Source organism: Molossus molossus, unplaced genomic scaffold (genome assembly GCF_014108415.1).
Source record: "Molossus molossus isolate mMolMol1 unplaced genomic scaffold, mMolMol1.p scaffold_m16_p_9, whole genome shotgun sequence".
Taxonomy (NCBI): Eukaryota; Metazoa; Chordata; class Mammalia; order Chiroptera; family Molossidae; genus Molossus; species Molossus molossus.
The window spans coordinates 66,033,283-66,609,998 of record NW_023425403.1 but is presented as its reverse complement, the minus strand read 5'-3'; the positions used below and the strand labels follow the sequence as shown (position 1 = coordinate 66,609,998).

Sequence of the window (576,716 nt, the reverse complement as noted above, 5' to 3'; positions counted from 1 at the left end):
TGGGCTCAAGCCCCAGTAGGGTCGTGCAGGAGGCAGCTGATCGATGCATCTCCCTCACATTGATGTTTCTATCTCTCCCTCTCCCTTCTTCTTTCTCTAAAATCAACAAAAACATTTCAAAAACAAACAAACAAACAATTTTCATCAGGTTTTCTAAGGATCAGGAGGAAGCTATTCTTTAAAGCTGAAATATACAGAAATTTTCTCTAATGAGTCTCAAATTTTATATTGTCACATGCCCTGAAGCTACTGGGATGAGAACATTTTTGCAAATCTAAAATAAATAACTGGAGTAGGTCTGTAACTCACAGAAAAACACAGCGTGTTTACATGAATACCTCTTCTAGTTGATTCCTTTGACCTGAGAACTTGAGTGAAACTGAAAAAGCTGCCAAGTTCCAAAGCTGGGAACAGACCCAGCCCAGCATGATTTTTATTCTCTTCCTCCAACTACCTGGAAACATTATCTCAAGTAGATAGGGACTGAAAATTTACAATTCCACTTCTACCAATCATTATTTGTGATAATTTTGAGACTGCATATATACTAAGAATGACAAGCTTTTCTGTTTAAATCATCTGTTAGGCGTGAACAGATGTAACTCAACTAGATTTCTTGCTTTTTCTTCTTATTTCTCCATCTCTGCCTTCTCCAACCCAGTACTCCTTGGATCTTTATCCTGTATTTTCCTTTGCCCCAACATTTTGCAATGTCAAATTCTGCTTAAACTTGCAGACCCCCAGTTTTCCCCCAGCTGTGGCCCTGCAGGGTGACATCTCTGGTTGTCTCTCAGGTCTAAAGGCCTTCAGAAGAGTTGTCAGGTTAGGAAAAGCCAGTAGGAGGCAGGCAAGGGTATCAGCCGAGGAAGGGCAGATGGAAGATCGGTGGAGGAGTCATGCTGGCAGGTGTTCTTCTCTGGCAACATGGTGGCCACACCTACTCCTCTGTTGCTGCCCTGAGACCCTCCAGGCCTTTCTTCTTTTTCCTGGTGTCTGCTGAAGTACTGGCCACTTTACCCACCAGTATGTCAATCACTCCTTCTTCTAGTCTCGCTTCAGTACATTTGATTTCATGGTCAGCAAAGTAGACATATATGTCGTCTGACTCAGGGTACTTGACCATTTTTTAAACCAGCAATTCATTACTCTTCCCAAATGACAGACCTATTGGCTAACTGGACATCCATCAGAAAGTTCGCCTGGTTCTTACTTGACCAACCATAAATTGGGATTTCTGCAACCACAGTTTTATATGAGGAGTTGTGAAGTTTTTGGATAAGGCCATTCTACTGCAATCTACCAACTCGTAATCAATGAATAGAAACATCTCTCAAAGATACTCGCCCTCATTTCAAGAATAAAGCCCCCCCAACCCACCAACTTACTACTCAAGTCCCTTTCCCTTCCTCTCTGACTATCCTTATTTAACCTGTCTCATGATGTCAAGAAAAAGTAGACATTTCTTATGTACTTTTGGCTTAAGGTCACAGTAAGATATGTATAAAAATGAACATGTAAACATTAGACCTTAAAATAAGCAAAATGTAACTTTGGCTTCATGAACAACCTTTATTTTTGTTTTACTTTTTTGCTATCTCCTTAGATTGACCCATATCACAGCATTATTTCAGTTTAAATATTTTTTTTCTTTATTGTTTTTCGGGTTCCCATATTTTGTGAATGATCTGCCATTTTTTTTGGTGTATGTTGGATTTCAAATTTTTAATAAAAGTAAAATTATCTCATTTGCCCTTAATACATTTTTTTACTTACCATGCATGTAACAATAGTTTTCCCATGTGGGTCATTCCACTCTTTATACAAGAAGAAATAACTTTCAGATGTAGGGAGTCTTTGGAATGTAAGTCTTTCAGCAATTCAAATAACCCCAATTTTTGGATGCAACAAAATAAAGACTTGCAAATGTTTGTAACCCATAATAGAAATTGCCCTTTTAGCAAAAGAATTTTTCAGCATTTCAAAAATGCTAGTGAGTATGCAAAATATTATAGCCACTTTAGAAGACAGTTTGGTGGTTTATTACAAAACTAAACATACTCTTACCATCCCATCCAATTGTGCTTCTTGGTATTGACCCAAATAGATTGAAAATTTATGCCTACACAAAAACCTGCACACAAATATTGGTAGCAGGTCTATTCATTATTGTTAAAACTTGAAAGCAACTAAGATGTCCTTCAATCGGGGATTGTATACACAATCTGTGGTATCTCCATACAATGGAAAATTATTCAGCAATAAAAAGAAATGAGCTCTCAAGCCACAGAAAGACATGGAGGAAATTGAAATGTATGTCGCTAAGTGGAAGAAGTCAATCTGAAAAGGCTAGAAACTGTGATTCCAACTACTTGACATTCTGAAAAGTCAAGACTATGTGACGGTAAAAGGTTGCCAGGAATTTGGGGAAAGGGAAGAGGTGATGAAAAGGTGGAGCGCAGGGGATTTTTAGGGCAGTGAAACTATTGCTGTATATACTATAGAGGCGGATACATGTCATTTATACACTTGTCAAAACCCATCGAATGTACAAAAAGAAGAGTAAACCCTAATGCAAACTATGAGCTTTAGTTAAGAATAATACATCAATATTAGCTCATCAATTCTAACAAATATACCATAATAATACAAGATGTTAAGTAGGAGAGATTGTGGGGCTTGAGGGTGGGGTGGGAAATAAATGAGATCTCTGTACTTTCTGCTCAATTTTTCTGTAAACCTAAAACTGCTCTAAAAAGTCTATTGATTTAAAACAAAACAAAACTGAGCTTACTTCTGGACCATGACAGCGGAGACAGTCATAAGGATGTCAAGGGTACTTGGGGTGACTTCAGGCTTCTTCAGCAGAAGGGGGGTATTAGCAAACACGAAGCAGTAGGTGCGTCTGGGCGCCGGGCTCTGCACGTGCTTCCCGTGCATGACCTCACCGCTGGAAGGCGGGTATCATACAAGGCCCTGGAGCTGAGCGAGGTTAAGTCATTTGCCTAAGGCCATGGTGGCAGAAAATGGAAAAGCCACGTTTCAAATCCAGTTCTTTCTAGTTGAAGGAAGAAAGGAGGCAAGTCCCCTTTCCACTCGTGAGGGTGGGCACGGGGGTGCAATGAGGGCTCCAGGAGAGCTTCTCCTGTTGTAAGACCCAGCCCAGCTGTAACTGTGGGGGCCTCGGAAGCCGAGCTGTGGCCAGGTTCCCTGCTGGGTGGGCCCAGCCGAGATCCCAGATCGAGATCCGAGGTCTCTCCTCGAGGTAGCCCGAGCTCTGGAGACAGAGGAAAACACAACAGGGGGAGGATACTTATGCGGAAGGCCTGTGCAGACAATCTGGCATTAATATTATATAATACAGAGAACACTTGCAACATCCTTTATGATCCTCTCAGGATATTTTTATTACAATTACGGGTAACAGCCCTTGAAAGGTAACGCCTGCAGTTCTCAATTTACCCAACCAACTACCATATTCTTTCTGTACCTCTGCTCTTACATTAAAAAAAAAAAAAAAGTTTCAGGGCTCACATATTACCTTTGCTAATTTTGAAAGAGAAGGAAAACCTGCAGAATCGAAAGCTCAAATAGCTCACCTAAAAAGCACTTGAGAACAAGAGAAAGTTTTATGTGATTACATTAATAGCAGTGACAAATGCATGTAAAACACTTAACTATGGTTTGCGATGCAAAGAAAACCCATTTAGGTGTCATTCATCTTTTCCACATTAGTATAATGAGTACTCTCTGCTTTATCTTCTCAGACAACACTTGAATCCAAACGCTGCGTGTTCCAGAAGCCATCCCCCGAACCAACTCTTCCTTCTAGCTCTCTGACAGAAACAGTGAAGATTTAGAAATCCGAACTATAAAACAAAATATGTCTTTCCCTCCAATTCTCTCTAAAAAAAATGATTTGAAACACTCTCTCTTTGAAGGGACACTTTTATTTACCAATTGGTTATCGCCAGTGGTTCTCCTCCAAAGGAAATAAACTATGCAAAATAAACTTTAACCCCTGGGAAGGTATTTCCAAGCTCAGAATCATCAACAAAAGGGAAATAAAAGACAGGAAAGAAACTAGTGATGGGATGTGGAGAAACTGGGTGGAAAGAGAGACGAGACAGATGACACAGAAACAGAAATGACAATGGTAGCCCTGAACCCAGCTTCCTACAGCTGGGGACTTGTAGAGCATTAGAACTTCCAGAAACTTGAGCAATTGCTCCCCCCCCCCCACACACACACCCCTGCACACACTTAGGTTGTATGATGTGGTGAAAAAAAAGGTTTTTTTGATTGACATCCAGGAGACCTGCCTCTAACTAACCTGCCCTTGGCAGGCCACTTGACTGCTCCAACCTTGCTTTTCCAAGCTAGCGTAAGGAGGAGTTGGGCTTCAAGACTGCATTGTACCTTTCGTCCTTGGCTTATCTGAAAATCAGTCCTGGAGAAGTTCCTTGTGCAAAGTCATCGAGCTAGAGGCAGGGCCAGGGTCTCCGAGGAATCATTAGGGTTTTTATAGCTTCCTTTGGGTGGAGTGGTTTGTGAAGATGTTTATTCCAGGGGCCAAGGCAGGCACCTAACTTTCTGAGCTGCCCTGTGTTTCTCTAAACCTCTTAACAATTTTGTCCTCTGTTTTTAAATTTTCCTTGGTGGGTCAACTCAGCCTGTATAAGGTATTCCAGCAGTAACAGCCCAGCTCCTTTGTACTGTGAATGTGAGACGCCTAGAAAAGAGCAGTTTGTTTACTAGTGGAAGCAGAGAGGCAGCCTCCCTGCAGCAGAACAGGGAAATCAGGTACATGCTTTGGAGCATGGGGAAGAGAATCAGACCCGCTGTCTCCCCACAGCAACCTCACCCTATCCCCCAAGCTGTACAGGGGCACCCTGGAACTCGGTGGACAGGAGGTCCACTCTCCTCTGTGCCCTCCAAATACGTATGTAAAGACTCCCAAAGGGATTTCTTGCAAACTTGAGTTTCTGATGTGGAAGGAAATGTTTTCAGATATTAAAAAGAAAATCACAACAAGCTCCAACATCATACGAAAGAAAAGGAAATACTTAGGTTTGTAACGTGGAAGGAATATTAAAGAAGAGATAGAATTTTGGTTATACCAGATATGAATGCCAGTACTATAGGAAAGAACCTCATAAAACATATCAAGCCCAGGCAAAAATAAAACAAGCAAAAATAGAATATCATTTGAACTGTAGCAGGCCCATAAATTTAGCTCCAAAATTACAAGCCAACACACATACCATATTGTACAACTGAGCCTGAAAAGGGGGAAATTAGCAATAAACCAAAAAGCTTTTAAAAGTAACATAGTGAAGTAGGAAAAAAAAAAAAAACCCGTAAAGCTGCAAAAGTCAGAATAAATACTATCTGGGAAGAAACAGCAACAAAATATGTGATTTTCCTTTTGAGAAATTCTGGGTTGCAGAGTGCATATGAGATGGTGGATGAGTCAACCTGGGTGGGTAGGTTCATGTGTTTGACAAATAAGTTTTGCTTCTCACCAGGACATTTGGATACTACATAAATAGAAACCTTCTTTTCATCTCGAGAAGCATAAGGAAGTGCTTTCTCAGAGAGAATATTTTCCTCAAATCACTTGGAAAAGAGAAAGAACATTTATTTCCATGTTTCTCATATCTAGCAAACTCCATTGACCTCAGGTTGAACTTGAAAACATTGTTCTAGCACAGCCTCGCTCTAAATTCCCAATTTGTCTTTCTTAACCATCTGCCAGTGGTCTTAGAAACACCATCGCCTGCAGTACCTCCCACATCAAAGAATGCTTTTAGTTTGGTGGGGGGTGGGCTAGAATCCCCTCTGGTTTATAGGCCAGTGTGTGAAGTTGGACGTGTGCATGTCACCAGCCTCCCAATGAAACTCTAGTGGACACAGGGGTTTGTGCTAGCTGGTCAGGCTACAGTGCTGAATGCTGGGTAGGACACACCATGGAGCACTGGCCGGTTTGGCTCAGCCGTTAGAGTGTTGGCCAGCAGACCAGAGAGTCCTGGGTTCGATTCCTGCTAAGGACACATACCTCGATTACAGTTGGTCCCCGACCCTGGTTGGGGTCGTGTGGGTGGCAACCACTCGATGTGTCTCTCTCAGGTCGATCTTTCCCTCTGTTCCTCCCTCTCTCCCTCCTGCTATATCTGAAGATAAAAGCAAAAAAAAAAAAAAAAAAATGTCCTTGGGTGAAGATAAAAAAAAAAAAAGACACACTGTCGGGGCCTTGGCAGCTACTTGGTAAATCAAGATGTTCTTTTGACTTGGTTGAGCCAATAGCTCATACCTTCTGGGGCCTGGAGAGAACAGAGAACCCTTCCGGCAGTTCTGTGAGGACCGGCCCCTGCAGGGCTCGCTCGACCAGGCTGCTGTGTTTCTGGAAGGCAGGGCTGCTCCCACCTCCTGGGCTACCCTGGGCAGAGAGTGGCAGCAGAGGCGGCTCCTGGGCCCATGCGGCTGCCCTCCCGTGCCAAGGCCTTTTCAGAAGGTGCTCCTCTGCTCTCCAGTTGCTACCTGCTTCGTGCCCGCAGTGTTTAGAGCCCTTCAAAATGTAAAATCCAAAATTTCCATTTCTACCCGGTGTTACTAAACTTGTTTCTTTCAAAAGGGGAGAGAGGCAAGATAAATATATACTTGCCCTAAAGAGCAGAAAGAATTGTTTGAAGGAGACAGAGAGAGTGTTTGTGTTTTTCAATTTATTTGTTCTTCTGCTGCTATTCTCTTTGAATTTCTCTTATTCAGTCTCTGACCCACAGTTGGATCTAGAATACAGATCACTATCCTTAGAAGGAAGCTGAATAATTAAAGGTCATTCAATATACCGTCATTCTTTTCTATAACCTCCGAGGGAAAGGCTCTCAGGACTGACAATGCCGTAGGGTTCAATTCTGTACGAGTGGAATTATCGTTGTAATCCTAGAATGCCACGCTTTCTGCCCGGCACAGGCCCGATGCTCATTCTTAAATACTCGCCTTTATGTTGATTTGCCAGGGTATGCAATAGGGGGCACGTTCGAGGGCATTTTAGTTCTTCAAAAAGCTGATGTTTGAAAATCTTAACTGTTTGTACTGAACTGCCATGTATACATATATATATTTCATTGGCAAAAACATATTTACTTTATTGCCAAATACATGTATATGCCTGTGTGTATGTGCATATAGATATATGATTACCATATGCACTTTCCCTTATAACACATTCTGCTTTCAAAAAATTCAGATTTTCTCTTCATTTTCTTTTAGATAAACTCTGAAGTATAAGATACGATAGCACGCAATCCTCACTGACGAAATGGAGACGTTCATGAGTGTGGGACGTGGTGATTCCGTGGCAGTCCTTCTTGTCTGCCTGCAGAAATCCCGGGAAAGCTCTGCACAGACACGTGCGTAGTTCTCCTGGGAAACGTCTGCTTGAGTGTAGCAGCCGCATTGCCCCACTTGGGGATGAGGAGCAGGGCTGAACGAGGGGTAAGCTGGGCTGTAAGCTGCCCTAGCAAACCCAGAAGCTCCGGGCCGAGCCACGCACCGTGCCGATGTTTCATTTCACATTAGCTGTTGCTTCCTGCCCAGAGGGCTCTTCCTAACATGTCATCACATGATGTTATTCATAAAAAGTAAAAATACTGTAGCACAAACTGGTGAACCTAAGAGCATTTGGAATGTAGCTGAGGGTCCTTTCTGCTCCAAGGGACTTACTCAAGGACTTGGGCCACCGCTGACCCTTCCTGTTGCCCAAGAGCACCCTTGTCCTGCAGCACACCCGTTGGAATCCAGACCCCGTGCAGCAGCCCCGCTTAGGCGGGTTGCAAAGCAAGCAAGCTTTGTCTTCTCTCCCCATCTCCATCAGTTTTATTCAGTACTGTATTTACTAAAACCCTAGAAGATGCAGTCACTGAACTTTTAAATGTCCTGCATGTGGTGATCAGAGCTGTTCAGGTATGAAACACAGATCTGGCAGTTACATATCTGGAATTATGTTTATATATCTTAAAAATGTATCCAAGAAAAGAGAAACGGATTCTTTTCCATCTTTACCTCCACTTTATGTCTGGCTCTCCTGCGTGTCTTACCACCATTCAGAAATCACCCCTTTATTGGTCCCAGTTAAAATGACCATTCTCTGATAATTAAAGCAATTCAGGTCAAAATGAAATTAAAGTTTAACCCATTCATTTAAAAGAGTTTGTGACCATAAATCAATCTTTAATTATTGGAACACACACTGAAGCAGCTGGAGTTCTTTTTTTTTAAAAAAAACATTTTTTAAAATTGATTTTAGAGAGGGAGGAAGGGAGAGGAAGAGATAAAAACATCAATGAGAGAGAACATTGATCAGCTGCCTCCTGCATGCCCCCCACTGGGGATCTGGCCCACAAGCTGGGTCTGTGCCCTGACCGGGAATGGAACCAGCGACCTCTTGGTGCCTGGGTCGATGCTCAACCACTGAGCCACACCAGCTGAGCAGCAGCAAACATTCTTAATTTCTTCACAAATCTGTGGGACACACTCCTCTTATTTGTCTTATTCTTTTAAGGAATAGAATATAAGGAAGCAGTTTTTCTGTGCCAAAGAATCTCCCCTTTCTCCCTGGAATTCCTTTCTTCCTTCCCAGGTTCACCAAGAAAAGAGTCTCCAATTTAAGAGAGTGTATATTGGCACAGGTAGCTGAATTCTCTAAACTTAAGTCTGAATTAGGTGAAAAGTACTTCTTTTATCCTTGATCAAATTGCCTTGAGAGGTTTACTTTTGGACTAAAAACATCAAAATGTCTGAAAGCTCAGTACCATGCTAAAACATGGAGACAATGATCATATCACGGAGACAAATCAGTTTGCCTCCGGCTTACGGCTGACGCTGGCTGCTCACTGGCAGCAAGGTGGTATGGTGACGGTGGCTGCACAGGCTAGTAGAACAGGACTTGGCATCTGAAAGACTAAAGCTGAAATCCTGATTTGACCCTTTCTCAGAAGCGTGGTTTTGTGTTGATTACTGAAGCTCTCTGAATTGTCTGTTTCCTCATCTGTAAAGTGGGCTATTAATCCTAGTCAGGATGTAGAAATAGCCTACGTGTTCATCAATGGATGAATGAAGAAATTATGGTATGTATATATATATATAATGAAATATTATTCAGCCATGAAAAAGAATAAAATACTGCCATTTGTGACAACATGGATGGACCTCAAGGGAGTTCTATTTCGTGAAATAATCTGGACAAGACAAATACCATATAATCACTCATATGTAGAACCTAAAAAATAAAAGAACATAGATACAGAAAACAGATTGCTGGCTGCCACAGGTTGGGGGTGGGGTGGGGAGGAAATGGGTGAACTGTCTGGTTTTTTTTTATCCTCACCTGAGGACATTTTTTGCATTTATCTTCAGATAGAACAGGAAGGAGAGAGGGGTGAAGAGAGAGAAATATCAATGAGAGAGGGATCCATCAACTGGTTGCCACCCACATGGCCCTGGGGCCCGGAACAAACTGCAACCAAAATACGTGCCCTTAGCGGGAACCGAACCGGGAATCTCTGCTCCGCAGGGCGACACTCTAAGCGTTGTCTGTTTTTTTTTTTTTATAGTTTAAATATATTGAAACAAAACAAAATAAAAAGGCCCTAGCTCAGAACCTGACGTGCCAGTGAGCTGAGATGTGAAAGATGATGAGCACAGACAACCCCATTTGTAAGAACTGGTCTGAAATCAGCCCCGTGCTGGACTATGGTTTCTCTAAGATATTTCTCGGGCCTCCACCCTGCCAGGTGGTTTTGGGTTTCAATTATGGGAGTCAAGAGGTAACTTTCTTTCACCTTAGTCTTGGGGGTAGGAAAAAGATAAGGTAGGACTTGCCTCTACATTTAGTTTGGCCCCAAATCTGTAATATCTAGCCAGGCTTCCCTAGGGAGCCAAAAATCTCTGCAGAGTTGATTCCTCTCTCCTGGAGACCTGCTGTCTCCAAAGCAATGCCTGGGTCATGATCCGGTCCTGGGGATGCCTTTTGTCCCCTCCTGTCAGAAACCCAACTCCATCCCCGCTGCACATTAGAACGTTCTACGGTACTTTAAAAATACCAACGACAAATCTCTTGTCCCAGAGATTCTGACTTAAATGGTGTGAGTTAAGGCAACGGTAATCTTGTGACTGCCTCCAGTAGTCTTAAGGTGCAGCCCACGCTGCAAACCACTGCTCTGGGTGTTGCGGATGAGTGACCCGGAGGCATTAGAGGTCAAGGTTGGAGGTGTCTGATGATCAGACACTGGAGAACCCTCTCTCTCAGGCACGGACAAGAGAGAAGAACGTGGGTAAAATCAGCTCTACCTGAAGCAAGTTCTGGGCTCTGATAAGCAGCCCTTTCTTGTCTGCTAGTGGGTTCTCATTTTCCGAGTAGCTGTTGAACAGCAACACTGAAGGTTTTTTTTTACAGCATAACTCCAGAAGCCTCATTTAAGCTGATAACATTATGGACTTTGAAATCTCCTGCCTGCATTTAGTTCCTTTATTTCTGAATTAAGAAGTACTTACAATGTAATGACTTACTTGAATTGCTTGTTCTGTAATGGTGGTTACAGAGCTGTGCTCTTAAACCACTGCACACGGAGGATATTTTGATCAAGTCAGAAAGAGCAACGTGAAAGCCTTGAAATTATGGGAACAGAACCAAGATGTCTCGATTTCCAGTCTTCTCTATCAATTAAAGCACATAATAAAACTCACAGAGGGCTACTCCTCTCCTTGAAATAGTGAGATGTACATTTTTTTTCCCTCTTCCTTTTACTGACAAGGATCTTGACCAGCTGTAATGACCATATTTCTTTCCTGCCTCATCTGATGAAATCAGTTCTCGATGGAATCTAGTTTCTACTTTCTTTCTTGTCTGTTCACACCTCCAGTGAACTGAGGGTCCTTTGCTGGGCGCCTCGGCTCCTCCTCCACGCCCTGGTGGACGAAGCCTCAAACAGAGCAAACAGTCATCTTAAGATCTTAGAAAACAGAGACAATATCTACTCTGTCATTCTTAAATAATTAGGAGCCACTTTAGGAACTACATAGATGCTAACATTTAATGCAGAAATAAATATTTCTGACTTAGATATCTGCACAAAAAGAGTCATTTAATTACTTGATCCCAAATCAAAGTCGAAGGGCCTTACTGTCCTTATACTAGTCCCCTCCCCCACCCAGAAGATATGAGTATCAATTGTGAAGGAGAAAATGTATAACCCATGGCATTCTGATGTAGCCAGGATGGGCTTAATTACCTTCAGTCAATTTGGGCAGGTGAGCATAAGGGAGTTGTGAAAATAAGCTCCTACTAAATCAGAGCCTGTCTCTCATCCTAATGACAATAGAGTTAAAGAAAAGGAGAAATTTTTAACATCCAACTTGCAGATGGCGGCTGTCACAGGAGCGGTGGGTGATATTCTCATGGAGGAGAGCACTTCAGAAAGCAAGCCTTCAAGCTCATTACTGGTTCCCTCTGCGTAGTGGATTCCTTCATCCACAAATATGAATTGAGTGCTGGGCACTTATTAGACACAGCACAGCGAGTTTATTGGAGGTGCGATATCTTATTAGGTGGCGTGGTGACTGTGTAGTAGATCAGCTGGACCTGCTTGGGCTCAGTGTACCCTGAATTTAAAATGTCCATGGTCCCAGGGCAGCCTCATCAATGATTTACCAGTTTCTGGGAAAAATCATCTATTTATTTCTGCTTTTGACTTTATTTTTAAGGAGTTGGGCACCACAAAATTAAAATTCTTTCTATTTCTAGTTACTTCACTGGAGAAGGAAGTCAGTTTTAAGTCCCACTTCTGTACCATTTACATTCTCTACTATGATTCACTTTTAAAATTATAAAAAATAATAATAATAACTGTTTTAAATGAATGAGAGAATCCAGACGGATATTAAGCAGGTTCACTGAGCACACTGGGGACCGGTTTTCGAAGTCCAGCACTGTCAGCTCCGTGGGCTTTAGGCTTCAGTTCTGCTGAACTTGATTGTGCCTTTGATAACTGGCAGGGTGTCATTACGGTGGATTGCCAAAACACTTAGGGGAAGTCACTTGATCAACTTGTCCTTGGCACAATGGCCATTCTGAAAATAGACATACTCAAGTGAAATGAGTTATATTAAAATCTTATTCCAAATGTTCAGTTGACTGAGTGCATGTTGTGTTTGAAAAACATGTTTTAAAATGTGGAATCGTTTTACAAGAAAATGAAAAACGCTGCCTTAATTATAGTGTTTAGTTTTGAGACATGTCTTCCTATGATCTGGGGTGCCCTTCCGGGCTGGCTCTCCCTTGCGTGGTCCAGTTAGGGATTTCCAGGCATCCAGGGCATCTGCCAAAGCAGGGAAGGTCCCTATGTTTGGATGTGAGAGAAAAAGAACACGCAGAGAAATTTGCTGACACAAACACACAAATCAAGGAAAAATCTTTTTTGCAGCACATAGGATTACCTGTTTTTCTTTTAAGATGAGTTTTTACAAAGTCATTCAACACACTCAAAGATAAATGGCCAAAGGCTATAAATCAACAGTTCTCAAATCAGGAAATATGGTTTATTCATTCTGTATGAATTTAATACAGTTTTGTTTTAGTCCTTGAGATGGGAGCCTCACGTATTGTCACAAGGTCCCTAAGTGAGACAAAGCGGAGGAGAGCACCTCACCTCCTACGCAGTAAGAACCTCCACTTATATTTCTGATCTTGTGATTACAGAGAGCATCACTTTATCCTAAGATGAATGGACTTGCTGGGAGCACTGCTGAGACCCTCGTACCACAAAGGAATATCATGTACTATGATGACTACTTAGTCTGTAGCTTTCAGACAGTCAGACTTGCTGTAACTGCCAACAAAACCAAGTCACACCTGGTACCATTCTTCAGCCTCTGGGTATCGCTTCCAGCACCTACCACCTCCCTTGTGCTTCACAGTCCTACTTACCCCTCCCCACCTTCTGCTGTCTAGCTGCTACTCAGTAATTTCGGACATCGAAATTAAGGACGTAATTCAGGCCCTAAGCACATGGTGGAAACAATAGGGACAGAGAGCATGGGTAAATTCTTGAACTACTTCAGAAACTATCCTGATAGAACTTGACAATTTATCGAATGGGGGTTGTGAATGTGGAAAAGGAAGGAGTAATAGATGGCACCCAGTTTGTTTTTTTTTTATTATTGTTGTTGTTAATCCTCACCAGAGGATATTTTTTCCATTGATTGTTTTTTCTTTAGAGAGAGTGGAAGGGAAGGTGGAAGGGGAGGGGGGGAGAGAGAGAGAGAGAGGAAAGAGAAAAACATAGATATGAAAGAGACACATTGATCGGTTGCCTCTTGTCCAATCACGTGTCCTGACCAGGGCTGGGAATCGAACCTGCAGCCCAGGTACATGCTCTTGACTAGGAATCAAATCCGCAACCCCCTGGTGCACAGCCTGATGCTCCAACCACTAAGCCATGTCAGCCAGGGTGGCACCCAGGTTTTTGATGTGAGCACCTGGGGTATGGTAGCGCCAGTAACCGAAATGGGAAAATTATGGGAGGAAGAGTAAGAGAAGGAGATGAATTCAGTTCTGAACATGTTGAGTTTGTTGAGTTTGGTCTGTGAGATACCAGAGAAGAGATGTCTCAGAGGGCTTGGTTATATTCATCTGGAGTTAAGCGAAAAGATCTGGGCTGGAGATACATATTTACTTGTCATCAACATAAAGATGGGAATCAAGCCATCCGTGGGCGTGGATGAGATTGCTTAAGACTTGTTTGTGGTGTGAGATGGTAGTGAGAGCAGGCTAGAGTCCTGAGTAACCCCAATTATTTAGGGATGGGTCAAGGAGGAACTGCTAATAAAACAGCAAGAGTAAAAGAAGGAAAATTGGGAGTGTGCCTCTGTTCATACTGATGCCTTTCCCTGGAGTGACCTTCCTCTCTTCTTTGCATGGTAAAATACAGCTAATCCTTTGAGACATCTCAAATGTCTCTTTGATGAAGAAAAACTTTCTTGATTCACTTTCTACTCCCCCAAGTGCCATAAAAACTGCTTTCCTTTCTCTGCATCTACAATGCTTCAAACAAAAGCAAAATTGTGAACATAGCCACGGAAAACAGCTCCTGTCCCCACCCCCACCATTTTCTGGGCTAGTAAACAGAGTAAGAATATGACAGGTGATTCTAATTTATATTTGTTTCCTAGCACCAAGCAGCACTGATAGAATCATTAGTAAGTGTTCAATTAGTTTTATTTGCCTGGCGTCGAAAAGTTTGTTTCTCATTCCGATAAAGATTTCAGCCCAGTGGGACACATTATTCAGAAAAAATATCTTTAAGTTTTAAAGAACTCTTGTTTTATAATGAAATCTATGTCTTGTATGGCATTGCAAGTTAATTAGTTTGTTAGTATTCGTACCACACCTACTTCCAAAAAGGATTTGAGATAGCTTTCAATGAGTCACATGAATAATTACATCTTTAAAAACAGCATGAAAGCATCATGCAGTGGAAAAAGGTGATAACATTACCTGATAAATTAGACCAAGGAAAGTTACTGCAATTGAGATCGAGATGTAGTTTTTTTACTTCTTAGTAGACAAGGTAATACATTCTCTCTCTTTTTTTTTTGAACAGCCCTGGGATTTTTGTGAGACTTTGTGTAGGTGAAAGACAGTACATTACTCAGACTAGCTAAAATTCTGCTTAATTATATCCTTAAACTATTTATTTGCAGTGTTATGTATAATATACTTGTAAGTGGTCTGTGAATTAGAACAACAACAACAAAAACCTCTCACTTGCAGAGAAAAACTAAACAGCCCTTCTGTCCTGCAGAATGAGGATTCTTTTAAAGTTAAAAACAGTTTAAACTATCTTATAATTGTATTTTTAGAATATATTGCTTGAGAGTATAAGACAAAAGTTACTGTGAATTTAGTAACCCTTAAATATTTTCTATTTATTAAAACAATGCCATATGAGTACATTTTTAAGAAAGAGCAAAATATTTGCACAAGATTAAGTGTGTAGTACAGAGACATTACTTGGTGAATACATGGATTTGAAATGTTTCTGCAGTAACTCCAGGAGTCTTCTGATAAGAGACTGGGAACCACTATCTAAGTTAGTGGTTTTCTGAGTTATTATTATAATTTGTTTGTTTGTTTAGTTGTAATTGGCTGCGTAGGTCTTTGTTTAAAGAACTCATACTCTGGAGATCAACAAATCACAGATCTGATGAAGGTTGGAACTGGATTCTACCTGAATGGGTCCAGAAAGGGACTTATCAAAAAGCCTATCATCCTACCAGAATTATACAAAAAGGAAAATATCAAATACCCGCAACTTTCCTGCACAATGACGAGTAGCTTGAGCTTTGACATATTCTTTTAAACACCCATGACTGTAAGATGGGCACTGCCTTTCATGTAACATCTCCAAAGTTGCAAATGTCTTCTGGGAACCTTCCCAAACTCCTAGAAGATTCTTAGATAGTATATTAGTCAAGCATATAGATGTTGGGGGGAAAGCGATACTCTGTACTGCATAAAATCAGACGGAATTCAGATTTTTCAAACTTTTAAAAAACAACGACAACAAAAAACGGTATTTTGAGGTAAATTCTTTCTCTAAAATTTTAAGTTTTACCTGCTGCTACTGCATCACAAGTCACGTTAAAATTTAATTCTGGGATAGAATTTCCCTCTTCTCAATATTTCTGGAATTCAAAAGAGATCATTTTGATTCATCCTTTCTTTGGCTCACCTTCGCTTCTTAATGTTGTTAGAATGTAAAGAATTCAAGAATCTCTCTTGGTGAGTTTTAAACATATACACGTACACACCCTCAAGTCACGCTAAAATCCACAAGTGAAAGAACGAAATTATTTTTCCCTTGCAAGCCAGCACCTCTGAATCAGCGCTCAGTATCGTTGTGGGACATCTTACATCTCGCGGATTATTTGTTCTGTGATTTGACATAGAACCTGGACCCTGAGAATCTGCTACTGACTCAAGCTCCTGAGGGTAGAGACACTTTCCTACCGAGACTTGTATTTAGCACAGTCTGAGTTTGCAGAATTTAATTCAATTAAATATAGATCCCTATCCAAGTATAAAAGAAGAGAGGTGCCTAAGGCTGCCCTCTACACCATTCCAACACCATTTTCCATCTCTCAGTCTTATCTTCGGCTCCACCCTGAGTCGACCTGAACTTCCTCTGGTTGGTTCCCAGCATGCCTCTCCCTGGACTTGTCTTTGGCCTTTTACGGTATTCCCTTCTACTGCAACATCCTTGCCCACCTTTTGCCTGGCTACCTCATATTAGTGTTTCAGGTCTATGATTTTTTGCCTCTTCTCTGGGAATACTTTATAATTACCTAAATCTAATTAAGGAGCCTTCAAAATTTGCTGCCATAACACACTATGGCATCGAAACCCTCATCCAACTGTTGTCACTGGAATATCCCCATGACATTGTAAACGTGTGGGCAGGCAGAATATATTACTTTATGTACTTGCATGTCCCCAGGAGCTTAGCACAATGAGGAAGATTTAGTAGGTGCTCCATAAATACTTGGATAAATAAACGCATAAATGAATAAACAGGTATAATGACCAGGAGTCTTTCCTCAAGAATCCTTTCTTCCAGAATCTCTTCAGCAATTATGACTTATTGTGGGCATCGTGGTATTGTTTTAGGTTAAGCTCTGTTGCTAGGTTTATAAAAAATAAAGCAAAACAAAACCCTACTGAAAATTGTCACAAAGCTGGAAGTGCCATAGAACCACATCTTGCAGCCGTGTTCACATTATGATGTTTGGTGGAGACAAGGGTAAGGCTCACGATCCTTGCCTTCAGCTGAAAGATGCCAACCTAGCTTCCCTCCTCCAGTTCCCACACTGCCAACAGGTATGCCACTGAATACGGGGATGGGATCTCTATTTCTATTCATTCAATAAGTATTGATTAAGGGTCTCTTGAAAAACAAAAACAAAACTGTGGACTTGGCAGCCACTCAAGAACCAGAATTCCACGGAAACATGCATCATTTCAGCAGTCATGAACCAAAAAATACCAGCAGAGAATGGGTAAAGTAAAAACCTTACAAACCATTCTGAGAGTGCTCTTTAAGTTATAAATATGTATTGGCAAATCCTTTGATCCAGTCTTAGTATGTGCCTTTCCTCATAGGAAGGACTCGTCCCCACCCTATCTGAAAAAAACACACCAGATTAAGCACACTTAGAGCCATCTGGAAGAAGACGCTGGCTGATTAGGGTTCAGGCTCTCTCCTTAGAGAACAGCTTACACAAAATCACACTGAATAGAGTTTCAGAATCAAGCTGCGTTTCCCTTTTCTTTTCATAATGTGTACTTCACAGAATGCATAGTGATCTCTCTTAAGACATTTTTTCTCTTTTATTTCCTAGTCTCTTTCTGACAGAAATGCTTTTCTTTGCAGAGAAAGAAGGCTTTTCTTTCATTGCCTCTATTCCCTTGATGACATGAAGTATTCAATCACAACCAATTTACAGATGATGTTGTGCTAGTTTCTTGTGTTTGTCAGTTTCGTCACCTGTGCCAGATTGTCAACTGCATGCCCTAGATAATGTTGATACCTTAGTCAACAAGTTTCGTCGTGCTTCTAAATGGAAATGTTCTGGAAATTTTCCTCTTGGCTCTTTTTTCTTGCCTGAATCGTTTTGGATGACTCTGAATTGGATGTTCTTTGCCTGGCCAGTGCCTCATGTTCTGTAGTACTTCCAGTTACCCAGTTAACCCTGATGTTAGCTATTTGTTCAATCAACGTGTGAACAAGGTGTTGAATTAATTCCTTCAGTCACCGTAGGTCATCTGCTGGGAGATGCAGAAGCGATGGGAACAAAGCGAACCTTCCACCAGCAGGTCAGAAAGGTGTCTTATCAGTGGCGGTCTGCTGAGACGAAGCTCTTCAGGTGGTTTCCACTTTCCCCTCGCAAGGAATTTTAAAAATTTAAATGATAGGAAATGCTGCTAAGAGTCTAGCAATCCAGTTTTCCAGCATAATTTGGGTAAAATAGCTTGACAGATTTTACTTCGAAGTGCAGTTTGGAAATTGCTTCGATTTTGGTGTGGAGAGGGATGGGCAGAGAGGAAGAGTTTAGTCCTAGTTTTATTGATCTCATCAATATTAGTGACCTAAATAACCTTACTAAAAATAAAGTGAAAGATAAGAGGCAAGGTAACTACAGACTACAGATTTTTAATCTCCCGATCTCTATCCATATATTTATTTATGCAGCCAGACTCTCGTTTTCTCTTAGTCAATAGTAGGAGCTGTGTGGGTGGGCTTGTTGCCTCTCTCTCTCAATTAGTTGACAACCATAACAGCAAAGTTGGCATGTCTCTGGATTACGACACAAAGATGGCACCTAGTTCTATGATCAGCTAACTCTCGGTAGGTGGGAAGTAGCTACGGTTGGGACAAGAGGTAGAGGCGCAAGGACTGGTTCCAAGGTCACCATGCAGGGCTCCCTTCAGGGGCATGTGACCACAGGCAGCTGCCGCCTTCTTGAAATTCTTAACAGTTTTTGAAGGTGTGAACTTGCATTATCATTTTGTGCTTTGTCCAGAAAACTGTGTAGCTAGTCCTGTCTTTAAGACATATTGTTGGGACATTAAAATACAGTGCAGAAAAACAAACAAACACAGCTCTATGTACCTATGCTTTAAACGACTCCCACCACACACACTCCCACACACACACACACACACACACACACACACACACTTGCATATGTACTGAGAGATAATTTTGAGTTATTGTTAAGGGTAAAGACTTTGCAGCTAAATTACCTAGATTTAAAACCTACCATAGAAAAGTTACTGTACATTTTGGTGCCTCAGCATCCTGATCTGTAAAATGGGTAAAAATAGTACCTATTTCACAGAATTATAAGGATTAAGTTATTTAATAAATGGAAAGTCCTTAGAGCAAAGCCTGCCCTTAGTAATACTACATTATCTATTTTATTATTATTTGGATTATGTCATTATTATTTAATTAGATTATCTCTGGATGGTGATATAATAAACTAGTAAAATTGGTTCCCTCTAGACAAAGGGACTAGGGAACAGAAGTAGGGGAAGACGTGGATTTTGTAAGACTCAAACTTACACAATTTTCTTTATGAAAAACAAGATAAACTACAAATAAACATAAGGCAAACATTTGTTTTTGCTATATAACTTTTGCCTTATTATGTGACAATTTTATAATAGTCTCTTCTATGAGAAAATATATTTCTATTTCTTGCGAGACTAGAAAAATAATTCACTTTTTTTTCTGTCTATATATTTTTTATTTATTGATTTTAGAGAGAGAGGAAAGGAGAGGGAGAGAGAGATGGAAGCATTGATGAGAGAGAACATTGATTGGCAGCCTACTGCATGCCCCTCACTGGGGATTTAGCCCACAACCTGGGCATGTGCCCTGACCGGGAATTGAACCAGCAACCTCTTGGTGCATGGGTCGATGCTCAACCACAGAGCTGCACCAGCCGGGCAAGTGTTTTATTCTTTTTGATGCTACTATGAGTGGAATTGTTTTCTTAATTTTATTTTCTGATTGTTGCTAGTATTTGGTACAATTGATTTTTTAATTGATCTTGTATCCTGAAACCTTGCTCAACTTGCTTATGTTATAGTATATTATTTAAAATATATATTTCTTATGCCCTGACCAGTTTAACTCAGTGGTTAGAGTGTCAGCCCGCGGATCAGAGAGGCCAGTGTTTGGTTCCCGCTAAGGGCACGCGTACGTTGGTTGCAGTTTGTCCCTGGCCCCGACCGGGGTTGTGCGGGTGGCCGGACCAGTTGATGTGACTCTCTCACATCGATGTTTCTCTCTCTCTTCCTCCCTCTCTCTCCTGCTCTATCTGAAAATAAATGCAAAAATGTCCTCGGGTGAGGATTAAAAAATTTTTAAATATATATTTTTTTATGCTTTTGTACATGTAGGATCATGTTGTTTGACCAAATGTTTTACCTTTCCAGTTAGCATGCCTCTACTTTTTTATTCCTGCATTACTGCACTGGCTAGCAGCTCAAGCACAATGCTGAACAGAAGTTGTGAGTGGACTCTTTGCTTGTTCTTTTTCTTAGGGGAAAATCTTTTACCACTATTATGTGATGTTAGTGGTAACTCTTCTCATTCGGTTGTAATTGCCGTAAACAGTCTGTGAAAGTCCCCCTCCACCCCTCATTTGCCGAGAGCTCAAGGACAGGTGTTGGAACTTGTCAAGTGTTTTGACTGCATCTATTGTGTCTATTGGTCTTTTATTCTATTAGTATGGATTATATTAATACATTTCCAGACGTTAAACCAACTTTGCCTTCTTTGGTAGAATTCCTTTTCATATGTTGCTGGATTGGCTTTGCTAATATTTGAAAGCCTTTTGCATCTATGTTGATAACAGCTTCCTGTAGGTTTCATTTCAAGTAATGTTTTTTTTCTGGCTCTGACATCACAGTACTTCTGACCTCACAGAAAGAGTAAGTATTCTCTCTTTATTTGTTGGATGAATATGAGTAAGACCAGTATTATTTCTTTCTTTAATATTTGAGGAGATTCACCAGTAAGGCCATCTGGACTTGGACTTTTCTTGGAGGAAAGATGATTCGTGACCTAATTCAACTCCTCAACTAGTTTGGGTTTAGTCAGCTATCCCGTTCTCCAGGAAAGGGGGGATACATAAAAGGTGACTTACACACGGTCTGTACTCAGAACTGCTACATTTTTTGTGATTCACAAATTAAGAAGTTCTAGTAAATTTTATTTTTTGCACTTCCCATCAAAAAGGGTGAAAAGAAAACCTGTGAAACATTTTAAATTGTAAACATTATATGACTGAGTATATTTCTGACAAGAGAAAACCCTGTTTTGCCTAGACATCAGTAAAAACAGAAACTCCTGTTTGTAATTTTACTTGTCTGCTGCCTATAAGAATTTGCCGCAGACTAGCTTCTGGTGCCATATAATTCATAATTAGTTTCACTGCCACTGTGCCCACACCTCCGGTGCTGGGAGTAGGTACTTTGGCACACCTTCATTTAGCATGAGCTCTGGCCTGGGTCCTTTGTGTCAGTAGGATTATTTGTTGAAGTCAATTCTACTTTGAGACTGCTAGTAATGATGTAACTATATACACAGACTGCAAGCCACATAAAGAATATCCCACTACATCCAAGATGAAAGCATTCTCTCCTCAATTTCCCCATAGCTGGAACCCTCAAATGCCTATGACCACTCCAATGCCAATAAAAAAAAAAAGACATGACAAAGTAGGACTGGAAAGAAACAGCATTATATACCAGTTTTTGATTAAATTATCTAACTTTTACAAATATAAAAATGTTGGCTGTGTGAGCATATTGTTGGGTCCTTGAAGAGTCTTAAAAAGAATCCATGCAAATGAGGGACTCGGAAGCATACTTTATGAGTTTCCTGGTAAATGATAAATTAACCACTGGGTGAAAGAAAGACTGACTCCAAAGGTACTGAGTTCCGTAACTTCCCCTCAGAATTTCACAAGGTGCGTAACTGATCTATTGAATAAATCTCCTGGGCTTTAACTTTCTCATGAGGAATAAAATTAGCAACAGTAATTGCTGGCATTTATTAACCACTTCCTGTATGCTACTCACTTTGAGTGCATTATCTCAATTCTCACCACCTTTTGAAATTGGCTTTTTCAAAAATTCCCATTTTTACAATTAAGGAAAGTGGGTAACTTTCCTGAAAAATACTAATGATGACCTCATACGTTGTCCTGTGCTGTTAATGTGAAAATAAATAATAAATGTGCCTATATACTCTGAAACATTACATCAGTCCCCATCAGAGAGAGCGCTTATAAGTGTAAGAAATTCATCAGCTTACCTGCAAGTCAAAGGACTATTAAATGGCCAATCAGACTGAGCAAAGTCAGGGCCTGGAGTGTCTCCAGCCTACCATTACTGCGCATCAAGAGACAAGTCCAGTAGGCAGGTAATGGATGATTGCACACAATACACAGTGCAGTGGTTTTCAAACTTTACTCAACATAAGAATCATAAAGAGGGAATTGTACTGTTGAAAGTATAGATTCCTGGGACTTATCTCCAGATATTCTGATTCAGTTGGTCCAGGACTGGGTTTCAGGGTCTGCATTTTTATCGAGTATTCTGGGTGATTTTTATATAGGGGTTCTTGGGTTATAGATTAAGCACAGAGGAGCTGGTTCTCAGGGGAGCAAGCTTCTAGCCTACTCGGTATTTTTTTCCCCTTGTGTTTTTATATCCTGACCTTAAAAAGAAAGAATGAAAGAAAAATATGTTTACCCCACTTACTTGCTCATGTTTCTGGGACTTTGATCCCTCTGGAGAAGTGATTTTGCATTGTTACGTATTATTTGGATTTTACTGTGAGTGAGTTTCATGTGCTTTCTTGTTAGGACAGGTTTTAATAGGAAGAGAATATAAGGATACTAGGCCACTGTAACTGATGAGATCTTTCCAAGGAAAGAAAGCACATACAACTGGGAAGAACAAACTTGACAATTTCTTCATTTTACTTACACAGAATAATGCCAGTCAGGGACAAAAAGTAACTTGTTACTTTATGGGACAACGATGGGCAGACCTTGGCATTAATTCAGCCAGCTGTGAATCCAGCTAAAACAATAAAAAGATCTAAAGTTTAGGACTGGTTATTAAAGTTGGAACCTAAAAAAAGGCTGATAATCACCACCAGATGGGGACTATATGTCAGATTTCATCAGGTTAGGGATATTGATATTTTGTCAAATCTGGTCACAGATACTCCTGTGGCCAGATATCACTCAGGTACCTTGTCCTTTGAGATGTCAATGAAATTCATTGGCTCACATTCCAGGTGGATTCAGTGAACTGGGAGTCTCTGAGTTCTCTCTCTCTAGAGGAGGGGTCAGCACATTTTTCTGTAAAGGGCCAGACAGTAAATATTTTCAACCTTGTAGGCCATGTAGTCTGTCACAATTACTCGACTCTGCCATTTCAGCAGCCATAGACAATAGGTAAACAAACGAGAGCAGTTGTGTTCTAATAAAACTTTTTACTGATCATTTTATCATCCTGTGACTCCCTGTTTTTCCGTTTGTAAGGCTAGAAATGGAACCCAAGCAGCCACCTGGACACTTACTTACACTGAGATCCAGGCAGGCACCCATGTCTAATCATGAGACATGTTGCTTGTGGTAACTCACATGTCGTGCTCCAAAATGTTACTATAATTCTGAGCTGACTCACTTATGTTGCTGTGAAACAGGTTGTATCACCTTGTACTGGAGGAAGCGTGGGTGGTACTGATGGCTTCTCAGCAAACTGTTCGGATAGGGAGAGACACGTGGGCTCCACATATTACTCGGTAAACCAACAGCTGTCCCGTAAGTGCCCCAAATTAAACTAGTCTGCTATCATTTCTCTTTTCAGATTGAAAAAATATGGGGTTCCTCCATGACTCTTGGAATTCAAGAAGTGTCGCATGTCACCATTTTGCTAAATCACATTAAACACTACTTGAGCTTTTTATTTTCCAAGATTTTCGAGAGGTCTAAACTGAGTAATTTTTCAGTGCTCTTCTCTCTACCTTGGGCCATAGCAGAACCCCAAAATTTGTTGGGCACCAATCTGTGAGAAAAATAGAGAACAGCATCACTCCTCAGGCCCTGTGTACTTGTGGCTGCCATACCCAGGTTTTAATAGTTTGTTCAAATATGAGCAGGTGGCAGGCAGTTCTAATGGTTTCATCCATGAATGACGTAAGGACCTTCACCAAAGCTCCCAGGGTCATAGGACTTAGTTCTCAGTCTTCCCATCAGTAAGGGGCTGCATGTTCACAGGCTCTGATCTTTGTCACTTTATCCTATTATCCTCCTCAGTCGCAGCGATCAAACCCATTTCCCAGGAAGTTGATTGCTCCCCTTAGCAAATTTTAAATCACCGAGCCTCTGAACCCCATTTTCCTCGGGTGATCCAGTTTAACATTCTTATTGAATCCGGAATGTCGGAGATACAAATTGTTTTCTCCAGGTTACAATCCCTGCCACGCCATTGCTTTGCTCCCTAGCCCTTTTTGTTGCTATACCTATCTGATCTTGGAGGGGTGGTGGAATCATTTTCTTTGTTTCTTCTTAGAGTTTATAGTAGTAAGAAATAATAGCATTTGATTTCTCCAAAGAGTGTTTTACTACATAAATATTTATTTAATCCTCACCCAAGAACATTTTTGCATATATCTTCAGATAGAGTGGGATGGAGAGAGGAGGGAGATAGAGAGAGAAACATCAATGTGAGAGAGACACATCGAATGGTTGCCACTCACATGACCCTAACCGAGGCTGGGGACAAACTGCAACCAAGGTAGGTGTCCTTAGCAAGAACCGAACCCAGGCCTCTCTGGTCCTTAGGCTAATCCTCTAATCTCTGAACTAAACCGGCCAGGGTTTACTACATAAATTTTTAAACAAACCACTCTGTTGTAAAAATTCTATTTATTCTAGTCCGATGGTTTTCAAGGTGTAGGATTTGGCATAGAAGTATCACCATCTCCTGGGACCTTGTTAGATAAGCAAATTCTTAGGCCCTAACCCAAATCTGCTGAGATAGAGTCCTGGGAGTGGGGCCCAGTAATCTGCATTTCAATAATCCCTCCAGGTAATTTATATGGATGTGCAAGTCTGAGAATCACTGTTCTAGAAAATGTTATACAGTAAATCCTCACTTAATGTTGTTGATAGATTCTGTGCCTTTAAGCAAAAGTATGGATAATGAAACCAATTCTACCATAGGCTAATTGATATAAACAAGAGTGAAGTTCCTAGGGTATCTCATTCACATTATAACAAAATGACACTCAACTAAGAGACATTGTTAGAGGACCTGCTGTACTTGGGAATGATAATCTGCTAGAGGAAAGTGTGTCACTTAGAACTAATGGTAATCGTCAGACTAATACCTAGTCCTCTGCCCTCTTTCCATACTCTCTTGGAATGCACATTCCTTCACATTTTAATTGATGCCCTCTTGTGACTGTGAGAATTTCCAAATGTATAACTATATCCCTGGCTATTATTTCCCTCCTAGCTTTGTATCGTTTCATTTCAGGAAAGCTCAGTGTTATTGTTCTGACATTATTGCAAACTATATTCTCCTTTTTTTTTTTTTTTTATCCTCACCCGAGGACATTTTTTGATATTTTGTTCAGCTAGAGTGGGAGGGAGAGAGAGAGAGAGAGAGAGAGAAACATCGATGTGAAAGGGACACATCGAGTGGTCGCCACCCACACGACCCAACCAGGGCCGGGGACAAACTGCAACCGAGGTACGTGCCCTTAGCGGGAACCGAACCCGGGTCTCTCCAGACCGCAGGCCGACACTCTAACCGCTGAGCCAAACCGGCCAGGGCGCAAACTATATTCTTCATCTTGGCCTACCACAGAGATTTTTCTTCCCTCTTTTCCCCCTTGTCAATGACCCTGTAGCAGGACTGGACCTAGTACTGGGCAGGTTAATTTGAATCAGTCACTGACCCCAAGGGCAAAATTTAAGGGGACACCAAAAATCTCAGTAATCAAGATAAATCATATTTTAATAAAATATTTTCTCAAAGTTAAAATTAATGCAAGAAAATCTATGATGAATGAATTAAACATTTTTTTTGAAAAACATTTAATGTCTCATCATACCAACCCATGTTGGCTTGAAGCAAAAGGAAAAAAAATCAGTAATACTCATCCTGTCTTTATTTAAAATTTTGATATTTTGTTCATTATGGATACTTTGCACATTTTTAAATTTTAACAAGTACTGCATTACTATAGTGTCAATCTTGGTTTTGAATTTTTTGCTGCCCACTTAAATTTTGTACCTGAGGCCTAATTTGTACCTCACTTGCCTCACCAAAGCCCTGAAGATTGGAACGTCAAAGTTTCTGCTATGCCACGCATGCAAACACAATTGCTTCATAAAGGTGCCTCTTATTCTTCTCTGTGTTCTGAGGTGTCTCTGCTAATTGCAGATGGACCAGCAAGCAGAAAAGAAAGTTGATTATAAGCAGTGATTTGAGAGGCCATGAAAAGTCACCTGACCTTCTCCTTTTGTTTTTAGGTTATTATGCAGACTTGATACTTTGGTCCCAGATTAAATAAAACACATTTTGGTTCCAGGTTCCAAAGGGGATGCAGGGAAAAGTCTTAGATCCCCTAGTTGCCCTTGTACTGGTTCCACAAGTGATGGGGCTCCTTGAGAGCAAGCTCCAGGGTAAGAGAAGAGTTGGAATGCGAGGGAGAAGCCTGGAGTAGAGGAGACAGATCATCACTTGCCCAAGGCTCATGGCTATCTGCTCATCATCTCTTCATTAAACCACATACTCGGTGTATACTAATCTTAAACTTGCTCGCCCACTCCTTTGTAAATTGTCTCTGAGTGAATTGAATGCGTATATTTATCTTCTCCAACTAGACTGCACTTTTTGATTTTAGAGATCATGTTTTCTTTTTTTCTATCCTACTTTTTGTATAGGATGAACTACACAGCCATTGCAGAAGCATAATCTATGCTACATTTGACCTCATTCATTCCATCTTTTCAGTTTACTGTACTCTTGAGATCAAATACAACTGAGGAGATGTTGTTGACTGAAGCAACTCAATATTAGAAAAAGTTGAGAGCGTAGGTGGCTTTGGTGTCTACTAATTGCTGACAGTTACGTGGAGATAATCTCAACTCTCCAGGAGCTTCTAAACCATGGAGGTTGGTGCCTCAATGCAGACATATAAATAGTACATATAAAATAACTTAAAACATTAAATCAATGTATCAAAGTAAATTTGACAGTTAAATCATATTCTTAAGGAATAGCAGTGCCTCTTTCATATGTTTCCAAACCAAATGCTCCGTGTACCCACAGCCAAACTCATGGGCCTTTGAACTCATGCAAGCATTCTGAGCACAGATTCACCTTTCGTGCAAAAATTCCAAAACCCAGCTTACAGACATGCCCTTCATAAATCACCACATGGTCTCTTCAGTTGTAGTACTATACAAATTAAATTGTCAAGAGTGTTTTCCTTTTATAGCAGTTGAATCAGTATCTTTTAAAGTCTTCAAAGCCGTCAGATTTCTACATTTGAACTCCAATAAATAAACGTATGCCTTTCTTTGTATTTAAAAGTTTACAGCATAGAATTTCAAGCTCTGACCTGTTGAGAAAGTTACCTTACCAAGTGAGATTTTATTACTATGGTAACTTAACAAGATAGAAGTATGGAAAGCAAGTTTTCCTAGTGCTTTCAGAGAGTTTGCCATTTATGACTTCATGTTGTCTTACATTAAACACACACACACACACACACACACACACACACACATATGGAGATGATCTTTAGATGGAGCATTTATTTTATATTATTTCATATTCTAGAATGAATCTACAAGTGTATTGAACAGAACGAGTATCTTCTGGAACATTTTTGCCCTGGTGAAAGTTGTTCTGCTTCTGTGAGGCTTTGTGCCATCAAGACAGCAAATATGCCAACCCACTTCGCTGGGCTCAGCAACTACCACAGGCAAGGAGGAAACTGTCAACTATGTGACGATTTAATTTGTTTTGAGCTGATATATGGCCATGCAAGATGCCAATACTTGATGGAAGAAAGCCATTCCAAAGTCACTGTCCCAGAGATTCACCTAGAAAGCCACGTGTATAAACATCTTCTAGCGGATATTGCCCCACTGCCAAGTTCACTGGGACATGGGGTACACAGCCCTCTCTGAGGGTGACCTTCAAATCTGTGAGGCACAGGAGCACGGATGTATGAATGAAGGACACAACATTTATTTCTAAGTATTATATTTGCAGAAGATACTACAAAGGGACACCTGGATGACCGACACAGGAAGAGCTCCTAATAGTGCTGCACACCTACTTTACAAGACTGAAGCTCATGACGTAAGGAGGGAAGGTACCCTCCAATGGCAGCACTGTCCTGGGGAACTAGTGAGTCACAGTAGGAAGAAGCCAAGGCCTTCAGCACCATTTTGCACAGTAATCTGCATAAACAAGTCACGAGACACTTAGAATGATATGAGGTTAAAAGAAAACTTTCATTTAAAAAGTTTTAAAAATGATCTCCAGGCATTATCACAGCAGAAATGGGTGGGCAAAATTGTGTGTGTGTGTGTGTGTGTGTGTGTATGTGTGTGTGTGTGTTGCTTGGTTCTGAGTTATTCCTCTGAATGTCATCCTTCCAGGGTCTGTCTGCTCCCACAGACAAATACCTGCGGAGGGTGATTCAACTTCCTTTCAGTTGGATGTAATTGCATCACCCTGTCTGATAGGAGCCACACGCAGCCAGGGAGATGTCCCGAGGAACAGGTGGCATGTGCATAGGGAAGGCTGCTCATTTGAACGTGGGTCATCATGACCTTTCCTCGGCTCCCTGGTGGGCCCGAATCACAGCCTCTTACACTGCTTCAGCCGTACTGTCTGGAAGACACAGGCTTGTTTTCTTATTTGGAGGGCCCCGAGAAAACCATGAGCAAGTCTCCCTGTTATATTGCTCTCACATGGTGGACATGGGCAGAACATGTCTTCTGAAGCTGTCACTTACCAAGAATATAACTAAACAAGCCTACCAAACATTCATTGGGTTTATTTCTTTGCTGAGGGGTTTTCATGGATGATTTCTTCATTTTGCAAGTAGAGACAAAATATGTGCCTAACTGATAAATGTGGAAGGAGCAAAGTACATGTGGTTAAGAGAAAGAAGAAAATGTAAAGCTATTCATGTGAACAGCAGGATGGGCTGGACACAATGTTATGTACGCTCAGTAAAGCGATCTGCCCTCCCTCTTCCAGGAGATGCGTAAGGAATGTGAGTCCTCATCTTCACTATTCCTGAACAATAGGATTGCTAACAGCTCTCAGTTGTGTTTCAAAACAGAGCATTAAACAATCGGTCAAATCTTTACAATCACTATAATTTGTCCTTCGGTAGACATTCAGTGTATATTCTAGTTCCTTTTTTTAGTTAATCTTCACCTGAGAATATTTTTCTTTTTTTTTTTAGAAAGCAAGAGAGAGAGAAACATTGATGTGAGAGAGACACACTGATTGGTTGCCTTCTGCATGACCCTGACGGGGGCCAGGAATTGAACTCACAACCCAGGTATGTGCCCTTGACTGGAATCAAACCCGTGACCCTTCAGTCTGTGAGCCAACACTCTAACCGCTGAGCCAAACTGGCTAGGGCTGGTTCTTTTTTTTGATGATAAATATCAAAAATTTTAATATCCATTAGACAAATACATTAACCAGCCACTGACACATAAATATGTGATAAACAAGTGACAAATGTAAGATATGTTCTCATAGCAAGAGATATGGTATGGCTTTCTGTAATAAAGAAAGAATTAATTTCACTGATTGATATATACATGGCCAAATAGTTAGATATAATTAGCCTTTGGGGGGTAGTATGCAAAATAGGTGAGCTGAAAGATTACAGTAATAACTCTCTGCTAAATTTTATGAATGCACTTAAGACATTTTAATTCATTAGCTGTTGTCATACACTGCTAGTGAGTAGAAGTTACTAAAATAGATGCCAATGGAAATATGGACAACTACAAGTGGAACCCCTGTTCATTTTCATTATGTCTAACCTGTACACAAATTCAGCCCCGTTTTCCCAGAAGCGATGCGGGTACAGTGTGCCGGCGATCAGATGGTCAGGTGCGCAGCCTTTGAGAACAGGCGTGCTCTGCTAATATTTACCGAAGACCACAAGTTCCTGTAGCTGGGAGATCCAGGAGCTCGCCTATTGTTCGAGCAAACTGGAGCTTTCTTTGGAAAATCTTGGCAATGGGAAGTGCATTTGCGTATTTATTTATAACAACTGTCATACATTTTCTCTCTAAAGAAAAATAAGTCTTTAATTTCCAATTGAAATCATTCAGTTGACAGAAATTTTTTGTATGCCACAGTCTCATGTATAAAACATGAAGCAGGAACACACTACTGTACTATATGGAAAGAAAGCTCTCCTTGGCTTGAGCCATTTACATCGGAAACACAAAGATGATCTCATTGAGAGCAGCGAACGGCTGAAATAATTTTCAAGTTTCATTTCTTTAGAGTACAGATAATACGGTAGTAAATTGAAACAGGCACGCAGTGATAATTTTAGAAATGGGTTTGCAACCCAATTATGACAACATTCTTTTTCATAACATCGCCTAGTGTGATATTTTTCAAATATCGAAGAAAACTAGAGAACTCATCACAGAGATAAACAACTTACATTATCTGCATGACTTTCAGTATCTCATTTGCACGATGAGTATATATAATTTCTTAGCATTCACAGCATCTAAAAGCTGAGGAAGGAACCCAGCTTATGAGAGCACTCTATCCTTAGTTGGATTCTAGAAGGCTACCAAACTCCTTTATTCTTTCAGACGCTTTTGCATTTGCCTTACTGACTACAGCCTGGCGTCTGGCTGCCATAATTACTCCTTTCAAGCTGGGGACGGGTCAAGTCAGAAAGCCCGCAGGAACACCAACAGGTCCTCTTAACTAATACATTTTTCAGAAATTCCGAATTCTGCTTTTTTCCCTTGCACCTTGTCGCCCAATTATTTGGGGCCAGAAAAGGAGCTCCGTATTTTGGACCCAGCCTAGAAACACATCTGAGATTAGGGAATTCAAAAGTAATCTGGAGACCTTCAGAAAAACCGATGTTCTTCAAAATGGACCTAGGTTTTCTGAGCAGGTTTTGGCTAGCTTAAGCAACAGCACGATAACTCTCTGGAAACAAAGCAAAACAAATACAATACTTTGCCAGCTAATTAGCTTTCTGACTGCTGATAGGGAATTTTAAATTTCCATGTGTTCCTCCTTTCCAACATGCTAAATTGGTCTGGTATTAGTTAAGCCTTATTATGGCAAAAAGCATATTGTATGTGTTAGCCGATCTGTGTAAATATATTCTTTCTGAGTCAATCAAATATTTTTATTGAGCTCCTTCTATTGCTAAACAAATGTGAGGTGTTATGGTTATAAAAGAGGCAGAAGATTCAATCCTGTTTCAGGTTTACAGTTCAGTTGGTAAGACCAAATTAATGGAAATCAAAAAAGCAGTGTATTGATGGTATTGCATCTAGCACACCATGTAGAAGTGCACAGAGTAATGGAAAGGTGTGTGAGAACTGAGCTGGGGAAAACCAATGAACACAGGAACATGAGAACTGTTTACTGAAGGGTGGGGTGACAGGCAGATTGGAGGGACAGCCTTCTAGAAGGGGACAACCGCCTTTAGCACATGTCCCCAAAAAGAATGAATGAGCATTATAAAGTTGGAGAATAGGAAGGAGACCTAGGTCATATTTATTCCATATTTATGAATATCAAAGATAAGTCACACTTTTTCTCCAGACATAATTGTCTGTCTTAACCATGTAATTTTCTTCCAATGCAGTAATATGTTTATTCTAGATATAAAATGGTCAACAGAAAAAGGAAATTTCTTTTTCTCAGATTTTTTTGTAATATTTGAATGAGTTTTTTTTTTCCTTTTTCTTTAAGGCCAGGAAATTAGTGTGCTAAATATGTTAAACTTTCTTCTTAATATTCAGTGAGATTTGAAAGATGTAATATTAACAGAACCCAATACTTGGTAACTCTGTGCATCAAGTTTTAAATGCCATGATGAAAAAGGAAAAGATATTCCTTATCAATTATGTCAAAATAAACTACCTTTAAAAGCCCTCTAAGCTTCGGAGGGATCTAAAGATGCAGAAAGACAATTGTGATGTGGTTGAAATCTAGTTAGCTCTATAGAGTCTGTCAAGGGCTCATATGCCCATGTATTAGCATGTTCTAGGTTTGATAAAGCCAATTACATTACTGTGGCCAGAAACTATACATACATATATGTATAGGAGCAGCGACCTCCCTCCCCCCATTCCCAAAGTCAAAAAGCCTAGTTTCCCAAAGCTTTTTCAAGGTGGTAAAACTCCTGTAAAATGTCACTAAAGACATTACAGTGCCACAAAGTTTTAGAGTTCGAAGACACTATAGAGATAATTATCCAGTCCTTTGAGATGACAGTGAAGAGAGTTAAGTTATATGAGAAGTACCATCTCGTCTCTGCTTCACTGTAGATTCTGACCCTGCTGAGCGCCCTTCTGAACCTCCTCACCTGTAGGCACCCTGCAGTCTGTGTCCCAACACTTGGAGTGCTTCTGACTTTGACCAAGGTGCGGCAGACTCCTGGGACCGGGAGCCTTCTCTGGCCGATGAGACGAGTAGAGAGCACAGACCACAGGGCTTCCGTAGTCGACAAGTGGGGAGCAGCTTAAGCCATGAGCGATGGTGACTGTGGGGAGGATGAGGCCAGAGGAAGGTCCTGCTTTACCCTACCCACCCCGTCCATGCGAAATTCAGTCCTGTGACCGAAATCAGGTTTTAATGAACATAGATATGAAGGGAAACCATCATTTAAAAGCTGCAAGCCACGTTCTACCCTTAGAAACAGAGGCTCAAATTTATATGGCAAACTGGGAGAAAACCCGAAATAGGCATGTTTTTATTGATATGGAAAAGATAAAACAAAACTTTATCCTAGTTCTTAAAGGGAAACTTGAATATAGTGAAATAACTTAGATTTAGATGTTTCAAACAGAGAAGTTAAGTTCTCTGTTTAATGCAAATTTAGTATATGTGTTAATAGTTGCAGCCAAGAGGCCAATGTTAGTTTTCTCTGTGCTGAATTAGATTCTTCTGGTATATTTATTATTAAAACTTGAACCTTGAAGAGTGATTTCCATTCAGAGGTTTTCTTACCCCACCCCCACCCACAAATGTTAAAGCCATTACAAGAAAAAATGGTTTCAAATACAGAAATATCTTACCTTGGAGAAATTACGAAATTCATGGTGCTTGGTGATATACAACTTGGTGTCCATTTAAGACGGAATAAGCCTTATTTGGGGAAATAGATTAAAGGTGGAGTGCCATTTTTGGGTCAGGGTGAGGTTATAGGCCCAGACCGCACTCCTAACAGTGGGTGGTGCGGTTTCCCCTAAAGGCAGTGGATGATCTGCTCTCCATCCACTGGGAAGGGGCGAATAGCGAGACTGCAGGTTAGTGCTCATGGCTGTGGGCCTCAGAGTGTTAGGTTTGGGGGTGATACTGGGGTGCTTTTTCCTCTCTCTGAGATCCAAGTAAAGCAGACATGCTAGAGGGCACACCTACTGCAGGGTGGCTGGCTGACCTTTTCCAGAGGCAGCAGCTGGGAGGAAGGCAAAAGTATCATTTAGAGACTCCCTGAGGAATGTCGTCCTGGCCTTGGGGCTGAGGGATCCAAGCATATCCATGTGTAACTACTAATTTATTCTGTATATAGATAGTCCCTTCTATCCTTCCTTCCTTCCTTCCTTCCTTCCTTCCTTCCTTCCTTCCTTCCTTCCTTCCTTCCTTCCTCTCTCCTCCTCCTCCTCCTTTCTTTTTCTTCATTAGAAAAATAAGCATTTATTTTTCTCACAGTTCTGTAAGTAAGGTGGGATAGCTTTGCTAATTAGAAGTTACCATCAAGTCTTTTTTTTTACTAGAAGGAAAGTACCACAAGGTTGGTGATGTTGGCGGTCATCAGCTATAATGGACTGAATGTCTGTGCTAGTGTGATGAGTAAATGCACAAAGAAGACAAGAAGATTAGGACGGACCTGAAGCTGAGCAAATGTGTGAGAGCACCACTATCTCCTCTCAGAGAGAGCCCAAAGGCAATATGAAGTGGACTAATTTATGGTAAACAGGTAGGTAGGACTCAAGTATCACTTTACAAGGAAATATAACTTTATTTGATGTTCATATGTATCTGAGTCTTGAACATTTAATTATAAAAGTTTGCATTGTAAGTATCAGAGACTAGTTCCTTCTTCTTTACTGGAGACGGTAATAAATCATCATGCAATAGACCATTTGCCAGGTATGGGGTGAGTACTGAGCAGTCTTTACCTGGGGGAAGAATATAATGGGAATATTTGTGGCCTGACCAAGGATAGCTCCTCACCATACCTCTTTTTTTTTTTATTCTCACCCGAGGAAGTTTTTCCATTTTTTGTTCAGATAGAGTGGGAGGGAGAGAGAAGAAGAGAGAGAGAGAAACATCAACATGAAAGGGACACATCGAGTGGTTGCCACCCACATGGCCCAATCAGGGCCAGGGACAAACTACAACCGAGGTACATGCCCTTAGCGGGAACCGAACCCAGGTCTCTCTGGACCGCAGGCCAATGCTCTAACTGCTGAGCAAAACCAGCCAGGGCTCACCATACCTCTTAATCAGTATAGCTGGTTGATCATTAGAGAGGAATCTGATAAATTGCAGAAGAAACCTAGGAACTTTTGAGAGAAAGGGACCCCAGTCCTGCTCACCTCTTGGGATGGACCAGGGTAGGTAGACTAAAGATTTAGGAAACACACCAAGATTCTTCAAAGAGAAACATATCAAAAAAGAATGAGGTCTGGGGGCAGTGACCCTTAGCACATATAAGAGGAAGGCGATGTTAGGAAAAAGAAAAAATGTGGCTGAAGTTGGAATTGCCTTGGGATCCAGCTCTGCCAGCATGTTGTCGTTAAGGCGTGAGGTGTCATCACAGGATGGACGTCCTTTGTGGCACAGGGCAGGTCTAGTTTTGAACAATGACATTTAATGGTAGCCAAAAACAGAGCAGTAAAGCAGGATTAAACTCTTTCCCCCACAGGACTGAGAAAACCTTGAGCTTCTAAACTTAAAAAGGGTCTATGTGTGTGTGGGAGGGGAAGACCTTCCAGGGGAGGTCTCGAGAGTGAGATGCTGGACTTTCCATGTGGATGCTCACTGGAAAAATAAAATAATTTGACTGCTTTGTTCCCCCATGTTAATGAATCAGGACATGCCTGTTACGTTTGTAAAATTAAAGGAAAATCACAGTTGCATTAGGTAGGGTAATCCGAACTCACAATATACGTTGTGATTTTTCCCTCGTGTTTATTAATTTAAATGTGAGGTCCGTGGAACCTTAGATGAGCAGAAATCCTAGAAATTTTAAAGAAGATTCGGTCTCTTCTAGAAGGTCTGTGAGAGCAAGTCACAGTACAGAAACTCCTTTGCATGGTTATCAACTAAATCCTAAATCTCCCTTTTAACTGATTTCAATGAAAGTCTGAAAGAACATAAAATGAACGGTGGGTAATTTATTAACCTTGTGGCTTCTCATTATATAGTTGATCCAATATTTTAGTTTGCTGCATTTATATACCTCTTCATAATTGACAAAGCACTGTCCCGTACATCATGTTATCTGCGCCTCACTGCAATACCGATGGACATGTAGAGTAGTGATTGGTAACTCTATTAGTACATGAGGACACTTGGGCCACAAAGAGTTTACACAATATAATTATAAATGATTATAAGAAGGGTTTAAATATAAAGAATAGATGCTTATTCATTACAAGGAAAAAATAACTTGACTGTGAAGACACTTGGTGACACCACTTTAACCAAATTACTGGGATTAACATCATCAATATGAAATATATCAATATCATGCACTAATATTGATATTATGCACTGAGAAGGGTATGACATCACTTTTGTATGAGTGTTGCCAAAAATACTAACCTGAATCATTAGAAAATATCAGACAGACTCAAATTAAGGGCCACTCCACCAAATTGGCCAGTACTCTTCAAAAATGTCGAGATAATAAAAGGCTAAAGAATTGTTCCAGGTTGTAGGAGATTAAGGAACCATGATAATTAAATGCAATTAGGGAATCTGAATCCTGGATCTGAAAAAAGACATTAGTGGAACAATTGGTGAAATTTGAATAAAATCTATAGATTGGTTAATAGTATCATTGTCAGTGTTAATCTCTTGACTCTCCTAATTGTACTGTGCTATGTAAGATGCTAACATTGGGAAAGCTGTACGAGGGTACACAGGAACCATGTGTGCTATTTTTGCTACTTTTTTGTAAGTCTGAAATTATTTAAAAATCAAAGTTAAAGTAGATAAATAAATGGGTTTGCTCCTGCAGCCAAGACAAATGAACTTTAATCTTCAATTACAATTTTCATAAACTTCAAATTTCAACTGGTAATAAAGAAATAGACTATTTTTGCATTATGCAAACCCATGGCTGATGCTCCTATGGGATTATTCTATGTTCCACTGCAGAATTCTGGGGAGATAGGAGGCAAGGAGGCAAAGACTACAGGCCTTGGATTTGGATAGATAAATCCCAGCCCCGCCATATTCTACATATGTCTACCTCAGTTCCCTATCTGAAAAATGGGGATAAGTAATGGCATTATAGAATTGTTGTGGGATTGAATGATTCAATGCATGGTAAACCCTTACCACAGTGCTAAGTATGGGTCCCAGCTTTTTAGCTAAAATTGAATTTAAATAAAAGAGTGAAAAAGGATAGGTTCCCCGGGCCAGTCACCACTTCATGTCAGAATGGCTCCATGGGTTGGTATTTCACCAGCTTAAATGGACATGCTTACTCAAAAGCTGTTTAAAACATGCTCACTACTACTACTAATAATAAAATAAAGAAATGAAAGGGTGTTATTTACACAGATTCCCTAGGAATATTTTGAAAACAAAACGTGAATTGCAGTTGTAAGCGTGCAATGGACAAGAGCTCAGCCATCACCCCTGCCCCTCGTAGTCGGCGGGGTATCAGCACTGGGAGAGAGCGTGCAAAATAGAAGCTTCGTTCAAAGTCTCTCTGCGCATGAGGGAGAGCAGGGAAGAAACCATGACTGCCCGGGAGTCCAGCAAAACCTGCCCTGAGTGGGCGGACAAGGCTTTAAACAACTTGGAAAGGCTCTTCAAAGAACAATTAAAAACAACCTCCCATGGTGGGAGGTGAATCTGGCTGGGAAACTCCTGCTCTCTTTCCCCAGGGTAGAATTCCCAGGCTTCTGGATCCTGGTGGGGTGGCCTTGGCAGTGAACTCCGGAGTATGTTCCCTCTTCGCTTTCCTGGGTTCAGAGTGGCGGTTTGACTACAGAGGGTCGAGAACATCTGGCTGGCCTGAAGCTGAAAGAGATTTGCAGTCAGCAGGTGGGGGTTGGAGGTTTATGAAAATAGTGGGGTAAAGTTCATTTTGTGGACACTTCTTGGCCATGGGTGCTATTTATTTCAAATTTTATACTGCTGAGCTCCTGTGGACTTACTACAGATCAATTAATAAACGAACACATGCTAAGTTGTGTCCTGGGGATAAATGATGAGTTTATGTGATTTGGGGGTGTGTGTTCGAGGTAAGAGGGGACCCACTGCTAAGGACTTGGTGTGATAAACTGAAATTCCAGGCTACACTCCTATTTTGGCAAAAGACTGCAGAAAAGTCCATGAACTATACACAAGTTTTCAGGCATTAAATTAATGTCTTCAACATTTTTAAAAAGAATTATTATGGACTAAAGGCAATAAATAATCCCACAGAGCATCCAGCTTTAAGCATGTATGAAAAGATAAAATAAAGGCTTTGGAGACCTGAAATATTCTATAAAATAACTTTAATATGTATTTAATATTTCCAATAATAGTGATCCAAAATCATCATTTATTCAATCATCTCATAAATATTAATTGCATGTCTACTGTGTGCCAGAACTACATATGAGCCAAGCTTCTAACTAATTTATGGTCAATATGTTTTGATGACTTGATATTTTCCCCTTCATAAGAAAGCATCTACTTTTTGATGTAATGAGCATCAAGAGATACCCTTTGCAACTCAAAATAGATCCCCATATAGCAATTCCGTGTGCACATGCTGTTATCTTTGTGTGTTTAAAGTGTTGGAAACTCACTGGATGACAGGATGAGTAATCATGAGCGGGTTTATGTATGGGAGTCCTCTCTGAGCGGAGCAGTAAAAAGAAGGCTGTACATTCCCAACTACACATGAAACAGAAAGATGTTTATTTCTCACTGTGAGGTCGAAGAACAGCCATCATCAAAGAGAAAGAGTCACAATGATTCCATGAGATCATTTAGCCTGCAAGTCTAGAGTGTCTTTTTGCAGCACAGAATGGAACAGGTAGGCAAAAATATCACCGAGAGAAGCATGAGTGGGAAATAATGAGAGAAACACCACACCGGAGAGGGAGAGAATCAGACAGAAAAAGTTAGAGATTACAAATGAGAGGATAAAAGAAAAGTGTATACCCCTGGGAGGACAGAAAGCCCTGCCCAACTCTCCAAGTGGGATGCTCCAAGTCCTTGCAGCATGAGCTGCCCTCCCTGCTTTGTTCCATCACTTACCCTCCAGAGAGGTTCCTCCCCAAACACAATGGTCAAAAGCTCTAGACGGGATGCAACCCCAAAACTTGACATCAAGGTTCGGGAGAGATCACTTTATGAAACTGACTCTAGATAAACAGCAATGTTTGTTGGATAACTTTATTGTCTGCAGAGTAACCCAGAATGGGAAATGGTTTGTAGCTGAGTTAATGATGGGATCAACACGTTTCTCAGTTCAATCAATAGAACTCATTATACTGTAATGTTCAGCATGAGATAATAGTGATTTTGGTAACTAATAAAATAGTAATTGGACAGTTAAGAATTTGTTAATGAAATGTGTTAGTGTTAAGTCATCCCTGTCTATGAGAAAGAGACACTCTACTTGACAAAAATAGTTACTCCAATCACTACAAAGGTGAATGTAGTACTTGGGACAAGAATTCTCTCTCTCTCTCTCTCTCTCTCTCTCACACACACACACACACTCACACACACACTCTCACACATTTTGTATATCAACTGTATTCAATTTCTTCTTGCCATTACAAATTTGTGCTCTTCAACATCATCTTAGTGTTCTTTGAAAATCTTTTTCCTGGCCCTAACTCATCACAAACGTTTCTTGTTCTCACCACCTTCATTAAATTTATTATTCTCACTACCTCTTCTTTTGAATTACTCATTCTGTCTGTTTGGGAACACTCCCTTGAATTCCTTGGTCTAGCAGAGAAGGTCTGAAACTTCAGTGCCCCCTTTGCTTGACTTCTCTGAGGTATTTAATACAACTGTTTCTGAAACTCTCTCATTATTTATTTTCTAGACTACCACTCTGTTTGTTTCTCCCCTTCCCTCTCTGTCTTTTCTGTTTCTTTCCTTTCAGTGTGACTGTTGGCCAGAGCTCTGTCCTGGGCCCTGTGCCCTCAGCAGCCTCACTGGCAAATTCATCCTGTCCCTCCTGGAACCCACGTGTGCGCTCAGCACTCTCAAAAGCTCCAGGCTGGTTTCTCCTCCATCCCTGGAGACCAAAGTAAGTAAAACTCAACATGTATGAAAATAAACCCTTATTTTCCCTCCCAAACATGCTTACTGTCTATCTTAGCTTGGTGAATAATATGTCCATACATCAAATAATCCAGGGCCAAACTTGGGTTTCTTAGATTCATTTCTTCTTCTGATTTCTTATATGCAAACCTTTACCTACTTAATATTTCCCAACTCCATCTATTCCATTCTACACTAACTTTCATGCTTCTGTTCAGGCCCTTTAATTTGGGAGAATTTTAAATATTTTTCCAACTGATTTTCTCGACTCTGTTCTTTTATACCACTAGTTGATTATCCACGCTTCAGCCAGAGTGATTGTTTTAAAATTCAAATCTAACTAAATTACTTCTCTAACTTAAAACCCATTATTGGTTTCTCATTGCTTTAATCCCTCTCAAATGCTCTTAGCATGATGTTTCAGGCCTAATACAGTCCGCCCTCTGCCTGACCTCCGGCTTCTCTTCCCGCTGCCATAGGCTATGGTCCAGCCACAGCCGAGTAAAAGAGTAAACCTCAGGCATCTCACATAGCAGAATTTCACGGATACATCTCCTAGGGCAAGGGAAACAAACACAAAAAATTAATAAATGGGGCTACATCCAACTAAATCTTCTCCACAGCAAAAAAAAAAAAAAAAAAAAAAATCATTCTCAAAATGCAAAGGGAACCCAAGGTATAGGAGAACATTTTCGCCAATGTTACATCTGATGAGGGGTTAATTTCCAAACTATATAAAGAACTCATACAATTCAACAAGAGGAAGACAAAGTATCCAATTAAAAATGGGCAAAGGACCTAAATAAATACTTCTCCAAAAAGGACATACAGATGACCAGTAGACAAGAAAAAATGCTCAGCATCACTAATCATCAAAAGATGCAAGTTAAAACCACAATGAGGTGTCACCTGCCACCTGCCAGGATGGCTGCCATCAATAAATCAACATACAAATGCTGCTGAGGATGTGAAGAAAAAGGAATCCTAGTACACTGCTGGTGGGAATGCAGACTGGTGCAGCCACTATGGAAAACAGTATGGAGTTTTCTCAAAAAAATTAAAAATGGAATTGCCAGTTGAGCCAGCAATCTCATTTCTGGTAAGATATCCTAAGAATCCCAAAACACCAATCAGAAAGAATATATGTACCTATATGTTCATAGCAGCATTATTTACAATAGCTAAGATCTGGAAAAGGCCCAAGTGCCTATCAGGAGATGAGTGGTAAAAAAAAGCTGCGGTACATGTAGACAATGGAATACTATGCAGCTGTAGGAAAGAAAGATATCTCTTATCTTTTGAGACAGCATGGATGGACCTAGAGATTATTATGCTAAGTGAAATAAGCCAGTCAGAGAAATATAAATATCACATGATCTCACTTATATGTGAAATCTAATGAACAAAATAAACTGATGAACAAAACAGGACCATAGACATGGACACATGGAACAGACTGAAAATCTCAGAAGGAAAGTGGAAAGAGATGAATCAAGGAACTCGTATGCATAAATGCATAGCTCATGGACGCAGACCATAGACAGGTGAAGGCCTGGGGTGCGGTGGGAGCTGTGTGGAGGGGCAGCAAAGGGGGGAAATGGGGGACTTCTCTAATACTCTCAACAATAAAATAGATTTTTTTAAAAAGTCATGAATTGAATAGCTGGAGTGGATGATCCTGTAGGCTTCAATCATATCTAAAAAGATGTTCTTAAATGGCTAAGAATAATTAGGCTTGATATATCCTTTGCCTCTATCAGTATACACTCTGATTTATAGATTATGTTGAATTTTATCATTATTGGATATGCTCTCACATGCTTGAATCTTACCTGTACTGGCTGATCATGGCCCATGTATTTGCTCTCCTACCATTTCTGATATTTGCTCCCACTGAGCAAAGAAGTCTTCTTCGTGTTCTAACAAAAAGTGGAAAAATTTAACATCACATAGCTAGGATCTGAGACTCTCTAGCAATAGCATATGTCATTAATTTCAGCCTTTGATAATCCAAGAAGTATGGAAAATTCCCACCTCCTACTCTTTTGCAGGATTCACAGCTCTGCCAAGTTTTGTAGATCATCAGGATATTTATAAGTTGAATGTTGAACTGTGGAAAAAAAGACATCTTCACATCTTCAGTTAGAAGCTGTACAAAGAGCATTCAAATAAGGCAGTGTGGTTAGGAAGGCAAAACACCGCATTCCGTTTCCAGCTTTTCCAGGAACAAAGGGTGTGGTCAGGGACAAATTCCTGAACCTTTCTAGGACTCAGTTTCCTCGGCTGATCTCTGAAGTTACCTCTGGCACTAAAACAAAACAAGACAATCAAAACGTTGACAATTTTCTTTCAAATCCCTGCCCAACTAGGTGACTGCTGAATGTTTCCTTCGTGGGGAGAATATATAAATTGGCTTTTGAAATTTTCATAAACGAAGTGGTCCTTCTTTAGGTCCTTCAGCCCCTCATTGCCTACAGATCGAGTTATGTCCATTTTTAAGTAGTCACCGAAAAACTGAAGGTACTTTTTCCCCCTCACCCAGTTATCCTGGGGATAACAACACCCTTCCACAAATACTGGTAGTATAGGAAAGAGTTTCTTCTGCTTGCTTTAAAAGGAAAACCAGCTTTTTTTTTTTTTTTTTTAAGAATGGAGACTGAGTTTATTTTTTTTAATTTTTATTATTTTATCCTCACCCGAGGACATTTTTTGATATTTTGTTCAGATAGAGTGGGAGGGAGAGAGAGAGAGAGAAACATCGATGTGAAAGGGACACATCGAGTGGCTGCCACCCACACGACCCAACCAGGGCTGGGGACAAACTGCAACCGAGGTATGTGCCCTTAGCGGGAACCGAACCCCGGTCTCTCCAGACTGCAGGCCAATGCTCTAACCAGTGAGCCAAACCGGCCAGGCGAAAACCAGCTTTTCGTCTGGGTAAGAAATATCCTAGAGCTTTTACTACTCTGAAATTAGCATAGAAAGGTTCGTGTTGAATAACTTGTAACTAATCAGTGGCGTGAGGTGTGAAGAGCAGCATGAGAAGTAGACGGTGGGAGACTCTGCAGGGCAGGCGAGTAAAGGAGTGAGCTTTCTCTAGGGGGAATCACCATGTCACCTTCCTCAGCTCTTCAGCACTCCCCCCGGAAGAACACAGAACCCTTCTCTTTCTTTTCAGAGACATGGCAGGCATGTAATGCTTGGACTAAGACCAAACTGAAAGTACAAGGAGCATTTCAGCTTTATTATCAAAGTTGGAAATCACGACATGCTCTGGGTGACTAAGTTTTCCGTCATCCAGAAACACAATTACAGCACAATTAAATTATAAGTCACTAATAAAATATATCAGAAAAAAATTCAATACATTTGGAAATTAATGTATGTAACATAAACAGATATAAGACATCATACTGCAAATTAGAAAATACTTAGAACAGCCCTGGCCAGTTTGGCTCAGCGGTTAGAACGTCAGCCTGCGGTCCAGAGAGACCCGGGTTCGGTTCCCGCTAAGGGCATGTACTTCGGTTGCAGTTTGTCCCCGGCCCTGGTTGGGTTGTGCGAGTGGCAGCCACTAGATGTGTCCCTTTCACGTCGATGTTTCTCTCTCTACCTCTCTTTCCCTCCCACTCTGTCTGAATAAAAAAATGAAAAAATATCCTCAAGTGAGGAGAAAAAAAAAAAATACTTAAAACAGAAATATAAAAATAAATCACATATTAAAATGTGTGGGAAGAAATAAAGCAATAATGAAAAATATTAGTTTTAAATGTATGTTAAAATAAAAATTAATGCATTAAATGGCCAAGCCAAGAAGTTATAAAACTGAGTAAACCCCCCAAAAAGGAAGAGAAGAAACAAAAAGAGCAGAAATTAATTAAAACATATTTAATGCATAGAGAAAAACAAATCAATAGCTTATTCTTTGAAAGACTAAGAAAATAGGCAAATCTTTAGTGATGCTTCTCCAAAAAGAGAGAGAGAAAAGAAATAATAAACAATGTTGGAAATAAAAAAAGATGGGGCATATCTGTAGATGCAGCTTAGATAGAAAATAATAAGAAAAAAATATCAATAATTGTGTGTTAATTAAGCTACATATCTGAATGACCATCCAATTTCCTGGAAAAAATCATAACATCAAAACTGATTCATGAAAAGGAACCTGGACAGTACACACACATGTAGACACACACATAGACACACATATATGTGTGTATGTATGTATATATATGTCTGTGTGTGTGTATGTTCAGGGGTGGGCAAAAGTAGGTTTATAGCCCTGACTGTTTAGCTCTGCAGTTAGAGCACAGCCTGAGGACCAAAGAGTCGCTGGTTCTGTTTCAGCCAAGGGCACGTACCTCGGTTGCAGTTCGATTCCTGGCCCTGGTTGGGGTTGTATAGGACGCAACAAATCGATGTGTCTCTTTCACATCAATGTTTCTCTCCCTCCCTCCCTCCCTCCCTTCCACTCTATCTGAAAATCAATGGAAAATATCATCAGGTGAGGATTAAAAAAAAAAAGTAGGTTTACAGTTGTTCGTATGGAAAAACACATGCAGGTTGTGATTATTACAATAGCTTAGACTTTGTTTCTTGCATAATCATGAATGTAAACCTGCTTTTGCCAACCCCTGTATATATAGTAAGCACTGCCCTGACAACTTGACAAGTTCTACCACATATTCACAAATCAAACCATGCCCATGCTATCCAAGGAACACTAAAATAGTGAAAACTCTGCTACTTTGCATGAACTCATGTAGAACTTGATTCTCTAATCAAAAAAGGGTAATATGAGAAATAAAAATTACACATTTATCTCCTTGGTCCTCATAAATGTGAACTTTCTTTTAAATAGAGTAAGCCAAACTCTAGCAATGAATTTATTTAAACACATTATTTCACCACATTAACAGATTAAAAGAATAAAAATTATATGGTTATCATATTATATACAAAAAAGTGGATAAAAATTTAGCAACTTCTTTTTTTTAATTTTTATTTATTTTTTTATTTTATTTTATTTTTTAATCCTCATCCGAGGACATTTTTCCATTTTTTGTACAGACAGTGTGGGAGGGAGAGAGGAAGAGAGAAAGAGGGAAACATCGATGTGAAAGGGACACATCGAGCGGCTGCCACCCGCACGACCAACCAGGGCCGGGGACAAACTGCAACCGAGGTACATGCCCCTAGCGGGAACCGAACCCGGGTCTCTCCGGACCGCAGGCGGACGCTCTAACCGCTGAGCCAAACCGGCCAGGGCTAGCAACTTCTGAATTGATAAATATTCTTAGCAAACTAGGAGTAAAAACGATCTGCTCATCCTGATAAGGAGTGTCTTTCAAAAAACCTATAACAAGCATCATACAATTAAGGAATATTTTAATGCATTTCTTTGAAATATGAAAATACAATGCCCACTATCACCCTTTAAATGGAAGACACATCCAGCACAATGATATAAGAGATTTTAAAAAGAGCAAGTCTGGTATTATTTAGAGATGATACGATTACAAACAAAGAGAATGTAGAGAAAATCAGAATATTAAGAGTTCAGAGAGGTTGTGGGATAGATGCTCATTATTTAAGAAGCAATAATTTGACTTTACATTATCCACAAACAGAAAATTTGATTTTAACACATGTATTATTAACAATAACAACAAAAATATATAATACCTAGGAATAAATCTAATAATAGTGTGCAAGACTTTGTTAGAAATAATTATAAAATTACTGAAAGATATTAAAGAAGCACTCTTATGACAGGGAGAGACATACTGTGCACAGCAGTAGGAAAAATCAATATTAAAAATGACATCAATTCTCTCATAATGCAATCACAATATTATGCAAAACATGGCCCATTATCTGATTCATTACATGCAAACAACCAATGTGCCAAACACTTACTTTGTTCCATTTTATATTTAAACTAGTATTAATAAAATCCAAATCGAACTGTGTCACTTTTTAAATAGGTACTGAAAAATTAAGTGTACTTTTTTCTCCTCACCAGCTGACCTTGCTGATAACACCATTTCACGAACACTGACAGTATGATGTACAGCCTGAAGATTAATAGACAACACTCTTTAGGCAAAGTTTTCACTGGGAAACTTTTATTAGGAAGAGTCTTCATGGCCAGTAGGGTCATGAAGTTCCCTTTGCTTCTGCTCACTCTTCTACTAGGATGTGCCTAGTGCTCTATCCCTGCTCTCAAAGTAAGAGGGAGAGACACATTTTCGTTTGCTCTGTTGGGTGGTCACCGAAGTTGAAGATTATCCACTCTTCTGTGTGGGACTGGTTTTCTTCCTAGTAAGAAGCAGAGGAGCTTCTAACTTCTAGGCATAGTCCACTTCAGCCTCAATTAATCTAGAGAACCTTGTCTCATTCCTTCAGCTGCCTGAATAAAGCCATGGGTCAAGGTGACACAGCAGCAGAACTTCCTGGACAGCTGGTAGAATCAAGCTTTTCTGCTTGGCTCACAGATATAGCTGGGGGGCAGTCCACCTGCTCAGGATAGGGACTTGTCCCCTCATTAACAGGTTCATGACTAGTGCCGTTAATGGGTTGTGGCAACAACAGAAATTTAATCCTAGAATCAAACATTGGGGAAAAATGCTCTCACCAGTGTTTCTCAGTGGTTAGAGCATCATCCCACCTACTGAAATGTCACAGGTTTGATTCTCGGTCAAGGGCACATACCTACATTTCAGTTTTGATCCCTGGCCCTGGTGGGGGTTGTGCCGGAGGCAACCAATTGATGTGTCTCTCTCACATCGATGTTTCTCTCTCTCTCTGTCCCTCCCTCTTTTCCATTCTCTCTAAAAAAAATCAATGGAAAGAATATTCTTGGGTGAGGAATAACAAACAAAACACTTGGGGAAAATGTTGCGAGCATTTTACTCGGTCTCTCCCTGAAGCCTCTGTCTTCTACAGTTAAACATCTTTCCTTTTTCTTTTTCCCCTCTTCTTCTCATTTGTACAGCACTTCTCTTGTAATCTTCACTGCACTTCATTATTCTCTATCCTTTTCTCCTTATCCCCCTTTGTTCTTTTTCTATATTTTACTACCTTCCCTCTACCCCATTTTTCTTCGATTTCTTCGATGTCCCATGCCTCTCTCCTAAGACTCAAGGTCCTCTTCCTCCCTGACCCCATTCTCTAGCCCTGTAGCATTCACCCTTTTAAAATTTTTCTACCGACCTCATGGCAGCATCCTAACAAGAACTACTGAAGCTCCCAACACAGCAGATGCACATTCGCAGGACAAAAGTATCATCCAGATGAGGGTCTGTGCTCCATGCATTCCATGCCTCCTCCTCTCTTGACAAATGTATTTCTTCAATTTCTTTTTGGTGTAGGCAGATAATGTTTCAGATAATCCTCCAGAGATTAATTATCATGAATTAGCCCAATGTAGTTTTACAGCTATGTTTTTTATTATTTTATATTTAAATACTGGCTTAACTAGGAATCAGAAATTCTACCAAGAGCTCTATACCTAAGTTATCAACAAGACTATTTCACAAAGAACTGGATACCTGTGTGTGCTTAGGAGACTGTAATCATGTGTGCCTCAAGAAATGAAAAAACAATGATTAGCGTGTATTTCAGAGGGAAACCATGTCCTCGCTGACTGATTTGTAGAATCGTTTTCATCTTTGTCCTTGGTACCTAAAACAGTTCTTGATGTCTAAGAGAATCTCAGAAAGTGCTTGTGAAACAAATATTGGTTGCCATCCAATATATCCTCCTGGGACCCCTAAATACATAACTGAAAGAGTCTCATATTTCCATTCCTGTAACAAATAACAAAATTTGCACGTAAAAGATTAGCGTGACTGAATTATTTCTTGGCATTCAAATAACCCTTTACAATTGCAAGCCATTTTATAGTTTCTATGAACTGGCTATTCATCATAAAAACTCTATGGAAAAGGGATTTTTACAAATTTTCTGATAAAAAACCCAAGGAAGAAGAATGTACATCAAGGTCCTTGAATAATGTTGTCTAGTTCTATATCCTTTCATTATAACATTGAGGAGATACTACAGAAAGTTAACTCTTGTTTATATCAATTAGCCTTATGGTGAAATAGCTTATAGTTTCATTATACATCATTTCGTTTAAAGTCACAGAACCTGTCGATAATATTACAGACTTACAGGACACAGATCCTTACAAGGGATAGTTTCTTCCCCCTACTTTAAAACAAATCGTAAAGACGAAAAAGAAAATGATCTGTTGTGACATATTATACCAACAGCTTTTCTGAGGAAAGAATAGGAAGAGATGATATGAACAGGGTAAAAAATGCAACCAACCTCGAGTGATCCCAAAAAGTGTTTGGATTTGTCCAGTTACTTGACCCCCCAGCTTTCCCTCAGTTTCCCTCCCGATAACTAAAGATATAGCAACGTAACAGCAAAACTCAGTGCTGTGTTACCTCCTGGAAACTACTAGCACATGCTGGAAGACCAGCAAAACAGAAGCACAAATATGATATTTCAAAAGGCGTTTCAAAATAGCTACCCCCCAGAATAATAGTTTTTTGGTCATCTTTCCCCTTATAGTTCAGTGATTTTTAAAAATTCTGAATTATATACAGCAGGAGGTAAAGTATAGGACCCCCAAAGGCCAGTCCAGGCAGGACCCAGATCTAAAGCTTGACCACTGACTTCCCTCTAAATCTTTTGCTAAAAATTTTATGTTTTGAGCCGACAATCATATACATGAGCAAACGTGAATAGGCCAGGCAGCCAGAGTAATCAAAACTGCCAAAATCTGACCCACACTGAACCCTACATATGATCATGGCAGCACTATTGAAAGTATTGAGCATAGTGTGAGAGGTTGGTGAATTCCCAAAGCAATCGTGCTCACAATTAGATTCAGGACCATTTCTGGCCCTAAGCTCTCTTCTCTCCATCCGGCCATTACAGAGCTGAGACTGGAGACTTGTTAGCTAGGGCTTATCCCGCATTTCTCCCTGGACTAGGATAGTGAGGAGGAGGAGAGCAGTACAGAGCTGTGAGAAACAGTGGGTTCGGGGTCACACAGACCTCACTCTGAGTCCTGGTTATTTTACTTACTAGCTGTGTACTCTTGGGCAGTTTCCTGAACTCCCTGACTATAGAGACAATACTACCAACCTCACAGAATCGTGGGAAAAATATGGGAAGACATAAAAAACACGTGAAAGCCGACTTGGTACAATGAGTAGGTGTTCGATAAATGGTAACTGCTGCTGCACAGTAATCACAGCTTCGTCACCTAGACAAGAAATCTTCACTTACATAACCAGTAGTTACTGCACACAAACTATGGGCCAAGCACTGGGTTAGGTGCTGAAATGGGCTGTAGACTATCTCTGATGAGGAGAAAAAAGGGAACGTGGAAACTGGAAATGAGAAGAAGATGTATAATACGATAGACGGCTATTCATGCTTCTACAGGATGAATTATCCACAATCAGAGGGTCTATAAAGTTGATGAACCCAACACCAGGCAAAGTTAAAACAGGTATTTCCATTTCATGCACAGTTTTCTTATTTTAAGCTCCTCCTCCTGGGTGAGTTAGAACCAGTTGTTTAGATGCTAAATCCAGGCCCCTACCAAGGGGCCTGGATCTCAGCTCCAAACAAAATGGACTGGATAAAGAAGGGAAAGCAAAGTAGTTTCTGGCTGACAGCAGAGAAAAGTCTACCATTTTCTCCCCTCTCCTTCCACTCTACCCATTATAACTCTTCTCCAAAGAAAACAATCTAGTTGTAATCAAGTGTATATCTACCCATAATACAGCCAGAAACTTGATCTGTTAGAATTTTTTTTTTTAACTTTTATAATTTAATGCCATAAAAAGCTATAGACTCTTGTCAGCCATTATAACTTTAGTGTGAATTTGTTTATTTCACTACTTTCCCCATAATTTCCTTAGCTAACTGCTGAAGGAATTATTGTTTTACCAGGAGGACAGCCTCTAATTCTCCTGTAAGGATCCTGAAGGCTCTAGTGTGGTAGACAGAGTAATAGCTCCCAAAGATTGTCCCAATCCTGTGAGAATGTAAGTTTACATGTCAAAAGTGATTTTGCAGATGTGATTCAGTTAAGGATCTTGAAACGTGAAGATTATGCAGGTAGGCCCAATCTAATCACACATGACTTTAAAAAGGAAGCATCTTTCTCAGGCGTGATCAGAGGGAGACAAGCGACAATGGAGGCACCATCAGAGACGCGCTGCGCTGGGCCCGGAAGGAGGAGGAAGGGAGCCGTGGGCCAAGGACTGTGTGGGGCTCCAGGAGCTGGAAAAGGCAAAGACATTAATTCTCTCCTACAGCTTCCAGAAGGGATGGAGCTGGGCTGACATCTTGATTTTATCTCAGTGAGACCCATATCAGAATTCTGTTTTACAGAACAATAAAGTAATAAATATGTGCTGTGTTAAGCCAATAAATATGTGATAATTTGTTACAGCAGCAATAGAAAATTAAAGCTCAGGGGACAAGGACATGTGAACTCTAGACAAAGACAGAGGAATTGGAGGGGTTGAGGCAGAGCAGCAGGGAAGTGAGCTGAGCGAACCCCCTTCTGCCATCCAGAGACTACAACATGCGCACCATGTGGCTGACCTTGGATCGGAACAGGAGCAGGCCACTGAATTACAACAGTCATGCACACATATTTGCCCACTGAAAAGACTTGGTTCCCCATTCCGGGGCATTTCTTCCTTAAAGATCTCTGTCCTTATTGTATATCACTGTCACTGTTTATTACCTTCCTAGGACTTCTCAGGACGTGTCACCATTTTGCTTCTTTTCTGGATTACTTGTTTAATCCTTTACTTCACATTAGAATATAAACTCCCCTATTCCACGTTAGTCTGAAAACTTCAAGAACAAAAGGACTGTGTGTGTGTATTCATCCTTGTATGTGCCTGCTCATTCACTGCAGGACTAGTGGGGGCATTTCCATCTGTCTTCTGAGCTTGTCATCCCCTCCGGGCTCCTAGGCCACAGTCTACCATAGAATTTTAAGGAAGATAGGTATGAACTAAGAAGGAAGTTTGTCCTTCAGTATGTCATGGTCAAGGAATTGATTTGTTTATAGCAGCTAAATCATTTATTAAAGTTCATTTTGTTTTGTTCTTTGGGGTTAATCTCAATTTTCAGATATGTGAACTGTTGAGTATTAACTTTTAATATGATCATGAAACAATTCTGAAAATCAAAACACTAAAATAGTCACCATACACAGGCAGGAAAATATGTGGTTTTATTCAGTGGATCAACTTGCAATACAAAGTCCTTGAACATCACAAGGAAAATGATCCAAAGGGGAGCCAAAGGCTAGTAGATTGGACCAGCCAAAGGTCATATATAAAAAGACTAGGTGGAGCTAGGGAAAAAAATCTAGAATTCATGATTTTTAGTTTAGAAATTTTTTTTTTTTTCCTGTTTTTCTTAAGCACTACTTTCTCCAGTAGGCCCATCTGAAAGTGGAACCCGGATAAATTCTGTTTGTTGTTGTTGCTGTTGTTTAAACACTTCTCTCTCATTGCTCCAAAAAAATGTTTATATTGAGAAAATCAGGTGAAAAAAATTATGAGCCTTAGTTCTTATGAGAACTGAGGGTAGAGAGCTAGGAAAGAGCCCTTTCTTCATTAGCTGTCCCCCTCAACCAACCTGGAGCATGTGACATGAGGCTCCTAAAGTATTGTCCAAGAGGCCCATGTTTGGCCCGTTAAAAGATGCCCAAGACAGGAAAATCTACCCATAGCAATTATTTTTTTAAATTTTTCTTTCTCCGTCTCTTCCCATTTTCTCCTTGTCTCTTGTTGGTGTCTCATGCTTGTCCTAGACTATAGTTCTGGTACCTCCCCTAATTCAGTTCTTGGCTTTTCTCTGTTCGGAAACTGATTCTGGCCTTGCTGCATTGCTCCACCTCTGGCTTCTCAGACAGGACTTGATGTTCATCGCTGGCTTCCCAGCCAAAAACCAGCCTGTTCCAAGTTTCAGTGGCAATTAACTTAGCATGTGACAGGCTCGCTGTGCTAGGGACATCTTCCTGTTTTACTCTCTTTCTTTTTTCCCATCTCCTGTGATAATCAATGGGTGAGGTACTCATGATAGAATTCTGCTCTTTTCTTTCCTTTTAAAAATGTTTTCCACTTAGAAACAGAAAGTAGAAAGGTGGTTATCAGGGACTAGGGGGAAGGGGAAAAGGTCTCTTTCATAACAATGTGAATATACTCAACACTACTGAACTGCAGACTTTTAAAATAGTTAAAATGATAAATTGTATGTTATGTGTGCTTTTTTGAATCACAAAATATTTTTTAAAATAGATTAAGAAAATTTTTTTTTCTCCTGATTTCTGCTTTTTATGCTTTTGAGTGTTGAATTAGCTACCAAATTTAATCAAGTGCATATGCAACTAAATTCTAGAATCTACCACCTGGGCCTATTATTGCTTTGCTTCACAGACTTGAGCCCAACTCTATAGAAGTATATTTTTTCGGGAATAATAGTTGAGCACCAACTATTTCCTAAGCACTGGCAGGAATTCAAAGATGAATTGCACACAAGCCATTATTATTGAAGTTTATACATCTAAACTATAATTATTGCAGTAATTGTAATAGAGCTTCCATTTATTGTGAAAATTTTGTTTTACATACATTATTTCTTAATGTTCTTTTAACAACCTAATGAAGTATATAATTTTTCTCCAATTCCATACTCTTTTTAGTGGAGTTGATATGTGTCTACTCAAAAAGTGAGAATAGGATGAAATCTATTGACAGCGGAATTGATATATATGAATGTCCTTGTGCCAAGCAGAGCACTGAAGAATCTTACCCAAGACATTCTGTCTCCATTTTACAGATAAGGAAATTGAGGATCAGCCAGGTTAAGAGAACTGCCAAAAGCCGTTTAGCTAGGACAAACAATGTATTTGAAGCCAGTTTCTGGCTGTTCCCCAAGGCTGCATAACTCTTACCATCATGTGACCTTTCTATATAGCAATAATACAAATTTGAAAGTGGTTAAGTGTGTTAGGGTTCCATACAGAATCATGTAGGAGGTGAGAGAAGAGATTTACTCCTAGTTGGAGTCAGTGAGGTGAGAAAGTAATCTAAGAAGGGAAAACAACATATGCAAAGGAGAAGGAGGAATGCAAGATTTGTATGTGGTAAACAAGCAGTTGAGTTGGCTGGCAACTCCCGGTCAAGAGGTAGAGCAATAGGAAATCAGACCAAGAAGCCATACATAGGCCTGGGCCTGTAGGACCCAGATGTGTCTAAGGGGTTTGGATTTCAACAGCGATGTGGTGGAGAACCATTGCGATATTTTTCTTCTTTTTTTTTTTTAAGAGAGAGAAAGGAAGAGGGAGAAAGAGAGAAACACTGATTTGAGAGTGAAACATCAATTGGTTGCCTCCCAAACGCCCCCTACTGGGGATCGAGCCTACAACCTGGGCATGTGCCCTGACTAGGAATCAAATCTTCCACCTTTTGGTGCATGGGACCGCACCCAACCATCTGAGCCACACCAGCCAGGCCCATTAAGATTTTCTGAGCAGAGAAACTACAAGGCCAAGAGTTGTGCTTTAGGTATGTTTAGCTAGCAAAAGGTGTAGGAGATAAACTGGACAGAGGTTAGCAGAAGAAAAAAACAAAACAAACAAACAAACAAAAAACACTAGTTAAACTTCTGTCTCCCCAACTCTCTCTCTTTTTAGGTTAACATTGTCCTTAACACTGGAAACATGTCCTCAATGTGTTGAAATCAAGGATCCAATAGTGTATTTGCCTGAAACTACTTGTTTTTCAATGAATTAAATATAATTTTTAAAAAACATTTTCTCTTAAAAGTCTGTAGGTTTAAGATATAATTTGAAGTTCTTTTCCAGGGAGGAATCCAATTTGGCGTTTGTTCTTTCTGGTCAGATATTATATGATTTTTTTTTTTTTTTTTTTTATTGCAAGTTTTTAGAATGGTTCACAGATGTTGCTGCTAAAATAGATCCTCCTGGAACTATTTGGTTTGAAAGAATCTTTGTTGCTATGGGTTAAATGAATAGATCTCATTTAAAATTCAGTGCTACACTTAAACTTAGAAAATAATAATAATTTCTTAAATTTATATAAGGCAGTTATAAGGACAAGTGACATTTGTCACAGGTCCACATAATTGCACTTAGGGTTGTGTTATGCTGTGTTTAAATTAAAGATCATCTCTCCCAAGGACAGAAAGATCAACCAGATCAATGTTTTTATAAATTAAGACATTCATGCTCTTACTTGGTCACCTATACTGAAGAAATACCTATAACTGCCCAGCTGGTGTAGTTCAGTGATTGAGTGTCTACCCATGCACCAAGAGGTCACTGGATCGATTCCCGGTCAGGGAACATACCTGAGTTGGGGACCAAATCCCCAGTGGGGGGCATGCAGGAGGCGGCCAATAGATGTTCTTTTTTATTGATGTTTCTCTCTTTCTCTCTAAAAATCAATAAAGTAAAAAAAAAAAAATTATAAAAAAGGCCTGTGACTTAAATTATACATATGAACCTGCTTCAATTTAATAGACCATTCACCATTAAAAATAATTTTAAGAAGTGTGGTCAAATTTAAATAGCAACTAACAGCAACTGTCATTGCATGTAGGTGGTCTCCTCTTTCACTCTCCCTTTTTCAGTGAGCTCAGCCATTGACACTAAATCTTCAGTATCACCCACAAATAAGGCATTTGTATATCTACATATGCAGTTCTGACCTAGCTTTCAAAATCCAACTCTATAACATTCTCCTGTGCATCTCCCCATCAGGTACCAGACACTCAAGGTGTCCAAACCAAATTTACCATCTCATCCACAGTACTGTTGCTCCTGCACCGGGTGCCCAGATTTCACCCTGGCCGGGTGGCTCAGTTGATTGGAGTGTCCACCTAAATACCAAAAGGTCACGGTATGATGCCCAGTCAGGGCACATGCCCAGGTTGCAGATTTGATCCCCAGTTGAGGTGAGTATGGGAGGCAACCGATTAATGTTTCTCTCTCACATCCATGTTTCTCTTTCTCTCTCTCCCCCTTCTCCCTTCCTCTCTCTCTAAAAATCAGTAAAATATATCCTTAGGTGAGGATTAAAAACAAGAGAGAGATTTATGGTTGACTAAGTCTGAGAAACTCCATATTCTATATCATGCTTTCTTGAAGATCAGCATTGAAAATTATACTTGTAAAGACTCAAAGAACTCCCGCAGCAGAAAGTATGTTTATTTTTTTTATCCCAGTATTTCATCTGATGTTTGACTCCTTTGGTGTATAATATCTATTAATATTCTGAAAAACCTGTGATCACAAAAGACACTTGGAAAACAGCCACTGTAGACCATTTTTTACTCCTCCTATCCCTTAATTGCTACATAAAATTCATCAACTCCTGCACAGTCACACCTAAGAGGACATGGAGAGCCAGGCTGCCTGAATCCACTCCCTGACTTCACCATTTACTAGTATGTTGAGATCTGGGACCGTTACTCAATCTTTCTTAGCCCAGTGCTCAGGTCTTTAAAGTGGATGACCCTTCTTAAAGAACTGTAAGAATTAAATAAAGTGATGCATGTGATGCCCTTAAACAGGGCCTGGAACACAGTATCTGCTCAACAAATGTTCCTTTTTAGTACTATTATTGTTATCTCTAAAATGTCTCAAATATTTGCTGTTTCTCATTGCCTTTAACACTTCCATGATTTAGATACTCATAATTTCTTTTCTGGACCATAATAATAGCAATAGCAATTTACACTTAGTATGGTTCTTTATAAATTTAATTGATGTTTTCATATACATTATCCAATTATACTGATAAATATTTACTCTGTTTACAAACACTGTACTTTGCGATTCATTCACCACACTGTCATTCAATTCTATTTAAAGCACAAATCTAATGATGCCATCCCTATGCTCAAGGACATTTAATGATCCTCCAAGGTGCGCACAGCCCTGGCCTGTGTGGCTCAGTTGGTAGGAGCATCGTCCGTGTACTGAAAGGTCCTAGGTTTGATTCCTAGTCAGGGCACACGCCTAGGATTCAGGTTCAATCCCCGGCCCTGGTCGGGGCACATTCAGGAGGCAACTGATAGATGTTTCTTTTTCACAACAATGTTGCTCTTTTTCTTTCTCTCTAAAACACACACACACACACACACACACACACACACACACACACATTCTCATATAGTATTATGTTCCACTTCACACAATTAATTTCATAGAGACAATCTTCCACATTAAATTGTGAGCTCAATAAGAGGTGTGTTTGATTCATCCTTTTATATTTTACAAATCAAATACAATGCCTTACATGTAGTAGGTGTTCACATGGATATTTATTGACTAAATTTGCCTAGATAGAGAGCTTCTTACTACTCATTAATGTATACCACACCTTAAACAAATATTACATTTAAAAGAGTCAATTGGTTGGTAATTCTCTCCTTGCCAAAAGTTTCTACTCTTTACAAAAGAATTCACAATAGTACTCATTAATAGGGAAGTGAGCCAATATCTTTAAATTAAAACACAATCACATGGAACTTTTATAAAACACACCTACAACACACACCTGTATCCACTAACCATCCCAGGATTCTGACTTCTTGGGATAATACCATGTTTTTGTTGGGATTCTTTTGGAATAAATATAAAGGCCAATTAATCTACTGGCTCTATAATAATAATATCATATCTTCATTTTTCCTATGGAGACTTCCTGGTTGGCTCTCAGAGAGGTGATCTAATCTACAGTCTTACTCCCTAATCTAAGTTCACTTTCAGGTCAGATGTCCCCGGCTTGTTTCTGATTCAATGACCTCATCTCCTTCAAGGGAGTTACTCTTCCTTCAGAGGCTGCTATTGGAAAATCACACTGGAGACTTACCTACTACAGATACAAACTTTCCAGATCTGAAGTAGAGAATTCCCTGCTGTGCTTTGTTTCAACAGCTCCTTCCTGGGCTGTTGATTGGTCTAGGAGATAATGGCTAGAAGTAGGATGAGTAACTCTTTAATAACCCTTCCATTTTCTGACAAGTGCATTTAATTAATGTTTCTCAAACAAGTTTAAATGTTTATGCTTGAAAGCATTTTTCTTATACAACAGGACTCGTGTCAGGTTTGAGTAGGAGATATCTCTGTGGCAAGAAGAAGTTTGGGTTATGGTCACAGTGTTATGGGTCACATTCTCTTTGTTTATCCTAATATTTACCTATTCACACATATACACAATCTAATGCTCTGGATCTCTTAGCCATACTGCTTCCCATGACTTGGATAGTTTAATTTCACTTTTCTAGTTAATGATAAACTATTATCTATCCCTGTTGCACCTCTGCCAAGAGCTTTTTTTCCAGAAATTACTTTATAGTTATTATCTAATCTTTATAAAACCATGGAGGAAGTTTTCCCATCTAACAAACGGTAAATGATTAAGAAGAAGACAGTTAAAGAACCTGCTCAAGGTGACACTGTAATTCAGTGATGGAATAATACTAACTGTTCCCAATGTTCATTTTCCATAGTTCAGTCTGCAAACCTCCAAATGTTACCTGAGTTCCAGTTCATTTAGAGTTGCTTTACTTTTCTTAAAAATTGCTTAGTGGCTAAATAAAAGGAGAAGATGTGTATGAAAGAATGAAACAGAATTAAAAGTGCTCAATAGAGCCATATGCTGATTTCATTGTTGTTGTTCACCACCTTGGCTGGTATTCACATGTTTTTGAAACAATTGCTTGACTACAAACACAGTTACAACCATAGGTTGCAATTAAGTACACAAGCTATTAAGACTTTCCCTGGAAATTATATAAATTATCAAAATAATTTTGAAGGCTGTATTTTGCCTTTCTGAAAATTAAAAGAGTATGAAATATTTTCCCCTAGAATATGTTTGTAGTCATCAGTGGTACACTCTACCTTTTATTAACAACTATAATTTGTTATTGAGCAGCAACGAGGTGGGAGAAGTGAGCTCATTCTGGGGGTGTTTTCACAATCTGATAGCTATTAATTATAGCAATAGGTACTGAGTGCATAATTAGTAAGAACTAATTAGTTTCACCTTTTTTTTTTTACAAATTTTATTTGATCAGATTCAGCACGCTCCTTTTTCTTCCTAGAAATTTAAAGATACGAAAACTACCTTGTATTTTACAGTTTATAGTAATTCAATCCCTACTCATTCTGCAAGGATTTATAAAGCTTGATCACTGGGCTAGTCACTGGAGTGTAAGCTCACTACAATGTAAGTAACACAATAGAATGTAGCTTCCACGAACAAAAGGAGTTGGCCATTCTATGGTCATTCTAGATGGATACTTATATTTTAAAAATTGCGTAGAATATAGTAGGAACTCAATACATATTTGTTGCATGAATAAGTAATGCTCTCGAAAGAGAGAGGGATGAATGGTGACTACGATGTCTTCTCTATCTTCTGGGTTTCTAGGAGCATTTAGAGATTATTCTAATATTAATATATTGATGTTTAAGATCTAGCTAATTTTGGAAATAAAAACTTCATTCTACATTTTGTTGTCAAACCAACACATTTTGGTGTGTGCAATGACCTTACAAAAAAGGTGTATTATTTTATTTTAGTTTTAAGAGACTCACATAACATACATAATGAAGACCGAAAATGTTTGAGTCTTTTCAGATGCATTTCCATAGCCTGTAAATCTTGTTGCCATAGAATTTCCTATCGACGGTGGCCGGCCATCTTTATGCAAGCAGTCTACTTTGAGTGTCAGAATGGATTAAAAAGAAAACACAATTCACTGTGGAAATCGGCCGGAAAGTCAGTCACTGCCAAGAAAGATAGACTTTTCTAAGTATCTCAGCACCTCCTACATACTCTATCTACAGCCGGGTCTGGCTGACATGAGGGCAGAGTAGGTGGTGACTCTTGCCCACCAATAGCTCTTTTGTTCCCTTCCCTTTCCTGGGTGCACGGAGAGGCTACTGCTTCCTGCAGTCAGGTGTGACTCAATATGGCGAAATGCTAGCCAATGCAATGTAAATAGAAGTGCCGTGTGTCTCTACCAGGGCCAGGTTAGAAAATGGCCCCCTTGGGCTCTTTCCTTTTTTAAAATTTCCAGGATGAGGAAAACTCCCAAGATGACATTGGAAGTTACATGGCAGAGCATTTTCCTGATGATTAGTGACACTGAGCACCTTTTCAGATACCTGTTGGTCACTTGCATATCTTCTTTTGAAAAATGTCTTTTCGGGCCCCTTGCCCATTTTAAAAATTGGGTTGTTCGTTTTACGGTGATTGAGTTGTGTAAGTTCCTTGTATATTTTGGATATTAACCTCTTATCAGATACATAGTTTCCAAATATTTGCTCCCATTCAGTATATCTTTTCAGATTATTGGAGTCACAAGTATGCCATAAAGGAGATGAGGAGAGCCATGTCTTTAGGGAACATGTCCAACCTTGTCAAACCGAGAGACCAGCCACAAGTTATACATGCATCAGACCTCAACAGCAGACACCCCTAGACTATGTAGGGCAGCAATTCTCAACCTGTGGGTCGCGATCCCTTTGGGGGTTGAACAACCCTTTCACAGGGGTCACCTAAGACATAACAGTAGCAAAATTACAGTTATGAAGTAGCAATGAAAATAATTTTATGGTTGGGGGTCACCACAACATGAGGAACTGTATTAAAGGGTCGCGGCACTAGGAAGGTTGAGGACCACTGTAGGGGGACAGGGACAGTCAGGCAATTTCTGTCCCTGTGTGTCCAGACACAATCCTTGAGAAGAGCAGAGTCAGGGTAAGAACATCTATGCATTTTATTTGAATGAGACTGAGAATTTATCTAATGAGATTGCATAAATTATTGACTCAGAAAACACTAAATTGATCTGTAATATCATATAGTACCTAGCATTGTGGGTACTCATGAAGGACATCAGCTCAGTTACAGAATAAAATAGAGAGAGAGCACATTTTCTCTATCTGTTGGATTGTAGTTTGAGTGCATTTGTGACCCCACTGGATATATGTAGTCATTTCTATTTTCTAAATAAGCAAACCAAATCATCGAAGTCAAAATTATATCCATCACACAGCAAACATGAAACCTTTTTTAAAGCTCAGCCCAGTGCTTTCTTTGTAGACACTGCTGCCTCCTGCCCCCATACCATATTATCCCCAGAGTCTATTATTGTGCATTAAACCTCAGACGGAAACCTTGGACTTAGTTTTGGGATCTACTTATAACTGTATTGTGGGGGAGAGCGAGTGAATGGTTTTGAAGGACTTACTACAACTCACACACATATTCACAGATTTGACCTGTAAATATTTTCTATGTGTTTACACACACACACAGGCAAACATCGCAGGGTACATGTGTGCATGAGCACAAAGCTGTGTCATAGTGTGTAAAGAATTTATTTTGTGTACCTATCCTGTAGAACTATGGGTACCTGGTGATGTTTCTTAGGCTTTGGGTACCTGTTGTTCCTGTGCACTAGGAGGAATGTCTGCAACGGAATGTGGCTTGTTTGCCAAATACTCTAGCCTCCCGAGGTCCACCATTTCTAAGAGGAAGGGAAAGGTTGTACATCACCTTGCCCTTGGAGGGATACTCTTAGAGAGTATGAAAATGCACCCTACAAAATTTAATAAAAGAAAACGAAAAGCGCACCCCCAAGCTAAAAAAGAATTAGGGAATTTGTAATCTTCCTCTGGCAATCATAAATGAGTAATAAAAAGCTGCTCCATGATATTTCACAGTACCATGTAGATTTGCTTCCCCAGGCAACTTACACAGCTATGGGCAGTCTTTGTAAGGATTCTATGGTCTTGGTGGGCTCACTAGAGTAAGGACGCTCTCTTCATATGGTGCTGTCATGCTCCCAGAGGGTTCCGGCAGTTCTTGGTATATGGGGAAGTGAGGAACAGTGGTGACCCGACCCTACAGAAGATTTTCCTAAAGGGAAGCACTATTTCCACCCGTTAAAGGAGCCCACATAAAGCGAGCAGCCGTCCCAGGAGATTAAGTGGGAGCCAGTGGGAGTGACGAAAGAGAATCACAGGAGCCATTTGCTAAAAGGGACTTCTTCCCTGTAGTTCTTTTACAGGTTGAGTTTTTCTGAGCAGTTAAGGAAGTCAATCCACATTTTCTACTTATCATATGAGGGTAAAAAGTGAATTTTCTTATTGAAAAATAGTGCAGTGGGGACCTCAGAAACTCCAAGTTAGAGCTTGTGGCAACACAGAGACGCTGCCCACAGCCCCTGCGCCTGGAGAGTGGACTCCGAGAGAGCTGCATGAACTGAGTGCGGGAGGTGAACCTCTGCTCCCGGGACCTTGCGCTGAGACACAGAACCTCAGTTAGCAGCCCTCCACTGGAGGCACACGCTGGAACACGGTGGTGTTTGAAGGGCTTATTTTGAACATTGCTGACACCTGTGAAATAATTTTTTAAATAATAGCACTCCTGAAACAAAGCTGAAGGGCAGCAAGCTCCCCAATCTTTTAAGTGCCAAAGTCCTGGGGAAAAAAAAGATCAGTATGTAAGAGAGGAATGTTCAGTTAATTTGTTGTGTCTTATATGATGTCTAAAGTTTAAATAGGTCTGGAATTCATGGACCAGAAGTAATCTCTGTATCTCTGATCTTTGTTCTTAGGCAATATTGTAATTCTTCAATTATTTTGAATCACTGTTTCCTAATGTCTAACTATTACTGTATTCCTAAAATAAATGCTATTTTTAATGCCCTGATAGATTTTTAGTTATGACTTTGTACCTTATAATCTCATCTTTGTCAAGTTTAGTATATTATGCTGGCCACATATAATGAACTACCATGGCCATAGTGATATGTGCTCTGTAATAGCTTCATTAGCATAAACATAAGTTATTCTAAAAAGACTGTCCAGCCCTGGCCGGTTTGGCTCAGTGGTTAGAGTGCTGGCCTGCAGGTAAATGAGTCACAGGTTTGATTCTGGTCAAGGGCATGTACCTCGGTTGTGGTCTGTCCCCAGCCTTGGTTGGGGTCGTGTGGGAGGCAGTCAGTTGATGTGTCCCTCTCACGTCAATGTTTCTTTGCCTCTCTCCTTCTCTCTCCCTCCCTCCCACTCTACCTGGACATATATAGAAACAAAAAATGTCCTCAGGTGAGGATTGGAAAAAAAAAAAGACTGTCCAGAAATTTATCATAAAACCAATGGGAAGTCTGACCAGTGTGGCTCAGTGGTTGAGCGTCGACCCATGCACCAAGAGGTCGCCAGTTCGATTCCTGATCAGGACACATGCCCAGATTGTGGGCCTGATTCCCAGTGGGGGGCATCTAGGAAGTGGCCAATCGATGTTCTCTTTCATCAATGTTTCTATCTCTTTTTCCCTCTCCTTTCCTCTTCCTCTAAAAACAATATAGGAAAAAATTTTTTAAAAAAAAAGACCTATGGGAAGGTGCAGGAAAAAGAGCAATTATTTGACAACTTTGTTGATTTCTTTTGTGGTTATTTGTTCTTTTGTTATTGTTCTTTTAACTTCTCCCACTTTTCATTTTCCACATTTATATAGTTCCTAGAAAAATCATATATTTCATCACGTTTTTCAAATAGATTAGCAAAGAATTATGAATAGTGTTCTCTTATTTTTAATTTCCTGTGTGTCTATAATTATATCATCTTATAATGTTACCTAGTTTTGGGTTGAAAATTTATTAAATAAGGTACTTAAATTTCTAAATATGCATATCTTAGCTGTGCCTCCTGTCTTTTATATAGAAACTTATACTCAAATAAAAATCAACTTAAATGTCAGTGTTTGAGGAATTTATCTAAAAGTCCATATTCAAAGGATATAAATATGCAAGAATGTGTGAACAATTTGAGAACAGTGAAATTTCAATGAACTATACAACTAAATGGAACTATCCAGCTGGATTTGTGTCTTGTTTTCTGCTTTTGAAAGTAAATTGTATGGGGAACACTCACATAAGACATATATTAAAAATTTTAAAAATTCTTCAAGGCGATTACTTGGGTTAATGTATATTAATTCGAAATTCCCATACCCTTTTCAGTTCTTTATAATGACCAATCATGTCCAGAGGATGTCCTGAGACACCGCAGAATTATCATAGAGATTACCTTATCTTTACTATACAGTGAGAAAATGTCATGGGTACAGTTCTATAAGAATTGGAGTAATATTTACAAGGCTTTTGACAAAAAAAATTTCCATTTAATTCTTGATCATTTACAAAATACCTCATTCTCTGAGCATTTAAATGAAACATGTATTTATTATATATCAATACCAATAATACCTGCATTTCCCGAGTGCTCCTATGTACCAGTTGGTATTTTACTACTTTTACTGTATAACATAACAACGTAATGAGGAAGGCAGTGATGAGGACACTGAAACACAGAGTCATTAAGTCACATAGCCAATAAATAGCAAAGTCAGGACTCAGCCCCTAACTGTTTGCCCCCAGAGCCCATGTTCTGAGTTCTTTACTACAGTACCTACCAATGGGTTGAAAAATGTGAGGCCACAAAATCCCAAGAAAAATCCCATGTAAATGTATCAGGGCTGGTATGAGGCAGGACAACGTGGTCTAACAATATGGCAGCGTAACTCTTTTCGAACCTATTTCACCCCACCAGTGACAGTGACTTCCTAGTGCAGAGACACAATTCTTTAGAAAAGGTCTCTAACACATTTCCTTCCATCCCAAGGAGGAAGTATGTCCATCATAACATTAACATGAACACCTAGACCATTTCTGGATTGTCTTTCAAGTCATGTATAAATTTGTCCACTCAAAGAAATTTAAAAAATTTTAAATTATTATTTTTAAATATGTTTTTATTGATTTTTTAGAGAGAGAGAGAGAAAGGGAGTGAGAGATAGAAACATTGATGTGAAAGAGAAACATCAATCGACTGCCTACTGCACGCCCCCTTATGGGGATTGAGCCCACAACCCGGGCATGTGCCCTGACCTGGAATTGAACTGGGACCTCTCAGTCCATGGGACAACGCTCAATCCACTGAGCCACACGAGCCGGGTATTCAAAGAAATGTAATTTAAAGGAGCCTTTGCCTCAGTATGATGCCACACCCAGATGAAGTAGGTGGCTTTATTTGTCTGTGGCATCAGTGCTGGAAAACAGGTGCAAAGGCCCTAGCAGATCACAAGATGTACCCTCAACACAGGCCACCCTCAAAGAATGTTTTCTTTCGCCTCCATATGTCTTTCCAACTTGGCATGGGATGGAAACTTGGGGTTTGTTTCTGGAGTAGGCATTGTTTTTAAAAAGCTAATACTCATTTCCTCATTTTCCTTGGCAAAAAATAAAACAATAATAGTAATAACACTTGGCACTAACAATGAGAACCCAGAGAAAGATTAAAAGTGGCAACTAATTAGGCTTACTCCACTGTATGGCTCCATTCAAAGGGACACTCATAAATTTTACTTAAAAACATTGATCCATACATAATCTCAGACTTTTCCATGTTCATAAAATTATCATGATTTTACTATACCACAATAAAAATTAAACAAAATGTAACAATCTTATTCTGACTCTTATTCTGCATGGCCTGTAAAATGTTTGCCACAGCACAAAGTTTTCTTTGCAGGGACCAAAATATGTCACTTTTATCGTGCTTTCTTCCTCACTTACCAAAGGCTTATGAGTTTTTCTTCTTGTACATGCGTAGTCATGCAATGTCTTCTTTAAAAAACAAAAAATAAAGGAGCTTAAATAAAATAAACAGTTGATATTGATCTAAGCTCACTACAAAGGAAAGTAATTAAAGTACAGATCATTATTTCTCTGATGCAATTGTTAATCGCCCCCACAATAAATTCTCTACCCTGATTATGCCTCTATATTCAGAGATTTGAGCTATTGTATTCCAGGTTTTATGCAGTACGGTTCAATTGAATTACCTCATGAATGTGATCAAAGCAGTTTTATTTGATTCTTGTTTTAGTAAGTACTGTCTAAGTCAGGAGCTGTGATTTTGTTGTTGTTGTTTTTAAAGACTCTGGACAAATAACTTCAATAATGAGAGTTTATAGAAATATAGCTATGTCAATAAGAAATGAGTTGCTATTGACTGTTAGCCTAATTATGTCTTGTATCTACTACATTGAATTCAAATGAGAGGGAACAAAGTCTTCAAATTAAACTGTATCTTAGCAACTTTCCTACATTCTATATAATAGAATAAAATGGAATATTTAAATTCTTGTTGAAAGCGAATTAATTTTGTTTCAGTATGTTAAGACTTCAGAGCATTCTCCTTATTTAAAAAATAGAATAAAAATATGCATAAATTGTTTTCATTGCATTAATTTTCTATTCATTGCCTTCCTCTCTGGATATTGAGCTACTCATAATTTTGGAATAATGGCACTAGATATTGTAATACAGCATTTTGTATTTAGCATGCTTGCATCTCCATTCCTTCATGTGACAGTCTTTCCTTTCTGTTTCTTTTTTCATTAAATTATTATTATTATTATTATTATTATTTTTATCCTCACCCGAGGACATTTTTCCATTTTTTGTACAGATAGAGCGGGAGGGAGAGAGAGGAAGGGAGAGAGAGAGAGAAACATCGATGTGAAGGGACACATCGAGTGGCTGCCACCCGCACGACCAACCAGGGCCGGGGACAAACTGCAACCGAAGTACGTGCCCTTAGCGGGAACCGAACCCGGGTCTCTGCGGACCGCAGGCTGACACTCTAACCGCTGAGCCAAACTGGCCAGGGCTCATTAAATTATTTATTCCTAGTCTAAGAATGGTCATGTTCTACCATTTACAATTTTTAAAATATGTTTTATATTCTCAATTAGAATATAATTCCCTTGCATAAAAGGGGGATATATCTTTATAACTTTCCTTCTTGTATCTTCAACATCTACCTTAGTCCCCTAAATAAGCAAGAAATATTTATTGACTATGATTTAAATTATCTCAATAAAAATGATTAAACAGTGAGAAAATAATGTAATACATAAAATGTAATATTAGAACAAAGAGAATCAATATTTTTGAAGTGTCATATACCTAGCCTACATATACATTATATCATTTAGTCCTTGAAGTAATTATTATTATTTTGCTACAGAAAGATTTCTTGTTTTCATTTTGTCCAAGGCATGGAAGAGAGCTCCAAGGTGGTTAAAAGGCTGCCTGACGGTTGTAGAGAGAGGCTCAGGCAGAAGTCGGACACCAGAGGGCTGCAGAGGGCCCCGCAAAGGCCTCTGGGCTCCAAGGGCTCCGACTTGTGATTGAGGGTGAGCCTTTCAAAGAGATACTTGCCCACCCCAGCCTGGTGGCTGGCCAGCGTGCAGAGGTTAGTCAGATGGTTGTTCATCTTCCTGATGAGTTTCATCTCCTTCTCCAGGAAGTGGTTCTTAAGAAAGTCACAGAGATGAGGGGATGTTCTAGAAGAGCCCAGGACATAAAGATCCAAAAACGCCTGATTCAGCCTTTTCTCCATGACCACAACAGCTTCCAGAGTCCTGAGTTTTACCCACTCACCTTGGGAAGGCTACTGCATGTCCCGGAAGAGGGCATGACCACAGCGCTGGTTTTGCATCTTCAAAAGATGCTTGGCACCCTCAAGCTTCTCCTTGGCCAACTTGTGGAAGAAGTGCCCACACCCTTCACAGTCACGTCCTGGTGGTCGGAATAGAAGCCCAGAGAGAGGTCGGTTTAGGAGGCCCACAGATGCAGGGTGATGGCAGCTGCCACCTTAGTGGAATAATTCTGACAAGTCTGGGAGATGCTGGTTGCTTGACAATAAGGAATTAAACTCAAAAAACAGTGTTGGCTGGTCTCAAAGACCTAGGATGGCTGAGATGATTCTATAAGTAGTGACTGAAGAAAAGGTTGGAGGGTGGTCAGAGGCAAGAAGCGGTGTCTCTGGGTCTATTCTGTCCAAACACGATTGAAGCGATAGACAGATCTGCCGAGGGCCCTCCCCTGAGGCAATTCTCTATTAGTTACACTTTTCAGTGTGGAAATGGAGAGGCTGAGTGAGGTGAGGTTCAGGAGCTTGGCCAGAGTCAAACAATTTAAAAGTTGCAGAATCACGTCTCAGGTCCGGCTGACTTGAAAGCAGGCCTCTTTCCACTGAGCCATGATGCCTTCATGAAAACATTCAAACAGCCTCTGTGCAAAACTAGATCTTAACATTTGGTCTGTGAGAACGGAAAAATGTTGCTGCCAAAGATGGGGATTTCTTTTCTTCTTCCACCGGAGATTACAGGCGAAACCAACGTGTCACTGTACTAGGCAAAGTTAGGTGTGCGCTATAGACAATTAAAGGACAGTTTTTAAAACGGAGAGAAAAGAAACCTCTGATCCCAAATCAGAGAATGTAGGTGGTGATATGACTTAGTGAGGAGAGAAATTTCCAGCAAAGAACCTGTGGCAGTATAAAGATGACAAGATGATGGCATAGGAAGGAACTCAGATGACCTTAGTATGTGAGAGAAAAAGGGAGAGGAGAAAGGCTATAGATGAGTAGATATAGAATCTTTCTGGAAGTATCCATAAGAAGTGTTGGTTTCTCCCAAAGAGGGGCACTGAGGACTGGGAGACTGAGAAGGAGGAAAGAGACTTTTCACTATCTACTCTTTTCTATGTATTACATTTTGTAAAATGAGAGTTCGTTAAACAAATAAAAATTAAAAATAAGTAAATTAAGAGACTAATATGGTTTCATAAATATCTGTTGAACCCAGAACTGAAAGGATATGTCTAACAGTAATAACAATAATAAAGTTTTGTATATATCTGAATATATAATTTACAAGTGATTTTGCATATATTATATAACTTAACCACAATTCTATAATGGCTTCCCTTAGCAGATGGAGTATTTTGTGCTTTGTTTTATAGACAGAGAAACTTAGATTGAGCAACTTGACCCAAGTTACAGGCAATAAATGGCATCCTAATGCTTTGACTCTGAGTTTAATGTTTTCATCATACAAAAGATAGCAGCAGAAACAAACAGTCCAGAAAAATACAGAAGAGTGTCTCCAACCTGTTGGAGGACAGACAGAATAAAGCCCAGATTAAGATAAAGCTAACAAAAATTCAAGATTACCAAGCTAAATATATTCAGAACAAAAATTTCATAAGGCTCACTGCTTATAAAAGATGTGAGGAGATGAACTTGTCCACATTGTAATTTTATTTTATCATCTTTGTCAACATGGTTGGCTGAAATGAGGAAAACACTTGTGAAGAGGCAACTGAAGCCTGAGATTGGTTAAGGGATAAAAGGAGAGTATGTAATTACTCTAAATAAGTCTGAATCTCATTACCCATATAGATTATATCTGGGATACAAAAAGAGCTTGTGTTAGTGTATTGTGGTGGACAGGAAGGTGCTGAAAGGCTGTATGTGTACATATCCAAAGACTAGGTATATATGCACATACACATACACACAGACATATACACATATATATGTATACATATACATATACATATACATATACATATACATATACATATACACATACCCAATCATTAAAAGGGTAAAGAAAATAGGTCTTGCAAACCACATGCTATAAACTGAATTATTGATTCTAGACAGAATTAACAAAGAATAGCTTAGAAATCCTTAAAAATCCCCAGTCATAGAGTGGAATCAAGTAGATTATGTATTAGTTTGCTAGGACTGCCATAAAAGTACCACAGACTGGGTGACTTAATAGAAATTTATTTTCTCTCAATTCTCGAGACAAGAAGTCTGAGATCGAGGTTCTGGCATGGTTGGTATCTTCTGAAGCCTGTCTCCTTGGCTTTACATAGCCATTCTCTCCTTGTCTTCATATGGTCCCCCCTTTGACCTGTCTTTGAATTTCTACTTCTTCTAAGGATGGATAACAATCATATTGAATTAGGGCCTACTTTAATGATTTCATTTTAACTTAATCACCTCTTTAAATATCTTATCTCCAAATACAGTCACATTATAAGGCTCTGGGGGTTAAGACTTCAACAAATGAATTTGGAAGGATAACATTCAGCTTATAACAGAATAAGTCAGACTTCTTTTTATTTTTAATAACAATGCATTCAGTCAGACATCACTTAATAATAGGGATGCATCCTGAGAAATGAATTCTTAGGTGATTTCTTTATTGTGTGAACTTCATATAGTGCACTTACAGAAGCCTAGATGGTATGGCCTACTGCATTCCTAGGCTATATGGTCAATAGCCTGTTGTTCCTAGGCTACAATACATGCAGCATGTTATTGTGCTGATTACTGTAGGCAATGTACCACAATAACAAGTATTTGTGTATCTAAGCATAAAAAAATGGTATAAAAGATAAAATGTGTATGTGCACACTGAGGGGAGGGGAGGGCCGAGGAGGAGGTGCCCTTGGAGAGTAGAAAGAGGAGGGAGGGAGGGAGAAAGGAAAGGAAGAGGAGGGAAGAGAAAGGGAGAGCAGAGGCCAAGAGATACCCAGAGAAATGAAGATAGAGATGAGAAATAATGAGAGAGGGCAGAGGATGTGTGGGAGAAAGGGGGAGGGAAACAGAACCGAGAAGAACAAAGATAAAGAGAAACAGATGGAAGGGAAGCGAGTGTGTGCACATAAGCGTGTGGGCGTGTGCGTGTGGTCGGGGCGGGTTCCGGGACTCCCCTCTCCCCAGCCCTTTCCCTTGGCCTCTCCCCTGTGCCTAGTCTTAGCCGCAGGGTACACAGTCGGTGAAGAGCATGCTGGGCTTCCTTGCCTATTCAAACCAACAAGAGCTAGCAATACATTTAACATCTTCATCAGATCCAACCTTTTCTCCTAACATTACAAACAAAGTTTTGGTCATAATCCATGATAATTTTATGGGGCCACTGTTGGCCATATGGTCTGTCATCGACTGAAACATTGAAACTTCACTATGCGACACACGACACTACAGCTGAAAAGAGAAAAACGAAATACCCCTGACTCGTAGGAGGACTGGTGTGTTAGAATCAACTGGAGCATTTTCCGAAGGCATATTTCCTGTCCTACATGGAGATTCTGATTACTCAATATTCTCTTCCTGCTCCAGTTGAGAGCTACCATTTTACATTTTAAAAAGCTACCATGTATTGGATACTTGCTATCGATCAGGCACTGTTAAGTGCTTTATGTGGGTTATTTTATCTAATCTTCATGAAAACCCTATGAGATATTAATATTGTCCTCATTTTGTAGATAAGAAATCTGAGGCATAAAAATTTAAGTAATCTGCACATGGTCTCAAAGCTCGTAAGTTGAAGAGCTAGGATTCAAAACCAGTATATCTGGCTCCTGATCCCAGTATATCTGGCTTGTAATCATTGCACCACCCGCTCTCATCATCCTAATTTCATCAAAGCATTTCTCATACTACTTCATAAACACAATAATATAATAGAAACTGAATTATACCACAGTTAAATGGGTCTATAATGTTTGAGTGACTTTCTAAAGAACATTAGCTAGTGGATTGACTGCGACATGGAAGATGGTCTCCATTTTCATGCCTCAGGCCTGTTTTCTTGGTCCAGCTCTAGTTTATATTTAAATCAATGACTTACAGCAGAACAGAAACAGTAATTTTAAGTTAACAAATGAGATTGAACTGAAAAGGATTGGAAATATTTGTATTTTAGAATTAAGATTTGCATTTCAACTCTACGTGGAAAACATAAAGGTGCTCATTTCTTTGAGGGCTGAGGTCAATGGAATGGGGATCACTTAGCCTGTGGGTTCTCAGAGGCGTCACAAAGGAAGGCTTCTTGGTCAGTCTTGATGTCACCTTCTAGTCCTCATGATAGAAAAGTCTTGAAGAACATGACACAGAATCTGTGGGGAAAAATGTGAAAGAGGTGACTTTGTAAACACCTTACTCATGAACCAAAGATCTTAACTCTAAGACTTCTGAAGCTTTAAAAATGTTCCATGGTTTTTTTGTTTTGTTTTTATTCATCTTTATTGTTGAAAGTATTACAGATGTTTGGTTTTTAATCTTGTTTATTTCTCTGTAGTCATCAGCAGGAAAAACCCTTGAAATCGCAATGAGACTATGTGATTACCTTTGAAGAAAGCAAGTAAAGGAGGGACAAGGATATGGTTTCTTGTTCTTCAGACCAGAGGCAGAGATAATGGAAAGATTCCAGGGAACAGTGTGACCAGTGACAGAGGCCAAGAGTGTCTGTCTTTCTGTAGGTAGAAAGGAAGGCCTATAAATTGTCCAGAGCTGGACTGGGGCCCTAGGATGTAAAAACAGAAATTCCTCATAGGTCCTCTAATACCTGGAGTTATTTAGTAACTGTGCAAGAGTAATTGTAAGGCAATGAGTTTCCTGCAGAGGATGGATAGAAATGTAGAGGGGATTTGTGTTCAGGAGAAGTGGTTGTTGTAGATTTGTTATGAATCTACAAATTCTATTATCTATGATTCTATTTTCATTGAGACATGCAAATTAAATATAGATAAATTATTTCAAAGGATAGTTTCAAATCCAGAGGCTATGCTTAAGATTATACATTGATATAATTCTACTATATATGTGCATAACTTTTTAGAGTAAATAAAGTGTTTTCAAAGACTTTCCATCCAATATTTACATTATTTCCTGTAATTAATCACCAGTCTAATCACTTCAATTTAGCTTCTTCTTCCACCGTTCTACTAAGTTGTTTCTAACAGGTAATCTCCTATTTTCTACAGAAAAAAAGCGATGTTTTTTTCATCCTTATCTAACTGGACTCATACTGTTTCTGCCCCTGCCTTCTGCAATGGCACATGGTTCTGTTATATTCCTCTCTCTCTGACCATGTCTTCTGGATCTCCTGTTGCCACTGCAGGCTCTTCTTCTGGAAGTCCTTGGGGTTTTTCCTTGCTCCTGTTTACTTCTCAAGCTCCAGATTCTCCTAGAACAATCACATCTAAAACAATGGCCTCAACCAACTACTAGTTAGCGATACAGCCAGCTGAGTCACTGTTCCTGACATTAAGCCAGCTCTTCCTACTGTACACTGAGCATCTTCGCTTGGACATCCTGGGGGATTTTCAGATCTGGCATGTCTGAAATGGAATGTTCATCTGGCCTCCTAATTGACTTCTTGCACTTCTCTTAGTGTTTCCAGTGTTGTCGGATCACATTTCCAAACGTCCAAGTCATTCACCTGGAAACCATTCTGGATCTTTCCCTAGTTCCCACTCATAATCAGTCACTAAGTGTTGTTGTTTCCTAATCATTTCTTAAACCTTTCCCTTTTGTCACCCGCTTGGTTACTGCCATAACTCCAATATGTTCCATCTTCTGCAGGACCACTGTCATTACCTCCTGCTGCGGTCACACATGTCACCAGTCCCACCTCCATGTCACAGCCTAAGAGATCTGTTCAAAACAAACGTTACACTGCCACTGCGTTGCCACACTGGCTCCCCTTGCCTTCAGGGTGAGCAAACTTTATACCTCCGCAGAGTCCGGTCTCACACAGTCTACACTTGTACCCTACCCCCACCCCTCCTTCCTGCACACCACATGTGCACGTCACAGTCTTCTCTGGATTGTTCCTGATCACAGCCCACTCTACCACACCTCTGTGCAAACACTATCCCCCCTGTCTGGACCGTTCTTCTCATTCTCTCTTCTACTCGGCTCAGACATCACTTTCTTTCTGACATCTTTACTGGCTGTCTCTCCCCCCCGAAGGATCAAGAATCTTTTCCCTGCGCTTGTGGCACCCCATGTAGAGCTCTAGAGTTGTGTTTATTCTGTATTTTAACAGCCCATGTATTCAGCTATTTTCTTTGAAAATGTGAGCCACTTGAGTAGATGAAATGTATCAATTCTCTTTGTGTCCTGGCAGTTAATACGGTGCCTGGTTTATGGTGAATTATGAATATCTGTTGAATGACCAAAACATATTCTGCCCAGAAAAAAATTAACCAGAAAAAAAAAATCCCTAGGAGAAACTTATAAAAAGTGATCGATTTCCATTGCAAAGCATTTGTGCATTAAGGAAGTACATGTATCTCTGACAGGTATGCCTAAATCCCCCGAGATTGGGGACCTCCCAGGGGGCTAGCACTGCTTTGGCCACAGCAACTGCCAGGGCTCCAGGAGGAAACAACCAATGAGGCTGGGGGAGGCTCCCTGGCCTTTTATGATCACCTGCTTGTATTCAATGCCCTTGACTGACCTCCTAGATACCCCACCCTTCACCATCATAGGCTTTAACAAGAGATAACTAAGAGGTTAAAGGAGGAACAAGTATATAAAGTGAGGAGGGAGGGCACTTTGAAGAGGCCCAACATGAGCAAATAGGCAGCAGCAGTTCAGTTACCTAGAGAACTGACCCATCATGCCCCGTGGCTCCCAAAAGCAAGGGGAACTCAAAAATAGTTCATGAAACCAAGTCACAGACCCAGCCCTGTACCAGCAGGGCAAGAAATTCAGAGACTCTTGGTGGTACACATCGTTTGCAAATAGGTAATTTGTGACCTAAAAGAAATTGCCAAGGAGACAACACAAGGCGTGCTGGGTGCCTGCAGAAGGCAGCCACAGTTTACACTACAGTGGTCAGTGTGGTCACTGTCAGTGGATCTTCTGTGGACAAACAGTGTTCTAAATCAGGGCTTGTGGGACAAATCCAACTCACGACCTGTTTTTGAACAGCTTGTAAGCTAAAACTATTTTTTAAATATTGTAACAAAATAACAAAGAAGAGTATGCAATGGATGCCCTATGTCCCCAAAACTTAAAACACTCCCTCTCTGGCTGGAGCTTTACAGAAAAACTCTCCTGCCCCCGTGGAGACCCCTCTTTAACTTATATCCCACCCAATTCCACAATAGTTTATAAAACTGCACACACTGGAATTAAGTGTTTGAAGATTATGCTCTTATTATTATATGGCCAACTTGGATTTCACTATGTTACAAGTTAAAAAGTAGACTTTGTTATCTTGTTTCTATGAATGATTTCTATTTGGGGTGACCCTCCATGGTCTAGTGAGGGGAAAGCAGAGGTCAGGAAGTTAGGAGGTCTGGTTCTTAGTGACATCAGGACTATTTGCAGATCTTAGGCAGCTCAGTTAACATCATTGTGTTCTGATTTCCTAACCTGCAAAATGAGATAATGCCTGCCTTACTGTCCCTGCATGGTGTGAAGATATAGTGAGATAACAAATGTAGCACACTCTGCAAAGTTGAAAGGGAGATACAAATAGAGGTATTATTATGGCTATGACATCATCAACCCTTAATTGTGGCTACTTTGGAGGAAGATGAAAGATGGATAAATTGTTAGTTATTAGTGGAACTTACTACTCATTTATTCTTTTATCTCTTTTCTCATTAAAGCTTTAATAATACTAACAAGTGTCAAGGCCAACTGAGTTTAAAGTTTTTATCCCTTAATTCAATAAATCTGTGTATTTGTTGATTGTGTATTATGTGCTTAGTTCCTTTGAGAAGAGAAAAAAATGAGTCATTAATGGCCAAAAGACATCATTAAAATTAGAGAAGAAGGAAGCAAGATACCTAATAAATTAAAACAAAAACAAAGCAAAACAAACACCCCCCCACACACTTTTATTATCAACTATGTCTTTAAAGCTGGTTAAAATTGTTTCCTTTGAGAATCTAATTCAAGGTTAAATTTCCTAGAAGTGCCACCAACTCAAATATAGTCTGATTTATTCTCTTCTGAATTAAAGACAATGTTATTTTTTAAAATTTATTTATGAGAGAGAGAGAGTTGTTGTTCCACTTATTTATGCATTCATTGGTTGATTCTTGTATGTGCCCTGACCAGGGATCAAACACACAACCTTGGCATGTCGGATGACACTCTAACCCACTGAGCTACCCACCCAGGGCAGAGACAATGTTATTTTTACTAGGTCTTATTCATTTCTCTTTTCTGTAGCACGCAGAAAGACTGCATTTCTCAAGGACCTTTGCAGTTAGGTTGGGACATGTGACTGATTCTGGCCAACGAACTTAAGCATAGCGACATGAGTCACTTCCAGGACAAAGGGTAAAAGAATAGTGTGAGTTTTCCAAGAACTCTCTTTTCCTCTGCTCTGGAAAGCTCATGAAAGATCCACATCAAGATGGTAAAGCCATGAAATGGAAACAGCCTCTGAGCATTATTTGAAGAATGCAAACCTGGTGAGATAGAAGCATCTTCTTTGCATGATAAAAAAAATTAAGCCACTGAGATTTCAAGATTTGTTTTTAATGCATATTTACCTAGCCAATTCTAACACATTTCCCCTCCATGCTGAGTATCATAGACAATGTTATTCCTCATTGAAATATACGATTCTATATTTTTAAATAACTTATTGTTATCATGGAGACTATACAACGTTATATTTTTTTCACATTTGTCTTGCTGTATGCCTTGTGTGTCTACGCTGTTATCCCTCACACTAGATTCAATAAGTTATTTGTAGGCTGGGGCATGTTCAATGAATATATATATATATATATGTATATAAGTATATATACACACATATATATGTATATACACACACACATACATATATATACACACACACATATATATATGATCTCTGCCTTGTACATTTCAATATTGTATATATATATATAATTATGCATATACAAAAAATGACCCCTGTCTTAGAACCTTAGTTGTTTCCTTTACTTAAAATATTCTTTCCCCAGATAGCTCCTTGGCTACTTCCTTATCCCCTTTAACCCTTTGCTTAAGTCTCACCTTCTCAGTGTTACCTACTCTGACTACCATACTTAATACTACAACCTGCACCTACACACACACACACACACACACACACACACCAAATCCCTCATACTCTACTCTATTTTTACCTTTTTTCATTGAAAAATTTACCTTCTAATGTATATGTTTTAAATGGACTCCATTGAATGTATTGTGAAGTTAGAAATAATTACTAGATAGATAATCTTACTAATATTATAACTGATTATGCATGGAAAAGTTTCTGTTTCTAATCTACCAAGCGTTATAAGCATAAACATCATAGTCCAAAGACTTTAAAAAAATGTAGCTTATTTATGTCCTATAACTAGTCTAATTTTCCCTATCCTCATATACAACAGGTAGAAGCTTAAATCTGAGAAGTGCTTCGGTCTGTTTTGATAGTAGACGGTCAGTAGTGGGTAACTCAGCTTAACCTTCCAGAGGCTCTCCCATTCCATCTGCTCCTTCTCCAAGCAGCGCAGGAAGAGGGCGGAAGATACTTGGCAGCAGAGAATGAAGCCTTGGATCTGTGCACACGAGTGCTTGGGCCATTTCCTGGGTTCACTGGCCTGCATAACACCGTGTTGAGCCTTCCTAACTGCTGGAGGCCTTGCTGGCAGCCACTGCTGAAGTCTTCAAAAGAGAAACTTGGGATCTGTTCACTTGGCTTGGTCAGGACCTGGTCCCTGACTCATGATGCCCCGACTTTAGCCCTAAATGGTTGGACCCATCTCTATGAATGTCACCCACATTCTTTATCTGCCCTCCAGATAGACTATCAGCACCATAGTCTCAGAGAAATAGGAGTCATTTTTCCCTTTGTCAAAGTCTTTCAGCAGAGCTGCTGGCCGTGGAGAAAGTCTGGATTAATGCTGCCCCACCTAGCAGCAGAGGGAGTGCTGACTCCACCCCTCTCTCTGACTAACCATTCCATATAATAAAACTTTGCTCCTTGATGGTCACTCCACATAGATGGATGGGAAGGGTCCCCCTCCGAAACTGTCTTTCTAGATTTCCAACTGGAAGCAAGGCAGAAAACCTCATTGCTTTTGGCCTTCTTATCCTAACATAAACCTTGAGCATCAGGCAGCCTAGGAGATGGCACCCAATGATCTCTACCTTCTGAGAATCACATTCTGTGTAATTTTCTCCCCTGGAATGTGGGCTGGATCTGGTGACTTGCTTCCAGTTGAATGAACTATGCCAAAAAGAGATAAAATGTCCCTCCTAAGAGTAGGTTAACAAAAAAAATTGTGGCTTCTATCATGCTCACCTTCTCTGGCCTTCTCACTAGCTCACTCTGATGGAAGCCAGTTGCCATGTTGTGAACTGCTATATGGAGAGGCCATGGCAAGTAATTGAGAAAAGCTTCTGGCCAGCACCTAGCAAGGAACAGAGGTCCGCAGTCTAATTGCTCATAGATATCAAACCCTGCCAAGCACCATGTAAGTGAGCCTAGAAGTGGATCTTCCCTCAGCTGAGCCTTCAGATGAGACTGCAGCTGCGGCCAATGCCTTGATAGTAGTCTTGTTACAGACCTGAGGCAGAGGACTCAGCTAAGGAATGCCCAAATTCCTAACCCCCAGAAATAAAAGTCTGTTGTTTTAACCATTGTTTTGGGATAGTTTGTTACACACTGCAAGATTTAGGACCTGAGGGGAAAGCATTGGTAACTGACTATAATATGGTCCCTGACTTCGAATGGTTTGATTTAAAATTTTTCAAATCTACAATCATGCAAAAGCAATATGCATAATAAATACATGAGCTATTCAAAACTTGATTATAAAATAGGCTTTGTTAGCTGATTTTGCCCAACTGTAAGCTAATGTAAGTGTTCTGAGAATGATTAACGTAGGCTAGACTAAGCTATAATGTTTAGTAAGTTAGGTGTGTTAAATGCATTTTTGACTTATTATGGTATTTTCAACTTACAATGGGTTTGTTGGGGCATAACCCCATCATAAGCTAAGGAGCATCTACATTTATTTCCTCGACTTTTGTCCCCTTTTCCTCACTTGCTCCTGGGAAAGAGGGTGTGGGAATTCCACTGCTTCTTCCCAAGGGCTCAGAACTTCTTTCCTGTTGATGGTTCTTTTCTCCTAGGGCAATGAGCGTCATGGTCAAGCTACCACAGATAGAAGAAGAGCTTCTCCACATTATGGCAGAAACTGTGTGGTTCTTTTCTTTTTCCTTGATTGAGATACAGTTGACATATAACATTATATGAGTTTCAGTGTATAATATAATGATTCAATATTTGTATATATTGCAAAATAATCACCACCGTAAGTCTAGGTAACACCCATCACCATACATAGTTAAAAATTTCATTCTTGTAATGAGAACTTTTAAGATCTACTTACTTAGCAACTTTCAAATATATAATGCATATTATTAACTATAGTCACCATGCTTTACATTACATCCCCAGAGCTTATTTGTTTTATAATTGGAAGTGTGTACTTATTGTATGGTTCTTGATGGGTGACACACTAGAAACCAAGTAGTGTTGTAGGGAGGTGGGTACAATTATTTAAGAGCCTTAAAATATTATCTTTATTATACCAGGAAAGATGACTTAGAGCAAATGTTAATCTCCTCATGAACATACTCTAAAATGGGAATGAAGTTCTTTCTGTAGAAGAAATATGAGCTAAATTTTTTAAGAAAACTATTTACTCATTCTTTATATAAGTAGTTATTAATTTCTTCTATATGCCAGGCAATAGGTTAGGCACTATGGATTAAATGATGACTAAGACCCAGTCCCTTGCCCGGCTGGTGTGGCTCCATGGTTGAGCATCAACCCATGCACCAAGAGGTTGCCAGTTCAATTCCCAGTCAGGGCACATATCCAGGTTGTGGGCCAAATCTCCAATGGGGAGTATACAGAAGGCGACCAATCAATGTTCTCTCTCATTGGTGTTTCTCTCTCTCTCTCCCTTCCTGTCTCTCTAAAATCAATAAAGAAAAATAAATAAATAAATAAATAAATAAAAGACCCAGTCCCTTCCCTCAAATCATTTATAATCTAGTGGTAGAAACAGATAAGTAGCTTGACAGTTACACGGTAGTGTGATATGTAAGAACTGTAATGTGACCAGGGATGGGAAGCAAACCAGGAGGCAGCTAATCCAGTCCTGAATTCCAGGTGAGAATATGGGTTGGTGTTGCCATTTAGCACAGCAGTCTGTTAGAACTCAGTGAAATTAAATATGCTATCAACTTATGCAATAAAAGGTGAGATCTACTTCTGGTATATAGCCTGGAGAATTATGCATAAGTCCACAGGAGATGCACTTGAAAATGATCATTGCAATATTCTGGTAGTTTGTAACATCAAAGAGCTGGTAGTAACCTAGGTATCTGTCACTAAGGGTATGCATGTACACACATGGTATTTGCCGCTTGTGGAATATGTAGTAGTGAGAAGGAATTAGCTAAATGGATATATATCAGCATGGAAGATCAAAAAAAAAAAATACAGTGAATGAAACAGTTATGAAACAGAATGAGATTTAGAGCACAAGTCCGTCGATTTTCATTTAAAACTCTATAGAAATTTAATGACACTGTATCTTCAAGGATGTATATTTATCTAAATAAAGAAGGAAAGTGGATTGGAAGGACATATGCTTAATATAATTAAAAGCTGCTGTCCAGAGGGATGGAAGAAAATGGGAGGGAGAATAAAGGAGAAAACAATAATAAATAATGAAGTAAAAAAACAACATCAAAACTGTACAGGGTTGAATAGTACGCTCTCCAAATTCATGCCCTTCCTGGAACTTCAGTATGTGGCTTTATTTGGAAATAAAATTATTGCAGATATCATTAGTTAAGATGAGGTCATACTGAAGTATGGTGGGCCCTTAATCCAATATGACTAGTATTCTTTTAAAAAAAAAAACTTTTTTTTTTTTTACTTCTGTATTTAGACTTGATAACCAACAAGCTGGAAAACCCTGTTTCACAAAGATATGTTGCTGGAAATGGAAGAAGAAAGTGCAACACAGTCTCAGACAGAACAGGATATGACTACAAACACTTGATCCAGAATTTTGTAACTGGCATTGTAGAGAAATCAGTTCTCACTTGAGGACACTTATTTTTTGCATTTATCTTCTGATAGAGCAGGAGGGAGAGGGGGAGAAAGAGAGAGAGAGAAACATCAATGTGAAAGAGACACATTGAGTGGTTGCTACCCACATGACCCCAGTCGGGGCCAGGGACAAACTGCAACCGAGGTACGTGCCCTTAGCGGGAACTGAACCTGGGACTCTCTGGTCTGTGGGTCAATGCTCTAATCGCTGAGCCAAACTGGCCAGGGCTGACTGGTATTCTTAAAAGAAAAGAAGGGACATAGAGACACAGGTGTGCAGAAGGAAAACAATGTGAAGACACACAGGGAGAATGCCATATGACCATGGAGGCAGAGACTGCAGTAATATCTCTACAGACCAGTACTGCCATGGACTACTCGCAAACACCAGAAACTAGGAAGAGACTAAGGAGAGATCTTCACCTAGAGCAGTGGTTCTCAACCTTCCCAATGTCACGACCCTTTAATACAGTTCCTCATGTTGTGGTGACCCTCAACCATAACTGTAATTTTGCGACTGTTATGAATTGTAATGTAAATATCTGATATGCAGGATGTATTTTCATTGTTACAAATTGAACAGAATTAAAGCATGGTGATTAATCACATAAACAATATATAATTATATATTGTGAAATATTTATCTCTAATTACAAATAAATGAAATTTTGTCCTGAAGCATGCTGTAGCATGGGTAACAGTCTTAATATAACAAGAGTAAACTACATTGCTACATTTTGCAACAGTATGCATAAAAAGCCAACATCAGTGGGAAGGTTGAGATTGCTTCTTTCTCACCAGATCAGAAATTCTCGGGGCAGTCTTTGCAAGAGCACAACGAAGATCATCTTCCACAACTTTACTTCTGTATTTAGACTTGATAACCAACAAGCTGGAAAACCCTGTTTCACAAAGATATGTTGCTGGAAATGGAAGAAGAAAGTGCAACACAGTCTCAGACAGAACAGGATATGACTGCAAACACTTGATCCAGAATTTTGTAACTGGCATTGTAGAGAAATCAGTTCTCGTTGCATCGCTGTTAATAAGTTCAATGAACTCCTCTTGTGCTGTCTCAGGAACATCTTCAACTTTGACTGCGAATGGGCTTCTGGCAAATGCAAATGGGGTGTCAGGTAGATTTGGAAAGTATGACGAAATTTCGTCGACAAGCACATGCAAGTATTCTTTCACAGAAATTATCATTGTAATCTTTTTGTCTGATTCAATGTAATGTTCCTCAAAGAAAGCAGATAAGGTAGGCAACATGTAAATTTTAAATAAAATAAGCGGGGTTTTTTTTTTGTTTTTTTTTTTTTGCCAAAGCTGAAGTTTCATTTGGAATGATCAGATCTTTTCAGACAAATCGAGGCATGTTGCATTTGGTCCTTGCAGTGATAAATTTAACTCATTCAAGATGGCAAAGATGTCAACCAAATAAGCTATTTTATGTAGTTCACTTTTATTGCTGAAAAGTGCTTTGAACTGTGGTCTTGCTTTCTGATTAAAAAATGTTTTGAGTTCATCACGAAGCTCAAAAACACGTCGTAAAACCTTTCCTGTCGCGAACCATCTCACTTCAGTGTGAAATAGCAAAGCATTGTTTGGCACATCCAACTTGTTGCACAGGTGCAAAAACAGTGAACTGTTTAAAGTGCTCGCCTTTACAAAATTGACAGAACTTATGACGCTTTTTATTACTTCTTGTAACTCTTGTGGCAGCGTCTTCATTGCTAATATTTGCTGATGAATCATACAATGAGTTCTGATGACTTTTGGTGACTCATTCAGTACTAAATGTTGAAATACAGATTGACATCCTAGCATAGCTGGAACACTATCTGTGCAAACACTACAAACCTTTTCCCAAGAGATCTTATGTTCTTTCAGAAATGAATCAACTGTGTGAAATACATCACGTGCAGTAGTTGTCGTTTCAAGAGGTTTGCAAAAAACAAACTCATCTTTAAAGTCACCATCATTAATATACCTCGTGTAAACCAGTAACTGTGAATAGTTTGCAATGTCTGTGGACTTATCAAGCTGGATGCTAAATATTGGAAGTAAAGCAGACTTAATTTTCTGGATTATCTGATCAAGAATATCAGCAGCCATGTCATCTATTCTTCTGTGGACAGTGTCATAACTTGAACAATGTCTTTGGCCGCTAACAATAGTAAATCCTCAGCAATGGTGTGAGGTTTCATAGCTCTGGCGATTCTGAGTGCCACCAAATATGGAGCTTCAACGGCTGCTATGTTTTGTTGGTGGTACTTACCACCAGTGTCAAGTCTGGCTTTCTTGAGTCCATCAGCTTTGCTTCTAAAATAGTTGATATCCTTGCTGGCAAAGCTCGGATGCTTGCTATCAAAATGGAGTTTTAGTTTGTTCAGCTTCATAGATTCGGCTGATAGAACTTCACAACAAATAACACATTGCAGTTTCTCAATTCCTGCTGTAATTATTGAGGTAAAACCATACCATAAAAAATCCTCACTATATTTTCTTTTCTTAACGTTCTTCTCTACATTATCCATTGTCATGGGATGGTTTGCTAATGAAAATAATATATAACAATAGCTTTAATAATACATGGCATAGTTTAGTCAATACAGTTCATTTAAGTTTCCTATGATTTACCATTCTCTGTGTTTTTTTGTGTGTGTTTTTTTTTTACATACTTGTTACTATCACAAGGGGGCAGTATTCACATCAACCACAGCTGAATATAAAAAGACTGATCAGCATCCAGATTAAGTTCCCATGGTACAGATTTTTTTTTTTTTTTTGATGATTTTACAGTACCTGATTTTACATTTACCCGGTAATTATAATTCATGAAGTGCGTTTTACCTCCAATACTGCTGCTTTCAACACAGTAGCTGCTTTTAACAGAGTAGCTGCTTTCTACACAGTAGCTGTTCCCTACACATGTGTGACTGGTCTGCATAAGTACATTATAGCACCAACCCTGTCACATACACCTGTATTTGTACGGGCTGTATGTGATGAGGTTGCCGCAATGATGTCATCATGCCAGGTACATGTGGGTGTATCTGCATGTGGGCGGACCCGCCTGGAGATGGATAGAGGAGTGGTGTCTCAGTTCCTAAGACCATCAGAAATATGTGTTTTCTGATGGTCTTATGTGACCCCTCTGAAAAGGTCGTTCGACCCCCAAAGGGGTCGTGACCCACAGGTTGAGAACCCTGACCTAGAGCCTTCAAAGACGACATGGCCCTGCTGACACCTCAATTTCAGGTCTCTAGCCTCCAGAATTGTGAGTCAATAAATTTCTGTTGTTTGAACCCACCAAATTCATAGCATTTTGTTATGGGAGTTCTTACAAACTAATGCAAATACAAAACTAGATCTTGCCTGGACCCATGATAATGGCCATAAGCTGATGTATATTCACCTAAATTACTAGAATAAATAAAGGCTACAGTGGAATTCTTTTTCTTTCTGGAATTGGGTGACAATATTAACACCCATGTGAGAAGCCAAGAGTATACTATCTAAGACTTGTACTGCATAGACTTGTTCTCTGCCAGGGCTGTGTTTTGATTTATGCTACCGTCACGGTTGTGTAAGAGGAGCTATCATAGAAGGGTGCTCCTTCTTCTGTATTTGGAAACATAGCCTGGACTTGCTTAACTGGGGTATAAGTAGAAAAAAATGTTGGACAAGTCTGTGTCAAATGTTTCTACAAGAGGTTCTTGGGTCCCTATCAAAGAACTTTATTTCTGAGATTGACTGTTTTAAATTCTGATGAGGAACAAAAACACTGGAACTGGTCCCAAACCTCAGTTAACTGTTGGCACTGAGGAACAGTTAACTGAGGAAAGGTAGGCGAGCACCTCAGATTAGACCCTGAAATCTGGCTTGTTCCTAAAAAGACACAAATTCCCCTAGAACTGATGGTCTGAGCATCTGCTGCTCCTTCAGAGTCAGTATTATTTTGAATCAGGAAGCAGAGAGTGCGGCTTCATGACTGAGTATCTGTACCTGTGGATACTCGAAGGCTCTCTCTACCCTGCTTACAACCCCTTCCACATCCATTCAGATCCAAAACCTAATTAGCAAGATCAGAACGTTTCAAGACGCATCCTCTAAAGCAATGATTCTCAGTTTAGCTTTTCAGCTTTATTGAGAAATAATTGAAAATAAAATTGTAAGATATTTAAAGTGCACAATGTGATGATTTGATATACATTACAAAAGGACTCCCTCCATCATGTTAATTAATACATCCATCACCTCTAATATAGTGTGTGTGTGTGTGTGTGTGTGTGTGTGTGTGTGAAAACATTTAAGTTCTCTCTCAGTAAATTTTAATGATACAATAGAGTGTTATCAACTATAGTCACCATGTTTTTATACCCAGGGGTAGGGAACGTCTGGGCCGCAAAACCAATACCAGCTAACATCATACACCAAATTAGTCTGATCAAATATAGCAGGTTAATTAAAAAAATTTTTTTCTCTATTGATTTGAGAGAGAGAGAGAGATAGAAACATCAATGAGAGAGAACATAGTTTGGCCACCTCCTGCATGCCCCCCACTGGGGATTTGGTCCACAGCTTGCCATGTGCCCTGATGAGGAATCGAACTGGCAAGCTCTTGGTGCATGGGTCGACGCTCAACCACTCTGTCTCTCCGGCGGGCTAGCAGGCTAATTTTTAAGTTGATAATTTTGTATGGCCCACGAATGATATTATAAATATCCAAATGGCCTTTGGCAGAAAAAAGGTTCCCCACCCCTGCTAGGTGCTCAGATCTTACTCATCTCATAACTAAAAATTTACCCTTTACCAACCTCTCCCTACTCTGCCACCTTATGGTTCTTAGTTGAGATGCTCATTAGATTCCCTAGGCGATTGTTAAACTGCTGATTCCGTAGGCTGGTGTGCCCCACCTCAGCACCTTCCCTCTCCCCCGAGATTCTCATTCAGGAACTAAGATGGGGACCAAAAAACATCTGCATTTTATTAAACTAACAAAATAAATACCCAGGTGATTTTAATGTAGGTTCTTTGACATCACTTTGAGGAACAGTTTTCTACATTTTCCAGGTTTTTGTTTTTTTTAATACTCACCCAAGGATATTTTTCCATTGATTTTTTTGTGTAGGATGGATACAGTAGGAGGGAGGGAGGGAAAGAAAGAAACATCAATGAGTTGCCTCCCGCATGACCCCTATGGGCCAGGGCATGGAAACTGGCAACCAAGGTACGTGCCCTTGATGGGAATCAAACCCAACCAAGACTATTTGGCCCTCGGGCCGATGCTCTAACCACTGAGAAACCAGCCAGGGCTACATTTTCCAGTATTAATGTGCCTTAAATTCTCGTGGTGTCTTGTTAAAGTGCAGCTCCTGACCCTCTGTAGGTTTAGGATGGAGATTTCCCGCACTTCTAACAGTTCCCGGGTGATGCAGACACAGCTGGTCCACAGACAACACTTGCGGCAGGATGCTTTTAAAACCCGGCGCTGTGGCAGCACCCCAGAGCACTTGACACAATATCTGCGAGTGACCCTGTCATCAGTATTTTTCTAAAACTTCCCGATGATTCTAGCACACAGCTAGGTGTTAGGCGACAATGCTAGTAGCCAAGTCCAGGTGGCAGTAGTAGCTTCTAGACTCACAAGACTTTCTCCAGGCACACATTAACTGTAAATGGTATTTCAAAAGAACAGATGACTGACTTCAAAGGAAAAATAAATTTAAAAATATAAAGCCTTGCCCTGGCTGGTGTGGTTCATTTGGTTGGGTGACCTTCTTGCACTGAAAGGTTGCCAGTTGGATTCCCAATCAGGGCACATGCCCAGGTTGTGGGCTCAGTCTCCAGTAGGGGATGTACAGGAGGCAGGCGATCAATCCTTCACTCACACATCGATGTTTCTCTCTCTCTCCCTCTCTCTCAAAAACTCAATTTTTAAAATCTTTAAAGAAAGAAAGAAAAAAGAAAAAGAAAGCCTTAGTATAACCATAATATATTTTTTTTATTTAACCAAATTGCTATTTTACTGCTTAAAGTAACACGGGAATTACTTTCAACTATATTATTTCCGGCTAATTTAAAACATTGTGAATAGACCTCATGTTTTTGTCATTTGAGAGTCAGAGTTTACTGTGAAATTTTTCTTCTTCATGTCTGAAGTTAATCCCGCTGTCTGAGCCGCTGTGGGATGGTGGTTCTGAAACGAGGCGGGAGCCCTCCTGGACCCCTGTGGGGTAACAGTGATTAGGATGGAAAAGACATCAGGTAATCACATGCTCACTGTGAGACTGTCTCCCAGTTTCCCTTCACTGGGTCCTCACCTATGTCAGAGTCTTCCTCTGGCGGCAGATATTCCGACTGTTCTGACCAAACCTGGAATCCAGTTTCCTAATTTTTTTGCTCTTTTTTTCCCCTTCCTTTTTGTGACCCTTCGCCTACACCAAATGATTGATTAACAAGGAAACTATGTAATTAAATTCTGTTTTCTATAACTCTGCCTGTTTCTGTGGTTGCTTCAAAGGGGCTTCCAGGACATTTGCTTACAGAAGCCAAATTCCTTCAGTTTCTGTCCATTAAAGGGGATGATAATGTGGGAAGTACCTTGTAGGCTGTTTTATACTAGGTCTTCTTACAGCTGATAGTAGTAGTCATTCCATCTTCTTCTGAGGTGATCAGGAGTAGCATTTGGCCCGATAATCTCTCGCAAGTAACAAATTGTTTTAAAATAATGTAAATTATCAAAATGTTATTTTTTCCCCCTAAAACATCTGTAGGCAGAACTGATCCAGTAGGCACTGGCATGGCTGTACAGTTGTCAAAGTTTGAGCACCCTTTCTAATGGGACAGGCATTTCTTCTGACTGGTCGGTGTCAAACTATACTGGTTGTCAAGATCTCTGGATACAATTCCTCTACATTTATCCACCTTTTGTCATAGAATCACAGTAATTTCTTTGAGTATAGGTCTTCTGATAGAAATTCTGATTCTTTCTTCCCATAAACCACACCATAACATATCACCCTAAATTTCCAGATTCTGCTTCTTTAGTATATAGTGAGAATTAAAAATCATTTGAAATGCAGAGTATAGACTTTCATTATTTTAAGACCACCCCCCCCCAATTTTTATATCTCAATCTTTTAGGTATGGACCTCAGATAACAGCAATTTTAAATCTCACCATAATGAGTCTTGACAAAGCATTCAATCTAGTTTTCATAGAATCATCACCTTTTTTTCATACTCATATTATTTATATTCTGTGTGTTTACATAATATTTAATTAGATTAGGCGGTTACAAGCTGTTACAAGAACAAGCACACTGTCATGAAATGTTTTGGGATAACACAACTGAGTTACATATATGTAATTCTACCAGTGGGGGAGGGAGCTTGTAGACATACTAGCCTCAAGGGTTCAATCTCCCAGGGGACATTGATATTAGTTAGAAGTACATGAAAATGCTGGTGTTCCATCATTTTTTGACCTAAAAAACCAGAAATTCTATATGATTCAACCAGTATGTTTTACAGAATAATGAACAGAGATGCTTTCCAACCCTGTGCTTCCTCTGTAAGATTTTTGGACTGCCCTTATCCATGGTGTTTATTCTTCTGCTAAGCATTTCACAAAAGCTTTCCTATGACCCCCAAAGTAAAAGTTCAAAAAAAAAAGCTACCATTAAACAAGTTTGGGAAACACCACATACCATACCCATCCAGGAGATTCATAATGCTCATTAACATATTAAAGGCTTGGAGAAATCTCACAGGGAAGACCTTTGTTTAACTTTGTTTACCCTAGAGGTTCATAAATGCATTTGACAAAAGTAGGCCCATTTCTTGTAACATCTAATCCCGAAGAGCTAACATTTAATGAAACAAACACACTTTAGTAAACACTATCCAAGCATTAAGGAAAGTATTATTCTGATTTTGCAGATTAAATAAATACCATCACAATATCTGTTCAAAACAGTACAATATGCACAGGTGTCCCAAGCACTGTACACATTTAATTTAGTGTTAATGTTCTCCCGCATACAAACAGAGAAACAAAGGTATAAAGAAACATTAGGTTGCTTGCCAAAGTGTACACAAGATCGAGATAAACTGGAACCGCAGCCCACATGTCCCAACAACGATTTCTAAGCTGTGTTTACAAACAGAACCAAATTGTAGACATTCGCTGATTCTAATTGAAGGGACTATTTAAGTAAAGTTCTGTCTTGGTAATTGCATTTTCACTTAATGAATTTTAATTAAACACACTTGTAAAATTCACACATATCAATTTTGTGTACTTTGCACATATTTACCTCTTTAGAGGTAGTTAACAGTCCTTTTGTTAATGGAGTGGTTAAGAAAAGACTATACCTCTCATTTAGAAATATGTCTTATTGAGTAGTAGACATTTCTTCATGTTATTTTCACATAAATAAAATAAGAACCAAAGGAAAAAGTATACTCCTTCAACCACTAATAGAAGATAAGACTTTGCGGTTCATAGGCACAGAGTAACATTGACCAATATATTTGATTGCTGGTGTCTTCCATCAATAATTGAGAACAGAAACTAAAATGTCTAAAGTACAGGAATTCAAGGATCCACTGTCTTAGCTCAGAAGCTCATTGAAAAAACATGACATAAATATATGGCTCTCTGTTGGCGAGATTCCGACCTTGAGAGAACGAATTTCAGTCATTTATAAGGCTAAACAGATTTATGTGTTCTGAGGCTTGTCAGAATAATGGGTGTTTCCCAGCATTTTGGAATTGCATGCTACGTGACAGGGGAATAACTTTTAGAACATACCTGCCTACCCCCTCTGTGAGGGTGGGAGGTGGGGGATTTGTTGTGTGACTTAAGAATCAAATTTATAGACAACCTTGCTCTTTATACGTTATCTTTGAATACTCTCCTACAGCACAGGGCCTCATTCCCTCTGTCACGAACAATATCTGTTATTTCAGAACACTGCAATACTTTACCTCAAGGCCGAATGAGAGTTGTCAAATAGAGATGAAGAGCCTTTTGGCAAAAAAAGTGCTCTTAAAATGTTTACCTTCTCATACCTAATGGTTTTAGATCATATCTTATTAGCCTAGGAGGCCATTATATAAAGTACAATTAAGATCTCCTTGACATTTTCTAGGAGTTCCAATTCAGCTTTGCTAATGGCTATAACTTCATTGCTCCTCCCGCCCCCACCTTTTAATTGAATGCCACACAGTGTAGGAAATGCAGTTTACAATAACGTGAACTACCCAGGGTGCACTTGCAGCAATTACACAGAATGTCAACAGCCTCTCAAGCTGGGTCCTGTGTTGATTGCTTCTTGTGACATTCTCATTTGGTCAATTTGTTAGAATTATACTTCTACTTACAGGCTCATGCCCCTCCAAAACTGTTCAAAAATCGTTCTTCAAACTTTCGGTTTGATCTCACCTATTGAATTTAATATTCCCCAGCTGAAAGAAATTAGAGTTAGGCCTCAGAATTGGATCGTTGTTCCCATGGCCAGTATCTCACTCATAAAGTCAGTGACTTTCAGTCAAGAAACATCTACCGAGTGTCTGTTACATGTATTCAGGCCTGTTTTAGGACATAAAGCTGAGTAAGATCTTCTGTTGTTCAATAAGAGAGTTCAAGGACATCTTTCCAGCCACAGGAGAATTTCTTCACAGAAAAGAAATCCCACAGGAGTTAAAACTTGAGCCACAGAGTTCTGTCCCACACCCCCTATCCCTTTTTCCTTTACGTGTTGTCCTCCATGGGCCCTAGCTCTGCAGGCCTCTGGTATCAATAGCTGTTACGTGGTTTACGATGTGGTCAATAGGTAAACAGTACGTAGGACCCCTGCTGTAGTGGGCTCTGTTATAACCTCTGCACACACCGACTCATTCAGTCTCCACACTGAGCCTGGACGGCAGATAACACTATCTCCATTTTCCAGACAAGGAAACTAAGACTGGTGAGGAGGGAGTCTGAAGCCTGAACCTTGATTATTTGCAATCAAAAAGCCTGATACTGCTCTGCCATTAGGAGGAAAGTCCTGATAAAGGATCAGTATGGTAAATTCAACAGTACAGTCCCCAGCAGATGATTAACATGTGTCATAAATCGGGATGGCTGAAAGAGAAGAAGGTCAGGACAGAAAAGAACAAGCCTTTTCTCTCAGCCGTCCCTGCTTCAGTACCAATGGCCCTGTGTGTGTGTGTGTGTGCGAGTGTGTGTCCGTGTGTGTGAGTGTGCGTGTGTGTGTGTGTGTGTGCGAAGAGGGATAGGGATTATAACAGGAACAGCCCTATCCTATATGTGATTTGTAATTTGTTTGATCTATACTAATGCTTAGGTTAACTTAATATACCATGTAGCTGATCCTATATGAGAGGTTCACTCAGTCAAACTATCCACTTCTGTTTTCCCTGAGACACTCATTATTTTTTCAGCGCATTCTGAATCTGAAAAGAAGGAGCACACAGGCGAGTAGGTTAAGTGTTCAGGTTAACACCCGATCTCAGAGAGTGCTAAATTAGATACTGGGAAGTGTTGAATGATTGATCAAAGAGATGTCCTACCTGCTTTGGAAGAAATCACCTTCGTTCTCAAAGCTAGAACTGCTGAGGTTTGATTTTTCTCTTTTCAGTATCAATCATAGTTTTTACTTGCTCAACTGGTGAAAGAACAGGTTTGGTCCTGACTCTAGATTTCTTCAGGGTTAAAATGTGGAAGAATTGTAAAGAAGTTGTGTGCATTTGTACTGGTTCCTATTTAGTTCTCATTGGCTTCGAATAAAATTTATTACATGCCATTTATGATCTTTTTAAGCAATTTTATTCCTTTTTCTGACTTAAAATTCATTTGAGTCTGGCTAAAATAAGCTCCGACATTTATTTATGATTCTCTTGGCCATTAAGTTAGACTTTTTTTTTTGTCGTACTTTAGATATTATCATGCTGTAAGTTACTGGTTATAAAACTTTTGTATATTTTTATAATTGTGTTGGCTAAAAACATACTGTTTTATCAATATATTTGAAAGACTTGTAGATATGTAGAAATAAGATAAAACACATTTGAGAAATTAATTTTTAGCCATGTATTTATATAAAAAAGGCTTTTTACTATGTTTCATTATACTTAGCTATAGCTGGTTTTACAATCTCTGTGCTGAACACTGAGCTTATAAAGTTCTAGTGCAAAACTTCCTATACATTCATATTTTGTAGATATATTTATAGTATTAAAATAATAAAAATATAGTTTTATTATGAATAAATTAAAAAATAAAGTATTACCTTAATGTATTTATTTAGTTTAGATGAATTGACTGAAACTGTTAAACTATTGCCTTTTACTCTTGAGTATGTAGGACAAATAAACAGATGAAATAAGAAGAAAATATAATGTTATAGTCACTGAGATGTGCCATAATACCATTTGTGATGGAAAAATGATGATTAAAAGGTTTAAGTTTCTGTTATGTCTGTCTAACTTGTTAACTTGTATAATTAAGATCTGTGCATTTTACTACACATTATTTCCCCAAATATTATACATTGTTTAGAAACTTATGAAATGGAGGGTGGAATAACCCTGGTGAGCACTTTAGTAAAAAATTTTAAATTTCATTTAAAAAAATAATATATGATAAAACTGACTGTTTTATGCATTTCATGAATCTTAGCATGTGTATGGATTCATGTAATCATTATCACAATCAGAATACAGAACAGTTTTATCATCCCAAAAAACTCCCTCATGTTACCCACTTATAGTCACAGTTTCCCTACACCCTTAACTCTTGGCAATCCCTGATCTGTCCTCTGTTCCTGTCATTTTGGAGAATATCATATAAATGGAATAATACAGTGGGAACCCTTTTGAGACTTGCTTCTTTCACTCAGAATAATGCCTTTGAGATTTATCCAAGTTGTTCTATGTTTCTATAGTTCAGTCCTTTGCATTACTATATAATATTTCACTATATTCTTGTACCATGATTTTTAAAAAAAATTTTTATTGAAGCCACTGAAGAATATTTAGGCTGTTCACAATTTGGGGCAATTATAGAGAAGCTATAAACATTTGTGTGCAGTTTTTTGTATGACCATAAGATTTGATTTCTTTATGCTAAATACCTATGAGTGGGATTGCTGCGTCACATGTAAGCATATGTTTAACTCCGTAAGAAACTGCAAACCGTTTTCTACGTGGCTGTTCCATTTTTGCTTTCCTACCAGTTCTAGTGGCTCTGCATCCTTGTTAGTTTTTTTTAAATTTTATTTTAGCCATTCTAACACATATGTAGTACTAGCTCATTGTGTTTTAATTTGTATTCTGTAATGGTAATGATGCTGAACATTATCAAGTATTGTAAAGGGTTTGAGAGGTTACTATACTTGCATGATAACAAGTCAGTCTATATAGTTCATGAATGCTGACAAAAGATGTGAGTCTCCTAATTCAGAGACAAAGGGCAGTCTGATCCCCTAATAGCAGTAGCAGTAGCTAAAGTTTCAGCATTTGTACTGGTTTGACAAAAGCCTCGTTTCTACGGAGTGATATGAAGAGAACCAGGTGATACCTGAACGTGCAGTAGACTGAGTTCCAGGAGAGGAACCCCCAGCTTAGAGAACCCAAGTCTGGTTCAACAACAAGACTGTCCACCCTTTCCATAAGGGAGACACCATCTCTGTCTTCAAACACTGTTTCCTATACAATATCCTTAAAAGACTGTTTGAAACAAAAGCAGACAATACCTCTGAGCCAATTCTTGGGGATACGGCAGAGAACAAGAGTCTGGTTCTGGTGACAATTGCAATATAAAAGAAGAGCTGGGAGAGGTTCTGGAGGGAATGTAACTAATAGTATATTGTTAAAATAGCCACACCCAGAGTGATGAGCTTAGAGGCCTGAGCTGGGCCAATCAAGATGAAGACAATGGGTGTGGCAAGGGGGCACTGAAACAGACAAACAGGAGGACTCATAACATTAAATAAAAAGGAGAAAGAGAAAGGAACATTCCCAAGATTCAAGTTTGTTTTAAATAAAACTCTACACAGATACAGAGAACAAGCTAATGGTTGCCAAAGGGGAGAAGGTTGGAAAAGATGAAAATATTTTTAAGAGATTAATTGGTTAATTAATTGATTCAACTTTTAAAGCTTTGGGCACGTTATGCATCCAAAGCCTGTATTAAAGTCACAAAAAATTAATATTAACTATTTATTTACTTTTTATCCTCACCTGAGAATATCTTTCCATTTATCTTCAGATAGAGTGGGAGGAAGGGGGGGAGAGAGAGAGAGAGAGAGGGAGAAATATTGATGTGAGAGGGACGCATCAACTAGCTGCATCCCGCATCACCCCAACCAGGTCTAGGGACAAACCGCAAACAAGGTACGTGCCCTTGACTGGAGTAGAGCCTGTGACTCATTGGTCCGCAGGCTAACACTCTAACTGCTCAGCCAAATTGGCCAGGACATTATATATTTAAACAAAAGGCATTTTGCAATTCCATTCCAGACATCATACTGTTTAATTTACTGACTCCGATCAAGCCACTTACTTTTATTTATTTATATACGCATTTCTTTATTTTTTGCAGTTGTATTTCCACCTACAAAATTCAGGCAAAACTATGTGTTTCTATTTTTTTTCACGGGAAGATCGTGGCCCGTTCAGGTAAGGGCTACAAACTTATAGCCTTAAGTAAAAATTTCTACTATAATATTGTAAGAATCTTCAAAATTAGAAGTATTTGCTTTTGGTAAATGTTTACAAATGGGACTCGTTCCAAGCTGTGTAGGGTGGGTGATCCCAGTGGGAAGAGACATCCAAAGGTTCTGCTGGATGAGCCTCAGGGTTGGGAGAGTGTCTCTTTTAGGGTTCACTATAGTAATCGGTTCAGAGAATTCTGAATCCCCAGGCTGGTTTCACCTGCACTATTAGTTGTCCCTCTTTTTTTGCCACATGATTGCCATTATTTCTTTCTGTCTTGCTCTACCATGACAGAGATATCCTTTGCTGCTGCTGCTACCAACCACATTAGTTATGGTGCAATGACCTTAGAAGGCTCCCTCACCAGTGCCCACCTATCATGTCCACACTACAACTGCCTGCAGTGTCTGTCCCGGAGCTTAACGTGCACGGCTCTGTTTCCCTGCAAGCCTGGCTCTGTCTTCTAGAGTCCCTGGCAATGTCTTCCGTCACTGCCAACGCTGCTAGACCGGGACTGCCACTTTTCACTCTTAACATTCCAAGCAAATTTTTGTAAATTCCTCCCTCATTTTGGGGGGGTGTATTGCCACACAATGCCTTTTGATCAAGGATTCTTTAGAACTAGGCCAAATATCTGAGTGGCCTACAGTGTGGTTCTCACAATCTCTTCTACTTCTCCAACATCTGCCCTGTATTCTTGAATTATTCTCTGTCACTAGGATGTGTCTTTTCATAAGATTATTATTAGTCCTTCACTCAACCTTAAAGGGCTTGCCTCTGTTAACCTGCCGATGCGTGCCGATTTGCTGATTTCCAAGTGCGCACACTATTACTGGCTAGATATGCATATTCTCCCAAGTTTAGTTACATGTCATGTGTCTATTAGGAAATCAAAACATTCTTAATAGACTTGTTTCCTATATTTTTGAAGAATAAAAATAGCTAATATTTATTTAGCACTTCCTAAATGTCCTAAGTCCTTTATGGGTAACATCTCATTTAATCTTCTCAACTCTAGGGGGAGGTGGTTTTGGTGCCCTCCTCCCCCCCAATTTACAGACAAAGAAACCAATGATTTCTGAGATTTAATACCTTCCCCAAAGTCACACACCAAGAGTGACAGACTGAGCCTCTGACCCCAGCTGCCCGCCTCCAGAGCCTGCAGAGAAGCTGTGCCCTCCCTAGAGCCACGAGGATGCCGTCAGGGCCACACGTGAAGTCACGGCGATTCTCTAGGTTGATTTGGATTTTTATTTTATTTTTTTTATCCTCACCCGAGGACATTTTTGCATCTATCTTCAGACAGAGTATGAGTGAGAGATGAAGGAAGAGAGAGAGAAACATCGATGTGAGAGAGACACATCGACTGGTTGCCACTCATATGACCCCAACCGGGGCCAGGGACACACTGCAACCGAGGCACGTGCCCTTAGCGGGAACCGAACCCAGGACTCTCTGGTCCGTAGGCCGACGCTCCAGCGCCAAGCCAAACCCGCCAGGGCTATTTAGATTTCTTTTAAATTGGCATCATTGTATCTAATTATATTTTTTCTAGGCTCAGATAGTCATTCTCACATTGTTTCTCAACTTAGGTTCTTTCGCAGAACAATATTTTACTAAAATACTTCACAAGAAATTTCATACAGTAAAATTATATAAGAAGTGATTTTTCCAGAATTTTAGATCCAACTTGCCCCCATTTTGGTTAAATGTGCCAGAAAATGGTTTGTTAGCTGAAATGAAATTTATCTTTTAAAAGCCGGAGACATATCTGGGCGAATAGTAAAGCGTTATTTGTCTATAGACTGCTGGTGGAAATCTCGGGCGAACCAGAGCGGCATGCTCTGGAACTCTGCGGGGGGAATTATGTGCTGTGTGACTTGGACGGAACTGCTGCCCCCTTACCCTGAGCCAGTATGTGGGAAGTTCCACTGCCCAGGGTCTGCAAATCTTCTGTCTTGTTGCTTGCCAACCCATGTGTGTTAATCATTCACCTCCAGGATTTCTCAAAGAGTATTTATTCCCAAAATAGAGATGTGGAAGTCAGCCTATACCACTGGGCAATAATTCCACCTCTTGTAACCTTCCCATAGGAGTAAATCTGATCAATGTCACTGTTGTTGTAGTTATACAAGTGAACCAACTATAGAGTGGAATTCCCCCCCTGGCACCCTCCCTCTTGTTTTCGTGTACTTTGTAACCTAAGGAGAAGTTTCCATGAGGAAGCAGAGTTTATGTTGAAGTTACTGAGTGATGTATGGAAGATCTCAAACACAGAAGCTGCCTTTAGACTTTAAAAAAGAATAAAACTCTGTTGTGCCCATGATTGACCTGCACAAGTAGAATGCTAAATGTTTTCCTTAGCAGAGGCGTTGGCAAGGTTCCTTCCCTCGCGTGAGGATCTTACAAGATGCCCACTGTTCTCCATTCTGACGTCCCCATGGTGATAGAACCACCTAAATAACACTGCCCATGAGGGATTTTCAGCCCTTGGCAATGATGCTCATTCATGATTGTGTGGGCAGCATTCTTTGCTTTCCATAGAAAAAGATTTCCTACTGTACTGACGCCTGCTTAAAAATAAGCTGAATTTAAACATAAAATGGAGAAATTAGTTAATTATCTAATAATCTGGTTAGTATTTGGATTATCTGAAACAAAATAGAGGAATTTTTCTGTGTAATTCTTCAAAGCCATGTAACTTGGCTATGCAGTTATACCTGAAATTAAAGCTGTGGAATTTTTTCCCCACTTATTTCTTCTTTATTCAAAATTGTTTATTTCTTTTATCTTTTCCCTCTTTCATTACAGAAATTAGTATAATTATATGAACATATCTGAGCCACACCATTTAATAGCATTGAATCAAGAATAAAAATATTTTACCTGGATGTTTTTGACACTTGATAAATGCTGTTTACATTTATTTAATTTCTAAGAGAATTACCGGGATTATAACTTGAGATCTAACTTTGAGGGTCTTGCTTTGGGTGCTGGTGTTTTATCTCTGGAGCCAACGCGGTTCCAAACTGAGAAGAAATTCTGATCATAAGCACAATCTCTTTCTATAAAGTGAAATTGCATAGAGGGGACTTGAGGAGGCTCTACAGTGGGATATTGGGTCCCTCACTTGTCATGAATAGGCATCATGTGCTGGGTTCAGTCCCTGACACATACAAATAAAGGTTAGCTGAATGAACAGGTAAAGGCTAAAACCATCTAGAGAAATAATCGTTAATGTATTTAACTTGTTAGATTTTGCCTGTTGGCATTTTTATTTTCAGATGAATGGTTACATCATTAAATGGTGGTTGTTGTTCCCCCTCGATGTTCATAATTACGTGGTGATAGTAGAAATAGTCTGGCTAACAATTACTGGGTGCTCCAACATTCCCAGCCCAATGCTATATATGTGCTTTACCCTCACTCATTCTTCCATAAAACCAGTCTGCAGAGTTGAAGTGGGTTCTATTATTAGCCTCAGTTCTAGATGAGTGGTTAGAGTCACAGAGATGAATTTATATTTTGAGTGCTTATTTAAATTACACTCACTCTTTAATTTAAACCAAAAGAATATCTAGAAGAACAAACGTTAACCCTCTTTTAAGCAGGAAGACTCAGGTTCTGAGAAATTAAATAATTCCTGAATATACATTGTTAGAAAATGAAAATAACAAGAGATAAATCCAGGTCCCTTCAGAATCTGCCTATTCAAGATAAATGAGGGATCTGATTTGCAGCAGCCCCTTCCCAGTGCTCTGTATACAATTTCACCTTATATATGAGGAGGAGGAAAAGTCCCTGGTGTGATAAATTTGGAGAACCAGGAGACATTTCTGATTTCCATGGGAGTAGACTGTGCTTACGATCATAAATTTCTCCTCTGTTTGGCTATAGAGGTAAAACTTAAATGGAATCTATATTAGTTTCCTAGGACTGCTGTAACAATGTACCATAAACTGGGTGGCTTCAACAACATAAATTTACTGTCTTACAATTCTAGAGGCTCTAAGTTCATAATTAATGCGTCAGGAAGAAGGAAGATTAGTTCCTTCAGGGCTCAGGAAAGAAAGAACTCTTCAAGGCCTCTCTCCTTGGCTGGGAGATGGCCGTCTTCTCCCCATGTTTCTTTACATTGTCTTTGCTCTGGGCATGTCTGCTTCTGTCTCCAAATTTCTCCTTTTATAATGGTATCAGTCCTACTGAATTAGCGCCCACCCTAATAATCTCATTCAAATTATTTCTCTAAAAACCCTTCATCTCTAAATAAAGTCACAATTTGAGATAATGAAAGTTACCAACAAACCAACATACATATCTTTTTTTGTGTGTGTGGAGAAGAGACACTTCCACCCATAACAGAACTGAATCTCAGACTTTATAGAAAATGAGCTATCGTAAGCCTATGGTGGTGCCGAGGGCTCTGGGTGCTTACAAAGCATCTCACTTGGCATTGAATCCTGTTGGTTCAGAACTAACCACTGGCTAAGGAATGGGAAAAAAAAGAAAGAAACACCAAGAGTGCCTACCTCTAGACACGATAACATGTAACACTGAACCCTCTCGAGCTGAGAGAGATGCCGTCACTCCCCTGTGCAGGACACCGTAGGAAGCAAAAGGACCCTTGGCTGGGGTCTCTGCCCAAGCATCTAGTCCTGTTGACCCAGGATTTGACAGCTTCTCACACTCTGGAGCAGTGTTGAGAATGGGCTTCTACTGTAATTAGAGAAACTCCGCTGGTTGGCAGCTTCCGCAGAAAGATCTGAATTGGTTTTTCTCCCTTATGTTCTTCATTGTGGAAACACAGTTTGGGCTTATCTTTTGAGTAGTGAAAGGTGTGCTCCCTCCTTTCTTAGAATGTTTGCCTTCACATTTTGTCTGGCTGTCGTGTAAGATAAATGTAATTTCGATATTCATCTGATCTACTGATGTGGAACATGAGGAGGAATCCACAAGACAACTTGAGTACAAACATATTCAGGTACAGATTTATCGGGAACTATTTTCAACGATGAAGGACATATTTGCTGTAATAAGATTCTGAAAGCTCACAAGAAAAAAGATATGATCACTGAGGCCAAATTGGTGGATAAATATAAAGTTATCTCTGCTGATAACATACTTGCTGCTTATTATGTGCACTATAATTGTGATGGAATGAAGAAAAACATAGAAAACTGAAAAATGCTAAAATGAGTGGTGTTTTTTTTTTTTTTCACACATGTGTGCTTCTGGGGGGTGGGGAGGGGGTAGAGAAACCAGGGGAGTGAGAGAGATAAAAGAAAACTTTCACAAGTATTTTTATGACACATTTGTGACCTACTCCTAGAATGCACAGAGGTATAATTAGATCAACAAAATCTCCTGAGAATCTTCAGCCCAGGAAAATCTCTGTTTATTTTTACTCCAGGAACCAAGGGGTCATGGCTATTAAAAGAAGGGGATTCCTAGTAGTGAGAACACAGTCATAGATACCTAAATTCCCCAAAGTCTGGCTTCTCTCATTTACGTGATGTTCTCTTTCTCATACCAGGTGTCCTATCAGGAGATCCACCTCCCTCTGATGATGGACAGGAAGAATAATCTTATCTTTTAGGTGAGATCCTCTCCCGACTCTGATTGGTGAAGCTTGACCCTTGAGGTGTCAAATGAAAAACCATGACAGAACACAAGCCAATAATAACCTCAACATTCACATGAGAGATGTACACAAATTGTCATGGGTGTTGATACTTCACAATCCATGTTCTTTTTTATCCATCTGAAATCTCGTTGCTAGTATGGATGTGTCCCTTAGGTTTTTGGCTTTGTGAATCTTGGGATATAAGGCCACCTAAATGCCCTAGGAGGGATAGAAAGATGTTCAGTTTTGGAAGGGAAGAGCTCACAGACCAGATGCTGAAGACTATAGGATTCAATCAACCAGGTGTATCATATCGTTCTTACTCTCCCATCTCCTGACCATCCACAGCTATCAGAAATTACCAAAAGAGCTCGGCCGGTGTGGCTCAGTGGATTGAGTGTCATCCCATGGACTGAGAGATCCTGGTTCCATTCCTGGCTTGGGTTGCGGGCTTGATCCCCAGTAGGGGGCGTGCAGAAGGCAGCTGATTGATGTATCTCTCTCACATTGAAGTTTCTATCTCTCTCTCCCTTACTCCTTCTCTAAAAAAATCAATAAAAAGATATTTAAAAGGATTTAAAAAAAAGAAATTACCAGAAGATATAGCCCATTTCCCCAAGATCTAGTCCCAACTCTTCTCTCTCTAGGCCTTTCTACTTTTAAAGCAGTTCATGTCCATGTGTAAATTTTTAGAATTGCATAAGAGAGTTCAATATGAAGGTTTTACTCTTTTAAGTCTTTTGTATTAATGTAATTACTTAAAATGATTCTCTTTTTTATACAATGCATATCAACACATTTGTCCTCCTTGGAAAATTATTTCTATAACTATGCAGGTATCTTTGGCTTTAATAATAATTTAATTATTTTATATTTTAAAGTATTTGAAGCTAAAAATATTTTGCTCTACTTACCCAATTCTCCAGATTTCAATAGTTTTTTGTACCTAATCTAATTTGTTCCAGATTCTCTAATAAGGCTTTAGGGTATGAGAATTCCATTAAGTATATAAAAGAGCATAGCAATGAGCAATAGTGATATATAACTGGTAATATGCTAAAGTGTAGTTCATGGTGGTTTTTATGATATGTTTCTGTGTCTATAATATGCTTATTCATCTTGTCTCCTTATACAATGTTCTAGGGAGGTTAGGGACTGTGATTTATTATGCATTAAAGAAACTAGTTCATTGTGGGTGCAAAAAGAAATCATCTACATTTCTTTGTGTATATTTTATCTAGCCAATAGAAAAGAACCTGGGTGAAGGGATAATATTATTTACAAAGAAGCCATATATTACATCTCCCTAGGGGGTATTTTTGATAACAAGCACCACTCCAGATCTGGGCACTCAGCCCTGAAGATGCATAAAAAGAAAGTCAGTCTTGGCATAAATTGCAATGAGCTGTAAATATTGAACAAAAGCAACATTTCCAAGTAGTAACTGTTCAACCACATACCAAATGTAGGAAAAGCTTCCCTAACTTCACAAAATGAAAAAGGTAGGGTGTTGAAAAAATAATTTTTGTAAGTCTTTTCGATCAGAAACTTCTACTGAAGTGAATTATAGATAATCCAGAATATTTACATGGCAAAGTAAAAAAAAAAAAAAAAAATTTTATCCTCACCTGAGGACATTTTTCCATTTTCTGTTCAGGTAGAGTGGGAGGGAGGGAGAAGAAGAAGAAGAGAGAGAGAGAGAGAGAGAGAGAGCGAGCGAAACATCGACGTGAAAGGGACACATCGAGTGGCTGCCACCCACACGACCAACCAGGGCCGGGGACAAACTGCAACCGAGGTACGTGCCCTTAGCGGGAACCGAGCCCGGGTCTCCCTGGACCGCAGGCTGAAGCTCCAACCGCTGAGCCTAACTGGCCAGGGCAAAATTTTTTTTGATCCACAGGTTTCCTTATATGTTGGGTTAAACATTGCCCTGCTATTACATAATGAAAGCCAGTGCATGTGATCACTCAAAGTATCAACATAAGTATTAAAGAAGTCATAACAATTTCGTATTTAAAAAAATTATGAAATACACTAAAGTCTGAGTTATATGTAAAAAGTGAGAATAAATCAACATTTATCTGTTTATTTTGTGGTTGCAGTCCACACTAAGGGGACATCTGAAAGAATGGCAGTAACCACAGAAATAGAGATAGACCTTAAGGCTGTAGATGTATGTGGGATACCATCTCCCGCTTCCCCTGCACATTACTCCTAAACTAGGTTACAGTAAGAGTGAGCAGTGAACATTTCACTACTGGCAAGCCTGGCATGCTTGCTTTCCAGTGCTGTCGTTAGCGCAGCAAGTCACATCAACAGAATGTGAAGCGACAAGAAATTTGAGTCTGTATAAAGGGGAAAAAACTGTGTCCAGACACTAGAGCCCCAGACAAGCCTGAAATTGTTTTGAAAATAGCTACTTTTAAAAACAAAACTTGAATCTAAAAATCCACTTGTGAAACAACAGGTAAAAAGTGCATTAAGACCAAGAAGTTCCCAGGGAATGTCACCAGCAAACTCCGTGTCGATGCCCTTGCTTGCTCGCCCAGCAGCTCCTGAGCAATGAGATTTTTACTTTACAAGAAGCTGTGTGCACTTCTGTAACACAATGAGTTTCAATGTCTAAGCACACTCCCACTAAAAGGGAATTAGAAATGCATTGAATGCCCAAGGTAGAAAACTTATATTTAAATTTTTGAGATACAGAAGTTGACCTGTAAGCAAGAAAAGAATGGATTGGAGAGATCAGACCTTCAAGGAGATATTGATGAACTGACCGTGCTGATTGTTTTAATGCTTCTGGAGTTTATTTTTAATTAATTTCTATAAAAATGCACACAACTAACTTCAGGTGGCACACTTAATTTTTTTTTTAATCCACACCCTAGGATATTGTTATTGATTTTAGAGAAAGAGGAAGGAAGAAAGGGTGAAAGAAAGAGAAAATCATGGATTTCTGCCTCCTGTGAGTGCCCAACAGGGGATAGAACCTGCAACCTAGGTAGGTGCCCTGGCCAGGAACTGAACCTACAACCTTTTCAGTGTATGAGATGATGCTTAACCAACTGAACCTCCCAGCCAGGCCACCTTTAATTTATAAGCCACAGGAGAGCTCAAGAAGAATAAGAGGTCAGAAAGGAAATGCCTGTGTTTCTTGAGGAAGGGAGTCTACAGGGAGGAGTAGGCACCCAATCACTACACACACTATTAATTAGGACTTCACTAAAAAACTGTGTTCACTTTGAGGTCCCATGAATAAGATGTAACTTAGAAGACTGTATAGTTAATCCTTAGAATAAAATCCCAATGAATGTAAACTAACCTGATAGCTATCAATAGAAGACTGAAGAAGAATAAAGGACATGAATTATTTGGATGTTACTCTGTTCACTGAAATAAATACAGGAATATAACTAAGTCAATGCAATTTATAAAATAATGCAAAGAAGAAAGGGTTAGCCTTAGAAAGAATATACTTTCATAGTTGTGAAACTTGGGGCTTTTGGTAAGGAATCTTATTCTTTGAAGACTGAGAAATAGCTACTCAGCTGATTTTATTGATGGTTTTCATACACTTATGATTTAAGGGAAAAGGTGAACTATTTGAATTATTTTCAACCCAACATGACAAGTAAGTTTTAAGTAAAGGTAAAATTTATAGCAAAACACTGTAGAAAATATAAACACATGTAAATGTTCAGCTGGCCTACCAACACTTATTAATATGTTACATATGAAACAAAATCATGCCTTGATATTGCTGATTTATTTTAATAGTACCACTCATGGAAGATATATTACTTTAGAAGGTTAAAATGGTCTTCTTTGCATGCACAATTTAATACATAGTCTGGGGGAAATCCAACCACAATGAATCTCAACTATTTAGATGTTGATATTATCATTTGAGTGGGTTTGCTGCAAAAGCATATTTGAAATCAAGACGGTTTGCCAAAAGAATTGGAAGATAAGTGAACATACTCTAGACTTAAGTAATAACAACGTGAAGACTAAAAAGATTTTGTACTGTATAATAATGTTGCTACTTTCTCTAAAGGTTCGCATACTAAGTGAAATCTTATCATCATTCATTCATTCAATGAATATTTATTGAAGTTTACTGTGTACCAAACACTAACTGTAGCACTGGAGAGTCACTGGTGAATAAACCAGACAAAATCCCTACCTTAAACTATAGCTTATTTAGAGTTTAAAAGTGTGTGATAAAAGACAGACAGTAAATAAGTAAACTAATAATATTTTAGAGTCTCATGGATTCAATGAAAGAAATAAAGTCTTTTGATAGAGAGCATCTGGGTGGGGTTGAAGGAGGTAGAGTTGGGAGTATTATTAGATAGTCTGGTCATGGATGGCGGGGATGAGAAATCAGTAAGGCTAGATTTTTACCCAAACTTCTGCCACCAACCACCTGTCTGGCCTTAGACAAGGGATATCTATGGCATGAACAGATTAGACTAAATAATTCTGGAAGTTTTTAACAGCCTATGACAGGCATAATAGGCCCATTAAAGATGTCCCCCCTAATCTTTAGCCCCCTCCCCAATCCCTGAAACCTGTGAATATATGGTGTTACATGGTGAGATGGACTTTGCAGATGTGATTAAGATGAAAAATCTTGTAATGGGGAGACTATCCTAAATTACCTGGTCAAATCCAATCTAATCCCATGAGTCCATAAAATTAGAGAATTATTTCTTCTGGTCACAGAAGAGCTAGCGGAAAAATACAGGAGGGAGATGCAACAAAAATGGAAGCTGGGGAGGTCTGAAGTGTGAGGCACTCCTCTACCCACGGTTGTTGGAAGGGGTCCATACAGAAGGCATGAGAAGCAATTCATGCAGCCACTAGAAACAAAGGCCAGCTCCTGGCTGACAGCCACCAAGGAAATGGGGTGGAGGTGGGGGGCTCAGTGCTACAACCTCCAAGAACTGAATTTAACCCACAGCCTGATTGAGCTCGGAAGCAGATTCATCTCCACGTTTTCCAGAAGGGAACAGGGACCTGCCAACAGCTTGAATGGAAGGAACCCAGATTTATCAGACTCTCAGCAGGAGACCCAGCTGAGATGTGCTGTCAGATAATAAATGGGTGTTGTTTTAAGCTGCTAATTTTGCAGTAATTTGTTATGACAGCAACAGAAAACAAATGCATGGCCTCTGAGCCAAAACTTGGGGGTCATCCTCTTACTCTCCTTGTCTTCCGTTCCTCACATTCCCATCCCCATCTTCAAACAATAATTCCTATCAAGTTTACTTCCAAAACATGTATTGACCATCTTATCGCCACAGAATTCAACTTCATCTCTCATCTTGACTGCTCCATAATTGGTCCTCCTACCTCTGTCTTATTTAGACTCTTGACCTTTAATCTATCCTCCAAATTACAGCCAATAATTTACTTCAAAAATGTAGTTATGGCATTACTTTTCACAAAAGTCTTTCAATGTTTCCACAAACCTAACAGATTCAAGTTCAGCCTCCATGGACTACAAAGACATCCATAGCATGGCTCTTATTTGTCCTCTCCAGCCTCTGACCCCATTTTTTGGCCTTACTCTTTGTGCTCTCAGGATGGAGAAGTTTGATTTCCCTTCAGCACCACCCTAGGACCCAGGCCTGTAGGGAATCTGTGCTGCGCTCTGCTCTTTAGAGGGTCTGGTTTTGGTGCTTCCTGATCTTCTGTACCAGTTAGTTGTTCGTGTGACTAAGGGATAAAACTCACTTAGAGTCCATGCTGCCTCCTTGTGGACCATGCTACTAATGTCTGGTCTCCTGAATTCCCTGGACAAATAGCCCGAAATCCTTCCAGTGCTTGCATGTGTCTTCCATGAGTCTGTGCCCTGCAGGACAGACCAGGACTCTGCGCAGGTCTGAGGTGGGATAGCCAAGCGGCAAATGTTAAGCATCATTGCCAAAGAGAGGGAGGTGGAGAAAGGAGCCAGGAGTGAGAAAGAGGAAACTGGGCCATGGTATAAGGGCTGGCTCTTGTTACTGTCACATTTCTAGCCTGGAATTCCAATAAATTTCAGATTTCCAACATATAACCTTAACGTCAAGGATGTTATGCAGGTATATTTGTCAAGGTAGGAGGATAAAAGTTATTCTATATAGAATTTTGTTGGCTTGATTTATAACTTCTAAATATTTAGACCTAAGGTTTGCAGGCTCCATTTGCATTCTTGCCCTGATCCCTGTACATGTCAGAGGTGTTTTTTTCCTCACATACCATGGCTTCATGTTTTTTCCTCCTGTGTTTCCGACTTTTCCCACTGCCTCAAAGAACCTGCCACTATTCTCACACAGTTCAGGACAGTGGTTGCCTCGAAGCCTTCAATAAGTCCCCAGTACCCCTTCCCATTCAATGTGTGCACGTGGGAAGTTATGAAATAAGTCTCTCCTACGCCATAAGATGAAGAACAGAGACTACATTTTACTCCTTTTCTTGTCTCCCCAAGGTGTCGGGCACATGGTATGGGTTTAATTAAAGTTTACTGAACTGAAAACTGAAAGCAAATGGTTCATTCACAATACATTCAACAAGCATTTACTGAGGAATAAAATAGCACAAAGTAGGGCAAAAATTAGTGTGCTGAGGGGCAGTGGAGGGGGCAGATGTGGCAAATTCCTTCTTCCGGGACACATTATAGTAGGAGTTGACATTTTTGGAACACTAACCATCCGCCAGGAATTGCACTAAGTATTTTACACGGGTTGCATTGAATTCTCGCAACTATATACGAGGTTGGAACTATCATTATCTTCATTTTACCAACGAGGAAACTGAGGCGTAGAGAGGACAAGTGACTTGCCTAAGGACCCAAAGCCAGTAGGTGACAGAGCCTGGAGGGACTCCAAAGCTTCAGCTTTGACCATTAGGACACACTGCTTCCTGACACCTCCCACGCAGAAAAGAAATTAGACCCACAGGGCCTTTTTGAAAGGGAGAAGATAGTTATGGTAACCCTCCAGGGCATGTGTAAACGTTAGCTGAAAGTTAATTGCATGCACTTTGGAAAGAAATGTAGGAACATCTGAAATTAGTAAATAACAATAAGACTGCAAAGTAAAAAGGGCTATTTAGATTGAAATAAGAAAAGTATGATATACTCTGCTGAGAGTAAGCTGGGGGTGTGTTCCAAAGGAAGCTGGGAGGTCTTGTCTAAAGGATCTCACTGAGTCGAGTTTCTGGAAGCTTCTTAACACAGGATGTAAGAGGGGAATCTATGGGGGCTGAGTTAATCTCCAAATCCAAAATGCAATACCAACACAAGTTTTACATTAACATGTTTTAAGACATAAATTGTTCCTCACAATAGTTTTTCATTTAAAAGAGGAGATGCCACGTTTCCTAAAATTTTATTCAAGACTCCTTTACATGCCAATTAATTAGGTTAAATTACTATTATTTTAAGTTGGATTTAGAAAAGTAACTACGTTGCCATTTGAAGAACTACATTCATGTCAAATAAACAGCAATATTTACAGCAGGGAAAAACACTCACAAACTCTTTTGTATAAGAAATTTCTGTGTTCTGTCGTAACTGAACTTACTGTTTGTTTCTATTTCCCATTGGCCAAATGGTCGGAAATTTTATCTCGGTCTAGAGAGGGTGGTCTCCTACCCCACCTTCACCTACTCTCTAGTTCCCCCAGGATTAAGTCCAAATTTAGGGTGCCTCGCAGGGATTTGAGGCAAGGGAAGGGCTGGAGGGAGAAATGACACCCCCAGTAGCAGTACCCTGTCTCAACCTTGCCTGCAGTCCTCATGTATCCTGCAGGTCACTACTGTATCCCTCCTGCCTCACGACCTCAGACCTCCTCTCTCGGCTCCTGTGTGGCGCCTTCCCCTTAGGCGAGGAGGATCATCCCATCCGTTCTGTGTGAAGGAGCAGCATGGAAGCTGTCTGGGGCCCGTTCGCTCCACATCACTGTTGCACCCCAGCTATGAAAGCCCACGGCGCCGGAAACTCGCTCTCTCGAGGACTCGGATCCACTCTGATCTAGAATCTTCCAACGCCGTCCGGGATTTCTGCGGCGTCCTCTCCCCCTGGATGTTTCGCTAGAGAAGAGCAGGTCACAGGTCTGCTTTCCAGAAAGCAACAAGGTCTAAGCTGTCTGCGTCTACCTTTTGAACTTGTCCTTTCCCATCCCAGATAACCTCGATCCGGCCCGGGACTGGAACTGTCTTACATTATTGTGTGTTGGCTCCTCTCATTCCAGGATGGAGGCTTAAGAAACACAGCAAAGCCCTGGCCGGTTTGGCTCAGCGGTTGGAGCGTTGACCTGTGGTACAGAGAGACCCAGGTTCGATTCCCACTAAGGACATGTACCTCGGTTGCAGTTTGTCCCCGGCCCTGGTTGGTCGTGCGGGTGGCAGCCACTCGATGTGTCCCTTTCACGTTGATGTTTCTCTCTCTCTCTCTCTTCCTCTCTCTCCCTCCCGCTCAATCTGAACAAAAAATGGAAAAATGTCCTCGGGTGAGGATAAAAAAAAAGAAAGAAACACAGCAAAACCTCGATACAATGGACTAAGTTGGGCGAGGGTGTGTCCGTAAAAGCCGAAAGTCCATTATTTAATAAAGAAGGTTTTCCGAATTGGTTTGTTAAAAAATCACCAGTGACCGGGAGTCAATGCACACAGGACACCTGCCATGGGTTGAAACTGCTGCAGACAGTGAGCCACGAGACAGCAGAATCAATTACCACCCCTGATGCGTGTGATCACGTGCTAATCATCCACCAAACATTGTGAGCGGTGATTGTTGGATTTAAATATGTAGACTACAGTTGTAGATATGTAGTATTTATTTATGTCAGCAAAATTACTGTTTTTTTCCCCAACAGATGGCTTATTTGCTAAAATTTGTTTCAAAGAACAGTGAGTTAATAACAATAAATAACCTGTTCATTTAATTGTAAGCAAATCATGGTTAAAAGCATTCTAAAACGAAGGGTGTTAATTTTCACATATGACGTTCGGACCAGAAATTTGGTTCGTTAAATCGAGATCTGCAAAATCAAGGGTTTACTATCCCAAAACCGGGAACAGACTTTCGACTTTGCAATTTCTTCTCTCCCTTGACACTGTGTACAAGAAATGTCCAACTTGCCTGGGCTTAAGGAATAGCCACGGGAGTGGGGAAGATAACACAAAGGTGGTAAAACCTGCAGAATTCTACATCACTGCCATATTTCAGAACAGGTCACCAGACAGGATCGGAGATTTGGAGCTGGCCCTTGTGATCACAGGGGGTCATCTCTCTGGCACTCGGTTTCTTCATTCATATGATGAGGGGGAAGGAGACACAATTTTCCATGTTCTCTTTTGACACTAGAAATGCTACGTTAACTGATGTTTGGGAAATGTCTAGTTCTGGTTATTTCCTCTGTGGTAATATAGATGTGCTAAGTGACCAGGGGCTACACCCCACTCCTACCCAATGGCAGCATGCAGAAATAGAATCCCCTTGTAACCAGAAGCAGAATTAATTAATTGAGGCTAACATTGAATTTCCAAAGCTAATATAATTCATGTAATGGATTTATCTGATGGAAATTAAAAGTTTACTTTCCTAAAATTGGTAAACTTAAATAGGTATAGATTTCTTGTCACTCTCTTTTAAATGTGCTCTAATTGGCAGCAATATTTCTTATTTACTTTCTATGAAATTTTTAGTTTCCTTGTTATTAGAATTGGAAAAATATTTGACAAGGTCAATGAGTACCTGACTGAGAAGTATTTTACAAAAGAATTACAATTATATTCCTATGAACATTTAAAAAGTGGCTTGTTTTTTGTTTTGTTTTTAATTATGTACTGTTTTATACAAAATTTCCAATTTTAAAAATAAATGACTTATAGTAAAACACCATCAGAACATGATCAAGTGTATGTATTCCAAAACTGAGGGAGAAAAACACCCACCAAGTAATATAATAAAAGAATAATGGCTGGCTTCTACACCACCAACAGAAGCAGAAATGAAGTTATATTATAAATACCACACATTGCCCTGCATCAGTGTGGCAGAGTCTATTCATGTTGCCTCAGAACCCTCTGTTACTATTTTGTTCTTATGAATATAGCTGGGATGTTAATAGATAGTATATGTGCTATAAAACACCAAGGCCACCTTTCCAGTTTTCAGAGAGGATGAAAAAAATTCAAAGAAATGTCTCATTTCAGTTTTGACGCCAATTATCCCTGTGACTCTGAGAAAATCCTTTAGTTCCATTTGCATTAAGAGTTTAAGAAAGCGGGAGGCGGCGGGGGGGTGGGGGGGACGTGAAGGTGGAAGAGGACGTAGAGGGGATAAATAGTGATGGAAACATAAAATAAAATAAATTTTAAAAAGAGTTTAACAAAGTGATTTTTTGGAGCTCTGCCAATCTTAACATGATTTGATTCTGTGCCTTTTTCCTTAGGTGTAAAATAGAGACAATAATATTTGTACCCTCTATCTCAGAGTTGATATGAGAATTAAATACATTTTTTTTTACTCAGTAGTGTCTGTAATTTTGCATTCACGTAATTATTTGCTTAATGCCTATTACCCCAGTGGGCAATTAGCTACAGGAGGGTCGAAAAGTGTCTGTCCTACCCGCTGCTGTATTTCTAGGACCTAAACACAGTGCCTGGCACATCACAGATGCTCAATTCATGAGTCTGTTGAGTGGGAAGCTTCAGTCTAACATGGGCATTCATATAAGACACTGAAAACAGGTAAGCAACCTCCCAATCCTGCTCTCTCAGAAAAAATTTACAGAAACATGTGGTCATGTTTTTTATCAACCACTGATAAAAACCAAAGTCCTTTTCTAGAAGCAAAATACCCTGAGTTAGTGCTGCTCCAAGTAAGGCCTGCAGACACCCACATCAGTGTCAACTGGGAACTGGTTAGAAATGCACATTCTCTCTTCACCCCAAACTTACTGACCAGAAACTGTGGCAGCAGAGACCAGCAATCCATACCTTAACAAGCCCTCCTGGTGATTCTGATGTACACAAACATTGGAGAAGCACTGTCTCCATCTTCTTTGCACATCGCCTTTATGTATTATGCAGGTATTCTTTTACTTTCCTCAGCTTGGCTTAATATAGTCAACCCAACGTTAATTTCTCTAGCGTCGCCTTAGAAAATAATAACGATGACATCGACAACAAAATAATAATACCTAATGCTTTTTGAGTGCTTACTATGTTCCAGGCCTTCAATGCAGCACACAAGTCTCAAACAAACTTATGAGGTACCAAATCTGATTCTATTTTATTTATCAAAAAACCCAAGATTTTATTAGACGTTCCTATGGTCAATAAGCCAGTGCTTCAGACCTCAGTAGCCTAGTGCCAGAGCTGGGCTTTTAGCTACAACGCGATACAGACTTGGGGCCTAGCGGGAAGTAGACCCCTTTTGCTTTGGATCACAGTCATCCCGTGAGAGGCATGTGTGAGCAGGTCCACAGAGCTGACCAGACTTCACGTGCGGATAAAGAGCGAAGCACTTTCCCAGGAGATGTGCCACAGGATGTCTGTCATACGCTTTCCTAAGAATTATCTTTGGGTCTTTTCTCATGCGAGGGTGAAATGTAGTGTTGTCTCTATAAACTTCAGTGAGTGCCAAAAACTAGGATTATTTTCAGTTTGGCAGAGTTTCTACTACTCAGTCATTTCTGGAAAGACTTGGGCAATGGTATCCATTGTTTCTGAGATTCATTTTCTCCCTCATCAACCTCCGAAGAGAACTTAGAAAGTGGAAGAAGGGAATACGCTGAGGTGGGATGTAGAAAGGGAAGGGGAAAGAAAGAATATGTAAGAGGGGAAGGAAAAACGTCAGAGGTTGATGCTTTCTCCTGCCTTGCACTGTTGGCATAGGACGTGTCACTGTGACGAATCAGGAGTGGGGGGCAGGCTGAGAACTCCCTGGCACAGAATCACAGCAAAGAGAGTGAAGCAGAGGTGCAAGTGGCTACAGGGGAACTAGATGTGCGGGCCTGCGAAGACCTTACCTATGCACTGGGCGGAAGAAATCCAAGGCTACCTGTTACTCGTGGCCAGAATGACTGATACTCAAGTAGAAGAGGCAAGGAAAGCAGCAGATGGATCATGCTCAGAGGCAACAGCTGACGGAGTTCCCAAAAGAAGCTGTGCTAATGAAGTTGGCTGCCATGGCCTTCCTCTGGGAACTGTCCTTAGGGACTTGCCTTTTCAACACCATCCAGGGTGGTCTCTTCCAGGGGCCCAGCCCACGCAGTGAGGATGAGTAGAGAGCAATTACTGAAGAGAAGCTACAATGCAAGGAAGTTTGCTACTCACTTTACAGATACTAATCCAGTTGAACCTCCCAAAATATCTATGGGATAAGTGGCATTGTAACCCCATTTTTACATATGAGAACACGCTAAGGTTAAGAGATATTAATTACCTTGTCCAAGATGACCAGCTGGTAAGTAGCAGAGCCAACCAGATATCTCCGACTCTGTTGTTTGTTTTTGTTTGTTTTTATCAAATACCGTCTCTTAAAATGATGGGAGGGAGATAGAGAGGAGAATGGGAAATTTTAGGAAACAGTGCTGCTTCCTCAGGCTAAACAGGAGACTACTGAGTGAAACTAGACCTCTCCAGTTATTTGAATTATTGCTCTTAAATGATCTTTGTGGAGCTTGACTAGGTCCCCAGTTAGAACTAATAAAAAAGTAACCTATAAATTTAAGCAATTATTATATATGTGTGTTATTACTACATATACATTTTACACACACACACATACCCTCTTCAGTTTATAAAAGTGCTTCCCAAAGCATCAGTGTGGGGGTGAAAAGGAGATCATACTGACAATTTTTCTTAAACTTTCATGCTCCCAAACTATTACCGGCCCCCTTGAGACCACCTCCAATTACCACAAAGTCTCCAAGGCTGTTTCACGTGGGCTCACGAACGAGTCTTCTCATGTCAGCTGTTGGGTCTCAGCGCTGCAGGAAGAGTTGCTTGCACTGGGCTCACAACTCTCCTGGCTGCCCGTTCCCACCGGGAGGCGAGCCTCCGATGCTCTCAGAACTGCCAGTGCAGCTGGCACTGCTCTGTGCGAGGGACTGGCTGGCCCACTGGCAGGAAGCAGGAACATGCCTTCATTCGGCCACCAGAGGCATTTTCTTTTTCTTTATTGATTTTTAGAGAAAGAGGAAGGGAGAGGGAGAGAGAGAAAGAAACATCCATGAGAGAGAACATTGACTGGCCGCCTCCGCATGCCCCCCACTGGGAACTGGGCCCACAACCTGGGCATGCGCCCTGACCGGGAATCAAACCAGCCACCTCTTGGTACCCAGGACAACGCTCAGCCACTGAGCCACATTGCACCAGAGGCAAAGTACTAGACCAAGTGCATAGCTAACATCTGTTCCAGGATATAACTTGGGCCTCCAAGTGAAAAAACATTGTTCTTACGCAAATTTTCCCACCACTTTGCTGGATGTGACCAGACCTGCCTAAAAACAATACTGCACACTTCCGAAGTTCAAACTGGGACACCCCGAGTATTCATGTGTGCACACATACATATATATCCCACTTTGTATATATGTGGATCAAAGCTTTAAATACAGGGAAAAAATCAAGGTTCTATGAAATAAAGTAGTAATGACTGTCACTTCCAGTCACGTAATTCTATTAATTTATTTTTTCAACACAGAGAGACTTGGCCAGCATGTTGGAGAATAAGGAAATTGTATTAGAACAGGACAAATAAGATACATAACAAGAAAACGTTCAAATGATATATACTTTTGTTCTTATAAGTGATGTTTTCCACAAGAGGCGTAAAACACTTCATTTCTCTTAGAATGGGGTATCCTTTGGATATTATTATTAGGTATTATGGCCAAATGTCCTAGAATACCAAAGAGCCAGATGGCCCAGCCGGCTCCACTGAAGGTCCCCTGACATTGATGGAGCAATGGCAAACAGCAATGAAAGGTACAGGACTGTACCTTAAAGTGCTGCGTCTTAGGTTCTGAACTCCATTGCCAACTCTGAATGAGCCGAACAGAACTACACAGAGGATGCCTTTCCCCTGAAATAATAAGACTCAATCATTATGTTAAGTAAAAGAAGGCAGACACAGAAGGCCACACATGTATGATTCCATCTATCTGAAATGTACAGAATTGGCAAATCCAAAGAGACATAAAGTAGAATAGTAATTGCCAGGGGCTGAGGGAGGGGACATTGGGAAGTCACTGCTAGTGGATAAAAGATGTCTTTATGGGTGATGAAAATATTCTGGAATTAGATAGTGACAATAGTTGTACAACATAGTAAATATACTAAAAACCACTAAATCGTACACTTGAAAATGGTGATTTTTATGTTATTTGAATTATATATCAATACAATTTAAAAAAATATAAAAATCTTTGGTTGAAAGCAGGCCACAAAGGCTATTTTGTTTTCTTTACTCTGTTCCTAATCCCAGAGCCAAAACTCGGTTCTACTCAAAGGAAGGCAAGGCTAGAATCATGTCCTTCTTCTAGGGACAACAACAAAAACAATGAAATCAGAAAGAAAATAAACAACAATAACAAATAGAAAGAAGAATAGATTTTTTTTAAAAGTGCATGTTTAGTTTCAGTGTCCAAGACCAAGCTGGCTGAGGAGCAAAAGCAGAAGTCTTGGTTTGGCCACCACGCTGGAGGAAGAGAAGATATCAAAAGAGAGAAATCCAGAACCGAAGTGGGATCACAAGAGCCTGCTCTCCCATCAGTGAGCTGGCCTGGCCCTTAGTGGGAAGGAATAGACAGCAAACAGCTGTGTGAATGTACATGGAGACACTTGTCCCTTAGAAGGTATGTTCACTCAATGCATAGGATCGGACAGACCCAAATCAAAATTTCTCCTCATTGAAGAAGAATTAAACGAAGCAGAAGGCAGAGATCACTTCCTTTCTTCAGAGTCAAAGTACATGTTACTAACTGCAGGTGAAGTAAATGAAGAATACCCACAGAAAAAGGAAAGGTAGAGAAACTGGAACAAAAATATAACTCACCTCAGTATTTTCTGCTATTCTTTAATTCTTCTATGTATTCAAGAGGTTGCTACTCTGGGCCCCTCCTATCAGGGAAGGGTTGCTAGCAGTAAGCTAAGAAAGCTTCTGACTTGGAGTAAAAGTGTGTATCTTGAGGGACCCTGATAGAATTCAGAGTTTAATTAAATAAATGAGAAAGAATACATAACAAGTCTTCAACCCACTCCACCCCCTTATGCTTCTACTAAATAAAGACTCCCTGAGTTGTAGGAAAGGTATAGAATTGGAAGCCAAAGGAGAGATGCTGGTTAGTCTTTGACAAGGGCTCCGAGTTTCACTCCCTCCCATTTTTGAGGAACATGAAGATAAGGAATAGCATCGTCTTCTGAATGGATTTTAGAAAACATAGAAGAGACTCATGCTCCATTGTGTAGGCTCTCTCCAGAAGATGTCTCAGGATTCGCCTGTGTCTAGGTAGCTAGCATCTTAGCTTGAAAGTAGGATGGTTCCTAGAGCTGCACAGATGTGGCTCACAGAGCCAGAAAAGATGGAACCCAGGGGAGAGGCACATGTACAAACCAGTAGCAGAGGCCTGAGGGGCAAGTGCCATCTCAGAGAGGGTATAACCTTTAATAGAGGGTCAGTGCTCAGTCCTCCTCCTACTCAAACTACCGGTAGCATCGATTACAGCTTGTCATTCATTCCCTTCTTCTTGAGGCACTGTCCTCACCAGATTTCTAGCTTTCCACAACTTCTGGTTGTCCTCCTGCCTCCTTGATCTTTTATTGGTCTTCTTTACTGAAACCTCCTTGGCTACTCTACCTGAAAAGCATGGAGGCTCAGTCTTATCTTTCCTTTCTATCTGCATATCAACACTTATTCCTTCTAGTACTCACCCGTTCTTATGGCTCAGATGTTACCATACTGGTAGCCCCCCAACTTGGATTTTCTGTCCCGATACACCCCGAGCTATTTTTCTTCCTATCATCTATCACCACCTCACAGTATATACATCTATATTTACTTACATATGTATGTATGTGTACATTTGTTTTCACGAAAGCAGAAAAGTTCTGTTCACTGCTATATCCCAGAACCTGAAACAATGACTGTCACATACTTAATAAACATTTCTTCAATGAATAAATGAAAAAAGAAATGATGTCAGAGGACCCAAAGCTTTCTCCAAGTTCTGAAATAGAGGATAGGACCCCAAAGAGATTACAATTGATTTCCCACTATTTCCAGTGACAAGGAACTTATATTAGAATCAAACAAATAAAGCTTTTTTTCTTGCATATTTGACTTGTGATTTGAGCTTCATAATCACTCACAAAATTAAAGTTTCATTGAGAGACATGTATATAGTACAAATAGTTCTCAAAATTTTACTTCTTTAGTCTTGATGCACTTGATAGATAAAATAAACTCTCACCTGAAATGGTGACTACTAGAATAAAAGTTTGGTGAGGTGAGGAATATGAATCCTAGAGACTCTCAGATTCCCTGATGGAGATTGTTTTAAAAAAGCTTGATAATTTTGAAACAACTTGCTATACTGCTTGGGGACACTGATTTCAGGTTGATAAAATGATTAAGATGTCAGGTAAAAATAAAGGCACACTTCAAAGTACTTCAAAGTGTACAAGAAAAAAGTGATGCTGGAAAATAAAAATAGACAAATTATGGTGGCACTAAGAGAAATTTCATACTAGAAAGAGTTCCTTTAAGGAATTATTTTAGGAGGGGAAAAGACATCAAAAGAAGGTAAAACTATGAATAAAGAAATGTTTTATGTGGGTAAAGTATTCAATATGCAACATCTTATCTAATGTTAGCATGATGATTAAAAAAAATGAAGAAATGTACACATTTATTTCATAAATATTTTTTCAGCATCTACTCAGCCTTGATTGTGGGTCAGTGTTAAGGAGACTGAGGTGACCTCAGGCAGGTGGGAGTCATGATCTAATTGGGAAGGCAGACAAACCCATGGATACTGGCAATACAATACTGGACCACAGTGAAAGATGTGCATATGTACACACACACACACATACACACACACACACACACACACAGTGTTCTGCACACACACAGGCAGAAGCACCTACCCCAGCCTTGGGGGAAATTGGATATTGAACTTGTTAGCAAAGGCTTCCCATTTACAAAACCTGAGGTCAACGGGGAGTTAGCCTAACAAAGAAGGGGTGGTTAAGGCAGTTGGAAGGGGGAGAAAAGAAGTTCATAGTATTCAACCAGGTGCAAAGACACATAGACAAAAAAAAAAAACAAGTGATCAGTAGCAGAAATTCTAACTGAGGAGCAGGCTCCTGGGTCGGCTGAACCATGGCTGAATTCCCTCCTGAAGGACTGCCTGCCTGCCCACCTACATCTTCAACTGCTTTTTTCAATGTCTTCAAAGTAGGACAGATGAAAATGACCAGTCTCCTGACACAAAAGAGCTGGCCTGAGGTGAGGGTTAGAAAAAGACAGAAAGAAGATAGCAGAAATAGATAGATACAGGTTATAAAATCATGTGACAAGTGACTTCAAGGGATGGACATTTAGGGAAAATCATGAGATCTGACTAAATAAGAATGGTAGGGTGAATATTTATCATGGCTCAAGCAAGAAATAGCCTTTGTTAGGCCAAGTACGATTCTCCCATGTAGAGGGTGTTTAATCCAGGAATAGAGGGAATGTCAGATATCGCGGTGTGCAGCATCTCCTCTGAGTAGGAAATGCAGATGCTGCTCATGGTGGCCCTCCCTCAGCCATTCTAAGGACACTACCTGGGCAAGGTAAAGAAAGGGACTCTGTTTGGCAGGTGATGTCAAATGTTTAAATACATATAGATATATATTTGAATAACGGTGACTCATGTGATCAGGAATCAATTAAATCTAGGCAAATCTATCAAAATGAGAGACATTATTATTGCAAGTGGAAGAATGGAGGAAGTGTATTGTTCTTGAGCAAATGCTTTAAAGGGGAGGAAATCACAAAAAGAATTAGAAAAATAAAAACAAATGAGGAGAGATTCCAAAATGGCGGCATAGTGAATGGAAGCTACACAGACCCTCTCCCAGGACCAAATTGAAATTACAACTAAAACACAGACAAATTGACGGGAAAAAGCAACAGGAAAGCAGGTTGGAGGACCATGTAACCAGGGACACTGATTGGATCCTGGTAGGATTGCGGAGGTGCGAGAGGGGGGCTGGAAGCCCACAGACAGCAGCAGCCTCAGCTGTGAGCAGCACCCTCAGATTAAACTCCCAAGTGGCTCCACAGCGCAGAGCCGGGACAGAGGCTAAAATAGCCACAGCCACTCACCTTGGGCTCCGGCAGAGGGAGGGCAGACTGGACTGGAACTGTGTGGGGACACTTGGGATTTGGAAGAGGTTCAGAGCTTTTTCTGAGTTGCAGCCACGCAGGACAGTGGCCATATTGCTCCTTCCCAGGGCTCTGGGGAGAGGTGGCGGCCCATTCCTCAGAGATTCAATCCCACCCTGTGGGCCATTGAAATGCAAATTGAGGCTCACTAACAACTAGCATCTGACCCACCCTTGGGAAATCCCCTTATGCTGAGCACCTGATGGAGTTTTTCATTCAACTGAGAACCCAAGGCTCTTCAAATAACCGCTACTGATAGCCTCCAGGCAAAAAGCTGGAGGATAGCTGTACCATCCCTGGGCTAGCAACTCTAGCCAGGAGGGTGGGACTTGACATGGACCCTCACTCACTCGTCCAAACCCAGGAGAAGTAGCCACAAACAGCAGAACACCAACACCCACAGGGAAAATTTTGCAGGCTCCAAAGCCCACTGTGATAGCTAAAATGGTGAAACACAGAAACAAAAGCCAAATGAAAGAACAAGAGACCTCTACCGAAGATGAGATCAATGTGGAACAGTTAAGCAATTAACAGAGCTAGAATTCAGAGCCATGATCTTGAGGAAGCTCAACAGCATGAGTAAGGACATAGAGATGTTGAAAATCAACCAAATGGAAATTAAAAACCACCAAGAAGAAATCAAGAATGACACAACAGAAATAAAGAACACATTGGAAGGTCTAAATAGCAGAGTAGAGGAAGCTGAGGACCAGATCAGTGAATTAAAAGACAGGGTAGAAAAAATCAACCAATCAGAAAACCAAAAGGAAAAAACAGGAAGACAGCTTAAGAGAACTGTGGGACAACTGGAAACATAATAATATTTACAACATAGGAGTCCCCAAAGAAGAAGAAAATGAGAAAGGGTTAGAGACTATATTCGAAGAAATAGTGACAGAAAACTTCCCTAATTTCATAAAGGAAGAAGGCACTAAAGTTCAAGAAGCACAGAGAGCCCCAAGTAAGAAGAACCCAAACAGGCCCACACCAAAACACATAGTAATTAAAATGCCAAATTTAAAGACAAAGAGAGAATCCTAAAAGCAGCAAAAGATAAGCAACAGGCTACCTACAAAGGAACCCCCGATATGGCTATCAGCTGACTTATCAACAGAAACACTACAAGCCAGAAGAGAATGGCATGAAGTAATCAAGGTCATGAAAAACAAGGATCTGAATCCAAGACTACTCTACCCAGCAAGGCTATCATTCAAAATAGAAGGTCAAATAAAGAGCTTCCCAGACAAAAAAAGGGCTAAGGGAATACATTAGCACCAAACCAGCACTGCAAGAAATGTTAAAAGGACTGCTGTAATTACCAGGAGAAATAGGAAGAAAAATATAACCAAACTAAACAAAAATGGCAATAAATAAGTACATATCAATAATCACCTTAAATGTAAATGGACTGAATGCTCCCATAAACAGACACAGAGTAGCTGATTAGATAAGAAAGCATGACTCATCTATATGTTGTTTACAAGAGACCCATCCCACAACAAAAGACTCACATAGGTTGAAAGTGAAGGGATGGGAAAAAATCTTTCAAGCAAACAGAAAGCAAAAAAAAGCTGGGGTAGCAATTCTCATATCTGATAAAATAGATTTCAGAATGAAGGCCATAATTAGAGACAAAGAAGGCCACTACATAATATTGAAAGGATCTATCCAAAAGGAAGGTATAACCTTGATAAACATATATGAACCCAATATAGGAGCACCAACATATATTAAAAATTTTCTGGAGGACTTCAAAGGAGAAATTGACAGCAATACAATCATAACAGGAGACTTCAACACCCTGCTGACATCACTGGATAGATCCTCTAGACAAAAAATTAATGAGGAAACAGAGTCTCTAAATGAAGCAGTAGACCAAATGGATTTAATAGATATCTACAGAGAATTACACCCCAAAACTACAGAATTCACATTCTTCTCAAGTGTGCATGGGACATTATCAAATATAGACCACAGGATAGGACACAAACTAAATCTCTACAAGTTCAAGAAGATTGAAATCATCAAGCATCTTCTCAGATCACAATGGCATAAAACTAGAAATCAATTGCAACAAGAACATGCAAAGACATTTGAACACATAGAGGCTAAATAGCATGTTATTAAACAACAAATGGGTTACCAAGGAGATCAAGGAAGAAATTAAAAACTTCCTGGAAACCAATGAAAATGAACACACAACAACACAAAATCTATGGGATGCAGCAAAAGCAGTTCTGAGAGGGAAGTTCATAGCACTACAGGCCTACCTCAAAAAAACAAGAAAAATTTCTAATTGACTGTCTAACCTCACAACTTAAAGAATTAGAAAGCAAACAACAAGAAAACCCCTGAGCAAGTAGAAGGAAGGAAATAGTAAAGATCAGAGCACAAATAAATGACATAGAGACCAAAAAAACAATTCAAAGGATCAATGAAACAAAGAGCTGGTTTTTCAAAAAGATAAACAAGGTTGATAGATCCTTAGCTAGACTCACCAAGAAACAGAGAGAAAACCCAAATACACAAAATCAGAAATGAAAGAGGAGAAGTAACAACTGACACCACAGAAATACAAAAGATCGTTAACAACTACTATGAACAATTATATGGCAACAAATTCGACAATCTAAGCAAAATGGACAAATTTCTAGAAATACACAGTCTTCCAAAACTGAACCAAGAAGAGATAGAAAACCTGAGCTGACCAATAACAACTAAGGAAATTAATGAGGTAATCAAGACTCTCCCAGCAAACAAAAGCCCAGGCCCAGATGGCTTCACGGGGGAGTTTTACTGAACATTCAAAGAAGAACTAACAACCATTCTCCTCAAACTATTTCAAAAAATTCAAGGAGAAGGAAGACTTCCAAACATGTTTTATGAAGCCAGCATAATTCTAATTCCAAAACCAGAAAAAGACACTACAAAGAAAGAAAACTACAGGCCAATATTCCTGATGAACATAGACGCCAAAATCCTGAACAAAATACTAGCAAATCGGATCCAGCAATACATCAAAAAAATTATTCACCATGACCAAGTGGGATTCATCCTAGGGATGCATGGCTGGTACAATATTTGCAAATCAATAAATGTGATACACCACATAAACAAAATGAAGAATAAAAACCACATGATAATCAATAGATACCGAAAAAGCCTTTGACAAAATCCAGCATCTATTTCTGATAAAAACTCTCAGAAATCTAGGAATAGAGGGATCATATCTCGATATAATAAAGGTCATATATGAAAGACCTAGAGCCAACCTCATACTCAATGGGCAGAAACTAAAAGCATTTCCCTTAAGAACAGAAACAAGACATGGATGCCCACTTTCACCACTCTTATTTAACATAGTACTGGAAGTCTTAGCCAGAGCAATCAGACATGAAGAAAAAATAAAAGGGATCCAAATTGGAAAGGAGGAAGTGAAACTGTCATTATTTGCAGATGACACATTATACATACAAATCCCTAAAGACTCCATCAAAAATCTACTAGACTTAATAAATGAATTTGGAAAAGTAGCAGGATACAAAATTAATGTCAAGAAATCGACGGCATTCTTATACACCAATGATGAATTCACAGAAAGAGAAACTGAAAAAACAATCCCATTTACCATTGCAGCAAAAAAATTAAGATACCTAGGAATAAACTTAACCAAAGAAGTAAAGGATCTATTTGTAGAAAACTACAGGGCATTGAAAAAAGAAATAGAGGAAGATATAAAAAAGTGGAAGCACATACCTTGTTCATGGATTGGAAGAATTAACATCACTAAAATGTCCACATTACCCAAAGTAATCTATTGATTCAATGCAATCCCCATCAAAATACCAATGACATATTCCACAGAACTAGAACAAATACTTCAAAAGTTTATATGGATCTAAAAACAAAAAACAAAAACCCCGAATAGCCACAGCAATCTTGAAAAAGAAGGACAAAGTAGGTGGGATCACAGTACTAGATATCAGGTTATACTACAAAGTGACTGTAATCAAAACAGTCTGGTACCAGCACAAGAACAGGCATATAGACCAGTGGAACAGAATACAGAACCTAGAAATGGACCCAAGACTCTATGTTTAATTAATATTTGACAAAGGAGGCAAGGGCATACAGTGGAGTAAAGACAGCCTCTTTAATACATGGTGTTGGGAAAATTGGACAGCTACATACAAAAAAAAAAAATGAAAGTAGACCATCAACTTACACCATTCACAAAAATAAACTCAAAATGGGTAGAAGACTTAAATGTGACCCGTGAATCCATAAAAATTCTAGAAGAAAATGTAGGCAACAAAATTTTGGACATCATATGCAACAGAATTTTCACTGATACATCACCTAACGCAACAGAAACAAAGGAAAAAATGAACACATGGGACTACATCAAAATCAAAAGCTTCTGCACAGCAAAAGAAACAACCATCAAAATGGAAAGGCAACCCGCTGTACGGGAGAACATTATTGCCAATGTTACATCAGATAAGGGTTAATTTCCAAAATACATAGAGTACTCATACAACTCAACAAAAGGAAGACAAAAAACCCAATTAAAAAATGGGCAGAGGAGCTGAATAGACACCTCTCCAAACAGGACATACAAATGGCTAAGAGACATATGAAGAAATGCTCAACATTACTAATCATCAGAGAGATGCAAATTGAAACAACAATGAGGTATCACCTCACATCTGTCAGAATGGCCGCCATCAACAAATTATCCAACAAGTGTTGGTGAGGGTGTGGAGAAAAGGGGACTCTAATACACTGCTGGTGGGAATGCAGACTGGTGCAGCCACTATGGAAAACAATATGGTGTTACCTCAAAAAATTAAAAATTGAACTTCCATTTGACCCAGTGATTCCACTTCTAGGAATATACCCTAAGAAGCCTGAAACACCAGTCAGAAAGAATATATGTACCCCTATGTTCATAGCAGCACTATTTACAATAGCTAAGATCTGGAAACAGCCCAAATGTCCATCAGTAGATGGATGGATAAAAAAAAGCTGTGGTGCATATACACAATGGAGTACTATGTAGCTGTAAGAAAGAAAGATCTCTTATTTTTTGAGACGACATGGAGGGACCTGGAAAGTATTATCCTAAGCGAAACAAGCCAAGCAGAAAAAGACAAATACCACATGATCTCACTTATTTGTGGAATATAATGAACACAACAATCTGAGGAATGGGTAGACCCAGAAACTTGGAACAGGGTACAGACTGACAACCCTCAGAAGAGGGAGTGGTGGGGGGAGGGAAGAGATAAACCACAGAACTTATATGCATGTACACATAACCAATGGACATGGACAACAAAGCCGGGACGGGGTGGGGGGGCTGAGGAGGAGGTGGTCAACGGAGTGAAAAAGGAGAAACATCTGTAACAAAAATAAAATGAAAAATATAATTAAAAATAAATGAAAAAAGAACCTAATGAAGGGAGAACTTGGAAGTGACTACAGAAAAGAGGGCAAAGTACACCAAGCCTTTTCTGTTCCAAGTCTCTACCAGGACACCTGTTCACAGCCTCTGGAGCAAGACACAAACTGTGCACCTGCACCAGGAGGAGGAGTAAGAATGTTGATTGTAGAATTGTTTAATAGTTTGAGCCTCTCTTTCAACTTTAGAAGGACAATGTCAATGGGTTGCAAAAGTAGAGAAAAGATTTTTGAATGTATAAGTGCAACTAATATAAAAATGTACTGATTTCCCCACGTCTCCGACACTGCTCTCGGAACCCCTATCTCCAGGCAAAGCCTGTTTCCTGAGTCCACACACACTACACCAGCCAAGACCAGGACAACCGCTTGAATATCACACGGTCCCTTGGAATCCAAAATGATCTCATTATTGCCCTCTCTTGTTCACCAATCTGGGTCTCTTCCTATGTTTTCTCCAAGAGAACATCACCATGACCTAGTTGTGTAGACCAAAAACATAGACTCCGTTGCTCTCCTGCTCTTCCCATCTACACAACCAGTCAACACGCCAGTGCCTTTCAATAGTCAGTTAATGCTCACATTAGCCACGTATGGTTTAAAATTTTATGCCTGTTTAAAAGATGAGAAAATTGAGGCTCAGAAAGTTTCAAGTTACATGCTAAATGTGGCTAATCTCGTTAGTAATAAGAGACATGCATAATAGGTTAACTATGAGACTTGCAAAACAGCTACCATTTCACTCAAAGTAAAAACAAACAACAACAAAAAAGTCCTTTAAATGACGCACAAATCCCTCCAAAATTAGCCCCTAGACAACTCCTCATCCATTATCTTCTACTGCTTTCACCTCCTGTTCCCTGTTCCAGAGTCTAAGCAGTTTACTGATTCAGGAATTCACGCCGAAGCTCCTGGTTTGGCATCTGCTCCATTCTCTTCCTGGAAATACTTCCAGGCTGGGTCCCTAAGACTGCTCCCTCGTGGACTCTTCTCTGTGTCCCTGCATTAAAGACACCCACTCTGATGCTCTCTCGGGGCTCCACCCTGGGCTCCCTTTCCCCCTTCCCAGCTGTATTATTCTCCAGCACATTTATTCACCACTGAACGTCTATCTCCGAGGGCAGGACCTTTGTTAACTTTGTGTCTTTGGTACCTAGAGCATGTATTGCTATGGATGGAGTGGATGCTTTACAAATAGTTGATGAATGTGAATTCAACCTGGCAAATGACTCTTGGATCCATTCTGTCTTCTCCATTCCTACTGTTCTACCTTGGCTCAGATCATCTCCGTAGCTTGTCAGGACTATTGCCATGACCCCTAAATGATCCCCCTACTTCCACTCTCTGTTGATTTGAATCCATTATTCACTTTTATCTGATTTTTACACTAATACCAAAGTTACTCGAATCCATTATTCACTTTTATCTAATTTTTACAGTGATGGCAAAGTTCCCTTTTTATTATACACATCTGTCATGTCATTTACCTCTTCAGAAACCTTCAAAATCTCCACTGCCTACAGCAAAATCTGCATTTCTTACTTTGGGATTCATAATCCTTTATCACTTTGCTTCTAATTACATTTACAACAAAATTCCCCCAGTAATATCCTGTGTTCCAGACACATCGGGTGCTCACCTGTCTCTGCAAATGCCATCGATGATCAGATGTGTTGCATTCTTTACCAGTGGAAATTCTTCAAAAACCAGTGCGAATGTCACCACCAAAAGAAGGACTATATAGGATAGTATCTGAAGCAAGGGACAAAGAAAAAGAAAACGGGGAAGTAAAATAAGTCTACTGCTTTTGCAAATGAGAACTGACCCATGAATGGATGAAGCAAAGATTGGGAAAAAAAAAAAAATGAAACGAAAGTAGAAAACAAGCTAGAAACATAGTGACTCTGAGCACTGATGCTGAAAGAAAGCTGTATTTGTTCACTGGGAACTTCTGAACTTTATTTGGTATTATAAAAATTACTTATTTTTCCTACCTTGTTTCAGAAGGTTTAAGGTTTATAATAATAGCCATGGTTTCTGAGTAGAATATATTTGAGGCCAAATTCTGGGCTAAAATGTTTTGCATGCCTAACCTATTTTATATTTGCAAACTTGTAGGGAAGGTGAAGTAACCCCTGTTTTTTATTAGTTAAAAATTAGGTTAAAGTTATTTGATCAACACCACACCTAGTAATGGACGAATTAGTTTTTGGACCCAGGAAAATCTGAATCCTTGTCTCATGTTCTTTCCTTATATCATGTAGAAGGTTTTGCAATTTGGAGACGTGTTCTGAATAGTTACTTTTTCTGTTTCCACCACAGTTCCTTTTTCTTCCCTCTCTTTTCTGGCAAGGTGGTTACATTCATGGCTACACATAGCAGCACACTTAAAAGTACTACACTGTACTATGTTATGAAGTACAGAGCCACAGAACCAGACAGGTACTATTATATTACAAGAGCTACTTCTGAATGTCTCCTATTAAAATTTCTTTCTTTACTCAGGGTTAGTTAAGTTGTCTTCTTTTAGGAAAACAAACAAACTCTAATACCTAAATTTGCATTCCCAATACCTAAATTTTAAGGCAAAAATTCTGAAATATATACCCAGTAGAATGATTTACATTTAAGAGATAGTATACAGTGAGGCCATTTTTAAGTGAATTAGCTTTGGAGTTAGAATTGCCCGGATTCAAATCCAGCTGTGCCATTTACTAGCTATGAGACCCATGTCAATCTTCTTAATTTCTTTTTAAGCCTCAGTTTTCACATCTACAAACTGGGGACAATAATAGCACTTAACTTACCAGGTTATAAGAAGGCTTCAATGCCAAGTATTACTATTGGTAGTAATAACAGCAATATTGGTGGTACTAGTTGTAAAACTAATAGAAAAAGAAGTTCATCTGAAACCTCCTTTTCTGGGATTCAGACATGTCCAACTGTGTTTAGTGAATTGATGATATTATCATAAGGAATTTGCAGGGAGAAAAAAGAACCTTACAAAGGAAGGAGTCAGGTGGGCAAGTGTTTGTTACTGGATGGGGTAACCTAAAGATATATTGGTTATAAATTTGGATTCGTTTTCCTCTCACAACTCTCTGTCAACATCATGGACCCATGACTGCTGGGAATGAGAATCTGGCTCTATGGGACATCTCTAAGTGCGTTTTCAAACTGTGAGACGTTGAAGCACAAGCAGTACTAGTATTCCACCAAGGAAGGGTGGAACCGTGACAAGGGAAAAGCAGCGTTCTCCTAGCTGTCCCACACACAGTGGGCAGCTTTAGTGTCTCAAAGATCCTGCAACGGTGATAAGGGAGTCGGTGTTAGCAAGAAGGTTCGCTGTCCTTGAAAAGAGCACTGTCTGCAAAATTTAGGAACTCAATGAGGGGAAAAGAGACTGGTGCAAAAGAAAAACATGTTGTCAGGTAGGAGGCAACTGAAAAAACGGAAATAATCCCCCAGGACTTTATAGGAGGTTAAACATCCTTAAATAGCAGGTTTGGGAGTGGCGAAGGAGAAATAGCCAGGGAAATCTAGTCTAAAGGAAATCTGTGACAACCACCATGTGAGAGAGCCTAAGCTCGTCCAGATGGTAGTAGACTATAAAAAAAATGGCCACACAGTTTGGTTCAGCGGTTAAAGCATCGGCCTGCGGTCCGGAGAGACCCGGGTTCGGTTCCCACTAAGGGCATGTACCTCGGTTGCAGTTTGTCCCCGGCCCTGGTTGGTCGTGCGGGTGGCAGCCACTCGATGTGTCCCTTTCACATTGATGTTTCTCTGTCTCTCTCTCCCTCCTGCTCTATCTGAACAAAGAATGAAAAAGTGTCCTCGGGTGAGGATAAAAAAAAAAAAAAAATGGCCACAAATTCTCCCCATTCATTTGTAATATAACTTTGCAGCTTCTTCCAACAAAGGCAGGGTTTAGTTTCTTTATCCTTTGAGTCTAAAATTGGCCATCTCATGGCTTCAGCCAGTGGCACATTAGCAAACCTGATGAAGGGGCCTGAAAGGTGATTTCATTAAGAAGAGCCCTCTTGCCTGGCCAGTGTGGCTCAGTGGTTGAGCGTTGATCCATGCACCAAGAGGTCGCTGGTTCGATTCCCGGTCAGGGCACATGCCCAGGTTGTGGGCCTGATCCCCAGTGGGGGGCATAAAGGAGGCGGCCAGTCGATGTTCTCTCTCATCAATGTTTCTATCTCTCTCTCCCTCTCCCTTCCTCCCTCTAAAAAAAAGAGGAGCCCTCTTATACTGCACTTGGGATCCCTACAAGAGTTCATGTGAAAGACCCTCGGCTAGCTCAGTTATCTTCTTTGTCCCTGCCAATAGCCAATAGCCAATCAAAGGTGTGAGTGAGGACATTGGCTTCCAAGCTGACCACAAAGCATGACTGATTTCAGCTAATAACAAATGGAACAGAAGTGAGATGTTTTAGCAAAGCCATTCCAACCCAAATTGCTGACCCATGCTGAATTGTGAGCTAAAAAGGAGCTGTTACTTTAAACCACTAAATTTGGGCTGGACTATAATCAAAGTTGTACTGACTGACATCCATAGATACATTCATCCATCTATCCATTTATCCACTATTTTCCCCCCAAAGGAACATGAGGTTATTTACAAAAGAAAAAAAAATTGAATATTCAGTATAGTTAGTAGAAATATTATAAGATAGGGGAAGTATATATGCTGGTCACAAGGTCTAATATAATTTCCATTGATTAGCATTACATTTAACTCAGAACTTCCTGAAATCTAAACAAAAAAGTAAAATGTGTGAGTAACATAAAGACAAGTCAACCACAAAGTTCTAGTTATATGCTAAGTACTTTACATATGTTGTTACCAACATTTACAGTTGTGTGAGTTGGATATTATTATTCCCATTTATGGATTAAGAAATTGAAGACTGGAGATATTTCTCTACCCAGCTAGTATGTGGAGAGCGGAAATTTAAACTGAAAAGAGTCTGATTCTAAAATCCATACTCTTTCCAACTCAAAGCAGACAAGCTACTTTATAAAATGTTATATAGTGGACAATGAAGGGTACTCAAAATCTCCTAAATGTCTCTTTTCTTCACAACATTCACTACTGCCTTAGTTCCAGACCACATAATTTCCTAGATAGACTCTTAGGTTCACCTTACAACAAGTGTCTGTCAACTCATTCTACCCCCTTCCCCATAGTTTTGTAGGAATGACCTTATTAAATTCAAATATGATTCTGTCAAGCTCCTGAATAAAACTGTTCAATGGCTCCCCATTATCTTTAAGATCACAGCCCCTCTACCCATGTCTGGAGTTTCATTTCCCACCATTCACCACTAGGCTTTCCGCATTCTCCAGCCACACTGACCCACTGGACATCATGGTGAGTAAAATAAGCCAGACACAGAACAAATACTATGTGATCCAGTTACATGAGGAATCTAAAATAGTCAAACTCATAAGCAGAGAGCAGAATGGTCATTACTAGGGACTGTAGGGAAGGGGGAAAAGGAGGTTTAAGTCAAAGGGTACAAAGTTTCATTTATTCAGCCCTGGCCAGTTTGGCTCAGCGGTTAGAGCGTCAGCCTGCGGTCCGGAGAGACCCGGGTTCGGTTCCCGCTAAGGGCATGTACCTCGGTTGCAGTTTGTCCCCGGCCCTGGTTGGTCGTGCAGGTGGCAGCCACTCGATGTGTCTCTTTCACATCGATGTTTCTCTCTCCTGCTCTCTTCCTCTCTCTCTCCCTCCCACTCTATCTGTGCAAAAAATGGAAAAATGTCCTCGGGTAAGGATAAAAAAAAAAAAAAAAAGTTTCATTTATTCAAAATGATTAAGTCCTAGAGATGCACTCTAGAGCATAGTGCCTATCGTTAACAATATTGTACTATATATGTAAACATTTTCTAAGAGGGTAAATCTTATATTGTGTCCTTATTTCATAAATAAATAAATAAATAAATAAATAAATAAATAAATAAATAAATAAATAAAGTGGAAGGAAACTTTTGGAGGTGATGTTTATGGCACTGATTGTGGTGATGGTCTCATGAGTGTATACTTATCTCCAAACTAATGGAACCGTATACATTAAATATGCACAACTTTTATATGTCAATAATACCACAATAAAATGGTTAAAAAAACTTCACCAGGGGTCCTGAATAATTATCATTCAAAAGGGTATTTTCTCAAAATTCTGTAATAAAATAAGTTTGATTCTTGCCCCCAAACTCCTTTCTCATGTGTTTCCTTTGGTTTCACAAAACAGAAATGGAACATAAAAATGAACACAATGAGAAAACTGTTGCTTTGGATGTGATCAGTAGAAATATTATGTTAATGTTGTTCTCCTGGAACATTTTGCTTTTTTGGAAAATATTACATGCCAAAAGGCAAAAGATTTAAGTTTAGCACAGTTCCGTCACCTAATACCTGTGTACAAGTCACGTTTTAGTGCATTACAACTTCACTCTGCAATGTTCTTTGTACCCTCCATTTCAAAACGCAATGCTCTTGTGCCTTCCTTGGGTTTTCACTTCTCTACTGCATCTTAGTGACTATAGCTCTATGCTTTTTTCTTTTTTGCTCTTTTTAATGAATCACGTAGACAGGCACACACACACACACGCGCGCATGCGTGCATACACGCACACACACGCACACACACACATGTATATATTACAACAAACAAACAAAATATCTGAACAGACCCTCCTGGGAAAAGACATTTTCCGTTAGCCACTCAGTCACTCACTCATTCATTCATTCATTCACTCACTCATTCATTCACTCTGTATTTACTGAGTGCTATGCATCTTCTGGTGACAAATAAGCGAAGCCTCGAGGAACTTACAGTCTGAACTTGCCCAAACTTGGGTCTTGATAAAATAAGAAATGACTAGAAAGCTAAGGAAGGTATGGTAAGGGACGAAGGTTGGGAAAGGAACTAACTTGTTGATCCCATTGATATGAATATTTTTGGTTAGCAGACAGAAAACCTTTTTTATAACACTTTCATGTTACTGTCCTTTACACAATACATTCTCAATCAAATTCACTGAATGTTTAATAAAAGAAGAAGTTCTCAGCTTTGATGAAGAAACACTAGTTGTGAGCTCTGTCACAAGCGTATCAGTAGCCGAGGTTCCAAACACTGAGAGCAAAGTGTTTTAAAAAAATAAATAAAAGTGGATTCAAGATTATCACTATTATAATGTTGCTTTCAATCATACAGGCTTCGAGTGAGAACTGAACTGAATACAGTCATGGGAGAGTATTCTTGAAGTGAACTTCATCCATCATGCGCATGAGGGCAGAAGAAGGGTGGAGAATCTGTCTTAGATTGTTTTTTCTTTCATTTCTTTCAGTCAGGCATTTGACAGATTTATGCAGATGACAACTGGAAGTTACGCTTTCTGCAAAGGGTATTTTGTACAGAGGGTGCACCCACATACTCTGGGAACTAGAAGACAACGGAAAAGTTGAATTTGACCTTAAGTCAAGAAGCTAGAGCACTCCTTCAGCATATTCGTTTTCTATTGCTACAAAACAAAATCGTACATGTCTGGCTGGTGTGGCTCAGTGGTTGAGCATGGACCATGCACCAAAAGGTCTCTAGTTCGATTCCCTGTCAGGACACATGTCCAGGTTGTGGGCCTGATCCCCAGTGCGGGGCATGGAGGAGGCGGCCAGTCGATGTTCTCTCTCATCAATATTTCTGTCTCTCTCTCCCTCTCACTTCCTCTCTCTCTAAAATCAACAAAGAGAAAAAAAGTTTTTAATCCTACAAACTTAATGTTAATATTTCCAACAACAGAAATATTTTTTTATCTCATAGTGTTAATGGGTCAAGAACCTGGGTATGGCTTAGCTAGATCATTGCACAGTCTCCCCAGGCTGAAATCAAGGTACAGTGCAGAGCTGTGATCTTATTTGAGGCTCAGGGTCCTCATCTGAGCTAACCGGTGATTGGTAGAATTCAATTCAACAACCACTGCCCACCGGCGTGTGGTCCTTTACACATCACGGCAGTTTGCTTCATCAAGGCTAATGTGAGAATCTCTCTGACTTCTGAGGGCTGACTCAGCCAGGATAATCTCCGTAACTTAAACTCTTTGGGAACTTTAATTATATCCAGAACATTTCTTCCTTCCTTTGAGAATCTTGGGGGGTTATCTTACGATTCCACCATCCTCGCTTGAAATGGAAGACATTTCCCTGTTTTAATATGTGTTACTACTAGTGCTGCTGCTGAGATTCTTGAAGATCCAAGAACTGTCTTTCACAATTTTCATTTTGGGGAAAAAAATTTATCTTTTATCTCCACAAAACTAATGCAGAGAACAGTTGCCTCTTTTTGGCCACTTGGATAGACTTCAAATCGAAGAAACTTTTTTTTTTTTAAGTACATTTTCTATTATGATTAAACTGTGGGAAGTCATGTGGGAAAATAGGACTAGTTAGTTGAAAGAAATGTAGATCATGAAAGAGACTCCACAAGAAGAGGTCAAGGTACCACTAATTAAGAAAAGATTGTGTTGAATAGCCAGTCACCTGGATTAAATTAAGTCTATTTCCTTGGATACAAGGCGCCTGGACTCTGACAACCAGACTGTTCTAGAATCCCTCGGTGCCTTTTCAGTAACCCACAGAAAATTTGGTATTCAATACTTTGAGTCCATAAATCCATTAAAAAAAAAAAAAGAAGAAGAAGAATGCACATTGCTCTCTGGGAGGTCTGTTTCTTTTAATGAGCAAAGAATAAAATAATTATCTCACACAATGCTGCAGGTGTAGAATGTAAGAGCAACTTCAATAACTGAATGTGCCGTTGCTAATAGGTCTCTAGTGAAAGAACATTTTTAGATCTCCCTTTTCTCATAGTTTCTTTTCTTGTAAAGTAGCTGATGCCAGAATTAGCTCAATTGCTTTTTGGGGGGCCTTCTAAAACTGCAGTCGTGTTATTGGATCTTTTGTTTAATACATTCTCTCCATATGCTCCAGGCTGGCTGTTCAGAGAGCTCAAACCCTTGTGGACACCCTTGGGGAAAGAAGTGAGGCCTCAGCTTTGAGTCACAAAGTGTCTTGACTCTGCCAGGGCCTTATATTAAACTGCATTGGTTCAGTTTTTAAATGCCAACAGAGCTGAAAATATCCACAGTGCTTCAAAAATAAATTAACTTTTGTTCACGAGTGCTCGTGAGGTCCTTGGACTGGGGACTGGGAAGTCGAGCTGAGTGGCATCATTCAAAGACGCATCTGTGTGCGCGGTGACGAGCCACACGCGGGAATGAATTCTTCTGTACACGACTGTCCTGTCAATAGTTTACAAAATGCCAGATGCTCGAGTGAAAACAACAAACAAAAAAGTTTGTTTCTGGATTGAAAGTAATTAAAAGCAGGAGGTTCATTTTAAAAATAAAAACACTTTTATTGGATTAACCAGCAAGTAAATTGAAAAACAATAAAAATTAATTTAAAACACTTTTGAGTTCTAGAAATACTGTTGCTAACAGCCTTTCTCCTCCTCCATCCCTCAGCAGATGATTTACCTTATTTCACAGAGGGAATAGACCACCCCAAGCAGAGTCCCTTGAAGCTCACTTCCCACACCTTCACCACACACTCCACCTAGAGCCATGAATGGCTGTTGGAAGAGGAACAGATCCAGGAATGCAGATAGATCCCCATTCTTGAGTCCTTGACGTTTGTCAAGTGGAAGAGATACTTTCTTTTTAACTAGGCCTCCTACAGACCAGGTTTTCTACCTGTGCTTTGGCTCCATCCTCCAAAGTAATTCTTGGATCCTTCCTTGTCAGGGACCTGGTTCCATCAGTCAATTCTCTTGCATAGCTTCTCTCTCGCCCGGCTCTTTCCATTTTTCCATTAACAAGTAAACATGCTTAAGCTCTCATTTCTTTGATGTGTTTGTATGTGTGTGTGTGTGTACACAAAAATAAAATACATATTACTTATACATATGTATTGTTACAATTTATTTAGACTCTCCTTTGCGAAGAGCAGTTTGGTTTGTTACCAAATTTTTGCTCTTATAAACATATCTCCTTGCACACAAGTGTGACAGTTTCTTTAAGGCAATAGTCCTCAAGAGTCTTATTCCAGAGCTATTAAGACAAAATCTCCAACAGCCTTTAAGGTGATTCCAATGAGCAGCTTCAGTTGAGTACTACAGCTCTAGGTTGAGAAGTAGAAAATCCAGGTAAGAAGGCATGCACATTTTATACTTTATTACAAACTGCACAATTACGCCCCAATGTAGTTGTACCTATTTTCTATCTCAGTATGGTAAGATATTTCTTTCTGATTGCTTGTTACTATGTGGTTTTGTGACCTTTTCATTTCCAACCTCACGGGTGAAATTGTATTTCAAACTATTTTTATTTTGATTTACACCAATTTCTTTTGAGGTGGAGCATCTTTTTCTGTATTATTCAGTTCTATCTTTTTCTTCTGTCAGTTGCCTATGCACATCTCTTGTCTATTTTATGTCGGTCTGTTTGATGTTTTCTTATTCATTTATAGGTGGCGTTCTAATATATTCTGTGTCATAATATTTTTTTCCTATATGTACAAAGGATCTTCTCCCAGTCTGTTGCTAGTCTTGAATTTGTGGGGTTTTGAGCAAAACTATCTGGATTCAATTTCCAGAACAACTTATATTAAGTTGTTCTTTCCTAGAATTGGAACTGAGTATTTTAAACTTTTTCTCTTTCATATATAGATTTCAGTAGCAATTTGTGAAGTCTGATGAAAATATTATGTTGGAATTCTGTTTGCAACTGCATTGAATTAGTAGACTAATTGACGTCTTTAAGATACTGTCTTCCACTTAGCTCAGTGGTTAGAGCCTTGGCCTGCGAACCAAAGAGTCGTGTGTTCAATTCTGGTCAAGGGCACATTTGATCCACGGTCCTGGTTGGGGTCATGCAGGAGGCAACCAATCAGTGTCTCCTCCTCACATCGATATTTCTCTCTCTCTCACTCCCACTCTATCTGAAAATAAATGGAGAAGTGTCCTTGGGAGAGGATTGAAAAAAAAAGTCTTCCCTTTCTTGAAAATGGGGCATTTATCTAGGTATTTTTTCATATATATATTTTTAATCCTCACCCAAGGATATTATTTTCATTTATCTCTAGACATGTCAATTGGTTGCCTCCCACATGACCTTGATCGGAATTGAACCCGTGACTCTGGTCAGTGGGCCAACATTCTAATCACTGAGCCAAATCGCCAGGGCTTCTTTCATATCTTTAATGGTTCTTAAATAATAATCCTTTCCATCTTTTAAATATTTTAAAACTCATTTCTTGATAGCTATTTATAGCTTTTATTGCTAATGAATTAGATCTTTTAAATTATGACTCTTGCTTGTTACTGATTTTGAAGAAGGCTATCAATGTTTACACGTTGATGTTTATCAAGTAATCTTGTAGCGTGTTACTGCCTCTAGGATATCTTGTTTTTGTTTTGTTTTTTAATGTATACAATCTTATTGACTGCAAATGACAATTTTTTTTTTTTTTTTTACCTTTCTAATCCTTAGATCATTTTTTCCCTATTCGTATGTGTGTGTCTGCTTGCAGGGTTGGATAGTAGCAGTGCGTAAGGACACTGGCACGTGTTGCCCAGATCTCCCTTCAAGGATGGGCCTGTGATCCAGCTGCTGGCGGCACTGGCAGCGGGCAGCCTTCAGCCGGCAGCCCCCCCCAGAAATTGCTTCAGTGCAGAGAACCACCTTGCCTAAGGTCACACCTTTTCCCTCACGCCAGTGGTAATTGTGCTTGGCCCAGTTTTGGACAATTCCAAAGAGTCATTCTAGCTCCATAGCTCCTCCGATGTTGACTGAGGCTGTTGTTGGACCTACTTCACGGTTTAACTTTTTCCTCGCCCCATCCTGCTTCTTTCCCCACCTTCTCGTTGGTGTTGATCCCAATGGCGCTTCTTAATAGACATCCCGCATGCCAACCTCCATCTCAGAGCCTGAGTCCCAGAGCACTGGCCATGCCACAGTGACTGTGGGCATCCCTGATGTTTACATGGCTTACAACCTAAGATTACATACAACAGAGAATGCCTCTGGGTGTCGGGAAGAATGTCAGCTCCATGAAATTGGGGATATTCATCTGTTTTACTCACCAACATACAGCATGCATGTACAAAAGAAAAATATATTGAAGGGATATAGTGTAGCTAAGAAATGACTTGGAGAACCAGAGACATAGGGTTGGAAGAGCAGAAAATTTTTTAAAGTTTTGAAACCCAGGACCACAGTCAAACAAACAGAGTGAGGACATTGCCACCGCGAGGGGCATCTCCCCTTGCACCACAGCCTCTGACAACTGTGTGTTGCTGCGTCCCCTGCAGAGAGGAACCCTGCACTGCCCGTTTTCATTCATATCACTTTCTTCAGAATTAAAGTCCAGAAAGGAGTGTCCTGTGTCCTAATTCTGGTGCTCAGGGGCACAAGTCTTTTAAAACTTTGGAAGTGGGAGATGAGCTCTGTTCCTGTCCAGGACGTTTGAAATCAGGAACTCCCCAAACAGCATGGGGAGTTCAGATGCTGGGCAGCCAAAAACATGTAAAATTGTAGTTGTGCTCTTAGGCAGTAGCATGCTAGTAAATGTTTAACTAGAACTCCAGGGGAAAGAAGCATTGATTTGTAGTATTTCCAATTTGGGGGGTGAAAGTATCCCACTATGCCTAATTTCAAGCTACCAATGTGGTGTTTCATAACACAGAGTTGGAAAGAGATGAACTCAAGTCTCTCTCATGAGCCGGCTCATAAATATCATTGCGGTATGTTATGGTATCGTTATACATTTGATTTCTCCTTTACAAAAAAAAAAAGACAAAAAAATCCCACATTCCTCTTTAGTTACAACCCTTCACAGCTGATCATCATGGAAGAATCGTCTACACTTGCTAACTCCAGCGCCTCTATGCTAAGCCCATCTACTCCAATATATGTATATCATCTAATTAGGTCCTGTTGGCTAAATTCCCTGAACCCTACTCTGTGCTTATTATTCCATGAATTGTTGTGTTTCTTCTATGAGTGTCTGCAACATCACATTGTTCTGTGGTCTGTCTGATTCTCAACCTGGTCTTTCTCAGTCTCTTTTATAAATGGCCCCTTTCCTGCCCTCTCCTTGAATGCTAAGCTTTCTTATGGCTCTGCCTTGGCCTCTCTTCACAATTTACACTGCCAGTTATAGAATAGACACTCCTAAGACTACATCTTCAGTTCTAATTCTTTCCATTAAGGTCCATACCTATACCAGTAATTGGCATTGCTTTTGGACAATTTTATCTTGACGCCTCCTAAAGCACTTGAAATTTGATATGATTAAACCTGAAACTATCACCTCCCACCCATCTTACCCCTATTCCATCCCCCATCTTTTCCCCACCACCCCTAGCCAAACCTCCTTATATGTTCCTTATCAAAACCAGAAACATGTGGTCTTCAAGTCCTCTCCTTCCCTAACCCACATCAAATTATCACCTAGTCTCATAGATTCTTTCATTTGCAATATCATGGCCTAAGATAAAGCCACTGTTAACTCTTGATAAGTGCAATATTTTCTTTATTGGCTTTCTTGCCTCACTACAAGTTATTTTTCAAATAAGTTATTTTCTTATTAAAATCCTTTTCTACTTAAAATCCTTCAGTGATTCTCAAGCATTCTCAGAGAAGAAAGTACAGATCATTAGCAAGATGTTCATTGTTTGCATTGCTAATTGCCAATCTTAGCCTTCTACTACACAGCAATAAAGTGATTTTAGGAGTTCACCCTTACTTTAGAGGTAAACCTTGCTTAGTCTAGCCAATCATGATGATCCTATCCACCTTGTCAGTGACCGACATGGAAACTCAAGGTTAAGACCATTGATGCTGGGTGACATTTATTGATAGAACAGTGGGTATAATGACTAAATTGAACCAATCTAAGGCTGAAGTGAGTATGCTTTATTCCACAAATAAAAGAGTTCTCTCACTTCCCCTGTAGAGAAAAAACAAACAAACAAAAAGAATGTAGTCTTGATTACTCTTGGCTACTATCTTAATAGTCTGGAATTGATATGTGAAAGACAAACCAGAATGGTGAAGAAGAAATCAATAAACCTTGAGCATGCCATGACCTATCTTACTTTTAAAAGTTGATTTGAGCCCTGGTCGGTTTGGCTCAGTGGTTAGAGCATTGGCATGTGGACAAGAGAGTCCTGGGTTTGGTTCCCACTAAGGGCACATACCTTGGTTGCAGTTTGTCCCTGGACCCAGTTGGGGGTCATGTGGGCGGCAACCAGTCGATGTGTCTCTCTCACATCGATGTTTCTCTCTCTCTCTCTCTTCCTCCCTCCCTCCTTTCAGCTCTATCTGAAGATAAATGCAAAAATGCCCTCAGGTGAGGATAAAAAATAAATAAATAAATAAAATAAAAGTTGATTTGAAATTATGCTAAACATATAAGACTCTTCAAGGGTAATTAGTCCCCTAATAACCCTTCCAGTTTCATCTCTCCTTATTTGCTTCTTGCACTCAAAGTGTTGTCCGAGGACAAGCAGCATTGGTGTTACCAGAGAACTGGTTAGAAATGCAGAACTTCAGGCCCCATCCTAGATCTGCTGAATCAGAATCTGCCTTTTAATAAGACTCTTAAGAGATTATATGCACATTAGAGTTTAAGAAGTGCTGCTCTTGTGTAGTGATTCTTGAAGTGTGGCTCCCAGACCAGCAGCATCCGCTTCACTTGGGATCTGATTAGGTACATGTGCTGAGGCCTCCAGACCTACGGAATCAGAGGGGTGATCCCAGCAGTCTGTGTTATAATGGCTCTGTCATTTCTCCTCCGATACCATTTCTATTTTTAGGTAATGCTGCCTGTGATCTGTCTCTAGACCACTCTTTGAGAAATATTGGTTACAATCATTGTTTCCTGAACTTTAGCTGTTTGCTGAAATCATGCAGAGAGCTTTAGAAATTACTTATATCTACATCCTATCCTAATAGAATTCTGACTTAATACATTTGCAGGGTAACCTGGGCATTGGGAGTTTTTAAAGCTCATGAGGTGATTTAATTTTTAGCAAATCTGAGACCACTTAGCTATACTCTAACCATATTAAATGACTTTTACTGTTTCCCCACAACCACAAAGTTTTCTCTTTAACTAGACCAAATAATTTGTTTTTTCCCCTCTCACTTTTACTGTCTTTACCGGACTGACTTGTAGTTGCCACTTACAACTTTGTGCAAGTATCACCTCTTCTTGGGAACTTTTCTTGGTGGCCAAGTTTAGACTCAGTGCCTCTGCCATGTACTCATGTGGCAACCAGAACAGATCTCACACTGTACCCACATTGCTTCCTCTGACCTGTCTTCCTCATGGAATTTTCTGGGTGTGGTAAGTCAGCCATATGCACTGTTTCATTCCTTGAGTCTAAACAAAAACTGGTGCTAAATAAGCATTTATTGACTATTAGGACAGAAATCGTGTCTTCTGCTTCCTGGGTGATCATCATAGTTCCTCAAAAAATATTTATTAAGTTTTCATCTCAAACTCTTCCAAAAAGTTGAAGAAGAGGCGATACTGCCTAATACATTTTATGAAGCCAACATAACCCTGATACTAAAACCTGGCAAGGATAACACACATGCACAAAAGCTACAGACTGATATCTCTGATGTATAATACAGATGTAAAAATCCTAAACAAAATACTAGCAAATCAAATACAAGAATACATTAAGAAAATAATACATCACAATCAAGTGGGGGTTCATTCCAGGGACACAAGGATGGTTCAACATATACAATTCAATCAATGTAATATACAAAAGAAAAGAAAAAAGTCACATGATCTTATCAATAGATGCAAAAAAAGCATTTGACAAGATACAACATCCTTTAGTGATTAAAACATGAACTAAAATAGGTATAGAAGGAACATACCTCAACATAATAAAGGCCATGTATGACAAACCCTCAGAGTAAAATATTATACTCGAAGGCAAAAAACTGAAAGCTTTTTCTCTAAAATCAGGAACAAGATAATGATGCCCACTCTCACCATTCTTATTCAATGTAGTTCTGGAAGTCCTAGCTAGAGCCATCAGGCAAGAGAAAGAAATAAAAGTCATCCAAATTGGGAATGAAGAAATAAAAGTGCTGGTTTTTGCAGATTACATGATGCTGTACATAGAAAACCCTAAAAACTCCACCAAAAATCTATGAGAAACAATAAACAAATTCAGTAAAGTTGTAGGATACAAAATTAATGTATAAAAATCCTTTGCTTTCCTGTATACTAACAACTAAACTTCAGAAAAAGAAATGAAAAAAACAATTCTTTTTGCAATGTGACCAAAAGAATAAAATACCTCGGAATAAACTTAATAAAGAACGTGAAAGAGCTATACACTAAAAATGACAATGCATTATTAAAAGAGATTGAAAAGGACATAACAAAATGGAAAAATATCTCATGTTCATGGATTGGAAGAATCAACATAGTTAAAATGACCATATTACCCAAAGCAATATACATATTTAATGTAATCTCCATCAAAATCCCAATATCACTCTTTAAAGAAATAGAACAAAAAAATCATCAGATTTGTATAAAACCAAGAAAGACTCCAAATAGCCAAAGCAATTTTGAGAAAAAGGAACAAAGCCAGAGGTATCACACTACCTGACTTCAAATTATGCTATAGAGCTACGATAATCAAAACTGCATGATATTGGCAAAAAAACAGACACACAGATCAATGGAACAGGATTGAGAGCCTATACATAAAACCACATGTATATGGACAGATAATTTTTGACACAGGAGCCAGAAACAAAATGGAATAAAGAAAGCCTCTTTAATAAATGGTGCGGGGAAAATTGGAAAACCACATGTAAAAAAATAAAACTGAATTACAGTTTGTATCCGTGTATAAAATTAACTCAAAATGGATTAAATACATAAATATAAGATCTGAAAGAATAAATTACATAGAAGAAAGCATACTAAACTTATGGACCTTGGTCATAGAGAACATTTTATGAACATGACTCCAAAGGGAAGGGAAGTAAAGGCAAAAATAAGTGAATGGGACTATATCAAACTAAAATGCTTCTGCATAGCAAAAGAAATCAACAACAAAATAAAGAGGCAGCCAACTGAATGGGAGGTCATATTTGCAAACAATAGCTCCGACAAAGGTTTAACATCCAAAATATATAAAGAACTCATAAAACAACACAAAACAAACAAACAACTCATTTGAAAAATGAGCAGAGGACCTGAACAGACATCTCTCCCAAGAAGACATACAGTCAACAGATATATGCAAAGATTTTCAACCTCACTAGCAACTAGGGAAATGCAAATCAAAACTACAATGAGATACCACCTTACACCTGTCAGAACGGCTATTAACAACAAGACAGGTAATAACAAGTGTGGGAGAGGTTGTGGAGAAAAGGGACCCTTATTCACTGCTGGTGAGAATGTAGACTGTACAGTCACTATGGAAAATGGTCTGGAGAGTCCTCAAAAATTTAGTAATAGAGCTACAATCTCTCTCCTGGGTATATGCCAAAAAACTCAAAAACATGTATTCACAAAGATACATGCACCCCTATGTTCATTTCAGCATTATACACAGTGAACAAGACATGGAAACAACTAAGGTAGCCTTTGATAGAGGACGGATAAGGAAGATGTGCTACATATACACAATGGAATACTACTCAGCCATAAGAAAAGTCTAAATAATGCCATTTGCGACAACATGGATGGACCTTGAGAATATTATGCTAAGTGAAATAAATCAGGCAGAAAAACGAAAGAACCATATGTTTTCACTCATATGTGGGAATATAAACTGAAACTCATGGACACAAACAGAAGTGTGGTGGTTGCCAGAGGAAAGGGGGCAGCGGGTGGGGAGCGAAGACGACTTGATATATGGTGACGGGAGATGACTTGACTTGGGTGGTGGCACACAGTGAAATGTACAGATCTTGTAACATAGACATCCTCACCTGAATTCTATATGATCCTATTAACCAATGTTACCCCAATACATTTCATTAAAAAAAAATTTTAAATAAAGTTTTCATAATGGCTTCTTAAAAGAACTCTTTTAATTTGAAAGCCTCCAAATGAAACTGGAAAATGCTATAGGTGTAAGAAAATTAGGGGGAAATAAAACTAGGGACACTTGGTTAACAATCAATTTCCTGCTGTCTGAGGACTGCAAATTGCGTAAATTGAGCTATTTTTCACTGGGACTGGGATGTGGGTTCTACTAAGCCTGGATTACCATGATGACTATATATAACATCGATGTGACTAAGAACTGGGTTGACGGCAGACAATTCCAGCTTTGCCACTTACTCATGGTGAGTCTCTTGGCAGCTGCTTGACTCCTTTAAGGCTTAGGGTCCTTACCTCTAAGATCGGTTTAGTAATGTTTGCCTCACAGGGATATGTAAAACCTAAATGAGACAATATTCTTCCAGCATATCGCACATAACAAGTATGGGACAGAATAGTGCTCCGTGTGTGGGAGCTAAGAGTGAATAGAGTATTTCTCAATTCCGTTTAGACTTGTGGGTAGAATTTGGTGCCATCGTTGCTGATCAAATTATTTTTTTTAAACTTAAGCTTGGTCTTCGTGTTTTATATTTAACTCCTGATTCTCCACAGGCAAAAGCAGAAAGAAACTGTCTCCAGGCCTATTCCTTCCTTGCTGTCTTCTCAAAACTATGCTTTTATAAATATTAGTTTCAGTGCTTTCTCCAGAACAATACCTGCATCACAAAGTAATGAAAACTTCCAAAAGATGGCCAGAAGGAACAGAAAGATGGGGGAGGGGGCCTAATTTGTGGGTAACTGGCTCATGCAACAAATTATTGATTCTCATTGAGAGTCCCAGGGATGTGAATTTACTTTCACAGCACACACCAAACTACGCAGGAAGACAGGAATCATATCATTTCCTTGGAGGCTGAGCTGTGGCTCACAGCCATGAAATACAGCCCTTTGTGTGCCGAATGCTAAACCAGGGCACATTAAGACAAGAAGTGTTTATTTTATAGGCATCAATAAAGTGAAAGCATAAGGTGTATGAACAGAATTGGGCTGGTCAAGGACAGCTAATTCCTGTAAATACCTTGTTACTCATTGAATGTAAATGATCTACTTCTGCATTTTATCATGTTTACACAGTGATATTTTGTGGAGGCTGCTTCCAGGTTTATGTGTATTTTTAATCTGGGAAAGTCCAGGGCTTATTCACTCTTATGTTGAATAAAAGGTCATTGGTAAAAATCAGGAACCAATCTAAAACAAGAGAGAGATGGCAAGTTTTAGCAAACGTGTACCAACTTATTTCAATATTTGCTTAAACATCCATTATCTTGAAACAAGAAAAGGCTTATCAATTGCAAATAAAAGATCTGATGTTCTAATTGGGGAAGCAGCAACAACAATAACAACAAAAACAAGACCCTCCAATGGTGCCCTCTGCCTTTCTTAGCCACAGATTGATACCTCTGTGCGGATGCCGTGGGTAAAAGGGTAAGAGGAAAATAAGCAGAACCTCAGACTTTAGGTATCATAGTTTATTTAGATGATCTATTATCCTATGGAGTTGTTACTATGTATTACCCCCATTTAACAGATAAAGAACCTGAAAATCAGCAAGCCTGATTTATTGGAGTAAGACTCACACAGCTAGTAAGCTATGGGGTTAGTCCCCAAGCCTGGATTTATCAGCTTAGACTAAACCTAAGCTTTTCTCTACAATATGATCTCTTTTGTTTCTTTAGCAATAAATAAAAAAAAAAGATAGATAGATTAATTAATTAATTTAAAAATTGCGGGCACGTGTGTTTTCTTTCTTTATTGTACATCTATAATAGATGAATTCATTACCATCTAGTGATTAAAACACGGGCTTAATTCTGGCTCTACTAAGTACGTGACCTTTGACAAATTTGTTAAACTTAAACTTGAAGTTCAACTTTAAACTTGAACATCAGTTGCTTGATCTGTTCAATAGAATAATGTTAGCAAGACCATTGAGCAGATAAAAATAACAGTTATCCAAAGCCCTAAGCACAGTGCTTGGAATATGATAAATGCCCAATGAACTTTAACTGTTGCCTGAGAGCGCATTCTGTGGCTTTAGGGAAGGTGCTCATAGCAAATACAAAGTTGAAAAAGACATAGTTATTATCCTTGAGGAAATTGGCCAGAAAATAGAACTTGCCTTTAGATACGGTTCAGAGGTTTGTTTAATACAGAGAAAAAACATTTGGGAGTATTGGATTTTGTATGCTGAATAAATGTGCATTTTACATACCCGAAAAAAATGATCATTTTCTATGGAATTCCTACAGCATGAAAATTCATCCCATTGAATTTCAGCTCGTTAATATTATCCTATCAAACATCAAAGGCAGAAAAAAACTGTCTCCTAAAGACAGAGTGGCTTAGAAAGTAAAAATATATACTGAGTTAATATATTCATAAATGTGAATTTACATATAAGAATAAATATATACACATATAAGTTACATATATAAAATATACAATCTCAACTTGTTTTATGATACAACATTTCTACAGTAAATATTTCCAGCAAGGCATTAGCACACATTTTGAAGTTATTTACCCTCTGTTACCTTGACCAATTCTCAACCACACCCCAGGGGGACATTCAATTCTCCTGGAGGAAAAAATAGAAGTTTACAGGAAAAAAGTACTCTACAATTCTCTTATCCTAATTTTTCATTTCTTGTCTTCTTATTTTCTCTTTTAAAAATTGGCATTTCATAGCAGTTTGCAGTCAAATAGCAAACTATTTAGTTTTGCTTTGCCCAGAACTCAAATAAGAGGTATACCTTCAATAAAGCAGTATGTAGAAAAATTATTTTCTAAACACTTTCCATTTGGGTATTAGATGGAATAATCCACAGGGGTACTTGATTGTGTGGACTCTGGTGTGTGAATGTGTAATTTGACCATCCCTCCCACGCAACAGGGAATATACAGTTCAGTGACATGGCCTTTACCTCTTTGGCAGAATTTCCCGGAGCAAAATGATAAACTAAGTAAAGTTATTTTCCAGGGTTTTTATTGCTCCTTCATGAACCTTTGCACATTTCTCCCTCTACCCCTGGTCACTTCTACAACTCCCAAGTTCTGCAAGTAACCACAACCACCACAGAAACAGCAAAATCACAGGACAGTGTTTTCATCATCTTTGTTCTTCCTCTTAATCCACACTGATCTTCTCAATATATTCATGGATTCATGTTAAGTTCATATAGCTCATATGGTTAATGTTAAGGTGTGACCGTTGATAAGGCTACCACTTTTGTCCTTTTAGGCTCATTGAGTAAGTGCTAGAAGCCTTAGGCAAATAAATGCAGTCCAAAGTGTAATTTCTTTCTTTCCTTTTTTCCTTTTCATTGAATTTATTGGGATGACACTGATTAACAAAATTATATAGGTTTCAGGTGCACAATTCTAGAACATATCTGTACACTGTATTGTGTGTTTACCACCCCAAGTCAAGTCTTCGTCCATCATCATCTCTACCCCTATACCTTCTTCCATCTCCTCCATTGCCTCTCCCTGCAATGTGTAATTCAAACACCAAGTGAACAAATAGGGATTATATATCTATATATATGCTGGTGGGCTAGAAGGGGTATTTTTTAGCTGACCCCAAAGTAAAGTAGCTACAAATCTGTGTATGGTTAAGGCAGGTATTGTCTCATACTTAAGCAGCTATGATGCCCTGTGTCCCAACATTTGAAGCCTCACACAGAGTGAAATACCACCTTTACTTTTACAGGGAGGTCACTGGGAGATGGCCCCAAACCCAACGTAAGGCAGTGATAAAGATGACAGGACCTTTGCTTTGGATCTGAGAACCCCCTGGTCCTCAGGACAGGGTGTGCTGAGAGGTGGAGGGACTGAGCCCCCTGTGCTGTGTACTTGCTCATTCACCCACATGCGCAGAACAGGCTCCGGCTCCCCTGGGGGAAGAAACACTGAGGGGTGTGAAGTGGCAAGAGTTGAGCCTCCTGAAACTTCCCTTCCCTCCCCGCAGTCAAGTAGAAGTTCCTTCCTGTCCATGAACTTGAGATTCCAGGAATGACCGCAAAGCCCTTCCTGGAGGCTGATTTTGGGGCGGGCTCTGCACCGTGTACTTCATCTCCATTATCCTGTGTACACCTCCCAACACGCCACAGGGGTGCTACTACCCCCAGGGTTAGATGGGTCTCCTCCGGTTGAGAACGTGCAGGTACCACCGCGGGTGAACTGAATAACCAATACCTAAAACCATTTCCCCCTGGCCTGGATGCGCATGCTCTTTCCCCTGCTGACAGTGTCAGCATCTTCAACCTTCTGCAACAAAGCTCTACCACGATCAAAAATTTCTTTTTTCACCTCTGCCCTCAAAACACAGTTACAATCTTTTTAGTTACAATCTTTTTTTCTTCCCTAGCACCTTTGGCATGAGTGGAGAAGACTCTATTTCCAAGTTTGGCTGACAGTGTATTTTTTCCTCCTCATCGTCGAATCAGAAACGCCACGTCACATCCACTATCAATAACTGACTCGGGCGACTCTCCATCTCCTCTTCACACACCACACGTGTCATATCTGTGAATTGATGCCAAGAGGCTGATGGCATTTTCTTAATCTAAGGTACAGGAATCGCTCACTGATAATACATTCGAGTGAAGCAGGATTATCAGAACTACGATGGGAGCGTCCTTCTTGAGCTGATAAGGAAGTGAAGAGGCGTCGAAGCCCGGTGCCTCCGTGGGGCTTTATGGAGCAGTTAACCTTGAGACTCTGCTGTATGTAAAGATTAAACTGAAACTTCTGGTTAACAGATTTATAGGGCTTGACAAATACCTTGATTTCACTATTTGTGCTTTTATCTCCTTCTGAACTTTATTACTGCTCTCAGTCCACTGATAGTCTTTATAAACACAAAATGCCAAGAGATTAAACAGTGAAAAGGAGTCAAAAGGTTTCCCTTGTCGTTTTCGGTGTCCTGAAGGTTTTAATAAAGAGGCACCGCTTCCACCAGTTAGAGATCTACAGAAAATACTACCCTTTGCCCCCGCGGGGATGACAAGCATTTCACAAATCACGGGCCCCCGATAAAGGCGAAGATAAAGATGAAGTAGTAGCTGGTTATGGTGGAAAAGAACTCTGCGATGTTTAGCAGTTTGCCGAACATGCACAGAATCTAAATAAATACTTCATGTGATGCCATTCGGCACATTGGTGACTAGATATAGTTACACATCGTAACAAAGGGACTATTGCTTTGGTTTTATGTGTATAAGGACAGCCCCATCAGTGTAGAAGATAAATTTTTAAAAAAGGAAATGTAAAAAATTTCAGGCCCCATCTGGCCTGAATGATTTTAATATTACAGAATCCTTCACAAAAGTCAGGAAATGACAACATTGGAATAAAACACATTAATATTGGAAGAAGAAAGAAAACATCAATGAGCAGTATGAGGAGGCGGCCTGTTTCCACTTGCTCTGGCTCTGAGGAAGTGTTGTGGAAGCTCATGCCTTCTTGCTCTTGAGGTTCCTGCTGAGACAGGGAGCCTACTAAAGCCATGTGAATGCTATGACTTGAGGGAAAACAACATTTAGGACTAAAACATTAATTTTGTAATCTCCAGTTCTTCCTAGTCAACAAGAGCTGCAGTCAACATATGTTTTTTTTTTTACTTGAAGAAAATTTATTTTCTTTTGATTTATTCTTAAACATTTATATTTAAATTATAGTTGACAAACAGTATCATGTTAGTTTCAGGTGTCCAACATAGTGATTACACACTTATTTATTTCCTGATGTCAGTGAATTTTGTGTGCCCCCTATCATTCTGAGTTTCAAGATTCTTTTTATCATGCGATGTGTTTTCAAAACCCAACCAATAGTCCAAAAAATCAAATGAAATCTATTTCTAAATAGAGACTCATATATGAGGCATGGTATCAATTTACGGCTTTCCAAATGTGAGTTGTCTTAAAGATTTTCTTTGGAAAGATGCAAAACTATTAGTCATTTTAATGACATGCAAAGACATTTTAAAAATCTGTCATAAGACCTGGTGGATTGAAGTCATGAAAAGTTAATCAGATGCTAATGAGTGTGGGCCCTGGCAGAGAGTCTGAGCGGAAACTTTCAGGTAAATTGGCAGCTTGTAATTTTAATAATTTTTGAACTTTTCACAATATTCTCTCCCCATAAAATGCTTTGATATGTTCATAAAAGTCTGTTTTCTAATATTTGAAAAAGGGAATTTTATACTCTACCAGAGAGAGAGACAGAGAGAGAGAGAGAGAGAGAGAGAGAGAAAGAGAAAGAGAGAGAGAATTTAAGAAATTGACTCACATGATTGAAGAGACTTGGAGACTCCAAAATCTGATGGGGTGGGCTGGAAGGCCAGAGGCTCAGGGAAGAGTTCAAGTCCAAAGGCAGTCTGTGGGCAGACTTTCTTCTTGCTTAGAGGAGGTCAGTCTTTGTTCTACTAAGGCCTTCATCTGATTGAAAAAGGCCCACTCACATTATGGAGGGCAATCTGCTTTACTAAAATTCCACTAATTTAAATATCAATCTCATCCAAAAAACACCTCCACAGAAACATCCTGAGTCATGTTTGACAAAATATTTGTCCCCTGTGGCCCAGCCAAGTCGACACATAAAATTAACCATCACAATGGATAAGTTGCTCAGCGTGAGAAAGACGGACAACTGTGCCTGCCCTGGGCGATGTTGGGCAGGGGGAAGGGGAGAGGCCCATCAACCAGAGGCCTTCAAACTTTATTTTTACATTGTGTCGCATCGTGTCACACGCATGCCCATGTGTACCTAAGTGAAACCAAATCTGCTCTTTATCTTCTTTTTGTTCTCTTCTATTCCATTCTGCCGTGCTCTACGGCATCCCCTTCCATTCTTTACTTTGTTTTGAACATGTTCATCCTTACCCACTAATTGAATTTATTTGCCATGAATGGCTCCCAAAACTTCAATTTACAAACAATGAATGTATGGTTTACATGTGTGCGCATGCACGTGTGTGGTAAGTCAAGGAAGAAGCTGACAGGACAGGGAACAAAGACAGCACACTTCAGACCTTGACATGACCAATAAATCAAGAGAACGAGGTGACTTGACAATACCAGCGGCCCTGCCTCCCTCCCCCCGCAGTCTCATACCCGAGAAGTTCACAGGCACCTTGGAGAGAGCTTTGGTCTTTCATTGGGCATGGAATTAGGTCATCTCCATATAATATGGGTCACAAGGATCATGGAGGCCTTCAGATTTGCTGTGTTACTGAAGCTATTTTCCCTACCTTTAAATTTCTATAACACTTAGTTCCGGTAGTGCTTTTCCATTTATATTGTGTACTATAGAAACTGTGTATTTATCTACCCTAATTGGATGTAACCTACTTTTGGTCAGAGAGTATGTACTACATACAATTTTTATGTCCCATATCAATTAGCATAGTATCTACATAGTGTAATAACTCAAATATGTGCTTTTCATTATTTTATGTATGTAAAAGTTGTTACTACTAACCATAGTACCATTGACTTGTTATGAGCGGCTGAATACACTTCATGAAATTTCCTAACCATTCCCCCATGTTTTAGACATTTAAAATTTATAATTTAAATGCTCACTTAAAATACATATTGTTATATATATTACAAAACATCAACATCAGGGCTCACGTGACTGTGTAGATTCATGCTGAACATATTACAAAGCAACGGCTCCAAACCAGCAATCAAGGGGGGAGTGGGGTCCACAGACCCGAGTTCAGCAACTGAGTGGAAGCTTTAAGGGCGCTGAAGATGATCAACAATGTTAAGTGTATCTACCCCATCAGCTGGTCTATGGTCAAGTTTAAGAGTCCAGCGGAGTCTGAAGCAGCAGCAAAACTACTCCTGAGATGCTGGAACGGACCTGAACCTTTGGTACAGTCTGAAAGCTCTCAGGAACCTAAACATCACAGCAGCTCATTACAGAGACTTACCCTGCCTTGCAATCCTCTCTAGAGTATTGGGTTGCAATATGCGCGTGTTAACTGTAGTTATACTAAGAGAAAAGGGGCACTGTGATGGCCGTACATGTATTTAAGCAATTCTGGGGTATTCCTGAGTGAACCTGTTTTTAGCATACCTGCTGATGTCATTATGGCCTCATAAACCTGAGCTTCACACACACACACACACACACACACACACACACACACACGTGCAACACAGTGAAACTATAAAAGAAAAAGATTATGTAAAAGTTGTTTCTGTACAAAGAAAATGTAATTTATTTCAGAAATAGACAATCACTCAAGTGTATGCCTGTGTAGGCGTTCATTGGTGAATTTAGACTAAACAGGAAGTGATGTAAATTATACTTATTACACTGCTGGGAGAGAAATATATTAAATCCAGACAGCACTAGGACAAAGCACAAGGAACTCATTGTGTGGAAGAAAACCATGCAACTTTGGTGGGAAGACAATGTACTATATGGTATGAAAATCATCAGTGGCCATTTGGGACTAAAATGATTTTTTAGGGAGTATAATTTTGTTCTAGCACTGAAACGTTTTTTTCTGTTTGATAAAGCCCTAAGGTATTCTAATCTTAAACACATTGCTGTTTCTGTACTTTAAACGATTTCATGCTGTTGTTTTGTAGTCATTCAGTTGGAGAGAATAAGAAACAATGAAGCAATCGATGCCTGGATTGGAAATCAGAGCTCAGTTGGACTGCCCAGAGTAAAGGGAGGACCGAGGAAGTTACGGATTATCTAGCATCTATATCATTCCACTTACTGTTGAAGTCTCCAGGGATCAACCAGCAGAAGAAATATTGACAAATGTTTACCTTGAGAGTAAGAACAGTGTTGTCATCTCTTCCATGAGATTTGTCTCCTTGGTTTTATACTTATGACAAAACCTTTTGTGGTGAATTGGAAAACAAAAACAAGAACAGAAAAACAAAGCTGGAGAACCGGTGTATCTGCTTGCATGGTATAAATAGAACTCTCAGAAAATCAGGCGAAGACACAAATCTAACGCCCACCTTACCATTACGTTACAAGGTCATACCCCAAAATGAAGTAACTGAATGAATTAGGCTCACCCTACAAGTTACCAACACGCTTCACCAGAGCGAAGAACAGGATAGACTTTAATAATTTATTGGCCCCTGCCTTAATGGAATATTTCAAAAATAGCGTAACTAAAGTCTTCACAAATAATTTAGCACCGATGTACTGATGGTTTATTACCTTAATTTTCAAACAATCTTATCATCTTTTAGGGAGTGATTTCTTTTGTCCAGTTGATGCTGATACCATAAAGGAAAGTTCTCTCTTTGGAGAAAAGTCACTCCCTTGGGACCCTCTCCTGGAGCTTCAAGCCACGGGATTTGGGAAGTCAAACCACAGTGCTCTGACCCTCCCCATGATGTGGCAGTAGAGGCCTCTGAGGGGAACGGAGTGTGACTTGCAGCCCCCAGTGTCTGAGCGAACCAGAGCGAGTTCCCAGAACTCCCCGTTCATCTGGGAATGGATTTGACCAGGGACGAAGGTAGCCAAAATTAATTTTAGTCTCCGATCTTGATGAGTTATCAAACTACACTATGCTTTGCTGAGTATGAAACGAAGTATAGTGTTTTGTTTGGTTTATTTATATTTATTGGCACATATACAAAGGCATTGGTTGAAAATGTCTATGCTTGTGATGAATTCTCTCTCCCTTGACCCCTGCTCCCACCTCTGAAGCCACAGCCTTGCAGCGGGCAGCAGTGCCCGAACCGACGAGGAAGGCGGCCGAACTCCGGCCACACTTCTCCACCTGTGAAGTTAGCACAATAGCAGAACAAAACTCAGGGCCTTTATCATAACGAATGGGACACATATAATGCTTAGAGCACTTCTGGAATCTAGGAAGTACTCAAACATCATTTTAATTATCATCTATCACGTATCACCATTCTCTATAATTGTTAGTGTGTATGACCGTTCCCTTTGTTAGAATGTATTTTTCTAGCAGGTCTTCAGTTGAAGGACAATACCTAGAAAGATGCTCACACAGATTTTTCAAGTGCTTATTTTAGCAACTACTTAACATTCTACTCTTATTTTCAAAAGCCTCTATAATTCAGTTTTCTTTAAAATCACCTAGTCTTGGCATGTGCTTGATGGGTCATTCTACGTTTAAATGACAAAGTCTGAAAAATGATAATAAATGGAGATTCAATTTTAGTCCATAAAAGATGGATTTTTTTTTATATCACTTTATATTTCTGGACCCTTTTTTTATTTTACATTCATTAAAATATTAAGTTAGGAATCCCTCTTCAGATGCTGGATGTTATTAAATAAAAACTCAGTTTTTTTTTTTTTTTTAATATAGAGTCTATCTTGTTTTGTGTTTTAAATTACTATACAGAAATGGTAAAACTTTTCCTAACAAAGGTTTAATTAGAATGGTTAATAACTATGATTTCCAAAGTGTCTGAGTCAGCCTTAGTAATAATTAGGGAGTTTTGTTCCATACAAAATGCTTTATTTAACCTTCATGCCTTCATTCAGATAATTATACAAATGCATACAGTTAAAGGTTTAAACTCTATTTCAGTTCACAGCTCAATTCATAGGAAAGTTGAATACAGAAAAGCAATGCACCAACAGAATATGTCTGAGACACCATTAAAAATGATAACACTTGTTCATTTAAATCTCTGAGAATAGACTGGAATAATCCTCTGAGAGAAGCTCATTAGGAGGGTCTCCCTTTACATCATCATAGGGCAAACAGAAAAAAACAAAAACAAAAAAACAAAAACAAAAACAAAATCACCATTGTACAGTAAAAGGAAAAAAGCTCTGAGTATATTTACAATACATACACTATACATAAATACAAGAACAACACTTACATAATATTAATAAACTTATAACAGAGTTTGCCTAAACACTACAGAGTATACAAATGCAGAGAAAACTATTGGGAAATTAGATCTTTAGATAAGCTTAAGAAATAAATTCATTTGTAATTAAAAGCTGAACGAAAAACCAAACGAAGATTTAAGAAATAAACACATTTGCCTGCCAGCATCATTGTGGGGGGAGGGGTTGTCCTTTAATGGGTAGGACTTCCTCTGGGCACTGGACTCTCTGGGGTCAGAGACTCAAGAGTTTTTTTGAGAACTTACATCGGACAAGTGAATCGGATGCAGCACATGCATTCAATTTGCTGTTCAGGGGCTTTAAGCCTAGAATAACCGTTTTGTAGCCTAGAGGCTGTTTTTTGTATTTTTACACAGATCTTGTAATCCAATCACCATGTATAATGAGCTAAGTGTTAAGGAAAAGGAAAAAGATGCCTGCTTGATTTGGCCAAGGATGATATTTTTCTTTATTCCCACGTATTTTTTTTTCAAATACGACTGAGAGATTTATTCAAAAGAATATGACGTTTGCGTTGACCCCCCCGGCCTCCCCCCCCCGCCCCCCACAGAAAGCAATGTCTAGACTACTACTAATTATAACTAAGTCATTTTAAGTGGCAGGTGGGTATCTTAAAGGTGGTCTGTTCTCATCGTGTCACAACACACAATGTTCTGAGTACATTCTTCTATGGACAAACATGAATTTGCTGGTTTCTCTTTTTTAAAATGAACATGTTATGATACACATAATTGCATTATGATGCAGGATGACATAATACATAAGACGATGTTTTTAAGCTGGTTTTGTAAGTAGTTATCTGACTTCCACAGAGAGTTGGTTTGCCATGTGATGCAATGTGTCCCACAGACATGAACAAAACAATACAGCCACCATTCCATGGGGGGATGGTGATTTTTAAAAAATGAACTTTTAAACACAACAAATTGTGGACAGACAAGTTGATAGGAAAGAGCCTTGAATATAGGCACCAGTGCCCCAGTTCAACAATACCCATCCAATGTAATAAAGTTTGAGGAACAAAATATATACTATAGTCTGGTTGTAATTACAAAATTCTGCTACGGGAAATCTAGAAGCACAAGTAGGGCAAAAGCATTTTCTATAATGTTTGATACTGTATCTTTGGAGCATGAAATTAGCAGAAAGGAAAGACGCTGGTATGTCCTTAAAATATCTTACTTTCTGATTACTTGGACACTTTTAGTACTATAATTTGACCCAAATACTACTCTTCTATTCACCCTCATTTCTCAACCGAAAAAAAAAAAAAAAAGAAAAATCAATCTCTATAAAAGTCTTGGTAAGCCTGCTTCGGAAAAAGCAAGACATGATCATTCACAGAGTCATTGGTTCTTGCTTAACACAAAGAGCAGATTCTCATCTCCAACATTTTAAATTTCTACAGATGAAGTCTAGAATTTAAAAAAGTACTAATGTGACTATTTCCACTATTTATGTCTTTTCAACTCACTTAAAGTTGTGGTTTTGCTGTTGAGAAATTATTGCTTGTGAAACCCAATGAACTGAGAAGAGGACCCCAGTCCACAGTGGGTTGTGCACACGGAACACTCGCTTTTAGTGCGGGAGGGAATTTGTTGACGCTGGTTTTATCTCTTCCCTCAGCCAAGTAACAGGGAGAAAGATCATAATTTGGAAGATTCATTTTCAGAAAAAAGCAACACCATGAGAAATGACATTCTCTTAATGTTTCTAAGTCCATTAGTACTTCTATGAATCTATACTGTCAGAGACCTTGTTCTACACAGAAGGAGGAGGAGGGGATTTCATTTCTCTAATGTTGGACAGCTTCTCACAAAAAAGTCAGTTAAACTAACAATACTATAAACAAATTATTTATAAGATTACTTAAAACATTCCGAGGCGGTGCTGTGAGGTGAGAAATCGGAAAAGGAATGATCTGAGTCTCTCCTTGCTCATCATCTGAATGCTTGTGACTGCCGCCCCATTAACAGCTGCAGGAATGGGCTGTTATTCACAACTAGCTCCATGGAGGTCAACATTTCAAATGCACCTTAAGCAGACTCTAGCAGGGCTATATAGGTGGGAAGGCTTTTAGTACACCTAAGGAAATACATAGCATTGTAAAAACCCACTCTGGCGAAAACGCTAAGTAGGGAAGAGTTTTGATGATTTTGGATCTTCAAGCCAAACATTTAGGAGGATAGTGATATGAGGACAGTGTCAAGTTCAGGGAGACATCTGGTTATTACAATTTGCTTACAGTGACCCTTCATGTGTGACTTTCCAGAAGACGGATTTCAAATCTGCTGTACCACTGTCAAATCATGTCCCTGTATCTTACTTGGAAACTATGATGACCACATATCCATAATGAAAACTACTGAAGAGTTAGAGATGGAAAGTTGGCTGCCGGGAACACACATGCAACTTGGTGTGGTGGAAAGAATACAGGCTTCAGAGCCAGAGACAAGCAGCTTCACATCCCCACTCTTCCATTCACGACTTCCGTGTTTGAGGACAACTCGGCTTCTCTCTGTGCCTCAGTTTCCCATCAATAAAATGTAGACTTGTACCAAGGAGAGGTAATGTGTCTAAAAATTACCTAGTAGAGTGCTTGGCACATGGTGTTTACTGAAGAATAGCCATTATTTCGCAGCTTGCTGAATTTTTTTACCTTTCACACTCTGTTAGCACTTTCAGATAACTTCCAGAATGCGGTCCCGTCAGAAAGTTCGATGTCAGTAAGGCTAAGACACCAGCAGCTTTTCTTTGACACGTGATTGGTTATTGTACACGCTATCCTGGCTCATCTCCTTCTCCTTTTCCTTCTTTCTGAAACTCGGAGGAGGACACAGTAGATGGTTTTCTAGGTCTGTGGTCTGGTTCTGGAGAACACTGTGCCTCCTGGTCGTCTTCGCTGTCTAAAGCCTGAGTGTTTAATTACCATTGTACTTTTTAAATTGCTCTTACCAAACGCTTGGCCCTAGCAGAGTATAATTTTACCGATAGCCCTCAAGAGCTTGTTTGGGTGGATTTGTGCTGAGATGGCAGGGCTGGCGAATTCCCAGGGCTCTTGTCTATCCATATAATCCCAGTGTATATTTTTCTCCATGATTCCACTTTTAGCAGTAAAATAATTATAGCCAAAAGATGTGAAATTCTAAATGCAAATCTGGAAATTTCCAGGACTAATGGCAAACCTTGGCTTACCAAATGTCAGTTACACCTCAATAGGCTTCTTAGGGATAAACAATTGTGTCAATATTCATTCCAAAACGGTTCTTCGATTAGAACAGAAAAGACCAGGGGAAAGGAGATAGAGATGGATTTGTGCATTTGATATCAGTAGACGAATAAGGTAAGACAAACGATGATGTCTAGTGTTTTGTTCTAGATAAATTTGCATTTGTTAAAGAAGCAAAACTTTCTGACACTCAGTGCTTCCTAAGTTTGGGGCAAATCACAGTGAAGTTTTTATCTCAAAATGATAACGGCCATATGCCATAGTGTATATTAAAGATAACTTTAATATTCAGGTTTGCATCCTTATATTCGGTAAGACTGCATGAAGAAATGCCAACATAAACAAGATTGGGTATATTTAAGAAGACACAAGAGAATTTTTTGCGGGTGTGTGAACAGATCCAATTTACTATGTGCATATGAGCTTGTGTTTCCAAATGTAGAGGACAACCCCAGTGTGAAGAATTATTGCTGTGTAAAAGTACAGGGAGATCTCATTGGTCATAATGTTTATTGACAGGCACTTTCAGCTTTTAACTCATTTCTGAAAATGGGCATTAGCTTATTTCTATTGCCGTATGGATTAATTTAACATGTGGCCATCACACTCAATCTTGTCAACCTGTAGCTGCTCCTAAAAGTATTCCCTCTGGAAGTTTTGTTGGTTTATTTTGGATCGAGACCCACTTGGTTGAGGAGGAAGATAACGGAGAAAAGAGGAGAACTGCTAGATGCTTCTCTTCTGCACACGGAAAATCCCGTGCGGCTCATTCCCCCTTTCAGACATTTTGAATTTGGAATCAGTTGTTTGCAACTTAACATGAGTTCACTGTGTTTTAAGCCCTCCTGGCTGGACAGAGACAAGTGGCCACTCCGTTTTGTCAGAGCACGAGGGCCGTGCTGTGAGCAAGTGGAACAGAGTTCCCATGGCAATAGCGCTAATTGTGTGTGAGATACACAAGGCATATCTGAACAAGTTTTCTTTTTTTATTGTGATGAAAACTAGAAGCTCTTTTTCCCAACATACTTCATCAAACTATTTACAACCTCTGTAAAATTTGTGAGTTTGAAAATACTTTTTCCACTATCACATATGTTACGAATACAGTAAAATAGCTTCACTCTATTTTTTTTTTTTTTTAAAGATGCAGTATCCTCAATTTCATTTTCTTAGGAAAATCTGAATTTCTATTGCAAATGCACAGTCTTTAGCACATTTAACGTACCAATGGACATGGGTTGCTAAACAGACATTACTCTATAATGAACCTGTGAAAATATAGCATTTAAAATTTTTATGTACACTTCTTAACTATAAAATGCAGGCAAAGTCATATATAGCATTATAAGCTGATTCCCTAATAAGGTAAATAACTTACATTTGTAGACAGCATGGATTATTACAAATTCATTCTTTTAAAAAAGTTTTCTGTTGATATTTATGAGCCCACTGGCTGCTGCATATACCGGTGTGTATACAGGTGTGCATGTATTGGCGGTGCCTGTGCAGGTAAGTACATGGCAGTGTGGGGATAAGTAGAAAGGTAATATGGAAGACATAGCTTACCAAACCTCGTTTTGAAACAAAACCAAATCAAAGCAAAAGATTTTTTTTTTTTTTTTTCTAAATGAGATTCACTACCTCAGAAAAACTGAAGGAAGAGATTTGGTCAGTGAAGTTGTAGAATACATTTATTCCCTAAATCTATAGGTATCAGTAAAGAGCAAAATCTGAGATTGGCGTATGGACCATGAGCATTAAGGCTTCCTGGGCCTATTGTGATTCATAAGAGTTATGTCATGTTCAGTCCCTTAGATGAAGACTATAACTCAAAGTATCATGGATGCTGGTATTCTTAACACTGCTTAAATTCTGTCGATCCTTACTCTCAATGCTAAGACACCTTTATAACAACATTATGGCTACATTTCTAAGCAGTCATAACAACATAACAAAGGCGTATTAATACATTTGAAGGCCTCACCTTACCAGATTTATTTAACTGCAGCTTTGGTAAGTATAATAAATAAAGTACAGAATAAGGAATACTGCATCTTTATCCATATACAGGTTATCATTCTAATGAACTGATTTCAAAGTGCAGAATTATACTTATGTTTAAAACACAAATGGCGATTTGAAGTTTTAAAAAGTTGTATAAAAATGAACACAGCTTTGTATGAGCTATGCAAAACTTCGACCATGATGAAAATGACCTTTCTAATCTAGAACTGGCATTGTAAACACTGTAGCTTTTTGTAAGATTTCCCCTCCCCCAACACTCCTCTTCCTATTTTCCACTAAAACTTGAAAGTGAAAAAAAAAAAAAAAAGGTGCTCTTTCTTTTTTTCTTCCATGTGGTTTATGTTACTGTTACTCAACTGCTTTTTTGCAAATACATGTCCTATAATGTTTTGCAAAAGTAATGCCAGGCAGTAGTATGGTCTTTATGGTAAAGTCATTAGGAATTTCAGTCTCAATTCTGTACGAGAACTTAAGACAAGTTATCGAGCAGGCTTCTGAGTCCACACACAGTTGACAGGATGGGGCTGGAGGAGGATGGGGAAGTGTGATCTTTCTTCTTTCTAACAATTTAAGATCAGAACACGAAGAGGGAATCTATTTAAACCTCAAAGCCTGAGCCTTACAACTTTCAAATAATGTGAACCCCCTTGAACTCACTCTCTGCAGTGCAAAGAGACAGTCAGGTCTACGGTGGCTTCTCAAGCCACGAGCACCACCGGGCAGAAGCTCCCACAGGCACACACGTCCAGCTGCAGACCGACTGAACAGCTTCGACTTTAAGACCAAAGAATACTAGTTTTAGGGCGAGTTTAGGACGAGTCCTTTGGATTCTACATCTTTCCTGTTGTTCATCATCCACTGTGCTTTTTAAAAGAGCCTAGAATGGACAGAAGACGAAATGGAGAGGCTTTTCTAAGCCTAAAGATACTCCTACTTAAAAATCCAATTCCTTCTCTCCCAAACCACTTTCTTTTCCTTGGAGAACATTTGTAGAAAACGCAACAAAAAGCACTTGCTATGTCTCAAGACCAACCCCCAATAAGTTTCAGTCCTGGGGCTACATCAGTAACTCACCCACTACTTGTGCTTGGGATCCCTCCTTAGAAGTATTGACATGTCCAAGGGGAAATGGTGTAACCCTGACAGGTTTTATCAGGGTGGGTTCCGCTTTCAGAGGACGAGGAGAAAAGCTCCCTTTCCTGAATCTTTCCTATGTTATTAGAGAGGAGCAGCTCATTTAGTTCTGGGCTAAATTTAAATCAAGCTGTCACTCAGGACGCTCCCACCGCCTGTCAGTTCTATGAATTCTAAAAACCATTTCTACCTGTAACACTCTTAAGACATTTCTCAGCAGAGAAGAGGATTGGCCCTCCTGATGAGAGCAGGCAGAATGAAATCAAGTCTCCACTTGACCTGAGCAATTCACCTACTAGCTGCCAACTAGGTTCTGGGACTAGCGGAGAGGGCTCCATGGCTGTGTTCACCACTCTTTTTTTGTCGTTGACCAATAACCAGTGCCGGCATGCATCAAGAAACCTTTTTCTGTTCCAAATGGTCACAGGCAATGAGAAGTAGGAGTTGCATACAGTACAGATAAAAAACTTTCCAGTTGATAGAAAAATCCCAGTGCTTGGTGGGTAGTAGATTGTGTAGCTAAAGAAGCTATTTATCAATCGAATTGCAGCCCTTGTTGGAGGGAAATTGCCTGATGAATTTTTCAGACCTGGCAGAAAATGTAGAGCACATATTTCTGAAGATAGAATTTGACCTGAAAATCATTACGCTGTTGCTTGAACATTTAAAAAAATTCCTTTTAATACCATCCAACACAAATTGTCTTTGTTGCAATGTTTATAGTTCTTGCTTCATCAGAATAAGATTATCTGCATTTAGAAGACGATCCTAAAAAGGGTAATTCTGCAACTGGAAATTATTTCAGAATGTTCAAACATTTAAAAATGAGCTAGTAATATTGTGAGGTTAATTTGTGCAGTTCCCAAAATCAAGTGTTTGTAATGAAAATATATTGCAAAGGTCTATATGCTGGCAACGTTTATATCTAAGCTATAAAAAATCTTAACAATAATAACTAAAAACCTCACCAAGCCCCTTAGCCACATAAAGCTGAAAAAAAAAAAAAAAAAAAACCCAGCTTTTAGTGGGGAAAACAATATGATAATTTTTCTGAAAGAATGCTTGTTGGTGATGTATTGCTTTGTTTACTGTATACTTTGCTAGATGCCAAAAAGGCTCATAATTTTAGGGGGTTGACAGGATTGTAATTGCCTCTCACCCTCAGCACAGGATGCGCGGGTTCAACATCCCTGCAGATGCCAATGCAGAAGCAGTTTAGAAAATGAAATGTGTAGAGAAGAACCTGTTGGAGAGTCACGTATCCTTGGCTCTCCAAGGGAGGAAGCTAGCACCATGTCGGGCTTTCCTCGGGAGCACTCCCTCGCCACTGACTTGGTTCCAAGGAGAGCTGACCCATTAACCCAAGAGTTAATTCCCTGCTATGCCTCCCTGGCCTCGTCACCAAATAACCGTTTTCAAACAGAAAAGGGGAGCATACTCTTTAATTGTGGTAGTCAACCAAGCAGGACAACAAACAGCAGAAAGATTACCTCAGTGCTGCAAATGTAACCAAGACATCTGAAATGCTGGGGTGTTTTTTACAATCCCTTTAGTAAGTATGAAAATTGGTAACGTGAGTCCTCAGTGGAGTTATTGTAGGAAAGTCCTTTTATTCGTTATTGCTTTTCTCCTCAAGAGGCGCATTATTTCCATCTCTGCTTTGTCTGATTTTTCATGTTCACTGACTTTGCCTGGGCAGCCCCACCTCTTCTTCCCTTGGTGCCAGTGTGTCTAAGAAAGTTTTTTTCCCCCTGATTCCTTGTAATCAAATACTAGGGGCAGGAAGAGATGATGCCTAGGTGACAGAACACTGCAATTTGAAGTGGGGCAGTAGTTTTTTTAGACAGGCTCTTCCTATTCAACTACAGAACAACTCTGCGCCGGTCCAGGCCAGGGCAGACACCGGGACTAGACTCCGACTGAAATGTCGCTGCCCCTCTGCGAACAGATGAACAAAACAGAATCAAAACAAAACAAAAACAATCAACAACAAACAAATGAAAGACTCAATGTTGGTTTTCTTCAGGGCATGGCATCATGACAAGTCGCGGGCGCTATCTAGCTGCCGCCATCACTATTGCACAGGGCTGCCTGGGGGCCCCTCTCTTTACAGGTAATGGGGCCTCTCCACCAGCTTCTTCTGTTCTACTTTCATGCTGCTTGCTGGCCACAGACTGGATGTGTGTTCTAGCTTACCCAGATGGTAACTAAAAATTCTGTAAAAAAGGGGTTAAGGGGTGGGACGATGGGAGAAGAATCCCCATTTATCAGGTCTCGCTCTAGCCATCAATTTGTGGTAGATGACCTTTAAAGGATCAATAACAAAAAGTCTGACCGCTCAGAAAATGGACAAGCTACAAACATCTTTCAATGGCAGAGTACACAGCACGGAGAGCAATGCCTGTCTCGTCGGCATCTGTGTCTGGGCCTCCCAGGCCAGCGTGAAGACGGGTCTCGTGGAGTCGCGATGGGGGTTACCTTCAGACCGAAAGGAGAAGTGTTCCTTCTGTTCCTGCTCTGGTGTCAGACATCGTGGGATGGTGATGCCCTTTTGCGTTAACACTGTGAAGGGGAGTCAGCCCTGCTGAACTGGGTGCCGCTAAGAGAGCCAGCTCTTGGCTCAGCTGGACGCGTGGCCTTCCTCACACCAGCATGTGCCTCCGGCGGTGCAGCGCCAGGTGGTCCGACCGGGAAAAGCTGCGGTCGCAGTCCGCGCACTTGAATGGCTTCACTCCCGTGTGTTTGCGGTAGTGCCTCGTCAGTTCATCCGAACGAGCGAACTTCCAGGTGCAGCCTTCCCAGGTGCACTTGTAGGGCTTCTCCCCTGGAAGAAACAAAGGGACACGCGCTTTGGTGCTCCGTCGCTTGTCTGTCATAACCACACCAGCACTCTACCCTGGGGAATCGCTCTTTGCAGTGGCTTTTCCTCCGGCTAACCCTGGGCCGGGAAACCTAACCTTCCCATCAGCAGGGTTAGGGTCGGAGAGACGCTGATGTCAATCTCGTCTCCCCTGCTGTGACATCTGGCAAGTTAGTGAACACGTGCACCCTCAATTACAGGTAAATTACTTTGCAGTCAAAATATCAAAAGGCACAGACTGGTGGCTCCTGGATGTAACACCATGGGTAGACTAAAATGGGCTATTAGAGCCCTTTCCAGGTTGATTTGGCTGTAAGGCTGAAACTCACAAAAAATTATAAAGGGTAAATAATTATGTTCTATTTCATACTCCAACAGATGCATCACTTAGTTGATTTAAGGCTATTTTAGGGTACAATGTCCACTCATCAGCCTGAAAATACACAAAATTTCATTAAAATGTAAAGCACTCCACCACCTCCAGAAATTAGGTATCAAGAACATATTATTCATAAACATTCACTTTTTGCCCACTGGGAAAGCATCCTAGGTATCTCGCTAGTGTAAAGTTTAAATACCTTTTTTGGTGACTTGGGAATTACAGTGAGCCCTGCAGAGTCACAGAACTGGTTCAGTGTAGAAACTTACTGTAAAAAGCAGTCTGAAGTATGTAATTTGACCAGGTCCCTCAGTCAACTTGGAAGGACAGTAAAATATGCAAAGGCTTTGCTGGGAAAAGATACACTATCATCCATTGTCCAAATGAGCTCCCAGGGGGAGCAGGACAATAGTTGACCCAGGTGTGTTTTTTCCTGGCTCTCATTCAGAACGGGAGCCCTGTCCCCATGCAACCCCACAAAAACTGATCTCTCCTCTGCCCCTTCCATCCGATAGTCAACAACGTGCTGCCTGGCCACACGTGGCCTCTGGAGAAAAGGGCCTGAGAAGGGAAGAGAGCTATTTGTTGATCAGAGTGACTATTGTTAACCCCACTTTACAGATGAGAAAGCTGAGGCTCAGTACGGTCAAGTAACTTGAGCAAGGCCAGTCAAAAGATGTGTTTGGCTCCAAATCTAGTGCTTTTTACTATGCCAGAGTAGAATGAACAACTCTTTCCTCATTTAAACTTTGTCACATCTTCAGACAGTTAGCTCTACTTTCCTAAATTACTCACTTCTTATTTCTATTAAATCACCTATCACAATAGATCATACAGATTTTGTTTAGATGTCTTTCTCCTCTACCAGTTTCTGAATACATGGGAGTCAAGGACCAGGTTTTCTCTATTTCAGTATTCTCAGATCCTAGAGAGACACCAAGCAGGTGCTTGAATGAATTAATAAATCTGTAACACACACACACACACACACACACACACACACACAACTACTAAGCCCTGTAAATGAGATGTGTGAGTAATGCCTATGTGGAAAACTAGACCTAACTGGACACAACATTTTTGCATTCAACTGTTAAATAAATGCTATCTATGAGCAAATGGCCCTGTCAGAAATGAGTGACTAGTTTAGATCAGTTAAATCTAGAGATATTGATGTACTTAATTGTGGCCCACAGAAAACGCTGGGTTACTTTGAAAGGGCTCTTTTCAAAAGGATACCTAAGACTAGATTAACCCCAAACTTCAACTTCTGATTCATTCTGGATGTCCTATAGGGACAAGAATCTCCTTTTGCAGATGTCTACTGACCAGAATTAAAAAAAATAAAATCAGCAAAACCCATAATTTAAAAAGAATTGGGGGTGGGGGTCTTCTGTATAGTGTATCAATGGCAACTGCTGACATGCCTTTATTTACACATCATCCCTGTATGTTTTTGAAATTTACATCATGAACATGGATTCTAATAAGTTCAGCATGATAGAAACCATGTCTTCAAGACCTTTGGGGCACTGAGCTCAGGTAGCTGACCTTTGTCCCCAACAGGCATCTCCTAGCTATCTCCTGGGTTACCGTGGAAGCACCCACAGAGAGCATAAGGCCCAAGATGGAAAGACTAAAGGATTTTCTTAACTGGGAAAAAGCTTTTCTCAGTTATGTGGCAGGGGATGTGTGTCCAGCTAGGTGAGGAAGTGTCACGTGAGCACGGCTGGGATTAGACAAGCCATTAGATGGCCATTTCAGATCAAGGGAGAGGAAGAGGCGCTGTAACTGTATGGGCCTGGAAGGTGAGTAAGGCAAAGGGTGGGGACACTTACTCTCTGACACTTTATAGAAGCTTTGCTGACACTGGATGTAGGGGAGGGCACCTCTGCTTTTTTTTTTATCCTCACCTGAGGATATTTTTCCACTCATCTTTAGATAGAGTGGGAGAGAGGGAGGGAGAGAAAAAGAATCATCAATGTGAGAGAGACACATCGATTGGTTGCCTCCTGCACGACCCCGATCAGGGCCAGGGAAGAATTGCAACCGAAGTACGTGCCCTTGGCTGGAATCAAACCCACGACTCATTGGTCCATGGGCTAATACTCCAACTGCTGAGCCAAACCAGCCAGGGCCACCTCTGCTTTTTGTAGACTTTCTATTCTATTAACTTAATGAATTGGGGTTTATGATACACCTTATTAGTTTGGGATGGGTGGGTGAGGGAATATTTTGGCTATAGAATAATCAATTATTCTCGACTTAGGACCTCAAGTAGAATTCTAACAGTCCTCTCAGTGATAGACACACAATATTTCACACCAAATACTTTGAAATTAGAATTCTCAGCAACAGAAAATAAGTGAATCTCTGAAAAAGCTCACCCAATTGAATCAGAGTCTTAAAAATATTTTCAAGATTTTTTTCTGCTCATTAAAAATGAAGGAGCAGGGTCAGGAGTGCTGCTATATACTGTACCTGGTAACGAAGAGAGCAATGATTCTGCACAGTGACAAAGCCCCCACTCTTCCCAACACCTTTTGGTGCAATTGTATTACAGTGACCACTGTGAACGATGACAAGCTACTTTCTACTGAGTCCGGGAAGGAGAACACATGGAGGGAAGAATCAGAAAGTCGAAGCTTAGATGTTTGATGTTTCTAAGATGGATATTTTAAAGGGGAGGAGCAGGGAAAACAACAAGTGAGGGCAGGGATTTCTTTGAGCCTACAAATGTGGACCACGGAGACTTAGTGAAAAATCTGAAAAGTACTCTGTGAGGTAGAATCAAGTGCAATATGCAACCATGGAAGACAAAGGTGACAAAATGGGTGAAGGTGATCTAAAGGTACAGCTTCCACTTATAAAATAAGTCATGGGATGTAATGTACAGCATGGTGACTGTGGTTAATAATACTGTATGGTATATTCAAGAGATCTTAAAAGTTCTCATCACAAGAAAAAAAGTTGCATCTATGTGTGGCGATGGATGTTAATTACACTCATTGTAGTGATCTTTTTTTTTTTTTTAAATCCTCACCAGAGGATATTTTTTTCATTTATCTTCAGATAAAGTTGCAGGGGGAGAGAGAAACATCAGTGTGAGAGAGACACATCGATTGGTTGCCTCCCACATGACCCCTCTGGATGAACCACAACCAAGGTACGTGCCCTTGACTGGAATGGAACCCATGACTCTTTGGTCTGCGGGCCGATGCTCCAAGCACTGAACCAAACCTGCCAGGGCTGTAGTGATCGTTTTATAACATGTAAATATCAAAGCATTATGCTGACCACCTGAAACTAATATGTTATATGTTAATTATGTCTAAACAATGCAAGGGAATGGACCCAAAAATACAAGAGGCATATACTCTCCTACTCATGAATAAAACCAATAAAAATATTATATAAGCTTTTAAGTTATTAGGGGCTAAGTGATAAATGAGGGCATATAACAAAGAATGCAAACCTCCACTGGGGAGAGGAAGAGGATGAAAGTATATCAAAAAATAGTAAACTTAATTAACTGACTGGTAAATAAGTTTTCCTTGAAATTTTTATTATAAAAATATATACCTTCTTTTTAATATCCAAAAAACCTTATGCATACTAACTAGTCTTTGCCCCCATTGCCTCCTTAATAAACTGGAATTTGGGTATTCTGTTTCCATGTTTAGAAACAAAAAAGAAAGCAGGGAAAAAAGAAAACAAGATCTTCAAATATCTTTTTTAAGTCAGAGGCTGAGCTGCGGGGTGCAGGAGAGGAGATGGGAGTCTGAGCAGGCGGAGGGCTGGCTTCTGTCCCTCAGCAAAGAGACCTAGGTTTCATTATCCCCACCCAGTGCTTAGCATTTCATTACAAACAAACAAACAAACAAACAAACAAACAAAAAATGCTCTTTCTGAACTAGTCAACTTTTAGAAATAGATGCAAGAACAACTTTAGTGGCTACTGCATTATATTAAATGGCACATTTATTTTATGCCTGTGCTTTGAAGCAATTTAAAGAGTATAATCTTGTCTGGCTGGTGTGGCTCAGTGGACTGAGAAGTCCTGGTTCATTTCCGGTCAGGGCACATGCCTGGGTTGTGGGCTTGATCCCCAGTATGGGGTGTGCAGATGGCAGCTGGTGTATCTCTCTACATGATGCTTCTATCTCTCTCTCCCTTCCTTTCTAAAAAATCAATAAAAACATATTTAAACAAAGAAAGGATGTCAGGAACTAACTTAGTGATGTGAATAATATGAATTAGAATGATAAATAAGTTTGTAAGATATATTTTAGTGTGCATAAATGATCCTTGAAGGACATAATGAAGAACAGACAGAATTCTACCTTCTTACCTCTAAAATCTTGCTAGAAAATAGAAAGCTAAATTTAATGTTAAAAAGTCAGTGGTAGCCCTGGCCAGAGTGGCTCAGTTGGATGGAGCGATGTCCGTGCACCAAAAGGTCATGGGTTCCTTTCCTGGTCAGTGCACCTAACCAGGTTGCAGGTTCGACCCCAGTGGGCGCATGTGGGAGGCAACAGATCAAGGATGATGACGATCGAGGTTTCTCTCCTTCTCTTCCCCTTTCCCTCTCTATCTCTCTAAAATCAATACAATAAAATTTAAAAAGCATGTGTTTGGGTGAGAATTTTTTTTTTTAAAAAAGTGAGTGGTAGAGACAGAATGGCAGGTAAATTTTCCACAAAAATTTTCCTATGGCAAGAGTTGCCGGGGGCAATTAAGGGCATTAGGCATCTCCCTGGGTCCATAACTTTACTGCTCACAGCTGCTCTGCGCCAGGCTGAATGGTGGTGAGAGCAAACGTGAGTTCTGGTCATTTCTCCAGAAATTTCTGTAAACGTATGATTCAAACCCGTTTTCCCTAGAAATACGCTAAAAATGAAAATAGCCTGCCCGCCCTCTGTACTTTGGTCTCACCCACAAGTATACTTAGAATCCCTTGTGGCGACATATTTGAAAATATATTTGACATTTTTCAAAGTAACTGAAAGTTTTGACTGCACCATCAGACCATCATTGATTGTTCTTATATTTATCCTACGAAATAATGCAATGACAGGAAACGGCAGAGTAAATGTCTTTACCAATAAGTCTTAGTAAATTATTTTTATTTTTTAAGTTGAGACATTAAGTTGCTACTGTATAACAAAAACCAAAGGACACAAGCTGAGTAATCGGGAACTTAACACTAAGCCACCCTGGGGTATGTGGTGGGGAGGTGTTGGTTTATTGACTTCTAGGTCTCCAATTCTGAAGTGAACAAATCCATAAGCCTCTTCCACTTTTTGTACTTACAGAATCTGACCATTTTCAGCTCAATTTCTGTCCTTTTTCAGTTCTTTAAAAACAAACAAAACAAATCACCTGGACTAAATAAACTGTGAAAACCTCTGAGAAATAAAAATGTTAACTAAAACTCATAGCAAGAGCTTCTATTTACTAAAGTAAGATAGGCCTGTAAAGATGGGGGGAAAAAGAATATAGCACGAAAACAGGGCTTGCTAATTTTCATTCTAAAATATTGTTTTTAACTCCACATTTGGGGTTTACGTTAAATACAATTTAACATGCATGTTAGCCTCTGTGTGCGAGAGTGTGTGTGTGCGTGCGTGTGCACCAGTGTGTGTGTGTGCACGCATGTGCACTCACAGGCAAGAATTCTAATTAAGTGTTCTAGAAAAATAAAAACTCACATCAGGGTTTTTTTTTTTCCTCTTGAAACAGTCAACAAACTGATTTATTATGAGAACTGCTGTCTCTTTCAATTTTAGTTAAAGAAAAGGATTAAGAGTCACTAAATGCATTTCCATGACATTTACCCAGCAGAAGGCATAATAAAGTCTAAAGAAAACACCAAGTATTGAAAGGATTCCCAAAACCCACGAAACAAAAATAACTTTTTCAGGTACCTCCCATTTCACCCTCTGAAATGCTGAAAGGTAAATTTGTACTGAGACAAAAGACAGGTGCCCTTTCATATTAAAATGATGTGTGAGCAATACACAGAGAGGAATGTGCAGTTTGAAAAAGCTTGGGTCAAACAAAACACCCATGTTCTCACATCAGCTCCTCTATTATTTTCTCAAGCAACTGAAAAGGAACACCTTTGGCAACAGGAAACAGGCATTTTCTTTGGTTCAGAAGTACATTTCTGAAATGATTCCCTGTTTGACTTTTATAAGAAGGGGCCCCAGACACTGACAAATGAGCTTCATTACACTCAAGGTTCAACATATTTGCTGTGACAATCTGTTTCACTTGAGGAATGGTATTTGCATATGAGGGAGAAAAAAACAGAATCAAGATTCCTATCTTGTCTTCTGGTTTCTGTTACATTAGTTCATAAAAGTTCACAGAATTTTAGATGTGGAAGAAAATTAGGTACTTTTAAAATAAGAAAACAGAATGCTGGAGCTGAGAAGGCCCCGAAGTTGTTACGGGGTAGACTCAGTCGTCTTCGTTCTTGGTGGGGTGCAGGTGACATAAAAGAGCACAGGCTTTGAAATCAGGCAGGGTGCACAGTCCAGGTCCAAGGCAGGCTCAGTACTGACTGACAATTCCATCTCAGGCTAGGGAATTAAGTTTTCGAAACCCTGGCCCCCGCCTGTAAATGGGAACACTTTTCTTACAAGACTGTCGTGAAACTTAGAAACATACAGATCCCGTGCCTGGCAAATGACAGGTACTCAATAAAAGATACTCAATTTTAAAGTTGTAAAATTCAAAATATTTGTATTTGTCCCTGGCCGGGTAGCTCAGTTGGTTAGAGTGTCAACCTGGTATACCAAAGTTGTGGGTTTGATCCTCAGTCAGGGCACATATAAGAATCAACCAATGAATGCACAAATAAGTGAAACAACAAATCGATGTTGTTTTTTTAATCTCTCTCTCCCTCCCTTCTTCTCTTTCTCTCTTACATAAAAACAACAACAACAACAAAAACAAAATTTTTGTTTTCATTAAGAAATATAAACAATAAAAAGTAAAAAAATAGATCCTTTTGCTATTTTTAAGGAAATGAATTAAGATCTGCAGGTAATTAGATGCCTATGCTAATCTTGATTTTTCCAACATTTTGAATATAAAACTACTTTTTTGGCCAAACTGTTCCAAAATTCGCTTGATTCATTTGGTTTTGTCAATTCAATCAAATAAGTAATCAATATGTTAACCTCTGTCCCACTGAATTGTTTGGACTGAATTAATTGACTATCTTTTCCATTATGTGTAAATAAGACCTTCACCATGCAATTCTATAATGGACCTCTGATTTAACCTATATATGTGTATTTGTTTACCACTTTCCATTTACCACTGGTCCCCCACACTAAGAGCTTTCTGCATCTGAACTCATTTAATTTTGACAACTTCCTGATGTAGTTGCAATAACCAACCTCACTTCACCCAGAGTTAGTATATGGTAGAGGTGGGATTTGTACCCTGGGAGTCTAACATCAAAGTTCACAATCTTAACCAATGCTCTGTAATGCTTCTGAACACTTGACATCACTGCTTTAATACATCAGGGTATCTGGTCAGAACTGGACAAGCAAACTGAGGATGTGAATTAGTAAATACAGGACAGACAATGTGTTAACATAGAGGTTTAGCCCTTCTCATCTCAAAATCAAATATAAATAAACAAAAATATCATATAAAAAAAGACACACTTTACTCTGAGCAGAAAGTCCAAGGTCTAAGATAGTGCTTTATTTGGCTGTTCCGAGTTTATTCCCACGTAGTGACAATATTTTGCTATGTGTCTGGTTACTTTTTCCCCAGTTTCTTTTGCAGAGACCTCTTCCTGTAATTGTTACATACATGTTTACTGAGACTTGGTCTTAGACTTCTCATCTGCATATGTGTTCCTTGGCCTCAGGGAACGATTCTGAAGCATCTATACCCCAGTTTCTCTGGTAAGCACCATGGAGGGGATAAGAGATTCCCAACTGGTGGTCTGAAAGCAGCTTCAGCATGACCAGAACTTCACTCAGCATCTATCACCTAAATAAGACATGTTCCTCCTCCTGTTTTTCTATCTGGCTGGGGAGGTAGGGGGAGCGGCAATCCCATCTACTGAGGTATCAAGTCATAAATATCTCCACCTGGAGAGCTTTCTTGGCCTCTTTCCTATCTGTTATTCTCTACCTGCCCCAACCTGTTACATCTGCCGGTTCTGCCTTCCAAATATCCGTCTAGCTCTCCTCTCTGGTTTACCCACACGGCGGTAGTCAGCCTACCTTTAGGTTCTGACTACCTTTCACCAACACCAACTGCTAATGATTCTGTTTCCTTGTCTCATATCCTACTTCCTCCAGTTTATTGTCTGAACTGGACTGAAGGAAAACTTCCTGAAAGGTGGTTTGACCATGTCACCCTCGGGCACCCTGCACACACCTGTGCTGAAACTCGCATCACACCCCATGTGACTGGCGGCGTTTCGCTCTGCAGCCCCACTCAGCAGTGTGGTACTGCGGACGGCTGTGAGCTCCACTCATCACTGTATCTGCAGGACCTGCCCTAGTGCTCTGTGCCAACACATGCTTGTTGATTAAATAAATGAAACTGACTTAATTCAAATACTTCTTGTTCTTTTAAAAGTATAATATACAAGAGTAGTCTATGGCATACTTAGAGTAGTCTATTTTGTGAAACAAATAGAGTATCGCTTGCATTGTATCCATTCTGCAATTGTATCCTATTTAATGACATATATTTTTGAGGGGAGTGGAGGGAGCTTTAAAAGAGCAAAGGGGGTCCTGGCTGGTTTGGCTCAGCGGTAGAGCGTTGGCCTGCGGACCAATGAGTTGCCGGTTTGATTCCGGCCAAGGGCACGTACCTCAGTTGTGGTTGGTTCATCCCCGGCCCTGGTAGGGGTTGTGCAGGAGGCAACCAGTCAATGTGTCCCTCTCACATCGATGTTTCTCTCTCTCCCTTTCTCTCTCCTTCTCTCTCTTACACTCTATCTGAAGATAAATAGAAAAATATCCTCGGAGCCTGACCGGTTTGGCTCAGCGGTTAGAGCGCCGGCCTGTGGACTGGAGAGTCCCAGGTTCGATTCCGGCCAAGGGCACTGATTGCAGTTTGTCCCAGGCCCTGGTTGGGGTCGTGTGGGTGGCAACCACTCGATGTGTCTCTCTCACATCAATGTTTCTCTCTCTCTCTTCCTCTCTCTCTCTTTCCCGCTCTATCTGAAGATACATGCAAAAATGTCCTCGGGTGAGGATAAAAAATAAAAATGTCCTTGGGTGAAGATTCAAACAAACAAAAAAATTAATTAATTAATTAATTAATTTAAAAAAAGCAAAGGGGGCCAAATATATGGTAATGGAAGGACATTTGACTTTGGGTGGCGAACACACAATGCAATATACAGATGATGTATTACAGTATTGTGTACTTGAAATCTATATAATTTTATTAACTAATGTCATGCTAATAAATATAATTAAAAAATATTGAAACCCAAGGGAAAAAAAAAGAACTATCAAGCCATGGAAATACACGGGGGAACCTTAAATGCACATGGTTAAGTGAAAGAAGCCACTCTGAAAAGGCTGCATATTCTGATTCCAACTATACGACATTCCGGAAAAGATAAAACTATGGAGACAGTGGAAACATCAATGTTTGCAGTGGTTTATGGGAGCGGAGGGCGGAGGGGAGCTGGCGGGAGGGAGAGTGAAGTAGAGCACACAGACTTCTCAGGGCAGTGAAGCTCTTCTGTGTCAGACAGTCATGGCGGATATATGTCATTAATGTCAAACTCAGTGAGTGGACACCACCAAGAGTGAACCCAATGGAAACTATGGACTTCAGTTAACAACAATATATCATATTGGCTCATTAGTTGTAACAAATGTACCACATGAATGCAAGATGTTAATAACGATGGACAGCAGGGAGTAGGGGAGAAGGGAGGATGTGGAAACTCTCTACACTTTCTGCTCATTTTTCTGTAAACAAAACTGTTCACAAAAATAAAGTCTCACCCTGGCCCGTTTTGCTCAGTGGTTAGAACGTTGGCCCTCGGACCAAAGGGTTTCAGGTTTGATTCCTGGCCCTGGTCAGGGTCATGAAGGAGGCAACCAATTAAAAAAAAAAAAAAAAAAAAAAAATCAATGAAAAAATATCCTCAGGTGAAGATTTAAAAAATATATACAGTAAAGTCTACTCATTTATATATAGTCTACTCATTAATAAAGTCTACTCATATATATATATATATATCCCTTTTCAAATACAAGGTTTTTTATTTAAAACTAGTGCCATTTAAAGGTCTAGTCTGCAAATAAATATCTCTTTTTAAACCTTTAAAATTAGTAATACAATATGTGACTGATATATTTACTTTATAATTATTCTTATTCTTAGATATCAAAATTTTTACTGAATTATCTTAAACATTGTAAACATTATTTTATATATTCTTTAGTGAAGAAGATCTTTTTCAGTAAAAGTAGTTCCTCATTATCATTAATAATTCCATTAAGACCACAAATTCTATATAAGTAATAGTTAATTTTGCCATTCAGAAGAAGGTGACAACAATCATAATCTAGTTACTCTTCAGCAGAGCGTGAGAAAATGCAAGGGCTGGGGCTATTACCACCCCGCTCCTCCTGAGAACAGCAGTGAGGGCTGTAGGGCTAAAATAAAACCAAAAGCGAAGAAAGGAAAATGGGGAGCGTGGTCATAACTTGTTAAACTTTCTCTGTCACTGCTGATTTATGTGCAAATGACAGAGAATTAAGGATTAGTATGCTGTTTTAGAAGTCTTTACTTTACTAAAGGTATGAAAAAAATAAATTTATCTTTATTAAAAAAATTTGTTTTAATCCTCACGCGAGGATATTTTTCCATTTATCTTCAGATAGAGTGGGAGGGGGAGAGAGAGATAGAGAGGGAGGGAGAGAGAGAGAAACATCGAGGTGAGAGGGATACATTGACTGACTGCCTCCTGCACGACCCCGACCAGGGCCAGGGACCAACCACAACTGAGGTACGTCCCCTGGATCAGAACTGAACCCGCGACTCATTGGTCTAAGGGGCCGATGCTCTAACTGCTGAGCCAACCTGGCCAGGGCTTTAATTTATTTTTTTTAATCTTTATCTGAGAATATTTTTTCATTGATTTTCAGATAGAATGGGAGGGAAGGGCAGAGGGAGGGAGCGAGAGAAACATCAATTGGCTGCCTCCCACAGGACTGTGACCAGGGCTGAGGATCAAACCCAGGAACATACCCTTGACCAGGAATCAAACCCTCGACTCTTTGGTCCACAGGCTGACGCTTTAATTGCTGAGTCAAACCAGCCAGGACTGAATTTATTTACTTTTATTTTTAAAATGTTTTTATTGATTTTTTTAGAGAGAGAGGAAGGGAGAGAGAGACAGAAACATCAATGCGAGAGAGAAATACTGATTGGCTGCCTCCTGCATGGTGGGGATCGGGCCCACAACCTGGGCATGTGCCCTGACTGGGAATGAAACTGGCAACCTCCTGGTGCAGGGGTCGATGCTCAACCACTGAACCACACCAGCCGGGCTGAATTTATTTTTTTTAAATAAATAGAGGAATTCTTAAAAACCAAATGTAGTCAAATATATACAGCACTGCTACCTACATTCAGATAGTTGTACATCTTAGATTCACTGTGTTTCTATCTAGTTCCTCTCTGTGACAGATTAAACAAACTCCTTTTCCATAAGGGAAAACAAACGCGACACTTTTGCAGCATTTTGTTACTGATCCAGGTTTTCTGGTTTCCTTTTTGGAGATGGCACTTGAGTGCCTGTGTGCAGGCGGGGGTCATGTTCACCACACCCGGGTACTCAGGACCAATCACCCCTTCGGTGCTGCTTTGACAACTGGTGTCTCCGGGCTTTCCTATCACGCTCTACGTGGTGGCTTTCTGAGGATGTGTCCTCTCCCTGAGCACATTTAGGACTCCTGGCTGTCTTCATCTTGACATGACATCCATTACTATTCACAGAGCTGCCTGTTTGGTTTAATATTCATGCTTCTGATCCTATTGCCTCACTGGTTTTCTAACAAAGTAAAATTGTAGTAGACGGGGAAGAAAAACCAGTTCAAATTAATGAGAAGACTTAAAACAGACCATTTAAAGTCATTCGCCATCTCTTTACTTCAAAGCACTTTAATGACCAGCTCTGAATAGGTAGGTGCTGCTGGCCAGGCATGCAGGAGAGGAGGGCTCCAGGCGGGCGGGGACCGGCAGGTTGCAGGCAAACTGGTCTGAGAACAGGTGTAATGACAGCAGTACAGGTTCTAGACACACCGAAATCCGAACCCCAGTGACAGGGGTCAAGCGCTCCAACCTTTCAGAGGACTTCCCGAGGTGATTAAAATCCGGAAAGCACCGGCAGAGCTGAGCGCTGTGCATGGGACCTGGCAGGGGTGAAGGGAGCATCAGACCTCTTCCTAACCACACACACCAGCTGTCTTCGGTCTCCCTCTCCCCTACCCTCATGCCCTGTAGTTTCTCCTGCTCCAAGTGTTTCCCACATACCTTCCTTTCTGAGCATTCAACTGCTCCACCAGGGAAATTTCCAGGTGCTCTAGGGTCATGGAAGATGGAATTCTACCAGCCTAGGGAAGGAGGACGGTCAGAGAGCTTAACAGACAAGGTGACATTGAGGCAGTTTTAAAAAATAAATAGTTTACAACGAAAGAAGCAGGAAGAAAAAGGGCCCTTAGGCAGCCCATTTCAGGAAGAGGGAAGAATGTGCTCCCTATGCTTGGGCACATCTGGAGATCTGTTCATTTATACGGCTGAGAAATAGGGGGGAATAGGGGAAGGGTCAGCAAGTGATGAACAGATGAACAGGGGGGAAGGGCCTGCGTGCCCAGCTTAGGAAGGTGTCCTCAAACTCCCTGGTCATAACGGACAGCTACCAGTGTATTCCTTTGTCATTCTGCTTGTACATTTATTATACAATAATAAATATAGAAGAAGGCTTTGCCTTCTTGGCCTTTGTTATAACTACCTTGATGAGTCTTATCTAGTACATTCATGTACTAGAAGGTGGGGGCTATGCCTCTTTTGGCCTTTTTCAAGAAGAAAATCTATAGTGCCTTTGACATGGAAAGTTCTCAATAGGAAGGTTCCCAATATATATTTGTCATGTTGAATTTGTCTATGAATGGGTGCTTTAGAATGAAACACTATATTTTACTAAGTATTTGAAGTATATTCTTTAAAAGATTACTAACACTATCATTGTATTAAAATAATGACAAGAGGGTCTATTAAATAATAGTCAGCTTTACTCTAACTTTTTCTAAATTATATAAACGTTTTCCAAATTATATAAATTTTAAATTAGTAGAGTCTGAAGTAAAGAGACAGGTGATTGTAATGAGTATATACTACCTTATCCAAACTTTTTTGCCTTGGACTTATTGCTCATGATAACATATATCTATATCAATATCCATACATATACAATTTCAATTCAACAAATAATTACTGAGTCCCTACAATGTGTCAGTCACTGTATTTACAGGGGATAAAAAATGATTTATATGTGGTGATCATGCAACAACTTGCTATGTTTATGTTCAAAGTTAAAAAAAAAAAGACCCGAGATTCACAGAGCAGTTGGTCTAAGTTCAGTTAGGGACCAAAGGCATATTTGAACTAGTCTCCTGGCTTCAAATTTAGTGCTAGTTCTTTGCTAGTTTTCTATTTCTCAGCAGTTACCAACATGGCTCCGATTGGTGAGCTGTTTCGTCAGGACTTACAAACTTATGGGAAGAGGGTTTTTACCTGAAAAATGTCAGCTTGCTCTTCAATGATTAATTATCTTGACATTACTAAGCCTCACGCTTTATCGAACAACGAATCCAGACAGAGGGTCTGACGGGGAGCTTTACAAGGAATGAGTTATTTAATTAATGAAGACAGACTTTGTGGAAGTATAGGCAGCACCTACCACCGAAGGTAAGATGGGTGAACGCATGACTTGTGAACAACAGGCCACCGAGGTGCACTGCTGTCCAAAGCCCGCGCTTCTCTTTGTAGGGACATCATCAAACCATTTCAGAATCTCACCCAGCAAAATAAGGTGTCAAATTAGAAGCAAGAATTATAGGAAGAGCAGCGAGGAGGAATGAGGCAAGTGAAGAAAGTGTAAGCATTCAGGATTGATGTGTGTATGCGGGCACGTGTGCATTCCAAATGCATAATCATTATCAGATATTAATTACAGCACATGGTATTAATTACAAAGCCTTCCTTCCTCAAGGGAAGAGCTAAATAATGCATCATTTCCTTCATTTGTAAAAGTAGGAAAGGCCATATTTGAGAGACTTTTACATCAAAATTTGTTTTTTAAAAGCATCTACATGAGCCCGGCCGGTATGGCTCAAAGGTTGATCATGGACCTATGCACCAAAGGGTCACTGGTTCAATTCCAGGTCAGGGCACATGCCTGGGTTGTGGGCCCAATCCCCAGTGTGCACGCAGGAGGCGACCAATCAATGTTCTCTCCCACTGATGTTTCTACCTCTCTTTCCCTCTCCGTTCCTCTCTCTCTAGAAAAATCAATGAAGGAAAAAAATAAATAAAAGCCTCTATATGAGTTTAACTCCTTGACCTGGAAAATTCATATATGAATAATTTTTTATAAAGCCAGATAGATAAGAAATGTGACTTCTTTATGTTTACCAGTTTGAAAATTTAAGTATATAGTTTTCATATGAATTAAAATGATTAGATAAGATTGGCTAAATAAGCCTCATAGATTTATTAGAGAACAGGCATCACACTGGAATATAAAATATTTTCAGATTCATTTGCAGCTGAATAGTTTAATATGTTAAAATTACTTTCTTAAAATTCTGGTTTTAAATTTATCTTTACTTGCCCGTTCCTTGTTCACTACTAAATTGTACAATTCCACAGAACACTGATAATCATCTCATGTCATATATACCACTAGAGGGTTCTCGCTGACTCTTTTTCAGACCCGAACATCTGGGTGCAGTGCACCATCTAGTGGCTTTGGGATCACTGATGCCTGACTTATTGTGCTGCATTTTAGAAAATACTACGGCTGCATTTTAGAAAATATTGCTGTACTTTTAGAAATAATGAGAATTTTAAACAGCAATGCCAAATTCATGAAAATATTTTCTTCTAAAATTCACACTTAAATCATTTAATAATGAAATTCTTAAAATAAAAGGAGGTAAATTTGCAGTACAGTTATTGTGTATAGCTAGATTTAATGACCACTAATTTACATATACTGCATGTTTATTTAAATACACAGTACAGCCCTGGCCAGTTTGGCTCAGCGGTTAGAGCGTCGGCCTGCGGTCTGGAGAGACCTGGGTTCGGTTCCCGCTAAGGGCACGTACTTCGGTTGCAGTTTGTCCCCGGCCCTGGTTGGTCGTGCGGGTGGCAGCCACTCGATGTGTCCCTTCACGTCGATGTTTCTCTCTCTCTCTCCTTCCCACTCTATCTGTACAAAAAATGGAAAAATATTCTCGGGTGAGGATAAAAAAAAAACACAACAAAAAACAAAACAAAAAATAAATAAATAAATAAATACACAGTACCCTGCTTCATGGAGATGAATCACACAGAGTTTAGACCAGTGAAAAGGAACAATGTACATGTTGACAATCACGTGTATGATTGTTGAGATATATATATTTTCTCCCTTTTTAACATGGCTAAACAACTTATCACTAGTATGTTAGTAAAGGCATTTAAAAATATTTGGTCCAATCTTTATGTTATTATCTAAACTGCACATTTATGAAAATATGCTTAATTATTATTATTTTTTTTAAAAAAAACATTCTTAATCATTTCCCTTTTTACTCTAAATTCCTTGCTAATATCTAGAAAATATTCCTCTTTCACACTCCTACAAATGTTTCATTTACTGTGTTAAAGGTAAATTAACATGACTTTCTCAAAGAAAGTTTCTCATTACCACTTGCTTATCTCCCATAGCGTGTGTAGTTCTCATCAGTCATATGTTATAACTCCAAACTTTCACAGTATTATCGGTCATACACAAATAATTTGCTCAATATGCCTGAAGCAAAGGTAAGGCTAAGAAAATATTTATTAAAAGCAAAGCAAACCAACCTGAATCCCAACAGAACTAGTGTTGACTTCATTTTGAACATGAAGTTATGAAACTTTGCAAATAATTATAAATCAGGAATCAGTATATGGGCTCACTTTGAACCAGCGGCAGCAAATAAACCAAATGTCATTCTTTCTTTTTAAAAATACTGTGATTTGACTGATAGTTTAGCAAACTATACCTTGTGCAGAGTATATCTCTGCTATGTTAATGAATGCATTTGGCATATGGTTTGTAGCAAGAATTTCACATAGAGTCTTTGATGCAGCTGAGGCATCAAGAAACAGGGACTAGATGTAGGACTATCAGGTGGATTTCTAGATACTGACTGATGAATTAAGACCCACATGGATGAAAGTCTTTAGGATCACCTCTCAGGGCTTTTTCCTTGAGCCTGTCCTACTCAATATCTGGCAAACAAAGAGAGAAGCTGAAGGAGAGAGATGAAATACTAAGAGTAAGGTGGATGGGGAGAGGGTTCAAAGTAGTTTCAGTTTGATAGAATAATGGGCCCAAATCAGTGAAATGAATATAGAATAATTATTTCCCAGACTAGAAAGGGTATGTGCTGCCTTCGTAAAAAAGATATTGCCCTATGTCTCCCACGAGAGATCATCCCGACAATGGCTAAACACCTCCAGGGAGAGGAAACCCACTACAGGCATACCTCGTTTTATTGCACCCACAGATGTTGCATTTTTTGCAAACTGAAAACAAGACTCTCCATTAGCAAAAAGGTTACGACTAGTTTTACTCTGGCGGTCTGGAACTGAGCCTGCAATATCTCCGAGGTATGCCTATACCCCTGAAAGGGCCACCGTATGAGGGGCAAGTCCAGCTAAAAATACAACACTGCATGCTCACATTTAGGATTAAAATAAATCAATTATAGGTACAGGATGGACAAGACCTAATTTTCAGCATTTTTTATGTTTTTATTTAGATTACCTAACAGAGAGAATCGCTGTTAGAACACAACATTATCTTTGCCTCTATTAATAGATGTCCATTAACAAAACCTGTTCCTTCAATTTGTGGTGTGGAAAACTTAAGAAGACACAGTGTTAACTTGGAGTATATCTAGAAGAATGTGGCCGAGAGAACTGAGGTGTCCGGAGAAATGAAGGTGCCAATGGTTCATGATGATGCTACAAGGAGCACCGGGGCCATGTCGCGAAAATCCCAGTGTGATAACTGGAGGGACAGTCAACCAGAACGGACGGAGAGTCAAGCACCACTGTCAGAATCAATTCAACATGGTGAGAGGGGAGATGTTAAGGGTACAAACTAGCAACAAGCAGATAAGTAAGTTCTAAAGATCTAATGCACAGCATGGTGATTATAATCAACAAAAGGTAAACTTCAAAATTGCTAAGAGACTACATTTTCACTGTTCTCACTATTAAAAAAAAAGATAATTATGTGACATTATAGACTTGTTCTGGTAGTAATCAAATTGCAATATATAAATGTATCAAATCAATACATTGTACACCTTAAACTTACATAATGTTATATGTCAATTATATCTATTCAAAAAATTTTTTTTCTTCATTGATTTTTTTTAGAGGAGGAAGGGAGAGGAAGAAAGAGATAGAAACATCGATGAGAGAGAACATTGATTGGTCACCTCCTGCATGTCCCCCCTAGGGATTGGGCCCACAACCTGGGCACGTGCCCTGACAGGGAATCAAACCGGTGACCTCTTGGTGCATGGGTAAATGCTCAACCACTGAGCCACATTGGCCAGACTTAATTAAAAAACACAATGTATCAGTCTAGCTATTATCTTTTTACTAAGTTTTAAACCCACGTATCTAATTTTCTACTACAGAAGGGAAGACTGTGCCCTCAGAAATTTCACCCAACTTCTCTTGCAGAAGAATAAGCCCTGTGACCTGAAAAGTGTTTAAAGAGAGGTGGGAAAATGACTGCTGTGTGAACAATACTCCATCAGGAAACACACTTGTATACACAGGAGAGAATGACAGCTGCCACCACCAGGTGTGAAGATCAAATGAAAGATGCATAAGTGTGCAGAAAACAGCACAGCAGTGACTGGATCTCTATGAGGGATGACACCCAAGGGATTTCCTTACGTAGGAAACAAACTAGATTCTGAACCATTTGGATTCTAGAAGTCTATGACTTTATCTTATTAATAAGCCAAGCTAATTAATTCCACTTCAGCATTCAAGGCTAATATTGCTTTGTATTATAATGCATGTGTCCGCCCTACTTCCATAGTATATGGTGAAACCTGTCCGATGCAGCCCTGTAACGCCATGGAGTTAGATCTTTTAACAGTACTGTGTTACACCTGTCCCCCTCTGTCACTGTTCTGTGTGACAGAAGCTAATACGTATTTTAGAATGTTCAAGGAAAATAGAAATAACTCCAAAGATATGATGATTTACTAAAAAAGGTCATTCTTTTATGATTTAAACAGAAATGCTCCCATAGAAGTACTGACCTGATCACATTTACCACTAAGATCTCTGTTCACTATCTAGTGATAGAGCAAAACATGTTTATTCCACTTTCATGTCTTGATACTCATTTTTTGCCTCAATGATAAAGAAACTGATTAAAAAATAGTGCCTGAGCAATAAAAGAAAACTTCTCCTGGGCCAGCTCAGAATGAATGGAGAGGGAAGAAACTGGAATTCAGTGGGAAAAGGGAAGGGACAGGGAGCCGGGAAGAACGATGGAAGGGGCCATTTGCAAAATGTGTTGATTATCTGGGCAGCATTAACAGTATAGGCAGCAGTAAGTGAGCAAAAAAGTCCACTCCAGACCCTACAGTGCTTTTCGGACTTCAGGGAAGCCTGCCCTGCGCCCTGACTTCACCCCACACACGACGCCGAGCTCGGGTGCGGACCTGAAGCAGTCTCTGTGAAGGAGCTGCGGAAGTACCATCACGGAACAACATGACTCAGCAATGGCAAAGAATGCCGATTTAAATGATTTTTAACGTAGTGGGGTTATTTTTAATCTATTTGAGATGGAAGTATTGTCTACACAGGAACCCGTTACACTTGAAGTTTTCCGCCAGACGCAGGCGCTGGAGACCGATTTCTGCGGAGGACAGTCACTGGACTGGGCTTGTTCGATCTGTGACATGCTGCTACCAGGAATGTGTGTGAATAAATGTCCCTGTTATATCTGCTTCTTTGAGCTTCACATGTGTCAATCACCAGTGACATTTCCTAGAAAAGGTAGTATCATTGTAGGGTCCTCCTCCTACCTGCATTCTCTCATTCTCTTCCCAGAGCAACCCACAGGTGGCACCAAACAGGGTCCAGAAGCCAAGGAAGCCAGGGGATGCTGGCTGAGGGACACACTGGCAAAGGATCAATGGGGGGAGGGGTGTCAGGGGCTAAGGGAAGAGTCAGCAGTTTATTTCCTGTGTGGGAAGGTGAGTGATGAATGGGCGGATAAGTGGATGGACAGGTTTATAGGTGGGTGGGTGGATAAATGGTGATAAAGTCAGTGAATCACTTGTGGTCTCAATTTCCTTCTCTGCAAACCACAAATACTAAAAATCCTCTCCATGTGAAAAAATACCAGTGAGAATCAAATAGAATCACATGGAAATATTTTTTAAAACTCCTCACAGTGCTATGTATGTTTTAACCTCAGCATTATTATGATTTTTGGCTTATTGGTTTGGTTACTTGGGGAATGAGATCAAGGTGATGAAAAATGATAACTTTAAGAGAAGAGAATAATTTAGGTCAGTTGTTTGATTGCTATGTGGACATGTTAAAATCTGATGACCCAGACAAGGAATAAGTGGCAGTGCTGATTATTAAAGAGTAGATCATGGTGCTCATATCATTATAAAACTCCTTAAAATAAAGAAGAAATACTTCATTGGTTGCTAAAGTTCACTGAGACCTAAGCCTTTTCCACCTGACAGTGGGAAAGCATTCTGTTCCGAGAGGAACGGAACTTAAGATGGACATACGACGATGCTGTCCCAGCATCCTCCTGGCCCTGACGTGGAGCAGCTGGCCCTTTGGGCCTCTCACTGACCCTCCGACGAGAAGCCCTGCGAAGCTGTACCTGTATGTGTCCTTCGATGAGCCTTCAGGTGAGAACTTTTTGTGTACACTTTGTTGCATCCCTCAAAATCACATCTGTGAATACGCCGTTTTCTGGAGTCTGGGGATTCAGACCGTCTCTGGCGTCTTGTGCTCTCAATACTAAATGGTGAAATTGAACTGGAAAAAGAAAGAGTGGAGTTACACAGTGGGAATCACAGTGCTCTGTTGTGGTCCTCGTGGCACGAGACCTCGGTCGTCTCCTAGTCTACAGCGTCACACGGACACCAGGCCCGTGTCCACATTTCCCAGACCCGTTTCATTTCTCACTCAAAGGCAGGCGGCTTGATCTGTTTCTGGTAAAACACTCCTGGGGAGAGAAAGACATGCTTAAGACAACAAGACAAAAAGGAAAACTAAATGGAAGCATGGCAGGCGACTCGATCGAGTAGATCCTCATTATCGAATAAGAAACAAGCTGTAGTGTTAAAATTAGTCCTCAACATTTTGAACTTCTGAATACACTTACAGAGAACATTCTAGGAAGTCCTGCTATGGACAAGGGAGGAAAATAAAAGCATTTATTAAGTAACATGAGGATCTAAATTGCATGCGACAACATAGACAATCGCGTAAAATCACAATGTACGTTTCAAAACAAGTGAGGTTGGGCTGAAAGAAGTACATCACTGCATCAATTATATGACTCATGACAAGCTAATTCTGTTTGGTAAAATGCACCTGACATTTAACTTTTACAGTTGGTGGTTTTTCATGGTGAGGAATAAAGTTCATTGTATTTAAAGATTAGCTGTACCACCATTAAGGAAAAAAAAAAAGTTTAACTATGAATTTGGTCCCAACTTGCATGTTGTTTAATCTTAATGCCAAAGCAGAAAAACAGGATTAGTTTGTAATGCCAGGTAATTGATTAACATGCACTTCTTCAAACCTTAATCTCTTTTGATTGAGACAGAAATGAAGAACATGACTCATACTTTTTAGTTATTCATGAAGTTTTAAAAAATTACAGTGAAATAGAATTAAATACTTCTACTATACTATGCCATACTTCTGCTATAAAAAATTTACCACTGTTAATATTTTGATGTATTTTTTCCAACTTACCCATGTTTTGATGCTTTAAAAGAGTATTTTGTGATAATAAATTACCTTTTTAACAAAAACCTAAACCTCACAGATAAAGATAAATCTCTTGTCTTCCAAAATCACCCGATCCCTTCTCCTCCCAGGGAAAACTTCTATCATCAATTTTCTTTAAATCCTTCCAATTCTTTTAAATTATGCTTACCCGTCCATATCTGCATTCATAGAAACTCATAATATTGTTTTATGTTTTTTAAGAGATATAAAATAATATCATGCTGTTCACATCATTCTGCAAATTGCTTTTCACTCAACATTAAGCATTTGAATCTATCCACATTGATACAAACACTATAGTTTATTAATTTGAATGGCTATATATCATAATCAATTCTAAGATGATTTTTTTCATATTTTAATGTTGCTAAAATGAGAATTTTTACAATAGATGGCTTGTCATAGTTTAATTGACACACTATTTTTTTATTAATGGTACATAAAGTAATGGTACATTTTGCATTAGATGGTATTTTAACTTAGATCAGGAGTTGGTAAACTGTTGTTTTGTTTTTTTATCCTCACCCAAGGACAGTTTTTCATTTTTTGTTCAGATAGAGAAAGAGAGAGAGAAAGAGAAACATCGACATGAAAGGGACACATCGAGTGGTTGCCACTCGCACAACCCAACCAGGGCCGGGGACAAACTGCAACTGAGGTATGTGCCCTTAGCGGGAACTGAACCCGGGTCACTCTGGACCGTAGGCCGACACTCTAACCGCTGAGCCAAACTGGCCAGGGCAGGAGTTGGTAAACATTTTTCTGTAAAGGGCCAGATAGTAAATATTTTATTCGGATTTTGAGAATCATACAATCTATATTGTAACAAATCAACTCTGAAATTGTAGCATGAAAGTAGCTATAGACTAAACATAAACAAATGAGCATGCTACATTCCAGTTAAACTTTATTTGCAAAACAGTGGGCTATATTTGGCCCATAGGCTGTACTTAGTTGATACCTGACTTAGATGAAATATGGTAATAGTCCAACAAATATTCATCCTCAAATTTAAAAATCCACTTCCTAAGTGATGGACATATAAGTTATTTTTAGTATTTCACTACAACATTGCTCTAATCAACTGTTTTTAAATGTCTCCTTCTCCATATGTGCCTTTCAGGTTTTCTAGGTATCTTTTCACTGGTACAAATAAGGTTCAGTAGCCAAAACTCTATATTATTCGGTTAGATCAAATATAAATGATATTTATCTACTTGTGTCTTAAACAGTTCTATGCAACATCTCTATTAGTAGAATGGGGGGAAAAAGGCCATCTAAGCTACTTTTTCTAGCCTTCATATCAGTTAATGTGGATTTGTGGTTTTCCACATAATTGATTCAGTTGCAGGGACTGGAGTTTATTGTGAGAAGAGTCAAAATAGTGTGACCGGTCCGCCCACAAAAGAGCAGCGTCAGTCAGTCCTGACGAAGGTGTGGTTCTCATGAACGAACAGCTTCCAGTGTGAAAACAGGGCAACAGCAATTCATTTCTTGACTATCTAGTCACGACAATAAATACGGCTCTTGGCACCAGGGACTTCAAAAATAGAAACTTGTGTGTTGTAATATGTTTGACATCTTTTGAATTGAGACAATATATTTGTTCCTTCAATTTCTCACTTAAAATTTATATAATACAAGCACTTTGTTTTCTACAATACTTTATACATACTAATGTGTAGAAGTCTAAATGTAATTATGCATAATCACACATATACTGTTTTGTCTGTAGTTTATTTTAGCTATTTATATTGCTGTGTATTCGTGTATATAGAGAAAAGTGAACAATAAATCTGAAATCAAAACCAAGCAACTACTTAGCAGGTCTTTAAGGAACCAATGAAGCAACGCTGCTGTACAGCCCATGGACCTCTGGACTAAAAGGCCGGTGAAGGCAGGAAAGCAAAGGCTACAGGATGGCAGGAAATTACTTCACTAAGAGTTCGTAATTTACATCGTGACAAAGACCTGTTAGGTGGATGTCTTTAAGGCTACAAAACTTTGTACCTTTGTTTTCCTCATTTAAAAAAAAAAAATTGTTTCTTTATTAGTTTTAGAGAGAAAAAGGGAGAGAGGGAGAGAGAGATGGAAACATCGACTGGCCGCGTCCTGCATGTCCCCCACTGGGGATCGGACCCACAACCTGGGCATGTACCCTGACCGGGAATTGAACCAGTGACCTCTTGATGTTTTTCTCCCTCCCTTTCACTCTATCTAAAAGTCAATGAAAAAAATATCCTAGGGTGAAGATTAACAACAACAACAACCACTGAGCCATACCGGCTGGGCTGTTTTCCTCATTTTATATGATCTGAAGAGAAACCAGAGTATTGTTTTCCTCATTAAAAAAAAAAAAAAATGTTTTAGGACATTATGAAGACCAACCATTTAAAAAGTTATCTGTGCCGTAAAAATAAAAATAAAATTTAAGAAAGTTATATTCAATGAATAGCTGCACCCAGAAAAGCTGGCTTTGAAATGACATTCAATGAATAAGATTGCTTCTTGGTTCCCCTTTTTAAATGGCAGAATTATCTTCAAATGTCAATAAAACTTTGGCTCAACTGTACTTTCAGAATGACTTATTTTATCTCTTTGTGAAAAAGTAGGAAGATAAGTGGGACTGAGGTAAAAGGGGATAAAAAGTGCAGAACTGCCCTAGTAGGTTTTGCTCACCAAAGGGTCTCAGGTTTGATCCCCAGCCCTGGTCAGGGTCATGCAGGAGGCAACCAATCGATGTGTCTCTCTCACATAGATGTTTCTCTCCCTCCCTTCCACTCTATCTAAAAATCAATGGAAAAATATCCTAGGGTAAGGATTAACAACAACAACAACAAAGTGCAGAAGAACTTAAAGAACACAGGGAAGAGGAGAGGCGAGTCCAAGTCCACAGAGGACTGCTCTTGTACTGGGGCCCATAGCACGTTCCACAGTAGGTGGGCACTGTGTGGAGTTTAGCCAAGACAACTCTGTGTGGAGTTTAGCCAAGATAACTCTGTGTGGAGTTTAGCCAAGACAACTCTGCAGCAGGAAATGTGGCAAAGTGCTGGTACCAAATATGTCTGTATCTCTAGAGCCTATTGTGGATATTCAAGAGATGTTTGTTAAACAGGATGAATGAATGAAAGAATGAATGAGTTTATTAAGTCAGGCATTCCTAATTTTTAATGTAATATAATCAATTAACCCATTTGATTATGATTACTTTATTTTTATTAGGATCCTCTGATTGCAAATCTTCAGATAATGGTCACTCAATTCCTTGCCCTTACTCTCTCTCATTTACCTAAGTTTCATATTTTAAGTGCTATCCAAAGTAGTTACTAAATATCAGGGAATGTGGGTAACCATTAAAACTAAGGTACCAGAAGAAGAGAGAAAGCAATGCAGTGAGAACTTATTTGAAGAAATAGTCACTGAAAACTTCCCTAACGTGGTGAAGGAAAAAGACACACAAGTCAAGAAAATGCAGAGAGTCCCAAACAAGATCAATCCAAAGAGGCCCACACCAAGACACATCATAATTAAAATGTAAAAGATTAAAGACAAAGATAAAATCTTAAGAGCAGCAAGAAAAAAACAGTTAGTTACCTACAAGGGAGCTCCCATAAGACTGTCACCTGATTTCTCAACAGAAACTTTGCAGGCCAGAAGGGACTGGCATGAAATATTCAAACTGATGAAAAGCAAGAACCCACAACCAAGATTACTCTACCTAGTAAAGTTATTTTGAATCAAAGAACAGATAAGAGTTTCTCAGACAAGAAAAGCTAAAGTTGTTCATCACCACCAAACTAGTATTTCAAGAAATGTTAAAGGGTCTTAAGAAGAAGAAGAAAAAAATATGTGTAACAAAATGTAGTAAGTGCATTAAAAAATAAATAAATAAATAAAAAAGAAAGCCCTGGCCGGTTTGGCTCAGCGGTTAGAGCATCCGCCTGCGGTCCGGAGAGACCCGGGTTCGGTTCCCGCTAAGGGCATGTACCTCGGTTGCAGTTTGTCCCCGGCCCTGGTTGGTCGTGCGGGTGGCAGCCACTCGATGTGTCCCTTTCACATCGATGTTTCCCTCTCTCTCTCTTCCTCTCTCTCCCTCCTACTCTATCTGTACAAAAAATGGAAAAATGTCCTCGGATGAGGATTAAAAAATAAATAAATAAACAAAATGTAGTAAGTGCTATCTACCAACAATTACTTAAAATGCAAATGGATTAAATGCTCCAACCAAAAGATATAGGGTGGCTGAATGGTTAAGAAAAAAAGACCCTTACATATATTTTCTGTAAGAGACTCACTTAAGATCGAAAGACACACATAGAGTGAAACTAAAGGGATGAAAAAAGTATTTCCTAAAAATGGAAACAAAGAAACAAAAAAGCTGGGGTAGCAATACTTAGACAAATGGAACTTTAAAACAAAGGCTATAACAAGAGACAAAGGACTCAGCAATTCCACTTCTGGATATTTATCTGAAGAAATCCAAAACACTGTATCTAAAAGACATATGTATCTCTATGTTCACAGTAGCATTATTTACAATAGCCAAGATACAGAAGCAACCTAAATGCCCATCAATAGATGAATGGATAAAGAAGTGGTGCATACATACAATGGAATATTATTCAGCCATAAAAAAAGAATAAAATCTTTCCATCTGGAACAACATGGATGACCTAGAGGGCATTGTACTGAGTGAAATAAGTCAGATAGAGAAAAACAAATTCCATATGATTTCACTCATATGTAGAATCTAAAAAACAAAATAAAGAAACAAGCACAATAGAAATAGACTCATAGATATATAGAACATTTTGAAAACTGCCAGATGGGAGGGAGTTTGGGTGAAAAAGGTGAGGGGATTAAGAAGTACAAACTGGTGGTTACAGAACAGTCACAAGGATGTAAAGTATAGTGTAGAGAAAGAATATAGTCAATAATATTGTAATAACTATGTACAGTGTTAGATGGATACTAGTTTTATCAGGGTGGTCATTTCTTAAGTTATATAAATGTCTAATCACTGGTTTATACACCTAAAACCAATAAAATACTGTACACGTCATCTGTAATGAAAAAAAAAAATTTAAAAATCCCCACAAGTACATCAAGTGCCTCAGTTCTTTGCTCTAAGTTTAAGAGAAGGGGCATTCTAAAGAATTGCTTACAACGAAAATCCTCAGTAGGACGCCACTGAGATCCCTCTGAACATGTATAGGATGCTGGTGAATAAAAGAAAAATCTCCCCTTTGATCCTAGTGAGCATCTAGGTAAGTGGCAAAGGATGAAGGAATGATCCTTACTCTCAGCCATATCATCCTGTCCTGTCTCACTTGGGGACTCCTAAGCATGGGCATTTGGTAACAGACTATCTATAATGACGCTCTGGGTGTTTCTATTCTTCCCAAGCTTTCTAGGCAATGTGCCCTTTGTGTAGAAGGCACTTAAGGTATCCTCAACTGCAAGAACATGACTTATGTGCCTCAAAGCTGCACTTGTTCTAAAGCATGGGATGCGTAGGGAAATCCTGCAGACGCCAGCACAGGATTCTTCCAGTGATCCTTACTAATAAGCTTGGTATGAAGAAGGCGGTAGAGGTAAACAGTTGCTCGTGTGTTCCCAGAACGTGTACTAAACATATCTGTCCAGTTCAAAGAAACAATAGCTAAAGGCCCACTCCCTTCCCCAGAAGGTTGGACCATTTAGAACGGCGAGTGAACGCCTGAGGGGCCTCTTAGGCGCTGAGTAGGTAATAATTAGATCTGGAGAGAACAAATGAGTGAATCATGGCTTCGGTTGCACAATAGTCCCAGTTGAAATGGCAAGTTAAATTAGAATTAAACCCAGAGAGGCTTGAAAAGTCACATCTAGGAACAGCTCTATTTAAATCGAAGGCACCGCATGACTTCCATGAAAGAAATTAAGGTTAACTGTAATCAGCAGGTAATGAAAGACCATTTGTCACGTGTGACCTTAGTGTGATGAGATGCCCTTCACCAAAATTGGAGTTTCTAGAGGAGTTAAAAAAAAAAAAAAAAAAAGCCAGAACATTCTTTTAAGGCTGGAATGAGGGCACACACATCTGAAAATTTTAAACCAGAGCAGAAAACAGTGGAAGAGATGGTGCTGTAGTAGATTCACACAGACAGTCTCAGCAGAACTCCTAGGAACATGGTTGAGGGTAACAATGATAACTGACATTTCGAGAATGCCAGGCCCTGCTCTAAATGTTTTAGGCTTCAAACAACTCTCCGAGGTTATTATTATATCCCTACTAATCAGGAAACTAAGGCACAGAGAGACTAAGGCCAAGGCCAAATCAATCAGGTGGCCACACCAGGATTTATTTGAACCCAAGTGGCTGACTCCAGAACTCAGTCTTAGTCATTGCATTCTACTGACCGAGATACACCAGCACATGATAAACTATGATAAAGCAAGAGGATAATCTGTATCATTTAAGTTTTCCCTTGAACCCAATTACAGAAAACAAAGCACATAAAAGCATTTTCAAATGTACCCTGCTCTAAGAAAGCATATAGTTTTCTCTTGAGAATTTTAAGGTAAACTGTTTTATAAATATTGCCAGGGGAGTTGGGTACTCAGCATGATTATTTAATACTAATCTACCTATGAAAATACTTTCTTAAGGTTGCTGCAAAATACATATTTAAGACCAGGGAAATGTTTCGAGAAGGCGGAGTTTGGCAGCACTCTGTGATTATGTCTTCCTTAACCATCAAGGCCACAGAAGTAGTTTCTTCCCTGCAATTCCAGTTTATCATATAATTGTACCAAAAAGGATTTCAAGTTGGCTGCACAACAGAAGTACCTCAAAGGAAAGGGGACCGTTCGTTTTTAAAAAAAATAAAGTATATGTTGTACTGTTTTCCAAAGTTCATTTAAAGTTATTTTGAACAAAATATTAAATCTCACCTATTGGAATTCTGAATTTGTCTCTGACACATCAGTAAGAACCACTTCCTTGCTCGTAAATCAGACACCACAGCGGGAATGAAGGATCAAGGCCACAAGCCAAAAAATGAGTTGATGAGACTTTCACTTAATCAGAGGTTCCCTTTATCTTGGTAATAGTGATTCTATTCCCGGCACAAGCCAGCTATTTGCAGGCCTTCTCTTAGCCAGCAGATGGCTCTCAGAAGCAGGAATCTTTGTATTTATCTTCTATACTGGAACAGATTCCATCTAGTTCCCATCAAACCGCGTCAATTTCTAGTCTATGATCTTAACCGGGGGAAAGGTGCCGTTTAAGTACACTCACTGGCTAATCCCCAAGGCTACGCTCCAAGGCGTGCGGATCCACCAGCATGCAGTCTGCACCGACGCACGTCTGCTGTCTCCTATGGAAACTACCTTTGAACTGATTCCAGCGAGTAGCTGCCAAACTTTCCAGAAGCGGTGGTAAGGCATCATGCCAATCCATGTTCAAATGTGGAGTCAATAAAAGTGAAACAATTTTCAAAAATGTATCAATCAAGAATATACTTTTGCTAAAATGTGTTAAAAAGCTCATTATTAGCATATATTCCACTAGAGTTTGGCACTTTTTTTGTATGAACATACTATGTATTTCTAATTATTGTTCTATTTTAATAAATAAACTATTAAAAGATAATGGATTTATGAGTGAGCCTTTTTGGAGGATGAGTCTAATAGATTCATGGTATATCATGATTTTACTCAAATATAACAGCTGCTACTAAGTATTTTTTTATCACTTTATAGACTATTAAAATACTCAAAATTGTTACAGGCCTATCTTTCTGCTCTTTTGTTTTCTGCTCTTATTTTAGCATGTAAAATAATAATCTGTATTAAGCTAAAGATTTACAGCTAAAATAGAAAAAAAAAGAATCTTTAATGACATTAGCTGTGATTGGTTTTACTAAAGTTAATGATGAATTTAGATTACACATTGAGAGTGGAATGTTTATGGCCAAGAGACATATGAAGAAATGCTCAACATCACTAATCATCAGAGAAATGCAAATTAAAACAACAATGAGGTATCACCTTACACCTGTTTGAATGGCCACCATCAACAAATCATCAAACAACAAGTGTTGGTGAGGGTGTGGAGAAAAGGGGACTCTAGTACACTGCTGGTGGGAATGCAGATTGGTGCAGCCACTATGGAAAACACTATGGTGTTACCTCAAAAATTAAAAATTGAATTGCCATTTGACCCAGTGATCCCCCTTCTAGGAATATACCCTAAGAAGCCTGAAACACCAATCAGGAAAAATATATGTACCCCCATGTTCATAGCATCACTATTTACAATAGCTAAGACCTAGAAACAGCCCAACTGTCCATCAGTAGACAAATGGATAAAAAAGCAGTGGTACATATACACAATGGAGTACTATGCAGCTGTAAGAAAGAAAGATCTCTTATCCTTTGAGACGACATGGAGAGACCTGGAAAGTATTATCCTAAGCGAAATAAGCTAAGCAGAAAAAGACAAATTCCACATGCTCTCACTTATTTGTGGAATATAATGAACATAACAGCCTGAGGAACAGGGTAGACCCAGAGACATGGAAGTAGGGTACAGACTGACAACCTTCAGAAGAGGGGGTAGTGGGGGGAGGGAGGAGATAAACCACAGAATTTATACGCATGTACGCATAACCAATGGACATGGACAACAAAGCCGGGGATGGGGTGGGGAGGGGGTGGGGAGGAGGGTGTCAATGGGGAAAAAAAAAGGGAAACATCTGTATCAAAAATAAATTAATAAAAATTAAATAAAGAAAGAAAGAAAAAAGAGAGAGGACTGTTTGCTAACCCAAAGACCCATTTCAGATATACAGTACCTATTCAAAATTGTTACTTTAGGGCGGAACACTGTATGCATTTCAAACCTTTACCCTTTGAAATCAATTCATAATTAAGGCTGAAACAAACAAGGGTTCTGAAACAAGTGTAGATTTCGGAATTACACTAGACATTAAATGGAAGACACACAGCTTACAGAAACATTCCAGATGGCCTTTTCTACAGAATTTCTTCAGAAAACATGAGGGTTTAAATTATTTTTTAGGCCAGGAGTTGTAACTTCGTGGGTTATTTGAATCTTTCTAAGTCCAAACAGGATTGCTTTGATCTGGATGCCCCAAGGCAGGCCCTGCTCTCCCGGTTGGCGGGAGTGTACCATTGCCTACTGCCTTGGAAGGGCAGCACTTCCCATGGATCTTACTGTGGGGCCCTTGGACCCATCTGATTTTGAGACTCTCTAGAATTGTGTTAAGTTAGAAAAACAACTTCTTATTTCAATAAAGTTTAAACTCCTCAAGAATGAAGATGTGGTTTTACGCATGCCTCTCCAGACACTGGCTTCGTAATTGCTACTGGAAAGGGTGAAGGGTAAGAAAGGGCGGAGAAGCTTGGGGACGTCATGAGGACGCCCAGGTGCATTCTCCGGAACCTCGCCGGAAGTAACGAGGTTGACTTTTCCCTGTCAGAAGGATCTTACTGTAAAGCAGATTCACTAATAAGGCAGTCCTATAAATGTAACCCAGGCAAGGACAGTCCATAATAAGACTGTGCTTTAAATATTAAAAAAATATAAAATGTTCCAACTCTACAGTTCTAATGAGATACTGTAATGGAACCATAAATAAACTTTTGGAGTGACCATCAAAACAGGCCTCCATCTATTTTATGCTGATCGTTAACCAGGTCTATGTTACACTAGAGATTTGTTCAATAAAACAGCACTGAAATTATATCAGTTAACTATCTGGTACTTAAGCTTACATAAATTATTGAAACAGTTTTTATTGCTCGTATGGGGATATATAAATAACAAGACCAAGTAGAACTCATCGGTGATGGTCCACTTGAGTTTTTTGTTGGCCAGAGGGCTATCTAAGGCCATAAACAGGCATTTCTCAAAATGTGTATACATTTAAATTTTGAAGAAAAATAAAATTTTCCCATTTACTGGAGGAAATATTTTACTTGTTTTTTAAACCCTCACCCAAGGATATTTTACCATTGATTTTTTTTAACCTGTATTTTTATTTCCCTTCTTGAAAACTTTCTTTAATTTTTGAAGACTCTACCAAATTAATGTTGAAAAAGTTAGAAGGCATATTCATGTGATCCAAATTCATATTTCAAAGACATATAGAAGATTACAAAACTGAGGCTTGGAAAGTTAATAGAATTAGTTACTGTGCCAAGGCCATATAAATACATAGCACAGTCGAAACCAGATGCCATATCCTGACCCCTCGAACTAGGAGTTTTCTCCTGTTCAGTGAGGTTGTAGGAAGGTTCTGGGTTACAATTTTTTCTTAGAAAGAAAATCTGAATTTTTATTTATGAAGGGAAATATGCTTGGCAACACTGATTTTTGCTTTTAAACCAGATAGTCAGAACTGAAATTCCTACCCTATTTACTGTTTTGCTTTGGCTGCCAGGAAACCCAGCTCCAAATAGTCTAAGATTTGGTGTGTTTATTTTCCACTCCAACTTCCAACCCCAAACTATATAATTTTAAACAGTAATTTTTTTTTTTTAAACCCTCATCCAAGGGTATTTTTCTATTTATCTTCAGATAGAGTGGGAGGGAGGGAGAGAGAAACATCGACATGAGAGGGACACATTGACTGGTTACATCCCCCATGACCTTGACCAGGTCTGGGGATGAACCGCAACCGAGGTATGTGTCCTTGACCAGAATCAAACCAGAGACTCATTGGTCTGCAGCCGATGCTCTATCACTGAGCCTAATGGGCCAGGGCTAAGTAGCAATTTTTAAATATATGTCTCATAAAATTCTTTCTGAACTGGATAAAGTATTAATGATAATAAAAAAAAACAAAAAACCCAAAAAACACAACATGCTGCTCTTACAAAAAAGGAAAAAGATAACAAAATTTAAATCTAGGTTTTAATATGCAGACTTCTAAATTAAAGTTTTATGATTAATAAGCTCATATTATTGTCTTTAAGAAAAAACCCTCATGAGAATCCTATTTTTTGTTGCTTCCTGAAGAAAAAGCACATGATCTTAAAATCTAGACATGAATTGTAGCTTATCATAATTTATCAGCTATGGCATTTTGGATATTTATTCTCTTTGATTTTCAGATTTTTGTGTTTCAAATGTGGAGCTGCAGGAAGATTAGCCTAGACCCTAGAGTGATGTATACCTGACTCGCACTCAATGTCCAATGTATCTCCAACACTTCCTCTTTCTCTTAATTCAGCCTGTAAAGTGTACAGTTCAGTAGCATTCAATTCACTATATTCACAATGTTGTGGAATCATTACCTCTATCTAGTTCTCAAATATTTTCATCACCCCAAAAGGAAACTCAATCCTCTTTAACGCCCATTCCACATTGCCCCTGGCAACTGCTAATCTACCCTCTGTCTCTATGAACCTGCCTATTCTGGATATTTAATACAAATAGAATCATACAAACATGTGGCTTTTTGTGGCTGGCTTCTTGCATTTGGCATCAGGTTTTCAAAGTTTATGCATGTTGTAGCACACATCGATATTTCATTCCATTTTATAGCAGAATAATATTCCATTGTATAGATATAGCCACTTTGTTTATTCATTAGCTGATGGACATTTGGGTTGATTTTACTTTTTGACTAAAACAGTTAATGCTGCAATGAACATTTGTACAAGATTTTGTGTGGCTCTCTGTTTTAAATTCTCTTGGGTATATACCTAGGAGTGGAATTACTATGATTATGTAGCAATTTTATGTCTAATATTATGAGGATTTTTCAAACTGTTTTTCAAAGTGGCTACGTTTTATGACTTCACCAACACTGTAAGAAAGTTATCCTCACCAACACATTATGTCTGTGTTTCTGATTTTAGCCTTTGTAGTGCACGTATAGTGTTATCCCGCTGTGGTTTTATTTGTAATTTACCTAGTGACTAATAAAGTTTAGCATTTTTTTTTTTTAAATCCTCACCTGAGGACATTTTTTTCTATTTTTTGTTCAGATAGAGTGGGAGGGAGAGAGAGGAAGAGAGAGAGAGAGAGAGAGAAAGATCGATGTGAAAGGGACACATCGAGTGGTTGCCACCTGCACTACCCAACCAGGGCCGGGGACAAACTGCAACTGAGGTATGCGTCCTTAGCGGGAACCGAACCCCAGGCTCTCTGGACCACAGGTCGATGCTCTAACCGCTGAGCCAAACCGGCCAGGGCAAGTTTAGCATCTTTTAATGTCCTCACAGACTCTTTGCTTGTCTTCTTTGGAAAATCATCTATTCAAATACTTTGCTGACTTTTAAACTGTGTTGTCTTTTAATTGTCAAGTTGTATAGTTTCTATATATTCTGAACACAAGTCCCTTACCAGATACATGATTTCCAAATGTCCCCCCAATCTGTAGGTTGTCTTCTCACTTTCTTGATTGTGTTCTTAAAGCTTTGAGAGTTTTTAGTTTTGATTAAGTCCAATTTAATTTTTTGTTGTTGTTGTTAACCCTCACCGGAGGATATTTTTCCACTGATTTTTTTTTTTAAGAGACAGTGGAAGAGAGGGAGGGAGGGAGAGACAAAGGGAGGAAGAGAAAGAGAAAGAGAAACATCAACCAACGTGAGAGTGAAACATCAATTGGTTGCCTCCCACACGAGTCCTGACAGAGGATGGGGAATGAACCTGCAACCCAGGTATGTGCCCTTGACCTGGAATCAAACCCGTAATATTCTAACCACTGAGCATACTGGCCAGGGCCAATTTAATGTTTCTTTACTTGTACGTGTGATTGGTGTCATATCTAAGAAGGTTTCAACTTACCTATGGTCTTAAAGATTTACTCCTATGTTTTCTTCTAAGAGTTCTATAGATTTAGCTCTAACATTTAGATGATTCATTTTGAGTTCATTTTAAGGATGGAGTAAAATGGAAAGAGTCTGATTTCATTCTCTTCCCTGTGGATATACAGTTGTCCCAGCATTATTTGTTGAAAAGATTATTCTTTCTTCATTGAATTGTCTTGGCACCCTTGTGAAAACTCAGCTGACCATAAATGTATGGATTTATTTCTGGACTCGCACTTTTATGCCATTGTTCTATGTGTGTACATTTATCATAGTACCACATTGTCTTGATTTTATAGTTTTGAGGTAAATTTTGAAATTGGAAAGTGTTAGTCCCCCAAATCTGCTGTTCTTTTTATTTTTTACAAGATTATTTGCATATGAATTTTTAGATCAGTTTGTCAATTTCTGCAAAACAGAATGCAGTTGAAATTTTTGGTGGTAATTGCACTGAATTTATTTACCATTTTGTGGACTACTGACTTCCTACCAACATTAAGTCTTTCAATCCACAAACATAATAATGCTTTATATGTTTTTCGTGTTCACATTTTGTACTTTTTTTCTTTTTTATCCTCACCAGAGGGGATATGTTTATTGATTTTAGAGAGAGAAAAGGGGAGACAGAGAGAACCATCGATATGAAAGAGAAACACTGAATGGTTCTCTCCCGTATGTGCCCCAACCAGGGATTGAACACGCAACCTAGGTATATGCCCTGACTGAGAATCAAACCCACAACCTTTTGGTGTATGAGACAACACTCCAACCAACTGACCCACTAGGCCAGAGCCACATTTTGTACTTTTTTTTGTTAAATTTATTCCTAGACATTTTCTTCTTTTTCATGCTATTATAAATAAAATTGTTTTCTTAATTTGAACTTCAGAGTGTTCATTACTAGTGGATAGAAATACAATTAATATTTGTATATTGATCTTGTATCCAGCAACCATGCTGAACTCATTTATTAGTTCTAATAGCTTTTGGGGGGTATTTGTTAGGATTTTCTATATACATGATCATATCAACTGCAAATAGAGATCATTTTTACTTCTTCCTTTCTAATGCAGATTTATTTCTTTTTCCTAATTGCCCTGGTTAGAATGTTGGGTGAAAGTGGATATATATCTACCTCAAATAGGTGATAAAAGACTAATCATTGCCAATTCTATGACATGTGGAAATCTAATCTCTACCCCCAAAAGATGTAAATTTCTGGGAGGTTTATATTCTCAGGGCTACCTTGGCCACTAGCATTAGTCCTAATGCTAAAATCAGCCCCTGCCCAATTTCACATCAAGAACAACCAAGTAAACTCATCTGAGCATTGAGTAGCCCTTTTTACTACAGATGTTGAGGGCCTCCTGGGGCGCTGGCTCCCTCTTCCTAGCATTCTCCGTATTTGTATAGTGCTTCTGGCAACCTCTGTACTGCTCACTGGTCCCATCCAGCCTCAGGCAGCTCTTCATCTTGCTGGCACCCTCTCACTCCGACATCTCTCCCCTGACTCCTCCTCCCACCCCCACCTCATCTTTATTTAAGAGAAAAACAACCAATTCGCTGCAGAGCCGCTTTCCCTACCGAAAGCCTGGGGCTAAGGTTATGGCCGCGTCCTTGGCTGGGAAGTGGGAGTGGGGTTGAGCTAAGTTACCTGCACGCATTTCTAAAGGCTCATTTTCCACATCAAGAGAGTTTTGTTCTAGAGGAACTTGGTGCCAGCTGTTCCGCTAATAAAAAATTCCTCCAGCTTATATATGCAAATCATAATTATACAAGCCATAAAAATGATGTGTGATAAAGAGGAATAATAAAGTGCTATGGGAGCAGAGGGAGAGAGTATCTAATTCTGTTTGAGGATCTCAGGACAAGCTTAATAGAGGACATCAACAAGTCAGTCTTAAAGAATACTGTATGCAGAATGTGGGTGGCAAAGAGGACGCAGAGGAGAAGGGATCAGGATGGCCAGGGTCAGGTCGCATGGGCTTTGAGTGTTCCCTTATAGAAACATGCATTTTGTAGGTCCTGGAAATGTTAGAATTTTTTTTTCTTTCAAGATTTAGGGGGAGCCCTGGCCGGTTTGGCTCAGCGGTTGGAGCGTCGGCCTGCGGTACAGAGAGACCCGGGTTCGGTTCCAGCTAAGGGCATGTACCTCGGTTGCAGTTTGTCCCCGGCCCTGGTTGGTCGTGCGGGTGGCAACCACTGGATGTGTCCCTTTCACATCGATGTTTCTCTCTCTCTCTCTCTTCCTCTCTCTCCCTCCCGCTCTGTCTGAACAAAAAATGCAAAAATGTCCTTGGGTGAGGATTAAAAAAAAGATTTAGGGGGAAATTTCTGGCTTATGAAAGTAGGACTCCTTGATGAGGAAGTGATGAATGTCAAGGCCCTTATCAATTAGAGAGCTATTTATTGCCATCATCTACGCAGTGAATTCTACCTGAACCCAATCTGAATCAGAAGGGACCAATTCCAAGGCATTTCAGAAGTAGAACTATCAGTTCTTGGTGACAGATGGGGTCATGGTGGATAAGGGAGAGGGAGGGATGAAAGGGGACCCCAGTGTCAGCCTGGGTGAGCAGAATAGTACTGTCATTAACCAACCTAGAGTCCATAGGAACAGTGGCAAGAGAAGGGAAACTAATAATGAAAATTAACCTATATATAAGCAACAGATTTATGTTTAAAAGACAACAGGGTGGCACTTTCTTTTCATCTGTGAGACAAGGCAATAATTTAAAAGCGTAGCAGAAACTAGGTAATGAAGTATTTTCAGGGATAACCGGAATGAGTTTTATAAAAGAAAGCTCATGAAATAAATTTAATTGAGTGGTAATGGAATTTCATTAAGTGCGGTCCAATCTGTAACTCTAAAGGCCAGGTACTTTGGAGAGAAAATTAGGACAAAAATGCATAGTTTATGTTTATTCAGTCAATTAACATTCATTAAATTCGTTTAGGGATATTACTAAGTTTATAGTTGGCAGTTTATATCCTTGATGACCTAGGTGATTGCTTTCCTGATTGGTTTTAATTATAGGAGCTTGTTTTTCAGGACCTCAAAGAGATCACTTAAGTGAAGGGGACGATGAAGAGATTGAAGGAACAGGTCTGAAGCACTCACTTTTGCACTGTGGCCTTTGGTAGCTTGCTGAGTGCTGTGCATATGAGAATAGCTTGAAACAGCCCATGGACGGAAGGATGAGCGCTCGGGACTGTCTTAGAAAAAGGTATCAGCTTCCCTAAACTTCTTTTCTATAAAACAACAATGCCAATCTTGCAGAATTATAAAAAAGGTTAGGGTTATGAAAATAAAATATCTTGTATGAACAGGTGGATATTCAGGAAATGATTGACACCACTGTTGTTTTAATGTGTGCTAACCTCATTATTAACCCCATTTTACAGATAAGGAATCTGGGATTTAGTCCAGTTAAGTAATTTGCTTAAGAGCATAGAATTAAGAAATGAGTACTGCCGCTCTTAGGAACTGTCATCCCAGTCACCCAAAACAGCCAGACAGAGGAAGTGCTCAAAGGACGCTTGCTGAGTATGAATGAAAAGCACAGTACATCTAGGTTCCTGCCCTTCTCTCCACCGCTCAATGCTGGAGGGTCCCTGAACTCAGTCCTCGGGCCACTTCTCTTTTCTGTTTCAGCTTATTCCCTGGGTGACTGTCCACTCTCATGTTTCATATACCATCTGTTTGCATGCTGCCCACTTTTATTTCTAGAGACCCTCCTCCCTGAGCTCCTGACTCATATATCTTTTTGACCTTCCGCTTGCGTTGGACATCTCTAATTTTACACGCCGAGAGCTGAACATGTGACATTTGACCCCAAACTCACTCCTTCCTCAGTTCTCTCTCTCTCAGGAAATGACCACGACCTTCCTGGTAGCTCAGAAAAAACAAACAAACAAACAACCCCCCCAGGAATCCATTGTGATAATCCTCTTTCACTTACAACCTGTCAACAGGACCTACTGCGTCGACTTTCAAAATGTATCCCGATTCTGAACACTGCTCACTGTTATCACAGTCACACTCATCTGTTGTCTGGCTTCCTGCGATAGCATCTAACTGGGATCCCTGTTCCATACCCTTCCTCTCCTACTCATAGTCTTTTTGTTTCTTATTATAGTAAATATAGATACATAAAATTTACCCCTTTAATCATTTTTTTTTTATCCTCACCCGAGGACATTTTTCCATTCTTTATTCAGACAGAGTGGGAGGAGGAGAAAGAGAGAAACATTGATGTGAAAGGGACACATTGAGTGGCTGCCACCCGCATGACCCAACCAGGGCCGGGAACAAACTGCAACCGAAATACATGCCCTTAGCGGGAACCGAACCTGGGTTTCTCTGGACCACAGGCCGACACTCTAACCACTGAGCCAAACTGGCCAGGGCCCTTTAATCATTCTTAAGTGGACAATTCAGTGGCATTACGTAAATTCACCTTGTTGCGTAACCATCCCCACTGTCCATTTCCAGAACTTTCTCATTGCCCTAAACAGAAACTCTAGTCCCATGATGTAATAATAACTCCTCATGGTCCCTTTCTCTCAGCCCTGGTAGCTTCTACTGGACCAGATGCTCCTGTGAATTGGACTACTCTTGGTATTGCATATAGATGGAATCACACAATATTTGTCCTTTGTATCTGGCTTATTTCATGTAGCATAATATTGTAAAAATTTGCCATTTTGTAGCATGTATCAGAATTTTATGCATTTTAAAGCCAAATACTATTTCGTGGTATATAGATACCGTACTTTGTATATACATTCATCCCCTGATGTACATTTGGGTTACTCTACCTTTTTTTTTTTTTTTTTTTTTGCTATTGTGAATAAGGCTGCCATGTACCCTGTTGAACAAGTATCTCTCTGTCCAATATTTTGGGTATATACCCAAAAGTGAAATTGCCCGATCACAGGATCATTCTGTTTAAATTTTGAGGATGTGCCAATCTGTTTTCCACAGTGGCCGCATCGTTTTACATTCTCAACATCAATACACAAGGGTTCTAATTGCTTAACCTCCTCACTAACACTTATTATTTTCCACTTAAAAAAAAAATAGCCATCCTAATGGCTGTGAAGTGGTGTCCCATGGTTTTCTTAATACAAGAAACAATGTTCTATTAAAACACCAACCATTTTCCTTTTGTTTAGAACAAATCCCAAGTCTTTATCATCATCTACAAGGCCCTTCTAGGAAACCGCAGACCTCATCATTCTCTCTCTCGTTCTCTGCACCAGCCACGGTGGCCTTCTAACTGTTCCTAGAATCAGTCAAACTTATTTTGATGTAGAGCCTTCAATCTTACTACTCCTGTGCCTAGAACTACTTCTCACCATTATCATCCTGGTCACACTTAATTCCTATCTCTAATCAAATGTCACTTTTTCAGAAAGGACATCTCCACCACCAAGTCTACATAACCTCTTCCATACCCCACACCCTCACCTTCTCATTATCTTTTGCTTTATTTTTCTTACTCCTAACATCATATAGTACACTTATTTGTTCATCATCTATCTCTTTAGCAGAATATAAATTCCTTGCAGGTAGGGACTTTCTCTTATTCATGTTTTGTGCCCAATGTGCTTAAAACAGTGCCAAGCAAGAAAGACACCCGACAACAGAAAGACAATGAATTGGTGTTCCAATGACTATTTGTGGTCATTAGAGGAATTCAGAGAAGGAAGCAACCCCCAGGGGCTGTGGGAAGTCAACCTAGAGGAAGTAGGAGCTGAGCAGGGCCCTGAATGTGAGTGGGAATTAGCTAAGGGAGGTGTGGAGTGAGTTCGAGAGGATCATACTACAATCTGGGTGAATCACTCGAGCCTTGGCCCCAGGACAGAAAGGAATGAGGGACATTTAGTCAAAAATGGATAAAGCAGTCTAATGGAAATTCAGAGTTTACCCCTGGTGGAGTATGGGAGGAGGAAGAACATTAGCTGATGTTTATTCAGCACTTAATAAAATGATGTCAAGCACTGTGCTATGTGCTATATGCTATGCAAGAATTCTCTTTAATTTTCAGAACAACCTTATGAGATTGACACTATTATCCCCATTTAACAGATGGGAAGACTGAGACTAAGGACAAGACAGAAATGCATGGTTAAGAGATGAATATACATAGGTGGCTGGGTAAAGATTTGAAATGCTGTGACAAATTACTTGTCTTTGCTCTATATGCACCAATATTTTCCTCCTCATTTGAGATTTTACTACCACCTTAATAATGACCAGGGGTGCTACCCAACTGTGACTTTAACACCCTATCAGCTCCCCGCCTTCCCAAGATATATAAATCTGCTAGTGTCCATTCATTCTAGATTGTCACCCTTAAGCCCTACTAATTGAAATTCTTTAGTTGCCCCTAGCATACTCCCTGGTTCCCCCATCCAAGGGCTCTCTTCCAGCCATCGAAACCTACATAATGTAAGTCATTTATAGGAAAAATGGATGTGCAGTTTGAGAACTGTTTCATAGACCAGTAACAATAATTTAGGATGCTGTCTCTGGAAATCCGGGAGTTTCTTGAATTACACTCTATCCTTCCCAACTCAGAGAGTTAATTTTCAATATAACAAATATTTTATTCTTCCAGCTGCCATTATAAACTATAATACTTTAAGACTGTCTGTCTGACTTCAAGAGTCAGCAAAATGATCATAGAATAGAAAATCCAGTATTTCATGACCTCCCCCCCTTATCTCATAATTTCCACGAGTTTACACAGTATTAGCTGATGTAATATCTAAATGTTAAAGATCATACCCTCAAGCAGGAACTTTAAATATCACCAAGCATTTGTGGGGCTTTTGTGATAGGCAATGTGCAAAGCCCCACATGACATGTATTACGGCTTCCGAAGAACAACGCAGAGGTTGGCTGACAGGTGGGTTGCCGCCATGGAGGATTAATGAGATACGCTGTACTTAGCTGTTCAAACATATCTGACACCATCGGTGCAAGTTCAGGTTCATTCATAGAGCAGGTACGGCAGAAACACGAAGTACTGATGCTTATTATAGAAGAGAGTGACCAAAACAAAATGGTTTCCCAGTGGAAACATACACACTAACAAACATGCTCCAATATAAATATCATAGCGTTTCAGAGGGGAGAGGGGTCCGGGGGCCGGGAGAGAAAGGCGGAAGGATCAAGCGGTGCAAATTGGTGGTTGCAGAACAGCCATAGAGATGCGGGTCGCAGCATGGAGAATATAGTCAATGATGTCAAGGTCACGGGGTCTGGGGCAAGGTGGGTGCTCAGGACCGCAGGGGGCCCCTCTGTAGAGTGCATGGTTTTCTGGCCATTTGCTGTACATCTGAAACTGGTGCGGAACAGTATTGAATGTAAACTGTGGTTGCAAAAACAAACAGAAAGGCAGCATGGCTCAGTAGTTTAAGAGCAGCTTCTTGAACTAAGAAACTGCCTTCAAATCCTAGTTCCTGTACTCACTAGCTGTGTGACCCCAAGGGAGTCACGTAAGGTCTCTCTGCTTCTCACTCTGTGCAATGAAGCTAATGACACTACCTACCTCTTGATATGTTGGCAGAATAAAATGAGTGATAACATGTAAAATGTTCAGAACAGTGACTGTCATTCAGTATTTGTCATTATCTTTTCTTATACAATGTAATCTTAATTATGTATAAAAGGAGAAATGAAAATAATCTACAATAAAATTTATCACTAAAAATAAAAATAAATGAATAAAATTTTGGAGCAATAAATGACACATTTTGATTTGCAGTTTTCTTTATTATATACTAATTTCTAAAAATAAATTGCTGCTCTAATATAAATGATTATATACCACTGATTTTTGAGATTTCTTCCAATATTTCCCAATCAATGCAATATATTTCTTTTTTGTTAATCGTCACCCGAGGATATTTTTTCCACTGATTTTTAAAGAATGGAAGGGAGTGGTTGGTGAGAGAGAGAGAAACATTGATGTAAGACACATTGATTGGTGGCCTCCCTCACTGGGCCATCTGGAGGCCTGGGATCGAACCTACAATCCAGATACTTGCCCTTGACTGGGAATAGAACCAACGACCCTTTGATGAGCCAGCCAATGCGCTAACCACTGAACCACATCGGCCAGGGCTTCATTGTATTTCTTTCTCTTTGTCATTTATCTAGACTATCTGAAGGCAATTTCTGAGGTCCTTCAAAAAGCTGACTTGCCATAAACCTAACGAGTCACTATGGAGCTTAATCTATTCAGTGTATTACTAGTAATGACACTAGTATGTACTTTCAGAAAACATCTGTGAATCAGATACAAAGTTCACACTAATTACCAATTTAATTTTCCTTGTTTATTGGGCAAAGTATACTTTAATGTAGACTAGAAATCTTTTACTGTTTCTAATTCTGTGCATGAATATTATGCATTTGAGAAAATATATGAAACTTCATCTGAAACCTGTTTTTCTGCAGCAAAAAGATGTTAAAGAATATGTACACTATTAATGAGAGCTAGTTAACTATCTTCTTTAGAAAAATTTCTGTGAATCGCAGAAGATGACCGACCTGAGTTTACTTCTTTGTTTATTATTTAGAAGTAGCTAGTTGGACTTTCTTGGCCGCAACAGGGGGAGCATTCTCGAAACACCCTCTTTGAGTCCGGAGGGGGGAGCAGTTTGTGCTCTAATGAATGTGTGAGACTCTGCAGCACATCAGCCTGCGGGCAGACTTTCAGGAACACTCAGGAGAAAAGCGGAGCCGTCTGCCCTGACAGACAGTCAGCTCACGTATGAAAAGCTTCCTCAGAGTTAATGTGGTTTTCACAAGACAGGCCTAAAAATTCCAGGAGCAAAGGCAAAGCAGGAGGCATAAAATGGAACACGGCCTCACAGTGCTAACTGCTTTTACATACCCCCCCCCCCCCTTAGAGGTTTATAATAACTCCTTCCAGTCCTACTGCATCTTCCCTCTGAGAAGTTAAACTTCCTCTAAAGATATTTTATTCATTTCTAAAGTTCCAATTCATCCTGACAATGTTTCCATGGAACAGAAAGAACATCTCCTGCATTTTATAGGAGAAAAACCAAAGCCCAAATCCACAAAAGCTGTGAAGGCGAGGAGCACAGGAGAGTGACAGAAATTTCATTCATGCTGTGCCCCGAGACTCGCCATGCATCCCCACAGACCAGGGCTGGCCAGGGCTGGTCCCACGGCTGGGAGTGGGCTGCCCAACAATGCCCCCAATGCCCACAAAAGCTTTGGGTTGGTCAGACATAGCTGTGATTTCAAAGCCTCAACTCTGGTTTTCTTCGAGGACAAGAACCTTGCTCTCAGATTTACAAAGATAATAGCAAAGGCTTATCGCAACCCCCTGGATCACAGCATTCACACGACCCTGAGGCCAGCAACACATTCTCTCTCAAATCCAGGACGGTTGCCTTACACCACGTGCAATGGCACCTTCAAAACTTCAGGGTCACTATTTCAAATTATTTCATTTTCAAGTACCCAAGGCCAAGATAATAAGACTGGAACTCTTATCTTTGACCCCTCAATTATAAATTTTGTTTATCAATAGCTCTATTGCTCTCAGTGGTTGACTTCAAGTATTTTTTTTTCTTTATTTATTTTAGAGAGAGAGGAAGGGAAAGGGAGAGATAGAAACATCGATGAGAGAGAACAGCAACTGGCCGCCTCCTGCATGCCCCCCACTGGGGATTTGGCCTACAACCTGGGCATGTGCCCTGACTGGGAATTGAACTGGCGACCTCTTGGTGCAGTGGTTGATGCTCAACAACTGAGCTATACCAGCTGGGCTTAGTGGTTGACTTTAAAACAATAAACTAATCTAAATTTATAGTAAACAAATTTATACTGTATTTATACTAAATTTATTAAATTAGTAATAAAATACTACTTTTATTTTTTTAAATATGCCATGTAAGATTTAGTTAAAAAAAATATGTTGCTTTCAAAAAAAATCTCAAGAAGCTATTATTATGAGATCTGTCACTTATTTAGCATTTTATAAATATTTACTGAGCACCTACGATGTGTGAGCACAGCAGTGAGTTCTGAGCACTCAGCAGTGAGTGAGACAGTGATGATCCCTCTCTTATCTGCTACACATGTAATACAGGCCACCAGGGGACAAGAGACTTCACAATTCTGCAGCCACTTACACTGACCTTTTAAAAAGAGGTTGAAAAGCCTATTGATGTGCATTTTAAAACTAACCTGCTGAGTCCTCTTCTGTTTTGTGGTTGCTCAGCAGAGCTAACAGTTGATTTCATAAAGTTCTGGTTGTTTAGAGATACAATCAAAGAAAAAAAAGTGTTGGAAGCAAATGGCACTGCTTATTATTTTGGATTCTTGCTATAGGCACTAGACCTGGGGAAGATTACTGAATATATAAGGTGTTCTGTGAAACGTGTACTTTTTCTCTTGGAAAAGCAGAAAATTTTATGAATTGAACCAAGTCTTTGAAATTACTTGCTAGCTTTACTCCAGTCAAAGCTGAGCCCAAAAGACAGAGTGCAATATAGATTTTAGTCTCTAATTAAGATTATTACAAACAATAATTTTCCTCTTACCTGAACTCTTTGGCATGGAAATCCTAATAGCTAACAAGCGCTAACATTTGTAGAGCAGTTTAATGTTTGCTAGATACTTTGTTAAATCTTTTACATGTATCATCATTTCATTTAGTTCTTCCAACAATTTATATAATCACATTATCATCCCATTTTACAGATGAGTAAAATAAAGCTTCAGTAACTTTAAAAAGAATTAGGTCCAATAGTAGAGTGTTAGAATATGAATCCTTTAGTTACATTTCAGATGGACTAAGGACATCAGCCTTATTTGATAGTAGATTCATCTTTTCTTCAGCTCTGGCTACATTCTGTTTCCAAAATCTGAGCTTAAACTATGAACAAATATGGATGAGGCACATTCATCTATGAATTACCCAAAATCGAATGTGCTAGGCACTGTTATCATTACTCACTCTTACAGAATACTGACGTTCCTTAGGATGACCTCTTCTTAGGCAGAGCATCTTAAATTCTGTTGTCTGATCAGTGGTGTCTTTCATAAAACGAACTGCTGTTTTAAGATCCTGAAACTACCACAGAATTGTGTTTTGCCTAAAAATTTACTATATAATTATTTAACAAGTTGAATGTATTTAGAAATTAAGGGAGAAAAAAAGAACTAGAAAGAATGTTTCCTCATTCAATTCAAGTTACATGGAAACTTCTTTTCAAATGGCTTCTAAAAACCCTATCCGCCCCCCGAAAAGTGAGCATATTATATTATATGCAGGGGTTAAAGTGCGTTTATGTGTATTTGGAGAAAGTGGATCCAAGAAACACATTAAAAAAATTGTTTTGGTAAGAGTCTGCTTCAGAACCACCAATAATTTCAGCATAATCACCTTATTTTAAAGTTCTACTGTGTTTATGATACAAACAAAGCTGGTTTCTAAGAAAGTTGTAACATCCAAGAGAAGGAGAAAGATCATACACTGAGAATTCTTAAAATTCACTAGTACCTTGAGGCAGGATTGTATTTCAAGCATTCCAGAGATAAAACTAATCTATACCTTTAAAGTGGTTTTGAAAAGCAGTTTTAAGAACCTCAGTAATGTTTAATGTGTATATGGAAATTACTCTTGCCCCCACTTACAAATATTTTTTCATACTTCAAACAAAACCAAATGTCAAGATCTATGGCATCTTTGTGCTGAAATGAAATACAGCTGGTGTGTGTGCTTTAAAATTCTCCTTCAAAAGACAGAGTCCGGCTGGCTCCGGGCAGCGGGGTTAGGAGACCCAGCGCTACATTCCGAACGAGCGGTTCTCAGAGTGCCGGCCCCGTCGCGCAGCGGCCTGGTTGCCTAGAAGAAATCACTGTCCCTCTATTGTGGACCCTCAATCTCATCACTGACAAGATGGGATCAATATTGTTCATGTCCCGAAAGTTGGTTGTGAAATTCCCGTAAGAGAATTTTAAAAGGATGAGCATAGGCCCCTTCTAGCAGGGAATCTTTCCAAGACAGGTCTTTAGAAAAGCCTTTGGACAAGTCAGTGGTAGGAGTGGAGAACACAGGACAGGGGTCTGGGCGGCGGACATCCTGGAGCTGGCCCAGTGTGGGGAGGGTGACGGCACGATGACAAGCCAGGCCAGAGAGGCTGCGGCGGAGAATCAGGTGTGGAGCCCAGGGCTGCAGGGGCAGGGCCTCGGCCAGGAGCAGTGCAGGCGGGCAGGGAAAGCAGCAGTGGCCGAGGGGCAGCTGACACCCTGCTCCTCACCCGCACAGCTTCTGTGAGGATACCAAGGAGTCAAACTACAGGACGAGAAAGCCACAGGTAGGCACACATATGTGAATGCTTGTACTTCATTACAGGTCATCCTTTTCTGAGGGTCGCCAGTTGGGTTGACCTTCAACGAGGGCTCCTGTTTCAGAAACAAAGAACACCAACATTTGTGCATCCTGGCGTTAAATCCTGAGGCGATGGCTGCACCTGGAGGTATGGAACCTTCCAGCTTTAGCTGGCTACATCCTTTGGACCAAGGCTGCTAATACAATTAGTTGCTTTTACAAGTATCTAAAATTATAGCTATTATTTATCAATTAGCATAAACAATTTATTTACTTATTACCTAGAAGAAGTTGTAGTTCATGTCTTTGTGTTTATTTATTTATTTTCTTTATTGATTTTAGAGACAGAGGAAGGAAGAGGGAGAGAGAGACAGAAACACTGACGAGACAGAACATCGATTGGCCACCTCCTGCATCCTTCCCCCTCCCCCCCAGGCTTGTGTCCTGACCAGGAATCGAACAGGCAACCTCTTGGTGTATGGGTCAATGGTCAACCACTGAGCCACCCCGGCTGGGCATTTAAAAAACATGGCTCATTACCATCTGCAGTATGGGGTTGTTGTTTTTTTGTTTTGTTTTGTTTTTGTTTTTTTTAATCCTCACTCAAGGATATTTTTCCATTTTTATCTTCAGATAGTGTGGGAGGGAGAGAGAGAGAAACATCAATGTCATCGACTGGTTGCCTCTTGCACGACCCTGACCAGGGCCAGGGACAAACTGCCACCAAGGTACATGCTCTTGACCAGAATCCAACTGCGACTCCTTGGTCCTCGAGCCAAACTGGCCAGGGCTGAGGTTATTTTTATACATGTTTTCTTTGACCCCTGGGGACATAAGAAAATGCATATTTGCAAATACACACTTATTTAAAGGGTATGTTTCCTGTAGGAAAGAGGTGACACTCCTTTTACCCAGTTGTGACTAAAGTCATGAAGTTGTGGAAGAGCTCACCATGGATGGGGCTGCGCCACCTGCCAGGGAGCCAACTCTGGTCTTCCTCCTCCGTGTGCACTAACTCATGTGACGTTTAGGTCAACTGGAATGAGCTGAGGTCATACTCTAACCAGTATAATTATAGCTATTCATATTACCTACAATGTGTATCTAACAAAGGACATGCTACACCCAGATTGTGACAATGACTGGTTTCAGAGTTTGTGAAAGCATCACATGCAAGAATCATGATATTTCATATATCAAGTCAAAGTACCCAGAAAGAAAAACTTAATGCTCCTTGTCGACTCGTGTTATTGTACAGCATGAATAACATTTCTAGAATCACAGGCCTCCAGATCTATTGATAAGCACCAACCTGCAAGAGCAAGGCACTGTTTCAGACAACGTCAAGCCGTAATAGCACCACGATTCTGTTTCCACTTACCGCTGTTTTCAAGACAGCCATGAGTTGGAGGCATGCAAGTCTAGGTCGGGCATGCCACCACACCACTGCATCAACAACGGTGGCAAAACAGCAGTCCTGTGATACACGATGTATCGTTTTTACATTTCAAGGACAGTTATGTCCTGGTAGGTAGTACATGCTGTCTATACCAGGCAAATATCTATTACTGATGCCTTCAAAATGGGTCTCTAAACCCAGAGGAAAATCAGCATTCTAATGACATTTCATAGAGGAGTAGCATCAGGCTGGTAAAGATCCACAGGTCAAACCAACACGGCAGGACTGTATCACCACAAATAAGAGTGTGCATATGTACATATGGGCAAACAATGACGGGACTGAATCCATTCAGTTATTTTTCAGCAAAGCCAATGGAGACAGGCACAGATGTTTAAAACTTATAAATGAAAATGTAAATAACTTCTACTCATGAATTCCATTATCTCGAGCAATGCTAACTCCCAGGCGCTACGCATGACTCAGTATGTAAAGATGTTACACTGGTGAGGCATAGAAGCCCTACTACCTGTGACAAAGTGGGGATATGATCTTTAGAGAAGACCATCGACACAGAGCAGCAATATAACTTTGCTAATTCACTCACGAACATTTGAACTCTCTCCCAAAGACAGTAGCTCCTCAGGAAGATTTCTGTTCTCAGTATTAGCATAGTGCTCAAACAGGAGGTGCTCAAACAGATCACACTTCCAACTGGCAAATTACTTTGATTGAGAAATCTTGGGGGGAAAAAATCTTAAAATATTCCAGAATATTCCAGAAAATGTTCTAAGAGTTAGAACACTTCAGTTTAAAAGGGATGCCCGATCCCTTTCTTTCTTCATTCTTTAAGTATTTGTTTATTTATTTATTTATCCTCACCCGAGGATATTTTTCCATTTTTTGTTCAGGTAGAGTGGGAAGGAGAGAGATGAAGGGAGAGAGAGAGAGAGAGAGAGAGAGAGAGAGACAGAGAGAGACAGAGAGAGACAGAGAGAGAGAGAGAGAGAAACATTGACGTGAAAGGGACACATCGAGTGGCTGCCACCTGCACAACCAACCAGGGCCAGGAACAAACCGCAACCAAGGTACGTGCCCTTAGTGGGAACCTAACACAGGTCTCTTGGGACCGCAGGCCAATGCTCTAACCTCTGAGCAAAACCAGCCAGGGCTAAGTATTTCTTGAGTGCTTACTCTGCATGGGCCAGAACTCATGCACGGTCCCAGAGACTTGGTCTGAAAAAGAGAGGCAGGCATACACAGGCACACACTCAAGGGCGGTGACAGCAATTCCTCATGGGTGCACAGAGGAGGGAGGACCAATCCAAGCTGTCATCAGCAAAATGGTGGGGACTTACATTTGGAGAATCACCATTAAGGAAGGTTATGCAAAACGAGATGCAACTTTGGAGAACATGAACATTTAAAAGGTAGGTAAAGGAAGAGAAGTGACCAGGAGGGCCGCAGTAGAATGAATAGGGTCAGCACCGTGAATCATAGTAAGGAATTCAGTTAACCTAGGTCTGTGAGAGTCAAAATACTTTCTAGTCATTCATGAGATCATCAATGTTAGCTATATATTAGCTATGGTCCTACCTAAATGAGCTTTGTATCCCCTCATAATAATAATAGTCAACATTTATTGAGTATACTAAACACTGTCCTTAGAGCTTGATATGTATCGGCACATTTAATCCTTACAATAACCATAGGACAGGTATCAATAGCAAGCCCCATTTTATAGATTAGGAAGCTGGCACAGAGATACTAAATATTTTTCCCAAGGTTACAGAGGTAATATGTGGTGACTGAAATATGGAAATGAACAGGATGATTCTTTCATCCCCACTCTGTTCTGTCTCTCCTTGTTTTTAAGACCAAGAAAATAACTTCTTTGAAGATATCTCACAGAACGGTTATGAGGAATAAATGATAGGGATGAAACTGTGTGAGACTATAAAAAGCTCAGGCATGTAATCACTGAATGGTGGTTCTAGCACGGTACACTGACATGTCCTGAGGAATTAAGACTTCCCTGTTTCCCTCTGCACAGAAGTATTAACAATGAAGAGTTTGTGGAGAATCACTTTGGAGACCTACGTCTACCACCAGAGGATGAATTATTTACTGGCAATATAACCAGGCATGCCTGGGAGCAAACTATTAATATCAGGGCCCATTTCTAATTCTGTCATCAGGTAGCACATAACACACACAGAGGGCAAAGTCAGACACGAATGATGATCAGGTGGTTGTCTTTGAGAGAGCAGATAATTGGGAGTTAGCATTTCAATAAAAGTTTTAGCTAACATATATGATCTTGCCCTGTTCAAACCTTTAACCTGAATTATCACATTTAAATTTTAATCTGCTGAGCTCTAGGAAAGATAATTTTTGCTGTAATTAACCCCCCCCCATGATGGTAAGGAGTTTGATGACTTGCTTAAAGCCAACAGCCAATAAATGCAGCAGACAGGATTTGAACTAGCATCCCCTAATCTCACAGTGTGTGCTTTTTTCACTGAGTTGCTTAGACTTCAATTTTTGATATTTATTTACCCCAGGTCAGCTTTAAAGGCCTTGATGCATTGTAGGTGGGAATGCAGACTGGTGCAGCCATTGTGAAAAACAGCATAGAGTTTCCTCAAAAAATAAAAAATGGAACTGCCTTTTGACCCAGTGATCCTACTTCTAGGACTATATCCTAAGAATCTCAAAACACCATTCAGGAAGAATATATGCACCCCTATGTTCATAGCAGCACTATTTACAATAGCTAAGATCTGGAAACAGCCCAAGTGTCTATCAATAGATGAGTGGATAAAAAAAAAACTGTGGTACATTTATACGTTGGAATACTATGCAGCCATAAAAAAGGAAATCTTACCTTTTGCAATGGCATGGGTGGACCTAGAGATTATTATGTTACGTGAAATAAACTAGTTGGTGAAAGACAAATGCATGATTTCAGTTATGTGTGGAATCTAATGAACGAAATAAACACAAACAAAACAGAAACAGAGTCATGGATACATGGAACAGACTGACAGCTGTCAGAAGGAAGGGGGGAGAGGGAATAGATGAAAGAAGGTGGAGGGATTAGCCAAAGAACATATATGTATAACTCATCTATACAGACATAGTGATGGCGTCCAGAGGGAAGGGAGGACGGGGCTGGGCGAGGGGTGAGATGGGGACACCTGTAATAGCATCAAGAATAAAAATAAAGTTTAAAAAAGTACTGGGGTATAGAAATCTGCATTTAGTACTTCAGAGGCCACATCTCCCTTTGTGGCCAATTACACCACTAGACTTGCTGTGATGGACATTTCTGACGAGGTAAGTGCCCTTTCCTTAAGACCATCAGGAGACATTTCAGTGTGTGCTCTGGACCATGGACCTGCAACTACCCTGGTCCCGGGGGGCACAGCCTCTTCACTCTTAGCAAGATAAACAATTTAACTCTACAGACCGTCACTGCACACTGCCACTTGAAACTCAGTACCTTTGAGCAAGTTAATAAAGATTTTTTAAAAAGATTTAAAAGAAAGAAATATTTATTCCTTGTTCATCTGAGAATCTCATAGGTCTTATGCCTGCTAGATCACAGACCCAGCATTTAAATCTTGTTCCAAATGCTAATTCTAGAGCTGTGGTATTTGTGAGTGCCTGGGTTTTTGAAGGCATGACAAAACTAGGTAGATTTAAAAAAAAACAAAAAACAAACAAACAAACAAAAAAACAAAGCCACCAAATAAGCATGCCCAAAGGACAAAGAATTTAAAACAAAACAAAACCCTATCCACACAAAGACCATTCAGTGGTGACTCTTTATTTACTGGACTAACTCTAAGGAAATGTAAAAGGACAAGCTTTTATTAACCAAACTCTTCACTCTGCCACGAAGAACTGCAAAGCAGAAAGAAAGCAAGGAGACAGGATGTTAATACCAGTCTGATAATTCAATTAAGAATCCAAGTGGATCAGAGGGATGGGGTTAAATAGGAAAGTCAGGTGGAGGTAAGACATGCAATCCTAATCTTTTGTGGGAACAAGAAAACAAGGAAAGCTATGAAATACATACATTTTAAGGCATCAATAGAAGAGGGTACATTTAAGAGAAAAGTGAACTATGAAAAATAACACCACTGAGGCATTTTGGCTTCCCTAGTGTAAAGTTCTTTCTTATGTAGTCTCTTCCATTTATTTTCATATCATCCCTGTGAAATACATAGGACAGAGCAGGCCTGCGGGACTCAACCTCGCCCCACAACACATAATGAGAGAAAGCCAGAACGGGCCTCCCACCTCTGAAATTCGGGTCGGTATTCTACCATTATCATTCAAACATTTTGGTGAGTATAATAATTTATAAGCAAAGAAAGAGTAGATATAATTTGACCAATGTTTAAAGATGTTTCCTTTTTTTAAAAATCCTCACCCGAGGATATTTTTTTCATTTTTGTTCAGATAGAGTGGGAAGGAGAGAGAGAGAGAGAGTGAGAGGGAGAGAGGGAGATACATCGACTAGTTGCCTCCCACATGACTGGGACCAGGGCCAGGACCAGGGCCAGGACCAGGGCTGGGACCAGCCAAAACTGAGGAACGTGCCCTTAACTAGAATCAAACCTGCAACTCATTGGTCTGCGGTGGATACTCTACTGCTGAGCCAAACCAGCCAGGGCTAAAGATGTTTCTAATATGAGTCCTGGATGGTGTGGCTCAGTGGACTGAGCTTTGTCTCATAGACTGAGCGGTCCCGGGGGGATTCTCAGTCAGGGCACATGCCTGGGTTGTGGGCTCGATTCCCAGTAGGGGGCGAGCAGGAGGCAGCCATTTGATGTTTCTCACATCAGTGTTTCTCTCTCCCTCTCCCTTCCTCTCTCTCTAAAAAAATATACACATATACATACATGATTTTTCTACATGAAAAAAATTATTGTTGCCCTCTGAATCTCAGAGTTTCTACTTTTCTTAAAATACTGAACAAAGAATAGGCAGTAGCCATGAAAAAGTGGAGGGGAAACTTACCAAAGTGAGGGGATCCAAGTTCTCACTCTAGCTCTAATTCGCAAACTTAGACAAAATTATTTAAACTTTCTGGGCCTTAGTTCTCCCACCAACAAGATGAAGATCTTAAAAGAAAGTGTTCATTTTGTGGATCAACGTGCCCTGAGCCTGCTGTCCCATGTGCTATGTTGGAGCCAGGAAATGACAGTCTCCACAATGGAGGGTCCCCATCCGCAGGGGAGAAGGGGCGATGGCACATGGGCAAACAAATGATGACCATACATTGTGATGAGGGTAATCATTTGGTTCATATGGTGGCACTGAATCAGAGAACGAAGAGGCTGATGGGATGGAGGGCTGTAGGGAAGACTGCACAGAAAAGAATTCTTAAACCGACTCAGAATTCGTTTTCTTGGAGAACAAGGTGTTTGGAAAAGTTAAGCTCAGCAAGGCTGGAATGCAGGGTCCAAGGAGTATGGGAAGCATTTAGGACAAGTGCATCAGGGAAGGAGGAAATGAAGAAATGAACTGCCTTGCGAAGTCGTGCTCAGGGCTTTGCACTTCTGTGGGAGGGCAAGGCTGGGCAGAGAGGGGAAGAGAGGAGCAATCTCATTTGCATTTTACAAACATCACTGTAGGCGTGGTGAAGAGTGAAAGGGGGTGGGGTAAAAAGAATCTGAATCCTAAGAGGCCAGGTGGGAGCTTTGGTTAATATTTCAGGCAAGAGACGATGAGGGCATGTGGGATAAAGAGCCAACATTGCCAAGGAATAGTTAGGAAGAATCCTAGATTGAGTGATCAAATGGACGCTGGTTTTGACAGAGCTGAAGTTACTACAAGGCTTCTGGCTTGGGCCATTGTGTGGATGGGTAATAGGAAGAAAACTGGGCTTGGAAGGTATGAACAAACTGATTCTTTTCCTGTGCTAAAGTGTTTTTCTCTCAGAAAGAAGTCAGGGTACTTGGTGTTTTGGGAAAAGGTACCTCGATGTATTAAGATTGATCTATTTAGTTGGGGTGCCTGGCATATACTGGGGTAGGTGGCCCCATTCTATGATGGGCTGTGTGCAGAGGTGAGGCAAAGAGATGGACATGCTGAGGACCGTTTGCTCCTCAGTGCACCATTACGGCTCCTGCGGATTTAGCTGTGGTGTGGGTATTTGTGGCTGGACCACTGTGCTAACAGCCACCAGCTGCTAGTTCGCAGACATCGTTACTTTCAGATTTTCTTCATCTCAAAAACTGATACCACCGATCCCCTTTCTCCTCCACCGCCCAGACGTCCTCTCATCCTGTTTCCACTCTCCAGTCCCTTCGCCGCCGAGCAGCCGGAGTGAGCCTTCCAGACGCAGATCTGACCATTGTGTCCTCCACGCTCCGTGGCTCCTGGACCACAGCCTGCGTGCCTCAGGCCCGCCTCTCTGAACGCGTCCGTGTCCCCTCCCCTCGCTCGCTTTTTTATGTTCCGAATGTGTTCTCATCCGGGGGCCTCTGTGTGAGCTGCTTCCGACGCCTGGAGTCACTTCGCTCGGATCCTCGTGCAGCCGGTTCCTCTCCTTCGGCTCCGGGGTCACATCCTTTCAGGGGGCCTGTTCGGGGCAGCGCGCTGGCCGGCTTTCCAGGAGTCCCCAGTCAGTCCATCCTGCTTCCTCCAGAGCACCTGCCACGAGCTGTCTGTCTCACTCTGCTGCATGGTAAGCTCCACGGGAGCGGGGCCCTCGTTTGTCCCATTAGACTCATGTCCCCGGAGTGCAGCAAAGGGACCAGATCACTGCGGGGACTGACTGTATGCTTACTGAAGAAGGGAACACATGAATGAACACAAACATTCTAGAAAAGTGATCATGCTGTGGAGTAAAGAAAATAATGATTTCTGGCAACATCAAAAGTGACCAGCTTGGTAAGTGACTCAGAATGTAAATACTTAAACTGTACCTTAAGATTAAATAGAGGGGAAGAAAAAGAACGAAGGCAAGCAGGTGAGGCTGGGCAGAGAGAAGACACTAACGCCTTCTTAAGGCAGCAGGAGGGTGGAAAACAAGCAAGGAACACTCTGGCTGCTGTGCCCACGCTCTAACAGGTGTGGCTGATACCTTCTGGTCGACTGAAGCCCTCTTAGCCCAGAAAACCATCACCACAACCAACAACATTCAATCAAGTCTCTCATTCAGGAGAGAGGGGCAGACACGTAAATTCACACACACATTCTCTTCCTGTTAGCTCCCTTCCACGCCAATGTGTTTTGCTTCTGTGCTCCAGGAGGCACCCTTTAGAAGGACTACGATGTGCACAGCACCCCCTGGGGTTATGCGGTGGGGGAGTCCTGAGAGGTGACAGGTGCAAGCCCCATGTGGCGGCACAGCCTTTCTGCCCGTCTAGGCTTTTTTATGAGGGAGGCTTTGCCACTGAAAATGTCCTGACAAGAACAAGTTAATATCAGAGCTAAGTACAGGAAGTTCCTAACAGCCGAAATGAAAATGGCCCAAATGGCATATTATTCTTGAGGCTGTACTGCATTGGCTTCGGGTTTTTGCATAACTCTAGTGGGTCTCAGGGTCCCTCCTCCTCCTCTTCCTTCTTTTTGGTGGAAACAGAAAGGAATTTATTAAATGCTTATACCCTCTTCTTCATGGTGTGCCCAAGAATCCCTGCTCTCCCCTCCTGGTTTCCCCACTATCTGTGCTTTCCTGTGAAAGAAAAGAGCATCCCACACAGTTCAATGAGAGTGTAGCCTGTGTGGAGCACCTGAGATAATGTTTGAAAAAGGTCGCCTGGATTATGGAAAAGACACTCTCTGTTAGCCAGAGTAAAAGAGTCTTCCAAATAAGTGAACTACATTACACAAGAGGAAGATTTCCAATGACTTAACATGAGTTTTTATGATCAATGACAAGGCTACCATCCACAGAAACAGAAAACCCACGGAGGTCAGAAAAGGCTCATAAAGAATATGGGCAAGTACCAACAGGGAAGGGGGAAGAATGAGGCTAGCTCCACTTAGAGGTACAGACCGAGTCAACCGGCTGCATTTCCTTTTATGACGGTATTGCATCAATGTCTGCTTTCAAGATCATTTCATGGGTGTTCCCCGCACACTCTCAAAATATGTCCATTTTTAACTCTAGGTGGCAGCAACTTTCTTCTGTTCTCAACATGGTTGCCTGTGGTCTTCTTTTCCTATCTCCAATATAAATCCCCACTTTCTTCTCTCCCCCAAATAAACACTTCGCAGCCTGTAAAGTTTGGGGGAGATTACTGTAAGCCACTTACACTGTAAGAAATCAGTTTATTCTTACAGCTAAGCTACAGGGTTCATCAAAGAGCACAACATAACTCGAGTCTAAAGTGAAAAATAACAGAAAAGTATTTTCTTTCTTTCTTTCCCCATACCTATTAACTGTAAACTCTGAGGAGGGCAATGTTTCTTTATCTTTGTGGACCTCCTAGGGGAAAAAAAGGCAATGAGTGGAGAAATGGGAACACTGATGGAATTGGAGAGCTTTCTATTTTATAACAACAACAATTTATCCCTATGGGTGATTTCAATCATTTCTTCCTAAAGGATATGACCTGATATGCTCATTTATGAAGGTGTCCCAAGAATATTATAGGATGGAAGAGAGGATTTAATGATCACAATCATGATCAGATTGGTAACATACAGAGAGTTGCCCTTCTGGTTTATTCTGCCTTCACAGAATCTCAGGTGAATGGCTGCATCCATACCCTAAAATGCTGTAACTTCTGCTTAGGTGTGACACGTACCCCTTCTGGATCATGCGTGTACCTAATGCATGGAGCCACAGTCCTACTACACACATCCACCTGCTCAGGATTCGAAGCTGTTAGAGTTAAGAAGGACCCAAGAGAGCTGAAATAAAAATTATAGCTTCATTGGAGGCAGTAATAAATGCTGGGTGTACCAATGACTCAGCTAGGTGGTAGCACAGATATTCCTTTCATGTAAAGCTGAAATTTGACTGTAGGCTAATACCTATGGTATAGGAAGCACATTCTTTCAAGGAATATTATAGAGTACTATCTCTTTTGCACTCTTCCTAAGATCTAATTTGAATAGTTTGGGTCAGATACCATTCAGTCATTGATTCATTCATTTACTGGAAATACAGAAGTGAGGAAGTATACAGGCTAATTTAGTATAAGTTAAATAGTTACACCAGAATCCGAGCTTGTCGACTCGAGCTTTATGCTTTCATAAGTGGTTCCTCTGTTTTGACTCTCTTATATATCTACTCACAATTATGTATGTTTGGTTTTGAAGGCTGCTCCTTAAAATATGTAATTCAAAGCAGGAAATCTAGAAAAATGGATGGGTTGAGGGAATTAGGATAAAAAACGCTGAAGAATGGAGTCCATTTTGACATTCTTCTTATGCTTTGGCCACTGAATAACCAAGAGTGAGACCTGAGAGAATCTATTTATTTTAGTTATTACTTGCAGAGTACTTTTTCACCCAAAATATAAGAAATGGTAGCTTCCAAAAAATAACATTAAAGTTCATTAACTACCTGTAATAGCAGCTTCTAGTTCATTGAATAGTAGGAACAATCAACGGTGCTAGTTTATGAAAAGCAGTAGTTCTTCCTATCATTTTTTTGGTACCGGCACTTCCTATTCCTTTGGGAAACTATCCCCTCCTCATGACCTGTGTTTCTCACTCCATGTGGTGTTACTGGGCACCCGGGCTGGGCTGGGGCCAGTCAGACTCCTGGCTTCCTCGATTGTGATTTGAAGACGATGCAGCGACCTCACTCTAGGTAAGCACCTGCTTATTATGTCCTGCCCCCTGGACTCTGGGTGCTTCTTGAGCTCCTGCACCTCTGCTTTTCCTTTGACTCCATCACCCACCTCAGGTCCTTCTCAAAACCACCTTCTGCTTACGTGGCCAGACTCACTCACTACTGTCAGCAGAAGAGCCCCACCTGACAAAGGAGACTAATCTGAATGAAAATGCACACAGAGGCAATGGCCGTGACCAGGCAGCCAGATTCCAGCAGCGTCCATAGCCCTCCAGCTACTGTCAGCTGTGGGCTCAGGATGAATAGTTGGGACTTATGTTGAAACCTGTGTGATATTAGATTGGCTTTAATTTTTGGATTAATATGTCACACACTATCTATTGCTCTCCTAAAATGAGTTAAGAGAAATATACTAATCATGAGTTGTATTCCTAAAATACACTACATATACTTTAAGTAATCTAGCACTATACTAAGAAATGTGATAAATAGCCAATTTTAAGGAAATTACTTAGGAACTATAAAAACCTAATGGTCAGCTGAGGAAAAGAAATTATGGTTAGGTGAGAATATGTATAATTTTAAAATTGCTAGTTCACTGTCATCAACGAGAAAGATGACATCACAACTACGGCGGAGAGATGAAATCCAAAAGAAAACAGCTGGTATACCTAGCATTTTCACAGAGGCATCCCCGTCAGATTTATTATCCCGAACAGTATTCTCAGCATATTCCAGCACACATCAGGATTTTTTATTGGGTTCCCATATCAGTCATTATTCTTTCAAATACATATTTAGAAGACAGCTAGGATTAGCCAATTTTTCAGCCCAGATACATCCATTAAAAAGTACTATGAGCCCGGCCAGTGTGGCTCAGTGGTTGAGTGTCAGCCCATGCACCAAGAGGTCGCTGGTTCGATTCCTGGTCAGGGCACATGCTCAGGTTGTGGGCCCGATCCCCAGTGGGGGGATGTAGGAGGCGGTCAGTCGTCGTTCTCTCTCTGAATGTGTCTATCTCTCTCTCCCTCCCTTCCTCTCTAAAATCAATGAAAAAAATACTATGAAACACTAGGAAAGAATGCAGCTTCTCAGGATGTATATGAAATAAGATCTTTTTTTCATTTTAATTTGATATGTTAATTATAACATGGCTTGTGCTATTATAGATACTTTTTTTTTTATTGTGGGACACAGGTTTTTTTTTTTCTGCATTATTCATTAATCACTCACCATATCCCCTTGTTGACCATGTTTCATTACAACACGTCCTTTATTTTAAAGTTCTCCCTCTGAACAAGTGTAACAGAGAAGAGATTGTGATAGAGAGGAATGCACGTGGTACAATTTACAACTCTATGAGCCCGGCCGGTGTGGCTCACTGGTTGAGTGTCGACCCACGCACCAAGAGTTCGCCAGTTCGATTCCCAGTCAGGGCACATGGCCAGGTTGTGGGCCCGATCCCCAGTGGGGGGCATGCAGGAGGCGGCAAATCGATGTTCCCTTTCATCAATGTTTCCATCTCTCTCTCCCTGTCTTTTCTTTTCTCTCTAAAGTCAATAAAGAAAAAAAAATTAAACTCTATGAGATACTGTAGTCTAAGGAGCTTTCCCAGAGTAAATCATTAATCCCGATTGTGCAATTTTAACCATCCTTACATGCATAAAACCTACCTAGAAAAACAGAAATTGTATAAAAAAAGATGCAAATCCCAGAACTACAAACAATTCATTTTATTTATTTTCTTCTGCTGTTTACCTTGGATTTAATTCTGCTCTTCTTTTTGTAGTTTCCTAAAGTGGAAACTTAGATTATTAATTTGATATCTTTTTCTTTTCTAATATATCCATTCATGAAATAAATTTCCTTCAAAGCACTGCTTTTGATGCATCTAACAAACTTTAGTAAGTTGTTCTCAAATTTTCATTCAGCTAAAAATATTTTGAAATTTCTCTTGCAATTTCTCTGACCTATGGTGTTATTTAAAAGCATGTTGTTCAGTTCCCAGGTATTTTTAGACTGTCCAAATAATCCTTTTGAATACTGAACTAATAGCTCTAGGTCATGCCAAAATTAGCTAATTAACAGAAATGTTTTATGACACAACAGCACCACACCTAGCTACAGTGCTCAGAAGGTGCCAGGAATCAATAACGAATAGACTCACATGGCCTATGGGTTCTTACTTCAGGTTTTTAGTGAAACACTAAAATGGTTCTGAGCAGCAGGCTGGACTTTTAATAGAAAAATATCTCAGAAGTGAAGCTCTTTATAGCTCAACATAATTTTACAACCCCAAATACTCCTACAATTAAGATACTCATTGCAGAATATAACCTATCTTAATTTCCCCCCCGATCGCTTTTATTATGACTGACACAGTGCTAGACACAAAAACCAGCTATTTACTAACAGGAATGTGAAACTTTTCTATCATGAGGGTTCATGCTGAGATTCTGGGTAATAGAGAATTTATGAAAATTAGACCAAAAGTTGTTAATAAAGCGAGCCTGAAAGATAGTACACAATTTTAAAGTATATGTAACTGTCACCACGCTTAATCTGAGGAGCTGGTGGAGGTAGTTAAAGAATTTAATAGCAGATCCTGCATTGCAGTATTAAAAAGATGTAAATTTGGGGGGATTTAAAGTGTTGCAACATCCTGGAGGCACTTCTTTCATTGTAATTCAGTATATATACAGAGAACTTGCAAACTGGTGCATGATTATATGAGCGACACCCATAAATGAAATGTTAAAGGCAACCCGCTATTAGTTATTTATCAACACGTACAGGTTAAAGCAACCATGCAAGCCAGGCATTTTGGGAACTGGGACCTTCCCATATTAAAGTCCATACAAATTATAATTCTTGCCCTGTAAGTCAAAAAAAGCAAAGCAGTGGAATGTTCTGGTAATCAAAGCAACACAATCAATATTATCTATAAATAATGAGCATGTAAGAACCCACACCATGATGAGTCAGCGTGTTGGCAGGCAGTGACAGCCACACATTGGGGTGGGCAGTACTGTCTTCATTAGGCTTCTCCTACTTCTTTCTCTCTCTCCAGCACATCAGTATCAGGGGAATTTCCCAGGCAAAAAGCCTTCTGCTTGGTTCAGAATGAACTAAACACCCATCTGACTTAAGCTTTAGCATTTCTCCTGCAGTAGCTAAATGCTGCATTGTGGAAAGATGACTGGACAGGTGTACAGAGACCTGGGCTTATGCCCCCGATGATACGTTACATTTTGGAAAGGGAGTTGAACTGAACCTGACGATGCTGACAAGTCCTTTACAGCTCTGAAACTGGTACCTGCTGCATTTGGAAGTGCTCTGTCCCTCCTTAAAGGGCTAGTTCTGCATCAGCTTTCTGAGAGGTTTCTAATATCAACAACTTCAGGGCCTTCCTCTTTTAAGGCAACGATTTAAACAAGAACAACTGTTCTTATTTTTATGACAAAGATCCATACTAGTTATATCTTCTAGAAGGATTCTATGAAGTCATGTCTCACATTTGCAATGGGACACATATAAACATTTAAGTTCACTGTAGCAATCTATAAACATCTGTGTAAAAAGGCGCTTCCTGCCCTCCACAAAGATTTGTGACACAGAACTTGGTCACATCCAAATGTGAAATGTGATTCACACCCAGAATATGTCATAATTTGCATAGGCACTCTATTAAAAGCTGGAGCTTCTTTGTGTAGACAGCTGCACAACATCCCAGGCATGCTGGTAAGAAATAAATCATAATGGAGACTGGCGTTGGCAGCATCCAGTTGGTTAGAGAAAATTACTTCTATTTTACTGATGAAAAGTCCTATTAATAATACTTTATTTTCTTTCTTTTTCTTTTTCTTTTTGTTAATCCTCACCCAAGGATATTTTTTCCATTGATATATATATTTTTTATTTCTATTTTTTTCTTTATTGATTTTAGAGAGCGACAAAGGGAGAGGGAGAGAGTGAGAGCAACATCGATGAGAGAGAACATCGATTGGCTACCTCCTACATGCCCCACACTGGGAATCGGGCCCACAACCTGGGCAGGTGCCCTGACCAGGAATCGAACCGACGACTTCTTGGTGTATGAGTTGACGCTCAACCACTGAGCCACACCAGCCAGGCTTTCTATTAATATTTAGAGAGAGTGGAAGGGAGGGGGTTGGGGAAGGAGAGCGAGAGAGAAACATCAGTGTGGGAGAGACACATCGATTGGCTGCCTCCCTCATGCACTTTGACTGAGTCTGGGGACCAAGCCTGCAACTCAGGTATGTGCCCTTGGTGGATAATTGAACCTGCAACCCTTTGGTGCATGGATTGATGCTCTAACCACTGAGCAAAGCTGGCCAGGGCAATAATACTTTATTTCTATGTCATCATATAAATAGCCCATAAAGTTTCTATAGCAGCATTAGATGGGTGTTCTGAGTGTACAGTGAAACCACTATTACCTCCATCATCAAAAAATAATATGTGCCCACGTCCTTTAAAATTTCAGAAATGGAGCAGGGTGAAGAGAGAAGTGGAGAGGAGAGGAGAAAGGGTAAAAAGCTAAAGATGAGCATATACTAATATGCATGTCTTCAGAATACTCACACTAATCCTAGAAAGTTTTGGGGCCTTAAATCAACTTCAGTGTTCAGTTCAGAAATGCTCCCCACCAAGCACCTCCCTGTCTTACTCCAACCACACACGGGGGCCATATTTTTATTTGATCTTTGGGAATAAAACAGCTAAAAGATGACTTGGAAACAGCCACTTTCTATGGCTTTGATATCAGAATATAATAGCCTCATGCATAAAGATCTGTAAAGAACAAAAGTCTATCTGCACTTTCAACTCTCTAATGATGTTTGGCCCATTTCCCCCAATTTTCCCCAAACCGAGCAACATATTTTCCTGGCATTATCACATGCAAGAAAGAATGCAACGGCTCTAGAAAAAGGTTTATATAGTTCAGACAAAGGAAGGTGTGATCACCTCTTAGGACCAACAGCAAAGGAAAGAGGAGAGATATGACTCATGAAATAAAGACAGAAATTCATAAGCTGGACTTCAAAGGTTTTATCAATCCTCAAATCAACAAATATAACTACAGTGAGGTGGCTGCAAGGGGAAGCCATTTCCATGGAGAGTTTATGTCTGGCCTGGGTTGCTACCTTTTGTCATTGTTGTAGTTAATCCTCACCCAAGGATATTTTTCCATTGATCTTTTAGAGAGAGTGTAAGGAAGGAAGGGAGGGAGGGAGGGAGAGAGAGAGAGAGAGTAAGACAAACAGACAGACATCGATGTGAGAGAGACACATCAACTGGCTGCCTCCTGCACAATCCTGACCAGGGCTGGGGATGGAAACTGCAATTCAGGTATATGCCCTTGACTGGAACCAAATTCTCGACCCTTCGGTCTGCCGCATGCTCTAACCACTGAACCCAACTGGCCAGGGTTGGATTGCTACCTTTGATTAACTGTAGTTGTACAATGATCTTGGGTTTTTTGGTTTGTTTACTTTATTATTTTTAATTCTCACCTGAGGATATTTTCCCATTCATCTCAGATAGAAAGGGAGAGAGAGAAAAAAACATCGATGTGAAAGACACATCAACTGGCTGCCTTCCGCACGACCAGGGATGAACAGCAACCTAGGAACATGCCCTTGACTGGGATTGAACACGAGACTCATTGATCCACAGGCTGACGCTCTACCCCACTGAGCCAAACCCACTAGGGTTTGTCTCGTGTTCTTTATTGGGGTGCTAATATCTCCTGACCGAAGTTCTAATTGCCCGTCTTTAGTCCCTGGGAGTTAGCACATAGTCACAGCAGACTGGCTCCATCCTAACACCTGCCATCGGACCTCTAACGTCCTGTGCTTCCATCGTTTCCCTGGAGGCCTGCACTGTTACCACCTTTTCTTTCCATTCCTGCAGGTTTTCAGTCTTGCATAGAAATTCATTTCTTCGTCTGCAGAGGGAATGCCCCAGGAATGAGCCCAGTGGAGGTGCCCTCTCATCTTAACATTATGCAAAGAAAGGCACCACTCACATTTTTAAACCATCTTCATTCAATGATAAACACCGGCTTGATAGCTCCACCACAGCCACGGATATTTACAGCCTACCAATTGCCATGCATTTTCTATCCATAACTGAGACATTCCAGCCTTTTCATCTTTTATTGAGGTTTAATTGCTTATGTGAGAGACAACATTTTTTTTTTTTTCCCGAATGAAGCATTTGCTAACGTGACTTCACAAAATCACCTAACATCACTCCCGTACCGTGTTTGCAGATCCAACTCCATCTCGAGTCCAGCTAGTACTGAATCCCCATCTAATTCTACAAATTACCCCACACTTCTGTTTTGGGGAGAGCAAGAATCACTGCCCCTTCATCTCCATCGTGAGCATGAGTATTTAAACTTCCTGGATTTTCAGAGCCAGTATTTCACAAAGAAATAGTGTTTATCACTTAACCAGATGTGGATGCTGGGCGATTCACTGGGCTTACTCCCAGCCAGGGGATTTATTTCCATACACCAGCCTCGCAGTATCTACTTAAGGAAAATGCAAGGTAGTACTTCCAATAGGAATTCTAACTCACTCATGACCAAATAAAGCACATGTAATAAATCCACGTATGCTCCTATTCTAGTTCATTTAGAAGTGTCTCCAGGCCCCTGTAGACGTGTTTCAATCTATAAAGAAAGCACTACCTCAACCCTCTGCTTTTCCTGCTAATTCTGGGCCTTTGCTCAAAAACCTGATAGGTTTTCTGAGTCCTCTTCCTTCCTCTCTACTTCTTCTGCTTACTACCTGCTCTCAGATTGGTCTTAAATAGAGTTCATAACATCTCCCTCTGAACAATGATAACATTGTCCCACTGCAAATATATCTCCTTACAGCATTATACACATTTTATTATATATATGCTATTTGTACGACATCATATAACATTATATATTATATACGTGTGACATCACACACACACACACACACACACACACACATACCCTACAAGACAACCCCTTGAGACCAGAAACCACGTTTTATTTATCTTTCTAATCTAGTGCTTTTCACACAGCCAGAGACAATAAATAAATATTGCTGAATAAATAAAAGTTGAATTTTCTCAAGGCTAGCAGTAAAAATCTTTTTTGTTTTTCATGGATCACTTCTCAGGAGATAAAAGCGGTTTGAACTTACTAACCAAATAATATGCTATAAATTATGTAGGAATGAGTTACTGTTACTCTACTACATCAGAAAGAAAAAGTAAAGAAAAGACTATTTGGTATTTCCTCTGTTCCACATCTAGCCACTGAAAAATACGTTGTAGAAACTGGATCTCATAACTGCCGTTGCTGTACTCCCCGTGAACGGAGGGGGCTCACTTGAGCATCTCAGAGTCTCTGTATGTAACAGTTTCTTTAGTGCAATATGATTTGTCCTGGAAGGAATATCAATTGGTGCAGCCAGGAGGAGACCCGTGTCCCCTGTTCCTGTATGTAATGGCCATCAGCATTCCTTTCCCCTCAGCTCTCCGGGTCCACAATAAGCTTTAGTGATTGTGAGAAACCATGGGGGACGCCCCAGCTTTTAGACAGTGTGCCAGCAAAGAGCTGTATCATCTGAGCTCCATTTCCCTCTCTGCAGAAAAAGGAAAGCATAATATTTAACAACATCACCAAGCTATTGTGAGGGTTAATTAGATTTAAGGGGGAAGGGAGGTGAGCTGATTAGGCACTATTCAAATTCAAAGGACCATTATTTTGTGTCTAAAAATAATCCTGATTTAGGAATAAAATTAATTTGGAAGCACAATCTTTGGTAATCATCTTCCAATACTTAAAAAAAGGCAATGGTTTTTAATCAAAATCCTATTCTAAGCACAATTCAATGAAGTAGAAATGGATACCTGTGAATTTCCGTTCACTTTTGAAGTAAACAGTACGCAGTTCAAGTTCAATCCTTTTGTCTTTTCCTTTTTTTTTTTTTTTTTTGATGATATATTATGTGTAGAAAGGCTAATTTCGCGTAATGGAGTAGTTAATGTAAACAAAATGGATTTTAAACCTACATTAATTTATTTATTTTTTGTTTCACATAAAACATTTATAAAGTATCTTACATTGCTTCTTTATAGAATGATCCATGTTTTATGGTTGGGTTAACTTTTCAGGTCATTTCCATATATAATTTTGTTCAAAAGCTAGTCAGTGATAAAAGATGTTTGTGTCTCCCTGGATATTTAAGGCTCAGTCATAAAAAACAAACAAACAAAACAAACAAACAAACAAACATCTAAATAGAAATCATCAAAATTAATATAATAGATTCCTTTATTATGAAAGTTTTCATGAGAAGTGGAAGTTAGTACCCGAGAAAAATTTAAATAGTTGCCTAAATCTCACTAAAACAAACGTACAGTATTTTCAAAAAAAGAGGAAAGATTCTTTTAAAATGTAACAGTTGACAATCCTGGGAAATACACCGTATCTGTTAAGAAAAAAAACGTTACACTCAGCTTTTAGTGAGTGAAGAGCTTTGGCTGGAGAGGAATTTTCCAAAGGAAAGGGAGACAAGGTAGTTCAGTTGGTAGGAATGCATTTTCTTTTTTTTTTATTTTATTTTTTTTTAATCCTATCCTAGGACATTTTTCCATTTTTTGTACAGACAGAGTGGGAGGGAGAGAGAGGAAGAGAGAGAGAGGGAAACATCGATGTGAAAGGGACACATCGAGTGGCTGCCACCCGCACGACCAACCAGGGCCGGGGACAAACTGCAACCGAGGTACATGCCCTTAGCGGGAACCGAACCCGGGCCTCTCCGGACCGCAGGCGGACGCTCTAACCGCTGAGCCAAACCGGCCAGGGCAGGAATGCATTTTCTACAGCCAGGATTTCCAACCCTTTTCATCTCATGGCACACACACATTAATTACTAACATTCTTCGCCAGGCCAAAATATATATATATTTTTGCTTATCTGACACAAAAAAGTAGGTATAATTTTTATGCATTCACACCAGACAGCTATTGTTGTGTTGGCTGTTGTCATTTTTTAATTTTTTTATTTGACAATGTAAGGGAAAAGAGGTCCGTGCCCTGATGAAATAGCCCGGTGTTGCATGTTTTAAAAGGTCTCGTGGTGCACCTGTGGAAACTCGCTGCTCAACAGAGGAGCAGAAATGATTTTCATTTGTTATAACACAGCCCTATGAAAACTTCCCACAAGACTTACACATTCTTATGACTTAGACTGTGTACTCACCATGCAAACTTCTGATTATTCATTCGATTTCCCCGGACCCTTGATACTGGGGACGGATGTACCCTGTAAGTAGATGAGAGTAATCCAGTCATTGAAAAAGCATTTTCCTGACTACAAATGAACAAATAAAAGGGAAGCTGCTTTATAAACAACCTCTTTTAGATTTGCTTAGTATAGAATCCCCCAGAACTTGATCACCTCTTAGTAAATGGACGTAGTTGAGTTCCTATGCCTGCAAAACTGTAGTCTGTCTTTTCCCTTCTGTACCACTTGTAACCGCAAGGGTTTGTCACATGTTCCCTGTGAAGACCCTCAAAAGCAGAACTGCCAGTTTTAATCAATTTCATTCATTCAATCCAACAAATAGTTACTGACTACCTATTCCGTGTGAAGTTTAGGAGTGGGTGAAAATAATGTAAAGTATGGTGCTCGCCCTTAATGAGCTCTTTCTGCTACCTGTTTCTTAGTTAACTTCTAGACGTAAAAAAAGCAAGATAATAAAGGGGATCAGGATATGCCTCCCCAAATATGCAACTTTGGCATGAGGATTATTTTGAGCTAAAAGTACCTGGAAAACAGCAGACACCAGAGGAGCTCTCTATTTTCTTTTTAAAGGCATAAGAGCAGGGCATACACTTATGTTTTGGAAAGAAGATTTTCACCTGTAAAGGTGTTCCCCTCTCCCATACCAGGAAGAGTAGTACATCATATAACTCTTATCACCAGAGATGGTACTGGAATGAGTCTGCATAAAACACCTTTACTTACCATTATTTTCCCCATATATTTCCTAGTTACCTTCTTACAATTTACCTCCTAAAAGCCCAGACCCCTTTTCTTTTGTCTAGTTCCTTTCTCCACAATTTATCACCCTTTGTTAAAATGGTATATACGCTCCAAATTCTAATGACCTTTTTGAGTTACTTATCACTGAGCACTCCTACATGTATGCATAAATAAACTATTGTTTTTCCTCTTGCTAATGTCTTTTGTCAGTTTAATTTGTAGGACCCCCCAGACACTGAACCTGAGAAGATCCGGAAAAGCTTTTTCCCTCCCCTACAATAATTTCGTCCAAATGTCCAGGAACAGAATCTGTTGGAATGAGGAGAAAGAAAGAGCACATTTTTCTTGGAAGAAGACCTTCTAGATGTGATGCGCTAGAGCTTTGAGCTATGAGAAAGAAAACGTCTATTAAAAACTTTAGCTGAAGAATAGAGAAGTAAAGACTATACTGTTTTATAAGCTTCTAGGGCTGGAGTCATCCACTGGAAATAGTTTAAATTTCCAGGAACTGCTGATATCATCCAATCACAAGCTAGCTGCTGAACCTTCACCTCTTTGTGGGCCACACACAAGACTGCCTACTTCCTGCTTCCTTGTGGCCAACTTCCTGCATTGTTCTCTCTTTACTAGGATTTGTGAGATCTCGGCCGTCTTTCAGCTTGTGTTATCTTTATTCTTTATGTCTCAGACGTTACTCTTATTTATAAGACAAGAAAGAAAACAGAGCTTTTAAACTCTTGTTGAAGTCCAGTTAGAACCCAAAGCTCCATGGTTCATTAGAACCACAGTTCTCCGAAGGTGTTCAGCAAGTGAAAATCATTTCAAAACAGATAATGAAGTTCTAGTCACTCAGAAGGGCCAACTTGCAGTCTTTCAGTAAATCCAGAGCAGACCGCCCTTTGCACTGGGAAGGCTGATTCCTTCCAACATCCCTTATTAACATTCTCTTCCTCACAGCGCTTCTCAATGGCCGCTGCAGCTGAGCTGCTCAGCGCAGATTTTCTGCTCGGCAAGGGGGAGGGGATGCTAATTGTGCAGAAAGATGGAGAGAGGCCAGACAGCCCCTCTGGTGAACTGTCTCATTCAAGCAAGTCCCACTTCCTGCTGTTTTGCAGCTACAAGGATCACCTGTTGGTCTTGGCATCTGGCCAAACTGGGGCCTAGCGGAAATGACAGCCTCAGCCAGAAATGAAAGCCTGTTCCTAGTCCAGTGTCCCAAATTAAGGAGAGAGAGAAAAAAACATGCAATAAAAATGTATAAGAATTATACAAAGGGTTGCAAAACTCTCTTTTTTTCTTTCAGTCTGTCTGCTTGAAATACAGTCATCAAAGTGGAACTGTGGGCCAAAAAAATGTCTCCCCAGTTAAAGCCCCTGTCATAAGGGTAAATACAGGAAATCCTCCTGAACCGCCCCCTACATTCCCACTGGGGTATCAGAGTCATATGTCCTAAATAAAGTTTTAAAAAGTAATAGCCCAAGTAGTTATTTAATTCACTCTACTGCCTTTAAATGCGTACCTCTTTTATTGCTTCCTCCATAGCCCTAGTATTTCTATTCGTCATGATAATTCCACCAGTTGAAGTTTGCTAATAGATATATTCTCCTATTGATGGCTCACATTGCATATATCATTGGAAAAAATTAGGCCTGTTTAACCTATAATTACAATATTCTTTAGGTATTTGTCTCTTGTAGCAAAACTTCATTGATCCATCCATACATCAAATACTATAAGCAAAGAATTTCTGTAACAGTTTAACAGCCTTCCAGGAATTCCTGTCTCTGTGTGTATGTGTGAGAGACTCAAAAATTATAACATTTCTTAAAACAGTAAAACAAGAAAGCTTTGCCCAAATGAGTACATTGATAACCTGGAGTTTACTTTATTTGATAAAGTAGACCATAAAGGCTTACAGTTCAGCAACCTCCCAAATTTTATTTCTTTAAAAGGATATGCAGTGTTTTTGTAAACCGAGTCTTTAAAATCTTTAAATTGTGACACTTTCCACAATCGCCTACCTTCCTGCCACATATAGCAGCCAGGCAGGTAGCAAAGTCAAAACCCCAGTAGGAGAAACCACCATCTAATCTGCATACCATGCATTATTCATGACCCCCTGATTCCTGCACCTGCATCAAGGCAGGAAGCTTGCAGGGAACGTTCATTATTCTTCCCCTTAGCCTCACACAGGCTTGATTACTGCTAAGCCACTTTGTTCTGTAACTAAGGGTTTCAGGCCTCAGTACTAACCACTGGATATGGAAAGAAAACACATCACCACGCTGAAGAAAACGGCAGTCTTGGTTGTTGAGTTAACATGTGCTGAATCCTACAATGTGCTCTTCTGAGGCTGATAGTTTATGTCAGACAGAAATGCTCACATTGGTGATTTACATTACATAGGAAAAAGGAAACTATACCATTAAGGCCATGTATACCAGCTGTTCTATTTATTATACACTTACTCCAGTAACTGAGGCAGATAGCACTTTACCCAGCGCTGGGCTTAATTTAATTTTCCTGCTAAGCGTGTGAGAACTTCTGAGATATCTTAATACAGAAATGACTCTTCCTTCTTTGTGTATAAGCACCGAAGGATCTAATACTCAAATCTTATTTGTTTGTTTTCTAAATACATTTTCATTGATTTTTTTTAGAGAGAGAGAAAGGGAGAGATAGAAACATAGATGTGAGAGAGAAACAGTGATTGGCTGTCTCCTATACGCCCCCTACTGGGGATCAAATCTGAAACCTGGGCATGTGCCCTGACTGGGAATAGAACTGGGACCTCTCAGTCCATGGGACAACATTCAATCCACTGAGCCATACCAGCTGGGCCAAATATTGTATTTTAATGACTAATATTTATAGTTAAGAGAATATGATCACATTGTTTTTCAAAATGTTCATGAACCTACCTGAATGGATGGTGGTTGGAGGTGGGATGTGAAACCCTGACACCCAACACAAACGACTGATCACTGATGAACTGCCGGGGAAGGGTCCTGATGCTATCCCCATCACAGAAAAGCAGTGACAACCGAAAGTCAATCTTGTAGCCTCAGTGGAATTAGGAGGAAGTGGTAAAGAGAGCTCACTGTGCAACCAGCTTGCCTGGGATGGAATTCCAGCTCCACCTTAACCAACAGAGTCATCCCAGGGCAAGTGACTAACCTCTCTGTGCTTCAGTTTTCTCATCTGTACAAATAGAGGCAATGATGATAGCCACCTCCCCGGCTGGGAGATTTAAAGGGGCTAATAGCTTTAAAGTGTTTAGAACAGTGCTTGGTACCCAGGAAGGTGTCGATACATGTTAGGTGTTATCACTAGTGGTGCTGATTGTATTGGAAGGGACGGAAGATACAACCGGAATATCCGGCTCATTCTAGGAGACTGAGATAACACATGGGCTCTACAGAGCCTACAGTCTTAACTACTCTGCTTATGTGACTTCACGAAAGACGAGGGGACAGAGAGAAATGAACACATATAGAGTAACATGCCCCAAATACTGCGATTTCTGCGATATGGCTCATTCTGTGGTACCTCATGTTTCTGTTGTTTATTAGAAGACCCATCTTCTGTTTAGCAAATTGCATAGTATTTCAGGTCTGTCCCATTCAAGGACAAGTCAATACTCCTAGCAATACAAAATCACTCCCATTTACTACGGTCTTACAGTGTGCCAAACACCATGCTTAGGACTTCAGATATATCATCTTGTTTTATGCTCACATCCTTATTATCCACATTTTAACTTGGAGAAAATAGGTTTAGAAGAGTTAGATAACGTGCCAGGGTCACACAGCTAGTGAACAGCAAGATCAGGACTTGAACATAAGATATAACTGGGCTATCCTACTCCAGATCATCTTCTGAGCCTTACACACATGTGTACAGGGTGGGCAAAAGTAGGTTTACAGTTGTTCATATGGGTAATACTATAATGATTAATAAATAATAATACAACAATAAACTCTGTATTTTACATACTCACAACTGTAAACCTTCCTACATGCCCACACTGGTATATTCCCTCCACGCTACCCTAGAGGATGCCATAAAGTAAATTATCACTACGGGCTTTAAGAGAGATTTCGCATTTATTTAAGTCCAATTGTACATTCTATAGTATAAACAGATGCAAAGTAAAAGTATTGGTTTTCTTGGCTTAAAGTTGGCACTGAACTAAATAGCAAGCATGTGGGTACTCATAAGAAATACAGTCATAGTAATATATACTGTACTATGTTCTCCCTTTAACTGTTTATGAAAATTCCTGTTACTAGTATTACTATTTAAATAAAAAATGTGCGTCCAGCCAGTGTGGCTCAGTGGTTGAACACCGACTCATGCACCAAGAGGTTGCAGGTTTAATTCCTGGTCAGGGTACATGTCCAGGTTGTGGGCCCAATCCTCAGTGGGGGGCATGCAGGAGGCGGCCACTCGATGTTCTGTCTCATCAATGTTTCTATCTCTCTCTGCCTCTCCCTTCCTCTCTCTCTAAAAAATTAATAAAGAAAATAAATAAATAAATAAATACAAATTGTGCAACACATGCAAGTTTTATTTCTTTATTTATTTTTGAATTTATCTTCAGATAGAGCAGGAGGAAGAGAGGGATGAACACATCAATGTGAGAGAGACACATCAAGTGGCCACTACCTACACGACCCCAACCGAAGCCAGAGACAAAGTCCAACCGAGGTACGTGCCCTTAGCGGGAACCAAACCCGGGTCTCTCTGGTCCATGGGCCAACCGCTGAGCCAAACCCTCCAGGGTAACACATGCAAGTTTTAGATGGTAAAATTCTAGCTACATCCACTCCCTCCTTCCCATGTTTTCTAGAATGCAATCCAGTTTGTGTCCATACCCCTCTGATGAAATTGCTCTTGTCATCATCATCAATGGCCGCCAAGTTTTCAAATCCAATGGCTAATCCTCAGTCCTCATCTTCTCAAATTCTCAGCAGCACCTGCCTTAACTGATCACTCCATCCTTGAAAAGCTTTCTTTATGCAGCAGAGGATCTCTCTCCCATGACAGGTCTCTTCCCAATTTTAACTCAATCCCTGGGCTAAGAGTCTCCAATACAGCTGCCCTTATACCCTTGATGTTATCACCCCAGCTAAAAGCCTTTCATGCCATTCATATTATAACAACCCTCAAATTTCTCTCTATCCCTATCTCTGTATCTTTGAGTACCAGACTCAGGTTTTTCAATTTTAACTTTTCCCGTCAAGAAATATGTGTTTGTTTTTTGTAAAAAAGGTGTTCTTTTCTACATCTTCTCAGTTTCAAAAAATGGTGGCATCCTTAATGCATCTGCAACCTTGGAATAATGCACAAGTTCTTTCATGCTCTTACACTTCATATGTCAGAAAGGCTGCTTAATGCTGAGGAAAATCAGGATGAACTATTATTTCACAGACCAATAAAATATTTATTGTAGGAAATGACTCACTTAATAAGATCAGAGATTTTCATTAACGAGATCAGGAGAAATAATTATGTACAAATATTTTATAGTCTTAAGTCCATTTTTTTTCTATTTTATAATAAAATTCTTAGTCCATACTTTCATTCATAATTTTTCCCAATTATTGTATATTATGCACACTTTAACAACTTCGTTTACTACATTTGTGGAAGATTAATCTAGAAATAATTCCACAATTATTCTTCAATATCAGAATTTTCCTATGCAGAATCACATGCAAGATAATTATAAAGTAATTGTTGGTATTGCCTCCTTCTTACATGTGCTTGTACTGATGACAAGTTCTTATGACAATTCAGGTGAGCTTGGATGTTTTTATTATAATACATATACACTACACTTGACCAAATAAAAATAAGCATGACTTGTGTTTAAGTGGACCCTTTTTATTCTCTGCTTTTATCAAGCCAGTGATTAGATGACCATTAGGAATATCATATTCTTTTTAAAGTTTCTCCAGACCATTATATTTGTCTCTTTCTCTCATGCAAAGCCATTGATGTTATTTTCAGAAGAGTGGGCTAAACTAAAACATCACATAGAATTAATGAGATATATTTTTTCCTACCTCCTTTAACAGTGTACATTTTGTAAAAAAAATACAGTATTTTGAAGGGAGCAACATGTACTTCTGCTATGCGTCAACCGAAGGAGGAATTCTAGAAGGAGAACGTTTGGTTTGCACAATTCTATGAACTAATCCCAGCCTCTTCTCCCAACATCCCCTCTTGCTCCTTTGTGACAGTGATGCTGAAGCATCTCCTCCCTCCTTTGTCACCTGGTTCACTGATGCTCAACTCTAGGAAGCCATCCTGAACCTCCAGATCTAGGTCAACTCGCGCCAAGTTCTCACAGCATGGGGCACCTAGCACTTGCTAAGATCACATTTGTATGTTTAGTTTATTTGGTCTGTCTCTTCAACTAGACAAAATGCTCCGAGTGGACAGGGGAGCTTTTCTCTTTTTGCTCATCATCCTGTCTCCATTACCTGCCACAAAGTGGGCACTTGGTAAGTAACAGTTGTATGCCTAGCCCTGTGTTGCTACTAGACTGTAACTTCCAGGATGGATGACAGTGGCCATGCCTGCCTAAGCCACCAGGCCATCCTCAGGGCTTAGCACCATACGCACGTAATAAACATCTGTTAAGCAATGAGATGTAGAAAAAATAGATTTAGAAATTTGAGCTATTATTTACTGAACAGCCCTAGAGTACGTAGAGCTTCAAAAATTGATCAACATTAATTAAATCCAACAAACTTTACTCAACAGCTATTTTCTACAAAGTCTTGCATTGTGGAGTAAGTCAGGCTCTCTGTCCTCAAGGAGCTTATTGTCTCATGGAGACAAACAGGTAGCAACAATCATAAAATAGGGTAGCAAAATTAAAAGAGATTTCAAGTTTTATGGAATGAAGAAGGAATGTATATTATGCACAGAATGAATTCAAACTGTGAAATAGCAGAAAAGGTTCAAGGAAGAGACCTTTAGGCTGGGACATGAAGAATAAGTGAAAGTTTCAGAATCGGAAGTGAATGATGGTAGGAAGACACTTCAAGAAGAAGAGCTAAAGTAGTCATCTAAACATGAGTATGCATTGTGGTGTGAGGGGAAAGTTTCTTAGAAACATTAGGGGGAGATGAACTAGAATGCCCATAGAGAGTGAGAATACAGATCAATAAATAAAAGTCTGAATAAGGAGTTAGTAACTGAGGCAGTTGGCTGTGGCATAATATTAACCTTTCCTCTGTTGCTCAGAGACATATACGTATCACTCAAATCTTTAATTTAACCAGCATTTATTGCGTACCTTTTATTTATTCATTAATTCAAATAATAATTGAACATCTATTGTGCTAGGCACTGTTCCTGGCTCATAAGTACTGTGAAGTGTGTTAGGGGAAGGGCTATGATATCTATTAAAACATGGTTCCCGACTTCAGGAAATGTACAGAATGATGTGTTTAGACAAACAATTGACCATCATGGTGCAATGTGATAAATGACCCTAAGAGCAGATAAAAGGGACATCTTAATTAAGCCTTGCAGTAGACCTGGGAGTTTCTCTAGGACAACAGAGAGGCACCAAGGGTAGATATGCCCAATAGTAAAACTATAAATTGCTCCGGGTGACTACAGTGAAGGGACTGGCAGACTTAGAGGGGCAGGAGGTTATGTAATCATGGAAGTAGTGGGAATGATGGAGGGTTGGGAGAGGAGTTAGGAGGAAGATGAATATATACTAAATTAACTGTTCCACCTGGGATTTGGTGGAAATAGAGTCAAGGTGTGGGGAGGCATGGCAGAATTAAGAGAACAATTTTTGGATAACACCTGGGGTTCTGAAATGGGTGATTAGAAGAGCCAATACAGAGAATAAAGATCACATTTGGGATTAAAAAGAAAACCACGAGTTTCTGTCAGGTGCATACACAGAGAATCTTAAGAAGAGAGCCGGAGGTGTTAGCATCCTTATCGTAAAACAGCAAGTGAGCCCCGAGTGTCACGGAAGCAGAATTTATGTAAGAAGACCTGCAGACCAAGGGCAGGATGCCAGGAAACACTACATCTTCTTAGATAACTTTAAAACTCTCTTCCTACTCATTCAGGGAAAGCCAGGATCCCACTCACTGATGGGAAGATGGAGCTTCATGACTCAGTTTAGCTCAGATGATCTCGTGGTTGATATTAAGAGGCCAGGCAGGATCTTCTCTCCTCTTTCCTCGAAGTCAGAAAAGCCAAACTAGTCTGATCTTCCAAATGGCAGTGATATCAGTTCTGTGGACAACCCAGAAACCCAGGAGGCATCCTTAACAAACTTCTCTCCCACATCCACCGTTGTCAGTTTCCTGCACACTCTCCATTCTTTCGACTTTTCATTTCCACAGTCACTAACCTATTTCAGCCCATGCCTCTCTCTTACCAGCACAAATCCCAAAACCTTCTCCCCCCGATCCATGTGCTGCACTAGAGTCATATTGTGACCTTTAAAAAAAAATGTTTTTTCTTTATTGATTTTAGAGAGAGAGAGGAAGAGAGAGGGAGAGAGTGAGCAACATCGATGAGAGAGAACATTGATTGGTGCCTCCTGCATGTCCCCCACTGGGGATTGGGTTTACAACCTGGGCATGTGCCCCGACTGGAATCGAACTGGTGACCTCTTGGTGCATGGGTCAATGCTCAACCACTGAGCCACACCAGCTGGACATAATGTGATCTTTTTTTTTAAAGATTTTTTTTTTTATCCTCACCCGAGGGCATTTTTTTTTGCATTTATCTTCAGATAGAGCGAGAGAGAGAGAGAGAGAGGGAGGAAGAGAAAGAGAAAAACATTAATGTGAGAAAGACACATCTAGTGGCTGCCACCCGCATGACTCCAACCAGGGCCAGGGACAAACTGCAACTGGGGTACGTGCCCTTAGCGGGATCCAAACCCGGGACTCTCTGGTTCGCAGGCCGACATTCTAACTGCTGAGCCAAACCGGTCAGGGCCATCGTGTATTCTTTAAAAGGCAAATCTGTTCTATTTGCTCTCTTATCCCTTCAGTGGCTCTTCATAACTCTCAAAACATCCGCATCTCAATGTGGCCTACATGCCTACAATCTGGCCCCTGCTCACCTCCAGCTTCATTTTCCAAAAATGCCCCCCTCCCTGTCCCTTGCTTCCTGTGATCCAGTCACACTGGTCTTCTTTCAGTTTCTTTCAGCTCAGTGCCTTTGCATGTGTTGTTCCTTTTATGCAGAACCCCCACCGGGCCCTCTGCCCCTTTCTTTAGTGAACTTACTCATACCAGCTCTCTGCTTGGCATGACTCACCAAAGAGGATTATGTCTCTATCATAGCCTCTCCTTGCTCTCTTCACTGCCCTCCAGTCCTCAGCAGGCTGGCCGGTATACGCAGACATGATCACTCAGTGAAAAGCAGAAACTGTTCTCCTGAGCATTCCACTGGTGCCCAGTATTGGACCCTAGGTTCGGTACCAAGTAGGCACAGGTAAAGTGTTGCTCTATAAATAAGGGGAGATGATGAGAACACATCATAGTAGCCGTTTCATGTTTCCTAAGGTTTGTTCTTGCAATAATCTGGAAAAATAAATAAGTAAGCATATATAACAATTGAATCCATATATTTAACATTTACGATAGTGAACATCTACTACAGATAGAGTACAGAGTGGGAGAGAAGGTGAGTGAACGCGGTGTGGCCCCGGGGTTGTCCCAGGGGAGCACCGGCCCCACAGGGGACGTGCTCTGTGGACCCACGTCAGCCGACATCCAGCCCGTGTGCCCACAGGACCAGGCTGCCAGCAGGCTCGCCTGTCATCTCCCCACCTCTGGGCAACTTGGGAAAGTTAGTGGCCACCATGGAGAGACTGGTAAATTCAAACAGGTCTGTAGTTTATTTAGTTAAGAGTGTTGGACCAATGATAATTCCTTGGTTTAAATAACTATACTATGATTATGCGAAATATAAACATTAGGGAAAGTGAGGAAAGGGTATCTGTGAACTCTCTCTAGTACTTTTGCAAGTTTTAAATCCTAAAATTATTTACAAATGAAACATTTTAAAAGTGCTATTCCCCTGTTGGGATAAGAATATAAGCAAGATAGATTTTTCTAGAAACTAGTTATTTCTGTCTTGTTTAGTGACATCTTTTTTAATTCTATATATGTTTATAAATATAGAGTCCATCTCTCTGTGCGTGTACATTCCCTCTTTCATACTTTTTTTTTAAGTAAATAATTTCATCAATCAATTATACTACTTTTCACCATCATTTTTTTTTAATGCACTGGGGACAGAATTACTAATAATAGGTATATTGAAAAGTAGTAGAAAGAAAGGAGCAAAAGAAGAGATGAAGACATTTGAAAAGGTTAATGCTATGGTGAGATTTTGGGGGAGGGGGATTTAGCTCATGTCTATAGAACAACAATTTCTATTGTGAGACCTGACATTTATCCAGGTAGTATCAATCCCCAATACCTGTTCTGACCTGACATACCCTGATAATTGCTTCCATTTTCCACTTCATTTTGCATGTTTATAAGTCTGACATATATTTTGCAGTGTTCAGTGTATGGTGCTTCCCTGTCCTTTAATATGTGAACTGAAGTACTTTGATTTGGTCATGAGTGTGGACTGAGTTGGAGGAATTTCATGAATTGACAGACATTCTGATTGGCAGTTTTCTATTAGTCACAATGGTAATGCCTTTTATTTGGTGCACTCTGTCGAGAAAGAATGTAAGTCGTTGAAAAATTACTTCAAATGCTTTTATTGCTTCTGGCTGCATTAATTTTGAGATGCCTCATTTAGGCTAAAAAAAGAGGCAATGTTAAAGTATGTAATATGGGCTTTCTGTCACCCCAAAATGGATTTATTACAACACAGTATTCTCTCAAGGTGTTATAGTTCACTAGACTGTACCATTTTTCCTTCGAGTAGGACAAAATTGTACCTCATTTGGTTCATGGCATAATAAAAATGGCAAAACTAGACTTTAAAGATGATAGGCCATATTTAAGGAGAAAAATCTAGCTTGCATTTCACTTACAATAAAATTTCAAATCCAAAAAAAACCCCAACCTGGATGTTATAAATAACCATTATCTCTAATTATGTTAAATAATGTGTTCAAAAGAAATGAATTCATATATTGTGTGTTGTAGGTGAATCCTGACTTGTTTTTTAGTGGACACCATTTATATCAAAGGGAATGGCACCCAAGAGATGGAGTCAGTACTGAATCACACAGCAGTCTGACCACAGACGACTGCAGAGGCCGTCTGTCCACTCCTTGCCCAAAGGGACAGCCAAGAAGCTTGCAGGACTGCAAGGCAAAGGAGCCTGGAACTGACCTACTAACTTATGCAGAGACACTTTATTTCAGAACTTGGCACCCAACACCAAGAGCTGCCAAACACAGTAATCCGTATCCGCAGAACTAACGGTGTTTGTGGAAATTGGCAAGGAGTATACGGAGCATCACACACCCGTTTACCAACAGATTGGACAACAGCAATGCGACCACCCTATAAGCACCCCAACGTGCACCAGAACCTCTACCTCTGATCAACACCCTTTCCACGCTAGCTGCTCAGCTTCACCCTTCCCTTCTCTGCACCACGGTCAGCCAGACCCGGGACTGCCCTCCCTGCTTCCCCGTCGCTGGCCCAGGGGGCTACAGAGCTTATCCTGCAGGAACACGATCCCCTGTCCTACTAACAAACAGGCAAATCAAAGCACAGCTCGTTTCGGTATTTTGCTTATTTCTGAATTTGATACCGAAGAGTACACTGGTGTTCTGGTGTCTTATTAAGCACCAGGCCATTATTGTGATTGAAAAAAGATAACCAGAAAGAATTAATTAAAATATATTAAGGGCTCCTATATTCAAGGCGCTGGCCATCCCGTGGAGGTAATACTAAGGTTATATAACAACAATACAAGGTTAAAAACATCAGGTCTCCAAATAGAGAAGTTGTCACAAGATAGTAAATCATGAAAAATTAGAAACACTCATTACTTCACGAGGTCGGAGGAGACAAAAAACACTTCAAGAGATGGTATGAGATTCGGGCCGGGTCTCCCCGGACGCAGCCCCTGAGCAGGCACGACAGGCAGCCAGAGGTGCAGGTGAGGACACAGCCACGCGCCAACAGCGCTCTGTGGGGAGGACGCGTAGAGCAGGTGGCCGCCTTAGTTGGGAGGAGGGGGTCACAGGAGGCGGTGCTGCCCTGAAGTGGAATGTCTTCGATGACAGGTGACCGATGTTTTGGGGTTTGAGAAAGTGTAAAGCTGCTGGAAGATTGCATTTCAGGGGAATCACGGTCTCACGTAAGAATTCATCTGCAAGCAGTGTGCAGAATGACCAGAAAGGATCATCTGCAACACTTCAGATGTAAAGGGACAGAGTCTAAACCGAAGAGGTCCTGAGGGGAGGGACAGAAAAGAGCAGACAGATGACAAGAAGGACTGACAAAATCTGCTGACACTGGGCAGAGGAAGGCGAAGGGAATACTAACCTCTGGGGACCGGAGGAAGGGCGGGGAAGCGGGTTTAGCTTCAGGCAGCCGTAAACAATTGACTGCAGTTCGGGAGGGAGGGAGGGCGGACTCACAGGAAAGGATCTGAGTTGCATCAACACACAGAACGCTGCCACGGAAAAAGCGGTGGGGTTTCTAAAGTTTTCAAAGAACTGCCAAGACAGGAGGCAGGGGTGCTGGCTCGGACATGCCTCCCAGTGGGGGGCAGAGGAAAGGGAAGATCCAGGATGTGAAGGAAGAGTCAGCAGGAGGAGCACCAGCAGTAAAGAGATAATAACCGAAGTACACACAGTTCCTCTGTCACATTTTCTAAAAGGGAGGACAGGGATAAAGCACCATTGTAGGGGTCAATTAGCGGCCATCCTAAGAACAGATTTGGGGGAAAGCTACCGAAGGGCTTTAGAAAGCGAATGTTTCAAAGTGAGGATGAAAGATTTGGGAAACAACATCTGCTGGAGAATCTCTTCCATGAAAAAAGGGAAACCTGGAATTCCAGACAAAAGTCATTTGGTTTTTTTTTCCCCTCGAGAAAATGGAAGCTCTAGTTCGGTATGTTAGATGGAACACACAACTGAAAGAAGACCTGAAGCACTTGAGGAGGGAAAACGTACAACAAATCGTACAGGGCCCAGGGAGTATGAGGATGTTCTCTGACACTCAGCGGCCACTCGGCACAGATGTTTTCCTAAAAGTGAGAGCTTGCTGTGAGCTTCGTACTGTGCTGCGAGTTTTCCCAGAAGACTCACTTGTCCACACGACAACGTCGGAGGTAGGCACCATCCTTCTCACTTTGTAAATGAGAAGAGTAAGCTTAGAGAGGCTGGTATGCACCTAGCCCAGAGCTGAAACCCAAGTCTGGACAGACATCCACACCCTACTCTTAAAAAATGCCCACTCCGTTGGTTTTATGAACAAAGAAGTAAAAAAGAAATTAAAAAAAAAAAGTTAAGTGGAGATTAGGTATGGTAGACTATATAGCAAAATTTAGTTACTACTTATAATTTCATGTTTACCAAAGGATGGGCTTGTGATGGAGAGTTATGTGTCTAAGTATTCCTGAAGTGGTCTGAGAGCTTTAAATGACCATCTAATTTGTACATCAAAATACTGCTTATCATACACATAGCAGTCTGTATATATGTGGTATAATAAAAAATATCTAGCCTGGCTGGTGTGGCTCAGTGGTTGGACATCAACCCATGCACCAAGAGGCTGCTGGTTGGATTCCTGGTCAGGATACATGCCCAGGATGTGGGCCCGATCCCCAGTGGGGGGCCATGCTGGAGGTGACCAATCGATGTTCTTTCTCATCGATGTTTCCATCTCTCCCTCTCCATTCCTCTATCTCCAAAAAATCAATAAAGAAAAAAAATTTTTTTTTTTTTAAATCTACTTGGTGTTTGCCCAGGTTCTTGGTACAGAGCTCCCAAAACTCTAGTTTTCTAAGTGATAGCAGTGTCTTTTGTTATTCATAACAAACTTCTCACTGTCTCTGAGTTTATGTTAATGAGGTGCCCCAAGCCACCAGGAATACCAAGCGTGGGATTGGAGAGTTTGAACTTTGAGCCCCAACCCAAGCAGGAAAGAGGGGCTGGAGACTGAGTTTAATCACCACGGACAGTGATGTATCACCAACCATGCCTGTGTAATGAAACTTCCAGAAAATCCCCTAAATGACAGATTTGGAGCATGGATCTGGGGGCGGGGGGGTGCCCTACATATCTCTTCCATTTGGCTGTTTCTGAGTTATACCCTTTACAATAAATTGCTAATGATAAGTAAAGCACTGTCCTCAGTTCTGTGAGTCATTCTAGTAAATTACTGAATTTGAGAAAGGGTCATGGGAACCCTCAAATTGGTAGTCGGCCAGACACAAGTGTGGGTAGTGTGGGTAATATCGAAAGTGGGGCAGTCCTTTAGGACAGGGCCCTGGACCGGGGTCTGTGCTAGCTGCGCAGTGCAGGTCAGAATCGAATCTGAACGGTCGGATGCCCTGTTGGTGTCAGAGGATTTGCTGTTGTTTGGGAAAAGCGACCACACAATATAGTACACTGGGCTTTCCTAATACGTCTATTTCCCAAGTGGTCTAGCAGACACAGAAATAATGCACATGACACCACTGCCAGCAAGTGAGATTATGATTTTTGAAGTCTGTAAAGTTAACCCATCTTCAAAAAATTCTGCAAAAATTTTGTTGGGACTATTTTTTCTCAATTATCATTATTAGAAAATGTGGAAGGATAAATGGCCATAAAATGGAATGAACCTATATTTAAATCTACCCATCTGATAACTCTCTTTTAAATAATCAAGACAAACTGGATTTACAAAATGTGATTAGAGCCGTTTGCTTAAATTTGTAGTCCCTGATTAAATACAGATGTTATGCAAAATAGGCTGGGCCTGGAAATTGCCCACAAAAGCAGCCTTATTAGTTATCATTACTTTTGCTTTGAAAAAAAAGAAAAAAAAAGTAGGACTCTTTTAAATAAGAAGAATTGACCTAGTAATAAACAGGCACAAAGCATAGGCCTAAAAGCTGCATATTACCAAACAGTAAAATAGAAATGCCATGATTTAAAACAACAACAACAACAACAACAACAACAACAAAAAACTGATGAAATTAAAAAAGAACCAACTGATGTTTTCACCCCTACATTTCCTGCCTCCGAGGTCTGAGAAAGAAAGCAGTATGATTCAGTGGTTGCACAAGGCATAATATTACAATTCATAATTAATGAATTGAAACAATTTCTTAGTTTCTGTTTGCCAGGCCCAGTGCTAGACATGGGTGATGTAAAGATGCATAAAACACTGCACCCACTCGAAGAACTTCTGGACGACAGAGTTCAAATACAGCCATTTCACCGAAGGGTCCCATCGCGCCTGGTTCAACCATCAGCAGTTCTACAACTCACTGGCTGTGCTGTCTACGGGCAAGATATTTAACCTGGATGCCTCAGTTTGCCCGTCTTTACAGTGGGCACACTTGCCTCCTCTCATTCAGAGCAATGCCCCGAGCACAGCAGGTGTTATAAGAGCCTTGGCTCCCATGACCTTGGCCTTGCCCCCTAGAGCCCACGCTGCAGTGGTGACGTCTGCCCAGGGCCGCCCCATGTCCCTGCCTCGTTTTCCTCCCAAGCAAAGGCAATAACTACTAAGAGGGTTCTGAGTCTCTGGGCACTGAGCACAGGCTAAACGCTAAAAGACGGCAATAAAGACTGTCACAGAACAGGTTCCAATTTGTACATAACTAGGAATATTTATCATGAAGAAATAGAAAAGCTTATTTGTTTCAACAAAAAGTAGCCAGGGCGTTGCAACATCCTGTCAAATAGCAAGACAAACTTAAGTCACTATAGCTGAAGTAGACTATTCTATTAGGACCCTAGAGCAACCAGCATTTTGGAAATTAAATATTCAACTTACTACACAAATTATCTGCTGATTAGGAAGTATGACCCGGGGGTGGCAAGGTGACTTTAGTTTCTTTTTAGTCTTGAGTCTATACATTTACAAATTTGGTGTTAATTTACTATCAGATGGTGGCTGGCACTCAAGTAGGGAGTCAAGATCAAGAATGTTTACTGAGCCCTGGCTGGTTTGGCTCAGCGGTTAGAACGTCGGCCTGCGGTCCAGAGAGACCTGGGTTTGGTTTTCACTAAGGGCACGTGCCTCGGTTGCAGTCGTGTGGGTGGCAACCAGTCAATGTGTCTCTCTCACATCGATGTTTCTCTCTTTCTCTCTCTCTCTCTCTCTCTCTCTCTCATCCTCTCTCTCTCACTCTATGCAAAAATGTCCTTGAGTGATAGGAAGGAAGGAAGGAAGGAAGGAAGGAAGGAAGGAAGGAAGGAAGGAAGGAAGGAAGGAAGGAAGGAAGGAAGGAAGGAAGTTTACTGTGGAGGGGGGTTGTGGGGCCCGGTGAAAAGGTGAAGTGCTTGAGAAGTACTAATTGGTAGTTCCAGAACAGTCCCAGGAATGGAAAGTAAAGCATTAAGAATATAGTAAAGATACTGTAATAACTCTGGGGGTCCTTGAAGTATTGGGGGAGAATACTTTGTAAAGTCTATGATTGTTTGACTACTATGGGGTACACCTGAAACTAATACAGAACAATGCTGAATGCAAACTGTAATTGAAAAATAAACTTAAATAAATAGATAAAGCCCTGGCTGGTTTGGCTCGGCGGTTGGAGCGTCGGCCTGCAGAACCGAGAGTCCCAGGTTCGGTTCCCGCTAGGGGTACGTACCAAACAAATAAAAAATAAAAAATAGATAAAAAGGGGGAGGCTCTAATCTGCCAGTTCGACTTCCAATTGTGGCTATGCTCACATGCTTACAAAGTGTCCTCAGTCTGGGCAGGGCAAGCAGGTCGGTCAGGTGGACTGATTTACTGTATTCTGGATGCTGAGCAGTGTTGAGGAGCCAGAACCCTGACACCCCCTGCCACTCACATTTATGCTAAATATGTGCCTGCTCCCCAGTTTGAATCCATGCAAAGCAAATCATGGTGGATTACATTATGGCTTTTTTTAGGTAACAGCATGAGGAACATAAAGATTCAAGGGTTTCAAAAATAGATTTCTATTTTACTTATGTGAATTACTGTAGAATGTCAAAGCAGTCTCATGAGGGTCTGTATATACCCTACATTTTTACTTTGACCATGAATTTATCCACAAGTATGCAATTTGGAAATATATTTGCACAATATTAAATTTAACTGATGCCATTCTGTTTTTCCTATAAGCCTTTATAAAGATGTAGCATCTTCATAAACTTTAATGTGCTTTGCTTTGTAAACCATGCATTTGTCTAACACAGACACATCCTTTATATTGCTAGCATGTTAAATTTCAACATGCATATGCCCTGGCTGGGTGGCTCACTTAGATGGAGCATTGCCCCATACACCAAAAGGTTGGGGTTTGATCCTGGTCAGGGCACATACCTAAGTTGTGGGTTCACTCCCGGTTGGGGTGTGCATGGGAGGCAACCAATTGTTGTTTCTCTCTCACATTAATGTTTCTCTCTTTCTCCCCTCCTCGCTCTCTAAAATCAGTAATAAACATGTCCTTGGGTGAGGATTAAAAAAAAAAAAGTCAACATGCATATGTATGCCAATTCCAAACCACCTTCAATTAACAAGCTCACAGAACACTGCTGAATTTGGAATCCCAACAGCATTTTTTAAAACGACATCAACAGGACTTCCTGTCCAGATGGTGGCATAGGTAAAAGTGGTCCCTGCCTCCTCCCACAACTACATCAAAATTACAACTGAACTACAGAACAAACACCCTTCAGAATCACCTGAAATCGAGCTGAATGGAAATCCTACAACTACGAAATTAAACAAGAAGCCACATAGAGACTGGCTCCAGAGTGGGGGAGGAAGCTCGAGGGGCACCAGAGACATACAGGGAAGAACTGAGCTGTTTGGCACTGGAGCGAGGGCTGGAGAGGGGGCTTTCTCCTGGACAGATGTGCCGTCAGAGGCCTTTGTTCCTTTGTGAGCCCTTCCCTGGGGCGGCAGACAGCCACCATATCTGGGACGCCAGCAACCTGGCTCACACTGGTAGCCCCGTCCTGGTGACTCCCTGAGGCCCCGCCCCACCCAACTTTCAGGCCCACCCAAGCTGTTGCCAGTGGCTTTACCATAGGATCAGCCTGTTTTGGCTTCTGCTTCAGATTTTCCTAAATTCTCTCAAACAAGCAACATCTGGCCATAGTAAGTTCCATACCTCTTGCTAACTGGCCCCAGGCCCGGCACTAGAAGTAGCCAGCCTTGGCTCATAGCTTGGCTTTGCCTGGGAACCTCCAAGCCCAGCACAAGAAGCAGCCATCTGCAGATCGCTTTGAAACTTATGCCTAGTGGCCCCGGGTAGAACATAGGCAGTGGATGACGTCCCAGAGCCAACACACCCAGTGGACAGCTTCAGACCACGTCAAAGCTCCACCATTCAACCACCTCCACAATACACACATTCAAGGAGTGGACTCAGTGGGCTCCAGAGCCCTGATGAAGTAAGACTTGCTCTGTGTGGTGGGCCCTGCACAGCTGATCCTCCAAGGTAGTCAGAGGTCAGTGGTCAGTGGGCACAGCCAGTCCTTACAGCTGATCAGCCTGAGTAAAACCCTCCCATTGACAAGCCAATAGCAATCAAGACTCAATTACAACAGAACGGTGTAAAGTCCACACAGGGGTGCACCTTGAGGGCCCAGCTGGGTGACCAGGGAGGCTGTGCCACTGGACCCTACAGGGCACCTACTAAAACAGGTCACCCTAGGAAGCCTAGGAGACATAGCAACTCTACCTAATACATAGAAACAATCACAGGGAGGCATCCAAAATGAGGAGACAAAGAAACATGTCTCAAATGAAAAAACAGAACAAAACTCCAGGAAAAGAACTACACAAAATGGAGATAAGCCAGCTAACAGATGCAGAGTTCAAAACACTGCTTATAGCCCTGGCCAGTTTGGCTCTGCGGTTGGAGCATCGACCTGTGGTCTGGAGAGATCCAAGTTCAGTTCCCGCTAGGGGCACGTAACTTGGTTGCAGTTTGTCCCCGGCCCTGGTTGGGTGGTGCAGGTGGCAACCACTCAATGTGTCCCTTTCACATCGATGTTTCTCTCTCTCTCTTTCCCTCCCACTCTATCTGAACAAAAAATGGAAAAATGTCCTCGGGTGAGAATAAAAAAAAACACAAAAAACACTGCTTATAAGGATGCTCAAGGAACTTAGTGAAAATTTCAAAGAATGCAGTGAGAACATCAAGGAACTTAGTGAGGACCTTGAAAGCATAATAAAGGGCAAATGAGAAATGAAGGATGCACTAACTGAAATAAATAACAATTTACAGGGAATCAATAGTAGAGTATGTGAAGCCAAGAAGCAAACCACCAATTTGGAATACAAGGAAGCAAAAAACACTCAATCAGAACAGCAAAAAGAAAAAATAATCCAAAAAAAAATTAGGATAGTATAAGGAACCTGTGGGATAACTTCAAGAGTACCAACATTTGCATCATGGGAGTGCCAGAAGGAGAAGAGAGAGCAAGAAATTGAAAAGCTATTTGAAAAAAAAAGACAGAAAACTTCCATAACCTGGTGAAGGAAACAGACATATAAATTCGGAAAGCACAGAGATTCCCAAACAAGATGAACCCAAAGAGGTCCACAGAAAAACACATCATCATCAAAATGCAAAAGGTTAAAGTCAAAGAAAGAATCTTAAAAGCAACAAGAGAAAAGCAGTTAGTTACCTACAACGGAGCTCCCATAAGGCTGTCAGCTGATTTCTCAAAAGAAACTGCAGGCCAGAAGGGAGTGGCAAGAAATATATAAAGTGATGAAAAGCAAGGACCTACAACCAAAATTACTCTATCCTGCAAAGCTATCATTTAGTATTGGTGGCCATATAAAGAGTTTCCCAGACAAGAAAAAGCTAAAGGAGTTCATCACTATCAAACCAGTATTATATGAAATGTTGAAGGGTCTTCTTGAAAAAAAAGATAAAAAAATATAAACAATAAAATGGCAATAAATACATATATATCAACAATTAAATCTACAAACAAAATGAACAAGCAAAACAGAAACAGACTCATAGATACAGAGAACTTTTTGTTGGTTGCCAGAGGGGAGGGGTGTTGGGGGAATGGGTAAAAACGATGAAGGGATTAAAAAGTACAAATTGGTTGTTAGACTGAGGAACCTCAAAGGGAAGGGGGGAGGTGGGGCAGGAAGAGAGATATCAAAGAACGTATATGCATATATATGCGTATATGCATATATATAACCAATAGACACAGATAATAGTGCAGGAAGGCAGGAAGAAGGTAGGAGTGGAGAGAAGGAGGTTAAGGGGGTAAAAAAAGAGGGACATCTGTAATACATTCACCAATAAAGATAAGTTTAAAAAGAAAAAAATAAAATGACATCAACATTTTTATTTTTGACAAGAAATACCTTATTTATTATTTCATTTTTTTATTGAATTTATTGGGGTGACATTGGTTAATAAAATAATACAGGTTTCAGGTGTACAAATCTATAATACAGGGTATAGGGGCAATAAATGGTGATGGAAGGAGAATTGACTTGGGGTGGTGAACATACAAAGAAATGCCTAATTTAAATCACTTGTGTTTATTAACTTTTTCCCCAGACCCAGAAAAAGCTTTCTATTGAGGGGAGGGAAAAAAAAAAAAAGAAGGAACCCAGGCCAGTTTGGCTCAGTATTTAAAGTGTAAGCCAATGAACCAAAGATTCATGGGTTTGATTACCGGTCAAGGGCATGTACCTGGGTTGCAGGTTTGACACCCAGCTCTAGTTAGGGTCATGCAGGAGGCAACCAATCGATGTGTCTCTCTCACATAAATGTTTCTCTCTCCCTCCCTCCATTCCTTCCACTCTATCTAAAAATCAATGGAAAAATATCTTCGAGTGAGGATTAACAAAAAAAAAAAAAAAAGAGGAAAAAAAATCGCAATTTTTATTGCTTCCTTCACAGCTTAACCTCTGCAATGGATGGTCAACATCTGATCACAGAGCAGTTTGCTAAGAGCAATTCCATAAAGAACAGGTCTGCACTGGGCATGTAGAAACCACTTTCACGCTCTTGTATCAAACACACATCATGTTCCCTTCATATATATGCCGCCTTTTAGTTTTGTTAAAAAAGATTTTATTCCATGAAATTGCTTTTATATCTTTTTGATTTTTGTTTCAGAACATTTCAACTTTATATATTAAATTTCAAATTAAGTAACCAGCTAGAAAAATGGAAATACTCTGCAATTAATTTTTCTTATAATGTGTGAAACTTGCACCTACACATTCTGCTAATTTGTATAAAAGTCAGAGTCAGGTGAAAAATGACTAGTTTTCATGCCTTGACAGTTGATACTATACCTGTAGACTCAGCAAACTCCAGGTTCCTCCTAGAGAAAATTTCACACTTTGTGTACATTTCAAAATAGTTTGTTGTTACTTCTGAAAGCTATTAAAACGGAATTTTCTCCGAATTATAACAGTTTGGGGCATTAATAAAATTCAAAACTGCTGAGAAAAACTTGCATTTCACTATGGTGAGTGAAGAACTCAAAAGTTCTGGTTAACAACACACAATGGTTTCATAAATTGCATATAAAGTGAAAGTTTGCACGCCTTTGTTTTTCTACAGATATTTTCATTTTTCAGTCATTGGTCTTTAAGTGAGGCTATGACTAGGGTCATGTGATCCTCTACGTTGGGGAGGACTTGGAGCACACAGAACACCTTCACAAGTTATCTCCTTCGATCCTCACAAAAGTCCTGCAGCAGGAACGGAGGCATTATGCTATTTGCATTCTGTAAATAAGCACCCCGAGGGGTTTGGAGACTTGCTGGGTGTCGCAATAGTGCTAGTCAGACAGAAATAAACACCAATTCTAAACAGATTTCTTCTCCTACTACCCTGAGAGAATTTGGAGCCAGAAATAATTTTGCAGATGATCTGGTTCATGCCCACCTTGACCCGCACCTGACTGGGGATAGCAATACATGACTTGCCCTGGGTCACAGAGTCCGATTCTGGCCACACAGGGAAAGAACTCACATGTTCTTCCAGAATGTAATAGGAAGGAAGATTTCAGAGTTAGACAGAGCTAGGTTTGGACCACAGTTCCCAATACACTACTGATGACCTTGTGCAAGTTACATAAATTTACTCTGCTTCAGACTCCTCATCCCCGAAGTGGGAACATTCATCCTACCTAATGTAGTTGTGAGGATAAAAAGAAATAAGGGAACCTGGCTGGTTTTGCTCAGCAGTTAGAGCATCGGCCTTTGGATCAAAGAATCGAAGGTTTGATTCAGGTCAAGGGCACATACCTTGGTTGCGGTTGGATCCCTGGCCCTGGTCAGGGCTGTTTGGGAGGCAGCCAGTTGATGGGTCTCTCCCCCCTTGATGCTTCTCTCTCTCTCCCCCTCCCTCCTACCCTCCCACTCCCACTCTATCTGAAGATAAATGACAAAATATCCTCAGGTGAGGGTTTAAAAAAAAAAAGAAAGAAGGGATGAGATATGTCTGGCTCGTAATCACCTCTCAGCACAGTTTTCTTCCTCTCATTCCAAATCACTGATTACATACGGTACCAAGCTTTCAAATTTCATTTCATAAAGTAAAAACACTTCATCAATCTACAGTTGCTTACAAAAATAAGTTTTAAATGTCTTGTTTCTGATTTTTACATGTAATCCTTACATTTTGTTTAATTATTATAACTTCTCATCATATATAGTCCTTTGAATTAAAATACTAGACCAAACTATAAAGCTTACTATTCTTATTATAATTTAAAGTTTTAAAATGTAAGTCAGAACCCACATGAGTCTGTTCTGGCCCATATATTTTCTATAACTTTAGTTTATTTTTGTAGTTTCTAGTCTTTCCTTTCTTTTTTTTTTTTTTTTTTTGGAGAGAGGCAGACAGAGGCAGGGAGAGGTTGAGAGAGAAACATTGATTGATGATTGCCTCCTGTGTGCTCCTGGATCAGGGATCAAACTTGAAACCTGGGTATGTGCCCTGACCGGGAATCAAACCCACAACCTTTTGGTGTAGAGGAGGACACTCCAACCAACTGAGCCACACTGGCCAGGGCTGTCATTTCTTTTTTTAATTGAACCATTTTTTTTTTATTAAAATGGAAGTTAATCCTTCCAATTATCCAGTATTTTATGAAGTGGCCCCTGCTGACACCATCTTGCAGCAGTAACAGCCAATATTCTCTAGGGCGGTGGTACTTGAAAGTAACAGAGATATGAATGATTACATATCGCTTTCTCTCCACTGCATGTAGTGTTGGGCACCACGCTGGAGTCACAGAAAGCACCCTTCGAGAATGTTCATGGAATGCCACAGTACATTTAGGACCACTTTTACCAAGAAGCACAACTCTTCAGCTGATTCTGATGTTTCCTTCCTCACAGCCTTAATAGGTGAGGAAGAAGGAACTGGTAACTCCGTTCTGCAATGTGAGTCCTGAGGCGGGACCACCTGTGAACAGAACCAGAAGAGCACCAGGTTCTCTCTTCCATGAGAGTCCTTTCTATTCTTCCAGGAAATACAAATAACACCTCGTGTGTTCTGATCTTGAAATGTTTGATGAAAGGGAGGAATTGCCCCTTGGAACATGTGTTCTGGATTTCAAATTCAAGACAAATAAATTTTAAAATGATTCATTTTCATTCCCATCCAGAGCTCTAAAACAGCCTGGTCTCACTGTGTTTCTTTTCATTTATTTATTTATTTATTTATTTATTTATTTATTTATTTATTTATTTATTCTTTATTGATTTTAGAGAAAGAGGAAGGAAGAGGGAGAGAGATAGAAACATCAATGAGAGAGAACATTGATTGGCCGCCCCCTGCATGCCCCTAAGGGGGATCAGGCCCACAACCTGGGCATGTGCCCTGACCGGGAATCAAACCAGCGACCTCTTGGTGCACGGGTTGACGTTCAACCACTGAGCCACACCGGCCAGGCACACTCTGTTTCTTTTTAAAACGTTATCTGAAAATTAAATGGACACAAAATATGATAACCAGAGTAAGAAGATATGTATAATTTACTCTTTTAATGAAACTTGTAGAAATTTTTTAAAAAGTTTTTAAAATTGATTTGAGAGAGAGAAAGGGGAGAGAGGGAGAACAAGAGACAGAGAAACACTGATGTGAGAAAGACATATTGATCAGTTGCCTCCTGCTCAGGGATTAAACTTGCAACCTGGACATGTGCCCTGTTTAGGAATCAAACTGGTGACCTTTCGGTACACAGGAGGATGCTCAACCAATTGAGCCACACTTGGCCAAGAGTAGAAATTTTTATTAGATTTAATTAACACAAGTGTATATTCCTGTGTCTATTCACATGTAATAAAAGTTACGATTATTATATAATTATCTAATGATGCAATTGCAATCAAAGTATTTTTATACAAATAAGTGATATTATAGCATAATTTCAATGTAAGTTTTCATACTTTTTTGTTGAGTTGACTTTTTCTGTAATCTTTACCATATATATATATTAGAAAGAGAGGAAGGGGAGAGATAGATAGATAGATAGATAGACAGACAGACAGACAGACAGACAGACAGAAACATCAACTGGTTGCTTCCTGTATGCACCCCAACCCAGGATCTAACCTGCAATCTTTTGCTGTATGGGATGACGCTCCAATCCACTGAGCCACCTGGCCAGGGCTTGACCTTTTTGGGTTTTTTTTTCTGCCACATTAACTGTCATTCCAAATAAGTTGTCAGGTCCAAAACAATCACTGTCTTCTTGAGGGCAATATTTTGTGGCTATTCTCCTAGAGTACAGCGTTTCAGAAGTGCTCTTCAGGTCTGTGAGGATGACACAAGCATCCTGCCTCTATTTATCATGCAGAACTTCGTGCTCTGCATATCGAAGTACTAACAGTTTCCCAGCTTTCTCTAACTGTCCTTGCATTATTTCCTTTGTAACTTGATTCATTTGCCTGGCTGTTAATTTTCAATTACACCATACTAGATACATTTGTATAAATTATTCTGAAATTTCTTTTGAAATAGGGAAAGGAAAAGGTAAAAAAATAAAATATTCAATCCTGTTGTCAGATCAAATGTCACGGCTGCTGTTCTGGAATTATGACCTTGTGGGCAAGGGAATACAATCATCAAACAAGAATTAAGCCCAGCTAGTGTGGCTCAGTGGTTGAGCTTTGTCCCATGGACTGAGAGGTCCCAGTTTGATTCCTGGTCAGGGCACATACCTGGGTTGCAGGCTCGGTCCCCAATAGGGGGTATGTAGGAGGCAGCCAATCAATGTTTCTCTCTCACATCCATGTTTCTATCTTTGTCCCTGCCTCTCTCTCTCAAAAGTCAATAAAAAACATTAAAAAAAAAAGAACCAGAATCAAGTTCACTGGCATCATGCTGGAGGAGTCTCAGAAATGTTCTCCCACAATTTGCTATCATGATTGGTAGAACACGCTAAACATGCCAAACCACTGACCTAAATCAGCTGTTTCACTTGCTTTTCTCCCCATGTTCAAACACATGTAATTCCTATGTCGTACAGACAGGCAAATAGACATAAATAAACCCAGATTTTGAAGGTCACTCACTATGGCTATGGGACAAAGACTAAATGACATTCCCAGCCAGTGAGCTGCAACACCACTCTTTCATCAGCTGATTCCAACGGACCACTGAGCCCTAACGCACCAATGGGTGCTTGTTTCTTAGATGAAAACCACGGGTTCTAGAAGCCTTTTTACAATAAAATTGTATACAGACCTTAAGTAAAAGCAATATTTAGTTATAAAGATTATTTTATACATGAAAATCTTTAGTTATTATGAAATATGAAAAGAGCAAGAATGTATTTTGATAAATACTAAATTGACAGTTTTTGTAATATCAGTGGCAGCATCCAAATTACCTTGCATTTTGTTTCCATAAGAGGGTATAAAAGAGGCTGCACCCACTGAAATTCAGTCACAGAGGGTCACAGTGCTTAATAGGTCTCGTTCCAATAGATTACTAGAGTAATTTAGATTAGATCTGGGTGAAGAAGCTGTAAGAAGGCCACCTGAATGCATTCTGCTATACACTTAAGATCTGTAGATGTGACAATGTTATGTATCATGCCTTAATAGTAAAACAAGGGCTCAGAGTCCTGAAAAAGCATCATAGAAATTTTTGTCTCAAGGTTAATATAAATTTCTAATACACATATCTATTGTTTATCATAATTTTTCAAGTTGGAAAAGAAGAACCAAAATGATTTCTAGGAGATTACCTTGGCCACACATGCTAAACATTGATTAGCTATGAAACAAGTGACAGCCAGACCACGGTGAGGGCACATGCTGAACACATGTGCCTGCCGCTGCCTGATGCTTAATCGAGTCTGGCACATGTGTGCTGGAGTCATGTACTCAGCTGTGCAATTTTATGTGAGTGGACATCTGTAGACGTGAATTTGAAAAGAACTCGTGCAAAGTGACAACTTTTATATATAATAAAATGTGATAACAGGAAGCAGCAACAACTAACATTTACTAAGGTTTTACTACATTATAGGCACTCTGCCAAGTTCTTGCATTCACCACAAGAATTACATTTACAGGAATTTCATACATATGAACAGATCTGCAAACATCTCTGTTCATATGTATGAAATTCCTGTAAATGTAATTCTTGTGGTGCACCACAAGAATTACATTTCCAGGAAATTCATACATATGAACAGAGATGTTTGCAGATCTGTTCTGTGACCTGCCCCCAAATAAGATAATCTGTGGTACAAATTAACACACTTATAGGCTTCAAGTTTGTAAAAATGTTGGTAGGCAACTCACTTATATGTAATTATGTTACAGCTTAAAAAAATAATTAAAATTCACTAAAATGAACCATAAACACTTAAAACCTGGGATTCTATAGGTGCTAGTTTGAAAAGGAAAATAAAGCAACTTTCCTGGTACCAGACGTATCTTCTCATTCTGAGTTTGGAGTTGACAAACTCCTTTTGTTAGCCCACAGTAACAGTTACTGAGCTGGGCGCCTTGATGTGAATGAATTTCCTGGATTAGGACTCCTTCCCTTAACAGCCACTGTCTTCGTGATTAATATTTTTCACATGTAAAACTGTTAGCCCTTTTCATTGTATCTCTTACAAATTATCTGTTATCATTAATGTAAATCTTATTTGACAGTTTTATTTCCAAAACTCTAAATTCCAAACATGTGATTACTTAAATGGAAGCAACTCATTATTGATTTTTAGAGAGAGGGGAAGGGAGAGGGAGAGAGAGAGAAACAACAGTGGGGGATTGAAATATCAGATGGCTGCCTCTTGCACGCCCCCTACTGGGGATGGAGCCTGCAACCCCAGCATGTGCCCTGACTGGGAATTGAACCAGCAGCCTGTCAGTGCATGGGACGGTGCCCAACCCGCTGAGCCACAGGGGCCAGGGTGAAGTAATTGACGGTTAGAGAAAACAAATATATAAATGTGGATCAAACTGTGCTAAACCACAGCATACATGCTCTCCCACTCACGGTGAAGCTATCACTCTAGGCATAGTTATCACGCATCATAAGAGTAGACACAAACTTGGAACCATAAGACTAAGTGGCCAAAGATACTGGATGGTTCAGAAGTTATAGTTACTGAGGACGGCTTAGGCCTTTCAAGTATATTAGTAAGTCACCAGTGTAGTACAATATAGATCTTCGTAGGATCTGAGAGATCATTTAGTCCAAAGCCCTCGTTTTCTGTGTGGGAAAAAAGAAAGGTCTGCAGAGGTTAGGCTGCAAGTTCTACGTCCACTGCCTGACAGTGATGGTGCAGACCAGCTCCTCAACCCACCTTTACAAATGTAATTCTTGCCGCATATTGGAATAGCCTTTAAAAAAAGTGCAAGTACAGCCCTGGCCTGTTTGGCTCAGTGGTTAGAGCATCGGCCTGCGGTCCAGAGAGACCCGGGTTCGGTTCCCGCTAAGGGCACGTACCTTGGTTGCAGTTTGTCCCCGGCCCTGGTTGGGTTGTGCGGGTGGCAGCCACTCAATGTGTCCCTTTCACGTCGATGTTTTGCTCTCCCCCCCCCCCCCAGTCTATCTGAATAAAAAACGGAAAAATGTTTTCGGGGGAGGATTAAAAAAAAAAAAAAAAGTGCAAGTACATAGTTATAGACATCTCTGAATGTATTTGGTAAAGAAAACACACAACGTTTTTATGTGGAGTCTTCTTTCTTTACACTTATCCCAGCTGAAATAGTTAAACTCTGCCTGCTGTCTGATGTCATTTTATTTAAGCATAACTTTGAAAACATCGTTAAGTTCCCCTTTGGCTCCTGATGAAGCTATTTCAAAACTGTAATTCTTCCAGCTGTCAGTGTAACATTCTGACTTTGTACCATCTTCAAGTCCCCATTTTCTTCCTAAAATGATATTATAAGTAGGATGCAAAGATCATGAAGGAATGTTTAGATTAACCTGTTCTATGCAGGGTTTACTTTCTCTTTAACCCACAAAACTAAGAAACCATTAGATTAACAAATTAATTGGATAAATTTATCTAATCTATTATCTAATGTAACAGATGATGTATCTACCCAATTTACCTGTGCTTTGTACTGCACAATACACATCTTTGTACTCTCTGTCCCCCAGCTACAGTTAGGTTACTACTGCTCTCCTTTATTTCTTCATCACTGGTTTGAAAATCAACAAAAGTCTGGGTTACATAAGCATCAGACTTGCTAAAAAGAAAGTATTGGTGCTTTTTCCCCTCCTAAATTGGAAAGTCACTGAGACAATCTTGAATCTTTTTCCCCCTGTGATAAAGGTGGTTTTGTCTGGCCCACGCCGATTTTCCACAATGACTGGTGACTTCTTGGCATGTATTCAATGCTCAATAAATGGGACCATCCGTGAACGATAACATAAATTACTGCAATGGCAAAGCTTTAATGCACTGGAAATCTTCTTGGAATACAAATATCCTACATATCATAGAATATCTAGGATATTTGCAAGTGAACGGTGACATTTTCTACATGTCTCCTTCTCAAAGCCTGGCATGGTGTGTCACAGAGGCAAATGTTCAATAAGCACTGAATGAATGAAGTATAAGAATGAAGTGATTCCCTTCTGACGTTCGATGTGTCACTATGTAGAACAATGCAGTCACTCAAAGTGATCCGGTAGGAGTATCCGAATGAATCAGTAATTTTCTCTGTGATTGTGGTTTTATGATCCTAGTTCTACACTAAATAAAAAAGTAACTCTGTAGTTCCTGGGCATTTTACTAGCACAGAAATCTGGAAAGTCCTTAGCAGACTCTCGTATCTCTCATCAATTAAGAAATGGGAAGATTAGAGCATTATAAAATAATATAGAGATGGCATATGAAAGGGCTACTACTAAAGACAAAGCTCCGTATTTTCTCATTGGAATGAGCCAAGACCCAACCTACATTTGGGGTTTAGTGTCTGTAAATATTTATTCATGTTTAAAGTTAATAGATTAAAAAAAAGAGAGAATTTCAAAGTTCACATGGATAAGAAGACAAACATGTACCTAGAATGAAAGTGGAGAGAAGATAAAAATGCCTCTGGCATATACTGGGCTTTTAACAAGTATATTTTGAATGGATAAGAATTCATAATTGCTACCCACACTGATTTGACCAGATAATTATTAAATAAACAAAACATATATTTATGTATTAATTTAAATATAAATATATGTTTATATGAACATATAAATATAACATATTTATATGATTAAGTATATATTTAAATAAATATTTAAAAAAATATTTTTTCTTTATTGGTTTTAGAAAGGAAGGGAGAGTGAGAGAGAGAAACATCAATGCGAGAGAACATCAATTGGCCGCTTCCTGCATGCCCCCCACTGAGGATTTGGCCCACAACCTGGGCATGTGCCCTGACCAGGAATCAAACTGGCAACCTCTTGGTGCCTGGGTCAACACTCAACCACTGAGCCACACTGGCTGGGCTAAATAAATAAATAAATAAATAAATATGGAGAAAGAAGAGAAAGGAGAAAGGGAGGGAGGGAGGAAGCACAGAGAGAGAGAAAGAGAGAGAGAGAAAGAGAGAGAGAGGGAGAGAGAGAGAGAGAGAGAGAGAGAGAGAGAGGAAGGCTAAGTAATTTTCAAACACAACTGTCCGAATAACCGTCCAAATGTTCTTTTCACTCTGGGTAGGTGTACCTCCAGTCTATATGAATGACTACCACTAACACGTTGTCATCCTATTTTTCTCATCTCCCCAGTCACATCTCTACATTTGCTTCCGTGAAAGCACAGGTTCCCAGCCCTTTAGCACTCACGATTGCTTCCCATTTTAAACCTGCTGCATCGAGGCACACATATCCTTTCACAGTTCCACTAGGTCTGTATTGTCTCTAGTCATTTCTTTGCTAAATTAGAAGACCTCTCTCATTGTTGCCTCTCTGGGAGCGCAGAGGGAGAGGACCTGGTGAAAATCACTCCTCCCTGTTTTCTCGATGCCTCTCTCAGTCCCTCTGCCCTGACTGCCTTTCCTTCTTCCACCTGCCTCCTCCCTGCAGGTCCTTCTCCAACACTGCGTCCTTAGCATCCTGTTCTTCACGGTGAAGAAGAAAATAGATCCTATCTTAAAGATTAAGCCATGACTGGAATGCCTTAGAAAAAGGTAGCTGGAGACGTGCAGGGACTGGAACTCCTATGCACCGCTGGTGGGAATGTAAAGGCTGCAATTACTTGGAAAACTAGGTTTCCGGTCAAGATAAACATGCATCTACCTTTGACCCGCAATTCCTCTCCTGGGTATGTACCTAGGAGAAATGAAAACATACATCCATGGAAGAGTTGCACATGCATGTTCATACAGCCTCATTATAATAGCCCCAAATTAGAAACAACATTCATCAAGAAGTGAATGGATACATAGTTCGATACTACTTAGCAATGAAACCACATGCAAGAATCTCAAAAACATGTTGAGAGAAAAAAGACAAACAAAAGGAGAAATAGTACATGATCCTATAAATGAAGGATTAGAACTAATCCCTGGTGACAGACACCAAAAAGTGGTTGTTTCGGGGATGGGAGGAGGCAGTGAGTTTACTGGGGGCTGGGGGTGGGGCAAAGGAAATGTTCTGGGTTATGAAAATGTTCTCTAACTTGATTTGGTAGCAGTTACATGAGTACACACAATTGTTAAACCCTTTGAACTGGACCCTTTAAGTAAGAATGTTTTATTATATGTAAATAATACCTCAAACAATCAAAATAAGTAAACCTCATTAACTTCTCAAGCCAATGACTCCGTTTCTGTATTTCCAGTCCTCTCTAATCAGTTCGAGTCTAAGATCTACACATACCACCAGGACAGTTCCACTTGAATCTTTCATGGTTTTTTCAAACTCCTCTGCCCGCTCCTCTCAATCAAACAATTCCAGTTCCAAGGCAGGGCCATTCCTTCTTCCATTTTTCCCCTTTAGAATCTAGTTACTGCTAAAACTATCAATTATTTCTTTAATGTATAAATCATAAACCCCTTCCCTTAAGAACAGAATGCGGGAAAAAGCACTTTTGACATGTAGTGGAAAACTACATTTGATTAATATCATTCCTTATTAGTTCTGTGAGGTTAACCAAGTCACTTAGCTTTCCCGAGTCTGATTTTTCTCATCTAAAAAATGAGATAATTCAATCATGACTATATTAAGGAACATTATGAGACACATAAATAAAAATAAACTGATAATAACAAAGCTCTACATTTTAAATCCAGCACTTAGGGCTATTGTTACTGATCGTTATTCAGTAGCCACGACTGGAGCTCTGGCTAGGCCCAGAGGTGCTCATGTCTGAACTACTTCAATAACTTCCGATCTATTCTTCCTGATGTTTTAGGCACATGAGCAACCTGTTACTCATTTTCGTGACTAATAATTGACCATGCAATCCCTTTTAAAACATTATGATACACTCTTGATCTTTTAAAGATATATATGGCAGGGTTTATACAATCCCACAGTTGTTTCAAAGTCGCTGTCAATCTGGAAACTTGCGTTAACAATGCAGGAGTGAGAAGCCAAAGGTATAAAAACATTTTTAAAAAACCAGGATGATTTTAGAGTGTAAAGACATTACATGTTTTTAAATCAAGAACGGTTTTGTTTTCTTCAACAGTTTCTAATTTTGCTGGGTATTCTCACACTGTAAAACGGTTACTGGTCTGCTGACTTGACTTGTAGTGAAAATTAACATTTAAAAAAACTTTTTTTCTTTATTGATTTTAGAGAGAAAAGATGGAGAGGGAGAGAGAGAGAAACATCGATGAGAGACAACATTGATTGGCCGCCTCCTGCATGCCCCCCACTGGGGATTTGGCTCACAACCTGGGCATGTGTTCTGGCCGGGAATTGAACCGGTGACCTCTTGGTGCGTGGATGGACGCTCAACCACTGAGCCACACTGGCTGAGTGAAAATTAATATTTTAACCCTACAATGTAATTTGCCCAATACAAGATGACAAGATATTTTAACCTCTTAATTTGCAAAGTCATTTTTTTTTTTTTATTATTTTTTTTTATCCTCACCCGAGGATATTTTTCCATTTTTTTGTTCAGATAGAGTGGGAGGGAGAGAGAGGAAGGGAGAGAGAGAGAGAAACATCGATGTGCAGGGACACATCGAGTGGCTGCTACCCGCACGACCAACCAGGGCCGGGGACAAACTGCAATCGAGGTACGTGCCCTTAGCAGGAACCGAACCCGGGTCTCTCCGGACCGCAGGCCGACGCTCTAACCGCTGAGCCAAACTGGCAAGGGCCATTTATTTTTTCTAATCAATTTTCTTCTTTGCATTTCCCTATTACATATTAGCAATGTATTCTCTAAATGTGAAATTTAAAATAAGTTCATATTTGCATTAGAAAATGGAAACTACAAGAATCAATTCCATATTTTCTCTTGTTTGCAAGAGCGTTTTCATATATAGAGCAAAACAGAGAATGGATGCAGAACTGAAGACCACACAGTATGTTTTGCTTTAATATCATGAAATTTTAGTTCAAAGATTTTATTTTCAATTATCTGTATAATAGCTTCAATTTTATATTTCACTTGTGTTTTGCATTATTGTAGCCTACAGATATATAGAAACCAGGGGGAAAATGCACAATAACTGATGTTATTTTTTGTTATTTGTGGACCATCAGAGATTTATCAATGTTAATTTGAGTTTAGAGACTAAATTTCAAAGGTTTTGCTTATTCAGCTAGAAGTGGCCTCTTGTCAAGCTCTATATTTCAGAAATGTAAAAGAACTTGGTGAAATAAAACATCTCTGAAGAGTATAACCCTGGAGATAAGAATTTACACCATGAAACTAAAATATCAAGACACAATAAATATACTGGTTATTACTGATTTTAAAAATACATCAAGTGAATCTGGAAAGAATTTATGAGGTTCATTAGAACCATCTAGAGATTTTATAAGAGAACATTAAAATTTGCTAAAACTTAGGAAATTAGATTTTAAAAATAGGTAAGTTAGTTAATTTCAATTTCTTTTACATACAACAGACTTTCTTTTCCAAAACAGTACATTAGTCATCACTCTTCTAAAGCTCCCCATCTCCATGGGAGGGGCATATCTCCCTACCCCACTGGGGTAGGCCATGCTGGGCTTGGTCAGGTGACTTGCATTGCCAATGGGATGTTACAGATGAGTGACGGAAGCAAAAACTTAAAATGTTTTGTAAAAGTTGGGCTGGCCTTTTTGTGCTCCAGCCATTGCCGTGAGAAATACATGCTGTAGGTTATCTGTTGGGTTTGGAAAAATAAGAGACATGAACAGTGCAGCCACAAAAACCTGCAGATCTGCCCCAGCAGACTAGCTGATGCATGAAAGTGAAGGACACGTTTTATGCCACTGAGTTTGGGAACGGTTGTCTATATAGCATTATAGTGGCAATAGATGACTGATTTAAAACAAAACAAAACAAAACAAAAAAAACATTGATACTGGACTTCGGGAGAGTCATGCATATTTTTTTAAGTATTAAATTAAATTTTAAGTTTGGTGGCAGACATTGGTTAACCGACTCAGTCCCTGTCCACAGTTGGCTCGTATGTTCCTCTGGTTCATTAATTAGTGTTTTTGTTTGTTTTGCTTCTACTCCTTCCTTTTGGATTAGAATAAGGGCAGGATGCCTGGAGATATAGCAGACCTCATATAAACATTGGGAAGAAAGCTGCAAGTGGAGGACATTAAAACAGAGAGAGAAAAAAAACCTTAAGAATATACTGAGCACCTCCACCAGCCTGCCCTGACCATGGCAGACTTCCTGTTATACTAGAAAAATTATTCTGTTTATACTCTACAGTAAAGTTTGTTGTTCTTTGCAGCCAAAAGTAACACCAACAATATTTAGAAGGATAGACAGGTAGGTAGAGGTAGGTAGAGAGAGAAGTAGACAGACAGAACTGATTGTATTCAAATTATTTAGAAAGATACGTAACTCTATCTAGAAATATTATTTGAGTCAAATTAACATAAAAATTAGATTGATAAAATTATCATTTCAGCCATAAAAGTATAATTACATTAAAATTAAGTTCGAGCTCGGCTGCTGTGGCCCATGGACTGAGAGGTCCCAGTTCCATTCCTGGTCAGGGCACGTGCCCAGGTTGCAGGCTCGATCTCCAGTAGGGGGCGTGCAGGAGGCAGCCGATGGATGTTTTTCTCTCACATCGATGTTTCTCTCTCTCCCCTCCCCCTCTCTAAAAAAAAACAAAAAACAATAAAATATATTTAAAAATAAATAAATAAAATAAAGTTCAAGATTCACTTTTTATATTTTAGATATGCTTTCCCAAACTAGAGATAAAATAACACTAATAAATATGAGCTAACCGTAAAACTAAAATGTGGCAGAATTAATGTATTTTATAATTAAAGTTTGGAATTCTTTTCCCCACACTAATAATTTAGCAGATTAATCAGAAATAGTCTCAAAATTTGCTGGCATTTTTACTATGCTAACTGCACGTGCGTTGGCATTTCAGCTTTAAGACAAGCCACAATGCAAATACTCCTTCTGGGCGGCAGCCCTCAGGTTTGTGACTGTGGCAGCAGAATATCACGGTAAAACGTCAAACAGATAGACTCACTCTTATCCAAGCGATCTTTCTTGTATCTATATCACATTCTCCTATACAGCAGCAGGTTCTCCATGAGAATGTATCCTTCGATTTTTTTCCTTCCAGTTGATGCATGTAAGTAAATATAGTTGATGAGATTCAAGTGTGTGGCAATGCACTACATAAAGTAAGGGAAAACTGTGGCACACTCGCTGTACCTCCTGAAGAGGAATGAGAAGAGGGAGAGTGTCTACAGCATTTGACTGAAAATAAAAGAGATTATAAGCTGGTGAATTGAGTTAATTTCCACTATACTGCAGTATGGTTCTTTATTATGTATACCCTCTCTCTCTCTGACTATATTAACAAATAAAATAGTGATGAATCGTTCTGGGAACTTGTAGAAAACATTAATATTTCAACATGATCACTGAGTATCTATGTCAGCACACATCAAAAATGCATGAGAAATGACTACCTTTACTCACTAGTTACACTCATTAAGAATATATATGAGAAATATAAATTGTGTACATAAATCTGCAATGTGATTATAGAAAAAAGCTACATGAAGAACTTGCATGGAAAAATATGTCAAGCAATTGGAACCAAATAAACACTTGTAATCAGTTTGGAGTCTACTGTAGGACCACATGAAATACCATTATATTTAAAATTATGAGTGATCTTATAAATTACTAGTACTAAATCATTTTAAAAAATAATTTAAAAGTAGCAGCTCTCAAAATAAACAGCAGCTCTCAAATAAAAGTGGTTCCTTACGTCTACCCACGATGTAATTTTGGAATCTCTTACTTATAGAAAAAAATAAAGTCTGACTTTAAAATGTTTGACTTCTATTTATTTTTAAGTTGATCACCAAGAAGTAATAAATTCACATGAGAATGAGGTATGGCACTTTGAAAAACAAATCAACACTCAGTTAACTCAATACTTTTCAAATTGCTTATCTGTACAGTCTACCAGAAGAAGATCATTCAGTTGCAGTGGGGTGTGTATCATATTGATTGTTTAGCATTATGCATAGAGCATAAAATGCCCATCATAGAAATGACAGATATAAAACACTCTCAAAACAGCACATCTGTGAGTAGCTTTCACATATTATACCTTTTATTTGATTTTTTTAATGATCAAAAAGGTTCATCCATCAGCCCGACAAGTGTGGTTCAGTGGTTGAGCATTGATCCATGTACCAAGAGGTCACCGGTTCCATTCCCGGTCAGGGCACATGACCAGGTTGTGGGCCTGATCCCCAGTGGAGGGCACGCAGGAAACTTTTTTTTATATGTTTGTTCTTTTCTTTTGTTTGTTTGTTTGTTTGTTTGTTCTGTTGAAACAACTGCAGATTCCCTTAGCAAAGTTTGCTTTTATAATAGCACAGAGGGGAAAGTGGATAAATAGATTCAGTCCTAACTCTCTCTCTAGGAATGTGATGCTAGAATAATTAGTTGGCCTCTATGGAGCTCAGTTTCTTCTGTAACATTAAAAAATTCCAATTAACGTTCCCTAGGTGGTTGGTTAGTGAGTCTGTTTGTTCACTTACTCACTCCAGAAGTTGCCTGCCTCAGGTTTCCTGCCTCAGGATGTGTTCTTCCCTCAGCCTGGGATGCTCCTCCTTTAGAGATCCTTGTGACTTGCAGTTACATCTCTTCAGGTCCCTCCTAAAGCATAATCTTCTAAAGTTCTTCCCCTAATACCTGACATGGAAGAGTAAACTCTGTCTACCTCCCCCACACTGCCTAGCATCCAAATCCTACTTGCCTTACCTTCTTCAGAAATACATGCTTATTGTCCTTTCCTCCCATTGAATATAAAGACCGCAAGATCAACGATTCTAATTTATTCAATGTTGTTTAAAAAAAGTGTCTTTCCAGGCACCATGCTAGCCCTGAAAAAACAAGAATGACATGGTGTGTGCTCTCTGTGTATTCAACATACAGGAGATCGATATATATATATATCGAGAGAGAGAGAGAGAGAATGAATTTGGGACGTTCAATGCTCAATCTGCACAACCACACTCAGCTTCCTTGAAATGATATCTATAAAACACACACTTGAGCATGCCATTCCCACTTAATGCCTGCCTATCGCTGGCATCCATTGTCTACAGAATAAGTAATCCCTCCTGATCAGGCCCCTCCCGGCCCTCCAAGAGGCTGCACCTCCCATGTCTTCTCCGTACTCACTCAGGCACCGTGGTCGGGAACATGGATGCACCGCATGCTAGTATTCGTCTCTGTTCCAGCCTGAGTTACCCGCCACGGCCCCCTTTTCTCACTACTGCTCTTCATGTTTTTATCCCACTGGGCTTTAATTCATCTCATATATTTTGATGCTGAACTCCATGCTGTCAAGCACTATGAATCATTTATAACCCCAGCATGTAACACAGGGTTAAATAAATGAATGAATTATTCCCTACATGAATATATGACTTAATTTGATAATTCGGGAAACAATTCGGGAAACTGGCAAAACTTGATTACACTTTCCTTAATTTAAAAAGGGATTAATGCTGTTCCCAAAACAGATACAAGGAACTCTGTACAGTTTCCATTTTGCTGTTAAACCCAGGGACTGAGTTATGCAGTGACCACTATTTTTAATTTTTCTTTTTTTAGGCTTGGAAGACTGTCGGACTGATGAAGGCTAAGCATACACTTTAGGTTTTATCTCTGTTCATTCACAGTAAATCAGTAGCCTTTTCTGCCCTCCTTCAAAAGAAGAGCAACCTACAAGTATTTACTTCCCATGGCAACGGAGTGAGGCCTCTGAGATGTCCCATCAGCAGCACCGTATCAGACACGACAGTCACTATTAGAGAACTCCGCTTCTACCTAAAGGTCTGAGTCAAAGCTATTTCTCTGGTAAGACGTGAAGTGGGAATTTAAAGGTATCCCAAACATGTTAAGGTTATTAAATAAAGACTTTTAATGAGACAGTAATCTGGGAAGGATCTAAGAGCAAAAGTTGCAATCATTTGACAGACTGAGTTCTCGGACATTTTCTCTGGGCACAATCAACTCAGTTGGGTTTATTCTAATCAGCAGATAAGGAAGCGACACGACCCTGACACTCTCAAATCTTTCAGTCAATGGGTTCAAAATAAGATGACACAGCACCATTTCAACACTGCGACAAACTCTTCTGTTTAAACATTGGCAGTGATTCTAAAAGGGATGTCTTTTTTTTGGCTTTGGGAATGTCAGCATTTATGTTTATACTGAAACACACTTGAAACCACACTATCCCCAGCAATAACTGCTTTAAATAACAGTATCAGTGAAGTTGATACAAAGAACACTCTTGACTTGGAGTAGTGAACACACAATACAGTGTACAGATGATGTGTGGGGAATTGTGCACCTGAAAACTGTATAATTTTGTTAACCAATGACACCCCGATACATTTAATAAAAAGGAAAAAAAAAAAACCCTAATAGAGTTGTATTTTATTTCCTCATATTTCAATATAAACCTGCAGTTTGCTATGTAACAGTAAGAATGGTATCTATACTGAATTAAGTGTTCTTTTTGTGTGCGTGTGTGCTTTCTAAGGTGAAATTCATCTATCTGTAAATAAACAGCCTTTTATTTATTTTTATTATTATTTTTCTATTGATTTGTGAGAGAGAAATAGAAACACCGATGAGAGAGAACATGTATCAGCCGCCTCCTGCATGCCCCCCACCGGGGATCAGGCCCACAACCTGGGCATGTGCCCTGACCTGGAACTGAACTAGTGACCTCTTGGTGAACAGGTTGATGCTCAGCCACTGGAGCCACACTGGCTGGGCCTAGACAGCCTTTTAATCAAGCCCTTCAGTATAACATATATGTTTTTATAATTTCCCTGCTGATATAAATGTTTTGGATTTAAGAAGTTATCTAGGGTATTATATAGAAGACTTGCTTAACCTTTTAAACTTGAATCATTAATATTAACATTAAGATATTCAATTAATGTCATTATTATTTTTAAATATATTTTTTACTGATTTTTTTTTTTTTAGAGAGAGAGATAGAAACATTGATGTGAGAGAGAGACATCGATCAGCTGCTTCCTGCACACCCCCTATTGGGGATTGAGCCCACAACCTGGGCATGTGCCCTGACAGGGACCTCTCAGTTCATGGTACGTCTCTCAATCCAGTGAGCCATATGGGCCAGGCAATGTCATTATTTTTGATTTAAGAATTAATGTTCAACATTCCCAAATCATTTTTAAAGTGCATGATATAATTTATAAAAGTTATTTATTTTTGATGTTTCTTTACATTTAAAATAAGGCTTATATTTAAAATGTCAAAAAATCTGTTGTGATTTTAAAAAATCTATGAAGGCATTTGATGGAATCATTTCCTCCTTAATCAGATTATATTTAAAGTAACAATGAGTTTAAAGATTTAAAAAATCTGAAATGAGTTCATAAATGTTTTCTTTCGTTTAAAGACTCAAAAAGCTTTGCTTAGTTGGGATAGGTTTAGAGATTTTAAAGGCACAGCATAAGAACAGGTGAAGCCTTCATAAAGGAAAATGGGTTTATAGTAGACAAACTTGGATTTGGATATGAACTGTGCCAATAACCAGTTGTAGGACCTCCAGGACTTGGGCACCTCTCTGAGCTTGTTTCTTTATCTGTAGGATAAAAACAGGATCACAGGGAGAATCAAAGAAAAACTATGTGAGTTTTCATAGAATCTGCCAAAAAGTAGGATCTCACTCACAGTTCTTTTGTTTTGTTTTTTCTTTCTTCCTCACCTCTAGTATAGTTTCTGCTGTAATTTAAAAGACATTAACACGCCCAGCCTGTGTGGCTCACTGGTTGAGCGTTGACCCATGCACCAAGAGGTTGCCATTTCGATTTCTGATCAGGGAACACGCCCAGGTTGTAGGCTCGATCCCCAGTGGGGGGCATGCAGGAGGCGGCCAATCGATGTTCTCTCTCATCGATGTCTCTATCTCTCTTTCCTTCTCCCTTCCTCTCTCTCTAAAATGAGTAAAGAAAAAAAAAAAAAAGGTTTTTAAAAGACATTAACACAATCAAAAGTGTTAAGAAATTAAGAGAAACCAAAAGTATGTTCCAGCAGTTTTTGGAACAAGAAAAATGAAGAAAATAAATAACCACTCCCTCAAGATTTCTGGCTTTCTTTGATCATTAAATGCAGTTTTCTAAATTAAGAACCATGATGTCTGAACTAGCAACAAAGTTTGAAGGAAGCAATAGTATATCTAACTTGCTACCATATCTGTTTTTCAAAAAGCATTTAAGTGAAAATGTACTAAAGACAAGACTCTCTATTTTCAGAAATTCAGAAATTGTGTTACTTTAAAAGATCCACTTTCCATGAGCAATCTATAATTGGCCCTTGAACAATACAGAGGGGTTAGGGGCGCTGAGTCCTGTGTACTTGAAAATCTACATATAACTTTTGATTCTCCCAAACTTAACTACTAATAGCTTACTGTTGTCTGGAAGGCTCACTGATAATATAAACAGTCAATTAATCCATGTCTTGCATGTTATATGAAGTATGAATTGTACTCTCACAATAAGGTAAGCTAGAAAAAAAGAAAATATTAAGAAAATCATAAGAAAAATACATTTATAATATTTATTGAAAAAAATCCACACATAAATCAACCTAAGTAGTTCAAAGGTCAACTGGAATAAAATCGGAAGAAGACAGTGAAGTATTTTAGTTAGCTGAAATGTAATCGACAATGAACCATTTAAAAACATCCTTTTAACAGGTACAAACATCAGAGATTCTTGCCAAAGCGTAACGTTACTAACACTACCAATTTATTTATTTATTTGTTTTTTATCGTCACCCAAGAACATTTCTGCATTATCTTCGAGGGAGTGGGAGAGAGTGAGGGGGGGAAAGAGAGAGAAACATCGATGTGAGAGAGACATCAACTGGTTGCCACCCACATGACCCCAACCAGGGCTGGGACACACTGCAACCAACGTACACGCCCTTAGCGGGAACCGAACCCGGGATTCTCTGGTCCGCGGGCCGACGCTCTAACCGCTGAGCCAGACCGGCCAGAGCACTAACATTACTAATTTATGTTGCTTTTGTTCCCCTCTGAAATTTACAATCAAAATCAGAGGGTAGACTACTCAGATAAGGTGTGACTTAAGGCCTAATGTGCACTTGGCAATTCTGCAGGGCCTGACACTGAGGGACACAGGTACATCTCCCTCACCTTCACCTGCTTTCTCCGCCTCCGCTCTGCCACTTCCCGGTTCGCTCTTCCTGAAAGTATTACAGCTACATCCTTGTTCTCGTAGGTTAACTGATCCCTGGTTAAACAGAAATGTCTCTGAACAGGTTCTGAATAACAAAGCCAGACTTTGCCAATTTAAAAAAATATCACTGTTTTGCCTAGGGTAAGAGTTAATTATAATAATTTGCTCTAATCATGTGCCTGTACCTCTCTTTTTCCAAACACTTATTTCATAATTATGTTTGTCAAGTTGTTAAGGGTAATGACCCTATTTTACCATCAGGGGTAAAAAAAAAAAAACAACCACCGAGAAACAAAAACAAAAAACAGATCAAAACAAAAGTATGTCCTATGAATTGCTGGAAGGTGGCTTCGTCTGAATTTCTGATTACATGGTTTCTGACTCGGACAGCATCTCTATAATTGAGATAAGAAAAGGGTAGCGCCTGTCTGCGGGCCTCTCTGGGGCCATTTCTTCCAGCTTATCTGAATTCACTGATGCTGAGCTGATGAACGAGAATCAAATGAGTAGATGAAAATGGTTGAAATGATCAGTCCTGTCACAGATCAGTAGCCTCATTATATAAATCTATATAAATCGAAGTGACCACAGGTTGCTGCTCTAGCCACCAAGCAATGTTCTCTTTTATTTAAAGATGAAAATGTGAATATTTGGAGGGGGGGCATGGGATGTAATTCTGACTAACAACTTCTGCATTTCAAATCAAAGGGAACATTTCTCAAACCGAAACTTTATTAAAAGTTCATTTTAAAAACCAGTAAAATGTAAAATATTAGACATTTAGAAAACATTAGCGAATTAACCTTTATGTTATGCAAATATAACAATGTCAATAAAGTACCAGATTAAAAATTCAAACTATAATGATTATTCCATGAGGCAAGAACATGAACCTGAGTGGGGAAGGAGAGCTCAGGTCGGAGGTGTCCACCCTGTGGGTGAGCATCTTGTTTCAAGGGCTGGCCGAGGACCAGGCAGTTTCATCCCTCTCCCGTGTCAATCTTCCCTAATTCCCTTCTTCTCACCTTCCCCCTTCTCTTCCTGACACGCCCGTGGTGGCCAGTTGCCCTGGCCGGTTTTGCCCAGTGGTTAGAGCACTGGCCCCTGTACCAAAGAGCCGAGGGTTTGATTCCAGTCAAGGGCACGTACCTCGGTTGCGGTTCGATCCCTGGCCCTGGTTGGGGTCATGCAGGAGGCAACCAATCCATATGTCTCTCTCACATCAATGTCTCTCTCTCTCTCTATTTCCCTCTCTCTCTCCTGCTCTCTCTCTCCCCCTCTTATTCCCTCCCTCTTTACCTGAAAATCAATGAAAAAATATCCTCTGGTGAGGATTAAAAAGAAAAAGAAAAAGAAGTAAGTGGCCAGGCTTTGAACCCCTCCTAAACCATGGCTCCTGTGTCTGTAACTGCAAAGACAAAAGTGAACTGGTTGTCAGGGTCTTTTACAATGTGCTACCACTACCGTCCCTAAACCTCTGATATCATCACCTCTCTACCTGCAAACATCTTCTCAACCTAACTCTTCTCTCAGGAAAGTTCTGCAAGGGCAGGGAAGAGGTCCACAGATGTCTTTCGAAATCCTCTCATCATGACCATACCAAGCTGTTGTTTTATCCTTTTATTACTTAACGCATCATTTTATTGATCGTAGTATACTAGAATGCTTTTTGTTTGTTTGTTTGACCCCTAATGAGTTAACAGAATGCATCAAAATTCAAAGGCAAACAGAACAAGAGGATGGAGAAATTAATAGTGAAACAGGTGTGCATGAAAGCACAGAGGAGCTGAAAGACGAGTCACAGTTGTGTACATTGAAAGTTAACTCTGGGTGAACCTAGGCAGTTTTTATTTTTTAATTCTCTAGGAAGGGTTATATGTTTACTTGTCTCAAAAAAACAAACAAAACCTTAATATATTATTGTAAGTTTTGAAATACACCTGTATTGAAGAGAACTCCAAAAAACATTCTTTTTGCTTATCCAGTAGCATCTTTGCACTCCCCAGTGTTTACACACCTACTTAATCTTGAATGGTGGTTAATTAACTATTGACGGGTCCGGCATTCTAGGGCTTCCCAGGTGACAGCTCAGTGTTCTTTACTAATCTTTCATGAAAACACTTACATGAATAATGAATCTGCATTTCCCTAGGTACTCGTGCAGCTTTCATAACAGTCATAAAGGGAGGCACAGGCACAGTTATACTAAACACTGTGGCTTGAAAATGTTTTCACAGAGCCTTTCAGAGAGGTTATGTTGAAAATGAAGCTCCGGTTTCTGAGGTTATTAACTGTTTCACATTATCATCCCAATAAATAAGTTCAATAAAAAAAGAAAAAAAATGATGGAACACTGAAAAACTCCAAAAAAAGTTTCACATCAATATATCCCATTATAATATAAGCACATAACATTAGAAGCACAGAATAGTTATGTTTAAGAAGTGAATACCATTACTTGCTACATAAGCCCCAGAGTAAGCATAACTTAGATTTTAGTAATCACAGTTCCAAACTTGAAAGTTATAATTAAAAGAAACACATACGTATCTATAAGCACATATACACATAGATCGTATATATATTTATGGTACACGATAGCAATGTGATTAAAATGTCTATGAAATTTATTATTCATCTAAGAATTGAAACTTGTCATCATTTAGTCTAATTTTACAGATGAAAACATGGAATCTTTGATATCAAGATTTAGCTCACACAAATCCATGACGCTGTGTTGATCACTGAAAGAGCGCTCAGGTAATTTGGCATGCCACCACTTTTGATACAATTTCAGTAACCCTTTTGATTCAATGCCTATCCTGGTTCAAATTTACACTTGCTTAGAAGAAACTAGGTTATGACAACCAGTTATTTGAACAAATTTGAAAAAATGCCCAGCTGGTGTGGCTCTGGATTAAGCATTGTCCCATGGACTGAGAGGTTTGATTCCCAGTCAGGGCACATGCCCGGGTTGTGGGCTCGATCCCCAGCAGGGGGCGTGCAGGAGGCAGCTGATCGTTGTTTCTCTCTGACATATGTTTCTATCTCTCTCCCTTCCTCTCTCTCTAAAATAGCAATTTAAAAAAAGAAATTTAAAAATGTTTTTATAAATTGTTCAAGTGGAAGGCTATTATGGAAACAGACATTACAGGAACTTTTGGGGAAAAAAACAGTGTTTGAAGTCAAAAGTCCAAAACTGTGTCTTGTGACTATTTATTATGACTCTGGACAAATCATTTAACTTCTCTGGTCCTCAGTGTCTTCATTTTTACAGTCAGAATAACGGTACTTGTGACATTTGTATTTCCTGGTTGTCATATGCTTATACTACACACTATTGCTACCACTAATTATACTACTAGTTCTACCATTAATCAAAGCCTTCTATGGATTTGCTCTGTGTGCTTTGTGACTGTAACACCCTCATATGGTCCTATAAGCTAAGTGTTCTGACTTTCTCACCACAGATGAAGAGACATCTCTGTGTGGTTAAATAACTGGCCATAAGAGCTTGAATGTGAATTTGAATCCGGATCTGACTCTAAATTTCATTTTCGATCCATTATATCCTGGCTTCCTCTAATATGTTATATATATTTGTGTGTATACACACATAAATATATATGGACTAGACACAGGTTCAATTCTACATACAAAATTGACAATGACAGAAAAAGGGCTGGTTTCAGTAAACAAGGGTTGAACTCTAACCCTGTGGTCTGGACAAAAGGAAAGGGAAAAGATCCTTTTAAAAATTACCGATGGTTCTGGATTTTCCCAAGTGGTAACATATCGTCTTCCCATTTGGAAATTTCAAAAAAGTTATTCTGTGCTTTCCTATCAAGACAAAATAATAACACTAGCTCTATTTATTTCCTTTGACTGTTGTGTACGAATACATAACAATGATGATGATAACTGGATAGGGACATTCAGAATGAACAATTTCTTTTTTCAGAGCTAAGGAGAAGAGCCAGGGGGTATCAGACAAGATGCACAGATGTCTTATTTCTAATCAAAACACAAATTTTCCACTGTGTAAACCACTCCAGACTTTCCCCTAATCTCCTTGCGAAGAACGTAAGACTGCATGGAAAGACGTCGACACCTGTGCCAGTTCAGGGCTAGAATGACAGATCTGGGGAACAGGAGATGCCGCTATTTCCATTATCCATCGAACACCTTGGCAATTCTTATTTCATCCTGAGAATGTGATACTTACTCTTGAACTGCTCTGGCTATGGAAAGGGCCGTAGATCCGGTTTCATTAACGCTATCTAAGGTCACATTTGGCAGGTCATCATCATCACTGTCACTTTTACTTTGTCTGGGAGATAGGCCTCGGGGGTCCATTTGTGCTGGAGAAAAAAGGCATATATATGAATTAAAATTAGTGTGCAGAACGTTAACCTGGTCCTGGACCAACATCAAGCATGGAAGGTCTCTTCTGTGTACATCACACCCATGGAATTCTCTAGAGGTCCCAGGAATTCGTGAACGCAATGTATTTTAGGTACTGAGCACTCACTGGCTCTTTTGTCTTGTTCATTGGTTTATAAAGCCTCCATCAGCTCTCCGTCGTTTCAGGGTACGACTACAGAATAGGAACTGTAAAACGCATGATGTTATCTATTCCTGAGGGCTCGGAAGCTGATTAGACAGCTCAGCTGTTAGTGTTTGACCCTCTGGCTTCTCCCTGCTTCTGCTGCCAGGGCTCTGGCCAAGCCACCGCTCTTGCTCACAGCTCTCCTAAAAGCCCAACGGAGAACAAGGCATGCAAGGCTCACATCAAGTTTTAGGTATTTTTCATTCTTCAGTAAATGATTATCTAGCAGTTTATTACTGTGATCTGAATGTAGAGAAATGACAGAAGTAGTAGTAGCATTATAATTAGGAGTTTGTATGTGCTAAAAAGTACTCTTCGTCTCGATCCTGATTTCATTTTTGAAAACAGCATTTCCAGATAGAATTCTCCTCCCACTGTGAACTTGTCAAAGCAAAAAAACAGCCCCAGGGTTTGAGCCCTGTTGACTAGGACCATCAGATCCTTTCCAATGAGCAGATTACAGTCATCATTTCATACCTTAACTCATATTTTTAAAAATAAGTTTTCATTTCTACCTCCTTCTCTCTATCAACAGCTTTAATAACCACGGTGTAGGATTTCCATTAGCCCTCACCTCAAGCACAAAATACACACACCTACTAAATTAAAAGCACTGTGCTAGCTACATAATTGCAATGTTAGAATACAAAGCTTCAATGCCAACCAGCTGCAACCAAATCGCTGCTCCTCAAACCTTCCTGCATAACATTTTTGAAACCACCACTGCTTACAAAAAAAAAAAAAAAAAAAATCCACTTAAAATCATGGTTATGATGACATCTAGGTACAATTACAATTTTGTATTTTTCTCAAATAATTTTTTTCTTACTTTAGAGCATGCATTAGGTAGAACTTCAGGAAAGTGCTAGTATTTCACCTTTTTTTTTTAAACCTACAGACAACCTTTTATGATTCTACCTAACACATATGAATAGAAACTGTATCTAGAGAGTTTCAACATGTTTGCAACGAAACTTGGTTAGGAGGAAACTGGTATCTGTTAAGCCGAGTGTACTACTGCATTGCCCGCACATTATTCCTGTAAGCATACACATATTAAAATGCAGCTTGAATAATGAAAGTGTTAGGTAATTGTGGGTTAAATTAAAGATAAAATAACTAAAATAATCTAAACCAGTAGTCCTCAAACAAGAGCACATTTTCCCCCAAAGAGACATTCGGTAATGTCTGGAGGCATTCGGAATTGTCACAACTTAGGGGAAGGGAGATGTCACTGGCATCTTCGTTGATGTTCCTAGACATCCCACAATGCACAGGTCAGTCAGTCCCCCATGACGAAGAGTTAACCATTCTAAAATGTCAAGAGTGCCAAGTGGAGAAACTCTGAGTTGGAGATTTAACAGTTTGGATAGAGAAAGGTGTTACATCTTATGACTTTCAATTGCATTACTATGTTGTAGTTTCAGTCACTAGCAAAGAAATTGAATCATATACTAGATTATCCATATTTTCTGGTCCTCAGATCAAACAATGAACTGTCATGTGACTCAGCCCTCACCGATTCCTCAAATATAGCCATCACTTGCCCAAATGCCAGGAATTATGCAGTGACATTCATTAAAGAGTTCCTGAATATTTTCCTTGTCCCATCCCACACACGGTGGGACAAAAGGACTTCTACTGGATCTCTCGAGATTTCCGAGAAGAGAGATGTTGGAGAAACCCTGTGTAGCAGGAACTACCTGAGAGCAGAGAGCTACTGAAGCATCAGTCACTCCAAAGGCACGGACGGTGCTGTATCATTTAAGGTTTACCTTGGCACCAGGCAAGAGAAACTGGTTCAGGAGAACTTACACTAAACAGAAGTACTGGAAAGATACTGAACAGCTCGCAGAAAGTACGGTAAAGATTAACAACCAGCCCTCACGTAGCACAGGTCACAGGATGATACAGGCATATCAACCAGGAATTCATAGAGAGCTTTTTGGGGGCAATCTGTTATAGAGTGATTCAGTTAGCAATCACTTATAACTACTCAAATTCAGCCAAGAAAATGAGTAACAGATCTATCTAGGCTTCCAAATCACATATTGTGTGGTGTTATGTATGCCTGTAAATGTCAACAATTTAACATTTAATGTTGTTGAAATACGATGCACTAAGACTCCTTTGCCAAGACACCAAATTAACAAATAGCTAAAGATAAGAGAATATTCTGGTGGTCCCATTCTGTCCAAGAAAACTAGAGCTCTCATATGTAAGTAATAGAACTCAAGGAAGATACAGGCAATTAACCAATAGGCAATCTGACTCTGCCGTTAAAGTCTAGCTATACAAAGACTTCAAATATCTGGTGTGCGAGTGATCATCTAAATTATGTTATGTTTATATCTCAGTGAAAGTTTAAAATATGTTAAATATGATTTTCTTTTTGATGTACTTTTCAGGAACATTATAATTGAGGATTTCTTTCCAATATTTTCAATCAATATTATGAAATACATCTGCTACCATCATGCTGAGAAACTTTTTTACCCATACCTTCAGCCAAGTTCAGGAAGTAATTAGAAAGGCTTTTCAAATCTGCATTGCTGATTGTCAGAGGATTAGCTTATCTGCATACTTGCATAATTCCACTCTCCTTTTTATTTATTTTTAAAATTTATATTTATTGTTGAAAATATAACAGATGTCCCCCATTGACTCCTTACACTTTACTCTCACCAACCCCAGGCCTTCACCACACTATTGTCTGTGTCCATTAGCTATACATATATGCACAGAAGCTCTTTGGTTAATCCCCTCCTCCCACCCCCACCCCTGAAATTCATCAGTGTGTTCCATGCTTCTATGTCTCTGGGTCTATTTTGTTTTTGTTTTTTTTTTTAGACAGAGAGGAAGTGAGAAGGAGAGAGAGATAGAAACAACGATGAGAGAGATCATCGATTGGCCACAACCTGGGCATGTGTCCTGACTGGGAATCGAACCTGTGACCTCTTGGTGCATGGGTTGATGCTCAACCACCGAGCCACACCAGCCGGACTGGGTCTATTTTGTTCATCAGTTATTTTGTTCAGCAAGTTCCACATATAAATGAGATCATGTGATACTTGTCTTTCTCTGATGAGCTTATTTAGCCTAGCATAATACTCTCCAGGTTCCTCCATGCTGTCTCAAAGGGTAACAGGTCCTTCTTTTTCTATAGCTGCATAGTATTCCATTATATAAATGTACCACAGCTTTTTTATCCACTCATCTGCTGATGGGCACTTAGGCTGTTTCCAGATCTTAGCTATTATAAATAGTGCTGCTATGAACATAAGGTTCATATATTCTTTTTGATTGGTATTTCAGTATTCTTAGGATATATTCCCAGCAGTGAGATCATTGGGTCAAATGGCAGTTCCATTTTAAATTTTTTCAGGAAACTCCATACTGTTTTCCATAGTGGCTATACCAGTCTGCATTCTCACCAGCAGTGTAGTAGGGTGTCCTTTTCTCGGTATCCTTGCCAGCAGTTGTTGTTTGTTGATGGCAGCCATTCTGGTAGGTGTTGAGGTGATACCTCATAGTAATTTTAATTTGTATCTCTCTGACGATCAGGGACTTTGAGCATTTTTTCATATGTCTCTTGGACATCTGTATGTCTTCTTTGTAGAAGTGTCTGTTTAGGTCCTTTGACCATTTTTAATTGGATTGTCTTCCTTTTGTTAAGTTGTATGAGTTCTTTATATATTTTGGAAATTAACCCTTTATCAGTTGCTGTGTCCCATAGAATTTGTGTTGTTGTGTGTTCTTTTTTATTTGTTTCCAGGAAGTTTTTGATTCATTGTTTAATAACATGCTATTTAGCTTCCATGTGTTTGAATGTTTTTGAGTGTTTTTATTGTAGTTGGTTTCTAGTTTCATGTCATTGTGATCTGAGAACATATTTGATATGATTTCAGTCTTCTTGAATTTGTAGAGACTTATTTTGTGTACAATCATTGGTCTGTCTTTGAGAATGTCCCATGTGCAGTTGAAACGAATGTATATTCTGCAACTTTGGGGTGAAATGTTCTGTATATGTCAATTAAATCCATCTGACCTAATGTGTCATTGAGGGTCATGGTTTCTTTGTTGATTTTTTTGTCTGGAAAATCTATCCAGTGAACTCAGTGGGGTGTTAGTCTCTTACTATGAGTGTACCTCTGTTGATCTCTCTCTTAAAGTCGCCCAAGAGTCTTTAAATAAATTGATGGGCTCTTATATTAGGTACATATATGTTTACCTGGGTTATATCCTCTTGTTGGATAAATCCTGTCAGTATTATGTAATGACCGTCTTTGTCTCTTGTTATGGCCTTTGTTTTGAAGTCTATTTTGTCGGGTATAAGTATTGCTACCCCTACTTTTTTTCATTTCCATTAGAATGGAAATTTTTTTTCCATCCCTTCACTTTCATCTTATATGAGTCTTTTGTTCTGAGGTAGGTCTCTTATACACAGCATATATATGGATCATAGTTCCTTATCCATTTGGCTACCCTATATCTTTTGATTGAAGCATTTAATTCATTTACATTTAAGGTTATTATTAACAGGTACTTATTTATTGCCATTTTATTTATTATACCTATGTTTCTCTCTCTCTCTGTCTTCTGTTTATTACAGCAGTCCCTTTAACATTTCTTGCATGCTGGTTTGGTGGTAATATATTCCTTTAGCCATTTTTTTGTGTGTGTGTGTCTGGGAAGCTCTTTTTTCACCTTCTATTTTGAATGATAACCTTGATGGATAGAGTAGTCTTAGATTCAGATCCTTGTTTTTCATTACCTTGAATACTTCATACCATTCCCTTCTGATGTGTAGTGATTCTGTTGAGAAATCAGCTGACTGCCTTATGGGAGCTCCTTTGTAGGTAACAAATTGCTTTTCTCTTGCTGACTTTAAAATTCTCTCTTTATCTTTAATTTTTAGCGTGTTAATTATAATATGTCTTGGTGTGGGCCTCTTTGGGTTCTTCTTGCCTGGGACTCTCTGTGTTTCCTGAACTTGTGTGACTTCTTCCTTCACCAGGTTAAGGAAATTGTCTGCCATTATTTCTTCAAACAGGTTCTCTATCCTTCGTTCACTTTCTTCTCCTTCTAGTACTCTATAATGTAGATATTGTTACACTTCATATTGTCCCACAGCTCCCTTAAACTGCCCTCCTTGTTTTTTTGTGTGTTTAAAAATTTTTTTTCTTTATTGATTTTAGAGAGAGAGGAAGAGAGAAGGAGAGAAGAAGAGAAGGAGAAATAGAAACATCGATGAGAGAGAATATCAATTGGTTGCCTCCTGCATGACCCCCACTGGAGATCTGGCCCACAACATGAGCATGTGCCCTGATTGGGAATCAAACCAGCAACATGGGTTGGTGCTCAACCACTGAGCTACACCAGCTGGGGTGTCCTCCTGTTTTTTAATTGTTTTTTTTCTTTTTGGTTCTCTAATTCAGTAATTATTTTCTACCCTGTCTTCTAATTCACTGATCTGATTCTTGGCTTCTTCTAATTCAGTGTATTCTTTATTTCTGCTTTTTCATGCTTCATTTCTGACTGGTTCTTTTTCATAGTTTCTATACTTTTCCCCCATGCAGTTGAACATTCTTATAATCATTATTCTGAACTCTATATTTGATAAATTGCTTATCTCCATTTCATTTAGCTCTTCTTCTAGAGAATTCTCCTATTCCTTCATTTAGGGCTTGTTTCTTTGTCTTCCCATTTTGGCTGCCTGTTTGACTTTTTTTCAATGTATAGGTAAATCTGTTACAACTCCTAGTCTTGGTCAGATGGTCTTATATAGTAGATGACCTATGAGACCCAGTGGCGCAGACTCCTTAATTACCAGATCTGAGTGTTCTAATAATGCCCTTATACACATTGTGTGGGTCCTCTTGTTGTAATGGAGTCTTGATTGCAACTGGCCCATTCATGTGTGGACTTGACCCTCAGAATGGCTGATAGTGAGGCATAACCCCCAACACAGTGTGCAGGCTGCTGTGAAGGTGCTTATTACACGAAGAAGAATGCACTCAGGAGGCTTTGGAGCCTGCCAAGATCTCCCTGTGAATATACTGCTTATGAAGCTTATTGAATTCTGCTCTGTTGTCTGATGTTGGTCACTGGGTGTATTGGTTTAGGGCCTATTAAGGGTCTCTGGTGTAGGCCAATGTCAGATACTGTTTGTGACTGGCCCTGAGTACCCTGTTTGGAGCTATCAGCAATCCATAGCTTGTGGCTACCTCTGCTGGGCTAGGTGTATGTGGAAAGGATCAAGCGGCACACCAAGTTACTAGCCGTGGGCCCAGGAGTACGCCTGGCAAAGACTAAAGCACCCATAGTTCTGCCTCTGCCTGGAGGCTGTTAGTTCCAGGCACTTAATGAGCCTCAAGCTGTAGTGTTCAGCAGGACGTAAACTCCACAGGGTGGTGAGAGGGTTTCCAAGGGGGGAGCTATTGCTTCCCCTCAGGCTAAAGTCGCATTGATGGTAAAGTTCTGGCTGAGAAAGATGGCTTGTGCAGCTTTGGGAAATGACTCAGCACAGGGATCCTGGCTTTCATCTTCTCACCTCGATCTCCTGAGCCACCAACTCCAGATTTCCCCATGCAGCTCTAGTCCACTCTGCCCTCCCTCTACTGGAGCCCAGGGAGAGTGGCTGCAAACAAAATTTAGTGTGTTGGCCCTTTAAGTGGGCCCCTGTGTTTCTAGCCATCTCTCCCTGCTGGACAGAACCTCCGGTGCTTTTCATAGCCAGAGGTTGTGTGGGCATTATTTCCGGTTCTGTTATTCTGGGCTGGGAAGCCCAGTTTGGGGTTTAGGCCCCAGACTTCTCAAAGGGAAACCCCACAGCTGAGATATCCTTCCAAAGCTTCAGCTGCTGCTGGTGGGAGCCCAGCCAGCCCTCTCGTGCCTCCATACTGCCTACCAATCTTGATGCGGGCTCCTCTTTATGCCCTTGGATATAAGGGTTCTCTCCAGCTAGTCTTCAGGTGGTTATTCAGGATGATTTTTCCATATTTTAACTGTAATTCTAGTTTGGTCCTGGGAGAAGGTCAGGGTACTTTCCACTAAATCTACCGCCATATTCAAAATCTACTCTCCTTTTATTAAATGGGGTATAGGGACATCTACTCTAGTTAACCTCTACTAGTCTTTGAGTTTCTCAGCTCATTTAGGAAGCACCCATTCTCTGGGGTGCCAATTCAGAGAAATTGGACAAGTAACCTGAGCACCAGAACTAAAAATGATCTGCCTCACTGAGAGAGCCACAGACTATCTATATGCACCTGAAATAAATTTACATTAGAGATTTTGTTCCTCTTAAAAAAGAAAAAGGAATCAGAGAATTTTGGGAATGCCAGCTCTTTGCTGGTGGGGCTGTCATTTCTCCGAGTTGGAGGTATTTTAGAACACTGTGTGAGCTTCATTCAATGTGACAAATTCCCTGGGAGGGTAACTCCAGAACTCTCACACCTGAAGTCGAACCCATTTACTCTTACTTTCAAAAACACACCTACAGTAAATCGTTCTTATAAAGATCATACTAATAAACTATGGTAAATGACTTACGATAAACCTGCTTGTTTGGAACCTGGCTACCGTGTGAAGAAGCCCAGGAAAGCCTAAGACTCATGCTGCTCAGCTGGCAGCCAACCTCAGTGATGCAATCGAGCCCTGCTAGACTGACCGGCCACATCGCAGCCATGCATTTCCTGGCTGAACCCATCCCAAGTATTTGACTTACAAAACTGTGAGCAAACAAAATACTTCCTATTTTAATCTACTACAATTTGGGGTGACTTGTTACACAGCAATACAAAAATCAGTGTACCATGTTACCCTCCCAGCTCCTTCCAGAGATTTCCTGGCAGTGATGTGGACAAACTCCTGCTACAGTTACAGTCAGCCTATCACACTGTGCTCTATTCTTTTCCTCTGAGGAAACCTGGCCTTAAGTGGCATACATTTAAGTGTGCTATTAATATAAAAAAGACAAAGAAAAGCCATATATATCCTCCATTATTTCCTTCTCAAGTTCAAATGCAAAATGTACTCCCAGGTACTTGGGTTTAGAAGCATCTTCTTTCATCCTTGCCTCTGCCTCAGGTGGGCTTCTACTAGAAGAGGCTGTCGGTTCGCATTACTGCTCAGAAGAACAAAGCTTTTCTACCCAAGCTTATAGTTGTCAGGAGGCTCATCTGGGTGGATCCTCCCAGGTAGGTGGTTACTCAAAGCTACATTTCATATACTTGCCTCTCTTCACCTCACATGAGACACTTAAACTTATTTTCCCGCCATGTAACCAACCAGAAATCAGACACCAACACACAGAAATCAGTGTGCATTCTCACCTCTCCCATCCACCTGTCGAAAGATTCAATGGTCTTCTAACTTCCTCAGAAAGAAACTGGCTCATTCAGCTATTCTTCAAGAAAAGGAAGCTTTTCTCTAAGTCATCATACTAAATGTGCACAACACAACAATCTATGAACATACATTGAATCTCACAGACTAACTTCTCTTTATCAGAAGAATCACAGATGAAATTATTCAGTACCGCTCACCTCCACCCGAGAGGTGAACACGATGGAGGAAGGGGTGTGAAGCAGCTGGTGGTGGGAGTGCTGTCAGCCCCCCCCCCCCCCCGCCCATTCAGCCACTGACAGGCTGCCTGCTACCCGCAGATGCCATCATTGTTTGCCCTGCCAAGGCTGACATGTGCCCCAGTTAGAGAAGCCTTGGCTTGCAGGGGGGCTGCTGCTTTGACGAGCAAGAAGGGCAGTAGGGGAAGAAGGAGAGAGAAGGGGAAATGAATGTATGTGGAAATGAATGTGTGGGGAGAGAGTCCTAGCAGAATGGCTTTGAGGAGTAGAAGAGTTCTCCTCCCACTCATCCAATGCAGGAATTGCTCCAAAAAGGGCAGTAACCATGTTTCTTTAGGATAAAACCATGGCTCTGGCTTCACAGAACACGAGTGTGACTTCTGGCCCCATCATTTGCAGCCATCTGACCTTGGGCAATTGATTTCCCACAGCTCATCCTGTTTGTCCCCTGCCACTGCTGCTGTGTGAGTCAATGAGATAATACATGCAAAGCATTTAGTACCCTGCCTGGCACTTAGCAGTCAATCATCATTCTGTTTTACCCTGACAGTAAAGTTAGTGCTTCTTCAGCCATCCTTATATTACACTATTTCTAAATCCCTCACATTCTCTTGGACTAATTCAAAGGAGGCAGGTTTTTTTTTTTTTTTTTTTTTTTAATGTACCTAAACTGAAAATACCACTATAAAATATATATTGGATAATATATAAAACCACTACTGCCCTGGCCAGTTTGGCTCAGTGGTTAGAGCGTCAGCCTGCAGTCTAGAGAGACCTGGGTTTGGTTCCCGCTAAGGGCACGTACCTCGGTTGCAGTTTGTCCCTGGCCCCGGTTGGGCCGTGTGGGTGGCAGCCACTCGATGTGTCCCTTTCACGTCGATGTTTCTCTTTCTCTCTCTCTTCCTCTCTCTCCCTCCCACTCTATTTGAACAAAAAACGGAAAAATGTCCTCAGGTGAGGATAAAAAACAAAACAACAAAAAAAACACACACTACTGCTCTTGATCCAAACATTCATTTATGGATTTGGTTAAGAGATATTCACTGGGCACCTATGGGGCACCTAGCACTGTACTGGGTGCTAGGGAGAGAGCAGGCAAGAAGGCAGATAAAATTCCTGCTTCCACACTGGCATGCGACAGATCACAAACAGATACATAAGAAGAACACATCCTCTCTCAGGGAAGTGCCACGGAGAAAGATGGAACAGGGAAGGGGGCAGGGGCTGCTGAGAGGCAGGTGGATGATTCAAGAGGTGAGGAGAGGCCTTCTGGAGAGAATGACATCTGAGCAAGGACCCGAGGAGCTGTGGAAGGATTACAGGGGTGGTTTATTTGGGGGGTATGGGGTGGCAGTGGTAAATAATAGTACAAAGGCTCTGAAGTGCTGCAGGTTTTACGTGTCTGAGGACCTGCAGAGAGGTTACCCCTGCGGCTGAGCAAAGGAGAGCGAAGTGGCCGAGCGCAGACAGAGGACGGTGTGCAGGGTATGAAGGGCTTGGCGACAATGTAAGGATTTTGAATTTTGCTCTGGGTAGAAAGGAAAGCCACTGGAGGGCATTGAGCACAAGAATGACACAATCTGAAGTATGATGTCTGATAAGGATCACCCTGGCTATCCGATCGGGGCAGATCCAGTTGGAGACACGTGCATGGGAATCATTAGTGACGTTAATATTAATATTCTCTAAAAACTGTACTAGCTTTTTCTCTCTGGTCACTTCACACTGGCTGCACATATTATAACTCAGGACTTTATTACCTGAAGGGCGATCAAACACGCTCTTCATAATATATTTGTACAACTGATGTCTGACCTCATTTGGTTTCAGAGTATCAGTTGCTCAAATATATGCTTGATTTTTCTGGCATATCAACATATACGATGAGAGAAAAATTCTTCAGTAAATAGAGCCTGACTCAAAGTATGGTGAACTCTGAGATTACAACCAGCTCTCCAGGGTCTTATTCTGCTTACTGATGTTCCCACTACGTTCTGGTACTTCCTTTACTTTGTTACTGGTAGTGAGACTGTATGCCTCCCAGTAGCGACTGTGACTGATATAATCCCAGATGAAGACTTGAAAATTCGGTGTTATGTAAATCTTAGATGTTGCTACTGTGTGGATACAATATGCAATTTACTCATTTTTCCCCAAGTACAATCTACACACTTAACAGTGTAAAGGTTTCTGCTCCCATTATCATAAAAAAAAATAACTTCACAATGATCTTATAATTCCCTGGTACAGGGTCCACTTCTCAGTTACGATGCCATTGGACCTCTCCACAGACTGTGGGTTCTCTCTGCTTCACTTCAGCCTCACCTTGAAACCGTCTCCTTCCCTGTTTCAGGGATGGGCACACTAAGGTCTGTAGGCCTTGCCACCGGTTTTTGTAAATCAAGATTTAGTCAACCGTGCTCATTTATCTTGTTTCTGGCCACTTTAGTGCTACAGTGGCAGAGTTGAGTAGTTGTCACAGAAACTATGTGGCTTGCCAAAAACACCATTTGACCTTTTAATTTTTATTAAATGTATTGGGGTGACATTGGTATTAAAATTATATAGGTTTCAAGTGTACCATTCTTCGACACATCATCTGTATTTGCATTGTGTTCACCACCCAAAGTCAAATCTCCTTCCGTCCACATATATTTCACCCCCTTTCCCCTATACTACCACCCCCACCTTCTGTCCTTCTGGTTACCACCATACTGTAGTCTGTGCCTATGAGTTTTTATTTGTCTTGTTTTGTTCATTTGTTGCTTTCTGTTTTATATCCCACATATGAGTGAAACCATATGGTTCTTGAATTTTTCTGTCTCACTTATTTCACTTAGCATTTGGTCTTTTAAGAAAGCATTTTCAGACTTGGTAGTACATTATTTAATTCTCTTGGGTCTCTCTGTCTTTGCCTCTCTCTCTCCCCCCTTACCCCCTTTCTACCCTCTCTTCTCTTACCTCTATTCCTCTTACCTTCCTCTTCATCTCTTCTCTCTGCATACACCTAAATGTTAGTCTCCCCCTCTAGGTTCTACTACCTACCCTCTTCTTTCTGCCTCTATTGGTGAGCTTCTCAGAAATTGTACCTAATGTCACACTTTCTACAAGGTCAGTTACTATCTCCGAGGTGATGAATAGCAAATCCCCATCCCAGCTCTAACATCCCCCCATAAACTCCAGTATCATATTTCCCCCATCCTTCTCCACCTGAATGTCCAACAGTCATTAAAAACTTGAGTACTATTCTTCTATTAAATCTCAGGTCACAGAATCACCTTCTCCTGGTCATTCCTTTCAAAACTTCTATGCGTTTCACGTGCCCCCCTTATTAAATCAGCTAATTGTTATTGCTTTTACCCCACACTTTTCTGGAGCCCCTTCCTTTCTTTTCATACTGCTTCTTACTGACATTCCTCAAAGTACTGCTACAAATGTCATCTCACATAGAATTTCTCCAGTAACTGAAGAAAGCAAGACAGTCTTCAAAACATTCCTTATTTGAAAACCTGGACTTTCCCCCAGTATCTAACAAATAAGGTTCAACATCACTCCCCCACCATTCCACAATTCATTTTCCATTCAGAACTCATACACATCTTATCTCCAAAGCCTCTTAATCCAGCTGGATCTGCTGTTCCCTTCCACCTGCAATTGTCAACAAAAATCCACCCTTCCCACAAAATGATACCTTAAATCAAGAACCTTTCTTTCATTTTCTAACAAAATGCAGTCTCTCCCTTTCAAAAAAATACCCATTTTTTTTATGTATACAAATAAAATGGCACTCTTGAACTTCCCATTTTGAATTATACTTAAGCATATAGTAATTATCCATCCCTTATTATTCTGTCTACTCCTTGAGAAGAGAGACCGTATCAATTATACTCACTTGTACACAGTAAGATGTAATATTTATTGATGAAAATGATGGTAATAAATGCAGGTCTCTATTTAAAATGATCACAGTGGTTCCCAGTTGGCAAAAGATTCTGCAATATAATAATAAATGTGTCTACTTCACATTTTATTTTAAAAACTACGTTCTGGCTTATAGTCTAATATTAGCATTTGGGGGTAGTCACAATTATTACATTTCTTTTACTCTGTAAATTCTTAGAAAATTATATCTTTAGTTTGAACAAGTCATGGGATGACATGGAAATGAAAATGTCCATAATTTCTATTCAGTTTTTAGCTAAATTACATTGAACAGGCTTTTCTCTCCTTTCAGGAAAGTATTTTAAATACTTCAACATACCTGTCATTTCTATATTACAAGTTACTGCTTAGAAACTGTAATGAAGGAATTCGGTCATTTAAAAATAAAGCTTCAAAATTAATGTTTGTTGAGATTATCACAATAGCTACTAGGATTTCATTTTTCTCAAAAATCCATAACTAAACTACTTTTCTTATTTGTAAAAGGAAAGGAAACACAGATTTACCACTGTCTTGTGTTCAATGGATGGATGTCTTTAAACACAAAAGGCTTTTGTGATGAAAAAGAGTTAAAAAAATGTTCCCATTAGTAAGTGGACTTTTAGATTATGCTCGGTAACCTCATGTAACACCGGTGTCGGCCAAAGGCCCCGAACTCTGGGAGCGCTCTGAGACAGCAGTGACCACGTCCCGCTCCGTCAATTCATCAGAGCTGCTCAAAACCCTAGCTAACCAGTTACAATTGATTGATTCAAAACCGAATCCACTTTAGGCAGAGATGACTTCAGGTACTTAATAATAAAGTGATTTTGTGGTGAGTACAAGTGGGGAATAATGAGATCACCGAACTAATTTTCCTCTGTAATGCACAGAGAAGATTTTTAATCTGTGGTCTTTTTGCTCACTTTTTCTTTCGCTTGGTCCTTTTGCTCTATCCGCATTTTCTGGTTTGCGGACTGGGTAGCATTGAATGTTTCAAGAAATAGACTGAGATTTGCTATAATAATTTTTCCCCCCAACTGAACCTTTTTATTCCATGGCAAACTACAGTTACATGTTCTTAAATGTGCAGTCTTAAGATCTTCCTCTAAAGTTCCAAAGAGCCAGAAGCAAAGGCTTCTGGGAGATGGTGCCTGCTCCCTGTATACAGCTTCTACATACTCCCTTCCCACTTAAAACAATTCAGTTTAAGTCTGGTAGGGAGGAAAAGCCCAAGTGATAATGATGAAAATGATGATAAATAACATCTAGTTACGGCAATACCATAGTGTAGCTATATATTTCTTTACAACTCAACTATAAATTCTATATTTCATTGTGTCCATATGGTAAGTTGTGATTTCTTTCCTACTGTTTTATTAATTTGTTGTCTTAGCCTCCATCATTTTTTTTTTTAATATAATAATTTTAAGTACCACTGAACCACGGTTTTGTCTTATGTGCTTTAGATATGAGAAATATTTAAGAAAGGGCAGAAAGTCGACCATGGACTTAACAGTTCTGTTTCTTTCTATTTTTAAAAAAATTTTCACCCTGGCTGGTTTGGCTCAGAGGTTAGAGCATCGGCCTGAGGTCCAGAGGGACCTGGGTTCGGTACCTGCTAAGGGCATGTACCTTGGTGGCAGTTTGTCACCGGCCCTGGTTGGTCGTGTGGGTGGCAATCACTCAATATGTCTCTTTCACGTCTATGTTTTTCGCTCTCTCTCTCCCTCCCACTCTATCTGAATAAAAAAATGGAAAAATGTCCTCAGGTGAGGATTAAATAAATAAATAAATATAAAAAATCAATAAAGGAAAAAAAAAGTGTGGTTTTCATCTGTTTAGATCTTAAAAAATTTTTTTTTTCTTTATTGATTTTAGAGAGAGAGAGGAAGGGAGAGGGAGAGAGAGACATAGAAACATTGATGAGAGAGAACATCGACTGGCTGCCTCCTGCATGCCCCCCACTGGGGATCTGGTCCACAACCTGGGCATGTGTCCTGATTGGGAATCAAACTGGTGACCTCTTGGTGCATGGGTCGATGCTCAACCACTGAGCCACACCACTGGGCAACAGTTCTCTTTCTATATCAGCTATGCTATGTACAGTTAGTTGGCACATAAGTAACTTACCACAGAAAGATTCTTTGCGAGTTTAAATGTAAAAAGGTTAATAGAACACAGGCAAGAGCCACTCCTGGGGCACATTTACACTCAACGTTGCTTTTGCCCTCTGCCCTCTTCACACAGTTTTGCTACCTGTGCCTCATTCATACTTAACTCTTCTACACTAAAAGTAATTCCTAACATGTGATCACGATTTCACTTGTCCTCTTAGACATATAACAGACTCTCTGAATTCTTGAAGATACATTCTAAAACCATCCCAAATCCTCATTTTTGTGAATTATTGACACATGATATTGGATTTTTCTATGGCTTTCAAGATCGGTGGTTATCCCTCTTCATGTTCACTCTGGCCTCACATGGCTTCCGGAATTGTACACTTGTCCCCACACCCCGTGACACGTTTCTATTGAGAGATATGTATTTCTTGTGCATGTCCTCACGTAACATTTTCAAAATTTCATGAAAGTTTTCTTCTCATTTGATTGATAATTTACACACACACACACACACACACACACACACACACCTGCCCCCCACCCCCACAATTTACAGGAGTTACTGTGTGGGCCACAAGCAGAGAGCACAGAGTACCCCTGAGATGAGTCCTACAGTTGGGGAGGCTCACTCATGCACTGACACCCCATGTATTCTCAGGACTCTAACACCAACTTAGCAAAATATAAGCACTACAGTCTGGCCAGTTTGGTGCAGCGGTTAGAGCGTCGGCCCATGGACCAGAGAGTCCCAGGTTTGGTTCCCGCTAAGGGCACGTGCCTCGGTTGCAGTTTGTCCCTGGCCCCAGTTGGGGTCATGTGGGTGGCAACCGGTCGATGTGTCTCTCTCATGTCCATGTTTCTCTCTCTCTCTTCCTCCCTCTCTCCCTCCCGCTCTATCTAAAGATACATGCAAAAATGTCTTTGAGTGAGGATTTAAAATATATATATATATAAAAGAACCACATAACAGACTTCTGGGACATTTGCAAAGAGCAGAAAGGTGTTAATCTGTGAATGGGTCCGTGTGTGAAAATTCTTGAGTGGAACTTGTCTGTATGAGGGAAGCACAGCAGCTGGCCCTTCTCTGTCCAGTGCTCTGCATAGCATCATCCTATCTTGAGCTGAACAGCTTTTCAAAAATGACCTGTAGCCCTGGCTGGTTTGGTTCAGCGGTTAGAGCATCGGCCTGCGGTCCTGAGAGACCCGGGTTCGGTTCCCGCTAAGGGCGTGTACCTCGGTTGCAGTTTGTCCCCGGCCCTGGTCGGCTGTGTGGGTGGCAGCCACTTGATGTGTTCCTTTCACATCGATGTTTCTCTCTCTCTCTCTCCCTCCCACTCTACCTGAACAAAAAATGGAAAAATGTCCTCGGGTGAGGATAGAAAAAACCAAAAAAAAAAAACAACCCAAAAATGACCTGTAAATATCTTTACGCCAAAAAGCAAGTATTGTTACATTTTTTTCTTCTTTTTTCCATATAGGTTGAAAGATGTGAGTGATCGTGTGTTCAGAGAAATATTTGCTCTGTAAGAACTGATGTTTCTCACATCCATTCTATGAGTGGTATGTTTTTATAAGAAAGGACAATTCCATTAGTTTCTATCAATCCATAAGAAGCATGTAATCTGTGTATATATATGTTTTTAATAAACATTTTGATAATATGCTAAAAACCCTACCCTGGGATGATAAATGGTCTAGTGTCTGAGAAAGCCAGTGAGATCCCTGCCACTGTGAATGGACTTGTGACTTCCTTTGGCTTCAGGTACGACCACCACACCCGGGGATCATTTATTCTGAGCCTTCCTGAGCCTCTAGTGTGGCTAGAGAAGCAGCCCATACAGGCAGGCAGTGCTGTCTCCAGAAATGACTTCTGAACAAGATCCAAGTTGTAATTCTTTGGGGAAACACGTACTTTGAGAACACAGCTCTAATATATGCTATATTGGGAGGGGCAGAGAAGGCTCACACTAGTCTATTTTGTTCTCCTCACTTTAAACTGGGTTTACACTAACTTCTTTAGGAAAACCCATCTGGGTTCTCTGCGTTCCTGAAGAAGATATTCGGGCTATGATGGGGGGTGAGGGCTTCGGCTTCCCGGGCAAAGGTCTGGGAAGTTGTATGATTCAGGTCAGTTCTGTATGCTTAGGTGTTAAACAGACACAAAAGTGTGATAGTGTTTTCTTTGGATATAATAATAAAGACAAACAGAATTTTTATTGGTAAAAACCAGTAACATTTACGTTTGGATAACTTCTGAAATTTATAAGGTGCTACTAATAAGCATCTGAACATCATCCACCCCCACTCCCTTGATGAAAGCTGGCCAGTCCCCTGAGCAATGAGCACAGGTTGTCCCCGAGACCATGCTGAGACCTGGAGGCCCTGATGCGATCCAGGCACGTTCGGAGGCTAAAAAAGGATTTCTTCCCAGGTGTCCGCCTTATTTACACTATCCATTACATAAGTCAGGATGTCCAGTCCTGTTTCTCGTTCAGTTACCTCAAACCCTGAAAACTGCTTCTCCTCAGTGTTTCTCACATCCAACAACCCTTTATGTAAAAGACGAAGTATGAAGGGCCATGTAACATGCGAGCCATCATTTGCTTTTATAATTTTGCTTGTAAAATTTGTCATTTAAATTTAAGAAATTCCATATATACATATGATGACCACCAATTTATTCTTCCCAAAGATTAAAACAACCTTAGCATCTGTAGTACTTCCTTCAGATCGTTGAAAAAAGTAATATATCAGAGAAGTAGTTGGTTTTTTGAAATTTTTTTCCTATTTTGTTTCTCTTCCATAGTATCCTGGTGGATATCCTTCCTATGCAAGTTTTCATGTTTTAAATACATGTGTCAATGAAGAATCAACACTACAGTTTTGCTCTTTTAAAAACTATAATGATATCATATTCTATGACGTGGCTATTTTCACTTAACATGGCATTTGAGATTGTATAATCTTTTACTTTGTTGTTTGATTGTCATTATACTATTCTTATAATGATGGGGAATTAAGTTTTTCATAATATACACTATTAGAAAAGCAAGTATTCTCATAGTCTATACCTGGTAATATAATTATGGAACATGCAGATCGGCAGTTTTATTAGATACTGCCAAACTGCTCTCCAAAGTGGTTGAACCAGCTGGCACCCCCACTGATGTGTACCCATTTCCTCATATTACTATAAGACTTAATGTGGCCAAATTTTAAATTTTTTCTAAAGCCATTTGTGTATCCAGTCTCCTCCAAAACACAAGAAGGATTTAGCATGCTACAACTACAAATGAACATTCCCACCTTCTACACGTTCTTTTTAATTATAGTCTAGACATGTGGCTCATGTTTTAATGTCAAGGGTTAATTAAAACCATTTCTTTAAGCAAATATTTATCTATATTTTAAAAACCAGTTCTAAGCTTACCTTGCCTTTTTTTTTTCCCTTTCTTTCAAAAATCTATGCTTTACTTCTTTCAGCAATTTGTATGGGTGATAAGCTGTTGATCTATATATGTCTGAATTTTAAAAAATTATCCTGCCCATTGAATTTACTTTAGCTGAGATCAGAACTGTAGGAACCCTCAGCCCTTTGGAGAGTCTACTGCAGGGATTTGCAACCTCTGTCATCTCATGGCACACATAAACTAATCACAAAATTCTGCGGCACACCAAAAAATACATTTTTTGCTGATTTGACAAAAACATATTTGGGGTATAATTTTGATCCATTCATACTTAGAGGGCTGTCGTGCTGGTTGTTGAAGAGGTCAGCACCCTGACTGCACGGCCAGGTGTCGCATGTTTTACATATTCTTGCGGCTTCTACTGGGCCTCTTGACGTATACCCTGGTTGAAAACTGGTGGTCCACTCCATTGCTTCCTGGCATTTGTTGTTGCTGACAGTCTCTGTCATTCTTTAATTCCTTTGCAGGTAAGCCTTTGAGATTTCCCTTTTTTTTTTTTTAGGAGCTTTTATTTTATTTATTTTATTTTATCATCATTTGTCCCCTCTATGCCCTCTTCTATCCTTCCCCCTGACCCCCCGATCGCCATGCTGTCCTTGCCCATGAGTTCTTTTTTCTTTTCTGCTCAATCCTTCCCCCCTACCCAACACCCTCCACTGTCCACCGGAGTGTCTGCCTGCTCTCTCCCTGAGTCTGCCTCTATTGTGCCTGCTGGCTCAGGGTGCTCAATAAATCCCACCTATGAACAACGCCTGACAATTCCACTACCTCGTGTCTCGATGTGGATTTATTTTTACCTATTTGTTTATACTCTAAGATTCATGACCTCCCTAATTTTTCAAAATCCCCAGACACTTCTGTGAACATTGCTTTCTATCTATTCTTATTTTATAGACGTCCTTTCAGATAAATTTTTGGAACACTTCAACTGATGTCTCTTAAGTTTTCCGTGTTTTCGTCAACTTTTCCGCTTTGCCTTGTTTTCTGGGGGAAAATCTCAGTATGGCTTTTCAAGTCATAGATTCTTCCACCGAACTTTCTCAACATGGTTCAGTTGCCAAAACAAGAGCTAGCCTATTTCTATTTCTTTTCCTTCATCTCTGACATCTATTTGCGCAGTGGGTTCTGTCCATCAGATTTCCACGCACCTGCTGCTGCACAGGCGTTTCGGAATTCTCACCTGGCTTCTAGGATGGCCGCCTAGCTTTGCTCTCCTTATTTTCACTGTATTCACAGATTTGCATGTTACTTTCCCTACTTTAAAGCTTTCTGAGTCTCCCTGTAGCATCCAGTAAATACCGATTCCTTAGCTTGGCATACAAGGCTTCTGATAACCAGATTCATGAGTGCCTCTGAGAGCTTCAGTTCCATTTTTTACAAATACCCTTTTTTTCAACCAAACCGACCTATCTACTTGTATAATCTGTATCCAGCAGGAAGCACTATGCTTGCCCGTATTTCCAGAACTCTCCACCGTGCATTGTTCCTGTGGTAGAATTATAAATGTGCACCCATCCGACGAATAAGTGAGTGGAAAGAAATATACCACACAATTTCTGGGTAAGACAAGCAGTTAAGAAAAAATAGGTGGGCAAAATTTTTTTAAATAACATCCTTAATGTTTTTAATCTGGAAGTATAAATTTTATTTAGTTTTGAAAAAGAGTAAGAAAGCCAGAAATAAAATAAATTGGTACTATAATCATATTCATGTAAATAATAATCATGAGCACTTTTTTGCCATTTAAATGGTACAGCATAGGGGACAAAATTCAAGAAGTTTATAAGTCAACTTATGTTATTTACTTTATAAAGTATAACAATTTCTAGGTGGTATTTAAAAAAATATGAATATACTATATCTCTGGTTATGTTCATGTGTTTTTGCTTATATTTCTATATTATGCATAAATAAGGTACAATACCAAGCTCGTCTCTGGGGACATTTTTTTTTTTTTTTTTATCCTCACCCGAGGACATTTTTCCATTTTTTGTACAGATAGAGCGGGAGGGAGAGAGAGGAAGGGGGAGAGAGAGAGAAACATCGACGTGAAGGGACACATCGAGTGGCTGCCACCCGCACGACCAACCAGGGCCGGGGAGAAACTGCAACCAAAGTACGTGCCCTTAGCGGGAACCGAACCCGGGTCTCTCCGGACTGCAGGCCGGCGCCCTAACCGCTGAGCCAAACCGGCCAGGGCTCTGGGGACATTTTAACATGACCAGACATGAGATGGTCACTGCATCCTGCCCCTCACAAATATGCAAGGCCTCTCTAAATAAACTACGCTCTGGCTGAATAGTAATAATAGGGCTGATATTCCTTGTATCTTCTCTGGAACAAGGTATGGGATAAATAATGTCAACTACTAGCTTTGGAGTCTTTGATAGCTTATTCTTGCTGTTAGTAAAAATAATTCTATTTTCAATGTTAATCATAATTAAAAACACAGAGCACAACACTGAAAAATAGCTATAAACCATCCAGTGGTTTATTTAGACTTGTAAACTGCCAAAGCTATAATCTTCCATTTAAAGCAGATCATATAAAATTATATAGTTAACACCAGTTTGTTATAGTTGAAAGGGGGTTTACTTTTAGGTATAAGGGGCTTATTATGGTGATTAACATAAAAAAAATGATCACAATTGGTCAAAGGAGGAAAGAAATGGGCCTCTTAATAGTTGTCATAGTTGCAAAGTGGATAATGAGATCAAACACAGCACTGGAGGCTGTGCTACCTTGATTAGCCTAGATTACACCAGTAGGCACTACAACAATGCCACCAGGCAGCGCATTACCAGTCAGTGCTCACTGGTTAGATGATAAATGGATTATGTTCCATTATAACCATGACTTGGAGAATGTATTGGAAAACACCTGCTATCACATGTCATGATACCAATCAATTATGGACAGCAATAGAAGGCCCTTGGCTCATTGATAAAGTTAAAATAGTAAGGGAACTACAAAAACAGAAAACATACCCTACAAGACGGAAGAAAAACTGAAGTAAAAACCTGGAAAAATGGCAGATCTTACTATGAAGCTATTCTCTGTAGCCAAACACACATTTTACGGAATTTATTTTCCAATTTTGAAGAAGACACTTCAGAACATCTGCTTATATCAGCTAGGAAAATTCTATAACTGTAATGTTATAATGATTATTAGCTATTGGCTAGTGCTCAGAATTTTTATTGAACTCATTAATCTAAAAAAAATAAATGTAATTATAACAGTAATAATAAATGCTAGCTGCATTTTTATTTTGTGGTTTCCCCTTCGTTTTTCTGAAAAGAATCACCACCAGAACGAGGCAAGACTACACAGGCATGTCTGTCATACATATCTAACCAAGTCTCTGGCTCCAGGCAGGGGCCAGATATGTCGAAAAATGACACAGATGTCGATCTCTGAAATTCAGTGAACCACACTTTGACAAAACTTCCCTAAACCTAGAAATGTTAACCTAGAGCTTGGGGCTGTTGTTTTTAATGTTGCGAGATGCTGCAGAAATGAAAATACATACCATAGTACCAGAATGCCAATATTTAGCAACATGGAATTACTTCATGCAATTTGTGTGTGTGTGTGATTTCATTTTTTTATTTTATTTTTTCATAAATATATATTTTTTCCTTACTGATTTTAGAGAGAGAGGAAGGGAGAGAGAGATAGAAACATCAATGAGAGAGAACATTGACTGGCCGCCTCCTGCATGCCCCCCACTGGGGATCGGGCCCACAACCTGGGCATGTGCCCTGACTGGGAATCGAACCAGTGACCTCCTGGTGCATGGGTCGACACTCAACCACTGAGCCATACTGGCCAGGCATGAGAGATTGTATATACAGTGTGGGGCCAAAGTAGGCTTACCATTGTGAATATGTAAAAGTTTATTCTTGTATTATTTTCCACATGCACCACTGTAGACCTACTTTTACCCCTGCCTGTATAAAGTGACTTCATAAGTAACAAATTTGAACCTTCACAAAATATAAAATTATTAAAAAATGCAATGTACCTTATCAGGAAATGTGGAATTGGGCTATTTCATACTGACAAGTTCTCTAGAAAACTAAGACCTATCTTTTTAAGCATCAAGCCCAAGTATAGCAAAATGGCTTGAGAGTATTAAGAAAGTCCTGATTTTATTCAGGTCTCTACTACTAATAAGCTGGGATCTTATACAGAGTAGAGGAAGTTACATGAGTCTCTGTGTTCTCACCTGTAAAAGACAGGCAGTCAAACCTACCCATTCAGTCTTACATATGTAAGATTTAAAGATAATGTGCATATAGTACTAAGGATATAGAGGCATTCAATATAGGTTAAGTATTGAAATGCTTTTCAATAAATATCTTTATAAGATCGATTACATACATTATTGCTTTCCTCAAACAGACTGACCAGAATCTACCCTCTCTGTCATGACGAATGGTCATGATTCCAAAAGCCATTTTTATGCTGCAAGAAAGTATTATCTCCGAGGACTTAGGAGCTGTTTAAGCCTATTTACTCCAATTCTGAGAGACCCTGCTGTGATTTTTCAAGTTGTTCTTTTACTAATAATTTTGACAGCTTCCTGTTGGCTGCCACGGGTTCACCTCAGTGTATCTACAGAGAAAGAACGTTTCCTGACCTGGACCGGGAGCTGAAACGAGACTCTCAGGGCAGTCGATGGGGAATACAAAGATCAGATCTATCTTCTTTTGCCATGGAAAACTAAAAAAACCGAAACGCTACAAACTTTTTGGTGATTATTGAGAATACAGAAAAAAAATAATCCTACTGAGAAAACATTTTAGGGGACCCGTGAAATAAAAATAAAAATGGAGGACAATTCCTCTCATTGATTTGTCCTTGGCCATTTTTAGTCACTATTTGCTCTCTCGGCACAGCTGGAAAACCATGTTCACCAGAAGGACAGGAGCATATCTCAGCTAAGAGTTAGAAGGCTCTGTCTTTCAGAGGAGGGACTCAGACCCTTTCCTACAAGTAATTCACAGTATATATCATGCATGCAATATGTTTTACACCCTATGCAATGTGTGTGAGTAAATTATAACCTACAATTCAGGAAAACTACACTATTCTTCATTCTTTAGGTGCCACTCCTCCTCTGCCCTCACTGAGGACTCCTTGCCGGTCCGCAGTACCTGCACCTACTGGGAGTAGCAAAGCCCCATGCTTCAGCCTCACCTCCAGAGCCACCCACTCCATCCTCGCTGCAACATACGGCTTCCTCCAGAGTCGAATCCCTGTTCTCCAGGAATTCACAGCCCGGGTCTCTAGACGGCGTCCTCCGTCTTAGAGGGCTCTGTGTTTACAGAGGACTGATTGGACACATCCACCGCTGACAAAGGCCACACCAGGGATGATTAGGGAGCCCTTGGCTTTATCACCGAAGGGACAAAAATACAACCATGAAATCGACAATTCCTTCCAAACACGGAAGGTTTGAAATAATTCACACAAAGCAGTTTTAGATGTGTGCTTGGGTCTGCTTAATATACCTTTAAGATTAGAGATCTGTGGAAGGAAACCAAATCATTATTTTACGGCTGCAACAAATGGGCCCGCCACGGTAAATATGCCATTTATTCTTCCTCACAAAGAGGCGTTCACTGCACAGTGCAAATAAAAGTAGCATTTTCCTTCTACTTAAGGTTCGTTAGATGGAATTTATGTTTTTCAAATGCACTGCAAACACCAAAAACTGATTGTACCATTATCAGCTTTTAAATCAAAACAGCTTGCTCTCTGGTAAGGACGGGGGAACTGGTCGATTTATTTCATAAAACTTTATGTACAAAGAGACAGTGTCTATGAACTTAATGGCGAGAATATAGAGTCTGGAGGGTAATTTTTATTACAATTTATAGTGGGATTATCTATACTGCACAGTTTTCAGGTTTTATTGAGATTTTATAGTACTGATTCTGACGTAGTTAACTGCGGTGGGGTAGGAGGTATAATTTGTTTCAGCCAGACTGGGAAGTGAAACTGGCATTACTATTACACAAGAAACCTAGCAAACACTATTAATTGCCTGGATCCAATCAAAGGCATTCTTTATCTGGGTTTCACGGTAAAATATTTTCCGTGACTAGAAGAATAAATAAGAACTGACTATAATTTTCATACAACAATATCTTTTCATTAAGACCATTTGGAAGCCATAAAAATAGTTTTCACCCACAGGGGTTCAACTCCAGAAACTTCTAAAACCTAAATAAATACTTATTGTTTATTGTGTGCCAGACAATGGAAAAGGCAGTAAGGTAATGATATAGATATCATTAGAATAATATATGAGAAATATATTAGATTTGAGGCAAATATGTTGAGCTACGAGACCATATAATATAATAAATTGGTTTACAGTTCGGTGTGTGCCTTTCTGGAGGAAGAAATTTGAATGAGGTCTTTACCAGAGAGAGAAAGACCTTCAGGAAAAGGAAACGACATGACAAAGGTAGAGTTGTCACAATGAAAATCCATGGACATGGTGGCTGAGACAGGACATTTATTTGGTGCAGGGGCCACAAACTGGGGTGGAACAGTGGTAGGAGCCTGACGGAGGTTGTGAGGAGTCCTGCTAGTGGTCATTTTATGCTTCTTCTGCTTCACCACACAAGCGAAGGTTCCTGTTATGGTTTGGCTTTAGGACTACAGACCATCACCGGCCATAGCATTCCTAGGCATCTCAAACAAAACGCTGTGCCTGCATTACTTGATTCTTTGTTCATTCGTCTCTTCATTCGATAAGTAACTTAATGAGCATTTACTAGTGCTGGACACAATGCAATGTGTTGAAGAAACAGTAGCTAATGAGGCTTAGATATACATGAGGAGATGTCAACTTAGTTTACGCCAGGAGTGGGGACTAATCACACACACCACATTAGATCAGCAACCACGGATTTGATAACAGAGGAGACTGTTCTAATTGTAAGTCACCCAAGTCCCACTAGGTTTTTTCTCCCCAGGAAACTGAGAAACCCATATACCATGGGGACATCTTTCTATTTCTACTCTGTTGATACTGAACGCTTCCTACGCCCCCAGCTATTGAGAAGGCGGTTCTCTGATGATTTCTCCAAGGGCTATTCCCAATTATCTCAGTTTCACCAAATTCTCCTATTTTCTGTCTTCCTGATTTCCTGCTGCCCCAACACATAACTCCCTTTTTCTTTTGTTTTCTTTATAACATCAACAAAACTTGTTAATAGTTCACAAGTTGGCACGTATATGCTTCTGTTTATCCATCAATGATAATCCATAGTTACACAAACAAAACAAAGTAAACGTCAGCACAGATACACAGAAAGCAGCATTTTATTTCTACTAGACAGAAGTCACATACAAATACAGGACAGGATGGGACAAGTAGGTAGAAGGGATGCTTTTTCTTTCTGGCCCAAGTTAGTTTAAAAAAAAAATTCATATACTAGATAAGTTAGGTCTCAAGTTCAGAGTCAAGTTACTTAAAAAGGGCATATTCACTGCTCACTCTGACGACCAACTCTAAGCTAACTGGAAAAATCCAGGGGAATCATAGAATCAAGAATATACATACAGTTCTTTGACTGTCAGTTCACACTGTTTTAAAATTCTACCACTAGATGGCAGTAGAAAGAATGCAATTTTCAATATGGATCACTTAGTTCCATAATAATCACTTCTGGGAGAGGTGATTTGGTTAGGTAGAAAAGAGAAAGATTAATCAAGATTCAAAAAAAGGTAGAATGGTGAGGGGTGGAGGGAGATAGAGAAGGACAACTGGGAGAAGAAAGAAGATAGAGGAATGCAGGGAAGATGGAGTGACGGGAGGGTACTTTGAGAAGGAGGTGCAGAAAAAGGGAGGTATGGATGGACCTAGAGGATATTATGCTAAGTGAAATCTAACAAATAAAACAAACAAACAAACAAAATAGAAACAGGCTCATAGATATGGAGAACAGACTGACAGTTGTCAGAGGAGAGGGTTTCTTGGGGGCTGGGTGGAAAAAGTGAAGGAATTAAGCAGTACAAATCGGCAGTTACAAAATAACCACAGGATATAAAGCAGAGCATAGGGAAGACAGTCAATAATACTGTGATAAATATGTATGGGGTCAGGTGGGTACTTGAAGCAGCGGGGGGACCACTCTGTGAAGCACAAGATTTTCTCACCACTTTGCTGCACACCTGAAACTAATTCAAATAATATTGACTATAAACTGTAACTGGAAAAGAGAGAGAGAGAGAGAGAGGAGAAAGGGCCTGAGGTAAAGGTCAGAGAACGACAGTGTTGTCTCTTTCAAACTTTTTGGACCAGACCCACAGTAAGAAATAGATATTTCAATAGGATTCAGCACACACATATACACACACTCTCACAGTACCTATCTGCATACATATAGACCAGTTGCTGAACAAGAGTTTCATAATACAATATTATTTGGGTGATACTATCAGATATTTTTTAATCTATCTCATTTTATTTAATTTCTTTCACACTGTTGATAATGAGCTACTGATCTGATTTCAAGATTCATGAAGAGAAAAATGACCCATAGGGTAACTGATATTGTTTTAATGTATTGTACAATAGAGCTAGTTTTTTAGAGGAGTTATTTTAAACATCATGATAGCTTGGAGTAGTGGACTCTTTGCCATATAATCAGCTGTAAAACACTTGTTGAATAAATAAACTAATTAATGGAAGAAAAAAGCTGATGAAGCCACCTGGTCATGAATAACACATATAACTGGCCAATGATCAAAGTAGCATTTCCCCCACATAATGACGGCTGGAGGAAAAACAGAGTAGGTGATTATTACTCTGCAAATTAGTAGCGCTTCTTTTATTTACTGGATAGACAAACATCAACTTGTTCTTTTCTAAAGAATACAAAGCAGAATTCCAGTTAATCAAATTCTTCATTAAAAGTGGAAGATAAACATTAAAAATTTGTAATAAAAATAAATAAATAAATAAAAATAAAAATTTTAATAAAAAAAAAGTGGAAAATAGGCAGAGAGGAAGAGCTGAGAAAATAGTAACAGTTTAGAAAAGAAAAAGAGTTGCTATTAAGGGAATAAGAAAAAACAGGAACAGAAATCACAGCTAGAGAGTTGTAAATAATTAAAAAGCCAATAAAAACAGTGCTGGCAATGATTTTAAGACAAAGTTTCCCTCTTGGATCTTAATATTCTTCTTTCTTTTGTTTGTTCTCTCCAAGTATTAAGAGTTATTGGGTAAAATACCCACTTACTAAATATATGTGTATGTAAATATCTCCAATACCATGAAGTTTCTTGTAATGAGTATATATGTCCAAATATGGTCAAAGTAATCCTACAAATACCGTAATCTAATATGTAAAATAAGAATTTCCTTGTAGCATAACAGTATCTTTACTATTTGAAATTAGAGGCTTTACATTAGTTCAGGAGAGAAAAAAAATTATTTTTAATAAATGAAATTACAAAGAAAACAAGAGATATTATATTTCAAAGTCCAATGTGTAATGTTCAATGTATTAAATATTATCAGAGAGGACTTTTCAGGTGTGGTGAAAACAAAGGTAGAGACCACTACATCAGAATGCTGTATTAGTTACATATCTCACTGAAGCATGTATTTATTTAAACATAAAATAGATCTTTTTACTATAAGAGAGACTTGTCCTAACAAATTAAAGTGGTATGATAGGTATCACTTTATAACAGTGTGAGCATAAAGTCTACTTTGTTAACCTCTTGCTTTAGTTACTTTATCTGATGAGTGGATTTGTCTCTTGTGTATATCTTTACTTTCTTAAGTAATATCTATCTATAAATGAAATATCATCTCTCTTTAATGTACTTTTTAATGTACATCTCTCTTTTTTGTACTTTTATTTACTATTTAACTGTATGGGGGGAAAGCCAATCAGACTTACCCCTTGACATTTTACAGTTTCCAAAGAGCTTACTTATTGTTTTCTCTTTTCTGTGAATTCTCTTAGAAAAATAGAGACAATTTTTGTCTCCCCTCTGAGCCAGTTATTACTTTCAAATCTTAAGACTAAGTCAGCCTATGCAGATGAAGCAGAGGGACCAATGGACTGCTGGTGTTTTAGATAAACAAGAGCGTAAGAAGTCAGTGTTTTGGTGGACTCTGTTTAAATTCTCATGCATGCTCAGAGGTGAAAAAGTACAGAGAGGTTTTCTACTCCATGTTGAAAATCAGGTAAAATCAAACAACAATGACCAATGTATCTATATAAAATAACATTTTCTGAACTCCTATTCAAAATGGAATTCTTTGTAAATATTGGCTGACTGCCTTTCTCACTATTTAACAAGTTCCTGTCTTTGTTTTATAATGACAGAATTGAAACACTCAAGTACCACCAAAGTCTCTTTTTAGGAATAATAAACCAAAGGTCAGCAATTCTCCAGGTCTACTTCCCACTAAGCAATGTTAAAAGAACACTAAATGGTCTGTCAATAAAAATCAAAATTCAGAATTAAAATATGACTCTACATCTAGTAGTTATCACACTTAAGCATAAGTATAAGAACAGATTTGCCAAAGGAAGGCAGTTCAATCACTCAAGAAGCAGACAACCATACACATATGCACAGGTCAGTGCCCCAGACTATCTTGGTCATATGGACAGATGACACCAGGACTCCAGTGAATGGTGAACTAAAAGAGGACAGTCATGTGTAAGGTAGACAGAAGAAGCAAGTCAGTGACAAAATGAACTGTAATCTTCAATAAAACACCCTCGACATCAAGTGGGAAAGCTAAGAGCGGAAGAAAAACGGTGACGCAAATAGACGTGAAATGGGGAGTTTTGTGGGAACTGAACAACGGGTGCATCCAATGGTCAGGAGCTACCTCCAGCCAGCTTTGCAGCAGTCACTGCGATGACCCCATTTCCTTTCACAAATACAAACAGCATAAGGCAGAAAACACACTTGTATTTTCTTCCTGCAGGCTGCTGAGAAAGCCTATAGGAAGAAAATGGGGTGTATTTCAAATCTGCTCAGGGCCACATCCCTTTGAAACTCCTGAATGAGTGCCATGAAAATGAGATATTTTTGGAGGAGTCTTCACTCCATCTAAATAAAATAAGAAAATGACTTTTTTTTTTTTTTTTTCCAAAGGAGATGACTAAAGAAACAAGTGGGGCTGGTTTCTGGGCTGCAGGATCAAAAGGCTCTTGTTGGAAGAAAATGTAATTTATACTCAAGGACCTAATCACATAAAAGTTTTAAGTCAGGAATAATGCACATATGACCCATAATAAGTTATTTTTCAAGTATGATGCCATTACAACAAAAAGTCTTAATACAATTAATGTGTTGTTTGCATCCCTATGGGCTGCTGGGACTGTGTTTCCATGAAAGAAAATGTGGCTGAGCTCTTCCCTCCAGGAATCTATTTCATTAGTCATGTGGACATACAGTCACGTGACAGGTTTGGGTGGCTAGGGAGAAGACAATAATGGGGAAAGGGGGGAAATAGCAGACAGTCTACATAGCGTAATAAAAACAATGGGATAGTAGTCAGGGAAGAAATTGGGCAACAGTGAAATACCCACCTGGCTGTATAAGACTTCTCAGTTGTGACTGTTCCCAAACCACTGCTGATCACACCCTTGCTCAAGTCTCATTCCTGGGCATATAACACCTGTCCAGGCAATAACACCTGTCCCTCCCAGCTACCTGGAGCAAGGACCAGCTTAGGAACGGCAGGGAGGATATAAGTCCTCCTTTTTAACTCCCTACTTGGATTTTCACAGACTGTTATGGTATTGGCCTTTAAGTGCTCCAAATTTCCAAAATGTAGTATCTATTACCACTCAAATGTAAAAATGTCTTTAAATAACAAATACAAATTATTTTCGGTTAATCTTTTGTTTGGAATGAATTCTGCATGTCCCACTTGGTGGTGAATGAGAAATGTCTGATCTTCTATTTATATTAATTCTGGTATCATTTTTATAATTCTCCATGGAACCCAAATTTTACTAAACTTTTGTTTGCTTTTCATTGTTTCCAGTTTATTTTCTGTTTTCACGTTTTCTTTCATTTTCCTAAAAGGTTCTGTCAATCTAATAAAATGACCTTAGAATTTGTTAATTAGTACAAGATGCAGTTAGTATACGCAACTAACGTGCAATTAGGGACTTTGCCTCTACAATGCTTTCCTGTCTAGAATTATCCATGTTCAACTGTCTACTGGATCGTTCTTGACAGAATACAAATTTGCTCTCCTGGCTCCTCTTTCAGAATCCCTCCCTTGAGAGTTAAAGCCTCCGCAGCTATCATTCATTTATCCACAACTCTTTCCAGCAGAACTGTCTCGCCTTCCGGTCTCCCCTTTTTCCCCTCCCATCTGAACACAACTCACTTCAGTCGGGCCTTTGTCCCCACCACTCCACTGACCCACTGTCACCAACCAACTCTACCTCCACCAAATGCTCGATCTGAGTCCTCATTGTCCACAGCAGCTCTGGACACAGTGGATGGCTCCCTCCTTGCAATGTTCTCTTCACTGTCACCCTCTCCAGCACGCTTCCTCCCCCCTCACTGCCAGAGCAGAAGGGAGAGCGGGAAGGAGGGAGGGAGGGGAACCCTAAACACCCCTACTCCTCCATCAAGGCGGTAACAAAGCAAGAACAACGTCGCTTGTGATGTAAGACCTTCTGTTTTCTGCCATTAAATATCTGTAAAAAATTAATGAAAATCTGTGAAACCTACCAAACACTTCCCCAGGCTGGACTGAAATTCCTTTACGAGGTAAAAAATAACCCCTGAGGGTCTTGTTTATAAATAACTTGTCTCAGGTTACCTAGTAACAAACCCGGGCCAGACCAGCCTGTGCTTCCACAGGGAGAGTCTCTGCGCTCTGGGCACTGTCACTCGGAGGGGCTACCTACCATTTTACCCTTTTGGTATCAAGCAAAAGAAAAAGTCTTCCTTGAGACACCTTCTCTGCCATCCTCCCTCTACTGCTTTAGTCTAAATTGTGCTTGTTTCCTGTACCTTCCAGAACATCGTGCCGTTTCTCTTCATACCACATATTACACCGAAGGCCCAGCTGAGCTATGTTGGTGCCTGGGCTAACCAACAACTTACAACTCTTCAGATTAATATTCTTTAAGTAGGTGGATGGGCCAAGGTTCTGTCCTCATTTCACATCCTTTTGTTGTTACTCAAACTTATCCATGTGGAAGTTTCACCCTACTTCCCATCCCCCAACCATCCCATCTGAGCATCACAGTAAGAACCTTTCTTCCAACCATATGTAACACTCTCCAGGAAAATACTATTGTCACAAGCAGCTTTCTCTATCTGAAATTATAATTAAACTCTGCCGCGGGCAAATCCCTGGCTATGTTTCCATCCAACTCTGTCTACAATGACCAGTTATTTGTATTATTTTTTTGTGTAATGTTGCTATCTGCTGATAGACTATAAATACTCAGATAGAAACAGCATCTGCTTTGTTCAACACTGTGCCCCTTGTGCCAATAAAATGCCTGATACATGATAGATGCTCAGTCAGTACTTGAATGAACAAACGATGCGCGTCATATGCTACGTTATCTTAGACATGGATGTGTACACCCACGGCCCTCTGTGTAAGGTGACATACAGTAATCTATTTCTCTACCAGAGACCACATATGTTATACCAACTTCAGAAGTTGGTAGCTAATATAATTGGCTACATTGATATGAGTTCGTTTTTTGTTTTTTATTACTAGCATTTTGAAAGTCCAACTCTTTATTGTATTTTCTTTTGCTCATCTATATCAGTTACACGAGTCCTACGTGGGAATGAACTAGGGGATCCCTTTATCCCTCAGCCGTTTCATTGCTGGGCTAGTGCCCAGCTGCAAGTGTGCAAACTAAAGACTGGAGAGATTACCGGGACACCCTTTCCTTTACTCATTCTGGGCAGGACGCAGGCCTCCCACACTAGACACTTTTAATGTCATTTAATTAATCAGTTCAGCAATAAAAAAAATTTATAAAATACTATAGCAATATTTGTAGAAGATGGTGATTATAAAAACTTAATATCAAGTAATAAAAATAGAAAATATGGGACGTTTCCAGACAATTTCTCATGCTAAACACTCATCTCCTATAATTTGTTGGAGTAAAACCTTTGAGAGGCATTTCTATACCAACTTCTTGGGAGCGGTTTTTCATTTTTAAATTCAGTAAGTTTTATTTCCTCCAACTTTCTGTTTTCACAAAACAGAGAAAAAATTCCGAACATTATTGTTTCATGAACTTCAGGGGAAGATAATAATTACTAAATAATTGCAAACATGTATGGAGAGTTGATCAATGCTAGACGTTTATACATAAGCTCTTCATCTTCCCAAGAACCTTGAAAGATCGATCATGTTTTAATCCTATTTTATCACTGAAGAAAATAAAGATTAGTGAGACTAAATAACTTGCCCAAATCCAAAGCTGTAGATGAGAGAATTCTAACTAATACCTTCCTGATTCCAAATATCATGCTTGTAATGCCCACATCACAGTCCAGTGTACTTATGATTACATAAATATTCATTTTTGATATGAGAAAGCATTACTGAATATAACTAACAAATATACTCATGTAGAGAACAAATTACAGCCTGATGTTTAACAAAGTTCTCCTGCAAAGATATGTTTTCCATAAAATTAAATTTTGGCATTTTTGGCACTATACTTTATAATACACTTTAAATAAAAAATAATCTCTCCCATAAAAATTGATAATGGCAAATAAAAGAAATACCTCTTTTTTTTCTTCATTAGTGCATCAAAATTATTTTAAAAAGTCATAAAAATGTTAAAATCCTGATTAATCAATTTTATAATAAAAGCAATATCCCCCTTAAGTGCTATCGCACAAAGACTGGGTTCTACGTTCCATAGTATATACACATACACATATACAAAATAATATAACATGCAAGGTCATATTTTTGCTAATTCTTAGTTCTTAAAAATATTTATAAAGTCATCTATAATTACTATGCTGTACACCTAAAACTAATATAAAACTGAATTAACTGTAATTTAAAAAATAAAATAAAAAACTACAATAGAAGAAAGTGGAGTAGAATTTTAATGGATACTGAATGAGTTGGGGAAAAATAAAGCCCCAAATAGAATATAATGAAAAAAATATCTATAATTATAAAAGAAAATAAATACCTGATGTGTCATTGGTTATGTAATTATTCAAATCTATTAGCTCATTGTGATCAGAAGTAATAATAATATCAAAAAGGGGTCAGCTGAAGTTAAATCCATAAAAAGGCTCCCTACTCCCTGTTTTTCTTCTACCTTATTCATGAAGAGGGTGATGGGACTAGCATGAACATGAACTTGCCAAAGGTGAACGCACAGTACATGTTTGTAAAATTTCTCGAAGTACACAATCAAATATGCTTCCTATGCACTGAAGCTGACCTTACACAAGGACCTAAACAAGCATGTTTCCTAGCATTTTATGAGAAGGCAGTGTTTTCTGTTTGCATCAATCATCTTTTAATTATGGGCCTCAATAGTAATATGGTATTCAAAACAAGCAAAAAGTAATACAACATGAAGTCTTAATCCATCATCATTTCGAAGTTCTGAGGACAAAATACATCCATATGTATTCAGTTTAAAAGGGAATAAATCAATGATCATGGGCATTTTACATTTCTATAGAAGGGTGGCTTATTCTTTAGATTCACAGGAAGGGAAGAAAAGACATAAAAAACATGCTATTACATGTTCCTTCTAGTAAATTGAGGGAAAAAAAAAAGAACTTAGAAGTAGATAAATAACTTCATGTTCAGCTGTAAACTATCATATATAATTAACTAACTAGGTTATTATCAAACAGTCATGTAGCAAAGTATCTTCCTGCCTTCTAAACCCTAGAAGGGAAATAGTAACACTGTATGTTGATGTATTTCCATCATACTGAACCATCCTGCTATATAAATAATAACTTAAGACTTACATAAAGATAAGAACTCAAGCAACACGAATATTTTTGTAGCCAAACACCTAACTTAAAAATTCTTTTCATGGCAACTTAATTTACAAGTTACTTAAAACTAAATGATCAGATTTCAAGCTTTACGACTTTATGGCATTTTATATCATTGTCATCCAAATAACTTCCAATCTGAATAACTACAAGAAGAAACATCCTGATTCACATTTGTAAAAATTTCATAACAGGTCACTTCTACAAGGGATTTACACATTTATTCTTACAGACAGTTACACTAACTACAGATTGTCCTTCCCATCTAGGTACCTGAAGGTGAATGCTATTTTGCAGATTGAGGTATTTGAATTCTGGCATTAAATGACTTGTTACATAAAATATAGACTAAGTAATACTGAATCGTATACCTATATAAATCAGAGCTTAGTTCCTACTCTCAAAGGCTGTGCTGTGGTGTACAGAACTTGTTTGAGTGAAGTGTATTTGCATGAGATTTAGGCTTCGCTCACTGAATGAGAATCGTGACCTCTAGTGCGGAAACAAACCAAGGCTTTGCTTGTGTCCCTTACCTTTGCCATGACTTCTCCCGTCCTCCAAAAGCGGCACTACAATCGTGTTGTTCACATTTCCAGGTGACCGCACGGCTGTGTAGACAACAGGCACCGACTGTACGACCACGGGGATGCGGTGAACATGACTCAGTTTGTTAGACTGTAAATTCATGGGACTCGAAGGCGGTACAGGATGGATAATGTGCAAAAACTGCTGGCCTCCCACACCAGATGCCGAGGCAACGAGGGGCCCTGGAGTTAATACTGTTGACGAAGATGATGCTGAAGATACTGATGTTATAACAGTTGGGGATGAGGCTGGACGACTAGAAGAGGATGAAGAGGTTGAAGTTGAAGAAGGCGAGGAGGCGGACGCTGTCATGGAAACCGGGGAGGATGAAACGGCTGTGGGGGATGTCCTGGCTTTGTTGATAGACAAGTCCACTGGCTCAGTTTGTGTTTGGAAGTGATCTACAGACAACGAGTCCTCCGGAGGCTCCCCTTTCACATTATTTAACAACAGAGGAACAGCTTCCATATCGGGGTAGTTGTGGACGTTTGGAGACTGCAAGGAGAAAAATGGAAAACACATTTATCTTTGTTAATCATACAATTTAATAGATGGCAGATTTATTACTGAAGTGCTTATTAATTTTTCTCTTATTGCCACGAGACATTAATGTGTTCCCGAAATATTTCAAGGATTGCTCTGTGACAATCATCATGATGAAAGTTGATGCAAAAGTCCCAGAGTAAGAACAACCTCTGCTATGAAGACACCTTCATCCTGTCGGGAGAGACAGGCTCAGCTGTTAAAATCCAGAGACATAAGCGCACTATGGAGGAGTAAGGAGGCCATGGGAACCTAAACACAAATAGCAATTTAGAAAATTTTCTAAAAGACTAGTTCTGTATGTAAAGCATTACCGACCTAACTGTACAAATGCAACCTATTGAATTAAAAACATTCACTTTGTTGGTTTGACCCATTCTTCACTTATGGGTCTCAATTTCCTGTTATAAACCGAAAGGAATTCTGATTAGATCACCGTAAACATCATTGCAGCTCTATCTAGGTCCTAGGATTTTATAATCTAACCCTTACCCAACACTATCATAATCTGGGAGCATAATATTACCTGGCAACAATACTGGGAAAACCTTCACATTTGGTGAAAGACCTACCATACATTCTCATGAGCATTGAGAGAGGGGACAGAGTTCTCCAACCTCCCACCACCCGCCTACCACATTATTAAATACAAATCACTTCTAACAATTAGATTACAACTTAACTTTGTAATGACAATATTTTTGTCTCAAAATAACATACAGAATTCCTACAATGGTCCTTTTGGAAAATCATAATTTCAGGAAAAACTTTTTTTGGAAATTTTAAATTGTCTGACTGTTTTGTTTAACTTAAGATAACAATTTTGACCAAATTCAATTGCATTCATTTAAGTTTTTATTGATTTGAGAGAGAAGGAAAGAGAGAGAAGTAGAGAGAGAGAGAGAGAGAGAGAGAGAAACATTGATCAGTTGCCTTTTGGTGTACAGGACGGTGCTCCAACTGACCCACTCGGCTAGGGATCATTCCTTTAAGTTTCAAAGAGAAAAATTCAACAACAAAAATAATGATAATAATAAAGACTCCAAGATTCTACCCAGACTAATGGACTCAGAATTTTAAACTTAAAAAAAAATGTTTTTCCTTTATTGATTTAGAGAGAGAGAGAGGAAGGGAGAGGAAGAGAGAGAGAGAAACATCAATGAGAGAAAACATCAATTGGCTGCCTCCTGCATGCCCCCCACTGGGGATTGGGCCCACAAACTGGGCATGTGCCCTGACCGGGAATCAAATCAGCAACCTCTTGATGCTCAACCACTGAGCCACACTGGCAGGGTGGACTCAGAATTTTATTACTAGGCATTAATATAATTTAATCTTATACTTAATCACCCATAAATTCAAGAAGTGTTTATTGGGTGCCTACATTCAAGGCCCATAAAGACTCGAGTTCACTCAGCATGTGTCAGCCTTAAAGGAGAGGTTACATGTAAATGGACAATATTGTTCTATTATATGAAAACCAAAAACTCTTTTTCAGCTTCATTATGGTAACAGAACAACAATGCTTAAAATTATATTAAATTGGTACACTTCATTCTTTGTTTAATAAAAGATTTTGGTTTGCTATTCACCCCCAAACTTGAACACTGAAAGGAACAAAACATGTTTCTTTATAGAATATAAATTATAGCTCAATTCAGAAAATACAATAGGCAGTAGTATAAGGGAATTTTATTCTGCAACAGTGAGAAAAGAAAGAAAATAAGTCAACAATGTACCAGATCAACTAAAAAAGGGAAATGAGTTGATGTGCTATTGTGGATTTTGTTGTTATTGTTTCTAAGATAACATGATCACTGACCCAACAAAAAGATAAAATTAGAAAATATAAAAATGAATCATCCAAAATATCTCCTGCAAGAAATTCTAAGTAACAAGATTTTATTCATGTGTTGAAATTAAGAAATAAGTTTCTAATTTTCTCAGACATTAAGAAAGAAAAGAAAAAAAATGAACACCATAAACTACTTTTGTAAAAAGCTATTATCATTATCTAGTCTTCGAACAAGAACATTATTTCAATTGGTTCCCAGCATTATCATCTAATTTCTTTGTAGAACATTATATGATGCTTCTCATTAGTATGTTATCCCCTTACAGAAATTCTTTGTTATTTTATGAAAGGCTGCTTTCATAAAATATCTCAACTGATTTATCATTAAAATTATAAAATGTCCTTAAGCCCATGTTATGAAACACTGTTTGACTCCAGATGCAGTTTCGATTAATTTCTCTCTTTTAACTGTATTAGACATATCCAAAATTCTAATTCTGGAAGTAGTGACCACTTCCATCACAAATTTTTCTCCTCCTAAGTATCCGCTTAGACATGTTTCCTGCAACACTTTACCAACCAAGGGCTGAGAGGTAATTCATCACTGTAGAAACATTGTATAATGTAAACAAAAGACTACTTTAGCAGATTACGACAATACAGAAGGTGATAAATACGGAGCTTATTTGTAAAGAGATGGCTTCCAAGGCGTGAAACTTCACCGAGCTTTGCAGCCTGCTCAGAATTCCCTAGATAATGAGCGGGGGGCGGGGGGGGGGTCCACCTTTCGAAGGTATCTGCTTCGTCCCTAAGAAAAATAGTTATTCCCGAAGCTGTTTTACAACAACAGAAGTGTGTTCCTCATAATGCTGTTGTTGTATATCCTAGACAGCTATGAACACGGTACATGAACAGCACCTAGGAGCTTTCCTACACCTGAGAACCACGTCGCTTTTGCGTGAACTTGCACCAAAATACACAAAATGCTCATAGAAATTAGGAAGGGTAAACCAAGCCTCTGAACCACAGATTATGTTATGTGGAACCCTGGAGACGTTGTGCATGACTACTTTAGCATACACAATCACAGGCACACGCTGGCTCCTTTTACAATGCACCCAGCGTGTCCAAAAATAACACCTCATCAGTATAAGAGGACAAAATCCTCATTGTACCACTCATCTGTTTCGTTTACAGTGTTGACATACTATCATATCCTCATAGTCCATACTAGTCACTTCTACCATGTGGAAGGGAAAGTCGCCCATAACTGCAGCTTTAGGCCGTGCAGACGTATGAGCAAAGCCAGCAATACTGCAGAAACCCGGGTTCAAAGCAGCCCCGGCATCCTCGTCCTCCTTCTTTTAGAAAAGAGAAAGACCTGAATGGCTTGACCCTGACATCAGCAGTAGGAATTCATGGCTGCACTTCAGACAGTGGAGCACAGAAATGCATTGGTTCCGACGTTTGAACCCGTGACTGGGCCGCTCCAGGGAGGGTATGGGGAGCGCAGAAGGCAACCGAGAGCGGACAGCTGAGCGAGACCCAGGAGGGCTCCAGAGGGCAAGGCCGCAGGGCAGCGCACACTTCCATAGAAGGACTACTCGTGTTTGAAAAGGTGAGCGAAGAGACGGGCACGTATGCCGGGCGCTGGCCGGTTTGGCTCGCGGTTAGAGCATCGGCCTGCGGTCCAGAGAGACCCGGGTTCGGTTCCCGCTAAGGGCACGTACCTCGGTTGCAGTTTGTCCCCGGCCCTGGTTGTGTGGCAACCACTCGATGTGTCCCTTTCATGTCGATGTTTCTCTCTCTCTCTCTCTCTCTTCTTCTCTCTCCCTCCCACTCTATCTAAACAAAAAATGGAAAAATGTCCTCGAGTGAGGATTACAAAAAAAAAAGAGTTTTGCCAGGAATGGCAACTTTGACTGACTTTTTGCATCACCTGGTGTGGAAGAGATGATTAAACACTAAATTTAATGTTATCTGAAAAACAAAACAAAACAAAACAAAAAAACACTCTTTTTAAAGAATAAAGATTGTAGAAAAACACTGGGTTCTTGTCAAAGAGAATGACAGTAATTTCATTTTCCAAATGACTATATATTACTGAAAGGGTCCACAAGTAAGCAATTTGATAGGTAAATGTCTTAGGAAATAACTGCATAAATACACACAAAAGTGCAGCATGGGAAATGTAACAATATCTTCATAAAAATGTGTATGTGAAAACCTAAAGATAAACAAATATTATCTTGTTACGCTATTATTTTCTTCAAAAGTCAAAGCCAATTTTATTCATAAAATAAATATTACACATAATATTCTGGTGAAAGTATTCCTCTCAGTGATCTGGGAATTACATGTGAGCTTTTCTAATCACATAATCATTTTCCTGAATAAACATTTTACAATGTAACTTCACCTTATGGCATTTTGTTGAGTGAATGTAAAAATGAATCTAAAACCTCCTATGTGTTAGTACCCAGAAATATTGGATGTGTTTCCTACAGTCATCCACTGGTATCAGTTGAATGAAAAGCATTTTTAACACTAGTCCCCTGTCTTTGGAAAGCCCTTCAGAGATTATGTGTAGTCATGGTTGAGGATCACTTGGACAATATTCCGTTAAATGTTAGCCAAGATGTATAAGCTGTTTGTTTTGACTTTAACGACCAAGGATATTTAGAGAGTGGCATATTTGTGCTTATGTGTGCATACAGATACACACACACACACACACACACAGGGTTTCCCCAACTACCTAGTCATTCATCTATTCATCTATTTAGTCAGTCAGCATTTAAATAAACTATGTTTAATTTTGTCTTTATACATTTTGAGATATAATCTCATGGCAGTTATTAGAAAAGACTGTCAAGTGACTTGCCCAATATTACATAGCTCCTGGCTCAACTATTACAAGAATCATTGCTTTATAAGCCTGTTGTGTGGTTATTATAGAAAGAAAATTTGATTTGGACACAAAACACTTAAATTCATTTATCTGCTGTGCTGTCTTGGTATCATCATTAAAATTCTCTAGGTTTGATTGTATCCACCTATAAAAGAATAATATTAATTCCGCACTCATACAATTGTTGTAAAGAGTGAATTAAGGATATTAAGTGCTTTTAAGCATTACTGACAACTGTGGGAGAGAAGCAACTGAGTTTCCCCTTTTAGAATTAAAAATTCCAAACACAACCTAATTTATTACTATAACTCTCAGAAGTGACTTCATTTTCTCAACTCAGCGAAAAACATTCTGCTGCAGGATTGCATACTTCAGCCATGTAGAGGTATGGTGTTTACTAAATAACCAAACAGATACGTTACAAAAGTAGCTGAAAAAGTCAGAATATTGTCAGCATTTTTAGGGTCCATGTATAATTTTAAACGAACATATTTTTCTCTTAAAATATAAAAGAAAATAATCTGAAACTTTAATTTTTCTCTGCACTATTTATTTATTTATTTATTTATTTATTTTAACCCTCATTTGAGGATATTTTTCTATTTATTTTAAGATAGAGTGGGAGAGAGAAAGGGAGAGAAAGAGAAACATCAACGTTAGAGGGACACATCGACTGGCTACCTCCTTCATGACCCCAACCAGGGCCGGGGATGAACCACAACTGAGGTATGTGCCCTTGACCAGAATCAAAACTGGGTCTTTTTGGTCCATGGGCTGACACTACTGTTGAGCCAAATGGCCAGGGCTGTACTTTTTAGTTTAATTAGACTGGTTCACAGGATGATCATGTAACAGTTGCTGGAATATACTTTAGTTAATGGATCTGATTTCTTCCACAATATAAATAACCTATATCAAGCCATAGTTCAGTTTGTATTAATTATAACATATAAATATATTAAAATAATTGTTATGGGATGCTAACCATTCTTATTTTTTTGGTTAATCCTCATCTGAGGATATTTTTCCCTTGAGTTTTTTTTTAGATAGACTGGAAAGGAGGGAGGGAGAGGGAGAGGGAGAAACATCGATGTGAGAAAGACACATTGAATGGTTGCCTCCCGAATGATCCTGACCAATGCAGGGGAAACCTGCAACCCAAGTACGTGCCCTTGCCAGGGAATCAAACCCATGACCCTTTGGTCCTCGGGCCAACGCTCTAACTGCTGAGCCAAACCAGCCAGGGCATAACCATTCTTTCACAGTCTTATCACGGGATACAAACAGTAGAACATTATTTTTTTATGTATATCTCAGTAGAAAACTAGTTTATATAAGTTTTACTCTCTCACTTCGTGATTTATTGAACATGTACTTAAAAATATATATATATATTTTATTGACTTTTAGAGAGAGAGGAAAAGAGAGGGAGAGAGAGATAGAAACATTGATGAGAGAGAAATATTGATCGGCTGCCTCCTACACACCCCCTATTGGGGATGGAGCCCAAAACCCGGCATGTGCCTTGACCAGGAATCAAATCAGTGACCACTTGGGTGCATAGGCTGATGCTCAGTCCACTAAGCCACGCCAGCCAGGCTAAAGATGTACTCTTTATGGGAGGTGCTTAAAGAAACTTACTGTGCACTGCACACTGAAAAAGGAAATAAACTAAATCTATGATTCTGTATCTTGTAATCATTTCAGCATTTAAGTTATATGGCATTATTTTAAATGAACATGCATTTTAATTAAAGAGCTGAATTCCTTTTCTAACAGGAAATGCGCAGTAAGTACATGCCTTAGTTTTCATGCCTTCCTTTCCCTCATTAGTAAATGAAATTATAAAGACATGAGCACCAGGCTTAAAGCAAGCAACCTACAACTCTGGCCATTTTTGTTCCAAGTATAAAAGTCACTGAAAATCCATTTGTGAACAGAGCCTGCACTTCACTTTCCACTATATCGTTTTATTTTACTAAAAAGAAAAGGCTATTTTTCAAGATTCCTCTTGCATGGGGCCTCATGGTCATCATTTACCTTGTTTACAGCCCAGTGGTTTTTATTCTTTACATTTTCAAGGGCAAACTCTTAAAAACAAGGGTCGTAGAAGTGTGAATTTATAAAACTGCCAAGAAAAAAAGTAAAGCCAATTATAGAAAAGAATGAGAGAGACACTGTAGTTCCTCTGAAAGTATAGATGAAAGAATAAAAGGAAACGAGTAGAAATATCCTACATTAACAATCTGGAACTTGGTTTCAAAAGTATTGAATGAGTTATCTACTGCATGTCGGGGGAAGTTATTTGAATGAATATTTAATTTCAATTGCTTTATATCAATCTCTCAAGTGTTAGTTTAAGAAATGTTTGATTCCTTGAGAAAATTCAGAACACATGTATAACATAATGGGCTCTTTGTGTTTTTATATTTATGTTTTTATGCTTTCATAAATGAATTAAAAATGTTAATCTTAAAAACATGTTCAATACACATATGAATTTATTCTAAAATTTCCTTATTTCCTAGTTATTTTTTTCCATGACCTATTTTTCTCCCAGGACGTTCATGAGTCATATTACTTATACAAAGCAATCAGAATCTATGTTTACAGTTGACTACAAATCCGAAATTGGTTTGGCACGTGTATTGTTGGGGGAGGGTTAGCATGAAGTGAGAAGGGTTCTCCTACCTGGTGGTGGAACGTAGAGGGGATTCTGTTCAGGCATTAAAAAAAATTAACAGCAGACATTCCTCATCAATAAAATACTGACAGACATGTTTGGACATGATGTGCTGCATATTATGTATAAATATACAAATATTTCACAAATAAATATCTCATAATAAAATCGGTGAGTAATGTATCACACTTGCCAAACAAGAACATTGTACTCAAGATATTAAACCATTTAAACTTATTCTCCTCGTCAAATGAGACAAAGAAGTAGTATTATGAAAACCAACGTTGAAAAGGAAGACTAGGAAGTTAGTTTTGCTCCTATTTTCTGACAACTACTATCAAACTGAACCTTACAAAACATGCACAGATGTCCTGAAAATAAATTTTATGTTGCCAACTATATGACATTTTAGAAAAGGCAAAACTAGAGAGACAGTGAAAAGACCAGTGGTCGCCAGGGGCTTGGGGGAAGGGCGGGGAGGGTGAGTGTGGGAAGCACTGGGGGTTTTTCAGGGCAGTGACACTCTTCTGCATGTTACTGCAGTGCTGTTCGCATGTCACTAGGAATTTGTCAAACCCCAGACAACTGTACCACACACAGAACGAGTCTTAATGTAAACTGTGGTCTCTACTTAACAACAATTTACCAATATAGGTTCATTAAATCATTAAATGTAACACGCGTGTTACACTAATGCAAGATGTTAATAATACGGGTGACGGTGCACATTGAGGTGAGGTGGGTATATAAAACTCGTAGGTACAATCTACCAAACTATTCTGTAAGGCAAAATTTGTACTAAAAAAATAAAGCCACTAGTTATTTTTTAAAAATAAATTGAATTCGCCCTGGCCGGTTTGGCTCAGCGGTTGGAGCGTCGGCCTGCAGTACAGAGAGACCCGGGTTCGGTTCCCGCTAAGGGCATGTACCTCGGTTGCAGTTTGTCCCCGGCCCTGGTTGGTCGTGCGGGTGGCAGCCACTCGATGTGTCCCTTCACATCGATGTTTCTCTCTCTTTCTCTTCCTCCCGCTCTATCTGAACAAAAAAATGGAAAAATGTCCTCGGGTGAGGATAAAAAAATAAAAAATAAATAAATAAAATAAATTGAATTCAATACTAGTGATGAGATCCAGCTTTGTCTACTATTTTGTCTACCATTCTTTGTAACATTAATAATTAAAATGATTTACGTGACATTTATAAATTACAAAAAAAGAGGTAACTGTTGAAAGCTTATTTGTTTCCATCTCTTGATTAACATTTCTGGTTCTCTGGTTTTAAATTATTATTGTCACTCAGTGATAATTTAAAATATTAATTAAAGTTTCACAATCCGTGAGAGAACAACATGCCTTATGGAGATGAAACAGGTCATTCACCATAGGCGCCTGAGGCAATGTTCTGTGGCAGGTCTATATTTCAAAATATGCAATACTGTTTACCATTATCAGTTAGATTCATCTTCTCTGCTACCAGATAGAACTTGCTTTTGACTTCACAAAATGTTCACCTTTAAGTTATTTTTACAATGATACCTCATAGTAGTGGAATACACCAAATTTCAGAGACAAGAAAACCTGACCTTGGAGAGATTTAGATAACCACATTTTATTAAGACACAATGGACAAATAACATTCTATTAGTTTCAAGTATACAACATATTGATTTGATATATCCTCACTCAAGGACATTTTTAGAGGGGAAGAGAGAAAGAGGGACAGGGAGAGGGAGAGGAGGGGGAGAGAGACAGGGAGACAGAGAGAGATGAGAGAAATAGCAATCCTGTAGGTGCCCTGACCAGGGATCAAACCCATAACCTAGGTAAGTGCCCTGACTGGAATTGAACCCGAGACCTTTCAATGTACAGGATGATGCTTCTACCAAATGAACCACATGGGCCAGGGTAGTTTGGTATTTTATACATTGTGAAATTTTAGATATTTGTGCCATGAAGCTTTCAAAAGATGGTCATTCTGTTAGGAATATACTTCCAACCATCTCAATATCATGCAAATAGTCCTTCAAAGGGCTAGAGAGCTTTGGGGGAAAATCCCAGGGGCAACGTTATCACTGATGTACACAGTGTTGCATCTCAAGCAAATTAGACAAGAACCGAGACGAGTTATTCCAGAAGACTGCTGGACCACGTCAGCAGGGGCTTAGGGAGGACGCCACCGATGCTGAAGCTCCGTGTAAAGGGACTGAAGTGGCAGCACATAGACTCTGAGAACCAGGAAAACATTAATATTTGAAAGCTTACACATCGTTCTCTATAAAATGGGATTTTCAATTGGTTTTGTAACTAATTTAAAATATTAAAATATTATAATTATTAAAGTTAAATAATCTACAAGTTTAATATTCAAGTTAGTTACAAAGTTTTCCTCCTGAAAAAAAAGGGGGGGGGGTAACTTAATGCAGGGACTTAGGGACTTGCATTTAGACATACATGACAATTTGGGATTTTCATAAAACATACACAAATATGTAATCTTACCTTATTTTAGGAATAAGAACTATAAATAACAAAGTGGGCATAAACACAGGAATAAGGATAGAACAATGGTTTTAACCTGAGCCATGAACTGTAATCATCTATGAAACACCTTAAAGGTACATAGGCCAGAGATTTGGTAGGTCTGGGATAAGTGTCCAGGCACCAATAGTTTAAAAAGCATCACATGCGATTCCCATGATCAGCCAAGTTTGACACAATGCTCAACAACATGGGAAGATACTATCTATATAATATTAAGTTAAGTTAAGGGCTAAGTTAAAGATGTTAGTATATAGAACTGGATGTAAAGAACATACTTGATTTTGCCCCCCCCCCCAAATAAATAAAAATAAGATAAAGTACTCCAGAATATTAAAATGGTTTCTACATTTGCTGAATTTTGGGGGTGATCTTTATGTCCTTTTTTACATTTTCCTAATTTCCCCATATTTTCTACAGTGAATCTTTGCTCCTTTTAAAGTAAAAAGAAATGTATTATATTTCCAGAAAAATAAAAATATGAGTAGCATACAAAATATATTTTAAAGAAAAAAATCTACAAAAGAGCCCTGGCCGGTTTGGCTCAGCGGTTAGAGCGTCAGCCTGCGGTCCCGAGAGACCCGGGTTCGGTTCCCGCTAAGGGCACGTACCTCGGTTGCAGATTGTCGCTGGCCCTAGTTGGTCGTGCGGGCGGCAGCCACTCGATGTGTCCCTTCACGTCGATGTTTCTCTCTCTCTCTCTTCCTCTCTCTCCCTCCCACTCTATCTGAACAAAAAATGTCCTCGGGTGAGGATAAAAAAAAAAAAAAAAACACAAAAGGAACACAGTGTTTATAATTTCTATCTGGCTTTTCTGCTCCTAAATTCTAGTGAATCATAAGTTATTCAAAGAAAATTACTATTGTGAGGAGAAAATAACACATTCTATTAAAATCTCAGTTTGTCATGGGTGTTACTACTATCAGTTTTAGATGGGTGGCGTATTTACTGTACAGGAATTAATGTATCTTCCAATATAACTTGGAGTTAAACTATAGAAAAAAGCTAAAAATAACTGATAACTAAAGGTACACAATTCCAGTTTCTCCAGTGGACTAAAACACAATTCCAACATTGGAAAAAAATCCCAAAACACCAGCAAAGGAATAGAAATGCTACTTGAAAACCTGTCTGTACAAATGGAAACAATTAACAAGATGGAATCATTTTTTCTCTTCTGATCTATTTTCCCTGTGTGGATAGAAGGGCTAAGAGTCCACCTTACTGGTAATTTTCATGCTCTGTATATATATTTCTTCTTTGTATAAGAATTTATTCATAAAATGCTTCTAAAATAAAAATATAAACAAAATATAAATAAAACTATGGATTCCTTTTGAAATCCTATACCATTGTATAGGAACTACAAAGCTTTTTATATTTTTGATTAAAAAACCTTTACAGATATTCCTCATATTTCCCACATTGACCCCCTCCTCCCCACTCCCGCCCCCCTCCTGCCTTTTCCCACACTATTGTCTGTGTCCATTGGTTATGCATATAAGTTCTTTGGTTTATTTCTTCCTACCCCCCAACCCCTTTCCCTTTGAGGTTTGTCAGTCTAGCAATGAATTTGTACTTCTTAATCCCTTCACCTTTTTCACCCATTCCCCCAACACCCCTGGCAACCAACAAAATGTTCTCTGTATCTATGAGAATGTTTCTGTTCTACCTGTTCATTTTGTTTGTAGATTCCATTGTCAATAGATATGTATTCATTGCCATTTGTTTGTTCATATATTTTATCTTTTTCTTCAAAAAGACCCTTCATAATTTCATATAATAACGGTTTGATGGTGATGAACTCCTTTAACTTTTTCTTGTCTGGGAAAGTCTTTATATGGCCATTGATTCTAAATGACAGCTTTGCAGGATAGAGTAATCTTGGTTATAGGTTCTTGCTTTTCATCACTCTGAATATTTCTTGCCACTCCCTTCTGGTCTGCAAAGTTTCTTTTGAGAAATCAGCTGACAGCCTTATGGGAACTCCCTTGTAAGTAACTAGCTCCCTTTCTCTTGCTGCTTTTAAGAGTCTCTCTTTGTCTTGAACCTTTTGCATTTTGATGATGATGTGTCTTGGTGTGGGCCTCCTGGGGTTCATCTTATTTGGGACTCTCTGTGCTTCCTGGACTTGTATGTCTGTTTCCTTCACCAAGTTAGGAAAGTTTTCTGCCATTATTGTTTCAAACAGGTTTTCGATTTCTTGTTCTCGCTCTTCTCCTTATGGCACCTCCAAGATGCAAATGTTGGCACACTTGAAGTTGTCCCAGAGGCTCCTTACACTATCCTCATTTTTTTTTTTATTCTTTTTTCTTTTTGCTGTTCTGATTGGGCATTTTTTGCTTCCTTATATTCCAAATCGACGGTTTGCTTCTTGGATTTACGTACTCTACTATTGAAACTGTGTAAATTATTATTTCAGTTAATGCCTCCTTCATTTCTGACAGTGCATCCATCATTTCTGACTGGTCCTTTTTTATGCTCTTGAGGCCCTCACTAAGTTCACTGAGGTTCTCACTAAGTTCATTGAGCATCCTTATAAGCAGTATTTTGAACTCAGCATCTGTTAGGTTGCTTATCTCCATTTCGCTTAGTTCTTTTCTTGGGGTCTTGTTCTGTTCTTTCATTTGGGACCTGTTTGTCTCCTCATTTTGGCTGCCTCCCTGTGTTTGTTTCTGTGTATTACTTAACGAGCAGTATGGGGCTAGCTGAGACCAGATGCTGCTTGTTTGAAAGAATTTAGGAAAAACCTGAAGCAAGATCCAAGACAGGCCAATCCTATGGTTAAGCAACTGGCAACAGCTTGAGTGGGCCTGAAAGTTGGGTGGAGCAGGGCGGGGCCTCAGGGAGTCAGCAGGGTGGGGCTACCAGTGTGAGCCAGGTTGCTGGAGTCCCAGATATGGCTTCTGTCTGCCACCCCGGGGCAGGGCTCACCAAAGGAACAAAGGCCTCTGACAGCACGTCTGTCCAGGAGAAAACCCCCTCTCCAGCCCTCACTCCAATGCCAAACAGCTCAGTTCTTCCCTGTATGTCTCTGGTGCCCCTCGAGCTGCCTCCCCTCCAAGCTTAGAGGGAGAGAGTCCGATAAGTCCGTGCGCGGGCCCTTTAAGGAGCTGCCTGGGGCTCCAGCCGCCTCAGCCTCCCTGAGCCTCAGTTCCCGCTGGTTTTTCCAGCCAGAAGTTATGGAGATTCTCTTCCTGGCACTGGAACCCTGAGCAGGGCACCTGGTGTGGGACGGGGACCCCTCAGTCCTCAGGGAGGACCTTCCCAGCTGAGGTGTCCCCTTGATTTTTATCCGCCACACGTGGGTGTGGGCCCAGCCCGTCCCCTCCACCCCTCCTACCAGTGTGGATGCGGCGGCTGCTTTAATTCCGTAGTTGTAGGACTTCCATTCAGCTTGATTTCAGGCGGTTTTGAATGATGGTTGTTCTGTAGTTTAGTTGTAACTTTGATGTGGTTGAGGGAGGACGCGGTACCGCGGTTACCTATCCGCCATCTTGACCGGAAGTCCTCCAATCAGTGAGTCTTTAGAGGACATTACTATATAGTTAGCAAAGCAATGTGACACATCTGAGGATGCTGCAAAAAGACTCTTAATCCTTGTCCTGGTAGAAGTAACTCTTTAACTCTTCCTCTGCCCCTGACCTCCCTCAAGGTTTGATGAGAGTTTCATCACTTTTCTTTTTTTTAAGGAACTGAATTCAGAAAGCATGAAATGTATAAGCAATGTAAAATGTTTCAACCCTGTGCTATAAAAACTGGAGGGCATTAAAAATGAATTTCAGGCCCTGGCTGGTTTGGCTCAGCAGTTGGAGTGTCGGCCTATGGTCCGGAGAGACCTGGGTTCGGTTCCTGCTGGGGGCGCAGTTTGTCCCCGGGCCTGGTTGGGTTGTGCGGGTGGCAGCCACTCTATGTGTCCCTTTCATGTCGATGTTTCTCTATCTCTCGTTCCCTCCCACTCTATCTGAACAAAAAGTGGAAGAATGTCCTCGGGTGAGGATAAAAAAAAAAAAAATTAATTTTGAAACAAAATTGTGCTTTTAAAATCAACCTCAGAGTATACATACAAAAACAGGTCAACGTGCAAATAAGTATTATAGATACCTTACAATCATATATTAAATAGTTAAATCATATTGACCGATTGTTAAAAATGCAAAAAAATAAATTTAATATTTAATATATTTGATATTTATTTCAACATTATATGGTAGAATTTTCTCCTCCCATTTTATAAATGAAGACATAGTCCCACTGATGTTGAAAGAATCACCCAAGGCCACACTGTAATGTAGATCTGTGATCTAAACCTAAGAGTAATTCTTAAGACTGAATTTATTTCCCTTATGCTGTCCTCATCAGCTCTGGAAGAGAAAGAGGATTTGTGTTTTTATATGAGAAATTTTTTTCATGAAGTTCATATGCAATTAGTATTGGCAATATCCAACTGAAGAGAGCATAGAAATGACCACGGCTTAGACAGCCGTCTGGTGGGTACCAACTCACTTCCCCCGTATACATTGCCCATATCCAACTGGGCATGAGGCAGACAGCCATGATCCACATTACAATGTATTTCTTATTTAGTTCCTGTTTGTTTTCACATTAAGCTTTAGGATAGTAGCAACTAGAAGAATCATTCTTAATTTAGGAATACTATTTGCATTTTGTGCCCTGGCCACACTGCATGTGATATGCTTGAAAGAAATGCACAAAGATAATGGAAAACCCAAAAGCCTAATTAAATTTGTAACAAAGCAATTCGAAATCTAAGTAGAAAAATCAGCTTACCATCTATTTAATTTCTTTTGTTCTTTGTCTTTTAAGGCAAACACTCAGAAATAAAAACAATATATACATTGTTTTATTTTTGACTAATGATGTATATTCCTTGATAAAAGCTCTGCAATAAAGCATAACTACTGTAAATGGAACAGTAAGTGAGAGGCACAGTGGTATTGTAAAAAGGGTGCTGACCTTGGTTCTAGGTTCCATTTTATAGGACCAGTTTACTCATCATCTCTTTAATTTCTAATTGAAAATGACCTCGATTATGCTTTAGCAGAGTCGGGTATCTATTATCAACTCCAGCCTCACGAGATTCCACCTGCCCTGAATTAGATACCACTCTGTGCTTCCAAAGCACTCTGAGGCTTGTGTGTCTTCCTCTAATGAGGCTATGAACCCAGCATCTATCATAGTTCCTGGTACAAAGTAAGCACTTAATTAAAGCTCATTACTAAAGCTCCAATTGCTCCCTAAAGCCCTTATTAATGCAAAAATTGAATAAATCTATGAAATTACTCCATATCTGAAACATAATCAACAATAAATACATTTATTAACTTAATTATAACATTAAAATTAGAGGTGAAAGTTTCAACCAGCTCATTCCTTCACTAAAAAGTTTAGTTTATTAATTGCCACTTAAAACATTTCTCACTACAGAACTTTAAGTGACTAGTTTCAATAGATTACAAGGTAATTTTTAAAAGAAGGGATGAAGGGACATTTCCAATGGGACTAAAACCTAACAGACGAGTCACATTCTGTAAATTTGTTCATTTGAAGTCTTTTACTTTTTTAATAAATAGAAAATGCATAGATAGAATCACCAAGTATATCTCAGTAATAGAAATTTAGTTTTAATGTCTATCAAATTAAACCAGAGTTAGTTATGGTTCTGTATTTTTTTTCTCTCGTTCAGTAAATAATCCATGGAAAAGAGATTATAAATCTTATAAATTATTAAATACAATGACAATGTATGTGAGTGATCGCTGCTAATTTTCCACTCCATGGTAACAACTAAAAATGCTCTCTACTCTCTTCTGTGTGGGGATGCCCTAGACCAGCATTCTGACTACTCCTTCCTTCCAATCTCCACTGCATGCTTTCTGTGGATTTCATTGTACTTCCCTTTCTCCTCTTATCCTATTTGCTTCTTGTGCTCAGCTCCTTTGGGGTCATCTTACTTGACTAGAACTTTGCCTACCTCCATGCCATGGTCTCCAATGTCATCTATACATCTGACATATCGGATTATCACAACGCAGGGCAAGGGGGACTGGACAGTCTCCGTAACAAAGACTGAAGATCAATAGTGCCCAGTTGAAAAACCCGGCACCAAGCTATCAGGCCTTTTCTACTGTCTCCTTTCCTCTACTATCCTTCCCACTGCCCCCTTTAAAAAAATGTTTTGGATTATTTTGTTTTCCTCTCATTTTTTCCTCCTCGGCATCTTCCATATGTAACCATGTCTATACAATGCAAACATTAGTATATGTACCTCTGTGGGTATGTGGTATGGCTTAAGTATTGGTCTGAATGCTAGTTAGCATGTCTACACTCTTCTGACTTCTCAGCAGAAAGTACACTTAAAATTATGGCAGCAATGTGTGTAGAGAGAATATGCACAAATTTAACTTGAGTTATTTATGATCTATTTATGCAGATGTGTGTGCATTTGTGTGTATGTCCAGATGCCTCCATCTTCTTAGTTTCCATTCTTGTGCTTTAGTGCATGAATAGAAGAGTGCAAATATATTTGTTTTTACTGGCAGTCAACATGAGCTGGATTTGGGCTGGAGAGCTTAAATCACAAGTATAGTGAAAGATCCCCAATTGTGTTAAGGATGTGCCTTTCCAGTCAGCGTTCTGGATCCCAGCCCAGAGGACACCTACTACTGGTAAAGTCTAGGCATCAAACCTGAATGAACTTCACCACATATAAAGGAGTAACAGCATGCACATTTAACACTTACAGACATGTGTACATGCACATGGTATATTCATTTAATACTCACAACATCCCAATATAGGAAACCATTATTAATCATGTTTTACAGACAGAAACAGAGACTGGGACAAGTTAAGAAATGTGCCAATGGCTCTACAGGTGTTAAGGGGCAATGTCAAAACGTAATTTTTAGTGATCTCTGTCAACAACCCGTGGCCTCAACTATATTGCAGTACTGACTCCCACAGTTGATTCTATATTGCCTGGCTACAGTAGATCAGGGAAGACTGAAATGACTGTAATCACCCACACAAAGTTTTTCCTTTTATTTCATGCAATTTAAAGAGGATTATAATATTAGCCCTGACCGGTTTGGCTCAGTGGTTAGAGCGTCAGCCCATGGATGAGAGAGGCCCGGGTTCGGTTCCCGCTAAGGGCATGTACCTTGGTTGCAGTTTGTCCCCGGCCCCGGTTGGGGTTGTGTGGGTGGCAATCCCTCGATGTGTCTCTCTCATGTCGATGTTTCTCTCTCCTTCTCCCTCTTTCCCTCCCGCTCTATCTGAAGATAAATGCAAAAATGTTTTCGGATGAGGATAAAAAAAAGATTATAATGTTTAATAAAGAAAGGGTCAAAAAGAGTAAGTGAAAGTTTACATGGACTTCACAAACACATCTTAGCAGAGTTATTTTCCTTTATTAGTTTTCCCTATAATCTCTCTTAAAAAAAGGAAAACAATTGTACATTATTTGATTATTTACTAATGAATAAATAAGAAAAATAATAGAATCAGGCACATTAATCACTTCTTTGATCCAAATAATAGAATTTTGATTCCCATGAGAAAAAGAAAATCTTTGCTTTCTGGCTCTAAATGATTTCTGTGATGAAACCTCAAGTTAATTATTAAATAAACAAGCAAAGTCACATGTGTATAGTTCATTTCCTCCTTAGCATCAATACTTTCAACTGCAGTAAAAACAGGCAATGTTCAATTATCTCCAGTCTTACACGGGATCATAGTATAAGTAATCCCAAATGACAGTTAATCCAAGAAGCATTTATGTTGGGTTTTAAATTCATGATATGATTCCAGCAAATTTATTGCCACAGTGATATCCTTTTTCTCAGGCTCATATTAAAATTCATTAGTATCTCTTGAGCACAAGTCACGTGACGGCAGAAGGCTACATGCTGGATCACAAAAAAAAGTTGACTTGCTATCAGCATTTTTTCCTGTGGACAATTGACAGGAAGATAAGCAGGAATTGACCACGAAACTGCACTTCATATTTTTTAAGGGCTTTATCTAATTAAGTAAAAGGATATATTACAACACGATAGCAGAGGTTTGAAGGACAAGGGCTAGGGACAATCAGACTTAGGCTGTGCCCTGGCTCTGGCCTAGTTCAGTGACCATAAGCAAGTTGCTTATCTTGCTAAACTTCAGTTCCTCACTTATAAAATGATTCAGACATCAGTACCTACATTTGAAGGGGGTTCTGAAGATTAAATGATTCAATCCTACTACCTGACACAAAGTACTAAAGTAAGTTTTGGTTGTCATCTATTTTATTGCAGCTATTATTTTTATCTATTTCACTGTATGCTGAAACTACAGTACTACAGCTGATAGTTTGCATCAGCTTAGTTTCTACAAAAAGTCACAGTCTTGGATTATTCAATAAGTTATATATCACACGGTAGGGTCAAATGTTAAAGTTTGTTCATAATCTGCAATAGCAGAAGAGAGTTGGACCTATTTGGGATGTAACTATCAAAACAAAGTGGAAAATACTAGAGACTCACAATTTCTTGTTTTGAAACCCCGGGGCAATATATATTTCACAGTGCTAAATTTTGAGGGTCTTAGGAAGGTAGTAGCACTGAGAGGGGTTGGGGTGGAAGTACACACTCAGACACATGGATATTTCCGCAGTAAATCAAATGAACATTCACACTGCGCATTATAAGTAAATACTTACAAATATTTGCACATGAGTTCAGCTCAGGGTTTAAATCGACATAAGTTTTAATGTTAAATTTTCAAAACGTTTAGGAAATTTTAGAATTAAAGATAAGAGATTCTGAAACTGTATTAAATAAAATGATACCATTAATATCAATGCTCGTTTTTCATTAATACTGTACTACATATCACAGAATTATAGGGTAAGATACTGAGGAATAAAGACTTGCTCTTAATCTGCATAAAATGGTCCTGTAAAATTTCTTATCAATGCAATTCTAAACAGTAATTCAAGCTTAAATAATTACTCTTTAATTTTAAGAAGCATACGGCAAATTTGTAGAAAGCTGACATAGAGAGGGCATTATTCTCTCCACCTTGTATTTCAATTAGAATTTTTTCTTACCTGTATTTTACTGGTAAACTGGATTAAATGATTATGTTTCTGTTGTATTTTAATTTTAAATATGTTTTTTTGATTATTTTTTTAAGAGAGACAGGAAGGGAGAGAGAGATAGAAACATTGATGAGTGAGAGAAGCATCAATCGCTGCTTCCTGCACGCCCCCTACTGGGGACTGAGCCTGCAACCTCGACATGTGCGGTGACCAGGAATTGAACCGGGACCTCTCAGTGAGTGGGACTATGTTCATTCCACTGAGACACACCAGCTGGGCTACATTTCAGTTTTAATTAAGCTATTAAATTTTTGACACTTTCTCTGGTCAATAGATGAGATAGAATATAAGCAATATGGTAGGAAATGAGATTGGGTTCTTAGGAAAAAATACACTGATTTATACTGTATCTTCTCAGAAATATATATAAATTATACCTGGTGATAAGTACTCCCCAAGATGAAGCAGAAAGATAACATTTTGATGTACATTTGTAGAAGATTGAAGGAAAGGTTTTATACCAGTCAGTGCCCCATGAATATTCTTATTACGAATAAGGGAAAACATTATCTCAATGTTTTCTATAAATCCAATATATCCAATCAGATTGGTTTTAAATTACAAAGGAGATTGTTAGTTAGTCTGACTGCCAAGAAAGGATTTGCCAAAAATTCTGTTCAACAGGACCATCAATCAATACACAGTTCATCACTCAGGCTGTGCTAAAATTTCTGGGATATCTGACATGAAAAATTCACGGAGGAATGATAAAATACATGTGCAATAAAAGTGATATATAATGTAAGTGTTTAAAAATAAGGATTTTGAAGAAGACAATGTTTGCAACTCCAAATAAGAGCAATAGTTTTCAATTCAATCTAAAATCAAGGCGTAATTAAGAATTAATATGTTTTTAAAAGCTTCAATTATCCAAGCACATGTGTAGGGAGAACCCTGATAGAAAATACATGATGAGAGACATATATAGCATTACATAATAATTAAAAAATAGAGAATAATGGCAAAAAAAAAAAAAAAAGAGTAATCTATAAAATGAAGCCAATGATAAAGTAACTTGATAGGTGAATTTTAAACATGACTTTGAGCTTCTTATTAGGATAAAAAAGTAATATATGAGAAGCTCTCTAGATCACATTATCTCAAAAAAGGACTAGATATTTTTCACCATTGTTTCAAAACATGCATTAAATTGCAAAATGTTTTCATATGTAGAATCCAAAATGATGAACTAAAAATAAACTAACCAATTTGTAGTGGATAAAATGTGGAAAAAGAAAAAACTAAATTTCATTTTAGCTAAGCTGTCTAAGATCAACTATCCTGCTAAGAAACAATAAAAAAAAAATAAAAAAAACTGGACTAAACTTCAAAAAGTGAATTTTAAGATACTATAGATCAACTACAGCAACCAAGACTTGAGGTACAAGACCCAGAGAAGAAATAAACATAATGAGAGGAACAATTGTTCTATAACTACTTTATTTTGGAGAGCATAATCATACTGTCTGGAATTCATTTAAATATTACAATATAGCCCAGGCTTTGTGGCTCAGTGGTTGAGCATTGACCCATACACCAAGAGGTCGCTGGTTTTATTCCTGGTCAGGGCACATGCGCAGGTTGTAGGCCAAATCCCCAGTGGGGGGCATGCAGGATGCAGCTTGTCAATGTTCTCTCTCATCGATATTTCTATCTCTCTCTCCCTCTCCCTTCCTCTCTCTCTAAAAATCAATAAAAATAAAATAAAATAAATAAATATTACAATATATTCTAGGAGACTATTCCAAATTACTTAAAACTAAAAGGAAATAGTCAAACAACTTACCAGTAATTCAGAATTTTTAGAATGATCAAATAACTACTTTCAAATAACTGCAGTAAAACACTTAAGAAAAGTAGTTAGAGTAAAATTTTACCCTAAAACTAGAACCAAATGCAAATTTTAGAAGAGAAAAATACAATACCTGACATTGAAAACTTGATGCCTGTGTTTATCATCAGAATAGACAAAGCAGAAGAAAAGATTAATGAACTATAAGATGAGAGTAGAAATTGGCTAGAATGAAGTTTGGAATAAAGGGCTTGGTAAGATAGTTGGATACCTTAAAAAGCAAAAGGCAAATGGGATGGGTCTTGCTTGTAATAGGAGGCCCGGATAGAGGAGAAACAGAGAAAAGGGAATAATGCAGAAGTAACATTAAAAACATAAATCCCAATAATTTTTAACCTGATGAAAGATATCAACTTGTAAATTCAGGAATCTCTATGGATCTCAAGCAATATAAGTTCAAAGGGAAGTAATCAAAAGCAGTCAGTGAAAGAATGACCTTTAAAGGAGTTTTTCAATATAAATGGAGAAAGCCAGAAGACAATGGAAGGGTTTAAAATTGCTGAAAATGTAAAAACTGACAATTTTTGGCCAAAAGACATATGAAGAAATGCTCCACATCACTAATCATCAAAGACATGCAAATTAAAACAACAATGAGGTATCACCTCACACCTGTCAGAATGGCCGCCATCAGCAAATCATCAAACAAGTGTTGGCGAGGGTGTAGAGAAACGGGGACTCTAATACACTGCTGGTGGGAATGCAGACTGGTGCAGCCGCTATGGAAAACAATATGGTTCTACCTCAAAAAATTAAAAATTGAACTTCCATTTGACCCAGTGATCCCACTGCTGGGAATATACCCTAAGAAGCCTGAAACACCCATCAGGAAGAATATATGTACCCCCATGTTCATAGCAGCACTATTTACAATAGCTAAGATCTAGAAACAGCCCAAGTGTCCACCAGTAGACGAATGGATAAAAAAGCTGTGGTACATATACACAATGGAGTACTATGCAGCGGTAAGAAAGAAAGATCTCTTATCCTTTGAGATGACATGGAGGGACCTGGAAAGTATTATCCTAAGTGAAAGAAGCCAAGCAGAAAAAGACAAATACCACATGATCTCACTTATATACGGAATATAATGAACATAACAGTCTGAGGAATACAGTAGACCCAGACACATGGAAGTAGGGCACAGACTGACATCCCTCAGAAGAGGGGGTGGGGGGAGTGGGGGGCGGGAAGAGATAAACCACAGAACTTACATGCATGTATGCATGACCAATGGACATGGACAACTAAGCCGGGGACGGGGAGGAGGTGGGGTGGGGTGGGGGGTGCCAATGGGGTAAAAAGGTAAAATATCTGTAACAAAAAAATAAATAAAAATTCATAAAAAAAAAACAAAAAAACAAAAAAAAAACCTGACAATTTTAATACTTTTCTACCAAATATCAAGGCAAAATAAAGACAGAGAATGGGAGGGATATATAGAGTCAAAATGTCCTAAGATTTTGCATTGTTTACTTACAAGTAAAAGTACTAATCTGTACATTAATAGTCAAAGGGAAAATGCAATGTCTAGGAGAAGCCATTAAAATAATGATAATAATAATAATAATATTTATACTGAAAAGACAAAACACATTAATAAAAGGAGAAATAGACACAAGAAAATTTCTTGATTAATACAGAGAAAGCAGAGAGGAGTAATAACATACAGAACAGAGAGAACAATTAAAAATAAAGTAAGGCATTATATCTAACTGTGAAATATACTGCATTCTGCAATTAAGTAGTCTATGTTATATGGTTTTTAAGTTTTTATAGTTTCAAATTTTTTAACAATTTAAACGTGGCAAATCTTGACTATAATAATATAAAAGTTGAAACTCAAACAAAAGAAAACAAACAAAAAGACACATCAAATATCAAGGAAAAGAAGACTAGAATTGCTATAGGAAGGAACAGTAGAAACAGTAGATTGTTAGCAAGAATTCTTACTATGAACTAAGAAGGATATTTTGCTATGATAAAAATGACCTCTCTAATAAGGATATATAATTCTCAATCTGTATCTACTTCAAATATGGTCTTAGCAAAGAACAAAACAAACAAACAAAAAAACAAACAAACATAAAATACTAAAGTAAAAAAGACCAAATAAAAAATATAGTGTGATATGTTAGCACACCTATGTCAATAACTGATAGATGAGGATCCAAAAAGTGAGTAGGGGATTTATACAACGGGGACAAAAACAAAATTAATAAATTTACCTAAGTTTACCTATTTAGAAGAATGTACCTGATATCTCTGCCTGATAAACAGCATTTTTTAAATACTCATTTACTGTTTATCAGAATTTGACCACACGGTGAGCGATAAAGTCAAGTATTATCAAATTCAAAGCGTTAAAATTATTCAGCATATGCTGTCTAACTATGGTGCACTCAGAATAGATAGCAAACAAAAAGATGACTAGAAAATTACTAAATACTTAAAAACTAAGCAGTATACCTTGAAGTCGACCTATAAATTAAAAAGTTAATTAAAACAAAATTTAGAATGATTTTGAATCAAATAAGAATAAAAATATGGCATGTGAAATCCAAGGGATATAGCTAAAAGTGTGATTAGATAAAAATGTATGCCCTTAAAACATATATTAGAAAAAAATGTTGATAATTAATGATCTAAATATATACCTAATAAGTGAGAAATAGAAAATCAAATTAACCCTAAATAGGCATAAGAAGAAAAGAATAAAGATGAAACAGCATTAATTAAATAGAAAACACATAGAGAACATTAACAAACCCCCAAACTTATTGGATAGACTAATAAACTCATAGTAAAACTAATAAAGGAGAGAGAGAGAGAGAAGGCACACTCATTACACATATTAGGATTGAGAAATCGGGATTTCAGCCTATAGACATTAAAGATATAAGAGAATGGTATAAACAGATTTATGCTAACAAATTTTTTAATTCTGATAAAATATATAAATTGTTTAATAACTACAATTTACCAAAACTGACACAAGAAAAAATGGAAAATCTGAAGGGTCCTAAATCTATTTCAGAAATTGATTTAGCCTCTTGACTAAAACAAAAACAAAACACCCACTCTAGACTGAGATTATTATTAATAATATAAAACAAAAATGTATTTCCTAAGAAGAACGTATATTTTACATTTTTGGAATTGGAAAAATGCCACCAATATATTTTATTATTAGTTAATATAAATAATTATTAATAATCAATATCAAATTATTTTGAAATAATTAAGAAATGACCAAAACTTACACAAAACCTTCTGGAATATTTTTAAAAACATGTATTCTTAACATTTTTATGAGGCTGGCATATTTGTTTATTAAAACCTGACAATATTTCAGAACAGGCATAACTAAACTTTAGTTTTAGAAGTCAGGATAGTCATTATTCTTGAAATTAGGTAAAGACTGTGATGAGACATGAATGGAAAACATTACTTCCTGTTTCTTTGTCTGGTTGTTAGTTACATGTCTGTGTTCAGCACATTTATAATTTGTGAAAATTTCACAAACAGCACACTTGTGATTTGTTCACAATTTTTAAAAAGAAATATACTTAAAAAAAAAAAAAGAGTCAAGCCTTTCTGGAGGCCAACATTTATCCACTAAACAATATTATGTGTGAACTGTCAAAGTAATTTTTTTTTCTTCTGTCCATCAAATACAATTAAAAGAAAAAGAGAAATTCCTTACTGATATCAAGCCAAACTATATTGGTGGCATTTTTCCAATTCCAAAAATGTTAAAAATATGTGTAACATGATTTCTTCTTAGGAAATACATTTAAATTTACATGAATATTAATATTCTTTCTAAACACCAACCTAAACTATTCAAGTAATAGTACACTGTAAATTCCAACAAATATAGCAATTTATCTTTTCAGCAATTTATCTTTTCAGGGACTTAATTTTATATTTTGAGAATTACACAAGAAATCTGTCCAATCCTCTATCCTAATTATCAAAGAGTTTCTATAGTTACACATACATATATCAATATACATATAGGTAATGCAGTTAGCACTTAACATAGTTCCTGGTACCTTGTTATTTTAGGTACTCATTAATAGTCATTAAATGAAGTAATGAACTCTGATAAATCAGATGGTCTCTTAATAATTTCTCTTCCATTAAAGAGTTCAATTTCCTCTTTTAAAAAATTGGTTGCCCACACCCCAGCCCCTTTCTAAAAGTTAGAGGACTATTCTTTGATGGAAAAGTTTTGAACAACATTTTCTCTGTCCCAGGCTAACTTATCTTATGTAATTCAAAATAAAAATCACCTATGAGAGCCACACTGGTTCCTTGTAGATATCTTTCTCATTTCTGGTTTCTCCACATGGCGCACTATTTAACCCAGTTAGATCACCCCACTGAAACTTTCATTTACTTTGAACAAGAGTAATTTTGTGCTGTTTGCCGCACTATAAAAAGTCAGCTTTTCTAAGTTCACGCCTCCACTACTATGTTTAGCTTTTCTTTGTTTTACAGTTACAAACTTCAATATAAATTTCATTTCTCTCCAGGTTGCTCTCATTTTGACATCACCAAGCAGTTCTCCTTCTTATTCAAAACCTAACCAGAGCATCCACAGTTTCACCTCATTGTTCCCTTTTCCATCTGGCGAAAAAAATAAATAAATAAATGTAGCTAGTCAGAGGTATACCAAATGCTCTAACACTACACTTTGATAATATTGTAGTTATATGATTTAAACAGTTTACACATCACTTTATTGACTTTTGCAATAACATGGTAAAACACGTCACCATGTTACACAACACAACACAACACAACACATTTGGTTCCATTGTATAGTTATCATTTTTTAAATGATTCCCATTTTGAAGTCCATAGTTAGCTCTTTATACTGATATAGAGTAAAGATATTCCTGAAAGTACTTAAAGGCAACTGTCAAGAGGGGTGTGTGTATTGAATGGTGATCTTAAACGTTCTTAAAGTGATATTTGTCCTCATGCCTATCTGGTCATTCAGCTTTATGATACCCATAACATTTGCCTTCAGAGCTCCAATGAGATTTAAGTCAAGAAAAACAGAAGGTCAGAGTGGCAATTAGTGAATCAGTATAAAGGAATGATCATTGAGAACAATCTAAAATTAGCCACAATAATGATTTCCCTCTAAACCTTGCCATCTCTTGGTCCTTCATATGTATTTTTTTGTTTGTTTGTTTTAACTATCCCAGCCAGAGTCCTTCTATTCTCCAGGCTTCTTTTCACTCAGGCTGATATACAGTGATACCTCGGTTCTCGAACGCCTCGGTTTTCGACCAAATGGAGATTCGAGAAACTTTTGTCTCGGAATCCGAACAAATATTTGGAACTCGAACTTCCGAGATGAGCCGAGTTGAGCCGAATGGCGTTCATTCGGCCCAGCGCGCCTTGCTTGCGTCATCAGTGTGAGTGCAGAGAGAGAGTCACGCTTTGTGGAGTCACGCTTTCCTATTGGTTTCATTGCTTCGGTTCTCGAACAATTCGGTTCTCGACCGTCCTCCTGGAACGAATTATGTTCGAGAACCGAGGTATCACTGTATATATATTAATCTGGTCACCTTCATACTAAAGGTAAGTTCTTTAAGGGATGGGGGAAATCATATTTAGCATTTTTCACAATATATAAACAAGAACAGAATATTATACTAGATATGATTAGTTGTTGCTTATCATCCATTGCTACTGCTTACTTGAATCTCCCTGAACAACAGAGGCTAGTACATCAACCTCTCCTGTGCTAAGGTTCTCGATTCTGCCTGTGAGATGGCCACATAAGCTTCAGAAGTTAGAAGTGAGCCCAGTCCTCCTGTGGGTGTGGCCACTCCCAACATTCAATGCTGCAGGGTCAAGTTGCTCATTTGCATGAGAAGCAGTTGTGTCAATGGCAGTAAGAGCACTTCCCAATGTCTGCTTCACAGTTATGGTGAGGTGTCCTGAAATCAACGGGAGAAAGGCAGACCCGACTTCCACCCCTCTCTTCAGTGGATTGCGTCAACATTTAATTTGAAATATTAAATTCCTGTCCGCGTGAAATGTCACTCAAATTCGTAGAGTGGTTACTGTTTCCCGTGTTATACTCTAACTGACATAACTGTTGGAAGGTTGGAGACGAGATAACATGAATGTAGATAAGAAATGTAAAGAGGAGATGCAAAGTGAACCGTTACCCATCAGGAACTGAGCATTCTCATTCTTTATCAGGGTGTAAGTGGTGCCACAGTCCCGCACCCACCTCCGACACCCCTCCACTCTCCCTGTCTCCAACTGCATGGAGCTTCCTGACATTCTTGACCCTTCTGGCCTTCAGACATTCTGTGACCTCTAAACAGAGGTACATAATTCTCTCTCAATCACGTTTCTCCTACTCTCAACTTTTCCTAACTCCTAGACTTTTTTTTTCTTGTTATCAATTCTCACCCGAGGATATTTTTCTCCATTGGTTCCCAGAGAGAGTGGAAGAGAGGGAAGGAGAGAGGGGGAGAAAAACATAGATGTCAGAGAGACACATGGGTTGGCTGCCTCCTGCATGTGCCTCAACCAGGGTGGGGGATGGAACCTAAAACCAAGGTATGCATGGGAATTGAACCGAGACCCTTCAGTGCTTAGGCCGTCGCTCCAACCATCCGGCTACATCAGCCAGGGCTCCTAGACATTTTTAAGGTGCACTTCAGACGTAACCTCTTCCAGGAAGATTTCTCTGATACTCTCTAGGTCAATAAGGAGCTTTCTTCTGGAATTCCATAATGTAAGGTGTCCATCCATCTTTTCCACTTATCGTGCTGATAAAAATTATCTGTCCCTGTTGTGTCTCCCTTAGAAGATTGTGGCTCCTTGCAGTGTGGGACCACAGTCAATGAATAATTGCCAAGTGAATAAATGAAAGAATGATTCTGTGTTTTTCATTGCTCCAATCTGCCTTAAGAGACTAATTGCATCAGTTAAAAAATATATCCTCCAGTTGATACGACGGGAAATTAGATTTTTTTGTAAGGTTCAGTTTTCAAAGGGAATGAGGAAAAATTCATGGAATTGATCACTTTAAATCATGAGTCAAAGTAAGATTTTCTAGAGAAAGTTTTGTTTCTTCATGTAAGCTATCTACATGCTTAGGTCCTGCACCCTGTAGAAAGGGAATTCATTGGGATACATCCTATTCGTGGTGAATGATGAGATTTTTAGTCTGAATTATCACTTATGTCTGGCTTAGCATGCTGCAAATATATTTCAAAAATTTAATCTACACACCTATATGTCAGCAGCATCCTCCAACACCACGTATAAACTGACTTAGTGGCTGAGGATTCTCATTTAGGTTTTCAAATCCCTTTCGGCATGATGACATATATAAACACAGAAACAGAAACAAAAAAATCAAACTATAAGTTTTGCTCAGTGTTCTGAACTCTCAAGTGTTTGCACACAGTCAATTTATGAATTAGAAGACTCCTCAGTGCCTAACCGGAGAACAGGGTGGTGATCCCATGCTAGGAACAGGAGTGGGGAGATGACACTGGATCCTGGCAGAAGCATGGATCGCCATGCGAGATAAAACCAGGAACGGCGGTCAGACGCCACTGATGAGAAGGAAGCAGGGTAAATCTGGGGGCACCCAGCAAACCACTGGCCATTACTGGATCATGAGCTCTTGATTAATGCAGACCAGTTCTTTATCCATTTGGCCAGAACCCTTTCTGATTGATAAGACGAACAGTTTCAATTCCTCATGTGGCTAAGATACCTCTTAGGTGGGTATGGAAATGGTAAGTGGAGTGAAGAAAGGAAGACATTAGTGAAGGAAGGAATTAGGTATAGTCTGATCATTTTTTGAAACGCTCTGGAAAATACAGCCAAGCTTGTTAGGAGTGGAGGTCCCAAGGCTCAGGTTCTCTTGTTGGAACCCAGACCGTCAGAGACAGAAGAAATAAATGAAACTTAATAGGGTAGAGATTATTTCCTTCACTGCTGTACCCCCAATACCTGGAATGTTTGCTGAATAAATGAGTGAAATGAGGCTGGTGCTGTCATGTGGATCTCTAAGCTACTTGCCCATTTCTTTCTTACTTATCTCATTTGGTCACTGAACTGACCACTGCATCTACCATACCTTTATGGTTGTAAGCCTACAGCAAGTATTTTCACTAGGTCAGATTTATGTGTGTTTATGCACACATGTGTGTAATAACAAACGTAAGCTGAGTCACATTAAAACTCAAAGGTGAAAAACTAATCCAATAATTTTGCCACAAAACATTCTAATGGATTCAGCAACTGACATAAATGAGTGAACTTATTAGCTTTTGCCATCTGATAATAGCCTGTTAAACAACCTAATCAATGATCAATTTGACCTGTTTTGCTCTCCTCTCAGCTTTCCTGATAAGTGAGAACTTTAATAAGTGGTCAGAGAAATCACTTTAGTTGATTAAACCTCTAAAAAGAAACAAAAGGGAGAATAAGCCTAAACATGAAATGAGCCAAGAGAGTCACCTGTCAGGTGCTGGGAAAAGAGCTTCCTGCCGAAGTTTTATCGAAGCCTGTCAGGGGTCCTACCCTTCTACCATTGGGCTGACTTTACAGAGAACAATTCTCAAGCTACTATTCGTCAAAACATTTCTTTCGCTGTAGTTTTGGCGTGGTCGTTGTATTTTTACAGTTTAGAGACAACATACACCTTATATACAACAAAGATTATACAATAAGGCTCTGATCAAAATTATATTTTGTAATCAAAGCACTGAGAAAAGAGATATTAAAACCCCACTTTATTATTATTTCCCTATGTCCATATTTGTTTTTGTGGATTTTTCTGAAAACCAGACAAACTTTTGCTCAGCCTGAACTCCTCAATAAACTATTTTATTAAAAAATAGTAATAATAATACATGTTTCAGAATGTGTTCTGCTCCAAGTAAAAATATGTAAAATGAAAAGAATTAATACACTGTTTTCGGAGACAAGAAAATGTGGGGTTATGAGATATCAGTCATACAGAATGTACTAATCCTTCAAAATATCTAAAAATAATTCACAATGAGGATGTAGTCCGAAGCCCTAAATTAAGAAGGCACTCAGAATTTATAATGGCAATAGTGAACATACGGCACCACTTAAAAAAAAAAAAAGCACTGAAGCAAATAATTCATTAAAAATGCAAATGAACACAAGCAACGTGGTTAGAAGGAGGCAGAAGCGGGACCGGAGGCTCGGGGCAGCGGGAGAGGCGAGGCTGAGGACTGTTGGGGACAGTGGCGTGGGCTGCTCACCCAGGCAGGAGCGCTTCTGAATGTCTGCTACTGGGCCTTGCTCACACTGTGATGATCTCGGATAAGGCATTTATGGATTGTCTGAGCGGTTGACCTTGGGACTATTTTATGGCCATGACACACTATTGCTTTTTATGGGGAAAACAGGCAGTCCCATAGCGGTAAATCACCCGGGTCACAGAAGGGAAACGGAGGGAGACACCCCGTGAAACATCCCATGCCTGTTCAATACGTTTAAGCAATTATGTACTGCAGTCCATTAGAATCGATTGTAAATCGATTAGTCAGTCTTACTAGAATATGTATAGTCATGTAAAATACAGAATGGCCTTTTTTACAACAAAGTTTAGTACTGATAGACTCAGTTATTTAAGAAAATGTGACTGCAGCCATGTCAGTCAATTCTGAATTATAATCCTCTCAAGAGTGGGCTTTCATTTTCCTTAGCACAGAGCTGACTCTACAGCCAAGTGAAGAAAACACTTGTGCAGGCTTGGGAAGCAGACGGGCACACTGGATCATATACTCACACCAACCTGACAACTGCCTACGTCCAGTGAAGCCAGGAACTGCTTCCAGTTCAAGACACGGGAACAAAGAAACCTGGGACCACTGACCAGCACAACCTAATAATCCTATTCTCTTCCTTAGTGTCAAGTGTCAGTTCTAAAGTTGTCAGTGATAGCTTTCTTTTAAGTAAGATCTCACAAAAACATCCTTTGGATTAGATATTAATGAAAGAAATTTTAAGAACCATAGCTCTTTGTCCTTATCGAGTTGCAACTATGTAGAGCCATTGCTAAGTACCAGTGTTTTTGTTTGCTTTTATTTTAGAGAGAGAAAGGCAGGAGAGAGAAACATCAAAGTGAGACACATCCATCGGTTGCCTCCCATACACACCCCAACCGGAGATTGAACCCGAAACCTGCGCATGTGCCTTCACCGGGAATCGAACGGTCGACCTTTGGGTGCAGAGCATGATGCTCTACTTATTGAGCCACACCGGCTAGAGCTAAATCCCAGGTTTTAATAAGAAGTGCCCGTGTTGACATATAAAATAAAAATATGATAAAAAACAATTTGAAGACCATTTCACCTTCGGCTTTAACAACGTTGATCATCTCAATTTTGCATTTTTCATCTGCAAAAGAAAATTTCTTTGAAGAGAAGCTAGTAATAATTGCCAACTTAGAAAGATCACTGACCACTAAATATTTTTACGTCAAAAAATTCTTTAAAATGTTTTTATTGATTCTTTAGAGAGGAAGGGAGAGAGAAAAACGTTGACATGAGAGAGAACATCAATCAGCTGCCTCCTGTACGCCCCCTACTGGAGATCAAGCCTGAAATCCAGGCATGTGCCCTGACCGGGAATTGAACCGGGACCTCTCAATCCACGGGACAATGCTCAATCCACTGAGCCATACCGGCTGGGCCACTAAAAAATTTTTAAAAGAATTTGATCGGATTTACTTTTGTAATATTTGAAATATGCAAAAGAGTACAATATAGGTAAGTGTAATAAATACACATTTAAATGTTTGCATAACTTTATATGAGCCATAATAAAATAAATACCCACACACATGATTAGCTTTCTTCTCTTCTAAAATATGCATATATTTCTTTTTTTTAATCTTCACTGGAGGACATTTTTCCATTTTTTGTTCAGATAGAGCAGGAGGGAGAGAGAAGAAGAGAGAAAGAGAAACATCAACCTGAAAGGGACACATCGATTGGCTGCCACCCACATGACCAACCAGGGACAGGGACAAACTGCAACTGAAGTACGCGCCCTTAGTGGGAACCGAACCAGGGTCTCTCCAGACCGCAGGCCGATGCTCTAACTGCTGAGCCAAACTGGCCAGGGCAAAATATGCATATATTTCTTTTTGAGGTTATAAATACCAGTTTTACAGGTTCCTGTATATTTTGATATATAGTATTTTAATTATTATAGAATTCTAAATACTTTTAAAATTTCCATTATGATTTCTTGTTTGATTCATGTGTTATTTATAAAAATAGTAAATTTCAAGATTTTTAAAAATGTTATTGACTTCTAATTAAATGCAGTGGTCAGAAAATGTGGTCTCTGTGATAGAAATTTTAGAAATTTGATGAGACTGACTTTTATGCATATATTTGGTACATTTTTACAATTTTAAAAAATGTAAAAGAATGCTTATTTTCTAAGCTATTGATGCAAGGATCTATATATTTTTTATTCCATTAACCTTATTAATTATGTTGCAAAAGTCATCATTATCTTTACTTGGTTTTTCTATTTGACAAAAAAAAAACTGACAAAGGTATATCGAAATCTCCCTGTATATGATAGAGGATTTTTAAATTTTCTATGTTCAATAAATTTTGCTTTATATATTTTCATGCCACTTTTTTAGTGCTTACAAGTTTATAATTGTTAAGTGACATCCTGATAGATCATGGAGTAAAACTTTCTATCTCTACCTAAATTTGTTTCCTGTACTAAAATGTGAATGATCTGAAGTAAAATGGATACATTTCCACAGTAAACCTGTCCTCATTTTTTTATTTTAAATCTTTGTTTTTATGTTTAGTTGTGTCTTTTGTAAATGACATATAAGTATACTTTTAAATCCAAATTGATAAGCTATGTCTTTTGGCTTTTTTGTTTAGTCCATCATATTAGTTTTCTATTGTTGCATGACATTACTCCAAACTTAATGACTTAAAACAACGCAAATTTATTTTCTCAGTTTTTGTGGCTCAGGAATATCACAGGATAAAAGTCAAGGTTTCAGGTGGCCGAGTCCTCATGTAGAGGTCTGACTAGCAAAGATTCACACTCCTTTCTAAGACCAGCCCGGAAAACCCTCTGCTTTAAGAAGACGGGTGTGAAGGAAGAAAATTCATCAGATTTGCAGTTTCGGGGACTAGACAGAATATGCACCCTAGGGTGGGCAGACAGGAAATCTTAGAAGCCATCCAGAATTCACTTCTGACTACCACTTTCATCGTGATTACTGATATTTGGCTTTATTGTTATCATCGCACTTTTTGCTTTCTATGTGTCCTGCTTTTCTGTTTATTTGTTCTCATTTCTGATGTTCAAAAAATATACAGAAAAAGACAGAATTATACGTTTTTGTTTCCTTGCGGTCATATACATTTGTTCCATTCTACTAGTTTTGGAAAATACATACTGTAATTCTATTCTTTTAGTGGTTACTCTTGAATTTTTACAAAAATTAACAGCGTCAAATAGATAAATAATGTAAGGACATTAGGAACCTAATTTCCAATTTCCTCTCCAAACTTATTATAGTTCAATTATTTCAATTCTATCACTTTATAAAAATCCTACATATCAAATATTAAGAGTAGCATTTTTAAGAAGAAAAATGTATGCGCACATTTATAAACTGTTTACCTACTTCTGTGGTCACCATTTTTTACATTTCAGCTCATCCTTTGGGATCATTCTAAATTCTTCCTCAAGTATTAATATGTCAGCATCTTTTAATTGAATACTTTAGAATTTTCTTTACATAAAGTCCTCGGTTTCTGTTCACTCGAAAATGTTCTTTGTTGCCCTGGCCAGTTTGGCTCAGCGGTTGGAGCGTCGGCCTGCGGTACAGAGAAAATGTTCTTTGTTTTTGGCCATATTTTTGGAAGGTATTTCAAAGAATTGTAGAGAGTGACTACATAACTTTATGTTGACATTTTCTTTCAGCATTTTGAAAACATTATCCCACTGTCTTCAAGCTGCCATTGTTGATATCTAGAAGTTTTATGTCAGTCTATTGGTGTTTTCTTTGCAAAGTGATGTCCTTTTCTTGCTATTTTCCTGAACTTCTTTGTCTCTTTTTGTTTAGTTTTAGCAGTGTAGTTTATTCATTGAGTCATATAGATATAGATATAGATATAGATATAGATATAGATATAGATATAGATATAGATATATTTTTTTCTTTTTAAATCCTCAACTGAGGATATATTTGCCATTAATTTTTTTTGAAAGAGAAAGAGATTGATTGGTTGCCTCCTACACACTCCCCAACCAGGGCCAGAGAATAATACTGCAACTCAGGTACATGCCCTTGACTAGAAATTATACTAGCAACCCTTCAGTGTGCAGGCCGATTCTCTAACCACTGAGCAACACTGCGCAGGGCTATTTTTTTTAAGAATTCTATTTGATCTTCATCTCGGTCAGCCCTATTCTAAGTTTTTGGTGTGTGTGTGTGTGTGTGTGTGTGTGTGTGATTGTGTTGATTGGAAGAGGAACAACTGGGATGGACGGAAGTACCTAAAGATGTCCCTTATTTGTTCTCTTTTCTGACTGTTCTGTATCAGGGTGACTTTTCAGAGTACCTACTTTTCCACACTGTTGCAGTAGAACTGGCTATGAAGTACCATTCATCAAATCATTTTCATTAATTTTAAATTTTTTAAAAAGTTGTCTCCTTCATTGCTCTGGAGATATTTTTATTATCATACCTTTCACCATAAGTAATGCCATTTTTCATAATGCATTTATTTTTCATATTTGAATAAAGTGCATGCCAATTATAAAATCCAGTTGACCCAGCATACTCATACTGTCTCCCACCGGCCTTACAGAGCAACATTAGCCATCAAAGCAACACAACATTAAAATGACCAGAGTCCTTTTCTTTAGGCATAATTATATAATTCAGGCAAAAAATTGGAACAGAAATAACTGCTTCATATTCAGTGATGCATTGCTAAAGTATTCTCCCCCAACCATTCCTTATCATGGTTCATTGTTTGATATATGGATAGACAAAGATTTTTAAAAAATGTTTTCTAAGCTCTCAACCAGGAATGACTACAAATACTCCTTTGTTTATTACTCCCACCCTAATCCTCCAAAGAAGTCAGAGGTTACGTATAACTGCTTACTTGATATAAAATAAGTGTTTGATATATCCTTTCCTGATCTGGAATATTTTCCTCTCAAACAGACACTTACCTAGTTAATCAATCCTTATTACATGTAATCTGGCTGCCACTTTCTTAGTATTTCAGCTGTCATAAAAGACTTCATGGTAAAATACTAGTAACTATACTAGCATTTTCTCTTGACCTTCAGATCTGAAAAGGTGTTAATGGATCTCTCTCATGAATCTTAGACTATTCATGAATCATAAAGAGTTACACTGACTTTATGCCTGGTTTTAGAAAAGCATAAACTCAAAGTAAATTTAATTAAATTACTTACTCTACAACCTCTATGTATAATTATATTCTACATAGATAAGCACATAAAATTATACAAAGGCTTTTAAAAAGAGAAAAATCTTTTTTCATTTTCCTTTGGGGCCAGAAAGACATAAAATTTAACCTTAGCAATTTGATGTTTCCTACATAAAGATAGACTTTCTCATTTGGACATCTATGGGAGCTCTTCTAAGTAGGCAAAATTTTAAAAAGGAATGAAGAAGGATAAAAATGTGCCCAGGCCGGTGTGGCTCAGTTGGCTGCGTGCTGACCCATGCACTGTGCAGCGGACAGTTCAATTCCCAGACAGGGCACATTCCTGAGTTGTGGGCTGGATCCCCAGTAGGAGGCATGCAGGAGGCAGCTGACTGATGTTTCTCTCATCAATTTTTTCTCTCTCTCTCCCTTCCTCTCTCGCTCTAATATCAATAAAAACGTATTTTAAAAAATAAAAATAAAAATGTTAAAAGGTGAGAAACTTCTATTAATTATTTTAGGATATTTCTGGCCTCAAGTATCCAGAATTTGCTCTGTGTTATATCTTTCTCTCAATTCCTCAGCCCAGGTTCTTGTCATGTCATTTGCTCCGTGGTCCTCACCTATTTTGCAGCCCAAGCCTTACCGTGACATTAGCTTTAACTTTTTAAAAGAGAGACTTTCTAACAAGAAAAAGTAAGGCGAGATAAGGGGCAGGAGACGCTGTGGAAGGGCTGTCTGTTTAGATGGGGTGTTCACAGAAGGCTTGTCTGGCGAAACGAGCCTGGATCTGAAACCTGGGTCAGATCACAGCGTCATCCTCAGGAAGAGCGCTCTCGAGGAACCACGGTCATGAGGTGCAAGCATGGTGGGTGTCCTTGAGAAAGTCCAAGAAGGCCAGTGGAGGCAGAGCAGGAAACATGGGAGAAAATGAGTTCAGACCAGGGAGTAGGAGCCAGGTCACATCGAATCTTCTAGAAGGTGGCAAGGATGTTTTAGTATTATTTTTTCAGAAGGAAAGTCTTAGCATAGAGGTGTGATATGATCTGAATATATGTTTCAAAAGATCATTTTGACCGTGATGGGATATGGACTCTATAGAAGACCAACGTTGCACAGGCTGCAAGATGAATCCCAACATCCGAGAATGTCAACTGGGTGCCTTTTAAACAGAGGACAGACCTCTATCCTTCAGATTGTCGGATGTTCTAGACGACTTGATGTTCAGTCAATACTGCATTGACTTCCCCATCTTTTTATTTCTGCTAATGCTATTTCTTATGCCCAAAATATCATTTTTTTTTTTTTTTTTTTTATTGCTTGGAAAAATTCTACTTATCCCTCAAGAGTGAGCTCAAATTTTACTGTTTGATGAAGGTTACTTCTAAGACCGTGTGATCGTCAATGTTTTTTCCTACATGTAAATCAAACTTGGAAAATAAAAGAAAATAGAGCAAAAGATACATCGGTAATGAGACATTGTGGGCAATTACTATATATAAGTCTATGCTAATAAATATTAAAATCTTCATTATATAAAGCAAATAGCAGATATTAAAAAACACAGTAAGCCCTGGCTAGTTTGGCTCAGCGGTTAGAGCATCGGCCCACGGACCAGAGAGTCACGGGTTCAGTTCCCACCAGGGTCATCTATTTTGGTTGCAGTTTGTCCCCAGCCCTGGTTGGGGTCATGTGGATGGCGACTAGTCGATGTGTCTCTCTCACATTGATATTCCTCTCTCTCTCTTCCCTCTTCTCTCCCTCCTGCTCTATCTGAAAATAAATGCAGAAATGTCCTCGAGTGAGGATAAAAGCAAAAAACAGTAAAACTATAATACTTAAAACACAAAAAGAAAATATTCTGAAGAGGAGGTATATAAAAGTTTTCCATAATTCTATCTATACTGTACCATTCAGATCAATCCCACAAATAGGTTCACAAAAGTAACGAGCAAATTATTCAAAGCAGTAGCGAGTCATGGAGCTAAGACAACCTCTGTACCAGAGGTCTGGCAAGCTGGAGCCTCCAGGCGAAACCCAACATGACAAGTTTTGTAAACTCTAAGGATGAAACACAGCCATACCCACCCATTTACATATTGTCTGTGGCTGCATTTTGCCCGACTACAGCAAAGTGGAACCATTTCATCAGACTACATGGTCCATAAGGCTGGCATAGTCTAACATGTTTACTATTGGTCCTTTACAGAAAAAAATTTGCTGATTCCTACTCTATCTCACTTTACCAGAAACTCCTTAACCACTTGGTGTTCTCAAACAAATCGTGTTCCTGCAAATCGTTCTGCCTGGTGCATGGTTCTCCACACCCTCTGCTGGCTAAGCCCAGTTCTCCTTTAAAGACTTAGTTCAGACCATGTCACTAACAAAATGATCCTCCCTGCCCAGTGTGCACAAAAGTCCTCCTCGTAGGTCTGTATCAACTCGTGCATATCTGGAACTTCACAATGGCTCTCTGGATTTTCATTATTTATATCCTTGACACCACAATTAAATATCAGATTGTTAAGGATGGGAAATGTTTTGTGCACTTTGCATTTCTTCTCCAAACGGACACACATTAAACTTGTCAACCCACGTAGCCGGCATTAGAACCAGACTAAGAAAGAGTCAGATGAGTCACAAGGAGATTCAAATTTAGTTCATTGCCTCATACTGTTGTATGATAGTAAGAAGCTAGGAAAATCCCAGGACAAGCAGAATGGGGAAACTCAGACAGACAGCTACACAGCAGTTTGCAGCCACACAGTATATTCTCTTCTCCCTAAACCAGGGACACATGAGTGGATGGTTTGCACTTCTCCTCCCCAACCAGAGGTAACTAGCTTAGATCCTCCTCCTCAGGGAGATAGATAACATAAATCCAATTAGTGTCATTTGCCAACTACACTCAAGGATAGACAAATTAGGAGAATAAACCTTGCCCGGCCAATGTGGCTCAGTGGTTGAGCGTCAACTCATGAACCAAGAGTCCACCAGTTGATTCCCGGTCAGGGCACATGCCCAGGTTGTGGGCCTAATCTCTCAGTAGGCAGCCAATCAATGTTCTCTCTCATCAATATTTCTATCTCCCTCTCCCTCTCCCTTCCTCTTGCTCTAAAAATCAATGAAGAAAAAAAAAGAGAGAATAAATCTTATTTTGGTACATCAGCATAAAGCTGAGGAATACTCTATTGATTCTCCCCTAAGATACCCCCTAAATCTCAGCCTTTAAAATCTCTGAAAATGAAGGTCCCAGTGCAATCTCCTTCCCAGGAACATGCCCACACCTTCGCCCCCTTCCCTTCTTCTCCCGCAGGCAGCATCTCCCAAACCCCAAGGCTTGCAACCAGGGAGCAACGGGCAGCAGCAGTTCAACCCAGACGAACCCCCTGAACCTGTCCCCAACCCCCTTTTCTCTGACTCCCCCATGAGCCAAAGCAGCCCCGCCCATGCTCTCCTGTTGCTTCTTCTACGCCCTTCCTCGTTTCACTGTCCTGAGTACATATTTGCTTTGGTTAATAAATTCTCGCTTACTTTTCTGCACTTTATCTCTTGATTGAAATCTTTCCTTCAAGAAGACAAGAACCGAGTTCTCCTCGTCCTGCCAGTAACAATACTATGAGTCAACAAAGTAATTTGTTCACATGCCGTCAGTTTAGGGGAAAAGTTTACAAAGGATTATTCCTATAAAATATATATATTTTTTATCCTCACCTGAGGACAGTTTTTTCCATTTCTTGTTCAGACAGAGTGGGAGGAAGAGAGAGGAAGAGAGAGAGAGAAACGTCGACGTGAAAGAGACACATCGAGTGGCTGCCACCTGCACAACCAACCAGGGTCGGGGACAAACTGCAGCCAAGGTACGTGCCCTTAGCGGGAACCGAACCCGGGTCTCTCTGGACCGCAGGCCGACGCTCTAACCACTGAGCCAAACCAGCCAGGGCTATAAAATGTATTCGTAGGGTCTTTGGTCTCATGAGAAACAGCTTCCAACCTGTGATGAAGTTTCCCCCGTCACTCCAGCTGCTTCAGATGCTTCTAGCCATGACGCACCCACACCCTCCCAAACTGGCGGCTTGAAATTACTTCCAGAGCTGGAACACAGAACACACATGTGGTAAAACTGGTGTCTAAAATTAGAATAAACAGGCTTTTAAGGACCTATGCGATTTTTCTTTCACAGGTGCATGAACAGAGCTGCTCTTCCAAAGATAATTTTTCTAAATTCCAGATTCCTGGCTGTGTTCTAAACGAGTGTTTTTCTTGAATCAGAAATTTAGTACAATTAACTGAACAAACGAGCATGGAAAACTACACCCTGACCTGTTTAAAGAGAAAAAAGTAACGGTATAAAAACCTTCTGCCTTTAAAAAGAATGGACTTTGAGGTTAGCAAACAGATGCTATATTATGTTAAAAAATAAAACTTTACCTAATGTTAAGCTAGCCCGATACCTTGGGATGTTAAAATAGACTAGAGTTCTTTTATGCACCTATTTACAATCATTAATTCCTGAACATGCTCTCCAGAGACAACAAAGTCAAATTTCAGAAGTCAGTGTCAAGTGAAAATTTAAACAGACATTAAAGGTACACAAGTTTTGGAAATGAAGGATAAATTAGAGAAAACTATTCCATTTTTATATCTCATATCAAAATGATTTACAAATTATTATAAATCATTTTAAAAAGCAAACTATGCTGTTTATCTATACTATTTATAGACAGAGCTAAAAAGTACTCACTGCATACAAGGCCAAACTTGTACTGACAAACTTACCACAATTCTCCACCCTGGCCTTCCCATTCCAAATTCACCCATAACTTCAGAAATCTGGTGCTGGTCCCAGCACAAGCTCATGAAATTTCGTGTTCCGTTTTTTTACTGAAAGTGCTATTGGAGGAGCGAAATTAAATCTAACTCCACTAATGTGGCATTATGTTATCTATATGACATTAATACAATTTATTAAAAAATAAGGTCAGGTAAACATGTCTTTTACATCAATACAACTTGAAATAGACAGCTTGATCTGTGGCTCTGTCTAAAAGGTGCATAGGAATGTAGAACTAGGGGCTTGTGGGATGTCTTGTTGGCTCACTTAACCTCCTCCTCACTACACTTCAAGGACAAGTGAGGGGTGTTAAGCTTGATAATGACTGCAGCCACTCAGTTCTCCTTGTCCTTTACCTGGTTGGCCTTTCTGATTCCTGCCACCTACATATCCATCATAGGCATTCATAATAGTGACCCTGCTCCACACACACCCTACGGTTTACAAACTCCTGTTCCCTTGCCCTGGCCCTGTAGCTCAGTTGGTTAGATCATAGTCCAGATACACCAAAGTTGTGGGTTCAATCCTTGGTCAGGGCATACAAGAATCAACCAATGAACGCATAAAATAAGTGGAACAATGAATTGATGTTTCTCTTCCTCCCTCCCTCCCTCTCTCTTTCCTTTCTCCTCTCTCTCTCTCTCTCAAACCAATCAATGAAAAAGTATTTAAAAACTCCCGGTCTTTAGCATATGAAAGGGATACCCTTTCTGGAGTTTTCAGAGATATATTTTTTCAGTTACGCTGAAATGTGACTGACATATAACACTGTATTAGTTTTAGGTGTACAACATAATGATCTGATATATGTATATTTGCAGGGGGAAAAACGGTCACCACAATAAGGTTAGTTAACATACATACGAACAATCTTTTTTCCTTGTGATAACTTTTAAAATCTCCTCTCCTAGCAACTTTCAAATACACAACCCAATATTGTTAACTATACTCAGCAGGCTCCACATTACAGCCCCAGAACTCACCTTACAGCGGGAAGTCTGCACCGTTCCACTCCTCCCGCCACTTTGCCCACTTCCCACCCTGCCTCTGGCAACCGCTAATCTGTTTGTTTGTTTCTATGATGCACTTTTTTTAAGTTCTACCTAGACGTTGTATAAGTGAGACCATAAAGTATTTGTCTTTTCCTGTCTGACTTACTTCATTTAGCACAAGCCCCGAAGCTCCACTCATGTGGCTGCAATGGCAGGATGTCATCTTCTATGTGTCTGAATAATATTTCGATCTGCCTATGTATTTATGAATCTATCTATATCGTACCCATTGTCTCAGAACTGTATCTCCTGAACACATTTTGCTCTGGTCATTTTTTAACTTTTATCCAAAATATGGTCAAATAGAATATACTGACATAGAGAATCAAATATACTAAAATAGAGAAACAAAGTTGTACTTAAATGTTAATTTACTATACCAAATGTATATGAATTTAAAGAATTAATTCTAAATTTCAAAACAAGTAAATAAATATAACACGTGTGAAATTTTTAAAAAAATTAGTAGTAATATTATTGTTTTGAAAATAGTCCATATGAGAAATGTCGTGTGAAACAACTTCATAGACTATGAATTGTTGTTTTACTGACATAAAGATATCTAAGTAATCAGCTTCCATCAGCCCATATTTTACTGTTAAAAATTGATATAAATAAAAAATTATAGTTTGAACCATTAGCACCAAAATCAATGTGTCTAAAGTTTTGTTCTGTTGTCTCATAATCATTTTGAAAGAACTGCAAACATTTCCAACTGAAAGGAGTCTAGATTAATGTACATTAAAAGAGGTCATCATTTACATATTATAAAGCAAACTGTGGAGGAAGACAAATATCAGGATCAAGCATAGACTGGTTTAGGGAACTATCTCATGCTCAGGCAGAGAATAATTATGTCAGGAGTCATACTTGTTCTATATTTTTCTTTTTGCTCTATTGTTACATTAGTGTCTTTACAAACCATCATCTGTGAAATACAAAGTCATACCTGATTACAAAATTTATTAATCCAGTAATTGTAAGAATGACTGCTAAATTAAAAATTCCTTCTCCAAATAATTACTATGGCTAACAACAACATTATATCACCTCTTGTTCTTTGCACATTCTGAAGTTTGTCATTAGCCATTAAATAAGGTAAACAATTATGCCTTATTATACATCTTCTTATTAATAACAAACCTTATTGAGAACAGCAGTAAGTTCATTAAAACTAAAAGTTATTTGCATGAGGAAAAAATGAGTGACTCTATCAAAGTCTCAAAAGCCTCACTTTGATGAAAAATACTAAGTACCAACTCCTATCCTACAAGCCTTGTAATGCCTGGCATAGTACTCTGGAAGACAGATACATTCAAATGCCCTTGCCAAACTGGTAACCTGCCTGACAAACAGAATGAGATTCAGCTGGAAAGACCACATCGTAGTCTAGTTAGAATTTATTTTATTTTTGTAGGTTAGAGAGATGTGACAGGGAAGGGCATCGGAAGATCAAGTACAGAAGGGAAGTAGACAGAAGATACTGCTGGCCTGAAACTGATTCAGCAGCAGTAACACCGTAGTTAATGTAATTCAATATAACCTGCAATCTATTTAACATCTAATTATTTGCAAAGCTGTAGGAAGGGCACTCCAGGGAAAAGCTAATATACACCTATCTTTACCACAAGGAGCTTATAACCCTTGTGGTGTGAAAATAGGCATGTACATAGTAAATTCAATTATAAGGCACAAAGTAACGAAATTATAAGGCACAAAGTATCTATTTGCCTCCAGTAGATAGTTGATTAACTCATATTTTAGCAAAGCATTATTTTTTGTTAGGAAAGTTAAAGTTAGGGCATGTGCTGTATGAAAATGTGAGATCAACCACATTCCTGTTCTACACTGAGCCGCTGTTCTACTATAAAGGACAAGCTGCCTGAAACGGAGTAGCGGCCGGCCCAGTTACAGATGCACGCTACTGGACGAAGCGTCAGCCTTTCTAGAGCACCTTCACCTACATTAATACCATCCAAAAAAAAAGAAGAAGAAGTCTTTTGGGGGCACTACATTAAAATTTTAACTCTCCTACTTGGCTTTTAAAGGTCTACAGAATAAAACCTCTATTTACCTGTCAATCTCATTTCTCGAAAGAACAGGAGATTCATGTGGAATATGAGGATATTAACAGTACCTAGCCTTCTAAAGCTGTTTTGAGGGTTAAATGTGTTGATAGGTCTAAAACGCAAAGGCATCTGTATTTTTCTCTTCCCCTAGTTGAAGGGCATGCCAATCCCCTCTTGTGGTTCCGAATCCTATTCATCAGTCTTGCATAAGGACACCGGGTGAATAACCTTTTTCCAGACAAGACAAACCCTTGTAGTCACTTCCCCCAGTGTCCTTGACCTCCCATAGATACCACTACTCAACACAATTTAACACTTGCAGTCAATAAAAGAAAAGACCTGTGATAATCACTTTCATTGTCTTTCTTCAAAACCAGAGTGAATGTCTCTGCTTCCTCAATTCTTCTGGACCACTACAAACATGCTCTCACCTTTACTCCTCCACGGGCAGCATCCCTTAGACCAGGTCAGGGGGCCCAGTGCCTTCAAGAGTTCTGCTCCGGTCTTCCTCTGGCCACACCCCTCTCCAAAGGGAAAGGGGTCCTCGGGCCAAGAGAGGAGGTGGCCACTTGGAGCTACACTTGCCTTCTGGAACGACACTAGCCCAAGAACTTCCTGCGACGTTGGCAATCATCAACACGTGCTCTGTGGCAGCCATCGGCCTCATGTGGCTACTACACATATGAAATAGGACTAGTGTGACCCAAACACTTTTAATTTTGTAATTTGAATGAATGTATGTTTAAACTTAAAAGCCACATGGGATTGTCGCCACAATATTGGCCACTGAGAATTCTTTTATCGAGACCACGGACGATCTCCTTGCTGGCAATCCATTGCTGATCTCTTTATTTTCATCTTCTCTGATGTTTCTGTAACATCCAACACTGCTGAACAATCATTTCATTAAGTACTGGCTTCTTTTGACCTCTGGGTACCACACCTTCCTGGTTTTCTGCCTAAGTCCCTGGCAGTCTTCTTGTCTTCTCTGCCGACTCTCCTTAGAGCACTCAAACTCACAGCATCGAAAGGCCTCGGGGCCTAGCCCTGGGTCTTACTACACATCAATAGGACAATCTCTAAGAAAACCTCCACTTCCAAGTATAGATTCCCACCATCAACGGTGCATTTGAAATCTTCACTTAGTATCTGAATGAAACAAATGCACGGTAACACTCTTAATTTCTCTCCTCTGCAAAAGCTGTCTCCTCTTAGCTTTCCTCATGTCATGATGGCATCAACATCTGCCCAGTAGTTCAAGAAAAAACTTGGGGGTTAGTCTTGATTCCTCTCTCTTTTCATTGGTCCCCAAATTTAATCCGTAAGTGAGAACTTTCAACTAAACCTCCAAACACACCACAGACTGGGGTACATACTTTATCTCTAACATCACAGGCCTACTCCTAGTCACCACAGCGTAGTCTCCACTATAACAGAAGTCTCCAAACCTGTCCTGCATCCATGGTTGCTCTCATCACCACGCATCCACTGCAACTCTTTACCAAGTGATGCAGCTGTATTTTTAAATAGGTGGTGCCCTGGCCGGTGTGGCTTAGTCGGCTGGGCATCATCCTGTGCACCAAAAGGTTGCCGGTCTGACTGCCGGTCAGGGCACATCCAGGGTTGCAGGCTCAGTCCCCAGTACGGAGCGTGCACGAGGCAGCCGATCAATGCTTCACTGTCGCATCAATGTTTCTCTCTCTCCCTCCCCCTTTTTCTCTCTCTCTAAAAATATCAATAAAAATATTTTTTAAAAGTAAATAAATAGGTGGTAATGGAAGGGTTTACTGACAGTGATCATTTGAATCAAGCCTTGAAACAAGATAGGGAGGAGCAAGGAAAAGAGACGTCTAAAAAGGGGAACAAGCAAGGGCCTTAAGTCATGAATAAATAGTATCTTTTATCCTTAGGGAAGTGGAAAGATGCTGAAACGTTTTAAGTCTAGAAGAGACACCTGCTATATGAAGAATGGGTTGACGGGTGTGAACAAAAATTAGAGTAACCTGTCCGGAGGCGATGAGTGCAGTTAGTGTGAACACACAGGGAGGCGGAGATGAATTTAGATAAAAGGCATTTTCAGAAGTTGTGAATTTGCTGTGGAGGGTGAAGACGCTACCCATGATTTTACCTTGAGAAGCTCAGTGAAGGCTGATGCTACCTGCAGAGATAAGAAAGGTACACAGAGGAACCAACCCTTTAGATGAAAGGAGGGCTCCAAAATAGGACAAAGGTCACCAGGTAGCAAACTATGGGAGTGCTACAAAGACAAAAGTCTGAAATTCTAGCCTCCAGATGCCATTCAACACCAACAGGCCACTGATATTTTAGATGTGGGAGGTTTGCCGTCCTTACTAGATAGTTAAGTAAAGAGGTCAAAGAGTTTTATACATGGGCACAGAGGCACAGAATCTTTCTGCTATTCCTCAGTTACCTTCTAGGACATCCTTTAACTGTGCATAAAACCTGTGCTCAGTACTAACCAAATGACCAAATTAACTAGTAGTAACATGTCAGACAGCAAAGGCTCTTTTTTGTGTGAGGGCAATAGCCATATCACAAGAAACAAATACCAGAGAAATAAAACATAGGAGAGAAATCAATCTATTGGATATTTCAAAATGCCAAAATGTTTTTTTTTAAAAAAAAACATGACAAAGTATAATTTTTGTTAGTGTATATAGTCAGATCAAAACTACTCACTCGCTAGCTCTGATCACACACATTCACACAGTTAATCACCATCAGAAACACCAAATGTGTTCAAAAATAGAAATTGGTGATGTATGTACTATTTAGGAAGTATTAATGGCCCAATTTTAATCTAGATAGTCTAATCCTTAGACTGTCTAAAGCCATCCATACACATTATAAAAAATGTAAAATAATTAAAGACAGCAAGGCTAATAAAAGTTAACTTCATTTTCAAAAAAATTCATTTTGATCAAATTGTCTTCTTAAAAATACTATTCCTATTCATCTATTCCTCTAAATTACCTTATTTAAAAGCTTTGTACTTTTTTTCTTTTTTAATCCTCACCCGAGGACATTTTTCCATTTTTTGTCCATATAGACCGAGAGGAAGAGAGAGAAAAACATCGATTTGAAAGGGACATATCGAGTGGCTGCCACCCACACGACCAACCTTTACTTAAAGAAGTAAAAGGATAAAAACAAAAATATTTCCAATAGAAAGCTGAGAGCAGAAAACAGTGTGCTAGGACCTACTACTTTTTAGAGATATGCACATCCATTCTAGTACATTTTCATGGGTATAGGGAACTGAACCCGAGTCTCCCCGGACCGCAGGCCAACGCTCTAACCGCTGAGCTAAACCGGCCAGGGCAATCTTTGTACTTTTTATTATTACTTTTTCTTTATTGATTTTAGAGAGGAAGAGAGAAAGAGAGAGAGATAGAAACATCGATGAGCGAAAACATCAATTGGCCGCCTCCTGCATGCCCCTCACTGGGGATTTGGCCCACAACCTGGGCATGTGCCCTGACCGGGAATCATACTGGTGACCGCTTAGTGCATGGGTCGATGCTCAACCACTTTGCCACCCCAGCCGGGCAACCTGATTTAAAAGCTTTTTAAGTGCCAAACATTTATCTGAGATTAACCAAGTTTTATTACCATCCAAAACGAAATTCTGAAACAGCATTCTCAGGCAAACCAAAATACAAGATTGCATAAGAAGTGAACTAAGTGCATAATAATGACAGACTTCAATAAATGTTTTATTTACAGTTTATTATAAATTTTAAGAAACACTGATTATCGCTCACAATTAAAATACCTAATAAGAAACTAATTTTTCAATAAAAATGATTCAGACTAAACGAACTTGAGGTTACCTCGTACTATGTTTTACTCTAGCAGTTTGGTTAAATCACGGAGACCTTGTGCAATAGGAAGGCTTCTGATGGGGAAGCGGATGGTGCTGCGGCCGGAGCACCGAAGGCCGCGCTGGGCAGGCGCAGCTCCCTCTCCCTTGTTTCCCGGAACCTCCACCAGCGGAAGAACAGATTCCCTTCGCCTTTCACGCGTGTTCGTCAAACAGAAAAGGTTATTGTGCTGCAATCTCTTAAAAGCAATACGGGAAGTAACTGCCCCCCCCCCCCCCGAAAAAGAGAATGAAGATGAGATACACACATATCCTGTTGGAACTGTCAAGGAACAATCCTTCAACAGAAAATAAATGTTTTGATGCTTTAAGAACCCTTTTCACGAGAACAAAATGTCATTTGAAAACTAAAAAAACAAAATGCCATCAGATTTCAGGGGACCTGAGGGGACTAGAACTTGATTCGTGCTTTGCACACTTCCTTCACCTTCGAAAAGCTTGACTCTCCTGCCTGCGGAAAAGTCACTGAGAAGATACGGTCAACACGGAAAACAATCACTAAACACCCTAGAATCGTGGTCATATAAATCTCCTGCAGGACAGTAATCACACTGATCATGTAAGCTAATGGGCTTTTACAGATTATTTTAGATCCAGATTGATTTATTTAGACTTGCCAGAATCTTTTCATGAGTCTTCTTTCACTACAGTTTCTGATGAAGTCCAGATGAAAGTGTGTGTACCTGTCCCTAGTTTTAGAAGGAAGCTGGAGGGCTGGATAGAGCAAAGAATGCTGTGAGACAGGCAGAAGCTACATATATATGTGCCTATGTGCCTATCTATCTATCTATCTATCTATCTATCTATCTATCTAGATATATATGTGTATATATGTTTGTATATGTATGTACATATGTGTATATGCATATATGTGTGTGTACACACATCAAAATACATATACTAGAGGCAGATTTCCACTTTATTTATGTTTCCTCCATAGTGACTTACGGCATTAGGAGTCTCAAGTTCAATTACACAAAGGAACAGTGAGGGGAATGTCTTTGAACATCTGGGTAGACACACAGGCAACATAACACCTCTCTGTGGCTGCAATGCTGGAGTCATTATGTTCAGCACAAGTATCAAGAAACTGGAAGTCTGAGGTTAACTTTCTTTTAATTTCCCACCCTATAAACTTAGAATCCAAGCAATTACTCTCCGTTTTTCTCAATATCCAACTACTATCATTTTAATGCTTAATTGCTACGTTCATCTTTAGAAAACCCAATGGCAGATGTGTGATTTAAATTTAAAAATCAAGGAATTTATTCATTTTTCCTAGGTATCTCCCATGGATGATAAGGTACACATGTTAATAAACTTGTTCGTTTTTTTTCTTGTTAAAAAGATACACAAACACACATTTACAATTTAAGTTTTAAAAGATTATCTTTCATCTAGGAGAACCTAAGAGTATGATTACATTTTTGAGGCATTTTATGTATTTTAAAAAGAATCAGCAAGGATAGTGTTAAATATAGAGCTAAAATAGTAAAAAAAAAAATTACAAAAGTTGGATCAAGACTAAAATAATATTTTTAAATATTTAAGCAAAACATCACTGTTTCTACTTTTGTTTAGACTATTACAAGATTAAAGGAATTATAAATATAATCACTTTTTCAAACAGTAGGTTGTGAGGGACTCTTTCTAATACAAAATAGGTTTTGCATTTTTTTTTTTTTCAAATAAAAAAGTAAATAATTGATTAAAAGAGTGAATCAGCCCTGGCCGGTTTGGCTCAGCGGTTATAACATTGGCCTGCGGTCTAGAGAGACCCGGGTTTGGTTCCCGCTAAGGGCACATACCTCGGTTGCAGTTTGTCCCCAGCCCTGGTCGGTCGTGCAGGTGGCAGCCACTTGATGTGTCCCTTTCACGTCGATGTTTCTCTCTCTCTCTCTCTCTCTCTCTCTCTCTCTCTGTTCCTCTCTCGACCTCCCGCTCTATCTGAACAAAAAATGGAAAAATGTCCTCGGGTGAGGAAAAAAAAAAAAAAAAGAGTGAATCACTACTTCTACTTTTTACAAAATTTTCTCTAATGGTTTATAGGACTAAATTCAGAATAGAATTATGATATAATAAGTTGATTTATCAGACATATTGACTTTAAATATATCTGAAGCGAAGAATATACAAAGACTGTGCCATAGTGGGATAGCACCTAGTTTATATTTAGTTTATTATGACATAAATAAAGATAAATTTCCTTTGACTCACTCCCACCCACTAAACTGTATTCTTTTTTTTTATCCTCACCCGAGGACATTTTTCCATTTTTTGTACAGATAGAGTGGGAAGGAGAGAGAGGAAGAGACACAGAGAGAGAAACATCGATGTGAAAGGGACACATCGAGTGGCTGCCACCGCACGACCAACCAAGGCCGGGGACAAACTGCAACCGAAGTACGTGCCCTTAGCAGGAACCGAACCCGGGTCTCTCCGGACCGCAGGCCGATTCTCTAACCGCTGAGCCACACCGGCCAGGGCTAAACTGTATTCTTTATCTTTTGCCTCATGTACGTGTCAAGGGTCAGAGACTTTATAAGCCTCACTTTGGGCTGTAATTCAAAAATTATCACCAAAAATACTGCTTTCTACCAAGCAACGAGAAGTTAACCTCATAAAGTTTCTATGTGTTTGCTTAAACTTTCTGACTAGTAATCCAAAATATTCTTTCCATAAAAATGGGGGGGGGGGGGTTCAGCTGATATTAGGATTTTTCCATAAATGAAAATTAACCCTTTCAATCCCATTGAGTTGTTTTCAAAAATTGCTTTATAGGTTCTGGCTGGGTAAGTAAGGTGATTAGAGCACCAACTTGATATGCCCAGGTTACGGGTTCGATTCCCAGTCACAACATACAAGAATCAACCAATGAATGCATAAATAAGTGGTACAACACAACAATGTTTTTCTCTTTCTCCCTCCCTTCCTTTCTCTCTCAAAATCAATACATAAAACATTTTTAAAAATCACTTTACATACTTTTAAGTGGAGTTTTTCTTGTTTAATTTTAGACAATGATGATGGAAGGTTTTAATTTTCTAGTGAAAGCTTTAAAAATTAATGAACAATTACTTTAATAGATTTTAACTATGTACAATCCAATGATTTTAATTTTTAATTTTAATTTTCTACCGAAAGCTTTAATAAATTAATGGACACTAACTTTAACACACTTTAACAATGTACAATCTAATGGTCTGTCCTAAAAAAATAATTAAAAGGAAATTAATTATTTCACACTTTTAGAGACAGTGTAAATTGAAGATAAAAAAACAAAACAAAGCAAAACACACATACTTGAAGTGCTTAAAACCTTGCAAACATCTCAAAGAATTTGCATTCCAACTTCTTAAACTGAAATACCAAAATATGTAATGCATTTTCTTAGGCTATTCCAGCACTTCTTATCACATGAATAAGGAGAAGAAGTAAAAGGATAAAAACAAAAATATTTCCAATAGAAAGCTGAGAGCAGAAAACAATGTGCTAGGACCTACCACTTTTTAGAGATATGCACATCCATTCTAGTACATTTTCATAACTTACATAAGTTAGGAAAGAGCACAAGAATAAACTTTGGTCAAAAGATTTGCATTTTTATATTAAAAATCAAATGTTACTTAAAATATATTTTCATATATTTCAGAAATTGTAGATTGCCTCTCGACTGTTGCCATATAAGGATAAAAATCCCACTTGTGTAGAATGACTGAGAATAAGAACCATCTCTTCTCCTGTGAAGAGCTGAATACATTAAAGTTTGGACAAATAAAGGTCAATTCTTCAATAATTTTTTATATGAAAACATGCAGTATCTGAATTATTTCTGCCTTAAAAATGAAACTTAAAATCAAAATGAAGGTCCAGAAATACAGTTTCCCAGAACCATGGGGAATGATGAATTCAGAATGAGCATGGTGTCAAAATAATTATAATCAAAGTTGGTTTCAGAAGAAAGCATTTCTAAGATAGGTATGCCTTTCCTCACCTTCTTAGCCAAAAAGAAGGTATTATAGTCTTTTCCTGGGTAGTTTCTACTTACATACACCCACTTATGTCTTCTTCTGAAGATGTCATTGTTGTTCCACACATAGATGGTGAGAAGACAGACATTAGTACTCTAGGTGTTTCCACACTTATTATTAAAAAGGTTTCTCTTGCGAGCTTGCTTTTTTTTGGCTCATTTATCTCTTTCTTATGAATAAGGCAGAGTAATCATGTACAAACTCATAAACAATGCAATATGATTATCTTCCAACAAAGTCAAAATATTAAATTATTAAATTAAAACACCACATCTAAAGCCAAAGTAATAATTTCCCATGTAGTCACCAACTTTCTAGAACATGATTTCCTCATTAATGCTATGTATGGTCCATTTCTCAATAGCATTTGTTCACAATATGTTGTTTCTTTGTTACTATAAGAAACAATGTGGCAAGCATGTATCTTATGGCAGAGTTTGTTGTTTTAATGGTTATTAACCTACAAATTCAAACACTTTGGATTTGGATGTTTTATAAAGCCTTATTTGAAAACCTACAAATTCTTCTTCATCAGAAATCTCTTCTGAAATATTTTTTTTTTTAATCCTCACCCGAGGACATTTTTTGCATTTATCTTGAGATAGAGCAGGAGGAAGGGAAGGAGGAAGAGAAGGAGACATCGATGTGAGAGAGATACATTGAGTGGTTGCCACCCACACGACCCCAACCAGGGCTGGAGACACACTGCAACCAAGGTATGTGCCCTGGGGACCGAACCCGGGACTCTCTGGTCTGTGGGCCGATGCTCTAACCGCTGAGCCAAACTGGCCTGGGCTCTCCTGAAATATTTTATAATCTAAATATTACTCTGGAATAACCCCTAAAAATAATGGGACAACAATGAAAAGCAAAGAGAATAAAAACTATTAAGAAATGGTGATCTCTCTTCTTCAGGCTGAACTCCAACTCCTTACAGCAATAGAATAATAGTATTCTGGTTCTAAGTAATGAAACTAATTCTGAGAAGAACTTTCAGTGAAGATTTTAAAAGATGCTAGAATCTAATGCCAATATATATATTTAGGTGTATTTGAAAGCTGTAGGCATTTCATAGCCACTGGGGTTTTTATCTGCTCTAGCTGATACGATGTTCATATAAAACAGAAACATAAAACTATGGCAACAAACCCTACAAAACAAACTCTTCTTATTTTATTTAAAGTTGTCATCTACTAGGACAGAAACCATTGCCAAAAACCAATGTCTACCAAGATGACAAACAAACCAGGCTATATCCATACAATAGAGGATTATGCAGCTATTAATACGAGTGGCATAGCATTATGGATTGCTAGAGAGAGATGTCTAAGTTACTCTATTTTGTTAAAAAAAAAAAAAAAAAAAGTTGCAAATCAGTACACATTGCAAGATACAATCTGCATTTTTTTTTTTTTAAATTCTCACCCTTGGGTATGTTTATTGATTTTAGAGAGAGAGGAATTGGGGAGAGAGAGAAAGAGAAACATGGATGTGAGAGGGAAACATCCACTGGTTGCCTCCAGTACACGCCCCGACCGGGGTTGGAAACCACAACCTAGGCATGTGCCTTGACTGGGAATGGAACCCGAAACCTTTTGGTGCTTGGGAGGATGCTCCAATCAATTGAGCCACCCGGCTAGGGCTGCAAATTCTTCATATATGCACAGACCGCTGCCACCATCTACCTCAGTTACATTTGTGTGGATGGAGGTGAGTGGGGTTAAGCCACTACCTTTGACCACAATCTTCATTGAATTACTACTTGGCTCTTGTTGAAATAGAAAACAAAGAGGTAATTGCAATCAACCCTTTTGCTGGCAAAGTAAAAGTGTTCAGATAATACACTGTGTTCAGAAGAGCTTTGAAAATAAAAATAAAAAACAAAATAAACCTCTAGTTGTTTCCTCTTTCGCTGATTGCATCTCAGCCCCAAACGTCTAAGGCTCTCTCCATAGCCATGACCCGCACCCCTGCCGGTGCCGCTCTGCCCATCAGCAGGGGTCAGAGAGAGGCACCTTCCCATCTCGTCTCTAATGGCTGAATACACACAATCCACGTGACCTAATTTAATTATGTGTATGGTGTAGATCTTTTCATTAGCGTTAGCTGACTGAATATCTGAAGATAATTTGACCATTCATTTTCCCTCAGCTTCATTTTTTAGACTGCAGTCAATCAACAATATTGACTGTTTGCTATAAGCCAGATATTGTTCTATATAGATCTTTAAACATAAAGAAAAATACAATGGTGTGTTTCTGTAAATTGGGATCCAGTCAGAAACAGGTGCTGCTATGGAGAAGTATTAACAAGAAGTTATGGATGACAACAGAGCTGAGAAGCCAAAGGGGGAACAGTGAGGTAACCCAGATTAACAACAGCAAAAAGCCCAAAGCCAGCCACTCTTATCCCTAGGACTGGAAAGACAAACGGCGAAAATGATGTGAGACCAGGGCTGGCTCAGTCTAAGGGAGCGAGGACCACAGCAGGGCTGCCTCCTGAGCTGGTAAGGAGGCCACACCCACTGCAGACAAATCTGCCTGAGACGGAGAGAAAAGAGCCCTGGTTACTCCCCCCTTTTAACCTTCCTAGATGTCTGCCAAAACCTTCATTGGCTGAACTTCCTGAGAAGTCAGTGGGCAAGGGGATTTGGAAAGCATAGTCTGCAAGAGAACAGATGATGCAAAGAGACAATGAGACTTCGGTAATGATTAATTAGCCCTTAAACTTCTCAAAATTTATAGAACTGTCCATACTGGCAAGGAAATGAATATTCTATAAGAAATATGAAGAGTAACCTCTTTGGAACCTACATTGAATCTAAGAGACTCACTTGACCTCCCCCTCCTCATCTCCTTTTTCATTCATTTATTTATTTATTTTAATGTTTTTTGTTTTTTTTGTTTTTTAGAGAGAGAGGAAGGGAGAGAGATAAAAAAAACATCGATGTGAGAGAGATACATCAATCCTCTGTCTCTTGCATGTTCCCTACCGGGGATCGAGCCCCCCACCCAGGCTTGTGCCCTGACCTGGAATTAAACTGGGACCTCTCAGTCCATGGGATGATACTCAATCCACTGAGCCACACCAGCCGAGCTCCTTCTTCTTTTTCTTTTTTTTTTTTAAATTTTTGTCTTTATGGATCTTAGAGAGAGAAGAAGGGAGAGGGAAAGAGAGATAGAAACATTGATGAGAGAGAACATCCATTGGCCACCTCCTGCATGCCCCACACTGGGGATCGGACCCACAACTTGGGCATGTGCCCTGACTGGAAATCGAACCGGCGACATCTTGGTGCATAGGTCGATGCTCAACCATTGAGCTACACAAGCTGGGCTCCTTTTTCATTCTTTTAAAGTTCATCTTTAGGCTAGTTCATTAGAAGTTGCCACCATAAATGCCATTGTACTTTAAATTTAGTTATTAGTGAAGCACAGATATGCTATTTACTTCAGCAATCTTACTAAAGTCAAGTTACTTAATTCTAACCACATATTTCTTTAGTTTGAGGCATTCACTCAGATTCTCCCCAAATAATAAAATGTTAATCTAAGTTTATCTAATGCTATTCTTTTTCTTTGTGTTCCACGTACATGCTAAATAGATTTTCTAAAACAAGAATAATTATAATTGTGCTATAGGTTGTTTATTTTCTGATTTTAACAGAAACTCTCCTGCCTTTTTTCCATTAAATAAACTGTTAACTATTGGTTGGAAGAAATACCTATACCAATGTTAAATAAGTCCTATGTTTTGGTATTTTTATAGAGAATGGCTGTTGAATTCTATCAAATGTCAGAATCTATTGAGAGGATTACAAAGTAATAGTTTTCTTTATTTAACAATGGATTTCCCTTTTATTCATTCCTCTATCTCCTTTTCCTCTTAATCTTCCTACATTTCTTGGCTTATATCCAAAATGTCTTGGCATTATAATAAAGCCAGCCAACGAAAGTATTTCTTTCTTTATGGACCACACAGTCACCGTCTCAGCAGCATCTGTGGTTCTTCAACATGTCTTCACTAGTTTCATCATTGCTGAAGAAAGTGAAGCTGCCTCTTTACTGCCAAATCCTTATTTTTATCCAGTTTCCAGATTCTAGAAGGCTGGGGTTCCTGAAAGCCTAACGGCTGTATCACAAAGAAACTTATTTTTACTGGGTCTTGAACTGCTACAGAACTTAGAACCATTTTGCTCTCATTATGTAGTGAAAACAAAAACCAAATCGCCCCCCAGCCAAAGAGTTAAGCAGTTTATCCACCGGCAGGCAGCCGTGCGTGGTCACCGCAGGCCAAGATCTCGGTCTGTCAACCGGGTAATATTTTTCACACAGCACCATTTTTCTCTTGTCCATTTAGTTTAGGTAATGGAACTTTTCCCATATGAAATTATATTTAAGGCCTGACACATTAGGAAGGGAAATTAGGTGCTTTCATCGGTGCCAGGCATCCTAATATCTTCATAGTGTTGGTTAGTAACACTGACGTTGAAGGGAAAGGTTACTGAGTGAACTACGAGCCATGTTGCAGAGTAGATGGTGGTACCTAGGGCATGGGGCGGATGTGAGGATCCACCAGGGAGAAATGAATGACGGGATAATAAAAGGCTGCCCTAACTGGAATGGAGGAAACGGACAATAAGATAGTTTGATGATAGGTTAAAGTCTTGTTGCCCTAGATCAGAATGAATAGGTCAAAGGTAAATTACCACAGGAGTCTATAAGCGGGAAGATTACAAAGTGCCTATAACAGATGATGAGTTTTTGAGGAATCATGTCCCAAGCATACTTCACATTAAAAAAGAAGAAGATGAAGTTGCCCAGCCGGTGTGGTGCAGTGGTTGAGCATCGACCCATGCACCAAGAGGCTGCCAGTTCTGTTCCCGGTCAGGGCACATGCCCAGTTGTGGGCCGGGTCCCCAGTTGGGGGGTGTGCAGGAGGCGGCCAATCGATGTTCTCTCTCATCGATGTTTCTATCTCTATCTTCCTCTCTCTCCCCTCTCTCTCTAAAATCAATAATGAAAAACAAAAAAACAAGCATCTTTAAAAAAAAGTTAGCATTAAAATTATCTGTACCCTGGCTGGGTGACACAGTTGGTTGGAGCACCCTCCCATACACCAAAAGGATTCTGGTGAGACTCCCAGTCAGGGCACAAGCCTAGACTGAGGATGCTATCCCTGGTTGGGGCGTGTACAGGAGACAACTGATCGATGTTTCTCTCCCCGCCCCTCCTCTAAAATCAATATAACAGACAAACTATATCCTTGGGTGAAGATTAAAAAAAAGTATTTACTGTAAGACAAGACACGCTGCTTCCTCTGTGTTCATTATAACTCAGAGAAGGTTATATTGAACAGATAGCTTCTAATTAACTGATTTTAAATCTTTGGATGAGAAACAGTTTCTGATGAAATCAGACTGTCACAGTGAGCGAAATGCATTTTTTCAAAAGCAATGTAAATGTGTGGGAAGGAAATGAATACTTCCTGAAAGTCCACTACGTGCCGAGCAATGGCTGAGGATGCGTGCAGAACCCAGCCGCGGCGTCGGGGAGCCTCCACGCCCTTGGCCGAGACATTATGACAAGCTGACAGTAAAAGTGTGGTGTATTCAGCTTCATCTATGAAGGAGTACTTCAAATAAAAAGCATTAGAGCAGTTTAAACCACATCTGATAGGAGTTTTCATCCCCATCTAATTCACTTCTTCCTTGAAGCCTTTGAACATTTAATAAGTTTTTTTTTTCCTTTCTAAATGCAGACCCTCTTCTTTAGAATGGCAGTTCTCCTCACATTTTGTTCTTTACCTTAAAACCCCAAAATTCTTTTCATTCAGGGAGATTCATTAAAGACCCTATATAGGGACCCTCAACTTACGTTCCCCCTGCTATAAGACAATGGCTAAGAATTGGTTTCCTCCAAGAGAATAGCAGACTGCAGCATTTGCAATAGTGAAGATTTTCTCTTTATGCTTCCTGTGTCTTGTCGTGTTGAACAGTCTAAACTCCTCAAAGAAAACATTCTTTTCCTGGGCAAAGGCTTTTATCATTTCTCATCTCTCAACTCTAAACAGGCCTGCATGACTAACAGTCCCTTTGAGCTCCGGCGCATCCGTCCATGACACAGTAACTGCATTTATGTACATTCACATGTAGGCTCCACATGTGTTTCCCATGGCAAAAGTTACCTCCAAGTGTCTGTGTTATGGTGAAAAGGTAAAGTATCAAATGTAGAGCATATTGAAGACATTTAATGCATTTTTTTAAGGGGGGTGGGAGGGACCTGCCTCAAATGAAAGTTGACTTGACTAACCCAAACCCTGCGACGTGTCAGTAAGAACTGTGTCCCCTTCTCCTTATTTTGAATGAGAAAGAGCTTTGGTGATGAAGTCAGCTTTCTAAACACTGTCTGTCTTTGAAGGCCAGTTATCTCCTGAGAGCTCAAATGCCCATTTGACGTCTTCACATTTATGGCCCTTGGGCACTTCATGTAAAACTAAATTTCTCTTCTTCTTCCTCATCAGGTCTTCCTCCTCCCAGTGTTCTCTTCTCTATCCCAGTACAGACCAATGTCAAATCACCTGGCATCCCAGGACACAGACGTGTGCCCCTCTCCTCCCTCTCCTCAATGCCCCACATGCCACTGGTCTTCAAATGCTGACTTCTTCACACCCCGGCCTGCCTCTGATTGTCTATCTCAAGTCACACCGGCTACACTACCCTGTCCAAGGCCACCATCGTGTCCCCCACGGATACTGCAGTAGCTGTTTAACTAACCTCCCCGCCCCTCTCCGATCTATTCTCTCCCAGCATCCCAGCAACCCTTTGAAACACAACCTCATGGTGCCATGCCCCTACTTAAAGTGTGTCCTCAGTTCCCGAATTCTCTTGTAAAGATGGGTATCTCTGCCAGGGAGCACTCTTCTCTCTCTTCCTGTCACCTGCCCGACTTTTACTTCTCCTTTGGCTATCTACTCAGACCTCGCTTCCTCCAGGAGACTTGACCTCCAAAATCTGGGTCAAGCAACCCTCTTTAAGGTATGCTGCCTATGAAAACACTTTCCTCCCTCTTCATAAAAATCTTTCTTTCCTTTCATATGCTCTGTGCTTGACACGCAATAAACAAAATGTTCAAAGAAAAATTAACCTATGTTAAAAAGTGATCATCAGGTGAATAATTTACAGATACAAAGAGTAGCAATACCGCCTTGGCCGGTTTGGTTCAGCAGTTAGAGCGTCGGCCTGCGGTCCAGAAAGACCCAGGTTCGGTTCCCGCTAAGGGCACATACCTCGGTTGCGGTTTGTCCCCTCGGCCCTGGTTGGGTCATGCGGATGGCAGCCACTTGATGTGTCCCTTTCACGTCGATGTTTCTTTCTCTCCCTCCTCTCGCCCCCTCCCACTCTATCTGAACAAACAAACAAACCAACAAAAAAACAAAAAAAAATGGGAAAATATCCTCGGGTGAGGATAAAAAATAAAGAAAGAAAGAAAGAAAGAAAGAAAGAAAGAAAGGAAGGAAGGAAGGAAGGAAGGAAGGAAGGAAGGAAGGAAGGAAGGAAGGAAGGAAGGAAGGAAGGAAGGAAGGAAGAAAGAAGGAAGAAAGAAAGAAAGAAAGAAAGAAAGAAAAAAGAGTAGCAATACCTATTTTCTTTTTCCTCACCTTTCCCTCTCTTTCTTTCTTAAGAAAATTTTATTACAGGATACTTGTAGGATGCTTTCTACTGCACTTGATTTGTCCACTACCCCAAGTTAAAGACAGAGAGAGAAACCACTTCCTATTCGAAGAGAGTCGTAAGCATCTAGTGGCAGACACCTTCCTCGGGGCTTTCTAACACGTGGCTGAAACCTCGGCCAAGTCTGGCCCACTTCTTCAGTCCTTGAGAAAAAGCCGAGGGAGAAATCAGGAGAGAATCACGGAGTCCTGTGTCCTCTGCCTGGGTTGCCAGGGTGGGGTGGGATGGGGATTTGGTGTTCCCTTTAACCAAAGTATATGGATGGAGAACAGCAGAATCTACCACATTTTATGTCTCAAACCTTGCCCGAACGCACACTTAGACGATACACTTATTATCCTCTACCTATCCAATGATGGGGAAAGAGGAATTAGAGACCAACAAGTGACAAAGCTGGAGGCATGCGTGTAGAACCTACATTGCACCTTGTGGTGTTACAATATGTGAGCGTCCCATGAATTAAGGGACATTACAGAAGGAAGCGGAGCTTGGACCTCATAAACGTGACCCAACCACGCAAGGCAACTGCAGCAGGAAGCAGCCAGGGAATGCGCTTCTGATGCTTTTGATGGAAACAGCGGAGTGTGGGGAGGCAAAGAAAGGCCATGCTGGTGTCACACAACAGGGCTGCCCAGGCGACTGCTAGCCAGGGGCACCCTGCACAGAGAAGGCGCTGGAGGCCTGCACCATTGGAGACTGATGGGCACAGGGCTGCCCTGCTTCGGGAGGTCTTCTTCTGGAATAAAACAATCATCATCTATATAGAGAACAATTCATCTCTGAAGCCACCAGCAGCAAAGAACGAGACCAGGGCAGATCAAACCGCAGAATGTCTGTCATTACAACCCACCTGTGACAAAAAGGCCAAGACAGGAACCCGAAGGTCAGCAGTGCCACCTCTCCCCTCCCGCAGCGCGTGCCAAGGTGGGGAACAGGAAAATAAAGTAAAACAAAGTCGGATTTACTTCCCTCCTGTGAGCCCTTTGCAAAAGAGGAGCTTCAAGGAGGACATGCAAGCGAACTGAAAGCTTTTTTCTTTAAATAACAGGTCACTGACAATCTATAGAAAACATTTGAGAAGAGATGTCAATTAAGGCATAAGGAATGAGAACCTAGTAGATAAAAAAAAAATTATAATAATTTTGTGTTTCTACTTTACCAAATTCAGAGTGTTCAATAAGCTGATTAGCGATCTAATCATAAGGGGTTTAGCATTTGGTGAAAGTAAAACTATCCAAGCAAGACGACTTGCCACCTAATTAGACCTCCACATATTAAAGACAAATTTATCTAAGATAGTCCATAATATAGACAAAATGATTTTGCTCCTAACCAAGTCTCTTTTCAGTAAGTTTTACTAACTGCTAGTCACAATAATTCAAAAAATGGTGTCTATAAAAACATAAGAACACATCCTAAACCTCCGAATAAATTTTTTTCTTATAACACATTAGTGCATAATTTTAAACATCCATGGAATTCATTTATTCAGGGTTCTATATCTTAATGGCGTGAGCACAGGGTTTCTAAATAAGGTCTTATGCAGCTACATCATTAGTCATGAAAAAAATCTCACTAAGTACAGATGAATTACTTTGAAGCTACTAGTTTCTAACTTCTAAGGAAAACTAACCATCCATAGTAAGAAATTGGTTTTGAAAAACTGCAACTGAAATCTAATTTTTGAAAAACAGTGAAGAAAATTCAAGGATGCTGCCAAAATTAGTCAAAGGTCTATACATTTTTCCTTTAGTGAGAACATGGTTTTGGTTTAGTAGACGTACCGCTCACGATTCCAAACGCAGGCGCACAAACCACTCCACACCGCATCCTAATCAGAATGACATTGTTGTTGGCCCATCTGCTTTAAATTTTATGCCAAGAACCAAGAAAAATCTTGGAAGTCTGAGTCTCAGTTGTAAAAACAGAAGATAAATTCTGAATCACAGACTGTTAGCCCTGGAAAAACACGCCAAGGACAACTTGATTAATTCAAAGGTCGTTGTGACTGAAGTCTTTTCCCATAAAAGAAAGAACAGACTTCTCTAAACAGCATAAATGCATCCACACTAAAGGCACTGAACAGAGACTGCTCAGTCTAACTGTGCGTTTGTGTTGCTGTTTATGTTGTCTGTTCAAAAACTTCATACGCACTCAGCAAACATCCTATAATTAGCCACAGCATCACCTACAGAGGCAAGTAGCACAATGATCACAGGTTCTTAATATTCCTTTGAAATTTATTTCAAAGCTGAGCTAAACAAATCAGTCAGAAAGCTGCAGCTAAGTGGTCCACCCACGTTCAACGACCTTTCTCCACCTAATGATAATTACAGTCTGTAGAACAGGCAGCCTCTCTAATAAACAGCATCAACTTAAGAAGACAGATATGTCTGTAGGGGCCTTTCTGTTGCCATAGAAATATCTTCAGGCCACCCTGTCCTCAGCATGAAACATTACTTTCATATTAACCTGCTATTAAGGGTGTTTGTGTGTGTGTGTATGTATTGGGCTGAATTGGGGGTATATATTAGCCCAAATTACAGGACAACTCACACTGTCCAGATGGTTATAAATGATATGTGGTACTTAGTTCTAAAACATTCCCCAAAATGGAGAACACAAATCTTCCCAGTGATGATGGTCCCTGACTAATGGATTCTTGCTCCCTTGGCTCAACTGAAAACGTTCCTAATTCAGCAAAGTGATCAAGATCAGCAATGAAGTCTCCATACCCCCTTTCTTCATTCTGAGCAAGGGGTCTTTAGGGCTCAGTGACTTGCTAAAGTAAAGGTATCATCCAAAACTCTGAAACAAGAAAAATCTCATCATGTCAGTCCAAACACAAAAAAACATTTTTAAGAATCATTAAATGGGGATAAAGAAGCTGGACTATTCTTTTTCATAATTATTTTAAAGGTTGTTTTTAAAATAAATAAATGAAATTCCCTGAGGCATACTAATGGCTAAAAAATACAAATTCATTTTACATATCTGTAAATGCTTTCCATGGAAATTTATAGTATACCATGTGACACCATAGGTACAATACAGAACTTGGTCATCTATAGTGCTTATATTTTCATGGCTTGCTTTTAAGACCCTTTGAACATAAAATCCTAACTAAATAAATAGAAAGGGTAATTTAAAAAGTAAAATAACAAAAACTTAATTACTTGGACTTTTATTATCCAAAAAGCTTATGGTATGTCAGGGAGCAGGGAAAGAGAGAAGGAATGGTGTGTTAGAAGGGTAAGTGATTCAGAAACAGGGTGGGGATAAACATTTTTAAAGCTCCACTACTTTGAGACAGACACTGTGTTTCTCAGTCACTTCGCCTACCTAACTGAATTCAAGACTGCCAGGCACTGTCAGCGGCTCTCTGCATGTGTTCTCTCAAATATTTCTACATAACAACCATGGGAAGAGGTAAAAACAGAATATCTTTCCATTTCCACCGAAGCAGACATTAAAGCTCAGGAGATTCAGCAAGGTGCCCGGGTCCACAGACGCAGGGCTGCCGGGGACTGAACACACGCCTAACGCCACAGCCGGGCTCTCCAGGGCTTCGTTACCATGTTACGTTAGGTGCTCCTTCATTTAGCACAGTAACCTCACCTGACGTCTGAAAATGTGCTTTACACAAACAATGAAGAGACTTGCTCAGCACTTTCTCAGGAATTGCTAAACACAAAATATTAAAGGTTTCTTTATTCTATCCTCTTAATGTTATTCTCAAAGGTAATTCCTAATTGTATAAGTAATAAAAATCCATGCCCTTAATAGCCTTATATTACTTTCAACAAGATGATGATATAACTGGGATGGGTGAAATTCCAACACAAGGACGAATCTAACATTAACTGCTGTCCCGCTCAGCCGGTGTGGCTCAGTGGTTGAGCATCGACCCATGCACCAAGAGGTTGCTGGTTCGATTCCCAGTCAGGGCACATGCCCAGGTTGTGGGCCAAATCCCCAGTAGGGGGCATGCAGGAGGTGGCCAATCAATGTTCTCTCTCATCATCACTTCTATCTCTCCCTCTCCCTTCCTCTCTCTCCAAAATCAATAAAGAAAAAAAACAAACAACAAAAACCTACTGTCCCACAGTTTGATGACCCTGAGTTTATTTGTTTGCTTTTTTTAATGGCATTTTTTAGAGAATCTCTAAGGCATCTCTCTGTGTAATCTTCATTATCCTATCATTAGGAGGACACAGCTATTTTACTCAGATCAGTTGCTCTTCATGAGCCGCTGAAAAATTATTTTTATTACTTTTTTAAACAAAAAAAGTTGGCCCATAAATCAAGACATTATACTTTTTCATCTGTGCTAACCAGAGTTTTTAAGTAACAAGATCTAAAAGAAAATATCCTCTCACTTGGTTGATGTCTAAGTGATACATTAATTTTCAAAACAATACCACTTTTTGAAGAGATGTTGCCTGTGTGTGGCCTCTGTGTATGCCAGGACACGCTGAGACAGTGATGAAGTGATCTTCACATCGAGAGATGGGCAATAGACACTAAAATTAACCACAGTCTGAAGTCTTCTGAACTGTGGCATTCCTCAAATACATGATCAGCCTCCAAGAAAATAAAAGAGAATGATAAATTTGACATGATATTTGAAAATATACTAAAATAATAAAAATCTGGCCATCATTCTAAGGTTTTCATGTTAGTATGAAGAATAATAAGGCTTATACCTAAAGTCAAATTCAAGAATAAGACTGTGTCATTATTTTTAAAAGTCTCACTATCCACATACAAAGTCACACGATTCTCAAATAGGTAGATCAACTGGGTTTTAGCAACTGAGTGTGTGGAAAGTTAATGCTCCAGGAGTTGCAAAATCTGCTGCTCTTGGGCTCAATCTACAACAGAGTATAGTAGTGAATTTAAGAAACTGGTCCACAGCAATATGACCATAATCAGGTATTTTTAAACAATAGTTACAACACTGGCATTCAACAACCTTCAAGCAAACCTCTGGATGGCAGGTAGAGGCACAGACAAGGCTAGAAACACAGATTCAATGGATCAAAAAGAAGCAATCAAAATAATGTCAACTATAGACTTCAGGAAAAAAATGCCAGTCATGTTTAAAGGTTCTACATGTTAATTATAGCTATTAATGGTCACTAATAAAACCTACTACCCTACAGTTCCTTCTAGCAGAAATACAACGAATTTGTTTTCTGGGATGTACAGGTTGATTTATATAACAATCATTTTCCCCAAATCTCTGAAGTTCTTTGTTTCCTTGAATCATTCAAAATACAGCAAATGCAATTTTCACTCAAGAAGGCAGAAAAGTGTGCTATTTAACTTTATCATCTTCACTAACAGATGAAGGTAGTTTCTCATGTGTATTTTGTTTATTACTCGGTTTATTTAGTTTAATTCCATTAGCTCAATGCATACATTTGTGTCCAAACAGGTGAAAAGTCATGATGTCACAAATCCCAGCTATCTCTAAGAAAATCATGTCACTTCATTTTACTGATCTTAAAAATTACTATAACTATATTCTGGAGCATTTTATTATAGGACTGTCATGTGATTTCAGTGTCTGAGTTTATACCTATGCTTTACTATTTTATTCACAAGACACTGAGAGACAACTTTAACATCCAGGGCTAATTTGGTGGCAAAGGAATGGAGGCGGACCTTCCAGTGATGCCTGTGAGCCCACACAGGCCAAAGGACAGGGCTGGGAGCCATACTAATGGTTTCCCAGTAGTTCAAATTGAGAATGTAGCAGGAACACACAGAACCAGTAGACCAGGACTGTCAGACTCAAAAAACCTATGCTTCAGCCATTCATGTTGACAGCAATTTACACTTGGTGAAAAGTCATCATCCATCACAGAGTGATCTTAATGTATATTTTGTAGATTTCTAAAATGTTGATTCTATTTAATTTGCCTATCTGTTTTGTTTGTGAGACCTATTATGCAACCACTTGAAGCCTGTTCCTAATATATTAAAATATATATATTTGTAAATATTGCCCTGGCTGGTTTCGCTCAGCTAAGGTTAGAGCGTCGGCCCGTGGACCAGAGAGTCCCGGGGTTCGGTTCCCACTAAGGGCACGTACCTTGGTTGCCGTTTGTCCCTGGCCCCAGTTGGAGTCGTGCAGGTGGCAACCAGTCGATGTATCTCTCAAATGTCGATGTTTCTCTCTCTCTCTTCCCCCCATGCTATCTGAAGATAAATGCAAAAATATCTTTGGGTGAGGATATAAATAAATAAATTATATTTTATATATATATAATATATATTATATATATATAAATAATGTTTTTATTGAATTCAGGGAGAGGGAGAGAAACATCAATAGGCTGCCTCTTACGCGCCCCCTACTGGGGATCAAGCCCACAACACCGGCATGTGCCCCTGACCGGGAATGGAGCCAGCAGCCTCTGGGTGCATGGGACAAGGCTCAGCCAACTGAACCACATCAGCAAGGGCAATATATTCTGATATGGTCCAATATTATAAACCAAAGGACATCATACCCAATTTTAAAGGTATTTAAGATATTTCCCTCTTTAGAAGAAATCCATGTATTACTCATATTACTCATATATTCATACCTGCAGTTCACCATTACTCTTCTGTCATTCAGTTACCCCCGACTTACAAGTTATTGTTTTACCCCTGACTTGCAAGTGAAAGGCTTTTGGTCTTCTCTGCCTAGTCACCTTTTCATGTTAAAACATGTTCTCGTCATGGTTAAGCATTCCATTGCTAGTCACTGGGGTAGGTAACAGTACAATAGCTTTAGAAATATGAAGTTAGGAGTAAAACCAACATATGTGTGCCCAAGGGCTTCCACAAGCATTAGTTCCTCTGCTCTTGCCATTGTTAATTTATGTTGACGAGAAAATGTCAGTTCCAGAGATTTAATTCCCAGTTCATTTAGTAGTTGAACTTACACTGCGTTGTTCCCTTTTCATTATATCGTTGTAAAACACAAATTAGGGAACAAACTGCCAGGGCTAACCCACCTCAAATGTCCATATTTAATCCTCAAGCTGAGAACCTCTCTTTACTGCCTCCCCAAGTCTTGATATGCAGCCAGCAGTATTTATACACATTTGCTCTCAGAGCTATCAGCATTCCAGTTCTCATTTTGTGCTCATCTCTTTAGGTAAAGGCGATGGAGAAGACACATGGAGATTGCCCACAACGTAATCCCTACCAGTGTACCCAAAATTGTATTTATCAAGGACGTTATTGGTTTGAAATATTTATCACTGAAAGCAAAAGTTCATATTATTGTCTTAAACTGTTCCATCAACCTGTTAGTTTTTATTCTGAACTATTTGATGGTTCTTTACTCCTTGGAACATACTAGTCTTCCCTGCCTGGTGTTCAATATGTTCACATTTTTTATCTAACTTCGGTTCTTCTAGGTGTTTCCTTCCATCCCAATCGCACCAGTCTCTTCACGGTTCCTCAAGTCCCCATGCTCAGTGCACAGCCGTGCCCGTATTTGAACTATCCCATCCTCTCTGCTCTACCGATTTCAAATCTGCCCCGTGTCAAAGTCCAGCCCAGACGTGCTTTCCTTCGTGAAACTTTACTTATTCCAACTTTTATTTCTGTACTCTCCTCAGCTTCCACAGTCTTTTTAATTTAAAATTTAACACGCAGTGCTACTTAAGGAATTTAAAAAAATATAAAGATCCTTTATAGGTCACCTATGTCATTCTTAAAATTACAATCAACCAACACCCAGAGCCGTTAAGTCACTTGCTAAAGACAGAGAGGTGCTGGATGGCAGACATCATACTAATGCCTCATTCCTCATCACCAACCCGGGTGCTTCTACTTTGCTGGTCATTCAGTACCTCTAGTCTCCCCTCTGAACACGATCTCTGCATTCAAGGCTCCCGCTGAGAATAAAAGCCAAGCTTGGGACAATGACTCACATGATCTGCCCCCTCCCTTCCTCCGACCACAAAAGCACCCTCCTTCTGCAGGCCTTTGTACTAGCTTCCAACATGCCCGGAATGACCTCCGACTGGACATGCGCTTGGCTTACTTCAGGCCTCGGTGCAATGTCCCATTAGAGAGGCCTCGGTATCTTCTTTACAGCCACCCCTCCCGAGCGTCGTTAACCCACTTAAATGTTTTCGTATTTCTTTTTTATTTATTTATTTATTTATTTTTTTTATCCTCACCCGAGGACATTTTTCCATTTTTTGTTCAGGTAGAGTGGGAGGGAGAGAGAGGAACAGAGAGAGAAAGAGAAACATCGACGTGAAAGGGACACATCGAGTGGCTGCCACCCGCACGACTGACCAGAGCCGGGGACAAACTGCAACCGAGGTACGCGCTCTTAGTGGGAACCGAACCCGGGTCTCTCAGGACCGCAGGCCGACTCTAACTGCTGAGCCAAACCGGCCAGGGCTGTTTTCATATTTCTTTATTCCACTTACTACCTGGCATCTATTTAGTTGATCTCTACACTGTCTTCCCCACTCCCCACGCAATTCTGTCACTGTATGTGTACTTCATTGCTCTAACCACACACCCTAGAACCGTGCCCGGGGTATGGCGACACCCAGTAAAACATGCACTAAATGAACCAGGGAATGCACGGTCACACCAGGTGTGGTTGGTTGAGTGGTGTCAGCAGTGTGGCCATGACAGAGTGTAAGGCAGTGCCCACCCTCACACGGAGCCCACCTTGCGAGGGAACAAACCAGGAAGTGCTTCATCAGCAGACTCGAGGCTTACCCAGGACAGCTGTCATGCAATTACAAAATCCTTGGAAGATGAACTTAAAAGATCCCCTTTGACCTTCCTAGACTAAGCAATCTCAAGTAAAATTTGTACAAAGTGTTCCCACAATACCAGTGATGGAGTGCAAAGCGCTTGCCAAAAAGACCTCCTTTGTTAAACAAGTCTACTGTTGCTGAGTTCTTGTGTCCTCATCTATACCAATCTCACCTTCCTACACCTTCCAAAGTTTGTAGTAATACTGCCTTCTGAACTACGTACAATAAAATATAGATCATCTATAGGAATCTTTGAAACACCTGAAAATCTGTTGAGTCTCCCCATATGTCCATTTCTCTGTGGACTAAATCCTCTATGACCTCAGCTATGCATATACGGAATGGTTCCCAAATTCCTCACCCTCCTGACCACTTGCACCTGAAGAGATTCCGTTTTCTCAAAGGGTGTTGCCTTAATAGGTCAGATGACAATTTTCCAGCAAAGTCAAGAAAGTTTAAGAGCTGTGACACCCAGCCAACCATTTGCCATTTATCTGTATGCGGTGAACATCCATATGTCCCAGACATGACTTACTTCTGCTACAAGAAAAAAACTTAATATTGATGTTTAACAGTTTATGAATATACTTAGTGTTATTCTCATTCAGTACACATTTTTCCAACTTATCTAAGTAACTTAAAGGAAACTGCCTTTATTGTTTTTAAATTGTCTTCAATGACTTGCTGAAATCACAAAGTCTTTGGTTTTTCCTTGATCTATTATTCCAAGAATCTTCTCAATTAGGTTATTTTGTATATCATCACCCTATATTTGTACAGTTCTTTATAACATAAACTTTTCATTTTATAAATTTAAAACTCGATTTCTTTGGGTATATCCAGTGGCTCAGCAATGTGAGGACAATAAAAATTATCATAAATAGATAAGCATTTATAAATGGATAAGCAAGAGCTCACAGAGGCTATAGCAAGTTGGGTCTTTGGCTGGTATTAAATTCCAAGGTTTCTTTTCATTCCTCATTTGTACTAGGTCATCTCCACCCTGCTCAGCTTCTACGCATGTTTTGTTTTTAGGAACTACCCGTGTTCACTCCACGGTAACACAATCTATTTAATATTGTTCTCAAAAAAATAATAAAGAATAAAAACTTGAGGGGAGATTGAAAACAACTGTAACATTCCATAATTTTTCAAATCCATGAATTTGACTTATATTACACGTTAGAACATTTCGTAGAACTAAAAGTAGTTTTAACCCTGATTTGAGTCCTCATGTGTTGTAACAGACAAATGCCAAAATACATGGGCAAACGTTTGTAATGAAAACACAAATGTAACATTTAATAAATTAAAGCTACAAGTTGTTCCACTTCTATTAAGGCAACATGAATCTTAGCCATAAACCTCTTAGTTAACAGGAATACTGAATTACATAGCGATGAATTCAAACTTTTGACTAAAAAAAAAAAAAACCCTTGTAATAGTTTATAACAGATCAGAACCCTTGTAATAGTTTATAACAGATCAGAAGATATGGCATGATGGTATACAATGAACGAGAAACATTTCTTAAATTTCTTGGCTTATTAAAAAGATTACATTAGGAAGCTATTTCAGGTTTGGGTCATAAGGTCAATATAAGATGATAAGAAGGAAATAGTGACCCCAGTCTAATAATATCGATTTAGTGAAACTTCAGGACAATCGCTGAAGACAGAAAGCAATGCAATGCAGTGCAAATCAAGACCTTAGAGCTGCCTGCACCAGGCCGACTAACAGCCAAGCACGTTCCTACAGTCAGCACCAGAGAAACACAGAAGAGCAGTTTTTAAGTTCAGAGAAATGTCCTTTAAAATGGGTACATGTAGTGAATTTCCATAAAGGGGAGGGTATTCATTCACTTATTCTAAATGAAAAATGACAGATTTCAAGGAAAATGTCATGAACACTACATCAGGAATTACAGAAGAAAAATATTCAGATGAGCGGTAGTACAAACACAATGAGCAAACTCGCACTCCCTATGTTCTGATTCACAGAAACTTGCACTGTGCTTTGTACCTTTATTCTGTGACTTCCTTTATTTCAAAGCCAATATAACCTTTAAATAAACTCTGCTTTGTATGCCAGAGGCCCTCTAGTTTGTTCCAATGCTTTTGTACCTCTTATGCTTCTGTAAGCTACAACCATTTAGGACAGGATGTGTTCAGAATATTTTATTCTCCCCAGGTAGGCATCTTCCGATAACTAACTTTCCAGGTAAGCTTCTTCACAATAACTCCATAAAGATCATTTCTACAATAGCTTCTCAGAAAAATGCTATCAACCATTTACTTAATGAGGGCTATTAGAGCAATTGATGTTTAGTGTTCTTTTTCTACATTCATTAGAAAAATTGGAGTTTGTCTGTTTTTCTTTTGTATGACCTTAAAAAACCCCCTCCATGGTTTATCAGCACACAAGCATAAGAAGTTCCCACTGAGTGGCATTCCTTTAAGCAACTCCCAGGAAAAACATAAACTTAAATTCTCCATTATGGATACTCTTTTGGGTGGAATTGTGTCCCACAAACTGATATGTTGAAGTACTCAACATATTTTTCAGTGCCTCAGATTGTGGCCTTATTTGGAAATAGGGTCGTTGTAGATGTCACTAGTTAAGATGAAATCATACTGGAGTGCAGGGGATCTTAATCCAGAATGACTGGTGTCCTGAAAAGAAGAGACACAGGCAGAAATACAAAGGCAGAGGGCAGAGACGGGGATTGGAGTAACGCATCTCACAACCGATGCAACACCAAGGGTTCCTTCTGGGGAAGCTAAGAGAGGCAAGGAAGGATTCTCCCGCACAGGCTTGAGCCAGAGCATGCACCTGCCAACACTTTAATTTCGGACTTCTAGCCTCCAGCACCGTGAGAGAATAAAATCTCTGTAGTTTTAAAATACCAAGTTTGTGGTAATCCTTTAAGACAGCTCTAGGAAACTAATACATGCACTAACACACCACATTTCTTTCTTAACTTGATCTTTTATCTCTCCTGTGTTTTATCGTCTTCCTACAAACTACTTACACGCCCTCCCCCCCAACACATAGCTTTGTGCTTCTGTCTTTGCTGGTAACCTTCTTTCTCTCTTCAACAGCCTCCCCCCAGTTCTTCTCTTCATTAACGTATTTAAAGCTCATGCGTTACCTTCTCCAAGAATCCTTCCCTAATCTCCTTCCCAGGCTATGCTTCTGTTTCCCCCAAGCAATATGCTTCTCAGACCCATCTGTCTCCTTCACAAGACTGGACGCTCTTATAGCAGTGACTGACTGCTTCAGCATCCCAGGACCATCGTATTAGGAGCACAGTATTTGTTGCAGGGTTGAACTACTCCCATCTTGCATTTTCATAGACTTTCCTTTTTTCTTCTTCTCACTCTTCTTTTCTGCCTCCATGCATCAATGAATCATTGACTTTAAATCCAGGAAGTAATTTTAGGGCTTCCTTCATTTGAGAAAACCCTTAGGTGTAATTTAGGAACAACCAGCGGAGGCAACAACACTTGGGAGCCACAGCTCAGCTACGGGAACCTGGGCAGATCCTCTGCTCACTGTAATTTTAGTCATCACCTGTAGATCAGGGTCTGCAAGGCACCCACCTTGACTGCTGAACGAGGGGCCACCAGGGGGGGGGGGCAGCAGAGGAAGCATTCTGTGGCCTAAGCATGAACAAGAGAACCTTTCCCTCCCAGCGGTGTAAGTGACCACGAGAGGATTCTCACCCTCTGGGACTCTTACAGAACAAAAAAAGGGAGGAACTGACTGGAGGGTGAGCAAATGAAAGAAAGCATCGATGTTGACAATGAGCAAAACAGTGGATTCAAACTTAGGCAAAGAAAAAGGAAAAACCTATGTGAACCATATACTTAAAAGAAACCATTTTGAAATATTTATTTATATTTAAAAAGCACTTTTATGGATAAATTAATATTAGCTACAATGTATTTTCATCTGTTACTGCTTTAACTGCAGCACGGCTGACGCTGTACAATATAAACAGCATATGCCAGATTTCTAAAAGTGGGAAGTCAAACGTTCAGCAGCATTTCAGACAGCTTTATAAACATCTTTATTGATAAAAGAAAAAAAGTAAGTAAAAAGGGGAGAGCACTGTTAAGTGTTTTGTAAGAAACCATTTACACTGTGTATCTATGAATTAAATAAATTTATTTTTAATCTGTGCTGGTCCCTGGCCAGCCCGGCCCTGGGTCCTCAAGCTGCCTGGCTTGCTTCTGCCAACATCAACAAATGGCCCGCAGCTCCTTCCCGCTCGCAGCCTACGCCCCACGCCACTTCACTTTGACCTGTTTCAACCCCATCTGACTGGTCTCTGATTTCTCTCCTCATCCCTTGAGTTTTCCATTCAAGGCCTTTATCCTGCACCCTTGGCCCTGGTGAGTTTTTTACATCAACCAGCACAAAGCCCTGACTTGTGCCTCAAACAGACCCCCTCTCCCTGCGCGGAGCCTCTGCTGTGAGTCCTGGCAGCCACAGGAAGTCCGATCCACTGTTCTCAGGACCTTCGGCCCGATGCAGACCTTCACTGCCAGAGCGCCGTGGCGTATGTTCCAGACCCAGGAGTTGCACCACATGAGACATTTTCACTAACTTCTACCTCTGCTGCACTTCGAACAATGCACATGATGGGCATGCAACAAATAGCATTTACACTGAATGAGCAACTTAATGTTTTCTTCAATACAAAAATGAGTATATAGTTACAAGTATCCAAAAAAGTGAAATTATTTGGCTGGCCTTTGACAATAAGCATGAGTCTGGAAAACTGAAAGAAACAAGGTTGGAAGAAATCACTGTGAAGAATCTCTATCGTGTTCGTTCTTCTAGGGGAGTAAAAGCAGGAGACATTAGCCAGAGACATCATGGCACATTTTCTAATGATCGCCTCCATGCCATTTCTGGAATAGCTTTTACTTTGAAATAATTTTATTTATTTATTTTTATTGTTATGTATTTATTTTAGAGAGAGAGAGGAAGGGAGAGAGAGACAGAAACACTGTGGGAGAGAAATATTGACTGGCTGCCTCTTGCATGCCCCCCACTGGGGATGGAGCCTGCAACCCAGGCATGTGCCCTGAGCAGGAATTACACTTGGACCTCTCAGTACACGGGACGACGCTCAATCTACTGAGCCACACCAGCCAGGCCGCTTTGACATAATTTTAAACATACATAAAAAGTTCAACAAGATACAAAAAACTCCTATACACCCTTTTACCTGGATTTCAAATTATTGCCCTTTTTACATGTACTTGTACATGATGATAACCATATGCTTAATCATACATCTCTCTGTATATTTATATCTATTTAAATGCATTTGCATACATATACACACATATATGTCTATATAAATATATATACACACGCAATTATATACATGTGTACAAACATATCCATTTTTTTCCTGATTATTTGAGAGTGAATTTCAAACACTGTCCCCTTATTCTTAATGCTTCAGCATGCATATACTAAAAACAAGTACACTCTCTCAAATATAATCACTTCATGCTCAGAAATCTCTTATTTTTAAATGGCCATTTTTTTGTACTTGCCCATTAATACAGGAGAGCAACACAGAGGTACATTAAGAGCCTGGCTATCGGTTTATACCAGGCTTCAAGTTAACTTTGTCATTTACTTTTAGTTATTTCAATGATTGCCATACCTTTCTTAGGACTGAGTTTCTTTAAGGAAGAGGAGAATAATAATACTTAGTTTGCCAGAATAATTAAAAGAAATAATGTATGCAAAATGCTAAATCTAGCAAGTAACTAATAAATGCACATTAGCTAATGGTTTTCTTCCTCCTGCAATCTCATTCTGCTTCTGAGTGTGAACTCTTCATGTCAGAGATGATGTGTTACGTGGCTGGTGTCCCTGCAGCACACAGGACAATGCCTTGTACGTGATACTAGTGATTAGACATTTATATACCTTACAAAGAGATCACCCCGATAAATCTAGTACCCACCTGAGACCACACTTAATAACTCTATTCCCTATGACTTCATCCCTATGGCTATTTTATAACAGAAGGCATTTTTAAAATAAAATTGAATTAAAAAAATATTACTTGAACAACATAATGCTGGGCTTTTCCACTGTGAATGCACAGCGAGAAATAAAAAATATATCATTTTGGACCGTTATGTCTTTAAGGGCTTTACTCGAGTTATAAAGTTTAGCCTAGTTAAAAGAGTAGTTAATCTTTAAGTGCTTAGTCTAGTTAAAACATACATGTGTATCTATTTCGCTCACAAGACGGAGTGAAGAGAACCAAGTGAGCAGCACAGAAGTGGATGCTGACTTGGCAAATGCTGTTATAAGTGACTTAAACTTTAAACTTATTTTCCTTCCTTCATTTTTTCCAAATATACTTCCCTCTGCAATTTTTTCTTCCTTCTTCTCACTCCCACTCCAATCTTTGTTTCCATGGCAATATCTTTCCACCTCGAAATTCCACCACTGGAATGTCTACGTTCAGCCGACAACTATTTCTGCTGCTCTCTCTTCTAAGCTGCTCCTAGAAAAAGTCAACCCTCCCCTCTGGTGTAGATGGACTACAACAGAAGGCACGTGTCTCACCGCATCCTTCAGTACTGTGTAGGAGTTCTTCCATAGGTGATTCTAAGTCCATTTTCAAACTTGATAACAGTAAAAATAAACAAAAAACAAACATACAGACTCTGTGAATTACATGATTCAAGCTTGTTCGGATTCAAGCCCTTTACCCAATACAAAGATGCCATTTAAAGAGCTACTTAACAATTAAAACCCGAAAAAAGAAAGACTGCCAGTAAAAGAATTATCCAACAAGGACTTATTTCCTACCACCTGATCCTGAGTTTGGCTAGACACTGGGTTTCTCCTGCCAGAACCTCAGAATCGTTAAGGGAACCCTAATTGCTGTTGAGGTTTTCCACTGATGGGCTCTAAACCCTACTCCTATTAGACTCTTTAACGCTGCTTGATTTACTCTTAATTCCTGTTTTGAGTTGTGCTGCCAAAGTCCTGAAGATCTGAAACACGCCATCACCTCGATTTGACTATTCTGAAAACCGATTCGATTCTGGAGAACACCTGCCAAATGCCACAAACTAACTAGTGTCCTATAATAAAATTACTGGTGGTGACTCATAGAGCAGGTCTTCCTCTGCGTTTCTGAGAGCCAATGCAAGTCTTCACAACTGACCCAGGAGTGCAGCCAGGTTGAAGGAGGTGGCCCCGGATACCTCCAAGGTGACAGAGGACTCAGAGATTAAGTTCTGGTGTTTCTTCAAGAATTCTAATGCAGAAGTTCCTAACTAAGAAGCAACCCAAGAATTACTATGAAAAATTCCAGACTTGTTGTCCACCAACAGGATCAATACCCCAGAACATTTTTTGACCCAGTGACAGTTTTAACTGCTAGACCTAACACTGACTACACCACAGTGCCTCATGGGTATGACCTCTCTAGTCAGAACATCTGCAACCTGCATTTCCTCTGTTGACCCTGCTTGTCTTGATACAGAGAAGACAGCTTTCTCTCTCCTAATCCTAAATCATGAACAGTCACTAAACAACTAAATGAACCTATTTTCTAAAAAACCATAACTTTTCTAAACATTTAAAATTCCCTCAACAAGTGAAAATTGGCTGCATTACTTTGCAGTTTGCCCTGATGTGTCAAATGATGCTGTTCATTTTATTACTGCATTCTCCTCAGCTTCAATCTCTAACTACGTTATTAACATAATACACCATGCTGTCAGGAGTGAACCCTTAACATTCCATTTGAATGCATCCAGAATTCGGGGTTTTGCAATTAATACACCATGAAAAGCAAAATAACTCCCGAAAGATTTGCAATGTGGAAAAACAGATGACATCATCCTTCACACAAGGCATGTTCTGGTACATCAGGGCTGCCTCCAATGGACTTGAAAACAGCTTTAGAGTCTATACCCTTACCAGAGAGACATCCAAGCTGATGGCCACTATCAGCTCCTTCCCTCCTACAAATCTCTCTCCCTTAACTGTCCTCCACAGGTGAAAAGGAAAGCTGTCCAGCCGGCAACAGCGTTTCGCCCAGACCCACCGCGGACTCCCTGTCAGGACACACCCCCTCCTAGCAGGGCCTCCCTGGTGGCATTGTCCTCCTTCCAATTCAGAAAAACAGTAAAGTAGTTTGAAAAGCTGTTTCTAAACAGAATAGCATTGTCAATACTGTGAACAGAATTTGATGTTTGTGTATAAAAATTTATGCCTAAAATAACAGTATATATGTATAAATTATATGAATATACATACATACCAATACATACACAAATCTGTTTTAATTTTTTTAATCCTCACGTGAAGATGTTTTTGTTTTCAATTGATTTTTCAAAAGAGAAAGGGAGAGAGAGAGAAACACTGATGTGAGAGAGAAACAGCGATTGGTTGTCTCCCACACGCTCCCCGACCAAGGATCGAACCCGCAACCTGCGTACATGCCCTGACTGGGAATTGAACCCGCCACCTTTTGGTGCACAGGTTGTCTCTCCAACCAAATGAACCACACCAGCCAGGGCCACATATCTCTGTTTTCTGTTTATATGCACAAAGTTATATATGTATAGATCTATAACACATACATTTAAATATGTATAACTACATATATGTAGTGTGAGTATATGTGTGTGTGTGTACACACTTATTTTTTAAAATACAAAGTAATCTAAGTGGAAGTGAGCTGCCTTATGGGTCAGGTGTAATAATGTCTCACAAGGAAATTTCAGTCCATTATTCAATAAATAATTTAGATAAATCTCTCAAACAAAACAAAATTAAATGTGATTATAATACACAAACTTCTAAAATGCCCTTACCCCCAATTTCAAAATCTGAAACACTTGGCAGATCTATCCCTCCCCGTCCACCAAAGTTTTAAAATCTCTACTAAACTTGCCAAAGATATTTTTGGCTCTTCTGCTCAACCTCCCTGCCCCGGTCCCTGCACACTCTTTCAAAATCAGCCCTTCTCACACTCAGCAGCAGTTCTCCACCCTCGCCAGAATGAAGCCGACTTCCCTACCTTTCCCCTCGTCCCAGCACCAGCTTCTGCTGAACAGAGGCTCACAACAGAGGCAGCAGGCAGGAAGGAGCAGCTATTCCAGGGATTACGCTTAGATGGCATTGTATTATCTGTGTCCAGTGGGAAGAATATTCCTGAGTCTTGGTGTCAGATGGACACACAGTCTGAGACTCAATTGCTTTGAATGAAAATGTTGCCAGTAGAATCAAATGGAATCACATATGTTAAAAGACTACCACAAATATCTGTTAATAAACACAGGTGTCTCCCCTACCCTGTCAATCAATAGTATCTTAACATAAACTCACGTCTTTTGACCTGGTAAGTTTTAAAGTAACTCAATTATTTTAAAAGTACCTCTCTCAGTGACTTGATAACAAAGTATGGAAAATGCACGCAGTAAGATTCCTGGATAGCGTGTCTTTTAAAGGTATCTTGGTTGGCTTCTATACTCTACTCTCGGGAGGAAGTATCCTCTGGATTTGTTAAGAATCAATTCTAGAAGTTGCTAAAAAAACAAACAAACAAAAACCCTTCAGAGTCTGTGGACTTCATATTATGTGTTTGCAGGGCCAATAATTAGAATTACGTTTTTTTTCTAATTAAATGTATTTATTGGGGTGACACCGGTTAATAATATTACATAGGTTTCAAGTATACATATCGATATCATATATGGCCTGTGTATTCCACTGTGTATTCACCACCCAAAGTGAAACCATCTTTCATCATCAGATATTTGCCCCTCCCCAGAATTATGTTTTTAGCTGCACAAAATCTTTTTTTTCATAGAGATGTTGCATGCTTTGAGAAGTACACAGAATCTGAGGAATTTCTACTGTTGTAAGAAGTTGTTATTTTTTTTATACTGAGTTTCCATTTAACTGAATGAACTTATCACCTAGTTTCAGTTAAACTGCTTTCCATTTATACTGATATAACCTTCAAGGAGTAAAACCTTCATATTCTGTATGCATCAAAAATTACTTTATTCTTTTTGCCTTAGTTGTAAACATTTCACAAAAGTACTGAGAGTTAAAGTTGTTTGCTTTTTCTTTCCTTTCCCCCTTCAACGTGTATGTTGGAAATCCTACAGAAATCCTGGTGTCATAAATAAACCTTTTGTGTATTTCAAAAGATGAGCTTAACATCTCTGTGTCCAAAGAAAAGAACCCGCAAAATCCAGAAGCTAGCCTATTATAAAAAAGTTTTGAGATATGTGATTAACAAAGGCTTTGCCAGGTTTTTCCTCAATGATTCTAATTTCCTAAAAAATCCAAACAATAGAAATACTGTTCTCACCTCGAGATAATTTCAGCCAGATACTAACACCAGTGATAAAAATTATAAATGATCGTGCTGTTTTGCCATCAAAGTAAACAGTTCACAGTTGTCCTATTATCTCCAGAGTTTTTATAAGTAAGGTTCGTCGCTAAACAAAAAGTCACTTGCCAGGTATAAAAAGAAAAAGTAAAATAGAGAATTAAGTTAATATTATTTCTATTTTAGAAAACTGGATTTAAAACTATCATTTTCTCAGTAGTTCCGACAGAAGCATATTTTTAAAAACCACCATTATTTAAATATTAAAATCAATATTATTCTCCTTTCCTTTAGCCAGACCTTTCTCTCCATATTTATAAGACAATTCTTTTTCCATTTAAAAATAATGAAATGTCACCTAAGCCCTGGCTGGTTTGGCTCAGTGGTTAAAGTGTCGGCCTGCGGTCCAGAGAGACCCGGGTTCGGTTCCCGCTAAGGGCATGTACCTCGGTTGCAGTTTGTCCCCGGCCCTGGTTGGGTCGTGCGGGTGGCAACCACTCGATGTGTCCCTTTCACATAGATGTTTCTCTCTCTCGTCCTCTCTCTCCCTCCCACTCTATCTAAACAAAAAATGGAAAAATGTCCTCAGGTAAGGATTAAAAAAAAATGTTACTCACTGGAGTATTTGTCTTGATTCTTACGTTAACATTGAACTTTTACATATATCCACTCCTCTCTGACTTCTAAGGAGTGACAAAGGCAGAGAAACGGCACAGCCAATGAGAAACGAGAGACATGTTAGGAAAACAAGAGGGACAGTGAGAGAGGAAAACAGTGTGACATGGGTCTTGGAAGATTTTATTAAATTTGCTCATGTATTGTTTTGCTCAGGGCAGAGAGATGCAATCCATCTTTTCTTACAGCCGGAGAAAGGTGGACTCTTCAGACCATCCCTGCCGGAGGTGACAGACTGGGATTCTGTGTAGCAACATCTTGACATTATGTCGCAGGAACATAAACACAGCATCTCAGATTTCTAGTCAGACTGAATACATTAAAAAATAATAATAAACATTTGTGCCCGGCCAGTGTGGCTCAGTGGTTGAGGATAAAAAATAAACATTTGTTAAGTACCTACTTTATACATTAGTCACAGATACTGTGCAGACTTCAGCTCACCCAAAAGGCCTCTGTTCAAACTTTTAAAAAAAGAGACACCTCTTCAGGTGAGTAATTGGAAAAATTACCCCAGAAAAAACCCTGTGCTGGTGCTCCTGATGGGCCAGCAGAGCAGAGTGAAGATGAACCCATGCTCCCCTCTGCAGGGTGACTTTCTGTGTCCTCACCCACCTGCTGCCAGGCTTTCGGAGGGGAATCAATCCAACACCACGGTTTCACTCCAATAGCGAGTCTCATTCTGTACAAGAGATGTGGAATCTTCGGAGACATCATTTAAATGCCATTTTTCATGCTTCCTCTTCTAAGTTATGGCACTTATACCATCAATATTTTAAACAGTTCAAGTATTTTTTAACTTCTAAGTGAGTCATTCACGCTCTGAGCAGAGAAGAGGTAAAATAAAATGTCAATGACTGAAATGTGAACTACTTCTTCAAAGAGAGAGTTAAGTACATTTCCCCCGATTCAATGGTAATGTAATTGGCTGAGAACTTGAAATACAATGCTGCACCTGACAACGGGAACTCAGTGGGCTCCACAGCATTCAAAGGCTGCCGGAGAAAGGGGCCCAGCACTCTCAGGATCACACTGACTTCACTTCTTGCACAATTCCCTCACACCGCTCACTGAGATTTTTTAAAGACATTATTTGTGCCATTCAGAGTTTACATGCATCTACTAATCAGTTCAGGTGCTAAAAATTCCTAAGGTGTCTCCAGACTGCAGCGCCCGCTGACTCCTCCAACAAGCCCCAGCACGTCCGCCAGGACGGGCTTCCCAGAGTGCCTTGGCAGCCATGTGCTCCCTTCCCTCATCCCACTCCGTGACTTAGATGGCAGCACCTTCGAAGCCACAGCCACAGGAACCCTAACGAGCCAGAGCCCGTATTACCTCACTCTGGACCAGCAGTTCTCCAACATGCTGTAGGCATGGGAATGACAGGGAATTTGCTGAACACACAGGTTGCGCTTCCTAGGCCCAGAGATTCTGATGTGGTAGGTCTGGCGCAGGAACCCAAGAGACTTTGCAGCCACGGTCAGCAGACCACACTTGGAAATCTGCTGCTTTCCATTCCCCAGGTCCCCAGGTCCTGAGATGGACGTCTCCTCCCACCAGTTCAACTTGGCTCACAGTATGGCCATCAATGTCGTGGAAGAACGCCTGCATTCTCCAGCCATCCCTTAGAAACAATTATCAAATCACATCACACTTAAGTCAGAACTTAACTACTCAACTTTCCAGTGTGGAAAAGGGTGGTCACAAAACTGTTGTATTCCACCTACTCACTGAATCGATGCAAACATCAAATTATAATGCACAAGAAAGCTCTGACACATGCCCAGGATATTCACAGATGGACACTGGAACTCAGGCATAGCATGGCCAGCCCTTCAAAGAGTAAAGTGCATCAGTATATAACAAAGTGTAATATCCAAAAATTTGAATTACACACATAAAGCCACATTTTCAGGGTTCTCCCATGTCTATCTGTTCAATGTCCCTCCCTTTCAGTTTTTTACTTTTGTTTTTTTTTTTCTTTATTGATTTTTTTTTTAAAGAGAGAGGAAGGGAGAGGGAGAGAGAGATAGAAACATCCATGAGAGAGAACATCGATTAGCCGCCTCCTGCATGCCCCCCGCTGGGGATCGGGTCCACATCTTGGGCATGTGCCCTGACCAGGAATCAAACCGGCAACCTCTTGGTGCATGGGTCGATGCTCAACCACTGAGCCACATCAGCCAGGCTTTTTATTTTTTCATTGGGTTTATTTAAGGAAAAGGGACTAGGGGGTAAGACAAGGGCTGCACGTCACCGAGCCGTGAGCCATGGGGTATTGGGTCCATGATGGCTGTCTTTTTCCTTTACATCACCAAATACATCAATACTGGGAACTATAAAGGTGTTGTAGACAGATAACTTATTTTGCAAAACTAATCAGACTACATCATTCTAACTAATGAAAGACAGAATAAATGGTTTGGCTTTAAGCTCATGTGGTTTCTCTGCTTGAATTACCCAAATAATTGTAGCTATGCAGAGTCAGGCTATATTCACTGCAGATCTACAGTGCGTACTACGCGCCTTCAGGAAAACGGAGAGTCTTGAGAACCACAATCACACCGTTTTAATACTCTGACTGAGGAACATGACAGAGCAGCACTCATACAACTCCCGAGGCCCACAGAAAGAAGGGGCCCAAAGCAATGCCATGGGTTATTCCCACAGAGTTACACGAACTGGAATGAAATCACATTACATAAGTGAAATGGCATAAAGAATCTGAAAGGGCGTGAAGCATGAAACTCAATTGTCTAACCACTTACACAGTGTTCATGTAAACAAATATCAATAATTCCAAATGTATCTAAATAAATGCTGGAACGGCGGAACGGGCTGGACAATTCAGTACTGCAGCAAGATTTGGGGACCAACCCACTGAGGAAGTGAGGAAGGGAAGAAGAGAGAGCTGTCATATTACAACCAACCAAGTTCTACTGTCCAAAGGAAAGGTTTTTCATTTATTTTGAAAAATCTGCTCTCAGATGGCAGCCAGTTCAACACTAAGCCCCATTCCCACCAATGTTTTTCCACATTGTCTCCATCTACCCCCAAATGTCCTCTTTACATCTCCTCTCCAAACGAATACAGCAAGCTCGGTTCCACCTGCGTCTCCATCAAGGCCAGAACTTCCTTGTACCAACACTGATACATGATGACCTGTGGAATCGTGTCTGTCCACAACTCTACTGAAAATCCTAACCTGTAAACATATTGGCTCTTGAAATATGTGGGCAGTTCAAGTGTTAGAATCCTTGGGTTATAATCCCACAACTGCTACTTAGTATCTTTAGGATTTATAATAAGTGGTTTATTATAGTTTGTAATAAGTGACTGCATCATTATGTTTGTGATTTTTCATGTAAAAAATAGTGATCACAACACTCTATTTCGCTTGCTCACTGAATTTATGCAAACATCAAAAGAGAACATACAATAAAGTACTCGGAAATAGGCAAAGGATGCAAAGGAGTATTGCCACCATAAGTTTTCTTCAGAATACAGACTCTGAAGAAGCCAGCAGTACATTTCCAATACCAAGAAAAAGCAAGGCTAGATTAACCAAGTTAGATTCGTCGAAGCAAAAGACAACATTGTTTCAATAAATCTTTTTCAGAAAAAAAGTAATACAAATATATGAGAATTATTCTTCAAGACCTGTAAAAATCTAGTTCTAGCCTTTGTTCAATGGCAACTTAGTATTGCAGAAAACCATCACTTTTTGAAGTTCAAACACAGCTGGTTCTGATACTTAGAAGCTGTGTGATCTTGGAGAAGTTACTTAACCATTGTTAATTGCAACTGTCCTCATGGTGAAGTAGAGATGATCACTACAGGAGTACCAGGAGTGTTAGATGAAATGATACTGAGAACCAGGCATGTAGAAGTGTCCATAAATGGTATACTCCATGACTATTTTTATTGAGAAATTTAACATTAGGATCATCTTCCGAATATACTGTGAGGTTCCTATAAGTCAGGATATTGCTTATCTTGATTCCTAACAACCTACACCATAAATTACTATTTGAGACTAAATTAACAAGTAAATGTGCTTGAAATCAAGCTGAGAGTTAATACACATAATGCAATTTGAGCTCAAGTAAGTGTTAAATTGGGTGGGTAGTGATTATATATAGATTCAATAAAAGTGCAAGGAAGAGAGAGATCAATGAGAATATTTTATAGATGAGTGATTTTTGTCTTGGGAATCGGAGTATAACCATGACCGAAATAAACTACAGGAAGAGAGAGGATATTAGGTTGAAGCAACAGCCAACAACTAATAAATATTATATATATATATATATATATATATATATATATATATATATATATAATATATATATTAACTCCTTTATCTTCCTAGAAACTTCATGAGGTAGGCACTATTATAATCCCCTTTTTACAAATGAAGAAACTGAGACAGAGAGAGATGAAGCAGCTATCTCAGGTCACAGAAAACATGTTGGAGTCAGGACATAAATACAAGCAGTCTAGCTCCGGGTTCACATGCTTAACCACAGAGAGTCATCAAGGTAAGTTTGAATATACTTAAGCAGGAAAGTGAGTATACATCATTGTATTAGTTGTAAACAACAGAATCATCTCAGTAGTTTAAGTGGAGATTTTATATCATTCTTCCCCCCAAACCCAGAAATTCCCAATACTGCATTTAACCAAAGAGCAGTCTTTTGATGAGCAGGTAGCCTTGCACTGCTACCTTTTCATCCCTCTGGTGCTTAATGCCAATGACTGACAATAAGTCCATATCCTAGCTGCAAGAGAGTCTAGAAACTGTAGGGTTCTGTTTGTTTGTTTGATATTTGTAAAGATTCCATCTACAAGGGATTGGAATTACAAGGTTATAAAAGATGTCAGGCAATGAGAAAGGCCACTACACGCACAGGTAGGCTGAGGAGGTTGGGTGAATACTGTCAGCTATATAAAGTAGGGTCAGATCATGTAGGTACAACTTAACCTCATTTGAAAACAATCTATTCTAACAAAAGCCATAGGTCTCTTATAATACTAAGACATTTTCAAGAGTAATGATAATAATTCCTGTAATTCAAAAACTAGGAATATCAATTACTTAGTGACTTTCCCCCACAACTATTTCAACGTGTTATAGCATAACCATATGCATCATTTTTCCTATAAGAACAGGCAAAAGATACTAATTTAGGACACTGGCCATATTACACATCACATATTATTTTGCCTCTTATACTTCTCTCATACTTTTGTTGTTGGTGGTGGTGTTAATCCTCACTCGAGGATATTTTTTTCTATTGATTTTTTTTAGAGCATGGAACAGAGGAAGGGATGTGGGGGGAAGAGAGAGAGAGAGAAAGAGAGAGAGGAAGATCGATGTGGGAGAGACACATAGATTGGTTGCCTCCTTCTCGCAACCCAACCAGGGTTGGGGATCAAACCTTCAATGAAGATACATGCCCTCATCCAGTAATTGGAGCAGTAACCCTTTGGTGCACGGGCTGACAACTCTAACCACTGAGCCACATCGGCCAGAGCACTCATACTTTTTATAAAGATCATTTTCCTAGAAGATAAAAAGTTTGAATGGTGGCAATAAACTTTATCTTTGTGGTCACAAAAATGTGAAATAAAAAAAAATTTTTGAATGTTTCTAGTTCTGGCCGGTTTGGCTCAGCGGTTAAAGTGTCGGCCTGCGGTCCTGAGAGACCCGGGTTCGGTTCCCGCTAAGGGCGCGTACCTCGGTGGCAGTTTGTCCCCGGCTCTGGTCAGTCGTGTGGGTGGCAGCCACTCGATGTGTCCCTTTCACATCGATGTTTCTCTCTCTCTCTCTCTCTCTCTCTCTCTCTCTGTTCCTCTCTCTCCCTCCCACTCTACCTGAACAAAAAATGGAAAAATGTCCTCGGGTGAGGATTAAAAAAAAATAAAAATAAAAAAAAAGAATGTTTCTAGTTCTTTACGTTTAAGGGAAACTTGCTACACATGATGAAATACAGCATTTCTAAGTCCAAGAATACAGAACTAAAGGCACATTTTTTAATGTGAATTATCAGTAAAGCAGTTATATAACAACACAACATCAATATATACTATTTCTACTGTGCAAACTAGATTGACAGCATCATTTTAAAATTGATAATGGAATTATGGAACAGCATAATCTTGGAGCATCATTTATGTTAAACCTTTCTTCAAGATCTATGTGAATAACCGGACATGTATTATAACTTATACATCATATTTTATATCATGAAATAAGGAAAATTCAGATTAACAATAACAATTAAAAGAGCAGGTGCTTATAGTGATCACTTAATACATAGCATACTATGCTAAGCATTATGTATATAATATATTCTACCTGAATTCTATACCCTTAACTATACCTGAATTTAAATATAGGAAAGTATTTCACATCTGTCTCAAAACATTTCTGTAGTTTAAAAACACTGCATAAAAATTCGAATATACCCCAAGAATAATAATCCCAAAGGGATAAAGGCGAAATCTGTGCTTGTATGTATTTATGGAATGCCAATGGAGAAATCAGAAGCCACGGTGGCAAATCAAATCCAGTGGGAGAGAGATGAGAGCATGACAGTGCACAGTCCTGCAATGTGAATGAGGAGAAATAATTTTCTCTTCATTTATTTTATGACTAGTAAAAGAACACACATTAGTGGTTTTGCTATATTGTTGATAGCTATTTGTAGCATATCAATAATGATGATGTTTATGAAAATCATCTTCCTTTGCAAAATAGTTGATTGTAAAAGACTGAAGAAAATTTCAACAAGATTCGTAAGTTTTTTAAAAATTGACTTTTAGAGAGGGAGGGGAAAAAGTGGGGAGAGAGGGAGAGAAAGAGAGAGAGAGAAACACTGATTTGTTGTTCCACTTATGCATTCATAGGTTGTTTCTTATATGTGCTCTGACCAGGGATCTAACCCACAAGCTTGGCATAAGGGGATGATGCTCTAAACAACTGAGCTTGAGCAACCTGGCCAGGGCAAGATTAGAAAGTTTTCAATGGGTACAGTATTGACTGGGGGAAATATACAGATGATCTTGTATATGAGGAAGTCATACATTCGGGCCTGAAAATGATGCCCAGACACGCCCTAAAATGTGCCAGTAGCCACAGCATTGTTCATAGAAAATACTTCACCACTTCATTTGTGTTAGTAAATAATATAATATATTGATGATTCATTTTTAAATGGTCTAAATATTCATCTTTCTATGAAACAAAACTTAAAGAGAACCAGGAGACTTGTTCTGCTACCTTGTTATAACTGACTTAGCCAAGGGAGGTTTTAAACCCACAGTTGCACTCATTTAAGTCGAAAATTAAAAAGAGTATAAATGAAGTTTTTTAAAAAAAAATCTTAGAAAAGGACATTCTTTACCTTACTTTTAAGGAATAAGATGGTCTTATTTAGCAGACACGAGCTTTAAGACTGAATAATCTCAATCATCATCTTCATTGCTTTATTGAAAGAGATGTAATGAACAAACTGAATTACCAAGCAAAACAGAAATAGACTCATAGATAGAGAGCAGACAAACAGCTCTGGGGCGGGGGGCTGGGGAGTAGGATGGGGTGAGGGAAGGTTGAAGAGATTGAGCAAAAGAGAAAAAAACCACATGGACATGGAGGACGGTGCGGTGGTTGCAAGGTGGGGAGGGATGGAGGTGGAAGAAGGCATAGAGAGGATAAATGGGGATGGAAGAAATAAAATAAAATTAAATTAAATTAAAGAAAAATATATAATTACAAGACCATGGCAATGAAATTAGAGCTTGAGAATTGGAAACGGACGTGATCCTGGGAACTATGAGTCATCCGAACATCAGAGTTCATTTTCAATGAATTTCTTTACTAAGAAAATCTGACAATGCTTCTTTACGACAAGAAAAAGAACTGACCGGCGGACCAGAGGCAGGATTCATTTTGTCCACAGGCCGCAGAAATGACCACTCTGTAAAATGTTAAATTAATCAAGTTTGCCGCCAGGTTGAATGTGCCTTCGTAACAAAGTATTTTGTAAATTTTCCTCATGATAACTCTGATACAATTTGCAAAGCAATTGAAAAAAAAGCAATTGTTGGCATCTTTATGTTGTTACATTTTCAGGAAATTCTAGGATCTCCAAATACTATGACAGAAGACAGAGAAGTTTTCTAGAAGGTGGACCCAATGTGTGGTGATCAACTCTGCTCAACTTGTTGATTTCTGAAATTGATAGACTCACAGTAAAATAAAATTTTGTCTATGTGACAACCAGGGAATACTTTTGCACATTTAAACCTATTTTTTAAACCTATTTGTTTTATTAAACAAACATATCTTATGTAGTAATTTTTTTAAAAATCCTATGCAGCTAAATAAAAGAGATTTTAAGGGTTGTTACTGCAGGCTATTAGCAGCAGGCCACGGCCCCTGAACCTCTGCAGGTAAATTTGCATTTACTGGAATACTGAGCTAAAACTTTTCATAATATCTGCTTAAATCCTTCTTAAACATTAAAAGTTTAGTGGGCCTGGCCAGTGTAGCTCAGTGGTTGAGCATTGACCCATGCACCAAGAAGTCACTGGTTCGATTCCCGGTCAGGGCACATGCCCAGATGGTGGGTCTGATCCCCAGCGGGGGGCATGCAGGAGGCAGCCAATTGATGTTCTCTCTCATTGATGTTTCCCTCTCTCTCTCTCCCTTTCTCTTCCTCTCTCTCTCTCTCTAAAAAAAAAAAAGTGTAGTTGGAATCATTTGATATGAGATCATTTCCAGTGTGATCATTAGTTACAATAACTATCATAATTGAGAGGCAAAGAAAGTCACTCAGTCACAACTGCAATAAAGAAAAGATTCTGATTCCCGTTGGACTCCTGCTCTGTCCCTGTTACTGACTGGTGGTGTGATCTTGGACACACAATTTCTCGGTGATTGTGTTTACTAATGAAGATGATATTAATCACCTCAAGGGTGTATTAAAGTACAAAAGCACTCAGGACTGTTACGTCCTCTTAATAAACCGACCCCCTTATCACTAGGAAATGTTCCATTTTATCTCTGGATGGATTTCTTTCTTCCGAAGTCTGTTTTGTCTACTGTTAACACAAGCACCACAATTTTGTTTTATTGTTATTTAGTGTACACATGATATATCTTTTTCTATCTTTCTACTTTCTTTTGTTTAAAAGAATGTTTATTATAGATTTATTATGTTCCTTCAAGAAAATATTCTAAACTATTAGCAGCTTTTATTATAAAATAATGTGATCATGTCTTTTACTTTTTCTATTTGATAGGTTTTCAAAAATATATTTGAAAATTTTAATAATAGTAATTTTGTCAGATATAAGAATTCTAATTTCTGATCTCGATAAGAATAGGCCTTGAGCACAGGCAGTCAATAGGATAGGGATGAGCCAACACAATTAACCACACCTTTCATATAAAACTTCTTCCTCCAGTTAGAAGGGTCTTGTCAAAGCCAACATTCATTTAAGTACTGACTGTACAAGTAAAAATTTAAGACACATGGTTGCTGCAATAACAAGCAGGATTTTTTTTTTTTTAAATCCTCACCAGAGGATATTTTTCCATTTATATTCAGAGAGAGTGGGAGGGAGGGAGAGAGAGGAAGAGAGAAGGGAGAAAGGGAAAGGGAAAGAGAGACACACACACAGAGAGAGAGAGAGAGAGAGAGAGAGAGAGAGAGAAACATCGATGTGAGAGACACATCAATTGGTTGCTTCCCACATGACCCCGACCAGGGCCAGGAAATGAACCGCAACAGAGGTACGTGCCCTTGACCATAACTGAACCCGCGACTCTTTGGTCCTCAGGCTGACGCGCTAACCGCTGAGCCAAACTGGCCAGGGCACAAGCAGGGTTTTTTAAAAGTTACTTCTCCTCTGAACTACGTAAAGCAATTTCTACTAAAGTCCTCCTTTAGCAATCCATACTAGCTCTCTAGTACAGTTTATAAATCATCAGTTTCCTGGTTTTCTTTTTTAAAATTGTAGTAATGAGCACATCATTATAAAATTTTCTCTCTTAACCCTTTTATATGGGCAGTTCAGTAGTGTTGACTATATTCACAATTGCTAGACTTTTTCATCTTACAAAACTGAAACTCTATACCCCACAGAACTCCCCAGTTCCCCCTTCACCCAACCCTTAACAACTACTATTCTGTTTTCTGTGTCACGATTTTGACTATTGATTCTATCCCCTTCACTTTTAACCTATCTGTATTTGTATGTTTAAAGGGAGTTTCTGACAGCATAGAATTTGGTCTTGCTTTTATTTCCAATCTGACAATCTGTCTCTCAATTGAAGTGCTTAAACCATTTGCATTTCACATAATTATTAACATATTGTGTTTAAATGTACCATCTTGCTATATTTTCTGTTTCTCCTATCTGGTCTTTCTTCATTTTTCCTTCCTTCCTTTAAATAAAATCTAGTATTTTAAAATATATTTCCAGTTCACCTGCATCATTGGTTTCTTAACTATATCTGGTTGTTTTATTTTGTGCATGGTTGCGCTAGGATTGACAATATATACCTTTAACTTAACACAGTCTACTTTCAATCAATACCATACCACTTCACATATACAACAGTATATTGCATCCATTCTCCCGGCTCTGCTTCTGTTGTTACTTGTGTCATTCAATACATGTTAAAAATTCCATAATACATGTTATTATGTTTGCTTTAAGCAATTTTCTCAAAATTTATATTTGCCTAGATACTTATCATTTTGAGTGGTCCTCATTTCCTTTGAAGATGTAAATTTTTATTTAGTGTCTTTCTTCTTCTACCCAAGGAAGTTCCGTCCTGAGCGGTGTCTATGCCAAGTCTGATCCCTGACCCTCGTACGGCAGGTGCACCCACCTTCTCCCCAGGCTGCACTGAAGTCTACTCTGCGCTCCTTGTTTTCAGCAATTTGACTGATATGCTTTGATGTGGTCTCTGCTGTTTGAGCTTCATTAAACATCTTGGATGTGTGGGTTTATAGTTTCCGTCATCTTTAGATAATGTCCAGCCATGATTTATTCAAATATTTTCTCTGACTCCCCCAGTACCTGAGCACCAATAGTACCTGTATCTGGCAACGAGACAAAGGTGGCTGAGGCCGTCATGTTTTCAGTTCTTTCTCTCTCTCTGATCAATCCGACCTGGCAGACACTGTGACTTCGACATGACTGAGGGCTAGATCCCGCTGTCTTCCTGCAGAGGAATGGATTTCATTCCGGCACAATTACATAACTTGCAGATCAGTTTGATCCTTTCAAACTGATCAAACTGAGAGGGTTGCTTCTCAGGCCTGTCACGGCAAGGGCCAGGCCAGACTCCACCGGGACTAATTCAGCCCCATTACTAAGCTCTGACTCTTTTGAGACCACCACCAAATGCTCCGGGTATGAAGAGGCTTCTCCGCTGTGGTTTGAGTGAGCTTTATGTGAGCTCTCAGAAATGTTCAACCTTTTGCATTCCTTGTTATTTCCTTGCCTTCCTCCATACACACACAGATCACTGCACAGCCAAACCCTTAAGGGGACCACTCGAAAGATTACCAGAGCCCCGTCTTATACAGCGCCTTCCTCGCTGTTACTGTTTCCCTTAAAAATTAGTTGCCTTAACCTCTCCAAATTCTGATTTTAACTTAACTCCATGTGACAGCTAGGTCCTCCTTGGCTTCTCCCTCCCTGCTCTGCCTTCGAGCAGTAGTCTGAGGCAATCAGAGTTCCCCCCCTTTTTTTGCCCTACTCCTCAGGATCACAATCCTTAACTGCCTGTTATGCAATATGTAAAAAAACAAAAACAAAAACAAAAAAACCATTCCATATATTTTGTCTAGTGTTCTAGTTGTTTATGATGGGAGGTCAGTTCCCATAGCAGTTAATCCCTTGTGGTCAGAAGCAAAAGTCCTCCACGAGTTAAATAAGATATTTTTGTGAGATACTTTATAAACTGTGAATCACTACATAAATATGAGTGCAAGAAAACCTATCTTGATAGAGAGAAAATACATGGCTCATGGTGCAGATTGATTTTTATTCTACTGCAAAGACTAGTAAATGAAGGAGAACATGATCATGCATAAACTGAAATACTCCGGAAAGGTTAATTTCGCCCAAATCAAAATCCCTGCATTACTTGGCACATGAAATTTCTTTAAGAAGCGTTCCTTTTTACAAAGCACTGACCCTATAAAAATGCAAATATGTAACTCTTGGAAAGAATAGCATTTTATAGTCTCAATTAATGAGACTGCAGTTAGAACTGCTCATTTGTTGGTACAGTGAACCATTACCGCCAGGGGGTCGGGTGTCCGAGCGAAGGTGGGAACGAAGCCGAGAGGAAAGTACATGACTAATGGGAAAGAAGGAGGACAGAATTATCAACTTCACAGCTTCGCCCAGGGCAGGCCCCGAGGGAGAGGATTCGTCTGCCTGCTATATTTCCCCTGGGTACTATCTGTAATTACTATCACAGCTCATTGATTTTCAATTCTTTCTATTAATACATTTATTGGCCATTCTGACATTATTAAAATCAGTCCAACTCTGCTTCTTTAGTGGAGGACATCTCTTCCCTAAAATATGAGTTTTGCAAGTGCAGATTTTTTTCTGCTAAAAAAAAAAAAAGGCCTTCTCATATTAGCAATAACACAGATTCTGCATATGTTTTTCTTTGAAGCCAGATGGTGACATGCAATGATTTCACCACAGATCAAAAGATCTCAAACAGTAGGTCATCAGGGAATACTAAATAATACGCAAATTCTTATGTATAATATAATTCTACCAATTTACTAGCTATGTGGCCCCTTGTTCCACAGTAGGGGAGGTGATAATGAGGCCCTGTTGAAGGGTAACGCAAGTGGCATTTTTATAATGCCGTTTCTTCTCTTCTGATGAAGTCATTAAAGTAACACTGTTCCACTAAGCTTTTACACAGATGTATATGAAATCTTTGCTAAATCAAACACAATGGTTTACTGAGGAACAGAAAAAGTTAGGTGTGTTGTTGTTTTTTTCCCCCTAAAGTGACTGAATTTTCATGGAACTGCCTTAAATAAGTATTTCATAGCACATGTCTAGTTTCAGCAACAAAACTTGTCCCTTTTTTTTTTTTTTTTAAATAAAGTCTAAGGATTGGGGTCTTTTCCAAAATAGTACCTATCTCAAAATCTTCTCATTTCCAGTGTGACCCTGGCTTTCACAATAAAGAGCATCTGAATTAATTGTTATTTATTGAGCCCTGCCTATCTCTAAATTCCTTTTGCTGGGATGAGGAGGAGGAAGAAACAGAAAGTACAAACTCTGCTCTTAAGGAAATTACAGTCGAGTTGACTTAATGGTGCTAGTCAGTTCTGTGTAATACAGAAATGTCCTCATCACCTTGTTACAAATGTCCTGCAGAATGGTTTGCAGAAGTTACCATAAGCTACCTCCAGGGAAAAGAGCATTATTCTCTTTTGCCCCACCTCTAAAGTTAGGGAGCTCAGAGGGATATCTGGTCTGACTGAAGCTATTTTCTGCTAGTAAGCCAGGGAGAACACAAATTAACCTACACCTGTCTGCTGACATACCTGTGCCCTTCTCAGCTACACGGATGAGGCAGAGACATTGGGCTCTCTCACAGACACCGACTGCTTGGAGCACTTAAAATTGACAAAAATCTCCATCTCTCTCTCTCCCACCAGTCTCTATCCACCAGCCCAAGATCAGAGGTGCACCCACCTCTGCAAGGGAAGAGAGACAAAGTAACCAAGGGCTTCCACGCTGCTGTGGTAGGTGGAGGGACTCGGGTCAGCTCCCACCTGGGCAGATTCTCCAGGCCTTAGACAACAGTGAGGGTGACTGAGCAATGCTTCTCATGTCTCCCCTGACAACTCTGCACCTATGATTTTTATTTTATCCTCACCCGAGGACATTTTTCTATTTTTTGTTCAGATAGAGTGGGAGGGAGAGAGAGGAAGAGAGGGAGAGAGAGAAACATTGACGTGAAAGGGACACATCGAGTGGCTGCCACCCACATGACCAACCAGGGCCGGGGACAAACTGCAACCGAGGTACATGCCCTTAGCGGGAACCGAATCCGGGTCTCTCTGGACCGCAGGCCGATGCTCTAACCGCTGAGCCAAACCAGCCAGGGCTGCACCTATGATTTTTTTAAAATATATATACTTTAATTTTGACAGTTCTTCTTACCTTTTTTGAAACAAGTTACTTTCAAGAACTCCTGACATATACAACATTAGGCAGAACAGTTCAATGAGTCACCTGTACCTATCACCCAGCTTTGAGAGTGATGGAGTCATGACCAGTCTTGTCTGTCCCCATCCATTCTTCCCTCCATTTTACTCTGCAGCAAGTCCCAGACATTTAATCATTTCATCTGTAAATATATCAGTAAGTGCTCTTACAGTATATGCACTCGGAACTCTTTTTTTTTTTTTTAAATCCTCACCTGAGGATATTTTTCTATGTATCTTCAGATAGAGTGGAAGGGAGGGAGGGAGGGAGAGAGAGAAACATCGATGTGAGAGGGACACATGGACTGATTGCCTCCCACATGACCCCAACCAGGGCCGGGACAGACCACAACTGAGGTACGTGCCCTTGACTGGAATCGAACCCACGACTCTTCAGTCCATGGGCTGATACTCTAACTGCTGAGCCAAACCAGCCAGGGCTCAAAACTCTTTTTTTTAGAAAACATTGTGGCCAAATGTCATCATCACATGAGAATCTTAAGTCATGTTTAAGTTAATTTTAATTATTGATTTCTGGCTTCATTATTTTATTTTTCACAAGATAAAATCTAATCCGAATTTAAAACATATCTTCAGATATACTTAAATAAACATTCAAATAAAAAATAAGAGCTCCAATTTGAGATTTTCCTTACATCTATTATTTATTTATTTATTTATTTATTTATTTATTTTGTTAATCCTCACCCAAGGATATTTTTCCACTGATTTTTAGATAGAGTGGAATGGAGGGTGGGAGGGAGAGAGAGAGAGAAACATCGATGTAAAAAAAACACTGGAACCTGCAATCCAGGTATGTGCCCTCGATTGGGAATCAAACCTGAAATCCGTCAGTCCGAGGGCTGATGCTCTAACCACTGAGAAAAACTGGCCAGGGCCTTAAATCTATTTTTAAATTATAAATTAATATAGATGTTAAAATCTCTACTACATGCCTTATAAAAATTGCAGTAATAGAAACGGAAACAATGGCGCCCTTTTGATTCCTGGCTTTCTTCACAAGGAGAATCTTCACTCAGCACCCACCCAGGCAGAAGCCGCTGGGAGGGAGGGAGGTGGTCCCCTAACTTCGCAGGCGAGGAGAAACAAGCACACGAAGCCCTGATGTGCCCGGTGCACACGGCTGAGCAACATCTGAACGCAGGTGTGTCTCCCTTGAAAGTCGATGCATTTCCACTTCCACACACAGGTAGCTTCACTGCAGCAGGATTATTATTAAACTCATAATTAGAAATGCTTTCTCTCACTCCCTGTGCCCACCGGAATCACAGGCTGTCAGACGGAACCTGGGAAGGCCTGGCGTCCGCTGTACGGACAAGACCTAGAGGCCGAGATAGGAAGTCGCTTCCCAAAGCCATTCCATCCGTCAGCTCCAGGGCCGGGGACAGAATCACGTTTCCTGTCTCTGAGGCGAAGCCTTTCTCTGCCTTACCTCTGGGTGTAACAGTTCCAGGACTCTTCTACCTGCTTTAGTCCTTTCTTGATAACATGTCACATCCAGCGGCTGGCAGCATTTGGGAAGCTCTTGCAAGGGTGGCACACACACCAAAGGTCACGGAGTCATCCCGACACTCCCTGCCGTGCCCTGAAGTGCATCACAGGGGACCGTGCTACCAACCAGCCTGAAGAACCCTGACGTCCCGTTTCAGGAGGCTGCAGTAACTATCTCCTTAGATATCACAAAACTAAGGATGCAAGAATCAGAGAACAAACAGAAGGGAGGTATACAGAACGGGGTCAATTTGCCAGTATATCTGTCCAGGTCACCTGCATATCTATCCAGGTCACCAGCGTATCTGTACAGGTAACCAACATATCTGTCCAGGTCACCAGCATATCTGTCCAGGTCACCTGCATATCTGTCCAGGTCACCAGCATATCTGTCCAGTTCGCCAGCATATCGATCCAGGTCCCATGGGTACAAGATGAAGATCTCTGCCATTAATAAGAAAGTGTATTTCCAATATTTCCCATTTTTATTTTTATGGTCACAACAACACTATTAGGTAGATGGGCAGGTTTTAACTAGCTACTGACTGGCTTCCTAGTTTTCACCATGCCAGCTGCAATGCCTGGATGAGTTGCATAAAGCAAAGATGACTAAGCAGAGACCATGTGCCAGAAACTACCAGAAAAATATAAGAAATAGTTCTTGCCCTCTAAGTGCTTACAGTCTGATCGAAGAAACATGACCACATATAAAAGGAGAGCGGCTAACCTAGGCCTGTTTCCAGTCTTTCTTTAAGCTTTCAAACATGCTAATAAGGTCCCGAATTCCTTGGATAGGTGGGGGATACACAAAGACTACATAGTAGCAAAAGACCAAAGGGACTATTTATAGCAAGAAGAAGAAAACAACACATGCCTTCAGGCTACAAGGAAGCATGAGGTCCATGTAAAGTAGCAATTCTTTGTTATTGCTGCAATTTTTATCAATTTATTTTTGTTACAAATGTCCCCCGCCCCAGACACCTTCCTCCCAATCCCACCCCCAATCCCGCCCCCAGAATCGTTGTCTATGTCCATTGGTTATACATGCACATAAATTCTTCGGTTCATCTCATCCCTCCCTTCCCCCGCCCCCTCTTCTTTACAACGCTGCCTGCAGCCTGAACCACAGACTAACTTTTCTTGCCTGAAAGACTGAGGAGGAGGATGTCCATGTCTTATAAAATGAGTCTCAAAACTAGGATTTCCAGAATAATTTCAGAGTCCAATCAATGCACCAGCCTCAGGCTTTCTTATTCACTGTTGTGACACACAGATGCATTTCTTTAATTTTTGGTGGTGGTTTAATAAGATAGGTAGGTAGTGCACACTCAGATACAAGAGTAATGCTGGCTCACTGAAATACAAAACGTGGTCAGCTGATGCTGCAAGCGATCACACTGACCTGATTATAGTTTTAACTGGTGAAGCTACAAATTTTAGCAATTACAAAGTCTCCAACATCCTTTTTAAGAAATCTAGCTGTGCTCTTAAACCTTTATATTTTTAGTAGCCATAAATTAATTCGTCAATTTGACTATACACTGTTAAATAAGCTTTCTTTTGCTTTTTTGCTCTTTTCAAACTCAGTGACCTCAATGTTATCAACCCTCATAGCATGAAAAAGGATAAGTACAAATGTCAAAAGAGAAACCCACCCAACAAACCGTAACATTCCCATATCCAGACATTGCAATTTCCTAACTAAAAAAGAACCAAGCTATTTTGACATTCAGGTTATATTCATTCTATTTTTTAAAATATTTCCTCTTTGCTTTGGATTTTTACTAGCTCTTCAAAACATGCACCAATTTAAATAAAGGCATATACTTCTTGTAAGGTCACGAAACCTTCCAAATTCCAGGAGGTTATCTTTTCCAGGTTAGTAATACTTGAGGTTGCAAATGGGTGAGAATCAACCACAGTCTCAGATGATTTTACTCAAGAGAATAAAGCTCAGGCAAGTGGAAAATCCTGCCTACCTCAGGATGCTCTGGAAGTGACTGCCACCTTCATAAAAAGAAGGGGGTGTGGCAACCCCAGAAACTTCTACTTACCCCTTGTTCAGATTCCAAAAGCTCTGTTTTAACTCTGACTGCCGGCATCCCATCAAGCATTAACATTCTGTTTTCAAAGGTGTTGATATTCTGGAAATCAAAAGAGAGAGGTAAGTTCAGCTTCAAAGCATTCAAAAGAGGCCATCCTTGTAGTGCATTTAACACTGAAAACCTAATTTTTTAACAATGAAGCATAATTAAATGAGAATATCAGCATACCCAATTATTTGCTCATTCTGAACTTTCATTTGAAATAATGACCAAGAAGTTGAATTAATCAGTCTGATTTTCTGACCTCATGGTTGGAGGTCAGACAGCAATAAACCGGCATAAGGAAATCTTACATTAATTTATATGAGGCTGGAACAATCCATCACACTTTTACTATACTGGAAGGAAATACAAGGCAAGTGTCTTTCTTCCTTAGTTCTGGAGGTTGTGCTGAGTACAGAAATCCATCAAAAAACAAACAACAACAACAATAAAAAACAGATAAAAAGAATGTATGTGTTCTCGAATTATTGTCTCAAATTATTAAAAATAAGATAACACTGTTCTAGACATGTTGAATTTTGGTTTCATGGCAATTCTGATCAAATGATGATTTTTACATATCAACCCCATACACCTTTAGAAACAACTAACATTAGCCTTGGATTAAGAGTAAATTTTTAAGGTGAAATCATAACCAAAGAATAAATAATTTGGTTTTTGTTCTGTATATGCTGGGCTCAATTAGCCACCTCTTGAAAGGAAAACCTTCTTTCTATTGTGACTCAGTAGAATTTCAAACTACATTTATAAAAAGATTAAATCAAGGTTATTTTCTCCTAGGTTTTACTGCTTGGGGGATTTTCTGAAGTCAATAACCTATGAAGGTAGTCAGAAAGCCTCTCATCAGTGCTTGCTTAAGGCCAACATCAAGCTTGTGTTTTAAAACACGTTTAGAATGCCAACTTTGTCCTCGTACACTGACTAAAAAGTGAAAATGACTACATTTGACTGAGGTTTTAGAATGGCTCCTTTGCTCACTTATAGAATGTAACTACATGCACTAAAGTGTTCTTACTAAAAAAAAAAAACAAAAAAAGACATCTGTTTCTAAATATTTTGTCTACCTAGTGACAAAGGTTAATATTATTTCTAAACCTCGGGTTTTAGCCTTTCACCTAAATACTTGCTTTTCTACCAGATAGTTCAATAAGAACAACTTCCACCTCAATAAATCCTCAATTAAATATTTCTATTACCAAATAATGCCAACAGAGAGCAATACAGTGAAGCACTCTAATTATTTCTCCTATTTCTTGACTCCTCTTTTTGTTTAAGAAAAATACTCTCAGAAATAAAATTTACAGTCTCTTATCACAAATGTTTGCCGTGAAAAATCCACAAGGAGAAAAAACAATTTTACTCTAGCGTTAACTAATGAACATTTACAAATTCCATGGTATTTAGTCTATTAGGTAATAAAAAGAAGAAAATAAATGACTGTCATGTTCTTTTCCTAGAAATGTACAATTTTATTAAAATTGGCAGGATGCTGTGTTTCTTTTTTTAATCTTTGCTTTTCGTCCATATTTTTTTAGGGATTTTGCATCCTAATAGGCAGCTTAGAGCAGAAGGACCTTGGGTATCACTGGCAAGCTCGGTTAATTTGTTCCAAGCTTAAAAATCCTTTCATGGAGGCTGGTGAGTCGTTGACACATCAGGCATGGATCTCACATCCTCATGTATCACTTGCTTCTCTGGTGGGAGGCAGCCGGCGGGGCCTGCCACCATCCAGTCCCAGGACAGCCTCCCAGCATCAACCAGCCCTCGAGTCCCCCTGCCTTGCCCAGCAGCCGGGAATCTACTGTAACAAAGCATCCCGTAGGCTGTTTGGGTGGTAGACAATGAAGGATGAGTTGATATTGCTTCCTACCCGGGAGGAGGTCTTGTTCAGAGGGACAGGGAAGAAGATGCTCTGCAAAGGAGGGGAAAGGACAAAGAGCATCCTGGAAAGGCAGGTTTAATGAACTGTTAGAATCTGATTAGAGGCTAATGTCCCTTTCAGTGCTTTGTACCAATTTACAGCTGATATACTTGAACCGTTTTCATCACTGGCTGCGATAAACTCATTAATTTAAAAATGCAAGCTAACCAGAGCCTTTGAGGTTAAAACTGTGAAATCATGCAAACCTGACTGGGTTCATGTTCCATTGTGCACATTTAAATATCACTGTAGTTTCACGATGGTTTTCTTTTTATTGCTGTTCTTGAATAATTCTACATGTATGAAACACAGGGTGTGCATTTCCGTTTTATGTAAAAGTGGAAAGATAAAACATATTTTCAAAAAAGTTTTAAGAATAAATTTTCCCTGGAAACATTTCTCCTCCCATGATTTCCTAGGATCATTCATAGCCACACCCTAACAAACACCATAAATAACAATGCTCACTGCTAAGGAACCAATCCTTAACTTTTCAACTAGTGCAGATTCAATCTGCATATATGCCTGAAAGTTATACTGTAAATATATATGAAGCAGATTAATTTCTGCATTCATGACCCTAACCCTGTTTAGCACAAACATAAGCACTGAGCACCAGAACCTATTGCAGACCATCCAGAAAGGTATATGGTTTTTATAGAGCACATGTTGGTTCTGCAGCATTAAGGATACAGTCCTGGGGTGGCGGGGGGGGGGGGGGGGGGGGGTTGATCAATAGATTTATCTCTCTATGCTAAAATAAGATACAATCTCAGTTGACTATAGACTTTAAATATGTAATAAACTCTAATAATTTGAAATTGCTGTCAAACATATCCTGCCATGGTATTAATCAAAACACATTTGCCATGGAATCAATAGCTCAATTGAATCCCAAGAGGTAAATAAAATTACATAGCCCTCAATTGTAGTAACATGGTCCTCTTTGTATATTTATGTTGCAGCAAATATTTTGATATTATACAAACCTATAAAATTTATATATGTGTATATATATTCATACTCACATATATATATACACATATGTATACTCCTAGGTTATGTTGTATGAAGAAATTTTATCAATTATAGCAAAAGCTACTATCAGATTTATTAGCTGGCTGTTGACCAATTAATCACATGTGAACTGAATGAGAATGGCACTCTGGATATTCCTGTTTGGCAAATAAGATTTGGCAACACAACTGTCCTGCTGATACAGCTCTCCTAGTCAAAAGCTGTATAAATACAACTGTTACCGATCTAACCAGATCAAAATATTATGAACGGAATATGCAGGAAGGAAAGAGACTGACTGACATTCAGTGATCATATCTCCAACCACTATGATCTGCCCTCTTCCTCCCACAGTGCAGGTCTCTTCCTACCCCTCCTCCTGATTCCGGGGCATCTAGTTTGTACAACTGCAGTAAGAAAGAGTCAGCCAGTCGATATTCAATAAACATAATTTTAAACAAGGCTTTCCTTTATAAGCCAAAAATATCTACTGGTGCTTTGATTTCTTGAGGTACAGGGCATTTCAATTAAATATGTATCCATCTTAAATTTCCATGTTTGGCTACAAGTGATGAGAAATACAAATCGCTCCCACCCATACCCACATTATGTTACACAGTTATGTAAGAGACTATGAGTAGCAATTCAGGATTCATTGCACCAAGTTGATTAAGGCATAGAATCTTTTTAGAATCTTCATAGAAGATTCTTTTTTTTTTGTGGTACGTGCCCCTAGCAGGAACTGAACCCAGGACTCTCTGGTCCGCAGGCTGACACTCAACCGCTGAGCCAAACTGGCCAGGGATCACAGAAGATTCTTTGCTCAGGTAGAGTGGGAAGGAGAGAGAGAGAGAAACATCGATGTGAAAGGGACACATCGAGCGGCTGCCACCGGCACAACCGACCAGGGCTGGGGACAAACTGCAACCGAGGTACGTGCCCTTAGCGGGAACCGAACCCGGGTCTCTCAGGACCGCAGGCCGACGCTCTAACCGCTGAGCCAAACCGGCCAGGGCTCACAGAAGATTCTTAAAGGATTATACTGCAATTGTGCCAGCTTGTTAAAAGTATCATCCTTGAGCACATTTTCTATAGAAAAGGTAAAAGAATCAGATGAGAAGAAATTAGGCTTTTGCTTAAAACAAAACAAACAAAAAACACTCCTTACAGTGGTCAACCTCTCCCCTTTCTTGAGTCACCTCTGCCATAACAATAGATTAGAATTATACTCAGCCCACGGTTTCAGTTATCTATTGCTATACAACCAATCCCATAGTAGCGTAAAATAAAAATCATTTTATTATTTGTGGTAACAAATACAGCACCTGCTCTTTGCATATTTACTATGGACCAGACCCTGTGTTTATAGTGACCCAAGTGGTCAATACTATATTATCGGAAGATGAGTCATCTGAGGCTCAGTGTCTAAGATTACATGATTAATAAGTGGTGTACCTCGGTTGCAAACCAATTGAGCTCTTAACCACCTCTCTCCTCTCTCTCTCTCTTCTCTCCCATTCCTCTCAGGGCTCAGCTCATTTAGTCATTGAACAAAATGTGCAACTCTGGTCGCTGGTAAGAATCAACACTTGGAGGATTAAGCATGAGGGGTCAAATAAGCTTCTAAATTCAAAGCTATTTCACTCTTTCATCAAGCTTTCGACATACTTCCTTGTCTTGATAAAATTATACACTCCTATCCTTAAATACCTCATAATTAATTTAGCAAGTCAGTCCCATTCTGATTTAACATCTAGAAAAATCTATGGTAATCATATTTGCTACCCAGTGTTATGAAGATATTCATATCCTTGGTGACTCATTCAATATTTTCACAATAGTTTCATGTACTTGGATGATATAAGAACTTCATCTTCTACATTTCATACTCAAGAGAGATCCACTTGAACATCACATTTCATTTATTACTACTTAGGTTAGTGTAAAGGCATACTCTTCTCTGCTAACATATCCTCACACTGGTAAGTCAATTTTGTAGAAGGCATATACAACAAATATCACAAAACAAACATCTCAAATATAGACTTTGCTGTTCTAGCCCAGCCTTTTACCTTTTACTGCTCTGCAGCATGGACAAATGGATATCACATTGATGACCATATTTTGCTGGCAGAACTAAGATCCAAACTTTAGATCTACTGGGATTCCCAATTTAAATCCCCTTCAGTGTTTTCAGTGATCCATATATACACTATTCCAAAATACCTATTTTCAGTGTCAAAAACAAAACACTTCCATAAACATCTCACATTGAAACAGAATTGTGACTCTCTTAAGACTGGTAAAACTGTGTGTGCAATGCAGTAACATATTTTCTTGAGAGCAAATATAGTTTTATTTCCTATGTTAGCAAAGTGCTAAATTATCACAACAATGTATAGTTTACGTTAATATTTCAGAAATGTGATCTGAGCTTCCGAATAACACTTTCCACCCCAGAATTAACACAAACTGTAACAGATTATTATTTCTGTCATAGTCTAAAGAGCTGCATACACTTGGGGGCTGTGAGTGGGCCACATCTCTCCATAAACACACAGCGAGGATCACTGCTATGCCTAAGTCATCTCCTTCTACCCACGCCGTGTGTGTGAGCCATAAGGCACAATGTGAGATAACGGGCAAGCCAGAGACGAGAGAGCAGAAGCCAGGTTAAAAACCACAGAAGGATTTGGTATGGCTGGAACAGAGTTCACAGGACAAGAAACTGCAGCCGAGTCCAGACAGGTAACTTGGGGTTAGAAAGCAAAGAGGCTTCTATGCTATGGTGATTTATGTGTTCATCCAGAAACATGTCTCTAATGCCTGATATGTGCTAGTTGTTAGGGGTTCAAGTACAAGAGGGAACACGTCCTGCCTCAAGAAAGCTTGAGGTACATGGAGAAGAAATGTGTTTAGGGTTTACCCAATAGGTAGAGATGGGGAGTCCTAGGGCTTATTAAGCAAAAGTATAACGCGTTTAGAAAGATATCACTAGACTTAATTGGAAAGATGGCTTATAAACACGGGATTTGATGCAGAAGGAAGAGCAACCGTTCATAGGCTACCACAGTTGCCCCGTGGAAAGGTGGTAAGGGCTTAAACAAAGGCAGGGGGAGTGGGAATGAAGAGGAGGGAAAATATTCGAAGGTAGTTCATAGGAAGAATGAAGTCTTTGATGACTGACGAGGAAGAAGGGTGTGGTGGTGAAGACAGAGAGAGAGGAGTCAAGGATGGCACTGATTTTTCCAGATTGAGCATGGAGGTTGAGGCAGGAAGCCCAGCAAGAAAAGCCAACCATATATTCCTTCAGTATAGCATGAAGGACCTACCACCCTGGAGAATACATGAATATTTGGGTATGTTGTTTAGCTTCAGTATATTTTTGCTTACATAAAGTCAAATTTATCCCAACTTGGAAACACACAATTTTGGTTGAAATAAACCGGCAAAAACACAAATACAATATAAATAAGTGAATTTATTGATTAGTTACGTATTCAAGAAAAGAAATAACTCTGCTTTTACTAACACTGCCTCTAGGATTTATCAGTCTTACAGACTCTCATGGTTCTCAAAACTTAAAGAGAAAACAGAATAGATATTTGCCAAAGTACAAGTTTAAGAGTACTGAACATGAACATATTTATCTGCCATTTTCCTTTACGAAAGTCTTGTGGATAGTAATGAAATACACCAGAACACTGAATAGACTATGTAACGAAATAACATCACTGGTCCTCTGTGCCTAGAAAGAATGAAGATTACTATCAAGTATTAAGTCATTTATTTTCTATGGGAAACAAAGGAAATGACTGTTGACCTATATTTCCACCTTTCTTGGTCTATAATGATGTCAAGTGTCTCCTTGTCAAATCCAAAATGAATTATCTTATTGAAACATGGGCTGTTGAGTGTTTATCTCCTACACAGCCTGAAAAAATACTACTGAAGGTTGAGAATAAGTAAAAGAGTTTTGAGGAGAAATAAAAATCCAAGTTAATTTTTTAAAATTGTTTCTAATGGAAAAAAAAAGAGAGAGAGAAAGATCAACCTGTTCCCTCTATGGTCAGAAAAATGTGTTAACTACTAAACATGTAAATTCAGTTTTGCCTTTTCTCCAAGAATCTATATTCGCTCCGTTCTCATTTTATACTTTAAACATTGATTTAGTTAAGGTTTTGTACCAAATACAACATTATATTCCTTGAAAACCCTAGGCATGATATTGGTTCTGAATGTGTGTTTTAAAAAAGTAAAGTAGAAGAAAACAAATTTTATAGTTTATTTCATTCAAGAAGTAGTGTCAAAACACGTAAAGGCATTATGTACATGTTTGTCATGTTGTCAAAAGGTGTAACAAAAGCAATTGCTATTAAAAGATTATATCAACAGCTGTCTGGCCACCCATGTCAGACACATCACAAAATCGTCACACATTTCCTCTCTTACCCCACACTCTGTATCCAGGGAACGAGGGGGCGGGGGGGCGCATTCCTATAGTTGGTCACCAACAGCCAAATGCAGACTCAACCCAAAATGAATTCTGTCAATTTTCATCCACCTCTAGCTGTGACTCTCCCCCCGCCAGATTTCCCAAATGATGTCTTTAGTCATAATAATTAATTTTTATGTATAATCCAAATCCTAAACTAATTTGACATTTTTGCGCAATGTTTTTCCATATTTGTTTTCTCTTGATCCTAATATCGTCTCCGAGATTCAGATGGCCTTAGCTTTTAACTTTTTGAGGCAGTCTTCCACGTCTGTGCCTTCCCTGTACGCCGCATAATCGTGCAGACGTGTACGTCAGAATGCTACCCAGACGTGGGACCAATGACCAGACTCGCTGTGTCAGACTCAGTGACCCACCTGCGGCACAGCCGTCTCATGGTTTCAGCTTTCGTATCTGTAAACTGCAGATGCCCTTCTACTTCACAGACTGTTTCAAAGATTCAGCGAGATAAAGCCTACCAAGTGCTTTAGCATGTTACAAGTCTCTTATGTTAATGCTTAATATTAAATCATTTAAATTGTTAATACACAGTTTCACCCATTATTCCCAAACTTACTTTTAGGAATGGATGTCCTAATCTGATTTTGGTTTGACTCTCTTCAGAACCGCTGAGTTTTATGCGTTCCATTTGCTACATGAACTATTGTATAATGAAAATGATAGAGTTGTTAAAAATATTGATGATGGAAGACTCCTCTACACAGTTAATATGTATCCCTCATGATGAATGGCAACAGTGAACTACTTTTTCTGTTTGAAACCGTGAAGGTGCACAGCGGTAGCATGGGGACAGCCTTGCCTCTCCTCAGACACCCTCAGGAGGACATCTACTAGTCTCTCACTACGAGACCCAGCCGCCAGGCGCCTGGCAGCCCCGCCTAGCAAATGCCTGCTTTTGATGCAGGACTGCAAAGCCTTTGCCTAGGGTTCCACACCCCATGATTACCCAGAAATACAGTGTTTTTTTAAAAAAAGGCATTTACTGCCCTGGCCGGTCTGGCTCAGCGGTTGGAGCGTCAGCCTGTGGACCAGAGAGACCCGGGTTCAGTTCCCGTTAGGGGCACGTACCAAAATAAATAAATTAATTACATAAATAAATAAATAGATAAATAAAATAAAGGCATTTATTACTCAATCTATTTCACATATATGTTACTGAAGAAACCTACAGAGTGGCCTATAATTTGAGCTGTGGAAACTTTGCAAATTTATTTGACAAAAACGAAAGAACTACCTAGAAGATAAAATCAATCCAAGAGGCTAACAGTTTCGAGTCCGCCTGTACCTAGGGCAACATGAAGCCAGTATTTACACCTCTTGCCATCACCATGCGGCTGTCATCCTGAATGTCCTGCCCTCTCTCTGCATGTCCTCATTGATCAACCATCTTCATCCCACCTTAGAAGTCTGAGAATTTCCATAGGGCATGTGTGCGTAACAATTAAATCCAGGGCTTTTCCCCCCCCTTGTATGGATACTTCTCAAATTCTAAAGACTTACAGAGTGATTTCAACCTTTTTCATCTCATGGCACAATAAACTAAGCACTGGAATTCTGCAGCACGCCAAAAAATATATTGTATATTTTGCCAATTTGACAAAAGAAAAGGGGGGGTATAATTTTGATTCATTCACACCGGACGACTATTGTTGTATTGGCTGTTGTCGTTTTTTTATTTGACGATCTAAGGGAAAAGAGTTCAATACGTACCAAGTGCTTTAGAATGTCACAAGTCTTTTAAGTTAATGATTACTATTAAATAATTTAAATTATTACTATACAGTTTCACCCATCCTTCCCAAACTTACTTTTAGGAATAGATGTCAGGTGATGCATGTTTTAAAAATTCCTGCGGCACCCCAGTTAAAACTTGCTGGTGTAACACAATAAAATTCAGAAAACAAACAAAATTTGTTCAGCAGAAATCTGAAGCATACTTTTATACTGTGGAATTAGAAACTGCACAGTATTTACTGAGGCCTTGTTATTTCCTGTCAGCCCCTTAATAAACCCGCCCCATAAAAATAGAAACAATATAATTTTGAACTTGTATAACTTACTGTGCCCAGGAAGCTTCTATTAATTTTTTTTGCTGTTTGATACTAAATATGGCTAAAATAAATGCTGTTCATAGAGAGTAAATACGTAGGAAGTCCAGTGCCACAACTCAGCTATTATTTTACAGGAAGGCTTTGCAGCATCTGCAATACAGACATTTCGACCAGGTGACTCTTTGCCGTGGGGCTGTCCTGTGCACTGTAAGCTGTTCAGCAGCACCCCTCCTTCGGCCACTGATCTCAGCAGCACCCCTCCCCCCAAAGCCCTCAGAAACGGCCAAACGTAAAAGGAGTCGAAAGAAGAAGTACCCCAGTTAAGAAGCACTGTTTTATAATTACTGATATAATGAACTCATTAGGAAAGAACCTTGCTTTTATGTTGAATTATACTGTCCTATAATATAAACACTGCCTCCATATTAAAAGAAAATACCTGATATAAAGAATACTGATAGTTTACATTAGAATATACTTTCTGAGAAATGAGCAACATTTCACAAGATGGTTTTAGTATCGGTTTAAATTCCTTCTCCCCTTTCTGCATATGCACTTTTTCCCACAAGTGCAGAGATTCCAGAGAGGAGCTGCAAATCTCCTTAGTGCAAGCTACAGAGCCTGAAATAAAACGTAAGGATTTTAATATTAATATAGCAACTCAGGGGAGATCTCTAGACCCATTCTAAGACACGGCCAGCGAGAATCTAACAAACTAGCCTCAAAAAAATTCCCAAAGTAAAAAACTGTAATTACCCAAATGGACATGGTGACTGAACTTTCAATAAGACACTAGAAGATGGTTTTCAATCTTGGGTCTACATCAGATTTGCTAGATGATATTATTTTATACTTTGCTTTTCTTCATGGAAACCAGATTGACTCCTCTATCAAGAACAAAGTATTTGCCTTGGCTGGTTTGGCTCAGCAGTTAGAGCATCGTCTCGGGTTCGGTTCCTGCTGAGGGCACGTACCTTGGTTGCAGTTTGTCCTGGCCCCGGCTGAGGTCATGTGGGTGGCAACCAGTCAATGTGTCTCTCTCACATTGATGTCTCTCTCCAAAAAAAAAAAAACCCACAAAATATTTCACAATAGGAATAGAAATATAAGTCCGTTTATAGTTGATTACTTTTGTTAGGAATGTTGTCTTTTAAGTAACATGGATACATCCTTGTGTTAACAACACATCCTTGTGGGACTGTAGAGTCAGTTCTGTCCAGTTGCAGTGGATCAAAAGAACAAATTAAAATCACCACAGGTTAGCCCTGTCCCGTTTGGCTCAGCGGTTAGAGCATCGTCCTGCGGTCCAGAGAGACCCAGGTTCGGTTCCCGCTGAGGGCATGTACCTCGGTTGCAGTTTGTCCCCAGCCCTGGTTGGGTCATGCGGGTGGCAACCACTTGATGTGTCCCTTTCATGTCGACGTTTCTCTCTCTCTCTCCCTCCTACTCTATCTGAACTAAATATGGAAAAAATGTCCTCGGGTGAGGATAAAAAAAAATCACCACAGGTTATGTAGCAATGTCCTTGCTAAAGAGGAGGAAGCGTGCTTTCTTACATAAGAACTAAAGGATGTGAGGGGCAGTAGGTCTCTAGAACATCTTACTGCCAATTCAAAGAAGGAAATAAAAGAAGGAAATGTTCTGAGAAGATGGGAGAACATGCTGGAGAAGCAAAGCACAAGTTCACTTCCATCAGCACATGCAGTCTATACCCACGGTGTCTGGGCAACCACCAGCCCCTTGCAGCTATCAACTGAAATGTGATTAGTCCAAATTTAGATGGCATTTGGGGAGGGGCAGTGAGAAGTTTTGAATGTCACAAAACTGGAAGAGTGTCTCTGGCCTTTAGTGCCCAGGGGCCAGTAATGTTGAAAGTCCTCATCGCCAGAGTCAGCCCCGTACCATGAAGAATTACCCTATCGACCATCGTAGTTGTGTCTCCACAAAGAAACAAGCAGGCGATACAGTCAGCCAGCTGGGCTTCAGAAACTATTTCCTGGGAACCAACTTTGTACTTTCGGTCCTGACCTCTTTCTCTCAAGATCCAGAAATATATTCCAAATGATGGTTTGACACCTCGAAATTAACATACCATGGGCCTGGCACAATTTTCAAGCTCAAACCAAATTCAGTATCTCTGACATCTATACACCCTAAAAAAAAGGAGAGGGAAGGAAAGGGGGAGGTGGTGGGGAGGGGTTGGGGGAGGGGAGGGGAGAAGAGGGACTTCCTGCTCAAGGAATGACATCATCATCAAGGCTAGAAAGCCTTTGCCAACTTGCATGGAATGTTTTCTGGAACCCATGGCCAGTCACAGTCAGCCTTTCTTCTCAGTTTCTGTTAGTCCTTGTCCCATAGTGATAGTCCTATTACCACTCTTCTTCCATTCTGCTGCCAAACACATTTTGGGACAGAGGGAAATTGTTCCACTAACTAGGTCTAAGTCTTAATTTGCTTAACCTTAACCAGTCAGAAGGAAAATCTCCCCGATTTTTGATGTCAGATAAAATTTAAGGCAATAAGGGAACCTAAGAAAATTTGACTGCATTTTTTTTAATCCTCACCTGAGGATATTTTTTTATTATCTATCTATCTATCTATCTATCTATCTATCTATCTATCTATCTATCTAATTTATCTATTATTTTATTTTCAGAGAGACATCGATTGGTTGCCTCCAGCATGTGCCTCATCGGGATCAAATCTGCAACCTATCTAGGTGCCCTGACCTGGAATCAAACCTGCAACCTTTTGGTGTGTGGTATGACGCTCCAACCAACTGGCCAGGGTTTGAACTGCATTTTAAGCAATATGACTCAGATAAAGGAAAATTCATCAGTTAAGTCTGTTGGCACATGAGAATTAAAAGTCACTTATAGCCCAGCCGGTGTAGCTCGGTGGTTGAGCATTGACTCATGCTCCAAGAGGTCACTGGTTCAATTCCTGGTCAGCACACATGCCCAGGTTGTGGGCCTGATCCCTAGTGTGGGGCATGCAGGAGGCAGCCAATCGATGTTCTCTCTCATGGATGTTTCTATCTCTCTCTCCCTCTCCTTTCCTCTCCCTCTAAAAATTAAGAAAAAAAAATTTTTTTACAGTCACTTATAAAGAAGTTAAAGTATTATATATGGTTACATATGATGTGGTCATCTATAATATATTTACATATTACATAATTAGCATGTATGACTTTTTTTTTTTGTAATCCTCACCCAAGGACATTTTTGCATTTATCTTCAGATAGAATGGGAGGGAGGGAGGGAGGGAGGGAGAGAGAGAGAGAGAGAAAGAGAGAGACACACACACACATCAAGTGGCTGCCACCCACACAACCCCAAATGGGCAGGGAGAGGGGACAAACTGCAACCGAGGTACATGCCCTTAGGGGGAACTGAACCCAGGTCTCTCTGGTCTGCGGCAGATGCTCTAACCCCTGAGCCAAACCGGCCAGGGCATGTATGACTATTTTAATTGCATATAAAAAGATTAGTTTAGGAGCATTATTTTTCAACACAGTAGCAGATAAATGCTCTTATATTTATTTATTTATTTAAAAACATTTTTTTTTGCCCTGGCTGGTTTTGCTCAGCCGTTAGAGCATCAGCGTGCGGTCCAGAGAGACCTGGGTTTGGTTCCCGCTAAGGCATGTACCTTAGTTGCAGTTTGTCCCCGGCCCTGCTTGGGTCATGTGGGTGGCAGCCACTCGATGTGTCCCTTTCACATCGATGTTTCTCTCTCTCTCTTCCTCTTTCTCCTTCCTACTCTATCTGAACAAAAAATGGAAAAATGTCCTCGGGTGAGGATAAAAATCAATCAATAAGATGATGAAAACATTTTTCTTCTTCTTTATTGATCTTAGAGAGAGAGGAAGGGACAGGGAGAGAGAGACAGAAACACCGATGAGAAAGAACATCGATTGGCCGCCTCCTGCATGCCCCCCACTGGGGATCGGGCCCACAACCTGGGCATGTGCCCTGACCAGAAATTGAACTGGCGACCTCTTGGTGCATGGTTGAAACTCAACCACTGAGCCACACGGGTCGGGTAATCAATGCTCTTTAAAAGCAAAGACATTTTTGCTAAATTTTAAAAGAGCAAAACGTGGTCAAGTTTATCTTGCTCATACGTACATGGTTTACGTATAAGGATCAGACCACCGTGCGCCATCACTGCCGTTTGAAGGCACAAAGCCGAGGGAACGATAGCCTCCGATAATGCAAAGTGCATTTTTTGTTTCTTTCAACATTTACTCGGCAGCCTACTTAACTCTGATAAAAGCTGGAGATAAACAAGTGAATGAGAAACAAAAAGGCCTACTAGTATCCCAGTAAAATAATAAAGTTCATAGCAAAGGCTAGTCTAAGAAATTGACCAAGCTGTACTGCTCACAGTATTAGGGAAGAACGGACTCCATCTAAATGCCAAACATAGGTCAGTGGCTGAATGGACTATGGAACACACACATCACTGAATGATATCTATTCATGAAATATAGGATCTGTAGCTTTTTGTCTTCAAGTAGATAAATGGGCATAATTAAGTGAAAATGAGATAACAGAAGAATATGTTTACATACCTTTAAAAATAATGCTAATAACATAGGGAAGGAGAGAGAAGGAGGGAGAGAAAGAGAATATGAAAAAGCTAAAAGGACATGGAGTGGGATTTTTCATTTTTGCCTTGACACATTTCCTCCCTTCTTATGAATTTCCTATATTATCTGTGTAATTAAAAGAAATACTTGGGTGTTCAACATTGCAGGTAAAATGGAGCCAAATAGGTTAAGAGAAAAAGAAAGAGAAATCTAACATGAGAAGTCGGTTTCTATCCACGAGAGTGTATGCACATATACACATACAAACTTGCATGTATATTCATGTTATAGTTAAAATTTATCTCCTCCTAATCTAAAAAAAAAAAAAGTAGGTGAAATCAAAAGAAACTTACTGTCTAAGTTACATCTGTAATTGATGCCCTGAATTGGTGTGTGGCTTCATGTGGGCTATCCACTAATGTTTGAAACTTCATCAGGCAAAGAGCGATGATACATTATTGCTATGCAGTCTGGAAAGGCTATACTTTTTTAAGTTCTAGGCAATTCACAACAATAGAAAGATGGATGTATTAATCTGTTATCTTGTGCTTAGAATTTAGCATTCTACAAAAAGACAAAAAACAAAACAAAACTATGGGCCAAATATTATTTTGGGTGCTATAAAGAGCAGTCAGTGAGTGAATTTTAAAAGATTTTAGTCTTATGAAAAATGAACCTTCTCTATTCCCATCTAGAAAAGTACAGGAGCAAAAAGATTTACACTTGTCAGGTTTGAAACAAAACATACTCTCTCTCTTATCATAACCACAGACGACTAGACTCTGACCTTTGTGCAGCAACCCCACTTCCCTGGGCCTGCCATTGTTCAGGCCACATTCTCTGATTATATAAAAATAGTGGAATTGTTTTTTTTTTAAGAAAATTCCTAGAGAGTTAAGAGGAAAAGAACTGGGTTCTCAACAATGTATTTTTGGAAGAACTAAAAATATCCTCAGGGACTTTCAGTTTCTGGTCCACCGTGGAAGCAGCTTAAAGCGACGCTCCACCGTGACAAGGCGTAAAGAGCTGAACAAACACCAACCAACCACAACTTCGATTCGATCTCTCGGAGCCGTGAGGTCACGAGGCAAACTGCTGCCCCCAACACTGGGAAGGAGGACAAGGGAATGGAAAAAACAACAACAAAAAGCCGCCGATCCTCTGTGCGAACGGTGCTGGAGTGGAGAAAGCCGACTTGAAACTGGAGAATCACTGAGGGTCAGGGCGGACAAGCCCAGAGTAAAAACTCCAGGGAATGCAGTCCTAGGGGACGCCCACACTGGGGGGTTCCCTCCAGGAGCTCTACTCCGTCCTTAGAGTGATGTTGGAGAAAAGTCCTCTCATGCTTCCATCAAGTGGAGGGTTTCCATTTGAAATATGCCCGAGCATTAAGTTCTTCTAACAAGGCCTGCCGTCGGGGAAACTTACAAGAGCCTAATCTGCTAGGGCTCATCAGCACCAAGCCTCCTTGTGGGAAGTTACTTATACAACTAGAGTCCCCATCTAGCCACCCGGTCGCATTGGAAGGGGTGGGGACTGAAGAGCACTACTGAGGCACAGGCTCAAGAAGACTGAAACCTAACTATAAAACTATAGAACCCTTCTTCTCCCTTACACCTTACCACTGCATTGGTAAAGCCTATCTACTGTAGTTCATTTTATCCAGTACAGAATGCTCACCTTTCAACAAAAAATGAGAAGGCATGCTAAAGGGCCAAAAACCATGAACAGACTGAACACACACAGAACCAGAGTGAGATACGGCAGGACATCAGAGCAGGAATTTCTAAAATTATGATTCATATACCATGGGTTTTAATTTTTAAAAGTAGACAACAGATGAATCATATAAGCAGAGAAACGGAAATTCCAAAGGAAACGCAAGTGATCAAAAACACTATGACAGAAATAGGAATGCCTTTGAGGGGCTGACAAGGGACAGGAGAAAAGGATTTGGAATATTTTGTTATTATAAGGTGCTCACACAATCTATGAACCAGGATAGTGTTATTTAACAGTGGATTTGGATTCATCGTAAATGGATATTGCAAACTGCCAAGAAAGGAGAGAAAAGGGTATTATTTAAAATGTTCAATTAAAATGACAAAAGGTAGAAGAAGTGTGGAAGATCAAAACAGGAAAAAAGAATAATCACAACAAATAGAACACAGTAGCAAATATGGTGGATGCTATTCCAACTACATACATAGTTACTTTACACATTAATGATTTAAATACACCAATTAAAAGACAGAGACTGTCAGAGCTGATAAAAAAAAGTCCCAGCTATATGTTGTCTACAGGAAACACAGTTTAAATATAAAAACACATATAAGTTAAAAGCAAAGAGATGGAGAAAAATATGCCACATTAATATTAATCAAAAGAAAGCAGGAGTAACTATATCATTTCAAGCAGATCAAACTTCAAAGCAAGAAAAGTTATCAGGGATAAAAAAGGACATCCCATAATGGTAAAGGGGTCAATATTCCAAGAAGACACAACAATTCTTAATGTGTATGTACCCAACAACAGAACGTCAAAATACGTAAGGCAAAAACATAAAACTTCAAGGAGAAATAAAGAATCCACAATTAAAGCTGGAGATTTTTATGCCTTTCTATAATCAATGGACCGATCCAATGGACAGAAAATTAGTAAGGACATGGTTGAACTCAACAGCACCATCAGTCAATTGGATATAATCTACAATTGACACCCTACTTCATGCAACAACATATTACACATTCTTTTCAAGCTTACATGGAATATACACCAAGATAAAACACATTCTGGGTGGTAAAGCACACCATAATTATACATGTGTCTGAAAAACGTATAGTAGAAAAAAAAATTGCAGATTCTAAGACACAGCACTCTGTCTTGACTAACCTTAATCTTTCAATCTGTTTCCAATTTTAAAATGTATTATATAAACATTAAATACACTAGTTTTATGTAGTAAGTCTTATTACTTCTAACAGGTCATTCAACAATGTCTTTAGAATGTTTCTTTCTACCAATCATCCTTTTAAGTTAAAAAGTGTTCAACAAAGTAATTCGATTTCTCTATCTGGAAAATTCTTGTGATGATTTAGTACTTGGTATGATGCAATAACACTAATAGATAAATTTTTCACTTTACAATACTTTCTATCTAATATTTTGATAGAAAATAAGTTGTCAAGGAGAAGCAATATACATTTACATTTCTCCAGGCTATTAATTTTTAAATAAGAAACCATGTACAATGCTGATGCTAAAATCTAGTTCGCTGGTCGGTAAGTGTAAACATCCAGGAGAACTGAGAAAAGGCTGCACCCCCTCAGTGACAGATGGGAGGAAACCTGTGCACTCTGTGACTATGAAGGGCAATGTAAGCAGTACAGGCGTCTGAGAGGTTCAACCCATGGGCCTTTTTTTTTTTTTTAAGATTTTTACTGACTTTTAGAGAGAGAGAAATAGAGAGAGAAAAACATCAATGTAAGAGTAAAACATCTATCAGCTGCTTCCTACTGGGGATTGAGCCTGAAACCCAGGCACGAGCCCTGGCTGGGAGTAGAATCAGCAACTTTCGGTGCAGGGGACAAAGCCCGACCAATTAAGCCACACCAGCCAGGGCTCATGGGACTATTTTTATAATTTATTACCTGTGAAGCCAACAAATAGAGAAATTAACTGGAAAGAGCTGACAGATCCTTCCTAAAGTATTGTTACAAACATCTCATGTCTAATTTTATACCACTCGGAATCTTCTTGCCAAACCTTAGACAATGTGAAAGTGATCTGTGCTATGTTATAACTTTCAAGAAGAAACCAAGATATCCAGTACTTTTACACACCCACACGAACTGCAGCCAAGGATGCAGAGGTACAGTCTGCAAAAAACACAAATATTAATAAGCAGGTCCTTAATAGCTCCTATCCATGACTGATTACCTTCCATCTCCTACTGCTATAAGCACTGCTGAACAGAGCACAGGACTACACTGGAGATAGCAAAACAACCGTTAAATTTCAGAATCACTCTATAAGAATCTTAGGTAACTCTAGTTCTAGTGTAGTCCCCACAAGTTTTTGGATTTCTCAATTCTCCTAAAATGGTACCAAGTTAATCTGTAGGAGGCTGAGTTAAGATGCTCAGACACATTAATGTTGATCTGAACCTGTTATCTGTGGGGAGAAGTCCACATCCCCACCTGCTGCTCACGGGAGTAGGCTTCTTGTGATACCCCAAGAAAGAGAATTTTCTGAGACTCACATGGGAGGATGAGGTACTGCAGAAAGCTTTGTTTCTGTGGACTCAAAGCCCTGAGTTTCCAAGGTCCCATTTCCTTTTGTTGGACCGAGGAAGAAGTGTAGCTATGACTTCAACAGAGCTAGAATTAGAGCCAATGTCGAGTTTTTACTCCATGTTGGAGCAGTGTTAAGTCTAGCATCAGGCCAGCTTAGTTTGTGTTCTCAGGTATAGTCCATCATCCCATTGCATGTGGGGTCCACACTGCCACATGGCTATGGACGGAACACAGGCCAGAGCAAAGCCAACGTAATCAGAGAGCTGAAAGCAAGCCAAGAGCCAAGAGAATTCCCTTGTTCGGGGGATTATGTATTTTCAAATTTTGTGGGCTTGCAATGGTCCTGCACATTCTAGCCAATGATCTCTCTTCCAAGGTTTGACTAACAGGCATCTTCCCTAGTCACCCCAACTTCACTGTGCATGTGTCTATCCCCCCTTTGTTGAACCTTTTCCCCCAGTGATCTGCAGGGAATGGAATGGAGGTTCCTTGGGGAGTGTGAAATTGCAGCTTCCTGGTGAAGCTGCCCAAATGGCCATGCTTATAATGTCTGACCTTCCCTTTGCTCTCTTTTATTGTTAATAACTAGTTAATTACAACAGTTCAAACCTAACATACAATATTCCAAGGAAGCCAAAGGCCAAATCATGTCTATAAGCAGTGCTTCTCAACTGTACTTACATTGTGGAACAGAGTGAACAGACCATGGCTCTACAGCACAGAGCAGTCATCAGACGGGGCTGGCCTGGCAGATAGTCCTGAAGGCTCAAGGGATGAAAACCTCAGGCAGACTTGTACCTCATCTGTGTGGCCCCACTGTGACTTGATACCACACCAGCTGAAAGGCTTTGCTTAGGATCAAACACCCTCAACAAGGCTCGTTTACAAACAAAAGCAAAGCAGCGCTGTGAGTCAAAGCACCATCCGTATCTTTGGACTAATAGATAAATGCTGCCTCCATTAAGACTGCATTTTCCTAAGACAATAAATTTCTCACATATTTACTTCAGATGAAAGACTATTCAGGGGAAAATACTTTAATCAGGTCTCCATAAGAAATACTATATTTTAAAAGCACAATTTATTTTTTGTTACCTATGTCTTCATTTTCCCACAAAATTTAGAAATGGCAGTAGCCTGATTTTTCACACATACAGGGCTCCGGCCTCTCCTTACCTCTGCCAGCTCCCACACGGAGACTGTCAGGTGCACAGACCCCAATGGGATAAACGGGAAAACGAGTTGTCACCTGTTCTGAATCTTACACTCACAGGCACATGGCTGATGATGGACCCAGCTGCAAACAATTGAAACAGAAACATAAAAACTGACTCAATGTCCCTAGTGTAGGAGATGCAAAGAACATTCACAGGCATGATTACCCAATGCTCCAAAACCCTTATTCCCTGTTCATCTTTCCTTTTCAAAAGAGAATACATACATTAAAGTTTGTCACTTTACCATGCCATACATTAAAGTTTGGCATGAGGTAACAGGAATTTCAATAGAGGGAAGGAATCCCTATTATAGCATGTTCTTCAAGCTAGAAAATGACCGTCTCGTGCCAGTGAGCTATCTTTTCCAAGTTCTTGAAAAGTAGCTGTAATGTAAATGAATTAAGAGCAGGCCACTGCAATGGGTGGAGCAGTGAACTGCACACAATTTGGCAGAAAAACATCAAAAGCCATGAAATGCACGTGCTTTCCCTCTAGCAATTCCAACTCTTGGAATTTATCCTAAGGTAATAATTAAGGATGTGCAAAAAAAAAATACTCATTCCTCTACTGTTTGTAACTCGTCAATCTGGGAACGCAACCTAAATGTCCAAAAATAGGATAGTGGTTAAACAAATTATCATAGAGCCATAAAATAAAATACCACAAAAGGTCATTTCAAAAGATGTAGAAATATGTCCCAATGATAGACATAGGTTTGTACTATATATTTTTAAGTATAAAAATCGAAATGCAAATGGCATATAGAAAGTTATCTCATTATTCTGAGTATAATTAAAATCATGGTAGATTTACTTTTCTTGTCTCTGAGTTCTTTTTATATTTTCGATATTTCTCTATTGAGTATGTAATAGGTATGTATGGTTTTGCTAAACAGTAAAAGTTGAACCAAAAAAGCCAGAGAAAAGAAACTAATTGAAAGAGAAAGCATTAGGAATGAGCTTCAAGAAGAACTCAGTACAAGTGTAATTGTGAAGTTCTGAAATGTGCAGCCAACCAAGGTCATGAAATCTCTTTTCCTTGGCGATTTGTAAGAAAAGGGTAGCCAACCCTTATTTGAGGAGAGCTTGAATGTAATCCTAACCTCTGTGGCCTCTTATAACTCCATGTGCAAAAGGACTGAGCCAAAATACAATTTTCCCTCAGTAACACACAAAGTAGACGGTTCCATACATTGTCCCTGCTCCTCCACACTCCCTGACCCTATTCTGGAGAAAGTAAACCCCAAGGTCTTAGACCCAGCACTGAAATACAATGACCGTGAATTTATATGCCCAGCATTACTAGCACTTTACTCAGGAAGCAGAGTGGAATGTTAGTTAATATTCTGCATTACAAAAATAACACCCACCTGACTTTTCCACCAGAAAAAAATTCTAACTAATTTCAGTCACTTAAATATCCGCAAATGAAAGAAATGATGGCGCCTATATAAAATCTTATGCAGATGATATGACTTTGTTAGTGGGCACACAATGCAATGTACATACAGATTACGTTATCATAGAAATGTACACTTGAAACCTATTTGATCCTATTAACCAATGTCACCCCAATAAATAAAAATAAATAAATATATATTTAAAATATTATGCCTGTTAACCTATGTTTTATAGATAAAAGTGTTATAAATAGTGACCAAAATAAATACCAGGATGTGGTTAAAGGGCACCAATGGAAGCATTATAAAACATCAGTGAGAGCAAAGATGTGTCATTAGAGACCAAGGCTGAGATCATCCACACCCCTGTATTCCCAACGTCTATGAATGTGAGAGTTGAACAGTGAAGGAGACTAATAGCAATAAAACAAATGCATTTGCAATATGGAGCTGGAATAGAGCTTACAGATACATGGGGCCACCAGAAGGATGAACAAATGCACCCTAGAGCAAATTCAGCCTGAAACATAGTGCAGGCAAAAATGACATAACTGAATCTGTCTTACTTCCAACATATCACGAGAAGGCAGGGTTCTTTGGAAAAGACAATGATGCTGGGAAAATAGAAGGCAGAAGGAAAAGTGGAAGACCAAATAGGAGATAAACTGACTCCACAGGAAACCATAGGCGTGAGTCTACAGGAGCTGAGCAGCACTGTTGGAGACAGGACACATGGACATCGCCCATTCAGAGTCATCAAGAGTCGGAGCTAATGGCACACAACACACACAAATAAAAATGCACAATTCTGACAAGTTCCTTTCCTTTAGAAAGGCCAAAAACTAATTTTTGTTTTCTGATCACCTCCAATGAATATAACATTTTCCAAACCCATCATTAAATGCATTTTTTACTTGGGAATCAGTTTTCTGGACCAGTGACCAGGTAAAAGATGGGGCGGCTGGGCAGCCTTACAGGCTGAACTAAGAATGACGGGTTAAAATAAGGTTATGCCAGTTGCTAAAACTGAGATGAGTTTGAATCAGTGCAGAGAGCCACAGGAATGCCAAGATGAAGAAATCAGCGGAGGCTGTATTACAGTCACAGAACAAAACTCAAGCCTGGGGGTATTCAGAGACAGAAGAATGAGGTGAATTATGTGTGAATGTGACTTTAAGAGACCAGGTTCTAAGACAAAGTCCAGTGAAAAGCAAACAAACCAGTAACAAAAATTGAAAGGAACAAACAAAAACCCCACACACTTTCCTGAGGCTCTCTCTCCTGCCTTCCACCCAAAGTGAGCCTGAAGCCATCAGCTGTGTTTGCAAGGCAGCCAACACAGATGTCTCCTTCCTCTAAACACTTACGAGGGCTTCAGGTCTACATGAGACATGCAGACTTGAAGGTATATTATTCTCTGTACCAACTGTCTGTCTCCTCACTTTAATGAAAGAGCAGGTCACAAGAGAGGTGTCTTTTCTTTCCTCAATAAGCCTCATTTATTATCGCATTCTTGGAATATTGTGTTCTGAACAGTTAGTTTTCTGGGTGGGTGAGGGTTTATAAACCCTTTAAACTTCAAATTCAAAAGAAAAAATATTAACCACCTGGGATGAAAATATTTCTAATATATCGTGCATAAAAGGTGAGCAACATTAGCTGACATTTTCTTGACCCAAACCAATAAGGATGAACCTCAATGACCATGCAATACTGCTTACACAGATAACTTTAGGGTCCACTGAAGTCTCTCTACACTAAGTGACCTGAAACTGCTGTGCTTCTTGAGTTCTTATATCTGCATTTTACAGTCTGCCAAGCTTTTACTTCACAACATTGTCATGTTATTTTATAGAGGCTCCTTCTGTCCTATGGTGAAATACAAGGCACCCTGGACTAAGTCAAGTTGATTTAAGTTATTATTTTAGCTAAATGACCTTGGATATATTATTTAACATCTTTGTGCCTAAGTAAGGTGAGAAGATTCAACTAGAAAATTCTTAAGGTCCTTTTTTTTTTTTTTTCCTGAAATGTTTAATTCAAATTTGCTGCTTCTCATGTGCTGTATATATTTTAAATAATAAACCAGCTAAAATTGCATGGAAAGTAATATAAATACTTAAGCATGCAACATGCGCTTGTGCAACTGAAATGCTGTGTCTTGTGACATCCAGTTGTCTTCTCAGAGGCCTTACCTGTACAATTTCCAATCATTGGTGGGGTCTCAGATATCTACAGTTTCTGGGTGAAAAAGACCCTACTAGTCATATCTCCGCTATACTTCTGTATGCCTCTCCTTTACCTAATATTCTCAATAAAAATAACTGATTATTTGATATGGCTCTATTTCAGGCCACCCAAGCGCAGAATCTGCGTATGTCATCATCTCTGCCTATCAGTAAACTGACTGCAAAATGAGTCCTCTAATTTTGGGACTTTGCCTTATTAAATATTGTTTAGAAAAAACAATTACTTAATTTTTTTCTAAAAGAATGTTTTGTGAGAACACTTGGCAAAATGTAAAGACGATTTCTACAAACTCCTCAAGAGAACAGACTGTATTCATCTTTTATTTTTCGGGAGTCCTAGCACATGATTTCTGTCTACTATACATTCGGTATCGCCAGCAGGAGCCGGAAAAGCCCACACCTCGGTCTGCATCTTTCCCCCTTCCACACATCTTTCCTGAGAACTCCAAGGGTCACTCCCTGCTAGAATTCCATCTCTACACAAATAATCCATCTCCAGTTCCCCCCTCCCCCCTCAGATCTCTGTTCCCTATCACAATCTCTACTTAGATTTCCCGAAGTCCAAAAGCATCCAAGAAAGTTTATAAAAACCTCCTCTTCTCATTTATTTCTCTCCCTACCTCATACTTTCATTTCTTCTCCATTTTTCCTCGTGTTAATGATACCATTATTACCAAATAAGAAATCTAGAGGTTTCTTTGATTCTTCTCACTTACTGATTAATTACAAAGTTTTATTAATGCCACCTCTGAAATATCTCTCCACACCACCTATGTTGACTCCACTGATACAGCCTTGATTCAGGTCATCATATCTTAACTGATTCTTAAATAGCCCCAAACTTGCAAACAGGACATACAAATGGCCAAGAGACATATGAAGAAATGCTCAACATCACTAATCATCAGAGAGATGCAAATTAAAACAACAATGAGGTACCACCTCACACCTGTCAGAATAGCCGCCATCAACAAATCATCAAGCAACAAGTGTTGGCGAGGGTGTGGAGAAAAGGGGACTCTAATACACTGCTGGTAGGAATGCAGACTGGTGCAGCCACTATGGAAAACAATATGGTGTTACCTCAAAAAATTAAAAATTGAACTGCCATTTGACCCAGTGATCCCACTGCTAGGAATATACCCTAAGAAGCCTGAAACACCAATCAGAAAGGATATATGTATCCCTATGTTCATAGCAGCACTATTTACAATAGCTAAGATCTGGAAACAGCCCAAATGTCCATCAGTAGACGAATGGATAAAAAAGCAGTGGTACATATACACAATGGAGTACTATGCAGCGGTAAGAAAGAAAGATCTCTTATCCTTTGAGATGACATAGAGGGACCTGGAGAGTATTATCCTAAGTGAAACAAGGCAAGCAAAGAAAGACAAATATCACATGATCTCACTTATTTGTGGACTATAATAAACATAACAGTCTGAGGAACAGGGTAGATAGACCCAGAGACATGGAAGTAGACTGACAACCCTCAGAAGAGGGGGTGGGGGTGGTGGGGAGAGATAAACCATAGAACTTGTATGCATGTACGCATGACTGATGGACACAGACAACAAAGCTGGGGACGGGGTTGGGGAGGGATGGGGAAACGGGTGTCAATCGGGAAAAAAGGGAAAACATCTGTAACAAAAATAAATTAATTAAAGTTTTAAAAAAATGAAAACAAATAAATTAAATGGCCCCTAACTGATTTCCCAGCTGCTAACATCAGCAATGAATTCTGTTTCCAAAAACTATTACCTTCCATCAGCAATGGGTTATATTTCCATAAACTATTACCTTCCATAAGCAATGAACTATATTCCTATTAAATATATAAGTTGATGGTTCTTCCCTATTGATATATGTATTTATATTTATATATAGTTATATTTTAAGTCTATTGCTTATAGCAACAATTCTTATTTATCTATTTATTTTTTGGGCCATATTGGAGCTGGAGAATACTAACCCTAGGGAAATACTGGGATCCTGCTGAGTTATGGCCCCATGGTGTGTGTGCACAGGTGCGTGTGAGCGTGCACAGATGTGTGTTTGGTAGCAGGGAGAGAAGGAGAAGACGTAGGGACCAAGAGATATGGGTCCAAACTGATGAAGGCTCAGAATGCAAAACCAATCTTGTCAGAGATACTAAGGCATATCCTAGACAATTACTGTCAAAAAATGACAGTGTACACTGACTACGGTAAGTTGAACATACGAAGATACAGAAGTAGAAACAAAGTTAAAAGCCGCTGGGCAGGTGCATGTGCAATTCTTTCAATGTCCCCCACATTCAAGAGGACTTGCGGCAGACAGGCCACAGATTACCTTCTGACCACTCCTCCAATCCCCCCAACAGTGTGCAACCACTAGAATCGCCTGTATTCCCCTTTACACGTCAGGGCACGTCCACATTTATAGTTAATCTTGAGAGAAATCCCCTTTCTCCTTCCTTGGTGACAGGACTCATTCATCCTTCAAGCCCTTGTTCAAATATGGGTCTGTGAAGATTCCTGTCTCTACTGTATTATTCAGTTCAAGCTGCTACAATAAAATATTATATACTGGGTGGCTTAAACAACAGAAAATAGTTTTCCACAACTTGGGTGGCTAAGAAGTAGAAGACCAAGGTGCTGGTCTATGTGGTTCCTGGTAAGGCCTCTCTCCTCCTGCAGATGGCCACCTTCCTGCCGCGTCCTCTCATGGGGCGAGAGAAGGATCTTTCACATCTCTAACAGGAAAGGTACAAATCTCACCATGAGGGTTCCACCCTCACGATCTAATTAGCTCCTAAAGGTCTACCTGCTAATCCCATCGCACTGGGGGCTGGGGCTTCACCACCTGCACTTGGGGGAGACGCAGTTCTGCCCATAGCATCTACCAAACTGAGTCATTTCGTCAACTCTGTTAAGGGTTTACCACTAAATTATAAATCCCTCCTCAGGGCTGAATCCTATGCCTTAATGACCTGTGTCTCCCGAGTCCCCAGCACACCGCTTGGCACCGAGACACCTCCGGAAATCAGAAGGAGCACGTGTGCCACAGAAGCCCTTCCGCTGACCTCAGCCACCTAACAATACGCCCTTCTCGGCATCTTCCAGGGCTTCCGCCAAATCCTCATCCTTTTAATGCAACACACACACACACACACACACACGGAAAACATGCATGTCTATCAGTTAGATAATGTACAAATGTGCACCTTCACTTATTGATTTTTGTTCTCATTACGTAGAGAGTATAGTTTCAGAACTCACATATGCAAACTTGACAAATCTCATAGGGCTTAGTTAGGATCAACAGATGCTTGTTGCCCCCCTGATACTGGTGGTCAAGCAGAGTGGCTGGGCCCTTCCTTTGATGTTATATTTGATACAATTCTGTATTACACTAGACCAGGCCATCTTCCATGGGCCGAGCCTGGCTTCCTGCGGAACAGTGAGAGGGAGGCTGGAGCTGGAACCCGGCGATGAGGATCTGGACTCCCAGCATCGACATGTGCAGTGTGACTGGTTCCCTATCTCTAAAATGGATATAGCAACATCTACCTCACAAGCATTTTGTCTGATTGATCAAATGAGAAAACACATGACAATGCACTTCACAAACCCATAAAGCACCTCACCAGCAGGTTTTTGAACCTTAGTATGTCCTTATACAATGATGACATAGATCACAGTAGTACTAAACGTCTAATTACTTTCTCAGACGGGATTGGGCGCGTTCAAGGTGGTATGGCCGTAGACTGTCTAATTACTTTAGATGCAACAAAATGGAATAAGTTGCCCCAAGAATTCTGATTTCCATGGATAAATGTCACAGGGGATCTGAGTGGGCTTCCTCAAACCACTTTAAACAGACAGGGGAAGCTCGTAAGTATCTATATGTTTCCAGGTTGATGGGGTTAACTTCTGCCAATTCCAACATATGCCAACTGGCTACACACACTGTGGTGCTACCAACTTCCCATGTACACACCCACTTCTACTCCCTGAGAGGTACCGGACTTTGGGACAACTGGGCTGCTAGCCTATAAAAATGTGGAAACACTGGAGAAACATTAGCCAATAAAGCACATACTGGCAGCTGAATCAAATATTTAGGCTCTTAAATGTACCCAAATAAATCATTTGTGTGTTCTAAAAACTGTTTTATTTGGAAAGCATTTCCCAGTGCAGATGCTGTCAAAAGTACCCATTTTTAGTGGGTTAAATCAAGGGCTGGAAGGAGCAGAAGGGTGGGGAATGTTTTTAAAGCAAAATTGCATAAACTGCAAAAATATGTTAATACCAGCCGTGGGAGGGCATCCTTGAAAAACCAGAGAGTTGTTAGTGGTTTTCAATGTTCAATTTGTACAAATTGTAAATGTTCAAAAAAAATTATAAACATAAATGCCACAAAATGATAAAGTTATCAGAATTTGGCAAGGGATAAAAAACTGGGCTATTTTTTAAAATATGTAATATATCAATAAAAATACATGCCAAAAAACAAACCAAAAAAAAAGTGCAATCAAGCAAAGGTAAAGAAGTTAAGCATTATAAATAAAATGCTTCACTAGTCAGAGACTTTTATTTATTTTATTTTTAATTTTTATTTTTTTTAATCCTCACCCGCCTAGCCAGGGACTTTTAATAAGCTATCAAATACAGACACATTTAAGGGTTTTATATTGAGGTTAATAATTTGGGGGAGCGACATAAAGCAATCCAAATTTGTGAACTTCTTTAAGATAATAAACTCTGGGACCAAACGCCAGACAGAGCCTCTGATAAGCTTCCAGGCCCAATAACATACTGTAAGAAACTGGGAAATCTATTGACCCTTGTTCTCAGGCAACGATGTAATGCATATATAATTTGTTAGGGCTACATCACCCTTTTCCAGTTTAGTTCCACCTCCTCGACAATATTCTTCAGGACAGGAAAAGTTACTAAACCGTAAACTATGAAGCTGATTACTTAAGGTCTGGGATTATAAAATGCATGGTGAATATAACTCTCGAGGCTCAAAACAAGGAAACTCCTTAATTAACAGTGAATAGGTGAGTTTCATCACCACCAATTTTCCAGTAGATATTGTGTGTAGCTACTTATGGAAACAAAAATAGGATAGTCATTATGGTAATATGATCTATGAATAGAGCAAATAGATTTTTTTCCTGAACTGATCAGATGATGCAAAGGGGAAAAAAATAGTTTTAAAGTTTTGTTTGACTGTTTACTAATTTGTTTTCCATGCACTAATTAACTGGTTGTATAATGACACTGGCCAAATCCATAATACTTTAGGTGTTATGCCATCAACTAAATTGAATAGCACAGAAAGACACTCAGGAAAAGAAATGCCAAGGTGTAGTGCCAGAGAAAAACCTTAAAATTATGGAATGATTACCTAAGGAATAAAGAAAAACAAACAAACACAATCTGCATGAGTATGTAAAATCACAGCAACCTGTTAAAGATAACATAATAATTGCATTAGAATTTTAAGCCTCTTCTAACATTGTCAGTTTTGCTTTATCAGGAGAAAGAAACACTGACAATAGTGCAGCCAGTGTGGCTCAGTGGTGGAGCATCGACCCATGTACCAAGAGGTCACTGGTTTGGTTCCCAGTCAGGGCACATAGCCAGGTTGTGGGCCCAACCCCCAGTGGGGGGTATACAGGAGGCAGCCAATCGATGTTCTCTCTCATTAATGTTTCTATCTCCCTCTCTCGTTCTCTCTCTCTCTAAAATCAAAAAATATTTTTAAAGTTTTTTTTTTTGTTTTTTTTTGTTTTTTTATCCTCACCCGAGGACATTTTTCCATTTTTTGTTTAGATAGAGCGGGAGGGAGAGAGAGAGAGAGAAACATCGACGTGAAGGGACACATCAAGTGGCTGCCACCCGCACGACCAACCAGGGCCGGGGACAAACTGCAACCGAGGTACGCGCCCTTAGCGGGAACCGAACCCGGGTCTCTCTGTACCGCAGGCCGACGCTTTAACAGCTGAGCCAAACCGGCCAGGGCTTAAAGTTTTTTTTTTAAAGAAACACTAACAATAAATAAAATTTCCTTAATTATCCTGATACATTTTGTTTGTGAATGTTCTATTACAGAAACATGGGAAATCACCATTGAGGTGCCAAAAACAGTCACGACTCAACTACAATGGGGGAGGGGGTGTGTACACAACCCACAAAAGAGGCACACTTGGAGTGCCCAGCTCCAGTGATCAGGGAGACATCACCACTACAAGACACCTACTACATAAGACCTCTTTACCAAGCTCAGGAGACACAGCAGCTCAACCTAATACATAAATACAAACACAAGGAGGCAGCCAAAATGAGATAAACTCCAGAGAAAGAACTAGGCAAAATGGAGACAAGCAATCTACCAGATGCTAAATTCAGAACACTGGTTATAAGGATGCTCAATGAACTTAGAGAGTGAGTAGATAAACTTAGTGAAAACTTCACCCCAGAGATAGAAAACATAGAAATAAAGATAGAAAATGTAAAAAAGAACCAGTCAAAAATGAAGAGCACACAAACTGAAATAAAGAATACCTTACAGGGAATCAACAGTAGAGTAGGTGAAAATTTTTAAAAATGAGAATAGTATAAGAAGCCTCTGGGACAATTTTAAGTTTACCAACATTTGCATTATGGGGTGCAGAAGGAGAAGAGAAGAAACAAGGAATTGAAAACCTATGTGAAAAAAATAATGATAGAGCCCAGGCAGGTAGCTCAGTTGGTTGAAGCATCGTCCTGTACACTAAAATGTGGAGGGTTTGACTCCTGGTCAGGGCACATACCTAGGTTGTGGGTTTAATCCCTGATCAGGGCTTATGTGGGAGGAAATTGATCTATGTTTCTCTCTCATATTGATATTTCTCTTCCTCTCTCTCTCTCTCTCTCTCTCTCTCTCTCTCTCTCTTTCCCTAAAATCAATAAAAACTTATCCTCAGGTGAGGATTAAAAAAATAACAATGACAGAAAACTTCCCTAACCTGGTGAAGGAAATAAACATACAGGTCCAGAAAGCACAGACAGTCCAAAACAAGATGAATCCCAAGAGGCCCACATCAAAACACATCATAATTTAAATGCTAAAGATTAAAGACAAAGTGAGAACCTTAAAAGCATCAAGAGAAAAGCAGTGAGTTACCTATAAGGGAGTTCCAATAAGACTGTAAGTTGGTTTCTAAAAGAAACTTTATAGGCCAGAAGGAATTGGCAAGAAATATTCAAAGTGATACAAAGCAAGGATCCACAGGCAAGATTACTCTACCCAGCAAAGCTGTCATTTAGAATTGAAGGACAAATAAAGAGCTTCTCAGACAAGAAAAAGCTAACAGAGTTCATCACCAACAAACCAGTATAAAAAATATTAAAGGGTCTTCTTTGAGAAAGAAAAAAATATGATAAAAATATTAATAATAAAATGGCAATAAAAACATATCTATCAATAATTACTTTGAATGTAACTGAATTAAGTATTTTCATCAAAAGACATATGGAGGCTGGAAAGATAACAAAACAAGACCCTTACATATGCTATTAATAAGAGGCTCACTTCAGATTGAAAGACACACATAGGCTGAAAGTAAAAAAATGGAAAAAGGTATTTTATGAAAATAGAAATAAACAAACAAAAAAACTACAGAAGCAACACTTATATCAGACTAAATGAACTTTAAAACAAAGGTTATAACAAGAGACAAAGAAGTACCCAGCAATTCTGCTTCTAGGTATTTATCCAATAAAACCCAAAACACTAAATCAAAAAGACATGTATAGCCATATGTTCACTGCATCTTTATTTACAATAGCCAACATATGTGGCAGCCTAAGTGTCCATCAATAGATGAATGGATAAAGAAGAAACGGTGATATATGCAATGGAATATAACTTAGCCATAAAGAAGAATAAAATCTTGCCATTTGTAACAACATGGATGGACCTAGAGGATATTGTGGAATCTAAAAAACAAAATAAATAAAAAGCAGAACAGAAACAAACTCATAAATGCAGAGATCAGATGGGTGCTAGAGAGGAGGGGATTTGGGGTTTGGGGTACTGGGTAAAAAAGGTGAAGGGATCAAGAAGTACAAATTGATAGTTACAAAGATGTAAAGTATAGCATAGGGAATATAGTTTATAATATTATAATAACTATGTATGGTATCAGATGGGTACTAGATTTATTGGGGTGATTACTTTTTTATATAATGTCTAATCACTGGGTTGTATACCTGAAACTAATATATTATTGTATGTCAACTGTAATTCAAAAATAAAAATTGCCACCCAGCTGATGTAGCTCAGTGGCTGAGCATCGACACATGCACCAAGAGGTTGCCAGTTCAATTCCCGGTCAGGGCACATGCCAGTTTGTGGGCCAAATCGCCAGAGGGGGGCATGCAGGAGGCAGCCAGTAGATGTTCTCTCATTGATATTTCTATCTCTCTCTCTCCCTCTCCCTTCCACTCTCTCTCTAAAATCAATAAAGAAAAAAAAAACAATTTTTTTTAATAACTAAATAAAAATTGCCTGGCTGCTGTGGCTCAGTGGATTGAGCATCGTCCCATGGACTGAGAAGCCCCAGTTTGATTCCCAGTCAGGGCACATGCCCAGGTGGTGGGCTCGATCCTCAGTAGAGGGTGTGCAGGAAGCAGATGATCTGTTTCTCTCTCACATCGATGTGTATATCTCTCTAACAAATCAATAAAAACATATTTTAAAAAAACACTTAGAAAATAAAAATTATTAAAAGTAAAAAACAAACAAACAAAAAAAAACCAATCAATGCTACCTAATATTCCTTAATATGCCAATAATCCAAGATTCTAAAATTAGAAAAAAACACTCCAGTATATCAGTGTTGCATCTGCATACTTTATAGGAAATACAAAATAACACAAATAAAATCCTACAGTAGTGGTGGTAAACGACTAAAAAAAAAAAAAAAACTAAAACAAAATTAACCAAAACATGGGAAGTCTTCAAAGTTTGACTCCCTATAATTAATCCTATCAAAATTATCAATACAATTAATAATAATCATTTAGAACAGCATGGTGGTTCCTTAGTCACAGATATCTTTATGTCACAGTCAATCTTTAAGACATACAACAAAGAATTTCCTTATGGACCATCTCAATAGAAGTGAGTCTAACACTAACTGCATTTAAACATACACATAATAAACTGGATGCGAAGGTTGATTTGGGTTTTTTTGGTAAACTTTATAAATTTCAGTTTATTTTTATCATCTTGTATGTCTCAGACAGAATTCACAGTGATCACAGCTATAGTGAAGCAACTTCAAACATAAATGAAACAAATAACTGGTGGATCAATACGAAGTGACAGACTGCTGGTTAAAACCTTGCCCTCCTGTGACCCACCGCTGCCCTTCTGCACTCTAGCGACTTAATGAATCATTAGGAGCACACTGAAGATCGGGTATGCTTTTCCCGTGTGAGAAATGGATTTATAGCAGTACCAAAAAGAGAATCATTCCCCTTCCATGAGATAAATACAGTGAAGGAGAGTACGTTTCTACAAGGTAATGATTTCATGCAGCTTTTATACCTATTTTATACATACTTCATCACTTTAAATCGAAATGACAGAACCTCAGAATGCCTAATGAGAGAATAATTTACAATGCTATGCACTTTACAGTAAGTTGTTTCTATGTTGGCAGCAGAAACGGTGCGATAGAAATATACAAAGAGAGAAATGTAAATAAGGCCCACTTCGTATTTCCAAATATATTTTGTACTCAAAAAAAAAAAAATGTATAAAATGACCTTGTTATTTAACATTGAAAATGCTTCTACTGGCCCCATAGTAATTTTAAATACTTAAAATAATTACCCTGTGGAGAAAATGTCAGTTCTTTAATAAATAAAAGGCCATGCAACCCGGCTCATGTGTAAAGAGGGAAGCCACAGTGTGACACACCAGGCTCCCGAAGGAACAGCTTCATGCCGCTGAGCTGAGCTGAGAGGTGCAGAAACAGTTTGCATGCCTTTGTAAGGACATTTGATACCCGAGCGGTCCTCTGAAAGGGCATCATTGTCCACGCATCCTCAGGATGGGAGAACACACAGGACGTTTTGACACAGCCTGCATAGTCCAGCTGGGCCCTTTCCCTCCACCATCTCCTTGGAATAAGCCTCATTTCACTCTTCTCCTTGGACTACCGCAAAACAAAGGAGACAAAAATTAAGTCTCAAAATGTAGCACCCAAGGGAAAACAGACAGGTCTCAACTACAGCATGAAAGAAGGGAAGGAAGATTAACCAACAACATATCCTAGCAACTACAAAATCTACTCATCCGAAGAAACGAACAAAATGGTAAACACGTCACAGGATAAGAAGGGAATAAATAAGGAAGGAATTCAAGAGAGAGAAAAAGGGAAGGAAACAGATCACGTGAAAAAAAAAGAAAAAAGCTCTCATTCTTAAAGAAAACACAACCTAAAAGTTTCACATTAAAAGAGGATTAAAAAAAAGATGATCAGGAAACAGGTGTTCAAAGATGAAATGATAAAATAAAAGTCTAAAAAATATTTCAAGCCTCACCGGTGTGGCTCAGTGGATTGAGCGTTGTCCCCTAGACTGAGAGGTCTTGGTTTGGCTCCAGGTTGGGGCACATGCCTGGGTTGAGGGCTTGATCCCCAGTTAGAGTCATGCAAGATGCAGCCGATTGATGTATCTCTCACACATCAATGTTTCTCTCTCTCTCTCTCTAAAAAATCAATAATAATAAATTTTAAAAAATTCAGAACCATCAAAACATACTAAAGACCAAAAGTGTATCAACTCAGTACTAAAAATAAAATAAAAACAGCAAGGGAATGAGAAGACATGGCTAAAAATGAGAAGATATAGCTAAATACTGAATTACTGATGTAGAAAAAAGGTTTACTTTAATTCCAGTTAATGCACAGACGACAAGAGGCATGAAAAGCAAATTGAAAGTTGCGGGTCCTGTAAGGGGGGAAAAAAACTCACTGGAAAAAATATATCAAGTAATAATTGTACAAATTTCTCCTAACATGACAAAAGAATAAATTGAAATAACAGTGTTCCAGAAAAAAATGAATATGAAATTAACAAAGTAAATTATATCCTTAAGTCATTGAATTTCAAGATTAAAAAAAAAAATTCTGCAGGATTCAGGCAGAAAAGGGTAATTCACTCACAGCGGGGATGGGGGTAGAATCAGACTAGCCTATTCTGTAAAAACCGTTCAATGCCAGAAATACTTTGGCACTAAATTTCCACACAGTCCTGAGTACAAGTGAGATCCAATTATTTTATTAAATCAGTCTGACTTTAGAGCATAAAAGTAGCTGGTTCAAGTAGCTCGAACATAAAATAGCTTAAGGAGTGCAAACATATGATATGTTTTTAAAACTGCTTGACATCTAGTTGACCAAGAGATAAATTAAAAGAAAAAGCTCCGAATAAGAAAGCTTCAGAAGAGAACCAGGATAAAGAGCAAACCTGTAAATGAGGAATACTGAACTGATTTACATCTTTGCTACTGGAAGAGTTGAGAAGCTTTAAGAACACAGTGCAAGGTTCCGGCCTTCCCAGAGGACCAGGTAGGGAGTTCCCCACAGCCTGTAACTTGGCTGACTGCTCAAGGAGTCAGTACAAGAAAATCCTGAAACTTAAGAACTGACATTTCTATTGTAACATTATTATCCTGATATGCTCATTAAAAAACTAATTATTTCATTAAATGAATCACGTATTTTCATCTAAAAATCTAAAAATCCAATCAACTACATATCTTGTATATAATACAAAAATAAACGTATAACCCTACAAGTCCCTTTATCCTAATAAAAATACACAGAAAGTTTGGAAAGGCATTTTATATAAAAATGTTTACCCCATTTATTCACCCTCAAGTTTTCGCTAATATCTGAGGCCGACAAGTGTAAACACAGTACATGATGTCTACGATTACCTACCAACCCTGTGGCCGCCCCTTCTCCCTCTCAGCACAAGAATTTAACAATTAATGCTTTTTTACTTCAGTACACTGAGTGAAATCAGATGAACAAATTCAGTGTTAATAAATGTCCTTAAATACAACTTGAAATATTTCTTTTAAAAAATAAACAGATTTCTGCCCTGGCCGGTTTGGTTCAGTGGTTGGAGCGTCGGCGCTGCGGACCAGAGACCTAGGTTCAGTTCCCACTAAGGGCACGTACCAAAAAAAACCCACAAAAAACAAAATAAAAAATAAACAGATTTCAAAAGCATCTCAAAAGAGGATTGTTACATTGATAATAACAAGGTGAAATACAAAAAAAAAAAAAAAAAAAAATTTCAAACACCTATAAACTTCTAACTGTGGCTTTAAGGGTAATAGATATATTTTTAAATATTTTACAAGGTATGCTAACAGAATTCATTCAGATACCTTGAACTGTCCATACTCTAATACTATAATTGTTTAGATAGTTTGTAAAATGAACCCAAACTGACCTTTCTGCACTGTCCTAAACTAAATTACTAATTTAGTTTAAAAATGAAAGATTTGCTCTTCTTTTATCTCTCTATGCAATTGTTAGGATTATTCCTTTTCCTTGGATCATTCTCTTTCACAACTGTTAATTTCCCCTAGAAATAAAAAGAGAGATAAAGTACATATACAGTAAGATTAAACATATAATCAACAGACAAATGTGAACATTGTCGTTATAGGCCCAACTGTGTTCTCCCAAAATTCTTATGTTGAAGTTCCAGTACCTCAGAATGTGACTATATTTAGAGATAGGGCCTTTAAAGAGGTTATTAGGGGAACAAGGAAAACGAGTTGGGCCCTAATCTAATATGACCAGTGTCTTTCTAAGAAGAAAAGATTAGCCCTGGCCAGTTTGGCTCAGCAGTTAGAGCGTCGGCCTGCGGTCCAGAGAGACCCGGGTTCGGTTCCCGCTAAGGGCACGTACCTCGGTTGCAGTTTGTCCCCGGCCCTGGTTGGGTTGTGTGGGTGGCAGCCACTCGATGTGTCCCTTTTATGTCGATATTTCTCTCTCTCTCTCCCTCCCACTCTATCTGAACAAAATATTGAAAAATGTCCTCAGGTGAAGGTTAAAAAAAAAGAAGAAAAGATTAGAACACAGAGGTACACAGAGAAAGACCTCACAAAGGCACAGAGAGAAAAGAAGGCCATCCATGAGCCAAGGAAAAAGTCCTCAGAATAAATCAACTCTATGAACACTTTATCTGGGACTTCAAGCCTCCGGAATGTAAGAAAATAAATTTCTGTTGTTTAAGCCACCCAAGTTGGTGGTAATTTGTGATTGCAGCCCTGGGAAACTAATACAATTGTCCTACCAATAAATTTGAAAATTTACAATAAATGGAGACATTTATAGAAATACACAACTTCCCAAAACTGACTCCAGAAGAAACTGAAAACTTAAGTAGCCTATTACCATTAAAGGAACTAAAGTATAAGTTGAAATTTTACCCACAAAGCAAAATCAAGATAGTTTTATTAGTTTCAAATATGTAAGGAGTAGATTCCTCTATTTATTCACATGCTTCCAAAGAATAGAAAAAGATTCTAACATTGATACCAAAACCCAGCCAGATTATAAGAAAAGTAGATGCAAATGTCCTATAAAAAAATATTACAGCCCTGGCTGGTTTGGCTCAGCGGTTAGAGCATTGGGCTGCGGTCCAGAGAGACCCACGTTTCGTTCCCGCTAAGGGCACGTACCTCGGTTGCAGTTTGTCCCCGGCCCTGGTTGATTGTGCTGGTGGCAGCCACTCGATGTGTCCCTTCACATCGATGTTTCTCCCTCTCTCTCCCTCCCACTCTATCTGAACAAAAAATGGAAAAATGCCCTCGGGTGAGGATAAAATATATATATATATTACAAACAATTCAGCATGGCATAAAATATCATAACAAACTGGATAGAAAGAGCACTAACCATAGACAAATATATAGTCAACAAAATTAAATCAATATAAAAAAAGTAAAATGAAAGTCCATAATCTTGGAGAAAACATCTTCAACACATTAATCAATCCTGAATATCTACCCGATGGGGAAAGGAGAGTGGAAAGACCACCATTCAATAGAAAAGAAAAGGAAAAAAAATTAAAAAGGCAAAAGACAAGAAAAGGAATTCCACTGAAGAGGCAACCCAGATAAGCAGTAAACATATAAACAATTAGTGACAGGAAAAGTGCAAGTTAGGCCACAAGGAGGCACTATTTTATACACATCAGAATGAAAATCTTTAAATATCAGCAGCCACCAAGAGTTGGTAAGAATGTGAAGAAATGGAACTACTAATCAATGCTTATTTAAGTGTTGCAATTATATGGAAAGACCACTGGCCATGATCTCTTATGACTGAAAATGTACATACTCGACAATTCAGCAATTCTATTCTTGGGTATATACACCATAGAAACTCTTCTACTTGTGCACCAGGACACATTGAAATGACTGTTCATGGAAGTATTGTTTAAAATTGCAAAAAGCTGGAAGGAAGAGACATGTCTATTGTTGGAGAATGGATAAATTAATTGACTGAATAAAAATTTTCAAAAGTACTGATTTTGTAAAAAATTACTATTGGTTGGCTAGGATTTACTTTACTAGAACTACAGACACATCACACAACACAGGCAATTATTTTAATACAAAAATCATAACTTACTTTGCAATAAAGCATGAAAAAAGAAAGAGGGCAGAGGGGAATACTTAGACTATTTAATTTACTAAAGTAAAGTACATTATTTAATTTTTTAAAAGCCCTGTTGCTAGATGCTTCAATATAAAATAGTTGAGCTGTCACAAATGTGTAAACTAATGATTATAAATACACTTAGTATAGGAAAGTACTTTCTCATATTTGTCATTATATTTAACCACAGCCTAAGCAGCTAATTCAGAGCATTTCTGCCATGTCATCAGCATAGCCGTGTAGGGTAACTGTTTAGGAAAATCATTCCCTTGCCATTGTCCACATAATTAACTCCCTGGACTACTACTCAGTGAAAAAGTCAACCTGAATAAAAGCAATGTTCAGTGTTTCAGGTTTTTGTGATCCATTTGTCAATTTTCCAGGATCTTCTCCTTCTTTCTCATCCTTCGCACCTGATCATGTTCTTTAATACTTTTTTTTTAAATAAGGAAAAATTAACAGAGATCTGTTCTCATTCTCTTTCGTTTTCATCTATAGTCCATCTGTCCGTTTATTAAAACATTCATTAAAATGATATCAGGTACCTCTTGCTTTAAATTCAGAAACGGGCAGAAGTTATACTTACTTGCTTAAATTGGATCTTAAAATCCGTGAATTGCAAGTACCCCCATTCCCCTCTCATCTTCTTTCTCCCAAACCTCCCAGTCCATATGGTGTAACCTTCAGCAAGTAGCTTCATTGTCCTTGATCTTTTCCCTCCTATTTTATCCAGTTGAATGAGATAATTCTTATAGTACCATCCAAATCCAAATCCCTACATTTCTAAGATAAATGTTTGAAATTTTCAGCACTGCTGGATAAGACTATCCAGAAAGAAGCTGTTCTTCGTGCCAACAATAGCATCATCCCTTTGAAGCACAGACTTTGCATACTGGACTCCTGAACAAAATTGAGTCCAAAAAAAATAATGACAATCAGCGAACGCCCTGCTCCCACTCAGTTCCCCCTCTCCCCCTGCCAACACAGGGATCCTGTGTGGAGAAAGTAACTGCTGTGACCAACAGCGTCTGCTGGGGCGTTAGCAGTATCCTCCTTTAGGGTGAGTGGGGGAGACTGACACTCCACTTCACATTCAAAAGTGTTAGAGACTTTCCCACTATAATTAAATTCTTACATTACAACAACATACACTGTTTCTGGCAGAACAAAAAGTAAGCATCTCTTGTAAAAGTGAATAGAACGAGGAAAGAGGAGCCAACTCTCACCACTGGGGGTAACACAGAAATCTCCTGGCCTTTTTCTCTCTGGGCCTGCCCTTCATCATCTGCGTCACACTGGGAGATTGTCAAACTGCAGGCAGGTCCAGTTCAGAATACCTGATATCTTCTTTTTAATGTTTTTATTGATTTTTTAAAGACAGATAGAGATAGAAACATCAATATTTGAGAAATACATCAATCAGCTGCCTCCTGCACGCCCCCTACTGGGGATCAAGCCAGAAACTGGGCCATGTGCCCTGACCAGGAATCGAACTGGGACCTCTCAGTCCATGGGAAGATGTTCAGTCCACTGAGCCACACTGGGTGAGCAAGAATACTTGATATCTTAATTTTCTTCAATCTCTATAGGGAGAGTTGAGGTAAGCTGGGGCTAAAATAATTACCTAGTTAGGCAAGTAAGCATTTAAGATATCTTTAAGCCCTAGTATAAAACCAGAAATAATAAATGTAAGTCTATCATTCAACTGCTCTACAAATAAATTTTGCTCCACCTATAATCACTCAGTTTCTCCTCTTCCCACATTGATATTTTCACAAGTACCATCTCCACATTAATTTCTATACTGGGGCATTTTACTCTAACTGGCACTTTCAGAAATGATGGACAGATAAATGTTACAAAATAGAGAATAGATGTATGCAGTTCTGTGACTAACTACTGAGCAACCTTAGGCAGGTCCCTTATATTTCAGACACTGATAAAGGTTGCCTTGGCCGGTTTGGCTAAGTGCTCAGAGCATCAGAGCACTGGCCCACCGACCAATGAGTCGCAGGTTTGACTCCGGTCAAGGGCACGTACCTCGGTTGCGGTTCCGTCCCCAGCCCTGGTTATGGTCATGCGGGAGGCAGCCCGTTGATGTGTCCCTCTCACATCGATGTTTCTCTCTCTCTTTCCCTCCCACCCTTTCTCTTCCTCCCACTCTATCTGAGGATAAATAGAAAAATATCCTTGGGTGAGGATATAAATAAAAGGTTCTCACACAAAGGTTGGGCATAGAAATCTGGTCCAGCAGCGAGATGCCCACCTATTTCTTCCACTCTCTCCTTTTAAAAGTAAGCATACTGGGGAGGAGAGGAGTTCACAAGAATAAATATGATACATTCTTCAGACAACATTTTCTATCCTTCATATCCATAGTCTGGCGACATTAAACCCCATGAGAAGTCATCAATACGTGAAAAAAAACTGAGTCTGCAAAGGTAACAAACAGGTAAAGTGTCTTCTTCATGTGGTCCTTGTGTTTAAGAAATGTGAATTACATTTGCAATTCAGTTTAAAAGTAATTGAAGAAGTATATAAAAATTTCAATTAAAGCTCAGAAAAATCTAGCAAGCATTTACCCATAAACTAGAAAATCTCTCTCTCTCTCTCTCTCTTTCTTGCCCCCCCCCCAAAAAAAGTTTAAATGTATAAATACAAACTGGTTTAGTCTACCAGTAACTGATCTTGTTTTCGCAATCTGATTGTCCTTATTCTCTATTTGATTAGAATTCTACTTCTGAATTTACTCTAAATTACAGACTAAAGTCATATCCTTTCTGGCATTATGAATGGAATTCTGGGCATTTAAAATGGGTTGTTTTCAAAGCTTCTCTTTTTTTCTCCTGGAATCCAGTAAGAAGCCAGTACCTTCTCTTTGGCTGGCTACCTTCTCTTACCTCCCCAAGTGCTCCCTTTATCTTTGTTCCCAGGATGTCCTACTGCACAGGATTTCCTAGTCCTGTCCCATGGCTCAACACACACCTCCAGGAAACCTCACCAAGACACAAGAGTCCACATGTAGATAAGAAGCCACCTGCCCGGCCCTGTTGCAGAGAAGCTGCCCCGCCCCCCCGCCCCTCTGTGTAGCAGGTTTCCCCGCTGAACTGCTGCTGGGGTTGCCCTTTGCCTTCTAACCACCCACCCTGTCCTTTCCTCCTTCATTAGTGCCTCCTGGTCCATGCACCCAGTCTGGCTTACTTCCTGCCTCCTTATTAACTGTCCTGCACAGACTCCTCCAGTGACTGCCTGTCAGCCTCTCCTCTATTCTGCTATACCTGGTATTATTCATTCACACTCTGAAAATAAACTCTCGATCTCCTTCTCACTCATAATTTTGCTCAAAACTGTATGACCTGGATAAGTCCCTAATGTCAACACAACTCACACATTTCCACCTCACATGAAATAAACGCCCACCCTTGTTCTCGGGCCGTTTGCCTTTCCCGTGCTGTGCTCTCAGCTGCAGCTCCCTAAGGCCACGTGGTCCGGCCTGAGCTTCATCAGCCTATGGCTTCAAGGTACACAATCAAAATCCAGGAACAGAGTGGTCTCTCCACTACTGTCACCAATAACAGAGTCAAGTGCCACCCAAGGCCACAAATGATGCTGCAGTTTCTCAAGAGAGGGGCAGAGCTCAGAACCACTGAATCTATGCAGCAGGCTTTCCAGAAGGGACGCAGCCTTCCCTGGGTGGGCCCGCACCTCCACTGCAAGGCTGGGTCCCTGGGGCTGTGCTGCAGGTCTGCAGACGGACTAGCAGGATTCAGGAAAGAAAGCAGGACTCAAGAAAAGGTGGAGGAGAGGTGGGGCAAGAGACCCATGCATGAGAAGGGAGGGAACAGGCAGTGTGGGCCTCAGTGGGGGTGTGAACTGTCACACTTGGCTGAGCTCGATCTACATTTCCCGGACTGGTCCCCCACACAGCTCCGCAGCTCCTGGCTTGGGCGAGGCCTCTGGGGAGATTCAGGGCGCGGAAGCACAGGAACAGTCCCACTCACGTCCCACTCAGCTCAGTGCGGGGCTCCAGAGGCAAGCATAGCTCACACATGTTGTTACCGATGTGCTGCTGGTCCCCTTGCTGGTCCAGGGACACATCGGCCCACAGCTGCTGCAGCCCCCACAGGATCTCCCCCTGTCTGTGAGTCTCAGGCCATGTGTTTGACTCAGTGGAGGCACTGGCTTCTCCTTGCTTCCCAGCACCCCTGAGGTTGAAGGCCTGCAGGCAGCGAAAACTTGGGTGGCGTCCAGCTCATCCTCACAGTCCCTGGTTTGTCCTCGTCTCCCACTTCCCATCCCTCCTTCCCAGTTGCCTGACCTACGAGGTCAGGCCTGGCACCGAATATACACACAACTTGCTTAAACTAGCTCCAACAATTAAATGAGGCCAAATTCTGATAACAAGTCCCATAGTCTATACCATCCCTGCCCTTCTGTTTCTCTGATTAGACGTGCATAGGAACTTCATTTCTTTAATATGACCTTTTCTCCTTTCTTTCTTTTTGATTCAAACTGGCCTCATCCAGCACCCTCCTTCTCCCTTGCATATCCACTCCCACAGTCATTAAGCCCTCAATGCAATGAGATTCTGACCAGCATTGAATAATCTTAGAAACAAAGCCTCAGATATACTGACCTCCTAGACACGGTTTCAGTTAAACTAGAGATAACATCTAGGCCTCAATTTTGTTTCAGCGCCAGGCTCAGAAATGTGGGGAGAGGAGACCCAGATTAAGCAATGCCATGGCTGACATCAGGACCAGATGCACTGGTCAACCACCCCACCCTAGCACTAGTCAACCACCCCACCCTAGCACTGATCAGCCACCACACCCTAGCACTGATCAACCACCCCACCCTAGCACTGATCAACCACCCCACCCTAGCACTGATCAACCACCCCACCCTAGCACTGATCAACCACCCTACCCTAGCACTGATCAGCCACCCCACCCTAGCACTGATCAACCACCCACCCTAGCACTGATCAACCACCCACCCTAGCACTAGTCAACCACCCACCCCAGCACTAGTCAACCACCCCACCCTAGCACTGATCAACCACCCACCCTAGCACTGATCAACCACCCACCCTAGCACTGATCAACCACCCACCCTAGCACTAGTCAACCACCCCACCCTAGCACTGATCAACCACCCACCCCAGCACTAGTCAACCACCCCACCCTAGCACTGATCAACCACCCACCCTAGCACTGATCAACCACCCCACCCTAGCACTGATCAACCACCCCACCCTAGCACTGATCAACCACCCACCCTAGCACTAGTCAACCACCCCACCCTAGCACTGATCAACCACCCACCCTAGCACTAGTCAACCACCCCACCCTAGCACTAATCAACCACCCACCCTAGCACTGATCAACCACCCACCCTAGCACTAGTCAACCACCCCACCCTAGCACTGATCAACCACCCACCCTAGCACTAGTCAACCACCCCACCCTAGCACTGATCAACCACCCACCCTAGCACTGATCAACCACCCCACCCTAGCACTGATCAACCACCCCACCCTAGCACTGATCAACCACCCACCCTAGCACTGATCAACCACCCACCCCAGCACTAGTCAACCACCCCACCCTAGCACTGATCAACCACCCACCCTAGCACTAGTCAACCACCCCACCCTAGCACTGATCAACCACCCACCCTAGCACTGATCAACCACCCCACCCTAGCACTGATCAACCCCCCACCCTAGCACTGATCAACCACCCACCCTAGCACTAGTCAACCACCCCACCCTAGCACTGATCAACCACCCACCCTAGCACTAGTCAACCACCCCACCCTAGCACTAATCAACCACCCACCCTAGCACTGATCAACCTCCCCACCCTAGCACTGGTCAACCTCCCCACCCTAGCACTGGTCAACCACCCACCCTGGCACTGATCAGCCTCCCCACCCTAGCACCGATCAATCAATAGAGACCCTGACCAGACCCTAACTCCCTTAGTCAGCATGATTAATTCTTTTCCCCTGTATAACCCATGTCCTGGAAGCCATGGGTGAGCCAGGTCTTAAGCATTAGCTCATCTGTGTCTCCAAGCACGGGCCACTTCCTGAAAATAAACCCTTACTTCCTTTGCTGCAGGCTCCTGTTCCTGACTTACTGGGCTCTGCTGCCCACAGGCAAACGGGCCCCTTTAGTCTGGTAACATGATCCGACAGATACAGAATTTAGTACCAAAACTAGTTTCAGGGAAACAAAGCATGTTGAAGATTAATAATCAATTGACTCTTAAATTGAAATATTTGTGAATCTTACTTCCATTAGGCTGTAAATTATACTGAAGAACTAAATTATGTATAAGGAAAAGAATTGCACTCATTGTTGAGTCAATAATTATTCATGATTTTATTAAACAAAGGTCTCTTTAGAGAATAGTAAGAAATTAATTCTCAGCTAACATAGCTTGGGAGAGGGGAAGGAGGTGACTATTTCTTTTTAATGTACAGATATTGATACTAAAATTAACCAGATAGATATTATGCTTTAGTGAATGCTTTTAATAATCAAATACCACGTTGTTTTAATACTATAATGTTCTCATTAAGTCAAATTGTTAACTTAAATGGTTGCATTTAAAAGATGTTCATATCATTTTTATGATCACTCAAAGTTTTCTGGCAAAATAGATATTATATGAACTACTTTGCTAATGTACTCTAAATATGATGACCTAGAGCTTAACTGGTGAACCACAATAATCAAGTGGCCACAATGAAAATGTGTAAGCAAGGAAGAGAGGGAGAGCTCAAGAGAACATGGGAAAGAAAGACGGAGAGAGAGAGAGAGAGAGAGAGAGAGAGAGAGAGAGAGAGAGAAACAGGAATGGGGGAAGGGAGGGATATATATATATCAAAAGAGAGAGAGAGAGGTAGTTGAGGGGAGACATAGAGTAAGAGAGGCAGAGAGACAAACAGGGAGGGGAAAGACAGGGGGAAGAGCAAAAATCATTTGGACACATAAATGATCCTCAAAGATTCTAGCTGAAATATTGAATGATATCACTGAATATCACATTTACCCTTAACTCCAAGAGGAAATTTTGCAGGGTACTTTTGTGTGCAGTCAAAGAAAAAAAAAATCTATATCTATATCTATATCTATATCTATATCTATATCTATATCTATCTATCTATCTATCATCTATCTATCTATCTATCTATCTATATTTAATTTTCTATTAACTAGGAAATTTTTTAAACAAAAGATTATAACTCTTCTTGGTTACTCCCATTTCTTCCAGTCAATGTGATCTGTCATTCAAGTCAAAGGTCGCTACACATGTGGACTGTCCATGGCCTGCACCAATTCTCAAGCATTTATTAAATATATTATAGCACTAGTCACATCTAATTATAATAAGCTCTTTGCCTGTCCCTGAGATGAGATGCTAAAGACAGGGTCAACATATAATTTGTCTTCATAGCCCAATGTCTAACAAATAACAAATGCTAGATATTATTGCTAGATTTAATTATAGCACAGGATAGATGTGATGGTTGAATTTATGTGTTAACTTGAGTGAGCCACAGGGTGGTACCCACATTAAACATGATTTCTGGGTATGTCTGTGAGGGTATTTCTGGATGAGATGAGCATTTGAATCAGTGGACTCATAAAGCAGATTGCCCTCCTCAATGTGAATAGGCATCATCTAATCTGCTGAGGGCCTAAATAGAATAGAAAGTAGGCAGAGGGAGAGAATTCAGCACCCCCTTGCCTGCTGAAGATGGGACATCAGCCTTCTCCTGTCCTTGGACTTTGATTTATACAACCGGCCCCCCTGGCCCTCAAGCCTTTGGAACTACATCACTACAGATCATGGGACTTGTCAGTCTCCATAACCATGTGAGCCAATTCTTTATAATAATTCTATATATATATATGAGAAACAGATACATACAGATATATATATATATATATATATAATCTTCTATTGATTCTGTTTCTCTAAAGAGCCTTGACTAAATGCAATAGAAGTTGTCAACATTTTGTGAGTGAAGCAAATAACGTGTATACCAACTACCACAGCATATCCAATGTCTTCCAGGACTTTCTTTCCTCCAAGAGAAAGCCAGATGTATCTGTTTCTCATAAACACAGAGTAACAATTTGGAAGTCCCCAGTCAGACCCTAAAACCAGAAGCTAACATTAAATAAGATACTTTGTATCCTCAAGCCTGCTGTTACATCCTAGCATATCTTTAGTCAAAGGAAAAAAATATATACAAATACTGGCCTGAGCAGCAAATTCCCCTAAAACTAAACTAACTACATTCTAAACACAACTACAAAACTTAAAATAATAAAAGTGGCCATTTAATGAGCACTTGGTAACTGCCAGGCAATAGGCAAGTTTCTTAGCATATTTTTTCATTTAGTCCTCACAATCACTTTATGGAGTGGGCATTATCAACATCACCCCCACATGGCAGAGGTAAGGGTGAGCTGTTGAAGCCAGGTGAAGCCCAGGCAGAAGGCCTGAGTGCAGAGTGAAGCTCTTAATTGGTATAGTGCACTCGACACCCCCATGGGTCCCTTCAATGCATCTAAGATATTACTTATTAAAAAATGGCAATGTTAAGGCATTTTTATACCTTTATCTTGAAAAGTCAGAGCATACCGGTCAGAGCCTATGAAATCTGGGGGACCACTGGAAGCTGACACACAACTCCTGAGATCTCAGTCAAGATACAGAACTTCCTACCAGTGAAAACCACAGTTAGGAAAGGCTTATCCAGTAAAAGCAGAGAAGGTGATGCTAAGAGAACGAACACCTCATCTTCCAGTCTAACTGCATCGTCAGGGGGTCTACTGGAAGGGGCGGGAGGAAAGGAGACAAGAGGCTTTGCTGTACCATGGAAACAAGGAAGACGCTGGAGACTGAGAAGGCAAACCTTCTGCAGACAACCCCCTTACGCAGTGCAGAGACCCTGCCCCAGGCTCTTGTAATCCCCTTACATCCTCCAACTGCCTAAACCACAGAGGAACTAGAAAGCCCCCAAATACCCAGAAGCTTAGGTATACAAGGCGGCTGGAATCTGGCTCGGGGCTCAGCCCTTGGAGGTGACTCCGCGGGGCCATCACTGGTGCACATTCAGCAGGCCTTTTCTAATCCTCCGAGTGCGTGCAGTCTGTCCCTTCCCGCCAACCGACTTTCTGCCACAACAAAATGACACCTTCACTTAGAATTTGATATAAGCTCAAATCAAAAATCTGGACTCATGTAGCTCATAGCCAAACTGTCTGCCCCTGCCCACAGTACTCCCTGCAATATTAGAAACGTAATAGGTGGTAACAGTCAGACAGGCTGTGGGGTAATAGGTGGTAACAGTCAGACAGGCTGTGAGAGAGCTGTGCAGAAAAGCAGCAAATATCAAAAGCAAGGGAGAAATGTAAGCAAAAGTCCACGGAAGAAGAAACATCCCAGGATAAATTACCCAAGGAAACAGAAGAAGAATTGAGACAAATAATATTTTATAGACTCAAAAAAAAAAAAAAAAAAAAAAAAGAATTACAAACAAAAAGTTCTCTCTTTAAAGAAGAAAGAAGTACAAGTGTTCAAATTATATGATACAAGGTAACTGAAACATGAAAATAAGTCGACAGCTATAAATACTATAGAGATGAAAGGCCACTTAAGCCAATAAACAATAATAAAAGAATTTGACTGAAAACATATTAAGAGAAAAACATTTCATGGAAAAGCACAATAAAAAAAAAAGTTAAAGGAGAAGATCATAGATATGAAAAACCAAGCAGAAACATTATACATATGTTCAGAGTTACTAAAGAAGTAAAATAAACAGAAAATATTCTTTAATTATAATTTAAAAATCTGAAGACATAAAAACAGCCTCTACTTCTCAGACTTCAGTGGCAGAAGCCAAGAAAAACCAATACAGAATGACGAAAAGCAGACAAAAATCAATGAATTTACTGAACGTCTGGCTTTCTAAAAACAGTCTGTGGATATCTAACCAAAAGGCTTGAGAACTCCTGAGCAGCCCGGCCGGTGTGGCTCGATGGATTGCGCATCCTCCCAGGGACTGAGAGGTCCAGTTCGATTTCCAGTGCAGGTTGCCGGCTTGTTCCCCAGTAGGGGGCATGCAAGAGGCAGCTGATCGATCAATGTTTCTATCTCTCTCGCCCTAAAAAATCCATAAAAACATATTTAAAAAAGAAAGAACACGTGAACAATCAGGTGGCGTCCGCCTTCACAGTAACACAAAACGCCAGATGACAGGAAAGGCCTGTTTCCATATTTCTGAGAAAAATAAGATGAAATAGCTCTCATAATTATGATTAAAAATCAGAGATAATGGATAATAGTCTCAATTTTAAAAAGGTAGTAAAACAAGAAGAGGGAAAGGTAATTAGAAAGAAATACCATCAATTTTCCCAACTTTCTTAGCAAAAAGTCAAAAGATGCTGTTTAAAGTAAAACTCAGTCACTTACAAAAGCAGAATAACCAGAACTCAAAGAGCTGGGTTTTAGTTCCCCTTGACTCTTAAGTAACAGCATCACTTTGGTGAAAGGACATCAACCAGAAATTAACAAATTCCTTCATTTTAAATTCAGTTTCTATTTTTTCCATTATATTGGAAGCAAAGTGAAAAAAAGTAACTCTGCTTTAGAAAGTATAAATTTAATCTAATTTTTGTAAAACGGCCTCTATTTACGAATATATGCACACAGAGATGCTATAAATAATGCTCACCCAGTGTTGATAGGTGTGAGGCGGGGGAGCGACAGGGCTTGGTCTGCTTTAATGTTTTTAAAATGAGCAATGCATCATCTTTTCAAATAATGAAGCCATTATTCTCCTTCAATAATTGCATAATCCTTCTCAACTCCCTGCATATCATTTTGTTCTAATTTCCCCGATCAGAGCAATGAGACACCCAAAGGGAAACTGACTTGACAGAAGAGTGACCTAATCCAGGATGATATATTAATAAAAATATGATATGCCCACTGAATGCACATCATTATCAAATCTATTTATTTGGCTCAATAAGAGGAAGAACTTTTAATATAATTTCATGTGCCTGGAAACAGGACGAACTGCCACACGGAGCAGGAAAATTCCAGAGTCCTCAGCAGAAAACGAAAGCACCCAACCCTTGAGGAAGGTCACCACATCTCTGAGGGCGCCTCCCGTTCTGAAAATGCTTGACTTTGTGATGTCCAGGCTGACAACAAAGTCGTCAACCTCTGTCTTCGGCTATAAAAATAAGAGTACCCATGCCACACACAGCTCTAGAATTCCACAACTTTAAATTGTTTCCACAAATACACTGATGTTCTTCCACCCCATAACAACTCCTGAAGTAGGTAGGACAGGTATTATACATTCCACTTTGCAGTGCATAAAAGTAAAATTCAGAAAGAGGTCACTGGCCCAAGACCATACAGAGAGAACTGCAGAGCTGTGATAACATGTTTCGGTTCCACGCTTGCGGCCCAGGCAGCTCCTCTCCATAAACCTTGGCCGACGTGTTTCATTTCCGCCAACGGGGCTTGCGGAGCAACTGGGCCTGCTTCGTTCAAAATGCAAGAAAGGCTGGATGGCTGCTATTACCACCCTTCTATCCTGTGTGAGGAAAAAAGAACTGGCACTTCATGGAAAAGAAATACAAAGTAACCACACTATATGGAAAAGAAATTTAAAGGAACCACGCTATACGTGTCCTTCACTATAAAACACATTTTTTTTTATTGGAAGGAATTAAAGCTTTCTCAAAAAAGGCTTGCTCTTGTCTTCTTAGATTCCAAACACAGGAAATAAAAGTCACCCCTTGCTATGCTGGATGGTTGAAGCAGCTGTTCATCAGAGGTGGTCACAAAGCAGAAGTTTTCATGTGAACTCTGATAAGACGGACAAATGTCTACATCTGTGTATGCTTTGGACACCTGCTCTGGACCAGCTGCTGAGAAGCACCTGGTACACACACTGCAGCGGCTGGAGAATAAGTGGAGGAGAGCCAGGCCCGCCAACAAGCCACCTCCTTCACGACAGCAACTGCTGAAATGCATTTAAGCGCATACAGACCGGATTTTATGCAGATATTTGTGAGTAAGAAGTAATGGCTGTCTGGAAGCTGTTTAGAATTTATTTGATGTTTTTTAATGGCAGGTGGTAAAGGGACAAATTCAAGTGCAATGAAATTGAGTAAAAGGGAAAACCTAAACATTAAGTACTATATATATTTTAACGAAAGGGCAGATGAAGACTGTTCCTGGAAGTAAGACTCTTGGTAAGGCCACAAAAGAAATTTTGCAAATGCTATTTAGGCTGTTTAAATTTTGAAATGTAAGCACAAAGGCACAGTAGGATATTCTGTGACTCTTGGCAAGATTTTATCACCACTGGCAAACAGGAAATGTACAAAATAATTGTACGAGCCGTATTCAAATCCCTTTTCAATTATGTAGACAGAGGCAATGCTGCTTCCACTGTGGACAGTTTTTAAAACTTCATCTTAATAATGACCTTGTCGATATAACTGAAATATTTAGAAAAGATAAATTTTCAAGCCCTGGCCAGTTTGGTTCAGCGGTTGGAGCGTCGGCCTGTGGTACAGAGAGGCCCGGGTTCGGTTCCCGCTAAGGGCACGTACCTTGGTTGCAGTTTGTCCCCGGCCCTGGTTGGTCGTGCGGGTGGCAGCCACTCGATGTGTCCCTTCACATCGATGTTTCTCTCTCTCTCTCTTCCTCTCTCTCCCTCCCACTCTATCTGAACAAAAAATGGAAAAATGTCCTCGGGTGAGGATAAAAAAAAAAAAAAAGAGAGAAAAGATAAATTTTCAAACTCTGCAGTTTTCTCCCAGAATCAGACTTTGTTGATAAAACTAACAGTACTTGATTCAAGCAGCCTTAAAAACAAGCATCAAATGTACTCTGTTCTAAGGCATCTATAATTAAGAATATGGATGGAGCAAAAATTTGAAAAACAGCAAGAGAAAAAGTAATTCACTGGGACGAACATTCAGTGAAATGCTCATTGCTTCTCCCTCTATAAAGACTTATGAACTCATGAATTATAAGCTATGAGGTGCAATCATTCAGAATGCATCGCATATAGTATATTATAGTCAATCATGAAAATATTTTCAGAGTTTATCCTCAGGGAAAGTAGTAACACAATGATTCTCTTTGCTATCATCTTTAGTTACCATAAAATTAGTTACAGAACAATGACATTGTCAAAATGTATAAACTTACAAAGCTAACACTAATCCATTCAAACATAAAAATTTAATAGCAATCGAACAAAAACATAAAGTACTATCATATCAACACCACATGTAAAGAAAGATATAAATACATTTTACATGATAATGAATGAAGAAGGTTTCCATATTTACATAGCGATGAGCCAGGAATATTTAAACTTACTACCTTTGCCCTGTTGTCTTAAGGAGTATGAGAAATTGTTTGGCTTTAGTTTGTATGTGAAATTTTCAATGGTGTGCGAGATAAAGCTAGCTGGACCCCAGCTCATGAGAGCCAGCTGTTAAATTTTAAGGACTGTTACAAGCTAGTTGTTATACCTTTGAAATCAGCCGTAGTAGGGGTTCTGCACCATGGGAACTGACAAACACTACAGATCAAGCTTCCCCGCCCCCGCCCTATAGCCCTTTCACTAGCTCACTGCTGATCTACATACAAATAGTACCAAGTACAATTAGTTCCTACAAAGTGCACCCACACAGGCAACACAGAGGTCAGGAGAAGAACACTACTATCACACCCAGAAGTCTGCCTTGTATCACCTCTGAATCAATACTCCCTCTAGAGGCCGGAACCCTGTCCAGATATAAGCATGGACTAGAAAGGAGCAATTTTAGCAGTGAGGAGGGAAGGAGGCAGTTTTAAGGGAAAGATATCACCTGGAAAATCACGTGAAAGTAAGCTGCCAGGAAAAGACATGGCACGATGTACCTTTGTTTAAACATAGCAGGAGCAGTTGGGGGAAGGAAAATACGTATAAAATTGTATGTGCTGTGCAGCTCCAAGGAAGAGTTGTGAGGCACCCACATGTATACCAGACCTGTTCAGTGTATAAACCTTATAAAATGAAGATGGCTTAACATACTGTAACAATATTCCCTGTGATCTGTACATCAAAAATCAGTATGGAGCACAAGGAAAGCACAAATAACTACCACAAATAAAGTGATGCCCGGCATCTGATTCCTGTTGATATTCATAGGATTTTTCCTCCTCTAATTCATACTGGTGCTGTCTGTGAGAAACCAAAGTTAAAATTCTTTCATCATCTTCCTACTTCTCTAAGGACAGCCGAGACCGTGGGTCTGAAGGACAGCATGTGCCAACAATCACACATCATGCAGTGTGGGTAGTAGGAAGTGATGAATATTAAACAAAACCTGCCCACTACATTTTGTCTTTGTCCCCATGATCAGCTGTATCAACTGGTTTACCATTTCCTACTCTCCATCTAAAAGTTGATTCTTAAAATACCTACTTAAGTTCTGGACACTGAAGACAGGTAGACTTATACAAAAGCTGTTGGCCTCCTCATAAGTTTCTTTATATTTAAGGGATTAAAAATAAAAATTATGCCCTGGCCATGAGTTTAGCTCAGCAGTTGGAGCATCGGCCTGTAGACCAATGGGTCGCAGTTTCAATTCTGTCAAGGGCATGTAACTGGGTTGCGGGTTTGATCCCTGGCCCTGGTTGGGGTAGTGTGGGGGCAGCCTATCCATGTGTCTCTCCCACATCAATGTTTCTCTCTCTTTCTCTCTCTACCCCCCCCCCCTTCCCTTATTTCGGTGGAAAAATATTCTCATGTGAGGACTAAAATTAAAAAAATAATAATAAAAAAATAAAATTACACTCTACAGACAGATGTGTGTGTCTGTGTTGACCTCTGTCTCACCTTCCAACAAGGAAGTGTTCTAATGAGAATACCTGCCCCAAAGTCCTGTTCAACAAAGGATTTCAATGCAGTGGTACAGTTTGACTAACCAACCTTTATTGTTTTCCTCTTCATATGGATATTCATTCATCCATTTGTTTCCAAAGTCACATTGATCCTGCAAGAAAAGGACACAAAAACAAGCAATGAGAAAAGTTCCACGTGTTGCTAACATCCTTTCATTGGGGGGAGAGGGGGACGCAAAGACAATCCTAATTCTGCCATCCTTTAAATTCTTAATTATCAAAATGGCATAGACATAATAGCTGAGGAATATTTTCTCTTTCATTGCTTGTTTTCTGCTTGATCTTTAGCAGCCACACACCGGGCACACTGGAGAAATAAGGGAAGAGCGGCAGCCCACTGGCTACGACACTGAGACGGATCCCCGACACGAGATAATGAACATCTGGACAAGGACCAGGGAAGGAAGAATGAAAGAGAAAGGGATGCAATGGAGAGAGAAGCCTGAGGAGAAAATGGCAGAAAGTGGTTCAAAAGTAAATGTACTACATCCGGAACTCACAACACTCCAGCGGAAGGGCTCCGTTATTCCGAGCAACTAGGAGATTTTGAGTCGTGCTATTTCCAGAGGAAATGTTGTTGCTGTTTTCTCTTTACAGCTGATACAACTGTGCAGAATAATTAAGCTGATACTTTTTGGTGGCTCTCTGTTGGCCAATACCAAGTATATAACTTTTTAATTAAGTAACTTTTAAAAAACTGATCTAAGCTAGTCAATGTCACCTCTTAAAAATTAAACAAATATAAAGTAAATATTTATATGGTCAAAAGCTTCCAAATTCCCAGCACCATTTGGATCTTCCCAAATATAATTACATATTGCTGGATTGGAGAGTTCTGAGTAAAATGGACCATTTGCTCCATTTGGATATATCTTGAAAGTTCTCCTATTCGTTTTTTTTTTTTCTTCTTCTCAGCATTATGTAACTTGCTTCAGAATTTCCATTTCATGAGGCAAATTTTCTTTGGCATTCACTGAAGCCAGCTTATTAGATGCAGCTGACTTTTTCTTTTTCTTTTTTTCACTTGGAATTACATTCAAGAGGGGACACGCCTGGAGTCCGCAGACATTCTGTGCCAATGTCCGACTGCAGCACTGGGCCAGGCTTCCTTCGCATGTGTTTTCATACATTTGAACAACAACAAAAAAGAAAGAGCTCACTCACTCACAAGGCCCCGAAGGCAACATAGCAGAATTCACAAGTTCCATGGGTTTGGTCTGTAAGGGGAACTGGCTTTGATTGTATTCCAGGCTCTGTCTGTTTCTTTCTTATATATGTCTCAAAACACACCTCCCAATGCATCCTACAGCTTTTACTACTACTGGAAATGCCACTAAAAAGCAATACAATATAACGTAACACTAGAATCTGTAGTGGCAAACTAGAAATATTCTATTGGAATTTAGAGTATAATTCTTCTATTTTACATTTATGAAGCCATACTATGGAATCCCGTGAAAGAATTTAAGTCATTTATACTACCATGTTTTTATCAAACTCATATTGTCCTTTCTGGTCTTCAAAATATATCTAAACCAACGTCTTAGCAGAATATACGCAGTTCTTCAAAACTACCTTCAATCTTACATTCTAGTTGCTTATATCTCAATATGTGGTTGTGTAATTTATTTTTCACATCTTAATATACCATGAGCATTGTCCCCTGGGTCAATGTATGAATGCTTAATCCAAAATTTATAGTACTCCATCGTAGGGATACATAATACTCCAATGTCTAATAAGTTATGATTTGTTGCTATTACTGACAACTACTAAACATCCTTGTACGTAAATCTTCTATACACCAGGCCTCTGCTAGCCTGGATGGCCCTCTGGTGCAACTAGAAAGGATGCCCTCTCTGGAAAGACTCTAATCAGTTGGTGGGGACTGGGGACCGGAGCCCAGTGCAGACTGCCACCACCACTCACCCCAGCCAGTCATCTACACTCTGCACTTAGCTGCTCTGGTCTGCGCCACTATTCCCTTAGAATTTAATTGTATAATTAGTGGCTCAAAATAATATGAATTTTTTTCAGGGTGTCAAAATATATCACCACATGGCTTTCTCAGCAGGCTATACCAATGTACACTCCCCCAGGCGAAGAAACACACACTGTGAACACAGTGCCATTCCACGCTCCGTTCCCAATGCACAGCACAGGACTTAACGACCTTTGGGAGGTCAATGAGTACAGTATTTGTCGAAAGAGTACAGCTAATGATGAAAATGACAGAAAAACCAAATAAAGAAAACTCCTCCTTATATTAAGTGTGGATATTTCTTATCCAAGTAACTAGAGTCTTAATGATATAATTTGTCTTTATTTTTTCAACATTAATCTGCAGACTAAAATACACACTGTATTATATAAACTGTACATAACACACTATCATACATTTTCACAGCATTTGGGGACTTGCAAAGTAACCTAATACTATTTATTCTAAAAGCAGTTCCATGAGTTGAGCACATGCACTGTTTTAACAGCCATCTGACAATGATGCTCAGAGGTTAATTTTGTATTCCAGGTAACAAGGTCCTTATAACCCCCCTAGTCCCACATCTCAGTGCATGGCCCTTTGCGGTTTAATTTAAATGCACACTCTGCGTGCTTTAAACCTGGGGAAAGCCTGGCACAATGCTCACTATTGTTTTCTGTTTACTTCCAGTGCCCCAGAGGGCACTGAAGACTCCTCTGCCCCTGCTCCCATCCTGCACCCCTATACTTTCAGTAGCACCAATGACAGGAAATGAAGACCCAGTTCACAGGTAAGAGGACCAGCCCTCGTCTCACGTCTGTCACCCACTGGCTGTGTGACCTTAAGCAACTCATTCAATCTCTCTGAGGCTCAGCTTCCTTCTCCACAGCAGCAGGGATAATAATAATACCTGTTTTATCTACCCACCTACCCTAATTGAAGTAAAATCTATACAGCAAGCTGGGCTCTCACACATGCAAGAACAATTACTCTTTAATCAACAGCCTGGGTGTTACACAGGAACAAAACTAAGATTTCCCTAAATTAAGACCACAAGACAAAACAGACAGATCTCTCATTTCATTCATGCTAAGGGCTTCTCTGTGTCATTCCCCAAATCCACATCAAAGGCACGCATGCCATGATATAAAATAACAAAATGGCACATTTCCCATAACAGTTAATATATCATCAATTTCCTAATTAAAGGATTACTTAGCTCTGCTAAATAGGCTTGTGAAATTATCCAGTAAATTTTCCCAAAGCACAGAAGTTTTGAAGGTCACTGTCCTCATCAAAAACTCATCGCAAATGGTTTGGGTCCTCCCTTTCCTGGCTTCAAAATAGTTCTCAATTGTCAGGTGAAGAAAAGCAAAGGTTGGTCACTTATAGCTATATGAAACACATGACAAATATGGAAAAGCATAAATTATTACATTCTGGAAAGAATTTTAGATGTACTTTTAAACAAAAATAATGCTGCCTAGATAAATACTTCTGTTTTAGTGGAGAGTCTGGAGAAATTCTAGTTATATCTGTTTCTCTTTAACAGTTACAAGCAATAGAGAATGATTTTCTAAATTCTTCACTTTCTAACTTGTTTTTTGCCTGTAAAATTGCCACATGTGTTCAGCCAGCTTCCTTTAGAATTTAAAGAGTTCCCTGGACAACAGAAATGACCTTGGGCAGAATGAAAGTGAATGCTCCCCACCTTAATGAATAAAGAGTTACTTTGGAATAATTATCTCAGAGTGTAGGCATTATATTACCCTGTAGTAACAGGGTGCTGGCTCTTCATCACATCTTAAATGATCTATTATGTTCTCAATCTTTAAAGGTTCGTATTTAATACATTCTAAATACTTCAGGACCCATAAGTTCACTAGTTGCTAGTTCCTCTGAGAATCCTTTTATGTATCTTTAAATAGAGAAGGAGAAACATGTTTATAGACATCTGACTGGTCAGGGTATTCCACTCTCTGCACAAAGGTAATTTAGTTGCTCTGTTTCGAGTAAATTGAATTCTGGTGCTGATACAGCAACTCCATTCAGAATGCTGTCTTCTAGATTCAGCTTTACAAATCACTGCTTCATTAACTGTGAACTGGTGTTTTCAAACACTGATTTTTAAAAAGTCAAATAATAAGGTTTTATATACACATTCATTTCAGTTACCATAATTTTCAAAGCCGATTAGGGAATTCAACAGGCACTTAAGTCTGAGATATTCTGTAACAGATCCATGTTGGCCTTGCTCTGTATCAAGGTCTCTGATACATAAGTTGCCATTTTTCATGTAAAGGTATTTCTGTTTATCTGTCCTGGTGAGTTCTCTTGGGAACTAAAGATATTTGAAGGTTAATCTAAATATTTCTGGAGATAAATGCAAATCTTCTAAGTACCATGTTTTCATACCTATTTTGACTTAAAAAGAAAAGGCCCAAAGCACTAGGCTTGTTGCTAGGTGACAGGTGACACCACCATATCTTATCTTTTCTGAATTTGTACAGCATGAGACATCTTACTGCTGAGAAAAGACACACACATCATCCTCTAAGAGAAACAAACTAGTGTTCATATATTTTTTTAGTATAGGCCATAGGTAGACAGTAATTCATGTCTATAAGAATATCTGATTTTAGATATACCTCTCCCAATAAACAGGAAAGAATAATTTTCGAGTACAGAAAACAATGTTCTAAGTAACACCTACATAAAAGAACATATAATTTCATGACTCACAATTACAGATTAAAGAGCGATCATTCTTAAGTATGTTGAAACTCTTCATAGACATTACTTCAATTAGGGTAGGTAAAGTCCATAGAGAATGTGTTTTTTTTATAATAAGTAATCCAATTTCCATGAGATTTACTGACACAAGACCATTATAGCAAAGATCTGATGAATGTTTTTAAAAACATAAAAAACCTTTCAATGCAGATTATTACCTGGAAATATTTTATAATGACACACCTACCTGGTAACATTACCTCTCTTCCTTGAGACAAAAACCCACCCACACAGTTCCACCCCTCCTCTGACTTATCAGGCCATCCAGATGACGACCAGAAAATGCTGAGAACACTTCTACACCCAGAACGTCGGGACCTCCCACAATGAATGACATGCTCCTCTCCACCTGGGCAGGCTCGCTGCCGTCCCGCAAAAGACCCAGGCACGAACACCAGACAGAATGAATACTAACTTTAACAGTTGGGAGTAATGGGACTTGGGGCGAGTGCTTTAGTTTTTACATGCCCCCTCCTTCCTCTTTATTAAACTGGTCTAATAAAATAATTTTTTGACAGGGGGAGGGGAGCCTAGGAACACTGAAAAGTAGAATGTGTACAATGTACATACCAGCCTACCACTGGCACATATTAGGTATTCAACAAATGTCAGTCCTAGTCCTACTCCCTATATTTATATCATTTATAAATTACACACGCGCGCGTGCACACACACACACACTGATTTATATACATTTATATCAAGTGTCCAGACTCCTTCCCATTTAAACTTTGCTGAGAACATGGAACAAGCAATGACCTGCTCTTGCCCGAGTTGCACTTCCTCAACACCACCTTGAACAATGATCGCGTGTTTCGCACAGAAAGTCTGGGGATACACAGACAATGGCACCTCCACCCTAGGATTGCACAACACAGTGTCTACAATTGTTCCATTAAGAAAACTCAATGATGAAATAGCGCATAGAAATAGGAGAAAGGGAACTCAGAGGTCATTAGGAACCCAAATTCAATAATAATCCCCTCGGAATTCTGTTACATAGAAATCCATTGAAAATTCTCCATTTATTAAATTGTTCTTTCCTGTTTCCAGTTTAATGTTTCCCTGAAAATATGCTTCCATCCAAGAAATACTTCACTATTTGAAAAAGCAGACAATCATGTAGAATGAGCAAACTTTGAGGTTTCGTTTGGAGAAGGTTTGCCCAGAAGCTTGAGAAATAATTGAAGAACAGAGTTCACTGAATAAACAGCCCATTTTCAAAGGAAGGAGGTAAGCACAAGCATACTGACATGGAAATTACTCTTCTAATCTGTTTCAGCTTCCATTACACTCCATTATTCTATGCAGAGAACAAATAAACCGTTAAAAGAAAGGAACCATAGCAAATGAGTTAAACATTTCTTTTACATATACTGTACTCAATATCATGGTTTGAAACGTAATTTACGCTATGTTTATAGTCAAGTGTAATTGCCATTTTATCGGGACCGCATAGTCAAAAATCTGATTTGTGTTGCAAAGGACTAACAAGATGATTAAATTCTGCCTTCGTATGTCTAATTTATGTGATTTAGATTGCAACACAAACATGAACACATGCAGTCTCTGCTTGCATGTAAAACTACTTCATATATAACCACGTTCTGCCAAAAGTAAGTTGGCTACACGCAAGTTTGCATTCCCATAAAAAGAATGTTGATACCATTCTCTTAATCCTCTCTATCAGGATGTGTTTTAAACCATTATGCTAAAATACTAACACCTTTGGATTTTTTTAAGAGGCTAATGGGAGAGAGGGAATAATCGAGTAGTTAGCTATGTACTGATCTCCTGTTTGCTCCTAGCACTTTATGTAAGTATAATGTGGGGTGTGATTTATACATACACAAGTGAGCACCTGACAATAAAATAATGATAAACACATATTTGGCAGCAATTAAAAACACCTAATTCATACGGTAGAATGTCTCTACTATTTCACTTCAATGGGTGCTATCAAAACACAGCTAGGTATATATTATAGGGTAATTACAAATTTTATGCTAAAGGTCTATGACATATTCAAGAAAAATAATTTGCCTTATTATGCAGCATACGTAGTTGGCTTGCCTATTAATTGTTGCCTTCCATGTGTAGCTTGCCAAAGCTAAGCAAGACAAATCTCATTGAAATGCATAATAAACAGTTTGCTTAGGAAGTAAATTTATTTTCTAGTCCATCACAACAATAGTTGATTAAAATATGTTTCTCTTATCCAGCTTTGAATTAATTCATGTGAAATAAAACAAATATTTATTAAATTGCGGGGGAAACATTCCATCTAACTGTAAAACCTCAGAAGAAAAACAAATGGCACACACTTAATTACAGTTGACATTTAAATGAAATTTGCATTCTCAAAATATTTAACAATAATGAGAAAATATCAGACTTGGTTTATTTTTAGAATACTTTTATAGTCAATCTCTTCACACATCTGAACCAAAAGAAGTTTTAACATAGGCAGATTGTAAAATATAATCTGAAAAGCAGACCAAGAAACTGAATAAACTTGTTTTACTGACATTTTGACACAGTAGTACCAAAACAAGAGGATTCATTTGATATTTTTAATGAATATCTTATGGGTTGCGGAGTGCATTACTGAACAATAGCTTTGACTGGCTGAACTCATCAATCCAGTTTGTGCACTCAGACACCATGATCACTCTCTTATGTAGCTCATAATCTGGTCCACAACACATAGCTGGCTGTCTTAATAAATACATCATCAATTAGTATTTCTCAGTGATGAGCAAATTAGTATATTGCCAAATGGACTGCATAACCATATGCTTCTCTCATAACCAAATAATACCAGAAAATCAAAATACTATTTGTTGAGAGTAACAAATGATATAGTAAGTTCACTATTATTTTTTTATCTTTATTGTTGAAAGGACTATCTATAAGAAAAAAAACACAACAAAAACATTTAAAAACTAAAAAATGCCAAAAAACAAAATTGGAGTTCAACTCAAATAGAATCCTTGCAATTGCTAGCAGGAGATGAAGGCCCACTGATATATAATAGTGATATTTATTACATAGTACATATTCCATTATTAATTTATCCACAAATTGCCGGGAAGTGAGGACATTAAAAATCATATGCCACAGTACCTGATTTAAAGAAGCTCAGAGGCAAATATAATAAGTAATTACAATAATAATAGCTACCACCCATTGAATATTTACCATATGCTTAACACTGCCTGGGGCTTTCACGTATGTCATTTAATAAATCTGTGTAAAGAACATAGCCATTCCAATGACCTAGGATTAATACCCTTATTTTACAATAAAAATAACTGTGATCGAAGTCCATATTCTCCAACCTGTATCAAGCTGACATTCTTAATAAATCATAGGAGCTCTGGTGAAAGAACAAAGTATAGTGGAAAGTTAGGGGAACCCACAGAGGTTTCAGAGAGGAGGTCAAACAAAGGTGAGTCTTGAAGAGCAGGAGAGAAAAGACATTTCAGGGAACAGGGATGCATCAGGAATTAGTACATTTAAATCTGAGTCTGAGAACATTCATACATATATGTACAACACAAATACATATATGTGCATACAGTGCCTACCTATATGAATAACTTCTAAGAACAAGTGTGTACACACATGCACACATCTATGAAAGAGCATCCTAGAATTGGCATATTTACACTAGCCAGCCTAGGCCATAAAGAGGGGCTTTAATATGGAAAACGAGTCTGTAATGTGGAGAGAAGATTCATCTCAAGTAAAGAATAAAATTAATCAATAAAATCATTCCTGAAAGTGTAACTTCTAGTGTCTTAGGTGCACACTTGTCTTACAATGTAAAGGAATTTGTATTATGTATGCTAAATCAGGAATGTGAAAATATGATTTCAAAAAGTTAATTCTATGAAAACATGACTTTAAAAGACCTTTACAAACTGTTATGTTTCATAATCTAAGATTACTTCTGACATCTCTTACCCTCATAGATCAATATTTTAAAATATTTATTATTCAAACATGAATCTCTGAAAATACTCCCATAGTCAGTACGTACGTGCATACATGCATGCACACACCTATAACATACATGCATACATACAACACACACACACAGCCAAGCATCTATGGCAAAACAAACCAGTAAGAAATTCCTGAAGCCCACATAAATTCCACGAGTAAGTTCATCTGTTTTAAAATACACCAGAAAATTCCAACAACTTTGAAAAATAATACTGTAGCAGCCAACGAGTATCAAAAGAATTTTGAAAAGTAATCTCCAAACAAAAATTAGCCAAATGCAGGCTGAGAAATCTACATGGAGACATGCATAAAACTAAAATACTAAACTTGGGATCAGCTATATACATAAATAATATACGGATTAATCTCTGTTCTAATTTTCAAAAAATGTTCACGAGTAAAATAACCATCTAACAATTGTCAGGAGTATGCAGATTCATCGCTCACATGTATTTCCCACACATATGTGGGGAGTGTATTCAGTGGTAACTTAGCACCCACATAGCTTTACTACCTGGTACTCTGAAGAGAAATGCTTAGGAGAGAAAAAGGGAACCATGGGGTGAAATATTTTCACTATTCCCAAAGCTGGGCTGTGGACACACAGCGGCTGACGAGGTGGCCTTGGAGAGTTCTGAAGGTGAACAGCGAGGATTTCTCTTCTAAGCACAGTCCCAGAAAGCACTGCATTATAACCGAGTTTATCTATGACTGTAAATAATTTCTTTCCCCACAGTTTTACCACGGCCCCTTGGAATGCTTAGAAATGTATCTGTCACTTTGTCTTGTATAATTTAAAGGAGGGTGTTATTTATAATGGTGTCTCAGCAGTAAAAATGCAACCCATAAATCAGGTCTGTGCCAAGCAGTGTGGCAGGGGCTTTCCACCATCATCGTAGGTAACCCTCGCTGTGAGAGCAGATAATAACCTCCGCTGCACAAGCGAAGAGCCAGTCTGATGGCTGTCGGCCTGCACAGCCAGGATTTAAACACGCTCTCATGCCAAAGTCCACACTCTTTGCCCCATGCCACAGTGCCTCTCACTGAGCTTCCGAGCTGCAGGCTTGATGGAAGAGCTATGCCAGACAGACTCAGTTACAGATGTGGCCCCGGTTCAGGAGTGCCACCAAGCACTGAGGTGGCACCGAGAGTCACTGCAGCATTCACTTAGCGGATCCAAGCAGCTGCTGAAGACACCGTTGCTCCCGTTCTTCATTCTGCCCAGGAGCCAGTGACGTGAGTCTTGCTGTTGCTACTATTTGGGCAGCATTTCCCCATGTATGTTCTGTGGGCTGAGGGGGTCTAAAGGCAACAAAGTGTATCAGAGTTCTTGGTCACTGAGATTTTGTCTTTAATGTAGGTTTTCTCAGAGACGCAAGATGCCCAGATATCCTCAGGCGTCCCTGGAGCCTCAGAAGATGCTGGAAAGGAACCGTCCCGTTTCTGGAATCCCATGAACATTAACGGCAGAGTTCATCAGACGCAATTATGCTTCCTTGAATTACTTTATTCAGCTCCAGATGCTGACTTAGCATTCTAAAGCCCTGAATTCAAATCTCAGCTTTTCTATTTCCAAGTATGTGGCCTTGGCCTAGTCACAATCTCTCTAAAATTCAGTTTTCAATTTTCACAGAAATTGCTAAAGTAATGCCTATCTTGCAGAATGGTTGTGTCTGGAGAATCTAAGAAATGCAACTCGCAGGATGCAATAAATAAAAATAGTAGTTATTAAATTTTTATTTTTATTATTGATAACTACTACTCTGGTTTTTAACACACAGAACTAAGCAATACTGCCAGGCCGTAGAATTTGCTGGAGCGCAAAGGAGATCAGGAAAAAAACACACACACAAACAAACAAACATGAACATCTTTGGGTATCCTATATGATTAAATTATGCTATTTAAGAAAAGAGAAATAGTTACAGATTTCCAGAAAACATATATACATATATCATGCTCTCCTTTTACAGATAAAGAGGGGCAAGAATAGATAGGTTTATAATTTTTCATAGTAATATGATCCAAATAAATTAAAACCCACAGAGGTAAAGACCATTCTGAAAATCCGTCACCCAGAATTCCTATTTATGGAGATTATTTGGCTCTACTGTGTTTTTAAAAACTTAATTACTTAATATTAAATCTATTCCAGAGTTAGTCAGACTTTGATTTTAAATACCTTCTACAATCTCTCTCTCTCTCTCTCTCTCTCTCTCTCTCTCTCTCTCTCAATCCTCACCCAAAAATATTTCCCCATTTATCTTCAGATAGAGTGGGAAGTAAGTGAAGGGGGTGGGGGGGGGGAGAGAGAGAGAGAGACATCAATGTGAGAGAGACACAGCAACTGATTGCCTCCCGCACGACCAGGGTCAGGGACGAACCACAACCAAGGTACGTGCCCTTAACCAGAATCAAACCTGCGACACTTTGGTCCTCAGACTGAAGCTCTAACCGCTGAGCAAAACTGGCCAAGGCTACAGTCTCCCTTTTATTGCCTCTTTAATATCATCAGTCTATTCCCTTAATTATTAGGAGGTCCACACTCTGATCTCTTTTACTATGAACTTAAATCGCTCATTCACTGAGTCAATAAGTGTTTACCCTCCTTCCTCTTTTCAACTAAATGCCTAGAATAGTTAAAAATACAGGAGGACTCAAGGTTTCAGAAAACACAGATTTCAAGCATACTGGAAAAAGTACTATAAAGTGTGAATTGGAACAGTATAAAATCTCTGCTCTCATACTAAGGAGACTAAAGGCCAAGAACTGCCAGTAGTTTCTCCGGTGGCCGTCACTCAGGCGTCCACCATGCATGTAAGATGCGGCCGGTCCAACTCAAGCTGTTCTGCAAGTGTGAAATACACACCAGATTGAGACCTTTTATCAAAACAAACAAAAAACATTTCATTTATCATTTTAGATCAATTGCATATTAAATTAGTAATATTTTGGACATACTGGTTTCAATAATATATGATTTAATCACTTTAGAAACTCTAAAGTTACTTAAGCTGCTTGCATTAAATTTCAATTGAACAGTAGGTCAAGGCCCCACATTTCAAAGCCTTGTACAACACACTGGGGACTCTCCTGGCTGCTAATTATATTTTACATAGCCCTTAATGACATGTCTACATTGTCCACTAAACTCCCAAAAGATATGTTTCCTTGTTTAATCTAGGATTTAATGTATCTGAATGTAAATATATCGCAAAATATATTGTTAATTGAGCTCAATTATACAGAATGTATCTGATGCTTGCAGGAACCTGATTTTTATCTCCCTAGATTATCAATCTTCAGTTCCATGAAAACTCGGCAATATGATATCAAAAGCGTTGTGTGTGCCTTCCAAAAGCACTGTCATTCACACACAGCCACGCCTGAACTCAAGTATCAAGGGCTTTCCATAATCCTCATAGCCTATTAAAACTTAAAGATTCCCAGAGGACCAGAAACACACGCCAACACTCACTGTTATGTCCTGAAGCACAGACGTATTTAAATTGATCAAATAAAATGTAGCCTATTCTGCATCACATATCCACTCCACTGCTGATGGGAAATGCATTGGACAACATATACATCATTAAACTAAACACAGCCAGGATATTATGTTACAGCACCATTTGGAAACTCAGGCCAAACAATCCTCGAAAATTTCTAAATGTCAAACCTACTGACAATAACATTTTCATCTGCTCTGTGTCTTACTATTGCTCCTTCCATGTTTTCCCTCAGGCATTCTTCTGAATAAACATATTTGATTTACAGAGTTTATAATTCTCATAAAATATAAAAGTGGTGAAAGGATTCACTGTACATTTAAGGTATTTTGCAACTCCTTTATAAACAAGTACTAGCACCTAAAACACAATCACATATTATTATAACCTACATTCCCCCCCCCTTTTTTTTTATGGAGTTACATGAAAAGACAATGTTATCAATTAAGTGCTCTCCACCCAATATCCCTGCCCAGCTTGGTACTTAGCAAACAGGAATGCTGCCAGTCTGGGATCCATCCCTATCAGGTAGCGTAGCAGGGCTCTACTCAACAGACATTGGTTCACTGACAGATTAAAGCCCTTGACATCAGAGAGAAGATGAACCTGGTTAATGAGTACATGGATTTAATTCTAAGTCTGCAGAAAGCCTTTAAGAGTTGACAATTCTCCACATGCCAGGCCATGCACGTAGTTACCAAAAGGCTAACTCAGTACTTCTAACTTTTATCAGGTCATCCTCAAATGTCTGAGGAAATCAGTACTATCTCAACACAACTATTACCAACCCATAGCAAGCCAGCTGGGAAACTCCGAGCCCATTAACTTAGAGAGCTACAACTCTAAATGCTAACAGGAGGAAGGAGGTTGAAACAGCCCTGTAGCCAGCCAACATAAGACCAGACGTGGCCTTCTCTCAGAAGGCCAATGCCACCTTCTGACAGCAGTTGCCCTGTAGACATATTCAAGTAAAATGAAGAATCTGTACCTATTTATGGAATCTCCTAAGTCTTAAAAGATTGGCCATCCTGCTATATTGACAAAAAACAAAAACAAAAAACCATCCACACATCAGCCTGTTCGTGATACGTGTTGTACCTTCAGATTTAAAATATCTGGGCCCTGGCAATGGTGTGCCAGGAGGGGCATAAATTCCCATAACAAACCATGGTGCTCCTTATGGATGCATAGATTTTACAGGCAGTTTTTTTTTTTTTTAGAATTTGTATTAAAACAAACAGAATATTATGAATACAGTTCAAAAATCACAGGATTTAGCCCTGTCCAGATAGCTCAGTTGGTCAAGCATCATCCAAATACACCAAGGTTGTGGGTTTGATCTCTGGCCAGGGCACATACAATGAATGCAAAAATGGGTGGAACAACAAATATCTCTCTCTCTCTCTCTCTCTCTCTCTCTCTCTCTCTCTCCTGTCTCTCACTGTCTCTCTAAAATCAATCAATCAATTTTTTTAAAAATCACAGGATTTAAAGCAAAACAAGGTCAGAATATATATACTGCATGCAGCAGGCTACTTTCAACCACACACCTTAACTAGTAGCCTTTTCTGATGAAAAATTTGACAAGTAAGCTATTGGACAACCCTCACAGGGGACAAAAGAACCTCTTGAACTGGCTCTGAATGAAATATTATTTTTAAGGATTCTTCCACAGTTTGGACTTCTTATCAGCTCTGGGCCACTTAGATTGCTAGTTCATGTATAATTTGCATTGTCAAAATGTTCTGGAAGACTCCTGAACACTGCATTTCAGCAGCGCAGCCTGCCAGCCCACGGGATAGAGGGCACCCCACTAACACAGCAATAGAGTGGAGCATTCTATGCCAATAAACAGTTGTCTTCATGTGTTCTGTGTTTGTTTACTGTTAATGAATAAAACATTAAAATTGCTATTTGGAATATAAAGCACTGTAGTTCTTGCAAATGGTAAAGTTATGCGGGCTGCAGTTTAGGGTACTAAGGCTATTATTTATAGAATAAAACTCATTATCACTACTCAAATATTGAACAAGAATAGTTTGTGTTCAAAGATAAAATTGCCACAGGGGACTATTGATATAGAAAATATGGTTGGAGAGATATGGGGTGCATATTAAAATTTATACACTGCAAAGGAAAAAATGTATTTAACAGGTATATTTAATATTCCAGCAGCATCGACTGGAATTGTAAAAGTTATATTTGCTGACATTTCAATTATAACCTTCCATTTTCAGTGCCTTTCGTTCAATCCAAAAATTTTCTGCAGGCCCCAAAGTAATGTACTTTATACGAGGTCTCCATCTGTAAATTATTATTAATTTTTGGTTAGTGTCATTCAGCACATTGAAACTTTCAGGAAAAAGACCAAAAGCAAATTTAGATGGTTTTCCTCACAGAATCACCAAATTCTTAAATGAACATAGTGGAGATTTTAGACAGTGTTTTTCCAAGTGAAGCATAGAGGTGAAGAATTTGCCATGAGAGTGAAATAATAAATGGTGGCATCAGGAACCAAACCCAAGGATTTTTATGCCAGAGGCTGTGCTCTTAACTGCTACAGTTTATTGACTTTTAATTATCATAAGGGGCTAGGAGTATTTTTATATGTAATAATTTATATATTATATAGTAGAATATATATAATATACATACTATTTTATTAATCACCGATAATTTTAAAACAATGTTAGAAAATGTTTATTCTGGTAGTCTATTCCAACACCTTGCAACTCTCACAGTTATGACATACAGATCCATGTTTAACTCTGTGTCTAACTTAACACTGCCGCAGGCCTCAATGCAATTACAATTGTATGTGTAATTCTTTGCGCAATTTCTGAAGCCTCCAATAAGCTAAATTTCCAGTGGGCACAGAGACATTTTAGGGCTGACTGAAGTTTCCTTAGCCACTGGAGGACCCCGTTTTCTCAAAGTTCATATAAACAACAGTGCCCAGGTCATAGAACAGCTACGGGAATTGAACGAAACAATGCAAGCAAAGCGCTTAGCACAGTGCCCAGCACACCAGAAACACGCAATAAGTATGAGTTCTCATCATCATTGTTGTCATTAATAACTGTATCCACCCGTGCGTCCTTGTGATTCACACGGAGTTTGGAACATAAAATAAATCAATGACTACTGTAAGACTACTTAACCCCGCACCCCCCACACGTGCAAACACACCCCTTCCTCCACAGGCGCCACCATCTCTCGAATGTGGTATTGTTTCCTCGACCTGAAACATCCCCCTTCCTAATCGTCTTCTGGCTGATGCCACTTTTCATCTCAGTGTTGGCACCCTTTCTTCTTGACGGGAAGTCTTTTCTTAAGCTCAGTACTAGATGCATCCCTTCATAAATCTTTTTCAGGGCTCTCTGGTCCCTAATTATCAAAGCACTTAATACCAAATCTTCGTAAGGTCTTTTTACCTGCCCACCAGCTCACAGACTGCCAGGCCCCGTCGGGCAGATGCTATCTTCCACCACTATAAAATGTAAACGTACAAGATGGTCGCTAAACGTTTGTGAATTGAATGGGCAAGTGCCTATTTCTGTCTAAGTCACTGTTCCGTAATTCTCATCTTCCTCACCAAATCAAATACTGGACTTAACATTTGGTACAATTTTAGAATGAACAAAAATGAAAAAGACAGATAAACCAGTTGTGTGGGGTTTTTTTTAATGGCTAAAACATCTTGAACAAGTTTCTCCCAAAAGATGGCTAAATGGCCATTAACACATGAAAGGTACGGATCAACATTAGTCATTAGGCAAATGGAAATTAAAGCCACCATGAGACACCAATACACGGCAATGGGTATGACAAAAAAAATAAAGAAAGAAACTGTGCAGATAGTGACAATATGGGGCCATCTGCAACTTCCATATACTACTGGTAAACATCTAAATCGGTACAGTCATTTAAGAAAACTGGTAGTATCTCCCAAAATGGAAATACATTCAAGACTCAGCAATTTTACTTCTAGGAACGGGACATGAAGAAATAGGTACATATGTGCACCAAAAGGCACTTACAAAGAATTTTCACAACTGCCAAATATCTGACATGTCCATCAACAGTAAGATGGACAAATATATCGGTGAAAGCTTTTTGATAAATTCATATAGTAGAACGTTATTCAGCAGTGGAAAAAGAACAATATAGAGGAATCTCGAAAACAGAATGTTGAACAACAAAAGCCAGGCACGAGTGCCAGTTGACTCCTGCAGGGTTCAGGGACAGAGTGTCGTCAGTGGTGACGGAGCGGAGGTGGTTAGTAGCCACTCTCAGTGGCTGCTGGCGTGTTAGGACTTAATCGGGCTCCTCATTGTGTGTACATGTTCACTTTGTGGGAGTTCATCTATCTGTACACTTGTAAAATGTGCCCCTTCTGCATGTGAACTCCACTTTCGTGAAAAGGTGAACTAAAAATAAGGAAATAAATAAATGACCTTACCCTAAAAAAATAAGTCAACACAAATGATTCATACAACTCCAGGAAGTCTGAAATCCTTTGAACCTGACTAGTCACTTGATTCTACCTGAGATCTCATCTTGATTTTATTTCTGACTCTTCTCTTTATTGGGAAATTCTATTTTAATCTATTTGCTAAATATAGACTTATCTATACACAGTCTTCAACATCGCCATAAAAAGTGATGGACTAGCAGAAATGGGCTTATTATCTGTTTCTTAAAAATAGACGATAAAGGAGGAAAGGGTTTTTCCTGAGATAAGCTAGCAACTGTCTGAAGAGCTGACAAAGACACGCACATGTATCTGTGTTGATACTTACACATCTCTCTCAAGCAACTGCTTCAAGTCGGGAGTAACTGGCTAAAGCGCAGGGAAAGGCATGAAACAGCCAAGATTGCCCACCGGCGGAGAAGAAACGGCAGGGTGAAGACATCGGAGCAGACAGTTCCAGAGTGGTCACCAAGGGACATGGTGACTGCTATAGACTGGGAGGTGCAGGGGGCACGGGACTTCTCAGAGGTGCCTGCAATCTCTGTGCTCCCTTTCAGACCGTGTCATCGGAGAATGTGAGAAATTACGGTTGGGACAACCAAAGCCATGAGCAAACCTTTAAAAGTCCTTATAATTATTACCTTTTACTTAAAAAAAAAAAAAAATGTGTTAAGCATAAAGGCAGCATCCTCAATAAGCAAAACTTCAAGTGCCATTTACCAATTTTAAATTAGTCATAATGTTGCTGCACGAAAAATGTTTTCTTTTCAAACCCTTGCTCACTCGAAATTTTTCAGGATCCCTCTCTCTCCAGCCCCTCCCTCCAGTTATTCTGCTTCCTTATGCATAACACATGGATAATTATCTCCTGCAAAAGTGACTTAAGACGCAGAAATGCCCTACGGGGCAGCTCACCACTGTAGAAGTATGCAAAATAAACTCACACAAATAATTTTGACAAGGCAAAATCACCTTGGGGAATGGGTCACTGTTCCAAACGTTGACAAATGTAGTTTTTACCAGACATTTCATTTCTGTTTCACTGGAAATTATGTTTAACTTCATAACATCCCAATATTTAGGCAACATCCTAGTCTTGTCATAGATGATTCACCAAGACCTATTACTTGAAAAGGCACATCATGTTTTTTTATTTTTTTACTGATGAAAACAACCAATGTCAGGCACGCCTTATTCGCCTAATAGAAATTACAAAAAGTGTATATATTTTTATGCCCTTTCTATTACCTCTCCTTATGATGGCTATAAAGTAATTGGAATTTAATTCCATTTCATTGTAACTCTTTTTGGATAACAAATATATTCATCATAAATCGGTACAATTATTATAGAACTATCACAGAGAGAAAGCAGTTTCCATTTATGTTGCTCACGTTGAAAATTAGATTTCTCTGTCAAGAAGCTTACTCATAATAGGTCTTTTTAACCTGCAATCAAAGATCTATATGTTTAAATAAAAGTAGGAAACAGATCAATATAACTTTGCAACTCTTCCTGTAATTGGACTAAGAAATAAAATTTCTCTTTTCTGGGAAATTTATTTTTCTTGTAGAAAATGCTTCCAACTCTAATATTTTAAGGAGATAAAATCTACTCATCTGCTCCTTTAATTATTTCCTCAACAGAAGCAAAATGAAATTGTCTGGACGGCAAGCCACACTGAAACCCTCCGGTGCTCTCTCTCAGCCTCCTCTGGAATAGTGACAGAAACTCCGTCTACGGTCCCTGTATCCATCTGCTCTCGTCGCTCAGTGTCACGGCCTGCACGTTAAATATAAGTGTCAGGCAGTCATAAAATCTCAACAATTCCATTCTCTTCGGGGATCAAACATAAAATGACATTCTGTTGAGTGGGGAATCCCAGGGCCTATGGCCATGTCTTAAGGGTTTGACATGCTGCAAAAGGAAATGCAGCCTGCCTTAAAACAAGGCCATTCTTACATGAAATGTGGTTGCAAAGGAGACTACAAGCCTCATGTTTATATCTGCTAAAATATCTGTTCACGAATATATATATTTCAAGAAGCAATTTCAGAAATTTGATTTAATAATTTTTATTCCATTGCACAGTGCTCTAAAGACTTTATGTCAAAGAAATGCAGAAAAGGCAAGCAGTCCATGCCAGTGATGGATTGGAGTACTTTCTACTCCCAGTCAGCCTATCCCCACTGTGCTGAAGAAAGAAGGTGGGGACCCTCAGCGCAGCACCTCAAGTTCTTAGCATGGGTAGGACACTTGACAAAATGCAATGATTTAGAAGGTACTCCAATTTTTATAAACGTCATTGTTATAGCCAGAAATAGGATAAATGAAAACTCTAAAGACACATGTTTTCTGAGATTTATGATCAGGTAGAAATAGAGAAGGAAAAGAGATTAAACAAGTGTTTAGACTCTTCCGTCAAAATGTGGACTGGCGAGGAGATGTTAAAGCCGGCAACTTCCCTTGCAACTGTGAAGAAAGGCAGCTAACACGTCTCATACCTTTTCATTACTATCAAGAGCCAGAACCCTTCCAAGTCTGCCACTGCGTAGCTGAGTTGAGCAAATCCTATCTTGGAAAAAGGCAGCTTTGGGTGAAGGGTATGCAGAGAAAAAGGAAGTGTGGAAAGAAAAATCATCTTGAACTAAACTTGAAATGAACAGTTGATGCCATGAGTAAAATCAGTTTAGTTTTTACCAATAAGTTCAAAAAATTGCTATTCTAATTTGAATGATCATTTAACTTAATGGCACACTCACACTCTTCTTGTCAAGAATAAAAAGGAGGTGACAATTTAATAAATCCTATTCTATTAAATGTACTTCAGTTTAAGGCAGTGGGGTCGTGGACGTTGACAGCTGATGACATTCTATGTGTCTAAAGAACTTTCCATAGAAGAGGCTACAAACAGGACATGATGTTCTTGAGACAGTGAAACAGGAGACTGTTGAATGAATGGCTGGCTGAGCAGAGAGGGAGAAAGCAGGGAGGGAAGAAAGGCAGGGCTGCAGGCAGGCAGGGAGGGAGGGAAAGAGGACAGGTGGAAAGGAAGGAAGGATGGAAGGGAGGGAAGGAAGGAAGGAAGTAAGGATGGAAAAAAGGGAGGGAGGGAAGGGGAGGAGGAAAGATGGCTAATACAATAGAAACACTAGCATTAGTATAAATCTGGAGTGGGGTTGGAGCTGACTAGTATAAGACATGTATGAGCAGACGGTGTTCACCTCTACACTACACCATAACGACACTTCTGTAGCTTAAAATTGTTCATGGTCAGTGTATTTATAAAAAGGAAATCAGCAAATGCAACAAATCCAGACTTTTTATGCAGAAAGCCATTTACCAGTATGTCACTGGTTATATCTAAATTGCAAAGCTCAGTGTCAGTCTCCATCGAATGCATAAAATAGAAATACTATCAACTACTCAATAGATACATGAAAATTAAACACAATAATGCAAGAGTGCTTAGTAGACATACAAGAAGTTCAGATAGCTATGACTACTATGACCTTTAAGAATTAGCCATCAAGTGCACATATCAGAAACGAACCTCAAAGCGTTTCACCAGGAATGAGGTCCCCTTAAATGTAGCACTAGCTACAGCACAGGCTTCGATGGGTTGAACAGTAACAGTCAGATCAGTAGTGGAGTTCAGAAACAAAAACAAAAATAAACAACCCAAAAGGTAGTTATGGCCAACAGGAAGCTAGCAAACACACACCCTTGATAGTTAAACCAGCACAAAATGAAAATTCAACAGCGTGGCATTCATTCCGCGCGCTCTACGTGACACAAACCTGCATTGAATCTGATGTTTCTATGTCTTCTTAGATACTTTAAATATACTGTCGTCACCTTAAGAAACGGCAATAACCGAGTACTACAAATAAGACGCTAGGAACTTCAGAGTACTAAAAACAACCTTTCCCAGTCAACAGAACTACAGGCACAATTCAAATGTCAAGTCTACACAGGGAAAAAGGTACTCTGCAAGACCTGGCGGAATGAAACCATCACATAACACAATGGTGACATTCACTGCAAAAAGAATTTCAGAAAAAGAATAGAATTTACTACTTGTACATATGTCTATGTACAAAAAAAAAGTATCCCCTGGCTAGCTACATAACTGTACATATGCCCACTTGCACACATATAAAATCCCCTGCCTACCAACTCGGGGGACATTCTTCACACTTACACCTAAATAGCTGCCAGTCGCCATAGTACCTCTTTGCCTCCCCATTTCCACTAGCTGATATTTTTCCTCTTCTGTTCCTTCTCACTTAGACCTGTTCACCTTCTATACTTTTCAACTTTACACTTTCATTCTCATCTCAATTCAGTCCCATGACAGGTCTTCCAACAGGAGAAAAGCACTTTGGAGGTAAACCTAAAAACCCATCAACCTACACGCCAACCCAGATACAGCCACTGGTGACCACTCACCACTCCAACCCCCACAATACACACAGAACTTATTAGCCCCCTTTTAAAAAGATATCTGGGAAAGCCTCCTATTGTAAAAAAGGAAAAAACAAGATAATGGATTTGTCTTTGTCTTGCTGAACCTATCATTAATCTAAATATAGCTATTACATATATTTTTAAAACTCTCTAAAAGTTGAAAATTTTAAGTATCCCAGCTATTCACGGGAACATAAATACCTTTAGACAGTATTTCTCAGCTTTTGCTGCACATTAGAATTCTCTGGGAGCTTTTTTTTTTTAGAATTTTTTTTCTTAAATACGTTTTTATTGATTTTTTTTAGAGGGAAACGGAGAGAAAGATAGAAACATTGATGAGACAGAAACATCCATCGGCTGCCTCCTGCACACCACCTACTGGGGATCGAGCCCAAAACCCGGGAATGTGCCCTGACCAGGAATTGAACCAGTGACCTCTGAGTACATGGGACAACACTCAATCCACCGAGCCACACTGACTGGGCTCTAGGAGCTCCTAAAACTCCCTCTGAGCCATCTGAATCCCTGACCAATGACAAGATAACCTCTGGGGATGACACTTAGGTGAGTGCAGGTTTTTAAGTCACCCAGGTGATTGCAATGTGCTGCCAGGGCTGAGAACCACTGCTCCAGAGACCACAGTTCTTAGTCCCTACTCTAGACTGTGATTCTCAACCTTCACTGCGTAGTATTTCCAGATTCCCTTCAAGCATGCAGATGTCCAGGCTCCGCCCTACAGGGAACGGGGCTCGGCAACGGAATGGAAACACCTTCCCAGAAGCAGTCAACAGAAGCTACAGGTGCAAACTAGTGCTGTTCAACTACAGACCCACAGTTGTGTGTTTGGAATCCTTTATTATAATGTTCCCTATTTTATATTCTGCTTTTGAACCATTTCCAGTAGCATTAACCCTTAAGAAACCTTAAAATCATCCAAATGCTTGCCTCAAGAAGACTTGCAGAAGAGCAACTCAGGACCTGTCTGTGTACTGGCATGTGTATGAGTTTCCTAGGGCTGCCATAATCCAGTACCACCAACTTATAACAAAAGATACTTATTCTCTCTCAGTTCAAAGAAGGGAGAATGTGTTCCAAGCTTTCTTCTTAGTTTCTAGTGTTGCCAGCAGTCCTTGGCATCCCTTGGCTTGAAGATACATCACTTCAATGTCCCCCCATTGTTACACGGCCTTCTCCCTATCTGTCTGTGTCACTGTGCCTCTTCTCTTAAAAGGACACAAGTTACACAGGATTTAGGGCCCACCCTACTCCAGTATCATCTCATCTTAACCAATTACATCTGCAACAACCCTATTTCCAAATAAGGTCACAGTCTGAGCTTCCAAGAAGCACATGAATTTTCGGGGGACACCATTCAATCCAGTACAGCAGGAAAGGGGAAGAAAACAGCCACCAAGGTCAGAAGCATCGGGTGTTGATTGTGAACAAGTAGTAGAAGATCCAGGTCTCTGCAGACCTCCAAGACAACACAGGGGTATTGTCCTAAAAGAATTCACCTAAAAGATAACCTAGAAGGAGATCCCAACCATTGCACAGTGCAGTTTGTTGCCACCACTGCAATTAAACCTCTGCTCCAACTTCCAGACTCTGAATGTATCAAGTCACCTACGTATTATAACTTTCAGCTCCATATATCTCCTGTCAGAGCTACAGCAAAATTCCTAAAAATTCATATGAAAACTCAAGCAATTCCTACTGGATACACTGTCACATGTATGGTTATGACAGTAGAACCAAAATCTAATGGGGGGGTGGTTATAGAGGAAATGTGCTATCTAGAATTAACCACCTCTAACCAGCACACACTTCAGGGAAATCACATCTCAGGGAAAATACTTCCTGAGGACCAACTTCACATACTCAGCAAAATAATAAAATGCTCCATGATTTAGTGCACTAGTTGTTCATCCAATGGTTTATATATTTAATTAACCTCACAAGCTATGGTTAGCACAGAATTTTTGTTTCCAATAACCAAATAAAAGAGTATATAAATCATTGTGTCACGCTCAAAAACTTCTTTGTGATACTCTAAAAGCCTGATGATAATAGCAACATCATTGATTATAGATGAGAAAGGAAAAAAGAGAGGACACATGACAAATACATGTAATGCAAAAACTTTTTGACCAAAGTCATAATTCCATACATACAAATTGGTCTCCTAATATATTTCATCTTCTGTGGCTATAAGTACTCCATATATAAGTTAGTATTATTCATTTAAACAATGTTTTAAGGGAGATGGATAGAATCATTTATTCAGCCAAATTTTGTTTTTATGAATAAAAATGCATTAAGAAAAAAAAATTTTTTTTTTATTGATTTTAGAGAGAGAGGAAGGGACAGGGAGAGAGAGATAGAAACACTGATGAGAGAGAACATCGACTGGCCTGCTCCTGCATGCCCCCCACTGGGGATCGGGCCCACAATCTGAGCATGTGCCCTGACCAGGAATCTAACTGGCAACCTCTTGGTGCATGGGTTGATGCTCAACCACTGAGCCACACCGTCTAGGTAAGGTAGACATTTTTTAAAAAACTCTTTAAAACATCAAAATTTAGGAGAAACTCCAAGTAATCAAATAGATGGTTATCAACTAAATTATTTTGGCTTCAGCCCTGGCCAGGTAGCTCAGGTGGTTAGAGTGTTGTCCCAAAACACCAAGGTTATGGTTCAATCTCTGGTCAGGGCACATACAAGAAGCAACCAATGAATGCATAAATAAGTGGAACAACAAATCTCTCTCTCTTTCCTTCCCTCTCTCTGTCTAAAATTAATTAAAAAAAAATTTTTTTAATGATTTTGGCTTCAATTGACTTCAAATGTTTGAGACTCTACAAAAACAAAGCAAAACAAACAAACAAAAAACCCAGCAATCCCCCTTCTCTGACACTTTTCAAATTTTAATAACTCACTGTACTCCGAATTACATTAAGATCTAAACATAAATAAGGCAGAAGAAGTCTCCCTGTATAACAAGCTCAGAGAGCAAACATCTCTTCTATTTACTAGGCTGACATTTAATTTGATGTCTTACAAACCCTTTCAGGCAACAATTTATATATAATGGAGTTTAAAGCAGGCAAACTCCTTTGGGAATTTAAAATACTCAGAAGTCATGACAAATGCACGTAACTGAAACACAAGGGGGCCCTGTCTCTATGCCTTGCCTTGCTTCCACGTTCGACAGCAGTGTTTTCAAGTAGAGGTGAGGAAATAAACCCTTCGGTTTGGCTGCGATACTGGTAAAGAAGTTTAAAGCAGTTTAATACCTGAGGTAAGATGCAACCATACTTCTAAAAAATAAATAAGTAAATCAAAGAGGGCAAAAAGGAAGTGTCTTTATGCAAAGGCCATTCCTTCTCAGCTACTTCTGTTTTCCAATTAAAGAAATCTTTGTTGCTAATTCACTCAGACGAAGTGTCCAAATACATTTGATGCCCCATTTACGGCTGAGTCTTTAAAGTGATTTTTGAAGGTTCACAATTGTGCCAGTAATTGGTTGCGAAGATTAGCAAGTTACACATGTTGGATATGTGTGTGCGTGTGTGTGTGTGTGTTTATAGTTTAAAATATCAATGAATAGTCTAAATAGATGCAAACAGTCTGGTACTTCATTGCCACAGGCCTATCTAGTCCATAGCAATAATTTACTAATATATACTGAGCATGAAAGATACACAAGGGACTACAGATACAAGATTATACTCTGCCTTTTTATAAACAGATAGTCATTGTCATAAACACAAAATAATACAGATTATATATCATCAATCAATAAAGTAAAATGAAGTGAATTAGATTGATCTGATGGGTAATCAAATGACTGCAGATACAGCTAACTGAAAGACGAAGTAGATATATCAGGCATCTAATTTGATTACTGCCATATATAATCACTCCTGTAGAGTCCCTATGATAGAAAGAAATGTTATTTGGTAAAATGCAAACATTAGTTCCTTAAATAATTTAGATTTGTTTAGATTTTTCCAGTAATGTTGCTGAATTTTTGCTACCCTCATTCAAAACTTGACTTATTAATAATCATGATTCATGTCAACTGAAATGTATGCACAATTATCAATTTCATATTTTTATTTTTGTAAAATTATTATAAACGATTACACACAGATTGCAAATACAACCCATAAAAAAAATTATCTTTGCTTTAAGACCTCGAGAAAATAAAAAGACCTCTATGTTAGAAGAAAAACAGATTTTAAAGAATCTGGCAATATTTCAACTACCAAAATATATATGTGGAAAAAAATTAAAAAGGCAGAAGAAGAAAAAAAATCTGTTATTTTAATTAAAAAAAGAGAAAGATTTGCAAGTCAACTTCTGTTTTAGCTTCATCCTCTTCTAATAAAACTTTATATAACTTCCCCTTGCAGTTTAAATTATACAGTGAATAAAAATCGCCTTAAATTGTACACTTAAAAATGGCTAATAGGTCAATTTTATGTCATGTATACTTTAATAAATTAAACAAACTAAAGTGAAGTAATATTTACAGTTCTTTTATTCATAAAATAAGGAAGGATTGGTGTTCATCTTTGTAACTTGCATACTCATGCACTTATTTCAAAGTTAGATATAGCTCTGGCCGGTTTGGCTCAGTGGTTAGAGCATCGGCCTGCAGTCTGGAGACCCAGGTTCGGTTCCCGCTGAGGGCACGTACCTCAGTTGCAGTTTGTCCCCAACTCTGGTTGGGTCATACAGGTGGCAACCACTCGATGTGTCCCTTTCACGTCGATGTTTCTCTCTCTCTCTCTCTCTCTCTCCCCCTCCTTCCCTCCCTCCCACTCTACCTGAACAAAATATCAAAAAATGTCCTCGGGTGAGGATAAAAAAAAAAAAAGTTAAATATAGTTATGTGAAAATATAAGGAGTTGACTTTACTTCTGCTGTTTGAAGGCAAGAATCAGGTCCTAGCCATCTTTGAATTTCCATTATTTAGAAAAGTACTTTCAACAGTGTAAAAAGCTACATCTATGTCAAATAAATATGTAAAAAAAAAAAAGGTTCAAATTGCACATTTTGTTAAAGATATGTTGCTACAATGAAAAATAAATCATCTGACTTGGAATCCAGTAACAATATTATTCACCTTGATTTCAATCCAGTTGAATCTGAGCAGCACTTCTAATCTTCTGCAAAGTGTGCTTGGAATACGGTTATTTCAATTTTTAGGTTTTCTAACCACTCTAATCTTGGGCCCACGGGAGGCCACCAGGTAAGGAGGGAAGGCACCCACGTGCGCGGCAAGTTGATCAGCTCCTTCCACAAGGAAGTCATGCGCCTGTGAAGCTCTTCAGGTTCTTTCCTGTGTGAACTGACATCTAGAAGTGGCAGGGCCTGCCTTGGGTTTCCGACAGGAAATGGTGCCACTGAAGTGCAAAGTCACACGGAGAAGCTGCAGGGCCGAGGCGGCGTCAATGGCAGGACAGAAAGAACCCGCCAGTCAGACAGTGCTTTTCTTAAAAGTAAAACAGAATCAAGAAAAATCGATGCAGACCCCAAATACAAAGCAACTGTTTCTCAATAAACCTGAAGGACAGGTTATTTTACAATTTACAGAAGAATCTGCAAAGAAATTTGAAGGTCATGAAAACTCAATGTATATTCCCTTCCATACTTCCATGTGTTTCTCCCCGGTCTCCTTATTCTTACGTTTTTTTCTCTTTAGTTCTCACACCTTCCTCCTTTTTAAAAAACCTAATTATATATTGCAAGGAAATCCCTGAGTCCTTCATGTCAGTGTCAGCATAGGTAGCTTGATAGTAATAAAAGAAGTGAGCAAAGGGAATCAGACACTATTAAGCCTAATAAATTGGGAAGCTGAATCCAATCGTGGGTCTGCTTCCCTAGGAAGCTACAGCTTCCCATACTCCCCAGGGAACCACCAGTCAGTTCCCCACAGATTACTGTAGTGGGGTGGGGGCAGGGGTAGAACAATAAGGGTAGGTTCTGCTGAGCACCTGCAGAGAAGCCAAGATGCTGACCACAGAGGCCTGTCGGTCTAGCCTGGGAAGAGGGTCAGATCTGGGAAAAGGATTGGTTAAGGGGGAGGAACCAGCAGAAGACCAGGGAAGACTGGGAACCTCACTGGTTAGTCTGTAAGGGTGCCTGGTCCTTCCCAAGCCAGAGAGAATACAATCCAAGCGAACAAAGCGCTCTCTCCTCTCTCTCAGGTAGCATGTGCTCAGCACGTACATTCACACGTTCTCTCTGTCTCCACAGCTCCCTACCAACCACCTAGGGTCAGCAGCACGTGGACCCCAAGCTTGGGCCTGCGTGTGACTCCGGCCAGAGTGCAGCTGGGAACAGACTATGCGAGCTGGATGGGGACAGACGGATTAAACTGGCCTAAGCTTCGGCAGGGCCTTTGTGCTGGGCTTGATGAAGAGAAGACAGACTGTTTCCACGGCAGGATGGATGGAGGCAGGCCGCTGGGAACCCAGGGGCAGTCCTCTGATCTTGCTTCTACAGAGAATCTCACCACTAAAAGCTCCTCCTCCCGCCCTAGCCAGTTTGGCTCAGCAGTTAGAGCGTCGGCCTGCGATCCAGAGAGACCCGGGTTCGGTTCCCGCTAAGGGCACGTACCTTGGTTGCAGTTTGTCCCCAGCCCTGGTTGGTCGTGAGGGTAGCAGCCACTCGATGTGTCCCTTTCACATCGATGTTTCTCTCTCTCTCTCCCCCTCCCACTCTATCTGAACAAAAAATGGAAAAATGTCCTTGGGTGAGGACAAAAAAAAAAAAAGCTCCTCCTCCCACGCGTGAGTCTCCCAGATGCTTTTCTCAGACTCCATGAATGGCCACCATTTCCTCCAGCAACATATTTCCCGACATGTCTACATTTTGTCTCGGGGGAAGAGGTGTCAGTAAATAGTACAATCTGTCCTACAAATTAGGCAAAAGGGAGAGCAAGCTAAGGAGAAACACTGTGGAGTTTGCCTTAATAGTAAAACTCAAGATAAAGATCCCCTATGGCTATTTTTAAATGCTCATAAAACTAAAACAGTGGTTTCCAATTTTACATTTGGTTTCTGGGACTTCAGACAGAAATGAGTTTAATGCAAATGTTACACTAAGTCAAATAATCAGTAATTGGATCTATAAGCAGGAAATACTTTTTAAAGGTTGTTTTTTTTAAACTTCAAAGACTTTAAAATTTTCCTATAAGTAGTTTCAATTTGTGAGCATACACATTCATCATATAAAAAGTCAACAGCTGCATTAAAGTTTTTCTTTAAATTAGTTCTAACAATGTGTGCTTTATTGTAACTCTACAACTAATTCCAGAAAATTACAAAATGTGACCGTCTACTTCAATCAGGAACTAAGAATACAGCACCAAGTTCATTTCTGTCCCTCATGAAGATTAAGAAAAGGTGACATATACATTGCATCAATTAAATTAGCCAATTTAAAACAAATACCCATTATACCCATTGCTAAAGTAATTGAAATGACCTTACTCATACATTGCCTCTAGCAATACCAACTATGGAACCAACTGAACAGCACTTGTGTTTCAAGAGTGAAAATAGTTGATAGTCTTTGATCTAGCAATAACATTTCTGAATTAATTCTACAAAAAATGGGAAAATCTATAAGTATAAAAAACTCACTGAAACACAATTCGTAACCTAAAAACTAGAAACAGTTCACTGTAAGGAGATGGCTAATTTAATTATGGTGAAACAATGTAATGGACTATTATGGTGCCATTATAAAATACACTTAGGAAAAATGGGGAAAGGGGCAATATTAAGTAAATATGACCTGCACATAAAGAAGCATTAGTAAAACACACAAAAACATTTGTTTAATAAATATGATAGGGTGGTTTGAATAAGATTTTTTTCTCCCTGATCTTAACCTGCATTACTGACATAACTTTATAATGTTTCTATAAAAAGCTAGATACACTATATATGTTTTATAAGTATATTTCCTAATATTATTTAAAAATATTAATGTTAATCAACAGATCTCAAATGGCAATGTTTATTGAAAAGACTAAAAAGATTAATAGGTCACTCCTAGAATTTGTCTTAATATGATAAATAATGCAATAAACATGGCACTTATGTGGAAAATGCTTCAAAATTTAAAATGTTCAATTAGTCTTTATAGTAACAGAATTTTAAAAAGCATTCTGCTAGGTGCTGCAGAAAATTACATTGAGGAAGAAAAAAGATAAGAACATCACATTATAAGAGAAATAAAATGAAAAAATATATATATAATCAAAATCAACTTACAAAATATTTTAAAAGGGACATACAGGACCAATTACATAAGGAACATATATGACCAACCACAAAATTCTAGAAAAATGCCAGCAATAATGTGTGATGTAAGAAAATGGAGTCTGTAATTATCACTATTATCATTAATAGATAACATTTGGGGGTGGGGGGATGGGAGGATGGACGAAAAACGGTAAAGGGAACTAAGAAGTACAAACTCCAGTAACAGAATAAGTCACAGGGATGTGATATCATAATACAAGTATAGTGATGGTTACTACAATTATCATGGTGATCATTTCATAAGGTACATAAATGTCTCATCCCTATATTGTATTTCAACTATAATTTTAAGGTAAATTTTTAAAAAAATAGTTTTCACTGAGTACGAATATCTAGACACCTTGCCAAATGTTTTATATAGTTACCATTTCATTCAGTACAATGCTGTCAACTAGACAATTTTAACAATTGCATTTTGTAGATGAAACTGAAGCTCAAGTTAAAAATCTGGGTTCACGGTTTTATGGAGACCATCTAATCAATAATAAATAGTGGAACTAGGACTTGAACCAAGTTCTGATCCTTTATTGCATACTTTCTCCAAAGACTTTAAAAAACATTTATAAATCATATAAAACCAGTATGTATACATTTATTTATGTAGTTCCACTAAATTTGCTTTTCCTCAGCTGTTTTTATCTGTTCTTCTGGAAGAAGAGTTGCTCAACTATATGACAAGAAAATGTATCATGGTGGATCATCTACTTTATTTTCAACATGTTCCCTATGAAATGTTTCAAGCCAGATATTTAACCTTTAAGATAAAAAATTAATACAAGCATCTTTCCTGATCTATTTACTCTTTATGTCAGACTAGCTACCCCAGGAATAATTTGCCAGAATATACTGAATCAGAGGTTTTCACCTTTTTCTTTCGCCTCTAAGTCACTCATAATTTCTAAGGTGCATACTGTGGACCCCGAGAAGATACATTAGAGGTGAACCCCAAGAAGGAATTTATCTGCTGAGACAGACACTCTATGGTCAACAAAAGGCCCACATTCTATAAATAATAAAATAATAAAACCCCATTTGCAGACAGGTGCTTCTCATGTAATCTGTTTCCAGGAAGAACCTCGGACTGAAAACCTGTCTTCCTGAGCTCGGCTCTGCTCGTCTCTGAGTTCGCCAATGCAGGGAAATCCTAGCTTTTCTCTACCAATGAACTGAGACCTGCCCTGTCCAGTAAGCACTGCAGAGTTTAGATACCTCATTTACATAAACAGTCAGGATCCCTCCCCCCCCCCACCTGCCCTGTCCAGTAAGCACTGCAGAGTTTAGATACCTCATTTACATAAACAGTCAGGATCCTCCCCCCCCCCGCCCCACCCCCCCTGAGATTCCGACACCTGGGACTACAATGAAGCTGAGCCAGGGCTGAGAAGGGGGGAGGCAGGCATGTTCTGCGTTTCAGTAGAGGGCTTACTGGCAAACAGGAAACCAAAGAGGAGATGACCAACAGCAGAGTCCACTGAAGATGGAAGGGCTACCTCTTGAGATCCAGCATAAAGCAGCCGGGGTGGGGAGAGGCACTGGGGAAAGCTGGGAGGAGTGGACAGGACTCTGCCCAGCACTGTGTGATTTCCCTCCTCGGAGACTGCTTCTCTGTTCCTCTACCTGAGTCACCGACGGGGTCTTTGCTCTTATCAATCTCTGGTCTCCTTTCATCAGCAAAAGGATATCTCACCCTACCTTAAATGGATTTTAACAAAATTTTTAAATACCTACATGAGGAAGGGACAAAAAAAATCCAAACAGCTCCACTGTTCTGGAACATGCCATCATTTGCTTACCTCCCACACCCTCCGACGCTGGCCCACTTCCAGGCAATATAATTTAAAGAGAAAATAATTGTATTCTACAGATAATAGTCAAGCCACTTAACATCCCATCTTAGAAGCTTATGGCAGACCATAAAGAAAATATGTATATGTTCATGCAAACCACAGAAGCAGCATTCTGCCACAGCCCCATGTCTTTCATTTAAGGGTAACATTTACGCTGACAGTGCAGAAGGCTTTGCAAGATTTATCTCATAAAAGTACCACAAGTTTGGATTAGAGGTACTCTTTCCTATGCCACTTTACAAATGAGCAAACGGTCATTTCAAGGCAAAGATCTTGCCTAACATTGCAGGGATGAAAGCAAGGGGTTGAGGTAAGACTCAACTTCCAAGTTTTCTAATGTCAAACTGAGTTTTACGCCACGACATAATACCGTGAATTATTAAAATCTACTTTTCACCTTTTTTAATAAAAGAAAGGCACTATATGTAATAAAGAGGAGGAGGAGGAGGAGCACGAGGAGGAAGAAAAGAACTGTGTACCAATATGTACAAGGCACTATGTTATATCCTGGAACTACAAAGATTAGATTAAACAGTCCTGGTCTTGATGGTTCACGGACTCCAACAATTCACCATGCCGTCTAGAATCTAGATGGAAGCCTTCCCTAGTCTACCAATCCCCATCCTGAGGCTCACTTCCCTTACACTGCCCTCACTAATTCGCTCTGTTTACTTACTCAATTAGTCTAGCTGTTGTATTTGATATTGTATGTGATTTAAATTTCATTCCTGTAATTTCTTTTGTTTGAATGGCTTTGTGCATTAAATTTACATTAAACAAATACAGAGATGGTGTCATCTACGTTGTTCTAAATGACCAGTTGTGCCAACAATTCACTGTATATTGAATGTCAAATAGAGTACACAATTCAGTTTGAGGGAGGAGAATCTCTGATGCAGATGGAATTCTAGGTTTATGAAAAACTATCATCATAGTCTCTTATTTTATTTAGAGGATATGTATGTTACTGGTAATCTAGTTTTTGTGTGAGGCACAGAAGTGTTCATTATTTTACTAATAAAAAAATCATCTTGATTTAAATCATTACTAAACAAAAAGTGAAAGAGATGTGATCTTTTACCAAGCCAAAATTTATGACTTTTTGTACACATCCTTAATATGCTACTTGTCAAGTCACAGATAACTTTCTTTCATATATAAAGAGTATATTATAAAATAAAATAAGATAATTAATAGAACATAAACATATTACTTAATAGTTTATATATTATTTTCAGTCACAGCAAAAGATCAAGTGATATTTTATTTATATTACTTAACAAAGTAAACTAAAATATCTATATAGTCACTAACAAAAAAAAAAATTCAATTTTCCAGATAAAAAGATTTAAATATGTTCTTCCATATTGCAATAAAATATGTAAAGGTTTTTAGAAAGCATTTCAAAGATTAAATTACTTAACTGGTAATTTAGTATTTCACATGATCCTTTCCCAAAAACTATGTATCTTCTAAAAAAATGTGTGTGCTTTTAAATTTTCAGTTACAAATATATAGAGGGTATGGCAAAAGATGGTTTACAGTTGTCTGTATGGAAAATAACACAACTAATAAATAATAATACAAGAATAAACTCTGTTTTTCATGTACTCCTAACTATAAACCTACTTTTGCCCCAACCTGTATTTTAACAGATAAAACAGGCCAGTTAAAATGATAGGCTAAGCAACAAACTCAAGTGTTAATCTTTCTCTTTCTATTCTTTATTTTAGGTAGTTAGGAATAATCCCCTTTAGAAATTATTATAGAAGAAATCTTGAATCTTTAAATGATGTGAAAAGCCCCAACCAAACCCGAGTTTCTTTCTTTTCTTTCAGATAGAGTGGGAGGGAGAGAGTGAGAGAAACATCAACGTGAAAGGGACACATTGAGTGGTTGCCACCCCCATGACCCACCAGGGTCGGGGACAAACTGCAACCGAGGTACATGCCCTTAGCGGGAACCGAACCCGGGTCTCTCTGGACCGCAGGCTGAGGCTCTAACTGCTGAGCCAAGCCAGCCAGGGCAAAACCCAAGTTTCTTAAGAACTCTGTGCACAAGGGTGCAGAGCCCCGATCAGAATGGTCAGCTGCATTATCTCTCATGTGAGATCCATGCAATACTATTCATATGTTATCAAAATACAGCTTGAAAACTGAAAATAAAACCCTGTGATGTGTAATAGGTACTTTCAAATCTGTTAGGCATCGACTCTTCTCTGAAAAAGGACTTTTCCTTTAATATATAAAACTAAAGAGAAACCTTTGGAAAACAAATATAATTAAAGTTTGCAGAAGGCCTTGAAAAAAATGTGAATGTATCTGTCCAACGTTCTGCATCAATACTTCACCGTGGAAGCTCCTGTAGCTTGGCCCCGGCGGACTTTACTCTCCACACTCCTGCCCGACCACTGCTGAGCCAACTGCCTGCTCTCCTCCGGCTCCTGCACACACTCTGCATGGCCCACCCAGAGGTGTGCCAGCTCAGAGCCTACCTTCTCCAAGCGCCTGCCCCATGATACCAGTATTCTTCAAACCTACCCATCTTATACACAACCCTACCCTTCCAACTCAGCCCCAATTCTGTGCTTTCTTCTGAAGTTTATAACTCATCATCTGACTACATACTGTCTGAAGCACGGAGCACCTACTTCGTAAGTTTTGCCTCCACACTAGATGGATAATTCTGCTTGTTACATTCTTCTTTATTCCTAGAAAGTCTTGGTATTCAATAAATACTTGATGGCTTATTAAAAAAAAATAAAATTAGCTCAGCCGGTGTGGCTCAGTGGATTGAGTGCCATCCCATGGACTGAGAGGTCCTGGTTCGATTCCTGGTCAGGGCACATGCCCAGGTTTGGGGCTCAATCTCCAGTAGGGGACGTGAAGGAGGCAGCTGATGGATGTTATTCACATCGATGTTTCTATCTCTCCCTTCCTCTCTCTCTTAAAAAAAAAAAAAAAGAAAGAAACATATTCTTAAAAATAAATAAATAAAATTAAAATTATTGTCACATGACATTTTCCTTTTTGATTTCTCAGGAAAAGCATTTACATTTTTAAACTGATGCATGTTTAATGTCCAATTGTTTTTTTTCCTTAACCCTCATTTTTTTTTTGTGGCATCTACCCTAAAAAGTATCTCAGAAAACATCAATCCATAATTCCTAATATGCAACACCTCATGAGTGTTATTAAAAGTGCCAACTATTTATGCTAATCATTCATACATTTTTCTTCACTTCTTCTTCAAGTAACTCAACAGACATACACATTAAAACTATTGCTGCCTGCCCTTCTAAAAAATCAGTATTTTTTGTTTAATACAAACATATAAAAATAGCTTTGCTTTTTGTTCTAATTAGAAAAGTACCACATACATACCCCCAAACCCTCAGGTAATGCCTATAATCTACCTGTAAGTGGATGAAAATCACTCGCGATACTAGCAGCCAACGGGAACACAAGCATTACCGCCACACGGCGTGTATACCCATCACACGTGCACACGCGCCCACAGAGCACGAGTTTGGAGGCTGCTCATTCCGTCCTGGCTCCACACTTCCTGTTGCTGCTGCCTTGAGCCATTCAGTCTCCTGATAGTTCTGTTTACTAATCTGTCAAATGGGGCTAATAGCATGCACTCTGTCTGTTGTGATCATTAAATGAGATAGTCAGTGTAAAGCACTTAGCGAAGTACCTAACGTATAGCAAATTTTCAATGTTGCTTCATTCACATCAATGCCATTTTGTAACCTGCTCCCCTCAGTTGAAAATACCTGGCAGACAAACAACCCTATCAATAAATTCAAAAATGGTTTGTTTTTTAACAGTAGGCTAGTGGTTTCTTACATCAATGTGCCATATTTATTTAACGGTTATCGCTGCTGGACATTTTGACTGCTTCATAATTTTTAATAACGAGAACTCTGGTGAACATAATTGGAGCCATACCTTTGCATGTATTCATTATTACATTTTGGGAACAAATTCCTAGAAGTAAAATTTCTGATCCAAAGGGTATGCACATTTTAAATGTTTATACTTCGACAGAAAAGTGTATGTTTACCCCTGCTTACACATGAGTATTTACACAGCCTCCTCAGCATTTGGTCTGGCCAGCTTTTTAATTTATTTTTCATCCCCACCCAAGGACAATTTTCCATTTTTTGTTCAGATAGAGTGGGAGGGAGAGAGAGAAAGAGAGAGAGGGAAAGAGAAACATCGACATGAAAGGGACACATTGAGTGGCTGACACCCACATGACCAATCAGGACCCGGGACAAACTGCAACCGAAGTTCGTGCCCTTAACAGGAACCGAACCCGGGTCTCTCTGGACCGCAGGCCGACGCTCTAACCGCTGAGCAAAACTGGCCAGGGCCTGGCCAGCTTTTTAATCTTACCCAATCTGAAAGCAGAAAAAAACTATCCAACTTTGCATTTTTTGAACTACCATGAGATGAAACATTAATTCATCAGTTTACCCGTCTTCCCCTTCTTTTGTGAAATCCCGTTTTCAATCTTTTCCCATCTTTATTTTGGGGCATCTGCCTTATTCTGGCTAAGAGGGTTTTTCCTTAAAAATATTAAATTTTCACTGTCACACCGTGCAAATGTTTTTTTCCAGTTTATGGTTCGGCGTTTAAATTTACAAATTTTTTTTGCAGGGATGTGTGTGAATTTTCCGTCAAGCATATCAATCTATTCAGGACTTCTGGGTTTGATGCCACTCTAGACATTTCTTCTCCATACAGATTTATAAAAGTATATTCACCAAAATCATACTTTAGTACCTTTTGAATCTTACTCTGATTCAGTTTTTATGAAGAAAAGCATTAGGGAGATGTATTTGAAATCTTATTATTTCTGAAAATATTTCAGGTTGGACAAAGCATAATGCCTAGGCAAATCACTGTACTAAGGATAATACAGAAGCAGCTTTATCTAAGCTTCCAGAGTAGAATACCATAAAAAGGCACATCATCTATGTTTAGCAATTAATTTTTATCCCAACCCATATACCTCTGTTCTGCTTTCCAGACCTGCTTACCCCTCAGCGTACTTCACATCGGTGCTCAAACAGTACTCGTTTGGGGAATATGGCCTCCCATATTATAAAGGGCTGAGAAAATGTTCCCTTTATTCTGTAGCACGTCTCTGTTGGAAGTGATACATATATTTCTATTAATTTGATTCCTGAGCCGTGGCAGAGATGATGACAGTGTTTGATCCCCAGTGCAGTAGCTGACGTACATAAACAGGTGGTCCAGGGAGGAAGAACAAGGCCTGATACAGCTTTTGTTTCTTGTTTGTTTCCAATAGTTTACTTTTCTTAGAAAAACATAAAGTCAGATGGAAGCCAAACAAAAAGCAGGTGCATAGCCCTTCTTTGGAAGTAAGCGATCTTCCTGCACACACTTTTTCAGAAAAGTCGAAGAGGCTCCTGATCATTCTAAAAATTCATTCCTGATGGGTTGAAAGAGGGATACATATTTCATCCTGAAGTGATCCGCTGAACTGGGTTATTTCAGTATCATTTCGTGCTCTTAAAAATAGGCAAATATCAGTACCCTTTCAGACACTCATCAGTTTTAAATTGAACACAAAAGAAATTAAAAAAAACAACAACAACATTTGATTTCTAAGGCTGGTAATCAAACAGCAATAACTCAAATCTCTACAGAGTTTTGCAGTCTATATAGCTTTTTTATAAACATTATCTTTTTTAGTATTGAAAACTTTAGTGTAGGACAGAGATTGTAATGAGAGAAGAAACTCAACCTGAATTAACAAATCTAGTAGGTGGAAGGACTTGAACCCAGGACATCTCACCATTTAAATCTAGGGCATCTACTAGCCACATCCCCATCTCCTGCCTCTCTGAAGGCTCCCTTCTTCAAAGCCCAGCTACCTGTTTCCTCTGAATCATCTTGAAATGTACGTTCACTAAATCTTCACACACTGCACTCAGACCACTTCCATCACGCCAACAACGGATTCTTCTCTTCAGTGCTTAAATAGGATGGCCTATTATTTTGTATTATTGGTAAATCACTTTCTCTCCCACTTACAGATAAATCCTCTAAAGGGGTTGTTAGTTCTTCACCAATAAAGGCTTTTGTAACTTCTCAGAGTACCAAATGTAAGAGTTAAACATTGATTGTTAATAAACTGGAACAGGGAGGTTATGTTCCAAAAAAATGAAAAACAAGCTATTTTTAAAAGCCTTGCCTGACACTAACCTAGACGCGGTGTCCCTGCACCCACCCGCAGGCTCCCAGATCCGCTCGGAGTGTGTGCACGAACACGCCCAACAGGGACACAGTGTTCTCAAGATAGACTCAAGGTTTTCACCGAGGAGGTGGCAGTATTTTTCTATCCCTGGGCCTGGGGCATGTCGCCGGGAAGCTTTTCTTTACAAGCCAGGTTTTTCCTGCTAGTTACAGCCCAGCAGGAGCTCAGGGCGGAGCAGGAGGAGGCAGGGAATGGAGAACAGAGAGGAGCAGAGTCAGCAGAAGGCCCTTTCCCTCTCGATGATGACATTCCAAAGATACCTCCACTGCTTTACCAAATGGGAAAGAGTAAGTCGGTGAGGGAAGAGGGAGAGAGGGTGGCTTCTCTGCCATGCCAAACAAGTCTCCTGTCAATTTATAGCCCAGGTGTCAGCTCTGTCATGCTGTCTATTTTCAGCTTTGTGAGAAAGTAAAAGATGTTCACTTTTAAAACTCCCAACTATTTCCTAAAAACAAAACAAAAACAACTTTTGCACAAGATCTATTTTTCCCGTCTATATTAAAAGTTTCTTCCTTCCTTATATAAACATGGTGGTTACACCTTCCACCCAGCCTGCTGCATGCACCGCAAGGGATGGATTCCCTTGCAACACATGCAGTCATGCATTCAACACGCTAGGCCTATGGCATGAATCCATATTTACAGCTTAAACTACACACAAGGCATCCATCTACCCCATTAAGACCCACTGGATACCCCAATTCATTGCACATAAGACTACGCCAATCTTTTGCTCGTGAGATCATTTCCTAGGTTCTATGTGTCGGTATTTAACTCATCAATGCAGTGGACCCCCTATCCTTAGCATTCTGTTTACATCTAGCAACCTTGTGCATTTTCTGGATAATGTGAACATATCCTGTGGTCTCTAAGTTCTGATTAATGGGAGTGAACTCCCATTATGATAATGTTAACAATTCATAACTTTGGGGAAACCAACTTTGAGATATTGTTTCTTTAAAAGAGAAAGGATTTAAACTAGACATGGGCGAGGGATGACCTACAGACGGAGAAATAGCCGGTGATGCTATCATTGCCTCTCCCTTTTCTTGAACAAAAACATAACTCTTTTCACACCATAGTTAATGCATAAGCAAATGCAAAGCACGAAATCAGCACTATTAAAAACTGGGGGTGGGGGCTGGCGGGGCACACAGTGAAAGGTAGCACAAGAAAGCCTTGTGGGGTGAAACCATTCCGGATCTTGATTGTGGTAGTGGTTATACGAATCTACACATATTACAGAAGTACATAAAACTAAGCACAAATGAGTGCATGTAAAAGTAGTGATATAGAATATTCTCTGCAAATTGTGCCAACGTCTTGGTGTTGATACTGTATTATCGTCACGCAAGACAATGATACCACTGAGGGGAAACTGGTAAAGGGACACAGGGATATGAAACTTCCCTATATCGGGTGAAAGGGGATTTCTTGTGATTCCATGATTTTTCAAAAAGAAAACCTGTCAGTTGCAAAAACTACTTGCTATACATACATACATTTAGTCAATCAATCAACATTTATAAGTTCATAGTGCTGCCTGGCACAGCTCTACATACTAGAGCTCTAGGCATAAAATGATACAATCTTGGATTTTGAGGAACTCACAGCCTAGTCATCATCCACCACAAAAGTAGTGAATGGAGGGAAGAGAGGTCCCGTCGGACTTTAAGTGCAGAAGACCTAGGACGATCCGCAGTTGGTCCCTGTCACAGGTGAACTTTACGTGAAAGCAAATGTATTTCCAATCAGTATTCTATTAAAAATAAATAAATGATTATGTGTAACTAGTTCAAAATGATCATATTAACCTAAGGTTCACATCAGAGAAGTTTTTGCTGAATGTATTTCTAACTTAAAGGCAAAGAAATGCTTGGTTAACATAAGCTGATTTCTTTCACAAGAAAGGGAGCCACAGTGTTCGACTAAAAAATCTCAATGTTTCTTTTAAATTACTTTTTGAGAAACATCTTTGGAAATGTTACAAAAATTGCCCAAGCTAAATTTACAGCTTACTTTAAAACATATAAAACTGTGGGGTGATAACCTCCCGGGAAAAAGAATACTTTATATTATTAGAACTTAAACATCCATTACTATAAAAGAATATTAACCTGAAAAAGAGATCACTATTTTTCCAAATACAGCCATGGATTCACTTACATGTTGTGAACTTTCCTAGAAAATATTTGAAAGCAACAATTTCATTTTAACTTAATATTCCCTTTTATTTAAGAGATACTTTCTCCTTGATTCTATGTAACCTTCAATGAACAATATCTCAATAGTTTCATTTTAATTTATCAGCCTCTCGGCCAAGTTGGCTAAATCAGATCTTTGGGTGCCCTCGTATTTCCAACACTGTTTCTGGAAAATGCTACGCAAGAAAACACAATTCTGTAAAAAATTAAAAATAACGAAATAATGCCAGTGTTGTGCTTTAGCCTCATGAAAGATTTATTATACAAATACGCTTTTGGAAATAGGAGAAACTTAAAAATATGAGACCGATGTTGGGTTCCAAAACGTAATACAATTAAGATGAACATAGAAATTCTCCATATACGTTTAGTCTCAGCTTGGATGACCACTGGACTCAAGAGGACAGAGACAAAGATGGCAAGGCTAACTACCCCAAACTGTTGATTTACACAGGGCAACATCCTGGAATGCCCCAAACCTTTCACCTGTGACCTACAGTCAAAAAAGCCAATGTAAAGTAGTGCCTTACTGTTGTCAATGTATAAATTATGTACTATGTACTATGGCTTGTTCATAAACCAAACTCATAAGAGTAAATCCTAAGTGTTTTATTTCTGCTATTTTTGTTGTTTCTGCATAAGATGATGAGTACTAATTAAACTTGCAATGCTAATTATTTCACAATATATATGTAAGTCAAACCATTATACTGTACATCTTCAACTTACACAGTGATAAATGTCAGTTACATCTCAATAAAACTAGAAAGAAAGGGATATTTAGGCAAAATTAACGTGATTTACTATATTATGGTATTTTTCTTGTTTTCCTTTTAAATAAAATATATTTGATCTAAAAAATGATCAAGAGACATTTAACAGACCTAAATAAATGATTAGAGATATTGAGTTGTGAGATTGAAAGTATTTTTTATTTTAAAGATATGATTTATCTTAAAAAAAGAAAAAGGTCATATGAATTCAATGCAATCCTAGTAAGAATCCAAAAAGTGTTATTAATCTGGTTTTATAGAACTTTATAAGCTGATCTAAAATATATTCATAAGTAATGCCCAGCTGGTGTGGCTCAGTGGATTGAGCATCATCCCATGGACTGCGGTCCGGTTCGATTCCCAGTCAGGGCACATGCCCATGTTTAGGGCTCCATCCCCAGTAGGGGGCATAGAGGAGGCAGCCAATCAATGTTTCTCTCTCACATCAATGTTTCTATCTCTCTCTTCCTTCCTCTCTCTCCAAAAAGGCAACAAAAAAAAAAACATAAATAAAATATATTCATAAGTATAAAGGTCCAAGAAAAACCTTTTCTTGCAGTAAAAATGAAAAAGAAAAATATGAATGCCAAAAATTAGGTATAGTGTTAAACAGACATTCTGGATAAAAAAAATTTAACTATAGATATCATATATTAAAATATACAAATGGCAAACCAAACATATAAGTTCCTTAATTCAAAATTTCCCTAGTAAAAAGCATTCAGAATATCATCTCTCTGAAAACTTACTCTGTCACAGACTATGAGAACAAATGGTCACTTCACTGATTCAGTTATTTTTGAGTCTTCCATGTACCAGGCATAGTGTCAAGTATTAAAACTCAACAGTTACCCCAAGCAGACAGGCTTCACGCCATCACAGAGAGCATCTGAAAGGAAGAGACAACGCTGTGTTCCATGCCGCCTGAATATGAATACAGGACTGGGCAATATCAACTACTCATTACGCCTGAATAACAAAACTGCTGTCCCGGGGTATTTGCACTGAATGTCTGCAGCCCTAGACTGGGACACAAAATCCAGAGACCTAGGGGGCCTCCATCCAGCCAAGGACAGTTTCAGGAATGAAAAGGATTTCCAGTACCCTAAACTTGTGGCCAACACGCTCACCACTGCTCTCGCTTATTTTCAACCACTTAAGACTGAATAAGAGATCCTCAGAATACCTCATTTAGACACCAAGAAAATGTACTACATAACAAAGCTGTTATTACTGACAGGCATTTTCTCCACAGTTCCTCTAGGCGCAGTGGTTCTCAACCTTCCGAGTGCCGCGACCCTTTAATACAGCTCTTCATGTTGTGGTGACCCTCAACCATAAAATTATTTTTGTTGCTACTTCATAACTGTAATTTTGCTACTGTTATATCTTAGGCGACCCCTGTGATAGGGTTGTTTGATCCCCAAAGGGTTCGTGACCCACAGGTTGAGAACCGCTGCTCTAGGGAGTGGTCCCCTCTCCTTAAACACACAACCTATGTACAATATTGTCATACATCCCAGATTTTTTAATAGGTGAGGTACTCAAAAATATTAATGCCATATCTCACAATAATGCTGCCTTCGCAAAGCAGGTTAGAATGAAAACCAGCTCTTGAGATTTCCATCCACAGTATCTTGTATCTCTCCAAAGTCTTCTTGACTTAAAAGCTTAACATCATACTTGACCCTTTTCCACCTGGGCCTTTCTCATTCCCACGGCTTCTGAGAGTGACTCTCGAATTGAGGTCTTTTCCATTTGCGGGGCCACAACTGTCTAGGAATAAATATAATTCACACTATAACCCCCAAACACATCTTGAAAATTATTCCCAACCATGTACACATCTTACCCACACCTTGGCCCCTTAGCACCTTTGCTCACATCATTCCCTCCACATAAAATACCTCTGGCAGAAATTCCATCTCCACAACGTAGCTCTAAAGCAACTTCCTCAAAGACAGTATATCCTAATTCTCTACTATCTCCGAACCCCCACAAGGTCTTGGGTCATTCATAGGCCTTGCAGTGTGGTTACTCATGGAAGTATTTACATAAGCTAAGACCTGCCTTGTTCCACCCAATTCGAAGATGTATTTGATTTGCCTTTTTGTGAGTCGTGGGACACTGGACACAGGAGATGATTACTAAATATTTATCAAATGGAATTGACAGTGAACACTCGTGTTAAGATACTGATCATCTCAAATGCAAGAACTGTGTAAATGGGCTAAAATGTTGATGAGTGGGAGGACAGGAACTTGAATAGTTCAATTGATTGTGGCAACTGTTATTTCCTAAAGCTCATCAAAATCACCAACATCCACAGCTCAACTTCACGAAAAAGGAATCCAAAATCAAGGATGTGGCAATGAATTTTCCCCAGACTGCTGACTTAACTTACACACTTACTTAACACACACACACCACACCAAAAAGGGGTAGGGGAATCAGGACAGGATAGTGAAGTTTTTACAGCAGTCCTTTGAGTCAGAATGTCTTAGACTAATCTTGCCTTCATACTTGTAATAGTGTGAATGCATTCAAGGTCTATAAATTCTCTACACCTTAATTGCATCATCTGCAAAATGAAGATTACGACACACTACCTTTTTCATGTAAAACATGGATATGCTAAATAGGTGCTATATAAGTGTTTGCTGTTATAATTTTCTGTAATGTACATGGTTTATTCATAACTTAATTAAATATTTAGAATGATTTAGAATGAGGTTATCTACTAATTCTTAACATATAAGATCTCAAGTGCAACTGGCAGCATGAGGACCCAATCCTGAAAATGGATGTGACCTGGGAGCATCTCCCCCTTCTAGGCAGTATTCCATGTTTTTACCCCAACAATGATATCAAAAGGTCAGAGGGTCCCAAACACTGCTTGAAAGAAGCAAACCCAGAACAGGAGCCGTTTTGACTCAGCTATGTTAAACACTGTTGGAGTTAGGGCTATAAGAATCCTAGTTACAGCCTGAATCTGAATTGACTGAAAGACTTAATGGATTGCTGAATCTTAACATCAATTAAGACCTGATAAGTATGTCCAAAAGGGCAATAAAATAATTCAGAAGGTCCTCATAAATATGTAACATTAAATATTTGCAATGTGTCATTCAAGCAAACAGATAAGATCTATGCTTCAGAGAACAGAAACTCATAAAGCATTTAAATGAATATGAGAAAAGCATTAACTGAGACAGCACAATGATCTCGATGGGTAAGAAGACTTTCTGGTACCTGGATATCCCAGGAGACACAGCAAAGTAAGAAGAAAGACAGCAAGACAGGAAACAGAGATTCAAAAGGCAACAAAGATTAGTTAGGAACCTTTTCAAGATGATTCAAATACACACAGACACACACAGACACACACAGACACACACACACACACAAAGAGGAGGAGGAAGACGGGGAGGGGGAGGAGGAGGGAGCAGGAGAGAAGAAAGGTCAGTAAGATTCCATACATGATACATAGAATCTAACTAATTGACTGAGAAACCTCCCCACAAGGTTAAACTGAGATTCCCTCCCTGAAATATTACTTTTTCATTAAGTCAGTAAACTTGAAAGATTGAATGAAATAAGGGTCTAGCACTGCTCAAACTTTTCTAATTATCCTGCAAATGGCCAGACTAAAAAAAAAAAAAAATTAAGACCCTCATCCTTCGACAGATTAAACCATTTCACACATCAAAATTTAATGCACTCAAATGCTTTAGATTAGACTGTGTTTAGTGATGGTTAGAGAGGGTGTGAGGAAGGGCAAGGAAAAGATCATTCAGAGAAGTGTGACTGAGGGTCATTCTCTCTGTGATAAAACAGCGGCAATGAAACTGAGACAACTACAAAATTCATTCCAACCTGCCTATAAACACAGAGCGGGCCCCAGTGGAAAAATGGAAATTATCGTGTGTGTGTGTGTGTGTGTGTGTGTGTGTGTGTATGCACACGCACGCATGCAGGTGGACACAATGTCACTGTTTCTTAATATTTTGCTAAAATGTAGTAAATTTGAAACATGTAAGTGTCTTGGACCAGTAAAAGCTACCAAGCTTCCATTTATAAAGGGCACTGATTAATTACTTAATGCAATTAAGGTAGTTTATGGTGTAAAAAAAAACATGGTGGGTTTAAATTTTTCTCCAGGGAAAAGTTCCTTGACAAAGGTTTGCATTTCTCCATTTAAGGAAATATTTATGGTTTCAATAAAGACTAAAATTGTAAAAATTGGGCAATGGATTTATTTATAAGTTAGACTGATCCTCATAGCAATTACTATTTAAGTTTAAAGACATAGGAAGGCATTAAATTCATAAAACACTCCTGTTTACTGACAAGCTTATAAGAAATTTATCTATTCTTACAGTCACCAATAATATATGATATTCTTTAGTAGATCATGTTTCATTTCCATGCCTTTTGGGCAAGACTACAAAAAAATCAACAACGATGTGGTCAATCAATGAATAACCTCTACAGTCAGAACAGTAATAAAAACCCTCTTACACTTTGCCCTTAGATAAATGACTCATCAGAGTCTCTAGGAAAATAAACCACCTCACAAAAATATCAGGGAGAGAGAAAAGTCTGTCAATCCCCAAAACGAAAAGGAATGGAAAGAAAGTTACCCAGAAACAAGGCCTCAGATTCCACACTCAATCCACCACTATCCACCCTCTTCCTTTACCACCATTATTATTTAGGATCTCCAATTGTGCATCTGTGAAACAAGATGATAAAAACACCTGCTTTGCAACATCATACAAGCAACAAGCACACCTAGAACCCAGATCTTGGATCTTAATACCACCCTCCAATAACTGAACCAGGTCTCCCTGGAGAAATGGCTGATTTTAGGACTGAAGCAAGAAATACAAGACCAGTGTGTCACTTTTTGTCCTGCCAGAAAGTAAAGAAACACATTAAAAAATAATCATAGCAACTGGGGTTCGTCAAAGGGATACAAAGGCCAACTAAAAGAGTTCCAAATGACCCAAACAATAACAGTTTGAGCAACAAAAATGATTATAATCCAAAAAATAAACTAAAAGTCCACAGGTTTCTACTGATATAACTTGGAAGGAAGGAAGGAAGGAAGGAAGGAAGGAAGGAAGGAAGGAAGGAAGGAAGGAAGGAAGGAAGGAAAAGGAATAGGATAGGACAGAATGACAAACAGATGAATAGACAAGCAGATAAAGGATAAGAGACAAATCTCATGAGCTGAAGAAGTCCAAATAATTTCTACGCACACTTTACCATCAAGGAAGTGGAGAATAACTCCTCACTCCTTAAGTGACTTCCTTCGAAAGAGTAACAGTAAGGAAAGAAGGAAAGAGAGTAAGTTCACAGTGGAGAAACCTGACAAACCCTGTCTCAACCAGGTAGTCCAGAGCAGCATCAACAGGGAAAAGTCATCTTGAGAGTATATACCATTGATTTGACATAATGAGAATGGCCTCTGTGATCCTCCTCTCAAAAACCTGTAACCAGACTGATCATAAGAAGAACATCAGACAAATACCAATTGAGAGACATTCTACAAAATAGTTGACCAGTACTCTTAAAGCTGTCAAAGTCATCAAATACAAGGGAAGTCTGACAACTGTCACAGCCAAGCCAATGAGATGTGACCACAACATGTAGTGAGGGATGCTGGATGGGATCCTGGAAGAGAGAAAGGACGACAGGTAAAAACTGAAGAGATCTGAATCATGGATGGACTTTGGTTTAATAACGTATCAATATTGGTTCACTAATTATAATAAATAAGGGGACTGGGTATGGGGTATATAAGAATTATCTGTACTATTTTCACATTATCATCTCTATATTGTCATGGGTTCTATTAAAAATTATTCATTTTAACATTCATTGCTATCTTTGGAAAGAAAAGCAAGAAATTAACATTATGTATTAATTACCTATATTGCAACTGGACGTATATTTATCTTTCGGGCATCTTCTCAGAACCAGCCCCTTCTTCATCTCACAGAAATTCTGCTTAGTCCATTGTCTGGGTAAGAATATTCCTTCCCCTCCAGTCTGGGGCTGAGCCTATGACCTTGATCTAATCAATCTAAGCATTCTCCCCTGAGGTCACATTGATTGGTTTGGGGAATAGGTGACCAGGCCAAGTGTTAAGGTATCAGAAAAAGTGCTCTTTCTCTGAGAATCTAAAATGTTCGTATAGAGGCAGCCATGCTATTGCACACCGTAATAGTCTGAGAATAAAGCAATCAGAAACAGCAAAGCTTTAAAATGAAGAGAGAAACAGAGTACTGATGACATAATTTATGGGACCGTACTTAAAAACAGCTTCACCTCTTGGATGAACCTCTTCCAAAGTTAATAAACCATAAACCTGTTTCTGATTAAGCAAACATGGGTTGGTGGATCAGTTAGGATTGGGTTTAGCTGTGAATGTGAGCAAACTTAAAAGGACAGTGGCTAAGACACAACTGCAGTTTCTATCTCCAGCATTCAGAATGCGAAGGCAAGCAGTCAAGGGTTGGCATGAAAGTTGTGCTTCCCCGACTCTTACAGAATCCACCACATTCCAGCTCACAGCACCACCATTCCTAGGCTTTCACCCCACTGGTTAACTTTGGCAGCTAGACCTCCAGCCATTGGATCCACATTCCACCCAGCAGAAACAAAGGAGGAAGATGAAGCTGCTGCACCATACATCCCCTTACCTCTCACTGGCTAGAACTTGCTTGGCCACCTCTAGAGGCTGGACAATGTCATATGCATCCTGGGCACCCATGCGCATAAGTAAAAATTATCACAGGAGGAGGAAAAAAACAGTCTGCCACAGTAGGGTTTCTATACTTTCCAACCAGGACCACTTACACAAATCATATGCTACAAAACAGGTGTTCTTCAGGGATTATAATTTTAAAGAGAGAAACTTTAAGGCATTAAGTCATTGTAGTACATATATTTGGGGACTTCCACATAGAACCCAGCAATATAACATCTAATCTCACATTTTAGAAAAGTTTACATATAAATGTAAATTCAATAAAAATTAAAATTTAGACTATATAATAAAATTGTAGGAAAAGATAAGAAACTCAATAAAAAAAAAACCCGATAAAACATGTATACATGATTAACAGTAGAGAAATTCAAATGGTCAACAAGAATATGACTTTTTGGTAAAGAGAGAGTAGACTGATCATACACACTGATTTTCACTCTTTCCCAAATCCAAATAAAATAGGAGGTAATATGTATATATATTTTTAGCCATAGAACATGAGTTGAGTCAATAATAGCAAAGAAGAAGAAGAAGAAGAAGAAGAAGAAGAAGAAGAAGAAGAAGAAGAAGAAGAAGAAGAAGAAGAAAAGGCAGAAAGCAGATGGAAGAAAGATTTGTAAATGATTTAGCAGGCCCCAGAAAGATAAATGAGGCTAAGCCAATTGTGAGGAAAACTGAGAAGCACTATGACTTATTAAAAGAAAACATGCCCTGGACGGTTTTGCTCAGCGGTTAGAGTGTCAGCCCACAGACCAGAGAGGCCCGGGTTCGGTTCCCACTAAGGGCACGTACCTTGATTGCAGTTTGTCCCCAACCCTGGTTGGAGTTGTGTGGGTGGCAGCCACTTGATGTGTCTCTCTCATGTCTCCCTCTCTCCCTCCGCTTTATCTGAAGATAAATGCAAAAATGTCCTCGGGTGAGGATAAAAACAAAAACAAAACAAAACACCTCCTAGAATATGGAAAGTTGTCAGCTCCATATCACTCTAGAAATGAGGGTAAAATTTAGCTAAAACAAGTAAGGTTGGTTAACAATCCCTCTATGAATTAATTAGTTAGATCTCCAGATACCCTACCTTAACAAACACGGATGACTACCCTCCACACTCCTAGGAAACCAGTGGTCATTTTCTGGAGAGTAAAACATGGGGCCTCTACTGAGAGCCTAGGGACATTGTGTGGGTCAAGGACCCACAATGAGAACAGAGGGGGGGAGCGGGGTGAGGGGGGGAGCGGGGTGAGGGGGGAGTGGGGTGAGGGGGGAGTGGGGTGAGGGGGGAGCAGGGTGAGGGGGGAGCAGAGGGGGGGAGCGGGGTGAGGGGGAGCAGAGGGAGGGGGTGAACAGAGGGAGGGGGAGCAGTGTGAGGGTGGAGCAGAGTGATGGAGGGAGCAGAGTGAGGGGGGAGCAGAGGGAGGGGGGAGCAGAGGGAGGGGGGAGCAGAGGGAGGGGGTGAACAGAGGGAGGGGGAGCAGTGTGAGGGGGAGCAGAGTGATGGAGGGAGCAGAGTGAGGGGGGAGCAGAGGGAGGGGGGAGCAGAGTGAGGGGGGAGCAGAGGTGGGGAGCAGAGGGGGGGGCAGGGTGGTGAGATGTCCAGTTTTCCTTCCATTCAGGTTGCAACCTGCAACTCGCCCTACACCTGTAGGCCGGAGTCTTGAAGGTCTTTCTGTGCAGAAGGGAATTAGCCCTAGAAGCAAACCTAAAGGTGTTTCTTCCCATTAGGGTCTCAATAAATAGGTGACCCTGCTGACAAGTGCACAGACCAACTCAGAGCACCAGGAAGCTCCCAGCGGAGACTGCAGAGATTATTAAGGCATTCAAAAAAAACAGGAAGAGGACGTCATTTAAAAATGATTACTGTAGTTCTGGCCTGTGTGGCTCAGTTAGTTGGGCATTGTTCAGTGCACGGAAAGGTTGCGGGTTCGATTCCCAGTCAGGCACATATCCGGGTTGCAGGCTCCATCCCCAGTGGGCCATGCAGGAGGCAGCCGATCTATGTTATGCTCTCCTATGGATATTTCTCTCCTCTCCTTTCCTCTCTCTTTCTAAAAATCAATATATATATTTTTAAAAAGGATTATTATAAGAATGAAAACAATAATGAAAAGTATTTTTAGAAATTAAAAAAGTGAAATATTAAATAAAAAATGGGGAAACCATGATGACACAATCTTTTAGGAAGTAGAACCAAAAAACAAAGAACAAAATAATTTTACACAATCGCAATCCTCGCTGCGGGTCTGGGGACCAGGGAGTTACAGGGAAAAGGGAGAGACAGCATCAAGAGCATGCGGCAGGATGGGCGACCGTGAATGACACGTCTCACGTCCCAGGCTACCAGCCACGGACAACACTCCTAACATTTAAAACGCATCAGAAAAATCATGTTAAGAAAAACTACCAAAGATAAGTTAACTTGAAATTTTACTAAGTCAAATTCTGCCCTTTACTCTTTCACCAGAACACCTCACAGATTAGAATCAAAAAGTTGGAGGTTTAGACTTCTGGTTCTCAAATCCATTCCATTCACTTAAATGTCTTTAAGACACAAAACCCTGGTTAGAGAACAATTTATTAGAAGGAACAACAAAAAAAAAAGGATGCTCGTGCTGATGGGCCACGATAATATAAATCAGTGTAAGGCATTTATTTTGCCATCAAAGTATCTGAAGAGACTTGTCAGTTGTATTTTCTTGGTTCTTTACAAGATGCAACAGAAAGCCACAAAGCTTGTCCCAGGAGGTCTGGTCTCCATATCCCTGCACACACATGATGCTCATCACCAAAGGATGGAAACAAATTACAGGCACAATCCACTCCTTTGAACCTACTTCCCAAGGAGACATAACAAGGCTCTTGTGCTTTGGGGGCTGCTCTTAGCTTCTCTGCAGGTAGAGGTCAGCTCACAAAAGAGGTGTCCACAGAAGGGTTTCCTTTTTACACAGAAAGTATGGATAAGCCATGGTGACAGAAGAAAACCAACAGCATCTGCTTACCCTAAACACAGTGGTTCCGGGCAGCAGGCGGACAGTAAGCAATCGGTGTCAAGCACCAAGCCCAGAGCCAGGATAAATGGATGCAGGGGCCCTGGAATGAGTCCGAGGTGCCATTGGCTGAGCAGGCACAGACAACAATCACTAAAACAACCCCACGAGCAACAGTGGATTGTACAGGTGGGCAAGAAAGGCCAAGGAAACGGGCAAGAAGTGCGAGCGGTGTCAACCGCCTTCAAAGACTATTCTCCACCCAGTTCAGGTAAAGATGGGCATGCTTCGGACCTCAGATTCAGACCAGTGCTGCACCTGCCTGAAAAGTGGAAAGAGGAAAGAGGGAAGCCGTTTCCAGCCAGAGAAAATGCTTTTAATAGGATTCAGGACGTGTGAGAGGCACTGGGGAGGAAGGAAGGCAGGGCAAGTGGAGGAGAGGAGCAGAGAAGGGAGCCCACACTGTGACCTGGGACCATATTGTAACTGCACACAGCACATCAGTTGCACAGCAGACATGCAACCCAAATTTCACTGGCTGTCACTTCTTTCTGAAGCATCTGCTAGGGGATTTTTTTTTTTTCCCTGTATGTCTGTTGGTAGTTTCTTAAAACCCTGCTTTCATTGCTCACTTGTCATTCTCCTTACAGTAAAGACTAATAGCACTGCATATGGTGTGTGATGAATAAGAAATCCAACGTATATGGCACTGGGTGTAAAATTATGCAGAACCTCCCTTTGAGTGTCTAAGAATCCTATTTAACATGAAGAGTTTCCTACCCAGAGGAGAGAAGGGAAACTCCTTCAAGTATTTGCCACGCTTTGGTCGACAAACAGGCTCAGAAAAAGTAATCTGTGAAAATAAAAACTGTGCTACCCGACTATATTGTCAAACTAAAAAATGTTATTCTAAAGCTACAGTAAACTCCAACGCATCCAAAATCGACTCCACCAAAAAGCCAAGAGCACCAGAATTTGTTTTGGCTTTATTTCTACATGTGAAAGAGGAGTGGAAAATATTTGGAAGCCGTGTCTGCCTTCTTTGGGACGGGAGGGGAGTGAAATTCTTCTCAGTGGAAAAATAAACCTGCACACGTCCCCCTCCACTGTGGGGCCTGATGGAGAAGGGGAAGGAGAAGTCTCAGAGTGAGAAAATAGCGAGCCCGCAGGTAAGTAAGAAGAGGTGCAGAACTGGTCTGGGCACCAGAGCCAGTGGATGCTGTAGGTTCTGCATCACTGAGGGGCACGAGATTCCCTTCTGGAGTTACTGGGAGCCCTTAACGAGAGAGAGAGAGAGAGAGAGAGAGAGAGAGAGAGAGAGAGAGAGAGAGAGAGAGAGAGGCGCTCACAGACCTCAGTGAGCGGCTGAGCCCAAGCGGCTGGATCCTGGTGAGGGAATTTGAAAAACATGGTCTGGTATTAAATTCCAACCTTGTTCTGTTTCTGAACTTTTAACTTTTCAGTTTCTCTTCTTTGCATAAAGCTCACTCTACACGGTCTTTTGAATTAAGTGAAATAAGTCGATCAGAGAAAGACAAATATCACATGATTTCACTTATTTGTGGAATCAAATGAACAAAAAAAGCTGATGCACCAAGCAGATTCAGAGACAGGGGTAGGGAGCAGGCTGACAGACCTCAGGGGAAGTGGGGTGGCCCAGGGAGGCGAGGGGGAGCAGGGAGGAGGGCGTCAAAGGGGGGAAAAGGTGGGACATCTGTAATAAAAAAATATGTACTAAAAACAAAACAAAACACGGTAAAGGGCTGCGTGCATATGTGAGTAGGTACAAAGTGCAACAGGAGAGACAGTTCAAGATGCTGAGACAGGAAGCAGCAGGGCTAAGTGGCCAGCTGCCCACAGCCTCCTCCCCGGGACCAGGGGGGAACTCCGACCGCCTCCCATGACGTTAAAGGGTCTAATTAATTTCACTGGATCCCCAGTGAACAGGTTACAGCAGGTTTTCTGCTTTAAAGAGACACATTTAAAGCAATAAAAATAGTGGCAATTATGATGACTTTTATTTATTAATTTTTTAATTCACTTATAGAGAGAGAGGAAGGGAGAGGGAGAGAGAGAGAAAAAGATCGATGAGAAAGAACATCAACTGGCTTCCTCCTGCATGCTCCCCACTAGGGATTGGCCCACAACCTGGGCATGTGCCCTGAGTGGAAATCAAACTGGCGACCTCTGGGTGCATGGGTCGACACTCAACCACTGAGCCACACCAGCCGGGCTATGATGACTTTTAAAACCAGACACTTAGTAAGCATAAGTTGAAATGTCTAGCAATGACAAAGATAACTTTCAAGATAAGTATCAATGAGTCATTTCTATGTCCTAAGCGAGATAACAAATTACTTTTCCTACAGCAACTCACAGACATGTAGAGGAGGCGAATGGAATTATTGTCCACAAATTGCCACTTAATTCAACACTTTTAAAAAGAAAATGTATCTGCTTTTAAAATTGGTATATAGCCCTGGCCGGTTTGGCTCAGCGGTTAGAGCATCGGCCTGCGGTCCCGAGAGACCCGGGTTCGGTTCCCGCTAAGGGCATGTACCTCGGTTGCAGTTTGTCCCCGGCCCTGGTTGGGTTGTGTGGGTGGCAGCCACTCGATGTGTCCCTTTCACATCGATGTTTCTCTCTCTCTCTCTCCCTCCCTGTCTATCTGAACAAAATATCAAAAAAAAAAAAAAATGTCCTCGGGTGAGAATAAAAAAAAAAAAAATTGGTATATAAATTCAAAAATTACTAAAGACAGCAACTTCTTAAAAGTTATTTTTGTTACACATAAGGAAAATCAGGGGGCAGATGGGAATGGTAGCATGAAAGGGGAGAAGAGGAAGATGAAGGATGAAAATGAAGCCAGCCAAGAAGGGCAGAATCAGATGAGGAGACAGAGATAGAGACACAGAGACAAGAAAAACAAAAACCGAAAGACTGCATTCAACCAATTTTTAACTATGTAATTTTTTTTTCTTTATTGATTTTATAGAGAGAGGAAGGGAGAGGGAAAGAGAGAGAAATATCAGTGAGAGAGAACATCGATTGGCCGCCTCCAGCATGCCCCCCCAGTAGGGATTTGGCCTATAACCTGGCCATGTGCCCTGACTGGGAATCAAACTGGTGACCTCGGTGCATGGGTCGACGCTCAACCACTGAACCACACCGGCTGGGATTAACTATGTAATTTTTGATAAGTTTCTTAGAGCCTTGGTTTTCTCATCTGTAAAAGATATAAACAAATTTATTGCATAATTTTACCATAATTAAAATAATACATGCAAAAGTAACATATAAAAAGCATACCCATATCCAGCCAAGAGTGAGAAGTAGAAGAGATCTACATGTACAAAATGACCACGAATAAAACCTGCTGTTGTGAAGCTGGCTTGTTATTCCTGCTGTCTACTCTCTGTGAAATGTTCATTGAACTCTAGTCACCGATCTAACTTCTTCAACTGTATTCCTGATTGAGCATTTACTTCAGCCCACCAGAGGAAAAGTAGTTTCTAGTATACAGAAGTGAGGTCAGAGGGCTAAATCTAAACCCTGACCTCTGAGTTACTTTGTGTGGTTCAATACTTCAACACAAATAAAAACTGATCTTTCCAAAGAGGGTCCTGAGGTACTGGACGACAAAAGAGCATTATTAGTAACATGAGAGCAGTCCACATTTCCTGAGCTGTCTCTCTGCAAACCAGGCACCAGACTAGGCATTTCAGATACATTCTTTCATAACATCGCAACACCCCGTTTAGGCAGGTTCTATATTAAATTCATTTTACAAATGAAGAAATTTAGGCCCAAATATGTTACCCCCAAGGTCCCACAACAATAAGCAAGGGAGTTAGATTTCAAACATGTTTCTTAAAAATTACAGCACATTTCATGATCCTTAAGTACATTTTAAGTATCAAAGGAAACATAAATTATGTTCAGAAAAGCTTTAATATAAGCATAGTTTCATTTTTCTTAATTTTACCCCACAAAATGGCAAATAAATTATTAAACATACAGTAACTCTCACTTAGATTCATTCTTCTAATTTCCATAGTACTTCCCAGAGGGTGAGACTTCAGGTAAGAAAGACATTGGGGAGGGGGGGTCTATTACAGTTTCTTCATCTGAAATAGAAAATGCTCCAAATGATGGCCCAAATTATATCAAATAATTTTTTAAAATTACTCTGCAACCTCTCTCTGACCTTTCCAGCAATCCCAAGGAGATTCTGATCTTTTTCCTGCTGAAACATGGTGTAAATCTCTGAATAAATGTCTTTTGGAGTAGTTTCAAGGGAACACCCACCTAAATTAAAGTTTTATTATTCTGGCCTGGCCGGTGTTGCTCAGTGGTGTGCATCGACCTATGCACCAAGAGGTCGCTGGTTCGATTCCCAGTCAGGGCACATGCCCAGGCTGTGGGCCCAATCCCCAGACGGGTGCATGCAGGCTGCAGCCAATCGATGCTCTCTCTCATCAATGATTCTCTCTCTCTCCCTCTCCCTTCCTCTCTCTCTAAAAATCCACAAAGAAAAAGAAAAGTTATATTACTCTGAACTCCTAAAGCATTGCAGAAATCAAGGCCAGGCACTCATTCATACCTTGACTTTATATGAGAGATGTGTTAAACTTTTAGCTGTTTTTAATAAGACATGCTAAGCATTGTAAAAGAAATTTTAGAAGTAAACAAAAGAACTATAAGGTTCAGCAATATATAAACACCTAAAAAAAATTTAAGAAGTAAACAAGAGAACTATAAGGTTTAGCAATATTTAAACACCTATACTTCAGCTTTATTTTTTGGGTTTTTTTTTTTTTTGCACTAGGTCTTGGTAAGTCAGAATGAAAGTCACAGCAGAAGCTTCCTCAGTTGTCTGAGACTGTGGTTACCCTACTTCTAATAAACAAGACAGCTTCCTGTCTCGGCTTCCCATTGCCCAGCCATGGCTGAATCATGGCCCCGTTCATGGTCATGACCCCTGAGTGCACTCAAGCTAAAGAGTGTCTGCTTTGATTCACTCCCCATTGTACGAGCTCCTCATCACACAGTACCTCTTGCTTTTTTAATTTAAAATACGGCATCAGTGAAGCTGAAAAAGAGTTCAGTTTTTATGTTCAAAACTTAGTATCTCATTATCTCTAAATTTATCACCGTTTGGTTGATGTGTGTGGACTTTTTCTAAGTCTCTGAAGGGATGAGCTCTGTGTACACTTTTAGATAGTTTCGGAAGTGGTTAAAACAGCATCCGGTAGATGATTCTCTAGTCAAATGTTCACTTATGAATTTCTGAAGGATCTTTAGTGACAGAGCTCACAGGCACAGTTCATAATCAGAAACATAAAATGAATTGCAGGTTGGAAGAAACATTCTTTACAAGTGACAGATTTTTTTTTTTAAGAGTTCAGTAAATTCAATTTAACAGTATTTTCTCCCACATTGAGGCTGTTCCAGATAATTTATTATTCAATATGATTTTCAATTTGTTTTCAATATGCTAATAATTATATATGATGTATGTCCCACTTCCTTTACTTTGCTCGCAATCTCCTACAAGAGCGTGTCAGCAAAAGGGCAGCTTTTGCATTTCTGACCTTGCCGAATAAAAGAAAAATAACCTGTCTTGCTGTGCAAACAAAAGATTTTATCTCTAGCTTCCCCCCATCACCATTTTCCTCACTGGTGGCAATCTAGCTATTGGAGAGTCCTGGCATCTTGATGTGAGACCTTGCTTCAGATACCTGCAAAGGAGAGAAGTCCCTTCACTCCCTTCTGCCTGGGTATCAGCACACCCTCCTGCTCCCGGGAGCTGTCAGGGTCCCAGCGGGTGGGAAATGGGATGCTGTCAGTCAGCAGGGACATTTTCTGCGTCTGAAGACCTCTCTGGGAGCCTCCCCTGTGAGGCACCCCCAGCTGCCCTGCAGCACGGAGCCAGTGTATTAAAATAGCTCTGGCCTGGTGACTTCACCGGTTCTCACAAACAGGCCGATGGCAGAGCGCTCCGGCGGTGTGCTCCTGCGGGGGAGACTTTTTTTCTTTCCCCAGTACCCCCTAATATGAACATTTAGTTTCATTTTGACTCTGGAAGAAGTCTCCTTTCTGAGGTTAGATTCAGTACAAGCCTAATGCAAAAATATCAACACACTGGGAGGGGGCCCTGGACCAGAAGAACTAAGTATCCCCAATACCAAGCATCCAGAGCCCACACTTCACGGACATCAAAACTGCGCGGCAAACCATCCTCACCTAACACATTCTTATTTCATTTCAGAGCCAAATATCTTCCTGAAGAATATCTGTGATAACTGATCATGAGCCCGATTTTTTAAAGTCATGTTTCTCATGTTTACTCCTTTTCCACGAGTAAGAAGGCTGAAATAAGGTATCAAATAATTACTTACCGCTACACCTAATCAGGCTAAAAATGACAAGGAGCTTTAAAGACCTTTTTTTTTTTTGCCTTTACAGCGAGCTTAAGTGATTACTACTCCGATGGATTTTGGAAAGAATCAAAAAGGTCAGTGTAAGGCATTCACACAGTGAAAAAGGTGTCAGATCTGGTATCAGACTACCAAGTTTTCTTTACATGCTTACTATTTTCCCTTATAGAGTTTTTCACTTCCTCTTACAGTTAGCACATGCTAGTAAGAGAATATTCTATGCGAAAAGGAGGACCTTCTCTGATGTTCCAATATCGTAATTCAGGGCTATGTCTACACTGCACTTTGATTCCAAAAAAGAGCATTTAGATTAACTGCTTCAGTGCCCTGAGGACAGAAGATTTATGCCCAGAGAAAAAGCTCCCATATGACTCCATAGACACAGAGCTAATGAAATAATTTGGTTCACTGGTTTAAGATGGTTCTTCTAAAAGGGGTGCAATCACTGTTCTCAAAAGAGAGAAAAGCACTAACATTCTACGCCCAGCACCGCTCACTGCCGGCCATTGCAAAGGGCATCTCAATGCACTGCCATCTTGCAACCATGACGGCGGGAAACACCTCTCTGCACCCACACATCACAAAGAAGCCTTCAAAGAATACGCGGCCCATATATGACAGTGATTTTTCAAAATGCATCTTATCATGTGATTTCTTCACCTGACAATCATTTGCTGAGTTACCTAGCACGTGGCTACCTATGTACTGCCTGCCATAATGAAGAATACGTCAAGGATTTCACGCAATCATATTTAGTGAGGTATTGTGTAGCCACGTAGCTTTCATACGATCAGACGTAGATGGCTGTAATTTTTTTTTCTTCATGTTAATCCAACGATTGAGAAAATCTGCTTGTGATAGTATACCCAAGGACGTATTAGAGTCCCTTATCATTATAACCAGGGCCAGTGTGGGTATAGTTCAGAAAAAATAGCCATGAAAGTAGAGTTATGTCTCTCCTGCAGAGGCTATAAACAATGATACAATGGAGAGCCTGCATGCTGAAAAGGTCAGTTATAAATGTCATTACAAATATACTAACTCACACAGCGATGGAACAGACTAGTTTGTGATAGTGACTGCAATGACCGTCGGGTTCAGAACCCTAAAGGACCTTAGTTAGATCTAGTAAAAACCTTACTTTTTACTAATGGTGCCAGAAAGGCTGTGTGTTGGTACAAAATCATGTGGGTGCTACCATTTCAACATCAACGCAAGTTTTTACTTATACTGTTTCTCCAGTTATAGTGACTCACATACACTCATACTCACACACAAGTATACACACTATACGACTGTGTCTTAATCATACACAAACATACATATACACATCATACTTGCCTGCCTCTGATTTTTACCTCTACACACATACATTACAGTACTCTGTGACTGATTTACACAAACACATTATAACTAAATACTGTGTTGGACTCATGCACAGACATACACATATATACATTACATTACTCTACCTAAATCATAAGTTTATAGTACTTTGTGTTTGATTCTTATATATTTATACACACATATATATCATCCTACTGTGTGATTCGTACACACAACTTACTCATGTATCATACTACTTTGCATCATACGCACACATTTGTACTACTGCATATCTGATTTATATACACCTACCTCCATATCAGCATATATACATATATTAAATTTATAATAGTAAATCTGGTTTGTATTCAAAAATACATATTTTTCAAAGTGAGAAATTCAAATGTGAAAATAGATACTCATGTAACTACCTTAAAATTATTGTAATTTATATTCTATAGTAATTTATATGGACCCTCATTTACATCTACAGCGTCCTGAAGGACTTGAAAGGAAATGAGACATATCTAGGTATAGATGACACAGAGATTTGGTGAGCCCACAGGTATCCATTTGCATGAACACTTTTGTTTCTTAGCTTGAGAATGAGGGTATTAGTATTGTTTGTGTTGTATAGTTTCCCACAACATGGGCTACGGCATGAACAGGAGGAGCAACCAGGGGTGGAGAAGAATTCCTGTCTCGCCTTAGGACAAAGCACCGGTTTCTGAACCCACAAAGCAGTGCAGGAATGATGCGGAGAGAGCTCCATGAGCACCATGGCTTGAGACCCCAGCCACAGGTGACCTGAGGGACAGTCTCCCTTCTGCGCAAGGGCTGACAATATAGAAAGCCCTAATGTTCTGTCCAGATATATGAAATTAGAGGTCTTCCCTGAGTTTTCTACTAGGTCTAACTCCTAAATTAGGAGTGAGAATCAGCAAGAAAGAGGACCTCTCAGGGTTTTTTGAAGATGGGATATGAGCAAGCAAGAGCTTGAGAGAGAGATGACTCTTCGTGTTAACAAGCTGATAGAATGACCCGTTAGTACCTAGAAGGTGCCCTGGAGACCAACATAAAAGGGTTAGGGAAAACATTCTAGGAGCCTGAGGTCCTACAGGACGCAGGCAGGTGCATAAATAGAACACGTGAGTTTTTGTGCACAACATGGTCCATGTACACCCACAGTCTAGTATAGCCTGTGGAACCAGAGGCAATACTGAGAAGACGATACTGTGAAGAGGAAATGCAGATGCCTGTGTGTGGAGTTTCAGACTGTCCCGTTTTCTCAAACAGTCTACTGAAGCAGATGGTGAGTATTCTGAACTTGCTTTTCTAAGCTACTTGCTCTAATAATCTAGTGTGCTTTTCTTTTTCCATAAATAATTTGCTTTATTATGAAATACAGCTGTTATGGACTCATACATACATTGCAATGAAAGAGCCTGTAGAGTCAAACAAACTATGAGATACAGCTTTTAAGATCCTTTTAAATAACAGTCCCCATGGTAATCATTAAGACAGTGAAAAGAAAGCACCAAGAACAACAGCAGTGCAATATGAGTACACACATCTCTTGGTGTCTGGCGGGAAACTTTTGCCTAACATTGAAAAATCAAGACAGCTGCCCACTGGGAAAGAGTCCTGCTAACCAGACAGCACCATCACTTTGGCACTGGAAAATAGCTACAGCAGGTCACCAGTCAACTCTTAAAAATGGGGCTTTATTCCTGAAAAGGAAACATGCAGCTTCAAGAAAATAAACCATAGGTCCTTTGAAGACCATTATAAAGACCTTATCCATTGCCCAAGATAAACATCTGCCAAGGATCAAAATGATCAGGCCCTGGATAGAGGCTCAGAAGACAGGGTAGGAGGAAAAATAAATAGCTAAATGCTTTTCAAAAACTGGAATGAGAGCCCTATCAAAGAATATAGGAAAACGCTCAAAGATTAGCAGGTCAAGTACAAACTAATAATTAGGCCTGCCAAGAAAGAATGTGAGGGTAACCTTGCAAAGTGCTCCAAAGCTAATAAAAACGATTGCTTCGAAAGATAAAACCTCTGGACACAAAGTAAGATTTTCGGCAAAGTCTGTACTTAAGATGAGAGAGATGGGGGGAGGGTGGAGAAGAGAGAGAGAAAAAAACTGAATAACTGTTTGCTTGGTCTTTGTTAGGAAAAGCATCGAGAATATTGCAAATAGCACCTTATCTTTTGAAACAGATTGCAGGAATTAAATCAAACAGTGATTAATTCAAGGCAGTGTCTAAATCTAATGATCAAACTAGACATAACGACAACCTGACTAGCATTATTACACAGTATAAGACTCAAGGTGGAGTTTGCAAATTGTTAGCTCAAATGTAAAATCTAACTACAACCAGCCACCAGACAGAAGGATATAGTTGCCACCTGGGTGCCCAACCAGAATTTTTACAATGAAGGCCTTTCCCATATTAAAGAACACAACATATGTGTGTGTGTGGGCGGGGGGAGACAAACAGAAATGAATGGCAGAATATGGTTAAGCACTCATCCTGCTTGACAGCAACAAACACACTGAAGCAAAATAAAGACCAGTTTTAAAAATTACACTTTGCCATGGTTAAAGAGGTGGACGAATGACAGAGACTCAGACGTTATCAGCATGAGGACTTCAGGAGACAGGTGCTCAAAGTGGCCGTATTTAACATTTTTATAAATGCTGCGGAGGACAGAATGCACAGGAAGGCAGACAAGTTTGTATCAAGCTCTGTTAGTTACCAAAATGTCAAGTAATAGAGATAACCATCCTCTTAGCATCAATCTGAGGAACATCGCAGAATGCTTTTAACCTACTTCCACTTAACCAGCTGTCCAGATGAACCGATGATCTCCACTCTCTCTCTAAATCATACTGACTGATGCACCTGGATGTCCTCACAAGGCAGCTCTGTCCTGAGCAGATGGTGTCCCACCGTTGCCATCAGCTCGGATGCTTTGTAGTAAAAGTAGTTCGAATCCCCAACCTGTTTATGCAGTGGTACTTTATTATAATAACATGATTTTATTAAATAATGCATTACTTAAAAAAATAGGAATAGAAAAGAAGTACAATAACTGTTCCTATGAAAAAGAAGTTGAGCTTGGGCCGGTTAGAGCGTCAGCCCATTGACCAGAGAGTCCCGGGTTCGGTTCCCGCTAAGGGCATGTACCTGGGTTGCAGTTTGTACCCAGCCCCGGTTGGGGTCGTGTGGGTGGCAGCCAGACAATGTGTCTCTCTCACATCGATGTTTCTCTCTCTTCCTCTCTCTCTCCCTCCAGCTCTATCTGAAGATAAATGCAAAAATGTCCTTGGGTGAGGATTAAAAAAAAAGAAAAATACTTTGAACCTTTTCAAAGACTACTCCAAAATAAAATAGTGATTTTTTTTAAAACTGCCATTGAACATGGTATGGGCATCATAATTGTACAACAATGTGAAAAATAAAGAATAAATGTCTTCACATGTGTTTCTACCTTGCTACCCCATTTTAAAGTATCAAATTGGAAATAACAGACAATGCACTATGGGCGTGATTTTGGTAAGAAAGATAACAATGAAACCCATCTGCAGATCCACACTGGAAGAAAAATTGGGCTTTGCATCAAAGGGCTACCAAAATTATATATTTACAGGTTTTATCTTTGAATAAAATATTTGAAATATACAGACATCATTTTTATATTCCTCTAGTTAATAATTTTTTCTTATTAACTGACCAACAATTGATTCTCATTTCTTTTGTCAGGAAGTCTCCTCCCTACTTAATATTATGCCTACTATGTAAGAGGTACTATAATAAGGACTATGATATAAAGAAAAAGAAGGTTTTAGCCCTCCAAGAAGTCCCAAAATTTAATGGCATAGGTGATATGCTAACAAATAATAGCTATTCATTATACTAAGCATCATAAGTAAATGTTAAATGTCAAAAGGAAAACAACAAACTTGGTCTGGAGAGCAGAGGGTAAGGTGTCAGTGAGACCTTCCATGAGGCTGTGCGTGCGTTCAGGTGGTCTGGACAGAGCATCTGTGAGAAAGTCGGGCAGCACCAAGAACCACCACAAGTCCCGGACACCAAAAGTTCCCAAGTTGCGAAGAAGTTGAAAAGGTAGGGTGGGAGCCACACCATCAGGAACAGAGTTGAATTTTAGACCATAAATTGAAAGAAATCATTACATTTTAAACTTTTTTTTTTACTATTTTTTTTTTAATTATTTTTTTAGAGAGAGATAGAAACATGGATGTGAAAGAGAAACATCAAGCAGCTGCCTCCCGCATGCCCCCTACTGGGGATTCAGCCCAAAATCCGGGCATGTGCTGTCACCAGGAATCAAACTGGGACCTCTCCATCCATGGGACAACGCTCAATTCACTGAGCCACACAGGCTAGGCAGAATCATTATATTTTAAACAAAAAAATAACACAATCATACCTTTATTTCAGCATGTTATCTTTCTAAACAGTTTAGAAAATGAATAGAGGTAATACAGGAAGCAAAAAGACCAGTTATGAGATTAGGAAAATGGTTTACTAAAAAAAAGACAGAAGAACAATACAGAGAAGGCAAAAATTAGCCTGACTTGGTGACTGAAGACAGATATAAGGGATGAGGGACAGTGATCAGTCAAGAATGATTCCCAGGTTTAGGGATTTATTTAGTACTTAATGGTCAAAGATTCGTTAATTTAAAAAAGAGGAAATGAAGGCATGTTAAAGGAATAATCAATAACATGGTTGTAGACATGTTGAGTTTGAAAAGCTATTATTCCAGAAGGATGTGTTTAACAGAAGTTGGCTTTCTAGATCTAGAAATCAAGAGAAGGTGACGATGTCCATTCAGAATGCATTATTACACAGGCAGAATCTGAAGATGCAGAAATAAAGGGACAGTCTAAGGAAGAACAAATAGGGAAAGGAGGGAGAAAGATGAAACTTTTCCAAATACCAACTTTAGGGGCAAGAAAGAAAAAAGAAGCCCATACTGGAGACCAAGAGGTACAGGAAGGAAGATGCAGAGGCACGGAGATGACGTGGGAGCCAAGAGAAGGAAAGGAAAGAAGCAAGGAATCAGCCATGTCAAATGCAAAGGCAAGGTCAAATAAGGTCACGTAGAAAACCATCACGTTTTAACAGTTAAAAGACCACTGAGCAAAAGAAGTTTGAACATGGTAGCAGGTGCACACATTCAAGTGCCGTGAGTTGGAGTGTGGGTTGGAAGGAGAAGTGGAAATGAGCTTTTTTAAGAAGCTCTCCTTCAGCTGAAGAGAAAGAGAAACTAAGGGTATTTCCCGGAGAATGGAACAAAGTAAAGGAAGAGGCTTCTTTTTTAAAGATGGTACAACTTAGAGATTTTCGTAAGCCGAGTAGTCAGTGGAGATGAAAATGGGCATGGGCGATATGGTGAGGGTACGAATCTCAGTCAAACCAGGAAGAAACCAGAGTCTAAGAGGACCAGTGTCAGGACAGCCCCAATCCACAGGAACTCACCTGCCCCAGAGAGAGGGGAGGAAGGAGTAGTTCATGGAGGGAAATGCCGTGATAGGTCCACAAATTGGTCAAGCGGGAAGTTGAGGAAGTTCTTGACTAACAGGTACCTGCTGTCTGAGTGACACAGACATTAACCTGGGAGAGCGAGAATGACACTGTTCAGGCAGAAGGAATGAGAAGGCAATGAAGTTTAAAACCTCCCCTGTGGACGATGCAGGGGACCTCCTGAGACTTTGGGAGTAGGTCTAACATTTCCCTTATGGACAAGAATTCATTTCATGATGGAAAAAAATATCCATTGATATGTTTATAGAATCATAGGTGGCAAGTTATTAATAAATGTAGGAAATGGACCCAAAGGTCACTATACACAACTCATACAAGATAATTAACTTTCCAATACACTCTTCACATACATAAAAATATAAACATTTCTCAAATAGAACTGAAATACAACATACGTGACCTTTACAGAGTTACAATGCTCTTCATAGTATTAACCAGCCAGACCTTAATAAATAATGCATGTTAAGGATGATACCTACTTACAATTCAATCATCATGAGAATGGAGGATGGCTATATAAAAATAATATAGTGTTTTGATCTAGAAACATAAACCAAATAATCTACGAAATCATAACTGACATGGATTTTATCACACAACTTGTCCACCTAATTCTGGCAGCAGTACACTCAGGTGTATCTCATTAAAACCTAACCGAGATATATAAATAGGAAAAAAATTACTATTTCATATGGCAGGTAATAAACCTACATAAAAATAATTCCTTAATCTGTGAGAGTACATTTTTTAAAGTTCTATAAAGTTTTAAAAAGTTAGTAGATGGCAAACTAAAATGGATTCAACAGGAACTAGTAGTTTAAAGAAATGAAGATGTTAGCAGACTATGTTATAAACAGACAACCACATCACGGCACTACCAGGGACAAGACTCTCCCTGAATGGCCATGGGTCGGATCCTGTATGGTGATTTTTATTATTTTAAATCAATAACACTGGAATAGAATGAGAGATTCTTCAAGTTTGGCAGAAGATGGTAAAACACAGTGTAATGTGATAAATAGCATCTCCTAAATTCTCCTTCCCCTCAGAACAACCGGACAACCTACCATAGAAATGTAGGTTACAGAATGCAGGGACCGTGTTCAACCCTCTTTATGAAGCCTCAAGTTGTCTCACAAAAGACATTTGACCTCAATTTATATATTTACTTGGAAATAAAACAAATGAAAGCAGATCCATGTCACTTATCTTCTCATCAAATTATATCCCGTCTGTATTATTACTTAACTATTTGCATATCATTATAGTTTTCTTTTGTACCTATTAGCACTTAACAGTGTCTGGTAGATGGTAGAGGCTCACTAAAAAGATAAATTGGGGATTAGCAAAATGAGTAAACGTGGTCAAAAGGTACAAAATTTTAGTTATAAAATAAGTAAGTCCTGGTGATATAATGTACAACATGGTGATTATAGTTAACAATACTGCATTGTATATTTGAAAGCTGTTAAGAGTAAATCTTTAAAGTTCTCATCACAAGAAAAAAATTATAATTATGTATGGTGTTGAATGTTAATCTATACTTTTTCTGATGATCATTTCACAGTAATTATATACAAATATGTGTCCAATCATGTACACCTGAAACCAACATAATGTTATATGTAAATTATATCCCAATAAAAACGTTTTAAGAAAAACTGAAGTATGATGAAAGAATGATTATTACAAAAAAAAATGTATGAATGCACTCTGGCCAGCTCCTGATCTTTACCATTTCTAAGCTCTTTGTAGCGGACATACAAATTTATATAAAAGATTACTACCCTTAACTACCTACAAGAAACAAAATAACATATAAAAAAAAGTATACAATCACTGTAACGTAAGCTGCGGTTTTTGAAACTTTCTTTTTCTTAACCAGCGTTTGTATTATCGCGGCGCTCTGACATCACAAACGACTACCTAGGAGAAGCTGATATGAGCATGTACTTATCTATTCATCTATTTATTTACTTATTTATTTTTACTTAGAGATTCTGATCATGTGATTTTTATGATTTTAAAACAGAAGGTTTTTCAGTGAGGTCAATTACCATGGACTGGAGGTGGAGGAGAGGAATCACATGCAGTAGTGTTGACCTTTGCACTTCTGCAAACCGTTCTAAGACTTTTTGGAGGAATAGCAAGTTCCAAATCCTGCTCAACGCTGCTTAAGGAAATGCTTTGTTTTAGAGAAAAACAGCCAATAACTATGTTTGTTTCTTTGAATTCAGCTGCACCAGCTGCTTACTTAATGACATCGAAATTAGGAAGCTTTGTTCTCATGGTGGCCACAAAGAAGCCCCTTTGGTATACATACAGTTTCCAAACAAAATACTTTAACAGGCACACACCAATATGTACACGTCCAAAGAGTAAATTATTTGCAAAATAAAACAGCCCAAATAAAAAGTTCAAAAATTGAGGGTTGAGAAATGAACCTCAATAGCTAAACTTTACTTCATTTACAAAGAAAAAAAGCACAATGTGTGTCTTAAAGTATTTTCCTAAAAGCATGTTTTGACTAGTTAATATTATTCTCTATTGCATATCTAAATTCTAATTAATATCATGCACAACTGCATATCTAAATGTAATGGCTCCAGAGACTCAACCAGAGGAACGCCTTATGAATAAACCTTGCAGTCCTTTCTTCCCCCATTTTATATTTCCATTAGAAGACCACAGCAAGATATCCAGCAACACATACCCACTTACTCTTATTCAGAAGGCGTACTGAAGGGCTAGAAAACAAAAAAATAACCAACTGAAAAAAATAGCCACTGAGCCCTGGCCGGTTTGGCTCAGCGCTTAGAGCATCAGCCTGCGGTCCAGAGAGACCCGGGTTCGGTTCCCACTAAGGGCACGTACCTCGGTTGCAGTTTAATCCCTGGCTCTGGTTGGGTCGTGCGGGAGGCAGCCCCTCGATGTGTCCCTTTCACGTCGATGTTTCTCTCTCTCTCTCTTCTTCTCTTTCCCTCCAACTCTATCTGAACAAAAAATGGAAAAATGTCCTCAGGTGAGGATAAAAAAAAAAAGTCACTGATTATACACTAAAACAAAATACTACTTCTTTTGCTGTTTGCTCACTCTTAAATATGTGTGTGCACCGGCTCAGGCACACAGAGGAACATTTTCCTACTACTTCTAAGCAGTTTTTTTTTCCTTCAATAAGTCAAGTCAACTCTGCAATATCCAAGCGACTGCAGGGAAGCTCAGGAGAGGGATCAACCCGGTGAGAATGTATAAAGGGGTACAGCATCACACAGCCCTCCTCCTCTCTGCTCCCAGGGAAGAATATGGACCATGGGGCTGAGTAGAAGACTGGGCGCTAAGACCTTCAGTCAGGCTGTGCAAATCCTCTTTGGACAGCCTTCTCTGACTTACCAGTCAGGGTGTCCCTTGTCTCTATCATTTAACTTGACACCGAGCTCACCCAAAACTCAGGTGTCGGAGGGACCCAGGTAAGTTGTGACACATGGAGAAGTGAGGCCTAAGTGATGAGTGCTAACCAGTTGGATCCTGATGGGTTAAGCCCGGCTAGATTTGGGGTGTCCCTCGATATAAAAGGGGAAGGAAACAGACAATGAGGAAGTGACAGACAACGCTTGGAATGTTCCTGGATATCAAAAAGGCACAATTTCCACAAAGGATTTGAGGCTCAGCACAGCAGTGTGCCAAGAGGGCTCAGCTGTGATTTTATTCAATTCAACAAATATTTATTATGCCTCTTTTGCCAACTTGAATGTAAGAACTCCAAATTTTATTTATATCCTCAGGGTATAAAACAGTGTTGGAACAGACAGTGGGCACTTAAGAAATGTCGAAGGAAGGAAGGACAGAAAGGAAAGGAAGGAGAGAAAGGACTTGTACAGAATGGGTATGTTCCAGCTCCTGGCACCTGGTCCCAAGCCAGATGAAATGACCAATTAAATGACACTCGATGAAGAGTAGGGAAAGGGACTTGTACTTTTAAATACTCATGCAATTCTAATTTGCATCAAATAATGAGAACCACTGCTCGATAAATAATAAATAAAGTTTTCTGCCTAGGATCCATGGGAATTTGATAAGCTAAAACAGAAATCTAGCTTTAATAACCACACGTATATTTATGGCCCTTACAATAATATAGGAAACTCATCTGTTTAAGTAAACATCGTCCACTTCACTTTTCTGACCAAGAACTTTTAAAAACAAGGATGGAGCCCTAACCGGGGCTCCACAGTTAGAGCGTCGGTCCATGAGTCGAGGCTTTGATTCTGGTCAAGGCCACGTACCTCGGTTGCAGTTTGTCCCTGGCCCTGGTTGGGGTTGTGCAGGATGCAACCGGTCGATGTATCTCCCTCACATTGGTGTTTCTCTCTCCCACCTCCCACTCTATTGAAGATAAATGAAAAAATATCCTTGGGTGAGGATAAAAAAAATGAAAAAATAAAAAAAATGGAGAAACACTAAGACACTGATATAACATAACGAAACAAAAAGAAAAAGAATTTTACATGTAGTGAAGTTTCCCAACTCAGCGTAATGGTACAACATGTCTCTGAATAGCTAAGAAAATAATTACAGTATAATTAAAGGTTTTCAAACACATGATTCTGACATTAATTTCAAGATCAGTTATTTTGTTATAATCACATATACTTTTTAAAAATAGCTCTATTTGTAATATTCAAAACCTGCAAACAACCTGGATGTCCCTGAATATCTCTACTTTTAAGAACAGGTTTTCTTATGTTCTAAAAGTGTGATAATCACTACACAACTCTGTGAATGTACTAAAAGTCATTGAGTCGCATACTTTAAATAGGTGAATAGTATGTTATGTGGATTATATCTTGATAAAACCATTATATAAAATAGAATTTTATAAAAAAATAGATTGTTAAACTATATTAAAAATGACTTTTTTCCATAATTGTACACGGACTATTGCATGTCACAAAATATTAACATAAATCATTTTTTAATGCTAAATCTCACTTTCTCCTCCCATCCTCCTAAAATCCAGGGTGCTTTCAATACTGAAAGAATTTGGGCTTCAACAGCTTTTAAAATAACAGCCTGGAGCAAAATTTGGAAACTATAAAAATTAACATTAAAATACTGAAGTGAATGATATCATAATTGGGGAGCAGGGGCTGAAATGTGATCTTTATTAGTGAATCGCCACTGAGTGTGATGTAGTAAAATTAGAATGGGCCTAATTAATCATCAGACTCCCCGAATCCTAAATCTGACTGACTACTCAAAATTTCGATCAAAATTATACATCAGAAGTTCACTATAAGAATAAGCTGAAGCAACATGTAAGAGACCGTTTGAAAATGGTTTGGTGCCTGAAGAAACTAGGGCTGACATAATGTTGGCTTTGTTACAAAGGACAGGACAGAGTTCAGGGGCAGACCGTGACTTTCTCCAGGAATCTCTAAAATCCTGTTCTCCACCCATTTTTCCCTGTAGCATCATTTACAGAGCTTACATTTTTCTTGTCTCTGTATTTTCTCATCTACAAAAGAGAGACCTATTTTGTCTTTTTAAAGAAGTTGCTGAACTACACATTAAGTCCTCTGCTTTAATCCGAAAAATTAGCACAGCTGATGAAATAAACTGGTGACAAGCTGACTTCTTCTGCCTTTTGGACTGAGCAAGACACAGCGTGTTTTTATAATATTGCAATTCTATACTGCAAGTGCGTTGGTTGTTTTGTAGTTTCCTGACCAGAGTCCAGCTAGCCAGGAGAAGGGATAAGAGCTAAAAGAAACATTACTGAGGGGCGTGGAGTTCTGAGAGCCAGCAGAGCAGACTGCCATGGTGATTCTTATCAGGAAGGGGCCACATTGACAGTAAAGAGGCAATGCCAAAATTCCACGCACAGAGCTGTAACTAAGTCTTCTTCAGAAATCCCATCACAGTGAAGCTCTGCAAATTAATCAATCCGATTTCAAAACAATAGTCACACTTCTCTCCAAAGCATGTAACTATTACCTCCCAAAGATAAAAACCTTAGTATTAAAAATGCTTTCCATTTAGAAAGAGAAGACACCGGCATATGAAACCATTTCTCCAATTTTTTTCAAGCATTATTTAAAACTGTTATAAGGCACAATTATAAATGGTTGTGAATTTAATATTATTATTTAATGAAATCTCAAGCTCTTTTGTGAGGATTCTTTGTTATATTAAATTTCCCTCATTGAGTGATGATATGGAAATATATATACCCACACATGTATAAGCTTCTCAAGTGTAATTAATGATGCACTTTTATTCTCTATTATTGTGTGGAAAACATTCTGACACAAAATAAATGAAGCATAATCATTCAGAGTAATGATTCGATAGTACTGATTAATGACACCAAATAGCTTTTCTGTTCTTTAGTTAAATTAATACATTTATAGTCTGGGAATGGTTAAGGGCATCCCTAAATTAATGTTTTTTAGGTAATCATTTTCCCTTACAGAAATCACCTACCTTACTGTCATCGAAAATAAGTTCCCATCAGTTATAAAATGTGCCATTACTTTACATGCAAGAAACAAAAACTGTCAATTAAACTATTATACAATGCTAAATTGCCTTCAGGCAAGCTAACAAGTGTGTGAGGAAGAGAGACTATGCATCCTGGACTCGATGATAAATGGCATTCTATTCCAAGAGCACTCAGTGAATATTAATTAAATAAACATTTTTTAAGTGTTGCACAAAATATTTTCAATTTTCTAATTTGAAATAAGTCTGTCACAGAAAACTGTATGATTTCACTTTCATGATACAATAAACAGAATGATTTCATGTAGGAGATATCTTGAGTAGTCCAATTATGAACAGAAAGTAGAATGGTAGTTGCCAGGAGCTGGGAGGAGGAGGGAATAGAGAATTATTGTCTAATGCGTATAGGGTTTCAGTTTTGCAAAATTAAAAAAATGTTCTGGAGATGGATGGGGTGATGATCATACAAAATCTGAATACACTTAATGCCACTTAACTGTACACTTAAGATGGTTTAAGATGGTAAATTTTATGTTCCATTTATCACAATTAAAAATTATAACAATAAATATTTCCACAGGAAAAAAAATTGTGCAGGATAGAATCACAAAACTAATAATCCTGATCTAGAAAGAATCTAATTTCAATACAACTGCTTAGTTAACTTGATTAGGTAGCTTTTCCATAGAAATCTCTATCTTTGAAGAAACACTGAGCTAGAGAGAAAGTTCTGTCCCCTTACTGATTTCTAAAGCTGTACTGTTGCCATCTCTGAAACACAAAGCTATGTCAAGACAGTGGTTCACACACCTGGCCTACTTCAGAATCACCGGTAGGCTCTTAAAAGACTTCTTGACAGCCCGGCTGGTGTGGCTCAGTGGTTGAGCATTGACCCATCCAACTGGAGATCACCAATTCGATTCCTGGTCAGGGTACAGTTCCTGGTGGGGGGCATGCAGGAGGCGGCCAGTCAATGTTCTCTCTCATCAATATTTCTCTCTCTCTCCCGTCCTCCCTGCCTCTCAAATCAATAAAAATAAATAAAAGACTTCTTGATTCCTCACACCCACTGGGATGGCTACCATCCAAAAAGCCAAAAAAAAAAAACCAGAAAAAGAAATGAACAAGTTCTGGCAAGAAGGCAAGAATGTGGAGAAATTGGAACCTTTGTGCACTGCTAGTGAAAAAACGGTGCAGCTGATACAAAAAACACGATGGCATTTCTTCAAAATATTTAAAATAGAACTACCGTAAGATCCAGAGATCTTACTTCTCACAGATTTGAGAGCAGGGTCTCTAAGAAATATTTGCACACCCAAGTTCACAGCAGCACTATTCACAGTAGCCAAGTGGTGGAAGTAAACCAAATGTCCATTGACAGATGAATAGATACACAAAATGTGATACATGCTTGCAGTGGATTATTTAGCCTTAAGAAGGAAGGAAAGCATGCAACACAACGGATGAACATTAAGTGAAATAAGCCAATGGCAAAAAGGCAAACACTGTCTGATTTCACTAATATAAATTATCAAAAATGGCAAATTCATAGGAACAGAAAATAGAATGATTAGCATGGGATGGGAAGAAGGAGCAATGAGTTGTTCAATGGGTATAAAGTTTCAGTTTTGCAAGATGAAAAAGTCCTGGATATCCATTGCTCAACAATATGAATGTACACTACTGAACTGGATGCTTAAAAGGGTTGAATTGCCTTTTTAAAAGGCAATATATATGTAAATAAATAAATAAATATTTCCCAAGCCCCATCCCAAACCTACTGACTAAGAATTTCTGGAGATTGGATAAGATACTAGTATCTGGCCCTGGTCGGTTTGGCTCAGCGGCTAGAGCGCCAGCCTGCGGTCCTGAGAGACCCGGGTTCGGTTCCCGCTAAGGGCATGTATCTTGGTTGCAGTTTGTCCCCGGCTCTGGTCAGTCGTGCGGGTGGCAGCCACTCGATGTGTCCCTTCACATCGATGTCTCCCTCTCTCTCTCTCTCTCTCCCTTCCTCTCTCTCCCTCCCACTCTACCTGAACAACAACAAAAATGGAAAAATGTCCTCGGGTGAGGATAAAAAAAAAAAAAAAAAAAAAAAGATACTAGTATCTGTAAGAACTCTCCAGGTGATGGACCGAAAACCAGCAGAGATCATCAATTACATCAAATTTCTGAACTGAAGTAGCTCGAACACACAATGACAGCCATCTGTTTAAAACTGTGTATAGGTATGCGTAAAATATTTCCTACAATGGATACTGATAAGCTTGAAAAGATCACTAAAAAATGTCAATACTGATGAGGGCAGGGACAAAGGAAGCCCCTTAAAGTTGCTCTACAATAATTCCTCTTCCCACCACTAAACCAGTGAAGCCCAGATCCACCAACTGCAGTATCTGCATTATATGCTGGTTTAGGAAGAGTTTGAAGTCTTCTATTGGGTCTGCAGGTGTCCAGAGAGCCTCTGGTACCCAACTACTATCCTGGGCCACTCCTGATCCAGACAGTTCTGGAAAATTAGAAAAGCAACTAAACAGCAAAGTAGTAAACGAGGCTGACAGAATAGGTCTTATAACCCAGCAATGCCACTAAATTTCTAGGCAATCATGAGAAAGATACTGAACCTCGATTATCTCATGGAAAAATAACAGGGACAATAACCACAAGTTGCCATTAAGATTCACTGAGATAATATATGTAAAACACTCAGCACGATAAATGGTCCCAAGTAGGGATTCAGTACTTAGAAAATGACATTATCACTACTGCTGCCTCTTTCATCTGTCTCCTTTTTATTAAAAATTTACTTTACTACAGAGTTCAGTACTATTCATTCTCTATTAATATGCATTGATTTCTGTTCTCTACTTCTAATCTATAACCTCAAAGACCATGTTTAGTATTGTTTTCTCTCCATTCCTCAGAGCTGATCATATGATATTAAACAACTAGTAGATATTTTATTTACCAACTCAACGAATAATTATGGACTCTTGTGCAAGGTCCCATCCTAGGCACAAGGAACACACTGATCTCCGTCCCTGAGTGTAATTATAATCCATGCTCAATGGCAGGTAGTATAATTTCTTGAATTATTCATTGGAATAAGCAGAAACACATATACTATATCATTACATACTGGCATGAAAACCAACTTTCCACAGATTCACAATCACCTGTTCCCCTACTCTACTCCTCCCAGAAAATATGTCACCTTATCCAATTATTGAAACTACCGATTTCAACTGTACAGACTACAGAGTCTCATGTTTATCACACTCAACCAATGAGGTCTGTCTAAAAATGAAAAATGTCTATACAGGCCTAATAGCTTATAAATGAACCAATTAGAATTTTTACCTAATTAAAATTATGATATTGCAAAACTGTTGATTCAAGGACAAAAGACATTCTCAAAAACAAAAACATACTTATTTATGATGCTGTAAATATTTCCATATATTCACAGATTGAGCCTTCTCTCCAATTCCAAAATCTCCTTTTCTTATGTCAACTTCCTTCCAGTTAAGAAAAAAGTACTAAGTGAGCTAAAAAACAAGTCTTGAGGAAATTTACTGTATTATAAGTAGCTAAGAAAAAGAGTATATGGTATTAAGCTAAGGAATCTGTCAATAAAGAAAAAGCACAATTTTCTCCATTCGTTCAACACTGTACCGTGTTCCCCTCCAACCCCACCTCCTCTCCCCCAGACCACTGATTCCACACTAGGAGCTGACTTAAATATCCACTCCTCTAAGAATGACTGATACAAGATGTTTTCAGTGAGAATAAACATGCACATATTTCTGTACAAGATGAGTATCTAGTTTGCTATTTCTGGCAAAGGGCAGGGTATGTCCAAGGTTGTCAGCACAATTTTTATCTCCTTTGATTTAACTGGACCTTTAGCAAGCACAGAATATCACTTCAAAAGAAGAAAAGGATTATTTTCCACGATTAAACAAATAAAGTCAGAGAACATTTTCCGGGGTGGGGGGGAACATTGACAGACCTTCAGCCAAGAGTTAAGTTGGTAAAATATTTCGAGAGAGAACAATTAGAAAATTTTAAATATAAATTATTTCTTTTGCATTAAGTAAAGCAAAATAAGACAAGTACTGACAAAGTAAAGGAAAATGTTTCAACAAAGGTAATGCAGCATAGAGAAAAATTGATTCATGGGAAACACGGCGTTGGAGGAGAGCTCTGAGGATATCCCCGGCCACCAGAAAGGGGGACGGTGAATCCTACAGCAAATTCAGCCTGAAACGTGGCTGTAGACAAAAATGACAAAACTGGAGCTGTCCTACGTCGGGCACGTCATGAGAAGGCAGGGTTCTTTGGAAAAGACAATAATGCTTGGAAAAACAGAAGGCAGCAGGAAAAGAGGAAGACCAAATTTGAGATAGGATGACTCCATGAAAGAAGCTATAGACATGAGTTTACAGGAACTGAGCAGTGATGTTGAGGACGGATCATGGTGGACATCACCTGAGCCAACTCAGCAGCACATAATACACAATCTAGTACAGAACGAAGACATAAGGAACACTGACTTTGAAACAAGAAGTTTAGCTTTAGTTATCTGACCACAATATTGAAATGGGTTGAGCAAAGTATATTCAGTGAACTCAATATTTTGCCTTTAAAAGGGTGTGGCTCACAGAACAGGCAATTATTTCTAGATCACCAAATTAGCTGTCTTATAAAGAGGAATGGTAATTTCAACAGTCCAGTTGATTTCATTTCAACCAACATTTCTTGAATACATCTGTCATGTACAAAATTTTGTAAGTATTCTCTAGGATAGAGAAAGACACAAATCCAAGTCCAAAATGAGTTTTAAGAAACTCAGACCGTAGTTTATTTTCATAAAGTTTGTGCCATGTTGAAGAATTAGATTCAACCACAGGAATTTGCTATATTTTAATGCTCAAAATAGTTGAATAGTGGTAATTTCATATGAATCAGCCTGCTATATAATATGGAACGTTGAAAACTAATGAAATAACTGTGATACAGAAGTCTAGGCAAAATGTCTCTAAGAGTAGAGAAATTAAAATGCAAAAGAGAATTCATTTGCTTTGACTTTGCAAAGCAGGACAGCTTCTTGGAGCAGATGGCACATGAACTAGGAATGAGGTTTTGAGAGTTGAAATAGCTAGAAGAGGGAATAGCGTCGGGCGGAAGTGGCAGATGGGAATTTTAGTGGAAAAGCAAGAACATAAGCACGGGATCATAAAGTGTAACAATAATTCAAATGACAAAGTCATCTATTTTAATGTCGTAGAACAAGTATGTGAAGTACATTATTAAAAAAGAATTTAAATTCAATTCACTTGGTGCATTTGATGTTATGTGTCATAACCCAATAAAAATTTAGGATAATGAAACAAATATAAAGGTTTTCTGATAAACAACAAAAGGAAAATAAAGGAAGAGTCAAGTCAACCATTCCCTAAAAAAGGGCTACAAACATTCTCAAGTTCATAGAAGTCTCAATATAAACTAATACACTACAAGCTCCTGACTCTGCTATAGAAGAAAACTGCATTAGATGGTACTGTTTTGTTTAGTGACAGGCAACAGATTTCCCCTTGACTACTGTTCTTATGGATGTCTCTGCTTCTGCCCCAAACATCAGGGTTTAGAACGGCTTCCTTTGAGTTAAAGGTCAAGTGCTTCTCACCACTCCACTTACAAATCATTACAAGTAACCATTATAAATTTTGCATAGTACGGGCAAAGTTAACAATCACTAGATCTTACTGTTTTGTAGGAATGTTGGCTTCTGTATGGTTATGAGGATAGTGATGAATTCTAATCCACTGCTCCATATTATTTTAGCCACAGTAACAGTGTTCTGTTTAAGCCTTAGGACAGACTTTAAAAAGATGGTTTAGGAAACAATAAAGCCTAAAAGAATACTGTACATATATTCCAAGTTTAGAGTGAGTAGGAAACACCAGGGGGGTTTTATCACCCCATCAAACAATCAAACACTTCGAGCCAGAAACACGAAGAATCCAAGAAAACAGGAGACGGGAATTTTTTTCCCCCTCCTTATTGGAGAGTCAGCGAGCTAATAAAAATACTAATCAAAGGACACATGAAAAGACTTTTTAAATTCTTGTTTGACAGGAAGCTGTTGTTAAGAAAAATGTTAATGTGTTGCTAGTTATATGCATAAACATGGACCAAGGGTACACCAAATACCATCACAGTTAAAGAGGCAAGACAAGGGGCAAAATGGAATTAGGGGACCAAGTGAAGGACAAATGAGACAGGCGTGGAGAGAAAAACACAAAACACCTCAGAAGAAAGAAATACAAAGAGAAAACCAAGGACAATCAAACGTACATGACCACAGAACAGTCCTCTAATTGTTCAATCTCTCCCAACATAATTAATGAAGACTAATAGATGCCTGTCGTATTTTCATTCACATATGCAAAAATGGGGAAAGCTCATCATTTTCCCCAAGGAACATATAAAATTATGTTAAGGGCTGAATTCAAAACCTACAGTCCAGAGGTTCTTTCCCAACTAAAGTCCATGGCAATGAAAAAGCCTCATGCAGCAGGATGTAACTGGTATTTTTGGAGTGAGATATAACTGTTAAAAGTTAGAAAATATCAGAAAGCTATAAAGTAATTGTTGCTTATATCCTGGAGCACGATACAAAGCTTCTTGAGAGAAGTTCCAGGAATTGACCTTGATTTGTGAAACGTAACTACCACTTTCAACAATCTATCTCCATTTAGAATTTTAGGTTTAGTGAATTAGATGGTGACTGTTGACAAGATCTTTCTATAATTTTATGTCAATTTTGTTTATTCTGGCCTATGAGCTGGGTTTTGATTTTGGTTCTTAAAGATGGTAGGAGAGGAATGATAACGTGTTTCTAGAATTCAATGTGAATTCAAATCTGGCAGTAAGAAAGCCCACCGGGGCACAGCACTGTGTCTGTCGACATGTCCTCTACATACTATTGCCCTTTCCCATGTTACCATTTGTAGGGACTAGAACACCTGAGTCCCGAGAGTCTCCAGAGCATTTACCCAGCGGACTTCCCAGATGCTGAGATGGTTACAGGTTCTACCAGGACTGTTAGGTGGAATGGGAAGGCAGTGGTAGACAGGCCCAATGAAGCATTGGTCCTTAAAGACCTGAAGCAAGAGGTGTGGTAGGAACTGGAGCCAAGAGCAGGAAAACTGGCCACTGTTACCAGCACTCTTTCGTTACCAACACCTGACTGCCTCTGTACCATGAATTAATGTGGATAAAGCTTTTACCAAAAATCCACATCAGTGTAGAGCAGGAGTCGGCAAACTTTTCCTATCAAGAGCCAGAGAGCTACTATTTTCAGTTTTATGGGCTAGCGTCCAAAGCAGCAACACTTAAACAAATGTGTAACTGTGTACTGATAAAACTTTATTTATAAAAACAGGCCATGAGCCACAGTGTGTCAATGTCTGGCACTGACTGCATAACTCTTGCAAGTTATTTTTCTGGCAACACTTCACATCCCTTGGGTGCAATGACAGTAGTGACAAGCATCACTGAGACTGCCCCTGCTCCCAGCAGCATTTCTTGAGCACTTTCTGTATACCAGACAGATACTGCACTAATCAGATTATGTATAATTCGCCAACTCCTCACACATCTTTGGGGTAGCTACTGTTATTACCATCCGCATTTCCAGATACGAATATCAAAGCAGCCTTAAATGGCTGTGACTCTAATTCTTAGCTGCTATTTACTTGTCAGTGGGCTTCTAACTTTAGAATTCACCTCAATCCATGGGGAGTTTGTAGAAATGCCGATTCCTGAGCCCCACCTTCAAAAGTTCTGATTTAGTCATCTGGGGTTAGCTTCAGGACTCTGCATTTTAACCCATACTTCTGGTAAATCTGGTGCAAATGGTCAGTGGAACAAACACTGAGAAATACTACACAACCATTCATTTTCCAAGCAAAAAGCCAAGAACCCATACTGGATTAGGGATTGCTGGTGCCTGTTAAAACCATGATTTAGCCACTATTATCCTCCACAAGGATAACAATTTTAGGATAAACTTTCTTTCAGCCTGGTTTCCATTTTATGCATTAAAAATTATTTTAAAATATACTGAAATGTTACTATTTTTAAATATGTCTTCATTGACTTTTTAGAGAGAGAAGAAGGAAGAGATAAAAACATCGATGTGAGAGAGAAACATCGATCAGCTGCCTCCTGCACATTCTCTACTGGGAATCGAACCTGCAACCCAGGCATGTGCCCTGACTGGGAATCAAACTGGCACCTCTCAGTCCATGGGACGATGCTCAACCCACTGAGCTACACCGGCTGGGTCTGAGCTATTAATATTTTGAGTAAATGTGAAAGTGCTTTAAATTTTAAAAACCATTTTTTGTTTTTAATTGATTTTTTGCTAAAGAAAGCACTGATTTTATTTGTTGCTGCTGTTAATTCTCACTTGAGGATATTTTTACATTGATTTTTAGATAGAGTGGGAGGGAGGGAGGGGAAGACAGAGAAAGAGAGAGAGAGAGAGAGAGAGAAAGATCAATGTGAGAGAGACACATCGACTGTTGCCTCCAGAATGACCCCGACTGGGGCCAGGGAATGAACCTGCAACTCAAGGAATCGAACCCCTGACCACTTGGTCTGCGGGCTGACACACTAACCACTGAGCCAAACCAGCCAGGGCAAAATCACTGATATTTTAAGCATTGGGAAAGCTTGATGATCCCCTGTAAGCATTTTGTTTTAAAGATGTAAATCTCTTATATCTCTTTTTTTGTATCTTCCAAAATATATACTGTCTAGAACATTTTACTTACATACAACCAAGGATGCTGGAGAAGAACCATGACGTTGTCGGGCAATAATTTCATTCTGACAATACAACTTGTTGCGTAAGGAGTAGAAAGCATGGGACCAGACACAACGCAGCAGCTGTATGAATTCTGCCGTCAAGAGCACATGGACCAGCAGCTCAGGCTGCCCTTGACGTGAATGTTGACACGGGTCCTCTGCCCGAAGTTATCTAGGTCACAACCAAAGCAGCAGAATGGTCTCAAAATAAAAATTCTGGCAGGATTTTCTCCCTTCTCAAAGTACTGATGCCCCAGAGCCCTAAGAACAGACCCTCAAGTGTCCCCCATCTAGAATCTTCTGAGTAGCATCTCACAACGGCAGAGTTGGGAGCAGCCACAGGGTATGGAGCGGGCAATCTACATGAATACACCACGTCAGGGCTCCAGCTGTGGCGCGAGACACGTGCTAAGTGCTGGGACTAAAACTGATTAAAATGTACACCCTGTTCTTAAGGAATTTATAAACCAACAGAAGTCAGCTCTCTAGCCCCAGTGTGTGCCTACTTCTAGTCATGTCATTACAGTTCCTTCAGGGGGGGTTTAAATTCATAAATTAAAGATAGTAAGTTCTGCCCTGGCCAGTTTGGCTCAGTGGTTAGAGTGTCGGCCCACGGACCAGAGAGTCCTGAGTTCGGTACCCGCTAAGGGCACGTACCTCGGTTGAGGTTTGTCCCTGGCCCTGGTTAGGGTCGTGTGGGTGGCAGCTACTCGATATGTCTCTCTCATGTCGATGTTTCTCTCTCCTTCTTTCTCCCTCTCTCTCCCTCCTGCTCTATCTGAAGATAAATGCAAAAAGAGAAAAAATGTCCTCAGGTGAGGATAAAAAAAAAAGTAAGTTCTTCAGCTGCTACACTCAAAGGAGAATCTCTGTAAAGCACAAGGCACTAATGTAAAATTAATTGGTGTTTCTCAGAGCATCGTGCAGAGGAAGGCAGAAATGGGCTGTCAACGAAACCCCTCTGAGTGCACAAATAGTTAATGAGCAGAAAAGAAGGCGCTGCCGGTGACTGCATCCAGGCGCTTTGTTGACAAGGAGAACATGGTGCCGGCAGTTGCACCGATGTTCTCTTCTTAGAAACTTCACAAGGATGAGTAACTGGAGGAGGGAGCGGTATCCTACAGGCTGGGACAAAGGTATGGTCCTGCTCTCTCTCTCTCAACATTGTGAGATCCTCAAGGGCAGGAGACTGCTAAAAACTCCATGAAAGCTCAGGCCCGAAGATCAAGCAATTCTCACTACGTAGGAAACCTACTGGGAAATTCTGCTCAGGATAAATACCATCCTTCAGAGGCATTCAATCCACCCCAGAAACAACTGTGCTGGTGACAACGTTGCCGGCTGCTATCTTTCTACTCGAACACACCGAAGAACACAAAGAAAATGACTAAGGTCATTCAGAAATCAAAATATGGTCATCACATGATATTTTTATGGACATAATTTGATTTATAAGACAGACATATGCCTGGGATTCTGAACATGTAGGTTACTTATCCTTCCGATGTTAAAATATAGATCTGCAACATTAAGGTATTTCAAGGACTGAATCTGTTTGTCTGACATATTACGATCGTATTAATTCTACCAGTTTTTTACAAGGCTCTGATGATGACCAGATTAGATAACAAATGAGAACACCCTATGAAGTGTTAAAATCACTCACAAGGAATTATAATTAAATATACAAACTTCAGTTGTACCCATATGGGGATGTTATACCAGAATAGGCTTTAATTTTGTGGATTGTATTATAAATAACTGTATTGTATTCCAAGTTCTTGAAAAATAAGAAACCTGTGCAACAAATTATTTTACTACCGCCAGTGGAACTGTGCAATCATCACTTGTAAAATTCTCATGTTCTAATCATCAAGGAAAGTAATAAAACACTAAATACAAATCCGAGCTTAATCTCCATAAAATTCATTGTACTATATTCATACTTTAATATAGTCATTGCTTTTCAGGTAAATGATGGGTAAATGAGTCCCGTAGACACACACACACACACACACACACATACACACACACACAAATATGTGGAGAGCAGAAAGCACACCAGGTTCATGAATACACTAGATTCTTTCATCCTATTGAAACAAAATAGGTGTTACTGTGGTCTCTTTCCGACCCTAAATGAAAAAACATCTTTAAAATATGAAGATAGATTGTTAATTCACGTGCCATTGTATTTAATATGTGTGTACCTAGATAAGCCCATAAAGAAATATCACATTAGTCACTGATAACATGTTGAAAATTCCAATTAATCTAAACATCTAGGCACTTAAAAATGAATTATTTGCAACCAAGCATCACAACTACAACCCATTATCTCTTATGAATAGAGATATAAAAATCCGTAACAAAATACTAGTGAACCAAAACTCGTAAAATACAACAAAAAAAAAATTACAAATCATGACCCAGTGGGATTTGTCCTAGGTATGCAAGAGTGGTTTAACATCTGAAAATCAATTAACTAAATAGACTAAATAACTAAAAATAATAGACCAAAACCCAAAACCCAAATAATCGTATCAATAGATGCAGTAAAGGCATTTAAAAAATTCCAAATCACTTTCACAACAAAAACATTCAACAAACTAGGAATAGAAAAGAACTTCTTTAATATAATAAAAAAAAAAAAAAGAAAGAAAGAAAACTACATAATGCTTAATAGTTGAGGCCTAGAAGCCCCCCCCCCCGCACCCCAACATCAGGAAGACGGTAAGGTTTGCTCCCACCACTTCTCTTCAACATTGTTCTAAAAGTTATAGCCAGGGCAATCAGGCAAGAAAAAGAAATAAAAGCCATTCAGACTGTAAAGAAAAAAGTAAAAATAACCTATTCATAGATGACATGCTTTCTGAATATAGAAATTCCTAAGGAATTCGTTTTAAAAATTAGAACTAATAAATTAGTTCAGCAAGGCTGCAGGATAAAGATCAGTATACAAACACCAACTGTGTTTCTATACACTTGCATGAACAAAATAAAATTAATAAAACAATCCTACCTATAGTTAATGGTACTGTATTGCATATTTCAAAGTTGCTAAGAGAGTAAATCTGAACAGTTCTCATCACAAGAAAAAGAATTTGTAACTATGTATGGTGACAGATGTCAACTGCATTTACTGCAGTGATCATTTCTCAATATACACAAATATTAAATCATTATGTTGTACATCTAAAACTAGTATGTTATGTCGATTATACCTCTATAAAAAGAAGAAAACAACTCCATTTACAATAGGATCAAAAATAATACTGAAGAATAAATTTAACAAGAGAAATACAAAATCTATACGCTGAAAACTGCAGAACATTGTCAAGAGAAATGAAGGAAGAGCTGCAGAAGTGGGCAAACATCCCACGATCACGGGGAATTATGGCATCTTCACCACATGTGGTAACTGAGAAAGCTGTCTCATCTTCTGAGAGAGCTGCCAGAAACCAACTTCTCACACTACAACCAGATACCGAACTTCTCACTCCTGCACACTTGCGGAGGAGCCAGACTGACGTTAAAACTGACAGAGCTAGAAACCGGATCTGTCCTTGCCGATACTGTTGAGATGTCAAATCAAGCGAATCCTGAAGACAGACGGACCTACCTCTGGACTCTCTATTACCGGGCACCCAAAGTTCCCTTTATTATTAAAATCAGTTTGAGCTCATTTTCTTTACTCATAATCAAATACATCTCAAGGTAGCTAAATCACATAGTTTGTAAATGCTAGTGAACAGTGGAGCAGAAATACAGTCTTGGAGGCAAGTGTTGAAACGTCAATGTCTGAAGAAAGACAAGCTATGCTTCCCAGTCGTGTACTGAACCATGTCTCAAAGCTTCACCCACAACCTTAGGCTCCTAAGGTTTTCTAGCTCAAAGATTTGACCTGAGCTCCAGTTCCGTAATCCCAATGACATGAGCCAATATCCACTCAAAGGGTCTACTATCAGCGCCTAGGAGGAATATGACCGCTATTGAGCCCAGAATCCAACCCCAATCGCTCTCCTGCAATGTCCCCAGGCGAAGGGTGTCCCCATTCTCGCAATCACCCAGTATTAAACACTGAGAATCCTTTCTCTCTCCCTCTCTCTATCCACATTTGTATTCTCAGGAGTCAAAATACTTTGCATAAAATGCTCTTAATTCTACCTACTTTTAGAATTCTAAGACTTCCTTATTTTAGGCTAGACCAGAATGTTTACTTTCTACCTACTCTTCTCGACTCCAGTTTCTCATTAAATCCAATCTGCATGTTGCTCAACAAAGCTTTTCACAGTAATATTCCCACCCCGTTGCTGCCGCACTCACAGCATCCCACGAGACCCCTCTGTGCGCCAGGCAGTGCTCCACAGTCCACCACCGGCCCAGGTTAAGTGCCTGCTGGAGATTAAGCCGGACAGAGGTGGCAAGGGTGGTGGTGGTTTCACTTGCTCTAATGAGGAACCAAAAGGTCACCATGGGTATCTTTAGGAGGCGAAACTGTCTTTTTAGGACAGACTGGAATCAGTACACCCAAAACTTGAAAAAGAGAGGCGACTTCTGGATTATACACCTTGTCTCCTACTTTTTCATTAGCACAAAACATTCAGTTATTTTCCTCACTTTTCTCATACTCGTGTATTCTGCCGTGGCCGGTGTTATGCAGTGGTTAGAGCATCAAACCTCACACTGACGAGACACAGGTTCCATTCCCAGTCAAGGGCACATACCTGGGTTGTGGGTTTGATCCCTGACCCCAGTAGGGAGCATGTGTGGGAGACAACCAATCCATGTGTCTCTCTCACATCAATGTTTCTCTGCCTCTCTCTCTCTCTCCCCCTCTCCCTTCCTCCTTCCACTCTCTCTAAAATCAACGGAAAAAACATCCTTGGGTGAGGATTAACAAAACAAAAACCGATCTGTCCTCTTCCCTCCACCACCTCTATGAAGAAATCATTCCTAGTATCTCTTAGTTCTTACAACTACTTCCTATTCATTAATCAATATATTTGACAGGGACACTTACACAAATCTAGAGTCTCCCAGTTCCCATGGAGATTCCATTGTTCCTTCTTAGTTGCCTTTGCTGACATTAATGTCCAAAATAACATGATACAAAGAATAAAGAAATCAAAATATTGCCCAGCCGGTGTGGCTCAGTGGTTGAGTGTCGACCCATGCACTAAGAGGTCGCTGGTTTGATTCCTGGTCAGGACACATGCCCAGGTTGTGGGCCCAATCCCCAGTGGGGGGCATGCAGGAGGCGGCCAATCGATGTTCTCTCTCATCGATGTTTCTATCTCTCTCTCCCTCTCCCTTCCTCTCTAAAATCAATAAAAGAAAACTATATATATATATATATATATAATTTAAAATAATAATAAATAAATAAAAAGCATACGCACATGGCCTTCATGGAGAACAAATGATCTGAACACAACAGGCTTCCATAGCACCCTGCAGTTTCCTTTATATCGCATGGTTGTCTCCTCTCACCACCTTGCACATTCCTCAGGGGAAAGGACTCAGCCAGGCACATAGGAGGGAGTCCGTCAAGTTTTTTTCCACAACCTGAAAAGCTCTTAGATCTGTTCTATTGATCTGAGTACATTTTGAAAGCATTTTTGAAGCTACATGTTTGCAGCATAAAACACCTCACGTAAGTAATATGTTACAGTTATTCTACTCACAGCATGCAGTATTATTTCCTTCCATTTGTTTTATACTTAATCTTTCAGATGTCACAGGAAAACTCGGCTCTAACTTCCATTTCTGAGATGTAATCAATAAAGTCTACATTTTATAGACTCTGGTCATATACCCTCCAGCCTGAAAAGTTCACATTTTTTAAATCTCCAGGTAGAACAAAGATTATCAGTTCATTTCCCTTTTTTCCAGATGCATGTCTTTCCTGAGATGTGACTGAAAATCCCACGTGGGATTTCAGATTAGAAATGTCAGGAATCTGTGACCATGAAACTGTTTTCAGTGAAACCTCAATAATCTAGAATCCTTAAGGAGTAAGTCCTCCGAGATGGCTGAACTTTTGTTACAGCGGACACTTCTCAGTACTGTATTTTTGCTGTTAATTTTTACCTAAGGATATTTTTCCATTGATTGTTTTTTTGAGAGAGAGTGGGAGGGAAAGGGGGGGGAGAGAGAGAGAGAGAGAGAGAGAGAGACGTCGATGTGTGAGAGACCCGGACTGAGGCCAGGGATCAAACCTGCAACCCAGGCACGTGCCCTTGGTCAGTGCCCATGCTCTAACCACCGAGCCAAAACCAGCCAGGGCTCAGTGCCATATTTTTTTATCCTAAATTTTAAAGGCCATGTTTATAAATTGTACTGCATATTTCCAGTTCCTCACAGAGAACGTACTGAAGAGCTGAACTATTCCGCTCTGAGTGACCTGGAGCTCCCATCTTGAACACCGGTCGCAGTGAGCAGGGGCACCTCTGCCAAGCCCCGTATCTGATTGCAGAACTGCACTGGGCGTCTTGGGCTGAGTTCAGCACCGTACTGTGATACCATCAAGGACACGCAGTTCCCCACACAAACCAACCCTGTATCTCTTACACCTTTATGAAATACTGTGAGGATGGTAGTACTCGCCCCCACCCAAATCCCTCCGTCTTCCAGCCCATCCCGAGCTCCCTCTTCTGCTCTAAAGAGGCCCCGGTGTTTGCACCCTCCTGAGCCGTTCCTCTCGGTCAGGTTCACTTGCTGACCAGTGCTCAGAGGTTGTTTCTGCAGGTCCTCTTCTTCCCCTTTCCGTTATAAAACTCAGAACACTTTCATCCGAATTGGGAACACTGAAGGGTACTGGGTTCAACCAACTCTGAAAGTTCCCCATAAAATAATTCTAACTAAACTCTAAGCTCTGTCTTAAATTATCTTCCTTTGTATCAACTGTCCCTTTCACCTGCATTCAACACAGTGCTCAGAAAACCAAAAGGCGACTGAAAGACTACACCCAGCCACAGGAAAAAAAAAAAAAAGGTCCCCTATTTTTCTAGCATAGAAAAACAATGTGGCACCAAATATCGCAATCATAATGAACCTCTATCCGATTCCACAGAATCGCCTCATATGCATGCTAAATACAATGGGGTCGTTAGAGATTCAACACCTTCACTTGATCTCTTCAGAGTAACTATTTTAAAGGCTGAAACAATGGCCTAGGATTTCCTTCAGGCCCTTTCTAATCAATATTTGTAAATCATGTTTGTTACCTAGGAAACTAAGTAGGTTATACCTACAGCAAGGAAACTCTACCAATGTCATTTTCCCTTTTTCCTTGGCTCACACATGTGGTGACTGCTTATTAGAAGGAAAACAAAATTACTTTCCGTATCATAGATCCACAACGAACAGAATATCACTTTCTCAGCCTGCTTCTCCTCCTGGGGTGGGATGGACAAACAGAATAAAAAGCCTTCCCCAAGAGCTCCAAAAAGCTGGAAAGCAATTCACGGTCCAGTTCAGTAAGTGCTCCTCACAGTTTGTGGCATTTAGCTTAATTCATTATGTGAAAGGTGCGACAAAAAGAGTTAAAAAACCTGGACTTAATAGAAACATCAGGTCAGACATTTCTGGGTTCAAATTCAAAATCTCTTTCCTTGGCTGAGTTACTTTGATTCTGTTTCTAACTCTTAAAAAAGAGAAAATAGCCCGGCCAGTGTGGCTCAGTGGTTGAGCATCGACCCATGTACCAAGAGGTTGCCGGTTCGATTCCCAGTCAGGGCCCATGCCCAGGTTGTGGGCCCGATTCCCAGTGGGGGGCATGCAGGAGGCGGCCAATCAATGTTCTCACTCATCGATGTTTCTATCTCTCTTCCTCTACCCTCCTCCTCTCTCTCTAAAATCAGTAAAAGAAAAAAAAATTTTTTTTTAAATAAAAAAGGGAAAATACCTAGGTCACATTGTGGTCATATGAATTCAGTTAAAAAATGAATCTAAAATACCAAGGTCAGAATTATTTTGTCTCTGAAAAGTCTACAAGAGCCACGTTTAAAGATGGCAAAACTGGTAGTTTTTCAAGGAATTGATGACGTGTAAAATAAGGGTTTTTTGTTGTCCTCCCATCTTAGAGAGCTCACCTGAAGACATGGCATTTTCAGCAAATTCAGTGGAGCACCCCTCCTACGAATACCTGCAATTAAACTTCTGGCTCCGAGAATATGGACCCACCTTTGCTGGGTCTGCAAATACCTAGGCCTGCCTGACTTTCCTTTAATAAAGGAGAAAAACGGAGGCACAAATCTCAACATGGGTGAGCGGTAAACAGTTTCAGGTTTCTAAAAACCATTATTAAATCTCAGGAACTGGCAAAGCCTCCCAGCCCCGGCCCACAGATCCAATCGCTACACATGCCACGAGATCTGCTGCCTCACGAGACCAGACATCCATCCCAGCACCTTTATCACAGCTGTAAGTACACAAACATTTCACCACACAGCATACTTTATAATAAAAATGTTACATATATGTTCATGTGCGTTCATGATTTAAATGTGTGCAAAGCAACTTTACCTAAAGCAGCCACTCACTATTTTTTCATACGACAGGCCCCAACTCCACAAACCGTTCCTCCAAATACTTTATTTGAAATATTCCTCTTGACTTAGAGGTGCATCTATTGGCCCAACAGGCAAATATTCAAATTCAATGACCCAACACGTAAATATTCAGAATTCAACTTTCTATTCTATTCCCTTAATAATACATGTAAATAAAAAAATTTAAAAAAAAGGGGGAAGAAGAAACTAAGAAATGTAATCAACCAACCAGCTAAACTAGTCTTAAAGGCCACCGTCAGCCTGTGGTATCGAATGACCTTTAGACACAGCCGCTGTCCATTGCTCTCAGTCCCATTCACCCCTCCCAGAGCCCCAGAAGTCCCGGTCCCAGGAATGCAAGCATTTCAGCCATAATACTAAAGGCAATTCAGATTTTCAGTTTATCAGACACACCAATGTTGAACTCACTGCTCAAAATCTTAAAATTACACATTGATGGGAGGACATTGCGCCCGTTTTAAGTGCTAAAAATGTAATTACTGACCATCAGCAGCGCTTACCTCCTGCCCGAAGCTTGGTGTTATAAACTGCTAGGCTAATCAAACAATAATAATGGCTACTATTGTTATTATTGTTGCCACCACCACCACCACCAAATCCGGAAGCACTAGGTATAACTTTTGACTTCGAGCCCTGAGCGCTAAATTCCTTTCTGGGCCTCCGCCTTAATTGCATTCAAGCTCTATAACCTAGTGACGGTCACTTTTCCATTACCTGTGGAAGACCGATGATTTCTAAAGCTCCTTCAAGCTTCCATGACTCTTTGGGCATACTGCCTTAGAGAGCTGTTTACTGAATAATGAATGGCTATAGCAAACCTCTTACCTGGGTTTTGCCATTTCCCAGATATTGTCAATAGCACAGAAAGCACCAGTGTAAATATCAAACCTTGATGAACTTTTTTTTTTTTTTTCATTTTTACGCAAGGAATCTTCATCATCCACTTAACTTTTTTTTTTGGAAAAGATTTTGCTAGGTAACTTATGTAGCATGGAACTACAATTAAGAAATTATATTCAAAACATAAAAATGTATTATAGTTAAGCAAACAAGTTCACATGGAAAACAATATTTCTAAAACCTTAACGTGGTAATATGTGATAGACAACTACCTGGTTTTATAACACAAACGAGTGATATTTCATTAACACTTGTTTACTTTCTGAAGGTTAGGAAAGGCTATTTTTATAACTCATTTTTTACTAGTCATTTAGCTTCCTAGTATCATTCTATAAGTGGTTTTACATTAACCCCATAAGCATTTAAACCCCTCACAATATAAATCTTACTTTGCTCAGAAACATAAGCTAGTACCCTGGGATCAGGAGAGGAAGACTACATGAGACCATCAAGTCAAAGTGGTCTTACACCAGGATCTGCAACTCCCCTAGCTATTCCCTCAGCCTGGCCACATATGTGTGCACACACCACAAATACCAACGATTCATTTAGTACACCCTGGAAAACAAAGAAGATACTCAGTGCAGGGTACTAGGGAAGCACTTCCAATGTATTTCTGTAACATCATTCTTCCCCCTTTGTAAAATCCTCACGTGAATTCAGCTGTTTCACCCCTCCTAGTCAGGGTTCCACATGGGTGAAGACTATGGACATAGTCCTCACCTCTTTGGGGAAAAAAAATAAGTGTGGATTTAAACTGAAAATTAAAACACTCACAAACATATTCTAACATCAGTCCTAAAGGCACCAATGGCACAAATTCAGCCATACAACATCACCGCACTCTGTGCCCAGCAGCACCTGAAGACGTGGACGACTGTAAGGGGAAGGAGCACCTGCAGTCGTGGGGAAATGCTAACACTGAACTGCTCATGCAACCTGCTAAACATTTCAAACAATTTCTAAGGAAGTAATGTTTTAAATTATTATGTCTTAAAAGTCTATCAAAATAAACAAACTCTAGGACACTGTAGTCAGTCTGGCTGTCTAAAACATGTCTGGCTGTCTAAAACATTATCAGTTAAACTTTTTAAAGATTAAATAGAAGTATCCTTTCAGCTAGGCACTGGAGAGTGTTTTTCAGTGTCAGATTAAAACAATGATTGGATTTTTAATGTTTGTAATTGCAGCCCTGGCCTGTTTGGCTCAGCGGTTAGAGCGTCGGGCTGCAATCCAGAGAGACCCGGGTTCAGTTCCCGCTAAGGGCATGTACCTCGGTTGCAGTTTGTCCCCGGCCCTGGTTGGGTCGTACAGGTGGCAACCACTCGAGGTGTCCCTTTCACATCGATGTTTCTCTCTCTCTCTCTCCCTCCCACTCTATCTGAACAAAAAATGGAAAAATGTCCTCGGGTGAGGATAAAAAAAAAGTTAATAATTGCAAAAATGTTAGGCTAGGTGCTAAGAAATATCAACAGTGCATCATGGAAAACACCTGTTCAGAGGTGCTCTGCCTCTAAAGCAGCAGGGTAGCCGGGGCAGGATATGCTGGCTGTTGGTCAGCACTAACAAGCAGACAACCTCCTGGAAAGCTTACGTACACTCCACAGAGAATTTTAAAGAACAAAGTCCAGCCCTGGCCGGTTTGGCTCAGCGGTTAGAGCAACGGCCTGCGGACCAGAGAGTCCCGGGTTCGGTTCCCGCTAAGGGCACGCACCTTGGTTGCAGTTTGTCCCCGGCCCCGGTTAGGGTCGTGTGGGTGGCAACCACTCGATGTGTCTCTCTCACATCAATGTTTCTCTCTCTCTTCCTCCCTTTCTCCCTCCTGCTCTATCTGAAGATAAATGCAAAAATGTCCTCAGGTGAGGATAAAAAATAAAGAACATCTTCAATTAGAGGTGTTTGGCTACATTATAATATGTTATTTTTATTTGACTTTATAGATCGTTTTGAAGGGAAATAATCAAAATTAAGAAAATGTTTCCTTTTCCTTGAAATAATCTGAAATGAAAAAGACAACTTCGAAATCACTATAAATATGTATTAGTGAGCCACAGTTCAATTCGGCCTAATTTCAAAAGCTTTGATCTACTATAATGCTATCAAGTAAAGTACAATGATTACACAAATAACTCATCATCACAACATGAGACCTCCTTTATCATAGTATCACAGTTTATATAATGATTTAGAGAAAAATGATAGAAGTTTTGTTAGAAGTAGATGGGATTAGTTAAAGCATGACATTGTAATAGATCCTAAAAAGTGTATTTAATATGAGAAAGATGAGAACAAATTTTCCCAGTGGAATAATTACCTTTCCAAAGCTGAATTATAAAATGTTTTTTATCTTGTTATTAAAATACACACACACACACACACACACACACAACCCATACAAAAATAGAGGAACATACACAGGTAACAAAATTTCTCAGATAAGGTGTTCTGGGGACTTATTTGTCATCACAGTTGCATACATTTTATTTGAATGACTTGTACATTTTGTTTCTTGGCAGTTTTGAGGATTGCATCATTACTCCTCTATAGACAGGTAGAGATGTTCAACGAATGATTAAACTCATGCTGTTATCCAACATGTATTCAACCATAACATTACAGCCTGATACTTCTGCACATTCACACAAATTGAGATTCATAAAGATGAATACAGTACCCAAAGTTCTTGACATGTGTGTCCTCTACATCATTAAAAATTAAAAGCTACTGAGTAGCATATGGTTTCAGTGAATCGACATGCTGGAAGTTTTCAATGACCAGGACCCCACTTTCTTGGTTAAGACAGATAGGGATTTTATCTGTTTCCAGCTCCCCTACATTTTGCTCTACTTCCTAGTTTCGGTTCTTGGCACCACCATTTTCCCAGAGTCACAGACGGGAAACAGCTAGAGCTGGTACACACTCTCAGAAGTCACTGATTTTCTATCCAGGCAACATGTTCCCAGTTTAGTATATAAGTTCATGAACATATACATAGGATTACTAATTAAATCTCTCAACTTCTAAATTCATTAGATGTATTTTAAGAAGCAACAGACTAGAAATATAACATAGAATACTAAAGGAAATCAATAAAAAATGGTGAGTATGAAATAAACGGTGGAGTGGCTAGGCTCTTATGTTTTATTTATTTAGTAAGTTTTAATTTTTTTTCTTTATTGATTTTAGAGAGAGGAAGGGAGGGAGAGAGAGAGAGAAACATCAATGAGAGAGAACATCAACTGGCCACCTCCTGCATGCCCCCGAGCGGGGATCAGGCCCACAACCTGGGCATGTGCCCTGACTGGGAATCGAACCTATGGCTGCTTAGTGCATGGGTAGACACTCAACCACTGACCCACACCAGCCAGGCACATTTTATTTTATTTTTTTTATTTTTGTAATCCTCACCCGAGGATATGTTTCTATTTATCTTCAGATAGAGTAGGAGGGAGAGAGAGAGAGAAACATCGACGTGAGAGGGACACAACTGGCTGCCTCCCGCATGACTCTGACTGGGACCAGGGATCAAACCTGCAACCCAGGTACGTGCCCTTGACCAGAATCAAACCCAGGACCCTTCAGTGCACAGGCCGACGCTCTAACCGCTGAGCCAAACCAGCCAGGGCTAGGCTCTTACTTTAAAAACTTGTTGAGTAAACATTACACTCAGCCCTCGTTTATCGCAGTTCATCAGTTCCAGATTCTATTGTGATAAATGAATTTCCGCAAAATAGGATTTTTTATATACAGTCGTCCCTCGTCACTTTGTGCTTGGACGTTCGTGGCTTCACTCGATCGCAGTTTTTTCAAATACCATACCATACCATACCGTAAAAAACAGCGCTAGAGTGAAGCCGCGAACATCAAAGCGCAAAGTGACAAGGGGGGACTGTACCAAAGTAGGTTAGTTCCCCCTCTATGCCCTGTACAGATTCCACAGTAACACTGTGTACCTTTCCTTTGTAGCACTTTACCCACTTTCATTAATTCAATTACTTTCTGAAGTTATTTGTTGGATGTGTGTTTTTTCTTTTGGACTGTAAGCTGCACAGTTCAGAGTGGGTTGGGTCCCCATTACGTTCCGTCCATCACCAGGTCCAAGGACAGCATAAGTTGGCGGTGGTTTCAGTGCTGGTAAGAGAGATCTGTTCTTCTACTAAATAATACAAACTTTATTGGATGGCAGGCTTTATAAATCTCTAAAAAAAAGTTGGAGACACAATTATGCATCTCATATTTGAATTGGTCTCATTAGAAGTATCATAGAAGAGACAGTGGCATAATTTGGCATTATTGTAGATTTATCCTAAACACACACAAAAATTACTGAGAAGGCCAGAGGGGGAGGAGAGGTGGAGCACAAAGGGAAGGGTCTCTGGCGAGGAGTAAACTCATAAATACACACGGACTGGGCTACACAGACTGAATTCCTGGCTGCTCCCACCGTGTCCCAGGTGGAGGACACAGCGTTACTAGGCCTTCAATTCGAATGTTAACAGAAGCAGAGCTCCTGGAGAACATTCCAGGAAAGGATGAAGTGCTTGTTCAAATAGCTCAACATTCAAGCACTGAAAATAAAAGTATAAAAACGAATACCTACTGTGCCTAATTATCTCCAAAGGTGACAGAGGTAGAGACTTTTGTAACGCGAGAGAGGAAGAAAACGCCTTTCATACCATGTGTAGGGACAGACAGAGGTGCCCAGAGGAGAGAAAGAAGAGAAACTCAAGAGAGGCGGACGCTCTCAGCATCCCCTCTTATTGTAATAAAATTAAGGTAGTTAGGAGATAGCAATTTCTGGTCAGTTTGGAAAAGAAATAGTATAACTGAATTTCACACACCTGATGGAGCCTCTACAAAGGCTGGACCACAGGAGCAGGGAAGTCAAGGCTGTTTATAAGACACTGCCTGTCCTCAAGGCACTCACAGTCAAGTACATTTCGTGACCACATTTTTGGCTTACCAGCTAGTAAAGGCTTCATCTATGTTTCACCTATAGACAGAAAATGCTTGCAGAGTTTAAACAAGTAACTATATAAACTGATATCTGAGACTATTCAGATAATACGGGTATTTCGCCCTGGCCGGTTTGGCTCAGCGGTTGGAGTGTCGGCCTGTGGACCAGAGGGTCCCGGGTTCGGTTCCCACTAGGGGCAGGTACCAAAAAAATAAAAATAAATAAATACAGGTATTTCAACAGCTGCCTCTATCAATCTTTTATTGGACATCTTAGACATTAAAATTGAGTTCAAATATTTAACATACAATTTTTATTTAATTAGTTGGAAAGTTTATTTATTATTTTAAATATTGGTAAAACCATCACTAATATACTTCACTACAAAAGGAAATGAATGGTTTCTAATGTAACAAAAGTGAGACTATTTAGAGTATTTTATAATTGAATTCACATTTCTTTTACATTTCAAAACATAATTTTTTTTCAATCTTCAAATTTCAAATATTTTAAAAATGTCTGTCTTGTTGATAAGCAATAATAACATATTCTGAAGATGAAATCAATGCATGCTTATAAAACTGCTCAAAGGAATTCTACATGTTTCACAGGGTTATCAAGACCATAAATTAAATCATATCCACCACAATATGACTGCCTAGAAAATAGATGATTGCATCATGCTAAATAGATGATTACTAGACATCTGCTATAACACAAGTATATATTGGTAGGTATTTTTCTCTATCTCTAAAGACACTAAAGTGTTTAGCAATTCAAATCTGTCTCCCCACTGACTGACCATACAGGATGGGGCAAAAGTAGGTTTACAGTTCTTTGTATAGAAAATAATACAGTAATAAATAAGGATATAAGAATGAACTCTGTGGTTTTGCATACTCACAAATATAAACATACTGTTGTTTCACTCTGTATAACAGGGCTACGCCAAACAATTCAAGAAAGATTTTCTTACTTCTTCCTTTGTTTTATGATAGTGTAGTCTTGGCAAGGGAGTTAGTGTCAATTCAAAACAGATCAAAGGAAACAGGATAAAGATGCCTACATGGAACACACGTGTACTCAGGATTCAATTTCTAAGAGCAAATATTCTGGGTAGAGTTCCTGTGCAAATTTTCTCCAACCTTTCCCATTAAAACTTGTAATCATAGTATCACTAAGGTAAAATAAAGAAATAAGCTGAGCCCTGGCCGGTTTGGTTCAGCGGTTAGAGTGTCGGCCTGCGGTCCTGAGAGACCCGGGTTCGGTTCCCGCTAAGGGCGCGTACTTCGGTTGCAGTTTGTCCCCGGCCCTGGTCGGTTGTGCGGGTGGCAGCCACTCGATGTGTTCCTTTCACATTGATGTTTCTCTCTCTCTCTCTGTTCCTCTCTCTCCCTCCCATGCTACCTGAACAAAAAATGGAAAAATGTCCTCTGGTGAGGATAAAAAAAGAAATAAGTTGAGGTTAAAGATAATACTATCTCCACAGAAATAAGAATAATAGGAATGTTAAGTCATCACTTTTTCAATCATTTCATGTTCTACGTGCATAAGGGTGAGGTGTCTAGGTATATGTATCAATTTAAAGAATAAAAAAAAAAGCTTAGAGAAATAAACCACATATTAGAAACTAGAAACCAGGGAAAGCCAACAACACCAATAAGACTTGCCCTGCACTTGAAGGATGGTAGCCCTGAGCTTGGGCAGAGAAGGACCTGATGAGGAGCAAAGAGAAGAAACCGCATAGGCCTTTAGATTCTGAAGTCAAGAAATGGTCACAACCAACGGTCTACAAAGTTTCAAAAGAAATAAGCAAGTGTTAAGAGAAAAAATATTTAGTCACAAGATATGTTAGACAATTTGTCTTGGCAACAAGTTTAGGCCCGTACACTGTGCATATGGTCCTTTAATTTTCATTCCATAAAAACTGCTAGTTAAATCTTCAATGTACTTAATATTAGGTCACATTTTTTTCAACACTTTACTTTTTCACTTGTGGCATTATTCATCTAAGAAACTAAATGTATCATAGTTGCTTAACACTCAATAAAGATCATGAAAGGGCTCTTTCTAAATTACTTTAAAGCATATCTCTTATCTCCATGAATATATGCTTATGTTCTCTGTTATAGCAATAATAATTTTACCACGTCTAGGTAATTCTGCTGTTCTTAGCATCTCTTCAGATCAACATTTCAATACTGTAAGGAAATTAGAAGTCACTGGATTCCTACCGACTACAACTACTCAGCAGCACTTGGAAAAAACTCTAAATGTTCATTTACACATTATCTTTCTTCAAGAAACCAAGTAGAACTCATTTAAGAGCAAAAGACAAAAGTTAACAATTCACATCAAATTTTATACTGAGAGTAAATATGCAAATGAAAACAGAAAAAATACTAAACTTGAATATTTTTTAAATAACAAATAATAAGCTATTTTCTTTTCCTTTCTTTTTTTTTTCCTTTTTATTATATGTATTGGGGTGACATTGGTTAACAAAATTATACAGGTTTCAGGTGCACAATTCCACAACACATCATCTGTACCCTGTATTGTGTGTTCACCACCCCAAGTCAAGTCTCCCTCCATCACCCTTTATTCCCCCCATACCCTCCTCCACTTCCTGCCACCAACCTGTGGAATCTAATAACCAAAATGAACTAACAAGCAAAATAGAGACAGACTGAAAAACAAAAACAAAAAACAACCAGTTTATTTTTAAAACTATCAAGTAGAAAAACCATGAAATTAAGAATCGCTTTAATCACCAAATAGACATTTAAAAAATGTATTATGTTTAAATTTATGCTACTAAACATGAAAATAGCCACAACATTATTTTGGAGGTAACCATAAATATCAATCATTATTGACCAAAAAGCAAGAGATCTAACTGGATCGATCACTACAAAACAGATTTGATGGGGTGTAGAGTGGAGGAGAACAAATATTTAATTATATGTTAAAAAATAGATATAAAGTTTCTCAACATTTAAAGACTAGATAAGATATTTTAAAAGAACTTTTAAAGGAAAAGATCATTCTGATGCTGTAGGAATTATTCCAGAGCACAATAAAACATAGAAAACTTATTAATTTATTACTGAAAAGCAACTTCTTTTATCCAAAGCATCAATATGTCAAAGAGGAAAATAATAAGATGCCCAAAAGCTCTGATAAAATTTGAAATCTATTTCTAATTATAATTTTTTGTGTAAAATAAAACAATGCTTATTTCACATAAAAATATCAATCCAAGCCGATGCAGATTTCCTGCAAGAACATAGCAACAATATAAAGGATCAAGGGAGGCATTCCCAAAAACAAGTACAAATATAAAATATCTATAGAACTCAAATCCGAAAAGTTGCCAAATTTTACTGAAAACCAACATAAAGTAAGGCTTAATTGAACTATAAACACATACGATATTTCTGGAGAAATAATAATTATAAAAATCATATGGAAGAATAAAGTGGCAATAATAGGCAAGACTTTTTTTTTAATACAGAAGATTTGAACTAAACTACATTAAAATGTCTAAAATATAGTAATTAAAATAATGTGAGACTAAGGAAAGCTTCAACCACTAGTTTTATGACCTCAAATGTTTTAAAAAAAATGGAACTTTAGAGTTTTTAAGTGAAATTTTCTCATGTTTCTCTTTTGGCGTAAATCTATGAAAGCATTGTATATTTCCAAAGAAAGCATTTTTGTGGGCTAAACCAGCCACAGTGGATCTCAGCCCTATACACACCCAGCACTTCCTGCCTCACCCTGAGCTCAAGCTGCTTCCTGTGCCGGGACAGCCCTTTCCTTGCCCTCCACCCATTGGAAAGCAACCCACCCAATAATGTGTGGCTCACAGGCCATCCTTCTACAGAGCAGTCTTAGAACCTCTACTGGGAATTACCATAACTTTCCCTCTTCTATAAGGATTACGGTTCTTATCACAGCTTAACTTTAGAAGCTATCCAGTGTGTTCTGTCTTTTCCTCTAGATTGGAGAATAAGAACATTGCCTAATAATACATACAATGGGGGAAAGACAGTCTATTCAATACATGGTATTGGGAAAATTACACAGATACGTGCAAAAAATAAATGAAACTAGACCACCTTCTTACACCACACACAAGAATAAACTCAAGATGGATTAAGACTTAAATGTAGACTTGAAACCATAAAAATCTTAGACAAAAACAGAGGCAGTAAAATCTTGAATATTTCTCATAGCAGTATTTTTTTTCTGATATATTGCTTCAGGCAAGGGAAACAAAAGAAAAAAAGTAAACAAATGGGACTACATCAAACTAAAAAGTTTTGGCACAGCAAAGGAAACCATCAACAAAATGAAAAGACAACCCACTGAGTGGGAGAATGTATTCCCTGATACATCTGATACAGGCTTAATATCCAAAATTTATAAGGAACTTACCAAATTCAACACCAAAAAAACCAAACAATCCAATTAAGAAATGGGCAAAGGACCTAAACGACACTTTTCCAAAAACGACATACAGATGGCCAGTAGACAGACATATGAAAGGAGGATCATCATCACTAATCATCAGAGAAATGCAAATTAAAACTACCACGACATATCACCTCATCACACCTGTCAGAATGGCTACCATTAATAAATCAACAGACAAGTACTGGCGAGGATATGGAGAAAAGGGAATGAACATTACTGCACTGTTGGTGGGAATGCAGACTGGTGCAGTCACTGTGGAAAGCAGTCTGGAGTTTCCTCAAAAAATTAAAAATGGAACTGCCTGTGACCCAATGATTCCACTTCTAGGAACGTATTCAAAGAAACCCCAAAGAATATATCGAAGAATATATGCACCACTATGTTCACGGTAGCCTTACTTACAACAGCCACGATTCGGAAGCGGCCCAAGTGCCCACCTGTAGGTGAGTGGATAAAAGAGCTTTGGTACATTTACATTGGGTAACACTACTCAGACATCACGGATGGACCTGGAGAGTATTATGCTAAGTGAAATAAGCCAGTCAGATAAAGACTTGTACCCTATGATTTCACTTACATGTGGAATTTAATGAACAAAATAAACTAACCAAGTAGAGACCGACTCATGGATACAGAGAACAGACTGACAGCTGTCAGGGTAGGGAGTTGGGGGCTGGGTGAGAAGGGTGAAGGCATCAAGCACATTGTTTTAAAAAAAGAAAGACTCATGGACACAGGTAACAGTATGGTGATTGCCAGAGGGAAGGTGGTAGAGGGAGGTAGAAGAAATCAAGAGGAGAGAAACGGTGATGGAAGGAGACTTGACCTGGAGTGGTAAACACACAATACAATACACTGATGATGTATTATAGAGCTGCATACCTGAAACGTGTACCTTTTATTAACCAATGTCACCCAAATAAATTCAATAGTAATAAAGTAATAACAGTAATACTTGCTACTATCTATTGGCTGGACACAGTGAGGATGCTTTGCACACAGTTTCTGTAATCCTCTCAACAAATGCAAAATAGACAGTATTCCCATTTTAAAGATATGTAGCAGAGTTCAATAACTAAATAGGCCCTGGAAGAAACAGGATTCTAATTATTTCTGCCAGATTTCACCAACTATTCCCCAGTTAGTCTGAATTAAACAAAACTGGCAGGGGATTTTCCTCCAAAAGGAGGTCAGTGGAGTGAAAGATGGCTACAATTAAGAAGCATGAATCTGAGGCTAAGGATTTAGGGGCTTGTAGTCGGGAAATCGGATATAAGTTACCACATGAAGTATACGAGACTAACAGTACATCTTCTAATTCTGTATCTGAGATTGACTTCTAAATCATAATTTGTATCCAACAGAATCCAATCAAATATAATTTTGCCTTAGCAGATTTTAGTGATTCACTTGAACTCTATGTACTCAGTGGGGAAAAAGAAACAAATGGAAACTGTCCTTAGTGTGAAAAAGAGTTGGAGTTGTAAGATATCTTTTGCAATATCCTTCACGGTTTTTTCATTTTAAGCACAGTGTAACGATTTTATAATACCTAATTTGTCACTGTTTTATAGGAACTAAAAATAAGTCATCTTTGAGACACCTACACTAGCTTACCTTCAGAGAATTGAAAATAATCCTAAAACAATTGTTGACAATTTCTAAAACAATTAACTTTGTTTGAGACGGTTCAGGAGCTATGAGTGAAAAAAGAGAAGACAATCTAACCACAAAGCTCTTTCAAGATATGGTATGAAATGTCCAATTCATCATTCTCCCGAAGGAACACAATTTTTTATTTTTTGGCAATGCCTTTCAAAGTACAGTACAACATCTCACATAGGGAAACATCTGTAGAAATAAAAAAAGGAGTGGTTTTTTTTTAAAGTGTTATTAGTAAACTAAAAATGTAGTCTTTTAAAGTGGTAGTATCAGAGAAATAGTCAGGATGGCATGCTTACTCTTTTTTTTTTTTTTTTTTCTTGATTTGTGAAGTATGATTAAGTTCCATTTATTATAAAAGCAAAGATGTTAAGGAAAACTTAAGGACTTTTCTGGCCATTTGTAAACTTAATATTTGTTTAAGGTTAGAAAGCCATAAATTTTAATCAATCATACCCTGGCTCAGATTTTAAATTATTCATATTTAATATTTGTTCTTTATAGCAGAAATACTTAATTCTCCTTTCTAAAGACAAAGGGACCCCTAATTTAATATATTATCATATCACAAACAGGGGTGAAGACTTTAGAACCCGTGTCTGTCTTTATAAGGCCTGCTCTCCAAGAATAGCTTTTACATTTAAAAGGGTTATTTTATATACATGTTGTAAATATATGTATGTGTGTGTGTTTTAAGTATATATACACACAAACAAATACACATGGACACACATATGCACACACCCTCAGACACCATATGAAGCTGGCAAGGTCCAAAATATTTACCTTTAGGCCCTTTATGCAAAAGGTTGTTGATACCCCCACCAAGAGCACAGAGAGTTCTTTATAATTGTGGCCTCGTGTGTCAGCCGCTGACTTCACACTACACTCTGAGCTGCCAAAACGTCTGAGCCAGAAGAACAAGTGATGAGGCATGGGTGGAGGGTGAGTTTAAATATTCTTTATATTTAATATAGATTCTCAAAGGGCAGCTGAGAATGACAATGTGACTTCAGGAAACTGCTCTACTCTTAACCCTTGAAAACGCGGTGACTTTAGATGGCGTGCTCACAGCACAGGAGGGTTAGAGAGCGGGCCTGCTCCTTCATCCACATTTCCCTCCCTCTACCTTCTCCAGCCCCTCTTCCCGCTCGCTCGCTCTTACTCCTCATTCCGACTCAGACCAACAGTTTCTTCCTCAATGGATCTTCCAGACAGTGAGCTGCACTCTTCAACACTTTCAGAATACACTGTACAAACTCTCATTACAGAATTTATTATAACGGTTTTTATTTGTTTAATTTTTTTTTTTTAATACTGAATTTCTGGTAGGAAAAACCTTGTCTTGCTCAACTCTGCACCGCTAGCCTCTAGCAGAATGCCTTCCCCATATCAAAGGGGATTGGTTTCCTGTGGCTGACCTCACAAATTATTACAAACGTGGTGGGTAACAATAGAAATAATTCTGTCACCATTGTGGGGGCCGAAAGTCCAAAATCAAGGTGAAGACAGGGCCACGCTCTCTCAGAGGCTCCAGGAGAGAACCCGTTCCTGGGGGCTGCTACGCGCCTTGGTGCTCCTTGGCTCACATCTTCATTGCTCCGATCTCCCGCTACCTTCATCGGGCCTTCTCCTCTTCTGACTCTATAAGGACACTTAATGGATTTAAGGCCAACCCTGGTCATCCGGAATGACCTCATCTTAAGACCCTTAATTCCAAATGACCTTTTGCAAAGACCCTTTTTCCAAATAAGGTAACATCTGCATGTTCTAGGGATTTAGACATGGACATATCTTTTTTTTTTTATCCTCACCTGGGGAGGAGGAGGAAGGGGGGGGGGGGAGAGGGAGAGAGAAGGATCAAAGTGATCTTTCAATTGGTTGCCTCCCAACTAGTACGAGCGATCGAACCTGCAACCCAGGTACATGCCCTTGACCGGGAATCAAACCTGTAACCCTTTGGTCCATGGGCCAATGCTCTAACCACTGAGCCACGCCAGCCAGGACTGGACCTATCTCTTTGAGAGCCACTATTTAACCCACTGCACTGTACATTTGATAAATGTGCTCATTTTTCTTGCCTTATATCCAAATGAAATAAATTTATCCTCTGATAAACCCCCAAAAGAGAAGAAAAACAGAACAAGTAAATTTTCAATTTCCTTCTCTTCTTTGCTAATGTCCCCATTGAAAATTAATCACTGAGGCAAAGCCAGTAGCTTCAAAAGATTTTCATGCCAAACCTTAAGAATTACGTTGGCCCTGGCCGGTTTGGCTCAGCGGTTGGAGCGTAGACCTGCGGGCCAGAGAGTCCTGGGTTCAGTTCCCGCTAGGGGCACATACCAAAAAAAGAGAAAAAAAGAAAGGAATTACTCTACATAGTGCCCAACAACAAATCTTTGCAGATCGTTTTTTTGCTCCTAGGAAAAAAAGCCCAAAGTTATATATCCTGGCTCACAAACCAACACTTTTTGTTCACACTGTAATTTTGAAGAAATTATCTGGATGATGTTTTGATCTCTTTAAATTCTTTATATATGACCATGACTGCTTTTCAGCATGTGTAATTTCACCTGAGTGGCTGAAAGTCAATCTATTAAGAATGACCTCTTACAGAAAATTTAACCAAGAATTAAAGCCTTATTTCTCGAGAATTTAGGATTTATATCACTAAATTCTCAAGAAATAGGGCTTTAACTCTTGATTAGTCCCTTATGGACTAATGTTTGTGCCCACCCAAAATGTGTATGTTGGAGACCCAACCCCCACTATGACTACATTTGGAGACAGGGCCTCAGAGGAGGTAACTATAGGTTAAGTGAGGTCATATGAGTTCACTCTAATCCAAAAAGGCTGGTGGCCTTCTAAGAAGAAGGAACACCAGAGCTACCTGTCTCTCTCTCTCCCATGTGAGGACACAGCAATGAGGCAGCCCTGTAAGCCAGGAGGAAAGAACTAACCAGGACCCTGCTGAACATTGATCTGAGACTTCTAGTCCCTAGGACTGTGAGAAAACCCCTGTCTCTTGTTTAAGCCACCCAGCCTGTGGCATTTTGTTATGGCACCAAACAAACTAAGATAGGATCTATCTATAATCCCATGCACATCATCAATCTTCAGTGAGAACGAGTTTATTTCCGTGACTGTGATTGTTCTCAGTTTGTAGTTTAAGATTTTAGAACTTTTTAAAAAACTTTTCAAAAACCATTTTAACCATATGGAAATCAAAGGGTGCAATGATGTTCAAATTAGGGTTAGAAACTGGGATAACATTTTCAAAACTTTTTTTAACTGCAATTAGGGCTTACGTCATTTTTCTGTCCAAGGTTTGCATTATTAAAGAGACTGATGAACCTAGCAAATTTTTAAATAGTGCTAAAAGTGCAATGTATCCAGAGACTCATATTCTTAGAATAAACCATGCCTAGTACCCCAGCCGACCAGGGCACCAAGGTAATGAACACTCTCAAAGAAGATAGTGTAAGAAAAAATGGCAGTGACGTTACTATAAGATATAATAAAAAATCTGTTTGTTCTGTTCTCACCACAGCAAACTATATCCAACCAAGGGCATCACATGAAGAGCGGGGGCCTTCACATGTAGACATAGAGATTTGTATGCTCATTACTAAAATGTTCTGATGATGGTAGTATATTATACATTATAACTTTTTTTGTCAATATTGACTTAAGCAAATGGTGCATTTTCTTTCTCACACATCAGCAGTATATGAGCTAATGGTGGTTATAAACATGAAGCTGGAAAAGGAATACTAACTATTTCTCATATGGCATAGTACAGTGTAACTTCCAAAGTAATGGGGGTCACACAGGAAATAAATATCAATTTGATAAAATTCACAAAAATAAGGAAAAGTATGCAAAAGAGATGACTGAAATGTTGTAATTAAGAAAAACATAGGTACAGTTGTTATTATGTCAAATGTGACAAAAGCAGAGGTAATAAAAATGAGCTAAAAGAAAAACCTAGATACTAAAAAAACAATACATAAATTAAAAAACAAATTAAAAAGGGAAAGTGCATACAAAATAAGTACATCAGTACAGTAAAATAAGGTACAAACTCTTCCTCAAAAAGAAAAAAAAAATAGTAATGACAATATTAATATGCCTAGATTAATTAAACTTTAAAGGCATTTGATACAGAAAAGAATAATAACTTTAAAAAAGTCATGGATTTATATGCACCAAATAATACACAGGTATCAAGCAAAGCTATCAAAATTTTAATGAAAACATCAAAAAATAAAACTGAAAACAAAACATAGGGAAAAAACTCCATGCTAATAGATTTGTCAATGACTTACTGGCTATGACACCAAAATCAAAGGCAACCAAATAAAAAAAAGTAGATAAACTGGCCTAAAACAAAATTAAAAGTTTTGTGTATCTAAGGACACTATCAACAGAATGGAAAAGTAATCCACATAATGGGAGAAAAATATTTGAAAATCATATCTGATAAAGGGTTAATATCCAGAACATATAAACAATTCCCACAATTCAGCAACAACAACAAAAAACTAAAAAAAATGGGCCAAGGATTTACAGACAATTCTCCAAAGACGATACAGAAATGACCAATAAGCAAATTAAAAGATTCTCAACATCATTATTAGGAACATACAAATCAAAACCAAAATGAGATACCATTCCACTCCCACTAGAATCGCTATTATTTTTTAAAAATCAAGATAATAACACTCATTAATGAGGATGTAGAGAAAATGTAACCCTGTGAATTGCTGGTGGGAATGCAAAATGATACAGTTGCTGTGGCAAACAGTATAGTAATTCCTCAAAATATTAAACAGAGAATTACTTCACTATACAGAAATTCCATTTCTGGTTATATACTCAGAAGAATTTTAAACAGGGACTTGAATCACTTGTACAGCCATATTCATGTGGTATATAGATACAATGTAACTCTACCCTTAAGAAGAAGGAAATCTTGATCCATGCTACAACATGGATGAACTTTGAGGACATTATACTAAGTGAATTAAGCCAGACATAAAAGGGCAAGATATGGCCCAGCCAGTGTGGCTCAGTAGTTGAACGTTGACCCCATGCACCAAGAAGTCACTTGTTGGATTCCTGGTAGGGGCACATGCCCAGGTTGTGGGCCCGGTCCCCAGTTGGGGGTATGTAGGAAGCGGTCAGACTATGGTCTCTCTCATCGATATTTTTGTCTCTTTCTCCCTCTTCCCTTCCTCTCTATCTAAAAATCAATAAAGAAAAACAATTTTTTTTAAAAAAAGGTAAGATATGATTTTACTTATAGGAGATATCTAAAACAGTTAAGCTCATGGAAACAGAAAGTAGCATGGTGGTAGCCAAGGGATGGGGAAGAGGATGAGGAAATTAATGGGTACAGAGTTTCAGTTTTGCAAGATGAAAAAGTTCTGGACATCTGTGTCATAACAATGGGAATATATTTAACACTACTGAACTGTATGTTTAAAAATGGTTAAGATATCAAATTTTATGGTACTTACTGGCTATGACACCAAAATCACAAAAAAATGCATTTTAAAATTTTAATATGTAAAATATGATCAGAATGCAGAACTCAATATATTACTTTTTAAATTAGTCAAACTTAATAGAATAAAATGTTACAACACAAATAATATAAAATAAATCAAACTCAATTTAAGAGATTAAAAATAAAATATCACTTTCCTCAACAGAGAAAATACTTTATTCAAATATCTACAGAACACTTGTAAAAATAAAGCATACACCTGAATAAAAAATCATAGTGATTTAAAAATTAGAATATTTTACAAGTTACAATGTCTGAATATAAATCAAAATTTAAATGTAAATACCAAATTAAAGACCTAAAATAGTTAACACTCATAAATTTAAAAACACATTCCTAGAAATCCTTGACTCAAAATAAAATATCAATAATAAAGTTACAAACTAAATTACAATAATAAAATTATGAAGTAAAATGATAAAAATTAGAAAAAACTGTAAAGGAAAATAACTCATCCACAAAAACACACAGAATATAGCAAAGAACATATTCAGAACAATACTTCTAACTTCAATGCCTTCTTGATTAAGTCATAAAAGAAAAATAAGAAAACAACAGAAATAATTTTAAAAATCTAAATGCTTTTTAATAAAATAAATAAAATAGCCTAACAACTTGTGGAACATATAAGAAAAGAAAAGAAAATAGTATTAGGAATAAGAAAGAAGTTTCATATGTGTTATAGTAGAACTATAACGACATATTAGAGAATACTACATGTTGTCCTAAGATAACAAATTTAAAACTATAAAGAAAATGGGGGAGATACAAAGATCAGAGATACAGATATTTGGTGGTTGCCATGGTTAGGGGTTAGAGAGACTTCCAGTTATAAGATTAAGTCTTGGGCATGTAATGTACAACATGGTGACTATAGTTAACAATACTGTATTGTATATTTGAAAGCTACTGAGAGAATAAATCTTAAAAGTTCTCATCACAAGAAAACAAACAATTGTAACTGTATGTGGTAATGGAAGTGAACTAAACTAATTGTGGTAAACATTTTGCTATATATATCATTTGATATAGATATAGATACATCAAATCATTATATTGTACACCTAAAACTAATACTATGTTATATTTCAATTCTATCTCAATAAAATATTTTTTTAAAATTTAAGCAAATGGCAACTTCCCAGCAAAAACTTGATACAGAAAATAAAAACTTTAATGGACATATACACAAAAGAAATAGGAAAAATATTATATATCTACCACTGACAAGGGGTGGGGGGGAGCCATGATCCAGTGATTCACATCTGAGTATTACCCTTTAAGGAACAATTCCAATTAAGCTCGTTAAAAAAAAAAAAAGAATTTTTTTTAAATTAATTTATGCATCCACCAATATGTTCATTAGAAAATCTGATTTAACACCAAGAAAAATATTATAGCCCAATCCCACTTGTGACTACAGATGTATGTATTCTAAATATCTTTACAATTTATCAAATAGAATCAAACTAAGTTACACAATAGTAATAAATTACGAAAAAGCAAGAGTTCTTCTCCAATGCAAGGATAGTTCAATATTAACAAATATCTCCAATACAATGCTTTATAATAGTCACCTAAAGCAGGAAAAGATTAATAGTAGATGATTTAAAAAAAACAACAACAACAACATAAAATTTAACTAGTATTCAAAAAAAATAAATAAATGTAAGCACATTTAAGCTATACAGGTGCAAAAGGGCAATACTTACATAACATGAATACCCTACAAAATCATATATATTTTTTTCTGAAACCAAAGAATTAAAGTGACAAGGTAACAGGTGATCCAGGTACCAGTGGATAACAAGCCTCTTCACAAAGAAATAAGACATTGCTTTTGGCCATGATTATGAAAAAAGAGTGAAGAGTTATAAAAGCAGGTAAGAAATAGAAAGCACAATGGTGGTTGCCTGAGGCTCAGGGGAGGAGGAAATAGAGAGCTGTTGTTCAATTAGTAAAGAGTTTCAGTTTTACAAAAAGAAAATGTCCAAGATCTGTTGCACAACAACATGAATATACTTGATATGAATGAACTGCAGGTTTAAAAAATAATTAAGATAGCAAATTTTTGTTAGGTGGTTTTTACTGCAGTGAATTTTTTTTTTTTTAATTTTTAAGCAGATTTTAAAAACACTGAAATTTTAACATACTCTTAAAAGTTTAATGTGACTTAGCAAAGTCACTTAGTACCCAGGAGATGCAAGGACACTCCACAGCCACTCACCTACTCCTCTGCACAAGCCTCCTCCAAGTCTAAGACAAAGACTGTAAAATTTCAAATTAAAATAATAATAATAATAATAACAACAACAACAGGAAACCTAAGAGAGCCCCCTTGGAAGTGCTGACATACAGGTAGGGATCAGCTAACATACCAGACTGTGCTATTAAATGAAGCAAAAGCTATCTGTCACAGGGTCAGGGATAGTAAATACCCCTGCCCCATCCATGCAAAGGTAGACTGCTGGTAGAAGGGGGGGGGGGGAATCTGCTCTTATGAGAGATGGTGGGAGATAGGGAGAAAGGGAGAAAGGGGGAGGGAGGAGAAGGGAGTTAGTAAGGAGGGGTGGAGAGACCTAGAGACATGCTGCTGTCTATGCTTTTTCCCAGGTTCAAGCAATAGTAGCTGCTGGGTGCTCAATAGGAAGCATATACATCTGATCCTGCACAGAACACTAGGAAAAACTCATCTGCTCCTGGGGTAAGGCAGGAAACTCACTTAGGCCCAGAATTCTGAAGTGACAAAAAAGAGGTTGGCCATACTGATGGAGAGAAAGGAAACTCCCTGGAACAAAAGCCTGCCACTGATGCAAGACAGAGATCTAACTACCAGGAGAAGGGACAGACATCCTGAGGAAGTCCCAATTCAGGCTTAAGTACACAAAGCCTCTCTAAGACTACAACTGGAGTAGGGGAACTAAAACTCCACCCACACTCCATCCACAACTCCACCCTGACTTAGATAGAGACAAAAGCACAGAATAAGGCCCCTTGTATCACTGGAGTTGAAGACTGGCTAAAAGTTGAGGGTATAATAGGAACAGAGAAGAAAAACTCTGCAGCACTCCAATTAAAAATCTCAAGGTAAAAGCAATGCATTTCTGAGGGAATTTTAAGTCTCTAGTGATGTGACATGTCAATAGCAACAAGGAATCAATAACTCAGCATATCTACTGACCAAATTGATCCACCCCTCCTTCCACAGACACAAACTAAGAGGTATGTCCATTGCTTACATAATACTTACCTCATCTATACTGCTCTTTTATACATATCATCCAGCTGATAAAAATTGACAAGGCACAAAATCAAAGCAAAAAGTTACCGATTTTCAAGGGATAAAACTATCAACATAATTAGACCCTGAGATGGCAGAAATGTTGAAATTATCAAATCAATACTTTTAAATAACTGTGAGTAAAATTTAAAAGAATCTAAAGAAAAAATTGATAACATTCGTCCACAGAAATTCAGTAAAGAGGAGGACATTTGTAAAAAGTGATATGAAAATGCTAGACAGATAACTTCATATCAAAGTTGAATTCTTTCACTGAGCTTACAAAAGACTGATAACAGTATGGAGAATTATTCAACTTGAGGATAGATCAACAGAAATTATTCAAACTGAAAACTGAATAAAGGATGTGGGCATTTGCCTAAGATCCAGGACCTATAGAAGAATATCAAGCAAACTAATATACTTTTCCAAATAGGGCAGAACAAATATTCAATAAAATAATGGTTGTAAACTTATGAAAAGTTATGAAGAGCAATAGATTACAGATCAAAGAAGCTTGAGAATCCCAAGCAGAAAAATTACAAATAACACACTTATGTATATGATAGCCAAATTGTTAAAAACCAAAATTAAAGGAAAAATCCTCATTGCAGCCAGAGAGAGAGAGAAATATCACATGGAGGAAAAAAGATCAGAATGCCAAAAGACATCTCTTCAGAAACTAAGTTAAAGGCTAAATAGTAACATCTTTAAATAGGGAGAAACTGTAACTTAGAATTCAAAACTCAGCCAAAACATTTCAGAAACAAAGGCAAATAGTTTTTCAGACAAGCGAGAGCTGAGAAAAGGCACTGCCAGCAAACCTGCACTATAGAAAATATTAAAGAAATTTCTTTAGGTAAAAGTAACATGATACTAGAAAGAAATTTAGAACAAAGAAAGAGAACCCTAGAATTAGAAAAACCATCATTAAATTTAAAAAGACAATTTTTCTGATTTGTAATCCCTATTGAAGGTCATTGTCTCTTTAAAGCACAAATAATAACTAGCAAATGTATGGCTTACAAGATATATAAGTAAACTATATTAAGAAAATGGTATAAACAAGGGAACAGAAGAACAGCATTACACTGTTATAAGATTCTGACATCATAAAGTAGTATGATATCATTTGATGACAGACTGTGAAAAGCTAATAATGTCTATTGTAAACCCTAGAGTAACCACTAAAAATATAAAATAAACAGATGTAATCATTAAGCTAGTAGTAGAGGTATAATTGAATACCGAAAAATTGTCAAGCCCAAAGAGCATAAGAAACAGGAAAATAAGAGCAAAGAACATGTGAGGCAAATAGAAAACAAATAGTAAGTTAGTAGACAGAAACCCAATCATATAAAAAAATGTTTAATGTACATGATCAAATCATTTCAAATAAAAGTTGGAGACAATAAGGTTGGGTTTAAAAAAGTGAGACTCAAGTATATATTGTCTATTAGGGAAAAGGATAAGGATTATAAGATGAAAAAGGAGTCAGTTCCTCAAGGGAAATAACAATCCTAAATGAGTATGCACCTAATAACAGAATTTCAAAGTATGTAAAGCAAAAACTGGCATAACTGAAAAGAGAATTAGACTAATTCACAATTTTATTTAAATATTTAAAACCTCATCTACTTAATTCTGACAGACATGGACACACATACAAAAAAAAAATCAATCAATAATATAGATGGCTTGAAGGACATTATATTTTGACTTAATTTTTATTATTGATATTATTACAGATGACCCCCCTCACTTTGCCCACCTCCATCCAGGTCCCCATCCCCACTTCCCTCTGGCCATCACCACACTGTTGTCCTGGTCTATGGGTTAGCATATATATGTTCTTTGACTAATCCCTTCACCTTCTTTCCACCCAGTCCCCCTCTCTCTTCCTCTCTGACAGCTGTCAGTATAATAATAAAAACATCCCCACTTCCCTCTGGCCATCACCACACTGTTGTCCTGGTCTATGGGTTAGCATATATATGTTCTTTGACTAATCCCTTCACCTTCTTTCCACCCAGTCCCCCTCTCTCTTCCTCTCTGACAGCTGTCAGTATAATAATAAAAACATTATTAATCAACTTGGTTAATAATTGACACTTATAGAATATAGACGAAATTGGCACTTATAGAAATCTCCACCCACCAATAACAGAATATACTGTTTTGAATTGTACATGTAACATTCACTAATATAGACCATATTCAAATTGAAAAAACAAATCTCAGCAAATTTTTCAAAAATCAAAATCATACATCTTTTAAAAACCATGTAATTGGACTGGAAAAAAATATTAGAACAATATGAGAAATGCCCAAGTCTCTGAATATTAAAAAAACATAATTCTAAATAATCCAAGGTCAAACAAGAAATCACAGTGGAAAATGAAAATATTTTTAACCCAGCTGGTATGGCTCAGTGGTTGAGCATCACCCCATGCAATGAGAGGTTGGCAGTTCAATTCCTGGTCAGGGTACATGCCCAGGCTGTGGGCCCAATCCCCAGTGGGGGTGCATGCAGGAGGCAGGCAATTGATGTTCTCTCTCATCGATGTTTCTATCTTTCTCTCCTTCTTCCTTCCTCTCTAAAATCAATAAAGAAGAGAAAATGTTGTTTTTTTAAAAGAAAATATTTTTAATTGAATGAAAATTAAAAAGATCAGTGCTCAGAGTAAACTTTATAGTAAAAATTACATCCCTACATAAGTAAGGTCTCAAATATTCTAAGCTTTCATCTTAAGTAACTAGAAGAGAAACAAGTTAAACCTGTGACAGCAGAAGAAAAATAATAATAAAGATCAGAAATCAACGAATTAGAAAAAAGTAAAATATTAGAAAAAAGAAATTAATTAAACCAAAAACTGGTTCTTTCAAAAATCAATAAAATTGTTAAACCTCTAGTCAGAGTGATCAAGACAAAAACAGAAAAGTTACAAGTCATCAACATCAGAAATTATCAAACATTAAAAGAATAGAGGAATTTCAACAACTCTATGCCAATAAATTCTATAACTTAGATGAAAAAGCCAATTCCTTCAAAATCACAAACTAAGATGTCTCATTGAAAAATGAATATATAGCCTGGCCAGTGTGGCTCAGTGGATTGAGCGGTGTCCCACATGGACTGAGAGGTCCCAGTTCAATTCCTGGTCAGGGCACATGCCCAAGTTGCAGGGTCGATCCCCAGTAGGGAGCCTGCAGGAGGCAGCCAATCCATGTTTCTGATATTGATGTTTCTCTCTCTCAAAAATCAATAAAAATGTATTTTTTAAAAATATATATATAATCAGAATAGCCCTATATGTATTAAATAAATTAAATTTATAGTTTAAAACCTTCCCCCACATACACATACATAAGCTTCTAAACACTGATGTATTTTCTAGTGAATTTGTACATACTTCTAAGGAAGAAATAATATCAATATACAAAATACTCCAAAAAACAGAAAGGATCTAACACATTTCAAGACATCTTAGAAGGTCTGAAATACCCTGAAAGCAAAATCAGATAAAGACATTAACAGAATAAAAATTACAGACCACTATCCTGAACGTAGATTTGTTTTAAACATTCTTAACCAAGTATTCGAAAATCAAATACAGTTATATATAAAAATATATCAAGACCAAGTAAGACTTATACAGGAATGGAAGTCTGATACAACATTCAAAAATCAAGCATGCAATTAATTCACTATTGTTAACAAACTAAAAAAGAAAATCATGTTATCTCAATAAATATAAAATCACCAGAAACCTATAAAATATTTAGAACTAAATTAAAGAGGAAACAACCATTAAAAGTAAAATATTAAAATATTTTTGAAGTATAAAAAATATGATCAAATAGACATTTCTATTTGAAGAAAGACATTCCACAAACTTGAATTGGGGTGGTATAAAGCACTGAAAATAACATTAAAATGTTAATTGTCTCCAGATTATATATAACAATGCAATTTCAACCAAAAACACAACAGGGTTCTCTTGTATTTTTTGCCCAGGAATGGTGGAAAAATGAATAAAAATATTCATTAAGGTTGGACTTCATTTACATGTCTGAAAATATGTAATAAAATTATTTTAAAAAGAAAAAATATGATACTATCATAGGATATGTAAGAATATAAGATGTGACAAATGTGAAATTCATATTTACTGGGAAAACAATAGATTACCTTAAAAATGGTCCTGATGCAATGGACTAGTTATGCATCTGAAAGTAAATAAAAGTAGAACCCCTCTTTTATACCAAATACAACTAAAAATTCCAAACAGACTATAGATAAAACCAAAGTGGAAAGAAAAATTAAATCTAAGTTCAGAAGATTACATGTCTATTTTATCAAAGGAGAAAACCTTTAAAAAGGGGAGGGAGGGCAGAAACCAGACACAGAAAGAAAAAGGATTATATAAAAATTAAAAATGTTATAGTTCAAAAGATATCTCTTGAACAAGATAAAAGACAAAAGATCAGTTTTGGAAAAATTATTGCAACACAGATGTCAGTCAAATGATTAATAGCTGTAATATATAAAGAACTCCCACAAAAGGGCAACAGCCAAATAGAAAAATAGGGCATTTCTTAAGAAGAACAATTCCAGCTAACCTACAAACTTAGAAGAAGATGTTCAAGGTCACTAGCAGTCAGGAAATACTAATTTATAGTAGCAATGAGATACCACTACACACAACAATCAGACTGGAAAAGTGTCAACTATTGATGAAAGAGTCTTAGGGACAGGGTTACTGCCCAAATTACTGATAAAAACATAAACTGCTATAGCCTTTTTTCCTTTACAAAGCAATGTGGTAACATTTTGAAATGGTAATTCCACCCTGGGAATCTATCCCATAGGTCCTCAGAGTACAGATATAAATATATTTATTACATTCCTTCTAGTAGCAAAAACTGGAAACAAAGTATTACCCATCAATCAACTGAGGTTAAACAGACTACAAAATAACCATACCTTGGAATATTATGTAGCAGTTGTTTTGTTTTGTTTGTTTGTTTGTTTGTTTGTTTGTTTGTTTTTTAATGGATTGGAGCTCCAGCAGCTGGGTGCAAAGAGTTCCCTTAGGCAGTATTGAATAAAAAAAAAACTAAGTTGAAAATAGTTTCCGAAAGATAATCCAATTTTTGTAAGCAGTAATAAAAAATTTTAAAAAACTTGTGTGATTGTATGCTAATAACACTTATGATATGGAGAAAAATATCAAAGGGACACGCAGTAGGTGTGATGACATGTTTTATATGGGGGATGGAATGCTACTGCTGACTAAGGAAGGAGGGGAGCCAAGAAGGAAAAAGAAAAGGAGTTCACTAAAATATAAAGTTTAAAGTCTCCACCCACGTATACCTACTTCTATCGGAGAGATAACTTGCAAATGCTACCAATAAGTGAGTAACTGCAAAACAAAGCTTATTTCCTACAGATTGTAAACTGTGTTGGTTAGAAAAACAAGGGCATTAAATAATAAATTCACATTTAAATAGCATTGTAGAAGCACCCTTGCTGTTGCTAGATGGAACGCTGCCCCATTCATGAATCATTCAATTAAGCCCTTTATCAAAATAAAAAATAAACACCACAAATGCCCAGCTTTGAGTTGATTGTAAACATTAAAAGAGATAAGGCCTTTAAAATGTATCATACACACTCTAAGTACAATAAATGTGCAAAATACTTTTTTTTTGAAAGAGAAAAAACTTTAAAAATCACATGCTTACATAAAAAAGGCTTTTCTGGTAAGATTTAAAGTATTTCAAAAAGATTAAAACATAAATCTACAAGTATCTAGGATATTATTTTTAGGTACATTAAAGATCTAAATGAAAAAAAAAAAAAAAAAAACTATTCCAAAATATGCCAGTATGGCCTTTTCTTTGGGCTTAACTGCTGCTTTTTTTTTTTCATGATCTGCCCATTTTATTTACCTTTGTATTGTCAGCACAAGCCCTGGTACACAGTAAGAGATGAACCATGTCCCTAATATTCCTCAAAGAATTATGGATGCCTCTAATTGCACAGTCTCTTCCAGGATTAATAAAGTTGATATCTCTTGGCTGATATATACGAGGTGTTTTGTTTTTGTTTTTAATGTCCTTTTAAAGTGGGAGATAAAAATCCACCCAATAATAGTCAATGACCATCTCATATGAGCCAGACAGTAGATGGTGGCACCTCTTTTGTGCAATATGGACTTCCCAAATTTTGGCTTATTAAGACTAAGTAAAAGTTAGCAATACAGCCATGAATGAAATGAAAAAAATTTATTTTACTGGTGCTAGAAATCAAAGCTCTACCTTTGACTTAGCCACCTTCTAGTTATTTTACCTTCACTTGACTTTAATTTCCTCATTAAGAAAATGGTAACATGTCCAATGTGAAACTAAAACCATTCTGCAAACCACCATGCACTCAGCAATTTTTTACTGGCCTACGCTTCTCAAGTATTCTAAGCTATTTATAAATAACATACAACGGCTTCCACCTAGGGCCTTGGTATAATCCCAATATACTCAATAGAGAGCTCAGCGTGCAATAATCTCATCAGTGCTCTTTACAGACTCATTAAGAGTTCACTTCTTTCTTGTTATATAATCTCAAGAAAATTTTCTGTGTTTGCTTAAGTGTCCTGTATTTATACCTAAAGTAGCAAAGCTAATGCACATTCCAGAGGATTTAGCTCTTTGAATATCTCACCAATTTAATGTACAATTTCTTTCGAAAGATCCCTTCAGGTAACACCTCTGATAAACTACATTGACTCTGACCTTCTGTAACACTAATTTGTTTTTCAGTTTTTCCTTCTATTGTTCTGTAAAAAAAAAAAAAAATCTTATTCCTACATTCAAAGATTTTTGATCAAGGCTAAAATTCACATCATTTCTAAATAAAATATCATGCATCAAATCTCTTCAGCAATATGAAAAGAATTCATTAGATAATATCATATAAAGTATATCTTTAAAACTTTATTAATCAATCATTATTATTTTTGTTCTGTCCAAATAAACTTTCCTTAAACTCGTTATAACATTCCGTGCCCTACTGACAAGTACATCCCAGCATTTATTTTTGGAAAAGGAAATTTTTCGTGCTATGGCAAATGACAGAAGTTTAACCAAAACACAATAAAGTCATCAGCTCTAAAAGATAACAGAGAGAGAGTTGTGAAATCACCACAGTTGGCCAAATACCTTTTTAATTTGCTTTCTTCCACTTGCAGGTTTGCTTTGCTTTTCCATAAAAAAATAAACTATCTCCATGAAGGATTTTTGCCCATCCCTCAAACCTTTGGTCTCAGATAGAAGCAATTTTTCCCCATGCATTTTGTTTAAAGCAACTTACAGCACTTGGTCCATTTATCACATATTACTTTGCATTATAATTTTCTACATAAGTCCTGGCTCCCCTACTTGATTTTCAGCCCATTAATGATGATGTCCTACCCATTTTCGTATATGACTCCAGATACATGATAGAAGCTAAATAAGTATAGGTCAAATAGATAAGTGTGCATTTTTACATAGATAAGATGTTTTTATTACTTTTATTATGCCTCTGACTTTAATAGCTTTATCAAATAGCAAAATGCATACTGACCAGAATTTACTGGTCTACTATTACCATTGTGGAACATCTTATAGCAGCTGCCTTCTAAATTTTTTGGATTAGGTCTCATAAT

The 576,716-nt window shown here is 39.3% G+C and overlaps 1 protein-coding gene across 1 annotated transcript; it reads right to left on the bottom strand.

Annotated features, from left to right (window-relative positions):
- Positions 1–160,048: 160,048 nt before the first annotated feature.
- Positions 160,049–461,627, bottom strand: KLF12 (Kruppel like factor 12). Its single transcript, XM_036250442.1, has 8 exons — positions 461,557–461,627; positions 460,421–460,484; positions 407,326–407,415; positions 309,956–310,502; positions 274,887–275,022; positions 228,329–228,391; positions 181,530–181,687; positions 160,049–160,899 (listed from the first exon to the last, which is right to left on the bottom strand). Exons 2-8 carry the CDS (start codon positions 460,451–460,453, stop codon positions 160,718–160,720), a joined length of 1,209 nt encoding a protein of 402 aa, XP_036106335.1. The 5' UTR covers positions 460,454–460,484; positions 461,557–461,627; the 3' UTR covers positions 160,049–160,717.
- Positions 461,628–576,716: the final 115,089 nt, after the last annotated feature.

Bases quoted from the DNA above. Each gene is read 5' to 3' on its own strand.
- KLF12 (XM_036250442.1), bottom strand. From the start codon at position 460,453: ATGAATATCCATATGAAGAGGAAAACAATAAAG. The intron at 181,688-228,328 runs GTGAGTACACAG...TTCTTTTTCCAG, and splicing joins AATAATCAGAAGTTTGCATG to TTCAATTTCACCATTTAGTA. The intron at 160,900-181,529 runs GTACAGCTTCGC...TGTTTCTTCCAG, and splicing joins TCATCGAAGGACACATACAG to GGGAGAAGCCCTACAAGTGC.